General features: G+C 41.4%; 4 protein-coding genes across 7 annotated transcripts; 3 read left to right on the top strand and 1 right to left on the bottom strand.

Moving 5' to 3' along the window:
* Positions 1-30,446: 30,446 nt before the first annotated feature.
* RAB20 (RAB20, member RAS oncogene family) lies at positions 30,447-58,809 on the top strand. Its single transcript, XM_037377322.1, has 2 exons — positions 30,447-30,793; positions 57,716-58,809. Exons 1-2 carry the CDS (start codon positions 30,622-30,624, stop codon positions 58,234-58,236), a joined length of 693 nt encoding a protein of 230 aa, XP_037233219.1. The 5' UTR covers positions 30,447-30,621; the 3' UTR covers positions 58,237-58,809.
* Positions 58,810-64,534: 5,725 nt separating this feature from the next.
* On the bottom strand, positions 64,535-214,093 carry COL4A2 (collagen type IV alpha 2 chain). Of its 3 annotated transcripts, none has more exons than XM_037375714.1 (48): positions 214,023-214,093; positions 213,567-213,670; positions 213,369-213,429; positions 170,768-170,848; positions 117,788-117,922; positions 117,661-117,705; positions 115,443-115,559; positions 114,673-114,744; positions 113,132-113,167; positions 112,975-113,037; positions 110,665-110,700; positions 109,954-109,995; positions 109,359-109,433; positions 108,217-108,261; positions 106,932-106,994; positions 106,167-106,211; positions 103,763-103,816; positions 103,444-103,510; positions 101,947-102,048; positions 101,385-101,540; positions 100,310-100,402; positions 99,830-99,996; positions 96,976-97,048; positions 96,782-96,888; positions 95,379-95,580; positions 94,555-94,614; positions 93,706-93,768; positions 90,048-90,155; positions 87,962-88,183; positions 85,523-85,684; positions 84,768-84,938; positions 83,359-83,502; positions 81,984-82,109; positions 81,465-81,646; positions 80,088-80,151; positions 79,617-79,691; positions 78,898-79,005; positions 77,827-77,934; positions 76,479-76,550; positions 75,964-76,089; positions 74,443-74,559; positions 72,680-72,841; positions 72,446-72,544; positions 71,628-71,774; positions 70,906-71,022; positions 69,896-70,087; positions 69,234-69,520; positions 65,808-66,257 (listed from the first exon to the last, which is right to left on the bottom strand). In XM_037375714.1, exons 2-48 carry the CDS (start codon positions 213,608-213,610, stop codon positions 66,003-66,005), a joined length of 5,148 nt encoding a protein of 1,715 aa, XP_037231611.1. In that variant the 5' UTR covers positions 213,611-213,670; positions 214,023-214,093; the 3' UTR covers positions 65,808-66,002. The 3 variants fall into 3 exon arrangements, with proteins under 3 accessions (XP_037231610.1, XP_037231611.1, XP_037231612.1); XM_037375715.1 differs by lacking the exon at positions 214,023-214,093 and adding an exon at positions 213,822-213,839; XM_037375713.1 differs by lacking the exon at positions 214,023-214,093 and having other exon boundaries at positions 64,535-66,257; positions 213,567-213,807.
* A 96-nt stretch (positions 214,094-214,189) lies between these two features.
* COL4A1 (collagen type IV alpha 1 chain) lies at positions 214,190-339,010 on the top strand. The gene is made up of 52 exons (XM_037375717.1): positions 214,190-214,360; positions 267,510-267,560; positions 285,534-285,623; positions 285,714-285,758; positions 287,332-287,376; positions 287,481-287,543; positions 287,647-287,700; positions 287,846-287,872; positions 289,194-289,277; positions 289,390-289,452; positions 290,491-290,526; positions 291,082-291,123; positions 292,715-292,804; positions 293,410-293,445; positions 293,587-293,646; positions 295,764-295,808; positions 296,031-296,084; positions 296,562-296,603; positions 297,489-297,582; positions 298,238-298,273; positions 299,829-299,993; positions 301,767-301,862; positions 302,832-302,915; positions 303,592-303,662; positions 306,304-306,495; positions 307,304-307,472; positions 307,726-307,818; positions 307,917-308,021; positions 309,527-309,624; positions 309,916-310,066; positions 310,403-310,516; positions 310,919-311,086; positions 311,636-311,725; positions 312,301-312,453; positions 315,332-315,430; positions 315,522-315,611; positions 316,471-316,610; positions 317,504-317,630; positions 317,735-317,815; positions 318,574-318,672; positions 319,187-319,237; positions 321,115-321,300; positions 321,963-322,096; positions 325,108-325,180; positions 325,852-325,923; positions 327,914-328,042; positions 329,458-329,556; positions 329,705-329,917; positions 331,426-331,603; positions 334,408-334,522; positions 335,569-335,741; positions 337,488-339,010. The coding sequence occupies exons 1-52, from the start codon at positions 214,298-214,300 to the stop codon at positions 337,567-337,569; spliced, it is 5,010 nt and encodes a 1,669-aa protein (XP_037231614.1). The 5' UTR covers positions 214,190-214,297; the 3' UTR covers positions 337,570-339,010.
* A 147,754-nt stretch (positions 339,011-486,764) lies between these two features.
* IRS2 (insulin receptor substrate 2) lies at positions 486,765-518,464 on the top strand. 2 transcript variants are annotated; one of them, XM_037377325.1, is made up of 2 exons: positions 486,765-490,644; positions 516,095-518,464. In XM_037377325.1, the coding sequence occupies exons 1-2, from the start codon at positions 487,134-487,136 to the stop codon at positions 516,097-516,099; spliced, it is 3,516 nt and encodes a 1,171-aa protein (XP_037233222.1). In that variant the 5' UTR covers positions 486,765-487,133; the 3' UTR covers positions 516,100-518,464. The 2 variants fall into 2 exon arrangements, with proteins under 2 accessions (XP_037233222.1, XP_037233221.1); XM_037377324.1 differs by lacking the exon at positions 516,095-518,464 and adding an exon at positions 491,997-495,844.
* Positions 518,465-530,062: the final 11,598 nt, after the last annotated feature.

Raw genomic sequence — 530,062 nt, 5'->3', positions numbered from 1 at the left:
GTCTTCTACCAAACCAGAGTCTCATTCACAAATTAAACTCTCAGTGAGTAAAGGGGAGAGGTCTCTGTGTGCCCATGCAGTTCAGGGAAAGTCTTGCTGCCCTGAGGACATCACGCTGGTGCTCCCCTGCTCCAGAACCTTTCCTCTCCGTCCACACATGGCCACTCAGCCCCTTCCCTTGCTGGCCAAGCTGTGGCTCAGCACCCGGTGCTAGCTGGCTCCAGCCTTCCCCTGCCATGCACTGAGGCTGTCCATGGTGGGGTTTGCCCCCTCTCTCCCTGTGCAGGAAGCGGCTCCTGCTGCCGGCAGTAAGGCAGACACAGGCTGCACTCTACCGAAACCCACCCACGCAGGACCCTGATGGAGGAAACAGAAGAGGCGTGTGCAGCAAAACCCAGACACCGTGACAAGTACTAACCACGCCATTCCCTGGTACTGTGGTAGGGGGAAACAGGTGGCAGAGTGATCATGAGCTGGAATGTCTTGAGCTGCTGAGGGCAAACCTCAGCTAGGGATGCAGAGCTCAAGTGAGGGTGCAATACCGTTGCATATCATTAGCTTGCAGTGTTGGCTGATATCCTGTCGTGCTAACCCATCTTTTCAACCCCATGCAGGGAGAGGAGGGCTAAAAATCCTCTTCAGGTACCTCCACCCTGCAAATAAGGACTCCAGGACATTTATCTTCCCCATTCTTTAATTATACATCCCATTCTCTCAGGCTAGCACCCCTAACCTTTGCATCCCTACTCTCCCCTTCTTGTCTCTCGAATACCTTCTTGTCCCACTGCAGAGCACCCTTTGGTCCCTGCTCTGTGTTTTCTTTTGCAAAGAGGGTCCCAGCCCTATGTTGAATGTGAGGGAACACCTTACAGTGGAGCAAGCACTACAGCTGGGTGCCGAGCTTCACACACTTTTACTGGATTGCTGTTATTTCCATGCAATATACTGTATGTGCCACAGGTGAGCAGTTTCTGCAGGTGACAGCAGAGGACCAAAGAAATAGTCTGTAAACTGCCTTCAGCTCAGTTGTCAGCCAGTGAGTTACCTGCTGTAAAAGAGACTTTTCAGGCACTGCCTTCCAAGTGGCTGTGAAGGCTTCCTTCCATTATATGGAAACCAGATTATCGCTGAACTTATTTGATCCACTCCTAGGGAGTAGTAAAATATACATTTTGCTCAGTAAAAACTCCATCTGGTCTCTGAGATATATTGGCATGGCAAGCGTCCACCTTCCATTGCTGTCGCTCGCAATCCCCATCCAACCACTTATCAGCTGATCTGTCACAAGAAGCAGAAAGATTTCCCTTGAATAGACAAAAAGTCACCTCCCTGAGGCCTCTAGTCACTGGTCCTGCCTCTATCCTGGCAACTGAAGCAGCACATTTTAAGGCTGTAACAGCCTAAAAAGTATTTAACAGGCTGTCCCTTCTGCTCAGGCATTCAGAACTGTCTTGGTACAAAGAAACTGTAATGGGGAGGGAAAGCATTGGGAATTAAAAACTAATCACTCTTGGTTTTTTTCTGGAAGAGCTCTTTCACAACGCTTCAGAGCAGAGAGGAGTTTGCTGGTTAGGAAAATCAGCAAACTGAATGCTGTTCTTTTGAGATAGAATGTGATGCCTTTCATTTGCAGCTGTGCACACAGTCTTAGTGCACCCTGTGTTTATCAGGTTCAAAAGCACTTTTATCAAATTCACCGAGGAAAACGAAGTGCCACAGGTTTGGGCTTAGCTATCCTTCTGATACCTGTGGGTGAAAGGCTGAGACGTCAGGTCTTTCCTTTCTCGGAGGGGGGACCTACTTCCGTCCCTCTTAGGCTGAGTTTATTAAAGCTGATAACTAACAACTGAGCTGTGGCAGTTCATCGCGATTACTCAAGTGACTCAGTCACCTTCCAAAAGCATCACATTATTTCAGGACAAAAATGTTACTGAGTAACATCATGGCAGTAAATATGTGATGGAAAAAATACTCTTTATCAGGTTTAACAGATGTTTGAGGTTATTAGCTCTTCTGTCAAGCGTGTTTTTGCATGTGTTTCGTTGAGCCTGTTCAGAGATGCCCTGTCTCTGTGCCCTTCTCCCTCCCTGGTTTTTGTCCTCTTGAGCCAGAATTCACTAGTACAGTCATTTTCTTGAGAGCACAAGGCTTCTCAGTCTTGTTTACCAGCCGTAAGATTAATCTTAGCTACTCTCTCAGTGATTCCAGGATCTCAAAGATGCCAAAGGACACCTATTGATACATTAACCTATGAACATCTCATGTGTGCAGAGTCTGGAGATTTTGCTTTTCCTGGGCTTCTGAAGTCTCATGTCTGTTACAAAAAGGCACTTTAGACTATTTGATGTGAGTAAAAAGACTCAGAATTGGAGGTCAAAGTGACAGAGGACAAAGATGACCTAATTGTGGAGGTGTGTGAGGACTGTTTCAGAGTAGTGGAAAAAACGGAAAAAAAGGAGGTCAAAAAGTTTCAGAAGATGCTTCTGGCTGAGTATTTTTGCCAGGTCATGAGCTGTAACGGGAAATATGGAGTGTAATTCAGCTCCAGATTGTAGACATCTAAATTTAGCTGTTAAATGTAGGTAACTGCCTGTGAGCCACATACCTAAACTTCCATTTCAAGCAATGGAGATCAAGTCCTTAGAGTTATTGGGGCCTGGAGAGCTACTGAGCTCATCCTAAATTAGACACCTACCAGGCCAGTCAGTCAAAGACATGCTCCTGCTGCTGCTAAGGTTCTTAAACTTTGGTCAGTATATCAAGTACATGCTCAGATGCCTAGGGTTCCCCAGAGCCAGAGGAACCACACACATCTTTCTGTTAGCTGTGTTGGTTGGGGGAAACTATGAACCTGTTTGCCCACACAGAAACACACCAGATGGTTGGGACAGCTGAGTGTAATGAATCCTTCCATGCAAGCTTTCTTGGATGTCCCCAAAGCTGTTCATACACTTGCTTGTTTCACATGGTAGACACATAAAGGATGTAAACATGGCATCAGCTGCTCCTGGGAAGCCCAAGAGCTTCATCTGTTCAGAGTCTCTCTGCCAGGCTTGCTAACATGGGCATAGTCTTGACAGTGAGGCTATGGACAGAGCTGTAGGACTCAAGGCTCTTTGATAAAAGTGGCTACATATGTCTGCAGTAAACACTATTAATTGATATGATATGGCAAGACAACCATGGCATTTTATACATATGGGGTATATAGAGAACATACAGGGAAGGCTAAAAACAAATTGTATAGCTCCAGCACTAACATCTATAGCCTACTTGTTGAAAACAGAAAGGGCACTTTCCTCACGTATTTCTCTTTTATCTTACACTCTACTCAACCTAGAAGTTGGTTTTTTTTAAAAAAAAAAGCCCAAATAGACCCACGAAAACATTATCAAAGCTTATTTTTATCTCTTTCTTTGCAGAGTTCACTAACAAGGTTACAAATATTTTTGGTGTATTGTACAAGGATTAAAAGAATTTAACTACTAATGGATTTTCACAGTAGAACATAAGATGAGTACAGAGCATTTCTGGAAAGACAGTATGTTCATACAGTTCAACATAAGATGTGTGAACACACAAATACTGAACAGTGGATATAAAGAACAGATACCATCAGCTAACATAGGAGGATATATGCATAGATAATTAACTTGCACTTCATGAGAAGGTTCTTGGTCTCCTGCTGCTCATTGCACATTCCCTTCACAAGGTATTCCATGGTACATATCTACCTGAAAAGCATCATCAGCTTCGTCTGTGCCACTGTTTCTACACAGTCATGTCCTTTCTTACTGTTGTCAGGCTTCTGTTTGCAACTAAAGGCTGTTACTTCCATCTGCTGTAGGCAAAAATCTGTCTCTGAAAGACTCTTACTGTCCCTTGGCAGTGTGCCACACAAATGTCTCTTCACAAAACCAGTAGCTGTCAGTGCTAGATCTTAGGGACGTGGGATCATCTTCAGTACATAACAGTGCACCTTTACATTAGTTATTATTAGGTCCCTCTAGAAGATGAATTTTCTGGGCCTGGACTTCTAAGCCTCATACATTCCCCAAATGGGCAAAGTGACTGATGTGTAGCCCACTGCTCATGCAAACACAGAGCAGCCTGGCAAGTTGCAGTGCTATGAATCTTGTCCTTCCCTTTCTCAGTTTTAAGGAAGAGAGCCTGAAAGAGAAGTGATTCCTCTCTTGTAACCTATATATATCACTGTGCTCTGCTGTCTACCCAACAAAAGCTTTCCTCTCTCCTTCCTTGCCCTTTGTAATCATTATTGACTGCATGATTCTTCTGATTGTCAATCAGATTTATAACCCAGGCAGCACCTTCAAATTAAAACTTGTCTTTGAGTCCCTTGCATCCAAACTATGCTTAAATCTTGCAAGTGACTTTTGCCTACTGTTCTGAGAAAGCGATCCTTCCTGTCTACTCACGCACCAAAAAGCTCGTCAAGTACAGGTACTGCAATATTGGAAGAAGAGTGAGAACTGCTATTTTGTGTCAGAATCCTTGTCTGTAATTCCTGTCATGCTTAGAAGCACTACTCACTGATCCAGACCCCATTGCACTAGGGATTGTGTAAAGCTTTTGTAAAAATCACAGAGTCCCAGAAAATTTTACAATCCAAGTATATGACACAACATTTGGGTGGATACAAACAAGCAGGAAGGAAAATGGAGAGAATCAAGAGGTCATTATTGATCAGCATGGGGGTGGCAGTACTTCCAGCACACTTGCAGCATAAATTTCAAGGTTTTTGCTGGAAAACTTCAAAAAGCACAATGCATTCACTGCATGAACATTTATGGCATTCTCCTCCCATACGAGAGGGATCACTAAAGGGATGCATTGAGAAATACAACTGATGGCCAGTTGGTGGCTGGAATCAGCATCTTTATAGAGAATGAGGGTAACAAAACAGTGCAAACATGTTATGAAAATTCTTGAAAATGAAGGCAAATATATATTTGGTAAGGGAAAAAAAAAGAGCGGAGAATGTGAACTTCAAAGACAAACTGATGGAGAGGAAATAAAAGAAATGAATGCAGGTCAGAAGCTGTTACCTATGGTGGTAAGAGTGCAACTTTTAGCTCAGCAAGTCCCTAAGCTGCTAACTATGGGAAGAAAGAGAGGAACCCCCTAAATTTCTAGTTTTCTGCCCACGCTCTGAGTATCTGTGGTCCACAGGTGATTTCAAGGAGTGCAAGATAAGGTAAATACAAAGGAGAAGTCTCACAAGTAGGGTTAGGCATTTGCACTGGCAAATGTTTTGGAAACTTTGCACTGAAAAGTAACGGTCTGTACATTATTTCCCCCAAATACACCTGATGACCAAAAGTAAGGTATGAATTCAGATGCCATGTTTTTATTACCAAGACAGATGGAAGAATGAAGGATGTATGTAGGATGTGGGACTCAGCACCAGAAACTTACCTGTATTACAGTTACATATTTCTTAGCTGTATTTAGCTGTCTAGAGAAAAATGATGATATTTGACTAAGATGCTGGTATCCAAATAAATCCAATTGATGTATAGTCCACATTAGATTATTTGCAGGATACTAAAGTGCCTCTTAAATTTATTGAGTTTTCCCACCAACCACTCAGCATGCTTTGTGCTACAACCCATTACCCCTGCAAATCTCTGCCTTCAGAGCCACTCACCTTGTTTCAGCTTTTTTCCCCTTAATATAAAATAAAAGAAGTTCTGAACCAAACATCACTTACAGTGAAATTCTTTTCACCTAACTCTTGTCATTTAAAAGTTAGCCTATTAATCTAAAAGTAAATGTACTGATTGAGTTCTGGATGAATAAATTGAGAGAGTGATTAATTTCATTCCTTAAAAATAAGTATGTACTTATATTTGTAAAGATATTGTAAGTCCTTTAAGGTAGGACTTTGATTTTTCTTGACCTTGATATCAAAACCGTGGTTCAAGTGCACTCAAAGGTAAATCCTGTATTAATAGTCACTTGTTGCACATTGGGAAACCTATTGAAGTATGTCACTGCCCCTTCCTTTCTCATCTATCTAGGTCTTCCTCAGGTGGAGAAGAGCCTCAGAGGAGCACAAAGATCTGGCTTTCCCCTTAGTACACAGTCAGGATGGAGTCAGAATGGATATCTGGGCCCCGATGCTCTTCGACCTATGACGTATTACCAAATAATCTCCCTTTATATTTCTTATGTAAGAGTAGTGTGATTTTTTTTTTTTAGCTGTCAGACATGGTATGCAAATCTGTAACTACTTTACAAAGCAGCTGTACAAAACCCAGGAAGGGAAAGAGGTTAACAGGACCATATTCAAAGACCTTTGGCAGCCACTTCTGCCTCTTTCCTGTATTTTTTATACTAATATCTTGACATTTTATGATGTTTTCTTATACTTTTTCGACATATATATATCCTGAGAATATTATTATGTTATTATTGAGCTGTTTATGTGTCCGTGACTTCTCATGATTCTTCTCATTTTTAAAATGTTCATTAATACTTTTGTTTGAGAAAAAAAGAAGCATGTGCAGTAATTCATAGGCATAGTAAACTTCAGAAAAGCTGCTTAGGTTTCTGAGCTCTCAGTTTTAATTCAGTCTGCCCCTTTAAAGTCAGCTGAACACTTAATACTGATGAGAAGACAGCTGGTTGCTCAGACATGGATGTACAACATCTGCTGGCTGCTGTATAAGCATAAGACTTGGAACAGCTTCCACTCACTGTGCACCTGACTTTTTTGAAAATGGTCCAGTTTTTGTGTTTGTGAACTGATTTGGTGCCTTTATTCATCATAGAGCATCTCTTCATCCCTTCTTTATTCATCCTTGAATGTGTGCCACACCATCTGAAAATAAAAGATTGAATTGGAAGGATAACACTTGGTTTTTAGCTTTTGCACATTTCTTCCAATATTTCCTTTAGTTAAAACAAAACCAAATTATTTTTGGAGTGCCTGTAAGTCCGTGTGACTCTTTGTCTCCCTTGCCACAGGTGGTAGGAGTGAGGAAATGAAACACCCAAATGCTCACAAGCTTGGAGCTATGGGCAAGGGGCTGCTAAAGAATCTGCATAGTGGTGAAGAGTGTCTGGTCCTGCAGCAGCTGAACTGTGAGGTCTCATTTCTTGAGAGAGGAAACAGGTAAACCTTGTGACTAGTAAGTGTGCACAAGAGATTAATTAAAACAGCAGTGCTGGAACCCACTTGCAATAAAGAAATTTAAAGAGCTTCTGGATCCCTGATTGTAGCTGGGTGAGCATCCAGCAAGGACAAAAATTTCTGGGGTTATAGCCCACACTTAAAATGCTTCCCATGCTGCTGGGATCTTTCAGCAGAATGCCACAAGATGGTCTGAAAGTACTGAATATGTACATGGCTTTCTAATTCTGAATACTTTCTTTCCAACACACAACGCATGCATGCCATTCCGTGTCAGTGTGAATGTGCTTGTACAGTTTGCTAAAAACATCCTTTATGTTAAAGTGACAGATGGGGAGATGGGAACTTTATTTACCACCAACACAAAAGTAAGAGGGGATGCATTTCATTGCCTCTTTCCACTTCACCTTAGGTGCTTTCTCAGGGCAGGACACGCAGACATACACACCTGTATAACCTCAAGTGTGCAAACTGATTCCCAGGGTGGAGTGGGAAGGCACTGATGTGCTCAAAGTTAGGCACAGGGCCAAAAACTTGCAGACCCAAAGTTGGGAAACTAAGTTCTCCAGGGGCAGTAGCACGCCTTCTCAGGCAGCTGGATATATATGTCGTCAACAGCATGCCCTCATCCAAAATTCCTGTCACTGTGTTTGCTGGCACATCACTTGAATCTCTTGGTCATGCTTAGTAGCTACAGATGGTGCTTCATGAATGCATCTACACGTGTTCTGTATTGAAGTTAGCTCCCTGGAGTGGGGGTGAGGGGAGCTTACTGGGATAGGTACTAGGTGTTATCAAGTTTCCAGCACAGCCAGGACTTCGGGTCTTGCCCAGAACCTGTAGGCACTGTTGCTATAGAAAGAATACCTTTTGCCTACTTTGTCAAAGTATGAGAGGATTTGCTGCCTTTTTTTTTTTTTAAAAAAAAGGGAATTATTTACAATTTCAAAGATTTCTACAAGGTATATTTTTGCTCCACTTTGTTAGTATTCTGCATTTTTACCCCTTACTGAACCATGCTCACTGGATTGCTTCTTGCTCTCTTTCCAAGCAGAATGTGTGAATTGTGCCAAGAAATATTGCACTTTTTAGGTCCCTGGCTCACCTGTACTGGACCAAATAACTGTGGTGATTTAGTCTTTAAGAATTTCAACAGCTGTCTGCTCCTTCCTTTTGCAAGGGAGAACAGAATTTCTTCTTTTGTCTGGGCTACTGCAGTCCATAGGTCAGGGTAGCAAACTCACTTCATCTGCTTTCTAGCTGCAATAACTTTGAATTTGAACAGTTAAAGTAAACTGGTACTCTTCCGACCAGGTGTGGATGGACTAGAAATGTTTGTGGTGACTATAGTGCCTTTGTCAGGTCCCTTCTACACAGATGCCTTATGAGGAAATATGGATGCACCAATCTCCATTTTTTGTTGTAGACAGAACCAGATTTGAGCTTATGCCACTGGTTGTGACAAGGCTAGAGTGTATTTGCTTGTGTACATGTCCAAAACCTTGGCAGGTGCGTTCCCTATGAAGGTTGAAAGTCAAGGGTAGAACTCATTTACTTTAATTTAGGTGTCTGAAGGTAAAGTATTTAGCCTTAGATTGTCATTGTAGGCTCCTTTTATAACCAATGGCCAGGGAAACATACCATCAAAGTCGATACGTGTCATCCTAAAATGAATGCCTATGAAGAGTCAGGCAAGTAAGAGAGACAATTCCTGTTTCCTTCCATTTTACTGAAAGAGAACATAGGGTACTAGCTCCAGCTGCTGTGAATGATGGTGGAGTGGTGGCAGCGTTTCAGTGTTTACTGAACTTGGACATCTCTTTCCATGGGTAACAAGAGTAAATCACAAATATGAAGGCATAAGAATAAGTGACAGAAGGACTTGAAGTGACAGACATTTACAGTGACCATCAGGACTGGATGGCTCTCCTCCAGAAGTGCTAAAGAGTGGAACAGCTGACTTGTTAATAAATATCTACAAGTGATCATCTCACATTTATTAAGCCACACTGAGATGAAACTCTAATCCTGACTCTTAACTCTAGCCCTAGGAATACCAGTTAAGTTATATTTTATTTTTGCATTATCCTGAGGAACACAAATATTGTTAACACTGAATTCATGCTAAAGAAATTCCAAAGAAATACTGACCAGTCATTGTAGTCTCATTACTAAGAATAGTAATTAGCAGACACATTGAGAATAACATGCAGTTATGCTTGCAGTTTAAGAGAAATTATCAGCTTTCACGAGGATAAATTCTGACTGCTTTTGTGTCTTTTTTTTTGTAGCAAATTAATAAACGAAAGGAGAAAAGAAATCAGGCAAACAATTTACAGGCTGAACTTTCACACAGTAGACTGTAAAAGAAGCTTGAAAACCACAGGGTTGTAGAAGTTGTTCTATCATTAATCAAAATCTGAAAGAGAAAGGAAGCAAAGGATGATAATAATACCAGTCTGAAATGATGTTAAATCTGAATTGTTCAAGTGACCAGTACACGTAAAAGTTTCTTGTGTACTATCATCAGCCAGAGTTAAAAATAGTTAGCTAATTATCATAAAATGTGGGTATAATCAATTAACAAAATGTTACAGATCTGAAAAATTATTTCAAGTGGGGGATTAGCACTTACTTTCCTTAAATTTCATTTCACCCAGCTATGCTGCAAAACCTTCCTACAGTATTATTTTATTCACATGTCTCATAGAGTGAAGAAGGATTCAGTTTCTTCATCCAAATCCCTGGAATACATCCATTTGATAAGTTTCAGCTTCTGCATTTTTTTGGTGTCCATGGAGTAGGATGGGAGTGCAGCTGGTCGCAGTTGCTCATGCTTTATACCTCTTGACATATAAGAGCCTGGAAAAAAGCCGCGAGCGTGCTGTCATGAATATGTTGGCTTGAACATTTGGCCAGTGGCATACAAAATAGAAACCCTAATGCCTGACGCCAGCACGCAAAACAGAGACTCAAAGTATGGCAATACTGCTACAGAGAGAGAAGAAAACAACCGGTAAGGTAACACTGTGTAAGGACATGGTAAAAATCTGACTCCAGTCTTAAAACTTCCTCTGGACTTTTGCATAGGTTTGCCACCAGGTTGTTTTGTAGGGGCTTGTGGCAACAGGAGCTTGGCAGAACTGTGCAGGCGATCTTATTCACTGAACAGTTGTGCTGACCAGGTGGTCCTCTGAGGTTGGCTGGGGACACAGACGCTTCTTTTTACACTTTCTAGGAAGCATCTGTATGCCATTGAGTGAGCCAGGAAAAAAATCTGTTCTTCATTCCTTGGAAAGCTGAGGTAGTACGGAAGAAATGCCTTGAGTTTTCCAGAACACACTCCTAAAATCATTTGGCAAAGAAGCGTGTTTGACCAGAGAAACACAGATGACAAGTATCACATTTTTGGAGGGGTGAGGTGAGGGGGGGAACTCCTGCAGTGTGGAAACAACCCAAGGTTGTTTTTTTGCTGCCTTCTAGACCTTGTAACACCATGGAAGTGTCACACAACAGGAGCCACAGGGTGTGGAAGGATTACCAGAGGCAATTTCATTTACCTGCCCTCTGCCTCCAAACTGCCTACTGGTCCTGAGTGAAGAAGGTCTCGGTGGGGGCAAGCTTGTGGTAGAATTATTTCCTTGCTTACAAGGATGACAGCAATGGGTCTAACTCAGTTTGACACTTTCTTAACCTCATTTGAGTCCTGTTAAAGACAAAGTCTTCACCTGATCTGTTCTTTTTGCACACTCCTCTTCTTCAGCCTTTGGAAACACAGCAGCTTTCTGGACAAGAATTTGTCTCTGTCACTGAGAACAAGGTGGCTAACCAAGTAATCCAATCCAGAACCACCTTCAACATCACTAACACATCCATTAAGGCCTGTGAAGTACATGTAAGTAAAATTTATGGAACATGATTGTCATTTGCCTGTATCCAGTGCCTCTTAGACTGGCAAATAAATTGTTGAAGATTAGGGCTTCGTTATCCTCTTTATTGGAGGCATGAACTGTGGGATGGAATAGTGAAGGAATATGAATAATAACAAAGAGGAAAGTCACTCCTAAGGTTTTGGCCAGGATGGCATATTTTCAACGAGCTAATGAAGACTTTGCAACAACCCTTTTTTTAATGCCTTCAGCTTAAAATGCCAGCTGAAGGAATCAAAATTAGGAGTGTTCAGCAGAGCAAGAAAGACTGCAGAGGACTGCTCCCTTGAAAATTAATAGAGATGTTCTGGAACCCCAGCTCAGATGCATGAACAAGTCTGTAACCTCAACTATCAAAAATTCATTACATGTGTAGCTTTGGGGGATTTAACAAGCTGTTTGAAAGATTGGAGACTACAGGAGAAAGGAAAAACAAATTAAATATGTTTGTTACAGTATCATGACTTCATTTTGCCTTCAGAAACTGGCACATACGATTTGGCTGAACAGACATGGAACAGCTTCTTTTGATCAGCATGAATTACAATGCATTTTGCCCTGCTGCTGCTCTCTGTTACTCCTTCCATGGCTCAGATGGCATGGGGTTTGATTCATGAACATGCTTTACACAGGGTCATTCTTTCTTTTGTAGCCCCACTCATAATTATATAAAAAGAGAGTATCTACCTTGGGTCAGAATTCCCTTGTTAGAGAAAACACACACACATGCACCTTTTTTCCCCCCAAATTTGTTCTCTACAGTTTTAAAGGAAAACAACTCTGAAGCTCATAATTTCTGCTTTTACATAGTTTTCATCTAGTAAGAGAGAAAATCTTGAAATTAATAATTAGCTAGAGTCTCTTACAGAATACAGGCCTGACGGGACGCACTTTAATAGAGTCTCAGCCACTTGGAATTGAATGCACCAACTAACTCATTGGCCCTGCCAAGACCATTTGATGTAGGGATCTAGTTTTAGGTATCCAGGTAAACCCAGTTACTCCTCGTGTTCTATATTTTTGTGATTGGAGTGTGTGCATTTAATTGGTAAACAAAATTTAAACCAATGGAATATTATTGTGTTAATATATATCACCACTGAAAGACTCGGCCTGCTTCTGTGCTGAAAAAAGTTCAATTATGCCTTTTCAATATGGATAAAAGTAGATACTTTTCCTTTACTTTTCAAAAAAAACCCTTGTGCAAAATTTCATTTTGCACAGACTTCAGCACTGCTTTTATGCTCACATAGATGTAACTCTACAGGCTTCAAAATGGCCCATATTTTTTAACTTGCAGAAGACTTGGCTAATAATTTCCATTATTTGAGTTAGTGTGTTGAAACTGTTTGGGTTACACTAACATTTACAATCCTGCAAATGGTGTCAGACGCTGGCTCCTTGAAAGTAAGGCAACTTGCAGCTAGTTGCATTGCCGCTTTATTTCTAATGGCTTACAACACTATACCATGCCTGACTAAGAACCTTCTTTCTCTTTCGTTTTCTGATTTTGGCTGTCATCAGTATTTCAAGGCAGCAGAAGTAAAGGCTGCTCTTTCTTCTTAACTATCCCACCGACATATGGGCATCGCTGATAAACTGAAAACAAGGCAGCTCACCTCTTAGAAAAGTGTTTCTAACTAGCTGCAGGCACCAGGGTAACACTGGCTATGTAAGTGCTGCTCATGTACCCAGGGCTGGCAGAAGCTGCTCCACAGAACTCTGCAAGCAGCCGTGGAGAGCTTTCTACTCACCATGAGCAACCACTGAAATACATTCGAGAATCTATATATTATCATTAAGATTCATTACAAATGAAGGATAAATCCCCAAACCACCTAAAACTCTCAGCACTGCAGTTTGTGTAAAAGGAAATCCTCAGCTTGTTTTTGCCCCCCAGTGGCTCTTTCCTTACCACAACCTTTGCTATGCAAGGCACTTACCCAGATTTGGGTTAAGACGCTACGATATTTAGACCACAGCTAACTCAGAGTTGTTCATTTACTTTCTTACCATACAAATGGCTGTATTTTTTCATGCTATCAGAGTACTTAGTCTATTCAGAAGGTAATTGCTGAGGTGGGTGAGAAAACATAATGTATAGACATTTTGTTGCTAAGATATACTGACATTACATATGAATATAAATCACGATTAGGGAAGCAGGGGACGTAGAGGTGAAAAATGCCGTTTGATGGCTGACAGCATACTTGGAAGCCGACTTGACGACTTTCACTCCCAGCAGCCTAATCTAGTACACCTGCTCATTCCTGCAGGCTGTGCACAGTAAAGAGGGCTGAATTCCTCTTCCCAAAGCTTCAGAAGCACCCTCAGGTAGCTCCCAGAAGGTGAAGGCCCCTGTGATTCCTGTGGTCAAGGTAGTACCCGTCCACCAGGACACAGCTCTGCAGCCTTCAGGACACATGCTTCTCCAGCTGCATTTTCTGTTCTGCACAGCTCAGGCACTAGCAAAAGGGTGCAATGCATCTGGAGGTGGCCAGCAGAGAACTTCCTCCACACAAAGGGGCTTTTCACTGGCATTAGGTGTGCAGAGCAGGCAGAACTGTGCTGTGCACCGGCCGTGCTGCCCTTCTGTGGTTTACTGGTGCCAGGGGAAAAGGACAGACTGGAGAAGGACTGTCAGACGTCCATGTCCATTTTCCAGAGAGCCCCAAGATGGGGGGGCACTGGCAGCCTGCACACAGAGCCCCTGCACTGAGAAAATCACCTGCTGTTGATGAGGAACAGCAGAGTTTTTCATACATCTGTAAGCACAGCAGGAAAAGATATCCTCAGCAGCTGCCCCAGCACAGCTAGGTGGTAACACACAACCTGAAAATTATCCAGCAGGCAACAAGGGGACACCTGACACAGGTTTTGCTCAAAACCAGGCTTCTGCAAGGTGCATGCCTGCACGCGAGGGACCAGAGGGATATGCTGTGCTGCGGGCCTGTGAGATTGGAAGCAAGGAATACAAACTGCACTTTAAAGTTACTTACTTATTTTCATGCCTTTAAGGGATGCTGTCAGTCTGTATGCTTACCAGAAACAAATAGCAAACAAGTTTTTCATGAAAATGAGTGTGATCTTAACAGCATCTGACTGCACATGTGAACATTTTCTGAATACAATGACATTTCTATTGCTTTTTTATATAAAGCATCCTTGGGAAGAGCAATCCATGACAGAGAATTTACTGTAAAAGCAGGACAGAAAAAAGTGACTGAAGAAGGAAAACCTCATTTCAGTACTGTAAACATGGGAGGTGGCTGTTCGCATCCAGCTTGAAACCCAGCGCTTGCACTCAACACTCTTCCTGTGGCATCCATTTCCAAACGGCGTGAAGAGGGGTTCTCACGTTGGTCTGTGAATCCCCAGGCAGCGTTAGCCTCTGGGCTGTTATGACAGTCACAGGACTATGGCCACGGGCTCTGGACGCTCACATACACTGCATGGCTGTTGGGTTTGTGACTAATCCTTCACCATCAGCTGACTGTTGCCCTCTGCCAATGCTTCTTCCAGTTCTGAAATCATGTGAAGTCATTTCCACCAGGCCGTTCATCTGTATTGCTGACTTAACAGTACTTCTCTGACTAATGGTACCAGATTATTCCAGGAAATAATGTATCAGTTGACCATTTTATCAATGGTCTAAAAACCAGTATACACTCTTTTGTCTCCTTCAATTCAGCAGTGACCCCTAAACCATTTCCATTTCGTTCCTAGGTTCACGGTCATTCTTGATTACTGCAGTGGTAGGCTACGGCCTGTGACAGAGAACACAAACAGCAATATCCCAAGCATGTCAGCATCTCAGCGCAGTGTGACTGCAATACAAATGATTTTTGGACTCATGCTGTGACTGTTCAGGGGAAGAGCCTCTCCACCTCCACCACAGTATCTTCACAGCGCTTACGAGTGGAGCTTTTCCAGAGGGTGAACATCCTAGGTAATCTCTGCTGTTTGAATCATTAGTCTTTGCCAAATATTTCTTGCTGCGATAAGCTTTCAGTTTAATTTGTGGACAGGATCATTCGTATTCAAAGTTGCGGTAGCAGAGCTGTATCCAAACTGGATAAATGCTGGTCCTTACTTCCACGGTACTACTGCAGTTTCACGATGCTGCTGTTCCCTGCCTGAATTAGAGGGAGAAGGATTAAGAGTGCCATAGTCCTCTGCTGACACACCGGGGATGTGCTCCAGGAAAACACGCAGCCCCCTGCTTCCCCCGTCTGCATCTCAGCATTGCCGAGACCAGCCCTGAGCTACACCAGGGTGACCCCCAGCCAGGGCTGGGGTGAGACCCGCTGAGCAGCGGGAGCCCCGGGCACAGGCTCCGGGCAGCTCGAGGTCTCCCTCTCCAGGAGCAAGGCTGTTGAAAAGGCAACAGCTGAGGCTGATTGTCAGTTTGCCAGCTTCTTCAGAACGTAAAATTGTTAATCCGGCACTGAAGAAAAGCTTTCTGATTGCAGCCACACGACTGTTAGGCATCTGAGCATTCAGGTTAAGCAGTTAGAGAGCAAAAAGTAGCGAGGAAACACTTAGAGACAGCCGATCTCCCGGGGCTTCAGAGCCAAGGGGCTTCCCCTGACTCTTTGAAGCGAGTGCAGTTGTTAGCTGCTGGGGAGCAGTGGTGACCACGTGACAGTATTTGCCAGAATTTGTCCCCGATACCCTTCCCCACGAGGCGGGGTGGCCCCTCCGCAGCGCTGTGCGGCGGGAGGTGGGCTGAGGGCTCCGCGGGTCCGTCGGTGGGGGGCTGGCGTCCTCCCCGCGGCCACGGCAGCTCTGCCGCAGGGGCTGCTGCCTTTGGCGCTGCCGCAGCCTGCTTACATGGGATGGGGCTGCAACTTACACCGCGAGAAAGAGGTGTGGCGTTAGTTACGATTTCCACGGCTACTTAATTTCCCTGGGAAGTGCACGCTTCGACCCCTGCGCCTATAGCGGTGTCCACCTTTCTCCTTCAGCCCTGGCAGACGTTTCCCTCAGCTGGGTGACTATAGCTCGCGGGCACCCGGCGCGGACCGGGACATTGGCAGCTGGGGTGGTCTGTCCCATTCCTCCTCATCTGCTTTCCTGCTGGTTCGACAGGCCGAGCTGAGGGACGCGCAGGCACAGTGACAAGCCCTACGGCTTTCCAGGGGCTCTTCCAGCGCAGCCAGGGGAACGGGCTCATTGTGGGGGCCCTCCTCAAGGCCACCGGTGTTTGTAGCCCGGATGGCCCGGGGGCCGGGCTATGTCTGGGCACTGGTGTCGCGCTGAAAGACCATTCAGCGAGGAGGGGCACCCGGGGCAGCCCGGCTGGGCCCCCGCCGCCGCGAACTGCTGGGGGTTCGGAGGCGGGAGGGAGCAGAGCCCCCGCACGGCCAGCGGGCCGCCACGGCGAGCCCGGCGGGGGAGGGGGCGACGGGTGTCCACTAACGGCCCCGGCCCCGGCCCCGGCCCCGGCCCCGGCCCCGGCCCCGGCCCCGGCCCCGGCCCCGGCCCCGGCCCCGGCCCCGGCCCCGGCCCCGGCCCCGGCCCCGGCCCCGGCCCCGGCCCCGGCGGCGCGGCTGTGCCCCGTGCTGCCACCTGCCGGCGCCGCTGCCCTGCAAAGCCCCGCAGTGAAACCCCGGCACCCCCAGACCTTCCTCCCCACTCCCCTCCTTTCTGCGCTACGCAAATTACCCCATATGATCCGTTTTCCAAACCCGTCTGGGACCAGGCATATGCCAAGCACTCGCATGACATCCAGCATGTTTCACTCTGCTTTGTAAGGTGAATATTAATAAAGCATGCTGCACGTTTATCAGGGGAGATTTTGGAAAAAAAAAATACGTCCAAGAGAAATGGCAATCATGTTTTTACTTTGCAAGAGCTTGTTTCAGAAGTAATTCCTCCAATTTGTGGCTGTGCCAATACTGTTGGGGCATGTATATTGTATATACGTCTGCAGTCTCAATTCTCCTCCTTGTCCAGATAAAGCCACCTGCCCAAGTTTGCAGCTGTCCAGGACTGCACCTGCTCCCTCCTGCCTGAACATCAAGGGTTTTTTTTTTACATAGGAAAAAAGGACAGTGAACGGACAGGCACGGTGCTTCAAGCATAAAATCAGGACACAAGTTTTTAAGCCTCTAGACTTGGCAACAGAGAGATGCCCTCCCACCCCATAATACCACCATACCCTCAATGTCCTATTGTGTCTGGAGCCATTCGTGTTTCAAGACATGGCAATGCAAATCTGCAAAATCTGCCCCACGTACTGTAGGCCAAGACATATGTTGTAGATTCTTCCAGGATGTCTTCTGAAAAGGTACCTATCTCCCAAAGGATATCTTCTTGGGATGATCACTACAAATCCCATCGAACTGCAGAAACTGGATTTCTTCTGAACTGTTCCATGGTTGGGAGGATGTAACTTCACATCATCATGGAGGAAGTGAGCATCACAATCACCAAACTCCCATGATTTTGGACAAAATCCTGTGAATTGTAACATATCTGTGAGGGATGGCATGTGTGAGCAGAGAGCTCCTGCTTCCACCTTCTGATGAAAAATGTTCTTAGTCAGAGAGGGGAAGTTGATGCAACACATTAAAATCCTCATTTTCTTAGCCAAAATAGAAACGCCTTTATGGGTATTGCCTGCATTGCAGCCAAATTCATGACTACAGCTCCAAGTAGTTCAGACTGCCGTAATTCCCACCCACAGGCTTCTGCTGTGTTAGCAATAGTAAGGGTAAAGATACGTTGACTCAGCTCTCCTCTCTCTGACATAACTTGGGTCAAATGGAAAGGATTTTTTTTCTTCATTTTACTGGAAAAAATGTCAAGGCGATGACCTTGAGCATTCAACCATAAAACTATGGTGTCATGTGCAAATTTGTAATTCATTCCAAATTAATACCTTATTGTGCATTTTAAAACAAAAACCCCCTGGAAGTTACAAAAGGAAACACGGAGTCTCAAAGGAAAAAATGCACAGCAGATACTAACAAAACCCCACCTTTTTTTTGCCAGACTTGGCCCATGACTATTCGGTATTTTTGATAATGTCATGTAGCCAGTTACCTTAAAGTCTTTTGAAAGTCTGCGTAAACCGTGCTAGCCTTTTTTTTTCCCCTGCTTAGGAACACATTGAAAGAACTGTAATCAAAGAGGGAGATTTTCCAAGGTGAGACTGCTTGATTAGGCATCAGACTGTGACAGTCAGCACATTTGTGTGGATCACAAATAATGAGCAGAAAGCGTGCTAGAAGTGAATACTACATTTCTTCATGACAAAAAGCTAATAGAGGGTTGTCTCAAGTTTCTGTATTAGATATGACAAGGTTTGATATATAAAATAAAAGAAAGACAAAAGGCCAGTTAAAGAAGGGAGATGAATGAGGTAACTCTCACAAATTGCACAATCTGTAGGATGCATTTCTCTAACGCCAGCCATCTTACCATGCCTTGTGCAAGCAGGTTGCTTCACCCTACTCTGCTTGTCAGCTGGAGTAAATTGCTATGGTGAGGTTCTCGTTTCTCTTCACTGACCACAAAGAGAACCCAGACATCTACCCTCTCTCCTTGCTCACGTTTTCTTCTGCCAAGTTATCCTTCCTGCTTTAAGTTCTTTTATTTACCATGTCCAGAAAAGACAGAGCAGAAATTCAGAGAACCTTAAATGGATTTAACTGAAGGGCTAACACAATAGTAGGTGAAACTCACAGCTAATAAATGGGAAATAATTCACCCTGGGGAGACCTACATTGGCTGACAGGGTTTCCTTACAGGAGGCCTTCAAAAACACCTCTCTTCATTGACTGTATAGCCTATGCCCAAATCATTCAGTCTGGGAACTATGAGGAAGAAAAGTGGTTCACAGGTTGAAAGAATGCAACAGGCTGCTTTCAGGACAAGGTACACTGTATATCCACAGCTCAGGTCAGCTCATAGAATCATAGAATCATAGAACCATAGAATCATTTAGATGGGAAAAACCTTTAAGATCGTAGAGCCCAACTTGATTGCCAAGTCCATCACTAAACCATGTCCCTAAGCGCCACAGCTACACTCTTTTAAATACCTCCAGAGACAGTGACTCCACCACTTCCCTGGGCAGCCTGTTCCAAAGCCTGGCAACTCTTTTGGAGAAGAGATCTTCCCTAATATCCAATCTAAGCCTCCCCTGGTGCAACTTGAGGCCATTTCCTCTTGTCCTGTCACTAGTTATCTGAAGAGACTGCCCCCCACCTGCCTGCAACCTTCTTTCAGGTAGTTGTAGGGAGCCATAAGGTCTCCCCTGAGCCTCCTTTTCTCCAGGCTAAACCACCCCAGTTCCCTCAGCCGCTCCTCACAGAACTTGTGCCCCAGACCCTTCACCAGCTCCGTTGCCCTTCTCTGGACACGCTCCAGCACCTCAGTGTCCCTCTTGCAGTGAGGGGCCCAAACCTGAACACACGATTCGAGGTGCGGCCTCACCAGTGCTGAGTGCAGGGGGACAATCACTGCCCTGGCCCTGCTGGCCACACTGTTCCTGATACAAGCCAGGATGCTGTTGGCTGCCTTGGCCACCTGGGCACACTGCTGGCTCATGTTCTGATGGCTGTCAACCAGCACCCCCAGGCCCCTTTGATGCAGCCGGAGAGGATGGAGTTGATGAGTTTAAACAGACTGATTCACGAAGCTACTGTCAGGGTACCTACTTTGCACCTATGGTACAGGTGCAAAGGTCCTTTGTGCTGTGGAAACAACAGTTTCCACTCCTACCAGTTTCATGATGAGTTGCTTCTTACAGGATGCTTCCCATTGTGGGCTGAGGTCCTAAGAGCCCACCCATGACCAGTTTTTTTGTTTTCTGAAAAAAAGTGGACTGTAAAGAAGGCTAGAGTACTGTGCTGCTAATTCAGAGAAACAGTGTCAAAACTGGAGTCTGGGCTGTTAACCCCTGAGCACACCCTGGTGAACAGTTACTTTTACTGCTACATTTGTTATCATATTATATTAATGCAATTAATATGCACGTACAGTAGATGCTAATCTACTCCTCTCTTAGAAGAGGCTGATTTTTTTTTGCTGCAATCAGAAACACAGTTTGTCAAGGTCATGAATCATCTCATTCTTTGGAAATAGCTGATCTCAGGATGTGACCAAACCAGCTTCCATTTACTGGTTAATAGTTAACAGTTTATTTCAAGTGCCTGACAAATTCTGGGTCAGATGTCCTGAAAACATTTGAGGGCTCAGAGTTAATGTTTATTTTAGCGGGTGAAAATATGAACCACTTTTTTCTATAGTCTCTTGTGATTCAATTTTATTTCCAGCATGAAACAAATAGGGCAGGAGCAGCCACCTGCCTCATCAGGGAGACCTAATAAGAGAGCTGAACAGCAAAATCTCTCAGAAATAGAAGACCAGAAGGCCAAACATCTACCCTCATCTTTGATCAAGTTATGCATTTTTTGCAAAGGTGTTTCAATTCTATAATCTCTTAACTACTATCTCTACTTTTCTTTGCTTAAATCCAGTAGATTATAGTACTTCCTAAATTCCACACTACTTCTTTTCTTCTTTCCTTTCAACTATCTGGGTCATGTCAACTTAAGTTTTATGATCCATCCAGCTGATAACTGAGAAACAAAAGAGCACCTATGGCTTGTTATTGAAAAACTTGAAAAATAAAACCTTAGACAGTTGTTAGCCTTCATGTGTGTCTAATTTACACTAGAGGATGCATTAGCCCAGAATCTGTGAGACCTTTGCAGCCCCTTTCTACAGTCAGCTCCTACCCTGACCGCACCTCAAAATCTCAGTCTCCCCAGATGAGGAGGACGAATGAGCCGTCATTTTCATCTCCTGAAATGCCACAGCTTTTAGATTAATGCTTTAAGACAAGCTGACCCACATTTCTCTTTATGTTTATATGTAACTGTAGCGGTTCAGGGGCTGCTTCATAAAACCATTCCTTTCACAGAGGTGAAGAGAATTCAAGTGGGAAACAGAGCAAGCGTACAAGAGCTCTGCCCTAGTAAATGCTGCAAGTGCTGGAGAGTTAGCAGCTTTGGGACTTTCTGATTTCCATTAGTCTAACCTTTTTATTTTAACGTTTGGCTTCCACAAGGCAAGGAGTTCTACAATGTAATCATGCACTGAGAAAAAACAATTACTTCCTTTGGTTTAAAACCTTTCACCACAAGATTATAATGGCTGCTCTCACTATTGGTAGCTTCCCTCTAGTTTTTCATCCTTTGTATTGGCAATTTGAGGACAGAGGCAATGAGGTAAGTGTTTTAGCTGGAGAACAAACTCCACTTCCATCCCCTGAATTGCCTAAATTCTTCCATTTTAAACAGGCCTTGAGTTTCAAGTTACCGTTCTTATGCTTTCATACAAAGGTTTGTTACAACTCTTTTCTCTGTCACGATCGCAAGTTGTGCGTATAATGAATATAAGCTCATTGTGAACTTGCACGCCTTACCCTTCAAAACAGAGGCTTCGACCTGAAGCTCACTGAAATTGATGGATTTTTTCTACCTGCTCTGAAGATCACAGCTAACAAGTGTTGCTGTAATTTCTCCATTTGTACTCTATTGGGTTTTATTTCCTCATAACAGAATTTAAATACAAGTCCATCGTTCTTCACTGAAGAATTTTAGCATAGGCTTATTTTAGATATGCTTTTAATGGTTAATAGTACTCTTAAGAGCTAAGAAAATACTTCAGCACTCAGCTGACCAGCAACAGACTATGTGATCAAGTGCTTACTTGAATTTCACTGAGAATGGAAATCTTTGTCTACAGTCACTGATGTCTTCCAACCAGAGTGGATATTCCTATTTATTTTTCTTTTGCCCTCTTGCATTCTCATTTTCCATGTACATATTCTATAATGAAACTTTTGTATTACACTTTATATTCTGTCTCTTCTCTTTTGAACAAGGTCCCTTTTGTTTCACCTTTTAATTTTGATTATTTTTTCCACTTGGTTTCATTTGTCTCTAGTAAACAAATTGTCTCTTTTCTCCTTTTTCTGATTTAAGAATAGTGACCTTGCTATGTTATTTTATAGTAATCTCATCTGAGCTGTAGAGAATTACAAGGTCCTTTATTTGAATTCAATAGAAACAAGCTCACTCCAATAATAATATCTCAAGTTAACATCTCCAGTATGTTCTAAAAGTGCTCTTCATGCTGGTTTTTTCACTCCTTAAACAGAGCAGCTTTGACACAAGCAGGTATTCGAAGTCAATTAGACTATATCTTATTAAATCTGGAATGAGTTTCACCCAACACTTCTGTTTAAGTTAGGGATTTAGATTAAACAGCAACAAGCAACTTTCTGCAACTTCCTCTATCTCACAGGAGCTGTTTTCTCAGTGTATTAAAAGGATGCATATAATTCATAGTCTATGAAAAAAATATCTCATAATGGACAGAAACCTTCTCTTTGACCATTTTCCTTCTTCCGTCCTTTATGGTTCCAAGTTATCTCTCCGATTTACAAGTTTCTTGCCCTGGGTGCGAAGGAGGGTTGGGATACCTTATCCTCAAAGCTGCTGGACCCAATCAGTGATGTTTCAGGCCAAACATGGAACTGATTTTCTCCCATAAGCAATTTAAGCAATGTTTCAGCAAAGCTGGCATAAGTGTAAATCAGCACAGAACAACAGAATGGAGTGTTACATTTCTGCAATGCTCTGATGATGAAAATGTCGTGACAATACTGATTATTACTGGTAACTAAGTAGCCAGAGAAAGGCAATCTGCAATTATGTTTACTTCCCACTTGGCATTTCAAATGGAAAAGAGCAAGCAAGCAAATTTTCAAGTAATATTTTCAGAGCTGAAGCCAGACCGGGAGGTACTAAAGCAATTACTTCAGCAGCTTGCTTTTATAATGGGAGTCACCAGCAACACGTTTCATTTCTAGGTAACTTCCCAGGCTCCCAAGGAACATGACATCTAAAGTCTGGAAAGATGTCAAAACAGTAGCATGCAATTCACAGCAACTCAGAAACAAAGTGCCAAAAATATACTCCTTCAGCAAACATAATTTCTGTCAATTTTTTCCTGAAACAGAACCACATAGAGGATAATTATATTATAGCAGGAGAAAAAAGTTTTGTATTCAGCTGTGAAGAGTAGACACTGTTTGTCAGAGTTGATTTTAAAGTATTTTTGCTCTTGAATTTAGAGCAGGATTGTGTCTATATAATTAGATGGGAGAATATTTTTTCGAGGTGGCTGAAGGTCAAATCCCATCATGCTTATTTATACTTTGGCTATGAATAGTTCCACTGATCTCAATAAGACTTCTGGAGGAGTACCCAAGGTGAGTAATGATGAAAAACTTGGTTATTAAAAAAGAAAGGGCAAAAGCAAACCAGAATGGTTTCATAAGATCAATCAACAGCAAATTTCTAAATAGTGAAATTGAAAATGTGCTGGAAAGAATGACACAGAAAAGAATTCCCAGAAACACTATGATGTGAAGGGATCCACTGGGGAGTGGTGTATTTTATTTTAATAGTAAATATATGGATATATCGTAAATTATGGAAAAATAAGAAATTCTTAAGGCAGCATCTTTATGTAAACTCTCTACAGGATATTACAGTATGGCAATGTTTCAAATATAATGATGTTGCCCTTATGCTGTGTTTGAAATTATTTTAATAAACCTTAGGGTTGTTTTAGTAGGCTTTAGTGCCTGGATATATTGTCTAATACAGTGAAAGTACAACTAACTAGCTATCAACCCAAATCTGAAATACTCTTGTTTTTTATGTCCTTACACAAGTTAGAAAGCAGCTGGAAGTCCTCTTTCATATCCTAGGATGGAAAGATTTTCTGTTACAGAAGTAACTTACTAGCAAAATCATCATAGCATCCTTTTTTCTAGTTCTAAATTAGGACTACAAGAGGGCTTGGAAGTTTATACAGTAAGTTTCTAATTTGAAGACTACAAACTTCAGCAAAATTTTCCAGTATCGCTCTCCAAAAACATGCTGATATCAACTATATTTGCATATTCTAATTTCCACTTTGATCATCCTTTCTTCTCTTAATCTCCAAGTCCCATCTTCACACATGTAAGTAAATCATGACTGTCTTTCTACCCCTAATTACGTTAATATTTCCTTTCTAAATAAGTTCTGTTACCCACCAATAGCTGGTGCATCCCTTGCCCAAGGGCCAGATGTAGGTGGATGAAGCAAACACCCGTGAAGGGGTTCCATGCTTTCAGGAGCAATCACTGTGATAAATTTCATTTCACAGTGATCAGTTTATGATTTGAAGGTCACAACGTTATCTTTCTGTAAGGGGATAAAAAGACAGCTGTCCTTTACTGCCAAATGCAATCAAATTCTTTTGACCTTTAACAAGGGCCCAGAGGAGAAGTCCCACTTCTCTCTGCATACTGGTGGTATGGGTGGGTAAGAGTTCAAAGAGGAAGGAAAAAAAAGGATCACAATGGCTCATCTAGCCAAGAGGTGAATTAAAAGTGTAGTAACATGGCTAGAGGCAGGACAAAATATAACTCCTGACTGGATGTGATTATGCCCTGAGGCAAAGTTGTCTGTGACACTCCTTAATGGCCTTTTCTTCCTGACCAGGAACAAGGCGGACAAGCTTGGTACCACATGAATTTCTTCATAAAGAATAGCTATGGCTCACAGCCTAGAGAAATGACTTTAAATTAGGGTATAAAATGCAGAAGATCCTTGATCTGAATGAATGCCAATAGTAATAAGGTGGGCCTAACTGAAAACACAGGTCTATTTTTCTGTGTATGTGGCTTGTTAAAATTATTCACAGGATGACAGTATTGAACTTGCAAATAAAGTTCCTCAAACTGTCACAAACACTGTAACTTCACACTGAAAGGTCACAAATTGTATTTGTTTTGGCTCCCGTGTCATTATTAGTCACTAGGAATGTGCCATCTGATTCTGCCAAACCTGCACACAGATTTCCATTCATGGGCTGCTGCAGTCCATAGGACTTCTCATAGATACATGGATTTGTTTATCATGAACAAGAATCTTGATGAGGTTTTAAGAACTAAAGCACCTTCTGTCTTACTACCAGGTAATTTCCTCCATCCCTTTCATGATGCTGGAAACAGTGAAAAGCTTTTTATAGTCCATAATTCTCTAACTTCTTGTAGGCATATAGACCTCCGTACACATCCAGAGGGCCCTATTAAACTCCAGGAACAGGATGTAATAGTAGGATAGCCTTGGGTTCTCATGTTTTGATGGACTCTGATTAGACCTTAAAATGCTGCAGACAAAGAAAAGAAACCTCTGCAAAACTTGTATTTTGTGTACTTACTAGAACTTCTGCATTGTGACCACTTTGAATCACAATTGCTTGCTTTCTGATTGAGCCCTCAATCCTATATTTCCATGTGATTTGGTGAGTACATCCAAGCTAAGCCCCCCAGAAATTCAGGACAAATTATTTTTCTTTCACATAGCAGAAAATCTAGAAAGACTAGAACATGGATTCTTTCATACAGTGAAACACACCAATCTATCTAGATAGGTACAAAATGCTGGAGGACCTGGATGATTCTTGGTGAATGGGAAGTGCTAGGGAGGAGAGAATCGAGCAGGCTAGCAGTGTGGACACAGCAGGGCTGCTCCCTCCACACGGTGCTGGCTGCTGGCCGTTCACAAACTCAGATTCCTTGCTGAAGAGAGCTGATTTGAGACCTTGACTCACAGCTAAGCAATGAAGGCTAAGCTAACTTCCCACAGAAGACCTGGCTGGGGACCTCCTCCTGAGCCCCTGTTTTCATCTGCACTTCTAGTATCTGTGCATCAGGGAAGAGCTTACTACAGCTTGGTGGCTGTATCTACAAGTTCAGGTTGCTTCATGGTTTCTATCTAAGACCTTCTTTTCAGCTGCCTGTAACAGACAAATTCTAATCACCCAGGTCAGGCTTTTCCATGATGAGGATGTCTCAGGTTGGTTAATTTACTTGCCTCATTCTCAGTGTGCTGTGATTCGGACACCTACCAGGCAGAAGTATATGTGCTTGTTCAGTCCTGGTGGAAGAGAGAAGTCCTACAGCTGAGGTGCTCCAAGGGCTTCGAGGGGCAGGGCACGGACACCTGCTGAGGGGAAGCAAAGGCCCATGCACCTCACTGGTGCTAGCGTGAGCTGCAGGTTGGGGAAGGGTCAGGCGGAAGCACAAGGAAAGGGGTGGGAAAAGGAGAGGGAGAAAAGGGTGGAACTGCAACCCTAGAGAGAGCAGACTAACTCCTGATTTGCTGTGCAGGGTGATTTCGCTTGACTAGGGCATGTAGGTTGTGGACTAATCCATGGGGTGAAGAGGAAGAGCCCAGTCTCTGCAAGGGTAAATATGCAGACAGAGCAGTGGAAACGTGATGAATAGCTCGCTCAGGCTTTGTAGCCTGAAAGAGAACACCTTGAGACTGAGCTGTAGGTAGGGCTGTCTGGAAGATGATGAGTGCAAATATTTCTGTTTAATGAGCATGCACGCTCATTTGCTCATTTAGAAGAAAGAAGTCATAAAGGAAGGCAATAAGCAGAAACAAAACCAGAAATTGCTGTGCCTCACAAACTGCTACCTGCTTGTAGCTTTTGCAGTGACCTCATGCCTCACAAAGAGGTGCAACAAATAAACCGCTGGAGTGCCAGCACGTTTTGAGGACAAGGAATAAGCCGCCCTTATTGCCCTTCTCTTTTGTTTGTAAGGCCTTGCCTAGGATGCACTAGATAACTGAGGTACATGCCTCTATTTTATGGATTCATCCCTGTTTAAAAAGCAGCAGCGTGTTTCTTTCAGCAGTTTATACCTCCTTTTCACTACCAATAGTCCCACTGACGTCCCCTGTGGTACCTCCAGAAAGCACTCATCTGGTTATGGATGTTCAGCATCCCAGAAGACAGAAACACTGCCAAAGGAGGAAAAGGAGAGGTGGATTGAGGTGCCGAACAGCAAGGCTATAGCAAACCTGTGACACGTTGGGAGCAGCAGTTAGCAGCTGACATGATATACACCTTCAGCCACTTGCTCAATTTGTCTCCAAAAGAAGATCATCTCAGCAAAAATCACCTCTGTTCTGTGACAAACATCTCACCCGATGTGAACTTACAAAATACTCTTAGCCTGGAGACCAAATGGGGCCCATAAGCAGGACAGTGTGTATAAATACCTAGGGAAGGCTGGCAAGGAAGGAAACAACAGGCTCTAATTTTCTCCTGCAAAATTAGGCAGCTTTCATAGTGTGGGAGACTAGAAAGGTCGAGTTGCCCTGACGCCAGTACAGCCATTATTGGCTCAGGTTTTTGGCTAGTGCACAAGGCTGACATTCCCATTCTTGAGGGGTTTTTACTCTAGCACAGAAATCGCTAGGAAACTTTAATGTGTTGTCTGCTTCCATAAGCTAGCCCAAGTGTCTGAGTTCCAGAACATCTGGAGACCAGCCATGGTGACCACATCGCCACGCTGTCAGAAAGGCTAATGAGCAACCTCACTGTAATTAAATGGTGTCCTCAGATGCTCTCCAATGAAAAAAAAATGAAGCCCAGACAGTATGTGCAGCCTGCATTCATGCACTACCCAGACAGTGAAGTATTCCATAGTCCTTCCTATCAAGCAACTTTTGACATTCTTCATGCCCATACTTACTACAGGGGAGACCTCCTGCTACAGGCCACTCAGTGATTTGGGGAAATCCTCTTGCAACAGGCCTACACATCTGAGGGCTCGAGAGCAAATTACAGGCTCTTAATGTTTTCCCAAATATTTTCACATATGCTCTGTTATTATCTATATTGCATTACAGACTATCATGAGCCATTCGACTTTAACAACAGGCGACTTAAATTGTATGCTGTAGATTGGAGTGCATTCAACAGAGAGAGACGTTGGCCGTAATAACCAAATGCACTGTGCCTAGCAAACGTGTCCTCCTGAGGTCAGTGGAAGCTCAGGCTGCTGAGGACTTCACAAACGTGAGTCTTCAAAAGCTTACCTTGGGAGCCCTTCTGCGTACCTTCTACATACCTGTCCACATCACCATTTCCCTGAATTCTCCCAAGGATTTGAAACAACACGTGGTACCCTCCAATACTATTGCGCCTGATTATCAGGGGTAGATTACTATGAAACAGAGATGATCCTTTAAGAGGTGAGTGGGAGGTGCACAGTAGTGGGATAATGCTCATCCCTGGCCCAGTCAGAGTCGTCAGCTGTGGTACCAGGTCCAAATGAGTATTGGGCCGGATGGATTTGTTGTCTCACTTAGCTAGGCTATGATTATACAAAAGTAATGCATTGCCATCAGTGCAAGTTGGCTGGTGGCACTTTCAGGAGAGCCCCTTGTCTGTCAGACTGCTGCTAGCTGGACATACGGATGCTCAGAAATGTGGGGATGTGGGTATCTGTTTCAAGCAACCATGGAAAACATCTGTGAAGGGAGCGGTGTTGTCTCTTTATCGTGTATGTTATTTATTAACAAAACCTAAAATCCCAGTTGCATTTTCAGCCTATTATTGAAACTGGCTTATGTACTAATTTCTCTGTGTCACTGTTAGAAACTATTGATACCTGGTTTGGACACCAGAAAGAGCTACATTTCACTAGTACATGCAAATAACTAAATTACAGCAGAATCTTGGTAAAACACAGGTATAATTGTTTTAAGCGCTTCAACTGATACGATTTGGTAGCAGAAGCACCGCTGTAAATCAATAGTCGTACTTAAGCTTTTAGGTGTTTCTTTATTATGTGGACAGTAAATCAAGGCATAAAGTGAGAGTACCTACACTGAGGATCCCTTTACCCATTCAGATCTTCATGGGCTAAGCTCACTGATAGAAGATCCTTCTTTCCTCTTTCTGAAATGGTGCCTGCCGCTTCAAAAGGGTGTAACATTGCACGTGGGAATTTGCAAATAGCATCCATGCAAAGAGAATGTGTGTTCTTTCTATACTTTCATACCAGGCACCCAGAAGAAACTTGCTAGCTTTGCACACCTTCAGGGAATTGCTTTGATTCAGTGAGCTTCTTTTTCCCAACTCTGGGATTGTGATGGGAATCCAGGCAGGAAACAGGAATCTGAGGCAAAGGCTGCACACACCACAGCAAAATATTGTCATACAGTGATGAAAGTGAAACAACCCCCACCTCACATGGTATTTCACACAGCCCTGAATCACATCCCATATTATTATTTTTGAGTCTCTCGTACAATTTCCCCCACCCCCAAATAATTTAACATCTTTGCTCTTTGGGTACCTCCGGTGCTTTAATATCTGGTGGATACCTGATTCTGAACTGAAATTATTTATCACCAGCTACAGCTGCAAAACCACAAATCTGGGCAGTAAAAGCAGAATAAGCAAAATTAACTGGGCATGGCTTAAAAAAAATACTGCTACGCAGCTATTCCTTTTTAGCAGGTAAGCTAAAATCAAAACACCTAATAAATGCGAAACCCAGACTGGCTAAAAAAATTCTAGCAGTTTCAATGTAAGATATGCAAGAGTGAGGATGCGTGTTCGTTCATTTTGAAAAGTGCTGCTACCTGAACACTTCTGTGTGGGAGGAGGGACAGGAAAGTGATAACGGCTAAGTTATCTTAAAAATGCTGTTTACAGTTGTTTCCCCTCCAGTTGGTTTACACATTATCCCTTTCCTTGCCCAAAACTTGTAACATGTTTACTTCCCATCAAAGTATCTTTCCAGATTTCTTTGGCACGAAGAGAACTGATGCAAAACCGATAAGCTAGGTCTCTGGGTGATGTAAATGATGGCAGTTCTGACACCCGAACTGGAATTAAGCTGAATTACAGCAGCTGGGCAATTGCCTGTGAAGGTGGGTAGACCTGTCACTTGGAAAATAACCCCTAGTTCCCGCAGAACAGCTAGCTCTCACCAAGGCCAACGTGCCTGGCAGCTCTCACAGCCCCGTGGGACATCCCGATTTCGGAGCAACTTTCTGCCTCTGCCTTCGCGCCCTGGGAGGGGAGCGGGGGACGCGGGTTTCCCGCTGGGGCTCGGCGGGCTCCGGGGGTGCTGCGGGGCCGGTTACTTCGTTATCTCCGGCTGGAAGGATTGCGGCAGCCCGGGGCGCGCCAGGATCCCCCGCAGGCTGAGCGTGGCCGGGCTCCGGCCCGACGCCCCCGCAGGATCCGGCCCTGCCGTGGGGGTACCGGGGCGGCCGGGACGAGTCCCGCGGCTCCCCCGGCGCAGGGCTGAGCCGGAGGCCCGGGGGCTGGGGGGTGCGCGGAGCTCTGGCCGCCTCCCCGTCCGCGTCCCCTCCCCCTGGCGCCGGCGGAGGGCGGGGGCAGGAGCGGGGCCGGGCCGGGGGTAGGAGGAGCCGGAGCTGGGGCCGGATCGCGGCGGCTCCGGCGGAGCCCCCGAAGTTTGCGCTGCCGGCGGAGGGCGGCCCGCGGGCCTTGTCCCGCCGCTTCCGGGGCTCCGCCGCGCCGGGCGGAGCGGGCCGGCGGGCGCCCGAGGGAAGCGGGCGGGCAGGCGGGCGGCAGCCGACCGCCGGCAGGACGGACCGGGCCGAGCCGAGCCGAGCCGCGATGAAGAAGCCGGACGGGAAGGTGGTGCTGCTGGGGGACATGAACGTGGGCAAGACCTCCCTGCTGCACCGCTACATGGAGCGGCGCTTCCAGGAGACGGTCAGCACCGTCGGCGGCGCCTTCTACCTCAAGCAGTGGGGGCCGTACAACATCTCCATCTGGGACACAGCAGGTGAGACCCCGCGCGGTGCGGTGCGGTGCGGCCCGGAGGAGCGGAGGGGGGTGTCCCGTGTCCCCGGGGGGTGTTTGCCGGCGGGATGCTCCGCTCCGCTCCTGCGGGACCGGTGAGAGCGGCGCTTGCCTCCCCGCCGCCTCGGGCTGGGGCTGCCCGCCGACGCCGCCCGGGTTTCGGTCACTGTGCCTGTGTTTGTCGTTCCCCTCGTTTTGGTTGGGCCCGAACGTAGGAGCTGTCGGTGCGGGGTAGCTGCGGTCGGGTGGCCTCGCTCGGGACAGCCTCGCCTTTCCGAGACCCGGAGCGCAGGACGGAGGGTGAACCCCGCTGTGCCCCGGCGCGGGGGGCCGGCACCGGGGCGTCCGCCCTGCCTGCCCGGTGCGTTATTTCGGTACTACCGTAAAGCCAAGTCGCCTAAAACGAACAGTTTGGCGGTAGGACAAAGTCTGAAAAGAAACACGTTTTTGACGGGCCAAAAGGGGCCTCACAACTGCTAATCTGTAGTGTCTTTGGACCTGCTTTGCAAAATGTGGGTGTACAGGGGAGGCTGCGGTGCCTGTTTGCTTCCTTCGGCTCGAGCAGACGGCGACTGACTGCACATTCAGGCAGAAGTTGAAGAGGTTACGGCTTCTGTTCATCACTTCTCTTCTCGCTGCGTGCTTTTGAATGCCCAGTTGATACCAGCTGGTGTCAGACTTTCAAATACAGGCAGCTCCCGAACCGTTCAGACGTGGCTTGCTCTTTCCCTGCAGGAATAAGAGCCAGCACATAAAAGATTTAATGTGTGGAGAGCATGGGCTGCAGGCAGTTTCTCCCTGGGATGGCAGTGAGGGGTTGTCTGGCCCACTGTGTGACTGCAGGCAGCATCTCCGGGATGCGGGAGGGAGGGCGAGTTGTGGTTTGAAGCCCCGGGATGGAGGACGTGGGAAGGCATAGGGTGGAGAAGTAGTTTGTGGTCTTGGTCATATGAATATCTTGGTCTTGGTTATTAGGTCAGGAAGCTCTGCTCTGTCATGCTGAGGGCCAGAGTAACCTGAAAAATTGGGTCTATGAGCATTCTTCCCGTTAAATTGCTCACGTGAGAAATATCTTGTTCAATATTTTCCTTGTTTTCACGTTTAGCCGAATTTTGTAAAAATTCGTTATTGGCAACATGGAGAATGCAGGTTATATATTCTTGTGAAACTTGGGGAGCTGCAGCATCTTGCAATATTCCAGTTTCCTCTTGATGACGTTTGGGAGGGAAGTTCATTTGCTGTGTCACTTCATGTCATAATCTAGTCCAAAATGTCTTTTCCTGTGTCAGGAAGGGGGGAATGAAACTGCCGAAGTTATGCTGAAACACTTTTTGGAGGGGGGGGAGGAAATGGTTAAGAGCTTTTGCTTTTTGCATTTCTTAATCTATTACTATGGTGAAAGCCCTCTGCCAGTAGTTCTGTTTTAAATACACTTTCCATGTCCTTTGCAGTATTTTTTAACAAAAAATAAATCTCCTTTAGTTCTAGAATTGACATGTTTTACTGTGGGCAATTGCTGCTTGTTTCTAGTAGGCCAGACCCACGTGGGTGATTAGCAGTGGGCTTTGCTTCAACAGAGGGTTATCTTGGTGAGATTGTTCTTTGAGAATTTCCCTTATGACCTTCTGCTTTTTTTTTATCATATGTGATAAAATGAGCCCCTCCAAAGTTTTGTCTTCTGGTTTTACAGCCCTTTTTTCAGTCGTTTATTCTTATTGCAGTATTTTATTCACTGTTAGTTGAGGATTCGGGTTCCAGCTCTACGTGGGATCTGGAAAGCTCCAGAGCTGGTTCTTTATATGCCAGGTGAATCGCCCAGGCTTGTGTTGTCTCAGGGCAATGCAAGTGGATAGAGCTCCTTGCCTTCCCAGTGGCTGGAGTTCCCTCTGCACCCTGGAGCAGGGCCACTGCCGATGCTGCTGCTGCCTATGTAGCACTGCAGTAGAAGCTCCTGCTGCTTCCCAAGCTCAGCAGGGAAGCCTTGGAATCCTGTAGCAGGATTGCTGAAGCTGTATTTGCAGAGTGCCAGTTGAGAAGTAGTGTTGTTTTGTACTGAGGGTGGCATAACGCATCTTCCTTGCTCTTCTCTGTTGTTGGAGCGAGTACTCAGCCCAGCATCCCCTCTCTTGTGTTTCAGAGGCAGGTATGGACTCTTGCACTGTCTCCCTGTTGACTTGCGTTCCTGCAGAGCAATGGAAGTTGCCAAGACCAGGCTAGACTGCGTTGGGGCCCGTGGGCTCTGGGCTATTAACAGCTCTCATTAATCTTCTAAGAAATAGCAGCTCCCAGAGCACACATATGCTTTCTTGTGTCCTGTGAAGAAGGAAGGGACCTTGTGGGTGTTGCAACTCTGATGTTAACAAGGGGATTCAAAAGCCTGTGGGTTTATTTTTTTATTTTTCTTTTGTGTGGACCTTAAGCTTTTGCTGGCTATGTGTCTGCAGTCCTTGGGCTGTGGCTCTTATCTTTCTGTGGTGTCGCTGTCTTATCTCTACCAGGTGGGTACCAAGTAAGCTTGGAATTTTTGTAGTGAGGAGGAGTTTAAAATTTAGCTCTTTTGTCTGTTTATTAACCTGACATTGCGTACTACTGAATTCTTGTGAAGCAGTTAATGGATCATCAAATACAGATACATTGTTTTCTCTTGTGTGTGAGATATGTAGGGGAATCCAGAAAGAAAAGATCGTCCAGGAGATTAAACATTCTTTAGCACAACAATATGACAAAAGTAGGGTTCAATGTTTGCAGCCATCTTACCTACCTAAATACTGAGTGCTGGCTCCAGATGTCTGTCTTAATACCCCAATAGTACTTTACACCATGTACAATGTAGAAATATGGAAGATTTTGCCTAGAAAATGAGGCGATGTCTGATAGTAACTGCTACACTAGTTCAATACTGTAGTAAAATACACAATTATATAGGATTAACTGGAATGCATGTTCTTTTTTAATTTTCTTAGTTCATGTTATATTTGGTATGTGAATGTATGTTTATTTTTGTTGTTGCTTGCCAGCATTATTTTGGGGATGTTTATCTCCATAGGAGTCCCCTATATTTTACTTTCAGTTCTGTTTGGTTGGCTATTTGTTATTCTGGTATGGGTTAGGCAGTTGGCTGTAACAATGTAAACCTTGATAAACCAAAGCTTTGTTCCTGTAATAGGGAATTTTGTTTTTACAAGATTAGACTTTAATAATTGATGAGGATATCCGCAGTAGTGGTGATCAATCAAAAGTTAAATATGTGTGGATGTTAGTACTACATCAGTTTAATTGCTGATCTTCTGAATTATTTAAAATGTGTCATTTTTACTCATCACACTCTCGATCTTGCATCACTTCTCAGTCTGTTATTCAGAAAAAATTCACATTTTTTCCAGGAAGAATTAAATTTGCTTGCCAAAGTGCTTAAAATGTATGTTTCTTATCATTAACACTCAGTAAATCACAGAAGTGCACACCTGACCTGTTCTACCAAGACAGCCCTGAAGTGCAAATCAGTTAGTTATTCTAGGGAGGGCTCTTTTGGCTGTAGGTTCACACCCCTCCTTATCATGGAAAAATCAGCTGCTTAGTCTAGTCTACATGTTTCATATTCTTACCCGCAAGTCTTGTAAAATGGATGTGCAGAAGTTGTCAGACTTGATTATTTTTTTATGTAAATGCTCTCAGAGCAAATAATTCAACATTTCCAGTTTTCCAATCTGATGATTGTGAGAGAAGTTATTTGGCAATTGCGTTCAACACAAGGAGACAAATAAGCCACAGATGGAAAAATACTTGGCAGAAGTATCATATGCTTGCTATGTTTCTATGCTCTTTTTTTTTCCTAGCCATCTGCTTTTGACTGTTTCTCCATTGTCAGGGTCTTGGATAGATGGTCTTGTGTCTGACCCAGCATGGCTGCTGTTGTATTCTTGGTTTAGAGAATTATTTATTTACTACTTATATTCTGGTGCTGCAAATTGTATTTGCTGTTCTCTATTGGGGTCAGTTAGTGCAAAGGAGTACAAAAAAAAGTGCATAAACTATACAAAAAAGAGAAACTGTAAACTTTTAGGAAGGCTTAGTCTCCGAAGCATTTGAGTGTATCCTTTGAGACCTTCATAGTACTATGGTTGAAATAGTATTTTTCTGAACTAAGGAAGGTAAGCAACAGCATCAGCCAGAAGAACTTTCTCACTTTAAAGGATTGAAGGCTGGAGATTCAGGATGTCAAAGCTATATATATGTATATGTATGTGTATATATATACCTATCTATCTTGTAGGCAGTGCTGACAGCAACTGTGGAGTAAACCAAAACTTCCTGCTGGGTGTTGATGGTACGCAGCTCTGAGCTGGCACATAGCCTTTTTATCTCAGGCAGAGCAAACACATCCTGAAGTTCTGAGGGTCTCTGTCCTGCTCCACCTTTAAACCTGGAATATGAATGTGTTTATTTTTCTTATTAATACTTTAATATTATACAATAACATACAATTATATATTATATAGAAAAATAAAATATTTTTATTAATTATTAATGTTAGCTGCAGCTCACAATGTTGTGGGAGTCTTCTTGGGTGTTCAGGCATGTTTTCTGATGCCTTGATATTTCAAAAGGAAAAAGTTGTTTGTGTGTTAGATTTCAGTCTCTCTAAATTGGCATCTGTTCATCTGACGGATAAGTGGTGCTCCCAGCAGCAAGATTTCTTGATTATTAGTGGTCATGTTCCCTGTGTTGCTGGCATAGTATTAGTGGCCAACTGGTAAGTTAATGACAAGTATTTCATAAAGTTCACTTTCTGATCCTGTAAGTGTATTTTAAGAAAGAGGCTGGGTTTTGTACTTACCAACAGATAGTCATGCAGCGTTATAATGGGGAAACGTGAAGGTTAACTGGGAAAGCAAACTTCCGTTCTTTTCCTTCCTTTTATCTTGAGCTAGCTGTCTGCATGTGAGAACTGATTTGACTGTTTTCTTCTGTGAATTCTCAGCTATCAGTTCATATTTTTACACCCTCCACTCCTCTATTTTGCACCTGCAGATTTTTTTGGTAACTTTTCACTTGTCAAAGCTGGTAGGGAGAAGGGAGATAAACATAGCCTGGAAAAGGCTTTTTGGTGGCTTGGGTCAGCTGCAGTTTATCTGTGTAACAAACGCTTACATCTCTTGTGGCTGGTTTGCTGGTGTCTGATGGATTGTGCTGCTGGGCATGTGTGAACTGCTCGGAGTTTTGGATCTCTGATCACCAGCTGCCTGTGCTGAGCTTTCTGGGGCTAGGTGTGAGTGCTTAGTTGGTAAGAAGCGTTAGGTTCCTCCATCCCTTCATTAGGCTTTGAGTTTCCCCCTCCCCCTGAATTTATTTGTTTCGATGTACGCTTCCTTCTGCACATGTTTTTCTCCTGGAAGGGGGGTGGCCCAGCGAAGTTCTCAGAGGAAACCTGGGATGGGTCCGTGCTTGGAGTATGAACTCAGCTCAGGTGGGCTGGCCTCGGTGCTGCCCCGGAGGCAAACCTTCCTGTGTGGCCACCAGCGTCCACATTGGCTGTAGGGATGGAGGGAGCATGGTCCTCCATCATAGTGAAACAGAACAAAGAAAGAGTTGGATTAAGTGGCATATTTTCCTCACAAGTGAAGACTGATAGTAGCTACTCTGTGATGTTCTGCTGGTTTTGATTTTTGGAAGTAGAGGATTACAACAGCGGAAAAGAAGCTACTCATGAGATAGACGGTTTAGGTAGGTTAGTCCAAGCCAAAGAGGACTCGGAGGCATGTGCCTTTCTGAGCCTGATGGAATGGTGACAGAGAAGCAGTTGGGGTTGGGTGTTGCTGAATGTGTGATGAGGTATCTTTAATCAAGGAGGTGGCTTGTTGGAAGGGTTTAGGGGATATCACCTCAGAAAGTGTCTTGGGCATCAGGGATCATTTAGTGAGGAAGGTGGCTGAGTGTGTATGTGTGCTCAAGAGGAGGCAGCTTAACAAGATATGAGACGGAAATGACAGAGAATAAAATGCCTTAAGTTTGTTGCCAATGAGTCATGGCTCTGGGGCCGGTTGCCACCGAGAGGCTTTGATTTTTTTGCCTGTTGCCTTTGGGAAAATTATCATGCAGAATATGGTGTTGGCCCCTGCGTATTGGTTGTTCTTAATTGTTGCATGTACAACAATGGCAGCTGAGGACCAGCGCCTCATACACAAATAGTGTGGCTTCCCTGGAATTACTGGGTACAGTTATAGTCCCCCACGTCTTTTTCTTTTTCAAGAAATTTTAAGAGCAGAAGTTCAAAGGGGCAGTACGGGTAGCTGCTGAGAAAAATCTCTTGTGCATGCTGGGAAAACCCCTGAAGAGAGTTCACTGTCAGCAAGCTCCATATCTCAAGCTTCTGAAGCAGGTTCAGAGGCAGGGATAATGGTTTAGCTTTAGCCCATCCCTGGAAGCATGGTTTTGTTGTTGGGAAACAATGTACCAGGTTACTTTTTTCTGCAATGTATATTTTCTGAGAAGAGCAGAAAAACTTGGAAAGTGATTAAAAGTATGAAGAAATAATGAATTGTCTGGAGAAACTCCTGTTTTCTGTGTCCCACAACTTAAAAATGCAACGATACATAAGTAAACTCAGAGGCAGCAAACTCGGTGCTGCTGAAAGAGTGCTTTCATATGCAAATGAAGTAAAAATATGGAAATACCTTGACAGAGTGAATTGTGAAAAATACACATCAAAAAGAAACAGGAGACAAAAGTAACACTTTGTTTATTCAGCTATGGCTAACTTGCTTTATTGAATGAGGAATTTTGCTTCTAATGTGTAATTTCAGTACCGACTCTTGGGGAGGCGAGCTAATGGGGAGGGTAAGCCACTTTGTTGTAACAACTAGACACAGACCAAGATAGATGCTGCGTACGAACGTCTGCGGTAACTTCTGTGTTCCAGCCCCCACATTAAATCCCCACTTTGCACGCGGTATTTAATGATAGCTTGCAAAGTGACTGTGCCCTTCTAGCCTGAGTGGGAAACTGCTTGACGGTTCAGTGAGACACTCTCTGAATAGTACCAGTGACCCTGAGGTCTGTGCAGTCAGACCCTGAGGTCCAAAGCAGTCCGGTGGCGTTGCAGCTTGGCAAACATTGGCAGCTTTGGAGTCCTCGGTAGCACCTCAGCTTCTATAATGGAAAAGGTTGTCTTTGCTTTACAATATTAGCCTGGAGTGAGGCTTGAGTTTGAGAGTCATGTTGTAAACGGGGGGGGGGGGGGGGGGGGGAAAGGGGTTAATGTCGACTATTTTTCAATAGCATCTGAGTGGAGGGTGGAAGGGAGAACAAGAATGTGTGTTTGTTTAGTCTCTGGTGCATGTCTGTGTTCTTGTTTTTCTGTGAGAAATGTGCTTCTTGCTTTGGCTGATACAAATGAGTTTGAAGTCCTTGAATTGATTGAATATGTCTATCTTAAATCCATGTTTTAAAGCCCTGGATCCCAAGTTGGAGAGGTACTGAGAATCTTCATAATGAAGAGTTTGTGCCTTTGGAATTGCATCCTTTCTTCCCTGCTTACTGGAGAAAAAGGTGTATTTTCCAGATACCTCTGTCAAAATTGACTTGTTAGCTGAAAGGTTAGTTTAAGTGTTGACTGCTTTGTGACAGTGTTGAAAATGTATGAGGGAGGGAGGCATGGACAAGAGAAGTGGTTGGTCAAATAATGTAAATGCAGTGGCAAGGCCGCTGATGAAAATTGCACACATATGGAAACTCATCATTCTGGTGGATCAGAAGCAGGTGGGAGAAATTGTAGAAAACTTCAAAAGGGTGTCCAAGAACTGGATTGTTCGCTCAGTAAAACTAGTCTGCTAGTAAGGTGTGTGCAGAGGTGCACATAGGTGTTCTGTGCAAGAAAGCAAGTTATTAATACCCAGTTGTACTCTTCAGTTTGACTTCAGTATTTGTGAAATGTATGCCAGAGCTGCCTAAGAAATCACCAGTCTTCCAGCAGTTTGAGTGGGAGGGGATGGGATATTTTTCCGCCCAGTAGTTCTCTCTCTAGCTGAGTAAATAGTGTTGAGCAGAACAGCAAAAAGCTTCGTTAGCTGTAACGTAGAGATGAATGTGCACAAACTCGTGTTGACTCAAGTCTGGTAACTTCTGGGGTCCCAGGCACATTCCGTAATGGAAAACAAACTATTGTATGTTTAGGTGCCTGAACTTAGGCAGTCTGGGCTGTGATGTCTTGTTCTATTGACTATGCAATGAACTTTGACTCTTTCCTTTGGAAGGAAGGTGACGGTAGCTGCTTAAAATACAAGTACAGGACAGGTAAGTAGCAGTTAGCTGTGTGGTTTTACAACTACTTCTTTGAGAGCTCATGTATGGCAAGTACTTTTCTTGTTTCATCTCACACATACATAACACGCTAGGGCACACAAATGTCAAAGCCAGGGAGGCTTGTAGCCAGCTTCACAGTGCCTTGGCTGAGCTGCTCCTGATGCTAAGGCTAGTTTAAGTAGCTTCACGCTGCAATTACGTCTTATGTCATAGATGAGTTGTTTGCTTCACTACAGTTACTATCTTGTGTTGAAGCCACTAGCCATGTGAGCTTCCAAGTGACTTCTCCTGTGGCAGTGTTTCACTGCCTGAACTGAAGGTACAATTAGTAATTCCTCATCTGTGTCACATTATACTATTGCAAAATATCAAAACAAGTAACCTTTTTTTGGGTCTCCATCGAGAAGGACGCCGAGTCGGTCGGTGGTGGACACATCTGAAGCCATTAAAAATCATGCAACAGAAAGAATCATTTTCTTGCCCAAGTCTGAACGATTTGATTTCTTCCAGGTAAACCATCCTGGGATTTGATCAAAAGGCATCAAACCTCTGATAAATTCCTTTTCCTGCGCCTGTCATGTTAACTATTAACTTCATCTGCAATACCTGAAGATATGCCTAGGAAATGAGATCTGAACTTGGTGATTAAACTTAGCTTATGCAAGTGCTACTGCTGAGAGCAGAGGTGGTCGAAGGAAATGAGTTTTTTTTGCTCTTAATTTGAATGAATTCTCCTTCACCACAGAAGATCCAGGATAACATCCTTTAGGACAACCAGCTCAGTAAGCATACAAGATTTCCTAATCCTATTAACCTACCTGAGCGTGGAAAAACACCAAATCTAGCAGAGAACTTCTTAACATTGCTTTTTTACAGGGAGTTAAATAATCAGATGTGTTTGTGACTCTTGTGGTATATCTTTCCATCTCTTAGGAAGCAGACTAGAATTGAAGTTGGCTTTGCTTGGGCCACCAAGGAGCCATTCATGGAAGAACTCTGCTGACAGCATAAAGACTTGTGAGCTTGAATTTATTAGTGTTTTATAGATAAGCAAAACCAGGAAAATGTGTGTTTGAGCTCTTGCCTTTTCACCAATTCTGTTGGAGTGAAAATACATTTCAGTCTAATTTGTAGCATGGTGGACACTTCATGTACAGGACTCCAGGAGGGGAGACATTTAAAACTCTTAGTACTCAAACAGGCTAACATGTTATTATGAGTAAAAGCTTTTGTGCTTTTAGGTTGTTTCTGTTCCACCCTTTCACAAATCCTTTTTTTGTTTTTGCTTTTTTCTGTTGTGAAAATGACTTGTCATACCCTCAGCTACAGAGAATACCTCCTTTTCCCTTTTTTTCTGGTCTTCAGGTTAATGAATTGAAGATTGGAATAATTTTGTTCAATAATGATGAAGCATCTGAGGTAGCTACTTCTCCCTTTCCCTCAGCCTCTCCTGTTGTTTCACTAACATTTTTTCTTTCGTCTGTTCTGTGATTTAATATTCCTAACCACTGTTTTTGTACTTCAGGAAATTCCTGCAAAATACAGAGAAAATATGTTGTCCACCCATCCAACTGCTCTTATGTAATTATTTTAAAAATAATGGTCTTCAGCACAGCTGAAATAGTAGGATAATTTTGTTTTACATTTTGCAACTAATGACTACTTAGGAATTCTTAGTCATGTGTAATATTAAACCCTAGATATTTAAATGCTTGAGGTTTTATTTTTCTCTTAATTATATCATTATCTGTAAAATGAAGGATGGCTTAGTTAGACCTTCAGGGAAATGCTCTTCCTGTAAAAAATACTAGAAACTGAAAAGAAACAATTTGGGAGGCAGCACAAGAGGAAAATATGGAGTACACTTCATGAAGAATGTGAAGCAAAAGGTAGGTCGGTAGAAATAGCCCTTAAAACAAGAGGCTGGGTGATCATTTTTCTGCATGGAGTCAACCAACTTTGATTTCTGCTTTAGCTCGTGCTCCCTGGTTGCAGTGACCTTCAGTTGAGCTCCTATTTCCCTTTCGCCAAGGGGTTTGGGCTGATTGACTTCCCTTTCTGGTTGTGCAGGGTACTTCAGCGATGGGACTGAAGCTTCATGCAGTTTAATGCCTTGTGTTGTGAAAGTGCTCAGAAGTCCGGTTTCTGTTCTTCATAGTGGGCTCTGTGATCTGGATGTGCAAATCTGTTGTTGCTTTCTCAATTGCTGAAGTTAGAAGTAAGGCTCTTGGTTATATTTTAGACATTTTTTTGTTTATTATTTATTTGTTTCCATTCTCCGGCTGTCTTTTGCGCTCAAAAAAAAGCAAAGATTTTGGTTCATTCAGAAAAGGGAGAAATTAGCAGTTTATAGTTAAAAAATGAATAAAAGAAAAAGCCCTATGTAGTTGAGTTGTCATCTTCCAAGTTTTGTAAAAGGGATCATCAAATCTCGTGGGTTACTGCAATTGAGACTTTGGTGTTCTAAGACAAAAAAACCCCAAACAACCCACTGGTATAATGAGTGATTTCCACAAACATTGCCCACCCCCTTCCTTCTGATACAAGTTGTTGCTTATTTAAAAAGTAAATCTCTACTTTTGTGAAGCTGAAAATGGCTCAAACTGCTCAGTTCCTTTGACCCCTGTCGGTATGATTACTTATGAGGAACAACAAATGCTCCTGTAAGACTATCTTTAGGATATGAATTTTCTCTCCCACAGCAGATAGCTATATATATCACATTTGTATTGTTTACCTTATCTCCTTTCCTGTTCTAGCACTGTGTGCCCCTTTCACATTGTCCTGCTCAAGTTTTTTTTACTTCAAGCCTTGGAAGACCAATGGAAGTGGAACAGTTGGCATCTCTCCTCTTTTTGAGTATCAGAGCTCTTTGTGACCTAGGGATGCTACCTCATTGCCTTAATTATGAAAGAAAAGGATGCAGTGCTTGCATATCTGTAGGCAGTTCCTTTCAGTAAGTAGCTTCCCCAAAGGATGCAGTGCTTGCATATCTGTAGGCAGTTCCTTTCAGTAAGTAGCTTCCCCTCATGGCCTGCGGGTTGAACGGGTAGATGCTGGACGATGGTAACATTGCTCTTTGTAGCTTATTCGGAATGGAAGGTCCAGAACAGAGTTGTTCACGTTTTTTAGTGGTACTCCCTTTGTGCCAGTTTGGAGAATGTTATTGAGATGACATCGATTTTTACCGTGCCTGTTATGTGGCTTTCATTTCTTTAATCCTCAGATTGGTGCCTCTAAACAGCAAATACTAAATATGTTCTTAAAAGTGCAGGCAGAGAAGCCAGAAGCAGAACTAAAAGGGAGTAGTAGTGCTGGAAATGTAAAAGTCATGTATTCACCTTAAACAGTGCAAGTTCAGAAAACACAAACCACGCATCCTGTGGTAAAATTATCTGAATGAGGTGAACAAGTTTTAAGTAGCTTCCCATAAACCCCAGGCAGCAGCTGTATATCTGGCACAGTCTCCCACTTTTGATACTGGCCAAAAGCAGCCCACCAGATCACCAGAACTTCCTCCTGCTTTTGACAAATTGCAACTGTGCAGAAGCACCCTGTGAAGAAGACTTCGCTTCCGAATAGAAACCAGTGGTGCTTGGTAAGGAATAGAAGCAGCTGAAGTTTTCTTGAGGATAAATCAATGTGTGTATGAACTGCATGTGTTCTTCATTGAGAACCTGCCTATAAATGGACTGATATAGAAACAAATCATGAAAATATCTATTGAGTGGTCTACATTTATGTCCCATGTTACTAATGTGAGTTTGTCTTCAGAAAATAGAAAAGTAGATTTTTCATTCAGTTTGCAGGATCATGGCCTTCACAGATTTTATCAAGGCTTAAATGTTTTTCAAATTGCTAGCAGAGGTTGGTTTAAAGATAAACTAGCTAGCATATAGTTATCTACTACAGCTGAGTTCCATTTCACCATAAGATAGTTTAACCCTAGATAAGAGGCATTGACCAGGTGTCTGCTGGGGCAGACCGTCTGTGGGTGCCTGCTATTGATCCGGTAACCATAGCTTCTTAAGGCCTTACAGGCAACTCTGTGTTACTCGTTGTGTGTGCAGGAATCATTTCACATGTTTGAAACGTGACACAAGGTCACTTCTGACAAGACAACCTGCCAGTTCTCAAATATGTATTTCTGAATCCTGGTCTCTGTTTTTCAGAATATGAATGCGGGAAACATTGCCACAAAAGATGAGGAAAAGGCTGAGGTACTTAATGCCTTCTTTGCCTCAGTCTTTAAGAGCAAGACCAGTTACCCTCAAGGTACTCAGCCCCCTGAGATGGAAGTCTGGGATTAGGAGCAGAATGAATTCCCTGTGGTCCATGAGGAAACAGTCAGTGAACTGTTGCTTCACTTGGACACATACACAAGTCCGTGGGACTGGATGGAATCCATCTGAGGGTAACTGAGGGAGCTGGTGGAAGTATCTGCCAAGCTACTCTCCATCATTTATCAGCAGCCCTGGCTAACCAGGGAGGTCCCAGAAGACTGCAGGTTAGCCAACGTAATGCCCATCTACAAGAAGGGCCAGAAGGAGGATCTGGAAAACTACAGGCCTGTCTGTCTGACCTTGGTGCTGGGGAAGGTTATGGAGCAGATCATCCTGAGCACCATCACGCAGCACATGCAGAACAAGGGGATCAGGCCCAGCCAGCATGGGTTTATGAAAGGCAGGTCCTGCTTGACCGGCATGGTCTCCTATGACAAGGTGACCCACCTAGTAGATGAGGGAAAGGCTGTGGATGTTGTCTACCTGGACCTTAGTAAAGCCTGGAGTTTAGCCTGGAGAAAAGGAGGCTCAGGGGAGACCTTATGGTTCCCTACAACTACCTGAAAGAAGGTTGTAGGCAGGTGAGGGTCAGTCTCTTCTGTCAGATAACAAGTGACAGGACAAGAGGAGATGGCCTCAGGTTGTGCCAGTGGAGATTTAGATTGAGTATTAGGAAAGATTTCTTGACCGAAAGAGTTGTCAAGTCTTTTTTAATGACTTCTTTTGCCAAGTCATCAAGTTGGACTTGATGATCCTAAGTTTCTTTTCCAACCTAAATGATTCTATGAGTCTATAATGTTGTGACTTGTAGACACCTTCTTTTCCCCAGTGGTGAACAGTGATGACTAGCAGCATTCAGCTGCTGTCTTGCACTAACTTCAGTTTTGTAAAAGCTAGGTTATTTAAAAGTATTTCTAGTAGGAGAAAAGATTTACGGAAATAGCGCTTGAAGTACTGTCTACATATGGGCTTAGTAATTAATTTTATCTCTGTAAGGAATCATGGCCAATATTCTTAGGTCCCTCTCTCCATACTGTAGCGCCCCAGTGCCTGTATAGAACAAAGCTGCTGTGAGAGAAGACGGTCTCTGGCTGTGAGGATTGGTGGGAAGGTGTGTTCCCAGGGATGTGTGACAGGGTTGTTCTCAAAGGCTTCCAGGCTGATGGCTGAAGGCTGTTGCTTCTGGTGACCTGGTGCTGTGGTAAAAGCAGTCTGAAGATCCCTGAAAATGTCTGAAGACTGAGGGTTTTGCAGTGTCTTAAAACACTCTGGCTGGTGTTGTGGGATGGCCCTGAAGTGGGGCAGCGTGTGAGGGGCAGCACTGGCCTCAGTCACCTTCCTGAGTATGGTGGGATGGAGAGAAGTGTCATTGAAGTGGGGGTGATGGAAAATGGGTGCTGCCATAGTTAATGTTCTTGTAAATAAAGCTCTCCTGTGGGTCTGTGAAAGGGAAACGCTGACTTACTGTGTTACCATATGACCCTCCTTGGGTGGGTGTGCACAAAAAAGTTGGTAACTGCACGTTGGTGATTTGATTTCCTGTATTTGGGAAGAAAGGATTTGAGGACTGACAGCCAGGAGGCAGAAATGCATATGACGTGTTTGGGGTTGAAGTGGTAATACGGAAAAAGAATAAGGTTTCTAATAGATTAGACCATTTAATTTTTTTTTATGGCTGGATACAAAACTTAATCCGAAGAGGATATGCAGTCAGTTACAGTGAACTATTTTTCTTCTCTGAAACGTTACTGTTCGTAATTAAGATGTTTAAGTTCATGGTATTTTCTAACTCAGAAAACGGTAGGGTATTTTATTGACTGGCTTGGTACGTATGTAGTTACCCTTCTGCAAACAATCCTAAGGGGAATTTTGATTAAAAAAAAAAAAGCTGAAAAGGCATATCTAAGGCCAAAGCAAAGTATCTAATGAGGAAGTTGAAAAACCTAAGTAAACTTAAAAGAGGAATAAAAATGAAGAAAACCAGGAAGCATTTCTTGTCTGTGAGGGAGTGGGCAGCGGCTGACTTGCGGACCCTTTGCTGAGACCTGGCAGGAATGCCTGACAAGTGGCAGCATTTCGGAGTGTGGGGTGATCTCAGTTAACCTACCCATCCCTGGATTTATTTTATTTTTTAAAAATTACACACCTGTCTCTGTGTTTGCTTGGGTGAACTGGAAGCCAAGTTAACTTGCCAGTTCCTTATTGAGCAATACAAACCATTCAGTATGTGCGGAGTGACCTCCTGCCCCGCACGCCTGTGGAACCACGCTGAAGTATGCCCGGCCGTGTGCTCCTGCCGGGGCTAGGGACCCGCTTCTCCCTTTGAGAAGCAAACTTTGGGAGGGTGTGGGCTGTGAAGGTCTCCTCTCTGAGTGACTCTGAAGAGAAGGGCCTGGTAACAGCCTCCACTTAGCAATTGCTAGAGAAGTGGGCTCATCTGCAGTGCCCATTTCCCTGTGGAAGGGAATTGTGAATTTCAGGAAAAAGCATTAGTTTTCAAGTACTGGAAAGAAAAAACCAGCTGCTTTTAGAACACATCCTGTGGAAAATGAATTGCTTTTCTGTAGGAGGGTCTTTTCTTGGAGGACATGGGTTGGTGGTCCAGTGGGCATTAAAACGGAAAGGTATGTTGCACAACCCAAAGCCAGCATCTCGTGCAGCCCTGTCCTCTAACTGGCCTCTTCGTTACCCACCGCTGCGCTACTGACCGTCAAGCTCTGCTGCTGCGCCGCAGTGTTCAGTGCTGTTGCTTCCTGTAGAACTCTTCCAAAGTAAGTCAGCAGGGTTTTTTCCCCTTCATGGTTTGCTTCCAATCATATGTTTCCTTAAGAAGGTAATTTGCCAAATGGCCACTTCTTTTTAAGTAGCAGTTTAAAATTGTCTTTTAAAAACAAGGCTTCAGAAGAATTCTACATCGACGCTTACATTTTACTTCTATTTAAATTTCTAAATTCGTCCTTGCAGTCCTGCTCTCATTTTAGTAAAGCATACAGGAGCTTCATAAATTTAACTCTCAAGCACCCTGCCACATTTTCTTTGCAGTTGAGATGGTGTCGATGCTGTGTTGCAGCTGGAGTTCTGATGGAGCATTTACTTATAGACATGAGGACAATGTCTCATAAATCTGGCATGCCCTCATTTCTTTTGCCAGACTTCAGTGTTCAGGTAAAACATCTTTCTACAGGACTGTGAAGTTTCAGAGGGAAATAAATACTGGTGGTGTCTTTCTCAGTTTGTGTTGCAGATGCACTCAAGATATGCTTGCTGGTCTGGCAGGGGTAAGGTCAGTTCTGTTCATCTTTTACAAGGTACTACCCTTCCAGACAGCTGAAAACACATGAACTGCTTGAAGCTTCTGGGGTTATTTTCTTCTCTGAAAAATAAACACATTACATCAAGAGAACTAACTGAAATGGGTAGTTTGAAAAAAGTAAGTCTTACCTAGCTAAATGAAGAAGTTACTCGGGATTGTAGAGGCGTTAGTGGGTTCTTTAACTAAAAGTAGGTTTTGCGTTTTTTCTCTTTGCAGGTCTAGCCAAAGTTTTTGTTGGCAAAAACGTGCTAGGTAGTGTGTTTAGCAGGTTTTTTCTATGTAATTCTTTGTGTTACTAGGCATAATATGATTACATTTAAAACTTTGGATAGAAAGCATATTGGTGGAGTAAGATTGGTGTTTCTATGGGAACTTTGATTTTGAAATTAAAATTCTTGTGAATTTAGAAGCTTGGGCTTAATTTCATTATTAGAATGGCAAGTTCTGATTTATTCTAGCGAAGAAGAAAAATAGTTCTTTATTTATGCAACAGAATAGATTCCAGATACTCTTCTGTCTCAGAAGAGCTGAAACTACTTTATGGGCTTAATCTTGTATGTAATAGGGATCTTCTATATAGAGGAGAAGAAATACGGTAAGAGCAGTTTTGCAGCTCCTTTGTGTGGTGAAGGCGTTGCTGGTTATAGATACTATGAGTACGTATTTAGTCCAAAGACACTCAGTTTACAAGTCTCTTTACAGAAGGATGATTGCAGCTAGAAATATGCAGACTAAACAAATGTGTAAGGCTGCAAATGAAGAGAGGTTAATGGTATGGGGAGCTGGTAACAGGTTAAGCTAGATTCATTTGGGCAACAATACGCATTTTGCAAGGTCCATTGAGCTGGTAGTAGATGACAAAGTGAGCCCTGGTGCCTTGTGGTATCCCAGAGCCCATGAACTGTTCTGGAAAGTGTACCAAACGTAGGGAGGGATGAACGTAGTGAGCAATTTAAGTAACCTCATAGCTTCGGTAAGACTCTTTTACAGTCTTGTTTATAGAATAATATGGAAAAATTGGAGAAAAGAGCTGTAGGTATGGTTAATGGTTTAGAGGAATGTGCCAGAGGCAAAGAGCCTGAATATAAAAAAAAGTTGATTTCTCTGGCTTAACAAGAAGGAGGTTAAGTCATATAGGAATACCTTTAGGGAAGAGTGTGGAGTTTTTCTGGATTTTGGGGTATGTAGTGATTTTTAGTTTTGGGTCTGGGTTTTTTAAAAGGATACTTCATGAAGGTGAATGTCTATCAAAATCCAAAGCCTGAAAGCTGAAATACAGCAACCTAATTTGTGGGATATTACCTTATCTTTCTTTTTCTCCTTTATATAGTAAAAATTCCTCCTCAGTCACAAGATGAGGGCTGAGTGAAGTTCTATCATCTTTATTACATAGGAGATCAGACTCAAATGAGGATTACGCTTGATTTCTGGCCTTGCTTTGTGAATATTCCCCTCCCCCCCCGCCTCTTCTGTCCTGTGTTAAATTGATCTTCTCCTTCCTTTGAGTATGTCCAATGGGTCTGTCTCTGGGAACCACTGATGGAAGTCTTCACTGCCAGTCATGGAATGAAAATGAACAAACTACTCTTCAGGGATGGATTAAAAAAAAATTTCTGGGAATATTGAAACTAGTTCATGACCAAATAATACAGGATTTGACAAGATGACTGAGGGATGTTTATTATAGTTGAGGTGTGGGTGAGAAGGCTTCATCTGCCGTAACCAGCTTTTTTGGATACCTCTGTGACTCGGCATGCTCTGCAGGATGTTACAGTGGATTGATGGGCACTGGTGTAAGCTGCTAAGCATCTGCTTTAATTCAACTACCTTTATAAAACGAAGCGTTTACTTAAAAACACATTTCTCCATAACCTATCACACTGTTAACTGTCAAAAAAACACAGCAAATTTTTACCCATGTTTCAGCTGTGGGTTCTTTGAAGGTGTGTTATGAGTTAAGGCTTACATGTCTTTTGAGTCATTTCTTCAGCACATCAGAAAAATATTGTGACTAGACATTTATTTTGGAGCTTCTACCAGCACATGCCTAGAAAGATATCCTTTTTGGAGGATATGAAATAAAACTGACGCTGTAGCAAAAATTCTCATTATTTTCTGGTTTGCCATTTTTATTAAATGGGGTTTTGTGTGTGCCCTTTTGCTGAAGAAAAAGGTACTGCAACAAGCTGTCTTCTTCAGATAAAGCTCAGATGATCCTGTAGATTGTTAACCACATCTTAGGGAGTTTGGCATGTGATGTGCAGCATACCGTGCTGACATTATTCTTGCATAACTTCTCAGTGTGCCATTTGTCCTAACAATAAAAGGCCTATTTAAGTGAACTCCTTTGGAAGAATTGTTTTATGTGAATTGTGCCAAAGTATCATTTCTGGAATGTTAATTGAATGGTGTTTTAATAGTGATTAAAGAGTCGATTGAAACCGCTTGACCTGTTCGTATAGTTCAAGTTTGATGGGGGAAAGCTGTTCTCAGAAAGGATAGGGGTGTGATGGGGGTTGTGCTCCCAGCTGGTCAGGGATGTCTTGAATGGGTTGTGCTATAGTCATTCTGGGTGTATATAGCAATAAAAGAAAAAAAGGAAACAGCCAAAACAGAATTATGAGCACTTTTTACTGATGGAAAAACATAAAAGGAGAAGCAAATTCATAATAGCTGCTGCTATCATCTGTTTTTGCTGGCTGTTAAGATTAGTCTCCTTTTGAAAAGGTTACAAACTTAGAAATAAACTTGAACCTGTAAAGAAATATAGACAACGTTACTATTAGCAGAGTTATTAATCCTTTTAAGGGAAGGCTCACCTCTCAGAAGGTAGGTGAAGTGGCTAGAATTTTAGGGTAAAATCTTCTATGTACTTTGTATTTGTTGCTCCCCATTGAAACATTCCCTGCAAACCTTGTTAATGGCCTATCAGTTATTTTTAGTATATAGTTATTATATTTAAAGGAGATGAGAAAGAAGTAGGCTAAAAGAATGCTGGATACATTTTTTTCACTAAATATATTACTATTCTTTGGTATAGAGTGTACTGAAATTTCCAGTTCCAGTAAGTAAATACCCCCTTTTTCTTTATTTCAGATGCTTTCTAATGATTCTTTTTGTTTGTAAAGATTCTGAATTCATTCCTTTCCCAGCCATGCTGGTGGTGATTACAACTCAAAGCCCCCTGAGTTCATATGCTGCCTTTATATTAGAACTAGCAAGAAGACCAAAACTTCATACCAGATACAGGGTGTGGTGGGTTTTTTTCTCTGTAATTCGTATTTATGCTCTTTAAAAACTTCTTTGTCCTGCTTTATTTTTGTGTTTGTGTGTGTGAAATGTAATAGGGGGTAGAAATACATGATTTGGATTTTTAGTACCCTTAACTAATGCAGGGGAAGTTAGAAAGAGTGAGTTGCTTTCCTTAATGCACGCTGGTAGCTGCTGGTGTGGAGTAGCCTTCCAGGGGGTAGTCCTTTTCTCTTGGCAGAATGTTAACAGCTAATTTAGATGCCTGAAAGGATGTTGGTTTTGTTACATAAGGGAATGGAAATAAAGGAGGAGTTTCATTTTTTCCCTTGTATATTACGTTGGAGACAGAATCCCCAGTAGTAAGCCTTGATGCTTGGTAACGGTAACGGTAATCATCTCATCCAGTTTTTCCTGAACACTATCGCAGTTTCTCCTCTTACATTATGGAGAATATATTAACATCTGTTAAATGTTCCTGTGTGAGCTTTCAAGGGACAAGTGGTTATCCTCCAAAGATAAAAGATAATATTTATGCTTCTTTTAAAATTGTGCTTAAGAATTAGTTGTTTCAAACAGCCCTTTGGTTATTTATTCATTGGTGTGTATTCTTCCTCATTTTTGCTTCCTATCAGAATTTAGGTTCCCTAACAACATAGTTCACATGTATTTTGGAATGTATTTTATCCAGACACTGCTGGATCACTGATAATAGTTTAGTAGATATCTAAAAGAAAAAAAAAAGTCTCTAATAGTTTTATTTACATAGAAGGGTGCAGCTTAATCTCTCAGGATAAAAGCCATACTGTGGTACCATAGCACATAAATCTGGGATTATAGTGCCAAGGCATTTCCTGTTTCACCAAAACCTTTATCTGTGTGCAGCTGGATGACTGGTTGGATTTTTCTCAAGTAACTTATCAGGCTGTTCAGACAAAATCAGATCTATTAAATTGAATATTTTAGTATTTGGTAGAATTCTATTCTATGAGCTGCCAGTAGATTGTATAAGATTGGTGTATGTGGATTCATCAGGGACTAGATTATAGGCACATAATGTAATGCCATTTCCAGGTCAGGAAAATAGTGTTACATTCCTCCTGTGTAACAATGCACTGAACTCTTGAGGTCTGCCTTTTATTCAAATGTCATGGAGTTTATTGTGTTAGAAAGCATCCTCTGGTTCACTGTTTATGGTTCCCAGGACTTTCTCATCTGTGGCAGACAGTTCAAATACATTGTTGGTTCCTTTGAATCTGGGTTTTGCATCCATTTGAATATTGTCACCTTTTTTTATGGGAAGATACTTGTAGTTCTTGAAGCAAATGTCCTGAGTATATTTGCCTTCCTGAATACCAGCCTCTGGCAGAGGAGGAGACTGGCTTATGCAGTATATTTCCTTTATATAAAAGCAGCAGAATAAATACTAAATAATGTCAGACTTGGATCTTAATAACTTTGGACCTAAGCTTGTGAATAACCTGTGATAAGGGGTGTGTGTGTGTTGGTGAGAAGGAGCCATGTGTGTAACATGATGGATACTTTTATATGTTTTTATATTTTAAATTGAAATGAGAAGAAAAATGCTTTACAGACTGCAGTTGTGTTAATTGTTCCTATTTATTGCAAAAGTGTTTTTGAATAAACCTCATTTTCAAAGACCTGAGGGGTTTTAAGTAATTCATAGCTAACGATCATATAGTGGATAAGTTCTAGTCTTTCTAGTCATCAATTTCTGTGTCCAAGGGAAACATTTGTTAGTGTGGGTGTGGTCATTCTAGTCTGATAATTAAAGCTGAGTGAAGGACAGGGTTCATTTCAATTGTGCTTTCTTGTCTTGCCTAAGCGAGAAGTGAACGGCTGCTTCTGTTCATGTGGCTTTCTCGCTCACGCTGAACTGCTCTTTTGCAGAAGGAGCTTTACAAGCCTAAAATGGTTCGTGTTTGTAGAGTAGGGATGTTTGCAAGCTCTTGAGAATGTCAGACTCCCTCAGAACTCAAAGTATTTGTTCATTAAGTTGAAAATACGTAGATTTAAGGGAAGAGATGGTCTCACAGTTTTGAATCTTCTTTTGTTATCAGGTAGTGATACCTGACTTGGTGATTAAGTTGCATTTAGAAGTGGAGTAGGTTTGTCCCAATAGTGTATTACATTGAGCCTGCTTTCTTGACTGACTGTTTTTGATGGTTTTTCTTTGGAAAGCTGTATTGAAGAATTTTCCTTTGTTCATTGCTTACTTAACACATGTGGTTGTTATTTTCTTCTTCTATGTATAGCTCTTTCTACTTTAAAACATGAAAGTGAAACTCTTTGGATATTAAGATCAGTACTTTCCTATGTTTATACTATGTTCTGCTTTGGCCAAGACATCCATAACTAATTTTAATAACTTAAATAGAAGCTTCTGCAATGGGGCAGAGTTCATGCCTTGACTGTTGATTCATATCTAAGTAGTGAGTATAAACAAAATAAATGTAATCTTGATTTTTAGTAGAGCTGGAGATCTGTTGCATTCTGAAACTTCAATATACACAAGTATTTCCTAAAATGTAGCATTGTGAAGGTATAATACTAGGTGAAGGTGGAGTTTAAATTAATTTTGTAGTTGGTCAACTGTAATTGTTTTGGTGGTTGGGTTGGGGTTATTTTGGATTTGTGGTGATTCTTCTGTTTAGTAACCCACCCCACCCCTGAGACTTTATTCTATGGAAAATTTTGTCTTGGAGGAAACCCAAATGTTGGCATTTTTCTAATGGATCAGGAAATAATGTATTCAGACAGCTCCTGGATATGTAAAAATTGAGCTCTCCAGTGCTTTCTGACTCATTTGTTTCCACTAATTCCTACTTATGTCCTCCATGTTAATCCTTTGGGACAGTGAACTTTTATTTTTATCCTCAAGTAGCCACAGGCATATCTCGTTCTTAATAAAGCTCGTGACTTCAAGGAAAATGTGATAAAGCTACCTAGAAAAATAAATACCAATCTTGAACAAGAACCTTGACTTCATCACTGTCAGAACTTGGCAGCCTGGCTCAACATGTGGGCAGGGGAATTTTTCTGAAACCTTTAGGGACCCTTATTGTTTGTCCTTTGACAGTATGTATCTTGGTATACGTGCACAAACAGAAAACTCATTTTCCAGCAAAATTGTTTCCTCTAATGTCTTTTAAAGGGTCACAACTTTACTCCTTTGTCTTCAAACAGATGGAAATCTTGTTCCCTTTTTAAGAGGGAGCTGCTTTGTCTGTTCTTGTGATCACGCAGATGTTCCTGCTGAGGTAACTCAAGAGCATCAGGGTCACCCTTTGAACCTTCATCCGCTGCAGCCAAATGCTCAGCTCTCGTTTCTTTCTAATACTGATTTCTGTGGTGTGTCATGGGTGTCATACTTTCTCTTTTCTTCCCTGTGTTAGCAATCTCCTTAGGGCACAGCTGCCGTGTCTCTTCACGTACACTCAAGTTCAGACTCTTATAAAGGAGAAAGAATTTGAATGGCAAAACCTAGGTGATACCTTGTGTTTGTGTTAATTCCTATCTACTGTTCAGATTACAATTCTGCTGAAATTACAGTGGAAATCCTTGGAAGATACCTGCTTTATGGACTGAGAACTTTCTGGACAGCTGTGTGCTCTCGTTCATTTTTTAATGCAGTGTTAGTATGCTTCTATCACTCACCTTCGTGTACTTTTCCACACTACATGTTTACTTTAGGAGCTCAGGATTTAAGACCCCGCTCAGACTGTGTTATCAGAGTAACAGCAGTACTTTTTGCAAGTACTTTCTGGAAGACCTTTTAGCTCTTTAGTATTTGTGGTGGTTTATTCCCTCATGAGTTAAAATTAACACCCTGTTTTGCGTTCTTGTATGTGCTCAGCGTTGAGAGATTTAAAACTTGTTCTTCCAGTAGAGGGATTTCTTGAAAGAGTGCGTGTGTGGGAAGTTATGCTGCTTAAGAAGCTGTGGTGAAAGCCTTTGAAGAGGTGGTAGGTAAGGAGCATTCAGATCTGGCTGGAGGAAATCTTTTGCTCTCATAAACATTAACAGCAACTTCACAGGCTACTTTGGATACTGCCCTCGGGGACAGTGGGCAGGAGAGCTCCAAGAAGGAGATGGGGGCAGTGGCTGGCACTGCTGCTGTCAGTGAATCCCACAGCTGGGGAGGGCTGGGGATGCTCGGTCAGGCTCTGGTCCCAGCCAAAAAAGGTGTTTGTGTGGGCTGCTGCCTTCCAGCTGGAAGGTGGGAGTGCTGTGGGAGGCTGGCTAGACCAAAGCCTCAGCCTTAAGTCCAAGTCTCATCACTTTAAATCTAACTTTGGTATTTGTCAGGCTGGTGTCTTGCAAGGTCTACTTTTCCCTTCTTTCTCCCTTGGGTTTCTTACAAACTTTACGGTACTGAGGTCCTTTTGGCTTCAGACTTCTTGATTTGTTTATGACAACATCATAGGACTTTGAAAATTCTCAGTGGCTGCACCGCTCCTGAGTGGGTGAAGTCTCCAGCAGGACTTCATATACTTGGTGGAAGAGCCTCTGAAAAGCTAATGGTGCTGCAAGTAGTGTTGTGGCTGTAGGGTTATTGAACTGCTGTAAAAAAGGCAAAATGCAAAGATTAAAAGAAAAATGGAAATTAGTTTTTGGTTGCTTGGCTTTAAGAAATTGCCCTAATGTTGTGCATTTGAGGTTGATTTGGTTCTTCTTGCAGTTCCTTTGATTGCAAATTATTTGATACTTCTGCTGCTCTTCTCCGTTACCTTTATTTTTTGAAAGAGTGAAATTGTTTAATTCTTGGATTCAGGGTTTACCATTTAATTTTGTTAATTGTTTAAAAAGGTATGTGATTGGAGTGGGACCAGATGAGTCCAGAGAATTAATAATTGGCTATAAGAAGGAAGCAGCTGCTTGCATGCATTAAGTTTTTCACACTAATGTCTGATACCATTTTACCTGACACCTTGGAGACAGATAAGATGTTGGTTTAAATACTTTGTGTAGTTTTGGGGGTTTTTTCCCCCACATCTAGGGTTCTTTCAGACCATAAGTGCCTGAAGTGGTCTGTGGAAGGGAACTGTACTGCAAAAAAACATTATGCATTTTTTCCTGCATGGTAGATTTTGCTGTGTGGGTGAGTGAGAGAGACTATCCATAATTCCTCTGACATAATTGATCCCTTATGCAAAGTAAATTCTTCTTACTGTTTCTTTCCCCTTTTCAACAATATATTAGTTGTAGAAGTAGCCAGTTTGTAGTTATAGTGTAAAAGTGTCATGGTTTATATTATGCTGTGCAAGATTAGATTAGCATACAAATTCCGTAAAACAAGTACTAATATTGTTCTAGTATTTGGTTGCTGTAGCAAATGATTCTGGGGGCTGGGTTTTATGGCTTAGGCATCTGAAGTGGGAGAACGAGGGAGGATGTATGTTCCATTGTGGTTTCCAGACCGCAGTATAATCAGGGTTCGGATGAAAACAAAGTAGGTCATGGCACGAACGTCTACTGAAAAATTGGAGACTTCTAAAGACTCGGTTGCAGTGCAACTAAAAGCACAACTTTGAACAGGAGATTGCAGGAAAAAGTGTAAAAGCATTGACCTCTTCACCATATCCTAGTCTCCCTTGCCCTGACCCAACATACCTAAACAAGGGCATATACTCCACACCACCCCCCCGCTTTTTTTTCCTACCTACCAGATCATTAGTTAGAGAATTTCTTTCACTAGGGGAAAACAATTGGAGGCTATACAGAATTGCACAGAAGCAATTCTCAGTAAACTTCACCTAATGCTTTTCTGAACTCTGTTCATTAACTCTTGACTTCTGCAATGTCATATAACACTGCCAATTATCCACTGTGCAGGGAAGTATTTAAACTACATGCATGATTTTTTCAGGTGAAATACTCATTTTCTGTGTTATAAGAAAGAATGAATGCTTGCTTCCTGCATTGCTTTCTCAGTATTAGGCTGGAATTTATAGACATCTGTCTATACCCTTTTTTCAGTCATTCACCAGCCTGAGAGATCCCACAATTTTTCCTCATACAAAAATTTTGCATACTTCTGAGTGCCCTCACTGGCTTCTTTCTATATTTCTTTATTGTGTACTCTTACACTTTTTCAAATCTATTTCTCTGGCAGTTACCAGAATTTCTCAGTGTTAAAGGTGTGGTGAGCTTTGGGTTTTGTGTTCTAGCTTGGTGTTTTTCAGTTTTGCTTTACGGATGACTATGAACACTTTGTCTGTCTTCTGGTCACTGTGGAGTAGAGTCCTGAAGTTTGTCAAAGGACTTACTACAGGGACTCAAAGATCTTCTTTACGTTCTGTTTCCTGACTGGAGATAGGCTGTAAGTTACTTTCACAGTGTGCATGTTCATGTGCAGATGTGCTTTCCCAATATATGCTGAATTTCTTCTGCCTTCCCTATTCCACAGTCATTTACAAGGGTTTCATAATGCTGTAACTCAGGGTGGCCTGTAGCTTTGTGCAGAAAATGAATGTAAACAGATCACTTGCAGATTTTCTGTAAATGGAGGCTCTGTGCAAAGAGACTATGAAAAAAGCTGAAAATTTATGATTCTTAAATGATTCTCAAACGAGCATAGTCGGATAGTTGGCTTTTTTTGTGTTTTAATTTTTTTTTATTCACACTTCTGTAGTGACCTAAGGCTGGCTGACTAGCTGGTTGAAATCTAGTGCGTTACCCTTTTCTCCATCAAGTTTTGGGGAGTCAAGTGAATGTGCTACAGCAAATTCTACTTGTAGCTGGTATTTGGGGAAAGTTGCAGTTCTCTATAGGAATGGACAACACTGTCTGTCTGTCTGCTGCCTCGTTTCCCTTAGTCCCTTTGCAACTAGTGAAGAACATTGTTTGGTCCCCAGAATTTAGAGAGTCAGTTTTGTCTTCCAAGAGATGAATTTGATGGAGACCATCAAGGCTTAGCTGGAGGTGCTAGTAGATATTCACTGAATGATCAAGAGGAAGAAACTTTTTGTTATTAACTGTTGGTTGTTGAGTGATGGTGAGGGCAACATAAGGGATAAATTATTCTTAAAAAGTAGTTAGGGTTCTCCATGTAGTGTGTGTTTAATACCCAAGAAAAAGTGTGAATGTTTGTGGTTGGGTCAGATACATACCATACAGGCTATATATGATAGCATTAAAAACAAGTCGTTTTCCTGTAAAGCCAATGTACCTGAGAACTGTGAGCACGTAGCACAGGACTAAATTGCTTACAACATCCTTCCGAACCTAGGAAGAAGTGGGTTACTGACTTCGATCCAGATTTCTGAACTAGATGCACTTGAAACTGTGTACTGAATTTGTAGGAGTAGTAAGTAGTAGCAGAACTTGAAACAGTAGAACTTAATTTTTGCTTATAAATGGTTAAGTAGGTGGAATGGGCCAGCTGTGGGTGCAAGCAGGGTAGTAGTTAATGTGACATAAATAAACTTTTTTTTTTTTGCGTTCTGCAACTGCGAATGCTGCGTCACACTTGCTCGCTCACTCGTCTATACAGATTCCCTGCTCTGAAATGGAGCCAGTGGTGAGCTGAGCTGTTCTGTAGCACTGTTTGTAGCGCTGTCGTGCTCTTAAGGAAAAGCAGATGGAAAAAACTGAAAATGCTACAAAGAACACATTTTTACCTTCACTGCTCCATCCAGAGCTGTGAAATTGGCTTAAAATTCCTTAAACTCTTTCACTTGGTTAATAACGTATCTTCCAGCACACTAACTTTGTGTTGTGTTTAAACCTTTGCCAGGACGGGAGCAGTTTCATGGCCTCGGGTCCATGTACTGCAGAGGAGCAGCTGCTGTGATCCTCACGTATGATGTGAACAGCCTCCAAAGCCTGACGGAGCTGGAAGAAAGATTCTTGGCACTGACAGACAGTGCGAGTGCTGACTGCATCTTTGCTATTGTTGGAAATAAAGTTGACCTCACCAATGACTGTGCTTTACCACCGGATGAAAATAAACCCGAGAAGTCTGTTGCCAGCTGTGGCTCGAAGGTGCGAAAACAAGTCCATGCAGAGGATGCGATTGCGCTCTATAAAAAAATACTGAAATACAAAATGCTAGATGAGAAGGATGTTCCAGCAGCTGAGAAAATGTGCTTTGAAACCAGCGCGAAAACAGGATACAAGGTGGACTACCTCTTCGAAACTGTGTTTGAGATGGTAGTCCCAATAATTGTACGGCAGAAAGCTGAGGGGCCGCCGCAAACTGTAGACATCACAGACTACAAGCCAGCAAAAAGGACAAAATCTGGTTGTTGTGCCTGATCCATTTAAGTGACGTACGAAAAAGGGAGGGATTGTTTGCTCCAGCAAACTGAGGAGTAACAAGTGCTTGCTGTTCACTGGAAAGGAAAAGTCAAAGAATAACTAGACTGAAATGGTGTATGTGGAAAAAAACCAAAAACAACCAAACCACAAATCTTCTGGCTGTTAAAGGTTTCTGGGAAGCTCTGTGTATGAAAATAGGAATGTGAGCGAAATTACGAAGGAAGACTTGCCAGTTTCCATGGTCTCTGAAGACAAATGGTGTGTTAGTACAGTTGGTAGCGACAGTCATTTGAACAGTTTTGAAGGAGTCTGATTTTTAATGACTCTCCATTTCATGTTGCATGTAAATGATCTGTTTGTGTACTCCTGACAGCTTTCACATGATTATCATATTTCCCCTTGTGATTCTAACTTTGGAAGATTCAACACATGGTACTTTTTTATTCTTAAAAAAAGAAAATCCAAGTATAATTTATATTTGTAGCTAATAATTACAATCTTTTTATGTCAGATACGACTGTAAGATTCATCAGCTGAACTATTAAAATCACTGTGGATACATACTGTTAATTTGCAGACTTTATTAATGTGAATTCTCCTTCCATAGTGGCCTTTCGTGTATTTACAGGCAGCACCACAGCTCTCACTTGCGAGTTGCAGGGGGAAGGTTTTTTTCCTTTCAGTTTTCTCTTATAATTCTTTTTGATGTGGATAGCAAAGTTTTTTTTGGGGGGAAGTGGTGTTCTATTTTTGTCTGCATTTTGTAGAGATGTCTTTGCAGTGCCTATAGGATACCAAGGTGCTGAATACCCCTGTTTTGTCTCCTTTCCAACTCCTCTGTAGTTGTGCCCAGGCAAAGCTGCAGCTCTGAGTTTTAGCAGCTATGCATGGCGTTGCCATCTACCTGGCAGGAGGTGAGGGCTGGCATTTTCTGATGTGAAACTGGCTAATGCAGGAGGAAGGGAGAAAGAGGCTGCCAAAAGTGGGGGTAGAAAGGCGCGTTAAGGAGCATTGATGAGGTACATGGTTTCTCTCCTGACTGCAGTAAAAAGGGGAGGGGGTAATTCTCAATACTGTTCCTAAACTTTCCCAACGCTCTTGGCTACAAAGAATACATGCAGTGATCCAGGAACTCACACTGAGACACCATAACCAGAGTGAAGAACTACTAGTTTAAAAACCAAAAAAACCCACAAAACAACCCCATCCCCAATCCCCTCACCCCCCCACCCCCTACCCCCTGGAAAAAAACAACCAACCAACCAACCCACAAACCAAATCTTCCCAAACCAAAACCAAACAACAACAGAAGGGGAGAACCCCCAGAGATGCAGCTTGCATGTTTCCAGCTCTGCAGGTTGTTGTGTGGGGACTCCATCTTCCCATGTATGCTTCTGGCATAATTTTCTAAAACTAAAGGTGGGTTGTTTTTATGTTTTGTCATTGCCTTTCTCTGTTCCACCTAAATCATGGTTGTTTAGTACATAGGGAGACAATTCCTAAATGAATAATGAATGTATTACTAAGTATATTTAAAACATGTTTTTTTCAAAAGTGCGTCCTCTTGAGCAACTTGCTGCAAAGCAGTACCTTTATTTTCTGCTTTCAAGTTTATGCATGGAGCACGTGTAGTGGGGAAGAACGGCTTGAGAGGAAAAATCTCTGTACACTTAATCATAGAATCATAGCATGGTTTGGGTTGGAAGGGACCTTTAAGGGTCATCTACTGCAACCCCCCTGCAGCGAGCAGGGACATCTTCAAAGAGTTTAGCTTGCTTAGAGCCCTGTCCAACCTGACCTTGAATGTTTCCAGGGATGGGACATCCACCACCTCTCTGGACAACCTGTTCCAGTATTTTCAGCACCCTCATCAGAACTTTCTTCCTTATATCTAGTCTGAATCTACCCCTTTTTTAGTTTAAAAGCATTACCTCTTGTCGTATTGCTACAGCCCCTACTAAGGGTTGTTATGTTTTGGATTTGCTAGGGGTTTGCAGTTTAACACCTGTCAATCTGTTAGAGACTTAACTGCACCTGCTCTGTGGTATTTAAAACTGCATAAAATTAAAAACCTTCTAGCTATTAACAAAATTCTAAGGGCAGTATATAGTCTTCCCTCAGGACTGGAAAGAGACAAACAGGCTACAACCTCAAGTCATCTTCATGACCAAAATGATCTGCCGACACATCTGTGAGAGGTCCACCACTGGCTTTGCTGCATCTGTTGACAACTGAACTGGCAGCACACACTGGTTGCAAGGTCAGGCTTTTGGGAGATGTACACCTAGAAGGTACAGAACAGAAGAAATATTTGTAAATTTAACATCTAACACTTCTTAAGATAAAAATATTTCCGATTCAGTTGTACCAGCGTTGGATTCATGTGAGATCTTAAGGAATTCTTGCAGTCTTTCCAAAAGCTCCGGCTTGTGTGTTTTCACTGAAAAAGATGACGCAGGAACCGGACTAGCTTGCTGTGCTTCAGCCCTTAGGGCTAGATTTGTCTGGCACGATGTTTGTGGCTTTTTAGTGTTGCTGGCTATTTTTCCTTGGGAAATGTCTGGGTTATGATGTGCTATCACTCTGCCAGCCTGTGAGAAATCATGGGGTTGCACAGCAGAACCTGGGAGGATGTGTAATACATGGGAGCTATTGATAACGGGTCAGGAGGAGCTGTGGATTGCTTAATATGCATGCTAGTCCCATTGCTTTACTACCGTCTGAAGTCAGATTGTGCCTTCAAGTAAAACTTTATGGCTTCTGGAGTGTGATGGTGGATTTCTTTTTATTAATTTATTTTATTGGCAATTTAAACTCTGCTGTAGCTGAGCTCCATTTTTACAGCCCAGTGTTGATGCTCGATCTGTTGCAGCAGTGCCTGTGCATGTCTGCAAGCATTATTAGAGAGCACAGGTCAACCCTCAACACTGAAATTGCACAGGTTTTTTTCTTTTTAGTGGTGTTGTGTTGAGGGTTTTTCTGGGGTTTTTTGGTGCCTTTTTTTTCTTTTCTTTTTTTTTAACCAGCATACCAATATGGCTTGCTCTTGTGCTTATTAAGTGGCCTAATGTGAATTCATTAATTTCCCTGTTGCTTCTGCAGATGCATCCTGATATCCCAGCACTTCTAAAGGCCACCCCCATCCCGCTGTCCTACATAATTTTACTGGAATAATTCAGTAAATTCAGTGGCTTATTGACAGGGAGGAGCAGTGAAGCTGCAGGGTAGGGACTGGCGGCCCAGGAACTGCACTGATGCACACTTGTTCTAACTCTTGCCTTAGTAGCCTCACAGCCTAGCAGCTGATGTACTTCTAGCATAGCAGCTGTGGGCTGGGCCACTAGTCAGGCTGGACCAGCGCTAGGACACACACTAAACAGCAGCTGTGCCATGCACCTCTGCGATGCCAGCTCTTCTGCATCCCATCGGCTGCAGCAAACATTTCCCTCCGTTGCAGCGAGGTTGCTTTCCCTATTGATAACCTTGGTGCACAGCCTGGAGCTGGGCTGGTCATGGCTGGAGGCAGGTGGAACCCCTCCCTGCCAGGACTAGCCATGGTGGGTGAAAGTGGGGACCCAGGTGCTCTGCCTGCTTTGCCTGGGAGGGGAACCTCATTTTACAAGTCTCCATTTCCCCCTTCTTTCTCCCCATTAATTTTGTCTGGGTTATGTGAAGTTTGAACAGTGAAATAGAAGAGGTGTTATTTTTGGCCACACTGGGTGAATGTGAGCTGTAGGCTTGCCTGTGCCTGAGGTGATGGCCGTGCCAGGCTGTGACCGAGGTTACCATTGGCCCCCGACAACCCCAACGAGGCTTCAGGTCTTGCAGGGGCCAGGAAGGGAGCCTGAACCGCTGGGGCTGTGCAGTCTCCTCCTCTGGAGACATTCAAAACCCGCCTGGATGTGACTGTGCAGCTTGCTCTGGGTGAACCTGCTGTAGCAGGGGCTTGGATGAGGTGATCTGCAGAGCTGCTTTCCAGCCCCGACCGTTCTGTGATTCTGTGGGTGCCCATGGGGCAGGCAGTGCTGCTGAGCCACCTGCTTTGGCTTAGTTACGCCCTTGCCCATGTCATGGCGTGAAGCACCACTGCCTGTTTTACTTCTCTGCTCATGGGTCAAGGGGTGCAGTGATGTTACTTGTTCCCCTTGTCCCGTATACCTTGGGCTGTGTGTGCCTAGTCCCTGGTGGCTGTGAGGCCAGGTCCCAACTCATGCTCGCTGGGTGCAGGTGGCAGCCCCTGGTGATGTCGCTGGTCCCTGTGCTGTTATAGGGGCTGCTGCTGACTGCCTGGGGTGCCAGCAGCACATCAGCAGTGACCTCCCAGACTCTCTTCTGGCAGCAGCCCAATACCTTCTGTTGTGCGGTCATTTACTGCTTGCCGTTTGCTAATTTTCTTTTTCCAGCAGCCATGGGCAAGCCCAGTCATGTGGGGCGTGAATGAACTCAGCTGATCTGGTCGATACACTCCGAGGAAATAATTGGCATCAACTGTTGCTGCTGTGTTGACTTCAGTATATCTGTGCCGATACACTGATGTACTGCTGCCTGCGGAAGGGGAATAGAATCTCATTTACCTTCTCCAGGCTCAGCAGCATGTTATACTTCAGTGTGTTTTGAAACAGGAAAGTGTAGGAAGCAAACGGCACACTTTGAAGTTTTAAAAGATTTGACTTGGTCAAACCCAGCCAGAACACTTGTGGGTTTTACGTCCCAGGCTGGAGCTCTACAGTTCAGTAAGAAGATTGTTTTGCTCTGCTGTAGCCGTTTTTCCTGTATAAAAACGTTTTAACTTCTTGGAAGTGGGTTCTGGGATCACAGAATTGTGGAATGCTTTTAGTTGGAAGGGATTTTCAAAGATAATCTAGAGCAACCCCCCCTGCCATGGGCAGGGACACCTTCCACTAGACCAGGTTGCCCAAAGCCCCACCCAGCCTGGCCTTGAGCACCGCCAGGGATGGGGCATCCACGGGCAACCTGTGCCAGTGTCTCGCTACCCTCATCTGTAACAAATGCCCTCCTTCTGTCCAGTCTAAATTGGACCCTTCCAGTTTAAAACCACTGCCCTTTGTCACGCCAAACCCTGGTAAGAAGTCTTGCATATAAGCCCCCTTTATAGGCTGATAGGCCACTATAAGGTCTCCCTGGACCCTTCTCTTGTCCAGGCTGAACAGCCCCAACTCTTTCAGCCTTTCCTCATAGGAGAGGAATTAAACTTGCAGCTAAGAGGCAGTTTGAGTAAGTCCCCTTCATGCTGTGCTCTAGGTTGACTCACCAGGTGAAATCCTCTGGCTGCTGCAAGTATTCCGCGTGTTTGTGTGCACAAGCTCCCTCGCCTTCTCAAACAGCAATTACGCAGGCTTTGGAGAAACGCGGCTGTGAGTACACATACCCAAAGCACATGATGTACGCAAAGTACAGAAGTTCAAGTCTGCTTGGCACCTTGGAGGGTTTTGTGGTTGGTTTGTTTTTTTCCTGCACCATGCCTGTGCATTCAACTTGATGCTGTGCCGATGCTGTGCTGAACAGACTTGTAAAGAATAGGTTATGTGAGTCAGAAAATTAAGAGGCAAAACAACTGTTGGAAGAAGACCAATCTGCTAAATTTTTACATGCAAAAAAAATAGAAAAAAACCCACCTGCATAGGAAGATTAGGCAACGTATTAGCCATGACAATCCAAATTGTTTTCTGTTGTTGTTGTTGATATAACCGTTTTTTACAGATTTGTATAATCTCTACTTGAATTCTCTTAAAACACTGAATATGCTGTATTGCCAGAGTTGCGTGCTGTAAAAATCACAAGTGGTAACTGCGTGATCGTCCCATGACCACTGACGTCTATCAGCACCTGGAAGAGGTAAGTTGCTGATTCTTGGATGTTTGTTACAGCCATTTAAAAGAATTGGTGAACATGGAATAGATTTGGCTTGTGTTGACTGCAGTGTTTTCAGTTCTGTTTTATTTAGCTGAAACAAATACTAGTGTGATTAATTTGTTTGAGGGCTGCCTTTCAGAGCTCCAGCATGGCCAGAGAGCTGATTTCAAGCTCATTATGGTTATTTATAGTTCAGCTTAAACAAGCAATTTTAGAAACGGAGCTTCCCTCTTGAATCTTTTTAAGGGCCACGAAATAAACAACTGTATTCCTGGTTGAAGAGTTTGAATTTGAGTGGAAGGAGTTTTCGGGTAGTGCTTTTCTAATTCCTTAGGTGCAGACAAAGTAATTCAACGGAGCAGTCCACATGTACTGTATAGAAAGCCACTGTTTACAAAATGGAAATCATCAGTGAACAAGGTGTAGAAAAAAACAGGTTTTATTTATGATACAGTGAGGATGGAATGTAATTACAGAAGCCAAGAAGCACCTGGAGCGGGAGTGAGGTGAACTGTTGAAAAATCAGCTGTCATTGGTATAAAAGTCTCTTTGATTTCAGTTTTAAGAATTCCAATAAATAATCACACTATGTAAAATTTGGAAATTTGCAGCTGATCCCTCCCTTGCAGTGGTGACTGACAACTTGGGGCTAAATTGCTTCTTTCTACAGAAGGTAAGAGCTAGCCGTTCTGGCCACTTATCAAGCCTGGCATGCAGTAACCTAGTTCCCTTTGGGAAAGATGGTGCCAAATAAATGCCTTGCTTCCTTCCTCTTTGCTTTTGCAAGGATGGCTGTGTACAAGTTGGAATGGTGGTCATCCCATTGCCACGTGTCCCCAGCTGCCAGGACAGCACGCCTTCAGATGGACAACTGGCAGGTCAGGAAGTTCTGCGTTTGCAGGTCATGTATTATCAAACAGTATGTCCTCCTGCAAAACCTAACATGTGCAATAGCTGCTCCAACAAGAAGTGGTTAAAAACTGTTTGTGATGAGTGGCTTGGTATCAGAAGGGAAAAGCTGCAATGCAAAAGCCAATCAGTGCTGCTGCTGTGTGGGTGGTGTGACCCAGCTGAACATCCACAACACAGTGGAGCAAGAGACCTTTGTAGTGATCCTTTGGCCTGGGGTATATCTAGAATAAAATCATCAAGCCTGTAAAATAAAATGCTGATCTTCATCATATAGTCTTTTAATCAAAATAGGAAGAGTTGAATTTTGTGGTCACTATTTTGAGGAGGCCTGTGGGTTTCTCTGCTATTGCCAGTGGTTAAGTGCTAAAGCATGGTGAGGCTTGAAAAAAACGAATACCATAAAAAGATGATTGTTTTAGGTGTGTTTGAAATGCCCAAGCATAAAATACTAAAATCAAAGTTGGGTTTCAATGCTGGACATAAGCACTTCCCAGAGTATATTTTCAGTATTTTGCAAGGGTTTAGCACTTTGATCACCCTGTGTTAATTTACAGAACTGCAGCTGTTAGTGTTTAGTGTTGTGAAAAATACAGTAAATAGAAAAGATACATATATTCTCTTTACGTAAATGTGGTGGGTATCTGATCAAGGTAACCATTCATTACTGCAGTTTTTTGGGTGTTTCAAAACTGCGAGTATTTGTATCATGTGGCAAATGATGTAATGTTAAGACTAGCAAAAATGTGTATATATACTGTATAGTAGGACAACACAGCACTAGATGTGTGTTAGACTTAATTTGTGTTACACTTAATTTGCTTTTACAGACATTGTAAAAAATTAACTTTTCATTCAGCTTTTGAGGTAATAAGTTAAAAAAAGCACCAACATGATTTATTCAAATGTCTAACCATCATAGAAGGTTCCACTGTATAAGAACTACATGATAAGCAGGTTCCTTATACTGTGTAAGACTTCTATAAATTTTTCATACAGACTTGACATCTGCTGATATGGCTTCGGATGAGTCCTGCCTTGAGTGTATCTGCTGAAGGCTTGCTTTGAAAGGGCTGGTCGATTGTAGTGAGCCAGAAGCTGTATTTATTTGCAAAGTAGTGACAGGTTCCGCGTGCGCCGTTGCATTCGATGAAAGGAGTCGCTCTGAAATCTTCCAGGCAGCTTCCAGGAGAAACCAGTGACTGTCCTCCACCTTCATCACCAGCAGCAGTGTGCTAAATGAGACAAGGAGAGGAGCGTTCAGAGTACAACCTCAGGCAATGCTGTCTAAACCTTATATGTGGGAAAGAGGAAAAGCACTAGAATTGCTCCCAATTCTCATCTCCAGAGCAGACAGCCAGTTAATCCTGCGACTCTGTAAGGCTTAGGGGTTGGGCTATGCTTTAGCTATACGAAGGAGCTAGCTCATATGTTGATGCCACTTTAAAATCTTCTGACAAACACCTTTTCTATAGTTAAGATTTTCACTGCTGGAAGTCTTAGAATTGGAGAATCATTTAGGTGGGAAGGGCCCACTGGAGGTTACTTCAGCCAGTTCCATGCTCAAAGCAGGGCTGAATCCTAAGTTGCCCTTGGTTACCCCAAGGCACTCTTGAGTTGTTAGTAACTCAGAGGATGGAGTTTCCACAGCCTCTCTGGGCAACCTGTTCCTCTGATTTCCCTCACTGAGAACTTTCTACCATATACTTAACTTGAATTTCCCTAATTATGAAGTCTATCTTACTCTGCATCGCACGTGAGGAGCAGTGTGGAAACAAAATTAGCTTCTATACAATAACTAGTTCCCTCTATGGCACATTCTTTGATAGCAAATTACACCAAAATCATGCATCTTTACACCACTCAGCTGTTACCTTTGACACATACTGTGGTAATGATCAGAATGTTACTTTTCTTCTGTCAAAAGCATGGCTAACAAAGCAGGCATTACCTCTGTCCCTTTAAGAGCTGTACAGCTGCATTTTTAAGTGAAGCCGTTTAATTTTCTGTTAAAAACGGAAGGAATTTGAAGTATAAAAGAAAGCAGCTGGAAAATAAAGTTGCTAAATAGTTTTGCAAATGTAGGAAGAAGTCTGGGCACACCCAATATGTTTGCCTGCCTATGTTTTAATAAACAACATGCTATAAAAGTGTAAGCTGTAACCGGCTTGGATTATGCTGTGAGAGGCCCATTGTGTTTGTATAAATGAGTAACAGAAGTGTCCACCTTTTAACAGAAGGAGGGACTCTTGATCTCCGGCTGGCGTTACATGTTGCTGAGGTTTAGATAGTTGTTTAAAAAAACCAACCAACAAAATAACAGCTCCCCCCCCCCCCACCTGCAGCCTACCAGCTGTTTTACAAATTTGCAGAATTTGCTAAGGTATGAAGTTCAGGAGCAAACCTGTTCTAGCATCCCTCCACAAGAACAAAGTCAGTAGGAAGCAGCGTAAACTATTACAGCTTTGAGGCCTTTGCAGCTGGAGCTGGAACCGCACTTGCTGTTTGAGCCCGGGCTTGGGAGCAGACCTGCCTGACAGTCTTGGGATGAACACTGGCATTCCTGCGCTCAGTGTACGAGCTCCAACGGTACGCCTATAATGTCTCTTCTTGTATAGGTCAGGCCTTTTTTCCTTCTGCAACACTTGTGCCACTCTATGAGATGCATGTTAGTGGAGTGCCCTTGCTACAGGAACTCTTAGTGACTTCTGCGGCTGTTTGGGCAGGAGGCCATGGTGACTGCCTTCATGATTGTACCTTACTCAGGGGAAGGAGGTGACAAATTTAAGCCAAGGAAGTAAAGCAATGTGTACTCTGAGATAGCCACAAGTGTGCTGCACTTCTTCCACAGTTGCCTAAGAAGCAAAAATGCATACACCAAACACTTAATTTGCTCTAAATGCTAGCTGGGAAAATGTGAACTCTTCTCACTGTGTGTTCCTTAGTGCTGGCAGACTCTGTCCTGGCACAAAGTTCCTGCTGAGGTGACAATTTCGCTCTTAACAATGCTCAGTGTTTACATGGGGCTTTGCAAACATTTAACTAATCCTTGGCATTCTTGTGAAGTAACTATGAGATTGGTATCAGGGCTTTTTATAGAAGCAGAAGAAAGGTCAAACATAGGGCTCGTCAAAAATTCAACCAGCCTTCTCAAAACCTTTTTTTTTCTCTGTAACTAAATGAAAACTATCAGATTTCCCTTTATGTTTTTTTCTGAAAAAATTAAGGTTTTGGCTTTTGACAAACAAATGGTTTGCAGGTAAGATTGATGACTGTTCTTCTATGATGTTTTCTGCCAGAGAAATCCTATTATTTTCCCCAACACCATTTACTTGAGCATTCAGTCCAGTCTTCAGTAAGTTAAAAACATGGGCATACTGTTGCAGGTTTTGACTCTCATGTGCATCAAGCAAGTCAGAAAAAGAAGCATCTGTCAGATCATTCACTGACATTCTATCTGCTCTTTACCATGTTAAGCCCTTCAGCACTGACACGATCCCTCTGTACACTCTTGCAAGAAAAGCAGGTCAGGCCCTTCATTAGGTCTTCCATGGCACACCTAATGCTAAGCTTTTCTGTAACATCCCAGTTCCTAATTTTAAGATCACAAGAGCTAAGAGATCCTATATCCCATGGCTTATACAGCTCAGTTCTTGTTGGCATTTGAGTTACAACAATGAAGTTTAATTTTAAAAACAACAGGAGGCTGTCTCTCTTTCCAGCCTAGGTGAAATACTTTGGCTTCTAAGTCTTCAACCAAACACCAGTGATTTTAAGTTTCCGAAAGAAGGGGAAGTGTTTTGTTGTTTGGTTTTTCTTTTCTCTCCAGATTAGCTTCTTAATAGTGATGTACATAAGTACCTCCCAATCTAGCTGCGAAAATGCTTTGTAGGCTACTGTCGTATCTCAGTGCAATTTTATTTGTTAATCCACAGCTGTCCCTGTGTTCTGCTCACTCTGAGGCACTATTTTGTACATCAAGTAAGGACTCCAGATGCTATTCTGACAAGAGGCAATTTTCTCTGCAATTCACAGAAATTTTGTTTCTCCTCTTCTGCTTATCCTAGAAACTAGTTTTGTAGTTCCCTCGTTCTCTGGAACGATGCATGGTTTTGGTGTTGCTGGCTCTAAAACAGAGCAGCATTCCTAGTATCTAAGGCTCAAACTTAAAACCCAGCGCCACACAAAACGTGACACCGGAGAACAAATACCATAAGGAAGGAATATCCGATCCACAAACTGCGCCAGCCTTCAGGGCAGTGAGGAATAGAAGCTTCTTGGCTATGGACAGCAATTGCCACAGCTGGGGCCTCACAAACGGAGCAGCGGCTGATATATGGCCTAATCTCGTCTTCTGCCACAGGCATCATTGGAAGAGGTGCTGTAGTTGAGAGCCAGTAGGATTTATCATTTCGACTTGCATAATAACAAATATCCCCAGGGTTACAGTAGAGGAATGGCATAGTACTAAAACGAGCCAAACATGAGCCAGCCAGCCCTGTTAAAAGAGAAGAAGAAGAAAAAAAAAAGAAGACATTATGGCAATCATTCTTACAGAAGACAATGCATGCTTTCAGTTTCCTGCTCCTTCCCAAACACGTGTCAGTAAAACCCTGCAGCCCAGAATGTTTTCCTGGCTTTACAGGTCCCCTTGAACAACACTAATGATATGCAGGAGCTCTCTCAGGGGCACTTTATGCAGACATACAGTTTTTATCTTCTCATTTTGGTGTTTCCTAAGCCCATTTACTAAAGTCCCGCCTGACTCTTAAGCTCTGTGTATTTATTTATTTTTGTTGGTTTCATCCAGAGAATTGAGGATGATTTTCATCCAGATGGAATCGAGGCTGCTGCTAGCAACACCTGCACATACCTAGATCCTGGTTGTGTGCTTTCTCTTGTCCTTCGAAGTACAGTAAGCTGTATCCACTCCAGAGTTTGTTCATGCCAACTGGGCACATTGGCTCTTGGTCGGACTGGCTGTGTTTCACCAGCAGGTAGCCCATGCTAATGCTGCGACCCGGCATGCCTGGCAGCCCGGGGCTACCGGGGCGGCCTCGCTGACCTTAGAAAGCCAGGGGAAAAAATAATACAACTTACGTTTGTGCACCCACAAATAGTCTGATGCTACTTGATATTCCAGCTAGGCTGCTGATGAACTAAGCTTAATTGCATGATGCCTCTTCTTATGGTAAGTTATTGTTAAAAGAGCTGTAGTTCTAGGATTACAGCAGTTGCTTTTGAAGTAGATTGGTGCTGGATCAGGCACTATCAGAGCCACAGAAAGGCACATACAAAGTTACGATGAATTTGAACATACTTTGTACAATACAGATGAGCATTTTTCCTTTAAAACGTTTTCTTAGTCTAAGATTAACCAATGGTTTTTTAATAGGTTGCATTTGCTTCATACAGTTAAAACTATGCTCTGCAAATAACCTTTTTCTCTGTGTACTTAGCCAATTAAGATAGTAATCATTCTGCTCTTTGATTGGATAAGTGCACAGCTATTTCTTTTACAAACACATTCCCTTAAACATCATCTATCCAAAGACCACCTACTCAGCCATTCATTTCCGCAAATGTAGCTGTTAGCAAAACACTAGGCTGAAATACTTGAGAGGAAACCAATATACAAATACACTCACATCAAAATAAGCATGCTCAAGAGCAGACTGACATCTACACCTATGGAAACGTATCCCAAAAATAGTGCTTTAAGGTAACTGTTACAAGTTAGTTAGTTGTTCCTTGTGAAAAAGCTGTGAAAACAGAAACTTCCTCTCTCCTCCCCTCCTCCCCATCCAGTGATGTACTAACTACAGAACAATTTATGGAGTGAAGCAGGAAAGAGGGAAGGAAGTGCTGTGTGACATCTCTTACCTTCAAATCCCACTGGACCCTGAAACCCTGTTGCTCCTTGTTCACCTCTGGAGCCAGGGGGAGCTGGAATGCCATCTCTGCCCTGGAGTCCTGGCTCTCCAGGTGAGCCCCTGAAACCTTGCACCAACAATGGTTATAAGCACAGTGATTGCAGAGATATCAATGTGCTACCCCCTTTGTTCACATGTTCCGTATGTTTGGTCCTATCTGCCAGGTTTACCAATTTACACTAAAGGCAAGATGCTGAGGTTCTTGCTCAGGCAAAGAGCACTGGCTTCATTGGAAAAAGTTGCTGGGATCAAGATTACATGACCACACAGCCCTAATCTTTCACTTTTGCTACCACCATGCACCTGTGATGAGGTTTGTAGCAAGAGGTGCGCTGCATGGGGTCCACACATCACTAGTGCTACATTCCCTGGGTTGATAGCATGCCCCCAAGGATGTGCACTTTTCCACCAAAGACATTCAGTCTTGATTTAAGTAAGATCCATATCTGGTGTTGCTTTGGCTATGTGAGTCTTGTCAAAGTATTCTCCTGTTTTGCTTATGTTCTGAATGCTCGGGGGAGGAGGAAAGCCAAGCCCTAGCTCTGAAAGACCAAAATTTGACTTTCCTTTCTGACCTACAGAATTCAAAGTGGAAGAGAGCCAAAGCAGTGCTGTGGCAGCCTCACTCTGCTAAGGGAAACTGAGCTTTCACTCTGACTGTGCAATTCCTACCTGGATCACCTGGTGGACCCTGAGGTCCCATATCTCCTGGGCTTCCTTGAGGTCCTATATTTCCACGGGGTCCTGGTGAACCTTGCTCAGCAACCAGCCTTGGAGGATGAGGGGGCAGCCCAGGAGAGCCTGGAGGACCCTGAAAGCCTGTGATTAGAAGCAAGATGAGATAGTTTGATTAAAAAAAACCAGCAACCCTTTATTTTCCTGAATGTGCTTTCAACTACAGATATGTTGCTGTTACTTGGCTGCTTATGTAAGAGAGGGACTGTGGTCTGCAGCTCATCGCCCTGGGTATAGCAGCTGTATTTATTATACTGGGGGAACATGTGTGAGTATGGTGATTGTCTTCTCTTGGATAGCACACAGATAAGCATGATGCTACTGCTCCTTCATTTATGACACAGGAAGCTGGGAAGTTCCCCCCAAAACAGCCAATGGCTCTCTGAGGTGTGGCAACATCTTTTGGTGGGCTTTGACAGACACAAATACACGATGGCATAGACAGAGTGAAGGATTTTAAAGATATTTTTAAATATCCAGTATGTCTAGTCTGGAGGATTTGTTTAGATCAGGAATTCTTTTTTTTTTTTAAATCCTGAAAACAGCTCTGATTTTGGAGTTGGCACTCCATACAAAATAAATTCATAAAGACAGAAAGTTGACTACCCATGTTAAATACCGCTGGAATTTGCCACGGGTCACAAAGTTACGCAGGTTGGAGAGGACCCCTGCTCAAAGCAGAGCCAGCTAGATCAGCTCTGTGGAGGTGCAAAATGAGTAGTTCAGAAACGAGTCACACATCTGACTGCACTTACCAGTTACTCCTCTATCCCCTTTGGGTCCGATAGGTCCCAAATCACCTGGAAATCCTACTGTGCCCATAAAGCCGATGACACCTTGTTCGCCCTTTTGACCTTTAATGAAAAATGACAGGTGGCATTATTGCATTTCAACACAGATCAAGTGAGTGCAAAAGTCGTGTTACTAAAGCTGCTGTAGTATAGGAGGTTCCCCTGCCTCTGGCCAAGGTCAGTGTCTCCTATCCTTACCTTTAGGTCCAGGGTACCCGGGAATGCCAGGTCTCCCTGCTGATCCAGGATCACCTCTGCTTCCTTTTGGGCCAGTTTGTCCACTCACACCTATTTGTCCACTTTCTCCTTTGCTTCCTGGTGGAGCTGGTGTTCCAGGCTGCCCCTGTAGTCCTGGGTAGCCTGTTTAGAGCACATACAGGTTGCAGTCTGTTTATACTTATGACTTGGGCACAGCGGAAAATAACAGTGCTATTTAATTGTATCGCATCAGGTTTTATTTCCTTAATTTAAGCAGGGAGATAATGCATAATTCCCCAATAGGCTTACTCAGCACTCCTACTCCTGCTTTCAGGCTGGCATACCCTTCTGCTGCGGTGGCAGAGGAATTAGAGCATGAAAGCTCCCACAAAGCACAGTGTCATCTCAAGCAAGATTTCAGAAGTGGGGTGCCTGCTGAGATAGAACCTTCAACGAGCTGTTCCTTCCCCAGCAAATGCTCCACTTCAGTAGCTGCCTCCCTGCTTCATCCTAAATTGTCCAAGTAACTAGAGAGAAATCGGAGAGCAGGGAGTACCTGACTCAGTGCCAGGTGGTAAATAAGCCAAGGACTTACTGTTCTGTGTATCTTAGTGCTTCGGCTGAACATCTGGATACAAATAACTACTTCATGCTGTCTTGGGAATTATGGGAACAGCTTCTTTTTCCAGAATTACATACTGCCTGAAGCTAAACCTGGCAGGTTTCTCTTCAGTTACCTCTTCTGCCTAAGAAGACATTTGGACCTTGTTTCCGAGGAGAGAGTGACTTACTAACAAGGGGTTTGAGTGGGGCATCTCTCATGGTGCCTGTTGAAGCTGGATCACATGTGGATACAAATGCAAGATGCATGTGGTAAAGTAAGAGTAAGCCATGCCTGTCTCACCATTTGTGCTGGGAGGTGGTGTTCCTGTTCTCACTCTCCTGGCTGCTTCTATTTTTATCTTTTAATCCAATGACTGCCTGGGGAGTGGGAATCAGTATGCAGAGTAGGCCAACTAACCTTCTTTTTCCATTTGGAAAGGCAGGTATTTTGTTGGTTTTCAACTGGTTTGCCTGTTGTAAGTTTTTGCCGCATTTACATAAAAATATTTCCATGCACCACATAAAGATGATAGTGGGACACTTGCAACTTCTGCTATAAGCTCTTCACAGTAGCACTACAGTTTGAAATGATTGTGCAGTCCAATGAGCAGCAGGTGTATCAGCCTTTAAATACTGAGACACACAGAGTGGCTGTTTCATATGTTTGAGAAAGGCAGGCTCATAGCATGGACTTTTAGAGAGATGAACTAATACTTTCCACTGTAACTTAGTTTGCATGGTAATTTTACACAGGAAAATTTTGTAAGTGATTAAGAAAATATTCTGTAGACTTGCAAGTCTGCCACAGACCTCTGATTTGGAAGTAGTCGATTAGCATAATGCATCTGAAAGTTGTTAAGAGAATTCTGGTTGATCAAATCTGTTATTTGCATGTAAATCAAACCCTTCCATCAGGACAACCTGGAGGAACTGCCCTTTGCTTTTAAGAGGTCTGTCCCTATTATCTTATGTACCATTAGTTCTGTCCAACAATTATTCATACATTTTAGTGTGGCGTTTAATAGGGATAATTTTACTAAATCAAGACAGAAGTATCAATGCTGCTGCTAACTCAGTACTTACTCTTCTATAGTTGTCTGAGGGCACAATCTTGTACTTAATCTTTTATTGTTGTCTGAGGGGAACAAGCCACGAATTACCTGGCACTCCGTCTAGACCTGGGGAGCCTTTATCACCAGGGTATCCTGATATATTTGAAATCCCAGGAGGCCCTGGAAATCCTTCCTGCCCAGGAATGCCAGAAGGGCCTTGGACTCCTGAAAGGAAGAGAAGAAAGAAGTGCTGCAAGGAAAATACACAACTGCAATCATAAGGACTCACCTTAGACTAAGGAATTGCATTTTCAAAATGGAAAACACCTGCAGTACCCACTGATTTTTGCTTTATTTTTTCAGATGGTGTTGTGGAGGTTTTTCTTAAAAGAACCAAATACTAGTTCTGTGCCAAAGCTCTCTGGATAGCTAATTACATCTCACTGTGTGGAATGCTAATGGTCTTGCGTCTGCCAGGTAAAATATTATTTCAAGATAGGAAGTATTCAAAATATTCTAGGTATATTGAAGCAGACAAGAAAGCAGCTTTGTTCTTCACTGTCCTGCAGACTCAGGGGTCACAAACACTTAGGGTATTTTGGGGGGTCAGTTAAAACCAAAAGTTTCAATCCAAGAAATTCTCTATAGATGAAAATTACTAAATGGCCAAAAATCTGGCCCACCAATGACAGATTATTCTTTTAGGTAGATTCAAGTTGTCAGGAAGCCACAAAAACCCTTTTGTTTATACTTTGAAAAAAATCTGTAATATTTAATTCTGACAAACAAACATGAATAAGTGAAATAGCTGTTTCTTCCAGTGCTTAATTATTGATCTCTGAATGGTGTTTGAGGTGGCACAGCATGTTAGTAACAACAAAGCATAACACAGAAGAACAGGAATGAGCCATTGAACCAAGTAGGCAAAGGCAGTAAGATTTTATATCTATGTTAGTTCTTAATCCTTTCAGAGCCAAATTTTGGCAGACTTTAAAAAAAAACCCCTGAAATTAGTTGATTCATCCATAAGATCAGTCTGGTTGCTCCCTGATGGAAGAATAACCGGTGGTGAGCCATACTGAGATAAGTGTAGCCCACTACAACAAGGTGGGTTTGAGCCAGAAGGCTGTATGCTTACATTACACGAGGGGTGATGGTATGAGTAAAGCAGGGTGCATGGGAATAGAGCCCAGGAGGAATCAGTGGGACAATTACACATTGATGGACAATGAGGCTTTCAGAAGAAAAGTGAACATTGACAGATCTGCAACAAAAAGAAAGAAAGAAAAGCCATAGTTTATGTAACTGGAGCCTCATTAGAAATATTTTGGGAGCTGATGGCTGAGAGTAGTGACTGGCATTTGTAGCTTGCTGAGCAAACCGGGTGGTACAAGATTCTGCTACCATGGGGAAGGACCCAGGCTGTCCTGGAGGGGCTGGCTTGCCCCGCACTGGGCAATACACACCACAGTTTCTGAGCAAGGGCTGGCAGAGCTGCAGCACCAAAGAGTGACCTTCCCCACAGCATGAACTCTCCTACACAACTGTCTACACTATACTGCATTTTGTGACATCTATGACACCCACAGCTGAAACAAATAATAGGTAGATCTTCTCTGGAATACAAACCTGGAACACCTCTGTCTCCCTTCTGACCCGGAGGTCCTTGACTGCCTTCCACTCTGCTTGGCTCTCCTGCTTCCCCTTTGTCACCCACTGCACCTGGGAAACCTGCAGAGCCATAGCCATCTGGACCTGTTGTGGAGTTGTTCAAAATTAAGACAAAAGCTGAAATGTTTCCGTGCATAACAATGTACCAGCATGCTAACATACACGTATAGAGCATGTGTATTTACTTAATACATGAGTCTGTAATGGCTCATTATGGGGAAAAAAGGCCTCGAAGCTTCAATTTTATAAGAGGAAAGACATTACAATTTCAAGTTGTTTCCTAATCCATCTGTGTGGCAGCATATATTGTGTGAAGTTGTTTGCCAGAGCCCATAATAGCAAAGCAAATTCCTCCCATTCCTAATGGGTTTTGGGTGACACAGTTAAAGTCACATTGCAAAGATCTCACTGACCAAACTCGTAGCCAACGCAATGGTGTGCCTGTGAACAGGCAGAATAAGAGACTCACTCACCTGGCGATCCTGGTAAGCCCTTAGTGCCTGGTAAACCATGCAGTCCGCTGATTCCTCTTAAGCCAGGCAAGCCTGTTTTAAAATTGCATTAATTATTATCCTAATAGTTTCTATGAGTCTATATGTATTCCTAGGCAAAAAATTCAAATGCTTGAATAAACACTATTCTGTGTTAAAATATTGTGTATTATATGCAAATGAATTCATAAGTTAATTAATACAATAAGCTTATGAAATACACCACACCATGTTTTTGTGATTGGCAAATTTTTTTATTGTCCAATAAACTCCCTATGAGATTTTTAATAGCTCTGATCAGTCTGGTAGCATGCTGTTAGTTCAGTCTCACTACCACAATTTTTTTAATAACCATTTAGTTTTCCGAAATCTTCAAACCAAGATAATTAAGGCATAATTGCAAGCTCTAAATGTGATTATGACGAAGCTTTCTTCAGAAGAAATTGACTCTGTGTCATTTAAAAAAGCCAACAAAACCCTAACAAAATGTCTAATAGCTGCTGCTGCTGCTACAGGTAAAATTTATGCCACCTATTTGTACCTGTCAAAGTGTTAAGCATAATGTTTAAGCTAGACAGATATCTCCAATCAATGGCCAGAGCTCTGGAGGACAATTCAACCTCACAAAAATAATTGTCTGGCTCTGTCTTTACTGTCTATAAAGGCAGCCTTCATAACTGCATTGGCTTAGATTTGATGGAGATTCAGACAGATGAATCTTACTAAAAGCAGGGCAATTTCTGGCCGTACTGTAGAAAAATTCTGCTTACTTAATATATTAAGGAATTAGGTGGCAACCAATGAGATTCTGTATCCTGTGATACAAACAGCTTCATTTTAAGCTATCACCTGTATTTTGATAGCAGAATTCTCTGAGAGTCATTTATCCTTAAAACCAGAAATTGGACCAGTTCTCAGTTTTTGGTGATGATGTAGGACAAATATATTGTTTGCTATCTAATGCCACATTATAATAGTCTAATACTGTATATCACTACCTTGCTGCATTTTTTTTTTGTTTTTTGTTTTTTCTTCTCAGCTGTCACAAAAAAAGAAAAAAGTTTCCTGAAAACTGTTTTCCTGGTTGAGGGAGGTCATCAGCAGTTAAAGTGAGCTCAGTGGAGATCAGTCCTTCAGAAGCCATAAATCAGAAAGCAACTGATCATAAATCAGTTAACACACCTGGACTTCATGAGGAAGAGGAATAAATATTTACTAGAGGGACCTCTGCCACTCTGAACTGCAAAAAGCCCCCTTTCTTCTTCACCCCAAAAGAACAATAGCAAGTGCTCACGTGGAAGTGACTTAATAGTTGAAGCTGTATGAATACCTGCTTGTCCTGGTAATCCAGGCCAGCCGGGAGTTCCCTTTTCACCTTGAAATCCAGGTGTCCCAGGGCTTCCTTGCTGCCCCGGGGGGCCAACCAGTCCCGGCAAACCTGTGCGACAATGATGAATCATTGCTAATGAGTGTCCTTAAAACCAATAGCCCAAAACACAGACTTGTGCTACCTTCGTTCTCCCAGGTAGCAAAATGAAGGCTTTCCCCTCCTAATGTCATTGTATGACACTGCACTGCTCATCCAAGTGGGAGAAAGTTAAGGAGAACAAAGGCAGGAGAGGCAAAGTGTAACAGAACAATTAATTAAACACCTCAGGTTTCTGACAAGCTCCGAAATACAGTGGGATCCTCCTATTAAAATGATAATTTTACTTCTATTGCCGGTTACAATAAGCAATTTCATTTATGTGTACCTCAGTTTCCTTTTCTGCCACATCTGTTTTTCCTTTCTGACTGGACCGCTGGTCTTACAAAAACTGTTTCCCTGTGAGGTACCTACCAAAACTACTCCAGTCTTGGCTGGAGCTTCTAAGACCTATAATTATGTAAAAAATGTGGAGCAACTGTTCTGAAAGAGCATTTTCATGATCCTCCTGCAATAAGATGTGTTCTTAAGCCCTGGGTTCATGATCCAGCCAGAGTTCAGATCCCTAGTACTCTTGCACAGCTGGCCAACAAGCCTGGCTCAAAGGCTTCATCACTGGGTTCTGGGGGATATTGACTTAATTTATGGCAGAAAAGAGCACTGAAAAGCCCACTTCCATGTAGTATTGAGACAGCATTAGAATACCTGAGTATGTCAGCATTACAACACTTTGACTGGACACATGATCACTATAAAAAGATCACTATAAAACTGGTATGAAGCAGAATTAGGCTTTTGAAATTTCCTCTTAGTAAGTTCTACTCCGAGTTCCACATCCTTTTCACTACTCTTTACCAACTTACAGAATGTTCAACATATATAAAAAACCTAATGACTTTCTTTTGAGGGAGAAGAGATTTTTCTTTCTCTTCTTAAACAGTTTTATTCTTTGAAGCATTAAAAAGAATATTTTACCTTTCTGTCCCACAGAGCCAGGGACACCCTGTGTGCCCTTGAGGCCTTCAATGCCAGGGAAACCAGGATCACCGCCTTCGCCTTTTTGTCCTGTGCTTCCTCTTGTGCCTGGGAAACCACAAAACCAGTATATTCTTTTAATAATCTCTATATGACCCTAAGCTAACAAGCATAACGTGAACTTGGCTACTGAATGGGTCCTGGTCTTGACACATAAAGACATTCTTTTAGTCAAGGTGCTTGCATAATCTGTGAGAATGAAGTTTTCCACAACATGATGGCCAAACCATCATTAAATTTATTTTTAAAAGCACTCCCCAAATTATGTGGAATATGACACTGATGTTCAAGCGTACTGCATGTGCAGGAAATTTTAATACATTACCTAACCAGCCCAATCCAAAATCAACCTGACTCTGCTATCCCATCTTCCATAATCATGGCCCAATACTGGTCCTTTTGACATCAATGGCAAAAATTTACATAGAAATGTTTATCAGAGTTGCATGTGATGTTTGCTGCTGTAACTGTACCTTCAGTTGAAGAGGTAAACACAGCACATACTTATTTCAATAAAGAAAAGATGAACCTCTTCAGGAGCTGTCATGAAAACACAGGCTCAACAGTCATCAAAAGCCCATGGTAGGCTCCCCCTCCTTTCCTCTGTGGACTTTAGTATGTGAAAAGTAATACATGCAGAGCAACTGTGAAATTAATACCTGTTAAGCCTGGCACACCAGTTTCCCCTTTAAGGCCTGGCATTCCTGGTAAGTTTACAGTATCTCCTCGGTCACCTATTTAAAGCAAAAATGAACACATGAGCAATCAAGCTTTACTTTAAACAGTATTTCCTGTCGTTTCAAAGAAATTGCAACTTACGAAACAAAATTCAGCAATTATCATCTTTAAAGAATAAAACAGGAATAAGTTAAAGAAAGGAAAACATAAAAGTCTCCAGAACAACCACCCACCCTGCCATGGCTGGATGTATCCATGGACAGTACACCTTGCATGAAATTAACCTGAAAAGGTACTAACCTTTTCATAGCTTCCCACAACTACAATATCATTCTGTCAGACTGTAAGAAGACTCTTTAAGACTGAAGACCCCTAAGACTCTTCAGAACTTAATGCTGAGCATTTGATGGGTAATGAATACAAAGAGTGCTCAGATAAGAGAAAAAACTCACCTATTTCACCGTGTGAGCCAGGTGTACCAAAATGACCTGAAATTCCTGGAACACCCTTTTCTCCCTGTCATATAATTGAAAACAGGTGTTAGTTAATGAGCAGCACTGTTTCGAAATACTGAAAAAAGGCTATTAAATTTACCATTTTTGAGTTTCCATAGTACTTTATAGAGTCATTTGGCTTAAATGAGTTAAACCAAACCAGTACAAACCAAGGGACAAGTTATGTTTACCAAGACTGAAGTATGAAATTGAGAACATCCTATTACATGCACATATATGGGTACTGAGTCCTTGTGCTGGTTTTGGCTGAGGTAGAGTTAATTTTCTTCATAGTAGTATGGGGCCATGCTCTGGATTTGTGCTGGAAACAGTGTTGATAAAACAGAGATGTTTTTGTTACTGCTGAGCAGTGCTTACACAGTGTCAAGGTGTTTTCTGCTCCTCACTCCACCCCACCCCACCAGTGAGCAGGGCGAAGGTTGCCCGGGGGACCGCTGCTCAGGGGCTGGCTGCGCATCGGTTGGTTGTTGGTGAGCAATTGTTTTCATTTGCATCACTTGTCTTTCTTGGTTTTGTTTCTTGTTATTTTCCTTTTCATTGCATTTATTATTGTTATTTTTTTATTTTATTTCCATTATTAATTCAAATTACCTCAACCCACAAGTTTTCTCACTTTTAACCTTCCAGTTCTCTTCCCCCATCCCACTACAGGGGGAGTGAGCAAGTGGTTGTGCGGTGCTTAGTTGCCAGATGGGGTTAAACCACAACAGTCCTGCAGTCCTTGATTTTGATTAGGAAAAAGTCCTATTAAAATCTAAGGGCAAAGCTACCTGAGAAAGGAGCATAGTTTTTGGCTCTCTTAAATAAATGATGTCTGTTAGTCTACTGTTAGGCCTTTTGTAAGAGTTTATTTCTTCTCGTGTAACTTATTTTGCAGCCAAAGTGAATCATGGTGAATTACCCTCTAAGAACTGAGATTCTTAAACTCTTTTACTGTTAGATGAGGGACAGTGAGTGGTTTTTGGCAGTGGTACCATCAGTTCTGCGAGAAAGGGAAGAGTAAACCCAGTGTTGAGAATAATTTTTATGAACAGCTATGGCAACAAGACCAAGGATCTAGAAGGAACTGTTTGGTCCTCATTGGCGAAAAACGGACACGTGAAATTTGAATGCCTCCCAATAAGAAAAGAAAGCATTCTGCTTAATGAACATCGGAGGATCAAGCAAAAATTTGATTTATTTATTCAATTTTTATTGCATATTAATCTTTGCATTGTAGCTGTTCAGCACAATTTCAAGGGGTAAATGCCACTCCCTAGAGAAGCTGAATGCCAGCACAAGGACACCCTTATTCCCTCATGGGCATGAACTCACCCTGCCTCCCGTGCTGCCAGGGAAGCCTCTGATGCCAGGAGAGCCAGCTGGGCCAGGATATCCTTTCAGACCTGTCACCCCTTTCGCTCCGATGTCCCCTTTCACACCTGCCACATAGCTGGGATGCCCAGGGGACCCTGGAGTTCCGGTCTTTCCAGGAATGCCTGGCATTCCCTTGCTACCTGCAGGCAGGGAAGAAGAAAAATAATGATGATTTAAACTGTTAAACCTGGGAAGGCTGACTTGCAGTTGCCTGTATGTAAGAAATTTTCCTGCTAGCAGCCTTCTTGAAACGTGGCACCATGATGTACAAGTACAAAAGGGCAGAGCACCCACGTGACATAACCCTGCAAAGCTTTTCTTGGGGGTGGCTCTGTGAAGCGCAGCTACGAGAGACTTTGCTGGGGGGCCTGCAGTGTAGTGGTACAATCAGCAGGGAATATTTAATATGGTAACTGAGAAAAGTCACTGATCGATAGTCCTGAATGTGCTTTGCTTTGTTTTGCTGTGACCACTGACCTTTTAAGCCAAAGAATCCCTTTGTGCCCCTTTCTCCAACATCTCCTTTTTCACCTTTAACTTCCATCATCATGCTGGGCTTGAGCTTTGGGGGTTCTCCCGGGGGGCCTTGATCCCCACGGTCACCTACAGGGTAAAATACCCAACCATGTTACAAAAAGCTAGTCAGCGGCGCTGTGTAGGAAGTGAACAGAAGAGTGAATTTAGCAAAAAAGGATTAACAGATAATCTTGCACAAGCTATGGAAAATCCACTTACATAAAAAGTTACCTGTGCCAATACAACATGTCAGCAGAACAGTAAAGCTTAAGATAACGTGAAAACTGAGTTAAACTTTCGTACATACAATCCTGGGGAGCTGGACCCTGATTCCTATGTGATAGCTGATTTACCTCTCAGCAGATTAGTTAGGTATCATGTGTTTATAAAAAACCCAAACACACACTGGAGAAAGCACAGAAAAGTGGGTTAGCTCCAGTGAAAGGGCAACTCTCAGCCAAAGCACGCCTTGGCTGAAAGAAAGTGTTTGGATTTGTTACCAATTATTTTTTCCTGGTCTCAATTTGAAGGTTACTGGTGACATCAGTAAATAATATCCTGAACAAAGGACCCAAACAGACTGTATGACTGTTACTAGTTCTTTATGGGATGTAGAGACAGGCCAGCCATCCAGACTTGTCTCCTATGAACATGCACTTATATTCTTATACTTCTTCACCAAGAAGTGTATTTGCAGTTTTCTTCGCAGTGGGTGATTTCACACATGCCTTTTGCTCAGACCTCCCCTGAATTACTGGGAGCACTGTCTCGCAACCTTTGAATTGCAGACCACTTTTCTTAATTACCTGTCTCAGGGTCCCTAGAAATAACATTTTGGCCTTGTGGTGAATCGTGTATTTAGACATAATGTTATGCAAAGAAAAGAGGACTGAGTTAGCTTTCATTTCACCGGTGATGATATCAACTGATACATTTCTGACTTTTAACTACTTAATTGCTTGGTTTTCTGAATATTTCAGTTTCTTTACAGGGTAACTGAAGCAAAATCTTAATCTTTTCCCCCCAAACACCTTACACTTCCTGGGAAAAGGCTCTGTTAGTTCTGCACAAGCCCAGAGGTGCCACTCTTTGAGCTCAGCTGAATAATGAAATGTCTGTCTCCAACCTTAAATGTGTAAAGATTCACAGAGAAGTAACTTTTCCCTGAGCCTAAAATCCAGGCCTCTTGGCCAGAGGCCCATGTGTGAAATAGGTAGAGGAATGTCTGAGCTAAATTTATCAAGTGAAAAATGTGTCGTCTTTGTCTTTGTGTCCTTGTAAAATAGTTCTCCAAATGTGAAAAGCAAACACAGTGGTATCATCCATAAACAAATACCTTTAAAGCCACGTGCACCCTGTGAGCCTTTATCGCCCCGAGCCCCAAACGGGCCAAATTCTCCTTTGATTCCCTTGATGCCTGGTCTTCCTTTGAGGCCTGTCATGCCTTTGAAACCATCAATGCCAGGTGAACCTCTCAAGCCTTTAAAGAAAGATGGGGAACAGAGTTGTTACTTCACTCAGATTTCTGCGAACTAAGTAAATGTGAACCAGCAACGCGTGACTAGAATGGTACGAAAACTTGTGTAGCGGTACCTATGGCTGGGTGCCTTGATGCCTGGGGCAATCTGCAGCTCTACATCAGGCACCCAAGCTCTCTGACAGGTAAAGAAGAGCCGGGGTTCACTAGACTGCCTCAAATGGCCAAGAGGAGATGTTGTGGAGATGACCAGAACTTTGTGTCTTCTTCTGAAAGATCAGCTGAACCCCTCCCTCTCCTACAGATAAGCTAGAAAAAGGGACCTAGTTCCAAGCAATGTTTTCAGTCTACCCATTCTTCTACATGTGGAGATACAAATCATGGGTCTAAGTCTGGCTGGCTCTCTTTCACCAAAAATTCCTGTACTCCTCTTTTCTGAGCAAGAGGATGCTGTTTTCCATGGGTCATTCCAACAAATAGTTCATCATTCCTCACAAGTGAGACCTGATCAGTACTCCAGAGTTGTCCTAGGAAAAAAGTCCTATCTTTCCAACTGATGAAATTGCAACGTGCACTTTTAGGCACGCACCCCACCTTTGTGTTTAACTTGGCTTCACATGGAGTTCAATCCTGTTGAAACTCCCTGTGTGATGTAGACAGCTTGCATTATACATAATGTTTTTGTGGCTGGCAAGTGAGAATCTCACCTTCTCTATAAGTGAGACTGGTATCCTGGTAAAAGTCAACATCAAGGTCTTGTGTCTGGCATTGCTCACTACACAACTGCTAGCATTAAAAAACTTAATGCAAAGATTTGGGGAAACATCTCTTTTATTTCATTAAAAGCTAGTGTGACTGGGACAAGGGAAAAATTTCTGGAGAGTGAAAAAAGACTGTATTTTTCAAAAGGAGAAATAAGACAGCCATTGCTCTTCTAAATAGGGCTGCATGTCACAGGCCGGCATTTTGACAAGCACAACACAGGCGTAAACAGCCAGTGATTCTGGAATATATTAGGCACATGACCCTAATTCTTCTGTTTTAAACAGATGTAGCCCAGTAGAGAATGTGTCCTGTTCATCTCAGTACAGAACAGCTTTAAGCAACTTTTTTCTGTTTCCTTTATTATCATGAGTTACGAACTTGCCAAGGTGTTCTATGCCTATGGTTTTCCTATGTGACTAGCTTTAAGTAAGGGAGTAAATACTGCAGATCTGTCTACTGGTATGAATAAGCAACTGTTTTCAAAGCAGCCATCCAGAGCTCACCTTTATCTCCTGGAAAGCCATCCATTCCACTTATGCCAGGGGGACCAGTCACACCACGTATACCTTGTAATCCCGGGTAACCTGTTTCACCTTTGTCACCAGACAGACCTTTGAGGCCCACAGGGCCAGGAAAACCTTGCTCACCATCTTCTCCTCTAGCACCAGGTGGACCTGCCATGTAAACAGGGAGATTAAAAAGCGTTTGGACATACATGATGATTCCATACAAGGTAGCTCAAGAGAGAGAAAACTGCTATCCTACCAGCTTCATGTTGAGGGGGGAAAATTAGGATTGTTTTCGGCAAAGAACCACAGAAATGATTATAAAGACAAAACAGCTCATCAAAGCAAACCAGTCTCTCTACCAGCTTGGCTCTGTACCCACTCCCAGGAAGGATCTTCCTCTCCTCTTTAATTTAAGAATTAATCCCCTTTTCCATAAGACTACTCCCATTCGGTAGCTCCCTCCTCCCAGTCTGCCATCAGCAAGTTCTAACCTGGCTTGGTGGGTGGCTATAGAAGGAAAAGCAGCAGCTCTGCCAGTGAGGACCGTCATCACCCTTGCTTCTCACCTGTGATACCAGCACAATTTGCAATCACAGTGTCTGCACCATTGCTGTCATTTCCCTGGCTGGGAATTAAAGTGTGGTATCTGCCACAACCCCAGGCTTAACTTTCTGCTGCAGAAACCATACAGTTGCCCTGCCACAGGGAACCGGCAGGACGAGTGACACAGGACAGCAATCGTTCCTCACCCACAGGTCCTTGAGAGCCAGGCCTGCCATCTGGCCCACGGTTTCCTGGTGGGCCTGGGAATCCATGTGTTCCTGGTGTTCCTGGCAATCCCATCAAACCGGGGAGACCTTGTGGCCCTGGATCTCCTTTGGGTCCTGGCAAACCTGGGTTACCATCTGCTCCTAAAATGCCATAATCATGCATTAGAGAGCATAAATATCTAGAGAGCTTATTATTACACATAACTTCTGCGTATACACTAGTCTTTCACAGGGTATGTATTTCCTTTGAAAATTCAGTGAGAACAGGAAAAGCAAATTAAAAGACTGCTCATTAGTTTTAAAATAATCGACATTACCAGTAATGATCTCAGTATTTGCATTGGAAAGTTTGACTGGCTCTTTCAAATGAATGGAAACAATTTGCACCAGGTGGATATAGACGGAGCAGTTCTCTTCCATTTTTACCCCAGTAATTCTGCAATTCCTGATCTCTCTCTTTATCACATACGTCTTTGTAAGAATCAAATCAGGCAGCTGACTGAACCACTGAAATAATGCTCTGTATCTTTTCTAAAATGTGATAGGCAGGAATACAACCATTTAAGGCAGATGGTGGGTTGTGGTTTTGCATTATGCACGAATTTTCAAGTAAGGTCATCACACGGCATTGTTACAAGATTCATACAAACACCTAAGCAAAAAGGCCCTGATTCTACATGACTTAGTGCACTGGGTGAAAATTTACAGCTCTATGATGTAAAAGCAAAGGAGGTGTCAAGATTTAAAAGGTAATGCCTGCTTTGCATTCAGATTGGAGAAGCGACAGTGTAAGAGACCTCAAAAGTACACGACACTTTAAAATCCATGCCAAGTGGATCTGTTTCTCTTTATTCAGGTTTTACATCAGTGTAGGTGCACTGGCTTGACTGCAGTTAAGGTGCTTTGTAACTGAGGTCACATAAGGTGAATTTTCTCAACAACAGAATACAGGCTTTAGCTCTCTGTTCTGAGGAGACAGTAGTTTAAGTGGCATAGATGATACGAAGGAATCACTAGCCACTTCATATAAAACTAAAAATCAGTATGAATAATTAAATTTTTCATGTGCTTTTTTTGGAGCCATTCTGTCAGAACTGTAAAATAAATCAGGAACAGAGAAACTAGTAATGCTTTTTCTTTTTGCTGCACATATTTTTCGTTCTTACTAAAAAACTTAGTTTTACAGAAATGCTTAGAGAGAAGGTACAAAGTCACACAAATTTTTTTTCCCCTTTTCAATCCATGTTTTACCTTTAATTCTTCCCCTTTTCAGAGGTGTTAGCGATGTTCTGTGCCTTTTCTCAAACTTGTCAAGTGCCACAGAACTGCCTTCATCTCTTTCCTTCACTCTAGGGCTCTACTGAAGGTGAAACCAGCTCTCCTCACTTCAAATAACTCATGTAATATGATGCTGCTCTTTTTTAAATTGTATTGAAAGTAATGAGAAGAGTCTACAAAACAGGTTCCTGTGATATACCTCCTTGCTTTGAGCTAGTCACACAATTACTACTCCTTTCTCACTTCTGCAACAGGGCAAGGGGGTAATCAGCAGTCCTAAATTTAACTCTGTGTCCAAATGCTACTGAAACTCTGTATCAGGGGATGCTTATTTCACATATGCTTTTGAGAGTCCTCCACAGAATTCTGAGTGACAAAGTCAGATTTTGTACATAAACTATGGTTCTCTCTGTTTTCTATAAGGAGTTTAGTGTGGTTTTTTTTTAGCTCTGTGAAATAGTGAAATAAAATGAACACCCTAAAAAGTTATGAATAAGTATATAATGTTATCTTTTTCTTGTTTCTGAGCGCCCAAAGACTGACCAGGTAAAATGGCTTATTAACATTTACTAAACACTATGACCTCTTAGTTAAAATTTACAAATTCTGCATTAGTGCAATGTGCTATCCTGCGAAGTCATGTCTTATCCAAACGTCGCCTGGCATGGGAAACAATCTCCATATTATGCAGTATGTAAGTTAAAAGTCAGGGTAATAACTATATCACCACTCCCCTAACTACAGTGGGGAAAAATTAACAGCACATCTGAACACAACAAAGATGAGCAAAAATCTGGTTCTTTGGTATCCAGTTGTAGCTGATTTGCTGTAATGTAATGTGAAGGAATGCTGGCCTTAAGCAATGGATCTCCAGAAGGTGTTTGGAGGACCCAGGCATACTGGTAACAGCTGAGGTAGATGGGGAAGGGCTGGGAGATCATCAGGCACTGGGACTTGATGCTGGGGTCATCAGTACTTCCAGCGCATGGGAGATCATCAGGCACCAGGACTTAATGCTGTGGTCTTCAGTACTTCCAACGCATCCTAACACTGTCTCTTACTACTCTCACATCTCCAAAATTTGGCTTAATTTATATCACACTCTTACTCAAACATTTCTTTATTTGAAATAGCTGTTACCTCTAGCTCCCGGTACTCCTTGATCTCCCGGCACGCCTTTCAACCCTGGGAAGCCAGGGAGCCCGACATCCCCTCGGGAACCTGCTGCTGCTCCTAAAACGTCACCAGGCAGGCCCTTCAGTCCTGCCGCTCCCGGAGCACCGGATTTTCCCGTAAGGCCTGGGTGTCCCTGCAGTCCAGGTAGACCGTTCGGGCCCCTGTCTCCCCTGGGCCCAGTAAAACCTATAAATAAAACAGGGACTAGGTATTACAGGGTTCACTACAAATATTGGGAGTTCAAATCCTAGATACACCATCATAATGCCTTTTATATTACTGTAATTTTCCTTAGTTCTTAGCGGAAACCTATAGAATTGAACAAAGTGTTACATGCATGTTTTTAAACCATGCAGCATTTATAAGAACATTTGACCAAATGTGGAAATTGGCAGAACTTACAGATGACCCCTCAGGATCCCTAGTCCTGGGTGATAAAAGATCCACAGCTCCAAGCACAGTTACTTCTGTGCACCTATTTTGACATGGCTATCGCAGCATTTTCTAGATGTCATAGTCTGTAAAAAATCAGTTCCTGTACACAAAAACCTGCTTTGATACACAGCAGGGGTAACACATTTCAAGGGGTGAAACTTGAAAAAAAATAGAAATTGCATAACTGGCAAGACCTGGGGGAGTTGCCCAGATGGGTCATTGCTGTTGCTGTTCCCCACACATCTCAAGGGACCAATGCCAATCGCTTCAGACTCTTGATGAAGGAGTGCCACCATCCCTGTCCTCTACCCTGTAGGTGAATGACTGGGAGGGCACAAGCCCCATTACCACAAATGACAGAGGAAAAGCTTCTTGTGGACTGGGAAACTGGACCTGCACTGGAAGTTAAGTCCAAGCACTGGTGAAAGATAGCATGGAAGACTGCAGAAAATTGCTCTGAGTGCCGACCACGCTGTGGCCTGGGAGCCTCAATTTAGCATTTAGAGCACTCTTCAGAGCTTAGCAGGGAAAACAGAGGTTCATGGTCCTGCCCTACGCTGCACAGAGCATGTTTTATGATGCATCCCTTGCCTGTTGAACAGAAGATGCATCAACTCTTCTTTTGCTTTCTCTTTTGCCACTACAGATGCTGTAGATGAGCCTGAAGAATACTTTCAGGTCATGTGCTGCCTTAGGGAAAAGCAGCAACTGGGCACTGGTTTCAGGAAAGTCTGCAGCACTTCTTTGGAATCTGAGGATTTAGGGCTTTGAAAACAGATAGATGGAGAGAATTTCTAGAGAGCTCCTAAATTAAGTTGCATCAATAGCTCCTGAAATGTGCTACAGAAAAACCTGGTGCCCATTTCTCTGACCTGATTAACCTGATCAACCACAGGGAAGTGATAGCTTCTGCAGTAACTCTTGCTGGACTGACTGATGATCCATGAACATACTCACTGGAGCTTACATGAGTATGCAGTGCCATTATTTGAGGCTCATCTGACTTACTATCTATGAACAGATCAACTGTACATGCAATTAATTCATGTGTCTTGGACATCCTGGAACCTCTGGAGAGATACAGAAGCCCTGGGGTTTAATCTGTACCTGTTACAGACTAGCCTAAAATATGACAGGTATTGAACACTTGCAAACACTGTTGCCACCTACAGCCAAGGCGAGTAGCTAGTACTCTGCCTCTGATACATCCAGTATAATTTATGCTAATGCTGGAATGAGTTAAATAGAAATACTAATACTAGTATTTTTTCCTTTCTGCATCATAATTCTAAGTATATTCCATCTGGAATCTGAAATATCTTGTTATTGAATTTCTTTATTTCTATGTGAATGTCATGAATTTTTACTGTCACACAGTTTTGCACTATAAAGAAGATTTTAAAAGGTTGGAGTCTATGTTACTTTTCGTAATTACAGAAGTTGCAGGAAATCCTTTTAATTTGAAAAATAGCGGTTTTGTATAATAACTTAATGTTTGAATGTGGAAGGGAAGATAAGTGAAAAATGTATCTGGAAGCAAGTTTTTCTGTTTCAGTGACTATAGTAAAGAGGCCAAAAGTATATAAAGAATGACTAATTAATTATGTCAATATACCTGGAGGACCTGGGTATCCTTCCCGACCTGGATCACCTCGTGTACCATTTGGCCCTGGGTAGCCCTTTGGACCTGGATCACCTGGGAATCCTCTCACACCTTTTGCACCTAAATTACATAAAAGAAAGTAAATAAGTGTGATCTGAACAAACAAAACAGAAATGTGCATATAATGTAAGAAAAGGTAGTGGTAAATAACATCATGTGTTTTTGGATGCAGAGATGAAAATTTTGTTTAAATTAAACGGGACGACACTGTAGCTCTTTAGCAGTACTCAAGAACAGCATCAAGACATGGACCAAAATCTAGGCTAAGTGCTCTTACAAACACAGATTAATGTGACTTAAAGACTAATGATATGGAGACTACTAGGGTGAAAATAATCTCACAGACTTTTGGAGACTTTATTTTGTAAATTAAGGCTTTTAGCTTAAGGTCAAAAGCCAATGTCAAAGAAGAATGCTCAGCAGAAACAGGCATGAGATGCTGTAGCAAGAGCCAATTTTTCTCTTTCCTGCTCTACTGATCACAGAACAAAAAGAGACTGGTTTAGATAAACATGAAATAGAAATGTAAGGCTAAAGGTTAGATCTAATCATCCTAGAAACTGAATACAAATTAACCAGCCTACTTACTATATTTGTAACAGTACAGGCCTATAGCTTTGGTAGGAAAAGAAGGGCTGTGCCCTGGAAAAGTGTTCCTCTGGCACTGAATTCATGTTCATATCAAGTTATATCCTGACAAGTAAAATAAGACTTCACTTCCTTGTGATTTGACATTTGGGTAAGGGCAAATATTACTGTTTCTTAACATCTCAAAACCTGCAAGCATTTTGTAGGATTCTTTTGTTAAGTTTATGAAATCATATTATTTTTATGTTATATTATTATTTTATATTATTATTTTATGTTTTTTCCATACAATAGTTTTATTACATGAGTCTCCCTAATTCATTATCTTCCAAGATCAAGATATTTTGGTAAAGTTCTTTGAAAATAATTCCTGTGGAATGCTTTGTTTCCCTACCTCTCCCGCTCCTCAAACTCCTTAAGTTTCCAGCTAAGGCCTGAAAGTCAACGACATGCTTTAACATTTTAAATGTTGTTGCTTATCGTCACCATGAACTGCAACTCTTTTATTTATGACACTGAAAGCAATTTTCTCTCTACTTCTAACTATGACAAACCAAGGAAAATACCACTTGAATGTTGAGACTTCCTTATACTTTAGTTTTCTGAATTCCCATTATTTAACCATGATTTTTTGCAGTTTTAGCTGTTGTCTGTGAAGGGGAGAAGGAAACCTTTTAAAAGATCACAAATAAGGTGCATATAAATGGCCAATGCAGTGTGAATAGCATCTTCCCGGTGCCATACAAAACTATTGTTCTCTCCCTTATATGAACAATAACTTATCAGAAAGCAATTAAAAAGAAAAATCCTTTCTTTCAGGTCTCAGTGAAAGATTCTAACGTACCTCTTACCCAAATAGCATCTTGGTTTTCTTTCCCATCTGTAATAACTGACTTTTCATTCATTCTGTTCAGTATTGCACTCATTAAAAAGCCATGTTAGAGAAAGAAGGTGGCAGATAGAGAACGCAACCACTGCTTACCACCATTAGCTCGTGTTAACATGTTGTGCCAAACAGTAGTAAGAAAAAGGTTTTATTTTAGATCAGTGTTTAGTTTGCAATTGCTTTAGCTGTTTTTGAAACAGAAAACAACTTAAACATTTCATTCAACAGTGATCACATAGGTCTTGAGACTACTGAATAACCAGGATGTAACTTAGGGTGGGCTGTGTATGTTGCCAGGAATTTCAAAAGAAGTCAAGGACATAAGGGTGTGAGACTACAAAGATTACTTCTTAGTTGATACACTGGGTGCCATCAGCACCCAGGACACTGAGAGACTTGGTTGTCTATAGCAGAGCTCCATCCTGGCTGAAAAGGAGGAGGGAAATCTTGTGGACAAACCCACATCACTCTAAGCAGACAATGAAAATAGTGTAAAGGAGGTGTTGGTGCTTTTGTGCGAATGTGGAGAATGTGGGTAGGAATGATGCTCCAGAAAGCTAGACTGACACAGCTATAGCAACAAGAACCTGCAAAAAGTTGCAAAATGTGCCCTGTTCCTCCTGGGTTTCCAGCTCCAGAACTGCCTCAGGCTGAAAGTTGGCTATGAACAGAATTCTGCACTGGACTCAGCAAGGGGCCTTTTCCAGTTTTTGGAGGGAAGGGATGCAAAAAAAAAAATAAAATCTTAAATTTACTAAAACATATGAGCTGACAAAGAAAGATTTGTGAAAGAGTTAACCAAGGGCACAAAATACAAAACACACAAAACCAGCATCACTTGTGTTACAGCAGTCTTACAGCTAGGAGTTAAATCTGACTGTATTTGCTGAAAGAAAAACCTTCCAGCTCATGTGAATGAAAGAATAAACAAATTGTCTTACTCAGAAAAAAATTACAAAAATGGCAAAGAAAACAACCTTTCAGAAGCATTCATAACAACAAACTAAGCCATTAGGACTAAGGAAACACAGGTCAGAGATACACATCATCTTTCAACAGAGTGAAAATGTTCCCTTTTAAGATCCATTAGTCTCTGATAAATCAGTCCATCAATCCATGCGTGCCATAATAAACCTTGCGCTGGAAACCCCCCCGCCCAAGCTTGACCTTAAAATTTATAGCCCAGATTTCTGACCTTGGCTAAAGTATGGGGGGCATAGGAATGGGTGCATCAAGAATTTTACATTTCCCCAGAGATTGAAGGACCCAGTCATGGTTTTCATCAGTACTTTTACCAGCTGGTGATGAGAAGAATTTCTGAAAAACAGCTTTATTGCTTAGGCTGGGAGAACACAAACTTATGGGAACTACCAGCGCTGGTCAGAGGATCCCTTTTCAAGGCCAATCATTACGACCACTCAGTACACCTGGTCCACATTTCTCTCAATTCCATCTCACACAGTCCTTCAGACCGTGTCCCCACCTCCTTTTCCTCTTCCTTTTGGAAAGAGGTGGGGAAACTTCAGTGCTGTGAAGGCCCAGGATCACCAGTTGGTCCCTATGGGCTATGGTGGACCAGCTTTGCAAGGAAAAGCATGCGTGGCTACAGACAGCACAACTGCATTGCATCAGACAACCTGGCCCTTTACAGCGAGCTGTCTTAAAAGCCTTTAGGCTTGCATGTACTGAAGGCACTCTGTATATCACATGAGGAGAAACAGTAGGAAGGATCTTCCACAGTCCTCCATTGCAACCTTTTATCACCCTGCTCTCAAGAGGACAGGATTTTTCCTTGTGAAGTGTCCAGTCAGCTCTGAGAGACCTCAGTATACTCTCTAGCAATAAACTCTCTCTGTAACTCTTACTTACCTGCATGTGGAGAATAGCAAATGAGCTGTGCTTTCTGCCTCCTGTTTTATGGCTGACCCTTATTAGCAAAGGCAGAATTAGCTCAGGAACAGCGCAGCCACCTGGGATGCATGCTGCTTAGATCTCTCTGCTGGCTTCAAGCTACCTCTGCCTTCCACTGTAATTTCTAAAACTTGCTGCCTGCTAAGGCTCAACTTTAATAGATCTGGCAAGATCTCCCTCAAAATGTCGTGTGTGTGTGAAACAAAGGTGAAGGCAAAACGTTACCTGTGGCTCCTGGCAGTCCTGGCTTGCCTTGGGATCCCTTTGGTGGCCTCACACAGCCCGCACCTGCAAATGAAGAGGGTTAATAGCACTGTATGTGCTCAAATGCTGCCTCTCATCAGCTCTGCACCTGCAGTTGAGATCACATCATTAAAGTAGGTGAATGAAATTAACAGGCAAAACCTTAATTTAAAAAAGGTTTTATTTTTCACTAGAAAAAAATTATTGGTTGTGGGTAGTAGCATTTTCAGGGGAGCACTCACACTGAGCTGCATCCCAACAGCTGCTCTTCTGCCTGTTTTGCAGAGGCTATGGTGGCTGCTCCAGCTAGACTGGCATAGGAAGGGTAGTCCAACCTCATGGATGAATGTATTTTTCAGAGTGAGAGAGACACTTAGTTTCCCTGTGGGCAATTTATACCCCTGAAGCAATAAAGTAAATTTTTGGTAGAAATGAAAGGGTTTTTTCTTTATGGGTCAAATTGCACTGAAAATCTTCACTCAAAGATTTTCTTTAAAAAAAGTTGCTTACATTTTCTTGGGCACCTAATTTCTGGGACCATCATTAAAATTGCATGGTAATCATTATTTTGTCACAATAAATACTCAGGAGCAATGAAATAAAGACTTTCTGAATTGCAAGAATAAAACTACAATAATTTCAGAATATGTACAATTTGATTAAATTACTTTAGAGCTACATACAGTATACGCATGGTTATTTGTGACCTGAAGTTCAAATAGTTTACAATCAAGAGCATCCAAAGCAGTCATCAGAAAGTAAGCATCAAGCCATAAGAGCAGCATAAGACTAAATATTAAAATATATTCAAGCCATTTGTATGTACAGTACCTGACCATATTGGCTCAGTTGCATCTCCTCTAGAAAAGTCTTCAGTGACCTGCCCACAATCTTATGAGCCAAGAAGGAAAAGATAGTTATTATTTAAAAGAGAGAAATCGTAAAACACTCTCAATTCTAACTAAAATGTCTATTACAACATCCGATAAAGTACTCTCATATGTATTATGCATACATGCAACACAAACTATTTCCTATAACATACTGGAACTCTCTATCCATATATTAATTAGATCCAGGCTTGAAACCTAACCCAGTCAGAATTAGGAGGCTCTGTGTCCCAGGCACTGTGCAGGGTTGGCAGGTGCCTGCTCTGGCTTGAATATTCTGCCAGGCATCCTGAAGTTGTGCAATAGAACTTTGAGCCTGAGCTCTTGTGAATGTAGCTCTGGCATTCTTATGCTGGAAGGGACTTGGAAAGCTGCAGAGACGCTATGAAGAGATCTGAAAGATGGGTACATGATTTTCTCTGGTCATTTAAAAGATTATGTTGGATGGGAAAGACCAGAGAAAACCACCTGTGAGTACTCCAACAGCAGGATGTCGCTCCATTGCTTCTGACTGCTTAAAACCTGAAAGATGTTACTTGCTGGCACTAAGACATTCATTCATGCTATTTCAATACCTGACATCAAACTGCTGGGACCTCGGAAGTATTTCCTTCTTTAAGATTTCTGTACAACTAATATAAGCGATCCCTTTTCACCCCAATAACCTCCCTTTTCAACAGCGTGCTGCACAGATGCTGCACACAATTCAGTAATGATCTCCCATGGCTTTGCTGTAAGACAGAGTGACTGTTAGAAGTGCCTTACCTAGTTGGCCAGGCTCTCCTGGCAGACCGGGCAGACCTGGAGGTCCTGGGTTTCCATCTTGTCCATGGTCACCTGGAGGACCCCGGTACCCTTTTGGGCCAGGAAATCCTTCACCTGGCAGGCCTGCTTCTCCTGGAAAGCCCTTTGGGCCTAATTCACCTGGATAACCAGGATCACCAGGGAAACCTCTGATACTGTCACCCTGTGGGAAGTGAACACAGGTGGTCACTCCTGACTTTGTTGACGAAACAAACATAACTCAAACAGTTGAACTACTCTCATGAATGACACCTTAGAGGCAGTAATTTCTCAGGTGTTGCATCCCAGCTCTTTAAATCAATATTGCAAATAAAATATTTTTTTTGAAATAATCATCTAACATTCATTTAGACCCTATGGAAGAAAAGGCACAAGAGAAGCACTCTTAGAGGGAGCACTCCCCTAAGAATGCGGACCCATGAATGGCACTTGGGCAATATGAATCACTGCTGTAGAGAGGCTTACTGCCCTTTCTGAAAAGCTGCAAGTGCATTTTGGGGAAACCATATGCATCACTAGAAATGTTCTGTGCGTCATTTACTTCTGAGACCTTGAGAAAAGCTAACATAAAATTGTGCCGTGCCCAAGTGGGCAGATTTTTTCTGTGTCTGTTTCTCTAGTGATATTTCCACACTATTGAATCAACATCTTACAAACCTCACTAGAAAATGTTTCCATTGTTTCCAGCCTCAGACGTATCAGAAAGTACCATCTTTACTGGTATGAAAAAGCAGTGTGGTCCAGATTGGGTAATATGGCTCCAGCCCATTTTCAAATATCATGTAAGAGCACCCCAGGGTCCAAAACACCATTTATGATGGGTGAGATGAATTCCTCTTGCAAGGTATTTAATTTTTTCTTTTGCCTACCGAAGGAACTTAGAAAATGAACTGAGACTACATGTCTCACTACTAGATGGCTACAGTTAGTGAGGTGCTATCAAGCATATATATGATGACACAACCTACATTTTGGGGGTGTAAAATTGTGGTAAATTTTGCTTTTCTTTAACTCAGTCATAACAAAGTTGTTGATGTTCTGTCACACAGGATCTCTCTTAGACAATGCTAGAAGGAGTCACTAATAAACCAATAATTATCACAAACTAACCAGTAATACAAGCTGGCCTAAATGGGTTATACACTACTACTCAGTTGTTTAAATAAAATGGAAATAGAAGTGAAAGATGTTATAAAAACCCTGAGAGCAAGCCTGATGTTTAATGCATCAATAACCAGCAAAGCCAGTCTAGTTGTGCATCGTTATCTGTGAGAGAAGGATAGCCTGGTGATCATAACAACTCAGAACTAAATGCATTAGCAATTGAGTGTGGTGGAAACGATCTAACTGCATTTGCTACCTACCGGAAGGCCAGGCTGTCCTGGTAAACCATCTAATCCATCTCTACCTGGGAAACCATCTTCACCTCTGATACCGGGCAGCCCAGGATCTCCTCGGATTCCTTTGGTGCCTAAAGAAGACCCTTCATTGTGAGGCCAATCTCTCATGAAAGGTATAAACAACAGCAAAATACAAGTGATATGAATTTTTACTTTACCTTTTGTAGTTATGTATAAAGAATCTCCCTTTTCTCCTTTTGGTCCAGGAAATCCATGTTGACCCGGAAATCCCTGGTTTTACATACATTGAAAAGAAAAAAAGAAACAGAACCACTTAAAAAATAAGTATCAAGATTGCATTTCCACTGCCCTGCCTAAAAAAATAAGTCTCCTTAAGTTTTACTGCTTCCCCGTTATTTTCTGTGAATGATTTCCTCTTCAGTAATCCTGTTCTTGTGCCTGAATCTTTATTAATATGCTTTAATAGACAAGGTCTATGTTACCAAGGCATGGCAGGGGAGCTTCTGCATGAGGATGGCATTGGGAGAGCTGTGGCTTTCCATGAGCTAGAGTCCTGCAGATGACCGCAGCTGCAGAACTGCATTGGAGAAAACATGGTTAATTACTCAATGTTAGCCACTGAAGAAAATGCTGTAAGCAACTCTTCGGCACCACGGAAACAAAAATCAGTGTTACATTGACCTGCAGCCCCTCCTGCCCAGCACTATGTAAGAGGACAGCCTCATAGCTGGTGGTGGATTGTGGTTCACAACACTGTTGTGAGGCTGAAAAGTAGCACTGTCTTCATTTACCAGAGACAAGAACTTGGGCAGAGTGATTCAGTGACCTACCCCACATCACAGACCTATGGGAAAGGTTTTGGTTAGAAGGGAGAGCTGGAGGTCCTTGGTGCAACCCAGAACTTGGAGCTAGAGCAGGCTGCTCAGGGCCTTGCCCAGGCAAGCTTTGAAAATCTCCAAGGACGGAGATTTCCTCTCTTGCAAAGGCAAATGGTGATGAAGCTAAAGACCAGTCCCTGGCATTCCTGATGCCTTGGCATAATGCAGAATCCTCCTGAACAGCCCACCTGAAAAGTGGTACTGCTGGCTTCTGCCCAAGAGCCTTTCAATCATGGGACCAAACCCATGGTAGGTGCCAAGGCCCAGAGGTTACAGACTCATTTAACGTTGACTGTTTTACACCAGTTAGCTTTAGTTCTGAACTACATTCATGCTCACTAAAATACAAGCCACACGTTAGGTTTTCCCTAGCCTCCTCTTAATGAATTCCAGGGCAGACACTGAATTAAAGGGATGTACCTGATGCATTTATTTTTATTTAAAACACTCCTGTGCCATACAGTATTTAAAAGGCTGTCTTTTGCATCACTGCCTTTTACTGACATTCTCCAAGATTTTCTTGGGTGAAAAAGCACATGTGGAAACTGTATGTCAGCTACAGGTCATCTCTACAATACAGGTTTGCAGTTCTGTAAGTCTACGGTGGGAGATGAGATTTGAGTATAAGGATCCTGCTTTACCCGGGCCATATTTGCAGACTGCTTTTTTATGGTCAGTGAAGCCACATCTATACACCACAGTAAAGATGTTTCTTCTGGACATTGCTTTTTACAGGGCAAAAGAAATGTCAGGAACTTAATATCATGTGTACTATTTCACTGACTATATGACTGCAGGAATCTTCAGCAGTAATACTGCATTAATAATATGATGTTCACATTGCTATTTTTTGCTCTTCGAGGCTTAGATGTTGTGTACAATGAAATTTAGCACACAGGTGTTTTCAAAGTGTTTTCCAGCTGTTTCCAATTTCTTTTTCTCCACAGAAAAAAATACCCTTTGCTTTGGATAAAACGTTATTTTCATTAAATTGGTATAGATCTGATCTAGATTAAGTGTATTTATTGTCCATATGTGTAACTTGTTGAACATGCTCAGAGTTATGGAGTCACTTCTGCCTAAGAAAATGGACCAAGAATATTTAAGTTAAATTATTTTACTCTGAATTTGTTGCAGACCAAAAGCTGAGATAAAGTCAGGGCTTTGCCGCTGAGTAATATTTTGCACTGCTATGCTATGTCTATACTACATCTATACTACTGTCTGTTCTGTAGTAACTTAAATTCTGGGATGAAGATACTGAAATTCTTCATTTCAAAGGCAAAAAGCCTTGCAGAACTCGCAAATTTTTAACCAGTTTCAACACTGAACTTTTTGAAAATATTTCTGTCAAATTTTATGACTTCTGGAAAGTATAAATTCTCATACAAGTATTTTGAATTTTCAGAAAAAAGTACTTTTTCTGCTTTTTTTGACAGCCACAATCAAGTCAAAGTTTATTTTATTTTAACCCTAAAAAATCCCAAACTTAGGCTAGTTGTGAGTGTTTGTATTTTTAATGTTCAGAACGGCCTAAAGCACTAACTGAAACATTATGTTTGCTCTGACATCTTTGCAAAAACAAAATCAGTTTTGGGCAAGCTTTACAAAGATTTTATTCTAAAATCTTGAGAGATGTGAATTCCTGAAGTCAGTTCTGACTGCGAGGAGCCGTGATGCAGCTGGCATACTATATAGCACAGCACCTTTAAAAGTAAATAACAAGCAAGCAATTATAAACACAGCCCTTTTCTGTGGGTTATTGAATGGTGGGTTTTAGGAAGACTTAATGTATTGTAAGCAAGAACCTTACACTGCATCATTTTGACATATTAGCAACAACCTTAAGTTACTACCAGAATTGTTACCCTTCTAGATGGTCAGATCATACTTAGTAGTACAGCTGGATGAAAGGGTTCTGCTGAAACAGCTTTACTTAAATGGAAAGATTGTGGAAATCTTTTGCCTTCCCAAAACATCCTATTTTCACCTCCATACTAGCAATTTTTGGCTTTCTGAATTTTGTAGATAGCAATCTGAAAGCTGTTGAAGTGGCACACAAAAACCTAAATAATAAATTTCACTGTTTTTCCATGGAGCTTTTCCATAGCTTGGATTTTTTTTTTTTCTAGTAGGAATATAAAACTATGCAATAAAGAAACATGTATCTCACTTTTGCTCCAGGGTAGCCAGGAATACCATGTGGTCCTTGATCACCAGGTTCTCCTTTCCTCCCAGGCTGGCCAGGGGTTCCTGGAAAGCCAGGAGGGCCAGGGGGACCAGTAGACCCCCTTCTCATTTCATCACCCACAAGGCATGTACTGCAGTCCCCTTCTTCACCTAAGGAAAGGATTGGCAAGAGAAGAAAGAGTGCTCTGTCACAACAAATAGATGTTCAGCTCTATTAATTTTATATATAGACTTGAGAATACTTGAGTAGTTTCTCAAATACTTGAGAAAAGTACTTCTTTTCTTTTCTTTTTTTTTATTTTTTTTTTTCTTACAAGAAACTAACACAGTGTTTCCGTGTTGTGTTAGCCCCGGATCAAATTCATCAGTCCCCAGGCATGCCATAAACTCAGACTGAATACGACAGGAGCTTTACACAATGCGTAACAGCAGGTCATCTACTGACTTATCTGTTATGACCTACCTTTAGGTCCTTTTTGCCCTCTTGGCCCAGGGAAGCCTTGCATGCCAAATCTACCTGGCTGCCCCTCCTGTCCTTTTAATCCAAAGAGAGAACCTAGAAGTTTAATTGAATAAAAATATACATTAACCTAATGTAGATTTACTCTTTTTCTCTTTCCTCCCTGTTCCTTTGAGCTGCACTGCATCTGCCCTTTTCTGTTTCAGCTAATGTCATTTACTGCCTAACCCAGCCTACTATCTACCCCCAGCTCTCTTCCTCGCTCCCAGCTTCCCACACCTGTTCTCAGTTGCTCCCATCTGCTGTAGCAGATGATCCTTGCCATACTTTGCTCTCTCTCACCCTGAATTCCTTTGCAGTAGCACAGACCGCTTGCTCTGGATCACCTTCTGCACATCCTTCTGTCCACTCCTGCTCTTGCACTGCAGTGTGGCACTTTTCGCAGAGGCACGGCACAATCTCAGTCAGAAGTGGCCTCTGGAGGCCACCTGGTCCAATCCTCTGCTTAAACCAGGGTCAGCCTCAAAGTTACAGCAAGTTGCTCAGGGCCTTGTCCAGCTGAGTATCTCCAAAGATGGAGAGTCTACAACCTTTCTGGGCAAACTGTTCCCCTCACAGTGAAAAAGGTTTTCCTAATATCTAAGCAGAACTTCTCTGTTGCAGCTTGTGATCATTGCTTCTTGCCCTGTTGCTGTGCTCCTCAGCGAGGCATCTGATTCCGTTTTCCCTATAACCTCGCAAGAGGCAGGGAAAGATAGCAGTCAAATTCCCCTTAGCTTTCTCTTCTACAGACTAAGGAAGAAATCCAGCTCTCTCAAGACACTCCTTGACACTCATATCCTCCCGCAGCCTGAAACAGACCTCCTTTGCTTTCAAATGTTGCCAGGAATGTCTAAAAATCATGTAAACCTCTCCTTCATTGACAAATATACAACACTTCTCCCCTGTGTGTCCTCCCCACTACTCATTTAGTTTCATTACCACAATCTACTTTCACACTTTGCCTTGCCAACAGCTATCTTTCAACACAAGCAGAGATGTTCCTGTGAATGCTCATCATCTCTCTTCATGCACTTACCAGGGGATCCAGTAGGACCAGGTGGACCACGGAGTCCTGGTGCACCATGCTTACCCGGAAACCCAGGGGGACCTGCCTGGTAAGCTGGAGATCCTAATTCACCTTTTTCACCCTTTGGTCCCATTTCTCCAGGTAAGCCTGGCTTATCCCCATCCGCTGAAACAGAACCAGGGAAGAAGTTCAGAACAGTTTCTTAACAATGCTGCTCAAAGAGCTGTAAAGTAGCAGAAGGGAAAGGTCATAAAACTGCATCCAGCATGCAAGGAAAAATGGAGATATTTAGCATGGAGCAAAAATGGTAACTGCACTTTTCACTTGAGCAAAATCACTGTCAGTTATGAAGCAAGGCTCTGTCATCATCTCTATTTCTGTTGTTTTGTCAGAGACCCATCGAGGCTGAAGGAAAATGGCCCCCTCAGTTTTTTTGCCCCTGCAGTTAGTTATTTACCACTCTGCATTGTGTATTCCACAGTCTGCACAGGTATTTCCCCCACCCTGACCCTGTTCAGTTAAAACTTGCTATAAAAATAAACTATTGGAACATGTGTTGCTGGCGTGTTACCATCCGAGAATCCAGGAAGACCAGGCAGCCCACGATCTCCCTCCTCTCCTGGGTCTCCCTGTAGTCCAGAAACACCTGGAAAGCCTGGGTCACCTCTTGCTCCTGAAAGACATCCCCAGTTCCACAAAACACATTAGTGTGATGCTGTTTGTGACTCATAAATGCTGACTTGTGATACACTGCAGATTGCTCAGTTCTTAAAAGTAAGAATTAAGAACTTCAAGGGCTTCAGAATATTAGAATATAGAATTATTTCTTAAAGGTAACATTAGAAATGCAAAAACCTGCTACATCATGCTGTGTCAGTCTGAATAAAGAAATACATCTGAGATATTTCTGTAAAGCCCAGATTCCTGGGAGCTGAGCACGACCTGTGACAGGAATGGTGTGAAGCCAGCACGCCCAGGAAAAAGGAGAGCATCTCTCAGCTCTTACCAATACGCTGCTAGAGCTACATTACTCTGGGAAGCACAGAAGACCAGGTGTCTGAGGAGAGCCCCTCTTTTTCCTACAAGAAGTTGCCATTATAACAGATGTATATGTAAGCTTTCCTCGGCTCCCCAGTACCTAAAGCATCTGCCTGTGCCCAGCTATTGCCTGCAGAAAGTATCATCCTCTTATCAAAGGTCAATGATACTTAGAGGATATACAGTGTATCCAGCCTCCTGCCTGCTTTCTCCTGCTCCAAAGAGCCTGTCAGGGTATTTGGTGTGATCTGAACAATATATTGGGCCTCTTGACCCCTTTTTCTGGGAGGAAGGCAACCATTCATTGTTAGACTCTGGCTTTCAATAAGACTAGTAAACTCAGTGGTACGAGGACACGGGCTGGGGCAATGGCATGTGATCACCCTTACTGTTTGCTGGCACCTTCCCTGGAATAGTTTTGGCCTTGATGAACTGATATCACCTTCTACGTGTTTCTAGTCTGGCCAGTCAGAGCCACTACAGCTCAGCAGGACAGCTGACAGTAGGTGCTACAAGTCTAGTGAAAGATCACAAAGGAAATCTGCCAATTTAAAACAGGAAAAAAAAATTCCTCTTCTATTCCTCAAGGCTTTTAAGATGTTGGTTTTGGGGTTTTTTTTGGTTATTTTTTTTTTTTTTTCTAAATACTAGCTTATAAGAATGGTGTCTGCTGTGCTGTCATTGCTGCACTTTATCCAGTCTCTGAAATGATGCAAAAGACAGACTCTCCCATTCTTCCTTTCACTGGACAACAAAGTCACACACCTTTTTGCTTGCTTTTTCTCTATGGACACAGGAATGCATGCATGCCTTTTGTATGGCAATTCAGCTTCAGCAGGAGTGACCAAGAAGCCACTTGTCTGCAAAAATGTGATTAGGGCACTCTCTCAGAAGGCAATTATACCTTCTGGAACAGTTTAGCAAACACAGTGGTTTAGGAAGTTGAATTATCAAGAGTTTCATGCTTTTGATCTATGTAGAAGATAGTAAAACACAGTTCAGATAAGCAATCTAAGCGAAGAAGACATACCTTTCCTTGGGATACGGGAAGGAAAATAGGAAACTGGTCCTGGAGGACCAATCTCCCCTGGCTCCCCCTGTTAACAGAAGTTGGAGTATCACATCTAAGCACATTATTCTAGAGAATTTCTTTTAAAATGGAAAGGTATGCCCATGAAACACAAAGAAATAAACTTTCAAAAGCACTTTAAAAAAATCTCAGAGATTTCAGTTTAACAACCCATGTAACCAGTTCTACAATGACGCCAAACAATTGTTATTACATGACAGGAAAGAAAGCAAAATGACATCTGTTTTATTGCTTCTAGCAAATGAAAGTAAAGCAGTACCTTGCTTCCTCTAGGACCATAACCACCTGGTGGACCATCAAATCCTGGAATACCCTGTAATACACATAAAAATGATTGACTTTTCCTTTATCAGAGAGAGAATAAAATTACTTGGTCTGTAGCAGCTGGCTTCCTCTGATGTTAGTGTGAAAACTATGCAACAGAGCTGAGCAGTTTGTCTACTGGGCGTGTAGTTACTTGGGCAATACCATTCAGTCCCCCTGTGTTTTGATGCTCCATCTCTTGGACCAAGTCTAACTCCTGTCAAAGGCCAGAGGGACCTGCTGCAGCGCAGGCTCTGTTGCCCCTGGCGGTGGCACAGATGGAAGGAGCACCTGCACTTTAAACCATTCTGTGGAGGCTGCAGGATGAGGGAGGAGAAAGGGGATCCCCTCCGTGCTAGTTGGCCCTGAGACACGTGGGCCAGGCAGCCAGAACACACCAAGCTGCTGCAAAAAGACTAAATGAGTCTGAATCACTACAAGTGGACATATTTTCACTGGAATGCAAACAGCGAGCAGCAAAACAGCACTGAAGTGCACAGGTCCTTTTTGCTGTTTTCCAGGTTGCTGGAACATGTTTGGCCAAAGAGAGGTTCCCTGGCTGACCAAGAAAAACTCAGGACCAGCCTTGAAGGTGCCTTCATCCAACTCTCCCACCCTTGGGCACGTTGTATCCCAGAGAAAATCTTCCATCCCTACCTCAGCAAATGTTATAACATTTAAGGCGCTGCCCACTTCATTCTTTTAAAAGGTTTGAAATCCAAAGCATGTGGATTAAAAAATGTGCGGTAAAACATAGTACATCCTATCACATGAAAGCATATTTTAGTTGCTGGGAGTGCACAGAGCAAAGTGCAGATTTCAGTGGTACTGATACAGAAAAGATAATGTCTCCTGTGTGCTTTACTCAGCTCTTTTGACAACTTTAGTCTTCTACAGAAAATGTTCATATGTACTCTGGAAAGAGACCAATGTTAAAAACCTAAGCTTTTAGTAGAAAACAGTGGCTAGATCATCAACTGATATCAACTAACACAGTTTCACTGAAACCAGTAGATCTGTATAATTCATACCAGTTAGATTATTCACCAGCTTTTTTAAAATTCAGCATCTCCCGAGTTTCACAGTGGGTACAACTCCTATACGGAACTTGAATGTGAATAACAAGCTCTGTAAGTCACTTATGCCGTTTTGAAGCACTACAAATACCACAGCTCTCAGCAAGATGCCACAAACTGGACGGCACACTCCAGAGACCTTTCCATAATGGCAACGGTCCACCACTACATCAGAAAAGGAGCCTCTTGAGCATCAGGTGTAAAATCCGTTTACACTAGGTGGAGCTAGTGGTCTAAAAGTGAAGCCAGCAGCCCTCATTGCGACCATCTGTGTGCAAGCAGGACTTAACCATCCTTTCTTTCTTTAGAATCAAATCACTCAAAAATCAACAAAAAGGAGGTCATTGGGAACAGTAGATTGAGTAGGCTGTCCCCTCTTATACATATGTTATACAGTGATACTCCATCCAAACTGATGCACCTTCTGGTAAAATTGTTGCCAAGATTCACCCTCAATAAGGGGAAGATGCTGACCATTTCTGACTGCAGTATGGAGTATGACTCAACCTACGTTAAGGTCAACCAGCGAGCTTCCATGGGTTTTGCATCAGCCTCTCCACATATGTATTACTGATAGCATATTCCCTTCCACACTGCCAGGTTTTGTAATTGGACCAAATAGCTGCGCAAATGTGATTTTTCATATTTTGTGTATTTCGTGTCCCATGTGTTTCATGTTATTATTGTTATGCCTGGTTGCAGGACAAAGCCTTTAAACAACTAAGGATGAAGAAGTACAGAAAAGTCATGCATCCCACAGCTATTTGAATACCTCATGGAAGTGATTTCTAATGCTGACTGAAGAAGCCTTTTTCTGAGAACAAACAAAGTATTTTAAATATTTGGGTGTATTTCCATGGGGACAGAGATCTAACTGGTATATTTATCAGTTTCCTTCTCTTCTTCTTCTTTTGTGATATTCAAGATAACCATACATCTCAATCACATCTGTAGATAGCTATTAAAAAAAAAAAGTTTCTGCATTTTGGAAGAAAATTTCAGAAATCACGATTGCAGTAACGGGAACAATGAAAATGACACCTCCCTGTAGTGCTCTTAAACAATGCTCATGGTTTAAGCAAAACAGAATTTAATTATAGGGCTAATTTTTTCTCACGGATGAGAAAAATAACTGACCCCAAATTACAATGACAGATGAATCCAGATAATATTTGTTAGACTACAGCTGATGTAATTATGGGCAGAATTTGTCCTCTACAGTTTACTTTTCAGACAGATTGTCTACATATGTGTTAGAAGAAACAGTCTTTATGAAATACTCACTCTTTCGCCACTAAGTCCTGGAAAACCATTGATGCCAGGCAATCCCTATGAAGGCAGAATACAATTAGCAAAATAAAGTTACATCCTAACATCCTCATGGTTAAAAACCATTTTCTCTCTCAGATACTCTAATCTGACAGTTCAAAACTCATAACACTAAGAGTCAGAGTTCAGATACTTTTTCAATGAGATTCATGTATGGTGCAAACAGAAGGTCTGAAATCAAATCTGGTATTTGATTTTTGTCTCTTAATCAATACATTGTGAATTGACTATGGAGATTCTAAAGATGGATGAGATTTTTTAAAAATGTATGCTGAATACTGTTCTCACTCTGTTTAAACGCTTTAGAAACACTGCCCCTTCCCCCCCCCCAAAGCATCCATAGATGCTACAAGGTAGCACTATTTAAATTATCTTTTCCTCTGGTGTCACAAGTAACTAGAGCCAAACTCAAGTTTCTTAACCATGGTCTGAAGAGAGCTAAGATGAAAACAGTGAAATATAGTCTGCGCTGAGGACCAGAACAGTAGCTGTGGTTAGTGAGCACAGCTTTAGGTAAGAGATGCACAAGGCTTCCCAATGATGATATAGGCATAATTTTCACTTTCTTGTATCAGGCAGTTCAGAGCTGGCCACAACCTGGTAGGATGAAGAACAATAATTTCTATAGTTTATTAATCTGTGTTTTCTTCCTGAAGGCAAAGTCTCAGCTTGGAATTGCACAATCAGCTGGGTGAAATTTAATTTTAATGAAAGACTCACCCTTTGCCCTGGGAAGCCCATTACCCCTTCTTCACCTTTTTCAGGAGCATAGAGAAGTACACCCTAGGAAACATTTCAAGTCAGTTCAACATATTTCTTCATTATGCGCAAAAAATATTGTAACACTGTTTTATGGAAGCTAAACAGGAAGAAAACATCATTGTAACACATGGCAGATCTAATAATAGCTGCATGTGAAAGAACTGTTGTCCTTAATTTTAAGTGTAACATGCTTGCTTCATTACAATAGCAGAAGCAGGCCATTAGGGAGAGGACAGGGTTTCCCTCCTATCATCTCCTCCTGCTTTATTTCTTCTGTGGCTGCAACTCTGAAGAACAGTCAAAGCAATTGTTCAGCTATACAACCAATTCAGCAACTCAGCTTACACCCAAACCGTAGCTTCAGAGAGCTACTTGGCAAACACAGGCATGCTGCTATCCATCCTACTATCAAAAAAACCCCACAAACAACCCCAAAAAACAACCCGGGAGAAACACATATCCCCTTTTGCTATCTCAGCATAAAATCTCTGGTTTTCCGCATGTAGACAACAAAATTTTACATGTGTAAAATCTGACCAACAGCTGAAGAACTGGTTAGCAACTTCACACAGAGGGTTATTAGGGCTCGCACTGTGACCTTCTCCCATAACCTTGTGGAGAAGCTGACCAGACCATCTGAGAAAATAAAGCTCTGCAAAATGCTCAGTGAGGCATCTCTAATTGGTAAAGACTGTATTTTAAACCACTCTGGGAAGTAAAAAGGAACCACTCAATAGCAAAGCTATTTAGACTAGAGGTTGCCTGCGAGTTAACTAAACTACATTCAGTCAAGCCTGGTTGACAGCTCTAAATGATACAGCAACACATGGGATTACTGTCTACTTACTCAACACATTTAATGACCAATGAGACCAAAGGTCTGTATGTGCTAGACAGTAGACTGAAAAGAATTGAGAAATTTTCCATATATACTTATTCAATGAAATTTAGTGGATTTTTTTAAACATAGATCAGCAGCCCAGCAGCAGTAAAAAGATTTATTAATAGTTAAAGCTAAAATTAAAACATGTGTGAGGGAAAATCTTATTTTGGTAAATCAGTAAGAGAATGATTGATTGCACTGTGGAGTTATTACATGTCATGTTGTTCAGTTTTTCTAAAGCATCAAACTGCTGTCTCTGATTACGTTGCTCCTTATCTATATTGCATCATTTCAATGACGAATGTACCAGTATTAACTCCAGTATTATTATTTGTCTTTGTTCTTCTCCACTTGACTTACTGGAATTCCAGCTTCCCCTTTTTGTCCAGGTTCTCCTCTTTCACCCTATCAATAAAGTATTCAGATATTTTAGGCATACCCATTTACATTTCAATAATTTTTGTACAAAACAAAATAACAAATGTTTATCAAGAGAAAAAACACTACTCTTGTGCTGTTCTTTGTTCATACACTTGTCAAATGAAACACATGTTTTCATAAAAAGGTTTTAAAGGTCCTTTTTTAAAAAATATTTGATATTTTTTTCTGAAAAGGTTTCTAGGAATGTAAACAGTTCAGGTTGTTTCTAGGCTTCTTCATGAGATGTCCGGGTGGTGAGTGTCTGAGTAATGACCACAAACAAATGCGCATTCTCCCCATGTAAGTAGCTCACATGTGGACATCTCTGCTCAGTCACGGAAATCCCAACATGCATGTTACTTAATGCAGACTGCAGACTGTCAAAGGCATTTGTAGATCTTTCAGTATCATACTAATTTACTTATTTTAATGCAGAAATTACATGAGCCACATGAACTTTCTAACTCCAAATGTGTGATGAAAAACTACTGGCTTGGAGGTTGGTGTCTAATACAGAATATACACGTATGGGGTATGAGTACCTCTGCTCCCAGCAAGAAGCAACAGATGAGAATAAACTGCATCTTGCTGTTGAAGATTTCTTCAGTATGTATGAACAAGGCTTAATTGTAAATATACAGATATCTGCACTACATAGATAAGTTATATAAACAAACACAGTAATTCAGATAGCTTCCCTAAAGATATGATTCTTTTACAGGAAGAAAATGTCACTCACTATTATGAAAAATAAGATATTGTACGATTTCTCATCAGGTATTTCTGCTTGTAAAATGAGATGATGTGAGTGATGGCCAGTAGTTGCATACTTAAACAAAAAGAACAAGTCTGCCTAAGGCACCTCGAATCTGTGAGAAGTGCTTTCTGAATGATTTTAGCCATCATATTCTCAGTAAGTACTTCATGATACAAGCTATGGGAAAGCAGCAGATTTCTATTTTGCTATATTAAAGCCTTCTAAGTACTATAGGTAAAAGCACATCACATTTGTACAATATTTTAGTTTTGGTACTGCAGAGCTCTTAGTTCCTTGTGTATTTGGCAAAATACACTGTAGTTACCTTGTGTTTGTCAGAGGGGACACCCATCAGTTCTCTTGTAGGAAGGCCAGGTGGACCTGGAGGACCTGGGGGGCCCTGTAGGAAAAGCATAAGGGTACGTTTACCAACAGTTATAATACTTTGTCAAGCTGTTCATCAGCACAGGGTCTAAGGAACTGCAACAAAAGGAGCAAGGTAGATTTGCCCCTGGTAGGAGTATGGTTCTAAATTTCTGAATAAATTGATGGCAAGATAAATTTATTTTGTGCTGGGGTTAACATATAGCAATACTTCCTCTTGCCCTATGTTTCCAGCATGATGGTAAAGATTATTGCTTTATATAAAGTGATCTGGCTCTACAAGTATCAGAAGTGTTACCTCTGTGTTGGTGTAAATGAGTGCAACAGCTAGACCCAGACATGTACAACTTAGTTCAGCTATGACATTCCTTAGGGAGATTATAATTACTTTCAAAGCTATACTTGTTTGTTTTTCTCTTATAATTACATAATACAATTGCAAATTGAGACAGTGTATAAAACAGGTTCCTTTATAAATAGCAAATAACATCAACCTGTCCTTTAGTAGTGATATTAATTCATTAGTTTTCATTTACCTGTTCGCCTTTTTCTCCAAAGAAACCAAGGCCCCTGTTGCCCTGCAAAAACAGTAGGTCAAGATTTACTAAGTGTATGACTCAGTTCTCTAATTTAAAATTCAAATTTAAACATGCTTAAAGGCCTTTTGAGGCTTACAAGGCTGTAGGACACCACGGAAGGACTGCAATCAAATAGTAGTCTAGGTTTACGTCTAAGTATTTTTATAGATTTAAAAGTACTTTTATAGATCTAAACACTCAGAAAGACAACTTTAACTAAAATCTCATGCTACCAGTGCTTGTTACAACAGACTTTGAGTCATTCACTGAGTAACACTTTAAAAAGATCAAGCATTTCTTTTGCAAGGTTTTTAATAGCACTGGATGTTAAATAAAAATACCTAAGTGGGCTGGAACAATGAACTCATGTACTTTTTCCGCTAGAGACGTAATTGTACCTTGTAAAGACTGCAAGGATTCTCTGTTCATAGGAAACTACTGTGACTACAGTAGCAAATTAAATCTGGTTATAGAACTGGTTTAATCTTTTCAGGATAGGTGATCCCAGTGTAAGATTAACTTCTTGTGGTATGCAGCCAAAAGAGAAGGTCTTGTGCTACACAGCCTTTGGTGCAGCCTGTAGTTCTTTATTTTACTGCCTTCAAGTGGGTCTTGGATAAACCTCAGCGACACAAAATCGACATAAACAACTCTGACACATAGACTTACTTGTGGTCCTAGTGGTCCTGGGGGCCCTGGTGGTCCCTGGGGAAACACAACAGGGGAGAGCAAGTTACTCATTGCTTTCTAATCAATGCATGCAGGAGGTCAGTTACTTTATGTCTGAAATACAAGTAGATATTTAGAAGGTTGTGTATTCCTCAGCATTCGATGTGCTATCCTCACTGTATTAGCCGTGCTTACTGTTTTGAAAAACACCCTCCTCAGTCACACAGTAATCTTTCCTGACAGAATAACAGTCTTCCAGCTTAGACCTAGTGTAATCCTGTTTTTATTTCAAGTAATAAGAACTTGTACTTTTGGATCCTGAGTAACATTTTAAGCTCAAACCTAAAGCTAAGCACATCTCTAAGCTACACGGGACTGGTGTTTCGGTACTGCATCTGTCTGTAAAGGGAGTTGAACTACCACATGCATCTCAGATTACCTGTTTGGTATTGTACAGAACGAGATCAAAGGAAGATGGTGGGAAATGAAACTATAACAAGAAAAAAAGCTACCTGAGTCTTACAAGAATAGCACTAGGAAAGCCATGAACTGTAGAGACAACCTGCCTTGCTTCAGTCAGCTATGGCAGTTAACAGGCCCCAAAGGGCTCTACATTTAAAAACTCTGTCAAATGTGGGAAAGGTGGGGTGAGTAAGAAGCATGAGCTGTTCAGAGAAGAAGATGGTGAACAAGAGGGATAGAAAAGAGAGAGCGTTGCAGATGGAACTGTCCACCTACTGAGCACTGAAGGGGATGTAACTGGGTTATGCAAAAACAAGCCTAACCTGCTAGGAAAAGATAGTAACGTTCTGGTGAGACCTGAAATTGTTAGGCATCTCTGCCTTGCTACGTACCCTTGTGTGCAGGAACAACAGACTTGTTTTGAAAAAATTACTTTTGAATCAGTTTTTGTTAGTCAAGTAGTCTGTGAGCCATTGCCTAATCTACTGGGCAGATGCACTGTGCAGGGCATCCCACTGCCTGGAGGCCCTGCAGGGACTTGGGGGACCTGTGCTTGCCTTCATGCAGTATCTAGAACTTAGAGAAGAGGAATAATGTAAACTCCGACCTGGGAAATGCTCCCTGGTCCCTCTCACAGGTGAGTCACAGCTTTAGAGACAGTAAATATAGTATTTTGTTAAGAGCTGGAGATGGTGGGGATCCATCTACTCTGGAAGACTGTTCAAAAGAGATGTTGCCAAGATGGAAACCAGAGGGATGTAATCGTGGGGTTCAGAAAACGTATGGTTCATAGCACTCCTAATATCCAAGACAGAGTACTGGTAATATAAGTCACTGCAGGCTGGGCTCCTGCGTGAAGCTTATGAACTTTGTGGATTCACTCTAGAGGAACAGTAAGTAAAGGACTTCAGAAGGACCAGAGGCAAAAGATAAGGTGCAGCTTACTCCAGATGATAAAACAGGCCACTACAGAAAACAGACTTTGGAAAATCTGTGGATTTAGTACTAGAAATGCTTTCATTTTTTTTTGGAGGTGGGTGTCCCTCAAAGCAGCTGTGGAGGCTGCATATAAGAAGCCCTGAATTATTTTTTTTTTCCCCTCAAATCAGTGATGCAGAGCAGGTCTGAAGTGAATCTTGACAAAACAAACAAAAAAGCAGATGCTACATATTTGTCTTACAGGCAAATAAAACATGCCTAAAGACAATGAAATATGTTGAATTTGAATATCTGCTTTTTGACCCATAGAACTATAACCATGGTAATAAGAAACTTAGAAAATGGTATCTGGAGAGAACACAATCTTCCCAAAGAACTATTCAGCAAGAGTTGTCAATGTCAATGCTGTAAATGTTGATTTTGGAAAAAAATTACTGAAAAATGGTTTAAAAATAAAGTTGTATTCTAAATACTAATGAAGAATGTTATCTATTCAATCTCCTGTGGGAAGTGCGGAAAGCTAATATACACATCCTTTATAAGCTGAAAAGATAACATAATTAGGTCCTGATATCTTTGATAACTCAGTGTAGGGGGTTGTAGAGTGGATAGCACTGAATAATCTTTACAAACAAGACTCTCTTGAGGAGGTTAATGAAATACATTATAAATCAAAAGCCTCTGGCAACACAGGGTGAAAGAAACTATGGCTCTTTGCAACAGTCATCCCTGTAGAATCGGTGTCTCACAGTGCTTTTTAGAAGGTTTTGCATCCAAGGACACCTACGTGCTATTTCTAACCTGTTTTTTCTATGCATTTGATAGGTTGCAATCCAACATAATGGAACCTGCTAAGATAATTCTTCTGTTAGGTTAATTTTCTACAGAACGTATTTTAAATATACTTACTGGTCTTCCTCGCTCTCCTCTTGGACCAGCAGGACCTTGAATACCCAGCGTACCTGGAGGTCCCTTTAAAAAAAAATAAAAATCCAACCATCAATTAATGTTGTTCTGGTATCAGTTACTATGGATATTTTATCACATTCACTGTAATACTACTTACTGGAAAACCATTGAACCCTCGATCACCAGGTTCCCCCTAAAAACCAAAGAAGTAAAAAATCCAATAAATACTATATACATAACTGAATAAAGTCTTTCTCTCACTATTTTTTTTCTCATTCCAAAAATAAATCATAGCATACAGTGCTACAGAAACCCTTACATACAGATGCATTCAATAGAGGTGTTGAGATAACCAAATGTGGACCACCATGGATTTTGTACTTTCTATGTCTAGCGTAGTTGCATGCAGTACAGTGGGAGGGTACAAAGTTGGCCAGGGAAGTTAGGGAACCAAGTTACAATGGACAACAGACCATGTTTAATTCTTTTTTGAAAACTTGTATCTAACCAGTGGATTAATTAGGGCTATAACCTTAGCTGAAATGTACAAGCTTATTTTTCATGAGTTGCATGGGAATTACCAAATGATTTTGATTCTCTTCTGAGTCACTAAAAGCATTTGGAACATACTGTTTTCAGTGACCACATATTTTAACTGCAGTACATGTTGAAATGTTTTTGGAAATTGGATCCAAAAATGTTCTAGCGCAAAGACCTTCCAATACCCATAAATAATGTGGTACTCAGTCCAGACACCTTCAATCATTTTGAATAGCATCCTATCTATCTAGTTAATTTGCATTTCTTTAACAGAATAATTTGTGGAACCAAGTACTTTCTGAAATGAATAGAGGTGTCAGTATCCATCCTTGGCCACAATATACTTGAGCAATTCTTAATCATTACTTAATCATCCCTAAATTATTCCTAATTACTAACAAGTGCAGATTTAAAGTTTCTGAAAGGAAAAGGCAACTTACAAATATGCCAACAGAAAAACCTATTTTGGTGCTCGTCACTGGCACAAAATATACATAAACAATGTCAGCAGTTCCTTCTGTGCTGAGTACAGCTCAGATGAAGCATTGTAATTTTCTCACAGTTTATACTCCAACAGCATATGTAACCCCTTATCTTCATCTGATACCTTCAAATTATACAAGACTACATATACAAGAAAAAGCTACAAGTAATTACAAAACAAGTTTTAAAGATTACAGTAAAAGCACCCATAGGAATACTTGGCGTTTACTAAATAACTAAACAATATATTGATGCATATTTTATCCAAAGTCAACCAAACTCCTGCATGAGAATTATACATAAAGGATGCTAATAGTAAACAGAATCATTCAATGGACAAAACTATGGCAAAGGAATGATTTTGTTGTGCATGATACAAAGGTAGTCATCGAATAAAAGAGTAATACTTGAACTACAACAGGTCCAGTGCCTCTGCAATCCACCTATAGACTGGAATTCCTTGCAAATAACTGTGTGGAGATTTATTCCCCCCTGGATATCAGATAGTCTTTGCTGTAACCAGAGAAATCAGAAACTGCCTTGCAAAGTCTATAGACAGAATCGAAGTGGGCCTCTTGGAAGGTGCCCATCAAAGTGTAAGAAAAATTAACTCTCCGTCATCTGCTTGTAAAACTGTACTGAGCATGAATAACTCACAGGAGTTAAGAGACGTACCCTGTATCGGCTTATGATGTCCGGTGGCAGTATATAGGGCTCCCCCTTCTGTCCCTTTGGCCCTTGGACTCCCTGGAGGTGACCAAAAAATAGTAAAGTAAGCTTTGATATCATATATGTTAATACATACACGGCTAAGAGTAATGAGAAGTATTGGTTGGGGTTTTCATACTGCTGTTTAGGGGCTGACACTATGCCTAGCTTTGAAAATTAATGGTTTAAAAACAAAGTGTAAACCCTCACAGTACATAGCAGAATGAATTTTGGATTCCGGGGGAAGAACCCCCCATTACATGGGAGCGGTATTACTGGGTAGCACCTCCTAGCCAGAGCTGCAGCTGCAGCTCTCCAGGGCTGACGTGCCGTGGGAAATCATGGAGACCCATTGCTCACCTCAGCATCTTCTTACGTATTGCGCCATGGAAAGCCAATACTTTGGCCATGGGGCAGGGAAGGAGAAGGTTACTTTCATCAGAAATTGTGAGTTTAATATTATTTTATCACTACTGGATAAAACTATACTGGTTTTCCTGAAGTAATCTCTCTGCAAGATCTATGTGGCATGTACAGCTCTGGTCAGAGCTCGCAGCCCCAGCTGCAGTTTAATAAGCAAGCAGAGTGCAGTGCGTCCATGATAAGTCCGCACAGATGCTCTGCTGGGCCAAAAGGGAGCTCCATTAAGAGACGGCCCATTCTCTTCCAACACACATGTGAATGAAACTCAGTTCAGCAATGATCTTAGCTTCAGGTACTTGCTGCCAGCTACTTACAATGGTACCAGGGAAACCAGAGACTCCGGGAATTCCTGGGTCACCAGGATCACCTACTGTCCCATTACAGCCGTCATGACCCGGTTTCCCCCTTGATCCTGGCTGCCCTGGATGACCCTGTTGAAGAAAAAAAAAAAAGTGTTTATCTATCCATCTGTTTCTAGTTTTCCTTTTCCTGTAGTCACACAGTATTTAGACATTCTCACATTAAGCCCAAGGCTTGGATCCATGGGAAACTATGATTTTCAAAGACAGAAACAGACAGTGCCTTTTTTTAATATAGCTGCAGCTTGAACCAGATGCCCCAGACAGCATGAAAAAATGAGTAGTGAAGGACCTTTCAGAAAGGGTAAGAAAGCTATCTTCAATGCAGGCTCTGTTAAGCAGAGAACTAAGCCAGATGATGCTGCTGTGCAGGGAGCCACCAAGAACTGGGATTGTTAAGCATTTCAGTGCTTCACACTGGAAGAGTGGGAATAAAGGTTCCTCACTGGCTTTGAACAGCTTCCAAGCTGGGAAAAAAGTCAGAGATGCTTTAGGAACTAGGTTGAGTGCCGTGATGAGGCTGTAAGTACAGAAGAAAACAGCATGGCTCAAAGCAAGGGAGCCAGGGCACTGCAGAACCTCCAGACAGAGCCTCCCATCTCAAACTGGATTTCCATTGCTGTACCTACATTCACCTTAATTGCTGATGCTTTTGGTTTGCACTGAGGCTGATGAGAAGCAAATCTGCCTTTGAGCAGCTCTTTCTTCCCGGGGACTCAGTCAGAAAAACCAGAAACTAACATAAAACATTTCTCCCTTCTCCTCTGTCTAGAGCAAGAGTTTTCTCTTTGCTTCTGCTCTCTTGCTTAGGAGAAAAAGAAATCTGTTCGGTTCCCTATGTAGCTCCATCAGGTACTAGTATTAGACACCCCAGAAGAGATCCAGGCTTGCCACCATCCTCTCTTGGCTTTCAGCCCACATCCTAGCACTGTGCCATTACAGTCTGCACACGCGCCTATTTACTTGCCTTCCGATGGTCAGCGCTAAGCCGCGGCCTCAGAAAACTGGTTGGAGAATGTAAGCGAGTGGGAAAGGCAAGGGACCTTGAGGACAGGACACAATGAGCATGCAGGTTCAAGTACTGTCTGAAGGTATTTATCCCTCACAGTGCAATGTGACGAGTTTGGGAAGGCAGGGCTAAAAAAGAAAACTTCCTCAGATGAGAGAAGCAGTCCAGCTATAGCAACGCTGAGCTTCACAGGGCAGCGATTTACTCTCCTTCCTCGGATGTTAGAGTCCTCAGAACAAACAGTATGACGTGGTGAGACGAACAAGGTCCTTGGCTTCAGAAGGGTTAATAGGAATGGGAAAGAGGGTCTTTTCCTTTTCCTTTAAGAGTGAGAAAGAGGGAGAGGGGGAAGATTGTTAGAGAGAAAGCCCTGAAACTCGATAGGGAACTCTTCTGGAAACAAAAAAGGGTGAAAGCAGAGTGGATGTGGATGCGTGGGCTGCAGAGTGGGGCCCCGGTGTCAGGGAGCACTACAAAGGAAACCCAAGCCTGGGAACTCTGTCCAGGGATTCCAGTGACTCAGATTTCTTTGTTATTTTATGACACAAGATGTAAAGAAGTGTAAGCTGGGAAAATACTGTGCTGTGAACTTTACCCAGTTTTCCTCTTTGAATGTTTCAGTTTCATGGACCTGGTCACTTTGTTCAAAGTTTGACCCTGTTTAGTGTTCAGTTTTTTAAGACTATCTCAGCATGCCATATGAGCTATAAAGCAAATAACAGTGGTTAGTAGTCTTAAAATTATTGGTCTTTCTACGTGCTTTGCAACTCTGAAATAATTACGGAACGACCCACTGGTATCCTTCATCACAAGCTTAAGAGATGTGAAGGGCTTATCTCACAGCTCTTTCCTACAAAAGAGCATACTTAGCTGGGTAACCTCCAGGGACACAGGAAATTCTGTCCTTTCCTGTCCCCTTTACAAGGGGATTTCTTCACAGGACAAAGCAAATGTACCTTAATTATTTGAAGGAATGAGAGGGAGCACAGTTTCTGCTCTCTTGTGTATCTGCAGTTCCACACACTTCAACAAATGCCCTTAGCTTAAGTGTGTGGCTGGTGCAGAATTTAGCCCAGAGATTTTAATTACAGTACAAAGGCTTTAAACCAGACTGCAATATTTGCAGTTGGTGATTTCTTAAAGATGAGGTAACTGGCTACTTACAGGAATGCCATCTGCCCCGGGGAATCCAGTGACTCCTCTTTGCCCCTAGAATGAAACAGCACAATTAAAACAATGTTCTGCCCAGTATTTTGCTCATTAGCTAAACCATCTGATATTCAAAAGTTACCATTTCTCCTTTGGGTCCACTTATTCCTGGATATCCTCTTTCACCTTTGTGACCTTTGGGACCCTGCACTCCTGGGATCCCCATCAATCCCGGTGGTCCAGTGAACCCCTGTGATCCAAGGAGTCCTGGCTGGCCCTGATAAAAATAATAAAAAAGCATTTATTTAGGAACAGTTGTGATGCACGAAGATGGATTAGTTATCACTGCTGCAATGGAGTCAATCTCTTAAAGAGAAAATAAACACAGAATCTCTTTCCGTTCCAGTAGCCCAGACTCTTTGATGAATGTCATCTGGCAACACCACGCAGGGAAACTCCAGCAACAGTGACCACATTGTGTGTGACAAAATCAATGCATGGAAATTAACACTCAAGTCAACATTCACCACCTGAATATTCATGGCTATTCTATGAAAAAGTGTTCTCTTTGGAATAAGGCTTCTCAAGAGTGATCCTCACTGACCTACAACACAACCGACTACACACCAAGCAAGTAAAATGTGTTTAACTGTGAAATCTGCTTAGTGGCTGTATTACGTACAAATGGAGTCTGATATTTAATGGCAGGAATTTCTGCCTCTTTGAGGTTGATATCTCTATTTAGCAGTGTAGTCTGAAAAATGATTTGGTGTACATGCATCCACACAGGTTGAAGAGTTGAGTGCAGGGCTCGCTTGTCATTCTCCCTTTCAGCACTGGTTTGGCTCTTTCAGGCCACTTCAAACATTGTTAAAAAATTATCCCCTTGTTGACTGCCAACATCACAAGGCTCAACAGGGGAAAAAATGCAATGACACAACGGTGGTTTAAGTAATGGGCTGTGACAGTATGTCTGAGATCTGTGAACCAAAGTATCTGAAAGCCATTCCAGACGTAGTGTCACCAAAGGCACATATGTTTTGCATGCTCTACAGTACTCAGTGCACTAATGACACTAACAGCAAATTGCCACAATCTTTTCTGGAGAAATACCCTTCAGCGGTGCAAAGTACCATTTACCAAGACGTTCTAATTAAGCTGATCCTAATGAAAATATTTTAAAATTGCAATTAAGACTTTTCACAGACCAGTCTGCAACAGCATTGGTTTCTCATGAAATAAGAATTACAGCAAAACATGAGCAAACAGATATTTATACAAATGAGCTGATAAAAAATTAACACCTTGGTTTAGTATAAAATCTTACAGACTCACCTACGCCTGCAAAGAAAGAGCTAGAAGATGAATGCGATCCCTGTCTGAGAAGAAAAATAGTACAACCTCATTTAATGCCATTGAGGTGGGATGAGCAAAGGAGGGCAGCGCAGGGAGCTGAAGAAGTGAACCTGAAGATATCCTAATTTCTTTGTATTCAGGGAGTTGTAGTAAAGATACTGAACAACGCCTTATTGATATTAGGCAAAATTTATTTTATTCTCATATTGAAGGATAGGCCCATTTGTGACACACTTTCAAAACTTCATTGTCAACAATCTATCTATAATTAACATTTATCTATGCTACAGTTGTCTTGACAAACCTGAAAACAAACATCATGACTGAAACACAGCTTACTTCTAGTTCTAAAAAAAAATCAATTTTCCACACTGCTTTTGCGGAAAATGGCTGTCACAGCAGTTGGAGTAGTTTTTATGTTTTAAGTCTTACTGTATTATATCCAGTGAGTCCATACTGAGCAGCTGAAATAGCCAGAGTACAAAACAGTGCAATTTTTTTCTTGGAAGAAGACTAGGAATGGGCCAGTATGACAAATGAATTACAGGTTGTTTCTCAGGACAGGTGACCAGGATGGAACTCTCACAGTATGGATCTCTTTCTATATTGTTATTATTAATTTGACGAAATGTGGTTTAGTAGCGTTGCCAAAGAGCACCATGGATTTAAGTATTTGAGCTGTCAGTGTGAGAAGAGAATCTCTCCTCTGCTTACAACTAAGCCCAACTTTATATAGCATCCCTACTTCTAAACCAAGACTATTCATGTGGATTATTAGGTGCTAGCAGGCCAGGTCTTTTCAAGTTAACAAACTGAGAAGTAACAAAGGTTATATGAATGCACATAAAATATAATTTGTGCTGGCAGGAGGCATACACATCTTAACAAGCAGCTGCTCATTTCCTTATGCCAGCCACAGCTGGCTGTTACAAAGGCATCTTTCTCCACATTCGTAGGTTTCATATTTTGAAAAATCAGTGAATCTCTAAAAGTTATGCTATGAGGTGCAGACCCTCGCCTAAGCAGATTCACAGTAAACATATTTTCTTAGTTACCTGACTCAAAGAGGAAAGGTGCTGATTAGAAGCGCTAGAATAATGACTTAAATCTGAACCAATATTCATCACTGTGAGCTCCAAGATCAGGAAGAAGTCTTTTCTGATGTCACTTTTTCTTGATTTATCTTACCTACTATGCCTCAGAATTTAAGTATAAAGAAATTAAGCGTACAAAGGAACATACACCATGAAACTGCCTTTTAAGGGAAATAATAGATATTTCATTCATTAAAAAAAAATGCAGTTTGTACTCTTTATTGTTTTTTGTAAAGCTGTACCAATTCTTATGAAAATATCGATCTAAAATATTTCCAACTTATAAAGCCTTAAAATTTAATTAAATACTTAAGTTAGTTTGTTCTTCCCCATACACACAAATCTGGAAAGGAACCTTTAAAAAGGATGAAAACATATCTCATACACCTGCAAAGAACACAAATTATGCAAATTCAACTGTAGAGATTTGAGTTGGATCCAGTTTCAATTTAATTTTGAGAAATTCCGAATACAAATGTTTCCGTTACTTCCACAAAGAAAGGCAAACATGGATTCCGTACACTGAAAATGCTGCTTCATTTCTGAAGTACCTGAAAAGCCACAAGAAATCAAATAAATTCCAAAAGCTACTCATCCACCTGAGATATGCAAATCATCTCTTCAGTGCCCATCTATACCCCTCCTGTGGGCAGCAGGCTGCAGGCAAAACACATGTAAAACACTTAATTGTAACTTCTGATAAAATGCTGGTTATGTTCAGAACTGTTAAATCCGTGCCTGGATTTCTGCAGGGGCCACACAGAGCTGTAAGACATCAAAGGTGCCATTACAGGGAACATGGTTACCTCTAGTTCCTACACCAAACTCCACTCTCCCACTTCCAGTCCCATTTTTCTGTCAGGTGTGGAGGAAGAGGTAAACAAGGAATGGAAAATGAGGAAGAGAGCTGGGCAATGCCAGCGCCCCTTCCTCATGCTTTCCTGGTAAATATCTGACCATTTGTTTGCTGAGAAATAGAGGTTATTTAGTATTATTTCCGACAAGGACAACAGAATTGATCCTTCTAGGACCAGTTTAGCATGAAGCTAGAGTCAGAGCTCGGGAAGTACTTCATATCATGACAATGTTTGTGTAATTCTTCAGCCAATTAGTACCTTAGCTTGTTAACTGAATTAACTTTGTTAACCTTTGTTAACTCAGGCTTGTCAGCTTTTACTCTGTTTTCTTTATGTTAGATCTTTTGTTGAAGATGTCCCTTGTTCATTAGCAAATGACCTAAGAATGTTCTCTCTTTTGCAAAGGTCATCGAGGATATTTAAGCAAAGACAATCAGTTTGAAAGGTTTAGTCAAATAAAGCATGACTCAATTAACAGAGTCCTGAATTCCCCTGTGTGAAACATGCCATGCATGGTACTGCTCTGCTTGAGCTCCTGGAGGGTCAGAAAGCGAAAGCCTAGAAAATTCTCTAAAGATGCAAAATGGTGTCCAGAATAAATTGCCAGGTAAAAAAATCCAAACCCAACGACAACAAAAAGGCAAGCCTAGTGAAACATGCTATCCCTATCTGTTGTATTTTAGACAATTCATCAAGTACTTTCTCTGGTGCCCCCTTTTCTTAAATGATAAAGCAATGCAGAAACGTGCTCTGGCCCACAGTGCTCTCAGGCAGAAGGCTTCCCATTTTGCTGGGGTGAACTGGAACTCTTCTGAATCCAGGACATAGCATGATTACTTGGTGTCACCCACCACTGGATTTACAGGCCAGTCCTAAGAGGCTTACCCAAGCGTGCATGGCATGCTACGGCCAGCACCTCCAAGGGAGCACGCAGAAAGAAAAGGAAAAAGTGGGCTGACGGAGTATTTTGGAGACTAACATGAAGTTTTTTCTTTGTTCTTATACAAAACTTCCACAACTGTTCAGATAAATTACAAGGCGTCCAACGGCAGCATACGTCCTAAACAGGCGTTCCCTGCTTTGCTCTTCCTGCGACTTCAGTTGACTGGAAGAGGTCTCACACAATTCATGTGGCTGGCCCAGCCATGTGCAAAAGTTATTTACAGAGAGAAGCAAAGGTCAGAAATTGAGGAAGCCTGGAGAAAATCTTCCCAGAAAATATTTGCGATGTTGTATATACATTGTTGCTTGTCCAGTGACGTGCATGAAAGAAAGTGCCGTCGGGGCTGTGACTGAATTTAATAACTACATTTTGCAATTAAGTCCCAGTGGACTTAAAAATATTCTGAACAGACTTTTAAATCTGTACTGAATGTTCATGTTCTGCAGCTTGAACTTTAATTTTCAGTTCTTTTAGGATCAGTCAAATGAAAGAGATGTCATGTTGCAATACTTTCTTCCTTCTAATTTACTGCTAAATTTACAGTGTGGAAACAAAACTGGTAGAGGAGGGTAACCTAATTCTGAGAGCAACCAATTGTTTGAGATGCTATACAAATATAGTTACAATAAATGACAGTACCTGCTCCAAAGGTTTTAAAATACAAGAACATCATCATGAATTGCTGAGAAGTCCACCTACCAGCACAGAGCTACAAAGAAAGGAGAAAACTGTTGATTCGCAATACAAGGAGACAGAATCAAAACTACTGCAGAGCTTCACCGTCATTGAGCCCATTTCTCCACATTTCATTACAGACTTCCATTTTGCAACTGCTTCTGGTATACGGAATGTGATGATTCAGTATTCCCCACACGAAAACGATCCTTGTAGGTCATCATTTATTTAATAGTGGACAAGACGAAGGGAGGTTAATTCCCTGACATTTAAAAAGGTCACTGGTGAAAGGACAAGTTCACTTCCTATGGGAAGGGTGATCTGACCGTGACAGACAAGTGGGATCTGGGACTTTTTGTAAGAGAGCTCAGCCTGGAACGGTCCCCGGAAGAACAGATGGGGAAAGGATGTGACAGCAAAGACCTTGATGCAGGACCACTACAGGGAGACCAGCAAGTGGAGCAGAGAGCAACATACCAGGGAATAAAATTAGTTATAAGGAAAATGAGCAACTTCTGAGCTGATTAAAAGTGCTAACCCAGGAAAAAGCACCCCTGCAGGCACACAGGAAAGAAACAGAAAAGTTTTAAAATGTAACGCTGGCAAAATATGGAGAATGGGGGGTGTAAATGTAGGGAATTTGTGAATCTCTCAGGCATCTTCTCTGGAGGTAGGTATAGAAAAGCAATTGTTGAGCCCAACTAAAAAAATGTATGACCTTCGTGCTCCCCCACTGTCCAAAAATATAAACTACAAGGAACAACCTCAAGAACTCTGTTGTGGCGCAGAGTGAGACTGGGATGTGCATACCACTTGGCATTTCTCCCGCAGCATAAATCCAGGAGTTTACAGATTGAACATATTAGAGGGGAATATGTGAGGGAAGGGTTTGGAGTTTCAGCTCCATGCAGTGTAGGCTGTGCCAGAAATACTTGAGGTATGGGCTGCACAGCTTTGAGCTGAGAGGCAGAGCATCCTGCTGCCATAGCTCAACAAGTTCATTTCAAGTCAGCGACTGCTTCTGGTGGCCCCAGGCTGCCCAGCATGGACAGATCTCCAGTGAGCTTGTCTCACAACACCCTCTGACTATTTACAAAACCAATTCCAAAACAAGTTTAAGATCCTGTGGGTCTTAACTGATTATTTTTGCATAATCTTTCTATGGCAGGGATACATGCGTAGTCTTCCTTTCCTGCCAGCCCTACTAAGATGGAATTTTTGTTTACCCACACTTCTCACTGGTTACTGGAATAAACCAAGCTTAAAATCCCTCACTTTCAAAGCTTCACTGGGTACATCTTCAGTCACCGATAAGCACATCTACTATGACACAGAAGACACTGGTACATTTCTATACCATACATCATTTTGCTGTACATTGATAATGTAGTTTGAACAGATCCATCTGCCTCAGCAATTCAGGAGGTCTTTTTTTTTAGCAAGTTTTAAACATTTTTGTAATTCTACCTGGGAAAAGCAGGTGAAAACAATCTGTGGAATGGTAGAAAATATAAATATATAGAGCAAAACATAGCTAATGCTAGCCACTGGAAATAAAGATTATCTGGGAGAAAATATCCTGCAGTTTCTGCAGGCTTGGTTGTTAAACGTATTAGCAAGTCACTTTATTTCTGTGTCTTCTGCAAGTTACTTTATTTCTGTGTCTTCAGTACTGTAATAATGACTATTTTCTAAAAAATGATTAATCTCAATTTGCAGTGAGCATTCAGAAGCTCCTCACTAGGTGGCACCAGCCATTGCTGCTGCACACAGATCCCACCACCTCAGGTGCACGTTTCCAGCATATGTCATAACCTTCAGGAAATCTGATAAGGAGATCAGGTAGGGTCAAAACACCTTTGTGCAAGGTCTAAGGCAACAAAAGCAGAAGGCTTCCTGCAAAACGTCTGGCAGTGAGACAACTGGGAAAGTGCAGATGAAATGGAATGAAATTCATCATGCAACTGAGCAGCACGGCTTCCTGCAGTGCCTGTGTTTCATTGTTCACTCTTTAATTCATGTAGTATAGGGACTTGGTCTTCTAAGAGGAACGAGAAAGACTTATTATTTCTCCAGTGGACTGCAAAATTTACGTGTAGTATCACAGGCCTGCACTTTCTCAAATTTATGTTCTGAATCTGTATTTTACTGCAGGGCTGGCATTAGCTTCTGCCACCACATGGTTACCAGTGCTAGGAAAGGATGGACTTCTGTGATCTAAATTGAATATTGATAAGCAAATGATGCAAAACTTTCTCAAGTGCCTTAAGCTATGGTATTCAATTCTTAAACACAGAGTAGCACTGAAAGAGTCATCAGGCTTTTAAAAAAAGTACATAGCTAATGGTTATTTCTATTTTTAATTTATCTTTTGCTACTTCAGAGAAGGCTATTTAGCTGAGTTTCACATTCCAGCTTGTTTTCTCAGAAAAAAAAAAAACCCTTTCCTTCTCATTTGTTAAAAGGCTTTTTTTATTTATATCAAAAAGTAAACAAAAAATTATAGAATTCACTTAAAGTTAAAAATAACTAAAAAAATGAGGCTAGTTCAGCCTAGTGGCACGGTAACAATTTGCTGCTCTTTCAACTACACTGTCTGAACATGCGGCATTTTCTCTCAGGACAGCAGTGACCAAATGACATTAACATTAATTCCAAAGCAGTGATTCAGATTGCACACTTTTATTTTTTTTTAATTAAGGAAGGAATAAACATTAAATCTTCATAAAAAAAGAACTATGAAAGGGTTCTCTTTACCAGAAGCCACAGTCCTTTTCTGTAGTCAGTAAATGAAATAATTTTGTACTGTTTTCTGTTCCCACAGTTTGATCTAATTTGTGATCTTCCAGAAAGTTGCTATGTCACCCAAGAAGATAAAACATGTGTAAAAGAAAATACATGCTGGAATGTAGGTCAAGCACTAAAAAGAACCAGTTAAAAGTATCTTCACAACACAAAATACATAAGAATTTATGTCAGAAAAGCTTTCTGTGCTTTGCAGAGCTGCTGTAGAAAGAACGATACTGGGACCACAGCAACAGTCTTTCAAAGAAAAACATCCAAAACGGCAAGTCTAGACAAAACCTCACAAGGATTTCCATACTAAGTCTTTAAAGGTTATTGCGTAGAGGAAAGGAGATGAGGAAGGAGGAGAAGATGTGGGAAGGAAGTGGTGGGCAGAGGGAAGGGTGGTTTTGTTTGCAGGCTCAGTAAGGGAAGAGCTCTGAAACTTCAAAGCAGCATCTCTGCTGAAGTATGTCTGCACAGACAAATTGGGAAATTTGGGATTAGAGTTAAGACATATATTAGCAACTATATCTATCTAGTAAGCATGCTTTACTGAATTAGGTAGTAGAACTTGTAATGACTTGAAAGGCATGAAATTTATTTTAAGGGTTGTATTTATTGAACAGATGTAGACATTTATCTACATGCCATGTAGTCATGCAAAGCTCCTAAGTGGTGAGAGTGATACCTTATGGCGTGATACATCCTAATGCAGATATTAACAAATCTGCATTAACAAATGAACAGGGTCAAACAAATGAACCCTGAATGTACCCATTTTTCTGCCCATTCCTGCTTACAAAAGGAGTTTAGGTCCCTAGCTCAAATGTTGGAACTCCACATCTCCATTTTCTAAACTGTGCAAGAAGGCAATATCCCAAAAGATCAAGTCTTTGTAGTTAGGATTTAGCAGTTAGGATCAAGATTCCAATAAATGTGAGCATGAGAATTATGCTGCATGAAAAAGGTGCTGGATATAAATGCAATAAATGTACTAAACTTGGCAGTCAGTATATGCCAGCACCATTGCTACTGGTGGTGCAAACCAGTAGGATTTTCTTGGGAGTTAGAAATGTTTCAGTGTAAGAAAATGATCAGATGATAATGTTGTGTGCTCAAAAGCATATCCATTTATTCCAAGTATAACATCTGGCCCCAACCTTGCTTCCATTTTTTGTTACTCAGATACATGTTTCGTTTAGGCTGGTAGGAGCCACATAAATACCAAGACTTCTGTAGAGCTTCAAGACTTCTATATAGCTTCTTGCTCAGTTTCTATCATCTTTATTTAGGGCATAACAAAATCTCTGCTTAGACTGGGCTCTGCTAAAATTCTGGTATGGGGCTCTGGTAGGACGTAAGGGGATCATGGGGAAAGCTTCCTATCTCAGAAACCTGCAGAGCTGGGGCTGGCCTGACGCTGTGCAGCCTCAACAGATGCTTTGGGTTAGTGCGAGAGCGGATGTGCGATTAATGGAGCAACTCACTTTATGTTGGTTAAACCAACCTAAAAGAACTATAAAACCAGAAAAAACCTACTGATATTGACATGTCAATATTGTCTCTCTGACTTGCAACTACGTACTTTCAGAAAGAGTTAACTAAAATAACTTTGAGATGATACCTTGAATCAACTTGAAGTTGAGATCATGAACTAATGATGTTTTATAGACCACTAAAATGACATTGATTTATCCTAGCAAAACTTTAATTGCTATTTAATTAACTGGAGAAGATTAGTTTGATAGCTGACCAAAAATTCAACAGAGAGGAAAATCGTCTTGCCAAATTTGCTCTTACAGCAGACAAATACCAAGATGATGGGTGTGGAGCAGGAGGAAGCAGGGAACTCCCAGTTAGTCAGTGACAGTTGCTGTATCATGCCCAGTGTAAAAGGGCAGACTTTGGTCATGGTACCTAATAAACATCTGACTGAGCATTTCGAGGGACAGTGAATGCCTCGCACGTTTTTAGTGTGTGTGTTTTCAGAACAGAAGAAAATTCTATTCAATCAACATGGGTTTTGACAGGATTAAATAAGCCAGACACTTTCCAGGGCAGCATACAATGCAGTGCAATCATAATCTGCTAGTATCTACACCAAAATGTATTTCTTTTTCATTCTTTCCATTCATTCCATTCATTTTGTTATCATCACGCTATTAAGATCAACTGCTTTTCATGACTTTTTAAAAATCACAGTTCACACAAAATGCTAACAACTTGCATAACAGTGGGTCGGTGGTTGTAAGGTTGCTGCTTGGCTAGCTTTGCTCCTCAAGGCAAGACAACAACCAGCACCTGCTCGTGTTAGAACATTCAGTCATAGACCCGAAAGCCAATCCGTCAGTCCAATTGCTTTCAAATGGCTTCTGGTAGTGTGTGGGAGTGTTCTCAAGATCCTAAAATTCAGGAAGTTCAACACAGATGTTTTCTGTCAGTAGGCGTTGGAAGCACCAATAGTAACATCTGTTCACTTTTCATATTTGTGAGAACATTTTTTTTCTGTCCAAAACCCAGTCACTGTTGAAATTTCCAAATTGTGCAACTGGCCAAAATGTTAAGCTCATTAGGCTCCATGAGTTTAAGAGTATGTGAAAATTAAAACCCCTGCAGGAGTTCAGTCTATCATATGCCAATTTTTCCATTCTGTGCCCCTCTTCTGTTTAAACAAAAGTATAATTATTTTTGTGGTGGGAACAGCTATCAGAACTGACTTGATAATGCAAATCTAAGTTACTACTGGATGTTTAAACTGTAGAAATAATTTAATTCTCTTACAGAGGCTGTGACTTTTTTAGTGAGTTGTATACTGAAATATGCTCTCTAGAGCTCAGCATACACGCTCTAGAAACATGTACAAGGGACTTGGTGCAGACCTTAAAAACCCTCCCAGTCCGGTCATGGGAATTTACAGTTTGGGACGATCTCCGAGTTCCCAGCAAGGCCAGATGATTGGCTCTGAACCGCCAGGAAGGATGGGGGGCTTTAAGGCAGATGTGTGCAGCAATATGAAGAATCATTGTTGATGTGGAATAAGACACATTTTTTTTCTCCTAATGCTTCTGGACAGATGGGTCTCAAGAGCAGCAGGGTGCTGTGAGATCATCTGAATGGAGTTTGCACAGTTGTTTTCTCCACATGACTTGCTAATCTTGCTGTTAGTATCAATGCGGATGCTCTAGACATTTCAGCAGCCAGGACTCTGCTGAAGCCTGCTGTTGAGTCAGCTTATACTGAAGCTGAATGAACTCTTATGCCTTCCAGTGGATGTGGCTTGTTAACATCACAAATACTCTAATGCAATCACTTCGATGGTCTTTAAACTGAGCCTGGCTTCGTGTTGGGTTTGGCTCCAAAAACAACAAATAGTCTAAGTAATCTATGAGAAGCCTTGCCATCTTCAGGTAGTAAATAGAAATACTAAAAGCTGTAAGAAATTGTCTTTTATATAATACAATTAAGTTACCTGTCTATCGTATACACAGATTCACAGAAGATTTTTGTAAGTTGATGGTAGTCGGTGAAGCTGAATGATCTAGGGAATTTCTGTGATCCCACACAAGTTTGGGGTTTTTCCTTGAAATCAGGAAAGAGTAAAAACATTTTCTTTTCAGTCATGAAGGCAATAGTTGTAATCATACACCTGAAAAAATATACTCTCTCTGTTGAATGTAACTTGTGATAACAGTCCTGAAGAGGGTCAAGAGTGGAGTATAAACTTGAACAGGAAGGTATAGCTCTCCAGATCCATTAAGAAAGATCTAGTTTTTCTATTACATTTAGTTTGAGATAGCAATAACGGGGGCCAAGAGTGCCCACACATCTTCTGCAGATTCCAAAATCTCATCACTCATGGGAAAGGATGTTCTGGAGAACATCAGCAGCAGACAGTTCCACAGCTGCTCAAGGAGAATGCCTATTTATCATTTCAAATGTTGATTTCAAAAGCTACTGGTAATTTTTTAACCATTTATTGTAGGCAGTGTGGGCTACGCAGCTGCTTCAGCAAAGGATTGGGATGAAATCAGACAAACCAATCTGTTTGATCCTTTACTCCTTTTCTTTCTGCAGATACTGGGGGAGCAAAGATACTATAAACTGTAATGGCAAGTTGCTTTTACCTGAAAGACATTAGTTTGACAGGCCCTGGAGAAAATTAGTGTTGTTCTCTGCTAGTAAATGCAGGTAATATAAATGAAAAGAGAAGCCTTCCAGACAAGGAGAAACAGCAGAAGCAGCCTTCCTGTTCTATGGGAATACCAGAGAGATTGCTAAAGAATTTGTCATGACTACTTATCCGGGTCCCATCACCAGGAACTGGTTTCAGGCTTCAGCTTGAGGAGAGCACCTTCAGCATTTCAGATTCTGATTGCGGAATGAGTCCAAGCTATGTTAAACTAGTGCCGCCTTGGCTAAAACATGGTCTGCTTGCGGTGTTAGTTGTGTTGAAGAAATCAGTGCTGTGCAGTGATGTGCTGTCTTCATGAACTTATGGCAATCTACTTGCAGGGATGCTTCCCTCAGCCTAATGGGAGAGGCTGCATTTATTGACAAGGAAATTCGAATTCCAATTCTAAAGGTCAGAATGGTGCCGTTCACACGCTAACCGTGACCCCGAATCTCTGCTAGGATGCTTCACCTGCTTTACCTTGTCTGCTACAGGCAAGGATGAAAGGAAGCAGGAGATAAATTTGAAGCTTCCGATTTCCAAAAAACTAACTAATGCTGGAATGTCTGTATCCTAGATTTAGAGGTCCTGGATCCTCCAGGTACCTGAAATGACTTCAACTGCCACAGGGAGCGTCAGCCTTCTGTATTTTTGACAGAGGCAGTAACAAATGTACTCCATGTTCATGTGGCTCCTCTGAGTTTTTGACCTCCCTCTTCCCCTTTTTCCATGAAAAAAAGTTTCAGTTTTAACTTTCTTAACTTCTGCATCTGGGAGGACTTACAGGTTTTACCTAGCTTCTGAAAAGAACCAGTGCTAGCTCTCCTATGTAAGCTAATGCTTATATTTTTTATTGCTTTTTTTGTCAAGAGGCCAAGGACACTTGTTATATGAAAGCAAACAAACTCTGAGCAATACAGTTATTGAGCACTACAGTGCTCAATACAGACTGTGATAATGTGGATGGCAAAATGAGTCACTACAGCCTGGAGATTGGTAACCCCCAAATTACCTGGACAATAACCTGGACTAACCAGCTATTACCTGCTCTATCTAACCCTGCTTGAGAAGTGGGGCTGGGCTAGATGATCTCAAAAGGTCCCTTCCAACCTCAACCATTCTGTGATTCGGTGAAATACAGCAATACACCTGATGTTCAAAATCCTCCTTAAAATCCTGCAGTTTAGCTGTTTGCCAGGTCTATTGCTCAGATCTTCTCTGTGATGTCTGCAGAACTTTTCCCTGTCTGTGTACGTATTTATTCTCCCCTTGGTTTGCCATCTTCAGATCCTTGCGTGTCTAACACAAACCATAGAGCACTGTAGTTTCTTTTAAAGATAAGGGCAGGGAGTCACTGACGTGAGGGGGTATACTTCCTTACTGTTAAAACTGATAATTACTATGAACTATTCAGGCAAAGTTAGCATTATTAACAAAAGCCAAGATGCAAGATAATAGCTATCTGCCTGTGGATACAATAGCTGTGTCCTTGTTGCAGACATATTTGTGTATGTGTGAGGTCTCTTGTATCTCTACAGTTTAGATGGGTGCAGTATTTACAAGAAAAGCTAAGCTTCTGGTTCTGCCACGCTTTGATAACCTCAGCTGAAACCTCGCCAGACCTGCCACTCCACTGACTTACTGCTTTATGCAGACCTTGCAGTTCTGAACTACATTGCAAAAGCTGTTAGTTGTTTTCACAGGAAGACATCAGAGAGCACTTCTGAGAAAAAAATTACCTTTTTCGGAACACAGCCTGATATTTCATGACTTTTTGGCACGAGAAGTAACTGAAAGAGAGTGCATCTAAAAGGAGAGATTTGAAGAGTCAGAGAAAGAAAGATGATGGAGACAATTCAGGTTCCTGTGAATATTTTGGAGTTCGGGCTTACTTCTCTTCCTATCTGCCCTGACACCTCCAAACAAGCAAGAAAGCCACAACAGACTTTGGAACACATATATGAAAAGAAGAATATACATGAATTTGTCCAGTAACAAGCACTGTACTAAGAATCAATGAAAAGTTATTTCTAGTTATGCTGGTTGGTTAATGCAACATTAGTTCCATAAATATTAACCCAACTGCAATGAAGAAACCCAGAGACATGCCTATTTGCACATTCTTTTTGGTTTTGATGATTTTATCTACTTTCTACACATATTAGATACCTTGAGAAGATGGAATTCTAAAAGAATATAATTCAGTAACCCCATGGGAATTATGCAAGTCAAGAAGAATTTTAATGAAGCATCACAGAGAAAGCATTTACATTATTAACTATGATAGACTGTGGACAGAAAAAAAAATCAAAACTATTTCCTTTCAGCATTCAATAAAACTATTTTATTCTGAAGACAAATATGATTTATTACAATTTTCCAATTAATTTTAGTTATTTATAAAGGCCTGTCTAGACACTGAAATACGGATGTCTTAGATTTCAAATTATCACAGACATTCAAATAATTTTTTTTGTTCTATGCAAGGTAGTTATGAGATTTCTGAAGAAGTCCCTCCTAGACTGAACTTTTCTCAACAAATTCAGATCTCAGTATGCAGAAAATTTGGCGGGGGTGGGGCGGGGGAAGTGATATGTATTTTGAAAATACAGGAGAAAAATTAAGGAAAACAGCTGGAAATACATTTTAATATCTAGCAAAATATTAGATTTAGTAGACTGCTTTTCAGCATTTAAAGTAAGTAACTTGCTACTTCATTCAAGTCATAAGAGAACCTCATAACTCAATCGGGTACCTAATCCTTAACAGCTGAAGTCAGTGATGATTTGAGAAAACGGCTAATTGACAACAGGGCACAACATTCTCTATTGCACTGAGAACACTGCTGCCCTAGACTGCTGCTGACACCATCAATAGTAGAAATATATAGTTGAAAGTAAAAAATAAACAGCTGAAAGTAGTTGGATCAAAGGAGAAAACAGCAGGGAAAGCAATAGGAAGGGTGAGGAATGCCCCACCGGCGCAGGGAAGGCAGGGACGCCCACAAGCTAGGATCAGTGACTGCCTCCCTCAAACGCAATTACTGAAAGGCTGTTCAGTTATCTGTTTCTTTCTAGTCTTTTCTGGTCCATGCTGTTTATAGAGCACATGTATTACTTTCCTTCATATATAAGATACAGGCATTAACTGGTATGCTTTTAAGGAATACAGCTTTCAGCTTAGAGAAATGGACACTAAATCTTACCCCGACAGTAAGCAGGCAATAATTTGTTCACTACAGATGAACAGATCAGTAATATTAAGGAGGGACATCAGCATTTCTAAAGCCTTAGCAGCCACGTGTCAGCCATTATCCTATTTAGAGATGTTAGAATGATATGTCTGAGGCAGAGGGCAGCTGGGAAGAGATGTGAAGCTACATGTAAACTCCTGGGAAGAAAACTGATAAGAGACAGACTTGATGCCAGAACACCTCCATCTCCCACAGCGACAATGCTGCCTTTAAGCCATGCTTCAGCTATCAAAAAATACAGACTTCTGGTGGAGCATTCACAGGATAAAATAGGGAAACTCCTGGAAACAAAATTAAGTAAGAATGAAAAAAGCCTTTTTGCTTTGTTGTTTTTTTTTTTTCTGCACTCTCTCTAGACTAGCAGTAGCAAACAGTAGCTAAACTGTAACTATTTTATTAACGAGCAAAGTACTATAAAATTTACTTTTATTTTAATGTTTGCCTGATATTAAAGAGTCACTGCAGGATAAACAGGCAAAACTACAGCCTTCTCATGCCTCAGCGAGTAAGTGCATGGCTTGAGACTGGTCTGCACTGAGGTAACAGCAATATCACTCCTGTTCAGTGAACTGAAGATGGGAGGCACCCGTCGAGAACACTTCTCTCCAGTCGATGCCCGGCACCTCCTCATGCTCACCTCTCTGAAACTCACAGTGAGCCTGTTCCACCCTTTGCAGAAACCTCCCTGGCTATCACAATCCCTATCTCGCCTCAGGAGAACCGCAGGTTTCACACAAGCCCTTCTGAATTGAGGTGTATTTCTCTCAGTTTTATATTTGCTATTTATTCTTATTAGACTGCTTCAGCATCAACAGCAATCCTTCAACACAGAGATAAACAGGACTTCTTTTGTTTATGGACAAAACTAAGAGACGAACATTTCAGAAGACAGTTTTTGCACAGCTGTTAATTCATAGAAGAAATACAAAAGAAATGTGTTGGGATAATAATACACAGTGACAAAAATATAAACAGAAAAAGCCAGGCTGTTCCTCAATTTAAGCCTTGTTCAGTCATGTGCTAGCTAAAGCATGCTTACACCCTCATAATTAAAAAAACATCCAGAAATTTAAAACCACTGAAGCCACACAGCAGTGGTACTTCTCCCACCATCCCAAAGATGTGTAGTAAAAAAAAAGAAGTTAAATCTCTGCAATTAAATAGAAAATATGCAAGTAGCCATTTAATTTTTTTTTTTTTACATTATTAACTTCTTTGCCTAAATCTAATGGAACACGTGTGTGTTCAGTAAAACGCATCCGTATCAGCTCCAGATTAAAAACACCGATGACACAGTTGATCTTTAATTTCTGGAAATTAAAGAAAAACATTATTGAAAATATTAGATTCTAGCTGTAATCAATATGCCTTGTTCCACACCAGGCACATTTAGGTGGTGGGGATTGAAGTACGATGCTCTAGGCAGACACAATTATCAAAAGGGCATCTTGCAGGCCATTTTCAGTGGACAGAAGACAAAGAAATCAGAGGATTACTCCAGCATGTTCTCATAGCAAAGCCAACTACCACCAGCTTACAGTCCATGAGTATACAAGGAGCCAGTGACTGGACTGACTCTTGAAAAATGGGCATTTCATGATCTTCAAGATATGGTCCAAAATATGCCTATCTTTTCAGGTAACTAATACTCTATTAGACTGAATATATGATATGATTATCAAACTTCATTCGAGGTCACCTGTCTGCAGCCACACCTACTTCTTATTTTTTTGCAAGCAATGGTTGAGGGGTGTCAAAAGTGCATGGGAAAGTCTGCGAAGCAATTTAAACTACTTAAAACTTTCTCTTTTTAAATGCTCCTGTATATCCTTCAGGAGACTTAAATGGTACAGCATTGAATAATTACTTGTAATAAAGTTGTGGTATGAACACTTCCAAAAATTGTACTTAATGATTCCTTTATCCAAAGCTTAAATTTTGCCTTGCACCACTCTTGCACCACTGCTACACGAATGAATATCCCTGATGTGCAGTAGCACTTGGAAGAGCCACTAGCTGGCATTTCTGGTGAGGCTGCTGGCCTAGAAGTCACAAAGCCACCGGTTACACCATACTGCCCTGCTACTTCAGCCTAAAAAATGTGAAGTATGAGCTACTTCTGGTTAAATTACGCCCATGCTAATTACTTGGCTGAAGCTCATTCAGCTCCTTTTAAGGAGAGAAGGGTGCTGTGTACAGTGGCTGCTCTGCTTGTTGTCCTTCCTAAGGACCACAGGAACCCAGCAGGATGGTTGAACTCTTAAAAAAGACCAGTGAGCTTTGGTGGTGCCTATTTAATGGGACTGCTCAACTGAAATTGTCCCAAACTGTTAGCTGCTTCTTAGAGCGTCTGCCAGAAAAGTTTCTTCAGCTTTCTTTGGGAGGCAGAAACAAGGCATGCGACACAGCCATCTCCATTTCACCTTCTTCTGAGTGGATTTCCTTTTGGCAGTATGGAGGGAAAGGGTGAACACAGGAGATCTTCCTTCATGGGGGCTGTTGATCTGCCTTTCCTAGTCTTCGCTGCCACTCTACACTATCAGCTCTTCCTTCCGTTGGTCTTCATGTGGACGAGAGGAATGAGGTAGCACCCAATACTTGTACACCTACAGTCCTGGTCAGTGCTGCCCATCTTCCTCGAGTAAAGAAGACTTTCCATATGCTTGCTATTGATCTACAGTAGGCTCTACAAAGATAAAAAACCAACCGGCTTGTGTGCAGTACTCAGTTTTCTTTACAAAATTATGTAAAATTCACAGAACAATTGCAGAGATTCATTTTAATCCCCTGCATGAAGACTACAACACTAAAAATGAGCACAAATGCTATGAAAAATGAATGTTCCAAGGCCATGCTATCACAAGCATGAAATACAGAGCTTCTTGTTTAAATTCTCCCACACCATTCCAGTCTATTCCCTCCTCATTATCTCCACTGAAAGACTATTCATTCATGATAAGTTGGTTTGATTAGTTCAGATAATTTTCCATCTTTGTTCACATGCTCTGTTCTGCCTCCTGCAAAATTGCTTACAAGCTGCAGACACGGCAAAGAGTTTTTGAGTCACCCTCATGAACTTGCTCCAACATTTGTCTGCACTGCCCAGTGCCTGAACCCACCAAAACAGACATCATAATGTTCGTATGTGGTGCTATCAGTTAAACATTGGGAGCTATAGCTGGAGAAATAAGGATTATAATTACTTTTGGTAGTAATTATAATCAGATGCCTGCAACAATCACTGCGGTTTTGCCTGATCATTCAGTTGTTGCTCAGACAGACTATCCACAACATGAGTGGGAAATTCCCATGTGAAAAGATTCTGGAAATGAGGTCCAAATGGTGCACTTGATTGGTTTGAACAGAGAAAATAAGTGGGCTTATTGTCAGTTTATTTTGATTATGGGGTACCCAGAATAAATGGACTATACCCCAATAAATAACATACCTTTTATTATCAAAACATAGTAATTTCATCATTATTATGTATTTTAAACATTTAAGAAGTAGTGGAAAGAAAAAAATTACTGGCAACTGATAAAGACATACTAAATACTTTAATCCACATTTTATTGGTAAACAATTTTCTGACACATTTGTAACTAAATAGACAGTAAAACATATCTCTAGACAAGTATCAATGTAGATGGATAAACAGTCTGAGAGAGGAGGTTTCCAAAAAACCTCAAACAGGAATACAGTGTGCTCTCAGCAGCATTACTTGGAGTGAAATGTTATGCCCATGGATGGTAAAGCAATGAATAAGCTGCAGTCAGTCCTAGTCATGAAGTGCTGTGTTTGAAGGCTGGACACGAATGCCAAAAAGTCTGTACAATTAAGTGCTACCAGTCTGACGGATCCCAAGTAAGCCATGTAAGAGTTTATCACCCTGTGAAAACCCGGTGTAACACAAGCTCAACCACTGCATATTTCCAGCTTTTCTAGATCTGCAGGGCTAAACAAAGCTGGGAACAGAAAGCCACACAAGCCATCCATCTGGATGGCAGTCCAAAGACAGTTCAGCACTTACTTAACCTTAGGACATAATCAGCCTTAAAACCAGAGCTGTTATGACTATTTTGCTGAATGTATTTTTATCAGAAAACACCAATCTGTCAGAAAGGATTATCTGAGTGGATCGGTTTAGCAGACATTGAGCAGGGAGAAATGGGACAGAATTCCCAATTTCAAAATGGGAGTTTTGGTCAAAATGAGAGAAGGTGCCAACTGCTCTGTTAATGAATGGCTACAGCACTCATAGGAGACATGGGAAGCTCAGGTTCAAGCCCAGAGCACAGCTGCATTGCCATGTCAGTATTTCTTTTTCCTAAATGTAGTTTTCCATCTCAGTCCTTTAAAAAAAGATTCTCAGTTTTGCCTTATTTAGGAATAAGATATAGCAAGTCTTGAAAATATTTCAGGTCAGCAAAATCGGCTCTGTTAACATTTGTTCTGCCACACACTGCCCAAGAGCAGTCTCCTCACTTTTGTGCTGGAGGACAGAATGTTTGGATCTTGCTGCCTCCTGCCTTTTACACCTGCTATGCTGTGAATGGAGCCAATGTCACCAGGCTGGCTCTCCTGGCCTTATTCCAGCATAAGATTTCCTCATGCTGGAGGGAACCTCTTCAGCTGCTTTTACCGAGCAGCTTTAATACCCCTTTCCCCTCTGTGGCTTTCCAAATGGCAACTGGACAGAAATTTACTCTTCCTTATTTTTCATCTTCTTCCCAATGGTATAACTTCTGTACTAATATGGCTTTGATAACTAAAGTAATGGAGGTAACAGCTTGTGCACTTAATTAAATGGGCTTTTATTGTCATTTAACTTTTATTTTCCCTAATCTTCATGTGAAGTGACATGCAAGCATACATGCTGCAAATCAGAACTCAAGTTTAGATGTATTTCTTTCTGAAAGAATTAGAAGAATTAGTGAAAAAGGAAAGGGTATTCAAAAGGTAGTACAGACTGAACACAGTGCTGGAATAGGACATTCACTGGCATGCAGCAGTGGATGCAGAAAATGGTTCCCACTGCAAAGAAATATTGATGGTGGAAGTCTGCTAGAATAAAGTTCTCTCTGGGTCAACTTCTGGCCATTTACAGTTTCCTTATGTTAAAATCTATGATTCATAGGTTTTTCTGCCTTTCACTATAAGATTTTCTTAATTTGGAATTATTTTACCGTTCAGTGCACAGCTATCACTGCTATTTAAACAGTAAGTATGTTGCAATAAACTCTATTGCCTTGTCACCTCTGATTAACTCCGCTGAGTTCAATTACACCACTCCGGTACTAGACCAGTGCAGCTGAACTGGGAACAAATTTGGGTCTAACAGATGTGTGATGGGAAAATTTCCAATGTCTCTCCTTTTTTTTCTTAGAAAGCAGTTCAGAGTAAAAGCTGGTTTAACTCTGGTTTCTCATAGCTCAGAATCCCTCAAAATAACAAGCTTTAGGAATAACATGGGAATGAAAGAAACCACACTAATATAACAAGAGGGAATAACAGCTCTGCTTAAAACACAAACTATTTCACATGCTTATTCCTATCTGTATTATATAGAATCCTTTCACAAGCATTCCAAGAATGTGCCATTTACTGTTAAATCAATGAAGTCAAAGAGCATGGGAATGTACTCTGAGATCCCAGAAGAATCCATCCAGATTGTGCTATCAACAACCTGCAATGCAGTGCAAGGTTGAGACCGAGCCTGATAATTTGTCCAAAAGCTGAGTGATCATTTTTTTGAAAGGCTCAAATGTATGCATTTAAAGAGTACCATTTGTGACTTTCTCTCAGGAAAGTTAAGCAAAGTTGGAAAGCCATGCCTTCTTAACGAACATATTTTTTTTTCTCTCAATCTATATGTGAATGTTTATTGAAAACAAATTGTATGTGAGGTATTCTAAAACAATCCCCTGAAAACAAGTAATTGAAGCTTATTCAAATACATGGCAGAAGCAGGAATTTTGCTGAGTTATTACATGCTCAGCTTTTTCATCCCATGCCTTGCCTAATGTTAGGACCCCAGCTTCTGAGATAAATATGATTCTTGTATAAACACATTCTTTCCAACAATATTCATCTGGCTCTTTGTGTCTAAGAGAATATGAAATGTTACAGAGCTCTCAGCACTTCATTCCCTTTCTCATTCAGCAAGCAAAAATAAATCTTTGCTTTTTCTGCTGGTATATAATATGCAGTGCCAGAAGCTGCAAAATCCTTCCCTTTTCTAGTAGTGTCTAGTGCACTCAAGAACTCATTGTTAGCTACAGACGTTAAGAAATGTTAAACAAAGCTGCTACTGCATAATCACCTCCTCTTACATGAGCTCTTGCGATAGGTTTAATATTCAGCTGCACTTGAAGAATATATTTGTTGAGATTAATGTGGCATCACAGCCGGACTGCTTGCGCAGTTTTATTCAGAGTGGCGTCAGCATCCCTGCAGGGCGATCCAGCTAGTCTATTTAAAACACATCTCAACAAGGCAAGAAATCAGATTTTTCACAGTGAATGCTCTGGAAATTTCACAGGGGAGTGGGGAGGTTTCGACTTCTGTTGCTCTTCAAAAGAAGTCCTCATACACACAGGACAGAATTCACCTCTTCCTTTTCAGTCTGGGCTACATTTAAAGAGAAGGACCCAGGACAGCTTCCCAGCTCCTGGATCCATAAGCTTATCCTACCCATTTCCTCGTTGTGTATCAGGATGAGACACAGGTGCTGCTTGCCTCCCTCTTCCCCTTCCTCTACCCTATACTCTACTGGAAGATCACGAAACTCACAAAGACGGAAGAATAGAGCTTGCAGGGGCACCAGCACTTCAAGGCTGGCTGCAAGAGGACCTGCAGCGTACTTCAGTTTAGACACCCCTCTAATGAAACAGCTGGTACCAAACAGTTACACGGGGACAACAAGCAGAAACTAAGAACACGACCATGATCATGGAGCAGATCCTCCTGGAAACTATGATAAAGCACATGGAAAATGTGCTTATTGGCGACAGCCAACATGGCTTCACTAAGTGCAAATTATGCCTGACAAATTTGGTGGCTTCTTATGATGGGGTTACATCATTGACAGATTGAGGGAAGAGCGACTGACGTCATCTACTTGGACCTGTGCAGAGCTTTTGACACTGTCCCACATGACATCCTTGTCTCTAAACTGGAGAGACATGGATTTGACAGGTGGACCACGCTGTGCATAAAGAATTGGCTGGATGGTTGCACTCAAAGTTGTGGTCAACTTGTGCACTCAGAGTTGTGGTCAACAGCTCAATGTCCAAGTAGACAGTGATGAGTGGCATTCCTCAGGGATCCATACTGGGACTGCCACTGTTCAACATTTTTGTTGGCAACACGGATAGTGGGATTGAGTGCACCTTCAGCAAGTTTGCTAATGACACCAAGCTGAGTGGTGTGGTTGACATGCTGGAGGGAAGGGATGCTGTCCTGAGTGACCTTGATAGGCTTAAAAGGTGGACCTGTGTGAACCTCATGCAGTTCAACAAGGTCAAGCGCAAGGTCCTGCACCTGGTTTGGGGCAACATCCAGTATCAGTACAGGCTGGGAGCAGAATGGATTGGAAGCAGCCCTGAGGAGGACAACTTGGGGTGCTGGTGGATGAAAAGCTAAACATGACCCAACAATGTGGGCTTGCAGCCCAGGAAACCAACTGAAACCTGGGTTGCATCAAAAGAAGCATGTCCAGCAGGTCCAAGGAGGTGATTCTCCTCCTCTACTTGGCTCTTGTGAGAACCCACCTCGGGTACTACATTCAGCTCTGCAGCCCCCAACATAAAGAAGGACATGGACCTGTTGGAGTGAGTCCAGAGGAGGGCCATGAAGATGATCAGAGGGCCGGAGCACCTCTCCTATGAAGATAGGCTAAGAGAGTTTGGGTTCTTCAGCCTGGAGAAAAAAAAGGCTACGGGGAGACCTTATAGCAGCCTGCCAGTACCTACAGGGGGCCTATAAGAAAGATGGGGACAGACTTTTTAGCAGGGCCTGTAGCAAGAGGACAAGGGGGAATGGTTTTAAACTAAAAGCTGGTAGTTTTAGGTTAGATATTAGGAAGAAATTCTTCACTGTGAGGGTGGTGACACACTGGCACAGGTTGCCCAGAGCAGCTGCGGATGCCCCATCCCTGGCAGTGTCCAAGGCCAGGCTGGATGGGGCTTTGAGCAGCCTGGTCCAGTGGAAAGTGTCCCTGCCCATGGTGGGGGGGTTGAAGCTAAATAATCTTTAGGGTCCCTTCCAACCCAAACCATTAATGTTTCAATGGTTTTGTGACTTCATAGTTAATATACCACACTAACACTCTGGAGCCCTCAGTGTAAATCTCAGCTCTGCCATGGCTTTCCTTCTTAACACTGGCAAAGCTCTTACAGCTGGATCAATAGATAACACCTCCTTTTCTTCAAGGCTCTGTCTCTTGCTTTGATAGGCAGCATGTTCTGCAGTGGCAAAACTGTATCTTTTTCTTATTATTTGCATCACTTCAGCGCCTAAAGCCCTTTTTTCAGATTAGGACCAAATTTTGGTGTGAATAGTAATGATGGTAGAATAGCTGTAACTCAAATCTGTCATACTAATTTGGAACTGTTCATTAAAGAAGTCCATGTTTGTCTTTTCTTTATATTTCACATTACAAAGAAAACTTCATTCAAATTATCTGCATGAATTTTCTTCACAGTAAACTCATACTAATTGTGAGAGTGATTTGTTCAGTAAAAGCAGGAGTAAGCCATCTTGCACACATACACACAAACAGGCACATGGAAAGTTCCTCATGCCTAGCATGCAGGTGTCCATATTTGTGGAGGAGGGGAACCACAGTTCTTTCACATTTGCTCATCATCCTTACTATGTGCTTGCTGAGCTCCACTTTCTGGAGGTCCACCTCCGGGGAGAGAAATGTGATATGGGCAGCTTTCTATATTTAGATCCGAGAACAACTGAGAAGCCCAATGTCGGCTGCACTGAGCAGCTTTTCCGCCTATTACCATGTCTACAGCAGCCTTGAAAACTCACGCTCTGCATAGCAAAGGGCCATGTTTCTTCATCAACTACGAGTCGGCTTATACTCCATTGGCATTTGTAGAGCACATCAGTAATACCGAGCCAAGATAGTGTATAGATGAAAACCAGAACCTGATCCACCAAAGCATCCTTTTCAGAGTTACATTGGTCCAACTGTAACACAGTGCTTTGCATAAAACCAAGGTTATTTTTTTCTCCCTAGTAAGAATAATGTACTTTTATGGCTGAGTTCTCCATCAGTGTATGCTTCTGACACAGGGAACTAAAAAAAAATATCTTTTCCTGTTTCTTTGTCTGTGTATAACGACATGTGCCAAAAGGAAGTTTGGACATCATTATGCAGCTTACTGAGAAACTATCTAAAACGTGAGGTTTCTTCTTTCCTACTAGCCATTATGATTCCTTATCTCAAGTATTCAAACTATTTGCTAATTAGTCTCTCTTCTGTTGTTTTTTTGTGCTTTTTGTTGCTTGACAAAGTAGTTGCTAGGAAAATAATAGTAACTTGTGGACACGAACATTTCTGTCCATTTTTAAAAATATTGAAAGGCCCTGTTTTTATTGAGTAGGAATGTTAATATATCTCTGGGAATATCCTTGTAGAATAGCAGGTTGAATTTTGTTGTAAGATTGAAAAGCTGGTGAAATAAAGTGACTGAGTCTTTTTGTGACTAATTGCTACCAGGAGTTATTCCTAAAGCCTGATCCATACCATTAAAATGAATAGAAAACCGACCCCCCTGTACTTTACATAAGATGCATTAGGGGTAAAGGCTTCAATTATTTTTCATTGCAAAATCTAGTTTCCATTTATCTGTTATCTTGCTCTAGCCCTAAGGAAAACCAAAACATTTAAATATGCTTCTCCATATATTAACATATTTAGGGTGCTTTTCAGACATATCATGCCCACAAAGTTGCCAAAGTGACTTAAAAGCAGAGGAGAAAAAAAGTGTGACCTGTATATAGGAACAAGAACTTTTGACAAGAGTTGTGCAGCATTTTGCTCTAGCTGGCGCTAGCATTGCTCGGCTAATGCACAGCAGAAATTCACAACTAAAACATGGAGATGGAGTGGTTGTTTCTTTTAAAAAAAGGTAGATTATATCAAAACCAACTTGTAAAATCTTCCAACAGAAACATCTTTCCATCTGCTGCTATAGTTTCTTTATCCTGAAATTGTTCTGTGGAATTTCCTGTTTACTCTCAATCTCCTAATTTATAGATCACGTCCTTCAACACCAATGGAAGAGTTTATGTAATTCCCATTTACTGAATTCCTTCATTATGCTCTTCTAGAACAAACTGGATTATTATCTTAGTGTGTTTAAGTTCAAGAGGTTTAGCATTTCTTTATCATGAATATATCTACAAACGTCAATTTAATTGCAAGTTTGAGCCTCTTACTGACAATTGCCTGATAAAATAAAAAAAAGAAAATGAAATTCAAACTGCTGGAGTAAAATCTACAGTGTATCTTACAGAGTGACACTACCAATAGTTTTGAATTTCCTCACTTTGTTGGTGCTTCCAGTAGATATTAGTTCTATCTCAAACACCAACAAAATATAATGTCTCCTATTCAGTTACCTTCTTAAGAGATCCTTCTCATCACTTTTATGTCTGATCTCTACGTATGGGATCAGCCTGGAGCAGACCCTCCAGTGTGAGAGCTGGGAGAGCTATAGGTGACCAACTCAGATGGTAGAAGTTTGCAAAAGGAATTTCCCTTTCATGGAGTCTGTAGGATAGACAGCCTTTCCATAGGGCAAGCCGTGGGGCTCACCCCTGCCTATACAGATGCCTCTTGAGCTACAGAGACTGGGATTCAGTTCTTCTAACCGCCCCTCCCCCCTTTTTCTTCCACCCACACTTCCTTTACAGAAAATTCTCTGTAGCAAAAGACAGGCACAGAAATCCAGCCTGTGCTGTCCTTCCTAAGCAGTATTTATGGAGGAGGATGGATGAGTCACTTTTTCCATCTCACAGAAGCACACACTTCCACCCTTAGCCCATCCACTGCCGGCAGCCTTCCTGCAGCCTGTAGATATGGAGGAAGAGAGCCCTGCAACCTAGTACACGCCGCCATTCCTCTCTCTGTCACCCAGGTGACAACATCACCTTTGAGAACGGCTTTGGAAAATCGTGATTCAGTTTATTTACTAAAATAAGATTTATAGCACTAAGTCCTCACTGCATTTGATTAAATAACCCTCATGCCCCTTCACCCTGACTCCTCCACCTTCTCCCCTGAAGTCATGTGGCAGGAAAGGCCTCCTCATCCCCTCACCAACACTGCCGAGAGAGGGCTGGGTGCTCAGTGTCCGCAGCAGGAGAGGCTGAGACAGCACTGAGCTGTCTATTTAAACACCATGCTGGCCGCCCACAGTGAGCAAGCTGGGCATTGCTATACCTTGTAGCCTAACCTGGTCCTCAGACAAAAAAAGCATTACACTGGCAATACCCCATTTCCCTCAATTTCCAGCAACTTTATTCAAACAGGGAGAGGAACACAAACATGACAACTCCCCCTCTCCAATAGCTTACCAAGGATCACGTCCACCATGTAAACATTTACATAGAATGGACTTAAGCTATCTTCTTCCCCTTGTGCAGCCCTGAGTCCTGCTGCATTTAGACCACTTTCTTCTACAGCCCAGGTCACTGCTCCTCCTGCTCCCCGGCTGCTCATCTCCCTTTCTGGCCTTAGTCCCAGCCACCTGCTGCCAGTTCCTAGACAAATCACATCCACAACCTTCCTCCTGTCTCCTTCACCATCCACTTCCACACCCTCCCAAAATCCCTGTGCCAAATAGCCACTTGGCAAGAAGAGCATCTTCAGGTTCATCCTTGAGTGCACATTCCTTGAGAGAAAAGCACCAGTTAAAAGAGAAGGGTGAGGTTGGCCTGAGAATAGGCAGGGAGAAAAAGAAAAACAGACAGGCAATGAAAGCAGGGTAGGAAAGTTCTACACAGACTTTGGAGATTCCTTGCCTGGTAACTTAAGGATTTGGTGAACCTTAGAGTGAATAAAACATCCCGCCTCATTTCTACTCTATAAACTGGCCTTAAAAGAGGGGAAGAAAGAAAACAACAAGGAGAAGGTGGCTGGAATACTTTGATTAAATTTTTATGGGGTGTGAGATGGCCTAAAATCTGTCACTGAGAACCAGCCAGAAATACAAAGAGCTAATCTGAGGACTTGCATTTTTTGTTTCAGCAGAAGAAAGTATAAAACAGACAGAAATCAAAACAGAGCTAATTTTCAGGAGACACTGGGTGGTAAGAAGTTGTGTTTTGTAAGAATAAGCCATCAAGAAGAAGAATGCATCCTACTTTGATTTTTTTTTCTAAACATGGATTTGAGGTCGATAACAGTGAATGAGCTCACCTCCCAGTAGAGATAAAATTCCACTCATACAACTGATTAGCTAAAAGACAGTCCTCCTCATACTATAACTATTCCAATCAACTCCCCCCCCCAACTTCCCCACAATCCCCCAACACCACCCATAGTTCTCAGTGCATTGGAAAAGGAGCTGCTGACAAATGGGAGAGCTGTCCATCTACTGAGTTTTCCAAGTGTTACGTTTTGGCTATTTATTGGCATAGTTACATTGCAAATGAACTTCTCAGTGATATATTCCAGCAAAATTTTGACCTAAGCAAAGCATGCCCAGTCATTTTTGCCAATTGACAGGGCTTGATTAAGAACCCTGTTATTTTTACTTTGCTTTGACTGGTGTTGAAAAGGCAGTCCTAAACAGGCTTTTCTCACTTTCTGGAATCTTAAGGAGTCGAGAAGGTATCATACTGCACGGGTAGAAAGCATTGCGGTCCGTGCAGTGCTGTGCACTTACAGGCTGCCACATTAATACCTTCTCATTCTGATTTACTACCCAGCTATGAAAACAAGATGTACTGTTGTGCAAGCATTCCTTCCAAACTGATAAGGGAAATGATATTAAAACCCAAAGGGGTATACACAGATTTCCACAACTCCTGGAGAGTGTCATATTCTTCTCATGCTCCCCGCCTTTTACCAACTAGATACTGCAGTTTCTGCCACTTTTCTAGAAATATTCAGAGCCTCCTGGAGGTTCTGACTGGGGACAGAAGAAACCTTCTAGTGACAGGAGGACTGTCATATTGACTGACAATCCTTACAGTATTTGTTGCAGAGATAGTTGTATAGTCCATGGAATAATTCTTCACCTCCTCAGACTTAAGGTACAGCTCCCACTAAAACAAAGATTGCACTAAATATTGAACTTCAATATTCAGACACATACACATTTGTCCAACACCAGATTCAACTCTGAAGAGATGCCACAACAACATAATCCAAGATGGAAATGACAATTGTCTCATCTAATGACCTTTCTTGCCTCTGAGTTTTTGAACACTGTAGACAGATATATATACCCCATAAGACACAGGAAGTAATCCCTACGCTCCTCTCAGCACTGATAAGGTCTTGGCCTGGTAATCTAAGTTTAGTTCTGGACACTACATTTTAAAAGTCAAGAGGAAAACAATAAAGAATGATCAGTAGTACAAGAAACTTTTTATTATTATTACTAGAAGTAATAAAACGAATGAGTCTGCTCTCCCTAGACTGCAGCAGCAAAGACTAAGTGGGGCACACCAACAGAGATACTAGCACGTGCACTTCAGATATGTTGACAAGCTTGCTGGGTAAGACTCCGGAATCTCCAGAGCTGGAGGTCTTTAGGAGAAAGTTAAAGGTATCTCTGTTGGCAACAGGAGCAGATAGGGCATACCTTACAGTCTACTAGGACATAAACAAGAAAAAAAGCCCTGTCAAATGCAGTAAGTGCTTATTAGTTTTACTATCTGCAGACTCTCAAAGAGATCAAGGCCTCCATGTGAGAGGCACTCTATATGCATACTGAGTAACAGTTTAGAGAGCTTTCACTGTAAATAAACAAAACGATTGAAAGAGGGAATTATTGATATTTTCTTTACTAAGGTTGAGAGCCTCAACCACAGTAGCAGTAACCAAAAGACAAGAACCTAGTTTCTGAAAATGCTCAGTACCAAACCTGGCTCCAATTTTCCTAAGGAGCGCTCAACTCCCTATTAGTTACTTCTTGTTAAATAAGCACGGTGACAAAAAATCAGCGCACAACGGACACAACTCATTGTCAAACACTTTCAAAAATTTGTTTTGCTTTGGTAACTAAAGAGAACTGAGCTACTGAGAGATTCACCTTATATGACTTCCCTTCCAACAGATCAGGAGTCTGTGGGTAAATCAAGAAAGGAAGCAGTGTTTCCTGAGAGCCCAGGGCTACAAACAGGACAGCTCGTCTGAAGGTTGCAGCAACTCCTACACCTCATTTCTGCCCATGCACTGGCTCTGGGCACAACTCAGACACCTACACAGCAACTACTAAACTATCAGAAGTACATACAGATGGGTCAAAATCAGTGCTGATTCACTGCAGTAGGGTGAACTGCAAGCTGTAGGATTAGTTGCTGCTTCATGACCTGGCTGCCAAAACGCCCCAGGAGCAGGGACAACTTTATGTATCAGAGGGAAATACTTTTTGCTTCTGTTTTTTGGTAGTAGCTTCTCACATACTCCCATATTAGCAAAGCTTATACTGAGGCTCCCCACCGACAAGCTTTATAGGTATTGAAGTACCTTGTACCTCAACAAGTCCAGGAGCCCCAGAATGGTAAAAAGTGCATTTCTGGTAATTAAAAGGTAGAAGTTACATGTTTTCTAAAGACAATACAGAAATATAATGTCTTTGGGGAAAACCTCCTATTTTTGAGAACAATATTTCTGATTCGGTTTGTTTGCAGGGCATGGATTACTCTAAAAGGTCAGATGGTACACTGTAGTAATGCCTGATTTCACCATGTGCATTCTTGATTTACACAGTTTATTGAAAAGTTTAAAACAGCTTGATGTTAATAAAATCTGCCTTTTTTGTTCACAATGACAGTTACAATCTGACTGACAAGAATGGAGAATGAGACCTAACATAGACCATGCGTGAGGTGCCCAGCTGATAGGAGACTGAGTAGCTTCATTTTCTTCTTGAAGATGATGCTGATAGAAAAAGCATCTGTCAGAATTTATTACAGGACAGTTAATGACTTATTATCTACTGACATCAGAGAGACTTTAGAAGAAACACGCGTGGGCAAAGGAATAGGAATGGAAGAGAAACTACCTACATGGCATCTGACTACAACTGGTCCAAAAAGAGGAAAATGTGGTGCGCAAGTGGATCAGAAGTATTCTTGTTCCTTCCTCACCATGGGCCTTCACTGGTTTCTCTCCAGACCACACAGAAACTACCAACAGTCAGCTGTACACCTCCCAAGCCTCATTTCAAGATCCCAAGTGGATGTTAGTAGTCCTTGAGTTTTGTGGCTACCTCTCAGTTCACAAATGATTTTAGCAGAGGTGAAGGTGGACTCTTGTCACAGCACTATCAAAATTAGGTGGCTGCAACAAGGCTTTTACCATCACATATGAAGTTAACTTCAATAAGTAGTTCCCACTCCTCACCCTGGCACAGCCACCAATCCCCCATAAGGTTTCAAAAGTTCATCTACTGTCTGTGCTGTTTCTTTAGCCTCCTCAGACCAGTCCTCCCTGCTTCTTGCCTCTGCTGCATCCACAGTCTTCCTTCCCCAGGCTCCTCTTCCAGCCAGCCTCCCCTCATCCAGGCACCCTTCTCCCAAGGCCTCTCCACGTTTCTCTTACATCGAGGGTGCTCTGCCTCTCTCCTCTGCCTCCTCCAGGTCTCTTTCTACCCAGGGATCCCCTTCCATCCCTCTTAGAGCTATTTAACTACTTAGCAGGAACCAGCCACAGCTGCACATTATCCACATCAGCCAACCCACCACCCCTGAAGCAAGCCCACAACTGTATATTATCAATGTTAATTAACCTGCTTTCATTCTCTACAGACGCTATAGCAAAGGTTCCATGCACAAGTTCTACAGAGTTCACCTGAGTTGTGGTGTTATTCACCTAAAAAATCAGAGGTGATGGATTTAGCCTACAAGAGGAGCCTGAGCTCAAGTCCAAAGTAACAGGGAACTTGTTTGTTTTCACTCTTTTTCTCAGTATAACTTCTTGTTCAGCAGCACTACACCGTGCACTGAAAAATCTGGAGAAAATCTGCCCTGCTCTTGACCTGGAGACTATAAATAAATGTGGACAAAAAACACAGACAATAGCAGACGATTGCATATTTTTACATAAAATTATAGCAATATTCTTCTTCACAGACATTATTTGTTCCCTTAAGCTCTTGATAACTTTGTGCTTAGTGAAAATGGTTGTATGTGCGTGTGTGGCACTTTAATGTAATGACACAATCTGTAAGTACAATAGTCTACGTTTTAATAACACTTCCTCACAAAATTTTGAGCACACAACTAAGGAGTTAAGTAGTTTCCATGTTTGTTTTTCCTGGATCCTGTTCTGAGACTATCTTCCATAGCTGGAAAAGGTCAACATCCTACCATTAATACAACATTATTCCCACAAGTTTCTACAACAAAAAAAAGTTTTCATAAACAAAAGGCATTTTTTTAATGTGGTGCATCAAGAGCCATGTTTACTTGTGCTGTTATTTTGCCAGTACCTTATGCTTTAGAAAAGATAAGGCTATTAACAGAATTTTAAATACATATTTTTTGATCTTATTCCACATCGGGATTGAAAGAAAAAGTTACTAAACTGTCCTCCCAACTTCCTCTCTTGAGAGGTCAGACAACTTGGCAATCTACCACCTCTGAAATAAAAGTATACATATGTATATTTGAAGGAGCCACAACATGTAAAAAAAAATCATATACAGTAATTAAAATTTTTTATGAACTTTGCTCTGAAAATAAATAATGCTAACATTAAGAAACCAGTTTGAAGTATTTTATAGTTATTACAGTAAAGCCCTACAAATCTTCTCATAATCAAAATGCTCAGAGGAATTTCTCTACTTTGACTTTTAACTTACTTTGTTCCTATGCACTGCTTGGCAAGAACAGTTCATCTGGGAAATGCACATACATTTACAGCCTTTCCATTTCTCAGCTTTCTGTAATACTTTAAGAGTGTTCACGAAAGCAGTACCAAAGTACTCGCATGACATCTGGCTAAAAATGTAAAAGGACAAAATATTGAAGAGTGAGTTTTTTTCTTTATATATAGTTTTCAACTTCAGCACCTGTTTGGATTGCTCACTTGTTCCCCATGCATATGATTTGCATCCCTTCTCTCCAGAGAAACAAATGCACAAAACTGGTATGTACTATCCAAAACATGGTTCCCACTATTCCTTCCCTTTAATCTTTCAAATCTAATGTGGAAAGAGTGTATTGGAGTAGTGGTATCTGAAAAGGAAGGTGTGGTGAATGAAATTAAATATGTGATGATTTTGAACTCTGAAAACCATAAATTGTTATTATCTGTTAATCTACCTGAACTGTCTGTTCTCTATAGCATGCCTTCCAGAACATAATAAGCGAGCTGGTGCACACTATCAGTTACTAGTTTTAGATGAGAAATGCTCCTGTTAAGTTTTCTAACATGAAGGTAAACACAGAATTCTGAAGAGTTGAGGCCATCTTTAACCCTCCTGCACTGCCCACACTGTCTGTCTGTGCTGGGTCATGGCATAGGTCTGCCCTGGTGTCTGGGCATGTCTCCTTGGGGACCTCTTTCTTTGAAGAACTGTTTTTCCTCCCCATGCTCCATTAAGGAAAAGGATTTTGTGTCAGGGAAGCAACTTTTGACCTTTGTTTGAAACTTGGGCAAGTTATGAACCTTTATAAAGTTGCATACACTCAACTAAGGTTTCTACTTTCAATGGCTGAAACATGGGAAGATTCCATTGCTTCAGAGTGTGCCCAACCCCCCGCAGCTCCTTGGCTGGACCAGGCTGTGCAAAGACGGAGCACCCCATGTGGCTGGATCTGTAGCATATCCTGTGCATCACTTGCATGCAGTGACATCAAGATTCAGGTTAAAGACACGGAGGAGAAAGTGCAAGGGGGTTATCCCTAGGTATCTCATCTAGTTGAGATACATAACACCCCAAACAAAAGGAGAGGTACAGAATACAGAAAACCATCTTGTAACACGGTGATAAAAGTAACAGTGTCCTGAAGTGGTTACGGGATCACACGCAGTAGCACAAGACAGAAAGCAAATGTGCAGTTCATATTACTTGCCCTCCATATCCACCAGCCACAAAGCAGTAAAAATACATATCACACCAAGAGCAACAGAGGATATTACATCATTTCAGGGACACATCTGACTCTGGCTGTAAGAGAATCCGGAGGAGCACAAATGTCAGGCTAAAAGCTGGCAGGAGCCAAGAGAGCTTTACAAGCACCATGGCATTGTACAAAGGCATATGCACTGGCCATAGACTAAACTGGCCTAAGTTTCAAGGTCATAAACAAAGCAGGGGATTGTTTCACAGCCCCCATCAGAATTTATTCTTAGCATATTTATCTGACTGAATATTCAGAAGTCTGATAGGAAGTAAATGAAATTCATCAGTCATCAGCTGGCTCCTGCATCCGAGTGTTTATGGGTTGTGCAACATTTCCTCTCCCAGGGAGAAAAATACTTGTTACAAGACAAAATGTTTTTTTCAATCACTGGTTCTTAATAACAATTCATTGCTGAGGTTTCCTTTTCTTTGGCTCTGCTTATCTCATGACACTTTAGTATCTAAATATTAGTCGCTTGTTTGAAAGACTTGCCTTATATCACTATGTACACTTTTACAATTTTTCTTTCTGACTACCACACTCCCCTCCTCCCAACCTATCCTAACCAACTCAAGGAAACTTCTGCCTGTTCTACGATTACGCCAAAAGCTTTGTGCCGATGGAAGAAGGCACTTCTAAGAAGGAAGTCTTGATGCTATTTTGCTTTAGAGAGTAGTAGATTAATATCTCTGGATGGTTTTATCTCAGTTAACCCCTGTAAGTCAAATTTAAGCACAGACGGCTATTTCCTATTTCCATTACAAGAAACTGAAAAGTTCTCACAGAAGAGTAAACTGGAAGCTTAAGCATCTTGCTCCTGGACCCTCTGGAATGTCTTCATTACTGTTTCAGCTTTGATTTAAAACACCTGGGTCTTCCCCCAGTTAAACACAATAAAATTCGTCTCTGATGTTTCTGCTTTCTTATGAAAAACGCTTTGCGCCTCTCATGAATTCTTAGATGCTTAGTTAGCTCTTAAAAAGCCAAACCTTACTTCTTGCCATATTTCAGTTCTGAAAGCTTATCAGACCAGCAACCATAACAGTGATCAAACCAGAAATGCTCTTCTTGCAGGGCTTCAACCAAGGCTTGTCTGGTAGAAACCGCTGTGATTTACGTGGCGAGCACACAGCTGGGGTGGGATACCTCCCACAACTTTTAATGTGTGCCTGTAGCTGAAGGGATTAATTTGCAACACATGCCCAAAGGGTATCATGTACTCACTTAAAGATGCTGGTTAATTGATAGATGTTACAAGACCCCAGGACTGACTTGCTTTCCTACTGAGTGAATTTTGAGGAAGTTCTTCCTTGAATTAAATGGCTGTTTAGGGGGTAAGCTTAAGTTTGACTTACATTTAAATTCATGGTAAGACTTGGTAAGATTATAATACTTGAGAAAACACAAGCTGACCAATCTTCCGTCTGAAAACTGTTGTAGATGTTTGAATAAACAAACTTCAGGAGTAGATGAACAATTAGAAACTAATACTAGGTATGGGATTTCATTATCGGAATATTTTTAACTGAATTGAAAAAGAAATTGTACTCCACCAGGCATGGAAAACAGCTATGCAGACTCTTATTGCATGAACTTCCTGAGATTTTCAACAGAATTTGGTTTACAGAATTAGTTTACAGTACGAAAAGATCTCTACATCAAAGATCTCCTTTTGAAGAAAGGGATTCACAAGTGCCTACAAGAGTGTTCCAGCAACTGTAAATACACGGCAGAGAAGTATTTTTATCCCACAAAAATGAAAAGGACTCCTGTTGATTTAGTACAGAGAGGCAGGAACATGTTTAGCTTTACAATTACGTCTTATTGCAGGAGGGTTTATTCAGCCAGTTGGTGTTCTGATTTACACCGCGCAAAACATCTTTGAAGTCAGTTAAGTTACACAATGTATATAAATCAGGATAGGTCTCTGCCTGGGACTAAGAATAGATTGAGATATTCTTTACAGGGAAAAGGCAGAACACAGTGTCTACAAGGGGGAGAGTAAACAGCAATCCATACTGCAGCTGTGTAAATGCAGTGAGCCCACAGACTCGGCAGACAATACGATATGTATACTTACACCAGTGTGTTGGGGCTTTTTAAGCAGATAAAAATAATCTTTTTTTTTAAAAAAAGTGTACTTACTGAGGGGTGGTATTTGTCATTTGTTTAGTTTTGGTAAACATGAGGGGACAAGCTGTCAGGCAGGACACTGAAATTATTTAGTCGATTTTTGGTATGTGACTGATACAATTAGCACTGGCTAGCAGAAACTGTTTCTCAATAAAACTGTTACTTGTGACAGCAATGTGTATCTTTGATGGCTATATACATACTTCATACTAGAGAGGAAAGTACTCCGGTGTGTCCCTCCAGTGAGTACTGGACACGCTGGGGAGGGAGATGCAGGGACAGGAGGGACTCCTTCCCCCAAGGGGGAGGACCCCCATTCCTCTGCCTGTTTCTTGCTCTGCACACTGTGTATGACGGTGGGGCACAGGCTTAGTCTCCTGCTGAGTTGTCAGTGTTGGCTCCTTGGGGCAGTGCCAGGGTCACCTTCAGGGGTGATCCAAGGGCACCCTGATCCTTCCCATGGGTGCATCCTGATGAAGGAACCCTGTCTTCCTTGGCCTTGTTAGCAACCATGGATCTGGACTAACCCCAGCAGACCTATTTCTCCACTTCCATGCATCTGGAATAGCTCAGATGGCTTCAGAGGCACAACACAGGAGGTTGCCAGCTCAGGGGGCAGGAGGAGCAAGCCCATTCTCTAGCACACTTGACTGAGGTTACCACTGCAGATCAGGCCCTGGAGGTGCTTGATCTTGTGGAGGTGGCCTGCATCTTTAACAACATCATTCCAACACATACCGTTCCCCTTCTCAAGAGATGCTCGAGCCGTTGTGCCAGATAGAAAATATGCCACTACACACTTGCCAAGCCCCAAGAAAATAGCTCTAAAGGTGTGGAGGTGACCAGCTCCCCGCCAAGATGCTGACCGTGGCAATGCTGAGGCCAGTGGCAGGAGGAGGGCTGTGCCTCCAACAGCCATGGTGTGGCAAGTGTTAGGTCCTGTCCTGGAGAACCACAACTGTGTTTCCTTTTCCCCCTCCCCTTTCTGCCCAGAGAAAATCCTGACACTTCCCACCCTGGATAAGCTGTGCCAGGCAGTATGAGGGGACCAAGGGAAAAAGAGAAGGGGAGGGATACAAGGGCTGCTGCTGCCCCAGCACCCTCGCTACCTGCTCAGGGCGGGAGGAAGCATGGGGGCCTGGTGGCCTCCAGCTCCTCGTTCTGCACAAGGACGCATTCATGATCCTGGGTCTACAGGTCTACGTGGTCTGCTTACCCTTCCTCTGCATTTTTGCCTGCAGGCACAGGAATAGCTCATTTTTTAAGGCCAAAGGTCTGCTGTTAGCAGCAGCTACATTTTATGATGACATTTTTCAGATGGCTTTACAATTCACCAAGTGGTTTTCTTAGACATGCTTCCTCTCCTCAGGCTGCTCTGCTGTTTTCCTGGGGGGCATATTGGTTTGTTCCCATTTCCTTTGATGATAAAACGCCCCTTGTGAAAGCTTTCTGGTCCTTCCCCCCTTCTGTGTTCTGCTGAGCTCTGGATCTCTCCGTTGACTTCTCTAATTTTATTGCTGTTATTTAATTTCATAAACTGCCTTATTCCATTTTACATTTGTATTTCATAGCACATCTGTAGCATTTGAGAGTTCACTGCATGGATGTTTCAAACCACACCATAGGATCTTGGCAGTTACACATGACTTCAGAGATTTTATACACATATATCTGACGTACAGAGGAAGTAATTAAACCATATGGATGTCTCCCATACAGTAGGAAGCACAGCACAAATCTTCTCACTTGATTTATTATAACCTTATGTCATTTAGCAAAACCAACTCTGCAACTGTTTGAAAGAAAGAAGCCAGCTGAGAAGGAGGGAGGGGACCTGCATGGGGAGCTGTGGTTCAGGCAGTTTGGAGCAGCTTTACGTGCCTGCGGCCATACAGTGCAGTCAAGACCTTGCTGGCAGCACCAGGTATGAGCTAGCAGAGTGCAAACTCTGCAGTTTAGTTTGTGAGGCTTCCTAATGAGAAAAACAAATGGATCTGTCCTCAGCCTGCACATTTACCTCTGCCTCTGCTCTGATGGCAGGGGCTAAGGAGGAGGGGCCGCAGGGGACAGCATCAGAAGCTGCCCCTTGCTACACAAGGGGAGCCCACTGCCCCCATTCTGCAGCCTTGCTCTGGGCAGAGCTTGAAGAAGGAAGAGGCTGGACTCATGCAATTTAGCTGTCCTGTCTGCAGGGCATGCTGATGGTAGGGGAATGGCCCCTACAGTCTCTGCCACGGTGCAAAGTCCCTAGCAAATATAAATAAAGTAAAATAAAAGCTGGGGGAAAGGGTGCAAGATGGTGATACACTGCACATCTGTGCCAAGCACATGGAGGACGATGCTCTGTAATGGAGAGTTAGTCTCATGGTGGTAAGTATGACAGTAGCAGTACAGTTATATCTGAAATGAGGAGTTTCCTGTGGAAAGTATATTCTATCCATAAACCCACATGCCAGTGCTTGCCCTCACTAAATACCAGAATTATGAAAATAAAAATAAATAAATAAATAAATAAAAATATATAAGTCTAACATCCATAGCGCAGTGTGGTGTCTTTGGGCTCTTTGCTGCTGGAGTCCCTGCCCACTGGAAAGAAGCTGTCACTGTGCCCTTCTGCATGCTGCTACCTCTGTCACTAGCATGGAAGTGCTAGTAATGCCCTTGGCCCTGTATGAAGAGCCACACGCAAACAGCTCCTGCACCAAGGAGCTTACATCCTAACATAGCCAAGCACAGCCTGCTGTGCAGACCACGACATCCCACGTTGCTGGGGGATGAGTTTGTCTCACAGAATTGGTTTCTCTCATTTCTCTTCCAGGCTACCAAGAAGGGGAGTATCTTACAGGAAGCCCTTAACACAAAAAAGGGTGGTGAAATGGCAAAGGAAGAGATGTTGTGTGCTTGGGAGCAGGTAACAGAAAGGTCATAAAAGAAATAGAGAAGAAGGAGAGGATCTAGAAACTGAGAAAGAGCCAAAAACCAAGAGGTGATTTACGGGGGGGGGAGAAAGAGTATTTGGATCAGAAGAGAATAATGCATACATATCCATGTCCTTATCAGACTGGACAGAAAGACTGTATTGACTGCTGTACCCTGAATGGAGTGAAGCACTAGGCATACTGGGGAGGACACTGAGCACAATAACTTTCTTTTTTGCTCTTACACCAATACTATGCTTTGCCAGAAACCTTGGAGCCAAATGCATCTGCTTTTAAAAAAGTTATAAGGCTTGATAATATCTCTTTAACCAGTAAGGAGAACACAGATATTTCACAGACATTTGCAAAATTAGTTTTGCTAACTAATAAAATAAGCAATTTCATTGAACTACTATGACCCATATTAGAAAAGAAACATAGAAAATCCCAAGGAGCTTTTCTTCACTGGGCATCTGCGATAATACTAGACAGAAAGGAATCTGACAGAATAATATAATCTTTTAATAGAAAAATAATTTTAGCCTGTGGGAGAAAAAACGCTGCACAGATGTTTTGTTTGGGCTTGCAGATTATTCATTGTCTAGAACCATTCGCCATGCGTAAAACACAGACTTCTAACCTTCAAGATCTTTCTGCATGGTCCCAAAGTAAATATCTAATTATAAGATAGTTTAATGCTTGTCATCCTTTTCCAGATCAATGTAATGGAAGCGCTTACATGTACTTCCACAGTCCTGTTCATTACACAAAGACACTGAAAAGTATTTGGAAACGTTATGTACAAACTGAGGTAAAGAAGGAGCATTTATTCTCTTAAGCGTCAATAAGAAAATGCTGACAGTGGGCTTGGTCTGCCTCAGCAGATACTGTTCATGAGGACAGTCTGCCCGTTCCCACATTCCTGGTCTCTCCAGGTCAGACTCAAAGGATTCCACTAATAGTTTGGTACTTACGGAAGCAGACAAAAAGAAAATGGGTCAATGTTACTTGCTCCCATGTGAGAAAAATACAGAAAATAGAAACAAGCACCATTTGAGAAACTTGTCAAGCCTTGGACAAGTCATGAGAAACTTTTACACTCTCTAGAGTGTAATTTAAGTGTTAAAAGATGGCCTGGATTATCCCCCTTGGGCTCCTTGTGCGAGCTACAAAGTTACAAAGCAAGGCCATCATCCACCCACTGCATGTTCTTTAAACTCCTGGTCACAGTAAGCGAAATTGCAAAACTTGGCCAAAAGCAGAAAAATATCTTTGCACAGTAAAGTCTGAAAGTCTAACCAAATGGACAGTATATCTGTCCTAAAACAATCCTGACAGTGCACTTCATTTCGATAATTAAGTGTAATTCATATGTGAAAACCAAATAAAAATATCAATGATACTTGAGAATGTACTGTGCTGTACAGACACTATTGACCGGAATGAGTGGGAAGACTACACATCAGCAGACAGTCATGAAATGGCTTAACTGCAGGTACTTATTTTCTAAATAAGGTAAAATATACTTTCAGTATTTTATAGGAAGACAGGAAGGAAAAAAAAAGTGTTGTTTAATTTTAAGTATTTTAAAATAGTTGTGAATCATATCCAAAGTGTTCACATCCCAGCATCAGCTATTGTGACCAAAGTTAACTTTGCACTACTCATCAACAGGTTTCCTTTCTATTATTTCTTCATTACAGTTAAGATTTTAGTCTTATCTTCTGCAATAAAATGGTTCTTGATTCCTTACTGTGATCTCTCATGCTTTTTTCCTCAATGTCTCATTCCAATTTGTGATACACAGATGGCCAAATACACTCTTAAAAATGCTGCCATCAAAATAAATTCCTCAAGTACCTTCTCAATTTATTAGCAAACTGCCATAATTTTTTTTTATTATTATTTGAGCATAACAAGCCCATAAATCAATGGAATATATAGGTAATGCAAAAGGTATCAGATGGTGTCATTTCAAACACAAGAGCTGAACTTGCATTATGACTAGTTTATCAGGCACATTTACTTCAGTCAATTTTGTTCAAACTACAACCTTGGTATTAGTTTTGATTGACTACACTAATTCTTGAGCTTTTTCCAACACTGTTGAATTGTTATCTTGTCAGTCCAGCTGAAATTGCAAAGGTTTTTGATACAGGCTTGTAGAAGTATCTGCAAAGATCTAACCTAGGTCAACGGGCTTTAGAAAGTATGTGCAATATCTGTATCAATGCTGCATACCTGTACTTATTTTGCTGGAGATAATGTATGTCAATCTAGTTTTAAAAGGTGAAGTTGAAAATGAAAGTAAAAAAGTGGATGTGTCCTTTTGACTATCTTTCAGTCAAGTATCATTCTTTTTGTCCTGTATGGTTGATATGAAAATGTTTTGGAAGAATTTTGCTTTCAGGGCTGGAGCAAAAGACAGAGTCCAATTTGTTAGCTTGGGATGGGCTTAACAATACTGTAGTCCTTTAGATTGCAAATATATACAATTTTTAAAGGTTACCTATGGAATAAAAAAATGTTTCATATGTGGCTGAAGCAGAAATGCTCTGCAAAATAACGAAGCAATAAAAAGGAGGCGGAAAATATTTTTTGGTCAATGTGCATATTTTGTTTGAAAGAAAGACTCGATTTGAGTTTAGTTTAACTTTTAAACATTCTTTACAATATTCTGAATAATTACACATGAAAACGTGATTTTGGCATGAAAATTTAATTGCATTCCTGCATGTATTGAAGCAAAACACCCTGCTTTTTCTTATACATTTTGCATTTTTTATTTGAAACAGATTCTTAGGAAAACCTTTCACTGACTCTTCCCAAATCTCAGATTCTGTGTAGAATGCATATATGGAAAGAAGATTCACTGCTTCTTGGTCATGGGAAAGTTATCTAACCTCCATCCACCAGTTCAAAAAGATCTCTGATGTTGATTAAACATGTATAAACAGAAGTAAAAAAAGGAAACTTGCATATTTCACTCAAAAAATTGTCAGGACAAATGTGCTTAAGAACAGCAATTAGCAACCAACATGAGTATCCCGCTACATAGTTGATTGACAGTCAGTGTAGCCCAGGTTAAGTAATTTTCACTAAATAAAACACTAGGTCATAAACTAGGCATTAAGTTTCAGACTGACTCAAGTTCAAGTTCTATCAAGCAAACCTGTACCCCACCTGCCTTCGGTAGTTAACCCTAAAGATATGGGCCTATTTACTGCTACCAGTTCATGCAATTAAGCCTTAAGCCCAAGATATAGAGCTATGGAACAATATAAAGACTTTAGGGGTTTATGTATGCTGGCAAGACCTTGTACAGCAGTGTTTTGAAAGTATAAACATAAACAACAGGACGCATTTGAAACTGTACCCTCCAATACGTGTGTAAAAGCAAACTGTACTCTTGTATCTGAAAGCAGAATTTAGCTTCACACTATTAAACACTTCTTTATGGTAAAACTCTTCCTGTCTTTTGCCATCACCAGTAAGCTGCTCCCCACTATTACCTTGGCTAGAGAAAAAAAGAAAATTAAATCTCAATGTACCATACCAGACTTGATTACAATATTGAAATAACGGAAGAGTGCCTTTTCCTGTCCATGCATAATGCTTATTAGTACTATAGGTATTTTGCTTTTAAATCTGCCACCATTACAAATACCTCCCCTCTGAGGGCAGCTCCTCTTCCTGGAAGTTTCCAGAAATTTAACCTTGGCCTAGGAAGCAATGTGAAATTTTGAAGCGTCTTTTTTTGGTACTTCATAGCCATTCCAGGGCAGAACTGACAATATTTCAGAAGATACATGATCAAGCTCCCCAAAAGTAGAGAGAAAACAGGACATTTTTCAAACCATTTCTGTCTTGGGAAGGTAAGAACAAAAAGAGAAGGACAAGGAAGGGCAGGCCACCACAAGGCATGTAAGCTTTGTAAATTTTTGCCTTGCGTGAACAGTGGGGTTTCCCCTGGTAGTGGGTTCATGTTTGGGTGTTTGCTGAATGGCTTCCTGGGGATGTCTGATGGCTGTGTGAACTAGCAAGGTGGTTCCTTGACCCTTAAAATGGAAGAGCTTGCATCAGCCTGTACACAGAGGTCAGCTTGCCTTCACCTTTCACCTCACAACTTCTAGATACATTTCAGTGAGGAGAGATCTTCCTTGTTGCTACCTAGCTTAGTGGGTAGAGCAGGGAAAGGGAAAAGTAATCCCCCTCACCTCTCAAAAGAGAAGTTATACTAACACAAACTTTCAAGAGCTAACAAATTGTAAGCTCAGGATGCAGCAGAATCTAAGCAACAGAGCAGAGACCACTCAGTTTGTTGCAAAGAGAGAGTACAAGGTATGTTATTGCTGATCCAAGAGGCAGGTTTTGTATGCGCAGCCCCTGATCCTAGCTGAAGTCCTGGATTTGTTGTCTAGAGGCAAGAGTGTCTGAGCTGGAGAGAAACAGGTCTGCAGGCAAGGCCTGCCAGGGTGTAGTGAAGCAGTCCCATCTCTGCTGTGGCTGCCCTCATATGGCCACCATCAAAAAAACCTCCCGATGTTGATTAAGCTAGTATTTAGAGGATGTCAGTCTGAGGGAAGGTGGATAATCAGCTTGGAATAAGGGATCAAATCTCTGACAAACTCTAGCCTCCAATGTCTGCTTGGTGTGAGGATGTTCCTGGAGCAGAGTGAATCTTCCAGGAGAGGAACCAGGTGATGGCAGTGGGAGGTTTGAGTACTTGACACAGATAGCTGGATTTGAGACAGCTGAGAGGACTGAAAGGCCCACCGAGTACAAAGGTAGCAGAGCCCATGAGATGTCTGGATAGGTATTTAGACTGGTAGAAGGCAGGAACCAGTGGTCACAATCCATGTTATACCACTAATGAGGGAGAGTAGGGATGTTCTACGGTATTAACTCAAGGCTGCTGTGTGGGAGACTAGAAGTCCTTGCAAACTTTTTGCAACAAGAGAAACCTGCCCAGGAGGAATGGGCTGGACTTCAGTCAAAAGGCTGTTATTACTGAAAATTAAAAAGTTCACAGAGAAATAGTTAAACTAGAAACAGGGGCAAGACTGACAACCATGGTGGAGCACCTGGTTCAGACTGAATGAATTTGTGAGGGACACATGGCTAATAATGTTCAAATCATCCCTGAAAAGGCAAGGGAGGAAACAAATGGCATAAATGCAATAAATAGTGAAGGTAAATTTACAGTGCCACTTGTCTGGAACTTGCAACAGAGAATGGGCAAGATTTCTAAGTGCGTCTACACCAATTCTAGAGATCGAAAGAAGAGGATTACAGAATTATACTGCTTGGCAACAAATGACAACTCTGATATAACAGGCATCTCCTGCTGGTGAAAGGAGGATAATCAGCAGCATACAGGGGTGCTAGGCTGTCTACTTTACAGGAGTGACAGAGAATGAGATACAGCCAGGGCAGTGGCACAGCATGTGAAGGCTAAAACAAAGTGTAACAGGAAAAAATACTGAGGGTAGAGGGCAGCATTAGGGAGTCCTTGTGGGTGAAAATAACAGAAAGGTAGGACTTGATTTGTATTTAGGACTCCCCTGTTAAAGACACTGATCATGAAATAGTGAAAAATTAGAGCAGCTGCAAAACTAGGTCATGTAGCAATTTGGGTGATTTCCAACTACCAATGTACTGTCAGGCACATCATTTCATCCAGATGAGATAAGGAGATAAAATTTTTGGACACAACTGACTGCTTCTTAGCACAGTGAGCCCTGGAACCCATAAGAAAGGATGCTGCTCCGGATTAAGTCTCAAGTACTGCACGGGACCTGCTTCAAGAGGCACTAGTGGGAGAACCACTCTGTAAGAGCTTCACAGTGCAACTGAACTTAATGCTGTAGTGGGATGGAGTAAGCCAAACAAATACATCACACAGATACCCAATTTCAAGATGGGGAGATACACAAAAATAGCAGAAGCCTAAAAAAAACAGTCACAAAGGCAAGAAGCCTAATGCAACCTAGAGGCTTTTAAAAAACACTGTATTAAAAGTCCTGGTAAACTGCATCACGTATCAAAAAGAAAGTAAAACAGTTCAATAAAAATTCTGCATAGCTCATAAAAAAAGCAAGGAGGCTATTGTAGGGAAAAAGGTTAGCCTTTAAAAAATTACTGAAATGAACAGGAAAGCCCTAAAAAAACCAGATCAAGAATAAATGGCAACTAGGATGACTCAAAAAGAATGCCAATATTTTGCAGAAGATCATCAAGCCAACAGTAAAAAATATTTTTTAAAAAAAGCAAGAAGCCATCAAGGGAAATAGCAGTACCATATGATGCCAAAGGCTTATAAGAGGCACTGGGGGATGGTAAGGCCATAGCAGAGAAACTTAGTGCATAGGTCTTTACTGCTGAAGGTGTTTGAGAAGGTCCCAAATCCAAGTTATTCTTCGATCCAGATTATGCTCAGGTAAATATAAAAGAAGTAGTAGATAAAACAGGTAAAGCAGGCATTATTAAGTGAACAGGAATGGGTGACATTGACCTGTGACTTCTGAAGGAACTCAAGTGTGAAACCGCAGAGCTGCTGGCCAAGGTGTGCAGCCCGTCATTACAAAGTGCCACTGCACCACCGTACTGGTGCCAAGCAGGCTCCCATGTGGAAAAGAGGCTCCAGAGGAGACCCTGTGAACTGTGGGCCAGTTTATCTGACTTTCCTGCTTGGTCAGGCAGTAGTCTAAAGAATACAATAACTGTGCACAAGGACAAGCATGGTAAAGCAGGCCCCAGTGAACGCAATATATTTGGATTTTCAAAATGTTTTTTACTTAAAACAGGTCAGACGGTGATCTTACATCACTTGAGTAGTGAACTCCTTGATGTCACTGGAGGTTGTGAAGACACACAGTTACAGCAGCTTCAAAAAAGGATTAGACAAATTCAGGGAGAAACCCAGATACTGAAGGAACACATATATAGGGTGAGCTTGGGTACAAGGGAAATGGACTGCAGAAAGTTGTCAAACCTCTGTGCTCCCCATAAATAGCATCTCCTACTGCCACTGTTGGGGACAGAGTAGTGGGCTAGATGAATTAATGAAAAATTAGAATTCTCTAATTTGAGAAGATGCTTCTTATGTTCTTATTTTGCAAAACCAGAGTAAAATATCAGATTTCATCAGATATTTATTTAATGTTGTAAGAACATGCAGGGGCATGACGAAGAAGACTAACGTTCATTTGAAATTAAATCTGCTGAGGGATGTCACTGACAAGAAAGGCTTCTTCAAGTACATCAGTAGGAAAAGGATGACTAGGTAAAATGTGGGCCCACTGCTGAATGAGGTAGGTGTCCTAGGGATGAAGGATACAGAGAAGATGGAGTTACCGAATGCCTTCTTTGCTTCAGTCTTTACTGCTAAGGCCAGCTCTCAGGAATCCCAGACCTAGCTAGAGGCAAGAGAGAAAGTCTGGAGAAAGAAAGGATCCTCCCTTGGTCGAGGAGGATCGGGTTAGAGATCATTTAGGCAAACCTGACACCCACAAATCCATAGGCCCCAATGGGATGCACACTGAGTGCTGAGGGAGCTGACAGATGTTATTATTAACCACTCTCCATCATCTTTGAAAGGTTATGGAGGACAGGAGAGGTGCCTGAGATCTGGAGGATCTTGAAGACTGTGACTCCAGTCTTCAAGAAGGGCAAGAAGGAGGACCCAGGAAACTACAGGCTGGTCAGCCTCACCTCCATCTCTGCAAAGGTGATGGAACAGCTCATCCTGGATAACATCTCTAAGCTTGTGGAGGAAAAGGTTATCAGGAGTAGTCAACATAGATTCACCAAGGGGAAATCATGCCTGACCAACCTGATAGCCTTCTACGATGGAAGACTGGCTGGGTAGATGAGGGGAGAGCAGTGGATATTGTCTGCCTTGACTTCAGCAAGGATTTTGACACTGTCTCCCATAACACCCTCATAGGTAAGCTCAGGAAGTGTGGGTTAGATGGGTGAAGTGGATTGAGAACTGGCTGAATGGCAGAGCTTAGGGGGTTGTGATCAATGTCGCAGAGTCCAGTTGGAGGCCTGTAGCTAGGGGTGTTCCCCAGGGGTCAGCACTGGGTCCAGCCCTGTTGAACTTATTTATCAGTGACCTGGATGAAGGGTGAGAGTGCGCCCTCAGCAAGTTTGCTGACGATACAAAACTGCGAGGAGGGGGTGATGCACCAGCAGGCTGTGCTGCCATTCCGCAAGACCTGGACTGCCTGGAGAGGTGGGAGGACAGGAACCTAATGAGGTTCAACAAAGGTGAGTGTAGGGTCCTGCACCTGGAGAGGAACAACCCCATGCACCAGCACAGGCTAGCAGTTGACCTGCTGGAAGGCAGCTCTGCGGAGAAGGACCTGGGAGTTCTGGTGGGCAGCAAGTTGCCTATGAGCCAGCAGTGTGCCCTGGTGGCCAATAAGGCCAAGGGGATCCTGGGGTGCATTAGGAGAAGCATGGCCAGAAGGTTGAGGGAGGCGATCCTCCCCCTCTATTCTTCCCTGGTGAGGCCACATCTGGAGTGCTGTGTCCAGTTCTGGGCTCCCCAGCTCAAGAGAGACAGGGAACTACTGGAGAGGGTCCAGCACAGGGCTACAGAGATGATGAGGGAACTGGAGCATCTCCCTTATGAGGAAAGGCTGAGGGAGCTGGGCATGTTTAGCCTGGAGAAGAGAAGAACGAGAGGGGATCTTATCAATGCGTACAAGTATCTTAAAAGCACATGTCAAGAGGATAGAGCCAGGCTCTTGTCAGTGGTGCCAATGACAGGACAAGGGGTAATGGGCACAAACTGCAACACAATAAGTTTCATCTGAATATGAGAAAGACCTTCTTTACCTTGAGGGTGACAGAGCCCCGGAACAAGCTGCCCAGAGGGGCTGTGCAGCCTCCTTCTCTGGAGACATTCAAAACCTGCCTGGATGCAACTCTGTGCAGCCTACTCTAGGAGAACCTGCTTTAGCAGGGGCTCGGACGAGATGATCTCCAGAGGTCCCTTCCAACCCCAACCATTCTGTGTTTTTATGATGTATCAACTTACACTAACAAAGAGCTACAAAGGAAGTACTGCCATTACACCAGCTTAGAAGCCAGTTAATTGTGATCTTCAAGAATTGCACTAGTAGCTGATAAAATGATTTTACTGGATTTAAACATTTCCCTAAGATATAAGAATGGAATTGACCTTAGAATATTTAAGTGTTGTATTTAGTTGCGTTTTTTTTAATTACGAAGAAAACATCTTCTAGATCTACCCCATGTATTAAGATATAAGCTTCTATGGAAAATGCTTGTAAGTAAAGATCAGACACTATATTTCACAATTGTACAGCACCCAAAAGCAGATGGAGGCGATTATTTAGTGAACTGGTAATAGCTTACCCTTGGTGACTGCATTATGAAAAGCAATATAACAGATACCTGTAAAAATGTTATAGTGAACCCTCATGTCAGTCTTGGTTAAAAAGGAATGTTTAGGCATTCCCAAAAAGTGGCCTTTATGGGGGGACATGAAGTTGTCTTTTCATTTCAGTTTCCATTATTCCAGCCCCTTGCAAAAACAATAGCTAAATGGCTCGAGCACTGTTAGATGCTTGACTCAGACAGAAAGTACAAAGTGAGATTTCAGTAGAGTGCATTTTCTCACTCTATAGAAAGACCAAAAAGATTTCTGTTCACTTCCACCTTCTACAAAGCCTTCTAGGTTGATTATGAACTTCAATAGGTCAAACAGTTGGCCATTGTACTGAAAGGAGATATTGTTTCCTATATAAATGCATGAACGTTTAACAAATTTTAAAGGTGCATATATTGTACTTTGCACAATATATGGTTTGCAAAGAACTCTCAGTCTCAAAATTTTAGGAGTTGCAGTAAAAAAACTAGAGGAAAAAGAGAGAAACCAAAGGTTTTAATTTGGATTTTTCCTTTAGTCCAGGGTTTCCATTTCACTCAAAACAAAATTTCAATACTGTATCAGTGCCTCCTTTCCCTCTTATCCAGGTAGCTGGGTACTCTTCACAGTATTTTCTCTACATGTAGCTTAGGGAGAGGATAAGTCTGCCGTCTAAGGAGAACAACTTAGGAGAAGTTGTCTTAGAGGAAAATGATAGATCAGTCTGTCTCATCTTAAGGACAACAAGAGTCTGCTGTCTTTCCTCTCTCTTTTCACCCTCCACTGAGGCTTATACTGTGGTTTCTTTTCATGTGGATTTGGACACTCCTGCAGGAGCTTCGATGCTTGCTAGAAGTTGGTTGAGCTTTTTGCCAGCTGTGAGAAGGGGAGATGAGTCTCCAGGCTTGGTTCCTGGAGCCACAGCTCCACTACCTTGCAAGGTACAGTTAGATCAGGGGTTCTCAAACTAGAGGGCTGGATACGCACCACCCCCCCCACCCCCCCCGGGTCCTCAATCCAGCCCCCAGTATTTACAGACACCCCCCCGCCAGGGGTTGGGGGGGGAAACCAAGCAGCCGCAGATGACTGCCTGCCACTTCATCCGCGCGCTGGCCCCCTGGTTAAAAAGTTTGAGGACCCCTGAGTTAGACTGGATATTTGTGTCCAGCTGTTCTGGTTTCAGCTGGGATAGGGTTAATTTTCTTCTTAGTGGCTGGTCCAGTGCTGCTTTGGGATTTGGTGTAAGAACAATGTTGACAGGACACTGATGTTTGTAGTTGCTGGTGGGTAGTGTTTGTACTAAGTCAAGTACTTTTCCATTCCTCAGGCCCTGCTAGCGAGAGGGCTGGAGGGGCACAGGACATTGGGAGGGGACACAGCCAGGACAGCTGCCCAGAGCTAGCCAAAGGGATACTCCATACCATATGGTTTCATGCTGAGTATACAACTTGGGGAAGAAGGAGGAAGGTGGGGACATTCAGCTTTATGGCATTTGTCTTCCCAAGTAGCTGTTACATGTGACAGAGCCCGGCTTTCCTGGGGATGGCTGAACACCTGCCTGCCGGTGGGAAGTGGTGAATGGATTCCTTGTTTTGCTTTGCTTGTGTGCGCAGCTTTTGCTTTACCTATAAAATTGTTCTTATCTCAACCCTTGAGTTTTACATTCCTTTCTGATTCTTCCCTCCATCCCTCTGGGCATTGGGGGATTGAGCAAGCAGCTGTGTGGTGCTTGGTTGCCAGCCGAGGTTAAACCACAACAGTCCAGCTAACAGTAAATACACACCTAGGTTAAAGTAAAATAACTAGGCTGCAGTGAAAAAGAATAAATATTAGAGTGTCATTAGACACTAGAAAAAAACTCAGCTTATGGAAGAAGTTCCCTCTACTCTTTCTCCTCCAAAGGTGTGAACTCAAACGCAAGACAGGAGGTGGGAACTTTAGGGGCATCATGTACGGTCCAAGCAAAACATTCCTTTACAGAAACTTCTCCAAGCCACAGCTAGGCATTTGCTGTGAATTGCAAACATGGCTATCAGCAATGTCCTATGATTCCCTGAACATTTCAATTCAACCTGTTTTCCTCCTGGGAATGAGGCAGAAAGTGCCTTTTGCAGATGTTGCCACAGCTCCAGGAGCAGCTCTGATGACAGGCAGGAGGTTGCAGGTTAGCCACTACCTTTGCTTTGCTGCAGCAGCTCCCTCACCACTACAGCAAGCAGATGAAGCTTCTGCTGTTTCATTTTCCCGCACCCAATGGATTTTGCTGAGTTCTGTCTGAGCCCAAGGAAAGTTGCAGGGCCAAGCCCAGCCAAAAAAGAGTGGAGGAAAAAGTAAAACCACATACCTCTTCCCAGTAGGCCTGCCAGGCACATGCAGTAATTTCTGCTAGGTGGCCTTTTGAACCTAGAAACTGCCCTTACGAAACACAATTCAACTTTCCTGTGCCTTCGTGCCTAACCTTACCAGTCCTGAACCAAAAGCAGTGTATATAGAAGCACAGGGCTTCCAGCTGTCCTGCACCTGGAGACCTGGCACAAATCACCAAAGCCTGGCTGAGTCCTCACACATCGAGCCAGCACCTCTCTGCCTCTAGGACAGAGCCCCCAGAAGATATCAGTGGGTGTATTTGTAAAAAAACCCACACTTACTTAAAAACAAAAACCACTGGATTAAGACAAAAAATAAAGAGAAGCATCTTTATTTAAATGCTGTACCTTAAGACTGTAAGTGAAGCAATGACAGAAAAGGAATAGAAACACATATAAATAAAAAATAGCCATTTCCTCAGACCTTCCCTACTTTCATAGTTTGCAATTGTATTTACTACTCCTATGACTTTACTTCATTCAGCAGCTTCTGATATTCATTCAGTAGCAGCAAACCAAAGCAAGTGGTTTTGTTTGCCTGGTTTGGAGAGACCTGTCATGAACAGAAGGTGAATTTCCAGAGGATGGTGGGGCTAGCAGCTGGCTGCAGACCCTCGCCATGCTGCTCTCACCAGAGTTCCAGATGCCCTCCAAGTGACAGCTCTGTTGCACTCGAGATGGAGAGTCATTGCAGAAGCTGGCTCTGACAGACTGCTTCAGGCACTCTTACAAGTGCAAACACGCAATATGTCTATTGTGCATGTAATGAGTCACCTCGAACAGAAAATGTGTGTCGTGCCAGATTATACAGAGGTTTTGTGAAAATAAATATTCCCATTGAGGATTAGCATGAGACCAGAAGCTATGCCAAATTTGACTAGTCTCTAAACGCCTATCTTGTTCCTTAAACCAGATGTTTAACAGAGATTGTGACATCTGAAGAGACCAACAGACACAAACTAGATGCAGTGTGTGCTGACTCAGAATAAGATGTATCATTTCAGAGAGTTAACGTACAGTTTTTGAAGTGTTATATATGTTTAATATATATTACATTGAACATATATATAAAATATATGTTTAAATCACTTTCCCCAATACTTCTTCACATTGTGCACAATTAGCCACAAGTAGCAAAATATAATTTATGCTTTGTAACATCCTCCTTTTCTCTTTTTTAGTGTCTATTTAAAGGGAGGCTAGTGTGATTAGTTACTGGGGTTGCTTACTTCCCTGAGATAAACGAAAGAGTCAGAGTGGCAAGCAAGTGCATAAAATCTGCCCTTATCTCCTAATCCTACATACTAAGCAACTCACAGGGAATTTCTCATCAGTGGCACCTAACTGGCTCTCTACTCTGGTAATGTAATATTTTCAGCTTTTCTAACCTACGCAGTTACTTTTGTTTAGCTACCTCTTCTGTTTTGCAGCCTTGGCATCTTGAAGTTAAAAGTTATTAATTTAGTAAGGAACATGAAAAATATTTCAGTCACAAAATCTGGTAGTTTTGCAACAGATATTTTCATGAACCCTAGTTGAACAAGTACCTCCATGGTTCATTTTTACAACCAAAAGAAATGACACTGAGAAAAGAAATAGTAATGTCATACTGGAAGCCATTTCATAGAGCATCAGGTTTTGAGTTTGCCCTTGGAGGGAAGTGGCAGGAGGCAGTCACCAAACTTCATGTGCTGGATAATGAGGGTACGGCAGTAACAGCTGGAGGGAGCTCCACCCGAAGCTGTGTCCTAGGGGAGGGCTTGTTCCTCCTCAGCTTCATCAGTTTGCCACTAGGTTATTGTAATGGACAGCAGACTGTGAGCAGATAATGGTCAGGGGATGGGAGTACAACCATTATGGTTCTCATAGCATGGTAACTCCAGGATCATCTGACTTCCATGGAGATGTTGGGACTTCTGCTGTAAACAAGAGTGTTCCTCGCCTCCCACCTACACTGTGGTTTTCCTACCACCTTTTCCTCCACTCAGACATGGAGTCAAGCTTGAGGAATGCAATGGGAATGGGAACTGATGGCCTGCCACATGGAAGGAAGGCAGGCAGAGAATGAAAAAATCTTACAAGGTTTCTGGCAGCAGAACAAGCATATGACCTGCCACCACATCTCTTCCCTGACCTACTCTTAGAGATGGGTGGATGAAAAAAGCTGAGTCATTGTCTCAGCTGCAGAAGACCAAGCTGTACAGAAGGAGCCTGCCAGCCAGGGCTCCAAGTCATATAAGATAGGAATTGCCCTACTTCTCTCAGCATTTTGGCAGCAGGTGGCTAATTCCCTCCACCCTATCTCCCCTCCTCTGCCCTCTGTCCTCACTATTCCCCAAAACAAAGAACAGACTACCAGCAACACCCTAACGTTGGAAGTCCTAAGCAGCTCCCAGCAAGGATTTCAGGTTTTGCAGGCCTGGTTCCCTTTTGCTTTAATAGAAATCACATGTATGGGGTATATTTTCATCAGATACCATTTCATTAGAAAGACTTCAAGAACATTACTGAGTGATTTTGTCCATATTCGTTTAGCACTGTTACACAATCCAATAACACTCTAGCACGTAGCATCCCTAAAATTCTGATCCAATCAGCTCATCCTGGATGTCAGGTCCCTTGGTCCTAAATTTAGAGAGAAGAACCTGCTATATTTCATAACCAAGTATTTCTTCAAATCTACAAGGTCTTGAGAAAGCAAAATGAAATGAGAGTAACTTTTTCCTGAAAAAGAGTAATTGTTTGCATACTCTTAGCAATTTGATGCAAGTCCATCTATAGCAAAGGGTATTGAACTAGTACCATCAAGAACATTTTACAGGAAAAAAATGTTACATACACGGCTTCCTTTTTCAGGGAAACACTGACATCCTCCACTGCAGTCTCTGCCTCCACATGGTCCTGTGTAAGTCTTTCCACCCTGCAAACCAGAACACACATAAAACAAAAGTTAAAACGAATCAGCTACAATACCCGGCACAGCACCATAAGGTTTGATTAGCAGACTCACTGGGAACTTGCCCAAGCAAAGACCAGGATCAGATCTATGACTTCCAGTTAAAACCTCTTCTAATCAGTGCTTAGAAGCAACCATGAGTGGCTTTCCAGTTCTTCGAGATCAGCATCAAGAAATATAATGTTACTCTATTAATTTCCCTCCACATTTTCAAAACATTGCAGCTCCATGCTGAGCAGTATCTCACACATCTTTTTGACACATGCAACAGATATCGTATCACAGAGGCACAGCTGCTTGGATTCTTCAGGGACATGGACTAAGTCCTAGGTCACAATGTACCACATCCTTCTCTGCATGCTCTAAATCGTTGCTATATTTTAAAATATTTATGAGTGGACACAAAGGAAGACATAGGTATCATGTTCAAAATTATAAGCCAGTCTCCTGCCCTCTCCTCTTCAATGGCTGCCTGTTCTGGAGGCAACTAAAACTTGCTAGCGACCAACCGCTGTGACCTAGAAGGCAGACCTAAAGTAGATGGCTGCAGTTACATCTCTCCTGCCTGTCCAGAACCACCTTGGCCCGGGCCACAAACATATGGATCGCAAAATATGCACCACTCCATGCAAATCCATCCTTGGACAGACTTCCAACAGGCAGGCCAGCTCAGATTACACCTAGGATACACTGCCTGCACGAAATGCAGCAGCCACAGTCACTCTTGTTCAGAAACCTGAACAGCAGAGATGTTGTGCATGCAGTGGTATGACTTATAACTGTAACTTAATAATTAGGAATACTGTGAAGACCAGCCTGTGGCCCACCTAAACCCAGAATTTTGAACCCTTGAAAGTGCCCCACCAGCCTAGTAAGTAATCTGGGAAAGGACAAAGGGACCTCTCGCCGCTATTTCTGACTCTGGTTTGCCCCACAGAGGCTATTTAATAGAGCCAGAAGAAAAAGAGAGGACTGAAGTCTAGTGGCTACAGGAAGGACATCTTGGACCCACAGCCGCTCCATTCAGGGCGGCTGCTAATTTTCACATGAACCACTCTTTAGATAAATCCTCAAGGAACCCCAGGTATAGTGTACAGAGTCAGGCTCCATGTCACTTGCTCCCCTCCTGGCTGGAAGAACCCTGCTGCAGCAGGCACAAATGGTCCCTTCACCCTTCCTGCCTCCCTGACAGCTTGAGCACATCATCTCTTGGAAGAGAGGCAACAGGGGTATAAACAAGCCCCCAGAAACAAGATGGGTGCTCTGAGCTGCTATGCTGTTGCTTAAATAGACGGTGATGCTGCTAGCCTTGACTCAAGGAGCTAAAAGACCAAGAGGGACCACCACTGCCATGCTTAGCATTTTTCATGTAACTACAAGCAATCCCCTACTCAGCCCCTGGGGTTGTTGGGTCACATACTTCTGCTGTTACTCTACAGAGAACCTGAAAACACAGTTCTCGGCTTTGGATTCCTCCCCGGGAGCCAGATGAATAAAGTTATGGAGCAGGTACCAGGCATTGCCTAACCCTTCCTTTGGCCGTATTTGTACAAGAGGCTCTCAATCTTATGACAAGCAGTAATAACAATTTCCCAAAATAAGTTCGTACAGTTGTCATGAGCGGGTTTGTGCCTATGTCTTAACTATTTTTATGTATTAAATACTTTTGATTCACCTTTATATTTAATTCTTACATTTAATGAAATAAGTAGGATTTTCATACTGATAAAAGTCCACAGAACTGAAACCATGCCCCAAGCTGTTTAAAGGTTAGGTGCTTGGTTCAAGAAATTATCTTGAAGCATTCTACTTCATGTTATGAACTTTACTTTATGTTTAGGCTATTGTTTAGAGGAAATAATAAGCCAAGACAGTTTTATAAACGCCAGCAGCTTGCTCAGGCTGGTGTATTTTTTTGGTTTAATATTTGGATGGCTACAAATTCACTATCTCCATGGTTTTTTTTTCTTATTAACCTATTTGCAGACAGAACGTGCATCTCTTTCTCAGTATCCTTCATCCTTCATTTCACAGCACTTCCCCCTCAACTCCCTTTCAGAAATTAGGAGACAGTTCTATTTGTTTCTATGGACACCATGCAGATGTACAACCTGTGCGAACATACTCCTCTGCAGGATGCAGTTCTTCATTAAGGAGCAGTGTGCCAAGTAGTGCTGCCATTAATAAGAATCAGTTCTTAACTTTTATTAGAGAGTTGTTTTGGTTGGAGCTGTAAATAACAGTATAGCCCAACCTAACAGTAACAGACTGACTGATACAGTAATTTTATCATGTGAGTTTTCAATTATGCCTACTGAGAAAACAACAAGGAGAACAGTAAGTTTCTTTCTTTCTTAATTAGCAGAGTGACTAAATTTGGTAAACTGTTGCTAAGGAGAAAACAAAGTATGAATCAGACCTATGGCAAGATATTTGTGCACTTGTACAAAAAAAAAAAAAAAAAAAAAAAAAAAAAAAAGGAGGCTGCTAATGCTTATTTCAACTGGAAGAAGTTCAAGGTCTATTGTTTGTGTACTATCCACCATCCAGAATTTTAATTTGCATGCTAAACAATACCAGCAGCTAATGTGGGGACACAATTGTTTTCTTCCACAATTTTAGGAAGCTTTTTTTTTTAAGTTTTCTCATTTTATGTCCTTTTATGCACATAGATTCTTCAGATAATGAAGAGAAAAATCTGGAAGATTCTCCAAAGGTAGGAAACATAATGGGAAAACATTTGAGACCCGCATTAATATATGTCTCCTGTATTATACTTGGGCTCGCCTTACTGCCTAACTTCCAGTTCTTCACTTTTTGACTGCTAGTGGAATGACTCTGGGAGCTTCTAGTCACATGTAGCATTTTCTACTTTATTATCTATGAGTGTTTATAATTTCTTGAAGGCAGATCATTGCACTGTCATTTAATCTGACATTAATGGGAAATTACAGTATAAAACATTATGGTTTAAAAGTCTGTTAATATTAAAAAATAAGTTTGTCAAGAATCTTTGTAAAACTTTGTCAAAAGCATTTATACACATGGACATACAATTGAGATGAAGGGAAATCAAATGGACCTGTATCAGTCAATAATTAGAATGCAAAAAGCCCAGTTCAAAATTTAGTGATGGACAATGTAGTTTTAAAGTACGACCACTATTTATGACCTGAGGAAAACAGGTTTCTGGGAACATAATACCAATGGTGACAACCCAATGTAGTTGTTTTGTTCTGAGACAGATGTCTGGACTTTTTGGTCAGTGGGGAGAACAGTCAGTCCTAGGATACAATTTACCCCATCCTGAGACTGGCATCTAAACTGGCTGACTGCATCTCTCCCAGAAAGCACCTGCTGCTTTCTCTTAACCATAAAGGTGGGTGGAGGTGACTAGCTTACAAGCAGACGTTGGCCCCCCTGTAGGAGCCCAACGACAGGGAGATGAATCTCCTGATTTGCTCAACATGTAGTTAAACGGAGAAAAGCGCATTTGCAGCAGAATGGTATTCTAGGATTTGTACTACCAAGCTGGAGGACTGGCAATAGCCCCCAATTCTGAAGTGGTCTGCTGAGAAAACCTTCAATTTCAGCTCTTGCTCATGTTTTGGATGATTCCAAATTCCACTAATCTCTAAACACTCCAGAGTCCAGGCAGAGTCTAGATGGGGTTTATATAATCTTTCTGCAATATAGGCACAATATTTGGCTGCTGTTGTAGACCCTCCAGAGAATCTCATCAGATCTATTTCAGACATCTGAGTTAAATCTGATCCTAGAAGGGTGAGGGGATTAGAAAGGTAGCCTAGGGTAATCGGTTGAGATGTCCAGCTTCAGGTCCTATGCTAAGTGTCCAAATCTCATCCTCAAAGCTAGCTATGGACTCTGATGGGAACACTGATTGTGACAAAAACTATTTAAGAGCAGACATATGGTGCAAACACAAAACAGGTTATACCACTGCACTGGTATGCAAGCTCTCAGTGCATAAGGTGAGGTGTTGCTTAATTAGTATTCACTTGGGGAGTCAAGACTAAAGTACAATAATTCTCTCCAAAAATACCTAATATAAATGAAATGTAACCAAAGGGTCAGAAGGCAGCTTTTGGAGGCAAGGCTGTCTCATTTAGTCAGCTGTAATGGTAATAGCATATTGAGCCAAAATTGCCTAGGTAATAGTGTCAGAAACACTAACTTTTGATTATAAAAAAATTGGGACTGATGAGGAAAAAGTAACTAGGAGTAGGTTGTTTACTTGGGAGGAGTATAAGCAGAGAAAAGGAGGTGCAAGGGCAGTAAAAGGGTGGAAAAGAGAAAAGGAAAAAAAAGAGGGCATCCAATTAGATGAACAACAAAGATGGTGAGGATATGCTAAGAGCAAGAGCAGAAACACCTGCAAGGCAGTGGTGATACTGACCTATGGGCACAAGCCCACTGGGACCCCCCCTGAGAAAGCCTGCAGGCTTCTCTACCAGGCATGTCCCTGGAAAGACTTGCTGAAGGAGCGTGGAGTAAGAAGGGATAAACTTGTAAGGAAGGTATTCTCCTGAATACCAATCACAGGAACAAAGGCAATAGAATTGCAACTCATAGCCCTTTTGTGCAATTTATAAGATTTCTTTATAGTAATTTTGTATGAATACTACTACTAACAATAAGCAATAGAATTGTTGCAGTGATGTAGTTGTGAATTAATACTACTAAAACCACTGGTGTGCTACTTTGGCAATTAAAGTATTATTGGGTTCTTAGAGGTGTGTTCTTTAACCAGCAAACATCGTATGTCTGATATCTCCAGTCTAGAGGGGGATTTGTGGAGTAAGACCCCTGTACAAAGCTTCCACTGCATCCTGGAGGCACCACAGCATCCTGTCCATCTCCTCCTGTGGGCAGGAGGGCAGTTTTGCTTCTGGTCACACATACAAGTATGTGCCATCCCAGCCATGTGGGTTCCAGCCGACTTGCTCTGGGATCTGAAAACCAGGCAGAAACTACCACACACAAAGGGCTGGAGACAGACCCCCAGCTCTGTGGAAAAGTGGCACAGATCCCCTTAGGTCTGCAGTTTTCAAAGCTAGGCATCTCTAGAGCAGATTTTTTGCAGAGACCAGGACAGAGCAGTCCAGAGCAGATTAATATCTGTCCAGAGCAGATTAACATCTGCACTTTACGCCCTGCCCTCTTTTATTTACCAGCTTAGATAGCTCCACAGGGGCCCATATGGGTATGTCCAGTTCATGGAGCCTGACCTACTGGAAAATGTGGTTACAGCTCCTTTATTTTTAAAATAGTACTGGAGAAGATGGGGTAGAGGAAGACTGGGCAGAACAGCTCTACACTGCCCCATTCATTACACACAATAGCACAGCAGTCAACACAGTCTCTTAGGAAATGGGAGACCTAATTGCACTTCTCTGACAGAGAAAATTAAACATGCATCTGCCCCTGGGAAAGCTTTAACCAGCAGGCTGCGAACGAGGCTGGAATGGATGGAGAAAAAGAATGAGGAAAGCAACAGAAAGGGAGCAAAGGAACTTTTCTTGAATCTCCTTTTAATATTGTTGGGTCACTGTGCTGGAAGGAATATAATAAGATTGATGGTTCAAGGAACATGAACACATGAAAGCGAAAACTTAACTAAGTGTCATCTATGTTTGTAAAGGTTATACATTTGCGTAGTGTAAATATCTTCTCATTTTCATGTATGTGAAATAGCAAGCATAAAATGGGGGTGTCCCAACACAAAATCTTTTTTTGCCCTCTCGCTTCTCGTAATTTTTTTCATCCCCAAACAGTATTGCTTCTGTACTTACACATCTTCAGCCAACAAAAGACAACTTAAATCCAGTTTCCTTCAGCCAAACACTTAAGAAACCCAGAAACATATATGCAATTGTCTTTAAACTTTTCCACACATTAATGATTTATTTATTACTGATCTTGGCCACGTCTGTGTAATCGTTATCTCTGTGTGCTCATTCAAGTACCTTCACTTCAAGGGCTGGTATGCTGACAAAGAACAAAGGCAACCAGAGGACAGACCTCAAAGTACAGTTCTATGAGTGCAGAAAGACCAGGAAATATAAGCCATTTCCTTACATACAGCTCAAAAAAAAATTACGGAAATTATAATGAAAATATTGCAGCCTGGAATCAAAAGACTCTGCACACCGACATCTTCTTTGATAGTTTTATAGGTTGCAGTTGTGCATTAACTTCTGTCCTGGCAAACACCATTCTTTTCTCTCCATCAATTGCAGCAGCTCCTCCAAGACAGTTAAGTTTCACCAAGAGGGGTTTTAGAAGGTTTGGGAGCTTGCTGAAAAGCTGAACTATGACTAGGGGTGCTGACATACCGCATGCCTCTGCAGTATGGCAAAGAGCAGCACATTCTGATGCTTTGTGTGAGACTTCAGCCTCGAAGTCCCAAGGGGATTCCTGGCATGCCTGCAAGGCACCCCTCTGTGTCACTGCCAGGGAGATCAGACCAGCCCACACCTCCAATATGGACCTCTGTTTCCACATTTGACCTTCAGCTGTCGAAACTCACATAAACTTCAAATTTGGTTTATAAGGCCCTGACTTAGAAACATTAATTTTATGTTTCCTTCAAAAGAAAGGAGAAAAAACTAAAGTAGGAGTATGACAGGGTATTCCGGCTGTTGATGAACCAGACAGAGAGGAACTTCATTGGTTTCAAATGGGACTGCACAGTCGTATTTGCTCAAATACAGCATTTTACTCCTTAAACAGTCAAAAACATTTGCTGCCTGGGTGCTAAACTTATTTTTCTAGAAACATGTATAAACAACCATTCAAAAAAAAGTATGGAGAATTGTGTCAGCAGGGGAGTCCTCGATTGCCCAGCACCAGGCTTGGTCTGGAAAATGCTCTGTCCTCAGTTACAATGCCAAAGAAGGAACCAAGCATCTGAAACTGCCTGCTCACAGCCCAGTAGCTACTAGTGCACCGGATAGTAAGACCACTGTGAAGACCTTAATTGGCAAGGGAAAGGCAGAGATAAATTGGCACATTCAGAGAGGAAGGAAAAGATGTGGGTGTGGATCCTCTCTCCAACTGTTCTGAGAATTATGTCGCTAAGAAGTAATTCTTTCTTTCATATTTGAATGGAAGCCAGAACCTTTTCTAGACTGGATACATGCAACTGGAATAATTTAGTGTGTGATCTCAATATCATACGAATGTTTACACTTCCCACCACAAGCAGAGGGAGCCATGTATTTACACATCCTTCAATGAAAAAAAACCTGGAGAAAGCTGGTCCTGGGGGAACACGAAGAGACCTACCACCAGCTATACTAACAAAGCTGTCTCCTAACAACTGCCTAATGCAGTCTTCCCTAATTCAATGAGAACAGCAATGCTTGCAGCAATCAATTATGAATTACCAATTGGTGCAGAGTTTCACATGCCACCTCCCTCTTATGATGGAGTGCACAGAGAAAACTGGGAGGCAGGCTGCTAAGCAAGCAAGCAGCTTGCTTTGGTTCTGAGTCCTGACGGGCTTGGGAACGTCGACAGAAGAGGAATATCCAAAAGCAGCACTGCTCCCAGGGACTGGGATGCCTGTGCTCAATGTTTAGGGTGAGGGAAGAAAGGGCAAGAGAATACAAAGGCTGAGAAGACCCCAACAGATGGAAACTTGTCTTCTCAAGTGTGTCTCGGCAAGTATGTTGAAGCCGGCAATGGGAAACATGAATTCTGTACCTCTCAGAAGTGAAGCTATAGAAGACTTTCTTCTTATGGGCTGGCTTCTGACTTTTGATTATATGAACTTTCTGGCACGTGGCCTTGATTTGAAAGGCTGCATAGTTTCATTTCAAAGTGAAACTTCACAGCTCCACATGTTCATTTTATTTGGGGTACTATTTACCATCGCCTCTTCAAGTTAAAAATTTCTATTGTTGCAGTCTCGAGACACTGCCTTCTAACAACTGCAGAAGCAGACATGATAACAGTATGAACCGACCCGTCACATTTTCATAAAAGCATTTCTAATTTTGTGGCTTCCATCCAAACACATCTTTGCCCAGCAAACCAGATGGAATCCAGAAGGAGCTGCTGTGATATAGTAGGCATTAAAAAAAAGGTGTTTAAGAGGCTCAGTCAGAGAGTAAATCTTAAAAGCTGCCTAAATATACAGTACAGATATTTAAATAACTACCCGGGATCTTGCCCATTTGCCCAATATCAAGTTGCTTGCAAACAGTACATTTCTGAGGAAGCAATGTATGCCGTGGCATAGTTTTCTGTCACAAAGTCAGTGAATGGGGGTCTCATATTTTGCTGCATTTTATCTCTTTTCCCCTCACAGAGATGTTTATGTGTTATCCTAAGACAGGGACTAGAATATAAGATGGGAAAATCGAGTTAAAACATTTTAAAATGTCCAACAAAAAAAAATAAATGTCACCACTATAGACAAATTTATCACTCCTGCTTATTTTTGAAGAATCTTTAATGCCATGGGAAAGGGAATCCTAAAAAGCAAACTTTTGTGAATGAAGCATGAATGTGCTCCAACTCTCAGGAGCTAATGAAGGAGGGTTAAGATGCAGAGGGCTTTTCCTAGAACAAAACCGCATCCAGAAGAGGAAGAACAATGTCCTCTGGCACTTCTCTATTTGAGACAGGTGATTTAGTTGCTTAAATGAATGACAATTTTTGTCTTAATCATCAACTAAGGCTTGAACATGCACTAGGAAGACAGAGGTAAGCTCTTTGAAGAGTGTGCAGCCATTGTTGAAAATACCTCTTACATCTTACAAAAGGGCAAATGTTACGTGGTCATCAACTGACACCTACGGCCCATAGCGATTACAGAAGGACAATCGAAGTGTTGCTCATGAGCACTACATTTTCAGTTTTCCCACCTCAAGAATCGGGTTTGCTTTCAGAAAGAAACCCCACAGATACGAGTCTAGTAAGAATTTGAAGCTGGAAATGTATTAATAGAATTAAACAAAACTACATACATTAATCAATACTATTAGTTAAGGCAAGCCCATTGGTTTCCCTGATTATAATGAGTACTCAGACACTTTGTGAATATGTAGATGCCTGGATTTAGGTGAATTCATATCAACTGACTCTTTGTTCAAATGGGAAATTTTAGCTAAATCTGAGAGAAAGGTAGAAGTAGAAGTAGCTGAAGGAAAATCTGGATTGTGAAGTTAAAATTTGTTTTGGTATCTTGTTAAACTTGACTATCTTTGTAAATGCATGTTTTTAGAGACACACAATATTTTAATCTATTATCTTTTCTTATAAGATAGCAGACTGTCATCTAGCATCCAACATGGCATTTCTCATCCAAAATGACGGTGGTCTTCCCTAGAAATTAAGCATATCTCCACAGAAACTACTTAGATGGTTTTAAAAATTAGTAGAAGTCAGAAGTGTTTTCTATCTATCAGTGACGAAGAAAGCACTCTGACTTGGCAAAGCAGACTTAATCACTTGTTAGGGAGTCTGTGATGACAATCTCCACTGAAAGGCACAGTTTGTTTCTCTTTTAATTTTTATTCTATTATTTTATGCAAACCACTGTGTATTTTGTATTTGATCTGTACAAATGTAAAGGCTTATGCAAGGCATAAGTTAGTGGACAGAGTTATCATCTCATAGGTGCAGTTACACTGCACAGTGGATCAAAAATATTTTCCACAAAGGAATGACGGTAAAGACACTGTCGGCCCTTAAGCTGAATGTGGCTTTTGTCCTATATCTTATATTACTGGAATAAAATCCTCCTTTCCATCCCTAAGAACAGAAAGGCATTTGTTCACATACTAGTAGTATAATAATGAAACACAGCATCCACTCATTAAAGTAGCAATTTCTATATTTAACTACTTTTAGTTTCCGAAGTCTAGTCATTTTCAGTTCTGGAAAGACATCCAAATAATGATATCATTTGCTTCAAACAATAGAAAGTCTGGATACTATTCTATATATGGAGATTCTTTTAGTCTATTTATAAACCACGCCAGTTATTTGACCTGTCTAGTTTACTCACCTACGTAAATTGGCAGACTCAGGAAACTGACTTAAGAACATATTATTCTTAGTGACTGGTAAACCTTAAGTTGCTAAATTATATGTCAGATATGGATCCAGTATTTCTGAAAACTCATCTGCACCTATTACACTAAGAAGCAACCAACTTGCCAATGCAGGGCAGATTTTTGCTTTTGAACCGGCAGCATTAGCTCTGCTTGCGGGGAAGGGATTGACAGAAAGCAGCCGTACAGCTGTTTGCATGGCTGCATCATCTATATTTCTTCAGTGCAGTGCAATGCTACCAGGGTTTCCCGAAATGTAAGCATAACCACTGAGATTTTATTCCAGTTTCATGTTTTCTATAATTACTTAAAAATGCTTGATTGTCTATGAACTGCATTTATAAATTGGATTAGTTTTCCTCTGAAGAACAGCTATTTACAGCCATAACCCACTGACCTGGTTCTTACAAATTCAGAGATCCTGGGAGGGTGGGTTTTTTATCCTTGGGAGGGGTGAGGTTGGTGACAGTTTTTAATGGCCATTTTTAACCCTTTTGTGCCTGAAGAATCAAATACAGCAGAGAAAGAAAGAGAGCTGAGTTTCAGTTCTCCCTGCAGAAATATTTACTGAATTCCAATTATAAAAATATACCAAGAACTAGAAGTATGGAGCTATCACTGAGAGCATGATTTGAAAGGAATGGATTTGCACAGGTTTACCAGTGATGGCACAGATTGACTGACACTACTTTTATCAAACATGCTGATGGGTAAGTCTAGTCCACTATAATGCTCACAGCCCTGGCTCAGTTTTCAGAGTTAGCAGTTAGACAAATGACTGTAGTGAAAATACTAAATGTGGAAATTTGCTATGCAATTTTTCAGAAGTGCTTCTTGGGACTGGACTGGTATTTCCTTAAAAGTAAGAAGAATGGATAAGAGATTTGCAAACTGGAAAAGAACTGCATTTGATGATGGAAGTGTTTACTGCTAACTGCTTGGTCAGATGCAACACCCACCATTTCCTTTCTATTTTCAGTCAAGAAAAATCCCATGAGAACTAGCTTTCTTACTGACCCATTTCACTTTTCACTTTGGATTTCAAAACTTAACCTTCTCCCTCAGCCGCCTTCTCTCTGCTCTGAGTTGATCAGTGTTGCCACTGGTAAAAGCCTTGGGTAAAGCAGACTGTGTAAGGGGTATACCAGATAAAGAAGGAATATTAGAGGATGTGATATATCAAGACCTGCAAAAGCTCCCTTTCTTTTTTATTTATTTTGCAAATAAGTTGTCCCAATGTACATAAGAAGCACCTGAAAAATTCAAACAGGAGAAGCATTATAATTCCTGCTCTTGAAACTTAAGTGATATATTTCAATTCCCACTTCTACCAAAAAGCTGGTTTAGTTACTTGCCTTCTTGGGAGACAAAATCTCTAGCTCAATGTAATGCCTGTTTTGTGTATTTGTATTTGTAGATGTCAAAATCTGAAACCTGGAATGGCCAAATTAAGTTCTCCTGGATACTAAAAAATAAATGACAGCCAGGTTTTTCTTTGGATATTTTTTCATCCTTCATACCTGCTTCTACATAAATTTCATGGGAGGGGTGGGAAGGTTTTTTGGTGGGGTAGGTTCAATTTCCTTCAAAATATCCCACTGACTATACAAGAATATTACCACAGCCACACCATGAAATGCTGCTCAGGAGAAGATAATGTAGAGTTTACTTTTACCCAGAATAAGAAAAACGGCTTATCTTTCCCACATGTACCACTGACTTGTGACTTACAGCCTGCTTCGGTTCAGTTCAACAGCTGGGCTGATTTCTGCAATGTTGCAGAACTGAGTTAAATACACTTTCCCAGAGTCGCACGATGAGTGACTGGTTCAGCTTGGTCTAGGACCCAAGACCTTTCTGCCTTCCAGTCCATTTCCCTAACCAACAGACAAACACTGTCTGCATTGCTGCAATAAGTCTTGTGGCTCAGTCTCTACACCAAAAATGCTCTTATCACAGTACAAACAACTAACATACTGACATTATAAACAACCAAATATCAAGCTTCTTTAAACTGACTTAAGTGATGTCAGTTGGCTTCTCTTTCACATCCTTTTTCATTATATGCTTGTCTTTTTGCAAACAGAACTACAAAAATGTGGAAATGTTCATGCCTTGGCAGTAAGAAGTATAAAATTCATAAGAATAAAGTAAGGAATATACCTATAGTACACTGTATCAGAAATTAGATGGGCTTGAGTCTTAGAAGAGGTAGAACAGACCCCACAGTGCTCATCAAGCTCAAAGGTCTTAGCAACTGGTAACTGATGCTTTATTCAGAACATGTTTCCTGTATAAGCTGTACACCCCACCTAACTCAGGAAGGATGACTCTGAATTAGGAATGTTGCAGAGGCAACCAGCAGACTGGATGTATCTGTTCAGTTTTGCCATAAACACCTTTCTATGAAACTCTGCACAGGTGATGTCAACTCAAAATGTTGATTTTGAGACAGAATGCCCAAAGCCCAAGAATGGATCTTAGAAATAATTTGTCAGCAATGGTGTGGAAATAACCTGGGACTGCAATGTTCATGTGAACAGGTCACAATATTGCTCAGAAAAAAAAAAATCCAAGCTCTATCTCCTTGCTTGCCTCCCTGAAACTTCACAGATTGTATCACATACCTCTGCTTGGAACAGAACTTCAGATTGGAGACCAGTAAGGAGACTGTCAATGTCTTGGACAGGTACCACCTTATCACGGCAGTGGACAGGCCTCCCTAAGCTCCAAAACATAAAACCTCAGTGGCTTTTACCTGATGTAAGATGCAAGCCTGGTAGAAGAAAACAGCCCTCCACATGTAGACTGAGGAATCAGTACCCTAGAGAATCTTTATGTAAGTAAGGTATGGCTCAACCACTGTCAAGACTGTTCTTCAGGGGCCCTTTGGTTTCCAGCACAAAGCCACAGCTTCATTTTTAGGTAACAGAAAAATAAACATTTGTCTTGTCTTTCTTTTCCCTGATCATGGAAAAGTCAGTATCTATGTCATACTTTGTAAGCAGGATAGATCTCAAATGCAGTAAGTTTCTGGAAGAACTCCACTATGTTTCTCCTCCTAGCAGAACCTTCTCTCAGCATTCACTTAGACTCAATGCTTGAACTGCTGAAAGCACCATTAAATTGCTTCATTGCTGCCTCTTCACTAGACCTTCCTTCTGTGTTCTTTTTTTCCAGCCTCTAATAAATTATTCCGGTTGATTTTTGAAAGGCAGGTCTTCTTCATGAAAAGGTAACAGCACTGTCACACACTGGATCAGTAATGCAGTTTTGAGCCCTATCACACTTTCGTCAGCAACACCTGTTGTTCACAGATGCATCTCACTAAGCATGCATTTGAGGGGCTGAGCACTGATCGTTCAGTGCCTGCAAGCTGCATAATTAGAACCTCTTTTCTCCATCTAATGAGATGAGCAACAGTCCCCAGAAAATTCTCTGTTTAGACTGCTTACTTTGTAATCTCTTCCCTTTTGCAACCTGAAAGGTAAGAAGAGGGTTTCCCTAGTCATCAGATCCTGGAACCTCTTTAACTGAATTGGAAAGATGCTAAAAAACGTCTTGGAGGCATTTAGTCCAAACCTCATCCTCCTTATTTCCTTAGTGTGTACTTACACACACACAAGTGTAATTAATTTTCCAGCTGTGAAGTAGAATAGTTTTAATTCTGGCTAGTTTTCCTTTTCTGTTTCTTCTGATGAACTGGCTTCCACTCAGGCAACTGCTGCTCGGTAGCCAGAGACCCCTGATCAGCTGCTACCTTTGTTTCAATTTCAATTTTGCTGCTGAAGTACAATCTTTTAGCACAGTTGGATCATTTCTCTACAGCTCCCAGTTTTCATGGTGCCAACTGTTCACACAGTCCATTCAGAATATTTATTCTGCAGTTCTTATTTCTCATAACCCGAGCATAATATTTCAATTTCCCCCGACTTTTTTGACTGCTGCCCATTACTTTCCTTATGGATACACATGCTCTTTCCTTCTCTCTATACAACACCTGGGTCACCAGATCATTTGGAGAACTCCCTAAAGTAGGTTACAGTCACACTAACATTAACTTGTATTTTGTGGCATTAGGGACTCCCGCTGTCCACTGTTACACAGAACACTGGCTTTAGTAGCTTAGGAGAGTGTTTCTTCCAACTGGTGTTCTGGTGCTTCTTCTATATTATACATGAGCCAGATTTTGGAGTCTAGGTCACCACTGATGCAGACAGGCAAGATACTAATATGGGCATGACAAAAACAATCTTTGAAGACCTTGGTATGGTAATAAAGCCCCCTTATGGACTTCCTTTCTCCTATTTATTGAGAAAGGGTAACTATAATAACAAATTTTCCAGAAATTCTTGTGACTTTCCGATGCCCTGCTTCTTCTTACACATCCCCAAAAACTATCTTCCAGTGCAAATAACCACTAGGTCTGAACTCAGTTGTCCCACTAAACTCAACTGTACCCCTTAATCATGGAAAATGAGCCTCGATGATCAGCAGCATTCATAAAGTGTGATGTTCTTGGCTGTGAATTCCTGCTACTATGTGAGCTAGGATCCCATGGAAAATCACAAGCTTTTTTCTGCTTCTGCTGTTTTTTATTATCTTTAGGTAACTAAGAAAATGTTAGATTTTGTGTTTTCCTCACTAAGCCACAGAAATAATATAAAAATAATGTAAAAAGCTACTCGTAAAATCTCACAATAGCAGAAATCTTCATTCTCCACACAAATTCACTTATTTAATTCCTATAGAGTCAACCCCGGTATGCTAGTCTTTGTAAAAAATTGCAACAAATGTGACTTACCCCACAGTGGTAAGAGTTTAACTCTCTCCTGTCAGCTTTTTCTAGCAACAGGGGACCTTGAAGAAACATGACTTAAATGACTGAAGACAACAGTTTATGCCAGATGTTAAAAGAGCACTAGGATGCGTTAAAACAAATGGTTGGGTCTTGTATTTTGATAAAACATGCAAGTTACTAGCCACCCGTTTCCTACCTTATCTTTTTTTAACAATTCTACGCTTTCCGTGGGAGAGCAGTATAGCACTAACATGCTTTGCTGTGTCTGTTTTGCTAGGAATAGATGGCACAGCTGGCAAAAGGAGGTTAACTTACTTCTCACTTCCCGCCCTGCCCCCACTGTACCCCATCCCAGGAAGGCAGTAGGAAAAAAGGAATTGTTCTTCTCAATTGCACATCCATCCTGTCTCCTCCTGGGAAGACATCTATTCCTTATCTTGTCTGTTTTACATCTCTGAAATACGAAGGGAGAGTTCAAAGGAAGGAAATCAGAGAGAAGACAGAGAGAATTCTATGTTTTAGAGCACTGGAGGGAACTGTTTCTACATACCAGAAGAAGGGTGGGGTGGTTGGTCGTAGTGGGGACAAGAATGCTGTAGGTAATGATTAGCTATAAAATCTTCACTGATAGAAAAATAAAACTTTTTGATGAAAAGGAGATCTTTGATCTGCTATGTGCTCTTTACACTTTTGAAAAAGACATTAAATAAATATCTTTAGATTATTTCAGCCTGCAAAGTTCTTGTCAATACTGACTGACCAGCACGTCGAGGGAGGTAATTCTCCCCCTCTACTCTGCTCTTGTGAGACCCCACCTGGAGCACTGCATTCAGCTCTGGGGCCCCCAAGAGAAGAAGGACATAGGCCTGTTGAAGCGAGTCCAGAGGAGGGCCATGAAGATGCTCAGAGGCCTGGAGCACCTCTCCTGTGAAGACAGGCTGAGAGGGTTGGGGTTCTTCAGCCTGGAGAAGAGAAGGCTCCAGAGAGACCTTACAGCAGCCTGCCAGTACCTACAAGAAAGCTGGAGAGGGACTTTTTACAAAGGCATGTAGTGATAGCACAAGGGGGAATGGCTTTAAGCTGAAAAAGGCTAGATTTAAGTTAGATATTAGAAAGAAATTCTTTATTGTGAGGGTGGCAAGACACTGGAACAGGTTGCCCAGAGAAGCTGTGGATGCCCCATCCCTGGAAATGTTCAAGGCCAGGCTGGATGGGGCTTTGAGCAGCCTGACGTACTAGAAGGCATCCCTGCCCATGGCAGGGGGGTTGGAACTAGATGATCTTTAAGGTTCCTTCCAACCCAAACCATTCTATGATTCTACAGTTGTCCTCTGAGACCCTAGAGAAAAGATGCAGCTGTCTATGTTATTCATGCCACAAAGATAGAAAGGAAAGAAAAACATCCTTTTTGCACTATTCTAGGAGACACAGCCCCTGGAAACAAGGACTTATGGCTAAATCTAGTATAAATAATGTCATTTGGTCATACTTCAACAAAAGACAGCAGGGTTAATTTAGCCTCCCCTCTGGGGATCATAAATGAACACATGGGTTCTCTGAGAAGACACAAAGAAATTTTAATTATATCATTTAGAAGAAGCTCTGTTTAAAGAACATAGACTTGAAATACATGAGGGGCAAACTTCAAAAGATCTGGAGTTACAGATAAGCACCCAAAACAGAGAGTATACTTATCTGAATCTTATCGGGACTATTCAATGCTCTGTGAAATGGTACCAGAAATCCTGTACCAGCAGGCCTTCTGCAGCAATTTCAGAACTTCCTGTCAGGCTAGAAACCTGACCTGTTTGGTGGAAATTCCTCAACCTGGACCTTGCGTAATGCTCAGAACATGGCATGAGAACACTAAACCCAGTAACTTAAGAAACTCCTGTCATGTAAGTGATAACCAGGTATTTCAGAACTCAAAACTCCTCATGCAGCAATCGAAGCTTGGACAAACTCAGCTAGTTTCTCCTGTGACAGCAGATGGTCTGAGGAGCAGCCCTTTCTCAAGAAGTCCCGTGGATGAGTTTTCTCCACAGCCTAGAGAAGGAACATCATCTGTTGGCATCCACTGGTGAAGGAAGAGAACAACTGACCAGGCTTTATCAGGCTTAACCAACATTTATTTTCTAGTATTTTGGGCCCTTGTGTTCAAAACAACTAAGCTAAAAAGTGTAGCAAATGGTTTGCACAAACACATTTGCAAAAACTCGGGTAATTTTTCTGGGCTAAACAGTGGTCCTAATAAACTGTCTGGTCCTGAGAAGTAGAAAAAAATGTCTACGTAGGGAAAAAGATTCCAAGCAGATTATTTCTTCCTTTCTTTTCTTTTCTTCCTTTAGTAAAGAAAGAAGTCTTAATTCTGTACGCCTGTTTTGCATGGCTGGGGCTCTGTATGGATCCCTGCACTTTCTGTAAAGGACCAGAAACACCGCAGGGACGGTGGTTGCGTGGTAGCTGGAGACCAGAGAAGGGAGTAGTCAGGAAGCTGGCTGCCAGCACAGCAGTCGCAGCAGCAGCAGCGACTAATAGCAAAACCAGTAGTAGAGCTCAGTGTAGCAGAACATGTGTGGGGATTAGGGCCAGAGCAAGTTCAGCTGCAGACAGCACCCACCCCCTGCGAGACCCAGGCACCCTGCTCCTGCAGGGCTGGGAGGTGGCGGGGAACAGCAAGCTATCACAGCCACCACCTGCAGCTCCTGCAGGATGGTCTGATGCTGCGAACATATTCCGTAACGGTAGTTTTGCCTCCTGCTGTGGATTACTTAAGGTTTTCCAAAATGACGTATGATTAATTGGGAGGTCGAAAGAACAGGGAAGTGTAAAGATTTATTTATTTAAGTCCTTTTGTTTGATTCATTGTTCCTGTGGAGGGAAGTACTGCTCAATAAGAGAGCGTAATTTAGATTGCCAGATTTCTGGGTGGAGCTCAAACGGGTGCAGTTTGCTTGGCTCTGCAGGTTGTGGGTTGTTGGGGTTTTTTTTGGTAAGGAAAGTCAAAATTGATTATGACCTATATTGCTTCTTGCCAGAGAGGTTTCTCTCATGCTGAATTCCCTGTTGGGTTACACATCGGTCTACCTGAATGATGCGGGCAGATACAGATGTCTAAAGAACCAATGCATACAAGTTGGTATTAAATCTAGAAGCACAGGTCTCCTGTACATAGATAGATGTGATTAAGTGTAATTTATCGGTTGGATAGCTCAGCCAGGAAAGGCTGCTATTGCAATCACATTGTCAAATTACACTGCTGCCAGTGGAGCACCTCTGTGTGAAAGGCTTTGCCTTTCTGGCTTTATCTGTAAGAGAAGCTTTTGTCAGCAAAATGTATAGATGTAATACCTAGATGGCTGGATTGCAGACCTGGCTAAGGATTGCTTAAATAGACCCTTACACTTAACTACACGTCTAAAAGGATGCAACTGAGATGGCATAATGCAACACTGTTCATTACTTCATAATAATAAGCTTACTTGTAAATATTAAATGCCATAATAATATTATTCAAGTACATGCTTAGATATTACATGTTTTTGATCGGGTTTCTGCTTTTGAGAGAAAGCATATAAACTACGATAATTCATTCTCCATATTAATTCAGATATGTTGCTTTTTAAAAAATCATTTCTCTTTTTTTCCTTTTTGGAAAAAACCCCAGTGAAAATTGAAATTTCAGAGGAATTTATTCTTTTTGCAGAGCTAGCTGTGAAAACATGCAGAATTTTCTGCTTTCCCATAATAAAACTTCCTTGGCCTCCACCACCAGAACTATCTGTTTCTCCAAGTGCAGAACACACTAATAAAATATTTATTGTCTATGAAAGACATTGGCAGTGTTTTTCATACCATCTGCATTCTGACTCCAGGACTTCTCAAGAGCTGGGTAAGGGTGCTGTTTGCATGGCTTTCAAAAACTGGGCAAAGAGTGCTCGACATGCCATGCGAGGTGAAGAGTCTGTGCGTCAAACTGTTACTGACCCGCATCACCCCAGTGCACCTCACCCCACATCTGCAGCCTGGACACCACGTTCCAGCTTTGAATAAAAGCATCCTCCTTGCCCATTTCTACAATAGCTCCAAAAGTATTAATTATTTCTAATTTGCAGTGCTGAAACTGTGTTAGTATGTCAGTCACTTTCTTTCATCCTAAAGAAACTCTGTTTCCATAACATAGTACCTGTGGCATATATTTTGTGGCATGGTTCAGTACCAGAGCTCAGGATGTGTACTTTGCATTTGCTTGCTGCAGGGCAGATGTTCATCCTACCTAAGTAACTAGCTGGAAACCGTACCATCTGAGGAACTGATCAAGATCAGTACTACCAAACATTTTCATTATGCTGTTTTTTAGCAGCATAATATGCTTTTCCTAGTAATTCTTAAGCTAGAAGTTCAATATAGTGCCTAAAAATGCATTTATATGCTTTCTGCTACTGTTTTTTTTTTCTAATCCTTGGGCTCAAAAATAGCAAAAATTAGTTGTGTGTAGTAGGAGACAGCAACAATAGTATCAAAACACATAAAAGCCTTTAATCAGCCAAGGGAAAGTCAGGAAAGAATATTTACCTTGGTCTTAATTTTGATTTTTTTTGTATTCAAACTAAAATGTAAATGATTACAAAGAGGGTTTTTCCCAATGTCAACTACATGTTTTAACTCTATACAGTCAGGTCAGAAAAAGTTACACGAATGCAGCATACTCTTTGTAAATATAAAGAATAGAAAACTTCAGTATCAAAATGATAGATCATTTCTTCATTTCTTCTTTTGGAGTAGGAAAAAATGTTTTTCAGATATTTTTCAATGAAATTTATTAAATATGTTTAAAATGTGACTTCTTTTCTTTTAGATTAAAAGTAGCACAGACCTTCAGGAAAACAGTAGTAATAGAAAGGTCAGGCAACTTTCTTTTCCATGCCTCCATGTAGTTCAGGTGCCCCATGCTCTAAGACTCCTCCACCTCAGGGAGGCTCGCCCAGCTCCGCTTTGCTGGGGATATCTGATAAGGCTGCAGGTTGGACTGACAGGACTGCAGGCCACAAAGACCAACATGGCTGTTCCAGCTGTCTCCCACGTACAGCCGGAGCCTGCAGATATTACTGGTGTAGCACAGCCTTTCGCACCATACCGCTAGTCAAAAGCAGAGGAGCATCAACGGAATATGAAAGGCAGTTTTGGTATCACTTTGCTATCTGATCTGGTTGAGGCTATAGCCTTTCCATGGAGGACTCCTGTCTTGTTTCACTAAAATCCTTTCCTGCACTGAAGTTTTCTTCTCCTGACATTCAACTACTCCCTTTCTTTAGGACATGGCAACACCTACCACATCAGGAAAACAGAAGGTACCACAAGCAGCATGTGGAGCAGGTTCCTGGCTAGCAATGCAGAAAACAAGAATGTTCTTCACTTGCATGTTCATTTGCAAGAGCGAATATTGCTGAGAGCTCCCAAGCCTCTGTTATCTCTGTGACCAATCCCTGGTGAACAGCCGGCAGCAAAACGAACTTTCCAGGGTGGCTGAATATCAAATAAATTTGCATTGCCTGGACTACAGAACAGCACTATTACCACTTATCTTGTTATGACAAAGCAAGTTAGCATATTTGTCATTCTTTACTTGATAAATATAAGCAGACACAGGGGTATGTAGGGACATAACATCATTTTTCCTGCATTTCTCAAAAACAGCAAAGCTAAGTGTCTTCTCTGTAAGTGCAGGATATTCTAAAAATAGAAAAACAAAGACTGCAGAAGGGTTTCTGGGACTTAGTTTTCTAATTAAATAATGGGAAGAACAGTTCCCTCCATCATTCCTGTTCTCCTACATGTCTAACTGTCAGCAGGTTGATGGAAAGAGCTGTAGTTAAGAAACAGGGAGTTGAGGTTCATCCAACTCAAAAAAAATGTAAGAGCACTACTGAACTGGAAGAAACTGAACTTCAGTGTTAAAGCAGTATTACATAGGGGGGCACCCAGACTTGCTTGAATGATGGCAACAACTCTTGCTTTCACAAGTGCACACATCTATTCTTTGAATTCACAAATTCAAACCTGTGCAACCACTTCTTTAATCCTCCTGTTATATACACTTGCTCCCATAACACCCTAGCTCTAGCATCCTCAGCTGGAGCTGCAGATACCCTATGGGCTTTGCAGTATGTCCATGCCAGGGGGCAGCGGTAGAAATGGGTACTTCTGATTTTGCCTACACACAGATGGGGACTCAAATGAGCAGAGCTGGAAGCTGCCGTCTCTAGCTGGCACATGTGCACCACTTTCAAACAATGTGCCTATATGGCTTTTCCATCAACAGTCATAAACATTTGGCTCCTTGACGCAGCCTGAGTCATGAAGCAGAGGTCAAAATCAGCCTGTCTCCAGGTTGAACTTGGGTATTAGAGATCTGGCTCCCCTTCACTTATGTGGGCCCATGAAGGGAAAATGTTCATCAGTGCTACTTCTGAGACCAGTGTGTGGGAAGACCACAACAATAAAGCTGGTAATTTAGAATATTCATGCTATATAACCATCATAAAGATGAGGCAGCTGTAACAGCAAGACTGGGTTGGAGAGAAAAACGTGATGACTTGTAGAAAGCAGAATTAGGAAACCTAAAATCTCAGGAAGCACATTAAGAAAAAATAAAATTTCATTTGACTGCTACTTTGATTCTTCTGACTGCACCAAAAAAGTCATATAAACTAACTCCTGTGCTGCTGCTTTTTCTTAAGCAGAGGTATGCAAAGTAGCTTTAAACTTATCTCTTATCTCTATGCTTGCTGTATATGGAATTTTCCACAGGAATTTTTCTAGCAGATGTTTTTAACTAGAGTTAGTTAAAAGCATGATGAAGCCCTAGCAGGGAAAATAAATAACAGTGTTGTGACACTAGGAACCCAGTTGCCATCATCAGTGATGAAGAAAGATAACTGCCTGCCCTGAGCAAGAGTGTTCTGGTGGTCTCAGTAAAATCTAAGATGGAGGAAAACGAGCTGGACCGAGTTCAGGGAAGCATGAGTATTGCCTCATATACCTTCAAATTATAACAAGCCTTGATCAGTTATTCACCAATCTTCAGTATCAGATTTTAGGAGCACTTGCTATGTATCGGGAAAATAAAATGTCTGGGAAAAGAAATTGCCTCTTATTCAACTGGAAACTAAGAATGAAAGGCTGGGGTCCTTGTACCTTTAAGATGGAAAGCATTTATCCTACAGAGGAGTTCTTCTTAATTAAACTACTGAAGGTAGCCACAGGGGACACAGAGGGGCAGGGAGAAAGAATTGGGCTCTCTGCACATTTCATGCTACCAGTGCAGCTTGAGGAAGGAAAATGCCTGGAGGAAGAAATGGGGAGGAAATTCTACAGGGAATTTTGTAAAGATTTCTTTCTCAGTTTTCTCATGGAAGAAGGTGACTTGAACAGTTAAAGATAAAATAAATGCTCCATGAAGCCTCCCATGACTCAAATTCTCATGAAAATGCCTGTTCTTCTACATGCAACACTAAAAAAAGTTCCTATGGAACAATTTAATATAATTAGTTCCATCTAATCAGCACAACTCCACCACTGATGTGCTGCTTTTGCAATACTAGAAGCAAAATTGAGCATGACTGAACTCTTTTCCTGCAAAGTCACATTGCTATACAAATAGTAACTGGCTTCAGGCTACAACATCATGCTGCCCTTTGAATCCAGGTTAGCCTGCGTGGGGTGGTTGCACTTTCAGGCCTCTTTGGAAAGGCAATGAATGGACACTGTGGGTGGTAGGTTCCCACAGTGCTAATGGTCACAGAAAAAAATGAAGCAAGACAGAGGGCAGGGGAGGAGAAAAAAGAAAGTAGAAGCAAGAAGTGGAAATCTATTATATGTCCACAAAGCTCAAAGGGGAAGAATAAACAAAGCACTATTATTCCTTCTGTTGTTGCTTTTTTTTATAATTCATTTTCTGTGTTGGTTTTTTGTTTTTTTTTTTAACTAGATTTCTTTCATGTTCATGTCTCCTGATCTTTAGCAAAAAAATATCATGTTGAGATGCACTCAGGCTTAAAAATGATTAAACGAACCACACTGTATCTATCTGCCCCAGTGGCCCTTTGTGTGGAGGCACTTCCATGCTTCCCTGCTGACCAGGTGGTGAGCCAGGTAGGAAACACGTGGCGTGGCGCACTCCAGCAGGCATGCTCCCTCCACCACTTGACCCCAGATCACTGCAGTGTGAACCAGGGGTGTCACACATCCTTTGGGGAACACCCAGCTCCCTGTCCACTGGCACTGGGTGAGGGCTGAGCCAAAGCTGCCTCAGGAGAGGCTACAGCAGATGCTGATAGCTGCTGGAAGCCAGCAGCAGCTTCCCCCAATGGGCACCTCACCCCAGAGATGCATTTGAGAGGGTGGAAGATGTTTCTCATTACAGGCATGTGATGCAACAAATATAGCTAAGCTGTGCCCTGCAAGTTCATTACAAATGAAAGCCACTCAGCAGTAAATAAAAGTGCCTGAAGACTGAATGTGCTTGGAGCCACAGACCCGAATCCATGTTAAGATGCACAAGCCAGCAGTGTTTTCTAAATGACAACTGGCTATGGATACCTGGAAGATTAGATGTGCTGCTGAGACACTTCAGAAGGGCCTGTTTGACACTCATTGCACCAGGGAAGAGACACAAACATCTCCAGAAGACAACCAGGTCCAGCTGTCATGCCTTTCTAGCAACAGGCTCAGCTGTGCCCAGCAGGTACCTCCACCCTGGCAGTCAGCCTAGACCTACAGTGGAGCCATTCCATGGCTAATGCTGGGTGAGAGAAAGCCAAGTCTTTTAAAAACCTGACTCTTCCAAAGCATGTCACATTAGACATTTACTATTGGCAGCACTTCAACCATTATGAGCAAGAAAACATTGTATGACTAAGTTTATCAGCTTGACAACTTACATCAGCAAGTAGGCAACAAGATTTTCAGATATTAGGAGAAGCATGGCCAGCAGGTTGAGGGAGGTGATCCTGCCCCTCTACTCTTCCCTGGTGACGCCACATCTGGAGTGCTGTGTCCAGTTCTGGGCTCCCCAGCTCAAGAGACAGGGAACTACTGGAGAGGGTCCAGCACAGGGCTACAGAGATGATGAGGGAACTGGAACATCTCCCTTATGAGGAAAGGCTGAGGGAGCTGGGCATGTTTAGCCTGGAGAAGACTGAGAGGGGATCTTACCAATGCATGCAAATATCTTTGGGCCAAGTGTCAAGAGGATGGGCCCAGGCTTTTTTCAGTAGTTCCCAGAGACAGAACAAGGGGCAGTGGGCACACATTGCAGCACAGGGAGTTCCATCTGAATATGAGGAAGACCTTCTTTACCTTGAGGGTGACAGAGCCCTGGGACAAGCTGCCCAGAGGGGCTGTGCAGCCTCCTTCTCTGGAGACATTCAAAACCCACCTGGACGCAACTCTGTGCAACCTGGTGTGGGTGAGTGACCCTGCTTTAGCAGGGGCTTTCAGAGGTCCCTTCCAACTCTGACCATTCTGTGATTCTGTATAAAGTTCGCTTTTTCCTGGCAATGTGGAGAAATTCTTGGATTAGCAGTCAGCAAAAGTAGTGGATGTGTGGCATGCATTCAGAAGTATGAAAAGAAATGCAAGGACTTAGAAATGCATGCCCGCTAATGTCTAAACTTACTTGGGAAGGTACATGTTACTGTCCTAAGTGTGCAATTAATTTCTATAACAGACTTTTCAGGAGATCCTATTATATCACAACCATTGAATTTATAGTACTTGAGGGAAGGCTTCCTCCTGTTTCTTGGGACACCTCCCAGGAGAACCTGGCACTGTAATGCTTGACTCTGTAAATACTTACTTTTGATAGTATAACTTTCTTTCCAGCAAATGCGTGACTTTTGGCTATTTTTGCAAAAGAGATTTGGATTTATCTATCTGCACGTTACCCTTTAATAGGCTGAAAAAAATTACTTTCCCTAAATGTGGACTTTGAAAGATACTAAATTTTGTGAGTTACTAGAGTATAATTAAAGAAATTCACAGAAGGGATTATTTTCCATGTAGGATGAATAACATGTATTATACAAACATGTACAGATAGGGAAAACTTACAGTCTGATTAACCCACAAACTTTGTCCCAGGCCAGACATTTTTTCAGAAAATACCTTCTCTGCACAGAAAATAGGACCTCAGCCAAAAGACAGACTCTTATAGTTTTAAATAGTTTTAAATAGTCAGTTTTAAATAGCCAGAAAAGCAAAAACTCCTTTACTGTGTGCTTCTTCATGAGTCAAACAAAGGTGTGTATGTTCCACTATATGCTAAAATACCCATTTCCAAAGAAGCAAATACTTGGTTGCATGATATTCTTATGCGGCAGAGACCATTGTACAAACTCTTGATTTTGAAAACTGTAAACTCAAAAGAGGAAACAGCCCTCAAGCCAGTTGTATCCAGAGAGATGGACTTTACAACGTATTTGCCAGTGAATGGTAACAGTAATTTCATCCTTTCAGTCCAAGAACAGCTGCACTTTCTAAGTAAACTATGATTGTTTCTTTGCATTATTTTATCACGAACACCCCGGTTAGGTAACACACAATCTCCTCTTCCTATTCCTATTGTCCTCCTTTATAAACTTAATTAAAAGGTCTAACTGCAGAGAATTGTTTGTAAACAACTGTAAACAATTCTCCTCTTCAATGGGATGATCTCTTTTCCTAGATTCTCTCTTCACCCTGTGAAGCCTGTACTAGGAAACAACAAAGTAAACAATAGAAAGAAAGAGAAAAACCCACCAGGCTCTAGATCAGTTTAACTCAAAGAACTTAACTTAATATTAAAGAAGTTAATTGAAATAGTGCGGTAGCTTTTCTGATTAAGAAAATATTGCAGGCTTCAGAGAGTACAATGCACTCTGTCCCAAAAGCACATACTGTTTCAAATGAATCTGCATCCATATAAAGAAAAGATGCTGCATTACAGACCAATCCTTAATTTCTATTAGTAGTTCTTAACAGATCGACATCCAACCTTTTTATAATGTCAAAACTATAAAGAAAATGTAACAAAAATAAAAAGAGATGTCTGCTTCTGTTCCTGTGGTGCTACTGCCTGCCTTTGTGGTGGTACTTCTAGCACTGACCTATGCTGGATGGAAAGATCTGCTGCTACCAGTGTAGAAGGTATGTGTGCAGTATGTATGACCACAAAAGGGGAAAAAACCCTTTTGTTTGTGAATGGGGATTAAATTCATACTTCTGACTACTGCAAATTTGACAATGATCGCCACAGCTAGGTGACCTGGATTTAGATTAAGGATTTAGGATTTTTGCCACTGTGCAGAGTAAAATTGCATTGACTGATGAAATTTTAACCTTACAAATGGCAAGTTATACTGCCCACAGTAACAGCATCTTGGCGCTACTCCGTGTGCCAAATAAGACAATGAAGTTAACAACATCAGGGTAACGTTACATTTGTGGAAATAGGCCAACTGATGAATGATACATATCTGAATTTCCTCATTTCCTTCCACAGAAGAATTTACTATTAAATGTAAAAACACAAGGGACCTAAATGAAAATAAGTAGGATTGCTGGTTAAATAATTTGAAATCACCACAACTATCTTAAGAGAAAGAAAACACAAGAGAATTAACTGGAATTCACTACACTGTAAGGAGTAGGCACACCAATCTCAAGTTACTATTTTCAGCCTAGTACACATAATAGGACAAGAGGGCAAAGGTAGAAATTAAAGAAAAACAAATTCCAGCCGTCAGGAAGCATTTTTCACATGAGAATCATAAATGTTGGAATGCTCTATCAAGTAAGGTTAATGAGGCTAACAGCTAGCAGCCAAGGAACATAAAATTAGATGGCATCATGGGTGTATGACAAAAAAGGAAACAATTTTGTAATTATCCTGAAGGCAAGAATGCTTCTGATGCTTTTTGCATATCAACATACATACAGGGCCACATTTGCCTTTCAGTTACATCTGCAAAATCCAATACCCATCCCTAGGGGAATCACACAGTGTCTGTGACAGGATAACCTGGTCCATGGGTTTTGTGGAAGGTATGTAAGAAATGAGAAAGGAAAGGTTATTTTTCCTTAACTGGCTGTGATTTAAAAACTAGGTTTGTTTTTTCCAGTTTGCTGTAAATTGCAAATTTCGTATATTCACTTACAGTTTTATACGACTAAGTAATACCTAAGAAAAATTTACTCTCAAAACTGTTCTCATGGAGTAACAAAGATAATAACTTCACTGCATCACTCCGACTTGATGCTGTATGACATTCTGATTACGAATCATGTAGGAAATTACCGTCCAACAAAACCAACACAATATATGTTAAATGGGTTCAAAATAGATATTTTGCTAAAGTGTCAAATTAAATTCCAGTTAAAGAGATGTGGGGTTTTTGTGACACCCCATAGTGACTGATTCTTCACCCACAGCTATTTAGCAGCTGTGTAAGTTACATGGAAGAACGTATAACATTTTCACGGACAAAGTTAACTGATGTCATGAAGACGGGGCACGACAAAATGAAGTAGAATCTGAATAAATGCTAAAATGAGGGCAATGAAAATACATTTTAGCACTGCCTGTTGTAACTTCTTACCCATAAACAATCAATCCGGGGGCACACAGAGTAAGAGAGACTCTTTTTGGTGTATCTGTTTCTCTGACAAGAGGCATAAAAGGGTCCTGATAATCCGTCACTTCACATGAAGTCCCAGTGCCACACTACAGTGAAAACAGATAATATATTTGGCCATATAAACTGAGTAGTACTGAATAGAAATAATGAAGTTATGCAACTTTCTTTGTTAAGACTAATGAAATGCTTCGTCCAGTTGTGACTGACAATTTCAAGTACGAATGGAAGAGGACTTGGAGTAAAGCCGTAGGGAATGATCAATGACTTGGAAAAAAAGCTTCTTTAGTGACAAATTGCAGGTGGATAATCTATGTAGCTTTATAAGAAGAAAGTGAGAATAAGGGTTTAAAAAAATTGCTTCCCCAGATAGCACTGTCATCAGCAATGGTGGCAGACATCATGGATATGCCATTCTCCCAGCTCCATGTCTGGCCTTGTAACACTCCAAAATGGGTTAAATTCTACAAACCATATATATATATATATATGTATACAGTATCTACATAACTAGTAATGCTGAGCTCTTTCATCTGCTTTGCAAAGGTAAAACAAAAGCTGAGATAGATTTTAAAGCTAGATCAATGTGGCCAAACATCTGTGTTTATTGTGAGAGTAATCAAGTACTGGAACAACTTAGCAAAGGCTGTTAGACTCTCAGACATCGGAAAAACAAAAAATATAAATGGGATGTTTCCCTAAAACCAACACTGTAATTCAAATGAATTCAATTCAGGAAAATCTCACAGCCTACGTTATAAATATTAGTCTTGTTTTATACTTCCCATATTTTTCTTCACACCAATATGTCACAAGAATCAAGTGTACTCTATCAAACTGAATCCGTACTTTCAACTGACGATAGGCAAGGACTGCAGATGAGAGATAAAAACCTAACAGTTCAGTGCTGTAAGTCTTACATAAGAAAGTGTAATGTATTGGAGTATCATAGGACTGAAATTAATAAAATTCCCAGCTGGCTGCTTGCATGATCATTAAGTCAAATCCCAGACATAACTTCACTGGTTGATAACAAATGTAGGTGACCAGTTTGGGGACATATTCTGACTCACTCATCCAGGACCCTATTCTGAACTTCTGGTTCCTAGAAATTAAAACCCGATCCTGCTTATAATAAAACATTTCTCAGCTCAGACAGAGAGCTACAACATAAACTACAAAACCAGGAAAGCTAAAAGATGTATGTAATGTTAAGTCACTCATTATTACCTGTGGGAGGCTTGGAAAGCAGAACTTCAGTAACGATTAACATGAATACCCACTGTCAGCACACACAGGCAGCATTTCTATTAATTGTTACCCTGAACATTACATTCAGTCAATTCTATTGTGTTCCGTTGCATCTCCCAGCAACCAACAGAAAAGGTTGAATGCTTATGGCCTGATCCAAAGTGTGCTCAAATCCATTGATTTAAAGGTGGTTTCTACAAATATGCTGCAATCTCAGTTTAAAGACTGAAAACATTAGACCATTTGATAGCACCAACTTAAATTAAAATTTTCTGTTGAAGACAACATGCTGTTTTGCTTAAAATCTAGTGGCATGAAATGGCTCTCGTAACACTGTAGTTAATCATTACAAAATAGTTAAGCCAGGAAAGTATTGTGTTCTTCATCCTTAGTTATTTAGAATCAAGGCAACTGGTCACATGTCCTTAATAATCAGACAGAATCCACACAATAATATACCAAGATCTCACACTGCTAAGTGTTTACAAAGCATGCTGAATGTACTCTTTGGAAATGTGACCTTTTGGGGCATGTCTAATGCAGCACATAGCAATACAGCACAGAGATTCAAAAAGCGGGTTTCAAATGACCCGGCCTTGGGTACTGTATCTGGCCTGAATAGGATGGGTTGCTGTGTATTTGTAAAATCTCCTAGAGGAATTCATTAGGAAAGTTCCAGCTGCAGAAACACAGGGCTTACTGAAAATAACTTTTATCTTGGCAAGGTAGCCAGCTCAGTAACCAGTAGTGATGGAAATCAGCAGGCAATAGCATGCTACTCTGAGTGTGGAAGGATACAGTATTTCTTTCCCTGTTATTTTGAAAGTTGAGAGGTGTTAACAGATAATGTAATGCAACTGCAGGATGGATGTGTGTACTGAATGCTAAGGAGGAGAAAATGGTTAACAGCCGTTTATGCACCGTAACAGGTTATACACCAACAGGGAGAATGAATTTCCTCACCCCTATATGCTTGGCCAGGTAATACGCACCTTCTACATCGTGCAGATTGGGGCATGGCTCACCTGCACCATGGCTGCAGGAAGACCAACACCACAGGGATGGACGGGCAGTGAGTCCTGACTTGCTCACACTCCCTAGTTAGTCAATTACAGCTCTCATGTTGAGGTCATGTTTTAAGAGAGTCCATGTGGCTCTGCTGTTGCAGAGGCTGATGGAGTTTGACACTCATGCTTGAAGGAGGAGAGCTGTGTGGGTCTACAGTGGCCAGCATTTCCAGGTCTCCCACAGGCTCAGCTGCAAGCTCTGTCCTGCAGCTGGATCCCTTAGGGAGCTGCTCTCTGCTTCTGCTTGTGAAATGCTGGAGCTTCCCCATTCCTCAGGTCTCCAAGTTTTCTGGTATTTGTCTTGCTGCTTTTGGCCATGCAGAGATTTTGGGAACAGATCATCAGATCAAAAGGTCAGAAGTTTTTCCTGCTTGTGCTCTGGAATACAGTCTTTGTGTACATTGCTCATTTGAAAGGCGCGAGGGACAGCTGATGTTACTAACCAGACTCTGCAAAGGCTAACCAGACTCTCTAAAATTACATTTTGTTCTGAAGTACCAGAAAACAAGGAAATTTCTTCAAGCTATGGCAAAACTGAGTTGGTCTTTCATCCAAACATGAAAGAAAAAACCAAGCAACAACCTTGCACTTTTATTTTAATTCACCACTGTCCCACGTCCTTTTGAAGGAAAACTGTACTCCCTTTTGACAGTAGGCAAACTTGGAAGTAGGAAGATACAGTAAAAATTCTGAGATTGAACAGCAAGATTTCTGCAGCTGAAACAACTTCAGGGCAATCAGACCACAAAAAGACAACAGAATGGTCCCAGGCCTGGCTTCTCAGCTACTGAGAAACAGGACTTTCCTTAAAGAAGAGAGTAAATGTATATTTACAGAAAAGCTGCGAACATGGGGGGATCTTGAGGTGAGAGTTGAATAGTCTTAGGAAGTCCCTGTACTTCTTTAAATAAAGAAACCCTGTTTCTTCTGCATGTACATAGATGGGTTTGTGAGTTGACGTTTCTGCACAGATGAATGGATTACCATGGGGTTGCCCATGACCTGCATGCAGCACTGTAATCTTTCTACAGACTACGTCTGCAGGGTAAGTAGTGAAACTACTTGGATGTGCATTTTTATATCCTTTTATCTCCTGAGAAGGATGAACTTTAATCTCCCAAAATTAATTATGATATTCTATGAAGTTATATGTCCTTGTCTTACTGGAATATTTTTTTTTAAAGCCTAATGAAAGATTGGTAGCCTCAAGGCTAAGAATACATGGCCAGGGCAGATCTCAGTGTACCTCTCTTCCATAACGAATGACGGCTGTACTTGAGTTCCTCTCTCCTTGTTTACAGATGTTACTAGCTTTATGGAAGGCAGCGCATGATACATGGCTAACATGGAAATTGCATTAACTGAAAATTAAATACCTTGAAGAAGTAGTAACATTACATCATCCCTAATTTGAGATGCTTCCAATGAAGCAGCTGAGAAGCCTGGAGTCCACCTCATGGAAACCAGGTTCTATACACAAAGAGCTCACAACATGCCAGCATGATGTTTCTGACTGCCTGTGATTTAGTCATATCAACTGCTGTATGTTTTTCCTTGGGAAAACCACAACAGACCAGTTGGTTCAAAGCATGAAGCCCTGCATACCTGTTAAGCAACCAGCACCACGCAACCATGTTGCTGCAGGGTTCACAGAGATTCCTTACTCAGACAAATTCAAGACTACAGTCCCAGTCTTCAAAGCAATTTATGATCCAGCCTCAAACTACCCTATGTAGTACTGTGTCCCTAAGGCACAATACAACTTCAAGCATGAGATTAGAGCTGTTAAAGCAGAGGTAACGTTTCTTAAAGTTCTCTAACATCTTCGGCTATAGAACATACCTTATCAAGAATGGCCACTCTCTTATCCCCTTGAATGCACAAACAGGATTATTGTGAATGAGTAACAATAAAGAGAGTTTAAAATTTCCTTCTTACACAGAAAAATCATCAGATCAGTATTGGTCAGAGCATGCATTGGACAGATGGTATAAAATGTTTGGATCTCAATTTGATGGCATAAACTCATAAGAGAAAACCAATATTAAAGAGATACAATTTTTTCCAGATTGTTTCCCAGTCAATTGGCCATATAAGTTTATTTAAATAATCATTCCTTGGAAGGGATTCAGGTACAGAGAGTTTGACATGTGGGAACAGCACTATGTTTCACCCTCTTTGAGTTTAATTAAGTCTATTTACTCAGAGAAAAGGAGTACTAATCCCTTTAGCCCCTGGGTCCCTGAAAGGATGGAGTCGCAAGAATTCCTCTCCTTAATTTTGAAGACTGGCACAAAAGCTAAGCAGACTATCTTATAGAAGACTTTTTTGTTTTTTTTTAAAAGCACCAGTGTTAATAGCTTCATAGCTGAGGCAGCAAGGCTGTGATCTGCCAAACAAATCAAAACTTTTTACGCAAGGACTGGAATAGAAAAGTAAGAAAGAATCCATACGGGAAGCTGGCAGTGTGTGACTGACAACTGATAAATCCCAGTTCACATCAAATGAGGACAATTAAATGCCCTGTTTTCTACTACTCACCCATCCTTGACTATATTCTAAAACCAGAAGGGAAAAGAACACATTTTTTGCCACTCCCCTCATCCGACCACTTCATGTAGATGGAAAATCTCTTGGGAGAGGGAGGCAGCTGAAGATGTGCTGCAGCGTTCACAGTCTCCAAGAACAGATCCCAGTGCAGCTGGGGAGTGCAGCATAAGCCACCAGAAGACAAGCATGTAGCCAAGTGCTACATACTCTAGTTGCGGTCCTGTCCTTGGGAAGGACTATTTTTCCTAACACTTAGGCATGACAGAGGATGAGTAAATAGTTTTTTGATGTTCTGCTTTTGCAATTTGGTTTGTGAGCTGTTACCAATTTACATCTATTTACATAGGGTTTTTTTTTGTCCTTTATTTTACTTACATAATGTAGATATCAACAAATAGGCACAATAATGCCATGAAACATCACGTGAAGTTTAAAATGAAACTATTAGGAGGGGTTTTGGTTTTCCTTGGCACAAATTTCCTATTTGAGCGGGTGACATTGCAATACTGTTGCAAAGCATGATGCAAGTATTCAGAATGCTGACTGACATTTTCTGTACCTGACCATAAAATAGTTCAGTTACTCTATTTCATCCCTGTTCAGGTAAAACTACCCAATACACTGATGCATGTGAGAAATGAGTGTGGGCCTTGATCTCCAGCCAGTTAATGTCACAGTCTAAAGCACACATGCTCCATGTCTACATTAATGTATTAAGCAGCCCTGTTCCACACATCTTGACCATCTGTACTGTTTCACTGTCAGAAAGGTCCCGTGCATGCCTGTTGTTTGGTCTAGGAAGCTTTCGCTTGCTGTGCTTCAGCAAATGCATTTTTGGGCATGATGCAGGAGTCAGTGTAACGTAAGGACCACAGGCAGTCTCTAAGGGGCCACCCTGTTTTGGAAACTAAGGAGGCTAATTACTGAGGCTAATCACCAAGGCTAATTACTGTTATGGACATGGACAGACTGTGCCAATTGACCACAAGGGCAGAGAATACACCTGGGACTTTGTGGTTTACTGTAAGGGACACAGCCAGAGAGGAAGCAGCCTGTGAGCTTTAGTGAGTTAAGAGATAACAGATGTGCTAGCTACTTTGTGGGTACGTACAGAGGACGGAAGATTTGGGCAACTTTATACCTATTCCTTTACATACTCTTACCACACACCTGTAAAGCACCTGGGGAGAACTCAGCTTCATCCCCACACTGCAAGGAAAATGCTTCAATTTCCCCCTTCACTTCCTTCTTCCAGTCAATGTCACTTAAGACTTTCCAAGTGTCATGCAGAGACGTTTGGGCCAATTCCAGCAGACTGTTTCTCTGGCTGCTGGCTCGGGGAGATATGCAGGCTTCCCATGCTCCACAGCCCCAGTGGCTATTCCCAGCCCTGTGAGGGAACGGCATTCCTTTCTGCCCACTCCCTTCGCCGCGGCTCAGCCCAGGACACGACGGCAGCCCTGGTGAGCAGCACTGCTGTCCTCCTGGCGTTGCTCCCTGGAGTCTCTGCACATGTGTTTGGGATGCCGTGAGACTCAGACCAGGTGGCTGAACATCAATTAACACGGGGTCAGTGAGGCTGCAGCTCAGATGTAAAAATGCCTTTCCTCATCTGTTTGCAGCATGCCCAGGGACTGCACAGGCAATGCAATCAATGCTGTGCCAAGAGTGAAGCACACATGAGTGCAACGGGGAAAGCCTGCTAAGCTTTCCCAGTTTCCTGGCCCTACCTTGACAAAAGTTTCTGGCCCCCACAGCTGCAAGGCGCAGAAAGCGTGGGCAGGACCTGACAATGGAGACTCCTGTGGTACAGGCAGAGAATCACCAGTTTGCACTGATGCTTTTTTTCCCTTTTCTTTTTCTTTTCTTTTTTTTTTCTTCTTTTTATACAGGATGAAGAGCAGGTTTGTTTCCAAGCCTGTGTTTCCGGAGGCTGGGGCATGCAGCAAGGGGGTCAGGTTCTTGCCAGCCAGGAGCTGCAGCCTCCTGAGGATGGGCAGAAAGGCACTTATGTCGCTCTGCCTGCTGCACCAGGCACTGACAGCTGGTATGCAAGCTCTAGGAGCTACATTGGATGTAAACACTCAACAAGCTCAGAGCTGCTCTTTGCTTTTTAATGAGAGAAACAAAAAGAAGAAAAAAAACCCCACCCCAAACCAAAAAAACCCCAAACATCTGCAGAACAGGACAAATGCAAGGGTTTGTGTTGTATGCACAATATTTCACTTTGTCTGATATCCCTTTTTTGTATACAGCCTGATTATATAGTTGGAAGGTAATTTTGATCAGCAAAGAACCTTTAAGCACCTGGTGAAATATAAAGGAAAAGTACAGTAGGAATAAAGAATTTATTACTTGGCTCCATCAGCCAATAGTGAGAGGAGGTGTGGGCATGATCTGCAGCTAAGACCTGCCAAAAATAAGCCAAGCCCTATTTATCTGAATGATCTTTACTTGCTGACTTCAGAAAGCTACTTCAAAATAAAGGTTGGGATCATTTATGAATAAGTAGGACACCCGAAAGACCCCAGTAAGTGTACATCCTTGGTAACTGATACAATTTAAATGTTCTGATCTCACATGTCTAAAATAAAAACAGAACTCACTGGTAAATTTAATGTTGAAAATCGTGTTTTTTTTCCTGACAAGGCCCTTTTTGAGCAACTCTGTCAGGAGAAGAAAAGCCAGATAATGCCGCTCTTCAATACACATGGAAGGCTCCGGTCAGTTTTGAAACTCTGTCTTGGCCCTCTTAAAACGCGCTAATTTCCCTAAAATTTCCAACGAATTTTCAACCTGCTGGCAGTGGCCCTGGGGGAGCCCCAGGGCCGGGCACGGGGCCCTGGGCCAGCTCCCGCTGCAGCTGTGCAGCCTGGCATGGCAGAGGGGAATGAAGGGAGCTGTGTGGGAAACAGGCCGTGAGAAGCGGGGCTTCCCCTCAGCCTGCCAGCAGATCGTGAGCTCGGGCTGAACGCTGGGCCTGGGTGCCGGCCTGTGCTGTGGTCAGCCATGCCCATCCCCTGCCCTCCCCCTGTGAGCCCATGTCCTGGCCTAGCCTCGGCCTGTCCTTGTCCCCATGGCCTGGCTCTCCAGGGCTGTGTTGGACCCCAGCGACCACCTCTGGACGCGCCGGAGGGTGGGGGCCTTGCCCAGCTTCCCACTCCGGCCTCCATCTCCTGCCCCCCGGCCCCCCTGCCCACACTGGGTGAGAACAGCTGCATCACCCCTCCTTCCCAGGATGTGCAAATGCACAGGCAGAAACTGAAAGATGGCATGGAAAACAGAAGATGCAGCAGCCTGCTCAAACACTGTAGCTGTCAAAGAGGGGAAACTGTGCTGCAAAAGCACAATCCGGCCTGAAGTGTGTACAATCACTCATGCGAATGCAAGTTAGCTCATTAACTTCTCTGTGAGAGCTTTTCCCTTGCTACGCATTGTTTCTAGGGTCTGACAACAAGGAGCTACCCTTGCCAGCGTCGTGATTCACAGCAGCACCTTCAGCTTCCAAATGCACAAAAAAGGGCACGCAAAAATGAACTGAGTCACTCAGAAATGTCTGCATGATAAAAATCACATACATTCACTGTGAGCTGAGTCAACTGCTGCTGTCATTTCTAAAGAAAATAACTGTTGATAAACATCAGGAAATACTGCGAATTTCACTGTGCTTTTTGCTCCACAGGAGCAAACAAGGTACTGTGAATAGCACAAGGCACTGGCTTCCTAAGGGAGAAGGGGTTAGAGAAGATAAGCTGCCTTCTTTGGCAAGCAAAGATATCATAACTAAGCTACTAAATTAATTTTGAACTCTCCCAAGATCTTGGATTGGTATAATAGAATATGAAGAATGTTCCACTCCTTGACCAATTTTTGGCTCAGAAAAACAAAAGCAAAGAACTAATATAGTCTGGTTGCAGACAAGAAATTCATTACTGCAAAAAGAAAAAAAGATCCACTAATCCAAACAGTGTTCTGAACTACTGAATTAAAATATTTGTAAGAAATGTGTTTGCTTATAGTATATATACTGAATAAGCCACAATGCAGCTTTACATTTTGGTAAGGCAAATCTGCTTGGACTTATAAATCATTTTTTTTCACAAAATTTAAAAAATACATGGTAGGTTTAGTACCATAATGCATAAAGACTTCCTGTGGTGCAATTACTACACAATAAAACCCAGATGTGCTGCTTTAAAGGCTCAAGGAAAAGCAATGCTGTAATTTTGAAACTGCTTCAGCTACTTCCAGAGTAAGGTGACAAAAATAACAAGATCATTTTATTACATGATAGTTTACCTTGTCAGGGTTCTTGTCTCTCAGTATCAACATTTCAACCTCTGAGAAATACGGGGAGCTGACAGAACTCTGTTTCTTCTACCAAATGCAGCACAACTGTATGACATGCCACTTAACTCTAAAAAATAGAATTACACTGAATATACTATTTCAGACATTCATTCAGCATGCTTCTGATCTCACAAGAAAAAGTGAATAAAGAATGTATGTGTGGCTTTGCACTGAGAGATTAAAGAACAGGGACGCATGTGAGAATCTCCTTCTCCTTGTCACTAACTCCAGGGAGACAATATATTGCTTTTTAGGTAACGTGTCTTTAGTCCTTGAATGAATAACTTGAATCAGTGTTAGGATATAACTGTATGCAAAGAATACTCTTTCTTATTTAACCTACACAGACATAGCAGAAATGACTCTTAGAGAAATCTTCCTAGGAAGAGTAATTAATTAACAGGAAATTAGGATGGGTATTGGCTTCATAGGCATGGCAGTAAAAAAGAATTTCAAGGAAGAACTTGAGGAATAACAGAATCACAGAATCACAGAATGGTCAGAGTTGGAAGGGACCTCTGAAAGCCCCTGCTAAAGCAGGGTCACTCACCCACACCAGGTTGCACAGAGTTGCGTCCAGGTGGGTTTTGAATGTCTCCAGAGAAGGAGGCTGCACAGCCCCTCTGGGCAGCTTGTCCCAGGGCTCTGTCACCCTCAAGGTAAAGAAGGTCTTCCTCATATTCAGATGGAACTCCCTGTGCTGCAATGTGTGCCCACTGCCCCTTGTTCTGTCTCTGGGAACTACTGAAAAAAGCCTGGGCCCATCCTCTTGACACTTGGCCCAAAGATATTTGCATGCATTGGTAAGATCCCCTCTCAGTCTTCTCCAGGCTAAACATGCCCAGCTCCCTCAGCCTCTCCTCATAAGGGAGATGTTCCAGTTCCCTCATCATCCCTGTAGCCCTGTGCTGGACCCTCTCCAGTAGTTCCCTGTCTCTTGAGCTGGGGAGCCCAGAACTGGACACAGCACTCCAGGTGGGGCCTCACCAGGGCAAAGGAGAGGGGGAGGATCACCTCCCTCAACCTCAGGATCCCCTTGGCCTTCTTGGCCACCAGGGCACACTGCTGGTTCACGGGCAATTTGCTGTCCACCAGAACTCCCAGGTCCTTCTCCGCAGGGCTGCCTTCCAGCAGGTCAACCCCTAGCCTGTATTGGCAAGTGGGGTTGTTCCTCTCCAGGCGCAGGACCTTACAGTTTCTTTTGTTGAACTTCATTAGTTCCTCTCTGCCCAACCCTCTAGCCTGTCCAGGTCTCGCTGAATGGCAGCACAGACTTCTGGTGTATCAAGAGACATTTAAGGAAACTTACTGATGAGTGGAGCAGACAGCATACGGGGAAGAAAGGACCAGAAATAAGGAATTTAAAGCTATGGACCATGACTACGTTTCCTTGTATGCAATACTTGCACCAAATGTGTTAGTCTTTCTGACATCAAATACTGATGGCTGAAATCCTGGCTCTGATAAAAGAAAAATCAAACCCCCAATTTGGGCAGCTGTCCTGCTGCCCATCTACAGCACGATGCACACTGTGACCCTCTCCACGGACACACCACTGCCAGATCAAGGCATGGCTGTTGGTGTCAGTGAAAGTGAGGGGATTTGCCTTATATACCTGCCTGGATGCCACCTCCTTCAGTCAGGACTTTTCACAGTTCTTCAACAGAGTTGCCCCTTCTTCACAGCTCCAGGACTGAACATAGAAAGAGTCCTCTCTGAACTACCCAAAAATTCTTTCAGGGTTCAAAAAAATTTTGAATAGATTGATCAAGTATGCTGGGAGGATCCCCAGAATGCTGGGTTTTTGTAAGGTATCATTATTCTGTCCTCAAAGATGAGCCAAAGTGTACACATTGTTTAAACAGACACAAATAAGACATGTCTGTCAGTGTGGAAATGCTTCAAATTAAGTTGTTCTAAAATAGGATTGCAACATGTCTTTTGGGGGGATCTCCCTGGCAGAGCTATTTCTGAAGCAGCGAACAGGCAGGGAGTCTGGTATTTCCAAAAAAGAAATTGATTGATTCACTTTGCATGCATGAAGTAATGTGGCAGAAGAAATTGATACATCAGATTGACAACTCATTCCTAGATCACCTGGGCAGTACATATGCACTATTACATTTTGCACACTGTGATCCTACTGCATATATTCACGGTGCATGTGCCCAGCAGGATGGGCCAAGTGATTACTCCACCCTGGCTTCTTTCAGCCTGGAAATCCTGGGTTAATGTAGAAAGTCCTCCTGTTGCAGCCAGACAAAAGTTTCCAGATGCAATAAAACAGGACACATCTGGGAAAACCTGGACGTAAGATAGCTACAGAGCATTGACACAGTTTAACTTAAAACAATAACGTAGGCATCCATGTGAGCAACCTAATTTCTCTATGAAGTTAATAGAAAGAAGTATATAGTCCTGTTGGTTTTATCCTCTCTTTTTTTTAAGTATTGTTGCTCTGCCCCATTGGATGCCATTCCCTCTAATACATCCCACTACAATGTCAGAGAAATCATGAGAATTGTATCTCACGCACTACTTTAACTCTGTTTTCTTTCTATATAAATCTCTCTATATATGTTCTCCTTTTCAAATGTCAGTTGTGATCTGTTACATGTAGTTGTTTTTGCAAATGTTACTCTAACTCACTCTCAATTTTCTTTCTTTTATCTGACAGTCATTCCCCTCTTTTCTGGGACTACATTGGTCCCATCAGGATACAGCTTGAGGAAAAAAAAGTAATTTTCATTAGGAGCAGTTTAAAAAAAATATATACCAAAAGGGCACCAATAGAGAAATGTTAAAAACTACTTAGGAAGAAGTTTGCTTTGGGAAATACAAAAGAAAAAATATCAGCATTAGCAGAAGATACATGCTCTCTGAAAAGAAAAAAAAGATAATTCAAGAATTATATTTTGGATGCAATATATTTGCAGAGACAGAAGGAAAAGGAAGAAATCTGCAAACTTGGCTAAACTTCGGGTAGTTAGTATAACTTAATTTTATTTAAGCCACATGAATTCTTAAATCTACAATTTAGAGTAGTTCCAAAGTTATTTGAGGCCTTTAACATCACCAGCCAGTGTATGCCAAAGAGTGCTAAAGATAACTGGGGCCTGATCCACTCTATTTGGCCGTCTCTCCTAGGATTTCCATTCAGGGACTCCTCTTAGTTCTTTTCAAGGCTGCAACCAGCATCCTCTCCTCTTGCCTGAGACGCCGTATCTTCTTCCCCAGTCCTCAGATATCCTAAACATCCTCCTCTTTTTTTCTTCCTCTCCCTTCTTTCTCAGCTGAGAAACATCCAACTCCCTAACAGCTAGCAGCCGCCTGCCAGGCAAGACATCCAGTCAAATGTTTCAAGTTCCACTCTTCCTCTCTCCCTCCTTCCTGGCTTCCTCCTTAATCTCATTCCAGTTTCTTCCTATGTGCAATTTCACTCATTCAATAACACTTATCTCTAGCAGCTGTAACTCATTCACATGTCAAACTCAGCTGCAGCTCTGCTTGTCTCATTACAGGCAGAACCATGACTTCTAAGATCTGGTCTCACAAACTTTAATAATTCATAGCATTTTTTTTTAATCCAAGCTAATAAAACACTTCATAACATTAGCACATTAATTTGTGTAACCAACAGTAGAAGAATCAATGTGACAAACAGGATTACAATATAAAGAACACTACTGCCAGCCACCCACCTGCAATTACTCAGGTGCTGCTGCTTCTTCCCACACATGCCTACTTTGTCACTTTGCAAATCCACTCAACCAGAGCTGTCACCGCAAGGAGCAAGACACCCCCCTCCTTCCACCCCCAGCTGCCTGCTCCCAGTCCTGTGCCAGCCCAAGTTTTTATGAATACAAGTGGTGATATGATCTAGGCTGAAGTTAGCCCTCACCCCTCTTCCCTTTTGGGCTACTGATTAGTTTAAACAAGTAATTTTCCAATTCAGTTCACGACACAACTACAGAAAGTCCTGTGCTGACCAAGGGAAGGGAGTGGCACACGGGTGGAAAATGGGATAGATATTTCGGTGGCAAAGCAGCTCTAGTTTTTGATGGAAACATGACCAAACTTCCTCACTCGCATTCACTGGCATGTTTCATCTCCTGTGTAGCTGCCACCTTAGGAACTTTAAATCAGGGAAGTTAGACCTCCAGGCAGGCCAATTTACTCTTCCAAGATACTCTGGGAAAACGAGCATGTGGAGATTCAAGCAGCTATGACCAGACCGTATCCACTAACTGAGGCAGCTCGAACACCTCTTTGGTAGACCTGTATACTAACATGGCAGCATGCAGTCTACAAGCAAGAACATGAAGGAGAATGAATTATCCCACGGTTTAGCTGAAACTCAGGTATCACGCTACGCATGCTACAGCACAACTTCCTGAAAAGAAGAGTCATACACAAATGCTGCCTTTTTATGTCAACTGATCCCAGTGATTTCATCACTGGGCCTAAAACACTTGCATTATCACCAGCCGGCTCTGGTTTCAATAGCGTGTGGCAATATTATCATCCACTTACTGCTGCCTGGCAGAATAATGTTTCTATGAAGATATGGCAAAGAAAAGTAGCACGTGACAGTCAAGGTCCTCACTCGTGTCCCTTCCCATGGGGCAGTGGGTCTCCAGCCTGCCACCTCTTGCTCAGCCATGATGTGGAGAGACCAGCCAGCCACACAGACTGATAGAAGTTCTACGTGCCAACTGCACTTGAGTGCAGAATTATCACGTGTCACAACACCTGCTGCAAAATCCCTAGTGTTTCCCATTCCTTAACATATTATGTTATCTCACCACAAAACTGTAACCACATCAGGTACCTACAAGGAGGGCAAAGTCATAAAGAAGGGGTGAAAGCTGCAGACAGTAGGATTAAAATGTAAGTTCAACAGCTTTTGAAAAAATGTAATCACTTGAACATGACCGCAGAGTCTTAACCACACTTGGTGGCTGACAAATGCAGCCACAAGCCAAGTCTTAGCAGCCCTTCAGCCTGCTGTATTCAGGCCTGATTCAAAGCCTAGGCACATTAATTACAAGTTTCCCATTAAATTCACCAAACTTCTTAACAGGCAAATGTTGTACTCCTGTATATGTTACTTCTCATCTCTTTCACATCCTTGTGACAATAATCCAAGAGCTTAATAACTGTTTACATCAACACCTCAAGCAGATAGTCCTAACCACCTATGTAGCGCCTAACTGATCTATTGTTGGATTTAACAATGTAATTTAAACAACCATTTATTTATAAACATGCCTCTGATTTGTAAAACTAAGCCATAGCTTCAACTTCTCAGTCCTCAGATGAGGTCTGTACTTTACAGGAGATATTTCATCTGCAGGTTAACTTATCCAAAGTACTCTCTGGTATCTACAGCACTGCATTTTTTGGTGCATTTTTGGGGGGCTTGTGTTGCTATTGCTTTAACAAATTACCCAATCTGAGCAACAGTAACAGTGGAATACTTCAAACAACTTGACAGTGAAGCCTTACACATCTCTGCTAAACATCATTTTGTTGAAAGCAGTAATCTGTAAAGCTTGTAGAGATGATTTGTTGGTTGTTTCTTTTAATGGAATGATAGATAAGCCATCTGGCAAAGGAAAATGCAGTTCCTCACTTTCCGGTACCAAGGAAACTGCTTTTTCCTCCTCTCCCTCCCCAGTAAAAGTCATAAGGCATCGTACTTACAGCATCAACTTTGACGGCCGACAGCACGACTTCCATCAGGATCAGCAGAAGCCCCAGATCCCTGCAGGGGAAGGGGAATAAGCACGACACTGCTTTAAGCTAGGACTAAACAAGCACGTGACAAAACTCTGCAGCTGAAGGTGACAATACGACTTTAAAAAAGTTGTTTCCAAAAGCTTGCCGAGCGGAATTACTTACTGACAAATGAAAATACGTGCACTGGGAAGCTGCGAGATGTCCATGTTCGCTCCTTCCCTGCCCGGGGGTTCGGCTCAGGGCTTCCTCCCGCCGGACGGCCGCGCCTATAAGGCAGAGGAGAGCCCGCATGTAATGCCGGTGCCCCCGGCGGAGGTCTCCGGGCTGGGCGCCCCCGCGCCGCTGCCAGGACAGGGAGCGGCCGGGCCGCTGCCGGAGGAGAGGGGGTTGTCGCGGCGCCCCCCGGCGCTCCGTCACCCGCGGGGGCGCGCACCCCGACGGGCTGGGCAGAGCCAGCGCCCCCGGCCCCCGCCCCGGCCCCTTCCGCCGCCCGGCCCCGCGCCGCTCCGCTGCGCGCCGCGCTGCCGTGCCCTCCCGGGCGGCCGCGGCGGTGTGGGGCGAGGTAAGCGGCGCGCCTCCCCCCTCCGCCCGCCCCCCCGCCGCCGGCCCGCCACCCACCCGCGGCGCGGAGGAGGAGGAGGAACTGCGGCCAGCGGGGAGCGGGAGCGGGCGAAGTTGCGCCCTCCCAGGGTCCCCGCCTGGGGGGAGGAGAGGGGGCTGCCGACGCCCATCGGTTACGGCGCGGCGAGTCCCTCGCCCCCGAGGCATTGCAGGCGCCGCGGCCGCCACGGAGGGGAGAGCCGCGCATGTGGGGCCGGCCCCGCGGAGCCCCACGCTGAGCCGACGGCGCCCCGCCGCCCAGGGACCGACGGCGCTGTGCGGTGCGCGGCAGCATGCGGCTCTGGCTGGGCTTCGGGCTGCTGCTGAGCGCCGAGCTCAGCGCCGTGTCTGCCGCGGTGAGTACGCGGGGGTGACTGCCCCGGGCTGCGGCACCCCTCACGGGGAGGCGCGGGGCCGGGCCGGGCCGCCCGCGTTGGGGGGACGGCGCGGTGAGCCCCCAGCCCTGCCGCCTGCCCCCGCGCGAAGTGCGGGGCGCCCCGCTCTCGGAAGGTGGGGCAGCCAGGTGGGCTCGGCGGGGATGCCCGGTTGCTCGCCGCTGCCGCGGGGCTGCGCCCGCTCGCCGGCCCTCCGCGGGCGCGCAGCGGCCCCGGCCTCCCCGCGGGCTGGCGGCGGGGTCCGGGCGGGGGCGCGGGACGGGTCCGCCGCGCTCTCGCTCGGCCCGGGGCGCCGCGGGCTGGGGAGGGGATATGAAGCGCGCACCCACCGGGACGTAAAAGTAGCCAGCTGTGTTTCCACGGTGAAAAAGAAGAAAAAAAAAAAAAGCTTTTTGTAGAGGGGAAGGGGGGGGAAGAAAAAAAAAAAAGTGGTTGGTTGCTTGCATTCAAAGCGCCGTGCTCGTTGCCTTTGACCCCCGCGATGGGCATTAGGCTGGAGACCAGGAAAGATCCCGATGTTAATGGTTAAAGTTGAGTTTTGGCACCTTTCCCGATGGAGCCAGATTGAGCTACAGACATTTAAAATCGAAAGCATGCAAGTAGTCTGAAAGTTTTGCTAAGGGAGCTAATTTTATCACTGAGATATTAGCTATCCACTGTCCTTAAGTTAAAGGACTCTCTTTCCTGGCACTCCTGAAATATTTGCGCTGTTCCTTCTGTACCTCTAAGTAAAGGGCAGTTGACATAGTAATGTGAAACAGGTCATCTTCTCCTGTCTCCTTGATCTTTTGCATTGGACTAGGTTGATACTGTAGTAGTGAAATTAAGGGATGCAGAAAACTCATGTGTAGGCATGGGCAGATGGGTTTTTGTCATGCTTCCTGTTAGAAATGTAAGATCCTGGGTTAGCATTTTCATCAGTAAAGGAAGTATGGGAAGGGGTTATTTTAAACTTTTTTCCTGTGGTTTCAGATGAAATTAAGTTATATAGTAAATTATGATATCCCTGTGTGACCATGGGGATGGTATGTATGCCTTGAATCAGCTGAAGTAAGAAATGCACTGAATGTCTGATGTCTTATCTGTTGCTCCTAGGCTGATGATATCAGGCTTACTGTGATTGCAGTAAATCACTTGATGGTGCACCTTTTAAGTAATTTGCCCATCACTTGGCATTAAGCTGATTGAACTGTATTCCTTTCAGGATATAATTAATTTTAATTAATTAAAATCTTTTTAAGTGATTCACGTTTGAGTTCTGGATTTGGTATTCCTAGAGACTTAAGTACCTGTCTGGGATACATGTTTCCGTCTTGCACTGTAGAGTGAAGTCATTGGGTAAACCATGACTGTCAATCAAAACCAGAAGACTATGTAGGGAATAAGTGCTCATTAAAAGAAGATACAAACTTTAATATCAGTTGTACAATTTCAGGTCTTCTGTAGCAACTCTGAAGAGGCTTTGTTTTAGAAGTGTTCTGTATATGCTGGATAAATTGTTTTGTTAAAATCAAGATTCCTTAAAATGCAATCTGGAACCGTTAATGGTATTATGAAGTTATCCTCATAATTAGCTGTTCTTTCTATGCTATGCTGTCTGCAGATTTACAGTTCCTCATCAGCATCACCGGGAAACACAAGTAGGCTGTGGAAATTGAGCTGCATTGCAGTTTTGTTGCCTTAGATAAACTTTCAGCCGAACATGGGTGGCCTTTCAATCAGTTAAATTCTGTTGGCATTGCCCCCAGCTCCACACTGTTGCCTGCCACTAGCAACTACCCAAAAGGCAATGGAAACTGCTGTTGACCTGCAGTATACCAGGTGGTCGAGGGGCTTCTGTTTGTAGGTCCCTGAGCTGGGCTGAACCCTCCGAGTGATTGTGGCTGCGTGGTGTGATCCACTGTATACCTGGGGCAGGATCTCTCACTTTTGGAGAGCTGGCAGAGCTGGCCTGGTGCTCACAATGTCCTCAGATGAACGCGTTCCCACTGTTTACATTTAGAGAGTAGTTGTGTTAGCTGAGCACTGCGTGGTAGGCAAGCTTGTGTGCAATGCTGTTTGCAATAGGTTGAATGGAGCAACAACTTTTCTCCTGCAAAAAAATGATGCTGGCTCCTTCCTTCCCCAAAATAGCTGAGATTAGCAAGATATTTTTAAAAAATGTATTTGTGCAGCCACGGTCTTGTGTTCTTAATTGCCCTTTGTCACAGAATCGCTGAGGCTGGAGGGCACCTTGGAGATCATCTAGTCCAACTCCCTGCTCAGACCAGGGCCAGAGCACTGCTCGAGGCTGTGTCCAGCTGGGTTTTTAGTATCTCCAAGGATGGAGACTCCTCAACCCTTCTGGGCAACCTGTGCCAGTGCTCAGTTACCCTCACAGCAAAGAATATTTCTTCGTAAGTGCAGCGTGGATGCGCAGAGGTAACTAATTGAGATGTGAGAGGGTGCCTGGGAATGCAAACATAGCAGAAGCGGCTTGTGCTAGGTTGTTGATGATTCTGCAGTCTAACAGGGCTGGCAGAGTGAAAACTTGTTTTTAACACTGATGTATCCATGATTAAATACATACAAGGAGGTTTGGAAGGACTGCTCTCACAGGGGCATTTGACCTAGCAAAGCCAGCCTTGAGCCAGCTGCTGTCAGGATCACATGCCTCAGTACAGACAAGGGAGCTGCTCCGTTGCAGCTCCCACTACTTGAAATGCGGCACTATAAAATGCATCCAGATGTGGCACTGGAAGCACAGTGTTTTTTACATTGAACAATTATAATTAAAATATTAATTATAGCTGATCCGGGGTTTTGTACTGTTCTGTGTTCTTAGGAGATTCATTTTCAAATTATAAGGAGAGCAGAGTAGAAGACAGGGCAGTAGATTAAGATATTTCCAGGTCAGGCTGAGAGACTGCTCCCATGAGACGGTTACAGGAGAAGCTTGTTTTGATGGATCTCTGCAGGGGATCTCATTTCTGACACTCTTTAGGCTGCCATTTCCTTTGAAGAAAGTCTGTTTCCTAACATTAGTACTGCTTGGTTGAGAGTTGACAATGCCATGGAAATCCCGGTTTCATGTTTTGGTACCTCATCAATGCTACTGCAGTGCTGGTCCCTGCGCTTTCTGTAGCGGAACAAGATCTTCCAGCTGTGCTTGAGTCCTGGGGCAAGTCGCACAAGTGGTCTGCCTGCCATATAACACGGGGGTAATGGAGATGAAGCCCTGTGTGCCACTGCTTGGTGGTGGGCTTAGCCATCTCTCAGAGTTCCCAACCCACCTCCCTTTCCACTCCTAGTGTTGGCGAAATGGGAGCTGGGCCAGAGCTGAGAGCAAGCTCTATCCAGCTACTAGGGGAAGGCAGGCCAAAACAGTGATAAAAGCAGGCATAATTTTTTCCATGAGGGCAATGATGATTCCACCAGTGCTATTTGAGCTGAATGTCTGATGGTAGCTGGGGACGCGCTGGTGGGAGGCTGGGAGGTTCCTGTCCCCGGGTAAGCTCGGTACAGGGAGTGGTGCCTCATCCATGGCCAGGCAGAGGCAGCTCTGCTGTATTGCCCTCACGCCTTCCTCGTGTCACCCTTCCTATTTTTAAATCTTATTTGGGGCTGCAGCCTGACACATGCAATTCTAGGCCAAAAGCAAAAAGAACATATTGCCTCCACCTAATCTGAACAAGTTTTCTGTTTCTTTTTCATTAGAAATGGGGTTTATTGAGGTGAAATGTACAGGATGCATAAACCAAGAGCAGATTAAAAAAACGACTTGGGCTTTTGGCATGTGGCTGAAGAGAAGTCATATGACTGAGCGAATGACTGGCAGCACTTCACTTGGGTGTGCTTTTACTGGTGGAATAAGGCTGGGTTGGGCACCTGCCTTCTACAGCCATTTGCATCTAGGGCTGCCGCTGTCCCTCCGTGCTGAGAGACCTATCCCCTAAGACCATTTGACATCTTTGATCCTGAAATCCTTAATGTCCTCAAGGACTTGTCAATACCAAGAGCACTTCTAACAAACCCTGACAGGTTTTAATTCAGGATGGAGATATGGTCACTTCAGTTCAGAAAATATGGCCAGAAGGAGACCCAAATGACTTCCAGTAAGTTAAGTATTTCTTGGGCTAGAAGGCTTCAGAGGGAAAAGGGAAACGGGTTTGGTTCCTCCTGTCAGGCTATGGTGGGGTGTGGGAGGGTCTGAAGCACAACAGAGAAGTACAGAAGTATAACACTCCCCTTTCCTCCTGTTGGATTGAGGTGGCTTGGCAGGAAGGGGTATGAGACCTGGGGCGGCTGAGGGTGCACCACAGAGGGCCGTGAGAGCTCGGGCAGGCGGGTGGCCTTCAAGCCCATGACAAGGAACGCTTGCTGAACATGCAGCAGTGGGGTGTCGCAGCACTCTCCAGACTATCAAGCTGCAACAAGGTCTTTTACCATTTCATACCAGCACACTCTTCATGCCAGTCTCTCTGCTACCTTCTCCTCACCTCATCCAGGGCCCATTCTCTCTTCTCTTGCTTCTTCCTTGGCTGCTCTCTCTTCATTGGCTCTCAACCCCTTAACAGAACCAGCCACACCTGCACCTTATCTATATTGGCCAACCTGATACCCCTGAAGCCAGCCCAGAGCTGTATATTATCAATGCTAATTAGCCCAGCTTCATTCCTCTACAGTGGGAAGTCGTTTGGCCAAAATATATACAGAGTAAAGTGCATGGGCACTGCTGGGGATGAGGGGGCAGGTCTGGTGACTCCTTGCTCCGTGAGGGAAAGTCTTTGTCTCTGCTGTCTTTCCTGCCTGCTTCCCCTCTCCCTCTGGCCACCTCTTCTACAGCATCATGGCACAGGGCGCCAGAGTCAGGAGAGAGGGGTAAGCTGTTTTGGGAACATGTACCTGTTGGCTGCCAGCTGTGTAGGAGAGTGCAGTCCCTGAGCCTCCCCAAGCAGTCAGTCCTGACTCATCTCTGTGAACCTCATTCCTGGAGCCAGCTGTTGAGTGTCAGCACACACAAGTGCATTCCTGGACCGTCATCCCAAGTAGCATAGTTTTGGCTTCTGAGCGTCTGTGTGTACCAAATGCCTGCAGAACTACTGCAGTGTTTCATCATAACTCGTCTGCTTGGCATATATAGTTCTGGGCTTTAATTAGGTTATATAATGCCTGAGGTTATGCTGGATGTATATACTGTTGGTTGCCTTGATCAAGTAGAGAAATGTGGGATAGCTGCTGCAGGCAGCTAAGACAATAGTTTTGAAAATGTCAGAAACCATCTCTAGGGATAGGCTTATGAATATTGTTCTTTTTATAGAACTAGACTAAACAAAGGAAGATTCAACAACCTCAACATGAGAATAAGTTGATTTACTTCATCAGTGTTTAAAAGATACATAGTACTCCCTTCCCAGAATTTCTGTTGACTTTCCCATCACAAAGGCCCTTAACCCTGCAAAATTTGGTCAAAGGGAACAGTCTGGGCATGGGCTGTGACGCGACTGGAGTAGCAACCTGTGCCTTTAATGAGTAATTGAAGGCGTGAAGTACTGCTGCAATTTAATGATGATCGTGGGAAGATAAAATTTTGACTTCTCTGGGCTGTGACTGGCTGGAATTATTCTTAGCGATCTAATACATCAGAAAAGTATGTGGCATTAGCCCACCAAGAGTCTTTATATAGCAGTATCTTGGACAATGTGGAAGTAAAATACAGAACAAGTTAAAACATTGTCAATATGGCAATTACTGTCATGCTATTCTGATCTGCGTGACTTGCATTAAAGGAAAAAGGCAGATGTATTCTTCACAAAGTGTATGAGTAGATAGTGCAAAAAGCCATTGTCTGTTGTTGCTCACTGGCATGTATAAACAGACAGAGGATGATCAAAGATTTAATCAGAAAAAAATTGTGTCCATTTTGTCTTTTAAGTTTGTATTTAGTATTGAGAAAAATACATGTATGTAAGTAACAGGTTTCAGTAAATGTTTCGAAAAGCAAAAACCGGACTGTTTAATCTTCCTTTATCTCTGACATATTCTCTTACAGAAGGGGGAACTTGGATAAACTTTCTAAAATGAAGAGAAAAAGAAAAAAAAAGCACAGTAGTATATGTTTATAAGCACTTTAGCTTCCAGTCGCTTGTACTTCTGCTATACCCTGTTCAGCTCTGGGTTCACTTACTACCACTTTGATCAATCCAGTATCTCAAATACGTATTTATTTTTTAGGAAACCTCTTACATTGTGCCTGCTTCCATCACATTTCCAATGTGGGCAAAAAGCATAGTATGCTTTAAGGTTGTATTAGCCCTTCTTAGCTTAGGTGGATGTGTGGTTTTGGTAGGAAATACCCCTTCGCACCTCTGATTTGCCAAATCGTCAAGGGTCTGAAAACTTTTACATATGGGTTCCAATGAGAAGTCTAGTCCTGCGTTTATACTAGTGCTGGGGTCTTTCAGTGACATCAGTGCAGTTCTGGTGCAAGGTGCTGTGGCACAGGAGCGAGCAGCAGGTGCTGCAGCCTTGGAACCTGCTTGGGTGGAGATGAGTCAGCGTTGCCTCACAGCCCACAAAATAACCTCTTTTTTTTTTTTTTTTTTTTTTTTTGCCTGCCCTGGACTGCCTTACAGTAACTTAATAAAAAAGACATGGAAGAGTTGAAATGAGGGAAGCCAGAGAAGAGCTGGAAAAAGATGGGGTTCCCCCTCCCCCTTTTCTTTTTTCATGTTACCTTCACGTCAAAAGGATGCTGTCCTCACACATGTTCTGAAATAAATAGCATAAGATTTTCAACGATGTGCCAACTTAATTCACAGAAAGTGTGAATTGTAAGAAAATACAGAGAAAGTAAAAACTGTGTTTTTAGCAAAGTTATTCAGCTGCCTTTATGGAATTTTATGTAGGCTGGAGGGTTTCTTTGGGTGGATCCAAGAGGAGGACTACTGAACATCCTCTGTTCCCCTCCTTTCCTCTGCCTTTTCTCTCTGTGTGTGCTCCTGCTGCCTTCAGCTTTACTGCTGCTGGCAAACAGCCTCTTGCAGGGTCTGAGGGAGGGTGTGCATCTTCAACAGAACAATGTGAAGGCCAAAACACAGAGTGCTGTCAAGTGTGTGGAGTAAACAAATTGCAAAGTAATTAATTTTCTTTCATCTTTTTGTGGTTTTCATCCCCTAGTAGCGGTGACAGAGAGAGCGTTTTGAGATTAAGATTTTCAAGATGTCTGAGAGGGAACTGATGGAAGAAATTATCAAAGTTATGAAATAAATGTAAGAATAACCCTAATAAACAAGAATTACTAGGAAGTACTAGAATATTTTAATTGAAAACCAAATGAGTTAGGTCTTTTGCATTCAGAAGAGATATAGCTTTTTACAGATTAAGCATGGGACATATTATCCATTATCTTGTCTGTCGATAACGATGTATACCTTAAAGAACATTTCAAATGCTGCAACTGGGAAGAAGAAGTATGTTTTTAGGTGAAGTTTGTCCCCCCACTGGAGAACCCTGTCCAGCTATTAAAGTGGGAGCAGAAGAGGTGTGCTGAAGAGCTTGAGTTTGCAGACTCCGTGCTTTGTCTCTGAATTAAGATGAAAGCTGCAAATCATTTATAGATGTTGAACTTTTCTAAAATGTGCCAAAAGGCTTGTGGTGTTGCCTAGCATTTGCTAGGAGAAAATGGCTTGAGGCTACTACATCACATCTCTTCTACCACCTTTAAAATCCAGTGTCCAGCCTTTTCTCTGCCCATGTTTGTATTGGCTTCTGTGGTATTTGTAATGTCTCCAGCTACATGAGAGATCTGTGGTTTCACCAGGGCAGTCAGCCTTCCTACTAGGTGCCCTCTCCTGTGTCTTCTGTATGTGAGGATGCTGTCTTAGCACTTGGGGCAGGATTCTGGTAGAGCATTTCTAAATGGTTTGGTGGATGAAAGTTTATGTAGTTGATGCCATTCTTAGGTAAGGATTGTTTCTACAGATATTCATGTTGGAAATTTGCAGTGAAGTATGTAATCTTTCATGCATATAATTACTAACTTAGGGGGAAATATATTGTTTTATTAGCTGGTACTATTTTAATAGATGATTTGTAGGATCCTTAGTTTAGTATGCAAATACCAGAATGAGAAAGGCTGTATTTTATTTTTTTTTTTGTCATGACAAATGTTCAGTTGTAGCTAAGGGATAAAACAAATTAGCCCATTTTCACTGGATAGCTATGTGCTGACTGGATATTGTAAGTCTTTTCGTTTTATTAGTGCAGTTGTTTGTCTACTGGAAAAAAACTTGTTTTCTAGTCTACTGAAGACTTCTGTTGAAGTATTTGATAATCTAAATGCATCAAAACAAATCCTAAGTTTGTAATGAAACCCAAATAAGGCTGAAAAATTACACTGGTGTGGACTTACAGGGCTGTAAAGAATTAGAACAAAAATTTGAAGAAGAATTAGTACATTAATGGTTTGTATTCATGGTGCACATATTAAGGGAAAAATCAGCTAAGTGAGGGTAGACACAAACATTCCAGGAATTTTCACATTGTGCTTGAAGCTCTGTCCCTTTTATGGCAATGGTAAGTCAGTTATCTGCTAGCAGAATAAAAAAGGATAAATTCTAGCTGCCATAAACCCAAGATGCATGTGCAAACAGTATTCAGGCCCAAAACTCAGAAGGTATTTTAGCTGTAAATACATGTGTGTTTTTAACATTTTGCAAGAACAGGCAAGGAATGCTAAAATGATGTAAATGTTTGTAATATTATGGCTTTGTTTTAGAAAATTGTGAGGTTTTTTTACTGAAACAATGATTATTTTTTTTAGCTGAAGTCTATTGAATGGGGCTGTATCTTTGTTACAAACAGCTGCATTTTTGAAGTCAACATGGAGTATTTTGAGACAGGTAGGGAATAGCAAGAGGTATAAGTGAAAATGAGAAGAAAGTAAAAAGCTGAAAATTATCCTAGGAAGTCTGTGGTGTTTTTTTTTTTTCTTTTTTAAATGGTACAGTGATTCTGAAGAGTCAAGGCTGCATGACTCATCCCAAGGGGCTGGAGTAGAAGCCAGGGCAAGAAGCATCCCGGAAGCCAGGGATTAGAAGAGATTGTAAAAAATTGGTATTACAAAAAGAAAAAAATCAGGAAAGAGTGAAAGGGCTAAGTGCTAGAGCCCTGCAGTTACAGTTTTGCTTAGCTGAAAAACAACTGTGTGAGCTGACTCTGGCTCCTGGCCCCTGCCACCAGTGGCAAGGACCCCCCAGCTGGCAGACCAAGCCTCGAAGATGTTGTTCCTCTGATCCTTACTGGTAAATCCCAGCTGGGGGAAGACTCAGACATGGGTTCTGGTGCTGTTAATTCTTACGCAATGTAATCCTACTGTCTGTGACTTTCTATTACTATTTTAAAACTTACTTCCCATTATGGACCTCAGTGATACAACAAATATTGTACCAATGCTTAAAGCCCTTGGGTTAAATAGTGTCTCAGCTCATGCCCTTGAAAATGCCAAAATAATAGTTCAAATCATGCAGAAAAACAAATGCATCTTGCTAGGGACATGCCTTTGAAAATGTGCTCTGATTCACACTAGTCAGTCAAACTAGATGCTGATTTTTGATGTGTTTTCCAGGAATGGTGTTCTTGGTTGGGTCAGAGTTTGTGATCTTGAGTGGACTGGATGTGTCATGAGCATAGAAAAGCTTTGAATGTTAGCCTCTGAGACGTACAGGCAGGCAACTGCCAACCTCACAGTGATTCTAGCTCAGTGCCCTCTGTCCTGTCAGGTGCAGAGTCATTTCCTCAAAACTGCTGATTATTTCAGCCTCCATTTAACTCATTTTTAGGGTAGCTGAAGATGCTAAGTTTGTGGAAGGAATTTTTCCTAAAGCATCAAGGAAACCAAAGAAGATGATGGTGACAGGGCAAAGCCAGAAAACTTGCATAGGTCAGAAATGAGGACTGTTTTGTAAGGATTCTTCTGTGTGCCGTCATTATAAGAATCATATTTTCTTCTTTATGTCCTCAAATAAAATCCTCAAAGGAGCAAGCCTGGCAAGTGATTGCCTGGTACCCATCTGTGTCACCACAGTCTTTGCAAAGGTAACATACACGCCTACTAAAAGGTGTTTGTTCTAAATACTTTCCTTGCATTCAGAAACACTTTCTTACCGATACCACATGAGCTCCTGGTGCTGGAATGGACTTGGCAATGTGAGAGTGAGAGAAAAGTCTGTGAGGTCCTGTAGATACACTAGTCCTGGATGCTACTAGGCCCTCAAGAAGTACAACTGCACAAAACACGTGTAGGATATTATCAAGACTAACTGAACCTTTGTTAAGGCCTGAAATGGCATCTACAAGGTCCATGTGGGGCTTGAAATGAAAGCCAATGTATTATGATTTTGGTCCACTTTTAATAAAAAGTTTCCTGGTTGTTAAGCTAAAATGATTCTATTTAATTTTATAAAAGAGAACAGCACACAGAACTTAGTGCCAGTGCCAAAACAGACCATGTACTGAGTGTCTGTATTCTGTTGAGCTCAGATTTATTTTAGCTGCGCTGTTATCCTGTACTGTAAGGCTCGTAAGCAATCTTAAATTTTGTAAATCCCCATTCATTGTCATAAAGTCTGAACATATCATGAACAAAACATGAAAAGTTCTACATTTCCCTCTCTGTGCTTGCTCAGATGCATGCCATCATTGGTAATGGGCAATTACACGGGACTGGTTTGCACATGGCACAGTGTGTATCTTTATTTGCCAAGAGAAGTGTACGAAATTGATTGATACGGGGAGGTGCATATGTGATTATGTCATGTCTTGTATTGTTTTTGATAACACCCCTGCGTGTCTGATAAATGTCATTCAGCTGTCGAGAAAATTATTTCATAGTTCTAAAGCCAAAGATATATAAATCATAACAAATCAGTCATGAAGATGGAGAATGAGTTCTCTGTGAACTTGCACATATTACTGGATGTGAAGTGTTGCTGAAAAGAATTGAATGTCGTGGTGTACTTAAAACGTGAGCCTCTTAACATGAATTGTTCTGTACCTGAAGACAACTAATGAATTTCTGGAATGTTAGGTAAAATGGAAAGCTTGGGTACAACATCACTAGTTAAAACTGAATTTATAATATTGCATGTAAAGTGATCTGTTTCTTGTCACTGTTGTTTGCTGTGTTAGAAAGTGTAAAGTACAGAATTCCTGTGCTTAGATTTATAGTATTAGGTGGAAGCTGCCAGGAAAGCATTTTTAAAATCTGAATCACACCATGCTAAAGGCAGAATTGTGATGTACCATCATAACTGACCAATCTCATAGTTGTCACTGGTGGTGGGCAGTGATCTGTGTGTTTCCTTTGGTACCAATTATTAATCTGATAGCCCAGTATCAGGTGGGATAATTCATAGGAATTAGTCATTTGACTGAGTTTTTTGTGCTGATGCTTCAGTATCTGACTGGCTGCAGGAATTATTTAGTGACCCATTAAGTGTATAACTGTGTCTGTCGTGGAGAAGTCTGATCTTACACTTCTTTAGACTGGCTGTTTCCCTGCCTTATTTAGAGGGGTGGAAGAGGGATGGGACTGTAAAAGAGCCAAGGCACTTGGCGTGTTGTAGTGAAATTCTGAGGTATCAGCTGGGCAGAGGAATAATTTCTAAGTATATTGGCTGGGTAAGACCAGTGGCCACAACTTGGTTGCCCTCCCGACATGCCTTCCCATGTGTGCTGTGCTCCCTGTGGGAAAGATGGCATTTCAGCCTCCTCCTTACACCTGCTTTACTGTGGCATATAAAAAAGGCATACCAGCTTTTTCTTCCCTGGCTATTACCTCCTAACATAAAACCTCGCAGGCGAAATCAGCACCGTTTGTCCTTTGCTGGTTGCCAGCAGCTGCATTTGAAGCAGGAGCACGGCTGAGGCTTGGGCTGGCCAGTAGCAGGAATGGGCTCCTGTGGGACAAGCAGCAGCACCTGCTGCCCTTCATCCTACAGGTGAGGCAGAGGAGTGCTGATCAGCTGGCGGGCTGCACATCCCAAGTTGGACCCTTGGCGGTCGCATCTGCTTCCTGTGAGCCCGAGATGACAGGCAGGGATCCTGCATCCTTGGTCTGTTCCCCTGGGACTGGAGAGGTTTGATCTGCAGCCTGAAGTGGTAGTGCTGCTCCGTCCTTGCGTGGAGTCACCTTCACAGCCGAACTCTCCAGCTGACGGTGTAGGGAGCAAGAGCAATGCCTCTTGCATCCCCTTCTCAACCTACAAGCGATAAGAAAGGGGAAGGAGCAAGCTGTAAAAAGGCCAGAAAATGTCAGAAAGATCTATGTGTCTTTTCTTGGTCTTACGGTGTTTCAGTGATTTATGACATGAGAAATTACTTCTGTCACTGAAGAATTATGTGCAGAGAAGTAGGCTAGTGGTCTTGGTCAGCACAGTAAAAATGAGTTTTGTCAGCTTGGTTGCCTGAAGGTTATTTGATATTCACAGATTTACAGAGAGAAAAAGAGAAGCTGGTCAGGTGTCCTGTCCCTGTTTTCCTCCCTTTCAACCAGCGTTACCCTATTCCCTAGACTGAAGTCTGATGTCATGTCTGTAATGACTTTATTTTTTTCCATATATGTTTGTTTCAACGTTGGGACTTAGTGTTGATGGGCCGCTAGCTTCATAAAGGTTCGTCAATTAAAATATAACAGAACATGTGAAAATATTGTGTAGTATCAAGAAGCCACGAAAAGCTTTTGGATGTGTTGACAGGTGAGAAACTACCTGGGTGTAGGGATTAATGTAAATTAATATGGGAAAAATATCTCCTGAGGCTCTAGGCTGAGTCATCAAACAGATTTTTTTTTTTTTTTTTAATAATAAAGACATTAACAAAGAGACATCTTCCAAAATGTTGTCAGTAGAAGACAAGGCAACTTTTTCTATAGAGTTTGGTTTAAGATTTCCCACTGTTAAGTGAACACTTCAAACTATCTTCAAAGCCTCTGGGTGTATTTCTTGGTACCTGCTTTTCTACATGTTGTAACTCTTTTAACAGTGCAAAGGAGATGAACTACTGGGTGGGATCTTCTGGTAGCGTTTTAGTCCAGAGGTGTTTTCAGGGAAGAGGGATAAGATGACTGAAACCCGTAAAGTTTTGTGACTGTGCTCAGCTGGTGTATTGTCTCTTTTTTAAGGACTACTGACAGTTGGTATGGATCACAGCATCTAGAATGCCAGTGAAATTCAGGAACACACGTGTTTTGGGGAAGAAGCAGCAGAAATTGTTTAGGAATAAAAGATTACTTGTTTCTTGGGTTTTTGTTTCTTTTTCCAGGCCTTATCAAGAAATACTGGAAAAGAAAATTTTGCAGAAAAATTCAAAAGAAATGTACATTATGTATTTTTGTCTCAGAATACGCAGAAAAATAATTGCTAGGGTAATGATAAAAATGCTACCACTGTACTTTTATTTATCAGAATTCTTTCTTGAATTATAAATAGCTTGAATAAACAACTTCATTTTGGAACCTGCAGTATCAGCCAAACACAATTCCTGTGCACTGCAGTCTGTACTATTTTCAGACCTGGTCAAAAAACATTTCTATGTCTATACATTAGCATATTATGTTTCGTAACTATGGAATTTTTTTCACCAGAACCATCTCTTTTATTCTTTATTATAAAGTACCTGTGCATGTACTTGTTTCTGAAATCTTCATTTTTCTTTACAAGTTAATGATACTGACACTATATCTCTTTCAACACTTTTTTTTTTTTATTCTAGACATATACCATTAGTGCCTACTCACAGAAGTATCTGTTAATAACACCCCCCAATATTACATGTAATATTCAGAAGTATTTTATAATTCATTTCATGCAAGTATATCTAGCACTGCTTACTCCTTTTAAGACTAAGAGTTGCATTATGCATAATGTAGATAAAACCTCATTTTTTTAAGCAATTATCTGTTGCAGATACATTTTTCCCCCCCTTCCCTCATTCCCTTTTATTTTTGTTCAGGAAAAATGTATGTGTCCCTGACCTCTCTCCCAAAGCCTTTAAAACTCCTCACATCTAAGTCAGGACCATGGATCTAGATGGATAATCAAGGAAGAATAATAGGTTCCAATGAATTTCTTTTCCTCCAATAAAGTTGGCATAGCTGTGTGGTAAAAATAGTGTGGGGGTTTCTTCTCTCTTTTTCAGGTCAAATTATGAATTCTCTCACTGTGTAGTCTAAGTTTTTTTCCAGTTTGGTTTGTTCTGTGGCATGTTCATCAAACCTTTTAGGTGTGAAACAGTAGACATTGCATCCTGTCCGGTGGTAGAGTGTCTGTTTCAGAAATAAATCTCTAATGTTGCCTCTGGTCATACACTGCCATGCCACAAGCCCCTTGAGGGCTGTAATTTTTTGTCAGAAGTATACAATACGATCATTGCATTTCCAGTGGTTGCCCTCCCATTGTGCACCCACATGTTCCCTCAGCTACAAGCAGAATTGCAAACAGGTTCAGGTACTGCAGCCTGAAGTGGTGGATCTGGCATATTTCTAAGGAGCGTGTCCTTGAGTACAAGTAGTGTTCTTGGTACTGTTCCTTCCTTTTCTCTTTTTTCATTTGGTGTTCAAGAAGGAACTCTTCTCCCTGAGCAGCTCCAGCTGGCTGCTTAGATACCCTGTTGGAGCAAATAGCATGGATTTCTAGCTCCATAAAGCTGATCAACCGCTTATCTGCTTCCTGTCCTAGAATAAGTTCAGCTTGTGGCTGATATAGTGGACTTCAGGAGATGTTGCAGGCAGTATCCAGTCCAGCTGCAGGTGAATGTGGCTGTCTGCACACGAGGGAGCAGCCAGTCCCTGTTTTGGCAGCCCTAGGCAGTATTTTTAGCTTCCCTGTGTCTCCCTCTCCCAAAAGTTAAGTAAGGATAACTAAACTTCCTCATCTTCAAAGTAGGATATAAGTCAGTTGTATGATATTCTGTGATAGGGATTATACAAAGCCTGACAGTGTATAATAAAAATGCATTTGATCGATTAATTTCCCAGTATCACCAGCTTCAGGAATAAAAGGAGTGTGCATGTCCCAAAACTTGGCAATGCACTCGCACCCATCACTTAACATGTAACTCTGGGTTGTCTAGCTTTTTCCTGTATTGGCCCTTGCTGTTCTCATTTTTAGGTGTTTCTACAGTAACCACAGAGACAAACATTCGAAGAGGCTAAATATCAGAATGGGAAAAAAGATGGATCATCAAGGGGAATTTTGTCAGAGGGTTCAGGATAGGGCACCAGATTAACTAGGGATTTCCATCTGAAGCTTTTAATTTTGGCTACTTCTTTGTGACACTCTTTGAGAACAAAATTGTTTCTAACTTTAATGATAATATATTTAAAAGCATATATTCGAAATTGTTTCTGCTTAGGACCATAAAACAGAAATATTTCTTTTTTTTTTTTTACAAGAAAAGGCAAGTATTCACAGTATTATTTGGATGAGTAAAGATAATAGATTTGAATTTTGATATCCAGTGTAGAGGAGGAAAATAAAAGTAATTGGACAGAATAGCTTTAAACCCACATATTTTATGATACCTGCCAATTTTTCTGAGGCAAAACCAGCAAAGATGTCCATATTACATTTATTTCAGTTATTTAAAAAAGACTTTTGGAAATGGAAATTTTAACTTTTAAAAATTTTTTCAGTTTCTTTAACGTGAAATTCCTTTCCAATGAAAGAAAGGGAAATGAAGTAAATGAATAAAGGAAAGGCTTGCCAATAAATGATAAGATTTGGATTGTTATAAATAACTATAAAAAGTTCAGTGTAATAGTATGACAGTATGGTACCTGCTTTCCTCTTCCTCCACTGCTAATTGAAAATAGAGGGGGAGTGATTTAATTCTTCATGATTAATTTTACATCTTTGAACAAGATAGGGAGTCCAAGCTGTTCTCAGCTGGATAGCAAACAGTAGAGCTATTCTTTTGGTCCCAAACCCCTGACCTCGTAGGGAAAAGTGATCCAACTGCTTCCAAAATAGGCACATCTGTATACTGTAGTACTTTGTCTCAGGGATACTTGATGTATGCTCCACCAGCTGGAGTATGGGTGAGATAAATGCAGAGTTGCAGAATAAATGGCATGAAACTACACCTCATCCCCCCAAATTTAGGCACCCCTACATGTTTTTTGTTTAGAAAAGCTATGTCAATCTATTTTAGGTAGTACAGCAGACAGCTGCTGTTCTTCATTCTCCTCACTGTTTGTGGTTTTTGGTGGGCACCTAAATACTTTACCTATCTTAAATACACTTACAAAGACTAAATCACTCCACTGCATCATTATTAAAGTAAATTTTTCTGTATTCGGGTGCTGAAACACAGAAATGGAGATGGAAATGCAAAGCAAGCATCCAATCAGTTTGCTTTACTCTCTTTTCCCCTTGAAAGTGCAATGTGTATGACTTTCAGAAGAAACACTGAAATTTACACATGGCTATAAAGTGAGGGGTGGATGTGATTTTACTTTTGTAAGCACTGTGTTTTGCTTGTAGACTATTTTCTTTGTTGAGTTCAGAATAAGAGAGCTCCCAGCTGCTGTCAGCTCCTTGCCCCAGTAATATCAACTAGCAGTGAAGCAGGTATTGAAGAACCCATTGGTGGGGAAATAAATCTGCTGCTTTTCCTAAAAGAGAAGTAAGAAGAGGCAGCCTTCTGAGCAAACCTTCATTCAGCTGTCGTAGTAGGATTAGGAGAATAGGCTAACCCCACTGGCAAGATATTGGGAGTCAAGATACTTGGTCTCCATTGTAAATGCTTTGTGATTAATTTAACAGCGTTGGAGAGGACAGGGAAGCAGGCTGGACTGACTTACTGGCTGATGCTAAAGTGGCTGCATCCCACAGGGCTGCCAAGGGAGACATTTCCACTTATTTTCCTCATGTATGTTAGCATCAGGTTTTGTTTTGCTGTAAGCCAGAGCCCATTTCGGCCCCGCTGGTTCCCAGCATTGGCTGCTGATACAGCTGGCTGCGTGACGGTCCGCGTTAGCACAGGAGAGGGAGCGGGAGCAGGGCCAGACCACAAATGTTAACAGAAGCAGGGATTTTGGGCTGTGCAGCAGATACTGTGTTAACCACAACTTCAAGGTGTGGTTTCACATCAGAGCTGGACTGACCTAGAGGAGGGGTGGAGGATGAGTGGGGCTGACCTTCTGGTTGCAGCTAGCTATTAGCTGGCTTCCCCAGACTGCAGCCTTGGCTCCCTCTCCTCTGTTTGCATTTGGAACAGCGGTGGCCTTTAAATGTGTTTGCATGATGTATAGCCAAATGCACTTCCCTCTTGCTGCTGGCCATATGCTGACATAATACTAACATATCTTTGCACAGAGAAAAGGCTTAAAGAATATTCTGTTTTCATAGTCAAGCTCTGTGCAACCTAAATATGGCCCCCTTTTGCATTATACTAACCTTTAATTGCTTAATGGATTTCACAGGATACTATCCCATTCAATACGCAGAACAGACTGTGCTCACTGAGTGAGGGAGGTTGCAGGGTTTTTTTGCCTTACTCTTCACTTCTTGGACTTGCTTCTGATTTAGTATCTAATAATCAAGTCATGCTTTGAAGGCAGAATTGCCTTTGGCTTCTTATAAGCTTCCTGTGGCTTTTATCACAAGAATACCTGAATGCTTCAAAAAACTACGCACTGATTTTCAGGCGCATACCCGCCAGATGGAAGGAGGCAGTGTATTGATACACTCGGCTATTTCACCCCATTCTGTCTGCATGAGCCTGGATGGTGCTTGAACCTTTCCTAAAGTTTTCATAGCTATTTGCTGACTTCCTGGGAGAGGAAGCATAGAGAAGGTGATGTCAAATGTACCTCCTAATTAACATTCAGTAGCATTTCATGGTTTACTTTTAACACAGTAACTTCAGCTGAAGCCAAGTCCTTGAGATCTTTGGTCTGAGAAAGGATCTAACACCAAAGACATGGAAAATGGGGAGCATGCAATTAGTGCCTACCAGTGAAAAGTATTTGTGCAGCATCTTCAAGGGATTTCATGGTAGAGGCAGGGACTGGATCCCTTTCCCCAGGGCACTGCTCAATCGCCTTAACCAGGAAATGTCTTTGCAATTATCTGTCTCGGCTCTCCATGCATCTTGCAGTAACTGCAGCAACAAAACAGCGATTATGCAGGCAGCCTGACTTATGATAGCAAACCCTAATGCTGAGATTTCATATTCTCTTTGAATGGACCTGCGTGGTCTGGCACTGGCTGGGGATGGCTATGCTTTCTAATGGCTCATGCCTGTTTTCAGAAAGGGAAAGCATTTTCCACTAAACAGTTCCTTGCTGTGGCTTGCTAGGCAGCAAAAGTGCAAGGCAGTTAGAGTGGTACGAGCTTGGCCAGACCGGGCTGGTGTGGAGGACTTCGTTGCCTCAGAGCAATAGTAAGTCGGTGTGTTCAACCTATGCAAGGAAAGCAAGAGAGTTGCTTGTGAAGAAGGGACCCTTCTGCTCAGGGGAGGGCTTGTACGGAGCTCCCAGAGTGCCTTTAGTTTGCATTTCCTAACTTGCCTTAGCATGGAAGGAGAAGGTTGTAAATCAAACCCCCTCAAAAATAATTGAAACAACAAAGTGAATTGAACAAAAAAAGATAAATGCAATCATTTTTCGATTTGACACTTTCAAGAAAGGAAGGTTGTGATAGCTCTACCACAGAGATTGTGATGAGAGGTACCAGTTCCCTGCTGCTTTCAGTTATCCCATCAACTTGCTCAGGGCATGAGGAAGGTGTGGTATTTAAAATCCTTTCTCAAAAACAGTGGTGAAATGGAAGTTAATTTTTCACGTCTCATCCAGACTATTGTCTGGATTATTGTAATAATACAGTAGCCACTGTTAGAAAACCACAACAGCTACTATTAATGTGCTGCAGTAAACGAGACTGCACTCTTTGCTTTTTTCTTCTCATTTTCACAGCCCTGACTGTATCAGTTATTTTCCTTTTACGTTATCTATTCATCTGATCTGTTATCCTTTTTCTCCTCACTCCTTTGCCCTGATAGTCCAGTCCCAGTGTGTTTGGCTATCATTTTAGTCTTACCCTTCCCTCTTCACAGGAAGCCTTACATATGTTGACAGGGCTATGACTTTTCCTGTAGTAAGGAAGAAAAGTGTATGTGGCAAACCACAGGTTTTGGTGTTAGCATTGTATGTACCTGAATATTTTGCCTTTTAACTGCTGATGAGCAGGCAGTTCCCCGTTTACAAGCTGCTTAATCTGGTTGATTACAACATCTATGTTTAGTCTGTGCTCCTCTTTTGGTTTTCCTTTTCTTCTGGAGAGCCATTGCCAGATATAACTTGCGTGTCTGAAAACATGGAATAGTTGATTGAACAATTGCCTTTCTTTTTCCCTGGAAATTGGTCAGTGGGTTTTTGCTTTTGTGAGTTTCCATGTTGCATTTATTGCTGTCCACTCCACTATTGCTGTGAGAAAATAAAAAGGTCAGATGCTGCAGGACTTCCTTGCAAACCTGCTTTTCATCTCACAGATATGAAGTTTTTAAAACTAGCTAAAAGCTTTGTTGAAACAACTGGAGAATGATAAAATCTATGAATTCAGCTGAAGCAATGGTAAAACTACAACGCAGTTATTTTGGGCTTTATGTAGAGTAGACAGATGCAGGGTTTTGCAACCTGTTTTGAATTATCTGTGGTAGTAGAAAATCATATTTTACTGTTAAATGTGTAAAACTTGAAGTACTCCTAAGCATGTTTCTCCTTAGAGAGTAACTTTCTGAAGATCAGCATTAGCTCTGTGACATGGCATGTCCTTCTCTACATGCAGTGCCTTCTACATGCTGTTGGTAGCAGGTAGTCCCAGCTGTTTACTGATGGCAGTGAGCACCTCAAAACTAATTATAAAGCTGGCGTGCATTATAGATGTATTAAACACAGAGTATATTGTGAGATGTTTCTAATTATCTGTTTAAAGTAGTGATTAAAAAAAAAAAGCCTTAGTTGTCCCAAAAGATCATTAAATGCCTTTCCTGAATCAAGTAATTTGACACTGTGAAGCTGAATAAGCAGTGTGATGTAATTTTATATAGCCCTTCGGACAAAAAGAAATATGTAGTTTTCAGTCTAGTAATAGGCTGAGCGGAAATACAGTAGAAGGGGAAAATTAGGAGGGTTGAGTGTGATATTATAGCAGGTGTTTTATAGCTTGTACATGCAATAATTTCAAAGCTTATAAGGACTAGAAAGCTCCCCGTGGTTTCAGTGTGCTTTAGTTTAGATCTTGAACATTGGACTTAGGGCTCTGCTAAGACTAAGAAATGAAGAAGGAAACCAGAAGAAACCTTATAGTCAAAAGTTTATGCTCCATTGGAATTATGTGTTCTGATTTTGCTAAATGGGATCAGTAAATATTGATGAATAATTGCAGGTAGGTATGATGACATAAACATGCAGTTTAGTAAGAATTCCTGAAAAGTTTGGGGAATGATGGGGGTGGCTGCTTTGGCTACTGCTGGTGTTTGAATAAGAACCATTTTCTTTTAATTCAAAGTGAGCAAATATTAGAACTACATCACGTCTTTTAAATGTTTATGGGTGTCATGACTTTCATAATGCATAAAACTACAAGGAAAAAAGTTGTTCTTTTTGAACAGCAGGGTTTTAAATTCTCACTGTTGGTATTTCATTGGTTTTTACGACCTTCTCTTTTAAAGAGTTTTGCTTTTAATATAAGTGAGTAATTGTTTTACATTTTCAAAGGAATAATAATGACATTGTGTTGCATTCTAGATAGTTCGGAGTTTAGGAATGTGACTTTTATTTTAAGGTTGCATGGGATCTCCCAAAGGCATTTCACTTTTGACCTTTAGATGAAATAAATGGATGTTCGTTTTTTTGTAGAATGGACAGAGCCTGCTGGTGGAGTGTAAAGGCATTTCTTATTTAGCACAAAGTCAAGCTTTATGTGGAGAATTAGATATACAGATTAAGTAACAGTACTAAAATGAAGTAATGCCAATATAATGCCAATCTGGTTCCCTCCCTAAAAAAGTTTACATTCTTAGACTCCAACTGCTAATGTACATCTTTGTTACTAGCCCTGCCTTTAGCTCCTTTGCTTCCAGTTTTCCATTCATAAATTCATAGCAATAGAGATAGATGCCTGTCCATGTACGTGTGTGCTGAGGACCATCCTTTATTTCTTCCAAAGTTATGGGTGCCTGCCATGTGAGTCAGTACATGTCTTTGTTAGCAGATATGTTTAGTTTTCACAGTAGAACAGTTTTGATTGTAGCAAATAGGAAATAGATGCCTAGATTATGACTTCTTCAGTACATATACCTTAAACTACGTCTTCCTATTATGTTGTTTGCAACATGTTAGTTGTTTGACCTGTTCCTCAAGGGACTGTATGTGCATGGCTTTAGTCTTTTAAATAAAGTACATATGATGTAGATGGATCTTATATGTTAGAGAAGGCAAAAAAAAAAAAAAAAAAAAAGCAGAAGATGGAGAGATTTATTTTGATGCTCTGTAATCTGTAGAAATTGTTTCCTGGCTGTGAACTAACTTTTCTGAAGTTCAGAACTGATCAGATGGAGCAGACTGTGGACTCTGCCAGCTGGTTTGTCCGGCTTTCCAGCAATGGTGTATGCCACTGTGGGGTGACCAAGGTTTGACTGTGCAGCTATGAGCACTGCCCTGTGCAGTCCTGTCTGCCCTGGGAGGGCTGGACGCAGATGAGCAGTACTGGAGGTCCCCTATCCTGGTGGGGGCTGCGGCCAGGCCTGAATAGCTTGACTTGAACAATGGGTGCCACAAAGAGGAAATGCAAATGTTGTTTCCCAGTTATTTACTGTACATAAAAGTAGGTCAAAGTAGCGTTGAAACACCAGCTTCCATTTTCAGGCACTTGGTTTAGAGGTACCAACAAGGACGACAAAACTTGCCAAACTCCTTCTCCTCTATCAGCTCCCCTCTGCTGAGCCCACATAGTTTGCAGGAAACGTCAAGAAAAAATGTTATACAGAGAAAGTATTAATCACTTTCCCATAAACTTTACCTTGAATCCCAAGTGGTATAGCATGAGGTAGAGTATATCCCAAGGGCAGAGTATGGCACCTTGGTACTAAACTGTCATGCATTTGCTTTTTCAGGAAAGTTATAAATGAGTTTCAGTATATCAGTATTCAGTATTTCATATATTCATATATTTCAGTATATATATAAATGGATCAATGCTCAGTTAAATTTTTTTACAGACTTGGTCAAAATCTGAATCTTGTACAAGCCTAATTTGGCTTTGGGCTTGAAAGGGATTTCACAGAAGTAAGGTCCTTTGAAGAGCAGCTGCTGCTAAAACTGTTTGAGAGGCCTGAGCTCTGAATGGTGTGCATTAAGTGCAAATGATTTCTTTGTTTCACTGGGCCTCCTCACCTCTGTAGCTTTAGCTCCTCTTAGTATTTAGATGAAAGAATTGCAGAGAAAGTTAAAACTTACAGGCCCCAACAGTGCCTGCAGAGTTGCTTTTGTAGGCGAGAGATGGCTCCAGCAGATGAAGGGAGGAAAGAAGATGCCTTTGTGTAGGCTCCGGGCTTTGCCGCTTTCCTCTGAGTATTTGTTTTGTAGGTACACTCCGGATCTTTAATGAGCTTTCTATACCACTTGCTCCCAGTGCTGAGCTCTGGTTTTGTGAAGAGAATGGATTCTCAGCTCTCTCCTTGCCTTTGATTTTATCAAAGGTAGAAACAAGGGGGGAAGAGGCATTTCCTTTCCCAGTATCCTTCTCAGCAGTGAAAGTGATAGATGGAGGGAGCATCCCGTGTGCCTACTGTTTATGCTAAGCAAATTGGACCAGGCACTGGTTCCACTCTTTGCTGGCAAGGATACAGAAAGAGGTGTTTGTCCTGTGGGCTTGAACAAACCCATTTTCGTCTGATGGTCAGTGATACTTTGATTTTGAAAAGCTGTGGAAATACTTTGCGCAGATTTTCAGTCTGGTTTTGCTTATGGAAAAATAGACAGGGGAGTATATCTGTAAAATAAAATTCTCATCAACCTGTTTTGAACTATAGGCATATGAATTCGGGGAAGGTTCTTTAATTTTATCAAAGTATACCTGTGTTAGAATAATCAGGTAGAAAAATGGAAGCAAAAACATCGGCAGAGCTTCCTGTTCCTTCCATGGTGGGGGGACAGGGGGACCAAACTATGGCTGTATACGGGTGATGGTGGGAAACAGCATGATTCAGATGCACCCAAAATACAGTTTCCTGTTTTATAGAAGCAATGAGTTCAGCAATTTCCCTCTCTGTTGGCTGCAGAAAAAAATACATTCTTGTGCTCTTCCGAGTATTTAACCCGTCATCCAGTTACAGTTGTGAAAAATACAAAAAGCTTGGAGTCCATAAAAGGAGATCATTTGAAGTTAATAGAGGGGTGGCTCTGTCTTGCACAGAAATCAAATGCAAGCCATTGTGCATTTCATGCGTGTTCTGCTCTATTAAATTAATCTGCCAATTTAATTCATGTCTGTACTGAACAAAACTTCACATGACATAACAGAAATGAGCTTGCATTTCTGCCTTGTTGCCTTAGCTCTTTTATTGTACTGTAACTTTCTGCCAGCTTGAGGACAGCAGGATGAGCCTCAGTGTGCATTGAAAGGCAGGAGATTGAATAGCTGAAGCTCAGGAGCTGATTACAAAGTTGGCCAAAATGCTCACCCCCTGCCTCTGCTGTGCTCTCTGATACATATTAACCTACACTGGTTAAATATACAACTTGATTTATGAAGCAAAAAATTGCTTCAGCAAATGAAAGCTTACCTAAGCCTGTAGATGCAGGATACTTCATTGCCCTGATTTTTATTTCTTCAGTTAATAAGGTAGTATATTAGTTACTGAACTTAATGTAGGGTCCAATATATGAAGTTCTGTGCGTCTGAGTATATTCAATGAGGCAGAAGCATCAAAATCAAGAGGTCCATGATTGTCCCTGAAGTTTAAGGCTAATGGATTTGACAGCAGAGAGCTTCACATGTGAAAAGTTTTGTCCTAAAACACTTGAAACGGAGATTAAAGAGGAAACAGGCCTGCCTAGGTGGCTGACAGCCATCATGATGGAGCTCACTTGGGATGCCCTTGCTGCTGAGTGCTGTGCTCTCCCTCCCCTGTACTGCTTTAGCTTTAAGCAAGTGGGAGGCATGGGGCCCCTGTCTTCCCAGAGTAAACCTGATCCTCTTCAGAGGAGCTGCCATATTTCTGACATCAAACAAGCGTGGTAGGGGATAGAAGTAAGCCTCTGTTGTGTCCCCTTGTCCTCTGAGAGAAGACCCTGTCGCTGCAGTGGAGAGGAAGGTGACAGCTGGGACATGGAGGAGGGAGGAAAAGGTGATTCTCGTGGCGGTGGTCCCATAACCCTGCTTTTAGCCCTTCTGCTCCAAGTTCCATGATCTTTCCTGCCTTTGTGCACCCAGAAACACACTTTCTACACATCTCTGCAACACAGAGTTGTCCCTCAAACCTTCCTGCCCCCAAACCCTCCCACTCGAGAGCTAACCCTCCTCCTCCTCCTCACCAGCTCCCCTGTCCTCCATCAGTTGCTTTGCTGGCCAAGCCTCACACCCCCTCCTCTCCTCCCCAAGAACCACTTCTTATTTCTAGAGGCTTTTAAAATATAGTAGTCTGTGATTGTTGGAGATCTACCTGTACAGGAGCATGAGGGAAAAGTGAAGATGTAACAGATGGGAGCCCTAATGTATGCAACCTTGTTATGCTGTCACCAAACGTGACTAATACTTGGAAGACTAATGGTCAGATGCCATCACTGATGTGTTAACTGAAGACGGCTTTTGTCTTAATCTCCTATATTGCAACATGTTGGAGATGTGCGTCACTAGATGTTCACTGTTGAAGAGTACTGATGTTCTTCCAGACTCTGTATGCTCAGTTTTGAAGACTTTGGCACAATTGTTCCACTGTGAATTTTAGAAACATATGTTCAGGAATATATATCTTTCATATCCCATTTGTGCAGCTGCAAACAAAAAACTTGGTACTATCTCTTACTTCAGGGGAAAAATTGAAGAACGTGCTGTACCCATGTATGAGTCATGGTTCATTTATTTTCTATGAGAAAATTTAAATGCATGACCTTTGTCATCTTTGTGTACAGTGGAAAAAATATACCAAGCCAGGAATATCAATGGAAGTCTTCTCAATAACCAAAAACAGGCAAGTAAGTTCCCATTGGGTCCTTTTTTTTCTTCACTAAATGAGTCTTTACTGTGGAACAAATGATGATGACTGCCTGAGAATTTACAAGCTAAATAATCTTCGAGATCATACAGCCTCCTTGACTAACCAGCATTCTCTGATCTTACATCAAAGGAATGGGGCTTTTTTTGGTTGGCAAACTGAGGCTCGAGCAAACGTGGCTGCTTCTATGTTTTGAATTGAAAGAATTTATATTATTAATTACTGGTTAATATGGATAATGCATTTATTGCAAATGGTGCCTGTAGATATGCTCTGTTCATTTGGTGCTGTACTGAAATGGATGAAAGATGGTAAGGGAAAAATCAAAACAACTCCACACCTAGACCTGAAGGAGAGCTAGAACATCTAGGAAAAGGTGTATCTCCCAGGTTCTTTGCTTCGTGTGCTTCAAGTAGTGTTACTACCCAGTGCACTGTGTAATGCAGCAAGCATTTCTCATCCACCCCCTTTCCCCCCAGCTTCTCAGATTCTTTTTCATGGAAAGTTAATGTTTGGCTTGGTGCTAACCTAACAGCTTACTACAGCTTGTGCTGTGGAACCAAGTGTGCCTTGTAATGGATTAGATACACGTCCTTCGAATAAGAGGATTAGTATGTCTGCTGTCCAGGGATATTTGTGGAGGCGGCAGAGAAATCAGAATGGACAGACAATGAAATGCTCTTTCATTCATGCCACAATTTTTGTGAAGTTTCATAATGCTGGGTTGTTGTTTTTTTTTGTGAGTGCATATTTTCCTAGTCTATGTTCTTGTTTTACAGTTTTTATTACTTAATATCCTGTTTATTAACATACATCCTACAAAAATGAGCCCTAACATAAAGGTACAGCAGTTGCCTGGTGTTAACATTTATTGCAGGAAAATGGGAAATTTAGAGTAATTTTTTAATCTGAAAAGGGAATAAACATCCGGGAAGTATTTTAGGGGTTGTGGTTTTTTAGATCTGATTTTCACCTGTTGTGAGGTGAAATTTTAGAATTATGGAAATGGTGAGAAGTTGTGAATTATGGTTGTTGATGACTGGGAATTACAGTTTTCGTAATTTCTGAAAGGAAAAGAAGTAGAAATTAGTTGAAAGAATAAAGTTAAAGTAGATTCTCTTCAATAGACTCCAGGATGCTTTGGTAGGATCTTGTTGGAAGCAAGCCTAAACATTTAGTTTTGTACCTTTAAGCAGTATAAATGATACAACCACAATGGGAAAACCAGAAAGCGTAATAGGAAACTAACTGAGCGCTTCACTGAAGAGATTGAGTGACATGTAGCACATTATACAGAAAATGGCAGTGAGGCCAAATTACTAGGAACTGTTATAAGTAAGTATCATGGGCATGTAAGGACATGGAAAGGGCAGAATGAGGTAAAATGAACTGGGGGCATAATAAAGAGAGAATACTCCTTGTGCTTGCGGATGGTAAGAGAAAACATAAGGCAAAAATTTGCACCTTAGTAATTGGAGATGAAAACCCCATGATGAGTGAGGCTTATATGTTCAGGTGGTTAATGCATGCATCATCAGGAATCTGAGCTATCTTGGGGAAGGAGCAGGCTAGAACCTACTTAATTTAGATGGATATTTTAAAAACATTTGACCCTCATGACTCGGAGTCATGGCAGCACTCACAGCCTAGTTTTTTTTAAGCTGCAAAGCCATCAGATGAAGCAGTCTCTCTCCTGCCCCTGCCCACTCCCAGGAGCTTACTCCCACTCCTGAACTCTGCCCCTTCTTGTGCTGCCACAGGAATTCATCCAGTTACATGGTAAAGCAGGGCAGGGAATTGATGTGGCTCAAAAAATTTTACGTTTTAAAAATCCTTTGCTGTATCAAGTTTTTGGAAAATGGCTTTCACCAACCCAGTCTACTGCATGCTTGAGCTGCTGGTAGGAGAGGAACAGCGAGAGGTCTGCTTTCAGCGGCTGTGCTGACCTCAAGTGTTGGTGGACCTACAGCATTGCCCCATGGACTTAGGGCTGCACTTCCATCCTGTAAGAACTAGAGGTGTAGCTGTGTGTTACACCTGACCCAGGCAGCTCTATCTTCTTACTCCTAGCACTGTACGCTCATTACTTCTCTTGTTGCTGTAATTGTTTGTCCTGCTCTGAGCCAGTTCAGCTCACTAGCCTGTGAAGAATTACTCTTTTTAAAATAGTCTTTTTTGTGTGTGTGTGAGAGAACAAGATGATTCCTTGTGGTGGCAGTGACTGACTGAAATATACTCGGTTATTAGCAGTTATCTTTGAGAAACGATGTGAGGTAGGAGTCTGGACAGAGCATTTACCTGCTTCGGTTTGCTTTTCTTTAAAAGGTGGGAAAGGAGTATCCATTGAACTAATACAGACTAATCAGTTTATCTCCAGTTCCCCAAAGATTTCCCTGGCCAGCTAAACGCAGTGGAAGCACCCGTGTAAACAAACACCCACGCAGCTCACGCTGGCACCAGCTGTATTAAATCAGTTCAGTGGCTCTGTAACACAGTGACAAGTGGTGAGTGGCAAAGCAGCAGATAACAGGGAACTCGGTAACAATTTTAACATGGCTCATCTAATTCATGGTGCAAATGTCTGGTCAAATGGTGGAAGGAGACTAGCATACCGTCCTCTGTGGGAGGCTTGCATATCCTGTCTGGAGAAAAGGGTGGACATTGCTCCTCTGAAATGAGAGGAAAGAGAAAAAGCTCAAATCTTGAGCTATATAAAAAGTTGTTGAGAAGTGCTTAAGAATAAATTCACTTTGTTCCGCAGGTGAGAAAAAAATCATTACATTGCTAGGAGAAGGATTCAGATTAGTCATTACATTGGTAAATTTTAAGAATGACCAGACAAGCACTATGAAGACCAGGTGTAGTTGGTGCTTCCTCAAGGCAGCAGGCTTAGTAGCTTCTAGGGTTCACTTTTCAGGTATCTTTTTGTTTTTTTCAACTTAAAGAGGAAACACGGCACTTAACTACTCATATACACCTGCAGAAATTCAGCATGTAGACACTGAGCTACAAGGTAACCTCAGAGAAATTGGTTTTGCTTCAGAGGGGCTGAGAGACTGCTAGGCAATATATGATGTTGTCCTATAGTTGTCTCAAACATTGGCAATTAAACTCAGTTTCAGTGTGCATCAGGGAATGCTTGAAAACTAATGAAACCTGTTATATTCATATGTTTCTTTATTCCCCCTTGTAGGATGCAAGAGGGAAGTCCTTTTCAAAAATCACTTTTTGTTTAAAGAATGAGGCTATTGGAGATTGTTATAAGTAAAATGGCTTTCTTCTAGTGTACCTCAAACTGAGTAAAAAATAAATATACAAAAGGTTTAGAGGATCTTTAGCTCTTCTTTTAGGGTTGTGCACTGATGGAGATCCTCCTAACTGCCTGTTCCTGACCCTTGGTTTACATTTTTTTCAGATCTCAGCAAAGAAAAGTGGGGAGAAAAAAAAAAAAAAAAAAAGGATTTTTAATTTAGGAAGAAACACTAGTGAAGATTTTCTTTCATAAGAGAAACAATAGTTTTGAAAAAGTGCTTCACAGAAAGGCCATACCTCCATCCAGTGCTGCTTGTTTGTAGCTAAATTTACCATTCTCCCAGATTCTCCATATTGCCCATAATAGTGAATTTTTAATCATCTTTGAGAGTGAATGTCTGGGAGAGTTATGAGGCAGTTCTGAAAAAGTTCAGTGAATGTGGCTGAACTGAGTGAGAACCTGTATAGGAGCAGAGAGGAGTTTTAAATGTTTCTCAGGGCAAGGGATGCATGTTGCCAACACGCCAGTCAGTGTCGAAGAAAACTCCAGGGTCTTGTGAAAGGCTCTTTCCTCACCCCTCTTGCTTGCCCTCCCACGTAGCACAGCTCAGCACTGCTGGCATTGTACACAAAACATATGTATTGGTGCGGTTAGGCAAGAAGACAGAGCCATTATATTGTTCTCTTAATGCACTTAGCATATGACCTTGCATGTATCTGCGGCTTACATTAAATTGCATGAGCCATGGATTTAGTATTTTGCAGCAGTTTTTGAAGCAATGTATTTGTTATAAAGATAATGCTTCCCCTAGTGGGTAAAGGAAGACTGTATTGCTACAGTGACATGTCTTTGTAACTTGAGATGGCATTTCTTTTCAGAGCTTAGACTTTATGTGTATAATTATAATAGTTAAAAGTCCAGATCCTCGGTATACTAAATTGCAGGCAAACACAGTTCAGTAGAGGGTTGAAAACCATTATTTATTTTTTAGTGATTTTATTCATCACTTAGAAGCCAAAAAGAAAAAAAAAAAAAGAAAATTTAGCCTATATTCCCTCTGTACTTAGATTTACAGAAATTTGAAATGTGAATTAATGAAAGTAAGCCAAACTGAGAAGGATTTTGGATAGCAAAAAAAATTAATGGAGGGCTGGGGTTGGGTGGCAGCACCCAGACTAGAAGGGCCAGAGAGGGAGAGGGAGGCTTCCCTATGGTATCCTTTTTCCTTGTAGTCCACAGTCTTGACCCAGTCTCACTTTTCTGCTCATCTCTGGCACATCTGGGGGACTCCTCTTTTTTTCCCAGCTCTTCTTTCTTCCTGACATCTCCTGCTCACCACTCTTGCCCTATGAATTGAACTTCTTCATATATGCCAAATTGCTATATCTGGTCCCAGACCTCTGCTGCCTCAGCAACAGAAGACTCTCCCAGTTCCCTTGCTGAGGCTAGCCTTGCTCTGTCTGCCGCAGGTTACAGCTAATGACAACACCCTCACCTTTCCCCAGGTACCCTGGGCTAATGTCCTGGCAGTCTCTGCAGTCCATACTCTTAGCTGGCTTTCCCCTCCCCCCCCCCCCCCCTCACAGAACCAAAACTCTTTCCCTCTGACTTTGGGCAATTTCTGTCCTCCCAGTTTCCCAGTATGGAGACCAGCCCCAGGGTTTGGTTGTTGCTTCTCTTTTCTGTCAGTCCTGCCCAGTTCTGAAGCTGCCTGCAAGTACCTCCCCATTCTGCTCATCCCAAGGCTCCTTTGCCGTGCTGCCCCTGGGAGGCTGCTTCATTTAATCTGCCTGGCCAGTTGATCATGATAAAAGGGCTGTCTTTTTTCTCCTCCCCCCCCTGCTGATTTGCATGTCATTGAATTATGTTGGTACTTGCAGTTTATGTGTACTTAAAATAAATTTAGTATTTTATTTTTTAAAAATTGTCTGGTTAAAGCATGAATGCATGATGCTAGGCTGAGAGCAAAGCTCACCTCAGTTGAAGTAGCTCATCCCTAATCTGTTGCTGAAGCTGCTATTCTAAAGAATGCTGTTTTTTTCTTAGAAACATTTTCTCTCTTCTCTTACTAAATGGTGTAAAGGCAGCTTTATGGAGAGTGGTGTGCTCTGAATACCATGTCAGTAAATTGGTGAAAATACAGACTGATTGTCTAATGAATAATCTAGTGAATGCTGGTAGTGGGAGCTTATCTGATTTGTGTCTTTGGGGGAATTCATTGAAATGAAGTGTATGTATTATGAAGATTGTACGCAACAAGTACAAATTTTTGCCTCCATTGGCATGAATATCCAGCTGCCCAACTGAATTTCCAGCATTGAAAACCAAGAGTATAGTGAAGAATTATTTTTCTGTTTTTAGTTTTGTTACTGTAATTCCTTCAGTAATGAAATACAAGTGTGCCATGGTGTGCAAGTATCCTAAATATCCCTACTTGATCCACATGGGCTGGTGATGACTTTACTGTTAAAAGAAGCTGTTTCTCATGCAACTCTCCTAGAAGTCAAGGGTCAAAAAGCTGTGTAGATAAGTGGTCACTGACTATGTTTAAGAAAATTTCACAGTGCCATTTGGACCAGCGTAGTTAATACTGTGTCAGAGTTTACAACATTTCCTGTTTTCAGTGTTTTGTAATTGTAATCTAATCTCTTTTGGTTTGGAGGTGAGATTAAATAATTGCCAGGGACTAATTTTCGAAAACTGAAAGTGCATGAAAAGTCAGCTGGTTTTGCTTGAAAGTGAAAATATGAAGTGCAGTAGGCTTCTGTTTTGAAGTGAAAATAGGATGACTAATATTACAGTATTCAGTGTAGTCACTGAAAAACAGCTGTTCAACACGCACCTCTCAAATGTTATTTTTTCTAGGTAAATGCAAAGACTTTGTAGAAAACCATTTCTGTAATAATCCATTTCTATAATCCACTTCTCTAATACAGTAAGTATCACTTTTCTGTATCCTGAAAGTACCTTTCAAGAATTCTTAAGCTAGTGCCTGTAAATTGAATTTATTTTTATAGCCATTTTATTATGGGATATGCTCTTCTAGGATTTATAAATGAAATAGGATATATGATGTCCAAATGGCTAACATACTGCCACCATTCATCTAGAATAAACAGATAACATTCAAAATTGAATCTGATAATCCTTCATTAGACCTACATATGACTTCCTTTAAGTATGTGTGAAGCTGTTATTCTAACTTATTCTTACTCTGCTTTTTATACATCATCATATTTCTGTCAAAGGGTACCTTTGTTCTGCTTGATAGGCATTTGAAATTAATTTACTACATCTTGTATTTTAAAGACGGCTAATTGTGAAGACCACAATATTTTTTGCCTGAGAAGGTGCTGTGGGTTAAACAGTTGCTCCTGCAAAAGCCTGCCTGGGGAAGGAACTGCTGGAGCAGTCTCAGTGACTCCTTCTGCTCTTCCTTCCCTCTTAGGGTGAATCTCAAACCATTCAGGAGTTTGTTGAAAACAGGACATGCAATCAGGGAGGGGTGAAATGGAGCATATGTGCAGTGCACAGAATGGGCAGACACCAGACCAAATTGTTAATTTCTCCCTGTTTACCCATGAAACCTGTTTCCCTATTCTTAAAACTTCATATGTTCATTGCTATGAACCTAAGCTGATGGAAGGGTAGAGGTCTTGAGCCATTTTTGTGTTGTGAAAACGAGCAAGATCCTACTAATAACTGAGGAAAAAGTGATTGAGGTTATTCCCCACTTAGATATGAGAAAGTTTATAAATGCTCTAAATGCAGGAAAAGCTTCAGTGAGAGTTGGAGCAGTGCTGAGACAACTGAAAATGGATTTTTTTTTGTCCTTTTTTTGTTGTTGTCTTTAAACCACGGGAATCCTTTAGTGCCTGGAAATGTTAGTCTCCAGAAAACTGGTGTAGTCTGTAAAGGACACAGTTTCCCACTCTTTCACTCTAGTTTTCATACACTAAGGGGTTAAGAGATGATACTACTTGTGCAGTCTCTTCCAGCTAACTTCCCTGCCTCTCAAGCATCATTTATTTTCAGAATTAAGCATCCTCAGGCTGGATCTAATCCATGCCCTAATCTCAGCAAGACCCTGCCCCTGCATAGCATTGCTCTGCATCACCCAATGCAGATATGATTGTGGCTTCCATTTGAATGTCACCCACATAGGAAGAAGTTAGAATTTTCATACCTGGTCACTAATGCACTTGGTGTTATAGTCGGGGACAAAGCGTAGTTGTTAGTAACTCAGTATGGACCATGTTAGAGAGAAGATGAACTCTTGTTGATGAGAGGAAACAATTGCATCTAGTATGTGTTGCAGATATTTAGGAGTGAGGTCCCATGGTCACAGTTTGTCCTTCCAGATGGGTTTGCGCAGCAAAAGATGACATTGTCTGTTTCAGAGCTGGATTTAAAGAAGTCACTGTTACTGGGAGGAGGAACGGTAACTGGCTGTTTGCAGTTGCAGAACCAAACAATCCGTTAAATGAAAGCAAGGGCCTCTCCTAGAGCTGCTTCTGCTGTAGGAGATAGGGATTCCCTTTCTGGAAGCGTGCTGCTTACATCTTGTGTATTTCTGTTGTACATGATTGCAAGTGACTGTCACTTCTGGCACTCGTCTCAGAAATTTCTAGTCATTTTTATGAAAGATATGGGTGAAACTTTTTTTTCTCTTCAGGAACGGTTTCCACACAAGGGTTTTCCTCCACTTCTTTTTTTTTTTGAAAGGCAGTTTTTGAAGCTGGGTTTTATGGTATGGCAACTCTGCTGGCTGAAATCTTATGATTGGGCAACTATTCCACTGATTTACAAATTACATCCATGAGATGCATTCATACACTGTAGTTCATACTGCAATTTAGTTTGCTTTAAGAATGGTCATGCAGACTAAGTAGTAGGCTCATGAATTCGCCATACATTATCCAGGTTACTGGCCTTGCATTTGCATTGCTAGACCAGCTCTTGCGACTTCACCATCATCCAAGTCCACGTCTTGTCGTGGCACACAGTTAAAGCATGTGAATTGGCAGGGTAGATCAACAACCAAATATTAATGATGCTGCATGCCTTTATGAGGTATAACAAATCTGTTGTATTACCGTACAAGTAAGCTCTAAAATAAAATTAAGCCTTCTGGGACTTATCTGTGGTGTGAAAGGCCCCATACAGGACATGCTTAGTGAGGGCACACCACAGATTGCCAAGAGCAGGATAGCCATTGGCCCGGCTGTGTGCTTGTCCAGCACTGTGTACCTGTAAAAAGCCAACCTAAGGATTCTTCAGAAAAGAACAACTTGAGCATTTGGAGAGCGGTTTGGTTTTGTCCTTGAGCTTTTCACTGCCAACAGTACCTTAAGGTCACCTTACTGCCAGCAGTGTCTCCTGGTCAGGAATAATCAAAAACTTTCTGTACCTTTACACTTGTTTGTTAGAGCCTATTTGAAGTTTGCTTGTGATTCAAGTATTTAAGATGTTTTAGGGCAGCTTGCACATTTATTTGAAGTAGCACTCAAAACGGAAGAGACCAGAAGAGTGTATGAGGAGGGGAAAAAAAGTATGTAAATTAAGGCTCCTTCTGACTTGTGTTTCAGAATGAATGCTTTCATGCAGTATTTGAAATTAGTCACTATTGTCAAGAGAAAACAACACATTTTTAATTGAAGTGGTTTGTTTGTGGTTGGTTTTTGTTTTTTCTAATATGTTAAAGGAATACACGTTTTTCTGGATAAGAATGAAGTATTACAATACCTACAATTTTTTATGTTCCATTACTCTTCCACAATGATTTAAAATGTCTGGAAATAATACATTTGAGGTTTTGCAAAGATAAAGTTCAGATGCTTTCTTCTTTACAAAATGGTGACACACAGCCATCTAAAAGGAAGGAAGGATGTGAAAAATAAGACCAAAGGAAGAAGGCTGCTCTCCTAATGAGTATAGCAGAATCTTCTGTGGTACTAATTGCCTAATGTTTCCATCTTCCCACAGATGCTATTTTTGTATAGAGTTTTTCCAAGGGATGAAATAGTGATTCCGTGATCTAAAAAGTGATCTGAGTTACTGTAACATCAGGCCTTGATTGGGGTGGTGTAAAAGCATTCGTATTTTTGATATGCGAACATTTCAAGAAGACTGTTTCAGTACATTGTATGATGACCTGCTTCTGAGCTAAAAACAGTGGGTTTTTTCAGTTAAAATAATTGTCTTTACCCAACCAACTCTTAACTTTGGTTGTGATATTTTTTGGATCTTTTCAGAAAGTCTGCCAAGTGTGGAGACATGAGATGACTTCGTAATGTGCTGGTTTTAAGACAGAATGAAGGTTTTAGCACATGTGAGAAATAAAACTGCTGTGTTGAATGCATATACATTATTATTATTAGGAATTAAATTCCTAATTATTAAAATTAGGAATAAATACTGATAAAAACAAGATCCTGCAGTGGAGGTTAGAGAATTCATGATGGTCTTGCTTTGAATTTGGCCAGTTGGAAGGTCTCTGCAATTCATAAGGCTTTATAACTTGGAAAATTAGACAAAATCTAATCATATTCACTAAATGAATGGGTGCCCAAAGTTATGCTGCTGTAGCCATATCTAAATGAGTAACAAGATTTTTCAGAATCGTTGGGTACTCGTGGAGTTTCTGATCACATTCTTAGGTGATGTGATGGGTGCAACACTCTATTGAAAGGCTTTGCTGCAATGGTTTGGATCTGCTTTGTGCTCTGCAAGTTTGAAAGTTATGAAGCATGTTTTGATTTGTACAGAGGAAATACTAATACCAATGTTAATGCTGTTGCTAAACTAAGCTTTGCAGGTGTTTTTCTCTTTTCCAGTAGTGTTTCTGATGACTTTTATTTTTTAAACTTGGATGGTCTAAGTATTGCCCCTCTCAGCAATATTATCATTTAGTTGCTCAAAACCTCTTGGATGTTCAGAACCCCTTGAAGGCCTTTTGACTCACATGGCCTATTTGGCATCACTTTTGTCTCTTTCTAGAAGGAATTGTGAGAAGGTGACAGATACTGTGGGTGTGCATCAAGGAAAAAAAACTAGCCATCTCTTCTTTCAGTCTGGGTGCATTTTCTGTTCCATCCTTGTAGCTATTCTGCTGCTGTGTACACTTTGTAAATTGCTGTGGGATACGTTCCTTCTGGGAGATGCTGTGGCACGAGCATGTTTGTGACTACAGATGCTTGGATTCTGAATTCTGTTGAAGTCCATTGATGAGAAATTAGTTCAGATTTTTTGGGGTTTGGTTTTGTTGGGTTTTTTGGTAGTTGGAGTTCAAAGGAGTGCCAGATAGATCAAAATTGCAATGTATAACCTTAACTGTGCTTCTGTGGAGGTGTATGCAGGTTCTGGAATCAGAATGACCTTCTCCTCCTGCCCCTCCCCCTTGGGATAACCTGCTGCTGTTCTTCCTGCTGTGGTATTTGCCAACCAGAACTCCTAATCCCACACATCAGTGCTTTTTCCTGCTTTCCTTTCTCCGCCCTGAGTGCTCTGAGTAGTGCCAGCCTAAGGTGTTGCTCATAGAGGTCATGCTTCATGAAGAAATGACAGAAGGGTTAAATAAAAGAGTCTGTCTGAGGTGGTGTTGGAATGTGGACTGCTGGGGAAATGGGCTGAGCTTACCTGGCTGGTTTTTGTAGGTGAGAGCACTTTTGCTCCACATGTTTCCTAGGCTTCCAGTTTTGATCGTGTGTGATGATAGGGTTATAAACTGTTCCATCTCTGATGACTCTGAGGACTACTGAAAGTTGCACAGTTTAATCATAAAAAGAAACTTCTGTTTCTTTCTAGCACTCTATATGACTTTGATTAAAAGTTTCATCTTTATCTTAATAGGCTACTTTTCAAACCCAAATTAATTTTAATTGAAGATCAAATGAACTGTTAGAGACGGGGAACAATAAATATTGTAAAAACTCAATCTAAATAAATACCTCCTTTGAAGCAAGCACTAGTGAAATTAAGGGACTAATTCCCTTGTAAGACTTTTGCTTACATTAAGTCTGGTTAAAATATGATAATGGTAACTTTATCAAACAGACTGAATGTGACCTAAAAGCTTAAATTATTTAATATTTGACTTTTTTTTCTGTTTCAATTTATGAATTACATCAGCCAGAAATATGACCTATGAGAAATCCAAATGGAGTTACCATTATCCCTGTGCAAGAAATGTGAGCAAGTGTGATTTTGGCTTTACAAGAATGCTTTTTCATAATCACCCTTTGGTTTCTTTGAAATATATGTACTGTTTTTGATCTTTAGCGTGCAGATTTCTGATCTGTGAGACAGTCAAGAGGATGACACATTTAAATAAATTTTAAAAAAATCCTGGAAGATAACCATAGACTCACATAACTCCAGTCTAAAGAACAGTGCCAAAACCGAAGGGACCCCGGGTAGTGATGAATACTTGCAACACAGCTGTAAGGCAGTACTCACAAGTTTAAGGTTATGTATAGGCAGCATCGATGCCCTTTTGGTTAACGAGCCACTTTTATTAAGTAGATGTGGTAATTTTAATGACTTGAGGGTTTTTTTTAAGTTTTCACACAGTGTAAATATGAGATTTCAAAAAAGTGTTATTTAGATGTGTGGTTAAAAGTGTGGTCTGTTCTAGGGAGTGATTTGGGAATACATCTGGAGCATTAAGGATGTTGCTATGAGAATGACATGTTCTGAACTTTGAGTTTGAATATGACTTTTGCAGATGTGCTGGCATTGAAAGGTGGTCTCGTGATGTGACTTTGGGTGGTTTTGCTTACATTTATCACTTCTATTCCTATTTTTTGGGGGGCACTTGTTACTTAAAAATATCAATATTTGCATTTCTTGTAGTGAAATTGTTAAGCTGGACATTTTTTCATCCATGAATCTACTCAGAATATTCTGAAACAGCTAGACTAATTTATAGTTTGCAAACAGCTTTAATTCTAGCAAAATGCTTTTCAGTTAGAACTGTGTATGAGTCTTCCCATTTCTTTTGTACATGACTTGAGGCAATTTTTAATTACCTGAGGATAATTTTCTTGGATTTATGCTTGTATGTTAGTGTTGGGAACATATTGCAGATCACAAGGATGCATACTTATGGATGCAGGCTAATTATAAATTTTAGATTTCTTTAGCAAAGTTACAAACTGTGTGTGCTGTTAGATGTACTCTGGATTACATGTTTTCCAGAGGTGTTCATAGGCTGGGAAGGCTCTAGGAAAGATCATTGGGAAGCTCCTTTTCAACATCTGACTGAGTTCCCCAAAATTTGCAAATTACGGCGTGAAGGCGTGTTGCTAGTGCCACAATGTATGATCATTTTTGACAAATATGAAACCTGGCTAAGCTTGCAATCACATTACAATTAACTGCTATTGTGAATTCAGCTAATATTCATAATGATCTGAAGTTGATCAAACTATTTTGAAAATGAGGACACTATCTTACAAACCAATAGGAATGAGGTTATTAAACAGAAGTCATACAGGTATAGAAAATGGAAAGTAACTATCGAATTCATTCAAGAATTTAGACCAGCGTAACTTTAGACATACTTTGAACCTCCTTCCACTAATATCAATAGAAATGGAAGTGTCTTTGTTAGTAAGTGAAAGTTATACTGTTGGAGAAGGGAATACAATAAATAATATTTCATTTTAATTGTAAACTCTGTGGATCTCCTTTTTTTTTGTCACAATAGCATGCAGTAACTCATAAATATATCCCAATAAAATGATAAATGCTTTTGATAATTAAAGTACTTGTGAAGCCTACGTCAATCTTACACCCCCCACACGTCAGGCTGTTCCTAGACAGTTCAACCTGTGGTCCTGCTTGCATTGTCTTGCCCCTCCACTGTGGCAGCATTTTTTTGATTGACCCCACCCAGCATGAAGGTGGTTCAATAAGCTAAAATGGGCTGTTAAAAAAACCGTGGGGAAAAAAGTCACTGTATTTAGTCCTCATATATTTTAATGCCAGGATGGTTTTGGTGTGTGCTAGTGGCAACACAGGAGTAGGACTTGAGCTGCGGAAGGGAGAGGACAAACCTGTGGCAGGTCCCACCAAGACTGAGCTCCATGGCTTTACCTGTTGTGTGAACCAGCCTTTCAGTGAGTTGCAGGAGGCGTGGCCTTCGTTGTGTCCTTCGTCTTGCCATTTGGGTGCCTTGAGCCTATTAATGGCAGGATATTTTTTGGAAAAACTCTAAAATTGTTACTCAGCCCTCGTATATAATAACCCATGTTCAGTGATTATGTTCAGTGATTTCAGAAATTTTTGATTGATTTTTTTGACAAAGAATGAGGTCTTTAGTATTGAGCTTTTACGGGATGGATGAGCTTGGTTTTTTAATTCTAGATAGCAAGCAAGGATGTTGAAGCCTTTTTGTGTCTGCTTGCTTCTTGTTAATATGTGGAAGAAATCTTGTAGCTGAATATTAACTGGCTGCTTCTCACTGTTTTTAAATAAACTGTTCACAAAATATTTACAGCTATATCTCAATGTTCATCAATGTTTGCACTTCTGCTGACCTCTACATGTGGAATGCAGGTTCAACAAATGTTTAATTTTACTCAGCTATAGCTTTTCCATCACTCAGGAAGTGGCCATAGAAAGGAATGGATTTTCAGCTTCTCTTCTAAATTGCGTTATTTCCGTTTCTGCAATGAAAGCTATTTACTTTTCTTTTTGTACTTAATTAGTACGGCATTTTTGTAAACTGTCAGATATTAAACACTTCCCTGGATGCTCATGAAGTATGTTTTTATTTATGAAATGCAGTCAGCAACTGAAGTGGTACAATAAAAATTACGCCATATGCTTTACAAGAGGAAGAAAATCAATTTTTGTCAGCTTCCTGTCTAGTCAACAAATAAACATAAAAGAAAGAGAGGACTAGCAAGTTTGTTTCCTTTTGCGTCTGGCAAATGTTGCGCACTAAAATAATATTTCCTGTCGCTATTTTGCTCTAGTGTTCCAACACTTAAATTTTTACTAAAACTGGATTTTCAAATGTCAGTTTTTAAAAATATGGGTTTGAGAAAATTGTGTCTGTTTTTCATTTGGGCCAGACGAGTAAATTAGGGTACATGTGATTAATACTGATTTTATCTTGTGACTAAGTTTTAAAAACGCCAAAAGAATCCAATTGACCAGCCACATTGCTGTGAGCGTGTTCCACAGCTGAAAATGAAAAAAAATGAGCTGTTTGAAAATCAGTCTAGTTTAGTCCTTAGTTACTGATTTTGAGACAAATGGCCTTTTAATAGATAAGTTTCTTTGCAGTACAATGTGAATCTAGAATGTCACAATCCAGATTCCAAGTGAAAATGTTTTCTGGACTAAAGAGCTGATTTGTATAGGAAGACCTGACAGGATAGTTCCTGCCAGTGTGAATATTCTGATGTGTTTATATAAGGAATGAATTCAGAGCAAGTTAGAGGATTTGGGCTTCCGGACTTCAGCCACACGAATGATTTGCATTGACTTGCTCTGAACATATTTATGCCGTAGGACTCAACTAAGAAGTGGATCCAACAGGAGGTGTAACCACCTCAGGCATGGATTTAATGGGACAGAGTGTGAGATGTAGATCATCTAATCTGCGCCTAAGGCCCTTTTCCTTCCCATGTGAGATTGATGTTTGTTGGATGAATGAGGAAGACAACAACATCCTGAAAGGGATCCAGTTCAGCCACTCCCTAAAAGACTAATATACACAAGTGCCCAGAGTTCTTGCAAGTCATACAAGTCATTGTTAGCTTTTACATCCCTGTGTGGTGATAATGCTGCTCATCAGGTAGCAGATGTGAACTCTTCTTCGTAGCTCCTAATTCTGAGAGGAATGTCGCAATCCATAAATTAGACTGTAGTAAAGCTCATCTTCATTCTTTTTGTGGAAGTCAGGTGTGTGAGTGTGTTTGTGAAAGAGAGAGGTTGTTGCTCACTGAGAGAGATATTTCCCTGCTTCTGGCTTTGCCTGTGCAGGATCTAGAGCCACCACCTTGCTCCAGATGTGAGTTGCTGCCTCAGCCATGGGATGTTGTAAAGAACTTGCAAAGTGGACTCGTGAACTGAAACAGTGATTTGGGACTTGCTTCTCAATGATCTGTTGGGTTGCTGAAATTTACAGGTGGTTTGAGGGTTAGGGTTTGGTTTGTTGGGTTTTTTTTTTCCCCCATCTGATTTTTTCCTTATCTCTAGACCCTTTCTTAAAGAACACCACCATTTGGACACGCCCATGAGTATTACTACTTAGCTGGTGCTTCTCAGAGAGGAGTGAAGAGGCCTTTGGGACCATTTGCTTGCAGCAGCAATGAAAGAAAAAGCACACTTTTGCCCTTTGGTTAGTTGTCTGTACTTCTGAGCAGTAGTTTGTCTGTACTTCTGAGCAGTAGTTGAGTCCATTTCTTTACTGAGAAGGGGCTTTTGTAAAACCTTGAGCTTTGCATTCTCCTGTGAAGACAGGCTGAGAGAGTTGGGGTTGTTCAGCCTGGAGAAGAGAAGGCTCCAGAGAGACCTTACAGCAGCCTTCCAGTACCTACAGCGGGCCTACAAGAAAGCTGGAGAGAGACCTTTTACAGGGGCACGTAGTGATAGGACAAGGGGGGATGGCTTTAAGATGAAAAAGGGTAGATTTAGATTAGATATTGGAAAGAAATTCTTTACTGTGAAGGTGGCAAGACACTGGAACAGGTTGCCCAGAGAAGCTGTGGATGCCCCATCCCTGGAAGTGTTCAAGGCCAGGCTGGATGGGGCTTTGAGCAACCTGGTCTAGTGGAAGGTGTCCCTGCCCATGGCAGGGGGGTTGGAACTAGATGATCTTTAAGGTCGCTTCCAACCCAAACCATTCTATGATTCTATGAAGATAAATTTCTCTTGCAAGTTGGGGTTCTTCAACAGCCATGGCCATATCCATCTGGGGTCTTTAAATATGGAGTATTTTGAAATGTAGTTTTGAAATGTAGCCAGAACTGAGTGAAGCGTTTCTGGAGTGTGCAGTCTTTAGGAGAAAAGGCCTGGATGTGTCCTGAAGAGAAGGCAGCTCATAGTCAATGGCATCCTTGACAGAAGCAAAAGACAGAATTGAGTGGCCTGTGAAGGAGCAGAGAAAGCAATGCTTCCCTGTACAGCCTTTTTAGGAACCCAAACAGATAAATGACTAAGAACTTGTTGCAAAACCCATTAGTTTAACTGAACCAAAGTTGTAACTTGGAGCTTAAGAGAAGATGCCTATGTAGATTGTTGACTGTCAATTTGTTAAAATACTTGAGAAAAATGCATAGGGTAAACTTCTGGTACTGCTTCCAGTCCAAAATTGTGATAGGTTTATAATGCAAATACTCCTAAAACAGATTTCACTTTAGGAAATGCTCTTCCAATTTTAGGCCTGCCCTGTGATGCTGCAGTTTTTAGAACTGGCTGGCTGCAACAACTGGCTGAATGAAATATTTCACTAGAGCAATTAAATGCAGATTTTTTACTGTAGCAGTGCTATTACCATAGGATGAACCTGTTTGGAAGATCTTTGAGATCTGTGGGGAAGAAGAGCAGGTTTATAAAATGAATTTTTGTGTGTGTTTTGGCTGGCTGCTAAGTAGACTAAACATGATATACGCTTTTTAAATCCTGTGTTTGACAAGGATGTTGGACTGCTGTGGTTACTACTGCTGTTTCCAGAATACTGTAATAAGGTTCTTAAAATGTACCAATTAATTGCTCGTTAACAATCCTGTGACTCTTTGTTGAGCCTGTTGGCCAGAGTGAGGCTACCACTACCTTACCTTTCTCCTCTTCCTGGTGTTATTAGGAGAGGAGTCAGCTAACCTCCTATCTAGTGCTGTGAAGTGCAAACGGTGTACTTAAAATTGTTTATGTTAAGCATCTTTAATTTCTTATTTCATTGTCACAATTTTTGAAAAGTTTAAGGTTTCTTTTAGAAGAAAAGACAACTTCACATGAAATGAGTGTTATTTTAATCAAGAAATCATTTAGACAGTTCTGGTAAGTTTATGCCATAAAACCCGCATACAGACTAGTAAAATTTGATAGTGTTTAAATACTCCATCTGACAGTCCTCCTGGAAGGATTTTAATGACAAGTCATATATACCTGCAATATGCCATGGAGGCCAGCGGGGACTTCCCTTAATGTTTTCCTTGCAGAAGCTGCAGCATTTGACATGTAGGGGTAAATCTTCTTGGTAACAGGATGCTGCACCTGTCAGATGGGGCCGTGTGTTGGGGATGCTCACACCGTGCAGGTACAGCCACAGCTTCAAGGAGTGGCTCTGCAGTGGCAGTCTGTCTGTGCTGAAGGAATGCTGCCAGCACGCCTGCAGAACCCTTGCTGCAGGCACTGCGTACCCACATAAAGCTGCATCACTTCCTAAGTCATGCCAAATCAGGCTCGGGGAGAGCTGATGGATAAGGAACTGGTGATGGGGAGCAGAGGACTAAGAAGGAGCAAGCGGACACCGTTCATGCAGTGTCTGTGACATGGAGGCAGGAGGCCTCCTGGGCAAGGTCCGGCCCAGGGTGATGGTGTTGCCTGCACATGTGCACACAACCTCCTCCGCTGGTGATCAGTCACAATGTGGGAGGGGGTTAATGGGACATTAGGAGTTACATGAGCAAAATTGCAGTGCTCAGAGCCCACCCAGAGGAAAGCCCTGCTCAGGCAGTATGAGTTCAAAACACCGCAGTCTGTATCTGTGCTGGATTGTACGCTGCCTGGGTTTCCTCTCTGGGCCCAGATCTAGAAGTCCAGTTTATCTTCTTCTGCTTTTCTCACATTCTTTGGTGTGCATCCCAACCAAGAGGATTTCACCTCTCTGTTTATTTAGTCTGCGCAAGGACGGCCAAGAAAGAAGCCCTCCACTTCCCCCCAGCACTGTCTTGTTTTAAAGCTATTACTTTTAAATGTGTTTATGTTGATGTTTATCAGCTAAGGAGGGGAAAGCACCACTCATGGACTTGCAGTAAACGCTTGCAAAATGGCTTCACTGGCTTCCTGTGTATCCCTTCTGAGGCATCTCCTGTGCCTTCAGGTTTACAAAAGTGCCTTGAAGAGGGCTGGGGCACTGGAGCGCTGCAGGCTCGCCCTTGCATTGCACTCCGTGGTGTGACAGGGCTTGCAGCAGCCACGTGAGTACTGGTTATTAAAGGGGAGACTTAGCGATGGCTGTGGACAGCGTGGCAGAGAGATGGCGTCTCCATCAGGGTAACCGCCCCGCAGCTGTGGGGGTGGTACTGTGCCCTTTGCGGCCCATGGTGGTATGTGCAGGCTGTCCCTGCCGGGCTGGCGGCCACCACCGCCTCGCCCTCAGCATCTGCCTAGTTCTGGTGGTGCTGCGTTTTGCCTGCCTGCTGGAGCTGCTTTCAACTGGGCTTTCAACCACGCCAGCACCCATGCCCGAACTTATTATTGGTGCTGTTGTGCTTGTGAAAATGGGGATGCGTGCTGAACAGCAAAGGCACAGATGCTGGAGAAGCTCCGAGACATTTCTAGAAAGCAGTTAAGCCCTGTGGGGGTGGGTTTACTGGGAGGATGGCAAGGAGACTGATGCTTGTCCCCTGACATCGCCGGCCACTTCTGGTAGAGGCAGAAGTTATGGGACACAATTGTAATGACGCTGTTTCCATCTTGCCATGTTATGGCTGCATCCAGCCTTGTACTGCTAGCTGGTGCTGGAAGCGGCTGTGCTGATCCATCCCAGAAGGCAGCAAGAAAAACAAACTCCTGTGATTTGTTTCAGAGGCTGCAACCTGTCCGTCTCATGAACGAGAATGAAGATTTCCCTTCAGCTTGTGTGCCTTGCGGCTGCTAACGCTAGTTACACTAAAAAGGCGAGTTAGAAGGCAGGGCATTTGGATCTGCATCGGGCAGGGCAAGGAACAGTTTGCTTTGTACGCTCCCGAGTAGTTGCATATGAGGCGGGTGGTAAGCTCTGCGAGAGCCATGGTGGTTCTGCAATAGGTTCTCCTGTCCTTCCCTCATATTTTTTTAAGTTAGCAAGAGGAGGAACGGGAGTTTCTCAGCTGTATTGCCTGGATCCAGTTTGCCCATTCACAAAGTAGAAGCATAAGGTAGGGATTATTGGCAACGGTTACCATAGTTGAATTTAGGAAGGGTTGTGCCCTTTGAAATGTATTCTTGAAAGCGCTTGTCACTGGTTGTCAGAGAGGCCTGGAGTATGCTCTAATCCTCAGCTGTTGGTGAAGTAACACCAGTGACTCTAATACCAGAGGATCTTACTGGCACCTGGAACCTTTTTCACTTCTTTGAAAACATAACCGAAAGCGGAGTTCTTAAATAGAAAAAGGGTACAAAACCTACTGGACTGATACTCACTTGGTGAATACAGTATTCTCTGCTTGCTGGAGGCTAAGCAGGATCTGTCAGTCTGTGGAAACAGACCTGCTAGTAGATAATGCTGATGAGAAACTTTATAATGATCACACCATTAGTTAATATTCACAAACCAGTTTTCTGCTTTGAACTGTGCAGAACTGAGTGTTATAATGCACTGTTCTGAAGATTTCGCTAAGTAAGCAAATACCTTGACTGTTGCCAGAACTTCCTGTAAAAGAATGTACTTAAAGGAAACAGTTGCTTTAAATGCCATTTTTGTCCAAATGTGGAATGACAGGAATAACTTTATATTTCCTGTAAGCTAACTGGAAGCTCCCTGGATTTGCATTGCTTTGTGAAAATGATGTTCACATCACCAACAGGAAAGTCATGTTCGCAAAGCAGCTTTCAGGGGACTCCCATGACCCTACCTCCAGGACAGACCTCTAGGGAATTTAGAAAAGAATGTTCAAAAATGAGGTCCCAGCAACAAAATATTTCAGCTCCAGCAATCTGGTATTCTTTTGACTAAGAAGATGTGCTCTTTTGTAAAACATCTTTTTAGACCAGTGCTAATTTACAAAATAAGTATTTTCTGAAATAATTAATAGTAAGCATTTAAAAATTTACTAATATTGCACTGAATGGCTAAAATACGCTGGAGAGCTCCGATAAGAATCTGTGGTCTGTCTGCAATTTTTGTATGAACATCCTGTATGATTCTGGTAATGCTAAAACAAAAACAACAAAACAACCCTCCTCCTCAGCCAAACAGAAAAAAACCCTGCCAAAAACGACAAACAGCCCCCCCCATGTCCCAAGAGCCATAATGAATTTTTTCCCAATTGCCCTCGATAGAGCTTTTCTTATAATCAGTTGATTTTCTGAAAATTGTACAAGGCTTTTAAATAAAACCAGAGCTGAATTGTTGTAAATTAGTTCAAATTTCATAGCTCACAGTGATATTTGAGACAGTTAACTTGACATTCCTTTCAGATATTATCTATGTGTTAATTTGGGACTCGCTTAAATTTTCCCTTAGACTAACAGGGATACTGAATTGACACACTGATGCACTAGTAACCGTGATGTACCGTGGTTTTCCACTGTGTAGGTTTGTTCCAGGAGATTTTTCATCTGGTCTAAAGCAGCCTCTAGAAGATTTATTAGAACACCTTTGCATTGATAGAGAAATGAGTGGGGACCACTTGTGCTTTCTTCTGTCCTACTTATGTACATCAAGCTACAGCCAAAGGAGGTCTACAGGGGAATGAGTATATTAATTCTTATCCATGCAAGGTTTAATAAACCTTTGGAGATTATTGGGTTGCACTTACTTCCATTGCTTAAATGTAGGCATCTGGTGCCATATGAGATATTTACATAGGCCTAGCAGATATGACCTGAGACCTAGGGGAGAGCTGTTGCCACCTGGCCTAGCAGCTTGAAGCAGGTGGTATCCCACAGGACATCTTGAATGGCACTGTTCTTCTGTGCTCTGTAAATACTGGATCTGTGGACATTTGAAATGACATGACCAAGGACTTCAAATAACTACTACATGACAGAAACTTCCAGTGTTTGCTGACTAGAGCTGAACTTAATTTGGTGACCTAGAAGGTGAAAGCTGTAAAACCAATAAGCCTTCCTTTGGTTCAGGGAATTCCCTGAACAGTCATAATTGAAGTCTACCCATGATTTGCTGGGGAAAAAAAGGGGAAAAAAAGGACACAAAGATAAGCTGCCAGCTGTGGTGTTTCTTTTTCTTAATGGTGGAGAAAAAGAAATTGGGAGAGGAGGAAAGACTGGAGCTTGCTAACCTTATAAAATCATGAAGTGGTGCCTTTTGTCCATTATTTATCTGTCCATAGACATCCAAAATTGATGCGTTTACAAATGAAATGAGAACTGTGCTCAATTTCTGCTCTTGCTTTAAGTCCTGAAAATGAAGGTCTGGCAGATGCTTTTTTCCTGAACCATTTTGAGAGTTGAGGTTCCAATCATCAGTCTGGCACAACTGGCTTTGTATCAACTCCTGTAAGGGAGTATTACTAAATTTTGCTAACTTGATAAGACAGTCTGGATTTTTTTATTATCCTCTTCATTCTAGCTAAGTGTAAATCAGAAGTTTTAGCAACATGATTTTTTTTAAAAGTTGTTAATGGACTGCAAAATCAGTTAAGAAAAATATCAAGGTTAACTGGATTATCACAGTGGTTTTCTCTAATGGTACTTTGCACACAAAAGAGCAGTTTGCCTAATTCAGTACGGTTGTATCTAAAGGGTAAAGACAAGAATAGTAATACAGCCAGGGAGCTATTTTGACATTCTGAAGAGAGAAGAAAATAATGAGAGGAATGCAAGATAAGTGTCGCAGTTGGCATCACCTCCCTATTTCTGTATTTGGTGGGATGTGAGACTTGAAGATGTTACTGATCAAGCTCTCATGTCAGTGACATGAGTTGTACATATGTGTGCTTAGGAAGAGGTGAAGTGTCTGCTACATAAGGATAAATCTGTCGGGTTAGCACAGGGGTGGAAGGGGGTGGGTTTTGTGGAGGAAGGCGATTCAGACTTAAAGCTGTCACTGTCAAACAGGCATCTCGTTGGCATAGCCATTCTTGGAGTTTCAACTTGCAACTGGTGTTGAAATTCAGCTCACAGTGGAGTTCGAACTAAAGCGAAGTAGAGTGAGAAATTACACCGTTTCATCTGAAAACTTCATCAGTTTAAGTGTCATGTCTAAACAGAATATGTCATTTTGTAACGAATGAATCATGAGATTAAATAATCGTGATGATTTTTACTCTCTGAAGCATTTCAGCTATGAATTAGAAACACTGTGAACAGTCAGAGAATTTTGGTATCTCTTGTTAAGTCTCACCATTTATCTGTTCAGAGCATTTTCAGTCATTTGAAAGACATTGTATTTTGGGCAGAAGTGACTACATTCCCTGGAATGAGATTTTAAACATCAACAGACTTCAGTAAACAGCAAGAATTTAATTAAATCTCTACCTTACACATGTGCTTTACAAGATAATATTTGAACTCAGTTGATACCTGTGCAGTTAGTCTAAGCTGGTAGCCAGCTCAACAACTGAAACTCAGCAAGCAGAGTCTGAACAGATGTTGTGGGAAAGAACATTTGTCTTGAAAAAAAACACTTCTGTATGAGAGTGGAGCGTCCAAGAACTGACTCGGCCTTTGTATTTTTTTGGAGATCTCTGTAGCCTCCAGAAATGGTGCATTTCCAAATACGGCAGTTGTCTCCCTCCTAGGCTGCTCATCTGGCTGTTTGCATCGTTCCTGTGCAAGTTCCAAGCCGTAGTCCTCAAATGCCAGGAAAGTAGCTGGATGTGGAAAAACAGGGCAAAATGCAACAAAAGTCTGTAGCTACAATCTGACAGATGTCTTGCAGGCTGCAATGCAGAACAGAGTTTCTTCTGTGTGCTGCAGGAACTTTAGCAGCCTTCTCAGCTCTGTCACTGACAGGACAGTGGCTGAGAGTGTGCCTAGAGTGCGTAGAGTCCTAAGGCTCAGTGCGTGTGTCACGGAACTTACAGGTCTGGGTTGGGGTGTCCACTCATTAGCAGCACTTTTTTTGAACTATCGCTGTCCTTTAGGCAGTCTGCATGTAGCGTGTTTGTATGTGAGATGTTGAAGAGATATAATTTTTTTATAGTTTAATACTGATTTGCTAGTGTGATTCACTAAGCTTATCAGTTGCAGACAGTCTGGGAGAATGAAATGGAACGGAAATGCTTGTTAAAAAATGAAGCGATTTATATCGCTAAAATGAGCTTCTGCTTCTGGGCTGACTGATATTTTGTGGGAGGAGTAAGATTAAATGAGTCTTCAAATATTATGTGAGAGGCTGGCCTGTGTTGCAAGGAAGCTATGGCTATTTGAAAACTGCTAGCCTACCATGCAAAGTAGGTGAGGTATCACGGTGCACCTGGCCAAAATCTTTGGATTAGTCAGTAACTGGCTTCTAGACAAGGGATAAAAACCCTGCCTTTTCATTCATCTCCCTGCCCCCACCTTGATTATGCTTCCTGCCCAGCACCATTACTTCTCTGTCTGGACACTTGGAGGAGAACAGTGATTGCTCCAAGCTCCATGCATTAAAGAGGATGTCTGGGAGATAGGACAAAACTATTTCTCTCAATTTGTCTCATCTCTAGTCATGTGTGACAGGAAATCATGAACTGGATTCTTCATATCATGAGACTGATTTAAGATCATAGAAGTTTAGAAATAACTAATAATTTGCACAGTTTCAGCTTTCTTACCTTGTGATTATTCCTTCAGGGTGAAGTTTCCCACTTATGAATTGTGTAAAGGCCTTAAGTCATTCCTAGATAAGTACCAGAAATACGTATCTCCGTATCTACAGTTTGAAAGATACTCAACTGAATTTCTAATGATTTCTGAGGAATGGAGAGCTATTGTTAATATCTATCTCATTCTGTCTGTAACCTCTAGCCCTCTGATCCTCCACATCCAATTTTCTCTCCATTTCCCCCATGGTTCTCATACAGAGCCCATACTCCTTTCTGCCCGGTCTCTACTGCTTAATCCTCCAAGGTGTGCTTCATCTCCATTAAAGGCAAAGAACAAAAATAGGTAGGATGGATCCCAGCACAAAGTGCCTGTTTCTTGCCATTGAGTAAAGGGCAACTGCAGTGACTAGTAGAAGTGTTTGTGCCTACACTGGGTTAGGTGAACCCAGACCCTGATTTCTGTGCCTGCTGTACCCATCTGTAACCACCTTCCTCTCTCCCAGTATCTCATTACTTAAATGCCCCTTTGACCTCCTTAAATTGATGTTTGATTAAAAACCTTGTTCCAGTCTGGCCCTCCCATCTTCCCAGAGGACCAGGAGGAAAAAGCTCATACTTCCTTCTAGCATATGCAGAATGTTACCACATCCCTTAGATTCAAAAATACATTTTAGTAGCTGAGGATAAATAACTCTATCCAGTAGTGGCTGTCATTATTGGCCAGCCTTCCATCCACCTGCAGAAGTTACAGTCAGTGATGGCAGGAGATGATGCTACTGTAAAATAAAGGCAGAGTTTTGTAGGGCAGGTGGCCCATTCTGACTTAACAGGATACAGCACTTGCTTGCAAATAGGATCTTATGCAGCTGTGCTCCCTGACGCTCAGTACCTTCTTCCCTTTCTCACCTTTGGTTATTGTAATTCAAGGCTTAAGAAACAGGAAAGAATGAATATAGTGGCGTCATTTTGGGGAGCACAAAAAGAGACCTAAAAGCACAGGTCCATTCTTCTGGCCATGCTAAATTTAAGAACAAAACCCGCATTAAAAATAAATAACAACATACTTTTTTTTTTCTAAAATGGTGCAGGTTAAATAACAGGCTGAAGGAAATATGCGGGGATTGACATATGTTTATAGTAATTCAGTGATGTATTTTAATTACATTCCCAAATGCAATTAAAACAGACCGCTTCTGAATTTAAGGGGTGTGTTGATAAAACTGATAACATTCTACATGATGCTGGAGGAGGAAGTATGAGCTGCAAGCATGCGTCTTCCAGCTGTGAACTCATCAGGTCTGAAAAGCTAAGGGAGGTCACAATGGGTCACTTCTTGAAATGGGAGGCCCAATGTTTTTCCAGGCGTAACCATGTACCATAAGCAGTAAAGCCAATTATTCAGTGGGTGGCACTTTTCCCTCCTGGTCAGTACTGTGTTGGCATTGCAGCATATGTTGGTATAATTTTCCAATCTAATTCTCTTTCTGCAGTATATGGTAAATGCTTGTTCTAATCAGTGTTAATTTTCGTCTTTCTGTGCATTTATGATATGGCATGGTAAAATGCTGTAATAACGTATGAGAAAAAAATCTGATTATTTTCGCTTTATGTGAATATGGAGAAAGTTTGACTTCAAACAACAAATTCAATGGATCTACATATAAACAAAGGGATCTCAACAAAAGTAACAAATTTTTCAGGAGCCGGTACTTTAGATTTATCGGACAGCCTTTAATCATTTTATTTTCAGTACTAAACCCCCATTTTTCTTTCATGCTTTACTTTAAAAACATATTTACCAAGTGAAAATGTTACTGTGTTATCTTTCTGGAGTTATGATGTCTATTGGTCTCATTGGCAGTTTTCCAAATTTAAAATGGATTAGGTACTTTTGCTTTTAATTTCCCAGAACTACCAAGGTTCCAGTCAACTGTGAAGCTCGCAGGTGTGGAGGGACAGGTGCCCAGCATGTGCGCTGAGAGCTGTCTCTGGAGAGCTGCTGTCTCTGACTGCTTCTGGATAATGGCTTAAGGGACTGCTGAAGGGTCTCACCTGCATTGGTGGAATATCCAGTGATACAAATGTTTTGCTTGTTTTCCTCCTAGTTTGTTTCTGAGGGTCATGACAACAGCAAAAGCAGTAGACTGTGAAGTTACTCACTGGTTGCTTCGTGACTATGAGGAACGGTGGGGAGTCACCCAGATGTACTGAAGTGCACACAAGTACTTCAGTAATGCAAAGTGACTGTAAGCTTTTACCTGTGCATTAATTAAGCTGGCTTCTTCCATATTTTATCACCTTTCATGTTTCATCAAAAAAAAAAAAAAGTGGCTTTTTATGATGATGTCATAAAAATCCCAGTCTTTTGATTGCTGTTGACTTGATCTAAATAAATCAACCCCCAGATCTCTCAAGTCTTCGTCTTAAGGTTTATGTGAACAAACGCGTAAAAGCTTTTAGTAGCATTTCTTAATATTAAGCTTCTTTCTCAAACACCTACTTTGAGATCTTCTCTCCCTTGCTTCTGAGGGAAGTGGCACTTAGGAGTATTTCACGTGGTGAGACCAGTTGATGGGACTAGTGAGGCCAGCTGCACAGTCCACCTTCCTTCCCTCCTGAGATGAAAATGCCCTGCTCAAATCCTCCCATCCACTTGCCCTCCAGAATTTCCCTTTACAGACTCCAGATAGACTTGGGAGTCTGTCAACATCTATGCTGAAGTGCCGTTGTCTTCTGCAGGTACAAGTTGGCTGTATTTTTACTTCAGTTTATCTAGTGTAGAAACCCTATAAGGTGATGCTCTCCTAAGGAAAGCCTTTCAGAAAACAAAAATCTCTGTAGTATCTACTGAAGAATAATTCAGACTGGTTGTGCTTTTGTTCATGTTTTCTCTGCGTTCTCCTGCTGCAATGAATGTGCTTTTGCTGAGTGGAAGGTTTCTCATCATAATGACAATTACAGTTAGTCATAGAGGGCAAGAAAGAAATATCACTTGAAATTGTGGTAGGTGTAAGAAACAGGATCAGAACCCTGGAACTAGACATTGCCTGGCCAGTAAACATCAACAATTGCCTCCATATCTAATATTTGACATTAGGAGCAGCTCCCTGGCTGTGGTTTGACTTGATTTCATAAAGTATGTCCAGGCATACTTCTTGGCATAGTTTCCTGTGGTAATTATACCAATATTTAACTTCCTTTAAAAACTATTCTCTTCCTGTCAGAATATTGCCAATTATTGATAAAAACATCTAGTAAATCAATAGCAAGAGATCTCATGGTAAACACCCAAAGGTATAGACAACATTTTTGTATTCAGAAAAGAAACAAACTCCATATTCCTCACGTCTGATGTTTTTTCTCCTTAAGCATAGAAGATAAATCATGCACTGCAGTTTCACCACCTCTTGCTTCTCAAAGCAATGGCAATTATTTATAGAGGTTAAGTATTTATGCATAATGCAAGCCATTTATTAACAAACTAATATTAAAGAGGTGCTTCTATGACTAGATTGATTTTGTTTTAAATATTCTGCTGGGCTTTGAATGTGTGACTATAGAATCCTTGAAGGGGAATCCACTTGTTTTAAAGTGAGATGTTCCTATTGCTACAGCAGAGTATGTGTATATTCTGTAAGAATGAGTTATTTTTTAAATGATGGCCCAAAATACAATGATTTAGAAGGACTATAACAGTTTTCAGTGGTTAAAAGCAATAGCAGTTTCTTTTCTTCTTTTAGAAAGACATCTTTTATTGGACTGTGACTAAGACCAGAAGTGTGCATCTATATAAAGATAACAAAGTATTGCATTGTGCTTAAGCAAACATTCCCCAGGCTGACCAGCCTTGCAGTCAGGATGGTATTGCTGTCATCTCTGTGTCGTTGCAGTATGTTCTGCCTGTCATCTGGTTCAGACAATTAATTCTCAATTTCTCTTTTATTTTCAGGGTTGTTCCGGTTGTGGAAAATGTGACTGCAGTGGAGTAAAAGGGCAAAAGGTGAGTAAGTCAGCTCTCTGCTTCATTATCTCGTTTATTTAAACCACACAGTGTATTATCTAGTGGAAGGCAGGTGAGCCATGGGTTTCAGTGAACACTTGCACCACCACAGAGCATTGCCAAGGCCAGGCCATGTGCCCTTCGGAAGGGTGTCCGAAAAGCAGCCAGCTCAGTGGCTGCAGCAGCTGAGGGCAGGAGGGCCAGGGGTGGGAAACAGCTGAATGCCCTCACTGCAGGGTGAAGCCCCTAGCTCCGTGCTTGGCTGTGCACTTCGTCCTTCCCCATCGAGCGGGATGCTAACCTGGCATTCTTACCTTTCCTACTCCTCACATCCAGTCTTTTCAGTGAGTAGCAGGCTTGACATCCTGACCACCTCTGGAAATGATGTGAGCAGTTCAGCTCAGAGATGCTGCCTTCAGCATGCTGTGCAGATTATTCTCCAGGAGGGCTGGGATGCATCATAAGCAACATAGCCTGACCAGGGCTGGCCCTGAGATGCAGTGACCTGTAATAGGAAGAAGGAGGTTAATAATCAATTTAAGTACAGAAAAGTGTTGCAGGTCAAGAAAAACAAATAATATTTAAAACTTTTTGACAGAACCTTGCAAATGGGTTGTACTTGTTCAGCTATCCAAACTTCCTGTGTATGAAACAGAAAAGGCCCTTCAAATGCTTCTTTTAAAGCAGTAACAGAGAAGAAAAAATACAGTGTACTTAAGCATTCCATGAATTCCCCCGGTGAATTACTTGCTTTTGTAAATATTTCAGACATTCAGTCACTCTCCTTATCTCTTCCAATTTTCTGTAGAGATTTTAATCTATAGTGTGTTCTGTTGTGCATGCACGTGTACTGTACATCTACCATTATAAATGAGTGCAAACCAAAGGTTTTACCATCCTATGATTGCAATGGGAACATTTTTCAAGGTAAGTTGTTTAGGTCACCCAAAGGAGTGCTTAGAAGAAGTGGGGGTTTTGTTTGTTTTTTGTTTGGGGGGATTGTTTTGGGTTTTTTTGAATAAATATAGAACTGTTGTTCTACATTGTCTCACATGTGATAACTACATAGTTAGGAATGAGGGTTTTAAGAGTATTTTTTGGTGGCTTTTCTTTGGTGTTTTTTGGAACAAGGAATGTTAATTATTTAATTGGAGACCCAAGCAAAGACAATTTTCTTTGTAACAGAACATAGATTAATTTGTGAGACAGATGAACAGTGTTGAGGTTCAAAATATCTTTTAGATGGAGTCTTCTTTTCTTAATGACCCATTAATATCTGTTTAATAAAAGTCAGCTATATATTAAAAACAAATAAAACAAAGGTTTGGGAAAGGTTGGGAACTCTGATTTTATTCCTTGATACCTGATCTTATTTTTCAGTAACAAGAATGAGAGAGATAATACATTGTAACTCTCTTGCTGAAAGCCATTAGTTTTCAGTTCACAGGGTATGCCAGCATCTTGTAACTAGAACACTTTAAAAAATGATAGGTTGGGGAAATAAATTGTATTAAACCTTAGCACTTCATATATTTCTGTCTGCAGTTCTGACTCTTTGCTAAAGCCTTGCTGGCAGTTTTCGTTTGCATAGTCCAGAGTCTCAAAAAGTTCTTTTTGAAAGACATAGATGCTTGTCTGATATGATAGAAGCCAAAACTATCTCAAATGAACATAGGTTATTTAAAAACATGGAAGAGAGAAAAATATCAGTCCATAGCAACAGAAGTCATAGTAAATTCCATATCTTGTGCAGGCTTGTCCAGCATCAGTGTACTCTGTGCTCTTCCTAATAGGTTCCATCACAAACTTCTCTGACTTTAAACATGTGTGCAGTAAAATAATTACATACTTTCAGACTGTGTAGTAAATTTAATTATTGATATTAGAGACATCTAGACAGGTGAATGAATAGTTATACCTAAGAAACAATATTCAAGAAAGGCATTTGAAGGTATTTTGGAATGCATGAAGAGGTAACTTGATTCAGATCAATATATATCAATGCTTGCTGATCATGTACCACTATGAGGCTTTCAAATGTGTATTTAGCATGTTGAACACAAAACTGAGTTTTATTTTAAAACATCTGTCCCCCACCTTTGTTTCGGCCTAGTGCAGCTTTTCGTTCCGATTCTTCACATTTAATGCCTGTCTAGAATAAAGACAGCCTGCTACCCAGTTCCAGGTGTGAAGGCAGAAGTTGGTGAGGGGAAGCAAGGGAAGTGTCCTTTGAGCTTGCCTCTGAGATATTTCTTTCCAGGCAGTGCCTTTGGATTTGAAACATGTCTCTGCTAGACATGGTTCCCATTAATGCACACATCAGTAGTGGTACCTGTTATCTCAAAGACCTACATGAATGCTGCTTATCAGAGAAAGGACCGATTAGAAACATTGATCCTAGCCAAGATCCAGGCCCGAAGAGGGCAGCCATGTCCAGCTCCTGTGGTACCTCAGGAGACCACGTTAGAGAACATCTGCCTCCACTTCTCACATAGCCACTTGCATGGGAAGCACGTATCCATTCTGTCCCGCCCCATCCACAGTCAACATGTGGCCTACACTGGAAACCCTTTTGATCTGGCTTCCGTGTTGTGCAGAAGTGCACAAATTCTGAAGGGCCTTTTCCAATCCACCCACACTCTTCAGCGATGTAACCACACCAGTTTACTGCCGTGGGAGCTTGGGGAGCTGCGGAAGTGGGTGCTGGGTTTACCCTTTAATGCCTTAATTATTAACATCTGGAGGTATATTTCCTACCATAGTGTGGGAAGAAGTTCCAGACTCTACAATTTCGGGGTGGGGTTTAATTAAAATACATTTGGCCAAATAATTATATTAATGATCTCACCAGTAAAAGTGCTGAAAATAGTATTTGACTAAAAAGCTGTGAAATGCCCAAGCAATATTACCCGGCAGCATTTCAAACATGGAATAGTGAATTATACTGCCATATTTTTCTCTCTCATTTGAGAATCTTTTCATCAATATGACCATTTGGATGGCCATATTTAGAATACATTCAATATGTTCACTCATTAGACTGTTTCCATGAAAATTTCATGTCTATGCCAAACTCCTTTAAGATGACTCATACTATATCAAGGGCATATAATTGACAAAGTCTAAGGGTTTTCAACCGTTTCAGAAAATCACGGAATGTGAGTGTAATTGCAACAGATGGCTCTTATCCTAGAAAGCCTTTATTATTACACTGAACATCACGCTGTTATTTTAAGCTATATAATGTCAAGTATCATGTATGTGCTGAACAAAAGGTGCAGCTATTTTAGAAAAGCATAATATTGCTAAAATAATAAATAATACCTTACTGTTTTCTGTCAGATTAGCCTAAAACATCTTCATTTATTTCCTCTAACACTTTTTATTTGGTTTTCTGCATAATAACTTGACTGTTCTTTCTAACCACTAAAGTGTGAGATCTGTTTAAACCGATTAGAGTTTTGAATGATTGCAAACATTTTGTTGGGTTACTCAGAAGTACACAAAAGCTATGTTTTCTCTTTTATGCCCACCTAGATTCTGAGAACAATTTCAAGCAGCTGTGGAGATAAGAAGTGCTAGCCATTAATGTGTGTAGAAAAAGCATGTTAAGCATTTAATTACCATTTAGAACAAAGGCTGTATAGAGCTGAGTAAAATTCTCCATGCACTGACTTTTTCCAGGAATCTTCATTCTCTCATTCGTGACCATTTGCACTCATTTTACTCCATAGCAGAAACATGTATAAATGGAGGCAACACTGGAACTTTGCTGTAACTAATATAGAATGATCAGTCTTCTAGCGTTTATTAGTTAGAATGCATTGAAGTATAAACCCTCATTCTTTAGTATAAGTCTCTTAGGATGATTTCCCTGTCTCATTATTACCCATGGAAAGTTGAATTCACTAGCAACATCAAATGTGATTTTGTCGTTGCACATTAGGTATTGCACTTTACAAAAAAAATCTGCTAAGATATTCTGAAAGAAAATAGAAAATGAGAATAGAATTAACTCTTACGTAATTGCTAGTTTTAACCTTTTAATGGTTTGAGATGCAAGAAAACTTGAGCAAATCATTTTATATTGGTGTATTTTGGTTTGCCTAATTCTGAGACTGTATCCGTGTTATTATACCTACATAAAATTCACTTCTGCATTTCCCTTGATGGGTGCATCATTCCTGTGTGGATTGACTGTGCTGCGAAAGTACACAAACTGGCTTTGCTTGTCAGGAAGCCAGGTAGCTCTGTTACTGGCTTAGGCTGAGAGTTACTGGGACATCTCTGTGGTCCCCTGTCAACATGAACCAGAACCTGCACGCTCCTACACACTGAAAAGTCACACATGGTTTGGTTGTCTGCAGGTGCTTGTGCTTCTCCATTTTCTCTGTGTAATGAAGAGTTGACTGTTCCAGTGGGCTGTGTCCCTGTATGGTTGTGTTGGGTTGGGTTTTTTAAGGTTTACCAGATTGGGAGGGCCTTCAAGGCTTTTCCTGTCATTTTAGGTATCAAAAGGTAGAGCAAAAATATTTGTGATATTGATGAGTTAAAACAATGTAAACCCCCTTGTTGGAGGGAAGCTCTGGCAGTCAGTGGGAAGATCACTATTAAGTACTTCTGAGTTTCTTTACAATATAGCAGAGGGCAACAAAACAGTTCCTTTAGTGGAGCAAATCAGTAATCACTAGATCTGTGCTTTTCATATTCAACCTGTATTAGCAGCATCAAGACATGTTCATATTTTACACTTTTCATGGGCGCTATTTGGCTTTTATAAGTTCTTCGGTATTTTTGCTTAGTGTTTCTATTTAAGTGGCTGCTGTAGGAACTTACCTTGTGTAAGCACCTGTTCATGCCTGAGCTGGAAAGGGTATGAACTGAGGACACTAAGGAAACCACAGGGAAATAATATACCCCAGAGAGAGCCATGACGTTGAAAAGAGGGGTGACAGGCAATATGGAAGGAAAGATTGTGTTTGCAGTCTGGAAAAGGCTAATAGATAACATGAAATCATCTAATCATTCCTGAAAGGGAGAAATCAGAAAACCATAATAAAGTAAGTGAAGATATTGTTCGGCTGCAGATCTGATATTCTACAAGGAGACTTGTGGTTCTTAAGTATTTTTTTAAATCAGGCCATTGTCACAATGTTTGTGTCAATTCTGCAGTGGCAGTCAAAGAAAAAATAATCCTTTTAATTCAGATCAGGAAAAAGGAACATCTGTTTCATAAAGACAGCACACAAACAAAGCTGCTATGCTGGAAAAGAATGAGATGTCAAAAGACTTTGAATAATATTGATGGAGATATGCTAAGTATTGAAAGTTTTCTACAGTTTCCTAACTGTCAGACCAAACTGCTAAGTGGTATCTGGAGCCATCAGATTTTCTTAGTTCAAAATAGTCATTGGAACCATTTGGCCCATTTGTCCAAATGGGACTGGATGTCTCTGGCATAATTTTCTGTATTAAGATGTATTTTTGCAGTCGGTGTGGTACGGATTACGAATCACACAATGGATTACACTGATGAATTTACCTCTGTGGAAAGAGTGCTATAAAAGCAGATATCCCAGTGATACTATGTGGTGGGGTATGCTCATATTTAGTTTTCAGGGCTGACTTCTGAAGGTTTTCACAAAGTACTATTTCAGTTGGCATATTATGACCTTTTAAGCAGCCGTTGCCAGATGCCTATCTTTGCTTGTAAGGGTGTTGGTATAGGCTCAGGCATTTCTTCATGGAGCAGAACATGCTCTCTAGCTTCCCAGAGTTTGACTTTACATTTGTACAACTGCTGTTAGTGTATGTCTTCACTATGGTTTCTTGAAGGACTGCAGGGCCTTATTTTGATCTGAAGTATGTGAGCCTCCAGTGAAGTCAGTAAAGTTTCCCGAATGTGAGATCAAAGTAAGATGAGAAAAGACCTGTAAGATTTCCGCTTCTCTGAAATCTGCGATCTGCTTGCTTGGGAAGTGGAGCCGCCCAGTGCCTGTGCAATACCCATGCATAGTTTGGAATCTCCCCAAATGTGACATTTTGTCCCTGCAAACAAAGTCATGCTTCCAGTATCTACTGACTACGCAGTGGTTATAAAATTGATATCCCAGTGTGCAGTTTTTTTATTATCCGGTCATATGCATGACAGCACCTGCAGTCTGCTTCTGCTTGCTGTATGTTCATCTTACTGCCCACTAATACTCTGTGATGCTGACAGGATTTTGTGGGTATGGACTACAGGTCTGGGACAGCAAATGTCCGGAGTACAGCAGGAATACGTTTTGTAGTTGACCCCTCAGGCTTCTTTAAATCATTCTGCCATTCAATTTATATTGTGTTTACAGGGGATCTCAAACTAAGACAGCCATTATAATTGACAGTTCTGTGGTATGTCAGTTCCCACACAAGCATTTAATACTTGATGCAGTTAAGTAATGAGTCTCTGCCTACATTTTCTCTGTAGCAGTATTCACAAGAAGCAACCTGGGCCCAAATAATTATTACTAGGAAACCACAGTAGTATGTAACCTCCTTAAATCACTTTCTGGCCTTTCTAGCCAAGAACAAAAAGCAGTTTGGGGGGTTGTTTTTGGTTTGTTTGTTTGTTTGTTTTGTATCTCATACTAGTAGTTGCTTCTCTTTGCTCAGCTACCTCCTATTTCAGATTCTAGACCTATGTTTTCAGTGAGAGGTGATAACTTCTATTAGCCAGTGAAAACATCAAGCCCTATGATGTTAGTTTTCACAAATGCAGATCTGAATTCTCTTAGAGTTTCATTAAGAAAGAGTAAAAAACCAAATTTCATACAAAATTCTCAAAATCACTTCCAGCAGAAGGAATAGCAAAACTTGTAGCCATATATGCCTGGAAGGAGACAGAAAAGTAAGAAGCAGCATGGAAGTGGGATTTTCAAAGAGGAAGCCTGAAGTAGCTGCTAAAAAAGTGATAGTGGAGTACTTTGTCACACAAGCAATTCCTCACCAGCTGGAGAGCCTCAAAGAAGCTTAATATCACAGGAGCAAGAAGGGTTGAGGAAGAATTTTTAAGAGATGTTAAAAAATATTTCCCTTTCAGGTAAGTATAACACCTGAGAAAGTGTTACAGGGCAGTAAGTAAATTGAATTACAGACAACGTAGCATAGGAAGTTAACCTAAATGATGAAAATAATTAGTAGGTTTCATTAACAGGTAGAATGTTCTCCTATGTCATCTTTAACAACAGAAGAAAAGCAAAATTAAGTTAAAGCAAGGGGAAAAACAACTTAGGCTCCCATCCCGAAAATTATGTTTCTATCTGTTAGAATATTTCAAAGTAACTAGCATAGCAAAACCTACCCATAAATTTTGTAGCTCTTAAAGAAAGCATGTGACAGCTTCCACTGAAGTTCAGCTGGAATATTTTTAAGTGTTTTGATATGCCAACAAAAATAATTCTCACCAAGGCTTGTGTCAAAGATCAGTGTGCACAGTTAAAGTAAATACTGAGTTGAGTGAGTGAACACTGGCATCACATTGGATGTCCTCTTAACTCTTCTCTCATTCAACACTGTTACTGACTGTAAACGGACGCAAGAAAAGTATTTCATGGCTAGTTAGCAGAATACTAAAAGCCTGGAGGGGATTTGGTAACCCTCCGTTTTGTTAGCACAGTTTGCTCGACTGCCAAGCAAAGACTGAAAGATGCTGCAGAACTGCAAACCAAATGGGTTTAAGCAGTAGTAGGGGAGGGGGTGGGGGGGGACTCTAGTACAGAGGGGCAGCCTGAAGTGCCCTCTGACTCCAGCGGGAAGAATACCAGAGGCTGGTACAGTGGAGCAGTGAACAGAGAAGCCAGTGCTGCTGCCAGCTGCATGCGGCACCTTTGACAAGATTTGCAACGTAAGGATGTGATTGTAAGTCTTTGGCTCAAACTTCATCTCTGTCCGAAAGCGTGGAGATGGAAGCTGGAAATCCAGCAAGGACACATGCAGCCTTGTGACAGTCATCCAAAGGGGTCTCTTTAGGAAGTTCTAGGTATTAAATGCAAATAATTTTATATTGATTGAAGGCGTGGCAACCGCGGGATGCCGTTTACCTCAGGAAAAAAGGAAAAAGTTAATGCTGGTAGAAGTGAAGCTCCGCGGTTGCAGGCCAAGTACGAGCTTTGGACCACAAAACTGCCTGCGCACCCCGCCCCTCGCTGCGCGCCGGGGGGGGCCCTCCCGGGCCCTGTCACTTCCCCGCCAGCTCCTCTGGGTGGCACCCGTGCGTCGCCGCGCTCCTTTGGTCTGACAGGCCCCGCACGCACCCTTGCCTGTCCGCGTCCGACACCCCCCCCCATTTTTTTTTCCTTTTTTCCCCCATTTCCTTTTTTCCTTTCCCCCTCATTTCCTTCTTTTTCCTTTTTTCCCCATTTCCTTTTTTCCTTTTTTTATTTCCTTTTTTCCTTTTTTGCTTTTTTGCTTTTTTGCTTTTTTGCTTTTTTGCTTTTTTGCTTTTTTCCTTTTTTCCTTTTTTCCTTTTTTCCTTTTTTCCATTTCCTTTTTTTCTTTTCCTTTTTTCTTCTTTTTTCCTTTTTTATTTTCCTTTTTTCTTCTTTTTTTTTTGTTTTTGTTTTGGTTTTTCATTTTTTTCTTTCTTTCTTTTTTTTTATAACATACCGCTCCCCCGAAAGAAAACCTTAGAGCCACCTACAAAGCAGCAGACCAGCTTTTGGGTGGCATTCACTGATGACGATGCTAGTATCCTCCACAATGCCAAAATAATAATTATTAATCATCATTGTATCTTTGTTAGCTTAATTCATTCAGGTTAAACAACCTTGGAGGTACTACAAAGAAACTACATTGTAGTGTCTGTTCTCTAGTGGATCTGGTTGAGTGGAGACTCTAGGGATTAAACTAAAGAAACACGGATTTACATTTTTGAGGTATAATGTTATCTGCTTTGTGGTGCTTTCATGATAAAGAGTCAGAAGCCAGAATATTTCCTCTAGTTTTTATAGAAAGACACTCTCCTCCTATACAACTTTCAAAGTGTTTAAAACTGTAGAAATGCTGTTTCCAGCCCAACCCAAAAAAAGCAGCTAGACTAGCACTGTCTCCAATATTACTGCCTGTCATGTACTCTCTAAGATATGAACTACTTCATTATGAGAACTTTATTGCAGTCTGTACTGTCTAGGACCAGCTGCCCATGTTTTTACTATTTATGGAAGAGATTATTTTCTGTAAATATGTCCATGACAAACCTTTGGCAAGAGAATAAAACTTGCATGTAACGTCACATTTCATTCCAGGTCTAGGATCTGAACAAAAATAAATTAAAAAAATCTGAAAAGTTCAAGACCTTTTTTTTTCTGCTGTTTCATCTTTAAATGTGAGCCTTTAAACAATGCCAAATGCAAACAAATGCTAAATAATTTTCACTAATGAAGAAGGAAGGGTGTGGAGCATTTTTACCCCTTATATTCTTGGACCTTCAGCACTGGAAGTGATTTAACACAATGTGCAATAAAACAAAGGAAGAGTTACTCAGACCTAATGAGTTCAACAGATGATTGGAAGGGGTGGGAAATACAGCACTCTTTTGATTCAACCTGTCTCCAGGTGATAGAATTTCCTTTTTTTTACAGTGCAAACGCATTTGTCCTTCAAATGTCCTCTTCCCTTGTGGCTCTTTGAGGTTCTTCTGTTCCCCAGGGTGACTCTAACTGATGGGAAGAGGCTCCTTAACCCTCGTCTGATTTAAAAAACTAAAATGCTTGGAAAAACCTATGTGTACCTTTGGTAGAAGGTTTGTGTGAATTTCTCCTGAAACATCATGAGCTCTTTGGTTGTGGGGTTTGGTTTTTTGTTAGTTTTTTTGGGTTTGTTTTTGGGTTTTTTTGTTGTTTTTTTTTTAAATCGAGAGAAGTTTAAACATAAAGGTAATGAACCACATACCTTGGTACCTTGGTGTTAAACTGCCAGGCTTTGTGCAGGCAGACTTACACAACTGAAAATAAAGTTCACTTGCAGTCTATTGACTTCAGCTGTCTGTTAGTCTTGCTTTCATATTCCTGTCTTTCATATTCCTATCTTTCATATTCCATGCCCTCAGTCGTGCTTTGAGATAGACTACTGGCTTATAAAATGTTCAAGTTAGGGGTCATGCATGCCATCTTTTGTGAATGAATGAAAGGTGCGTGTACTTCACTAAACATCAGTGAGTTTTTCTTTTTTCTTTTTCTTTATTTTTTAATGCAGGGAAAAGAAGCAAAATAATATTTTGCTGTAAGCACAAATATGTTCCTTCTGAGCATCCTAGCTACTTCTGGGTCTGTAATATTTATCTACACTGGATTCAAATACCACACAAAAAGTACATCAGCCAAAGGCACACAAATGTAAGGAAACATTGAGAGCTTAAGTACATGCATCAGGAAGTCCTAAAAAGTGAAATTTGGGCACCTCCACTGGAAAAACTGAATACTGCAGTTGGAAAATGAGGAATAACTATGGGTGGGCAAGAAAAGGAATTACATGAAGAAGGCTTGTTAAATCATGTGGGGAGGGGCCTTTAGTTATAGCTAGTTTAATTGAAATTGTATGATGCTGATAGCCAATCGGTTGCTTGACACTAATTAAATGGAAGCTGAATCTGTAGCCATGACTGACTTTTGAATGTTAATTTTACTTCACTGAGCTTCTTATTTTACTTCTTATTCAGCTTGTAAATCAAGTTCAGACACACTGTATATCCACCCACTTACTTGCACACCAACTAAGCACATACACACTGATACGTAGAGAAAAGGATAATCTAAGATCGTCATTTCTATTTTAATACTCCTGGGAAGCACTTAGCGGCTTCCTGAGGAATGCTCTGCACAGCCATGAGGTGACACTGAAATATGCTTTCAGTCTAAGCATTCTTTCGTATTTAGGAGGCAGAGTCCCAGGCTGAGTCCCTGAGCAGTAGACTTGAGCAGCTCTTTAATTAAATGTTTATACTGATAGATTCACTGTCAGCGGTTTGGGTTCATTTTGTATCAAGCTGCACAGGTTCCTTGGTGTTGTAAATTCATGAGTCTTGGAAACGGATACTTTCCTAGTAGGAAGGGTAATCCTTTCAGGGAGTGAAAAACCAGAGCCAAGTGAGGTGCCATCATTTGGTGATCAGAGTGGAGGTTCTGCCCCTATGCATGTGAACCTGTATGGCACTGGCTTTTGCGCTGTAAGTGGGCATTTCTCAGTGTTCCCCCCTCGGAGTGCAGCCTGAGAACGGGCTTAATGGCAGGGCTGAAGGAGTCTCACAGGTGCAAGTCAGCAAAGGGAGAAGGAGATGGCAGAACCATGGCAGAGGGCGTGACCAGAGTGCGCTATTCTCCAGCCGCTGTTGGGGTAGCTCTTTGTCGACATACATGTCTGCATATGATGTAGAACAGCCCTGGTAATGCTGGAAGTTGTGCAGAGGACTCATCCAGCCCACAGCCAGCCTCACTGTGGAGCTGTGTAGGTGATGTAAAACTGTCATGGCTGTTCCTTCTGCTAGTCATGCCAAAAATGCTGAACTCATGTTTCCATGTGAGTGAGCTTTCTCAGATGCTTCCTGGCAGTGCAAGAATCCAGATTTTGCTGACTCTCCCTGCTCTGTCCTCCCTGACCTGCTCTTCCATTCTGCATGCTGTCAGGAACTCAGCCTCAAAACTTCTGGTGAGCCAAAGTCTTTGCAGAGCTCCTACACAGATTCTTTGCATGTCTTCACAGTTATGTTTGTGTAATTAATTACTGATTACTCATGTGACTCCAGAATTGTATAGCTATAGCACAGATTCTAGTGCTGAAGGATGTGCAGTGGGAATTCTGTAATGTTAAGCATTCTTAGAGCATTTGAGGACGCTTGCCCTGTGAGCATATAGCAATAATTCTGTTTGACGGATATGTACTTCACACTTTCAATAAAATACTGAAAATGGTAAGTGCAGCTGAGGACAAACAGATGATATTTATTGTAAATTTATTTTTAATCCTGAAAGATATTCGGGGCTGGTGCTCCCTCTGGTGGTTAAAAATACTCCTTCAGTAAAGAATTGGATTTTCCCCTCTGTCTTCACGAATGTAACACTGATCCAATTACAATTCTGTAACTTGTTCAGAAGAGTGTGGAGGGAAACATAGTGACTTGAGAGTGCTACTCAGGTCGCACAATGGTGTTCCCCCCTTAATTACTGGTCTAACACCTTGAAGTCAATTCGCTTGAGCACTCGCAGCTGTATCAGCTGAAGGAACAAATACAGAGCCTGCATTCACCTCTCATGTGGCTTGGGCTAGGTCACGCTGGAGCATCAATGTGTGAGGAATGTTTTGGATGGTGGGTTTTGTTAACAATTGTACCTAGGTCTCAAGCTAATTTCTTTCAAAAGTAATGTTTCAGACTTTCTAAAATCAGTCTGAGGATAAGAGAAAAACAGAAAAGAGTGCTGAATTGTCAGGCCCTATTTCTGTCTTTTTGGAAACTGCATCCTCAGTTTGCATCTTGAAGCTTTGCCACATGTGCCCTTGGTGGTGTTTTGGTTCAATGAACGTTAAATTTTGGGAAGAGGAAAGCATGAGTGAGAAGGTCTGAACTTACAACAATGTTGGAGTCAGCAGCAACACCATTCTGAAGATGGCTCTCTGGCAAGGTCAAGCATTTGTTGGCTCCCAGCTCAGTCCCTCTTGCAGCAAAGGCACAGCTGAGAAGCTCTGGTGGATGAACTCCAGCAACCCCCATTGTGCTGGTGTGAGAAGCTGCTCTTGCTGCTGTTCCACCCAGTGTCCTGTGCTGCTATGTCCCCCTCACATCAGTTTTTGCAGCTGTCTGGCCACCTGATGAGCTCCTCAGCTCACTGAGGCCAGAGCAAGCACACTCCCTAAAGAAAAGTGAGCAAATTTAGTGAGCTGAACTCGTGTGGTGAAGGCTGAGGGAATCGTACCAGCTGGCATAGAGAAGTAGGCACCATCCCTTTAAAAAGCATAGGATGAGGAGAAGGGCCCCCTTTGCTGGGTAGATCAGCTCAACTGCCCTTTGACATCTCTTCCTAAGACTGGTTTTTATGCCTTTTCAGCTGAAGGGCAGGCATGTATCTGTCCTGCCGTCTCAGCTGCAGAGCGATTGCTGGTAGAGGCAAATGAAGTGTCTTTCAAACGGCTTTGAGAAGTTCTGCACATTTTTATTCACCACGTGCCTGAGTCTCTGGAGAGCCTGAGAACATTATATTAGTACAGGCCCAGACACCCTGTGAGCCCACACTTCTGGAAACAGTTGATTTATATCCATGTTACCAGTCTCTTAAGTCTAAAATCTCCCAGTCCAGCAGTCCCTAGGCAAAATAACAGGGGAAATAATTTATAATGGGGTGGTGTTTATTTCCTCCCCCTTAGCACTTAATTTATTACAGCTGAATCTTCTGAAACTACTTACTTCATGTGACTTTCTTGCTTAGCAATCTGCACTTGTTCCATATGTCAAACAGCATTGCACAGCTAATTTGGATGGGTATGTGCCAGAAAAAATACCAGCCTATGCAGTTACACTCTTAACAGGTTTGCCTCTGTTTAGAAGTCCATTCAAATGCTTTTAACTTGAACTATCTAATGCAAAGGCATTTGGATGCATTTCGCAAAAGCTGGCCTAACACAGGCATCTTGGTCATTAAATGAGTGCAGCAACAACTGAGCACTTGCTGTCTTTTTATATAACACCTCTGCATTTTCAGCAGGTGAATCACAGAATATTCATTTTTGTGAACTGAGAAATGAATTCTCCTTTGTGCTCTCTGTCAGTTTGCATTGAATCAGCAGAGGTACATAGGACTTGGTTACATCTGTTTTAATTTTTGAGTCTCATGAATTGATTTGTAAGAAGCAGAAGCTCTTTCAATATTGCTTGCCAAGATTTTGCAGCTGTGAATATTGGAACTTGAATAATACATATTCCTTGCGGTCAGAGTCTAAAGCTCTTCACGCATCACAGCTAGAAATGTCAGTGCTGAGCGAAAAGTAAGTGGGGTAGCAGTGGTGATCTGGTGCTTGCCAATTTATGTAGTGTGGATGCTTAATGAGTTGCAGCATAAATGCAGTGCAAACACTAGCTGTTGGGTTGGAACACTGAGTGAAGAAAGGAACTGAGCAGGCAAGCAGGGAAAGGATGCTGCTCAAGTATTTCCTGCAATGCAAGGCATCTTCAGGACATTCTTATATTTGTACTGCACAGCATAATAATTGATAGCTTCATCTAAGCTTAAAGTTCCAAATAAGCCACTTTGTATAGGGAAGCGGCAGTACAAATGTTGCTACCTGGGTGACCTCTGTGGGCTAATCTATGCAGTGACATTAGGACACATGGAGCTCTGTATTCACATGACTTTATAGCTTCTAGATGGTAGGGTTTCTGTACTCTCTTGTTCAGTTGTAGACACTTTGAGACTGATAGAATTTTGCTGTAATATAGCGTAGTTTCACTCGTGCCAAAAAGATGTCTCTTGGTGGAAGCTGGCACTAAGTGGAGCAGGAATATTGAATTAAAACCTCGGTTCATTAGCACTGCTTCTTTCCTTACACTTTTTGTCACACACATTTTCTAAGACTGTTACACAAAAAGGCAGTGTGATACCTGGACTAAAGAAAGGGGCTGGAACTCAGGAGACACCCCTAAGGTCTGTTACTGGGTCTTGGTGGAATAGGTTGTTCTAACTTCTCTGAGTTTTTGTGGATGGCGTGGAGGAGGAAGGTCCTATTAACGGTGTAGCCTGAGACTGCGCAAGTTCGGGCTACATACCCAATACTTACTTTGGACTACGTACTCCCAACTTGCTTTGCAGTGAAATGAAATGAGAAGGCAGACTAGAGGGAGAAGTGTAAACAGTGTCCATGCTCCCCTGTTAGAACAAGTGGCCAAGGTGGCAGGTTGCATGCAGAGAGGGATCTGGCAGCTCTCATACGTGCAGTCACCTTCATGTTTCGTTACTTCCCTCTGGCAAATCACAGGCAAAAACATGAGCTGAGTTCCAGTATGAGAAACCATGAGTCTGCAGTATTTGGGACGGTACAAGCCCCCACATACTCAGGAGTTATGTTCTCCAGGCCTTTGAATATCCAGTAGCTTGACTAGATGTCCAGAAGTCCTGGAAAAATTGCCAGTTAGTTTGCTCATTGGCTTAACAGTTCAAGTCAGTAAAATAAAATGTTTCTAGGGAAACCTGGATGTATCTTAGCTTGAAGTGACTCGATATGGTCTCAGCTCTGCTCCTGCAGCTAGGTTTTGCCCCTTGGACAGGGCAGCCTGGGAGGTTGAAGACAGCCTTGAGAGAGTTTACTGAAGTTGCCTTGGAAGCCCAAGTTTTTATTTATTTCAAACCTTGAGTTAACCTCCTTGGCAAGCTGGAGTGGTCATTACCTTAGTGAGCGATTTACAGGCACGTTAAGGCTCTTTTACAGTGCCAGAACAGTCTTAAGGGAGCCTTAGACTAAGCGAAAATCTGATCTGTAAACTTCAGTTTTATCTTCCCTTAAGAGCGGAGGAAAGACTATTTCTCTGTGTTGCAGGGTGCAGTGGTTCAGTGTGTTGAAATCCTCAGATGGACAGAACTCCTGAGTGCAGAAAGCATTAGTCATGTTACACATGACTCATTTCTCAGTGGGTGTCAAAGTAATTTTCTTCTCATTTGGACATGTTGTGCTTTCTTTCAGCAATGGAAAACCCTGTTCTATGTACTTGAGTGTCTTCTCCCTCCTTAGTCCAACTCCCAGCAGGTCATGAGAGAAAGTGCCCAGGGTTTGGTGTGAAATCCTGCTCTGAAGTGACACAACATCTGATTTTGTAGAAATACACTTGTTCCTGCAGTGCTAATTAGCCATCTGAAGTACGGGTTTAAGAACCTCAGTAATGTATTTAACATTTCAGATAGCCTTCAGGTTTTTAATTACTTTAACACTTATTCAGAGGCCTGGATCCTGATACATTCTTCCTTAAAATATTCTTCAAAACAGTTTTAGTTATTTTAGAACTTGGACATTTTACCTCACAGCTGACCTAGAAATATATTTCTTCAGCTGTTCTGCTGCTTACTTGGTTTTGCTGTGTTTTGTGGTCTAACACACTAACTCAGATTTGGGTTACTAGCAAACTTTATTCTCAAACCATGACAAAGAATACTGGGGAGTAAATAGAGGAGATCATGCCGTTTCAGCACTTCAAGGAAAAACTGATTGTTTGCCTCAGAAAGTACCTTTTTGTTGAAAAAAATATTTTTGTGGGAGGAAGGAGAGGAGAAACAGCAGGAGAATTTATCCTGGTAGGGAATTTTAATAAATAAAAGTTATTTTGGTTTCAGTTTCTCATGCTCTTATCATCTTAGTTATAGTTTTCTCCCCTCCTTCCTCCTTGGCCCTGCTCTTCTTACCCATCAACCACTTCTCCTGTCCCTTGTCTCTTCATCTTCTTAACAAAATCCCAGCCAAGGAGCTAAAAACCAACATCACCCCAGTAACAAATCTTCCAGTTCCTCTCGTCTTCCAAGACTGTAACTAGCACCACGTCCGTGATTCATAAGTTTCCTCTGCCTGCATATCATAACCTTTTCTTTGCAAGGTGCCTGTTGTACCTACCTCAGGAGCACGCTTTCCAAAACTGATGTTCTTCTTTTGTGTGCTCAGTCCTCAGCTGACTGCTGCAAGTTACCAGCGTATTGCTGGGAATCTTTGTCCTGAGCAAACAGAAGAGTTTTTTGCTATTCACCATCCTAAAATCCAATTACTAAATTGCTTGTTAGTTACAAATAGCAATCCTACCTCTCACGGTTTTGGTGAAAATACTTAAATCTTTGCATAGCTTCATTTTGTGTGTTTTGAATCTTGTTGGTTTTATTTTCTTATTGGTATCCTTTAAAAATTGGTCTGTGTTTTGAGCTTCTAAAAGAGGTGCCATGTTTTTTAGCTGCTGTCCAAACTTGCATACCTTTTCCTTTTTGCAGCTGTTCACTAATGTTTTATTCATTCAATATTCTCACATTTTTGGACAATATTAAATGTTTCTCCCCATTTTGTACCACACCTTGAAAGGACAATTTCCTACATGGAAGTTTTGGGGTTTGCTTGATTTGCTTGATTTGCTATTTTCTGGCTTTGACATGCATAATTCTTTTTCCCTCTCCCCTATGTGTAGATTTTGCAGCCTTTATGAAGTGTTCATCTTGGTTTCACTGGGAGTCCAAGTATAGTGAATGTATGATAACTGCAATATTGATCTAGAGTGTGGATGGATTTTCTGCCTCTAGATTTCTTTGATTTAAATACATTTGGGGTTGTAGGGAGAGGGACAGCACAGAAAACAGATGTCCCATACATTAAAGAAGAGCCTAAAGGATGACACATACAATCTCTGTGTTCAGCTTCTTGGGAAGATCCTGTATCTTCAAGCACTCTGTCTCTGAACCACCCTGAAATTCCAAGTCCAAGTGACAAGCCTGGTCTCCAAAATCTGCTGTTGTGAATGATATATAAGAAGAGGAATGGTATTAGCCATTCATACAGTAGTGACTGAATAGTGATATTTGTGGGTTTCAGGCATTTAATTGCTGATATGGGGTGTTAGGTTTTCTAGGATTTAGTGTTATCTCTGAAGGAATGCAGATAGGTCTTACTAGAGGGAAAATGGCCTTCCTGATCCCACGGGTATAAACATGCCGTGAAGAGTGCTGTCCAGGGAGACAGAAAAAAGGTTTTACTGCCATTCAAAGAGTGCTTTTCTGTTATGCCACACTCATCTTCTGCCAATCTATTATTGAACCAGAAATATTTCTTTGTTTATAATAATCCTTTCTTCAAATACTAATGTAAAATGTTTGCTGTCATGTGTAGTTTCTTACCACCTAACAGGTTTCTTGAGCAGAGAAACAGGGGATATGTGGGTTGCTTGAAGAAGCAGCTTCAGTTATTTAATTGCTAATGAGTTTTCTTCTTCCACAGGGAGAAAGAGGCTTGCCAGGACTACAGGGTGTGATTGGGTTTCCTGGAATGCAAGGACCTGAAGGTCCCCCTGGGCCACCAGGGCTTAAGGTAAGAACTTAAGCTTTAGTATTTAAAACACTCAGATTTCCCTAAATTGTCGTCCCTGGGAAAGACAAAGCTATCTCTTTTCCTTTGCAGGGTGATACTGGAGAACCAGGACTACCAGGAACAAAGGGAACAAGAGTGAGTTCTAACTTACTTTTTTTTTGCAATTCTGATGTCTATGGGTTTATATGTCTTTAACTCTCCTTGGCTGCCTTCAAGTGCAAGATGGGGTTAGTCTCTTTGAGTTAAATCAATGACATCCCCTTGTGCTGCACAATGATTTCAAAAGTCTTGCTTTTGCCTTTGAAGTTCTTTCTGCATTGGGCAGTCAGTGCCTTTGTCCATTTGCATTTTCACCTGGTACTTACCACTGCATCAACAGCACTGGTTTTAATATGCCTTTGATATTTTTCTGACATACCAAGAAGCTTTTTCCAGCTTGAATATGAACCAACCTTATTACTTCATGCAAAATTCTCCTTTATGTTTGCCATCTAACCTCCCTGAAGCGCTCTAGCAGAGACGCTGACACACCCATGAGCATATACATGTTAAAAATGTGCATAAGGTGCAGAGCTGAATTAAAGCCAGGGACAAAGATCTCTTGACTTTGATAGAAGAGGCTCTGAATATGTCTGTAACCTTCCTGTTGTCATTTCTCTTTAATGTGGCACCTATGTAACACTTATTTTAGCACATTATATTATCCAGGGCCATGTCTTTTCAGGTTTTGTGAGGTGCCAAGCCCATTCTAAGCATTTTCACATTTCGTAATATAATGATGAAAGAGGATTCAAATGACTTGACCAGTAATGATGCATACATTTTCAGCTATACTCTTCTGTCCACAGATTTTCAAAATACTGTCTCAGTATTGTTTGCCATTTGCCTACAGTTGGTGCAGCGCATAACTGCAGTTGTTGAGCTATTACAGAGAGGGTATTCTGCTGGATCAAGAGATCCTTATTTCAGTCCATGGTGTTCATGATACCCTGGGGTATCCAAAGTGTTAATGTGAATTCTCAGCTCCTGGCAAATGTGTTTTTGTGCTACAGTGCAAGTAGACTCTTCTAGCAATTATAAAGTTTTGGAAGATGCAAATATGCTATCTGAGCACAGGATTCCCATACATCTTTTCTGCTTCATAATACATGTATTAGGAAATACTGCATGAATATATAAGCTGGTAGAATGAAAATGATGCGCCAAGTCAAACTCCTGATTCATTATACTGAAATACTGTTCAAGGAGAAAGGGTTATCTCAACCCCATAGTTTTTTTGATGATGAGGATGTATTGATACACTGATCTGGAGTATGAAACAGAGAAGCATCTTTACAGTGCATTAACATCCTCGTCTGCTATGAAGAGGTGCCTGCAGTAAATTTCATTTTGGGAGTGATGGGTGTGAGAAGACAGAACCTCTGCATTCTTTTTTACCTGTACGTAAGGCTGTGGTCCAGTTCCTGTTGAAGGAAATCCATATTGCTGCTTAAAAAGATAAAGAAATATAGAAAGTTGCTTTCAGTTATTGATTACTAAGGTGCCATGTTTGAGAGGTTTTGAAGACTAGAGCTATTTTGTCAAGGAACTTTAAAATAAACTGTTACTTGGTTTTTGACTGTCACTGCTGGAGATGTGACTTGGACTACAGCTTGTCCTTGCTGTTTTGTGAGTTTGTCATTTCAGTTTATGTTTTTGTCAATTGCAGGGCCCCCCAGGAGCATCAGGCTTTCCAGGAAACCCAGGCCTTCCTGTATGTATGAAGTTTATGTATTTTTACAAAGTACATCAAAGTTTTAAGTGTGACATCTGACCTGGACTATTGCTAATACTGCTATTTTCTTTCTTTTCATGTAGGGCATTCCTGGACAAGATGGCCCTCCTGGTCCACCTGGCATTCCAGGGTGTAATGGCACAAAGGTGACATTTACATATATTTATAACAGCATCTCTTGTGTTGAAATAAAAACATCCCTCAAGCATATGTTCCCTAAATAAAACCAATTTCTCTCTTTCTCCTTAGGGTGAAAGAGGTCCAGTAGGTCCCCCAGGTTTACCAGGACTGACTGGGAGCATAGTAAGTAGATTCTTGCATGCTTGATCCACTTATTTCAACCCTGATTCTTGAAATGCAAATATAACTATATGAAATGATACAGAGTATAAGATGTAAAATATCAAACACTGAGGACCAATTACATCAAATATGTCTTTTTTCACAGGGACCCCCAGGACCTCCAGGAATGAAGGTACATTTTGCTCTAAGTATGTTCTAACAGTAAGAATTAGGGTGAACTCTACACCCTCTAAGACTAGCAGTTCTTACTTAAGGACTGAAAAAATGTACCACCATGTTTCACTTTGTACTCTGTTCTGCAGTCCCACTAAATAAAGACAGTGGGGCGACCTCCAATTAATAACGATTGAACACATGAGTTGTTCCATGCAGGCCTTGAAAGTGTAAGTATTACAGAGATTACAACAGAAATAAGTAGTACATATCATTAATTATGTATAAACAGTGTGGTGCCCACCTAATTGTGTATAAAGTTTTATACAGATTTTGTGATTCAAACATTTGTTTTGATATTGACATTTCATTTATCTAAATAGTTTCACACAGATAATGTTTGTGGAAGAAGGTCATATAGCCTAAAGTATGAGAACCATCCAACACATACTAAACAGTTTTTATAAAGAAAAAATTAAACTACATAGGTATCTGAGTGTGTTTTGTGAGCTGGAGAATGAAATATTGAATGTTAACGGAAAGCTTTTGCTTTTTAAAATGAACAGATATAATTTGGAATTGTAAGCTGAACATAAGTCCCAATGTAATCTCAGATTTGTAATGACCTGACTACCTGAAGCTGTAAAATTCCCTTTTCTCTTTCTCTCACATGGGAAGAACTGACTTAGTCTATTCACTGACGTGCTCAAATATTTGTCCCCTAGGCATGTATGCATGGGTACACAACTCCTGAAATAAAATTACTTACTATATTGCAATTTTGTACAAAAATGCAGGGAAAATGGGATCTTTTGCTATCAAAAAAGAGAAACATAAAGAAGTGGATAATGATCAGAACAGTTTTCTGAAGCAAGACAAAATGGATTCCTGTTTTGAAGAAAAAGGATGCCATAAATGGCTTTTATGTCAAAATTAGGTATAAGACTGAATATCTTAGCCTGGAAAAGAGACTGTTACACTTCTCTCAGCAGCCAGGTCAGATTCTCCAGTTATGTGGTGACCCTGTCTGAAGTAGTGATAGATTTGGTGGGAAAAATCTTTCTGATTACCCATTAAAGTATAGGAAATCAGGATATGAAAGAAGATTTCCTACTGGAATCTCTTCAGGTGACTTTAAAGGTTTGACAATTAGGGTCCTCACTTTTAATATCTCTTGCTATGTTTCAACTGAATTAAAAGAAGTAAGATGACTTTTTTTTAAGTCAGCTTTCCAAATGATTCTTTGCATAGCTCCAACTTCCCTCTCATTGCAATATTAGTGGTTTTGAATGTATTTGAATGGATGTTCAAGTATTATTCATTTTCTTTTCTTGTTATAGGGAGATCCAGGTGAAGTGATTGGTCTTTTACCTCCTAGTGTGCTAAAAGGTGATAAAGGCTTTCCTGGCCAACCTGGACTACCTGTAAGTCCAAATGATGTTTGAATAGCAGTGAGCTTCAATTAAAATTATATCAGTATCATGAAATTACCAAGCAAGAATCGCTTTTTAATTATGCCATTTTAATTTTTCATAGGGTCCACCTGGAACTCCAGGGTTTCAGGGACCAATGGGGCCACAGGGGCCTCCAGGAGAACCAGTAAGTTTCCTCTCATGCCGATCTGCACTTTACTTATAGAGCTTTATTATAGGAAAGTTCTACAAGGTGTGTATAGCCAGTGCTTGTTGGGGTTTGGGAAAGACAACCTGTGGTTCCAGGCTTCATGTTTAGACTCCTGGACTCTACCGTGGCAGGAATGACTGCGTAACGTAGGTTTTCAATACCAGCTGCTCCTACAGTCATCTACACTTGCAGGCTTGGAGGACATTTTTGTGTGGGAGGAGCTGTAATATTTATTCCTCCTTTCCCCTCTTCTCCCACTGATTTTATAGAAAATAAACTACAAACCTAGCAGCCAGATCTAAATCAAGATGTTTGCTGAGGTTGTTCCTATGGGCAGCCACAGTAAGCAGTACGGTGGAAAACAGGATATGAACTGTCTGTTATTATAGGAATTTATTTTGTCAATTATAGTAATTGACAAATGCTGAAGGCATTTCAGCTATTTGGCATTTTGAGAGGTCTAACAGATACCTAGTATCTTCTCTTCCTGCACTGGATGCAGGTAACACTAGCAGCAATCAGTTATTGCCATCTGGTCTACCCCATGATTCTGGCCATGAAAGTGAGCTGTGTGAGATCTCTTATCCTTCTCAGGAAAACTGACAGTGATGTAAAGGAAAGCAATTGTACAGTTTAGTCAGTATTTGCACTTGCTGATGTGAAAAAGAACAATTTTAATGAAAGAAAGGTGAGGACTAATATTTAGCATGCAAGACTGGGAAAAAAAAAAGTCATCAATAAAGTAATTTTACAGCGCAGACGTTTTTGATTGTCTCTTGTCTAGATGCTGATTAGGTCCAACACTTAACTGCAAAACAAGGTCTGATGAGATATCTTAGAGACAGATTCTGTTTGTTTATATTATTTGTTCTAAGTTGTGAGTACTGCACAGTAGCAGACTTTACATCTTGGTTTAATGGGAAAAATTGCATTTTTTACTATCTTTATAGAATAACACATTATTCTACCTAGTGTAATATATACATATATATGCAAAAATGTATTGTTTTGTAGGGTCCCCCTGGGCCACCAGGACTCCCAGGCGAAAAGGTAAGGCTCTGTTTATTATAAAGATGAAGTCTATTTGTTTATTTATTTGGCACACCAGATCCCAAAAAATCAGGAAACTTATAGTTCTAAAGGAGTGGGGGTTTTACACTCTGGGATCTATTTTTATGTCTTAATGGGCATCATAAAGAGATTTTTAACACGTTTTTAATGTTTTTTTCAATTTTGTTTAGATCTGTTATCTCACTTGATCAAATCAGTAGTAATTACAGCATTCTATGGTTATTTGAACTTATCTTAAAATGTTAAATATGTCACAAAAATGTTGAAAAAAGGAGAACACTGACAATAAAATTATCTGATAAATTTAATTCTTTTTTTTCAAGAACTGGTGTGACACAGGACTTAAAAAAAGCAGCAGGGGATTAGGACATAATATGTATTTGTTTCACACATGCATTTAAAAGACACATTCTGTCTTTTTTTGCCTCTCTTAACTTCTCCCGTGTACAAAATACCTTCATATGAATGTATAGTTGTATGCATGCATGCACTGCTGAGAAAAATTGACTAAGTACGTGTGCTTTGTATTTTCAGGGCTACATGGGCTTGGGCTTTCAGGGTCCCAAAGGTGAAAAGGTAGGTCTCTGAAAAACTTCTAGAGGACAACTGTCAGAAATATTTTTGATATTTTGTTTTAAATAAATGAACTGTTGGAATCAATCAGTGGAGAAAAGCAGCACTGTAATTTTTGGAAGACTTGAGTAAAGCTGTAATTTACACCTAAATGAACAAAGTTCACGAACGGTTACAGAGTTTGCTCATGATGGTGCTATATCTGACATTAATTTAGGTTGTTACCTGGTTTTCCAGCTGTGACCAGTACTGACTACTTTAGTTTGCAGTAGGCAGGTCTGGAAGTATTTACTCTGTATATTGGAACTCATTGTGTTATCTATTTGAAATTGATTTAGTTCTGAGGGATGAGATTTAATGTGTTGTCCAGAATTATCAGAATTAGTTGTGGTAGGACCCTTGAGGGCCTGTTTTGGTAGTGTATACTTTTAAAGCATATCTTTCAGTTGTCACCTTTTACTGTGTTTTGACTCAACCAGGAGCAGCTTTCAGAGCACGCAGACTGGTTTACTTTTGAATGACAGTGAGCCAAAAGATGTGCTCCAGGATCCCATTTATTCTCTTAACCAACATCAAATGGGTAGTAAAACATGTTAAGTTTAATCTGTTACCGCTCCCACTGAGAGGTCTAGGCTAAAGCGCTTTATGTTGTGTTTTCAGGAGCCAATAAATGCATGCAGTCATGGGTTATTCGGTAAATTGATAGTGCGTCTTAGGCCTTCCCCAGAAGCTTCCCATGAGTGTCATTGACAGAGGCCTTTTGGAGTATAAGTGTTACTTAGGTGGGTTTATTTAATCCACCGCCTTATTTATGTATTTTGAGCCACACTGTTCCTGATGGATAGAATCTTTTGTGGCATGACACGCTGTTGCAATTAACTTGTTATCATAAAATTGCTTGAAAAATGTTGGTCATAGAAGCATATGGAGATTTCCTGGCCTCCTCAGATTTGTCTTTAGCAAAAAATTAATGGTATTGCTATGCATTATGGCCTGATAGAAATGTATCAAGCTTTTTTGGAGCTGTTTTACTTTAAAAGATTTTGCATTATATGAGGAGATGAGGTTCTGACCTGGCCATGGACACATACATACTAAAAAAGTATGATCCACAGTTATCATCTGGGAAGTTGGCCTTTGCATAATGTTGTAAAGCTAATGGAACACTATAAGCTTGGACTGACATTTTCCTTTAGGCATCAGCTTTCTGCAGCTGAACTCTTTCCCCCTAATCTGCGTCCTCCTTAAAGGAGGCGCTAAAAAACTTCTGTGCTATTACAATACTGATATTCAGCATTAATCAATCTTCACCCTAACAGGAAATGCAGAGATCTTTCTTCAGGGCAGTCTCTATCTGTCACCGATTATACAGTTGTGTTCCCTATCTGTGTGTAACCTATGTGGTTACATACAGTTGTGTATGTAACCCTTTCTCTGACTGATTTTGCCAAAATAAGAATTTTAAAAGAAACATTCATTTAGCTATATTTTTAAAAATGAGTTGTGGTTCTCTTTAATGTTATTGGTCTTAGTAATGTTTGTTCTCAGTGTCGGTACCATTTTCAATGGACTATCCTGGATTTGGTGTTGACAGGGAGAACAAGGAGTAAGGGGCCCCCCAGGACCCCCAGGACCAGCACCACATATGAAAGAAAAAGGGACTGAAGTCATAAAGGGAGAAAAGGTGAGACCTTAAATAATTAATCTTGTTGTAGTCTTCATTAAAATATGATCAATAGGAATTAACAAACAAAAGTAAAACAGAAAGAAAAAAGTCACGTACAGCCAAATTTTTAAAAATTTCTCCCTGTTTTACTTCATAAATGAATTTTGATTGTCTTTCTAGAAGTTCTCTGAAAAATATATGGTAAAGGTTAAATGCATAAATAATGTGATAAGTAACACAGACAGCAGAGGACTTTCCTGAGGAAGGAGGACTGATAAGCATAGTTCTGTAAACAACAAATATTCTAAAAATTTGAATTAAGTAGCTTATACTGGATTATCATATACAGAATCACATTCATGGAATCTGAGTGCTAATGAATTTTTCTATTACTGAATTAAGCAATCTAAGCAATATATACTAGTATAATAAACTAGCTCAATGGATTCACATTTTGTGTTTGTCTAACTTCTTGCATATCATACTATTAGGCATAGTTCTTGAAGCAGAGAACAGGGTTAAATGTGCTTCTGCTAACATGAAAAATTAAATTATTTGCAACATAAGTGAATAATGGTTAAGGTTTTGTCTACTAATCTACATTTTCTTAATGATTTCATTAGGGTGATCCAGGTGAAAAGGGTGAACAGGGAGCCCCAGTGAGTATTGTGTAGATTTTTTTTTATTACTATAAAAATTGTAAAGAATCTGATAATGTCCCTAAGTATAGCTGTTTGACAAGAGCAAATTTCCTTTAGAATTTGGCAGTATTTTTGATCTGGTGTGTATTTATTTTCCAGGGATTGCCAGGTTCAGGTTTCAGAGGAGAAAAGGGTGAACCTGGGAAGCCTGGTCCACGTGTAAGTATGCTCAATTTTATCAGTATCATAATTACAGTCATTGTATTGTTTCCGTAAGATAATTAAACTTAGTAACAATTAGTGAAACAGCAAATTTGGTATATTTCAAGCAAACAGGTTTTGCTGTTGGACAGGTGTACAAGTCAAAGTAGTAATAACATACAGTAATGACATGCTTTCAGATAAAGACACCTAACAGTAGCTTGCAGTGCTGAAGGCAAAGGCAAGACTCACTTTGATCCCAACTGAAGCAACATTAAGTCATTCCAGAACAGAAGAAAAAGCAAAGAAAAACAAGTCGCTCTGTAGGAGTGACTTTAGCTACATGGAATGTATTGAATGTATTTCATATACTCTTGTGTGCAATCTACAAAATAAGCTTGCTTAGCCTAAAGGTACTGTTTCTTACAAAGGGAGCAAAAAATATAGATGACTGAGATAAGTTCACTTGCTACTTTCTAGCCTGACTGTAGAAGCTTGAGGACATAAGGTCTGCTATATTTGCCTAGTCTGACCGATACCATAGTCTCATAACTTTCATAGCTGAGCTGGTAGCAAAAATACACATTTTCTACATGCAAACGTATCTAAAGTATTGTTTCTTAAATTGTGGGTCTTCATAAACTTAGAAAAAGTACCAGCACATCTGTAGGCATTGAATTGTACTTCAGTCTGAAAAAGAGATAATCTCCCTCTCTACTGTACTACAAGGTCAAATGTTCTGTTATCTTTTCAGTAAAGAAACATGATAGGATTATCTTTGCTATCATGTATGTATTTTTACTCTTACAGTAAATGAGGGCTTGAAAACTGGAAGAATGGAGAAATGTTGGCCTAGAGCTTGTTGAGGAAACCAGAGCATTTTGAATTGTTCAAAAATACAGCTTTCAGCTTCTAAAGACTTCCCTGAATACCTTTTTTAAGATATTTTATATATAATTGTTGCTGTTCAAGGGAATCATAGCTACTTCTGAAATTAAGATAAGGCTTGGAAGGTGAACAGATGTTAAGATCTGATATTCTAGTTTCATGGAATGAAACCGTATGATTAATTCCAATCACAGGGTACATTTGAAGACTCTCCTGACTTTACAGATCATAATTTTAATTGATCATTAAAAATTACTTTGTAACCCTTTTTTATAAAATACCATAGCTGCACACTTTGGTGCCTGTTCATGTTTGTTGTATCATTTTTATCCTTCAGTTACATTGTTTTAGACAGATTTTTTTGACCTAAACTGATAGATTAATTTTTTAGACTGAATTGCATACACTGTTACTTTGCGTATTAAGTGTATACGTTTTCTTGGGTTTATGGGAAATATTCGTATTACTTATGATACGCATACAATCTAAGCACTGTGACACCAACTAAAAGCCAGTTTCCAGTGGATTAGGCTACAAGCCTAGGTGCCAGTCCCTTCATGGTCCATAAGAAGAGGAAGGGAATGCTGAAAAGTAGCTTAATCCATCTAGATAATTTATCATCTGCCTGTTAATTATCTCAAGGAAATCTAATCCCCTCTTAAGATAACACAGTGGTCTAATAGTGAATCATTTTGTTCTGGAGAAGGGAGTCTTGGATTCTAGGTTATCATCTGCCTTGTGATTTGAAATTGTAACTCTCACTTTAGAGGAAGTGGTTTTTCCCACTAGATTACCATGCGATCTGATATGGGACCACTCTCCAAGCCCTCTGCTGAAACTGAGCCATTGAATGCCTAGAATAAGTGTTTTGTGAGGCAGGAGACTATATATGTAGGAATGGATTGCTATGAAGGGAAAAGTTTCTGGGTCTGGTTCCAGTTTCCTGTGCTGTTGATATATTTGTCTTGAAGCCTCCTTGACTGGGAAATCTGTATGTTATTCCTGGATCTGGGAACAAATTTGCAGAATTTTATTTAATTTTGCAGCTTGCAGGATGTTAAGTAATATAAGTACTAGGCAGTCACTATTTGCCTACTTTATACCCTGTGCACTGTTAGCTGCGTTAGCATGCTTCAATTAATGCATTATAATAGTGATTGTTTTGTTCTAGTGTTTCACCCACTGTGTTTAGACATTGCATGTATGTGGCCATCTATTTAAGCAAAGTGGATCTTGGTGTTTTACAGGGAAAGCCTGGAAAAGATGGTGAACCAGGACCAAAAGGAGAACCTGTATGTATTTTACTGAATTTCCAGTGCTGTTTCTTACATTCAAAGCAAAGAACTGTCTGTGTATTACAAAATGGTTGAAATTTTCTAGCCATCTGAATTGTTTGCTTGAAGTTGTTGCTTTCTGTGAATTAGTGACTATTTGAAAATTTAAAACTTAGATGCTGCCAGGGCTAAGATGTAACTACATTTGTCTTTGCTGGTTTTTCTGTCTTCTACACACAGGGTTTGCCCGGTGGGTATGGGGTTCCAGGACGACCCGGGGAGCCTGGTGCAAAGGTGCGTAGTACCGGCCTTTGAATCCCATCACACAGAATGTGGAGTTAAGAGCTTGTATGGCATGTTCATAGATGTGCAGTAAAGCAACAAATGGACATAAAGCCATATTAAATGAATGTTACTAAGTTGTGAAGTCATCACTCATTGACTGGGAAAAGTCAAAATTAAGGTAGCATAGGTATCCTTGGTTTACATATCTTACATGAATTGGTTAATGCAAGCTTTATTTTCACAAGCTTTTTGCCCAGCCAGTATATGTACAAGTGTACTTTACGAAAAATTCCAGTTTCTCTTTATGTAGTGTAAGGCAGTACAGGCATGCAACCTAACTACTTGCTGCTTATTGTAATGGCCTGGGTACTTATCATTTGGAATTTGTATGAATCTGCATCAAGGTGTTAATTTGCTAAGGAAATCCTACTTTGTGGAGAAGAAAATCTGATTTGGATTTAAAATGTAAATTGTATTTTGATTTAGGGTGACAAAGGTGATCGAGGTTTTCCAGGACCTCCAGGAAGAGTAAGTAAAATAAATTCTTGTTTTGTTTTAAACTTCAGTGAAAATATAAATTTTGTGAAATTCAAAGTGCTCAAACAGTGAGGAAAAAAAGAAAACCTATGCATGTTCTGACCTTATTATAATCAGTCATATCCTCAGTTTTTCTTAATGGAAACAGAATTTAGATACAGGTCTTTAAGTATATTTGAAATTTGGGAAAGGAGCTCTCAAGGGAAATGATTTTCAAATATTTTCAACTATGCAAATGATAGGTATTGTTAATCATACAAAATATCCAGAAGAAAGTTTGAAAGAGTAAGTCTGTCAGCTTTACAGTCTGTAAGTTTTTGAACACTTCAAATAAAAAATAGCATTAGTCAGCAACAGTTAGATCATTGATGGTCCTGCTTCCCCAACATGGAGGAAAATTCCCAGCATCTGCTGATTTGATTTGAAAAATTGTGCATACTTCCTGAATATTTTATTGTAAATGTTAGTATCCTATATGTCAAGCTTGTATCAATGTTGGCAGAAATTGCGAGAACAGAATATTTTAGTATTTATGTTAAATAGAAACCTAATGGGTCAGCGCTTAGACCACGCTGAGGTTTCTTGGCATCTTTCTTGTTCAGAAAGGTGCTATAAAGCTCTCCATTTAATGCTACTACTGATTTGAAGGAATTTTGTCAGAATAAGAAATACTTTTTTCTCTGGTAGCTCCTCAACAGCTATAACCCTCCCACGGCAGTTGTTATGTATCAGTGAAATTGCAATTATAACCAAAACTGCTCAAAATTGTTATTACAAAACAAAATGGCCTCTGTACCATCAGGTCAACACAAGGGAGATACAAATGAAGGCACAGGTGTATGTTTCTAGTGTCCTAGTCTTTGTCCTGTGATTCAGGTTATAGATCCTGGACCAATAGATACCTTTGGTGAAAAAGGAGAGCCTGGAGTTTCAGGTTTGCCTGGACTGAAAGGCCAAAAAGGTGAAAAAGGTATGTATTTTTTCTTGTCTTTTTGACTGAGTTATGCTTTTCGTTTTCTTATTAAAGTAAGTTCAGGTTATACTATCTGTGAGCTCAGGAGCTCTATATGACAGTGAAATGTTTCAGTTATTAATTGCTTTCAGGTTATTACTATTTGTGGCAGTTTGTAGGATGCCTCTGCTCATCATAAATAACACTGGCTTTCATTTATAGATTGGAGAAAGATAAATTGGGATCTGTTTTTATGGCAGTTAAATAATCCAGTGAGATTATTTAAGAAAGATGGAAACCAACACAAGCATAAAGAGAGTAACAATGCAGAGTCTTGAGACTACTGTTAAAAAGTCAGTAGCTAAATTTTAGTCTTATAATTGGCTTGCATAATTTACAAAATTCTTCAGTAAACAGAGTAAATCGAGCAGTCCCTTTCCCAGTTTCACCATTACAGACTTTACCCTATTGAAGAAATATCAGTGGAGAGTATGGCACACAGCAGAGCCTTTTCCCTAAATGTATTGTTTGCAGGTATCTATAGATTATTTAACTTAACCTTTGCTTCAGGGCATACTAGCTTGTAATGTGTACTTAAATAACATATGCTAAAACTTCACTGATGTTGGCATTGCTGACTTAATCACCTAAATGAAAACTTCTCTTTCTAAAGGTTTCCCTGGTATACAAGGAATTCCAGGACCTCCAGGTATGAATTCATGGCCACTGATGTTCACTTTTTTCCTGTGTTGTTCTTGGGTGAAGAGTACTGAGAGGTGTTCTCCTTAGCTGCTGCCAGTTACTGCCTTGACTTACAGAACACCCAGGCAGTGGTCTCTGCAGGGGTCCAATCACACCTGCAGATGACTTTTCTCATCTTTTTGATGTGATCTGGCCTTGCTCTTTGTGTACAGTCCTGATAACTTCCTGCTTAAATGAAGAAGTAGTGTGCACAGGTCATCAGTGAGAGCGCAGAGAGCATGGCTCCATCGGGCAAGAAGAGCTGTAAAATGTGAATATGTGCATATGTACCTATGTATGTATACTTATATGTAAATAGTTTGTTTTTCTCTCACTTCAGCTCTGTATGGGTTTTCATAATTTTAATAAAACTAGGTTTGCAGGGAGAAATAATATTTATTAGATCAAAGTAATTCCTGAAGGGTTTCTGCTTTTTTTTGACTATGTCATTTGATCTAATAGAAGTTATTTCTTTTGCCTGCAAATGTTGCCTTTTTCATAGTCTTAGCATCTTCACATCTGTGACAACACTACTATTCTGTGTATATGTACATGTGTTTGAACTAAACTATGATATTTGCTTTTTAAAAATCAAGCAAATCATCTGTGGAAACCTGACTTTGGCACATGATGATACTATTATTACCTCCTTTGCTCACATTTTCTATCTTGACAGTGAGCTAAGTAAGGAATTAATGAGAGCCAGGGTCAGATAGTTTCTAGGAAATTTTTCACAGTTTAGGGAGGAGATACTATATACTGCAGGCTATAATAGTCTCTAAAGAATTCTGTGTGACAAGACAAGAAGAATGGTAGCTCTTAGTCTGTCATTACCCTACAGAAATTGAGATTTGTGTGACTTCAGTATCTTCCTGCAATGTTGCAGAAGACTCAAAATGGTTTAGCGATCAAGTCTTATGGTTAGTTGTGAACTGAAATAGCTCATTAAAGTATGAAGACGTGTGTGCGACTGTACCAATAGCTAAAAGCAGATCTTAAGTGTTTTTTTTTCTAGGTGTTTAACTGCTTCTCTTTATTAGCTGTTTGCTTATTAATCTTACCACCAGTTTTGGTTTTAGCATTCCTGAAATCTGCTAGCATCTGCTAGTATTGAATACTTATTTACTGAAGTTCTTAGGTACACTGTCTCTTTCTAAGTGTGTTAAAGGTTTGGTTTATTACAAGATAAGGAAGTATGTAATAGTTTCTAAGTGTAATATATAAATTCTTGTGTCACCACTCTTGACTACCCAACAAAAGTTGATTCAACTAAATCTCAAAAAGGCACTTAGTACAGACTGTATGTATTTGTGTAGGGACCTAACCAAAGTGAGTTACTTTGAGCTGTAGTGAGTATATAATCTCAATTTTACACAAATCACCAACAGTGAAAAAACAGTCCTTTTTTATTTTGCACTAACATTTCTTCAATTCTCTCTGAAACGTAATGGAAGCTAACATGTTGATAATGTTACTGTCTTTTCACTTGTCACTTTTTCATGTATGTTTTACTCTGTCCAAAGGTCGACCACTTCCAGACAGGATAGGATCTCCAGGTGTCCCTGGAGAGAGAGGTGAAAAAGGTGAAAAGGGTTCTCCAGGGTTTGCTTTACCTGGACCCCCTGGAAGAGATGGTTTCCCAGGTCCCCCGGGGTTGCCTGGCCCACCAGGTCCTCCAGGCAAAACAGGTAGGTAAAGCACTCGGTTGCTTTCGCAATGGAGACTCCATAATGCACATTGAATGCAATAAAAAAGAAAAAAAGAGACTAGATTATAAAAGCTATAATCAGAATCCATATGCATTGTGGAAGAAACATATCTGAGTTGTTAATGGACCGAGTAAACACTTTTCTGCAATGCAACAAGCTGTTGTTTCCTTACTCGGACAAGGATTCTTTGCTAAATAAATGTTTTTAAAATTTCTTCAAAAGTTTGTTAAAATAATTGACGTTAATACACACTGGTTTCCCCTGTGTCCTAATGTTCCAACCTAGATATATTTGTAGATCTTCAATTAAAAAAATAACAGATATTTATATTGTTCTTGGCATAAAAGATGGCTGTTCACTGTCACAATTTACAAGTCAGCAGTACTAATCTATGTAACAGTTTGAATGGGTGTAAGAACTGCAGACTGAAATACTAGTCTGCCAAAAGTTTTTATTGTAAAATGAAATTATCTTACAGGAGAATGTGGTCAACGTATGCTTTATGGAGGTAAATGAAAAACTAGTAATGATGTGACAAATGCATATTAGTGGTAATGAGAACAGCATTATACAGCTGTGTATAATTAGTTTCTGATAAAGCATTTTTAAAGAGAAAAATGTTTTGGTTTTACTCTGCAATGAAGAAATGAAAAAAGTACGTATGAAAGTGGTCCAAGCTTGATAGCTCTTTCCAGCTGATGTTTCAACTCTTTCGTTGAAAGAAAACTTTTGCTGTTGTTGATACTGATACAGTGAGTTAAAGTGTCATTTCAACATGAAGAATGATTTCCCTTTTACAGTAGTTTAGGTAGGCTAAAACTATTGAAAGGGACATTATTCTCTATGGAATTCCTAAACCAAAATACTTTGTTCAAAAACGATTGATGTTACCTAGTTGTTGCTTTGTTTGCCAATGAAGCAATACAAAATCCAGCACCTAGAATACAGAATTAAATAGCTAAAACTTACCTTGCCCTACAAGTAAGAGCAATTCCTGTTTTTCATACATGTTTCTGTCACTGCTTAATTCCGCTCCTTCCCCAGACACTTCTTTAGCTTTCTTCAAATGCATAATGGGAAACAATTTGTTTTCATTTAACTGTTGTTTGCCAAACATTTTGACTACTGGCTTTGTCCAAACTGATGTCATACTGTATTGGGTCAGAACCTGTGTCATCAAACAGAACAAGCATAATTTGTATTCTCATATTAAGCCTGCTAAATAAATGTTGTTTATTATCTATTTCAGTTCCCAACATACGAAGTTTTTTGTTTTCAGAAAGCTTGATCAGTGTGATGAGGTTAAATAGATGTTAACAAGATGTTTGCGACCTAGAAATTTTCCTAAAACATTGAAAAGAAAAGACAGGGTACAAAAATCTCTACTTAATTTATTCAGAACGTCAATATTTTCTATTCTCTTCAGGGCCAAACCAGCCATTTTTCACCAACAGCACTTTTCTTAGCCAAAACTTAACGTAAAAGTAGATTTTATGTGAAAGTTGTTAGCAACCTTACTATGGCAGAGCCTGTCTTTTTCTGTGTAATTCTTGGGGTTTCTTAAGCATTATGTATGAAATCAGAATACAGAATCCCAGTTGAATTTTTCAAAGTGAATCAAATAGAAAAGTTAAATGCTATCCTGACATATTAGTCTTCATAGATACATTCAGCTGGGACATTCATAAATGTAGCCCTATAGTGGAAACTTGTGTTTGTCAAACAATATTCTTTATTGCATTTCCATTACAGATGGAATTGATCAATGCCAGCAGGGAGAACCTGGTGCACCAGGTAGTCCTGGACTTCCAGGAAGAGATGGATTTCCAGGAGAGATGGGGGAGAAAGGTAACACTATTCTAAAGTGATTGCTTTCTAATGCTTGTACACTGGAGCTTGGGTATGTAAAGAGGCCGAGCAAGTTAGGCTGGGTCTGGTGAAAGTGTTCTTAAAGTTAGTTAAACAAATAGTTCATGGAAATGGAAGATGTTTCTTGAGTCTTGGTGAGTAAAAGAGGGATACTGTGTATTGAGTTGTGCAACACAGACTTCACTTACATTTCATTCAGCCTACACATTGGTGGAAAGTGATAAAGGATCACACAGGGCTCGCAGGGTTGAAAGAGGAGCTGGGAAGAAAGAAAGAGTTGAATATAGCCCCACTAAGTGTAAATTGAACTGTTTATGGGAGTTTAAGATGTGAATTCTGAGATTAAGAATTAGGGAGAGGCAGATGAGTTAGGAATGGAAATGGTTTATGAATCATTGCCATGGGTATGATTGAAGCTAAAATTGTAACACCTATAAATAGGACTGTCGACCATGTGTTTTTGCAGCATTGACTAAATGGACATATAAAAAAATAAGCTGCACTCGTTTACACAGTGGTTGATCCTTCCTCATCTCATTTGGCTCACTGCTTTGCTAAAACTACAAAACTGCAGTGACTATGGAGGTTCTCCTTTTTTTGCTTTAATCTTTTTGTTTCTTCTATACCCAGTGTATATTTCTTTTCATCTTTTTGATCCTCTTCAGCCTGGTCCCTTTTAAATGTTCTGTTACATATTATCCCTAGGATAAGACTTAAGTTGATTTTCATGCCATTCCTTTAAAAATTTTAAAGAATTTTGAATATCAGTTTGCTGATAAATTTTCTTTGAAGCACGTAATTAGAAGTAGCACACTTGTTGTTTTTTTTCTTTCAGCATGTAGTGTATTAAATTGACATTTTCCCCTGAATTCACCTGCTTGCAGTTGTCTAAAATCTTTTCATTGTTATTAATTAGTTTTGTTGTTGTTTTGTTGTTCTCTTCTTCAGGTGACAAAGGTGAATCCTGTGCCTTATGTGATAAAGTAGGACCACCTGGACTTCCAGGGCCACAAGGGCCACCAGGTCCAGCAGGTAAAAACTCATTAACTACGTAGGCTAAAATCTAAAGATGCAACATATATGATAAAATTAATTACTTTTTGTCCCACTAATGAAATTATTTGTGAAACTACTGAAAGGAGGATGGAATATTCCTATTTTTGGCCTGATTCCAAATATGCCACAATGGAGGCTCTTTGCAGACTGTGGCCTAAATATTTTCACAGAAGACTGGGAAAGTGAAAAATAATGTGGGAAGCATTTGCCCTATGTGCCCAGGCTTGGCAGCAGCCCATACATACATTCCCAATCCTAGCCAAAAAAAGAAAAAAGCTATTTTTCTGCTGCCATATGAGAGAAGTGCCACATGCAAACAGTGATATTGTACATAATGTTTGTTCTAGTGGCTGTTAAGAAAAATGAATAAAGTTTAGGTAGTTTCAAGACTGCAATGGTTACATGATAGGTCTGAACAGTAAGGTTAATTCATTCCTAAGTCAAACGAATCAACTTCTGAGTTTATGAATGCAGACACATATAGCACATAAGCACATGAATCCAGACAATTTCACTGACTTTAGCAGCATTATGTTGATGTGACTGGGGATGAAATGAGACACTTTGAGAAGGGTCACAAAGAATTCAGATGAAATGAGCTATTTGTAAAAGCATGTAATAAACAGAATTGTGTTTTTGTCTCTCTGATAAGGTTTTCCAGGACAATCGGGTTTCAAGGGTGACAGAGGCTTACCTGGACTTGATGGCCTTCCAGGGGTACCTGTAAGTAATGCCTTGCCAAATGCTATGTGTCCTATGAGATGTGATCAAAAAACATGTTATTGTCAATGTGGTTGTATAATAGTTCTGTTTAAAAAGAGACCAGCACAGTGATATGATAAAATTAAGGAACAATGCCTAGCAAAATAAAGTAGGAAGCAGCATGGCTGAGCTATGAGAGTTAAAAAAAGCTGTCAGAAATGGGTTATATTTCTGTGTGTGCCCATCATATGGAGTCAGCAGGACACGTGACCTTCTGGCTGAGCAAGCTAAGCGGTGGAGTTGGGTAAAAAGTAGGATTTCACAGCAAATAGATGCAGGTCTGCCCTGACCTTCTCACAAGTCTTTCCAATAACTCTTTGCTGCTGCGTACATATATACTGAGAGAGAGGCAGTGCCATCTAGTGTAGCGTAAGCAGTCTAATATTAGCATGCAGTATACTTTGGCAGTTTGTCTGAGTTTTGAGATGTGTGCAGTATGTTCCATAAAACATAATTAGTTATCAGGAAAGCTAAGTACTTTTGAAGAAATAAAGGAAATCTGTGAAAGTGGATAGTACACTGATAATATGATCACTTGAAATTTTGCTGACACAGCGCAACATAGCTTTCAGTGAGTAAGGCTGGCTATCAGAAGCAGAACAGTCATAAGCATATCACTTGTCTAAAATGTAACACAAATTACTCCTAGATGAGCACTGTACTAGCACAACTACATTTGATCTTGTCAGAGTTCACTTGAGTGTCCCTACGTACACTGTGGTATGCTGTCAAGGCCTACCTTAGCATACATGTTCCTGTAGTATAACGTGGATTTTGACACCATTTCTAATGTAAGTAGACTGAGTTTGTCGGAGTCTTCCCAGACTTTTTTCCCCAAAGCTGTTTTCTCCTTCCAGCTGATCACTTTTGGCAACATAACTTCCCAGTGACATTCATGTGCACTGCCTTTAACACACCAGTTACTCAAGCTCCCTCTATCACCAGTGGTGTGAGAGAGGCACCTTCAGAAGTTAAACCAACCACCTGTATGAATTCCTTAATCAAGGAATCTATTTCTTTCCCTTGAGTATAATAAAGCCTAGATGCCTGAATTCAGCCAATGAGTTAGCTGAAATGGAATCCATTCTCTATTTCCAGTACGATAACCAAGATTGTATCACTCAGTGACTGAATTTACTATAATGCCAATGGGATCTGTGAAAGAAACAGTGGAGAAAAATAAAAGATATCCTAATGTATTTAAACTTTTTTCGTGTCTGCATTTTGTTCTCACCACATGTTTTGCCACACCTTTATATTTTCCTTTTATTGCCTCTTAAGTTCTGTTCATGTCTTTCATCAGACAAGGACTGGCTGCTGTTCTGATTGCTTTTAAACTTGTTTTGCTCCACAAAGTTCAGCCAGGTGGTGATCCAGCATATAGTTTAGCTTGGAAAAACTACATAGAAGCCAGCCTTGTGAGCTCACATTGTTTAGAGCCGTGCCAGAGCATCAGAGTCTGATCCAGGACCCATGAAAGCTAATGGAAGGATAGCCTTTGGCCGTATTCTGGTTGAGGTTTAAGTGGAGGGCACACATCAGCCATAAGCAGTGGACATTGCCCATGAAGTTTGTGCTTTACTACCCTAGTGGGTAGCTTTGATTCACATTGTTCCTGTGAGAAAATTTCATCTAGGTCCTAGAAATTATGTAGGGAAAAATTGGCATTCTGGAAATCCTATAGTGTATTATTAGGTAGATAATTTCTTCACAGGAGACCTTACAAAACTCTTTTCTGAGCATGTGGATAGTATTCTGATAGTGCCAAATGGCTGTGATTTTTAATTGTACAAAATCAATGAGCATTAGTAATGAAGGGGAATGTGTATTTGCATCAGCTAAATGTCATAAATAAATTACCCAGGGAGAAGCTTTCAGCCTTCAGCTTTAGCTCTTGTGCAAATAATATTTGAGTTTTGTTTAAGACAACTAATTTAATTTCATGGACAAGCTATGTATTTTATGAATATTAGTTGATTTAAAAGCTTTTGAAAGAAGGAAAATCATGGGTGGGGCTTGTATAAGCAGTTCAAACCTATAAGTTTGACTGAGTTTGTCTTTGCATAATGGAATTGTGTCATTTTCCTGTATTGGTACTACTGCTGGTATTGTGAATTATTATGGAATGTAGAGATATTTTTGTTGCATTTCTGTTAGGGAAATAGGTTCCACAGTTACAGAATTCAGTATTTAAAGTTTGGAGCAGACACTTTAACTCTGAAATACCTCTTTAAAAAGCCTCATTTACTGTGATGCTGATATTGTATAAATGCGCATAACTGAAAGCCAGTGGATAGTCCGTTGAAAATTCAGGGTAGTTTTTTGGTGTCATGGCCTTTAGTTCTTGTGTAAGTTTATGTGCACCATCTAAAATAATACACCTGTGATATGATAAATGACAAAATGGTCAAGACAATGTGCATTAATTCCTTAGTCACACTGCTGTGTCCTGGAAAATATTCTCATTTGACCTCCTTAGTTGAAAACTTAATGGTTTACTTGGTTTCGGTGTAGTCTTTAATTTCTGAATATTTTTTTTTCTGTTGTATCAGTTGAAGTGTTGGTAGGGCAACTGACGACATTTGAATTTATAAAATTTCAGGGCCCCCCCGGCACTCCAGGACTTATGGGCAGTCCTGGGGCAAAAGGAGAACCAGGAGATTTTACTTATGATTCTATCCTGAAAGGTGAAAAGGGAGATCCTGGTTTCCCAGGACAACCAGGTACTCCTGGAAGAGAAGGAAGACCAGGAAAAGATGGATTGCCAGGTCTCCAGGGTCCAAAAGGAGCATCGGTATGTGTGTTTCTTTATGTTTACATATTGTCCTGCTGTATGTTTATTATGTTTACATACTATCCTATACCTTCCATCTTTCAGGCCAGAATTCATCTGCTTTTATGCCCTAGACATGCTTTTGTTCATTGGTCATTTGTTGGTCCACATCTTGTCCTTACCTTGAGTAGTTCATTCTTGCTCAGGGGAAGACTCCATTTTCCCTGGAACCAGTGAGGAAGACAGTCCTTCAGCAACAGACTATTTCAGAGTTAGATTTTAGCCCTTTCCTTTTACTTGTCGAGCAAGATTACTTCCCCCACAAAGCTGTGGGCATGGACAATGCTTTTTTTCCTTTTTCACTTTCTTACAGCTTGATAGTGAGAACTAGTGTGGATGATTTAGCTGGTATCTGGAGATGATTGAAGGAATGCAATTATCCAAGTAGAGATTGTTAAGACAAGGTTCAACTCTGTTCTAGCATACTTTTCTTGTGAAAACAAATGCTTCAAAGTCTTGCTCTAATAGAGAGTTCAGTGTGGTATGGATGTGGAGCTGAATGCGGAGCTCACATGTCCTCCCAGATCCACCACTGGGAACACAGCCTACATGTCCAGTTAGCTGCACTGAATACTAGGTATGATTTCCATGTGCTATTCCATATGGACCCCGGTTCTGTTTCCATTGAACTCAGTGATAAAAAATCCACTTTCTTCAGCATTACAGATACCTGTGCTAAATCCAAGTTAGAAAATATTCAAAGAAAGAGAATGACATGTTCTGTCTTGCCAATCAGGCAAGAATTACATTTATACTTTCCAAAAATTAGGGTACAGCTGGCTTGAAAGGAGAACGTGGTCCCCCTGGCCAACCTGGATTCCCTGGAGTACGTGGTGAAAGAGGTTTTCCTGGCCCTCCTGGGATAGGCGCTGCAGGATTACCTGGTGACAAAGGAGATAGAGGCTTTGCTGGAACCCCAGGTTTACCAGGCCTTCCAGGTATTGCTATTGTATGCTTAAAAAAATTGAAAATAAACGTACCGCTTAAGTGTTACAACTTAGAGGATCACTGGATCTTAAGATGGAAATAAAGACTTTCTAATTTAAATCTGTGTTTGCTTTCAGCAGTATAATAGCAGCTTTTTGAGGGAAATTTTCTTGAAGAATTTCTTATGCCAAATGGGATGGTTTAATTAAATTCCCTTGTTTAATTTCATCACTTCCTGTACTTAATACATTTTTACATTCACAGGAGCAAAGGGTGAAGCAGGACGAACTGTACCACTCCCTGGACCTCCTGGGGCGGATGGCCTCCCTGGGCCACCTGGTTTCCCTGGACCCCAAGGTACAGTAGCCTGTTAATCTTTGTCTGATGATCATAATGGTTCTGTTCCCCAGAAGCTAGACTTTGTATTAACATTTGTCTTGTTTTGACTTGCAAAGGTGACAAAGGGAATCCTGGGCTTCCAGGTAGACCCGGTCTGCCAGGAGAAAAAGGTGCTGTTGGACTGCCAGGTGTAGGGTTCCCTGGACCTCCAGGACCCAAAGGTAAGATAAATTTAGCCATCTAACAAAGCTGATGTAACTGAGTGTGGATGGAGGCCTGTAATATCATCCAGACATGCCTGCATGAGATATGGGAGGTGCAGCTGAAGAACCTCCCTTCCAAAATTCCACAAGCACCACAATAAGCATACTTTCAACACACACTTGCTGTGTGCAGTGATGCGGTGCAGATACAGACAGTATCAAAGCTACTGCCAGAATGGAAAAGTGATTTAGTACAACATATTACACTGCAGTAACTGAGGTTGCTGAGAGATGAGATGACCTTTCTGAGAGATGAAGCACTGTGTGTAGTTGGTCCAAAAAACGTGCTGATGTAACTATAACATTCTTTGGCCGGAGCTTCACAGCTCTGCTGTGTCCCAGGTGGCTGAGAGTGGTTTAGTTAGAATACCAGCTCGTTCAGCATAAGTTTAGTCTTCACTGCATGGCCATTGTCAGAGTATGCACGTAACTTAGAGGGAGTCTAGGTGTTCGTACTCTATTTACAGATTTTGGGGAGATGTATTTCATAGTGCTGCTACTCATTTAGAACTATATGATGGAGCTTTCAGCAGCCACCTCAATACCCAAAATTCTTGTGTATCTTATTATTTAATTTAGTATTATTCCACAGATCAGTGAACTGAGAGGGTCAGAAATAATAATGAGAAAGGGCAAATCTTTACCTGTGACCACCTCTAGTTCCTCCAAGGCTCGTGTGGGACGAACCCGAACGGAGGAGGTTGGTTGTATCTGGAAAAGGGTTTCTGTATGCTCTTTGATGCCAGTAAGAAAGGGATGGCCTATCAAATACATTTCTTTCAGGGACTCTTCCTTGAATTCAGCTCTGCCCAGTGCCTTTCCTGGGGCTTAGCCTAAAAGCTGGATTTCCCACTCCATGAGACCTTTGCCTGGGAGAGGAGCTTCATCTCAATTTGTTCAGTGTGTGCTTGTGTTGAGTGAGTGCTGTCTTCCAAGTGATTTGCAGAATGTTGTGTGTATTCTTTCTGCATTCCCAAGGTGCAGTGCATGGGCCAGTTGTGGCATAGAAACCTTCTGTGTGCAGCCCACAGTGGCGTGTGTAAGAATGTTACGCAGCGCATACTGAACTAAAGGTGTTGATTCACAGATGGATTTTGTTGTGCATCCCTCAGTCTGGTGCCCCACACGTTAAGTTGCCTTTTTTAGAGAAGACTTTGGGAACCCAGTTTTGCAGACAGGATGTTTCTCAATGACATGAACCCACAAAGCTGTTCATTTAAGAGGAGACATTTATTTCTTCTGGGTGGCTGTTCCTCATCAGAAGCCAAATGCTGCACGAAGCTCAGCATTTGAATCTCTATTGAGACATTTGGGTGCTGGCATCCCTAGAAGTTTGACATAAAGACTACACAGACCTTTTTAAACTTATCCCTGTGAGGTAGTTCAGTTGGAGGCTTGAAGAAACAGCGGAGGACACTTACAGGCAGAGTCAGTAATTATGTGAGTTTTGATTTCTTTTATAGGTTTCCAAGGTCAGCCTGGTTCGCCTGGTCTGCCGGGGACTCCGGGAACCCCTGGACTGGATGGTTTGCCAGGTGTACCAGGTTTACAAGGTCAAAAAGTACGTGTCAGCTGCTGGTACTGTTACTTGTGACTGCCCATGTTAACAGGAATGTGTGCAAAGATCCTGCTCTTTAAAAAAATAATAATAATGTTGGCCAAACTGCCCTTCATCTTATGTTTTCCACTGTGCACACAGAGGAACAGAGCAGATGGATGAATGCTTGACATTAAAGCTAAAGGGCTTACGGCTCCCCCTTGAAGTCATATATAGCTCTCTGCATCGGAGTGATTTAAATACACTCAGTGAATGAATTCTTGGTTTTGATGTCTATTGTGCTTCTTTGGCTAGGGTGAACCTGGTGTAGGTCTACCTGGCCCTAAGGGGTTGCCAGGCCCTCCAGGCCCTGCTGGCATCCCTGGAGAAAAGGGAAATCCAGGACTGCCTGGCTTACGTGGTGAGCAAGGCTTTCCGGGCATACCTGGACAGCAAGGATTCAGAGGTAATGTCGCTGGAAAAATGCAGATCTCTATTTCTATATCTTTTTAAAGGCACTCCCCTACAGATGTAGCAAGAAGTCTATTCACCACTGAAATATCCTACTGATATCTCAGGGAATCACCCTTTTTCCTTCTCCTCGTTTTCTCCTACCAACCACTGGTAATGAATGCTAGCTGCAAAGAGCAGCCCTTCCTCCAAGCCTGGGTGGGAGGTATTAGAGACTGAAATGAGGTCTTCTTGGGCTGGTGCTTCCAAATTGCCTTGTCTAGCATCTTCAGCAAGAAAGATTTCCAACAACATTGGAGGACACTCAGCCTGTGTGTCTGTCTCCCCACAGGAGACCCTGGCCTCCCAGGACTGCAAGGCTTGCCAGGCTCTCCAGGTGCACCGGGGGTGGGCCCGCAGGGATCACCAGGACCTGCTGGGCAGCCAGGACCCCAAGGACCACCAGGTGAGGGAAAAATACTCCCATGATGGTGCTTAGGAGAGGACTTTCAGCATAAATGGATATTGGCATTGGTGAAAGTGTTGCTCGTGAACTGTTGTGCAGTGTGAGGTCGGTGGGGGTGCACGGCGGGGGCATGTCAGCGGTCCTCCTCTGTTTGGTCCAAAATACAGGGCTAGGCCTCCTGAGAAGCTTTTTGTTCAGTCCCCTTGGGTCATCGATGGATAATATATACAGGATCAAAAGTCTCACTCAGAAAATTAGGACTATTTCTGCTGTCTGGCTTTGAGTCTTCATTCTTCATGCCATATAGTTTCTGAACCGCAGGTGGACGTTATCAGATATTCTTGTTAATAATGTTGTCTCTGCTCTGTTTAGGACTAATCCTGTATCTTCTGTTTTTCCCAGGATTTCCTGGAATAAAAGGAGAAAGGGGCTTCCCTGGTGTCCCAGGCCTAGATATGCCAGGACCAAAAGGGGATAAAGGTAGCCAGGGCCAGCCCGGAGTGCCAGGGTCTGTGGGGCTACCCGGCCTGCCAGGTCCGCAGGGGGCTGTTGGGCTGAAAGGATCAGCAGGTAAATGTCTTTCCTTCGGAAACCAGCATCTTTGACAACTGTTTTATTAAGTTGTGGTCATAAGCCCTTGTACTCTGTTAGAAAGTGATCCATCAAACAGCCCAAGCTTGAGAAAACACATGAGCTGACGTCAGTAAGGCAGCTCTGGGCACGTGTAGCTGAACTGCTAAAGTCCTTTGGTGGATCAAGTCCAGCAACTTGCAGGAACTAGCCTTTAGCCTGTAATAATAAAAGGGGATTATTCTGCATGGTTTCAGTGACACAATGTGGTTTTAATAATGCCTTTGTTAGTGACAGTATTGTTTACTGTAATAGGAAGTTTTAAGAATTTGTCAAAAACCCATTACAAACTGTTTCATCCTGGTTTTCGTAACACTATTTTTACTGTTGTTTTCTCTATCAGGCTGTTTAGGTTAATAATTTTCTATGTCCCATTTTTCTTTAATTAGGGCAATTCCTAATATGATAGATAGTAAATAACTCTGTTTCTTGTACTTCTTTACACTGCTTGTTTTATTTCTGTTATTCACTGTTTCACTTTGGTTTCAGGAGCCAAAGGAGAAATGGGAGTTATGGGAACTCCTGGATTGCCAGGAACTCCTGGACCAGTTGGAGATCCGGGGTTGCCTGGTGAAAAAGGTGAGAGAGAGATTTTTCACAATCAAAATTGTAAAATCCACCTTTTTCCTGGCAGAAGTCAAGTCTGTAAATAACCAAATGTAAGGAGTATGCTTGGCCTAAAGAATGCTTTATGTCAAGTAACTTCTGTGTAAGTTAAAATAGTGTAATTTAGAAAGCCATATCTTAGAAGCAGTCATGTATTTGGGCACCAAGCAAGATTTTTGATCCACTCTCCAACATTGTAGGTGCGAGGATGCTATAGATACTGCTCCAAGAAAAATACTGTGTTTGAAATTATAAAAAGCCACCAGGAAGGTCTTCATTAAATCCTGTATTACTGCCAAACTCCTGTCTCTGTTGTTTTGAGACTCTAAAATTAATGGCTGTGAAGTGGGAAAAATATGCCAACTTTTTTGACAGAGCTGTTGTGAAGTCTTGATATAGAATAACTTGGTACAAGATGAATGAGATGTTCTAGAGCATTGTATTCAGTGCTCAAAATTTGAATAAATAGCTGATTTCACTTGTTGCCTACTAAATATTTTTGTGAAGCTTTATATGCCACTATAATATTCTGTGCTATCCCTTTATAGGTAGCCAAGGTTTCAAAGGTGTAGTTGGACCACAGGGTGATCCTGGTGTCAAAGGAGATAAAGGTGAAGCTGGTCTCCCAGGAAAACCTGGAACGATGGACACCATGGACATGGTTAGTCTCAAAGGCCAAAAGGGAGATCAAGGAGAAAAAGGTAACTTCAGTCTCGAACTGTGGATAAGCGTAATTAACACTCATACACTCTTAAAAAGCAATGCTTTGAGTTCAGTTGTATATGTTTTATACAACATTTTAAAAAAAAAGATTAAAGAATTTCACGCAGCAAAAGCAAATATTTTTCCAGTATCGTTCAACTCCATAGAAACAAAGATTAATCACAGACAGAAGAGGCTTTGGTTGTATGGAAGAGGTTCAATTTGCTCTTACAAAATCCATTTTACTTATTTTATCAGAAAACTCTTTCAAAAGAAAAGAAAAGAAATTTTAATAGTAGAAACCAGAGCTTGCCAGAAGAGAAAAGCTGTCTTTCATGTAAAACATACAGTGGAAACACTGTTGTGGCCATGAAGGCCAACTGATACTGCAGGAAAAAGTGGGCAGCCTTTTTTGGCACGCATGTTTCTCTGTGACCTGAAGAAATTTCAGGAAAGATGCACTTGTATGCCACTGGTACCAAAAGATCAACTTATGTCAGTTTAGAAACATCTGGAAATATGCAGGAGAAAGGCAATCAGCTTTCTGTTTAGATACTTAATAGTGGTAGAGATACTAGGTTTTTTTAGACAGTGCATTCTTTTTGGATTTTTAGTTTTACTACTACATGGAAATTTAGTTGTTTAAGATCATTCTGCCTCCTCGGTGGGTTTTTTCAAAGAAAAAATAATGTGTATTTTTATATATGTATTTGTCCTTTTTTAATTATGATTTACTTTTTATTACTAAATTCCATAAAAATTTGTAAATAAACGATAACTGTTTTAGTTAAAATAGAAGTGTAGGGCTTAGAAGGGAGCTACCGAGATCAGGTAGCCTTCTATTTCCCTCAGCCAAATCCTTCCGCCTTTCATTGTGTATCATGTTTTCTGAAATAATTATCATTCTTGTTATTCTTTCTGACTTCTCCCCAGTTTGGCTGCATCCTTGTTAGAGTGCACTTTGCTGAAACAAGTGAAGTACTTCAACTCAGGGCCTGCTAGAAAGAAATTTCCCTTTCTTGAAACAACAGCCAACTTAATTTGTGGTCAGCTGTAATCCTTAGTCCTTTACTTCTGAACTGCTGCCTATGCAATCATTTTTCATTTTGTATGCATGCTTTTGACTTACCACCACCACATATGTGGTGTATTGTGCTTTTTCAATTTTATGATATTGATTTTCAACCTTTATTCCAACTCTTCAAAATCCTTCTGCAGTCTAATCCTGTCCTCTTTTCAAAGCCTTTCCAATTTAGTGTCATCTGTACATTTCATCAATATATTCTCTCTCGGGCCCAGAACAGAGCACTTGAGACTCCTTTCCAGTTTGCAGTGAGTCACCAATAACTATACTATATTTGGACTGTGGGAACAGGAGAGTTTTCCTCTGGGTATCTCATATCTCCATGTCCTGACTACTTGTCAGAAGACCTGGGCTCATCTGTCCCAGCTGAGTCTCAGAGAAACCTAGGCATGTGAATAGGCAGAGCCTCCCAGCTTGGACAGCCAGGGACTGCAGGGGAGGGCAGGAGCAAGTGTGGAGTGGATCTGCCTCTAAGCTGAGATGCAGTGTCTGAGAGCACTTGTGTATTTGATGAGGTTCCCAGCCTATAAAGATTTCATCTAGATTAATTTTTCCTCATTTGTTTCTGATCTTGATATATATGGTGGTATGAAAAGCTTTAAAACAAATCCACATAGGCTGGTTTCCATTACTTTCTTATCTGCTGTTGACCTGTAGGTTGACTGATTGCTAAATAGTTGTATTTCCTTTCCAGAAATACAAATTAGGCACATTGGATACATGCATATAAAGAAGCCTTTGCTGAGAAATTCAGAAATTCAAATGGTTCATTTCTTTTAGTTTCTAACTTAATCTCTCCAGTACTAATAACGCATGCTTGCAAACTTGTATGCTCTACCTTTTCCTGACCACACAGTCTACAGATTGGCCTGGCTCACACAGCCTGGAAGAGTAGGTTCCAGACAGACCGCAGCCTGAAAATTTGTGCTGCTTTTCTGCCCATCTCATCCTTTTCAACCCAAAGATACTTAGTACCAGCAGAGAAAAATAACCTAGTTATACTCCATAACTTTGCTGATCTGTTAGCTGCCTTTATCTCTCTAGGCATGAATATCACAGTAATGTTTTGTAAAGCTTCTAAAATACAAACCGTGCAGAAAACGTACAGTATTTTTACAGAAGATTGTCATTGACGTTTAATGAAAAAAAATGGTTTTGAAATCTTGGGATGTTTTTAATAAATTCCACTTAAAAACATTCAGTGAGCTATCGTCAGTAACCTATAGTCCTGTACTATATATGCAACACTAACAGAAAGGGTTGTGACCAAAAAGCTTGGATTGTAAAGCTGGAGAGAGGCACAACACAGGATAAGAGGTGGAGCCTTGTGGAATGGTGAAGATGCTTTAACATTAGATAGGACTGAGGAAACACAAAATTCTGGCTGTGAACTGGTTCTTCCCACGTACCGTTTTAGACAGCAGAACAGTCAAATCAATCATTTCTGTTAAAACCTGACACTGTCTGGCACTTCTGAAGTAACTCATTAATCTAACTCAAACACATGTTTGTTCGCAATTTCTTTTAAAGATGTAACCTGACTAGTAATTTGCACAGACACCTGTAAAACTGTAATAATTTGCAGCCTTTTCTCAGCACTGGTTTAGTGACTGGACAGTTGTGTTTTACTGAAGTGTGACTCTACTATACAATCTATGAAGCTTGCATTCAGCTATTTCCTTGTTCAGCAGAGAAAGCAACAGTGATCAAAAATTAGCTAGAAGGATTATTACATGACATTACAGTGAATTTTGATAAAACTGATCTCACTCTGTGTGTTTGCTGGTGTCTAGGGGACCATGGAGCAACAGGAGAAAAAGGGTTACGCGGGGAGTATGGAGAACCAGGAATTCCAGGAAAGGATGGTGAACCTGGTACTCCAGGACAGCCAGGTATGTCTGAAGCTAGCAACAGAGAGACTGTTCATCAGGTATTTAAAACCTCTTTAACTAATGGGACTCTTAATTTCTCCACTGTCCTTAGGACCAAAAGGTGATCCAGGCCCCCCAGGGTACCCAGGAGATCCAGGAATTCCAGGACAAAAGGGATCAGTTGGTGAAATGGGTTTGCCAGGTACTGATGGCTGGGAATTCCTTACTATTGTTTCCCTCAAGTGAATATAGAACAGAGACCTGTATGGAATATTTATTGGTTGGATCTACTAAACAGTTGCACTGTTTGCAGTGTGTGAACTTTAGGCTTTTGGGACATTTCTTTCTCAAGCCTATTGTGATATACAATAGGATGGTTTCCCAAGTTTTTACATACACAGGCTTTAGCTGGATATGTAGGATTTGTGTATTTGTCACAGGCAGCGGTTTTTCAAATGATACCTGTTTGTCTGTCTCTGCTAGCGTGTGAGCTTAAGAAGCATTAAACTTCTTGTGTATTTTCCCCCTTCTAAAAAGATTGGTAAGTTGCTGCGTGCTGCATGTTAATCACAGACTGTAGTGGTCCGAGCAGAGTGATGGTGTGGAGGGGATTGGTAAAGAATAGAATGGAGAAGAACCTATATCTTCACACGGAAGCTTTGTCTGGAGTCAGATGGCCTTGTGCCTAGCATGTTTAGGAAATCAAAGGTGAAAACTGAAATGGTAAAGAGGAACAGAATAATTTGCTACAGCAGAGTCCCTTTGTCACTGCGTTCCTGTTAGAAACTATTCAAATCAATGTAAACTTCTGTTCAAATCATATTTTTAGCAAGAGCTCTGTTTACTCTGAATCCAGGATTACAACCTTTCCTTATGAGGAGAGCTTTTCTATAAAAAGTCCCATTTAGACGGTGAATTTCAAAAGTTAATTTACTAGCTGTTTTAGTGAATTACATTGTTTTCGTAGCTCTGAATAGCTGAGACAACACTGAGAAATGACTATCAACACTGCTAGGGTACCGCTAGTTCTGATAAACCCATTTTTCCTTTTCTCTTGCTAGGAACACCCGGAGAAAAGGGTCTGCCAGGAGTACCAGGTTCACCAGGCACACCAGGGTTCCCTGGCCAAAAAGGTGAAAAAGGAGACAAAGGAGCACCAGGTTTTCCTGGAATTGGCTTTCCAGGGTCTCCTGGTGAGAAGGTATTTATACCCCTAAGGATTTAATTGTTTGTCTCTTCCAAGTACTTAATTTGAAAAGATGCTGTTGGCCTTTAAGCTATTTTATTATATTTTCTATTATGTTCACTTAAATACCTGATGAGAAATTTGAAAGCTGTGCATATGCATGGGTTTAAATGCATTCTGTTTGATGTGACCATTATCTCCAGGGTTCGTTCTTACTCTGTCTCTTCAGAATAGGCTAATTTACAGTGCTAGAAATGTCAGAGGGGAAGAACTTTTAAAATACTAAGTAAGTGCGTGCAAAGGGCTTCTTACAGAGTGAATAATAACACCGAAATAGTGTTTCTGTACTTTCACAGAGTTGCTGGAAAGCTGAAACAAACCATTAAATGCTCAGATACTACTGAAAAGAGAACTGTATTGATACTGTCTGTAAAGTTAATTGAATCTCTGATAGTATTCTAATGGATTCTCATTTGTTTCACATTCATTTTCCTAGCTATACAATGGCAATAATCACGAATTTATAAGTAAAATTTGTAAAAATAAAACTTACTAATCTGGTTGTTATCAAACTTGCTGAAGACTTAAAAAAATATTTTTTGAAGATGGTTAAGCGTAATAAGTAAGTTAAGAGGCTAATTTGGAAATGACTTTGTAAAAACTGTCATAAAATGCATAGAAAACTACTCATTTTTGTATGTAGGTATTAAGCAATTGCTAGAAAAGTCAGTAATTCTGATAGTGGAATTTAATGCAAAATTTAATCCTAAATTACTTTGTTTCTAAATGGAAAAAGAATGAAATTCTTTGTAAGTCTGATGGATGAGGGGTGACATCTACCATTGCAAACAGAAAAAGCTGTTTCAGAATTAATGTGTGGATTTTATAATGTGTGCTGCTTCTTCTAGGGAGAACCAGGAAGAACGGGTAGTCCAGGTTTATCTGGAGATAAGGGTGAAAAGGGTAGTGCAGGAATTCCTGGAATGCCCGGTGCCCCAGGTCCCAAAGGATCCCCTGGCATGGCAGGATTTCCAGGCAAGTGTTTATGCTTTAATTAAACAGAAATGGCAGAGGAAAAGTAATGTGAAACTTAAACTAAATATCCCGCATATAAACTCACATCTTCTTGCTTTCTTTAGGGAGCCCTGGCCGCCACGGAGAAAAGGGTGAAAAAGGACTTCCTGGCTTAAGTGGCATTCCAGGTTTAAAAGGAGAACCAGGTAGATAAGAGATATAAAACGCCAAATGCTACTTGAAGTATTTATTGATCACGTCCAGGCACTAGCTAAAACAAATACTGTGGCATTCTACATTCATATTGGCTCATCTATTTCCTGGTACATTTGTTCATTTCATAAGCAAAAATAGACAGTGCTGTTTCCCAGGTAAATCTAAGTCAGTGTAGTGTGGGGCTAAATACCTATTTTGCACTGTTTGTGGAAAAGATTTTAGCACCTTCCACAAGACTGGTGCTATAGCCATTAGTTCGGTTGTTTCTGAGTTCCTTTAAAAAGAATAAAGTTGATCCATGGGCCCAGACCTGAATCACCACATTAGCATTATTACACAGATGTTAAAGAGGAAATAGAGTAAGGAGGGGAGTGAGTCCATTGCTGCTATGAGTGTAGCATTTTTGAACTTGGAGCCTTGTGTTCTTAGTTTACTGGCTGCAGGACACATCAACTCATTGGACAATGGGCTGTGCTATTTACAAGTCTTTGTTGGAGTTCCTGCACTGTACACTCACTGAGATTCATGATAATTAGCTATATTAAAATCTGTAACACTTGAGCCATGTCTCACGCTGATTTAATTCAGAAGTAACCTCAGAGAAAAGTCACACTGAAGTCATTGTGCAGTATCTACTTCGTCTCTGTGGAAGCAAAAGAGTGAGTCAAGCTTTTCTTTAGAGGAAGAAAATGTGTAAACAAAAGTCTGACGATTCTTGGGTGAAATGACAATGGCAATGATTTTTCAGGTGAACCTGGTGTTCCGGGTCCTGCTGGTTCCATTGGACAGAAAGGTGAACCAGGTTATGATGGGATTCCAGGTGCAGCTGGTGCCAAGGGTGAACAAGGTACTGTGACTGTCATGTTAATTTTATGGGGTACAAAAATGCAGAGAGGCAGGCTACACAAGAGTAGCTGGTAGAGGGGTGTGCTGGGTTTGGTGTACTTTGGATGGAACCTTAGAAAATAAAGTTAGTGTAGTGTCTTGCAAACTACTGACTATCATCCATCACTGTAAAGCTGATCATTTAGATGAACAACTGTGTTTAATCAGTCTTGAAAGAATTTCTTCCACAAAAGCTGGCAGTACTTTAAAGAGGTGGTGAATTTTGGAATTAAATTCAGTCTGTAGCTTAGCTGTGAAATAATGGAGCAAGCTTTCTTAGGGTATAATTTTCAGTCATACAGGATGCATTGTGCTACATACAATACCAATACACAACAAAGACAGTCTCTGCCCTGTAGAGCTTTTGCATAAAAAAATTATTTAGATTTTATATTTGCTTAATAGAGTTTTGTTCTTTACAGACTAAACTTAAGTACTGTCCCATCTTCTAATTTTTTGCTGCCTCTATATTACAGGTATTCCAGGTAGAGGAATTCCAGGATTTCCCGGTGCAAAGGGAGATAAAGGTAAAACACCTCTTTAAACAAGCAGCGAACGTCCCTCCCAACAGATTATAACCGTAATTCTGTAAATCAGAAATACTTTATACTTCAATCTTTTACATGCTATACCTTTTCAGAGTAGGCAGAAACTCTGAGAGGCTCAAATACTAATTTCTGTTACAGTGGCAGCATCTTGGACATGAGTTAGATATGCCCTAAAATAGGTAATTATTCATAGTGTGGAATTTATTGCAAGCTGTGCTGTGATGAGGTAATATAAATAACTCCTGTATTTGTGTGCTGTGCTTTTGACTCCAATTATTTTTGTTTTCCTACTAATTCTGCAAGAATCAAAATCTAGTGAGGCTCTGTTCACCAAACAGCTAAGCATAATAGTTTCATGGCCAGGATACTGCAGTGATTTTTTTACCCAAGTCTGTTGTGCAGCCCAGATGTAATTTTATTCATTGCTAAAATAGTTACTCTGTATAGCTCAGCAGAGCATGTCTAAGCTATGCACAGGAGCGTGGTGCAGAGGTGCAAAAGACAGCAGAGACCTGATGAGATCTTACTGAAAATTGTTATTGCCTGGACTCAGGACTTACTAGCTCGGGTACAGGCACATAGCTATCACAATTTCAAGACCACTTGTGGTCTTGGCTAAAGTGCATCACTACACTGTGCTGTGAGAATGGCTTGATTGGCTTGAGTCAGTGCTTGTTTAAAGTGTTTGTAATGCACCATGCTCCATTTTATGAAATAAGTATGTCCTAGACAATAGATTGCAATAGATACAGTAGTGAAGAAATATCAAAGTGCTGCTGATAAACAAAAGTGGATGCAGTTAAAGGCTTTTCAATTTTAAACTTTCAGAAAACAGAAAAGATTCAAGTAGTTCGTGTATGAAATTAACATGACATGATAGATTTTGAAAAACTTACATAGCTTAAAATGCCTGACCTCACTCATTCATTCTATAAATACAGGAAATTTGTGTGGACAATCAAAAATGAGAAACCAGGCTTTTAGAATATGTTTTATTTACCATCTTAGAGTAATTAACGGTCATTAATTGCTGCGAAAGCCCTAACGTTAGAGAACTTATTCCAATAAGCAAATTTTCCAATCATAGCTTAGTAAGGTATGTAGAATGCTAGATTATGAGAGCATTTTTCTCACCTCACCCATCTCTCTCATTTTATCAGCACAGCTCATTTAAAAATATCTGATTTTAGAGTAAATAGATATCCAACTGACATAGTTTGTGTTCCAAATATTTTGTAGTTCCAAAAAGTCTAGGATTTAAAGACCCTCTTCTGCTTAGGCAAAGAGCCAAGGATAGTGTTCTTTACACATTTTCTCTTTATTATTGTACTTACACCAGCTAATCTATATACTTTTTTGCTCAATCATGATCTAAAATTTGACCGATATTTGTGCAAGCCTGAAGGTAAGTACTAAGTGTCTAAATCTAGATCTTAATAAAAAATGTATTCCATTTTTCTCCAGGAGCAAGTCCTTTTATGCTTAGTCAAGCAAAACATCCATTACTCAGCTGTGACAATAATAATTGTAATGGAGTAAGGCTTTAGGGGGTTTATATTCTTTCTGTAAAGACTCATACAGAGATGCTGAATGTTCATCTGTTTCTAGAGTGATTTAAAATAGTCCAGTGATCAGTTTAGCTAAGAAAAGATATGTCAGTTTAACTACTCTTTTCCTCATACTTTATGTCATGTGGAGAATAATACAGTTTTCCTAAAGTTTTGCACTTTTATACAAAGGTATAAAGGCAAGGTTCTTAAGGAATAAAGCTTACTGTGAGTAGATAATAAGGCAGAAGGTTTCAGTGATTGTGATTCTTTCTCTAATCGTGTTTTGGGGGTTGTTTCAAATCTTAGGTGCGAAAGGTGATGTGGGTTTTCCAGGATCCCCAGGAAGTCCGGGGATCCCAGGCCTGAAAGGAGAACCAGGATATGCTGGTCCACCAGGTCCTAAGGGAAGCCAAGGTCTTCCTGGGCTACCAGGAAGTGCAATTGAGGGCCCTAAAGGAGACAGAGGACCCCAAGGCCAACCTGGTCTTCCAGGTAATTCTTTATCTTTAGTATTAATGTACTGCTGTTAAGCAAAGCTCACCTAATTAATTAATGATTAATCAGTATTGCATATTCTTGTTTATCCTCTTCTCACAGGTCATAGCTTCCCTTCATAGGCAGTTTGGTGTTATGTCCTAGGAGAGGCTGATTTTATGTCCTCAGGCAGTTGGTTTTGTCCAGGAATCTTTCTGATGTTGAGAAGTTTGCCTCCCATTTCCATCTTTCCCTCTGGACTTTATTTACTGTTGTGAGGCAGCCATGGCTGTATGTTCTTATGTCCTGGAGTGTTAGTGTGTTTAAAAATGGCCCAGTGTGGCCGTACCTTGGCAGTGGCCCTGTGCTAGAGGTTAAGGAGGGGAGCAGAGCAGAGCTGCAATATGTCTTTAGTATGTTTATACCTGAGAACATACCATCTGTTTGTTCTGCACATAAAGAGAACTCTCCGCTATTTTCCATCAGTCACAGGCTGATAAATGTTAGGATGGGGAGTCATATGGACCTCCCTGCAACAGATTCCTCTGCTTATTTTCTTGAAATGTTGTTACAATAATTACTTTGGTTCTGCCTACCTGTAGATTGAGCCAGCTTGTTCTCCATCAGGTACTGCTCTGAACAAATTTTGCCACTAAATAATGTCTTCTTCTGGCTTGCAGGTTTACCAGGTCCAACAGGGCCACCAGGACCCCCAGGACTGAAAGGGGCCAAAGGAGAGCAGGGGAGCAATGGTTGGCCTGGGACTCCTGGCAGTCCAGGAGTCAAAGGTGATCCAGGTTTCCAGGGACTGCCAGTAAGTTACTTTTAGTACCCTCCAGATATGCTGAAAGTTGGTTCTTGTAATTAATGGATGTATTAATCATAGATATTTCTTGTTCAAAATAATGATACTTTATGCTCAAAGTGCCTTTGGACTCACTGCTGACGATGTCAAGTCAGTCTGAAAACATTTAAGTTCTCTCCTTCTAAAGGCTTCCCGGTAAGCTAATGAACTTATTAGAAATTTATAGATAGTGAGTGGTAGCATACAACACCCAGAATATAATAATTTAGAGTGTATTAACAGTACAAGATGGCTGCAGCACATCCATAAATCCTACAAATGCATTAGTAGTTAATTTTAAAGGTTGCGTATTTCATGATAAATTGCCTTTTGAAAATATCTGAATTGTTTGGTTTTGTTATGAAAACTTCCAAATAAAGTGCACTTTCAGTACTGTAAGTGATGAAATATAGCTGCTGATTTAGAAATACAAACAGGCAATGATATTAGTACTTTGTGGTCATATATTATTCATTTTCCCTGGTCTAAACCAGTCCCTTTTCTGTGTATTAGGGAGAATGAAGCAGAATAAGACAGTCACCCAGAATAGTTGGTCTTCTATACTCTTCCTCTTGGAGTGTCCGCTGCCTTCTTCCACACTGAAAAATACAGTCTATATTTTAACTATTCCTCTTTCCTACTAAGAAAATAATAAAAATAAAGAATTATTAATAATAATTGTGATTATGATGATGATAATTTTGGAAGAAGGAATAGGAAAGTAGGTGGATATGACTCAACAATTCCTAGTGTACAAAAGGAAGACTCGGGAATAGGGTCCTGATGTGAAAAAGCAGGATACTGATAGTGGACGTAAAAGGTCCACATTATTCTCGATAATGCAAAGATCCACTGTATCCTTTTGTGCATCCAGGATTCACTTCACAGAGACATTCAGGATTTGCTTCACTGTTCTGACACCAAATCTTGGCTATGCCTTTTTATCTTTGAGATCACACCATACCAGCTTGAAGGAAGTGAATTTCAAAATAATATTCTTATTTTAAGAATTTGCAGTACTTCTGCATAGTGCTAAATTTCTATATCCCAGGAAATTCTAAAGCTCTTTACAGGCTGATATTCCAGTCCAAGACTGTTTGTTTATCAAGAATGGGAGATGCCAAAGGATTTTGATTCTGTGCCTTAAGCCACAATACATGGTATTGGGTTGTTAACTCAGTGTGAAATGCTCCAGTGAGAGTTATTTCAATAGATTTCTGGTGGCACATACTAAGATGGGTTTCTAATGTCTTTATCCTCCCCATTGTGACAGGCTCCTGCCCTGATTACGGCTCAATTGCTCATAGAGGTTGCCAGGTATATGGTAACCTATATCAGAAAGAAGATTTTGTTACAAGATGGGTGACACAGCCTGTCCAAAAATCATATCCAAAAGAAGTGAATGAGGAGATTAGACTGTGAAACACAAATGGGTTTTTCTGTGCATTTTAACATTGAAATGAGAAAAGAACCATTTTCATTTTCACAAACCGAAATAGTTTTGTTTTGTTTGGAAAAGAACCAAAGCAAAACATTGTTTGCCAAGCTATATCTGATGAGGAAGAAAAAAAAAAAAGTTTAAGAAACTGCATACTGTTGTGGAAAAAGTATTTTGATGGAAAGCTTCCATGAAACTCTTCTTATGAATACTTCTGTTTTATAATTATAACCTAAAAATATTTTAAAAAGCCTCTTTTAAAGAGGTCATCTGACATGTGACTGTCTTCTGAATGAATGTTAACCCTCCTGTTATGTGTTACAGGAGTTCACATCATGATACAAAAAGATGGCCGTTTCTTTAAACAGTTCTGCATACTGTGACTATATGACTGAAGGAAACCAGGGAACCTTACTTCATTAATGCCTCCCTTACCACTCCGAGGGCAGCGCTTCTTTTGTTTAACTTTGGAAGCCTCACTGCTGACATCCATTTTTGAACTAGTCATCTCTTCTCCCTTTATAGTCAGTGGAAAGAATCAGACGTTTGTAGGGAGCCATTCTTCTCACCTTCATATAAACATCTAACTTATGTCAAATGAAAAATCAGTTCTGTGTGTATCTATTCTGTTGCTCTGCAAATATGATAAGATTAATCCTACCACTAGTATTATTTTGCATTGAGTACTGGATTCACATCTCCCGCCTCTGCTCAACACGTTAATTAGCAAAGGGGTTTTGTTTCTTTCCTCCACCTGTGTTCCACATTTTATTATACTGGGGACTATCACTGCCATATTCCTTAAGCCAGGGCAAATCTCTAAACTATACTTAACAAGCTTTTTGCAGATGATCTGCAACAGACAAAAGAACAGAAAATTGGCAGTCCTTTGAATGACTATTCACAGCGTCTTTTGAAAAGTGGGCTTGTTTTTCCTTGAAGTGAGGCTACAATGAACTTGTGACCATTAATTTCAGGGGAGCAGTTTATAATAGTGAAGGCAGAAGGAGGAGTTCATGTTGTGTTTGAAGCGTTTAAATCCTTGAGTATTTTAGCCCTGTTGAAAAGTAAAAATCTTCAGAAAATTATAAATTGTTGAGCACATTTGATTTCATTCCATATGCGAATGTAGAAGTTTTCAAGTCTACTGTGGTCTAGAGTTACCCCATTTGATTATCTAAGTAGCCACCGTCTGCTGGGTCTGCACTGAAATTATTATTTGCTTAGATTTCTGCTTAGTGATGGTTTTCATAACAGCGTGGTCTATGGCTATACTTTTAATTAGCTATACTGTTAGTGAGACCTTATTCTATTATAGTATCTTTGTAAAGCAATAAATAGTTGAGTAAGAATAAGGTGTTATGCTTGTTCTTGTAAGAGAAGTTTCTTATCTAATCATGGTAGAGAGTAACCATTCCTTAAACTTTATGGCTTTTCTCTCATTTTAATTTTTTTTCATAGGTTTTTAAGAAATACACAGCCTATTTGTGAGTTGTATCATAATAGTGTAAGATAACTATACTTCACATTTTCTTTTATACAGGGTAGTCCTGGTTCACCAGGAGATACTGGTCCTAAGGGTGATCTGGGACCTCCAGGAGTTCCAGGTATTCCAGGTGAGAAGAAAATTTACCATATTCCTAAGAAGTATGCAAAGATGTCTCTTTCATATCCTTCCTCTCTCAAAGAAGATGCTTAAAGAATGTTGACTCTATGTTACAAATTATTGAAACAGGACACTGAAAGCTGCATCAAAAAGCACACAAAAGCATTGAGATTTTTCTCGAGGTTTTTTGCCTTTTGCCTGTTGTCTTGCTTTGCTACTTTCAAGTGTGCACTTGCTTTAAAAGGTGGATGTAAAATCAATGGTTTAGACATTACCAGTTAAGAATCTTCAAGATTTTCTTGAGAATTGGAGAGGCAAATGTTACAGCTGTATTTGGGAAAATCCAGTCTTAGTATGTCTCCATTGCTGACCATATTGCTGCTACTGTCACCATCACATACATGAAAACACCACCTGTATAAAAAATGTTTATTAATAAAAAAACTAATTCTTGTAATTTCGAGAAATATATTATTAACTAAAGTAAGATAAGTCTGTTTCCAGTCTTCATTTCTTTGGTGGCTTAGTGCTGTTGTTTTTATCTTGTTCTGGCAAACAGGTAAAAAGTACTTGTGTGAATAAAGTCATGGCCCTTACCTGATCATGGGGTCATACATGATTATTCTGCACATATCCTTCCAAATCAATTAATTTTTATGTAAATATTTCCTTTGACTCCAGGTCCAAAAGGATCTCCTGGCTTCCCAGGCCTTAAGGGTGAGCGAGGTGACCAAGGTCTTCCTGGATCTAAAGGTACAATATAAAGCCTTGCTTTTTTTCCCAGATGTTGTTGTTAAAATGGTCATTTGTAACTAATTAATGGGTATCTCCCTCCCCCTTTTATTCAACGCAAACAGGTAGAATATGAAACCAGATATCATGATATCAGCATCTGAATGGTCAGATTAGATTGAAGTATTGCATAGAAAGTGAATGTATTTATCGCCTGCTCTGAAAAATCAATACTGAGGTTTTGTTATTATTAGAATCTTTAATTGGTGTCCTAGAACCATAGAATCATAGAATGGTTTGGGCTGGAAGAGACCTTTAGAGATCATCTAGTCCAATCCCCCTGCCATGGGCAGGGATATCTTTCACTACATCAGGTTGCTCAAAACCCCATCCAACCTAACCTTGAAGATTTCAAGTGATGGGGCATCCACAAATTCTCTGTCCCAGTGTCTCACCACCCTCACTGTAAAAAAAAAACACATTATTCCTTAAGTCCAAGCTAATTCTACCCTTTTTATGTTTAAAATCATTGCCCTTTGCCCTGTCACTCCAAACCCTGGTAAGAAGTCTCTCTCTATCTTGCTTATAAGCCCCCTTTATGTATTGAAAGGCCGCAATAAAGTCTCCCCAGAGCATTCTCTTCTCCAGGCTGAGCAAGTCCAACTCTCTCAGCCTTTCTTTACAGGAGAGGTGTTCAGGCCTCTGACCATTTTCCATTTTCATGGCTCTCCTCTGGACCTCCTCCATCAGGTCTTTGTCTTTCTTGTACTGAGGACCCCAGAGCTGCATACAGTACTCCAGGTGGGGTCTCATGAGAGCAGACTAGAGGGGGAGAATCACCTCCCTCCACTTGCTGGCCGTGCTTATTTTCATGTAGCCTAGAATACAGTCGTCTTTCTGGCCTGAGAGCACACATTGATGGCTGATACCCAATTTTTTGTCTACCTGTATCCCCAAATCCTTCTCAGGGCTGCTTTCAATCCATTCATCCCCCAGTCTGTACTGATATTGGGGATTCCCCCAACACAGGTGCAGGACCTCGCACTTGGTGTTGTGGAACTTCGTAAGGTTCACATTAGCCCACTTCTCAAGCATGTCAAGGTCCCTCTGGATGGCATCCCTTCCCTCTAGCGTATTAACTACACCATGCAACTGGGGTCACCCGCAACCTTGCTGAGGGAACCCCATGCAGCCTAAGGTCTGGACAGCTATTTCAGTCCTTGGGAGGTCTGTTTGGGTGGAGATATCAGCGTAGATAGTCTGTAGTGCTTCTGTTTGGGTTTTGGCCATAGCCTTGTAGTTGCAGTGTTGGACACCATTTTCTTTCAGCCGGTCACAATCTCCTTACAGTTCTTAGAAAAAGAGTCCACTTTAAGAATGGTAATTCTTTTGAAAGATGTCATCCTTCTAATAATAATTCCATGGAGACCTCTGGGTTGGCTTGCAGAGCCATCAGTTGGTTGGTGTGACTGTCGGGGCTGCAGCCTCAGCCTGCCGGCGAGCAAAGCAGGCAGCCGCCCAGTGACGGGCAGTGTGCAGCTCTTCTGAGCAAACCGCTGCGCAAACTGCCAATGCCACCCCCAAGAGATGGCACTCCCTGTTTGCCCGCGCTGGTTGCATTGCTTCTGGTCAGAGCTACATCTGTGGGGCTGCTCTGTTCTGTCTGGGGAGAGATGAGAATGTGGGAGGTAGCAATATGGTTTTCAGCAGCAGCCTGTGCAGCTACTTAGGTGTTACCTAAAGTTTCTAAGTGGCAGAGGCCCAGCTCAGGCTGTTTCCCCCATTGTCCCTTGAACCCCATTGTCTTCTACCCTCAGACAACTTCAGGTTTGGCTTCTTAACAGGTATGGCTCTACTCAGTGCACATGAGAAGTCCTGGACACATTGATGACTTGTAGGTATAGGCTCTGTTCTCCAACTACATAAATGGCAATACAAAGTAACACTGTTTTCTCGCTTCCTTATTGTGCAATACTACATACATGCTGACTTCCTCTGTTAACATTGGCAGGTTTACAAGGCCCACCAGGCCCACCAGGTGCTTTTCAGCTTGTTAAAGGGGATCCTGGCTTACCTGGCCCTGTAGGACCAGTTGGTCTCAAAGGTTTCCCAGGACTTCCAGGTCCCAAAGGACAGCAAGGTGAGACTTTCTAACTTACCAGTACAAATCCATTTTAAGTAATGTAAAAAGAGGCCAATGGTAGGCTAGACATTGGAAGATTTTTTGTATAATATTATCCAGCTTTTAATAGCCACTTAAATTGTGATGAGGAAGAGAGTCCTTTTTGAAGCTCATCCAGAGGAGTCCCAGAAATAGATGCCTTCCTAGTACTTTTTTTATATGCTCTCACTCTGCAGTCATCAGTATCTGAGATTAACTTTAAGCAGAATGACTGCAACACAGTGCTCATCCTTTCCCCAGAATGTATTTGTTGAGGTACCTTCTTTTTTCAGTGTTGAATCCAAACTTAATTACTGTGTGTGTCTGGGAGAAGACAAGCATGAGGAAAAACACCTTAACCTTGGAGTGGAAAGTGCTTCCTCGGGAAGCTTGTTCCACAGTCCTAGATTTCATCTCTTAGTCCAGATATTGCAATTTTTAGAAAGAAAATGTGAACTAAAAAAAATTAACACATTAGGGAATAAGGGAATGGAGCAAAAAGTAAGACAAATAGAATGCTGGCACAAGGACACATGTCCTTCACAATGACAGCACATGGAGAGTGGGAGCTCAGAGGTATTCTTAAGCTATTAATATTCTAAGGGAAAGCTTTGTTCCTGATTGTTTTATGAGAAGATGATGGGGTATTATGGTGGAATATAATTGAAGTAATTGATACGGAAGTTTGCTTTTGAAGGTGGGGTTGCAATTCTGCAGCTGCTAACCATTAGCATATAGCTGTGAAATAATCTCAGCAACTGAACACAGCATTGGTTTGCTTGTATGGGATATGTTGCTGTTTTCTAGCAGTCAGTTCAATACATGAACACAGTATTGCTTTCTGAGAGATCAGGAAAAGGACAGCTGTGACAATCTGAAGCTTCGGATATGCCACAGGATATGATATGGTGTTAACTTCTTTTTCCCAAAGTCAGAGTTGCTGAGTTTATGTACTCAGTATAAATACAATCAGACTCAAAGCATCCCTAGAAATTGATAAAAGGAAGACATAGCATATGTCTGAAAACCTGTTTGGGAAGCAGCTAGGAGAATGCTGATTTTCCCACTGTTCATGACCTTACTTTTTGTGGTCTGTTTTTGATTGAGTCATATGATAAGCAGAGAGGGAGGAGATTGCTGCCTTTCCTTTTCATAGTCCAGACAAATACTAGTTATTTTAGAAGTACGCCTTCTGCTTACTTCTTTGTTCTCTACTATAATCACTTGACTTGCAGTAACCCATGTATGTGCTTTAGATATTGAAATATACACACTGAATCTGCATGAATTTAGCTTATGCTGAGGTGTGCCTGTGCTGTACTGTATTAAAAGCCAGTAAGTCAGAGCTAACATGAGGTATTATCCGGTAATAACTAGTCCTTGCTTTTCAACAGGGGTGACAGGACCTTCAGGTGTACCTGGACCACCTGGTAGTCCAGGGTTTGATGGTAAACCTGGGCAAAAAGGAGAAGCTGGTCCTTATGGTCCCCCAGGTAAGCCCATGAGTTCTTCAAAGACCTGGTTCTTTCATAGAAAATTAACATAGGAGATCAGGTGTCAATATATCTATTTTCACTTCTTTAGTTATGTAGGCAGAGTACTGCTGTTTGTAGAGATGAAAAAAACCTCTCTGTATTGTAGGGCCCAGAGGATTCCCTGGTCCACCTGGCCCTGAAGGTTTGCCTGGGGCTATGGGCCCACCAGGTGCACCATCTGTTGCTCATGGCTTCCTTGTTACTAGACACAGTCAAACCACCGAAGAACCATCGTGTCCATTTGGAACAAGGCTGATTTACCATGGCTACTCCTTACTTTATGTACAAGGGAATGAAAGAGCACATGGCCAAGATCTGGGTAAGCAGAGACCAAATTAGAATTCAAATAGAACTCATTACAAACCAAATGTTTCTTTCATTTGTAGAACTGTATTGAACAAACCTGTGTAATTATTCTTGGCTAGCTGGTTGGTACAAATACAACCTTTTAGGCTGGTACAAATAATGGTTTGGTGTATAGTGGAAACTGTGTCCGTTTAGTTTTTATTTAAGAAAGTTTTTATCAAAGCCTTTGACATGGTCCATCCATAGTACCTTTGTAGTCATAGTAGCAAGTTATGGACTGCCTAAGTAGATGATAAGGTGAGTGGGAAATTGGTGCGTCCATCAAGCTCAGAGAGATGTGATCAGATGTACAAAGTCTGAGTGGTGGTTGTTGATTAGTGATGTCACTCAGGAATTAGTACTGGGTCAATACTATTTAATGAATTTATTTATGACTTGGATGATGGGATAGAGTGCACTCTCAGCAAGGCTGTGGGTAATGCCAAACTGGAAGGGATGGTTGATTCACTAGTGAACGCAGCTGCCATTCAGAGGGACTTGGCCAAGCTGGAGAAAAGGACTGAGAAGAACCTGAAGTTCAGTGAAGGCAAATGCAGAGGAGTACACCTAGAATGAAATAAAGTCATGCAACAGAACAGACTAAGGGTGGAGCGCTATTTCCAGTAGCAGCAGTAAAGACTGCTAGAAAGCTGCTTTGCAGAAAAGGATCTGGGAGCCCTGGTGCACAACACTGAACATGAATTAGCAGTGTGCCCTTGAAACAGCTACCCCATTCCCCACTGCCCAGCCTACTGGCCTCTGTTGGCAAATGTGCAAACAGCAGATGGAAGTGATTCTTCCCCGCTGTTTGGCCACTGTGAAGTCACATCTGGTAAATTGTGCCCAGGCTTGGGCCTCCCAGAGAAAGGGAAACTGTGATGTACCACAGTGAATACAACAGCTATCTACTAAGATGGCTCGTGAGGTCTGGATAACCTGATGGAGCTGCGTTTGCTCAGCCTCAACAGAAATTTAGGGAGAAGCCTTTGTTGCTGTCTGCACATAGGATAGAGAAGATGGAGCCAAACCCTTCTCAGAGGGGCTCAGTGACAGAAGAAGAAATGAACACAAAGTATGAGATCTATTCCAATGAAACAAAAAGAAAAGCTTTTTTAACCATGCTAATGCTCAAACACTGGAGTGGGACCCCAGAGAGGTTGTTGAATCTGTCTTTGGAGATACTCAAAACTCAACTGGCTATGGACCCAAGCAAGCTGATCTAACTGGCAAGGGGTTAGGACAGATGACCTCTAGAGGTCTATTCCAGTCTAAATTATTCCATAATTCTATGGGCAAGATGGGGCTACCCCTTGCCTTGCCCTGTTCCTTCCTTACGGAGCTAAGAGAAGTCACTTTGGGAGAGCTGGGCCTTCCAGAGTGAGTGTCATCTGCTTTTTAGCAGCTCCTGGAAATATTTGTTTGGAGGTTGGCAATGGTTTAATAAAAATGGGTTAACAAATAACCTTTCACTTAACATTTCAGGCACAGCAGGAAGCTGTCTTCGTAAATTTAGTACCATGCCTTTCTTATTCTGCAATATCAACAACGTATGTAACTTTGCATCGAGGAATGACTATTCCTACTGGCTGTCCACTCCTGAACCCATGCCGATGAGTATGGCTCCGATCACTGGTGATAATATTAGACCATTCATCAGCAGGTACGGTTTCAATTTTGCTGTGTTTGTAAAATGAAGAAGCCTGTGAAAAGTGCATATGGTGCTTTTTTCTTTTTTTTTTTTTTTAAGAAGGCTTTTAATCTGTATATTTTTATTTCCTGCCTTTAAATTTAAAAATTTAAAGTTTGAGATCCTTTGATGAAATGGTTCAGTTTAGACTTTGATAAAAAATAAATCCATCTGGGGGAAACCCAAACAAATGAGTAGTCTATTTTGAGTCTAATTGAAATGAAAAGAGCTACTTTGAAATTATGTTTTGCAAAAGCTATAATGTACTTTGAAGGAGAAAAAGTTTTGAATTTATTCACAATTCTTATCTAAAACACTTCCGTTTTTGACTAGCCATAGCTAGGAGCTCTTTAGGGCTTGGTTTCTTTGTGCTTGAAAATGGTTGCATTATCATACAGTAGATTGCTAGGTTTCTTCCATTGTTTTGGTCATACTACTTGAATACAGCCATTATTGTCTGAATTAAAGGAAATGGTTGCAAAATCAGTCATCTATTTTTTAATAATTCTAGATTCTCAGCTAGCATAAAGTGTGGCACTTGTGTCAAACATGACTGTTCTGCCATCAATTCAACATATTGAACTTTTGGTCCATTTTAGATTTTAAGGCCATTAACAAAAACTAACCTGTCATAATACGCCCAGTGCTGAAGGCAGAGGTATGAACAAGAGTGTGGTGAACAGCATCACTGGTGAGGGAATCTTAAACTTATAATTTAGATGATAATGATTAGATATAGGCATTACTATGATTCCTATCACTGCTTCTGATCAGTATCGGCTCTTGCTGATCACCCTTCCTGCCATGTAAAGTAAATAGGAGTGAAGATTGCTGTTATTATTTTCTCAGGTTTGTATATACCCTCTGAGAGAAAGGACAATTCAAATCATCAGTGGGTTGTAGTCTTGACATCTTGGTATGTTCAAAAAGCTATTTGGCATTGCTGCAAAACGTTCAGTATTTATTCCGCATAACAGAATCCATCTTGTGTCTGCAGTTGTACTCTCTGCTGTATTTTTTGTTTAGTGCCATAGAAATTTATATGCCTTGAAAATGAGTGGGCAGATTGAGGGCAAGATTCTCAAGAGAGGCTATAGTTTTTATGTGACGTTTTTGATTGTTCATTAGATGTGAGTGGAAGGGGCTTGACTTTCAGAAAAATTCAAATGACCAACCTCTGAAATTCATATTCCTCTTATGCCATAGCTGATCAAGCACCCAAAATAACCTTTAACAAGCACTTTTGAAACTCTTGCTCAGGGAGGTACCCACCAACATTTTGCTTTATCTTATGCATATAGATGAGCTTTTGCACCATAAAAATGTATATGGGTGTATATATATATATGTATATACACACACATATATGTGTGTATGTGTGCATGGGTTTTTCTCCTTTTAGCCGTAGAAGAGAGTGAGATAATTGTAATACACATTTTTTAAACCAGCAAAGGATCCGAGAAGACTATTCTTTCAATTTATTTTATCAGTCAAGGCTTTTAAACCAAGTGTTTTCCCTGTCCAAAAGTTGAAAAGGTGTAGAAGTGTCACTTGCTGCCTTGGGTCATGGGATTTCTTTTCATGTAAGGCCTTCCACTGAAATACCAGAAATCTCTTGAAGCAAAGCAGAGCTCCAAGAATAGAGACAGCTTTACATTCTTCTTTTAACTTACTCTTTCATTGATGTGTTTCTTAAAATAACTGTCTTGCTTCTGCACTAAAGATGAAGGCAGTAGGTATGACAGCAGTCCTCACAAGTCAGAAATAGAAGGCTTTCATTCTGAACTCCTTTGCTTCTGTGCATTTTCCAGAATCCACCTTAATCCATTTTGCACTTGATTCTTTTCACCGCTCTGATAACAAGAATCAGACTGTTTAGTTCTAAGTATCTGTTTCGAGTCTTTTTCATCATTGCTAACTGCAGTAGCCAATTTAGGAGTTTTACAAGGAAAAATGGATTATATCTATCAAATTCCTTATTACCAGCTCCCGTATTAAAATTTCCAGCCCAACTTAACATTTTTTTATGATTCTCCTGTGAAGGCACGATAGGTCATTGGATTATTCGGTAACCTAGCAGTTCTGAGACACAATGGATTTATCTAAAGTAAAAGAACTGGTGCTGCATAGCTTTCTGAAGAGTAGCTTTCAAGTCCATTGTTGAAGTTATTTCGCGAGAAATCTCTTACTGGAGATGAAGACCACAAATGTAAATAAAAGCCACTTTTAAGGAAAATGCATGAGGCAGAGTCTGCATTAGATTAGATTAGCAGTGATTACCTTTGTAAGACATTTTCCAGAGAGATGGCTTTCTCTCTGGAAGTCACTCAGGGCTATGTTTAGGATGATGAATTGCTGTTACTTGTCTCTCGTCACAGCAGACCACTTTTAAGTGATACTTGCTGAGTTACAATGTTTGGCTATTTGCCTTTCATGTTCATGACATTGAGCACTTTTAGAAACTACAGTACAAATGGGACTAGGAAAAGACAAATATATTTGAATTCAAATAAGATATCTCTTGTTCTTTGCTCATAGAAAAGCTAATAGGAATAAGACTTAATAGTCAAGCTGTCCCTAAGCAAATGAGAAGGAAAAAAAAAAAAAAAAAGAAAAAAGAAAAGAACCAGTTGTTTGTTTTTCTAAATGAAATGTTTTGATTTCCCTTTGGTTTTGAAAGTGACATTTTCTGATTCAAGATTCCTTAAAATAACTTCTGAAAAAGGAAATACTAATCCTCAAGTGTGTGTAGCTCATTTGTGTCTTGGTATTTCTAGATGCTCTGTGTGTGAAGCTCCTGCTATGGTAATAGCTGTTCACAGTCAAACAATTCAAATACCACCGTGTCCTGAAGGCTGGAGTTCACTTTGGATTGGTTACTCCTTTGTCATGGTAAGTGTACTGGGGCATATTCTGAGCTGACAAAACCACTTCTTTCGAGTGTCTGATCTGCACTCCTGCTCTGGGAAAGTTAATATCTGACTAGGTCGCTTCAGGTCTTAGAAGGGCATTAGACCTCTACCCTTTCTGGTGACTTAAGATTCTGGCTAATTGCTAAATGAGAATAATGCAATATAGCAATTAGGTGTTCACTTTTGGGGAAATGCACACAGCTTGCTTTCTTGTTTGCAGCTCCAGCACAGGATCCGAGGGCTGAATAAATGAGGAAGCAAGCATAATTTTCCATTGTCTTTGTACATCTATGTTGCAGCCTTGCAGTAGCTTCTTAGAGTTGTAGCATATCAGTGCCTATCCACTTCCCATTTTTTGATGAATAAGCCTTCAGTTTTCAAATGGCATTTTTGTCCTTTTATCCAGTTTTTTCAGCTGTATCTATACTAGCAAAGCAAATAGGGCCAAGGAGTGGCTTGGAAGAGCCACTCTGTAGTCTTCCATATTGTTCAGTTGTTAGCATGCTTCTTGTCATGCTCACCACCTATATCAACAGACACTCTCCCAGGCAAGGTCTGGACATGATCTGAGAAACAGCATGGATCCAAAGCTGTTAGCACTCCGCAGTGGGAGAGAGGCCACTGTGATGTGGGGCAGGAACTGTGTTAAGCTATTCAGTATAAACCCTACCCGTCTGTATGTCTTCTGGGTTGGAGAGCTGGCCCTGGTCTGTTGCTAGCATAGAGTGCTATATGGAGTTCTTGGGTTCTACTGTCAGTCCTGAAGGATTTCTGTACATAAAGCTGCCTCTGAAGTTGATGTTGCTGGTGAATTGTGCTGCAGTTAAGCAAGAGAACCCAGTGCCACCTCAAGCCCTTCAGCTCTACCTTCTTGCTCTTCCTTGAGCTGAGGGACAAAACAGCAGACAGACGCAACAGAGAACAAGGAGAGGCATGTGAAGAAATACCTGTGCAAGAGAGTTAATAGGTGTTGTAGCAGAAGAGGTAAAGAATCCCTCTCTGACTGATACTTTTGCATTTTTCTAGCACACCAGTGCTGGTGCGGAGGGCTCTGGCCAAGCCCTGGCGTCTCCTGGTTCCTGCCTAGAGGAGTTTCGAAGCGCTCCCTTCATTGAATGCCATGGCCGGGGCACCTGCAATTATTATGCAAATGCTTACAGCTTCTGGCTTGCCACTATAGAGAGGAACGAGATGTTCAAGTAAGTCCTTGATTTATTTATCGGTATTTGAGACTTAGTCAAGGGTTGTCACTGAATAAGAGAAGTATTGTTTGAAGGTAATACATGGTTCAAGTATTGGCTGTGCCCCAGCCTGGTTAGTATACGCAGGTAATGATTTTTGTAACAAAAAGAAAAAAATCATAATAGCTTTTGGGGGAATTAATGAATGTATCTTCCATTAGTGTTTACAATGTGTCATTTGTACCTAGCATTTTGCTTTTCAGAATAATCTAACGGTGTTTGCATTTCCATTATGTTTGTATTCACCGAGTGGTAACTGGGATAGGCTGACATACTGGCTGAAATTAAGTTAGAATATTACATTCCCCTCTAGTGGGTGTTAACACATAATAGAACCACTGGAAATTAGTGCAGGTGTTGAACTAAGTGAGCTGAACAATTATTTACCTTTTCCTAATGTAAGAGGAAGTAATGTCGGAATAAAATGCAGTTGAAGGCAGAGGCCTTAGACATTTCTTCAGTCCTGCCGATGTTCTAATTTGAGGAATTAAGTGGTAGTAGGCTTTTTTCTGGTCTCCTGCACATAAGTATTTTTCAACACAGTCTAATCTGCTCCATACAAATTTTATTGATCTGTTAGCATATAGACCAGTTCCCAGGTCTGCATAGCTTGCCTGATTAGCAGACATTCCTCTAGAGTGCAGGCAAACATCTTCTTCACTACAGTCCATGCTGCTGCTTCTGGTACCCTTCATCTGATACCCTTCATCTCTTCATGTCTTCTACATCTGTGAATGCTCCTTAGCCTGTCTCAGTCAGATTGTTTAACCACTTTGGACTGTTTGTCTATGAGAGAATTGTCAACTGAGTAGGTAGAAAAATTGAGCACCAGCACTGATTATCAGTGGAGTTGTGATAATCTCATCAACCAGAAAAGCTACTGCTTAAAGAGCCCATTTGTCAGTGCTGGGGTTAAGCATTGGCTCCCTAGGAAAGAGGAAAGCTGGTCAGAGGAAAATTTAGAGGAGTCACCACTACAGTTGTTTTTATTCATTGAGTCCTACCCAGAAATCTGTGAGCTTCATATCCTTTTCTGGCTACAGACTGTATCTCAAAATAATAAAATAATCCCATATCAAGGGACCTGTCCTACTATCACAATTGACAAATACTCTTCAGTTTCCTCTAAACTCATAATCCTTTTTAAAGAAAAGTGCTAAATGTAAGCGCACTGTTTTCTGAAAATGCTTTATTGCCAGTTGCTAGGAGTAACTGCTTATGATAGGTTAGAGATTAAAGATTTTGGTTTGTCTTTCTGTATGACATCATGTAATTTCCTTTGCTAGCTTTCCATTTTTTCTGTAAAGTCACAAGAGTTAGCAGAAACCCATGAACAGTGAAATGTCTTCAGTTTCTTAATATTTTTGTTACTGCCCAAATTCCAGCATGTTTTCAAACTGCTGATTAAACAGGTAGCATCTTCCAGTTAGGAAAATGTTCGGCCTTGTGACAGAACTAAATTCTGAAGTAACTGGAAGTGGACAGTGTTTAAAACTAACTGGTTTTGTGATTGTGATAGCTTGTGACCAAACTTGAAAGTGACTATACATTGGAGAACTTAAGAGACACCTTCTTGATTCAGCACAGCTTGAAGAGGCACTTGGCTGCATGCAAAGTTTGCGTTGTCAATTATAAACCTGAAAACGGACTGACTGTATCAACAGTTGTTCATGGGTCTTTTCATTTATTTTTTTTTTTTAATAGGAAACCGACTCCCTCAACTTTGAAAGCAGGGGATCTGCGCTCCAATGTTAGCCGTTGTCAAGTCTGTATGAGAAAAACATAATGACTTTTGAATTTCAACTAATTTCACACAATATGGTGCTATTCGTTTAACAGCAATGAAGCCTAGACATATATCATATGTACCTCATTGTTGTCCAATATGAAAACAGTAAAGTGCCTTTTAGGAACTTGCATAACTAACACACACTGCTTTACTGGCCCTGTCCTTGCTGAAGAAGAAAAGAGACAACAAAGATAAGCTTCAAATGTTGACATGCCAAATGGCACTTTTGATCAAAATATATGTATTTTTTATATAAATGCAATGCACTGATAGAATAAAAAGTCAGCATTTATCCAGAAAAAATGCAAAGGTGCTAGGAGGTATGCAGTTCTGCCTTATACTGTTTGACCCCCCTTTCTCATTCTTGTATTATATATTTTGATTCATTTTTCTTCCCCAGATAAGTTTGTTGTTACCGTTATCTAGGTGTCTCGAAATCCCAGACTCTTGGGTATGTACTTATTGTTCCTGTACAAAGCAATACTAATGTAAAAAAGAGTTTTGGGATTACAGACTGTGGTTAAGCAACACGTAACCATCTTTTCACAACATAGAGTGCCATTCTGCAAACCTTTGCTTCTGTTTGTAGTCTTCAGCGTTACTGGTTTTAATGGGTCTACATCTGGAAGAGATTGCCAAACTGGTTTCCCAAATAGGCAAGTAAGTGTTTCTGCTATGTTGGTACTATGCAGCTTCTTTATGCAGTAGGACAAACTTTCCTGTGGAATAAAGAATGATCCAGCGATGGTCAAGGAAAAATTATATATAAATATTTTAGTAATTTATATAGGTATCAACCATTAGGCAAATCAAGCTCTGAGTTTATAATTTCAAAAAGAAGCTTACAAAAGTTTTCTTCTTTTCAGTGTCATGAATTAGATGTTAAATGCCAAAAGATGATGTGAAATGTTCATTTTACATAGGCCATTTCAATACTGAAGTTGCAGAGACTGAACCCGGGTTAATAGCTATTTGTGTTTATTATAGTAAATCCCGCTTTGAGCTTGTAGTCTTTATTCTGTATTTAATATTTTTCAGGGTTTTAAATGCTACTCACACACTGAATGACTTGATTTTGAAAAGTATAAAGCCTTAATTTTGTTAATATTGTGCCAAAAAGATTCTTCAAAGTGGCCTCAGAAATATTTCTAAAGAATTTCTGTGCAATAATACCATTGTTTGAGCACATCTGTGTCCAAAAGTGTTTTATAGACTATTACCATGGAAATACCAAAAGATTTTTACAAATGCCAAGGCCTTTGTGTAATTTCTTACATGTGTATTTCTTAAGAATTCAAGTTTGTAATAAAACTATTTGTGTAAAAAAAAAACAGAAGAAAAGAAGAAGTTTTTACTAATTTGTTATTAGCATTCCTTTACAGCAATGAATTAATTTTTAATGAGCTACCAATAAATGCACAAGCTTGATGCAATCCTAGATTATTTTTGTTTTGCACATCTTTCAGATGTACAAAGCATCTTCAGAAGGGGAAAACAGGACACCCGATTTACACCTCTATCGTTATTTTGTAAGAACTGTTACTGATAGAAAAAACACATGGATTATGTGCCCATTCCTGAAGTATGTTTGATTTGAACATGTTACAAAAGTCTGCTAACTTCATCTTAGCTCATGGGAAGCGATCAAGTTATATGTATTTTTCACTCTTCCCTTGAATTTTTCATGCACAAATCAGAACTGAATTACACAGGATAAAAAATAAAATATGTCTTGTAAATTTGCTTGTAAATGGGCAAGGTGCATCTTGGCTCTGGTTGTCTGAAGAAGAAATGGGCTGTGATATCTTTTTCCTTAGGAAAAGCACGTAATTTGTTGATGTTGCATGTGGTTTTCCAAAATTTGTAAAGAAGTGGCTGCTGTCGCTGCTGACTTTCACTTAAAACCATTGAGGACATTGGCTGGCCAGATGGCTGAGGGCCCCTGTACAGAAATTGGCCATTTCCTTTGGCGCCAATTCTGTCTGATGGAAGTTTTTACAGATGATAATTTTATTTATAAATGACCAGTCCTTAGAGAAGACGCTTACCAGCCTATAAAATACAAGAGTCTGGTTATGTCTAATCAGCCTGATGCAGGGTTTTCCGAAGTGCTGCTTGTTATTCAGAAGAGGAGGAGGAGACTATAGGGTGATTCCTTGTCGCATCTATGAAGAACTAAGCAGATTTAATTCAGCCTTCTCTAACTCAGAGGATCCAAGCTGCTGCTCAGACTTTTTAGTTGCACTCTACAGCTTATTTCCTGGTCAGCTAGGGATTTAATTTGCTTGGTTCGAGCCTGTCAGAAGTGCCAGACAGTTGAATTTGTAAAGTCCTTCATATATGTTCAAATCAAATCTGTATGTAAGAATACAATTCCTTTTGGCAGTGAAGGGACGGCTCACTGCAGCTGGGTGTGTACTAACCTGTGTTTTCTCAACTAGGAGCATTTTGGAAACAAGGTCCTTTGAAAATTTTCAACAACTGTTTGAAATATATATTGATGTCTTACATATCTAGTAGTAATTATTTATTCCGTAACCTCCAGCTCAGAAAATGACTGAAACCATTGTCATGCTAGCGATGCTGTTTCTACTTAAGCCAGTGAGTAAACTTTTTGGAGGTTATCAAATACCAATCAGATCTACTGAAAACGTTGTGAACGCCAGATTTTGATGCCCTGAGCGAGGAAGAGCCCATGTACTAAAGCAGAAAAGCAGTGTGAAACACTATCTGGCTTTCAAAAATCTCCAAGTGCCCTGTGTTCAGCCATTTACAGCCAGCGTAGTGGCTGCAGTACAGTTCATTGTGTGAACAGCCGACCGCAACCGCATCGTTTGTTAACACTGCCTTGCGTAAGGTTAAATCTGGGAGGAAGCTTTCCCGAAGAGGTGCAGCTTTAGTTGGCCCGGCCGCGGCTGGGCGCCGCGCTTGCAGCGGGAGCCGTGACCCGCAGGGACACGCCTGGGACAGCAGGTGGCGCCCTTGCTCGCCTGACGGTCAGCCCGGGCCGGGCGGCGCGGCCGCCGAACGTCTCGCTCTCTAACCCGCTAAAATGCAAAGCAGCCCGACAGTTCCCTCTTTTCCCAGGTTTCTGTCTCTATTCCGACGTGTTCTAGTCACCAGCAGTTTTCCTTCTGAAATAGGAACGCAGCAATCTTCAGTTAAAAATAAAATAAAATAAAATTCTATACCTAGATAAAAATAGACTGTAATGAAATAATCCAGTCTGTATCTCGAAACGAGTGATCTCTTAGCCTGCGCGTCTTTTCTGATAGATGGACGTGGAGTTTGTAATTCTATCTTTTACCCTTTTCACAGTGGTAAATTCCTTGATGAAATACACTTTTTTTTTCTATGAAACAGGACTCCTGAGAACAATATCCCCATACTAGACTCCCAGAAAAGTGATTGTATTAAAACCATACCTTTTTATAATTGAAATCATAATGCTGCGTGACTTTTTGAGAATTCCTTTCCTAACTTTCCTGTTTTACAAATCTTTAGTAATCTGCACTAACTACAGAAGGCGGAACATAAACATGTAAAACACAGGGTCAGGCACATGGGCCCCGGAGCACCCACTAAACCCAAGCCAGAAAATATGACGCAAAGAAAAACTGCTGACAATTTGAAATCACAAGTGTCTTGGTATTTCCATCCCCTGCTGTAGCAGCAGTGTTGGCCACACCTGCTCGCGGACCTTCGGAAGGAGCCCAGCAGCATTCTTCCTGCGGCTGCAGTGGAGCTTCCTCACTCTCTGCCACTGACGTAGCGGCCGTGATGTGTTGTCCATCGCATTTCTACCTCTTCATGCAGAAATAATCTTTCTTACAAACTTCACGTCCTGAATTAGATAACACAGCGAGAACATGAAGCACCAATGTGGATCCTTGAATGTATACATCAGGGTCAGGCTAATGCTGAGACCAGTGATGGTCTGGATATTAATTAATTGTTGTAAAGGAAAGACATATCCGGTGGCCACATGGAAGCATTCAGCCTCTATTTTCAGTTTTACATCAGTCTGAAAACAGGGAGGCTGAATGCTTCCATGTGGCCTCTGAAAGGAAATCATTCCACCCATTCACTTAGTTACAGTACAGTTTATTTAATATGAACTTGGTATTGAGGGGTCCGTACAGCATAATTAGAAATAAAAAATAATACGCAAACTAACTTACAGCACTAACAGCTGAGCAAAAAGCTCCGCATGTTCTTTATGGAAGACGCACTAACAATCAGAACAACTTCAAAAAATAACTTCCTGAAAGTAAAATTTTTTAAACCATTCTGTTCCTTCAGTGTCGGAAGAAAGTCCTTCCAAAAAGTGCAAGGAGGGAGGTGTGTAGTTTTTGGTTATATCTCACCAGTAAACAATATGCTGCTTGTGTTGCTTGAGGTGTTAATACCTGTGGGAGGATAAACCACTACTGCTTCTCATGAGCTCAGAAATGCTTCCTATGGCAAAGGGAGTTCACCCAGCCAGGCTTACTGACACAAACGTCTGTCTCCAGCTCCCACTGGAAGAGGACGTTACTCTGAGCTGAATATTCTTACTTACATTTCGATGCTGATTTGTAAAGATATATTCCTTTCCAGCTTCTTATTTTCTTTAAACCAAAGAGAATAGAGCGTTGCTTTTATGTAAACAATCAAAAGATTTACAAATGTCTGAATCTTACATATGTTAGAGAGCTGCCTTCATTTTCCTCTGGCTATATGCAGTCAGCTATATTTATTATAATTGGCATGCAGAGGACAGAAGATTTGACAGAGTGAAAGTTATAGATGGAACATGATCATTTGATGCTCTGTCAACTCCTGTCTTGCCTGAGAAAACATGTTACATTTCATGCGGAATTGTGGCAGGCTTCATTTGTCATCTCAGCTCCATGAAGTATGATGTACACTGTAGTAAATAAGCATGTAAAATGACCTGGCTAGGGAAGAAAGTCCTTGTAAAACAGTTTAAAGAGCATTGATCAAACCTTTTTATTATTCTCAGTGCACAGCTTTTAGACTGGTGTAACTCACCGTATGCTTTCTCTGGAATGTACCTGTCAGGCTTGCACCAAAGTGGTTATTTTTCACCATCGGTTGCTGGAAGAGGTTCAAAGTGGAGAGTGCTAGCACATGCCCAGTGCTATCTTCTGCCAAAGCTTTTGTTATCTTTGTGGACATAATAGCTGGCAGTAGTAGATGTTCCCCTCTTCCTATTTCCTCTAAATAATTACAGCGGCATTTTTTCCAGCCTAATTTTGGACATGAACCTGTTTATGAGATGTGATCAAAGTGGCAACAAAATCACAGGGACTTGAATGCAATCACATGAATGCCGTGTCAAGGATTGTTTCTGTGTGCCACTTTCAAAAATGTATCTGGGAATCCCCACACTAGCTGTGATGCTCAGACGCTGGCTCCCAGGGGAGATTCAGTAAGTATCATTTTACAGTTATATTGAGATCTACCTCCTACTGTCCTGGCATGGATGTGTTGCAGCATCTGCGGGAACTCTGACAGGTAAGAAGGTGAGTACCAGACAGAACTGAACGAAGACTCTTGGCAGCTCAACAGGCATATCTACAAACAAAATGACTGCTCTCATCTCCATGTAGACTGACTGCAGCTTTTTCACAGATTTTTTGACCACCCTTGATCAGCAATTGGGAACTGCCAAGCACCTCTGTTCGGAGCCAATGCCATCCAGGCCTTTTAGCATTGTCCCCGAACTAAGGAAAGGACCTAGCCCAGGGCAGCAAAAGATACACACTGCCTTATTCTCTGCCCTCCCTTTCCCAATAAAAAACACATAGAAAAGAAAAGAAGTGCTGGTGTTCCAACAAGAATACACTGCAGCTCTCCTCTTCCTCTGTTCAATGGCAAATCGTACTTCAGGGAAAGATGGTGACCTCTTTAAAATGGGAAGGAAAAATCTGAAATGGAAACTTGAGAACATTCTCTAGATTATGTATTAACATTGTAACGACAGTTACTCAGAGTAAGAAAGTCAGTATCTGAAATGCTATAATCGTCTACAGTCATGAGGGAATTTGAGGGATTCCCTATAAAGATGGGGGTTTCTTAACTGGAAAGCTAAAAGAGCTATGAAGGGCAAATTAAACTAGCTGAATAGACTGTCCTGAACACAACCTTATACATTTGAAATACAAATCATATCCAGATTCTGGAGATTACTGCAACTGCTAGTGGTGCAACAGCTTTTCTAACAGAAGGCGCTGTGACCTGGGGATCACAGGTATGAGTAACTGCGGGGAGAATAATTGGGATTCTGCTCAGATTAGGTGCTTTGGAGCCCCTGCAAGGTTTCACTTAGACCTGCTTGATTTTTCAGAGATCTGATCTAAAAAAAAATGAGTAGGTACTACTGGTCAAAGCCTGAGATTGTCTGAGAAGGCATTTGTGAACAGGATCTGGAAGCGCTTGGTTCACCACTATCAAAAATATGAGCTCTTCTTTGTAGCTTTAGCAGCAACACATGCTTTTGGTATGTTTTGTCCTGACCTATTGTAGTCAGAGAAATCTAGCCAACACATGTATATTAATAACTAATAACAAGAAGTAGATTTCTTTCCAGAAACACGCTGTGCAGTGGAAATTTTTAAACCTTTTATCTTCTTTTTCAGGCAAATTGCAGAGAAGCACAGAGAGAAAGAAAAAAAAAAAAAAAACCAACAACCCTTAGTTGTTTGTTTGCTCTTGCAAGGCACTGAACATGACCCCTCAGGAATGTGTAGGAGAGGAAATGAAAAGCAGACGTGGGAAGCTGAAAAGACAGCACTTCTCCTCTATCATTAAGTATATAATAAGGTAGATTACATCAGTTGTTGGCCTAGTCTCCCTGGTGAACAGGTGTCATAGATACAGCACTGTCTAATCAAATATTAACTCATCATGTGGCAGCAAGTACTAGGAGAGGGGACATGTAAGATCATCTACCTCCTTTCACATGCAGCCAGCTCTTCCGTGAGGCACTAAGGTTCAGCAAAGGACATTCTTGTCATTCTTATGGAGTGAATCTAATTTTATATAGTTGCATAGACTTGTGACAGCCAAATTTTTTCTGCTTCCTATAACAAAAGTACATTGAATGCTAACATCTGAACAGCCACAAATTCAAAAGAAGGGTTATGTTTATGTATGCAGTTATAAATTAAACCCCGAAGAATATAGGATTAACTGTCTTCAACCATTACTTGCAGTAAAGTGATGTACAAGATTTTTGATTCATATATTTCTACGTTTTTTAACATTGCAGATAAATGCCATGGCTCCCATTTTACAAGCAGAAAAAGTGGAAACGTAATTACATGTAATTAGTGAGAAAATAAGTTACTCCTTAACTCCTGGACCAGGCCTGTCCTTGCTGGATCATGGTCTGCCCCAAAGTGTCAGACACTCCTGAACAGTGATGAAAAGAAGAAACACTTGTTTAGGGTTTGAATATTCCATTGCATTTGTTAGACTTTTTACTTTATACAATCTTATATAGAAAGCAAACAGTTGCAGTAGTTTTCAGGTGGCAGCTGCATCAGATACGTGGGTATTGTACATGAGATGTCAAATAACATGAGAGGAGGCAACTGACAGTTGCCTTGTGACTTCTCAGTCGCTTTCCTGAAGAAGATCACTAATGTATGGTATTCAAAGTAGAGCCTCCAAAGCCAACTAATGATAGATGAAAAAAGGCAAGACATTTTTTTCAGGAAAGGCAGCATATCACTTAATTGTTTTTTTTTTTCTTTAGGCTCCAGGAAGAGTCAGTATAGAAGGAGAAATAATGGCTAGGAGAGGGTGTTCTGGATGACCAGATATCCTGACGTACAAACTCTTAAAAGTGTTGTCCTTGATCCATCCTAGCTGTACTTTTTCTGAGATCAGAAGCCTAAATTTCCTTCACATGGTTTCAATGAGGGGGCTAAACGCTCTTCCTGTCTGATAGAGCAAGGACTTGGCAAACTGGGTGCAAATTGACCATAAAAAAACCCTCAGCCTGTTGAGTCCTTTATAAACGTCAAAGAGAGATTTGGAGCTGTTTTTTCCAATAAAAATGTTGGGGCAAAAAAATGTTAAGGCCTAAAAAAATTGCATAGTTATTTGATGGGATTGCCTGGGCTGGCAGGACTGAAGAACTTGGATGCTTTCCATCCCAAACTGTGTTAGCACTTACTGGACAGAAATGCACAGCTGTGGGCCATATCTGCAGTTTCCTGTTATCAGTTATTACCCTTCAATTTTCTGGTGGGATTATTATTTTTATTTTTATTTATTTATTTATTTATTTATTTATACACATACACACACATACATATATAAAATAAATATAAGATACATATGTATATCAAATCAAGTTACACGTATTGTACATCTAAGAACTATTATCTCATCATCTGTACTACTCGTATAAAATGTTATTAAAAATCAGCTGACAGAAGGGTCAACCTGATGTATAAGAGCTAAGAAGTCCTCCTCTGTAGTTTTTAATTACTCGGTGAAGACAGGAGGTGTGCCAAGAGCTGGAGAGATCTAGGTGCAAATTGTAGCTCTGCCTCAGCTCCACCTTGAAGGGAGATACAGGTGCAGAGTAGTCCTTCTCCACCACGCTTGCTCTTGGGAAGAAGCCCAGAGGCACAGGAAAGGATGGACAAGCTGGCGGTGAGTTCCAGCAGGTTCACGATGTGGGCAGTCAGTGAGTTAGGACTGGCGGGTACGTTGTGGGGTAAATCTGCTCTGGGGCTGGTGCATGGCCTACAAGCACACCACCTGCCCCACCATGCAAACACAGCTGGTGTCATCCCGCTCTGCTTCTGCTCAAGTCAAAGTTAGTCCATGGGAGCAGAGCTGCTGGTGAGGCTTGAGCATCCTGAAAAATCCCTTGTGATTTATTTAAAAAGAATGGTCCAAAACGTACCTGTTGATGACAAAATGACATCAATTTATCTGAGATTAATTGAGGATGTCTCTGGGGGTTCTGTATTGTATCACCTTCAACATCTTTTGGATACCTTAATGTGACAGAGCCAGTGAAAGAAGGCAATCTTGTTGAACTCTTGCTTCTGGAAAAGAGACCAGTAAGAAAGAGCTTGTCATCAGTTTTTATTAACACTAAATATTTTAGCAAGCTCTTGCCATTTTAAGTATTGTGGGGAAAACAAAGCAGTCATCTGCCTCCTCTAGCAATTTTCATAGCTCACGAGACTAATCATTCCTGTCAGGTAGCTGGATAGCTTTTTCATGCTTTATAGCTGACAGCATTTTTGCATTTGGTATTGAAAGCACAGGCTTCAGCCTTATGCTGCAAAGAATATCCTGCATATTTTAATCACTTCCCAGAATCATTCACTTTTTGAAAGAGGCACAGCACTGCGCTGCAAAGCACAGAAAGGACAGTGTTGAGTCTACAGGATTCTTACTCTCCAGAGGATTTGTTGGCAGAGGTGTAATGCTCTGAGTGAAAGGCACCGAGAGCAGGCTCCCGTGTGATCTTGGTGAACTTCTGATCCTTACTTTTACTTCATCCTCAGCGTGTGCTGTGAGTTGAACTAGATTTTAATTTTTTAAAATAGCCATATTATTGGTGGGTCCTGGAGGGCTTTTTACAGAAAAAAGAGACACAGAATAGGAATATTCTCTGGGTTTTGTAAGGAGAAGTGGAGACTCATTAGCAACAGAGAGATTCTGCTGCAGTAAACTTGTACTGGTGGGACAGGTTTAAGCGCTTAATCCTTTTGCTGCTCCTGCTATAACAATTCCTAGAATATGGCAACACTAACAGGATGTTTTTCATAGAGATTAAAAAGGATTATTCATTTTAGTGACTCATCTCCAGCCAGTCCATTGTTGAAAGTTGTGGCTGTTGTACAGTGTGTTTTCCTGATGAAAGCAAATCAAACTGAAGAGACCTGTTCCTTTACAGCCACCATCTATTCTAACCTTTGCTCTCTGTTATCAATGTAACGGTTAAAAATCCCAACAAAGTCTAGTTCTTTTCAGCATGTCCTATGGCTAGCCCAAGCATCTGTCTCTCCCTGTCCTTTACCCCTACAGAATATTCAGAGACAAGCACCACACCACCACGTCGTATCTACCCCTCTGTTTTGTTTCAGAGTGGTGTATCACCTGAGTGTCAGTATTAGGGGGCACATCCTCATCTAGCCCTGCTTAGAATTTAATTCTGGGAACAATAGGACCATGAATATTTTCTGCAACAAAATAAATCCTCTTTTGACAAGGTAACAAGAGCAGCTGGGTGGAAGCACAAGAGCAAGTAAAATGCTCCACAAAAAGATGCCAACATACCTTGCTTTATTACAAAGAGGCAGGAATTGTGGTGCTGAGTAAGGCTTTCTATTCTCATGTTCCTCTACTATATACACACAAAGTCTGCCCCTTTTCTAAGGGCAAACTATAAACTTCTGATTGGATTAATTTTCTGTCCTCTTAGTCTGCTTGGAAAAGGTTTAAATAGTGAGAACAAATAACAAAAGCCTTTACTTTAAAAAAATATAGCCTAGCTTGGAGTGTCTCTTTTAATATTCACTTCCCTGGCACAATTAAGGAGCTTCTTACCTTTTGCTTATCATCAAGGGTTTCTCTGCGAAAAATTTGCCATTTTTTTCATGCATGGGAACATGGATTTGCTTTCTAAGAGCTACTTCTAATCTTTCAGTTTTATAGATCTTCTTCTGGCTTGCTACCTACTACTTTGTGGACATGAATTGCCAGAAGTCTTTTGAAGTATAAGAAATGTAGGAAATGTGAGAGAACTTTCTGGGATATGTTCTCTGAATAACTAATTGTAATAACCAGTAACAAAAGCAGTTTTCTTACATTGTACAGAAAATGGACTTCTGTTAAACACCACGGAGCAAAAACTGCTTGGATGAATGATTTTCCTGTGAAGCAGGAAATATATGTTCTCTTGCCATCATTGACACGGTACATACTGCCATCTGGGTGTCCTGAGAAAGCACCTGGCTTGCCTCCTTACCTGCTGCTTTCTCCGTGGCCACATCAAAGTGCACTATAAACACAAAAGTGTCATCAATGCCAAGCTTTCAACCTTACATAATGCCATTTGCTCCTGGCCTTTGCAATGTGATTGATCATCCCCGTTTCCCAGGTGGAAGAGCTGAGGCAAAGATGCCCATGAGCCATGGGCTGGGAGTAGAGCTAGAGCCGGACTTCTTCACACACTCAGTGCCTGCTCTGAGGCCATGTCCACACGCCCTGCTGTCATTGCGTCCACAGCTACTACCAATCACTGCCAGCACTTTACAGCTGTATAAAAATATTCCTTCTGAAATGCTGAAGCACGTTAAGAGACCATACGATAGTCCTACCTTTGTGTAACCATTCATGCCGCAGTACTAATCCAAAATCATAGCTGACTTTAAAGGCACTTTTTCTGCTCCACTTTCTTCTTCTGTGCCTAGGTAGCTGAATGCTGGTGAAGTGCCTAATTTTACACGTTATTTGATATGTGTCTGTGTGGGGGTCACTAAGAGTACATTAGGAACGCAGTGACATTTGTCATTCAAACTATCACATCGACCAAGCCACTGCGAGCATTAATTATTTCACAAGTGACTGCACTCAGTTATGTGTCTCAGGCTGGCATATTGCCAAAGAAGGGCGCTTTTAAAAAAAAAACAAACAAACAAACTTTTTTTTTTAATGAGTCAAAATTTTCTTTCCACACTAGTACCCTGTTAGATGGGATCGTAGTCCTTAGAATCTTTCGGAGGAATGTGAAGACACTTTGGGTAACAAGCTAAAAGAGGTTAGAATTGCAAACTGCTAGCTGTCCTATGTTTTCTTTCTTTATGGCGGATTGCTGAGGTTCCTGCTACACCGCTCAGTCTTTCAGGAACTGGAAGGCAAGAAGCTATTTCACTGCCCACAGGAACTCGGCGGGGGCAGCGGGGGGGGTTGTATTATAGTCAAGTAGCAAGAAACCGTTAGGATTGGTGCCGTTGCCAGGACATTCACACTGTAGTTTAAGTCTTTGTCATGCATCCATGAGGTTTTTTCTTACCATAGGCTGAACCGAGAACCGTAAACTGTACTGAAAATCAATATAATTTAATAATGTATTATAGAGAGGACAAACAGGATTTTTCTAGAATTTAGGAACAAATTGTCTGTAGATTACCGCTGATGACTTAATCTCCATTTCATTCTGTGAACAATAGGACATATGGCCAGCTGGGGTTTACTAGACACTTCCAAAGCATCGTTATTTCCAGTTAGAAATGCTATCCACTGTGAAGTCAAATCCCCACAGTGGAGGCTGCTGAGCCTTTGCACTCTGCCAGAGTACAGGCGCTACCCTGATCGTATGTAGCCCAACTGGAGCCATGGCTGTGACAGGAAACTGAGCAGAGATGGGGCAGCTTGGAAACTCTGTCCCTGGTCATTATGTTCATTGCTGCTATAAAAAGACTTCAGTCAATTATGAATTTTGTCAGAACATTCTAATACAGATGGAAGGAGAAGGTCACTTTGAAAATAGCTCATATTTATTTGTCTGTCAATGCTCACAAGAAATTACACACATACACCAGATGCTAGACTGGCTGTGCCCTTTGTTCATAACACAGGCAATTAAAACAAAAAGAAGAATGTCCAAGTGGTATAGTTTTAATAATCCCAAAGATTAGCAACTAATCCTAAACCATAATGAATTTTCCATCAGCATGACTTGTAGGACACTGTCACTATAAATCTAGTCCAATGAAGTCCATTACCCAAAGGAATGCAGAAAAACAGAACAGAAGCCAGGGTCAGCGATGGAAAAAATAAAAATAACAAAACATTGCCAGGAAGGTGCTGTATTGACAGCCTGTAGATGGCAGTGCACTCAGCTCAACTCCTACTCGCATACTCTGCAAGTACCTTTGAGGTAAACATCCATCATCTTTTTTATTTATATTTACCAAGCCTTTTTACCAATTATTTATAATTACCAAGTCTTAGTGCCACACGGCTACCAGAGTCCTTGTCTTTAATCGCTTGTGTCCTTTGAATGGCTGTTAGGCATATTGGGTGAAAAGACTTGCACTTCTGCTCAAGTATCTGAATTCTGGACAAAATAGTTCCACAGTTGTGACCCTATGGAGAAATAGGTGTGTGAGGGGAGACATGTCCTTGAGAAAATGAGAAAAAAATCCTGTGGTCAGAGCATGCCTTTGCTGATTACGTTGTATAAGCACTACCATTGCAGCATGAAGTACCTAAAAGTCAGTCCCTAATTGCTCTTAGTGACCCACAGGTAGTTGAGGCCACAGCCCAAGGAAGTCTGAGGTTCTGGTGCAGATGAAGTATCTTAGACCCAAACTGTGAACCAGAAGCCTTCTGTTCAGAAGCCAACTTGTCTAGGAGGGGAGTATGACCTGAGAGAATGTCTGAAACGATATCAAAAACATATCCATGTGGGCAAATGCACATTTGACACTGTCTCCCACAATGCTAGAGCCTGGATGGGTGGACAACTAGACTGGTTAAGAAAACAGATAGTCAAGCTCAGAGGGTCATGGTCAGAGGATCATTTTCTGCCTGGAGCATGCCACAGGGTAGGTACCACAGGGTCTGTCTTGGGACTTGTGCTGCTCAATGTTGTTTTATCAGTGACCTAGAGGAGGTCATGGAGCACACTCTCATCAGATTTGCAGATAATCCAAACTGGGAGTGGCCGGCAAATACTCTCCGTGGAAGGGCTGTCATTCAGAGGATCCTAGGCAGGCTGGAGCAGTGGGCCAACAGGAACCTCTAGAAATTCAGGAAAACAAATGCAAAGTGCTGCACCTAGATAGGAAGAGTGTCTTGCAGTGACACAGGCTGGGAACAGACTCCCTGCGAAGCAGCTCTGGGGAAGGGGCTCTGGGGCAGCCAGCTGGGCAGGAGCCAGCAGCGAGCCCTGGCAGCAGAGATGGCCAGCAGCATCTGGGGCTGCATCAGCAGAAGCCCAGTGAGGAGGTTGAGGCAGGGGTTGTCCCTTCTGCCCAGCCATTCATTGTTAGGCCACATCTGGGTACTGTGGCCAGTTTGCTGCTTCTCAGCGCAGAAAGATGCTGACGACCTGGGGTGAGTTCACCCCCATGATGCTCAGGGCTGGAGGGTGTCCCTGTGAGCAGCGGCTGGGGCAGTGGGGCTTGTCCAGCCTGGGGCAGAGACGGCTTCAGGGGCACCTCACAGCCACCCCAGTGCCTACGGGGAGGGGATGGGGAGGGGGCAGCAGGGCAACAAGGTACAGCAGGCGTGAACTGAAACGAGAGGGGTTCAGGCTGGGTGCGAAACCTCTCCCCCGTGAGGGCAGGCAGGCCGGGGGGTGGGCAGAGGGACCGGCTGCCCGGGGGGGTGGGCAGGCTCCATCCTTGGGGGGTTTCAAGACCCACCTGGGCAAAGCCCTGAGCAACCTGGTCTGATCCCACAGCTGGCCCCGCTTGGAGCAGGGGTGCATGAGGGACCTCCTGAGGTGTCTTCCAACTCAAATTATTTTATGATTCCATTATTCTAACCAATAATATTAGATGTAAGAATGTGAAGATCTCTCACATTGTGGTGGCTATTCCCATCCAGCTATGCACTGGTGATAAATCCTGGCTGGGGACAGTAACCCAGACCCATGCATAATCTTGACTGGCATAAATCAGTGTACACTTTATTGACTTAAAGTGTTTAAATATAGCAGATGTTGTTGCTCATTTTTTCCTGTGAATGGCAAATTTGTCAACATAATATTTCAATGTTTCTTCTCAAATATGGAACAAAGAATCCAATTAAGAGTTCTGGTTTTTTTCCATCACTATTTACAGTTCACCGCCAGTGTCCTGTAATGGACCTGAGTGTGACTTAAAGAGTACATTTTGTTTCTAATTTGTTCTCTTTTGAAAGCTCTGTTATCATTTTAAATTTTATTGGTCATTCACTGTGACTGGTGACATTTCACTGATTCCGTCAGCTTCCACTATCTCCTTCCTTTTTAAAGTTAAAACCTATCGTCACTGACATTTTTCTTTCCTTCCCAGATTCTAAGCATTTATTTTGAGGATTTCTTTATCCCTCTGCATCTTTTTACTTTTAATCTATTGCATTTTTCACAGCTGCTCAATCACAGTTTTTAATTTAGAATCCAAGAACTAATTCTTAAATGTTTCTTCGTGTGCTTTTTTTAAAGCATCTCTCACTCTACATGTACATTCTACTCGATAATGTTGCCAATTAGTTTAAACATTTTAAAATGACTATTTAAGGCCTGATAAAATATAATGCTGATTAATAGCTGTACTGTGGTCAAATAATTTTAACCCAGTCATGATCATTAATACACAGGCAAGCATAAATATTCTAAATTGTCAGTGAATATTTGCCACAATGAGCTCTAACATGGTAATTCTCTTATCAGCACCTGCTGTGGAAATTTTAAAGTCTCTGTAGTTACCTTACCTAACTCTTCACCCAGACATAGCTACTCACCCTTTTTCAAACTTCCATGAAAAATGTCCAATGTCACTCATTTGTTGCCACCACCTAAAAAAATGTGGCCCTTTTTCCAAGTGTTCCTAAGGTAGGTCCTACAATATAGCTAACACATGGACAAGGTGACCTCCAGAGGTCTTTTCCAACCTCAACATAGTAACTGTACCCATGATTTCTCCTGCAGTACCTTCAATATCTACTTCCATATTATCTGTGCTCACTGCTTCCAATTTTATGCAGCATCTACCCTATCATTCTTTAACTGCATCTCACTGAGTATGTTATAAAGGCTGGGCGCTTCAAAGACCCTTGAACCTGGACAGCATCATGGTTCATAGCAATGTGTTTTTCAGACTGAGAAGCAATATCTGATGTCTTAGTCAGTGGGATCCCATAGACTCATTGCTTTAGACCATGGTGTTGGTGCCACAGCCTTCCTGACCCCCTAATTACCAAGGTAGTTTTTCTTAGCTAGTGAAGCTCTGGTTTCTAGTTAGATGCAGAACATGCATCATGGCAAAAGAGTAAATCAAACAGACCCAGGAATGGAGAATACAGCAGTCTGAAAAATAAAAATATCCTGTGAAGACCCTCCAACTTTGATCTCACCTTTCTATCATATCCTTGGTTTGATTAGTGGTATTGCACAATATTGTCATTCCTTCCTCAGACTGATTTTCTTTTTCTTACAGAACTGGGGTCCCAGGGCTCCTTTCCTTGTCTGCTTTCTAGGAAAATACATTGATGGACAATAACTGTTGTTCTGTTCCTGTATGCAGATGTTCCATGCTTTGATAGCCCATGATGTTTCTGCCACCTGGGCTGTACCTTTCCCACCAGGGCATGATGCCTTCCATGCTTGCTCTGCTGCTTCTCTGACCCCTCCCCATTAACTACTTCAACCTACAGGTTGAGAAATTGCACTCTCAGAATTTTTAAATGCTCCAGTAAGTAAAACCTAGAACATTTTTATTTTTCTTAACTTAATGCTAGAGGTTCAGAGTAAGAGACTCTTGAGTCTTCTGAGAAATAAAAAAGCAGGGGAGGCAGGGAAAGGTGTGCTCACTCCATTACTGACCACGTTCCAGCAACTGACACATCGCTGGGTGTAACCCACAGCAGCTATAGGAACTGCTGTAATTTAAGGCAGGGATTTTCCACTGGCTTCAGATCCTCCAGACTTATGAGCTCTACAGTTGTTCCCCACTCTACCTTGGAAACTTCTGTACCAGGCCTGTGAAAACAGCCACCTATTTTGGCCCCGACCTACATTTCTTGGGTAGAACCAGACCTCTGAAGCTCATGCAAATTCCCTAAATGCTGTTTGATTATCTGGGGCTATATGGGACGGATGCTGAATTGGTACCTTCTGGTTTCTTACTTGTATGTACACGTGAAGTACCTGGGTGTGCACGAATATGTGTATGTAGCTTCAGCTACATGAGGATGCATCTGCACCTCAGTGAGATAAGGCAGCTCCACTTTATGAAGCTGAGCTCTACCCTGTTGAGGGATAAAAAACAGTGGACTGGGCTCAACAGAAAATGAGCTCTCCACCTGTGAACCATCCAAATATGTGCATCAGAGACTTCAAATTTTGCTGCACTTGTAATCAAGGTTGTGCAGATGCCTATGATTTTGAGGAACTGGATCAAGTGTAGTGAGCAAGGATATTGCAGTTGAGGAAAAGATGAAGAGGTAAAAAAAAAAAATCCGATCTCAGTGATAATTATTGTGTTGTTATTTGTGGTGAAATATATGGGGTAAGCCCATACTTTTGGGAGAATCACTGAGAAGCAATTAATATCCAACCACACAGGGTCATGCTTTGAATCAGATTTTGAAGTCAAATCTTGTGGGAAGGAGAAGGATACTGTTTTAATGCAAAGATGCATAAAAGAGAGCAGCCTGTGCATGAATGCAATATCCAATGCACAGGGAACACACAAACTGAAAATGAAAAAGCCATCAAGCAAAATACATAAAATGAAAACGCACATACTTCCTGCTTCATTTCACTAAGTAGCGTAGGCTGAATCTTACCTGAAGGATGGATGTGTAATGAGTGGATGCATTTTTAATGCATTTGTTCCTCCTTTAATTTAGAAAGTACTCCTGTTTTCTCCAGCCTCTGAGAGGAGGTAATTCCCCGTTCAGGCTCTCACTCCAAGCTGAGCCCTCTATCCTGTTGTTGCCCAGTCCTGTACACTTGTACTGCATCTCGTTGTCATTAAAAAGAGATGAAACAGAAGCACAGAGGAGATGCCTGGCAGCAGCATTTTACTATGTGTCAGCACTGTAAATTGCAGCAGAGCTAAGGAGTGGTTCTAACCCCTGAATCCAGCTAGCTGCCATAAAACAAAGCACTTTTTTGTCATTTAAATGCAGCACCTCTACGTTCACAAGCTTTCCTGAAGACTTTCCCAGTACTGATGTGATCTGACGGGAAGCTCCTACCACTGCTTTGGGCCTATTTGCTTTCATATCCTAAATGTGTGAGTTTCTTAGAAAAAGGAATGTTGGCAAAGTTTTAAATTACTTACAGCAGGTAATTCAAAAAGAGGCAGAGTAAATGAGCCAAAATCTGCTCATTAAGCCCCTGCTAGTGTCCATCTTCACCCTGACAAAGAGATAACTTGCAAAGCTGAGCCACCTGACTTCAATTAATTTGGACACTTGGGGCAGTCCAGGAATGCACTAAAGACAGACATTTCTCCAAGAGACACATTTACACTGATACGTAAAATATGAAGCTATGCCTACACATTCCCAAGAATTTCTTGCTAACTCAAAAGCTACAACATAAAGTTACCTTTTTATTAGCTCTGGAAATCTAATTTCTATTAAATGCAGTAACGCAGCGACTTCTAAAATTGCAAGGTCCATATTGTTTGGGCCAGTCCTATTCAATTGCAGGTCTTATCAAATTAATTTAGCTATACCTTTAAGAATCCTTAGCATATACCACTGAAACTAGTTGTCCACCATTATCCAGAAGCTAACAGTGCTGATCATTAGCTATATACTAGACAAAGCAGACCTCTGTCAGAGCCCTTGGCTCTGAGTAATTCCTGAAAAAATACAGATATTATCTGGGAACAAATGTTACCTGCATGAAATACTCTGAATGGCAGAATAAAGTAGCTAAAACCAAAAGAGCTGAAATTTTCTGGAAATCTGGAAGGCAAATGGCTTGAACAGTGCTTTATTCAGTATCTGTGTTTTGCACTGACAAATCTGTTAAGTTTTGTCATATATGCCAAAAAGAAAAGCCAAGTAAAGTAAAGGAGCCCATGCTGATGTCACAGAAAAAGTCTGCATCCTGTAGCAAAGGAGACAGATTTGTTTGTTAAGGAGCATAGAACCAGAAAAGATCTCTGGATCTTCAGTATGGTGGATGGAAAAAAACCTGTGTCCTTGTAAAATCTTACTCTCAGTGCAACGATATCATCTTATTAAAAGACACTGCAGCTAAACCAGGTGATTGTACAAATGAAATGTGGTTTTGCTTGACATGTTATTTGACTAAGTTCTAAGTGCAACTTTGTCCTGGATCTTGAATCCTTTTTCTAGTACTGAAGAGGTAGCGGGGCTATGCAGCTGGGCAGCAGGGCACGGTCTAGTGGACATGAACTCAGGCAGATAGAAAGGATCATGCATTTAAACAAATAAATCCACCTTGGTAGAAAATGGTCCTGAGTAATAAAATAGTGATTAGAGAAAGCAGGATGGTCAGGCTCCATACAAAACCACTCTAAAATTATACTGGTGAAGACTGGACTGTTCCCCCCCCACCCCCCACCCCCCCCACCCCCCCCACCCCCCCCCCCACCCCCCCACCCCCCCCCCCCGATACTTTAACAGACAAAGGAATAGTTGCAGCATGACACAGATCTCCAGGTCACAGTGAACCTGGAGCTACATGAATAAAGAGCTGATTTAAGACCAAAGATTAGTAGATACTCCCACACTGCTGTTTGAGTATGGCTCTAAACATGCAGTGAGCCCAAACTTGCTTCACATCCACACTGTGGGTTGCAGACAAGCTGGGGTGTGTGTGTGTGGGGGTGCTTGGGCTTGGATCAGCTGTGAGTTTAGGCATGAATTTACTCTTTACAGTAAACCCATCCTACCTAAATCAGGCTTTTTAGCCTGGGAAACGGGCTGGAAGTGTGCAAGAGACACAGGCATGAGGCTGCTATTTAGATTAGTTAATAGGCTGGTTATAAATATCACATTAACATCATGTAATCATTCTCACTTCTGTTATCCTTAGCTGGGAAAAAAGTATTGGGAATGATATTTTCAAGGGAATTTTCCGCAAGCCAGCTGAAACCAGTTATGTTACATGCAGGCGCGTGTAATGGGCTGCTGTCGGCTGGAGCCCAGACGCACAGTCAAAAAGACTTTGTCAAGCCTTTGGCTCTGATGGGCGAGTGAGGAGCAAGCAGGTTATTTCTAAATTTTAGCAGCTAGTCTGTGTTAGTTAGCTCACTTCTACGTGCAGTCTGGACACTCCCGAAATGTCTGTCACAGGACATAAACATTTATGATTTCTTTAATGCCAAATCCTTGGGCTCAGAACCAGTTAAGGTTAAATGAATACCTGCTATTATTCTTTGCTATTTCAGCTTAAAGTAAACTCTGTATGCTTAGTTATTTAGCAATCAGTTACTTCATGGTTTTAGTGAGTGTGAAGACAATCATGCCTGTCTTGCTGGTTCACAACACCCTGCAGATACAGTCTCAGTTTCTCAGTGTGAAGGAGTCCACAGGGCCACCAACACTGGCAGATGTGCTGATGCTGTGTGACTTCTGCTGAAGTGGACTGAAAAACCCCTTCACAAAGCAAAACAAATCCATTGAAATAAGGGAGACCTGGAGGAGACTCTCACCCAGCATATTCTCTGGCGTTAGGATCTGATTCTTAAGCTTTGGGTGTAGCTGCCTGCTCCACAGCCATGTCTTTCTCACTCGCTCATTTGTTCTGGCTTCATGCCTGTGTTTCGCTTCTTGCTTCTATAACGTACAGTCACATGGCATACAGACCCAACACCACGCAAGTTAGTTTTATGTATTTTTATGACTGATGAAATCACTAAGCAGCAGCCTCTTTTTTGAATAAAGATTATAAGCTTTATTCTCACAGGGCTTGAGGCTTTGTTAAGAAAGTAGCTTTGCTTAGCAGGAGAGGTTTTGCAGCCAGTTTCAAATCGCAGAAAAACTCTCAATATATTTGTAACATCTTCACAGGTCCTCTTTGCCTTTCGTTTGCATCGGTATGTTCACATAGATGGAATTATCAGCGAGAGGTGTTGTTTGCTTGGGTTTTTTTTCCTTTTGTGAGGAGTCTTTTCTTCATGACTTGTTTGGTACTGAGCCAAACGTCAGTGGTATAAACATAAGTGATTTTACCCAGGGTAAATACCATCTATTTTTCTTTGCTGAGACTTTAGAGTGTAACCCCACCCTTCAGGGCTGAGTTACGATCATACCACTCTTTCAAAGAGGAAAGTCAGGTTACAGTGCTTACTAGATTAACCAAACATGAGACATGAATGCAACAGTTCACAATCACAATGAGTAAATGCCCTTCAGAAACAAGCGTTCCAGTTTAGCAGAACAACAAATTAGCTTGATATGAATAACATTTACAATAACTTCACAAGTAAAGCTGCCATTTGGTTCTGTTAACCGTGTAAGACACAAAGTCACAAGGTGAAACTGCCAGCTGCTAGGAAAGAGAATAAAATTCACTCCTTCTTATCAGGGCTGATTAGAAATAACAATTATTGCACCTCAGTTTGTGTTCTTTTTAACCTGCTATTGCTCAGCTAAAGGTCCTCCTTTCCACCAATGACAGTTTTGTTAGACAAATCTTGCAGGTGGTGAACTGCATTCAGAAGGCACATAGCACTCTGCAGACTAGTAAGAAGGTGAACCTACTAAAGGATGATCTTATGCGTCTTTTCCAACCTAAATGATTCTATGATTCTATAAGAAGTTGAAATACCTAATTCTGCAAACACAGGTACATGATCTCTTTGATTTCAAATAAGAACTGTGATGTATTTTTCTCATATGTGTCTATGTTTGCTAGATTAGGCCTGAAGCATGTACCTTAATGCATGATTTAAAAAAGAAAAAAGGAAGGAACTTTTTTGGTGAAAGAACAGAGGAAATAATGCCTTCTTAGGCTTTACTGAGTTTACGTATCTTTCAACTTAAACTATGTATACGGGTTAGTGGGTTTTAATTTATGTGTATGGTGGAATGGAGGTCAGAGTTGCAAAACCAAGTAATGAATAAAAATAAGAAAGAATGGTTTTTACCAGGTGAGAAAGCATAGTAATAGTGGTGCAGAGTCTGATGTTAAGAAACAGCCAGAAGGCAAGGCAGCAGCAAAACTCTCTCTCTGCTGATTTTAAGGTTGGAAGGTGAAGGAACAGGTTTTGAAAGCAAGATGGGTAACAGTTGTTACATGAAAAATCCTAAGCAAAGACATGCAAAGCAATGGTCAGCAAAATATTCCCTGCTCCCATCCCTCACATTGTGATTTACTTCAGACAGCTTAGCACAGAAGAGTTTAATGCTTACTGTGCTTTTGGATGGCGTGATTTTGTCATGAAAGCCACACATTTATATCAACAGTAGAATGTCTGTCTGGAGGCCAGACTTCACCACACTTTCTGCATCTGTGGGCGTTGACCCCAGTCTAGTTAAAGAGGCCGAGATCATGCCCTGATGACATTTCACACATAGGCAGATCCTGGTTTATTCTTGAAGGACCTAATTTGAGCTGGAATTTGAACAAAGCACAAAACAGAAAGTGGGAAGACAAAGGTTTTCTGAGATATAACTAAAGGGAAGGAAGGATGAGGCAAAAGCATTTAAGTGATAGGTGAGATTCAATTTGAATCTGAGATGCCTAAATTGTGGTTATGGTACATAGGTGTCACATATGGTCCACTGGTCTAAGCTCCCACTACTGTCAACAGAGGTTTAGTCGATGGGAGCCAGAGAGAAATTCAGCAGACAAGTTGCTTGGGGCATGATTCAGCTGTCTAAACATAGACATCTAATGCCAGTAGAGATGTCCTAAGCTGTGCCATCTGGCCTACAGCTGCCTCTCTTGAAACAAGTAGGACAAAGAGGTCTGTATTATGTTTGCCAGTCCACACAGATGTCTCAGATACCTGCATGCATCTGAAATGGACGCTGGACACTTATGTCTGGGGTACATTTGAACCAGCTGAATCAAGTCCTAGATGCTTGTTTTAGAACGAACGTCTAGAATGCTCTCCAAGCTCTCCTAAATTTAGGTGTTTAAAACTTGGTATGATTCCCATACATATGTCAGTTCCAACTTAGTCGTTATTGCTGCCCTCACAGGTGTACAAGCTCCTACTGAAGGTGAGCCATGTAATCTGAAAAAGGTACTCAAATGATACTGGGGGATACCTACTGGTACTCTCTGACATACTTTTTTTTTTTTTTTTAATTTAACTATGATGGGAGATAAAACTGAGTTACTTGCACTTTAATATCTGATTTCTAAACACCTAAAACGAGGTGAAGTGAAACCCTGTCTAGGGAACTAGTTTCAGAAGAAGAATTGACAAGATTCAGGTCTGGTCTACATAAAAAAAACCTTTTTTCCACGTAATTATTGTTACAACTTTATCTGTACGATTGCATACTGATATGAGCACTTTTATTCTGGAACCATTTTCTAATTTTACTTACATTGTTTGTGAGGAGGCTGTTGCAAACCAGTTCCAGGATAAGTGTGCCTGTGTGGTATAACTCATACATTTCACTCCAGGGACAAAGGGTTGGGGATAGAAGAAGGGAAAGGAGAGAAGGGCTGGTAAAACCGATGTCACAGGGGATGTGAGTCAAACTATGGACAATGGTAGTAGAAGGAAGCACTTGTTTAAGTTTCTTCTGATTGTCTAATAGTGGTGATAAAATGTTGGCTTCATTTTAGACTTAGTGGCTGCTCCTTTCATTGTGCGCCTTTTGTTCGATACAAATTGTTTCAATATGTCTTTGAACTGCTTGTTTGAACACACAGCTTAATTCACTTCCATTTTCAAGAACAAAGTATCTCAAGCACACAAAAATGTTTAGAAATAACTCCACACTCATAAAACATTAAAATCTTTGCAAGTGCCTGGAGTAGGAAATGCTGATGGTTTGTAAGATGTGCAGTCTGTTTGAAAACAAATTGTATATTTCATTTAAAATGAAAGTATGTAAAAATAATTTGTTGGTTTAAAGCAATTTTAATTTAAGCTGTCCCTTAAAATTACTTCCATTCTGAAAGCTTCTCATTTTTGCTGCCATTATCAGCAGTCTCCAATCCTGCAAACACTTATGCACGACAGGACAATTGCCATAATCTAATTGACTTCAGTGGGACAACACCTGAGAATAATGCTACACCTGACAGTTTTTGCAGAAACGGTGTCACTAAGCAGTATCCCTGCTTCCCAGCTGAGAAACCTAACTTCAGCTGCTTGTATGGCATGTGCAGGAACCATATCAGAAGGTTTCTTACATACAAAACCAGGTAAATCAATCTTAGCAACAGTTCTTACTGTAAATGTTCCAACCAGACTTTTAATCTTTCATCCTATTAACTTAGTAGCCAGTTACTGCTCACAGTGATCCAACCTTTCTTCTGAAGACAGCATGGATTGTGGTCGGCTGAGGACTAATCATCCTAGGGTTACAAATATGCTTCAAGATGTGTATCTGTAATGATTCTCAAAACAAGGAATAGTTTGTGTTATCAAGAACCTATGGCACAGCTATATAAAAGGCTTTTGTAAAAGGTATTATAAAGGAAGCAGAGAAGACATTATTTCAATATCTAGTTTTCTGTGCCATGTTTCATGAGCCTTCAGCTTTGCAACTCTAAATTAAAGTTGTCTTTGTATAGGTTTTTTTGTTGTTGTTGGTTTTGGGTTTGGTTTTTTTTTAAAAAAAGAAAAAAACACCCACCTTTCATTTTGTTGATGCAAAGCCAATCCAATTATTCCCTCTTAGGAAATGTCTGAATCACAGTCTTCAATGTGGAAACACGGGAAGCCTAAGTCACCTTTACCAAGGAATCCCTTCGGTGGAAAGTCTGGAAACTTTACAGTGTTATTTGGTATACTGGCTGAGGTATTTTTGTTCCATTAAAAACAGATGCTATTCCTTAGTATTAAGACAGATTAATTTCACAGATACAATGGGATCCTATTATAGCAATCTGGTTTTGTTTTTAAACAGAACAATTTCATCGTATGCATGATGCCTGGCTATAATATAACTGTTTTGATGTGCAAATGGAAATCTGGGAATCTGACTTTCTTACAGTATATGTAAAAGGTCGCTATATTTGTAGACTCTAAAAGTAGATTCAACTGTACAAGTGTTTGAATACATACCATCTGCGTTCAACATATGTTCCTTTTAGGCCTAAATTTGCCACTGCCATTATTTCTTTGAAATAACTACAATGCACTTCAAACTGACTGGGCATCTCAGAATTCAAGATTAATTGACAGCCATCTTACAAACACTTGACACATGTTAATAGTAACTTGCTCTGTAATTAACAATGAAAAAAAGAATTGAATTAGTTGTGAGATGAGGCAGTTCCCAGCACTGTGAGGAGAACTTAGTGTGGCCTGTGGTAGAGCCAGCCATGTACAGATTTGAGCTTCAAAAGTGGTAAGAGAGGACCTTGGGAGCACGAGCACAAAAGGCGAGCAGCCTACTGTATTGTTGTCACATCTGGTCCTGGAGACGGGAGTGAATGGGGCGCTGCTTATAAACAGCTGAGCTGTGGCACAGCTCTCCTGCAGCCTTTCCAAGCAAAGTATGTTTTCAGTGGGTAGAGCCTTAGTTATGGAATTTAGCTCTTTTTCGAGAACATCTGTGGCTTACTTTCATAATTAGAAGGGCAGTCCACAAACAAACAACTTTTTACACTGGGAGGAGAAACGACATCTCAGAAAGAAGCTCAGGGCTTCAGAAAGATGCAACAACTCACAAGGGGGAAAAATAAGCAAGTAGCCATGCTTTTCAGAACAGCATTTATGATACTTTTTGGTAGTATCATGTCACTGAACCCTGACAATTACATGTGTGATATAAAATGAAATGTCACTGGGTCTTCCATTTATTATACTCCATCATAATTGATAGCCTGAGTCTTTCCAGCACTGGCTTTGATCCTGTTGTTTGATTTATGTGAGCTGACTCCAGTGCCTTAGAAAACCTCAGCTGAAATCAATGGGGTTGTGGAAGGGTGTGGATTTTTGCCCTGCAGCTCAGGTTGCAAGATATAAAAATAATTTTATAAGATTGAAAATTACTTTTTGGATTTGCTACTATGAAATGCCAGACTAACGTACTCAAAATTTTTCATTTTCATAAATGCACCTGGTGGTACATGACTGGAGAATGTGAATTTCTGGAACGCTGGGTTGAATCATTGTGCACTTCCCAGACAAGCACTCCCCTGACTCACAGGGCATTGAGACTAATCGATGGATAAAGAGATTCGAACCCAGCTCATGAAAATAAATGAAGGAGAGGAAAGCTGACTGTAACAACAGCAACAGCAAAAAAAAATATCTTTTTATCTTTCATATCAAATGGTTGAAAAAGTTGTCACTATTTTCCCAGTGCGAGGAAACTCAGGTCTTACCTCTCACAGCTTACTCATCTTCTCAGACTTGTTCCCTGATGCTTCTTTAAGGTTTGTGGCAGCCCTTCTCTTGGTGACTCCTTACTGAACAGAAGAGCAAAGTACCAATTTATAGACAAAGAGGCTGCTTGCAAGCCCTCCCTGAGCTATTCTAATATTATTTATTGTTCTATATATATTGGCTAAAGTAGATTATTTTAGTAGAAAATAAACACCTATGTAGCTATGAGGATCTAACCAATACTTATTATAAATAAATGTCACATATTTGTGTATTTGTTTGCACATAAAATAGTATATAATATCATAATATCTAGTCTCCTAAGACCAGTGGGGAAGTCTGGAACATGGAAGACTTACCCTTGATGAAGGAGAACCACGTTAGAAAGCACTTAAACAAACCAGACATACTGAAGTCCATGGAGCCTGACGGGTTGCATCCACAAGGGCTGAGGGAGCTGGTTGGTGTCACTGTAAGGCCACTCTTGATTATCTTTGTAGGGTCATGGTGCCTGAGGGATGTGTCTGAGGACTGGAAGAAAGCAAATGTCACTCCTATGTTCAAGAAGGGCAAGAAGGAACATCTATAGGTCTGTCAGCCTCACCTGTTAACCATTTCCAGACATGTGAAGGACAAAATAGATGATCAAGATTGGTCAGGAAGGTTTTAAAAATGGGGAATCATGTTTAACCAACCTGATAGTCTTCTCCCATGAGGGGACTGTCTTGGTGGATGAGGGAAGACTGGTCAATATTGTTTAACTTGGCTTTAGTAAGGCTTTTGACACTGTGTCCTACAACATCCTCACAGACAAGCTGACAAGGTACAGATTAGGTAAATACACAGTGAGATGGATTGAAAACTGGCTGAATGATTAGATCCAGAGGACTGCAATCAGTGGCACAAAGCACAGTTTTAGGCAAATCACTTGGAGTGTACTCCAGGGGTCAATACTGAGACAATAATGTTCAGCAACTTCATTAATGACCTGAACAGTGGGACAGCATGCGCCTACAGTGAGTTAGCAAGCAACAGAAAACTGGGAAGAGTGGTGGATACACCAGATGATGTGCTGCCATTCAGAGGGGGCTGGATAGGCTTCAGAACTGGGCAAAGAGGAACCTCATGAAGTTCAGGAAAAGAAATGCCAAGTCCTGCATCTTGCAAAGGAATAACCCCATGCACCAGTATATGCTAGGGGCCACTCAGTTGGAAAGCAGCTTTGCAGAAAAGTATGTGAGGGTCAACAAGCTGAGCATGTGCCAGAAACGTGTCCTGTGGCGAAGGCCACAGGACAGCATTGCCAGCAGGTTGATGAAAAGCATTGCCAGCAGGTCAACGGAAATGATCCTTCCTCTCAGCACTGGTGAGGCCACATCTAAAGTGCTGGGTGCAGTTCTAGGCCCCCCAATACATGGACTTACTGGAAAGCATCCAGCAAACAACCAGAAAGATGATGAAGAGACTGGAGCACCTCTCCTATGAGGAAACACTGAGAGACTGGGACTGTTCAGCCTGGAGAAGAGAAAGCTGAGGGGGATTTTATCCATGTATATAAATACCCATAGCTGGGACCAAGGATCTTTTCAGTAGTGCTTAGTGACAGGACAAGAGGGAACGAACACAAATTAAAAAAAAAAAAACCAAAACAAAACAAACAGTCTGAACATACATACAAAAATGTTTTACTGTCAGAGCGGTCAAACACAGGAATGGGTTGCCCCGAGAGGTTGTGGAGTCTCCATCCCTGGAAACACTTAAAATCTTACTGGACAGAATCCTGGACAACCAGCTCCATATGACCCTGCTTGAGAAGTGGGGCTGGACTAGATGATCTCAAGAGGTCCCTTCCAACCTCAACCATTCTATTATTCTGTGATATTCCATAGTACAGTTTTTTCTGTGTTCAATTGCATTTGCTCATCAGATATAAAAATGTCTGTCATTAATATTGTACTAAGTACCACTGCCTTTAAACCATAGTTTTTAAAATGCAGCTATTTGTGGTAGAAGTAGGGTTTCACACGCCAGATAAATAAGTGAAGTACTGGAATGAGGCTTTCTTAATGCTATATTCTATGTTGTTTAGTGGCACAAATGTAATTTATTAAGGTAAGAAAATTAGTCTTCAACAGCAAAAATCATTTGAGTATATTAGACACTTCATGTGAAGACAATTGTTGTTGCTACATAAACTCTTTCCTCTCAATAATGCTGAAGTAGACAGTTTGTCCTTTGTTCTTTCTTAATGCACATTTGTCTGTTATTTCATAGTCGCTGCACAGAAACAGCAACCACTGACATATAAATGAAAAACCTGAAGATGTGCATATTTCTGGAAAGAATCAGATTTCTATGCAAGTTCTGTCCAGTTGGTCACTTCCCAAGAATACTGGACTGTGACATATGCACACACTTTTGTGTTTGGGAAATCCCAGAAAGGAATGCAACACACTGTATATGCCCTCTGAGTGCCCAAACTGGACCTCCCTACCCCTGTTTCAAGCCCGTCTCACCTTCTGTGCTCTCACACTCTACCTTTCTCCCCAGAACAATCCTCTCCTCTCATGCTTCTGTCCTCTGGGCACGCTTCTCAGGCACGGCCCAATATATGGACACTATTCCCTGCCACAGAGTCCCAGCCCTCCCTCTCTCTTCAAATGACCGGCTAATTCCCATACTCATCTCACACACTCCCCGATCTGTGACACAGACCTGAAGTGCAGGTCCCAGGTGCTGCACCCAGAAACAGCAGCTGCTGCTTTGGACACTCACTGCCAAGTGTCCAGGTTGAGCAGTACAGAACAAATGACATATGCTGCTGTGAGTCCAGCAGTAACAGTTCCAATTCTACCTTCTCAGCCCCAAGACCTGTATAACACATTTAATGGCTTCTTGGTTGCCTGGATGGCTGCAAGGTTCTCTTATAACTGGATCTGCTCCTTATTTAATACAATATAAGTGGGAGTCTATTAAGAAGGGTAATATACAGAGTGCTTAAGGCTGAATTAGCCATGAGATGTGTGGGCACATGCACTCGCACTGCTCCCCTCTGCTATCTTTCTAATGCTAACAAAACCAGTTCTAGATAAGGGTAAGAGGGAAAGAACCTCAGGGCTACTAGATTTGGAGATCTGCAGGAAACACAAGTGATGGGAGAAAAATCTTTGAGGCAAGGTGAAGAGAAAGATAAGACCTGAAGCTTGCATACAGTTAGAATCATGGTTTTGAATGCCGTACTGGGGAGTGGTTTTCTATCCTACTGCTACAGGAGCGTTCCTCTTAAATTTAGTGATGTCAGTAGGTACTTGTAACGTTTGAACGGCCAAATGTAGTAATTCAGTTGCTGCTTTGTTACTTGCTAGATTAAACACTGATAGTCTGATAGTAAAGGATAGCCCACAGCCTTTTCTTCTGGCCATTATTAGCCTCCAGGCTGCCAAACTTTTATTTGTTTTGCTAACCATTCTTGTTTCCTGCTCCTTCCTAGAAATCACACTCCAAACTGCCCATTTTCACCTTTCCACCTCCTTTCCCCTTGCTCCAGTCTTTGGCCAGGTCCAAATCTCTCTTCTCAGGCTTGTTCTTCCAGTGCTGCCTGCCGAGGTCCTTCCTTCTGTGGGCTCTTCCCCCTGCCCGCAGCCCCGGCCACCCTCACCCTGCAGTCCTTTCCCTGACCTGGCCTCTCCAGCTCCAGCTCGTTTCCTGCTTTGCCCAGGTAAAACTGAAGTCTTGCTCTGCCCTCTGCAGCTTCCACCTGGAACATGTGCAGGAGAGATGCAATTTCTAGACAATTAGCTAAATATCTAAACAGGTGGAATCACAGTTTTTCAAAGGCTTATAACTGGACCATATTGGATGGGAAAAAGCAGGAGTTTTTTTACATGTAAGCCACTCATGCCCCCTTGGATTTCAAGTGCCTTCTGTGAACCTCTAAATTTAAGAACAGCTTTTAAAAGTTTTAAAAAATGTACAAAACGCTATCCTTTGCCCATACCCACTGGTGGCTGGACCTTGCTGTGTCAAATTTTCCACAAAAATTCAGCATCCAGTGTCCTCCTCAATTGGAAGTCTTTCATACGTGTAGTTAGAGGTTGACAAATCCTGTGCTGGGATGTCTTGTTAAGAGCATTATCACGAAAAGTGCCAGGGTAGCTTCCTAGCAGGAGTTGCTACCAATCCCACCCAGTACAGACATGGGAAAAAAAAATAAGATTTAAACCATGAGCTACTGAACATTCTAGTAAAATGTTACACTGATGCTGTGTTTTGGTGTCACCTCACCCAAGACTTAATTAAGACAGATTGAAAAGCACACTGACTTCAATTAGCTTTATATCAAGTTCTGACTGAACAAACAACCATCCATAAGAGGTAAGAGAGATGATAAACATGGGCAGCTTTTTTTTTCTTTTAACATGAATTTGGAGGAGGGAGAGGATAATGGGCTGATAAATGTTTCATTTCTTCTTGTCAGGGTGGAAGAAAGGAAAAATACACCCAAGATGTCTCTTTAAAAGATCCATTCAAATGGGCCACTGTCGAAGGAGGTAATTATTTTTTTACCATAAAAGCTTGACAGGTTCCTTTTAGGGCTGAAATGCAGAAACAAAATGAAATCTTTTGTATGATGGATTGAGTTAATGCACGGCAGCTTTCTGAGTGGGAAAACCAGAGAAGTGATTAAGTTATTTTTATTACTTTAGCTAGAGAGACGGGATACTGCTGCTACAACTAGTCACTGGGGTATAATTAATAGACCATTTGCTAATAGAATATAGAGCTTTAAAGGCAGATGTCATTTGGGTTTTCATCTACCTTGCTGTGTCCCAGAGGGCTGTAAAGGGCACGGCACTGTATGGCACAGTCTGAGATGTTCTCCTGGACCCTGCACAGTTAATCTGGGTTGCTCGGAGAGCCCTTTGCTGTGCAGAGGTCTAGACAGCCTGCGGGGCCTGCCTGGCTGCTGCGGCTGGGCTGCGAGCCGTCTGGCAGCCCGCACGTCAGGGCGTGTGCGCTCGGCCGCCAGCTCTGCCAGGTGCCAAAAAAAGTCCCAAACTCAGCTCGGCAGCAGGGAGAGGTGGGGCTGTTTTGCAAGAGGAAACAAGGAACCATTTTTTACCATCCCAGGTCAGATAGTGAGGGTTGGCTGGAGAAGCGAAGAGCTACCCACAGCCTTCGTGTGAGCTCTGACCTGCTGGTATATGGTGAAATCCCAAGAGTGGCACAGACAGAGTTTCTGTTTGTGTCACCCCATCAGAGGTCCCCTTCTTCCTTGTCCACTTGCAGCCATGAAGGTGTTGCCTGTTAAGGCTAACCTGAGGTTAGCTGACAGAAGTGTAACTTTCCAGCATCTCTGGGTGTTGCGGGTCTTTACAAGGGGAGAGGGAGGAACCTGGTCTTACTCCAGTTGCTTTTCATGTGTGTGCTGGTCCGAGGCAAAAAAGAAGCAAAGTCAACCAGGAACTTGAAAATAGGTGTGTAAGGGACTCCCTGACACAAGCAGAGACCTAGTCCAGTGTGCTCTAACACATTATCCTGGTTTTAAGATACATCTCTGTCCTGGAGAGCCAGATTCAGATTACTGTGAACTTCAAGCTGTCCCATTTTGGGCCAGAGATGGGGTCAGCCTCCAAGTAGGATCAGTACAGAGCTCAGAACCATGTCTTACTGGTACTGCTGCCTCTATTTCTTACTTTGCTTCTAGATAGGAATATGGACCTAAGTGTTTATTTACACGTTACTGATTAAATTGTTATTTACCACTGGGGGAAAGAGCATTTAAGATAACGTGTGTGGGAGATATTAAGAAAATAAATGTAATGAAAGCTCAGAAGGCTTGTGTTTCCCAGAAAGGTTGCTAAGAGGGAGAAGAAGTAATTTGTTGTGGATGCTGTGTAATCTTTGAAGCCTCCCAGTCTATTTCTCTGCCTCTGACACATTCTGCAGGATCTCAGAAATCTGAGATTCTGTAGGGTCCAGACCTTTTTTCCATTTTATTCTGAATTCTTTTCAGTACTCTAGGTGTTCCTATACTGCTTGTATACCTGTTAAAAACTTTTCTCCCTGAATCCCTCAGCCTGCAGTCAGCCAGGGAAAGGACATATGCGTGCCTGCCTTCTCCTCCCCTGCTCCTCTGCTGTCCACGTGGGTTTGGTTTCACAGCTTACATTTATTTCTCAATCCTCATGGACGGAGTACATTGAGGAGCTGCTACTTTTCCAAGCATGGCTATTTTAGCGATCGTGTGTGAAGCAATTTAGGGCCCGTTAGCCGTGAGAGGGCTTCGAGGAGCCTCCTTGGGGGCCTCCCCTGCTTTGGGCTCCAGGTCTCTGCGCAGGCCCTGGCCAGCAGTGCCTGCCTGAGCGCTGTGGCCGGTCTTGCTGACCCAGCCCCGTCTGCCTGGCTGGACATCCCAGGTTCCACCCCAGGGCCCTGCCCAGCGCTGGTGACCGTCCTGGGGCCACTGAGGACTGTGGGTCTGTGCCAGGGGGGTAAGGGCCGGCCCACCCTGCCACTGCCTCCAGCTCTGGCTCCCCTGCCTGTGCAGGGCAGTGCGGTGGTGTAGCCGGTCTCATCCTCAGACCTGCATCAGGGTTGTTTTTTTAATCTTTTTTTTAATTATTATTATCTATTTTCTTGTTTTTCTATTGGTATAGCTAGTACCACAGCAGGTAGTTCTATCTGTGGGTTTTGAAAGCTACCACAGCAGGCTCAGACACACAACAAAGTTAGTTTCTGGAGCTTAACAAGCTACCGCACATCAGCTGCCGAGGTAGCTCCCTTTGTATGTTCTTAGTCTGCAACAAATGCAAGATAATTCAGCTTATCTTAACTCTTTATTACTGCAGGCTCAATTAAATCCAATTACCTCACATTTGCAAGATTACACGTGCAAGATTACACTCACACAAGATTACTGCTGGTCGGCTGATGGTGGAGGATCTGATGATGGCTGAACCCAGCCTAAATATTTCTTACTACTCTTAAGAATAATTTCTACCACTGTCTGCATCTCTTTTGAGTTTGCTCCCACAAAGCTTTATCTCCAAGAGAGGGTGGTGTGCTTCTAAGTGCCAATGCCTGTTAGTAAAGGAATTTACATCAGGCTAAACTGGTGACAGTGGAGAGAAAGGACCAGGCTCCGCAACAAATGGAAAGTCTTAGCCACAGGCTTACATGATACTCCAAGAATTGAAAGGTTAAGAAATTCCCTTACAGCAACCCCAGGCCCTGCACAGTTAGCCAGAATTTATCAGAGACGTTTCTAAGGATGAAGTCATGCAATATTTTTCTGTTACTATTTGGTGTGCTTCAACAGGAGAGAAATAAAAGCTCAGATCTCCCCAGTACATTTACAGTTAAATTTTGGAGAAGTGTACTGCTAAGCAGGTACACAGGATGAAAAACTTAACCAGAAGAGATGGAAGAATTCAAGGTATACATGAAAAAGGATCAGTCCAGCAGGAAGTGTTGGTGGGGGAAGAATGGGAATACAGGCAACATCTGAGGAGACAAGGAACTTTCTATGAAAATTGGGCCATAAATAGAAGGACCATTTTAATATGGCATATATTCCAAGGCCCTGATGAGTAAGATATTTATAGAAAAAAATGGCACACATGCTCTGCCATCTGAGGCTTAGTGACTTCCAGAAATCTGCTACTTAGGCAATCCATTAATCCCACGATAAAAGCATGTGAAAACGGTTACAAAAAAAGGTGCATACTTTTTTTCATAAAACACGGCAGCATGTGCAGTCTGGAGGGCAAGGTGAGCACAGATTACCTTTGCACATTAATATTAGTAGCTGGCTTTTCAGATAAGGTAGTAATGGTTTGTAACAGTGTACCTAAAAAAAAAAAAAAAAAAAAAAAAAAAAAAGAAAAAAAGAGATCTTCATTTATTTCCCTCAGGCAGATTTTATGGGTTTTGAAGAGCTAGTTTTGTACCAGAATGATCCTGAATGCCATACTGCTAGCACTCCAGAAAAGTATTCCAGCACCTGCTCTCACACAAAATTAGCTAAACTTATATTCCTAAAAAGAAGAGCAAATGAATTATACTATCTGCTATTAATAATTTTACATGTATCTCCCAAGAGCCATGATACTGTAAATATTCAGCAGTTTCTATTCATACAGTAATAGGAAGAGGTAATACACTATATTAGGGATAACTTCAATTTCAAAATAAGTGGAGGGCCAAATGTTTGATCTATATATAACACAAAATGCTTTTAAAATGTACGCTCCTACAGTTTTGGTTATTGTTCAATGATAAAAACTAAAACCCAGACAGGAACGAACTATGTCCATGTCAATTTGTTTGTACAGCACCCTTTTTGAACACTGTGATAGATTGTGAGTCAAGTGGCTTGCTCTTTATGTTCAGTGCATACAACAGGGATTTCAATAAGGTCAAAACTAGTAAGGTAAACCTTGAAAGCATTTGCTATTTATAAATCACTGAACTTCGAACAAGTACACATCATACACTGGAATCTGACCTTAGCAGAAATAAAATCTAAAGGGAATTGAAACTCGCACAGTCGCTACACCACTTCTCACACAATATCATATTTAAAGCACATTCTCCTAGAAGCTTCTCCAGTGAATATGGTTCATAGGTTAAAACGTTCAGCTTCATTTATCATAGCCTTAAATATACAACTTCTCTAAATGTGAGTGGCTTTAAAGAAAAACAAATAATGAAGAAAGAAATTGGGACATCACATTTATGTATTTTTCAAGGTAAGCTTAAAGCCAGCCCAAGAGGTATAACTCTGGGGTCTAGTTCAGTCTGGTTCCCTCCTGCCAACTGGCAACACTGGGACAGACACTCCAGATGATTTTACAGTTTAAATTCAATTCTATCAAGACAGAAATAAACACAGTAGTGATTTTTACTGTTCATCTTTACTTGTAAAGATGCTTTAATACAGAATTTTCCAGCTGAACTCTGGGAAGTGGCAGATCTTCTGTACCTGCTTTCTGTGGTTCTACATCAGATATGTACTGAATCTGATCAGCCTCATTAACTGCAGATACGATAAAGAGTCACAAAGTGCACAGGTGATTTTGCTACATAGAACTGTAGAAGTCAGGGCAAAGGCATTCAAAAGCCTGTTCTATATACAAATCTTCCAATTCCTAAGGCAGCCTATGATGGGGAGGTATGAGAAGACACCCCTAATGCTGGCTGTGCTGTGTAACAAAACAGCTGGGAGAGAAGGGGAGCTGATATTATCTTCAGCTGACCTAGATGGATTTGGAAGAGGATATATGTCTACAGCTTCAGCCAGGGGTTATAAATATGGGATTAAGTTCCCATTCCTCTATGCTACACTTCCATCTAGGAAAGCTGAGTTACCTCAGTGTTTCCACAGTTGTGAACTACTGATCTTTGCCATAATGGCTAAATAGCCACAGTTTTGTTCCAGAGCTGTCTGTCACCCATTAAAATGACCCCTTTGGTGAGTTTTCCATATAGCAATTATATTTGGGGATCAAATCTTTTTGGTGGCAAACTATCATTCCTGTAACTGGCACTCAGTAAACGAAAGATATGTTTCAGATTTTGGAGACAGAGAGAGATGAAAGACTCTATGATCCTTTTAACAATCTATCAAAAATCTGGATAATATATTTAGATAAAGAATCATACAATCATAGAATTATTTATATTGGAAAAGACCTGTAAGATCACCAAGTCCAACTGTTAACCTAGCGCTGCCAAGTCCACCACTAAACCATATCGCCATGCACTACATTTACACATCTTTTACATACCTCCAGGGATGGTGACTCAATCACCTCCCTGGGCAGCCTGTTCCAGTGCTTGACAACCCTTTTGGTGAAGAATTTTTTCCTATTATCCAGTCTATACCTGGGCCCAGTACTAAGCCCTGGGGAAAGCCATTTGTGACAGGCCACCAACTAGATGTTCCTCTGTTACCACAACTCTTTGGGCTCATCCAGCCAGTCAGTTTTTTTACCCAGCAAACAGACACCTATCCAAGCCATGAGCAGCCAATTTCTCCAGGATAATGCTGTGGGAAATAGTGTCAAAGGCTTTACTAAAGTCTAGGTAGAATGTCTAGGTATAAAACATCTAAGAGAAATTTTACAGCCATGAGAAAGGTCTATTAAGCTGTCTGAGAGGAGAAGAAATTATGGAAATGAAAGAAAATGCACAGAAAATTATATTCTTCATGGGACTGTCTTCAATCTATTTGCAATGTCCTCAGCTCTTTTCCTGCACAGTATGAAGCCCAGCTGTTGATCAGCCACACAAACAGTGTGGATGTGACTTACATCATATTTTAACCATGCCAAAGTGACTTTCAGTGGGCATGCTCCATATGTACTGCTATAAAAAGGAAAGAAGGAAAAAATAAAAATAACCAACTCATTTAAGGTCTATGAAGTTACATTACCTGGTATAAATAAATCCAAAATTACAAAGTTGACAAGAGTCTGCAAATGCCCAAATGGGGGCATATCTTGGAATAAGCAGTTCCTATGATCAAACCAGACCTGGCTACAGTGACCCAGGATAGATAAATTCAAGTTATCCAGCACCAGGGTCTGAAACAAGCCAGAGTTCTGAACAAGTTCAGAGCTGAATCAAACTGCATTACACTAGACCCTGTGTTGGGATGGAGCTGAATGGAGAATCCATTCAACTGTCATTCTGATACGACTGGTACTGTCTCATGCTAGTATTACCCATGGCTTTTTGTTCATTTTTAGAATCTGTAGATGTAAGTGCCTTGGTTCTGATGCATGCACTTCTAATTAAAGGAAATTTGTTCTTTCCACTCATGCGAGGCTCATGATGAGAACGGACTTGTTCCTACCCATTCTATGGCATGAAGTGGGCACAAGTTTTCTCAGTGGTCTGTCTTTCAGAGCTCTGGCTTCAAGGAAAAAAATCTGATCTGACATTTATAGTAGCGACTTTCAGCCCAGCAGTGACCACTAAACAGGTCTGGCTGAGTCTCTGCTGCAGAAGAAAAGAGGTTCAGTAACCAACCCTCAGCCCAAGGCTAAGTGTCACAGACTGCATTATGTCCAGGGTTAGCACCGCTAGATGTTATTTGCCCTAGTAAGGGCAAATGGGAATAGTTTGAAACAACACCCAAACAGTAGGAATGATCAGGTCTCCAGGAGATGAACTCATTTGCTTGTCCTTTTGCTGAGCAGCAGGGACTGTGCTTGTGGCTTCCGAGAGATGTCTTGCCTTAGAAGGGGTGAGAGGAAGAATGGGTCTGTCCTGGCCTTCTGCAAACCAACCTTCAGAAAAGAGTACAAAAAACTAAAGTGTTGCTTTTAGAGATGCCAGACTAGTGTTTCTTTACACTGCTCTTTTCCAGGGAAGTCTTCATCCCACATGATCCACCCAAAGGGAAATAAATAGGAATCTACTTACTTGCTTTATCACATCAGGGGCTCAGAAGCACTTCTGGTACTTGTGTATGCCTCTCACCTCTCCCCATGCAGCTCTAGAGCCTTACCTTCAAATTGAAAATGCCTGTGTTGGGATACTGAGCAACCATCTTTGGCCCCTTCCTTGGGATACCCCAGTTTGGAATTGTGCTCTGTGCTGCAGAGAAGACCAATTTGCTAGCACTCTTAGGTGTTTTTCTCTTTTTGGACTGCAACAGAAAGTACTTTGTTTGGGATTTGTTTCCTTTTACCACCACAGAACTGTTCTTTTGTTGTTGATCTTCTAGATCAGTTGAAGGAATTAAGCAAACACACTGTTTGTCAATCTGACAAATGGAAAGAAAGAGAAAAGAACAAATTCAACATCACAGGATGCTAAGAAAATTACTTCTATTTTTAGCCTGGTACATTTTCAGACATGTAAACACCTCTGTTAATTGCAGACCCCGCGGCAGTGCTCTAGGGATTATTGAATTGCTTGGAAAGCTGGCAGCCCTATATGGCATACCAGTGAAGGACTTGACAAGACTAATTGTGTTCCAAGTTGTTTTCAGCACCAGTGGGAAATGAGGTCTGTGTCCTGGATGTACTGTACAAACTACGTAGTAATGACGGAGGAAAGGGAGGTGGGAAGAGTGAGGTGCTGAATAAATGTAACAGGATCTATAAACATATGACATTTCACTAATATATTTGGCTTCTGGAATTTGAAAAGCAATTGCACGCTTAAAGGGAGTGAGATGTACTATCAAGAGTGCCTGTGTTTCCCACGGAAATTTTAAATGGCTGTTAGATCTTGAGTATATCTTTCTACTGCTCTTCCCAGTAACAGTAAGAATACAAAATTCATTATTAATGAAGTTTCCCTTTAGACATAGGATTTTTTAAGTCCATATAAGTTATATTTTTCCCTCCGCACACTTATGAGGCCTAAAATTTATGTCCACAAAGTTTCAAGCTCTATTAATAACATTTCAGGATTGTCCTCCCTTGGAAATTCCCAGTAGTAGCAAATGATTTGCAAATACCTTTTTACTTGTCTTCCTGTCTTCAAACATGGGTTTCCAGCTAATCTATTGCTTGAGTGACTTATCTGCTGTGCTTAAGTGTTCCTTAAAGAGCACTTAATTCAAAACCTGTGTGAGCAGGTGAAACTTCTGTGGTATTTGCACCTGTTTATCTCACATTTAAAATTGGCTTTGTTCATCAAATTCTATATATCTAACCAAGCTACTTCCACAGCATTTGGAATGCATTCATCAACCTTTATGTGACTCTTTTGGTTCTGGTGGGAGGAGGCAGGTAACCTTTTATGGCTTAGAGCTCCAGGAAAACTAGCTTGCTTTCTGCGCTGCAGGAAGAAACATGCCATAAAAACACCTCATTGAAACAGATTTAACAACATTTCCCCTTTTTATGAGCACAGCAGCAGATTTGTGCTAGGTCTGGCTTTGGTGCCTTCTTGCTTTTCTCTGGCATATGCTGTTAAGTATACAATCTACACAAAGCGAGCTGTTTCTTCTTTCCTAGGGTATATCTTCCAGTCTTAGTGGCAATGCAATCTAAGATTGTGATCATACTCAAGTGTGCTAGCTCTTAAGAGCTGGTGTTATGAGCCCTTTGACTGAAGGTTTAATAACAGGAAATTTTGGGGAAAGCAATCTCAAAGGTAAAATGATGGCATCATGGGGCTCGGAATAATCTGTCTGCCAGAATAGCAAAAGGGAAGCTAGATAAAAGGATGAAAGGATCTGAGAGGAAGTATGGAGAAATGGAGGCTTGGGGAAAATAGCCAGGAAATCAGAGAATGCCTGGAAGAATATCAGGGGTGTGATGGAAAGAGATTGTGAGAAGAAGCATTTCCAGAAGGGAGAAGCCTGGCAGAGAAATATATTAAAGTGATGCATGCTCTGGCTTGGGGGCCGGAGCAGACTGAGGCATGCAATGTGATCACCCTCCTTCTAGGGCTCTGGGCCAGAAAGCAAAATATTTTTTATGTTTGGGAGCAGATTAACAGGCAAACTATAAGCCCATCTTCCTAAAGGTATTATGCAGCCTTTTGTTGGTACACTTAGAACAAACTGGTGAAGATGTTACTTTCCATCAAATTTGTTCAGTTAGATCTGGAGTGGGCAGGTCCTGAAGGATGCATGTATCCCACTAAAAAAAAAAGTGTGTTCTCTGGCCCACCAAGCAAGTGGCAGTGAAATGATAGGGCTAAAATATTTCTTCTTTCAACCAAATAAGCTGTTCTTATCCATTGTCTCTACTGGAAGCAGACCTTTGTCTATGTTATGCCTGAATCATGCTTGAATATTGGCCAGGAAGAGTTGAACTATATGAGGGGGCCTACCAACAGTGTGGCTGGTCCATGGCCTTGTTTAGTTTCCCAGCAAAGTCATAACCCATTAAAATACACTGGGATTCAGAAACAAATGGGAGAATGATGTCTTGCTGCAGAGAAATTCTGAGTCATTCTTTAGCTCTGAAAATGAATGTGAAGTCTTAAAGGGATGTTTCCAGTAAATGTAGGTTTTCCTGCTTTCCACCATGTCTGTCATGAATGAGATTAGCATCTAAAACCTGCATGAGGATGAGCATAGAGCTGATCTCTCCCAGTCTCCCTTATCAGAGTGATGATGACAAATTGATGGGGGTGCCAAGCTACCAACAGAGCCTCGGGATGGTGCCAGCACTGCGATGTTTTTTAAAATAAGTTTGAAATACATCAAAAAAGGTTGATATAGGGATGACAGGTTCAGTATAGGGATAGTCCCCTTCTGTGGGCATCCTGAATATTTAGTGATGAGGTAAATGATGATGGAGAGAGATTAGAGAGATCAGTTCCAAAACGCTAAGGTAAGCATTCATGATTATTTTGCTGTACTATCAAGAAAGTAATAGGTAACACCTGCATTGCCGTGTGTCATGATGTAACCTGCAGCATGGTTTCCTGATGATCTAATCTGGTGTCATATTTGGAAAATGTATCTATCCCACATGCCCTGTCCTTTACACAGTCTTGAGATAACAGGACAAGGGAAGTAAAATTGTGCATCTCTTTGCAAAATAGAGCTAGGATGTAGCCAAAATACCTGTGCAGATCCATAAACTGAAGAGCGCTCAAAGCTTCCCATCACATCCTGTGCAGTTGCAGTGTATTTAATTTTTGTTATCATGAAACATAACTTTTTAAGAAGCAATAATAAATCAGTTCATAAGAATCTATTCTGAGAGAAGCTGTAACCATCAAGACTAAGAGCTGCTATGATTACTCCACAGACATCAGCACAAAAATGGCAATATATTCTGCCAACAAATAATGTGCTGTTCCATTGCTGTAGGACTATCAGCCCCAAATTGCCATCTGTGTCTCCTGCAGTGTTCAGTGTCCCATGTGGCTAATTAGCTGGCATATGCCATCATGTGAAAGAAGGAATTGTTCTGCCTTGTTGGAGGTTTTTTTTGTTCAGAATTTTAGATATCTACTAGTCCATCTAAAAGGCAAAGTGTTTATTATGAGGAACCATAAATGTTCTGAGCACTACACAGAACAAATAGGATCTTGACTGTAAAGAATTTATCTAATATAGATGAAAATCTTAGAGGGGCATGGAGATGACTAGTCACACATTTTCAAAATTGCTTCAGATGGAAAACCGAGTTTTCAAGAAGAAAAATTCACAAGAAATTCATACTTTGAACTGACTTGTTTTTAGGTAGGAGCTGACCACAAGTTTCAGTTCAGATATTCTGCTGCAGTCTTGCAAAAGTTACGGTTAGACTGTTCGGGGTTTTCTTTCTTCTTTGTATGTAATTCCCCTTCATGAACTGAACTGCAGTCCCACAGATGCAATTTCATCTCTTGCTAATAGGAGACCATGTGGTGTCTCATGGAAGGTGTAGGCCAAACAGTAAACCTTATTTACAGAGAAGGACATACAGCAAATAGTCTGTAAGTCCCAGTGGAATAGAAATATTTCACTAAAAAGAGATTCATAACAAATTTTCACAAGGCAATTTAATTTCATTGGTTTTGTCTGTCTTTCCCTTGTGGAAAGGCACTGTCTCCATGCCAAACAGACATCAAGGAGCCAGAAGGGTGGGGGATTTGTAGTTGAAAAGAGAAGAGAGGAGACTGGTTTCTGAAATACTTGGAGCTGACAATACTGCTAATAATCTGTGGCTGTTTTTTAAAGAATTATAACCTGGCAGAATTGTTCAACTTCTGACTCTAAAAGGTTACTGAGATAAATATATGGTTGCTTACTTTAGCAGTATAAGTTTGCCTAAATAATTTTTCAAACCTTAGAGAAAGAGAAATTTGGCCTGTGATAGCTATTCTGAAGCAATGAAATATTGTCTAGATATATTATCCAATATTATTATTCATAATTAATAGGTATTCAAGATTATTATGACTAAACTCTTTATCAAGGTATGGCTAAAATGCTTCTGCTGTGAGTACTCTGGGATATAAACCACCTTTTTCTATCCAGAATCTAAGGCCAGTACTGAGTGATTCCTGTTTCATGCACAGAGGCTCTGTTGAAAATAGATTTCCAAATAAAGCCCTAAAGGCAGCAGGGAAGGTGGGATGCAGCAGCAGGACTCCTTCTTCAGCAGGAATTTTCTTGTTACTTCGTGGAGCTAAGAAGTCAGTCTGTCAGGGTTTTGTATCTTTCCAGCTGAATCCCATACATGAAATAATTTCCTATTGCTTGTGGTTTAGAAAGTAATTATCAGGCCATGCCCAGAGAAAATTCAGGGTCGATCTGAAAACTTCAACAATTTAGCTGTGATCGGAGCAAGCTAGATTTCTGTGGAGACCCCCTTAGATAAGTCCCACTGATGTTCTAGTGGGCTTTCAAACGCTGTTTGCAACTTCAGAACTACTATAAATCTGTAATAAATCACTTCAGCAACCTCCCTGAGGGGCTTCTATCCCAAGTAATTTGCCAGTGTTCTTAAACATGCTTTACTGTATATTGACACTTTGGCTTTTTGGTTATTTCTGTTTCTTGCCTGTATGAACCACTCCTTAAAATGGCCTGTTTCCCTGGCACCAGGAATGAAACTGGAACAGCTTGTCCTGGCAACTGTTGCTAGTCTACGGTAATTGGATGTATTAAAAATAAAAACAACAACAAAACAATTGTTTTTCCTCATTCCTTCCCAGTAGAAATCAATTAGTCACAGCCTTTATTTAGCACATGTGACATTTACCTAAGCAAAGGCAACTGGTGAGCCGGTTATGTGTAACCGTCCTGGGGAGCACAGATCTTACTCATGCTCCAGGCTTCATTCTGTTGTCCTGCTCGTCACCAAGGGTTAGTCATTATTCAGGGTAGTGCAGGATGTTTCTGGTAATAGCACAAGCTGCTATGAGATCCTTTTTGCCATGAGTTTGAAAGGAATTGAACGGGGGAACTACTTTCTTTGCTTGCTGTTGAGAGTACTCTCCAGCAGCATGCCATGCAAAGAGCTTCTCCTGCTGGGCTTCATGCCAGGGCCACATCCTCAGCATAAGCTGTCACCTTCGGTGCTTGCTGGCTGCTGTACATGAGATCTCCATGTGCTCCTGCTCATGTGAGGGCTTGTGCAATAAATCACAGACTCATTCCTCCATCAGACAGTACCTGCCCCGCTCTCCCCTCATCTCCATCCTAGCAGTGCTTATCGCCAGGCTCCAGGGAGGAGTGCGGAATCATTTTATTTTCTTGACAGGTGCCTGATACATAACATGTGGGTGCATGTTGTCTTGGGAATGCTGGTCAAGTCAGGTCAAAATCCAGTGGGGGAAAAAAAAGGATAGGAAAATCAGGAAAGTCTTGGTTTAGTTTGTGTGGCTTCATTTTGGTTGAGGCAAATCTTGTGGGACTGGACTCCCTAGGGGACTTGCTGCAGATTTGGATTAATTTCCCTTCTTGGACTGAGGTCATCTGGAGCTACAACACCCGTGTGTGACAGAAACACCTTAGCCACCTGGTACAAGGCAGATGATGTCTTGATATAATCTCTGAAAAAAAACTTGTTGGTTTGACTGTCTATCTTGCCTGTATTGGTATGCAGCTGGGCAGCAGTATAGCTGGAACTCTAGGAACCTGTCCTGCCACATGGTAGGTGCCCTAATAACTTGATTTTCCTTTCTTGCATCCTCCTGCCAGAGTGACTCCAACTCATCATTTCCTTTGCATTTATTACCAGCATCTAAGAAGGAATTGAGTCAAATTAAATGTTTAATGCAACATGGGAAGAATTTTCTCATTGCTTCAACAAGAAATATCAAGAATAATTCTTGTTTTGTGCCAAACTGAATTGTTCTTTTGATTTTACCCCCATTGACATCACATCAACCATTATCACTGTCTCAGTTCTGACCAGCTTTGTGTGTTGCCTGTGTTTTGTGTGTTGCCTGTGTTTTGAGAGGTGGTTTCTGTCTGTCAACTGTCTCGCTCAGAAAAAAAGGCTTTTTCTTTTCTCTGACAGTATCTTGAAAGAAAAATAATGCTCTTACCTCTCAGTTTCATCTAGGCATCACCCTGCTTCTGCAAAGCAAGCTATTTTGGTGCATACATTCACATGAGGACTTTCTTTAACTCTATCAGCTGGTGATTAATAATTACTTAGATTCAGAAAATATAAAAATTTTATTTTTGAAAGATACAGCGCTTTACATAAAAGCCTCCAAGGGTGACTTTGAAGTTTAGAGATAATTATTTGGCAAGCAATGTGGGGTCTGCTGACATGGTTGGTTAAAGAACATATTGTGCTAATTTGCAGTTATACTAACAGAGATAAGAAGCCTGAACTACAGAACTGAGTACAATCAGGGGCATGTAAATGGGACCTATGTTATGTCTGCTGGATCTCCTGAGGTTCTGGCTCTAGTTTAGAGCATTTCTTTATTTAAAACCCCACTGTCAGAAAGAGAGATTTGTTGGATGTTCCAGAGGAATGTGAAAGCTGGAAGATTCTCTAGAAAATTAGATTTACCTTTAATGCTTGATTCATCTATTGTTACCTGCTTTTCCTCTCCTGGCCAATTATAGAAAGTATGAATTGTATTCCCATTTTAATACATCTATCAGTGTTAAAGACTTTATTGGATGAATTGATAGGTTCTGAACTTTGCAAAGACTCCACAGGTGAGGGTGTAGGGCATCAAATAACTGTAAGGACATTGGTCTTCTAGTTTCACCTTAATGAGAGTACCTCAAGATGAACTTTGGTTATTTGTGTAGGAGTGATTTAAAATACCTGCTCCATTTTTCTGCCAGACATTGTGACCCCAGCAGCAGAGACAGCAGAAAGGGTGATATACCCTTCTCTGAGCTACAGAGGTCATAGCCTGGTGTATTTACTGAAACTGCAATAAGTCTTAGCTTTTGGGTAGTAACTCCTGGCTGCGTGGGCAGGCAGCTGAGAGTAATAACCTCTTAAATTATTCCAGGGTACAGTACAAGAACTCATTTAGAGGTACTCTGCGTAATCTTGGGCCTATATTTTCTAAGGTGTATCTCCTTTCATGAAGCTTTTTTGTACAGGTTGTATGTTTGCATCTTTGTACATGTTGTCTAATATTAGGCTTCTCATCTGTGCATGAAACTGTCAAGATGCATACATGAAATTGTTTTGTGTGCAGCATGGGTGGATATCCATAGTGCTACTGATCACTGTAATGTCCTGGTGCCTTTAGAAATCCTGTTTGTCTGCCTTTGTAAAGTGGTTGATAACAGCACCATGCTGCAGCACCTGGTTGGGAACCAGGAGATGGCAAGTCAAAAGTCTGACATTTCTCCTTCATTCCAGAGGTCCACAACATGTCAGGCTTTGGACTTATGTAAATCCCATGTGATTTCCCTGGGGTTCTCACAGAAAGCAAGATGCTTCTTTTTCTCTCCCAGGAGCTTGGAGCTGCTGCCTCTTATTGATGCTCATCAGGAGGCCATGCCCACAAACCCCCCGCCGTGCCCTGCTGCATGAACTCAGAAACTTACCTGTATGCCAAGTTTGGCGTGTGCGCTGCTAACTCCTGCTCGCAGGTGGAGCTGTACTGTTCGGTTCTGAGTATCTTCAGAAAAATCTTATGGCATAGAAAGCTTTGTGGATTAGGAGGCAAAAAAAAAAAAAAAAAAAAAAAAAAAAAGGCTATACAACCGTGATGTTATGGGTTTGGTGTGGGGTTTTTTGTTAGAGGGTTAATGATGTGCTGTAATTCCACATAATTATTTTATTCCTAATGGACCCCAATAAAAAGATTAATAAAGATATTATGGAATAATTACTTTGGTGCTCTTTACATAGACAATGCAACAGCAATGAGTAGTCTAAGATGGGGCAAGCAAGAGCTATGACAATCCATGTCCCTCCTCACCAGCACCTCTTCTGCTGGTCTAGTCCTTCATCAAAAGCTTTTAAATAGGCTTTTGAAGTCACATTGACCTCAGTTGGCTTTGGGATCTCAGAATTCTCTAAATGGACACTACTTGCACCCTTAATTCTTGGGATTTCCTTAGGAACTTCTGATTTGATTTAGGCCTACATCTTTTTCAAGTTGAAGTCAAAATATTATTTCCCTAGCCTTCATATGTTTTTGAAAAATATTGATTTATAAACAGCTGTACTTGACATTTCATTTGGGATGGAAGGGAAGCTGGTTAGTTGTGGTCCATGGTAGATATATCTCTTCAGGAAATGCTTGCTAGAAGCAGGACTTTAAGGTTTATCTTGGCATATCCAAAATGGATATGGAAAAAATAACTTAAATCATGGTTCCAGTTTTTGTTGTTTCTGAGAGTTTGGTGCTTACTAAAGTGTAGTATGCATGTATGTATGTATGCCAGGACAAAGATACAGTATCAATGAAGTTGTGTATGAGGTTTTGCAAATAGTTATCAGGCATGTCAATTGTGACACATGTGAGCCTCCATTCATGTTCCTGTGGCTTGCAGCTGAAGTCATGTAGGAACTATGGTTAATATGAGCTGATATCAGTTAAACATTAGTGGTCATACATGTTATCAAATCAATAAAAGTGCTGACCTGCTTTACCTACCCCAGCTTGAGCACCGTTATCCTCAGGCTGGCACTTGGAACTGGAGCCCACTTACAACATCTGACAACTGCAAGGCCAGTAATGCCAGGAGGTTACTTTAACCCATAAATGATACCTCCTTTTTCTTCTGGGAGGGTCGTTTTTATCAAGTCTGTTTTCTGTTTTTTATTCTTTTCCTCAGAAAATGAAGACTGTTAACACAGTCCAAGTACATATTACATTTTGAAAGGGTTGATGTTTCCTTTTTTCCATATAATCTTTGGCTGCCTCTACCTTGAAATGTTTCTGTTCCCCTCCCTCTGGCCTAAAAAATTCTGATAATGGGTTTGGGTGAAGTCATGAAAAATAAAAGTAGTGAAATGCATAAAAAAATCAGAAGGGTGTCTACTTTTCCTTGGATTGCTTCCTTTGAATAAGGTCTGAAGCAGTTTAAGCAAAACATGATCTTTTCCTCTTCCATTAGTTGAAGGTCAGTCATCAGTGGGTTATACATGTGTAGAGAAGTTACCTTACCATACATAAATTTTCCACTCTTATTCCTTAATTCTACCTTGTTGATAGCCATGCTACATTGTATAATCTCTGTAATCATAACAAAATTTTGGAATTATCTGTAAGCACAAGCTGCAGTTCTGATTAGATACCTTTATTACTTAAGTTTTCAGCCAAGCTTAGATTTGTTTCCCTTCTCCTTCCTCACCACCAGATTGTAAATATTCCAGTAAAAGAAGACTCAAGATCTGCATTTAAGAATGATGATCTTATGAATGTTGTTGACTTTCTTTGAAGAAGAAGAATCCATAGTAAGAGGTCTGGTACTGAAGGTTCTTCCCTTATACCCCTTCCCCCAAACCTAATCCATCTGGGTTCTACTCTGAACCTGTTTGTAGCAACTTTTATACTATAGTTTCAGGTTAGGATGTATGTGGATTTTCAGTGCAACTGTGGATGCAGCGGTAGGTGCCTGGCACCTGAGAGTATTTCAGATGTATGGTCTCAAGGATTGCTGTAGACCACCTGCGCCGATTTTCAGGGTAGATGTGTGAGAGAATGCCTATGATGCACAGTGGTCTGGTGTTCAGAAAGCAAACTTGCTATCTAATTTACTAGCTTGCTAGCTCGCTAGCAAACTAGCTCCTGAGAATCAGTTAATGGTAGATCGTATATCTGAAGTCAGCACTGCATTGTTGAGTGCAGCCGTAGCCTTAAGAGCCTTTAAAGGATGAGTGGCTATTACTGATCCATAAAACATTATTGTGTAGCAATTTATTCCACAAAACCAAAATGATATAAGGAGAAATTGTATTCATTACATAAACAGCACACTTCGACAAACAAGATTGGCATTCTATAAGCACACATGTAAGAATGAGAGCTTCATAAAACAAATAATGAAAGGAACAAACTGTTACAGTCTGATTAATTTCAGTAATTTTGTAATTGAAAATTTCCACCCACTACGCATGAGAGGAAAAGTACACATAGTCCTGCACAGCCATTATGTATCTACTTCTTAGACAGTGGCAACCATGTTAGCTGTCGAAATGACGGCTTTGGGTCCTCTCCATTATTTCTTGACCATTCACAGAGATATCATTGCTTCCTAAAGTTAGAAAGGGAAAAAATTGTATTTTGATAATGAATGTCATTCCTAATTGGAAGAAACAAAAATTTTAACCAAAACAAAACTAGCTATTTAATTGAGTTTTTTTTCTCCAGCAAGAAAAAATAAGCTTATTAGGAGGAAAACTGTGTGATAGCTTACAGTTAACTTCTTTCAGACAGCAGTAATGGAAACTGTCCTTTTGAATATAATTGCATATGTGAACAATCAGTGAGATCTGCCAAAGTTTTCATTGCTGTGAAGTTAATCTTTCATCTTTTCAAACATTTATTTATAGATCCAGATCAGTTACAGGAACAGCAACAGCAGCTATGCCCTCAATTATAAACGTTTGTTCTAATTCCTAGAAAAGTGTACATGTATATACACACAAACACACATACCAGTATTCCAGACACACACCAGAAACTTTACTGCTAAAAGTAAAATTGAACTCATATTTTCCATTTCCATTTTTTAACCTACTTTTGTGTTGCGCTGCAAATTTTACTGACTTATTAGGTTCAGACATTGCTTATCATTCAAACTTAGGTTATTCATACAAACCGAGCCTGAACATCAGATATTGGAAGGTCAGTTTTTGGCACTGCACTTCTGGAAAGATGTGAACCACTTGGAAAGGATCTGAAGAAAAGCAACAGGAACGAGTAGAGGTCTAGAAAACATAACCCATGAGAAAAGATTGAAGGTACCACAGTTGTTTAGTCTAGAGAAGAACAGACGGAGGGAAAAATTTTTTATAGTTTTCAAATATCTAAAAAGCAGCTACAATTATCTATTTTCCAAGCTGATGGCTGATGCAGCAAGAAGGAATGATCTTAAGCTGTGGTAAGGGAGAGGACAGAGGAGACGCTAGGAAATACACTGTAATGGTATGGCCAGAGAAGCACTGGAAGGGTGCTGGAATCTTGATCATCTGGAGATTTTAAAGAGCAGATTAGAAAAACATCAGCCAAGAGTAGACTTTGGAAGTGGGGCAGGGAAAGGAATGAAGGGACTGAACTAGGAATTTTTTTTTAAGATCTTTTGAAAACTGCTTGTTTCTGGATTACATGATTTTACATTCTGGGGCTGTTATTGTAGGTTGTTACCATATTCCCTTCAGTACCCTTTCAGGCATTCATGATAGCCTGAGGACAGATCTCATTTTCCAGACTAGGATGCACCAGTGGAAAATGTTACCAACCCATGTCATTCATGCAGCAGGAGCATATAATTTTTTTGTTCTGTCCTTCCTGTCAGCTACCAGGGTGGCTTATGTGGATGCTCCAAAACCATTTCAGTCAAAATAACTAAATTAGTAGAGATCTATTTTTTAAGTGTGCACGCTAATCTGATTATCTCTTTTGACTAAGCAGCTTCTGCCAGTAGGTCTCCAGGAATCAATTGATAAGGAAGAGGTGAGGCTGGGCTATTTGGTTGAGTATGCTTTCTTCTCCCCTTTTAGGACTTGCAGACAATCATAATTGTCCCTGTTAATCTTGCTGCTTTCCTACTGGCCATCCTTTCTTCAAGGAACAAATCTATTTATCATTTCCTCACATCCAATTAATTTTTAGATAGTTTTTGCTCTGTTGGACAAAACTCATTGCCAACCTGACACACTCTCTAGAGAGGTGTGCTGCTTACTGGGGACTCTTATCAGAGATGTCACATGCAGATTACCAGGACTTGTACAGTCCACTAACTATTATCCACTTCTGTTGCTTCACATGGGCACCAGCGATGTAGCCAGTAGCAGTCTGAGGAGTATCAAGAAGGAGTACAGGTCCCTGGGAGCAGCGGTAGAGCACTCTCCAGTGCAGGTAGTTTTTTCATCAATCCTCAAGGGAAGAGGTGTGAAACACCCAGTCAAATCTGGTAAATCAACAAGGGGTTACAGGACTGGTGCCACAGCCAGGGGTTTGGCTACTTAGACCATGGGACTCACTTTGAGAAACCTGGTCTACTGGGGGTTGGCGGGGTCCATCTGTCAGAGAAGGGAAAGAGCATCTTTGGTCATAGGCTTGCCAAGCTGGTGAAGAGGGCTTTAAACTAAAGTTGCTGGGGGAGGAAACTGGGAGGAAACTCCTACCAGTTTGATGCCAGTGCCAGCAAGAGATACCCAGAGCCTTCAGAAGGATCACAGGTCACCAGGAGAGCACCTGAAGAGCAGCACAAAGGAATTCCAGCCACTCCAGCCAGTACATCAGTTTCATCAGGGACCCAATTTAAATGCCTCTATGCTAATGCACGTAGCATGAGTAATAAACCAAAAGAGTTAAAGATGTGTGCACACCTGCAGGGCTATGATCTTATTGGCATAACAGAGATGTGTTGGGATGGCTCCTATGACTGGAGTGTTGTGATAGAAGCATACAGGCTCTTTAGGAAGGACAGGGAAGATGAGGAGGGGGTGTCACCCTCTGTATTAACGACCAGCTGGAGCGCATGGAGCTCTGTCTGGGGATGGATGAGAAGCCAACAGAGAGCTTACGGGTCAGGATTAAAGAAAGAGCAGGGACAGGTGACATTATAGTGAGGGTCTGCTACAGGCCACCCTACCAGAAAGACTGAACAGATGAGGCCTTCTGTAGACAGATTGGAGCAACCCCATGTTCACAAGACCTGGTCCTCATGGGGGACTTCAACTACCCCAACAACTGTTGGAGGGACCACGCAGCAGTAAATAAGCAATCTAGGAGTTTCCTGGAGTGTGTTGATGATAACTCTCTTGTTCAAGTGATAGACGAGCCAACAAGGAGAGATGCTATGCTGGACCTTGTTCTTACCAGCAAGGAGGGGCTGGTGAGGAATGTGAAGCTCAAGGGCATCCTTGGTGCAGTGACCATGAAATGGTGGAGTTCAAGATCCTTAGGGCAGTGAGGAGGGTGCACAGTAAGCTCACTACCCTGGACTTCAGGAGAGCAGGCTTTGGCCTCTTCAGGGATCTGTTTGGGATAGCATGTACCATGGGATAAAGACCTGGAGTGAAGAGGAGCCCAAGAAAGCTGCTTAATATTCAAGGATCACCACCTCCAAGCTCAGGAGCAATGCATCCCTACAAAGAGGAAGCTGGGCAAAAACACTGGGAGGCCTGCATGGGTAAACAGTTTGCTCTTGGACAAACTTAAAAAGGAAGCCTACAAAGGGTGGAAGCAAGGACAAGTAGCCTTGGAGGAATACAGCAAAATTGTGCAAGCAGGAAGCAATCAGGTTAGGAAAGCCTGATAGAATTAAATCTGGCCACAGACATCAAGGGCAACAAAAAAGCTTCTATAGGTATGTCAGTGATAAAAGGAAGACTAGGGAAAGTGTGAGTCCTCTCTGGAAGGAAATGGGAGGCCTGGTTACTCGGGACATGCAGAAGGCTGAGGTACTCAAATGATTTTTTTGCTTCATTCTTCACTGGCAAGTGCTCCAGCCACACCAGCCAAGTTGCAGAAGGCAAAGGCAGGGACTGGGAGAATGAAGAACTGCCTGCTGTAAGAGAAGATCAGGTCTGAGACCATCTAAGGAACTTGAAGGTGCTCAAGGCCATGGGACCTGATGAGATGTGTCTGCAGGTCCCGAGGGACTGACTGATGAAACGGTTAAGTCACTACCTATCATATCTGAGAAGTCGTGGCAGTCCAGCGAGGTTCCCACAAACTGGAAAAGGGGAAACATAACCCCCATTTTTAAAAAGGGAAAAAAGGTAGACCTGGGGAGCTATGGGCCAGTCAGTCTTGCCTCTGGGCTGTGCAAGATTGTAGAGCAGATCCTCCTGGAAACTACGTTAAGGCACATGGAATATAAAGAGGTGACCGGTGACAGCCAAAATTGCTTCACTAAAGGCAAATCATGCCGGACAAATTTAGTGGCCTTCTACAATGGGGTTACAGCATTGGTGGATAAGGGAAGACCAGCTGATGTCATCTACTTGGACTTGGGCAAAGCATTTGACAGTGTCCCACTCAACATCCTTGTCTCTAAATTGGAGAGTGGATCACACAGTGGATAAGGAATTGTCTGAATGGTCGTACTCAAAGAATTGTGGTCAATGGCTTGATGTCCCAGTGGAGACCAGTGATGAGTGGCATTCCTCAGTGGTCTGTACTGGGACCAGCATTGTTCAACATCCTTGTCGGTGACATGGCTAGTGGGATTGAGTGCATCCTTGGCAAGTTTGCTAACCACACCAAGCTGTGTGGTACAGTCAACATGTTGGAGGGAAGGGATGCCATCCAAAAGGACATTGTCAGGTTTGAGAGGTGGGCCCATGTGAACCTCATGAAGTCCAACAAGGCCAAGTGGAAGGTCCTGCATTTGCATCAGGTCAGTCCCAAGCACAAATACAGGCTGGGCTGAGAATGGATTGAGAGCAGCCCTGAGGAGAAAGATTTGGGGGTGCTGGTGGACAAGAAGTGCAACATGACCTGGCAATGTGCCCTTGCAGCCCAGAAAGCTGAGCAAATTCTGGCCTGTGCCAAAAGAAGCGTGGCCAGCAGGTCAAAGGAGGTGATTCTTTCCCTCTGCTCCACTCTCATGAGATCCTACCTGAAGCATTGCGTTCAGCTCTGGGGCTCCTGCTATAAGGACATGGACCTTTTAGATCAAATCCAGAGGAGAGCTGCAAAGATGGTCAGAGGGCTGGAGCACCTCTCGTGTGAAGACAGGCTGAGAGAGTTAAGGTTGTTCAGCCTGGAGAAGAGAAGGCTCTGGGGACACCTTACAGCAGCCTTCCAGTACCCACAGGGGGCCTACAAGAAAGCTGGGGAGGGACTTTTGACAAGGGCACATATCGATAGGACAAAGGGGAATGGTTTTAAACTGAAAGGGGGTAGATTTACATTAGAGAGAAGGAAGAAATTCTTCAGTATGAGCATGGTGAGGCATTGGAACAGGTTGCCCAGGGAAGCTGTGGATGCCCCATCCCTGGCAGTGCTGAAGGCCAGGCTGGGTGGGCCTTTGAGCACCCTGGTCTAGTGGAAAGTGTCCCTGCCCATGGCAGAGGGGCTGGAGCTAGATGATCTTTAGGGTCCCTTCCAACCCAAACCGTTCTGTGATTCTATGCTTTGTGCATCATGGGTTGTACCTCTGACATTTTTTACTGGACATAGTTAATATATGTTAGGATAACTTACAGCCAGTGCAAGACAGACTGGGGTTGGAGGCTGTCATTATCCTCAGAAAGGAATGGGCAAGGTAGATAATGCCTTACTGTTGTTTTAAATATCAAACTCTTTCTTGTATATTGCTTTTCTGGCAAACTGAGTCCATTCTTCAGGAACTGCCAGCATCAAGCTGATAATGCATTACACACTGCAAAATCAGTCCAAGAAGTTATAGTGGTAACTGGCAAGGCCTCCTTTTCTCAACAGCCTGCTAATATTTAGAGGGTAACTTGGACATTTCAGTTCTTTGCTAGATGAAGCTCAGGATATAACTTTAGATTCTGAGTAAGAAAACAGAAACTATTCAGACTGATCAACTGGTACTTCTCAGACTCTTATGCTGAGACCCCAAAATGGCTCAGGGGTTGTGCACTTCACTTCTTGATGCCTGGATTCAAGGCGGACCAGCAGAGCCAGATGTCTCTCCCCTCTCTTCACTCCACGGGGAGGGGAAAGCATCTCAGAGCAGAGGGGGCTGAAGACACCTGTGAGCTGGGCAGAAAGCTACCCCAGCTGCCCACTGAAAAACATAATGGGTAGATATGCCCTGAAGACCCTGTTTTCTCCTGGGGCCTGTCCTAGCCACTGAGTTATATCTGGAATGCTGTGAGATTCATGCGGGTCTTCCTCTTCTTGAAAAGGGGTCTGTGAGTGACATGCCAGAGAAAGGAGATATAAGTGAGAAGGCAGATTGGGGAGAGATGCTCATCCTCAGCCTGTGAGGCCACCTGGGATCTAGTCTGAGCCTTATAGCTGTGGTATGCATCAGCAGGCAGCTGAATGCTGCTATTACAAGTGAAAATGTGAGTTATTCTCCTTCTGACCCAATGTCTCTGAGTGAATCTGTAGATACCATACCCTTACAGAATGATTTTGGTCAGAGCTGGAGAATGCCTTCAGCTTTATGTCTCTCACACCTCAGAGCTATGCCCTACCTGTGGAGTCTCTGGACATATCCATCACCTTCTCTTCCTCTAGCTACTTGTGACAAGGGAAGTCCTTACCTGCTCTAGTTTTGAAACAAAGGTAAGGAAAATGTTCAGGACTGTGAATCTTGAGGGAAAGGACTGAACAAGGTGCATGCATCCCAAAATATAAAACAAAAACCTTCCCTAAATAACCCTTGGTTGTCTTAGCTGTGCCCATACTCCGTATGCTAGCTGTCGTAGGCTATTGTGATCTGCTCATTTGCCGCATCTCCTGTGCTGGCCTCTTTGGAGGAGGCAGTATTTTGCAGGACTGGAGGGAAAATACTGATAGACTTTGAAGACATTGTATCTTAGTTAACTGATGTGTCTGTTTAGAGATAATGTAAAAGACGGGGGTGGGGGGAGCTGTCTTCTTGACAGGGAGAATCTTTGTATTACACAGATATTTTTTTAGGTACCTCACAAAAGCAGGCGTGTTTAGCCATACACTGCAGACTGATAAGCCTGAGCCCATAACTGCTAAAAGGCTAAAATAACCCCCAAAACTTCCTCCAGATTTTTGAAACCTTGCATCCATCTGCCACATCTCTTGTCATACCTTGCATTTCTGGATGTTCTAAAAATCCCAGGTGTGTATATGCATGACTCACACAACCTCCATCTGCTCTGTAATCCATGTCAGGCATAAGAACCTTACATCACTGCCATGAAGCCAAAGGTCTCCCTTCAAACTAAGCACACTTTTTGGGTGGTTATAATGCTGTCTTAAAGGGATACTCCCATCTGAAGATTTTGATCGTGCAGAGGGCTATAAAGGTTTGTATTCTTATAAAAATATCGGTAACACAATGGATTCCAAGAAGCCCATCTTTTTACAAGAGTTCTTCAAGATTTAGAATTGTCATAGAATTTAGCATGACCCTGATCATCCTTGAATTAAATATTTAACGTTGTTTTTGTTCTTCCTGATATTTGCAATCACTCATTTTATAAAGACAGTGCTAATTTTACAAGAGACACTGCATCTATGGTCTATCATTCTGTGCTGGATATCTGCTTTCAAAGGCAAATACAATCAAAGGTGCATTTCATTCAGACTAGATGTTGAAATCCCTACAGATAGAGCATAACACTAATTAAGATCAATACAATTTGTTCAGAGTGTTAAAAATAGCTATGAAAATGGAAGCTAGTTCCATTTTGTAAGTCCTCAGCTTACAGGTTTTCTTACAGTTTACAGATTTACTCACATTAATCTAATGAAATTTAACAAGATACTTAAAAGTATGTCCACGGTTTCTTTTAAATAGTTCCTTCTATCTATAAAGCAGTTCTGGAAACAATGCATGACAAGACAGAACTTAGAAATCAATGGCAAAAGGTGTGTGGCAGGAGAAATTAGTAATACTGTTATTAAGGTGAACATTATTTTGCATGTATACTGGTCAGAGTAGAAGGACATTTACCAGAGCAAACCCTGCTATCTAGAAATACAACATTGCCTAAAACATTTCAGTGACACAGCCAAGGAGTAAGTGACTTCAGGAAATCAGAAAGAACCCTGGTTTAGCTCAGGAAAGCCAGCTCCTTTTCTTGAAAAAAATTCATAATCGTTTACTTGCATATAAATTGTAAGTAGCAGGACACTTGAGAGAGTTGTACAGGCATGCTTTGTACGATGAGCAGCCTCCTCCCATCTGTAGTTTTCGGGGACAGGGAGCAGGGAGAAGTAGCAGCATTCTTCTTAGGGTCACCATTCACTCTTCAAACAGGACATATATGGGAACTAGAATAACACTGGTGGTGTTCTTAATGTATATTAGAAAGCACCAAAGTGGATATAATTTATCCCCACTGCTATCCCAGATGCCATGGAAACCCACCTCATATAAGCCAGGACGTGTAATACTCTTACTGAGGACCAGCTGAAGACCTGATCAGCTTTCTTGTATTTTTTCAGAAGTGAATAGGCAAGGTGACTAGAACTGCCTGAATCCTCCCATAAAGTTTCTGTGGCTGGCTTCTGTAGGTTTGCTTTGTGTCACAGAAGACAGATGTTACCTCCATCACTCACCATCTTCCAGCTGCATCCTTCAGCTCCTTCACAAATCTGAAATGAATCTTACAGTGTTGAGGCTTAGAAAACTCTTTTCTCTAAAAGCATTTCTTGTTAGCAGATGACTAATCCTTGCCGTCTCTGCCTTCTTGTGCTGTTAGGAACTTCCCCTTGTACTGCTTGTGTTTTCCTATGTCTCAGTGCTGCAACACTTGCATTCATAGGTATTCTGTTTTTTCACTATCTGCAACAGCTGCATTGGTGACAGCAATTTGTGTGTGTATAAGTACCTGGGGAAAAAAAGTGAGTACCGTGCTTAATGCTTTGGAACACTTTGATAATGACGACTGCATATTTGTTTTCTTTAAGGTTGGTCAGTAACTATTGGCAAGGTGCAGGGATGGACTGCTTCTGTCAGCCCAATTGGAGCGACATTTTTCATTAATAAACTCAGATTTCATTCATTTTTATTGTTAAAATATTTACACAAATATTGGTTTACGAGTTCTGAGACCAACACTGTGTTGCCTACCATATATGCTTTGCCTCCAAAGGCTGTTTTGGTAAAAACCACTCCTTTGCTGCTTCCTTCCCCTGTTATTGAAGGTAACTCCTGGCAGAGGAGCACAGGAGTATACTACTGAATTAGCTTTGGATGCCATCACCACCTGCGTGAAGTCACTGTCCTGAAGAGAGCGAGCAGAGCAGAAAATGTGCCCTCACCTTGGTTGTTCCAGTTCACACTTAAGCTGCTGATGACAGTGGATTCATGTTAAGATGCCAAAGTGCAAAGTGCATGGCTTTCTGCGAGGTTTCTCCTGTGTCAGTGGTGGTGACCACCAGCAGAAGAAAAAGAAGCTGCACAATACAGAAGGCACGTAACATATTCAGTTGCTCCAGCTGTTGACCAGTGAATGTGATTGTCTGTCAGAGCAACTGCAGTCAGAGATATCGCTGCTAGTTGTACAGGTATATCTGGACATGCTTTGTAGTAGCTACCTTGGACATGGCCTGACAAATAGCTGAGGCAGCAGAGTCCAGTGCAGGCTGTGTTTCCAGCTATTTATTCAGCTTCTCAGGTGGTTTGCATAACCCAAGCTGAGAATTGTGCTGCCATAGCTACAGAGTAACATCACTCCTGCCAGTTTAAAGTTAGACTGGGCTGGTGTGCGTGAGCTCCAGTCACAGCTCCACACAAACAGACCAGCTCCGCCCTGATTTGTTTGTACAATGGGGTTTCAGTTCCCCACTGGGACCCTCAGGCACTCCTGCAATAGAAATAATAATGAATCATTAATAACTTCTGCTGAATCATTTGAAAACTATTCACTGTGCAGTCAATGTTTATTTATTAGTGCAGAATAGGTGATGCAACAAAAGACGGCAAACAAAATGAGCTGTGGACTGTTTTGTTCCCATTCATTGTACATTTTCTTCTGGGGATAATTATGTCTTAAAATGAAAGCAAATTATGTGCATTTGTGGTTGGAAGGATTCCCCTTGCCTCCAAATATCTTCTTAAAATGGCTTTGTTTATTAGTCCTGGTATTGCTCTACTATTAATGCAGTACTGATAAAGTGTCTGGAGAGAAGTGTTATTTTTCCAAAATAGAGTTATGAGATGTCAGAACCGGGTATGTTCTGTCCTTCTGTTAATATTTCTATGTTCTTTTGGCATAAATTCATGCCAGCCTCCACCTTTGGACCCAAAACAGCTAGATGGAGCTCTTTCCTCTCTAATTAACAGGAAACTGTCTTAAAGAACTAATTTAAAATCTTTGGACCAACCCTGCCAATGAAAATATTCTCATATTTTAAATAAGATAGGTCTGAGTAAGAAACATGTAGGAAGGTTTTGCAAGATTAGACCGAAAGGCTTAAACTGGAAAGACATTAGTAACATGCACGTGAAAGAGCTGGTTCTGCAGAGTGCGGACTGTTGACAAAAAAGACAAAATGAGAATGAAGTACAACTTGAAGGTTTCTGTGAAGCAGTATCTCTGTAATTTATATGCACATATATACAGAGGGTTGGATTAGGTGATATAATGGTCTGTCTTTGACTCGATGAATCTAGACAGGTGTCAAGTGCATTCATTAGTGAAGATGTCTAAGATGCTGCTTCTAAGAAGCTGTGTTGAAACAAGCCAGGTAGAGGTCCTATGATCTTAAATAGCATGGCCAAGAGAAGACTACATTGTCTTGCAAATTTGCAAAACAGGGCAGCAGTCTCAGATATTCGTGCTAGTTACTCCTGCTAAATTAGGAAAATCTACCCCAGTATGGATATATTTCCTTCCGTCAGTTCTCAGGAAATTAAGATAAATGAAAATGGAAAACTATTTACCTTTAAAATATGCACAGTAAAGATATGGAACATTTATATACATGTAGTTAGATACTTAGTTTGGAACAGTAAAGGTAACTGTAATAAACAAAGATCTGAAGTTGTTTACTCTTTGTTTTCCTTTGTAATGCATACACTTATGCTGGGATTGCACCAAAATCTCTTGGAATAAATGGAATTTTTTTCCCACTGATTTTGGGGAACTAAAAATAAACTATATCACATAATTTCCTTCACAAACAACTCATCAAAATCCACTCTTGAGACTATGCTTCTGTCAACTGCTGAGAGATTCTGGTTATAGACAGCGACACAACCGAGCCGTCTGCTTCCGCTTTGTTCTCCCCTTCGTAGTCTATCAATACCATATGCTAGCAGAAGAACAGAACTGCAGTGACACTTTGTGGTACCCATGCATCACCTCAACTTCAGAGCACACAAACATTTTCCAGAGGCTACCACAACCTCCTAGTTCTGCTGTCTAAGGACTGGAGCCTGTCTTCCTAGGCAGCTGAAGGGTGGTAGGCATACTTGTTTCCCTTAAGTACCTCCATTGCCATGGCCCAGGATGGAGGACTCCAAAGTAGACCCTGGCATCTTCTCAGCTGTATGTGGCACTGTGGGCTTGAAGGAGTCTATCTGAGCCGCATAGTTCAGTCTCATGCTGTTACAGTCAGACACAACTTCTATCCCTCTTTGCCTGTTTAGCTCCAGTTAACAATAGTTATTGTTTGTTGCCACAGCTCCTACTGGAAAGCTGTTCCAGGACCTCACTGCACTGAAGATTAGAAACCTTCTCATCTCCAGCTATAACTTATTAATAGCCAGTTTATACCTACCTGTTCTTCTACAAGTATATCTGAGAGTTTAAATAGATCTTCTCCCTCCATGGTGCTAATGGAATAGAGTCAAGCTGTGGCTACATTAGCAAATTAATTTCAGTAATAAGACTGGATCGGTAGGCAGAAGCAGTCAGTGTTGAGACTCCTGTGTTACATCCTTTATGGGCATTTTGGAGTTTAATTGGGATATGATTTATTCTGGTTGAATGCTTCTACTGCACATGTGGTTCAAAGCTTTCTAAAGGAAACCTGTGCTTCAGACCTTTTCTTCCTGAATCTAGGGCTCCTCTAGGAAGTGCCACACTGTCCATTTGCCTCATGCAGTTTCACGCCACTGCTCACGGCAGTTTCCTCACTGCTATTATCTGTGTAAGGTCGAGCACTTGGAAGTCTCACTTCTGTTCCAGCTCATGCTGTCTCTGCTTCACACCACCTGCAGCTTCATCCACCTCCCTCCTCATAGCCTGCGTGGTGTCTGCTGCACTGTGCTGCAGGCAAGGAGTGAATCTTGTGGCTTCAGTAGGTAACCCAGCAGGACAGCCAGAGTGAACTGACACCTGGACTCCCATATTTCTGTGTCTGCTCTGACTACTTTGCCCAGACTTGGTCGGTGGTTTAGTTGAGGCTACCGGGACTGCATCACCATAGGCATGACCAGTAGTGGGTATGAAATTTCCCACTGCAGTGGAGCACCACCAAGAATCTCTCTTGTGAGCTGGTGCCAGGACATTGCCATCTTACATGAAATTTTTCAAGCTGGTATCTGTCTTCAGAATAGCAGCTGTAGCCCTACAGAGCCTTACAAACTTCAAAGGCTGGTCTGTGGCTAACCAATGTGGGATGGGCAAGTCCACCACGGGCAGAGTGCAGTGAAGCTCTCCAAGACCATTTGCCACAGCTGCTTCCTACATACAGTGCAAATAAGTGACTCCAGCAAAATCATTGAGACCTTTGCAATCCAGGGGTTGCAGAACTGAACGTATCATGGGGGAGAGGGGCAGGGCCCTTTTTTCTCATCTACTTCCCAGTGCATGGCAGCTACAATCACCTAAACTGCAAGGGCTACACTGCCACTTGTTGTTCAGGCCTAAGGCAGGCCACCATGCCTTGATGGAGTTCGCCGTAAGGACTCAGCATACTCATGTGTCCTGGTTTCAGCTGGGATAGAGTTAATTTTCTTCTTAGTAAGTGGTGCAGTGCTGTGGTTTGGATTTGGTGTGAGAACAATGTTGATATCAATGATGATTTTGGTTGTTGCTGGGTAATGTTTATACTAGGAAGGACTTTTCTTTTCCTCAGGCCCTGCTAGCGAGAGGGCTGGAGGGGCACGGGACATTGGGAGGGGACACAGCCAGGGCAGCTGCCCAGAGCTAGCCAAAGGGATATTCCGTACTATTGAATGTCATGCTCAGTACATAAACTGGGGGAAGAAGAAGGAAAGGGAGGTCGTTTGGCATTATGGTGTTTGTCTTCCCAAGAAACCATTACATGTGATGGACCCCGGCTTTCCTGGAGGTGGCTGAACAGCTGCCTGCTGACGGAAAGCAGTGAATGAATTCCTTGCTTTGCTTTGCTTGTGTGTATGGCTTTTTCTTTACCTATTAAACTGTCTTTATCTTAGCTCATGAGTTTTCTCACTTTTACCCTTCTGATTCTCTGCCCCGTCCCCATGTCTACCCCCTCTCACTGTGGAGGGAGTGAGCGAGCGGCTGCGTGGGGCTTGGCCCCCAGCCAGGGCTAAACCACAACATCATGCCTTCTGCAGTTCTGGTTGTGAAGTCAGTGGGGTGTTAGTACCACATTTTCAAGCTGAACAAGGATCATTCAGGGCACTCAGACCCTGTGGAAAAGCTGCATATCCATACATCACTGGATCATGAGTCTGTACTGAGGACTACACCACCAAGGATGGGAATGCTCCCTTACTGTAGGGAGCTTCTTAACTTATGTGCAAGTCATGTGCATTTGGCCAACGCACTACAAGCTGAGGGGCCACACAGAGCAGCCTTGATGCCAGTGCCATCCAGATTACGGGTGCCTGTTTGTCCTGCAGGGTTGTGGGGGAAAACATTTTAGAGTGAAACTGGGAGGAACAGTTTCTTCAGGAAAACTGTGCACAACCTGTTGCAGTCTGTGCACAAAACACCCAGGATGGCCTGCATGTTTGGGATGCTATCTTTTCCTTCACTAATGGAGAGCATCTGAGATGATGTTTTCATGTCCCCATCTTTTCCAGAAATGGAAGTCCATAATGGAAATAAAAAAGTTTTTTTAAAAAAATATCCCAAAATGTCTTTTAGATTTGTTTAGTCCTTCTTTTCCTCCAGGAGAGGCTATAGGGGATTTCTATAGCCCTAGAGGCGGCTTCAGCTACTCACTGGTAGCACTCAATACACTATCCCTTTTCAGCAAACATGGTTACTCTAGTTAAGTCTTCACCAGCTCTCTCTGCCTCCTGTGACTTTTTCTGCATATCACTATGTGCTTTGGCTCAATAACTCTCAGGATACCACCCCCACCCCCCATTGCGGTGAATCTCCTGCTCTCACAGGTCTTTCCTGGAGTAGCTGTTCTGGGGGATGTAGCAGCCAGAATATACATGCAGCTCAGGTGAAAGGGGCAGTGGGTGGGTGTGTTTTTGTGCTGCTCAGCAAAGATCTGACAGGAGAAGGGGGCCTTGAGGGTGGTTTGCTTGCATGTGGCACTGCAGGGAGCTGGCAGCAGACATAGTGGTGGGAGGGAAGCTTGTTGAAGGCTCTGTTAGTTGAAGCTGCTTGGGGGATGGGAAAACCGGTAAGTGTTGAAATAGTAGAGCTAGATGGCCCTGAACGGTGGGAGGGGACCCCTCAGCAGGAAGATTCTCCCTCTGTGTCAGACAAAACTTTCTCTTACTCCTCCTTCATTCTATTCAAATTTTAGGGAAAAAAAATCTCCCATCTCTTCTGTGCCTATGTTTTTGCCTCAAATGTTTGATTCACAGTGAGACTGAGCCCTTCCAGCCGCACAAGTTGCCCATGTTCCTTACGCCAGAGTGACTTAAAGCTGGAGTCCCAGAAACTGTGCTTGCCCTTTCACACACAAAGCACTTAGGGGCCAAGCTTTCTGCAGTGACACAGCTGTTCAAGGAACCACTGCTACACTTTCCCATGCAATGGTGGGCCGTTAGTACCCACAACCCACACTCCCTTCTCCAGCAGCTTGCTCCATGCAAGAAAAGTACTGCATATGCCAGGATGGCCCACAGGTTTATCAAGCTACAATACCTGTAGCTAAGCAGAAATGGGTTAGCATAGGTGACTTCATCTCCTGAGCTGACAGGCCTCATCGCTGGTAAGGAGATCAACATGGTACAGGGTGGGAAAGCTAACATGGCCAAGAACTGCTGAGGAGCAAGGACAGAGAAAGAGAAATAGGGAAGGGATGCAGGGGGTGGGGAAGAAAACAGTCAGCAGTGCAAACATCCCCCTGGGGAACAGTCCCTGCTGCTGTCAGCGGTGTAACACAACTGAGCGGGCTTAACGTAGGTAAAAACTGGCTAATATGGCTAACAAAAGGGCAACACAATGCCTGTAACTGTGCCTGCTGAAGAGATGAAAGCAGTTGCTGTGCTGTCCAGAGCTTGATCTCTCTCTACCAGGCTGTCTACCTGCCATTGCTGCTGTGGAGATCTCTCTTCAAATCCCTTCCTCCTCCAGCTCCTTCTCTTCCCAGGAAGAGCCGGGCTTGAAGCTCTGAAGAAAGGTGGAGGAGCTGCTGTTGTTGCCACTAGTCTTGCTTCTGAGCTCTTGGCCCTTTTAAGCATCTGGAATAATCCTTGTAACACCAGTTCTGAACTGACTGTCTCTTCCCCTTCCTTGATGCTCCCTTGAGCCCTGCACCATCCTCTGGGGTGGCCTTTTGAGCCTTCTGCTTACAGCAGCATTGGGATGGGTGGGAAAAGGAAGGACAAGGCAACCTCTGTGCCCCATCTTCATGAGAGGGCTCCTGCAGAAGGGAATAGCAAGTTTGACAGTCCCTCTCTGCTTCTGAGGGTGCAGTGCCCTGTTCTGCTGGCTGCAATCATCCTCCCCACCATTCCCAAGCTGACATGGGCACAGCTTTCTGGAGAGCTGGAACTGAACCTTTTCTACCCTGACAGATGACTCTGAGAGGCATGTGAAACCAAGGTCTGAATAGCCTACCAGGTACTGATAAATTACCTCTACACCATGTCCAGCACTTTGACACAGGAAACAAAGTCTCCAGTGGGCAGTTAACCTCTGCAACAGATGAAGGCAGAGCAGCAAGAAACTTCAAGTGTTCAAGTGCTGAGAGGGGCAGAGCAGAGAGCTGCTGTTAGGCAGCGAGAGCAGAAAGCTTCCTCCATGCTCACAATGATCCCTTACTTTGCTTTCACTGGCTGGAATGTGTATGTATTGAGCCAAGACATTCTGGCTCCCCGAGGTAGTAGATGAAATTTTTGATTGCAGTGAAGACATCCCCTCAGGATTTGCCACAAATCTGCTGGATGCCTTGCTACCACCTGTCAGACTGAGGAATGGTCTGGGGCTGTGTGCTATAGGTGTTGTGCAGAACCCTGCTGGGTGCTCCCTCCAGTAACCAAACTCCCAGAACTGCTGCTGATTCCAACACATGTCCATCTTCCCATCTCCCCAGATCATGAGACATCATGCTGTGAACGTCTATTAGAAATTATGGTGTCTGCGAATAGGATGGAGAACCTTTTCAATCTCTCCGCTTTTCTTCCAGGAATATAAAACCCACAGATTTTCCTCTGTTTTCAGGCTGCCTGCTGAAATAGTGAGCAAAACTTCTCTGCCCTAGATGCTGTGTTCCTGGAAGCATATTTTCTCCAAAACTTCATTGACTATTTGGTGCCATAGTGGATCTCTATGAGAGGACAGGCATGACCACAGGAAGTCCTGGAAGGAGGCAGTCATGCACAGGCATGCAGAACCATACAGCTTCTTTTTTGGTGTGAGAAACTGGAAGAAAGACAGAGAGGAGTGGTAGTCAGTTATTAGCAACTTTGTGTTGTAAATACAGGGAAAACTTTTAGCATCTACTTTTCAGTCTCATGACAGGGCAGGAATGGGAGCAATAGTGTTATTGCACATGATGTCATCACTACATCTTCAGATGATAATCCAGTGCATAAAGGAAGGAGGAGGCGCTGTGCAAGAGCGTCAGTCCACAGAAGGCTGAGAGGGATGAATCACCATGGTGTGCTGTGCTGCATTTCCAGCTTTCCTGGATGCCTGGGCTGAACTAGATGTACCTGCTGGGTGGGATTGGATGCATGGTTTGGGATGTAGACAGTTGCTACATGGAAAAATCCTCTGGCAGCTTATAACCCTTGGAGGATAGTTTGCAATAGTGGTCAGACCAACAATATGCTAAACCACAGCTCTAAATATACAGCTGTAATACAGCTGCTAGAGGTTCACTCCTCCTCTTCTTAGCCCAGAGACATGAGTATGAAACTCTACACTTACCCATGCTTGAATTAACCTAGACAAAGGGTGAGTGTTGCAGGTCAGGTCATGGTGGGAGTGGCCAAAGCACGAGCCCCTCAAAATGCCCTCAGATGCCTTCTGCAGGGTTTAGGGAAGCATCTCTGGGTCAGTACTGGCCTGGTGGCACTGTGACCCAGGGCTATGGGGGTTCATATAAGCAGCCAACTTTGTGGTGGATTCCCAACCATAGAACTTTTAAAGGTGTCTGTAATGGGCACAGATCTTCTCATGTCCCCACAGCGTGATTATTTTCTTCAGAAAAACTGCCTTTCTTTTCTTGAATTTCATGCAGCATTGCTAGCAACCTGCTGATACTTCCATTGTGCTATTCAACTGCCCAAGTAGATATCAGCCTGTTCATCTCACAATTTTATGAAAGATGTTATTTCCTCAAGTCTCTGTGAATCTTCTAGGAAAATGGGCAGGTGTCTGATAATTTGGCAGACAAAACAAAGATTGGAAGTTGGAAAAGGAGACAGTGACAAGGTTGGGTTGGTAACCAAAGAGAAGGGTAGCACACCCAGGAACACCTCAGTAGAAGATGAAGGGTGATTTACAAAAACAGCTAAGGCATAGCAGTTGTTGATAAATAGAAAGGCAGAGATGGCACTTGTTCCTTTGCATGGCAAAGTTTATGGTGTTGTGGGATCTGTGAAAGTGTCAAGAGCCTCCTCACAGCACAGATATTTTATGTAACACCTGGTGGCAATGTAGCCCACACCTTGGCTTGAAACCCACCATCTCCCACCGTCTCCATGGAGCATCGGGGCACTTCTGAAGAGCCAATTTCATTTTAGTTCTCTCCAAGGGGAATTTAACGTGCACACCAAAATCATTCTGCTGCCTGAACCAAGGTGCTGAAACAGAGGCAAAGAGGGAACTCTCTTCAAAAATCCACAACTGTTTCAAGCCACAGTGTCCATTTAGACATTACTTCATGTTCCCTTCTCGGCCTTCAGGGAGTAAGGGGAAACAAGCTAAGATTTTCGTATTGGTATCCTGGCCTTGTAGCTGAGATGTGACACTACAGAAATACTTATAGGGTGCAATACTTATAGGATCCCTAGTCTAGTTTCCATGCCCCCTTTCTCTTGAGGAATTTGGGTACAGGGAAGCTTTTTTGCATCTGCCCCACCCTAATGTAAAAGTAGGTATCTGGACCTGAGGACTTGGAAGCATCTATAGGTCAGTAATGTTTACATGACTTGTAGGCTGTCTCCTCTGAACCTACTATGTTGCAGTACAATAGGTACTTCGATTGTATTCAAAATGCCTCCTACTATGTTCAAAAAGGCCAGAGTTGATGGCAAACCTACCTCCTTGGTTATATGTAGAGGGTGGGGTTTTTTCCAGTAGTGAGAAGGTTGAACAGAAGTAATCTAAGTCATTTGATTAATTACAAGTAATTACAATTACCATTGTATCTATGTGCTTTTAAAAATTTCTCTCCTTAAATGATACTTTTGGAACTGAACAAAGCCGGGGGGGGGGGGTGGGGGTGGGAAATGGACTAGATTTTTTTTATTCCACCAAAGTGTAACAAAAGGCTGCGGTTTTAATCAATTCTGTTTCCTCTCTTTAGGAGACAGTGTGCAAAATTTTGCACATAATAACACATATTTTAAAAGCAAATATTTGATGTAGAATTATAATTATTAAAAAATGAAATTAAATCTTTCCAGTTTGGTGTCTGGCATTTCCTCTTCACTACTTTGTATCTTCCAGTTGGATAAGCATCAATGAATCATCATAAGGAGTTTCCCTGAGGTTCAGCTATGTGATCACATCTAACTTTGTTCCTCACAACCTGAGGAATTAGCAGGAGCATAAATTAAGAGTTTTATCTACTTCAACCATTAAGCACAAATATTCAAGTTTCATACATCTTTTTACACTTATTATGTGATGATACTAGATGATCTTTAAGGTCCCTTCCAACCCAAGCTATCCCATGATTCTATGATAATCAATATGAGATTTTTGTTTTCTTTTGTTCTTTTGATGTGTTTCTTTGGAAAAAAGATACTCTGATGTTTCAAGATAAATCATTCTGAGATTTTGCAGACTATCAGACACTAAAAATCTCCTGAAATACCTGATAAAAGATATTTACAATCAGGTCTGTTTAATCCTACATCAATCATCAAATCCCATTTCTATATAGGCTTAGAAGAAACTTTGGGCTAACAAAAGGGTTACAGGAAACCAGATATTTGGATAAAATAAGAGGCATTAACCAGGTCTGAATGGTGTTCTGCAAAACAAGGAAGATTAAATGCCACTTCAGAGTTCAGAAGGGCAGATGAGAATAACACTGCATACTGCCGCCTCTTTGCCCTATTAATAGTAGGACCTGGGGTGAAAAGTCCCTTGATGGCCACGGGCCTTGTGGAAAGCTGCCAGTGGAGCCCAGCCACATGCGCATCGTGGCAAACGAGGTTCAGGGACGCCGCCTGGGACACAAGGAGGTCATTTCTGGCATGCAGGCAGACCTGGTTGATTTGCAGTGCCATAGGAGAGAGAAATCAAAGCAAATCCAATTTTAAGCACCCTGTGTTATCAGTGCCCTGCTATGCTGGTGAGCGTCACCTTTGGTGTCCTTGCTTTCCTTCTCCCATTTTGAACAGCCTAAGGAACACTTCCCCAGTACAGCTCAAGAAGCTGTCTGCTATCTACTTCTCCCTAAGCCCTTTTCTTAGGACATTCTGCTAGAACCCTGGGGGAAGCCACTAGTTTATAATGGCAGTAGGGATACCTGTTATTAACTAGTCATTAAGAAATTAAGTTTTACTTGATTAGGATTCCTATAGTTTATCTACATTGAATCATATGCTTAGAAATATTATGCTTGTTATCCTTCTCTTTCGCCTTTTGTTTATAACACTAATTTGTGTTATTTCCTATGCTAAAATGTAGGATGTTATCAGATGTCTGTGGAATGGAAGTGACCGTGTCTATAAAGGGATATTCTACATAACTAGATGCTTCTCTGAGGTGTGGGAGTATACTGACATAACCATTTGTGCATCTGCGCCTCCTCTGATTCCTTTCAGACCCTTATCATACTCAACATGCTTCAAGTGCGAGAGCATTTTTTAATTTATAGTTGAATATTAACCATTTCCTATTTATCGTCTCAGACAACCCGGTTGGGGATAAGGCGAGGAAAGCAAATGGTGAAAGAAATGGTGAAAATACTGCGCCACAGGGAAATCAGAAAAAAATCAGAAAAAATGTTGTCAGACTAAACAGGATCATTCCTTTCCAGGCAGCAACCAATATCAGATGCTTTAGGAAAAGTCACATCTAATATCCACAGAGTTGGTTTCTGACGCTGTTTATGGCGTTCTTTCCTGATCTGTTAGTGATCTAAAAAATTTCCTGTCCTTGCGTATATCTGAAAAATGAGTCCTAAAATGGATCAGGATGTTTTAAAATAGAAAATCAGGAAGACATAGCTTCAAATGGAAACATTAGGATTAACCTTTGTGATGATGGTGATAAAAAATGATAGCTGTGAAAAGTCATCATCAACCATACCTGTAAATTAACTTCTACACTGTGTTAGGGAAACTATTCCTTCCTTTTCTTTTTATTAGCTTTTTTTCTTCCTTCCTTCTACCCTCTCCACTCCCCTAAACAAGGGTAGAGAGGGAAGGTAGGAAGAGAAAGAGGGAGCAGCTAGTGGAAAGGTATGGTTGGGCAGGCTGGCAGGCAGATTAGCCAGGTGATGGATGATACTCAGGAATGTTTGCACACTGTGCCTCCTTAATTGCTCTCCATGAAGTAGTAAACTAAAGAAGGAAGGGCTGATTTTATTTTAATCTTAATTGCTCACATGACCAAAGTTCCATTTCATCAGACCCTTTTCCTTGTCAGCTTGAGCTCCCTATCGTCCCATCAATGAATGTTCTAATTTTTCTACTTTTTATATGTCTTATATATTTTGCTATTCAACTTCTTGACTAACAATAGCAGTGCAGGCTCATGAATGCAAAAGGGGAGCAAAATGCATGCTTACTGTCCTTGGATTATGTACCACCTGCTAGAGTGCAGTACAAAACACTGTCCATGTTATAAAATCAAAGCATATCAGAGCAAATTGTTAGAGGAGAATTTAGCCCCCCACAACTCCCATACACTCAATTCAAGTCTAAGGGAAGATCCTATATAAACGTTTGATGTACGCATTCTGTCTTTGATACTATTGTATTCCCAATGAAGAACAAAATTGAAAGCTTCAATTAAGCACAAGTACAGTAAGAAACAGGAGGCAGTGATGGGCATAGTCTTTCTTCCAAGGAACAGCTGTGGCAGGCTGTAGGCAAATGTAGGGTTGGTTGCACAGCTACATACATAACCCAGTTTTTCCATGCCAGAACTAGACTTTTTCCAAGAGCCACTAGTGCCTGTGCCCCCCCGAGGGGCTCCCTATCAAAGGGGCTCCCTATAGAGGCTCCCTGCCTCTGCAGTCAAGGCTTTAGGACTAAGCATGGTCAATGGCAGGGAGCTCCCTGCTCGAGGCATCTTTGTTGCTCTTCTTGTGGGCTGGAGGTGAGGATGAGTAAAATATGGTCTCTGAGCATTCTGGCAGAGGTAGCATGCTTCTGCTTTTTCCAGCTGGGGCCTGTATGTTCATTTCCACAAGTGAAGGGGCCTTTTCCAACTTTAGATCACGCAACTTAAAGTGCATATTCAGTAAAACGACTTAGATAGTTGCAGTGCAGTCCCACTTTGCTAATTAAACCAGAGCTGTGTTTAATTCATTTTGACAGCACACTTCTTCCCCCTGTTATATTTGTAACAGCAGGAATCCTACTCACTGGCTAATAGTTCCACAGAAACATGCAATTACAGAAATTGCCTATCAGTCTTTGTGTCTCTTGCTGCAGCCAAGGTAGTGAAAGCACTGAAACTTATCTGACCAGATGTGAACTGGGTGTGTGCCATGAGGCTTTCCTGTCCCTCCAGGCAATCATAGGCAGCACAAATTCCTGTGTCAGGAAGGGGACAGAAGCATAACTACAGATGTTCTTAATGGCTGTCAAATTCCTCAACCCTATTTAGAAATAAGCACTGTTCTGTCTGATCCCTTGAGCTAACACTTGGAGTAGACTTAACTAGTTACCTAACATAAAAAGTGAAAAAGAGAGTAGGTGTATGGTGTGAATCCATGGTGATGCACAGATTGGATGTTAGACAGTAAGAAGAAATTATGTTTCCTTCCATCTATCAGCTAACTGTGAGAATGGCAACCAGAGAAAATACAGCCTGGTAGGAGAAACTGGAATCTACAACAGTGTGTCCATTGCAACGCATTAAAGAAAGACAGAAGTGATAACATCTGGATGCATAAAAGAGAAGAAGAAAAGAAGCATTGCCCTCAGAAGAACAAAAGCTGATGATTTCTTTCCATCCACATCTACACCTTCTGTGTCTGTTCATTCACCAGTGTAGCCCTAGGGTGCTCTTTGAACAATGGTCCGTAAGAACATTCCCAAGTCCAGAAAAATGTTTGAAAGTGCTGTCTTTGTCCATTATACACAGCATCTTAACCTGTAGCTGAAAATACAACACGGGAATTCATCAGATGCCACTACACCTCTGTGAGGCGGGAAAGGGTTGTCTTCTCTATTTTGCAAAGAAACAACAAGCGGCAGCAATTATTAAGGCTCAAGTATAAACCTGCAATGTCAGTGAGAAAGGTTTAAACACAGTGCAGCTTTCCTCTGTGCAACTGTCATTGTCTTCCTTTTAATACATTTACCAGCTCAAAGAAGAATGAGGAATTCAAGCTAATAAAATACAGGGAATTATTCATGTAGGCTAACCACAACCTCGTAGGGCCAGTTTCTCTTGATAATAAACGCAGGCAGTTAGGATGAGCTGCCTGCTAAAGGAGACTCGCTCTGTCTCATTCTGTCTCTCTCAGCTTCTGAACACAGATGACCAACTGCACATGGCTTATAAGCAGCTTGGAGAAGACACCCATGTAAGAGCAATGCTGAATGCTTGAGGTTAGGCAGGAGCTGAGGCCAGAGGGCAATCCAGACCCTGGAGTGGGGAAGAAGCTGCAGACTCCAGCCCTGGCCTTTCATGCCCCTTTCTCAATCCATGGTGAAGAAAGGAGACCCTTGGTCAAAACAGCCACCTTCCTCCTGGGACCAGCCCTCATGTTCCTCCTCTCCTTGGATCTCCTACGTATGTGGTGTGTGCTTTACGACTCTCGATTGTGCAGATATGCTATACGGTTCCTATTGGCAGGAAGACCGATTACCCTGCAGTCATTTAAGAAATTATGCTCAAATTAGCAGGGAGATACCCTTCAGGGTGAGATATGGTGGTTTAAAGTTATTTTTTATTTCAATTGGAAACAATTTTTTAAACTATATGGGTCCCTGACAACATGAGAGTTAAGCACCTAAATACCTTTAAATCTGTTGTTCCTAATCCATGCTGAATATGCATTACCACCTTAGGCAAAACAAGACACTTGAAGGTTTAATGTTTGATCTAAGCCCTCAGCTGACATTTATCAGAACTGGTCAGGTGCCTGTTCATTTATGTTTTTCCAAGAAAACTATTTCCAGATAATTATTCTAATTATTTTCTCTAACAAGGGAGTGGGATTGACAAATATTTCACAACTTATTTCACTTTCTACTCTGACATTCACTTTTTATGTGTGTGTTTGTCTTAGTGAGCAAAGAGAGCTGGGACAACACAGCTGACATAAAAGCGCAACCCTTTGTTTTTTTAGTATAGAATGACTCACTTGGTGACCTGGAAATTTATTTCCATGACAGCCTTCTTGAATGGCATATTTGCCATTTTCAGTTTACTCTGTGTGTGTTTGCGTATGCGTGTGAGCGTGTGTGTGCACTGGCAGGTGGGAACAGTTCCCATTGATGAGAAAGGTGAGGAGGAGGCATTGAGGAGATGTTATGAAAGACTTAGAAGGAAATGGCACGGGTAGTTGCCAGAGTGAATTAATTATTAATGTTTATAGCTTAAAAGTTTTTAGAAGCCCAGCTGTTCAGGGTATGTGTGTGTGTACGTAAGTGTGTGTGTGCCTCTGTGTGTGTGTGTATGTGTGTAAATATAAAGGTTAATGACTCGCGCTGTTCAGTCAATGAATGAGTAAAAGTGCCCAGACTTCAAGCAACAACTAGCAGACACACCTGAGAATATCAACCCTAGTAATCATCATCCAGAACCTGATAAACAGTGAAATTTCACTTGTTTGGGACTTTCTGGCAGCCCTGATAGTATCATTACAGTTTATAGGGTCCTTTATGACGTCACAAAGAGACATATTGCTTTTTTTATTACAAAAGTATTGTACATGTTTACAGGTGAATGATAATACTTGAGATAGCAGGCTTTGTTTTGTGCCAGGAGGAGCCATATAGCTGGTTTGAAATGGTAGGAGCCTGGTGTTCCCAGAAATGACCTGTATTTAAGGAAACATTTGCAGAACTAGCCAACATCCAGCTTGGCATGAGAGCTCATTTTGTCTTCATTTCTGAATAACTTATGGAAAAATTTCATAAGACAAAAACCTCCCTAACCCAAACAAGCAGAGAAAGTTACAAATTAAAAAAAAAAAAAAAAAAAAAAAAAGCACTAGGACACTATAGCTGAGCACAAAAAAAGAGTTCTAATTTTTGTAATGAATCATTTATTTGCAAAAAGGAAAAAGGAATTTCATTTGTTTGACTTTTCACCCCCTTCTTCAGGAGTAAGAGCTTTTGCTAACAGCCTGGAAGGCCTAGGTCTTGCTCTTTTCTCTGCTTAAGTGGATTTGCACCTGGACCTCCAGTCCCCCAAGCACTGTGTCTGAATGCTCTGAAGTAAGTTATATGGTATCAGCCTTTCTGGCCGAAGCTTTCCTATCTGTATGGGATCCTGAAACATGCACTGAGCCTGGTATTTGAAACCATGCATAAACTGCTTCTAAAACACACAGGAATTTATTCTCTCTGCACAAATAAGTATTTAAGCATTTTTTCTCTAGTGAGAGGAAAGGGTTCAAATATTTTCAGATGGAGGAAATTTAACCTCAGATTCCCACAACTTGGATATCTGAAAAAGTAATGATAGATATTTTTTTCCATGCCATTTCTGCAACCAATCCTACATTTATCCTTTCTTTTCCATTACCTCATTGTTGGTTTTAATTAGCTTACTTGGAAATGTAATTTGTTCTAAGGTTTTGGCTTTTATTTTTCTTTCACTTTATCATTTCAACAAGACAAATGGGATGCTTTTATTTGTTCATGTCACAACATTCTCCAGCTTTTGCTCTCAAAAGCTTGATTGCACCTGTTATATTTTTCTTGCTTAAAACCGAAGCAAATCAGTGCTCATTGCTGGCCAGGACACGTAGTTCCTGACTATGCACAGAAAATACCTGAGCAAATAGAGTAATATCACACCTTCAAGAAGTGGCTACAGAGAGTGGACAGAAAGGACTCATCCTCAAAGCTCTGAGGTCCTGACTTAGATAAAAAGCAAAAGCTAGACCAAGACAATTTCAGTAAATCTTTGGTGCTTTATATCAAAAGAAGTTTTAGAATTGTAAGATTTTATATATATATGTGTGTGTGTGTGTGTGTATAAATATATGTGTGTATGTATATATGGGAATTTTTAATAGTCAGCAAATTCCAGTTAAGGTTAGATTTCTTTCTTCTCTGTCACTTTACCAAGTTTAATGAGGGATTAAAGCTGAGACTTGTACACCCCTGGCATGAAAGTTTCATGCATAAGGAATTGGGGCAAGGAGAACTGCAGATTCTGCTCTGGCAAACTCAGCCACATGCACTCCTGACCCTAGAAAACCAAGGAAATCACAGACTGAAGTTCTGCACCTGAAAAGGCCCACTAGCACTGGAGATGTAGAAACTGATTTCATTCAGCTGGTGTAGAAGTGGTTAGCATCCAGAGTTTGAGTCCACTTGCAACATACTGATTACTGTTCACAGGGGGATTAGGCATGGTTGCACCTGAATAGGTTAGAAGTTAGAGGACAGTATGTTCTTATCAAATTACATTACGGATTGCAGCTCCAAAACTTGTCTGTCAGGCTTCTGAAGGCCAGATACCCAAGTTTTGTGCTTATAGATATAATGTACACAACATCCAGAAGCTCATCTTCTACTGTCTTCATTATAGTACTCCCACCCTCAAGGGTAAGGCCAGAAAGCCAAGCATCAGTGAAGATAAAGTCTTCATTAGTTCCCTTCTAGAAAGACAAAAATCAGCTTTAGCTTGTGTGTGTGTGTGTGTGTATGCGTGTGTTTGTAAAGATGAGAGAACAGCCACCACTGCTGTGAAAATAGACACATTTTGCCAAAATCTGGGGTGGTTCAGGGCAGAGGTTTATTGAGAGTTAGAGAATAACGCTGTGGGGCAAAAGCCCAACATGATGTGGAGGGGCCTTAGCATTCCTCACCTAAACAGTTTTCCTCAAAGCCTCTTTCCACACAGAACTGCCCTGACATGTCATAGCTGAACACTAGCAACGTACCAGATATCATCATACAAGTGTTAAAAACCTGAACGATGGCATGCCAGACATGCATCATGTACAGGTGAAACCTGCTGAGCCCACAGCCATGGAGGCCTCACAACAAGTGGCAGTACCCTTGAAAAGGAGGAGCTGCCTTACACCTTGTAGAGTCATAAATACCAGCTTCTGTTCTCATGCTTTGTCAAATAAGACATCAAAAAATGTTGGGGATATTCTTCAATATTCCTATGTGTATAGACTGGGGGTGTGGGGGGCTTTGGGTATCTACCCAGTCCAGACACCAGATGTATTTGTAAACTACTGCCTAGGTATCTGAAAAGGCATGGGGCACTGCAGGTTTTTACAGCAGTGTAACTCCCTCTTCAAGCTGCTTTGTGTTATGATTATGCATACTGTATACATGGCTGTTGGCAAAAGCAAATAAAAGTTATAATAGATCCACCTTCATCAACATCTGACCACCTCCAGACAACTGGTGGTGTGAGCCATACATGCCTGTTGATCTGTAATTCCTTCACTCTCAGCAGCTGCTTGCCCTCCTCCCACCCCTTCCTCTCAGGGCGCTTCCTACTTGAAAAGCATCGCGCATCGGGGGCAGACTTTTGCCATCCCTGCTGCTGAGCCCTTTCTTGGCACCAGTGACTCATTGAATCATGTCAACCCTGCTGCCAGCCATACAGCATTCTGCTTCTCCATGCAGACCCCTCTAAATGTATGGCAAAGAACTCGCATACCTTGCCAGTTTTCCCTTAGTTCTTACCTAGCCAGCCACAAAGCAAAAACAATCGAAAAATAACTTGTCACTTTGGTCCCTGAAGCATGGAAAAATTAATACGTCCATTGAAATGTGTTCCTAATAGAAAAACAGGAAGGTAGCTGGGAGAAGTTTGTTAATTTTTCCAAATAATAGCTAACATTCATCAGTACAGTTTAACACAATTCTGTGAGTAGGTTTGGGGTAGCAGTTCTGAAGTATAAGAGAAAAGAAGGGTAGGAACATGAAGCAATGCACTAAAATGAGTTTCTGTACCAAACAATGTGATGGCAGTAAATGCTGCATCTCTTTCAAAAATATTGTAAGGGATGTTCATGAGATCAAAACCAGAGAACCATTTCTTCAGTAACTAGTAAATTAAGTGGAGCGGTAACCAAAATTAGAATTACAAAATGCTGCAATGAACATAACAGGGGAAAATAAGCACTGCCTTTGCAAAGAAAATGTCTATTTGTGAAAATCTCAGCACAACAGCAGATTCTGAGGGATGGGACTGACAAAACCCAAGAATTGCATTTTGTATGAAAATTTGCGCTTTGAAAAGTTTGGATCTTTCCAACTTTTTGTTGAAATGCCAGGAGCTCCTGGTAGACAGAAAATCCAAGGACACATCAGTGGACTTCAGCACTCAGTGTCTTATACCTCAGCACTCTCCATCCTGGGAAAGAGCCCCGATTCTGCAGCCCTGGCCATCTTCCTCCCTTCCTTCCTCGTTCTCTCTCTCACACATACCACCGCCCCTTTTTGTCATAATTTCATGTGATCTTAACACACATAGAAAGGTTGCCACCGAATGTTTCTTTAGAAAGGCAGAACATTTGAAATAAAAGTTGAATTCCAAAATAAAAATGTTTTATTGAAAAATCCCAAACCATCTTTAATAAAAAAGCACACAGCCTTGAGATCCAAAGTGCTTTTATTAAATCCTGTCAGAAAATTTTTATAATTGTAGGTATGTATGATAAATAATGCTATCTATTTTGAATTAAACAGATTTTCTATGGACTGCTGGAATCAAAAGTGACAGTCAGCACACAGAAAAAAACATTTTTTTCACCATCTGAACTGTAATGAAAATCTCTGTTCATAATGTATCATCAGTAATAAAAATCAAACAATGCTAAGATAGACAAGAAGATGGAGAAGAATATGGTTATGTAAACTGAGAGTATGCCAAATGATGGTAGTCATATCTAAGAACAACAAAGCAAAACAAAATAAAGCCTGAATTGAATTTTCATGGTAATGGGCTAAAATCATGAGGATTATGCAGAAACCTCTGCATCATGAGAGCCTGAGATAGTTCATGCTAGGAAGAAGACAAGTAAGACAGACTAAAAGACAGAGATAAACCATTGGAAATCTAAATAGAGAATGTAGACTGGGAGATTCTTTTTATGGGTCTCATAATATGAGAGAAAGGGGATGGCCTGTGAAATTGGCAAACAACAATTTTAAACATGGTTTAAAGGAAATGCTCTATATGCAATGTGTAATTATTAAGACTGATAGCTAGAAGATATAGGTAAAGGGCTTAGCAGGATTTGAAAATGATTGGACTTTTATACAGGTAATAAGGACATTCATAGTTAATTAGGATAAGAAACTTGCAGGATATACCTTGCATATACGGTGCAGTATGGCACAAGAGAGCCAGTAGAGGTTAGGTAGATATTTCCCCCATGGCTAGATTATTCTGCTCCTCTTCATTCTGTGTTTTCTTTCATCTTTTTCTGAAACATTTGCTGTCACTCAGGGTGACAAATCAGCCTGTGAATCAATGCTGTGTTGTCAAATGGTAATTAGAGTGCCACAAAGACACTAAGGTTAGAGAATTTTGCCTGTTTGATTCTAAGACCTGGATCTGGATCTGGGAGAGATGAAAACCTGTTACAAAACCAGTATTTTGCTCTGCACAGGTACATCTCTTCAGATCATGCACGGAGTTGTTGGGATCCTCATGATCTTGGAAGCTTTGTGCTGCCTACTGACCTTGGGGAAAGCTGGCTGATGCCTTCCCCAAAAAAGTCTGGTAGGATCAGCATGGGCTGCTTTGTCTAAGAAGGGATTTTCACAGACAATGACCACTGAACCAAATGAGCTCTAGGACAGGGCGCAGCCGGGGCTGATGGATGTACTCTCTGGCAGCAGAGGTGACAAGATCTCAGAGGACACCCGCATTTCACCAAGTGTCTCATGGGATTCAGGGTCTTGGTTCACTGGGCTCGCTTCCAGCCCCCAAACCTTGGTGTCTTCTCTGTGATAACAGGGAAGAGGAAAGATCATGTTTTCCTGTACCTCACCTCACAAGAGAGCTGAGGTCTGGCTGTAGCGCTTACCTGGAACCAGAGGTTGGCAAGAAATCACTGATCTGATAACAGACATAGTCTCAGAGATGGGCTGAATCATTTAAAAAGGATGAGAAAGTTACAACTCCGCCTGATCCACAGTGAAATATGAATTTCTCTACTACTGTAACACAAGTTTTTTTCAGCTGCTTAGGGAGACATACCTGTAGCAAGGATTCTCTATTCATTAATCTCAGTTGTACAGCATCTACAGCAATTTTGCCATCCAAAAACTGTTGCTATTATCACAGTATTGACCAACTGATCTATTCTCAATAATGGTGGGATGGTGATCTGTTGAGGGTGACAGAAGAATTTAAGTCTTTTGAAAAAGGCTGAGAAATTTTTTTAGAGAGTGCAAGAAAAAATTTTAAAAAAGGAAGATTTCTATCCTTGCTAAGCCTGTTTACATCCAGCATTGTCAACTGGATTACAATAAATACGTAAGAAGACTGTATGCCTTTTCTAGGTCATTCTATAGGTCTTATTGAAGGATGGGATAAAGTTAGATATGGTTCTTTACTGGCTGTTTTACCAGGAGTCTGGCCTCCCGTTATTTTAGGGTTGTTCTTAGACGATTATATGGGATGTGGAAAATTCAGCCTGGAGTTTCTGAGAAGCTCCGTTTGTTCAATATTTCATATTTCTTCTGTGGTCAGGCCTAGAGGCAGTAACAGAGAGCAATGCCTTCTGCAACTCTCTGAAGAAGAGAATTTCCATTCCAAAGTTCTTTTGTTAACTAAGATTTTTAATAAAATCTTCTCTCTTAATATTTACACTGTAAAATTAATGTTGACAGCATGTGCTTGACTTTAAAATTACTGAAATTCTTACAATAACTTTAAAAAGTGTATTTGCACGGTTTATATGTAATAAATAAACTATGTTGATACCAAATGTCTATGCAATACCATTCTCAGTTGCCATAATATTGGACAAAGCGTTATAAATAACCTACAGCTTAAAATTTGTGGATACACAGACAGGATACGTGTGGTTTAACCAGACTAACATAAAATTATTTCATTAAATTGTTCTTTCATATAGTGGAATCTGACTGATAGCTGCATAGCCTATGAAACCAGTCATACACATAACACAGGTGTTACAATGTAGATTAAGGCTTAAAATCTGCAACAAAAGTATTACACCTTTAAATGATTGAAAAGTAACTGTGACGTTTCTCTGCACATACCCACCATAATATAAAATATTTTAGGAACTCTATTTTTCTTTACTGGGTACATCTAATTAGTGAACTTGTTTTTCTGCTACTTTCTTAAAGAACAATTGAAATTTTGGGACGTGTGTGTGAACACACATGGATATTTTTAGGAATTTGTGCTTTTTCAGCTGAAATCCAATATACCGTAATATTACAAACGTGTCAGAAATTTTTCTTGCTTACATATTTTAAGCAGTTTTCATTACTGTCTGTGCAATTTTTATGTTTCTGGTAAACAGCAACATGTTTTGCAACAGGCAGAGATTTGAATACCAGCACTTTGCAACAGGATACAGAAATATTTTTTATAATTAAATTTCAAATTATGTGGTTGACTAATGTCAGATCCCCTCATTTTTTGTTAGAAGTAACTGAAACAGGGACGAATTTAAAGAGACATCTGTCATCAGAGGGAATGCTTTCTGATAAAACAGCAGCTTAAATACATCTGTATAGGAATGCATTAAAAAAAAATATGTATATATACACACACCAAAACAATACCTTTTCAGAGCAGCTTTTTACACACTGGTATTAAATTAATTCCTATGAGAATAAATATTTTTTTTGTGCTTTTTGAAAAAATGCTAGCAATATTACTGGTCAGTTTTAATACTGGAGAAACCTGTTAATAATCCCAGGTTAGTCCATGATATTGTCAGTGAGAGAAAAGGGGAATATACTCATGTTTGTTGGACAGCCAGTTGAGGTAACATGAAGAAATCTTCTGACCTCGTTCTGATCTCAATTACACTGCATGAAACCACACTAATTCTGGAATTAGTCCTCAAATAATTCAAGGAAGTTCTGAACTGACATTGCAGCCTTTGGAGTAAAAACTGCTCAAGAGTTGCCCTGTCACTCAACAGTAATCTTTCAAGTTGCTCTTCTGAGGTTAAATAAATTCTTTTAAATCTCCCAGAAAATGCTTTTGAAATTAAAGGAATAAAGTTTATATTATCATTACCACTTTTAATAAGACTTAAGGCATTTTTTTGTTCCTATTGCTCAAGTTACAATAAACTTAAAGAAATCTCATAATCTGTGAGGAGTCTGACTGGTCTTACTGAATAAGACACTGCTTACCATCAGGAAGGGAATCAGAGTTTTTATCAAAAGGCTTTGATTATTTGCTGATTTTCTTTTTCTTCTAGCTATTTTAAATGCTATTTTAACCTTTATCTTTAAAACACTTTTTTTCAATTTCTTTTAACATCTCCTTTGTTTATATACTTCACTCTCATGACTACTTTTTTCATGTTCATTACCCAAATGTAGGCTGATGATATTCCACTGAGCCAGGGGAATTTAAAAGGTGAGGAAAAGTTCTGGGAGACAAGGGAGAGGGCAGCAGCAACTCAGCAGAGTGCAGTTACATGTTAACGTTGGACAAATCAGTCCGTGTTTGAACGGTTTCTGAACCAAATATATGGAAACAGAAGATAAATTCCCAAGTTCTTTTCATACCTCTTCATAAGGGTCTGGCCATATCAGTATTAATTATACAAGGCTATATTTTTGTGTATAAGGTTCTCTGCTGTCATAAACATGGTGCTTGAAGCCATCTCTTCACCCTCTCATGGGTTAAAACATGACATGCTTTTCAGAGCTGAGCACCTTTGTCTCCTACAGAAACAAACACGGAGGAGTCTCTCAGTCCCCACAAGTCCACCTGAGTGCCTCTCCTGATGAGAGCTCGGCCTTCTTCAGAAATAAAGGTTAATTGGCTGATCAGGTAAAATACAATTTGCCGCCTTGCTGCAGATTAACACTTAATCACGCCCTTGCGTCGGTGCAGCTGGCCCTAGCCCCACCGTGCAGTGCCAGCTGCGGGGCTCTGCCTTGCCCTCAGGCCCTGCAGCGCTGCAGGCAGCGGGCAGCCGGGCAGCTGCTGTCTTAGAAAGGAAGGAGGCAAAGTTCACGTGGAAACTTTCAAGTTCTTCCTCCAGCAATGCCTGCATTTCCATCCACGTGCATATGTCACATTATTTTTTACTTTGACAGAAAACATGCCTGTTCTTAGGGTGCTATACAGTTTGCAATGCCCGATGTCTTAATTCTTTTTCAACAACATTTTTATGTGGCTCAGCTCTGCTGGTAATTCTGATAAAGATGATGATGATAAGCACGAGGGGGCTCATGAAAGCACAATGAGAGGTAATTCAGGATACACTGTTTCTAGTAGGTTGAAGGAAGGTAGCTCTCTCCTTATATGACTCTTTTTTATTACTGTATTGTGTAAACATAAACTCTTTCATGTCTGGTTACTTTGTTCATCATGTGGCTGTTCATATACTTACATAATTTCTTAATTAAAAATTGCAAAATCTTTACAGTTTCATCTCCCTTGTCCTGTCTCAAAATTAACCTGATGAAAGAAAATGCTACCAGGCCAGCTGTGTGCTGTTCAATGACTTAAATAACTGAGGTGGCTGTGTTGCACACTCCCTGCAAACTCGCTAAAGCAAAACAGGTTGAACAAATGAATCCTCATTTCACTGTGAAATTTTTCCATTTGCCATGGAAACTGTTTTGATTGTTAGTTCAAGCACCCAATGTTGATACTTGGAACTCACAGGACAGTTTTAATCTTAGAAGTAGCTAATTGTGGACCAAGAATTTCTTTGGTACAGTCTTCAAATATTTAACACCAAAAAAAATTTTAAAAAAAATTAAAGTTTTGTTCTCCTCACCATTGTAATACTAAGGAGGAGGCAACTTCCATTTTCAGGAATTCAGACATGCCCTTTTGGTTAGTATTTTCCCCCAAAAAACATTACTTACCCAAAAAAGCACTGCCTGAAGGCAACACACACTACTGGATTTCTCTTTTCCTCCTGGCATTGTACTCAGTTTCTGACTGTCTCTCACCCAGCTGCAAAATAAATCAGTGCTACCAGATCCTGTTTCTGCAAGCAAGCCCCTGGGAAACCTATCAGTTCACATAGCTTTGGTTTTGCTCTTGCTTTGTTGGGCATTATCTTAGTACTACAGCTGCCACTGACCAAAGGAATGTTTAATTGCTGCTTCGGTATACATTGAAGGATGTTTAATGTACACATTACCTTTAAGCACACCTATACATGATAGTAGCTTTTACCGCCTTTCAGCTGGACTTAAGTCTGTTCTGTCCCAGTACACAAGGTGCTGTGCATTAAATCATATGACAGGAGATTCCCTGCACATTGGACCACCATGTCTGGAAGATCCTTCATACGCGTGTGTTGTAAGAAGGGAAAGGCTTTGATGTGAGGTTGTAGCCTGGGAGAACTTGACTGTTTCAGCATATATTTGAGATCCTTTCTGTGTCTAGTACAATCGTCCAGTTGATCATAGAAGAGGCTGACCAATTAATTTGGGTAGAAGATAAACCACACATAAATTCATGAGATAGGGCCTTTGTGGTGGGGAAGGTGGGAATCAAATGCTGGAATCGAATCAGAGCTCGTGAGCTTGTAAAATAGACCCCAGTGTTTCACTTCAGTAAGTGACAAGACATCAAATAAGGTAACGCTTGCTTTACGCCACAGGGTTAGTAATACTTTATTTTTGCTCTGAACCACAAAGAAAAGTCACCCTCAGAGATTCCAGGTATATAATGAAGTTCAAATGCATGTACAAAGGGAACTGCAGTTGTCTACTTGGGAGAAACATTTTCTGGAGAGATGAGGCACACCTCTAGGCACCTCACCTCTCCTTCTGCACTCCTCTGTGGGGATTCTTTCTGTAAACTGATGAGTGGCTGATCAGTCATCTTTCATTCTCACCTATGGCAGGAACCAATTCCCACGCCTATTCAATCCTGATGCAACATTTACTGAAGACAATGAAGAGGTTTGATTTCGGGCCTGAAGGCATGCCTATCCAAAAGGCTGTCTGTTTTTTACAGGCTGGTTTAATAAAAGTTATTACATATTCTTACAAGGTTTGCCTAATGTATCTTTTGACTGTTGCTTCTATAGCAATACAATTAAAGCCGTGCTCAGTTGAGAGACACAGTATTAAAGACCTATGTCCCCTTACAAGTGCTCCTCTTGAACTTGAACATTTGAATGTCCCTAAGCACAGCTAGGCTCGGAATGTGAAATTAAGTGCAAGACAAATGATATGTAAATAAATAAAAAATTCTAGAGAAGCTGTTCAGCTGTTTCAACTGCAAAATGAATTCCTCAAAAGATTATTCTAGGTATCACTTCTTTTAAATACTATGAAATGCAGAATCACATTCTCAAGCATTTATATTTTAGCTAGAGCTCTGTCCCTAGTTTACCGCACTAAAATTAGACTGAGAAGTATCATTTCTGTCTCACCAAGTATTAGCAGTCATATTTTCATGGCTGGGCTTTCCCCAAAAATATACATATATGTTCTGTGCAACTACTCTCTTATGAAGATATCACCAAGAGGAACTAATTGTATGATTCCTCTTTCACACCCCTGGGGTGCCAGCTTGCTAGGTACCACCAGGCTGAGCACAGTGTAGGCTCAGTAACAGAAACCTTCCTTTTAAACACCTTCAGGTCCCCACAGTCTTCATCTCTGAGGGAGTGACCACACATCCTCTGCTGACAGCAGCAATGCCTCAGTGGGAGTGCCTGGCAATCCCCACCGCTGCCCCCTCCACAGGTTCACTTGTGCTAGCACTTTTTACCCTTTTTCAGCTTTAACCTGGCTAATTTTGATGGATGTGGGTCAGGGACTGACTATCCAAGTAGCTCAGCCAGCAGGTCCCTAGGACAGTAATCTCTAGCAGTCTGGCCGTGACAGCCCTTAAAGGCGGGCTCCCCATCTCTTCCCCCTGCAGCTAGCAGAGAGGGAATGGTGAGCTAATCAGTGAAGTTTTTGGTTGTTTTTTCTTTTTTTCTTTTTAATGTTTTTGCTTCTGAATCCTCTTTAGCACCAGAACAACTAGTAGTCTAATGGCAACATGTGCTAGGGAACAGACATATGAATTTGTATAGGAAGGAATATAAAAGGAGGTATTAAATCTTAAGAATATAGAGGTTTTATTTTTCCAGGCATTAGTGAGATTATACAACTACGGAGGAGGACTGTCTTCATGCTTCCCTAAAATTCTTTTCTGTAGCTCATTGAGCTTCTGATTCATTCATTCTGTGCAAAACAGAGCGATTACAGAGTTTAAAAGCCTGTGTCTTTATTACTGTGGGTGTCCTGTTCCTCTTCTTTTTTGTTGCTAAGCCAAATGGGTGAAAAGAATGATTTCTTTAAACTATCTTTTAGTCCAGAGCTCATTATAAAAAAATATTAACCACTACTTCATAACTTTTAACAGATGAAGCTTTATCTTCTGAGGTGTGAAAATGTGTTTCTTAACAAAAATGTCTTTTCTTTTTTTCTGTAGGCGCTGCCACTGACATCCTGCTGCCTGGAGATCAGAGGGACCCGGGTTTCTTCCTGCTTAACTAGTGCAAGGGCAGACCTACATAGAGACTGGCAGATGCTTCCCTGGGAGAAGCTGGCAGCTCAGGCATAGTGGGAAGAGCAAAATGCTTGCTTACCACCTCTGTGCTCCACCAGTAGGGAAGAAAAAAGGGGAAAATAAGTGGTTCCTTAAAGCAGCATTTCCTGGGCCCCGCTACAGGGCAGGTGTGTGGTGGTACCATTGGCCTTCTGTACTGGGAATGGATGGGTAGGTCAGCACAGGATGTCAGGGAAGGCAGCTAACTGGTGGCACTGGTTCAAAGGTACAGAATATTTTCTCCCTTCAGGTTTTCTGCATCTGAACAGAGGTCACAGGCAGGTGAAAGGGACAGGCAGTGCTGACCACTTTGCAGCAATCTAATGGGAGCCACTTAAGCTAGGGCTGTGTTGTCCTGCACTTCAACTTTGGCTTGTACCAGAGGAGAATGCTGCAGAACAAAGCCTCACTTAACCTGTTCTCCTTTCTGCTTCCTTTCGCTGATCATTTCTCCTTTCCTCCTCTGCTCCCCACCTCTCATATCATTCCTGTTTCTCCTTATGCTGCATGACTGTTGAGACATCAACAACAGCCAATCTTGGCAGTGTCTTTGTCTTGGGATTGGTTGGATTGCCTAGGATTCCTTGCCTCAGAACCCCAAAATCTTTTATTATTTTGTGAAAAACTTCAATGTCTCATATAAATTTTGAATTGTGTAATACTACTAAAAACTTCACACTAGCTTAGTTCCTTCATCAGGGGTTCTCAGACCATTTTCAGTGAGGATGGCAGGATTTCTATAATTTCTGCTCTTCCTAATACACACCTGAGTAAACTGAGGCATAAACTTGTAATTTGTCCATTCCATGAAGCAATTTGTTCAAAATTTGTCTGAGATCACACTGGGGTCTGGGACCTCTATCACCTGTCAAATCAAAGCTGCAATATGACAATAGTGCTGCAAAATGGCATTATCATCTCTCTTCATTCAAAACAGTCTAATGAAAAGTATGCAAATGTTTGACTTGTACATCAATTGCATGGTCCTCAGGTAGCCAGGCTAGGAGACAAGTCACCCTTCTGAAGTGGGAAGAGTCTTCCCACACTCATATCCCCCAGCAGAAACTTGTCTTACCTCTTCAATACCATTGAAGCATGATGCCACTGAAGCTTTGTGCCAATAAATATCCCCAGGATAAAGCTGCTTACAAGTCTCTGCCATTCATGAAATTCTCTAAATATTTGCTGTCATGTGCAATATTTCAAAGGCGTAACAGTAAGAAAATGTGCGCTATTTTACAAGGGTGAGCTAAATGAATTTCTTTTGCCCTGTGCTTGAGATGAAAAGAAATCAGGCAATTAAATAAGGAAGTCTGGGGCCCATTTTATGGCATCGTATGTGACCGCAAAAAGGAGAGTGGTAATTGCCATTGGTGTGTGATATCCTTTAGCAACCTGACTCAGAGAATATCTCTGCATCCTAGAATGCCGCTGTTTTACAAAGCCTGCAGGCACATCAGTCTTCAGTAAGAGAGTTCACCCCATTAAAGCATTTAAAATTAATTTTAGTCCAGGGAATTCAACTCCTGTCTTTAAACCTTTGCAAACAATTTTAAAGCTGCCATGTGTCATAAATTCATGGTGGTCTGCAGAGGTTTTCTTATAAGCTGAACAAAGCATAACAATTACATGGGGGATTCAGCAGGGCCAAGTTGAACTGTACAGATAATACACTTAGAGAAGAGTTCTTTCTACCTTTTATAATAGCTACTCTGTGTATAAAGTCTACAGAAAAATGTCACTGTGATAACAGCTATCCCTTAAATCAGGCATGTTATAATGAAAAGACAGTGCCATTCCTTTATCCATATGACAGTAAGAGAGCAAGGTAGGTATCATGTCCCATAGCCAACACGCTGTAATATAGGTGCAGTTTGCCATATACCATGCTGAAATTTGTCCTGTTCTGCTGCAAAATATGGGGAATTCTGCTGCTATTTGACTTCACCTGTTCCTTGTTACTGAAGTATGCAAACGTATATTGCACGTTCATCACTTTGAGGTGAAATAACATGGAATTTCAGCTCTTGCCCATTTAGCTTGACAACCACGAGACATAGTGCTGATAACGGCTAACATGCAGCCAATACCTAACTGCCCAGGCTTCATCTTGTAGGTTGTTCCCATTTTCTTCCTGTTTGGCCTCTGTCTTCTCATGTAGTAAGGCAACGCTGACTCCCACCTCCTCTTTGTCAAAGTTTCTGACCTTCACTACCTGTTATGCTTCAAGCAAGTACTCTGTGCTTTCACTGCTGCTGTTTCACTCTGTAAACACACCATTATTGGTGCTAACTCTTCCTTGGAGCCAGCGCATGACACTGATGCTTATTGAGCTGATCCCTGTGACCCTAATGTGTTGCTGTGCTCTTTGGCAGCAGTGACCCATTGCAGTCCCAAAGGCAGCGATTCCATTGCACTGGCAGGTCTCAGGCTGAAGCATCAACTGCTCATAGGATGCTGTTTGCCCTCCCATTGGGTTTGCTGATCCAGCTCCCCTCAAGGTTACGCTCCAGCCTCAAAAAGTGAAATAATCCAAGTTAAATGCCCTACCCCACCTTGCACTAAAAATAGTGGTGGTGTTTTTTAAATGGGATCACTTCTTCGATGGTAGAAAGAAACAGCTGAGATGAAAGAAGATGGACATCTCTTAAAACTGTTTCCCTGGAGAAATCTTAAGTAAACCCTTATGCTCATTTATTTTCTGTTGGTATTTACATGCTGACTCCAGTCATAATTAAACTGCAAGCTCCTTAGGGCAGACACTAGCCTTTTGTTCTGTGTTAATTAGCAGTTTATGCAACAAGGCCTCTGTGACTCGACTTCTGAGTGATACAAAAATCGATGTGTTATATTTTTCAGGTTTGAGGGAGGTTTTCATGGTCTTCACACAGAGAAGACTGACAGCTGGTTTAGAATCATAATGCAAGCACATTAGTTGAATGCTGCTGCTAAAATGAGAAACATAATTCAGTTGAAGCTTAGCCCTGAATGATCACATTAAGGATTTTGAGTTAGTAGTCTACTGTAGTCTAGTCACTCCCATCTCTCCAGGCTTTATTCAGGCTGTCTGCACCGTCAGTAAAGGAACAATGCATTGATTTACTCCCAGTTTGTATTTTCAGTGTTTTCTGGAGTGGTTAGGGTTGGAAACGTATTTGTTTTCCTAAGTTAAACCTTGGATTCCTGGGGGATTCCAATGGGCTGCTAAATTTGTAATGGCTGCCAGGAGCAGCTACTGACCAAGTGTCTTTGCTTTACTGGCTCAAGTCTCCAGGTCAGTTAGAAAACAGTACATATTTTCCACAGAATTTTACAAAAGAGCTAGAAACACTTCCCTAAGGAGAAAAAAAATCAGGTATATTTCAAATTTTCTGTGCAATACTAAAATTGATTCTGAACACTGGAGATGTTTCAGTTGCTTAACTGTTCGGTAAGAAAAAGTGAAAGAAGGAAATATGCTATGTGAAAATTTCCTTTTCAAAGTAATTTCTTCATTACAACTTTTAAATCATCTGTATTTGTGACAAATAGAAACCACATGGGGATTTAAGTTATTGTTTGTATAATGTGTCAGAGAAAGAAATTTAGAGCTTTTTCCAAGCATCAGAGAAACATTAGGAGTTCAAAAACTGTCACCAGTCTCATTAATCACCCTGGATTTTTAAGTATGTAATTCTAACCATGCTAAACAATTAAATCAAAGTTAAAGCCAAAGTTTTCCTTTGAATATGCATACGCAGTATCCATTTAAGTCAATGTGAGGACAAAATTTAGCTCTTAAGCTTTTTAACTGATAAAGTCCTAAAATAGCTTTACAGGCAAGAATTTCCTGGCAAGACTAGAGTTTTGTAAATCTAAAAGCATGCAATCATATTTCAATGTAAAATAGCATATAAATATGAAGCTACATCTTGAATTGTAGCCAAATGCAACACTATATCAAGCATGGCTCAGAAGTGCTATATAAAAAATTAATGCTTTGTCAAGTTTCTGTATAGGTATATAACAAATAGAAATTTGCACATACATATATATCCTTGTACAGAATTGGAAGCTGCCATTGTCCATTTTGCCTCAGTTATAAGCTGTTTTGTTAAAAGGAATATAAAATTTAGCTTTTAAAGTCAGAGCAGGATGTAAGTGGAGAGTATTTCAAGGGGAGTTTAAATCTAAGGCCAGGTTCTGATAAACTACTGCTACTGCGCAGTGCCATACCCCTCCATCAGCCACACGCAGCTCAGGCAGTGGCTTCCTCCAAGAGTCAAGTAAAGTACTTCTGAGTTTAAATATCACGAAAGTTTTGATAAAAGCCTTTTAAACCACCCACTCATTTGGGTAAATCTCAAAAGCCAGTGAGAAATTTTAACATGTCAGAAAGTAATAACACAATTAATCTTTTTCAGAACATTTTCAGTTCCTATTTGACTATTATACTCAGCCTATATAGAACCACCCTTATTTAACATTGTATAGACTACAACTTTTTATTTCCTTTCCTAAACCTGATGTTTAGTGTTGTGCATTGCTGGAGCTCCATCCCAGAGGAAACTGCAGTTCAGCAGTGGAGCAAGTGATTTCTCTGTAGATGGTATTTGAAGTCAAGTGTTTAGTGACTGAAGCAATGGGGAAAGCAGAAGCCATGTTGGGATGCAGCACTGAGGATTGATGTTGTCATAGTGATAAATCAAAGCCATCTCTGCAGCAACATTATGAACAAATGTTAGTGGCTCTTGTCAAGGCCAGAGAAGAGGACTTTGAGGCAGTTGGTAATAAGAGCCCAGACTACTGCTTTAGTTGTATGAATGGAAAACAACAGGAGGCACAAGACCAAATAGGAAAAAGCTCTGAGGCTAAAGAGAGTGATGATGGTAGAGTACCTAGGGACAAGTAAGCTTTCTTTCCTTGACACAGGTTATCTGGGTATATGTTCACATTGTAGGTCTGTATGTAAGGACACTGAAAATAAATTTTTCTCTCTATGTCAGTAATACCTATAATGTCCACAGTTCAGCAGTGAAGAGTCCTGGAGTGAGAAGGAGACAAAGACAAGAGACATCAGTGGGACCTTTCTGAGATGTAACCAACTAGGAAAGGGAAGCTGTGGAGACCTAAAGTGGTTACTTCAACTCTGATGCCCAGCCGGTTCCTTCAGCCTGAGCCCATCCATCAGCCAGGTGCTGAACTGCCTCAGTTACCTGTCTAGACATCTCAAGTAAATCATATCTAGTGACAGCTACCTAGCACCACCAGTAGTACTTCCAGGGTGGTTGCACAAATGGATCTGCTGTCTGAACAGAATCAGAGCATAGAGAATGGGGCAGACCGCTGGAGGCAGTCTCCCAACTCACCTGCTCAAAGCAAGATCAGGGCTTTTCTTAGTCAAGCTTTGCCTATCTCCACATATGGATTGTCCACAGCTTCCCTGGGCTCCTGTTCCAGTGTCTGACCACCCTCATGGTGAAAATATTTTTCTTGTATGAAGTTGGTAATTGCCAGTGTTACAGCTTGTGCTCATCGCCTCTCCTTCTTTCTACTATGCCTCCCTGAGAAGAGGCTGGCTCCGTCTTCTTTATACCCTTCCGTGAAGCAGCTGCAGACAGCACTAAGGTACCCCCTTGGCCTTCTCATATGAATGAGCAAACTCAGTTCTTGGAAGAGGCAGGACAGAAGACTGAGTCTGATCATTTGAGCCACCCTCAGCTGTGCCGTCCCCACTACTAAATCGGAGCCCATAATGCTGTCAGTGTGGAAGTAGCATCTTGTTGCCTCCACTCTGTTCACTGAAACAGGACTTCTTCTGAGCCCTCTTTGTAAACTAACAGTTTCTTATGTTAAAGAAAGGCCGTTGTATCTATGATCAAGTTCTTATTTTACAGACAACAGTTCTCAAGACACGTGTTACAGGAAAACTGCTAGCCTTTCCATCAAATGGTAGAAAAAGAAAATATCGATTCTCATAATTCCTGCTGTTTGATTTCTAAAAGCAGCAGAATGAAAAAAAATAATGTTTTTCAGGGAAAAGTAAGTTAAAGCAGGATTTAATTTGTGAATGTCTTAGCTTTTTCTCTGGTACCGTTGAAGTTTTCAGAGGAGAGGGGTTTTTGCATTCCTGCTTTCATAAAATATGCAGCAACACACCAAGAGCCCTAAACCACATAAAACCGTAGTGGATTTTCCCCCTGTTTTTCTCCCAGATAAATTAACTCATCTTGAAGAAGCAATATCTTCTTGAAAAAACTTCTATCAAAACACTGGTCATGGTTGCCTTCCATCTTCCCCACACATGCATCTATTCTAGCATTCAGTATTCGGAACACCATAAATTTCTTAAGCTAATTGAATTAATTTTATGGAACAAATGAGAGTACTTCTGTATTGATTAGTAAGTCGGTTACATTGGAAATTTGTCTGCCAACTGACCTTATTTTAAATATCAACGCAAGGAGGCTTTGCTTCATCTTTCACCAGTGCTTATTTAAGAATGGCTTAATTCTGTCAGTTCCACTGAGGCTTTCTTCTTATTCCAGTGAAGGTGAGAAAGAACCCCCACAGGTTTATTGAGTCTGAATGCTTGTATGAACAATGCAAACATAGATGAGGATTCATACCATTTATTAGTGTGTGTGTATCTACATATATATACACACACAGAATATACACAGAGAGCGTTTAAAAAGGGCTAGCATAAAATTACATTTCAGTAGAGTCCAGGTTAAAAAACATCTTAACTTAATGTGTTTTGATAACATTCAGTTTTACTATTTTTATTATTATACATCTTTTAAAGAGACTTTTTAGAAGGTCTAATAATTAAAGAACCTATAGAGTCCCTGCATGCTGGTCTCAGCTCAGCTCATACATCTCTGCCACTTATTGGCTTGGGACATTCATAGGTTTGTCAATTTTATGCAGACATGTTATCGTATAGCTACTGTTTTTCTTTACTGTTTAAAAACCATGGAAATGTTTCTGAGAGGGACACTTTCTGGTTACATGCTCCATTACATCCCTGTTCATGCTGTTCTTTCAGAATCCAGCTTGATCAATCTGCTGTCTCTGATTGCAAAGGTGGTTTAAGAGCTCTTACCCTCCCCACCTTCGTCTGCTCATTCCTACGACTGAGCAGGAGGTCATTGCCTCCTCAGCAGTGCTGGAGCGAGTTACATCACTGAAATAACCCAAGGTTTTTCTTCAAGCAACTTTCAAGAAGTATTGGTGGGGTTTTGTTTGTTGTTTTGGGTTTTTTTAAACCCAGTATGGTGGCTGGCACAGCTCCATAGAATTAAACTAGCACAACCGAGGAAGTGATCAATTATAGCTACGGGGCAGGAATAAGCAGCAAATGGAGGAACCTCTTAAATCAGCTGCCACCTGAAAAAAAGTTCCTGTAACTACATCATTATGTGATGTGCTGGGGGAGTAGAAGAGTATTTTTATGAATATAACTGCAGTGATTCATGTGTTTAGTGTTCTGGAATGTGTTGAGCATATGGTATTGCAGGCTTTATGTAAGTGACCTTGCAAGTTTGTATTTTTAAATCTATTATGGAACAACTAATGAATAGGTTCTGATTTCTCCTTCCTAGTAGTGTAAATCTTGAGGTTTTGTTAAGTACACTGCTTGGGGCAGACCCCGCAACCATTCCTGTAGGACAAGCATTTCTTTCATCCCAGTGGAATGAGGAGTCCTCCACAACAAGATCTCTCGGGAGATTTTTGCTCCTTGAATACGCTACCTTGGGTTTTTTCCATGGGAAAAATTATGTGAGCCATGAAAGCAATTCAGAGATATACTGTAGGCAAAGCCTTATTCTCCAGGAGCACAAATAAGCTAGGAATCATCCTACTGTTCTTATTACTTGACAGAGATATAAAGATGTGACCATACTAGTGAGTGACAAAGGAGCATTGCTGGGCCCAGAAAGCCCCTCACCCTTGGTGCTGTGCTGGTGGACATTTCCCCCGTGGGCTTTTGGCCTGGCATCCTGTGGGTGCTGTACTGAAGAAAAGAACTTGGTCTGGACTTCTTAGTTAGCTCGTTGACCACCTCAATGAAAACCTGGCACCTACACATCAGGGCCAGCTGAATCTTTCTTCCAGTTTTTATAGTTTATGAGTGAATACCCAGTGCGTCATAGCACAAAGCATTTTCCATGGGGACATCAAGGCCCTAACGGCATATTGTAGGCAAATACATTTCCTTTGTGTTGCGCTTGAGTTCCCACACTAGGCATTTAATGATTGCATACTGTGTTTTGCTGGCTTATGAATAGTGCCCGAAAGCCGTGATAACTGTATTTTTTTACTATAAATAGTTAATTCTGAATATTAGATCAAATAGTGTCGAAGCCTTTTAAGTCAAAGGCCTCAATTAGTACTTTGTGGAGTTCTGGACTGCCTTTGGTAACACATATGGTCTGCAGGGCCTCAGATGCCGAAATCGATCAGAATAGCTCTTCCAAAATAATTACTCCTCTGAGCCATTCTGCAGGCACTAATCCAAAATGTAAATGAGCACGTTCCAGAATAATTACTCTACTTACAAAGCAGCGTAAATATCCTAAAATGTAATAATTTATATTCCAAATTAGATGCTTTTTATAGAGGAGCCATTCTAGAATATAGGAATAGCAAGAAAATACGTAGACTGTGTTAGGATTTTGATTACTCATATAATCCCGGTATCAGTAATTTTACCAAGAATTCTTATATTTCAGCATTCCTAAAGCCATTTAGAGTGTGCACGGTTGTTTCAAGCACATCTACAAAGCTAGATGATTATGTCAGATGTATTTGTACCAAGCAAAAAATAAATTGAATTTGAGTTCCCAGGTTTGCATATTTACTATGGAGATAAGGATTTTTTTATAGTTTGAGTACAGCACATCCAATGTAATGAACTAGTTTACTTGCTTGAATGATAAATCGACTGAGGCCCCATTTAGATGAACATTTATTTTTGTGGCAGAGCGAGTTCACATGTCATATCTCCCCATCCGTATGCTCTCCCATTGCACAGCTGCACGGTGAACCAGGCTGAGAAACTGATAACCCAGAAAAACACCCAGAAAAAGTATATCTTTTGGTCTGTCTTAATTCCTTACTCCACTTTGGGGTCCTTATTTGGCACCACACACAGTTGTACTGCACATAATGTACATGAACAGGGAAATGAATGGTAGGCTGGCAACAACAATCTACTTTCCTTTTATTTCCTTGTAACCTTCCATTGCTTTATCTAAATGTAGAGAACTTTCTGCTATTAAAAGTGACAATGAATAATTTCCAAAGCAAAAATGAGTGTGTGTGTGTGTATCCAGTTGCTGTCAATCAGTCCAGAGGCACAGAGTTGTGAAAGAGGATCATATTCCTTCATCATCTTTCAGTAACTATATTAATTAATGTTGTGTTTAAAACTACGTTAACTTTTATCTTTTCTTATAAGACGCTGTACTGCTTTGTCAGTGTTTTAGCTTCTTTTCTTTTCCCAGTGGCCTGTAAGAGTTTGGTTCAGGTCTCTACAAGTAGCATGACCTGCCTGAAATTGTAACACCCCAGTTCTAATTATTTGCATGCAAAATTAAAATGCAAGAGAGTAATTATGCCAAAAATGTTGTCTTGTCTAGACAAAGCCTTTTACGGTTTTGGGGATGGCAGAAGGCTTCTGTACTTGTGTCTAAGAAATTCTGCATGCCTACTGTGCAGAACAAGCACCCTGAGGACAACACCTCTGGGACATGTCAGACCTGATGATTATCCATACATATGCACCAAGACTATTAGTTTTTGATAGTGTCAGACTCACTACTCACAGGCTACTCACTGCATACTACATGGATTAAGGCCAACATGTTCTGGCTGTGTTGGCTTTACTTCATACCTGACTTCTGCATCAAAAATGACCATTGGTTAATAGGGTCTTCTTCAACCTAGACAAAAATTCTGAGTGGTAAAAGGCAACTAGTCTAGAAATTCATGGATATATCAGGTCACGTTCCACAGGAAATCTAATCTTAGGAGAAGCCTTTCAGATAGAAGAGTCAACTGTGAAAAGAACCCTGAAAATGTCTTCTGGAAGGCGTCCTGATAATTAAGGAGCTGAAATTCAAGCAACTACAACCTTAGGAAATGTTCTGTGAATGTCAGTGCACATCTTTGTGCATGTGCCAGATTTTTGAATGTATAGCTTTTCCATTGCCAGGGCTACAAACGTGAAAATGTCTAATAAGTAAGCCTTGAGCCAAGCAGAAATGAGACAGCCAGAAAAATCTGGCTAACCCAAGCCACTTTTTGATATTTCTCTCCAGAAGACAACTATAAAGCACTAAATTTTAGGACCAAGGCTTTTTACTGTTCCTAAAGTGTTAGCAGGAAGAGCACAGTAAAAAGCCGGGGCCAATAAATTGTTATGAAAAATCATTACTGAGCAGACACAGAAGCCAAATTAAAAATAGGACTATCATCACTTTATTAAGAATCATATTTTTTAAAATGCCTTCAGGGTAGTGCTTCTCTTACTTTTGCCCTAAGACCAAATCCTGGTTCTGCATGCAGTTATCCCCAGACAAGCACACACAAACACTTATAGACAGCTTTATTTTAATATATACATATACCCTAAACAGGAGAAATTATACATGCCATATCTTGTGAAATGCATTCTGTCCACAAGCTTAAGCAGTCTTCACAAGAATGTGAGTACAAGCTGTGCAGTTACTTCCATGACTGTGTATGAGATAGCATGAACTGGGTCAAGTGATGGGTGGCAGCAGTCCAGGGTGCGGGAGTCATGCGTCTGATGTGCGTGCATGTGGCTGTGTGATGGGGGCATCTCAGGGCGCTGCACATCACATGCTGGGAGGGTGGGAGAGAAGGGAAGGCTGTACTGCTGGTCTGTGAGATCCCCTGTGGAGACACGCTGATAACTGGGTAACTAAATAACTGGCTCCTTTCCAGCTGACAAATGCCAAACACCAGCTGTAGCCTGAAGTGGGAGAGTAATCATGGCACTGCTCTCTATGTGCATCATGTTGGCTTGTCCAGGCAAGAAAGCATCCATGTACAAACACAGGGCTGATAGTTTCTGACCTTTAAATCGTACCAGAAAACTCTGTTCCTGCTCTGTCCTTATGTGGGGAGTTTTTGAAGAGAAAAGACAACCTTCTGGCCGCGTGGCACTTGGAGAGCATGGGCTTTGTAACAGCTGCCTGAACATGACCCAAAGTGAGAAGGGCATTGATCTATCTAACAGAAAGGACTCGGTCCTGGAGGGATTAAGAGGTAGAATTTCAAGTTGCCTTCCTCCTATGAGGATGAGATGTCAGTAAGTGACAGTAGAGAAAAAGGCTGAGATTGTATATGGCAACCAAGGACTTCCTGGACAGATGCTAGGGCTGGATGACAGGGGTTTTATCGGTCTTGTTTATTTGATGGCCATCTGACCTGTTTCTTAGAGTGAGAAGTGGGTCTTACGACTGTTTCATATTTGCTCTGTCATTCATTATCACACTTTCACAAAACTGATCAGCAGTAAACATGATAGAACCTTTCTGTTCTTATGATAGGAGTCATAAGAAGGCATTATTACAAGTTGGGCTAGGATGTAAGACAGGACTTAAGGATCAGAACCCATAAAAAGTCAAATGCATATGACCAAACCTGCAATTTAAGATTCCCATTTAGGTACTGCCTTGACTTGCAAGCTCCTTGATGGGAACTGTGTGCATTTCCCACTCACCCTTTGTGAAGACTTCAGTTCTCACAAGTCTGATTGGAATCTAGCTGCTCAGCTTCACTGTGCATAATTGCCGAGGGGATCCTAAGCTATTAAACATTATCAGAGCACACTGACAACATACCCACAGGACTGGGCTCTTCAAGCAGTGTTATTGTTTCCACTTCTTAAAAAACTGGATAAAGCAGTGTTCTTCTTTCACAATTTCGTGGTCAGAGTGTCTACTCCAGAAATGGAAAACCCAATTCAGTGCCCTCAGATCAACACCTCCTGTCTGACCGTGGCATTGTCTACCATGTTTTCCTCTCCACTAGTTAAAATTAAAAGTTACTGTACAGAAGAGATTCCAGCCTTACTGGAAAATGAGATGGAGAGAGATATAATACTGCATCTCAATGGGCATAGCACAGAGCTGAGAGCACGGAGTCCATTGCTCCTCTTTCCGAGACAATTTCTGTGTATCACCCAATGGCTATTTTACTTAAAACACAAAACAAAGATGAGAGAAGGGACTGGAATTCAGATAGGCTCTGTTGTGCCTTCAACAATAAGCCAAGGAGTAATTTTTTTGTCAGTATCACATGCTTGGTCTCTAGCCCTGACAGTTATGTGATAGCCCCCCTTCTCTGTTCACTGCAAGGTGAAGGAAAGGTAGATGATGGCTTTCATGGAAACCAATAGCAACAAACTCTGAAAAAAACCTGAATTAATCTGATAGCTTCACCACTTGGCCTAGTGGAAGGGGTTTTTTCTTGGCTTTTTTTCTCAGAGGGAGCTGAGAAAGGGTAGGGCATGTTCTTCCACCCAATGCTCACACACATTTGGTAGGGCAAAAGTCTTCTAGCCTGAACCACAAGCAACTAGTGGAAAAAGCTAGGGAAGGAGTTGGGCTGAGAAAATGCTTGCAGTTGCCCACACAGAAAAATGAAATGGGAGAGACAGCCTGTGCTGATGGAGAGGCTGTAGAGAAATCCAGAAATACCAGTATGATAGCAGTTTTTTCCCAGAGTTAGCTGTCCCCAAGCAGGTTTGCCAGAAGAGAAATAAGGTGAAAGTTACACTCCATCAAAAGCTGAAGAAAGGGAAAAGTCCCGTGATGCAGTCATCTCAGAAGAAATTCTCCCTACCGATGGTTTGACTGAAAAAACTAAAGGACAGAAATGAGCTTAACATGCTGTGACCCAAAGAGACGCCATCATTTGACTCACTTTCAGTTTGCTTTATGCTTTCACTGCTATCCTGCTGGAGAAGGTGAGGCAAACCCTTCCTTGAGAAAAGAGGATATCAGAAGTGTTTGCACTGCTTGCATGGGGGAACATATGGCGAGGTGGAAAGATGGAGCACAGCCAGCTGGGGAGTACATTTCCGGGGGCTGTACAAGCAGTATCACATCACTGCCAGAGTGGCACATGGCTCAGGGCAGTCGAGTTCAGGCCCTTTGCCCACATTGCCTGCCACCAACTTTCTTCCCTTTTGAAATCATGGGCAATGAAGAGCCCCGGGTCTGCAGAGGTGACTTGAAGGGGCAGCCTGGAGAAGATATCAAATTGTGTTGCTTCTGCTTTCTCTCACAGCTGTCGTGGCTTGTTCCTCTGTTTGCTTCCAAGCCAACAGCAGCCTCACCTGTTGTCAGTATTCAGGCTCTCAAGCTCTTTAAGCCCTTTGCTGAAAGATGCTCCCCAAGTGTCAGCTCCAATCATGCCTAAGCCACACCAGTGAAGATGCAACCCCTATAATAGTATGCAGAAATTATACTGAAGTGATAAATACTTGAATGATTAATCATTAGTCATATGATTTGCTCTGATAAGCTAAGCTAGAACAGCACTGCTGTCTTGATTCAGGCTCTGAAAGGAAGTTGGTTGCTGCAGCACCTAAAGGCAAGCAGCTGCTCCATGGCCAGCCCCTCTTTGGATTCCAGGAGACTCTGTCAGTTTGGTCTGCTTTCTGACTATGTTGGTGACACCTAGGCACAACCATTACTTGGGCTATCCTGGAGGTAGATCCTAGGGTCTGTCTTTTCTAGATTGCAAGGTAACCTGTTGCCCAATGAAACCTGGAGCCCATCTTACTCTCAGTAGTAATGTAATAGTTTTGTTCGCTGACAGTCTTCCAAACAACATTACTGAAAGTATTTTTTCTGTATACTGTGCTGTTAGCAGGTACCTCCTACAAAGCCAACAGAGACCTGGTAAATACAGTGACTGTGTTAATGACTGATTAACGAAAGTGAAAGCCAAGTTATAATGTCATCAGCTTTGAGAAAATAGCAGAGGCAAACCCAACTATTGCTTTCTTACACTTTAGTGCGTAAGTCCTGCTGACTTCTGAGATCGGTAGAGAACCGAATCTCATGGTCAGCTGGACTACATGGTCACCTCTCCTCACTAGCTGCAGCAACCCCAAGTTTCAAACTTCTGTAAAAACAAGGGAGGGTCCTTGAAGGCCAAATAGTGAGTGCTTCCTTAAAGCAGTTAAAATGCTGCAGAGTATGTGTGCATTTAAATGTACGTGTGTGTGTGTATATGTGACTGTAATAGAGACAATTGTGTCAGCACTGTAACAGGAAGGTAGATGGCCTTTCTTGTTTTGAGTACAAGTAGTCCTTTAAGTAATATCACGGTTGCGTAACAGCATGGAAATTTAAAGCTGATCTCTGTTTGCTCTAACAAATGTAAGGCTGGCACCCTGTCAGTTATGACTCAAGTAACACATTGTAACACTTCAACCATATTGAACTGTGTCACTAGAAGAGTTATTTCGTACTCTTATTTTCTTACTTATGGAGGAAGAGAAAGTAGCAGAATGGATATTATTTTTTCTGGTGAGCTGTGGGTTCCCATTCCTTTTGAACGGGATGCATTCTAATGTGATATGACTGCAAGACTGGCTTTATTACAAAAACGCCTTACCCGAGTTAACAGTGCTGCTTCTAGAGAGCAACTATGTTTTACACAGTACTCTTTAGTGTAAGGTGAGGTAACAAGGTCATAAAAATCAGAAAAAAGAAAAAGATTTAAGGGTTTTAACTTCACTGCTGACCAATGTGAGGAAAATAATTCCCTCTGTTTCGTCCCCTGCTTTTCTGCAGAGAGGTCTGCAGTCGCTGTTACTGAAGACCACTGACCAAGCGATGGAACTGGAACAGCTGTGATTTCATCCTCACTTTACCTCTGTGCATTAATGTTGCCCCATCCTTCATAACGTTTTGTGGAAGTCCAAAACATCTAACACTTGCAGTTTTCTTTACTGTGTTGTCGTGGCAGTTTTTTATCAGACTCTATTTTAATCTTTATTTTCAGAATTAGGCAGCTTCTCTTGGTAGTCATTTTATATTTTGTTCTGAGTAGCAAATCTTTTTCATTCATTCCCCTATTGCCACCATTTTAAAGTCACTTTTCCTCTTTTATGTTGCAGGATACAATACTCGTGTGTCATAACTTAATCTGGTGTTCAGTTCAATACACAGTTAACTCTTTTTTTCCAAGAGTAGCTGAGTACATACCCTCCTTTCTTCCTTTGTTCTGACAAAAGCTGCTTCTCTGTCTCCTTCTCTATATATTTGCTATAACGTAGCTCCCTGATCTGCTGCAAAAAGATGAGAATGAAAGAAAAACTTTGTGATTTCTCCTTCACTTAAGTACTTCAAGCAGCATTCTGTCAGCAGTGATTTTCTCTGTCATCCTGTATAGTCAGGTTCCTCTTTACCTATGGAAATCTTACAAGCAGCAACAGAAGTTGATAAAACTACAGAGCTTGTCATGGGTATTAAGAAACAAGTAGCCTTACCCAAAAGTGTTTTTAACTAAATTGTTGTCTCCTTTTGTTTTTAAACTCATTAGGCATAATTGCCTACATTCATACACAAATCTCATTCTCTGAAGTGTCTTGAAGGCTTGGAATCTTAAACCTCATTAAATTAGACCTAGACACAAAAGGGGCAGGTGTTACCTTTGACAGTGGAATTTCTGGATCATTTAGGTACTTTGGATATTTTTCTGTAACCTTAAGCGATAAAGGAGGCTACACTCTATTTCATGTTGTCAACAATACAGAACAAACACAGGTCTAAGATAACAAGCTTAGTTTTCACTACTTTGGAAACCAGTGAAAGAATTGGATGGTTGCAGTACACCACACTGTTTTCAAATACTTTTCTGATGCACTCCTTTACGGTCCCAGGTAAATGATGCTACTGTAGGTACATGATGCTAGAAATAAAAGTCAGGTTCCACACGGGAATGTTTGATGCAGAATAAGCATGGATTCTTCACACTACCAGTCCCAAGGAGTTGTGTTTCAGATGATGTTTTAAAAACTGACTTCAATTCATTTGTAAGTCGTTGTTGCCATTGCTGGTAATATGCAACAGAGTCTCCTAGCCACAAAACAGCCTGCCTGAAACTTATTAAGATCTCAGTATTATTGACTTCAGCTGAAGACTGTTTAAAGCTGGGTTTTGACTCATGTTTAGAAAAAGATTTAGCTGGGAAGTGGCCATTGTCCCAGCTGCCCACCCTGCTCAAAGTTTCAACCACAATAAAAAAGAAGCTTAAATAGGATTGACATCCAATCCTTCATTGCTGTAATTTCCAGCATGACATATTAATGTATGATCAGCATTAACATAAAACCACTACCAGTTTCTGTTTATGACTACAGGACAAACTGTAAACAGAGGTAATTAAGATATCTGTCCTGCTCAGCCACTGCTGGGGGAGGCAGAGAATAGTTGTGGGTGCAAGCTGCCTCAGCTATCCCAGCTGAATTGGCCAGTGAATACAAGCCTGAATCTCTTTAGGAATTGTAAGTTTATTCTACCAGAGCTGGAGGTGTTCATGTGTCTACCTAGAAGATCCATTCAAAGAGATCATGAGTTCCCAGACAAGCAAGTAAATAAGTCCTAATTAGACTAGAATTAAGGCTGACAGTATGTTTCTGAGGCTTAATTGTTACAATCCTTTCATAAAAGATGCAGATGTTAAAAACCAAAAACCAGAGAGAACGAAAAAAAGCAGTGACAGTTTTGACAACAACTGATCTTGCAGGTGACTCAGGTGTTTCTCCTGCTTCTTTTTATCTTTTCCTGGGGAGTCTTGTTAAGGTTATAAGACAGCAACTCTGGGCTATGCCCTTTCAAATCACACCTACCACTCATTCTTTCCTTACATATTCATTGTCCCATCACTCATCTGCTTCCATCTGTCCATTCGCTAAGCTCATTCACTACCTACTTCAAAATTATCTCCCCATCCACTGAATGAGGGATTTACATAGCTCAAGGAGTTTATTTTCTGTTTCAAACTTCTTTTTCCTGCACTCCAGAGAGTTTCCTCTCAGAGATGGAGCTGCAGAAACCCCTGAAACTTGAGAGACGCTTGCTCCTGGCACAGTCCTGACTCCCCAGAAAGCCCTCAGGAGAGCTTTTGACCCTCTCCATTTCCCTTCCTGTTCCCATTGAACATCAGAAACTCCATAGGAGCAGGGTGAACTTCTCTGCTCCCATGAAATTTTTCAGTCACTGCACTTATAAAGCTAGTGCTGGGCTCTGAAATGCTCCAGACTAAATTACTGACTAAGGTTAGTTATAAAGATAAATCACAATGCTTTTTATTAATCATAATGTTTGAACTTGAACATTTTCTGCAATGTACCCCCCTCAAAATGATTTTGTAGACAAAACCCAAAAACCTTGAAAATTAAGCTTTTTTTTTTACTTTAAAACCCAACATCACCATTTTTGGTGATGAAAGGTTGAAAGTATCTCTTATCCCAGCATTTTGTAGTCCTGAACTTACTCCACAATTCCAAAATTTTAGATAATACTTCAGTTTACAGAGCTTTGTAAGATTATGCTTTTCTTTAACACCATTTCCCTGAGCTATAGACCTTTCTTTATTTTTTAATAGAAGTTTTCTAGACATCATTGTTATAAAGAATGCCCAAGTCTTAAAACCAGACATAAATACAAAGAACTCCAAATCTATCACATGTAAAATTTGATGTTTAAGCCAATTTCTTTGATTTTTCCTTGACTCATGGTTCTTGACTGCTGTGATTGGCAACATTCAATAAAAACTCATTAAAACTTTGCATTTTTCTTCTAACGGCCTTGAAATCTAACTTTATATTCTTTTCTTCATTTCCAAACACAAAAATCCTTTCAGGGTTGTGAAAATCTGAGCTGTAGCCCACCCCTTGCCACCTCATTTCCTAGCTAGACCCAAAATGATTTTTTATATCCCACTTCCAAAGGACTTACCTGTATAAAATGAACACGACAGTAAAAATATCATCTGGCAGCATATACGCACTTGAGAAAAATTTTTCTGGAGACTGAAGAAAATAAGAGCAAAAATCAAATTTAGAAGAAACAAAAGAGGAGTGCTAATTATGGACTTGCTGCCACCATTTCATCTTCCACTTGCAAAATGCAAATATAATCCTACTGAGTTGTTTAAAGATCACACGTCTGAATTACAAAACGGCATGTGCCATAGCCTTCTGAATAATCATGTTTGCTTAGGATCAATGTATTGAGTGACTGAAGGAGATATGTCCGTCACTGTGAATGTCATGACACACTGTACATCTGCTGATAAAGCACATGTTTACAGAACTGGACCTTGGGTGCTTTATAATTCTAGGTATAACGTATATCTGTGTTTACAATTGCTTCAGTTCGTAAATATGCTAGTGAATCACATTATGTGACTGTGGGTAACATCTAAACATGACTTACATGTAGATAAAAGCAAGTTTTTTCTAAAATGCCATGGGAAAGGAAGAGGTAGATTCATTTGCACCTTTCCGTTAGTGCAGCGGCTAGGCTGTTGCTGGAATTGGGCTCTGGTCAACAGGCTTTTGCTTGCTGTGGAAGTTTCCTCACTGGTACTACACATCACATAGCTGCCTTGGGTGGCCTAAGGGCAGAGAAAAAGCTTGTCTTTTCCAGCTTCATTCCCCACGCTCAATGGAAGGCCTCTTCTACATCTATTTTCCCTTATCCCCTGCTGACCCTGTGGCAATTGTGGGACCACACTATGTGCTCCCCTCCACAACCCACATGTGGGTGAGTACAGCAAAGCTTGCATCCAGCAACTCCCTCTCCCTCACTGGAAGGAAATAAATAAAAGCAAACTGCCCTGTGGAGTCACTGCACCAGGTGGACTGAGATGAGCATCTTTTCCTTCAGGTACCACCACCTCTCTGCTTCTGCTACAGCTTTGCAAGAAAGGGTTTTTGACTTTGCCCTAGGTCAAAGGCTCCACCAGATTTTCAGATTTGTGGTTGGAGGCTGTTTTTTCTTCTGGATAAACAGCAGGAGGAGACAAGGAGACACTCTTTCAATATCTTTATTTTGCTTTACATATCAGGACTGCAGTAATACACCAAAAGCTTGTAAATCATAGGCTGAAACTTTGAGGCAGTGAGAAGTTTCACGTGAAATCTATTAGATTTTGTCAAAGAGCCGCTAGCAGACCGTATGCTGGCAGTTACAGGAGCCACATGGTGGGCTGTGCAGGAGTGGTGTCCATCTGAGCAGACCCAAGATCAGCACCTTTCTGGGCTCGGCCAGCAGGTAGGGAGGTCATTTTTAGCTTGCGAAGGGGAGCTACTGCTTCTGGCTGCTGGGGAGAGCCCGAGAGGGAGTCTTGGCTCTGCTCCCTGGCCGGACTCGCACACAATGAGCCCATAAGGGCTCTGCCAAGTCCCTGCTGGTGTCTGGCTGCTGGCTGGCAGATGTAAATGGCTCCTTAGCTGGAGGGTGACCATGGTATTCAAAGCCAACACACATACACATACAATGAATATTTTTATTCCCTCATATAAATTGTTAGACATTTGCTGCCAATTATTTGCTAGAAGTTAAGGCTTAAAAGCCTTCTGCACTTCTTTTCTAGCTCTTTCCCCTCTCCCCCCCCCAAAAAAAAAAAATAAAATACAGCATTAATCTTGTTTTGGCTCTGAGCATTTCACATTTTATTGTTTTGATTTAAGGTGATATCTGGCCACTAGTACTTCGTCTATATGATAGAAAGAAAATTTTTGTTTTCCCCAGAAAATTTCTTACCTCTCATACAATATAATGACCTGTTAGCAAAGAGGGCCTGGTCCCCCAAAGAGCAGAGGAGCTCAGACCCAGCTTTGCCTGGGCTCAGAGTGAGTGTGGTTGTCATTTTGGCACTACCAGAAGTCTTGCCAGAGTCAAAGACTGCAGGAATAGGCCAACGTTTGTCCAAAAAGTGCAGAGAGCAATACTGTCCTTCTTAGGCATCTCTTTTGAGGCCTAAGGGCATTAAGCATTACATAAAAGCTAAAGTTCTGGTTAATATTTTTCTGCATACAAAATCAGACATTCATCTCCCTCTTTCCGCTTTCTACAGAAAATGAGGAAGAAACCTTTAATTTAATAAGGCATTTCTCATTGCAGGCAACATGACTGCTGTGTTGTTTCTCTGGTTAGAAGACTCTCTTACACTTTGTATTCAAAGTACCTTTCTCTCTAAAATCTAAGTTATGATATTTTGACAGAGCTTCTACATATTTCAGAAATTCATTGACTTCAAATTGTTCTTGTTCTTCTTGGCATCCTTATACCATTACAATTACAGACACCTTTTAAATTTTGTTTTCTTCCCTAGTTTTCCTGTCAACACATCAGAATGAGGATGGCAGCTTCAGAAAGTATGCTCACTTAGTATTTTGACATATTAAAGATACTCACTCTTTGAAGTTAAGGGGAATGGGTTGTTGAATCCCCAGGTAACTTTTAATTTCATACAAATGGTACCTTCATGGTCTGCAGAATTTATTTCAGCTCATATTCAGCTTGATTTTTAGCTGGTTTTTTTTTTTTGCTGAGATAGAAGGTGGCCTTCTCAATTTGTTTCTAATGCTCCTACCACTGTGAACTTACTACCAGCCAAGTACTTAAAATTAAAACAATACACAAAACGTACAAAAAACTCATTGCAAGTATTTGATTCCAAGTCTGCACAGATGTGGAGAGGAAAAGGAACTAAAAATTGCCAAGTAACTTAGTGTTGTGGAATAAAGCTGTACAGGTGTGTTCCCTAAATGCAGCCTCCTTGAAGATATGTTCTGTTGTCAGTAGTCCAAGTGCATATTTTCTACAAGCAATACACTATTTGGCTTGCATCTATGGCTTTTGACAAATGTATTTAATATTTATCACCTTGTGGTTGGGTTATAGATAAAACTTATTGCCAAAACGGTCTTCCTACTGCTCCAGCATAAATCCATACATGTACCTCGTGACTATTCCTGATTTTTATGCTATGATGCCACTCATTTTAAACCTGCAGATGCAAACAGTACAGAAACTTAGTGTCTGCTCAGTTTTTCTGCTGAAGAAACAAGGAGCCCCATGAATTCACTTTGAAAAGAGGGGCTTAATTCAATGGAATGATTTATTAATTTGAGCTCCTATGTCTGTGTTCTGTGCCTTTTATACTGCTTTGGCTTTTGCTGCCCACCAACTGTATCTCAATTTGAGGCTTTGAAACATCAGAAGGGATGTCCGTAACCTCAGCAGCATTACTCTCTGCTGGTATGAGTGGAATGTTGGCCTTGCACAGGGAAACCACATCTTTCCTTGTTGACTCCTACTGATAAAGCAGTGCATGAAAGCCATGGATACATCTCATACGTAAATGCATTTGGTTTGTTTGAACTGGAAACTACCACAGCTCATTGACCTTTTATTAGTTTACCAACAAAAATGTAAATGGTGGAATTTGTGAGCCAATGCACAGCAGAGGTGGTACACCCTGGTAAAAAATGTGTTGTAGAAACTTTTATTTGCATTCTCTTGTGTTGTCTAATGGAAATTAATAAATAAAATAAACTTTTGTTTTGTTTTTTTCACCAGCTGGCTTTCAAAGCACCTCCATATTTAAATGTGAACTGCAGATCTTTAAGTAAAATATAAAATTCTAAGCTACAATAGCAAGAAATTTAAGAAAATATATTCCGGATTGGTGATAAACTCTGTGTAAACTCATTTACATTCTACATATACTGGGTCATATTTTGACTTCAATGCAAGATCATTCCATCATGTCCAGTGGGTCTGGGTGCTTCTAGGTGGTAAGTACCATTGAAAAATAGTCCACTGACCTCTTTCCATTCATAACATGAAAATACAACAGGGTTTTTTTGCAAAATGTGGGATTTATTGCACTTCAGAGATTGTCCCAAAATCATGTAGATTATATTATAACTAAGTAGTGGAAAGATCTTTGAGTTCAAAAGATAAATAGACTTGTTGGAGCTGAAGAAACAAACTGTATGATCTGACTGGCAATACTCAATAATTTATTACTTTATATGGTGATTTTGTTTCAGATTTCAAACTCTTTTTTGTATGCCAAAAGTCTTTCAAGATCATTATGTGTCCAGAAGTCTCTTAAATATCTGGATATTTCCAGGGGGAGGGGAGTGTCAATTTACAGAAAAGATAAATATATTTTTTATTATTATTAAGCCACAGTTCGGTACAAAATATATAAGGCAAGTAAGACAACATATCTACAGGGTTTAAGTTTAATAAAAGTAGTATACAAAAAGATTTAGCTATTCTAACATGGGTAGAAAGAAATCTATAGGCAAGGGACAACCTGTAACGGAATAAGTAATTGACTTACTATGGAATAATTCAGGTCTCAACTGTATGTGAAGTACAGATAGTAGATATTTCAAAGCACAGCACACATGCACTGTACCCTGGACTGTAAAATAGCAAAAGTCCTTAGGTGAGAAAGAGGTTATGAGATAGGCACAAATGCTTTAAACAGCGTTACAAATGTGGAGAACAACCATTCTGGATTTCAGCTTGCTGTAATAGTACCCCCCTTGCTCAATGGAAGCTGATGCCTCTCATGAGATGAGAGGTAACCTTGAAGTTGCTGACACATGCCAGGTGACTAGATGCAGAATGTAACACGTCCCCTACCAGCTCCTCTGCATGGCCTGATGTTGGTACCCTTCAGCTGAATTTCAGTGATACATTTTGTTTTGCCATTTCTCAAATCCGTGCATTTTTCCCTTCTAAAATCTACTTCAGAATGATTAAATTAAGGATATAGAATTAGTTTTTCTACCAAATGTGAAGTGAAATATTGATATCACAAAATAGAAATGCTCATCAGAATTCAATTTACCTCTTAATAATTTTTGTCAGTTTTTAGCAAAGAAGCAAGAGAGATAAAGCGTTCTTTGATGGACTCATCTGGTGGGTAGCTAAGGCACTTTTTAAAGAATAATTGAGTAAACTGCTATTTAAAATTATTAAGAATATAAGCAATAGTATTAAAATAGCTGCTCAGCTCCAAAGACAGCAAATAAAATTCTCAGCTACAAATTTGGTGGTGATCAGGAGGAGGGGGGTTACAAAGACATCTCTAGGCTTCCTTGTAGAGATAGTCCTTATCATGTAAACCATTATTTGTGACTTTGACCCTGAGCCATCAATTTTATTTCAGGACAATTCAAAGTAGTCCAGTAAGGTCTTTGCAAAATAAAACATTTTTACTATGGTAATCAGCAGTAGATGAAAATTATGCCATTCCCAGACTATTTAATGAAAGACTGTGGGAAGTTGCCCCCATCTGGTCCTCAAACCATTGAAACTGCTTGCCATGAACCTTCATAAGCAAAAGGCCATGAGGCAGTCTGCAAATAAAATCAAGGGAGTAAGAATACAACAGACATATCTGATCATAAAAGTTTGGGACCACTGTTGTCAGACTCTTCTTGCTATTTTTTTCTGTTTCCAGAGATGATAGTTTGAGAGCACAAAATGTAAGCACTCTCATGTTTCAGATCAATTTAGCTTTCTCTCTCCTCCACCGCTGAAGCTGCCAGCTCCTGAGGCCCTCCTGAAGTGACCTCATGTATGAAACGTACTTTGAAATATATTAATTTCTTAACAGTTCAGCCTATCCTTCTCATTATTCTGTGTCACAAGCTATTTCAGACATGAAGCTAGTCTTGCTTCTACCAGCTGCCATACAGGATTTACTGGTGAGGAATTAGTCTTTGGCGAAATACATGAGCACTATCTCCTTTCAGATATATTTGTAAAAACCGTAAAAAACTACTTGCTTTTCTATAAGCTCACTGTTTATCTGGACTTACAGTTTGTTGGTCTGGCACCTTTCAGAAGAGAATTCATTGTCCATGGACAAGTGAGCATGGTGGTTTGCTTTCTGAGGGTTACTATGTACACAGTAGTAGTGATGTCACTGCTGTCAGGGGACTCTAGCCAAAGTACTGCTTTTCAGAAAGAAACCTTCAAGCTCCTACTTGAAGACTAGAAGTCCTCAAGTGCCACAAAACAACAAATCAAAACAACAAAACAAAAAATTCCTTTTCCAAAGTTCCAGGTCTCTGATTCTGGTTAATATACGACTTTGTTTTCCCCGCTCTTGATCACATTGGGTAGGTTCTGAATGTGCAGGTAGTTGTGAGTGAGAACGGCTGGGATGAGCAGGAATCTGGATGAGCAGGAATCTGTATGTAGACCCTCAGGGGAAAAATCAATTCACTAAAGTGTTGTCTGCATCTGTGTACTTACAGAATGAAGTCTTTAGCAGATACAGATTAATATACGTTCTTTGAAATCTAGGAACTATTCTAATTTGCACTAGCCAGGAATCTTGTTCTTGAGCATCTTGTTTTCTTTGTTCTCCTGGACGCTTATTAGTTTTTAGCAATTTACTTCTAATAAATTTTAATAATATGCACCAATCTACCTATAAAATTTATCAGCATAACTTCTAGCAAAACAAGCCCTAATTTTGAGATACAGACAACCCTTAATACCTACTGAAGCTGTTGGGAGCAAACAACATAGCACTTCATAAAATGGTCCTAAGTTTTTATAACTAAAATGACCCATTTTATGTCATTCCATACTTACCAAAAGCTGACTGACATTAACTGCCTACTCAGCTTCATGATTCATGCTGGGGAAACTCAAATCACTGTTCTTAAGCATTAATAAACTGTGTTAAAATTTTCACTGATACCTGAACAGGGGTTATGGTGGTCCCCATTCAGTATGCTGAAGTTTTTAAATGTAGCTTTTAATCTGAATCTAAGGAAGTTGTATTACTTTGCGGCTAAGTTTTGAAGCAAAACGTATGTATTTGGACAGTCTTGCTGATTTTTTTCTAGTTAGAAACAAATATTATTAGTTATGAAGTTGCTGGAAAACTGGCTTAAATCCACAGCTTCTAGGTATTTTAGAAATAGTTCTCACTCTGGTTTTGCATGTATAAGGGAATATATTTCTGCAAGTGTTCTTCACAAAACACTTTATTTCATAGTAACTTCAGCCTGCTGTCTGCAGTGACTTTAGCTATAACTTTAAAAACTACCTGGTCAGGTTTGCCAATAATGTTTTGCAGATTTTAATTCCTTTGTTTTATTTATGGAACCCACCACTTTCCTACAGAGTTTTTCAATGCCTACAAGAAGAAATTGATATCTGTACATCAGAAGAGTTAATTAAAACAAAATTTCTTGCCTGAGACAAACTAAAATCCATAAAGAATAATCTTTGTACTCCTTACTCCTTTGGCATACCTTACCTTTGAGAATTAGATATATAACTCCTAGAGCTAAATATGATTTTTTTTTAATTTTTTTTTTTGAGTGACTGATAAATTTCCACAGGCCAATCTTTGGCAGCTTAGTGTGAACTGTTATTAAAAGGTCCTAATTTTCTAGAAGAGCTTGAGTTTTCTAGTCTTTTGATTTGCCTAATGTGAGCATCTGAAAATTAATACATTCAAGATGTGGTTAATGGCATAAAATGCTCAGTGAGAACACTGGCTTTAGATACTCTTTTCCCTTTTTCCTCCTGCCACCCTGTACTGTGGCACGTGGCTGAAAGCAGACCCTCAACTCTGCTGAAAAATTGTTTGTGGCACCGTGCAGTGAGGTTGAACATAGAGCTGAAAATCTTGCAGATAAACTCTTTGTAATGTGAAACCATGGCCCAGAAATCAGTTGTGACACTAGACACTGCAAACTCTTTGTAATGTGAAACCATGGCCCAGAAATCAGTTGTGACACTAGACACTGCGGGTCTTCCTGTTCCAGAATTTGGAAAATCATCTTGCTCTGTTTCTTCCATTTCTAAGAGTCAGTTAAATCATAGACTTTGAACTCTGTGTCTCCTCATACGCACACTTACAGAGATATTGTTCACAGGGTCTTCTTTTCTATTATGACCACATTGTTTAGATGTTATAAAAAAGCAGAGGCATTTGCAGGTAGGCAAAGACTATCATTCCCTTCGCAACTCTTCTTTGAGGCAAAGAGTGTAGATTCATTCCTCCAAAATGATACAGGTTGCATCCAATTAGAATCTGGCAATCACTTTTGTGAAAAAAAAAAAAAAAAAAAAAAAAAAAAACAAGAAAATTTGCAGTGTGAGTTTTGTATTGTGAATTCTGTTGTTTTTATTTACCTGTCTCATGCTTGTGGGTGAAATTGGAATAATATGAGAAAAGTGATTATTTTTCTTGACAGGATAAAGACATTCATGATCAGAAGGAGGAGCTGCACAGTCACTTTGCACACTCCTCTGATATAGGAGGCAAAAGCTTACACATCATGGTGTCCTGTGCTAGAAGGAAACTGGTAAATTCAGGCCTGATTAAATATTTCTGGACGGTCATTCACTGTCAAATGTTCCCTATGGGAGCCACAGTACATGAAGAATTACATAGTATTTTTGGCAAAAGATAACACACAGGGCACCAATTGGTCTACAACAGTGATAATCATAACCTTGTTGAAAAATAACCTTTGCTTAAGCAGAATTAAGTAAGAGCATTTGAATGTCTCTCCTCACAAACATTACCCACTACTCTATCAATAGCGTTCACAGGCATTACATTCAGAGAAATCATAAATTTTGACTTCTTTTCCTCCCTCAAACATTACTTTGATATGTTAACTTAGATACTGTACTTAGTTGTATCCTAGTACAGAACAGGCTAGATTGCAAATCGCAACTACTTATGGGTCTACGGCTACTAAAAGAATAATTAATAGAAAATTAGGAAATGCTAATATGTCTGTGCTGATTTTCTTAACAAGAGGACATAAGGTCATATCTTTTTCTGTTAGAGTCACTTTGCTTCTAGCCATAATCCCAAGGGTGTTTTGATAACAAAAACTTAACTGTATCCCCACTGTTACAAGTTAGCATATTGCTTAAGCTTTTTATTTATGTGGATTGATAGGGCATCCGGGAAATGATTGTTTATTAGGAGAAAGCTGACATAAATACATGAAATAATATTTTAAGATATGACAAAAGCATTATACAAGCTGATGACATATTAGCAATTATTTTAGCAGCCATTTGATTAACCTATGGCAAATAAGCTAGTATATTTAATTACTATTTTATGTAGTGTTGATACTTGTGCTATAAATAACGGAATTACATATGGGTCACTCCAGTGTTTCATTGTGGAATTGTTTACTTGACATACTGATGTCATTAAATTATTATTTCAGATCACTGGGTAATCACAGTGACTTTTTACAAGAAGGAATCATCTTTTCATTGAGTCAGTTTCTAATTCAGTCCCTGAATTCCTTTAGTCCCAGATCTATTTTAAGCAAAATATACAGAGGGGCTACAAGTGTATTTGTATTGCTTACGTCTCTTTGTGTGAAATTCAAGTCTGAATAACTTGTTTGGGCTTTCCAGTTTCTGGGTGCTGACCTAAAGCCTGCTGAAAGCAAAGGAAGGGCTGTCAGATCTCTCAGTATTGCATGACAGAAGTGGGATAGAAATGAGTAACTGGCTTGAAGTCCACATGTTTGTGCTGACCTGTACCCACACTGCTTCAGGTCAGTCCTTATATAAGAATTGCCCTGAATGAGCAAGATGTGACAGGCCAGTGCTGAGCTGGGCAGTGAGTTAACAAACTATCTGTGGTGATGATTAAGACCAGGGCCAGAGTTCATTCCCTGTCTCTTGCTTATTTAGCAAGATATACCTTCACTGACCTCCCTGAAGTCTGAGTTAGACATTGGCAGTAGCGTTGTTTGCTACTTACTCATTTGGTATAGTAGGAACAATACGTAGAATGGATCTAGTCTTGACTAAATTCATAAGCTCTTCATGGAATTTATCCCCTTGTTTGCACTAAATACAATGGGAATGAGAGTTCAGTGTGTCTAATTTGACTAATACTAGGTGAAAAGCATGGCTGTGCTAGCTAAAAGGTGAGTATGAATTCACAGTTTCATAATAGCTCAACTTCAGTGGTAATACTAGCTTAATGAGTGCCCATCCTTTCTCCTCTCCCTATCTCATTCAGCCCTTTTCTGCCCCCAGTTGCTCATTCCCACACCCTGTCCCCTCCAAAGCAAATGTTATTTTAATCCAAATCAGTTCAGTGATCCAGTTTAGATTGCAGTTCCACAAACAGTCGTGTTGACACAACTGTGGAGGTGGTACAATATGGGGAGGCAGGAATGAGTGGTTAGGGAGAGCACATTGTGAAATGGCAGCTTGAAAGTGATACCTGGAAATGAAAGACTTTTTACATTATGCCTATGGAACCACTATCATAATTATACATCAGCAAATCAGAACATAAAGCTCAGTAAAGAAAGCCAACAAAATAAATCACCTTGTCTTCATATAAACCCTAAAGCTGGGGAGTTCTCGTAATCTGCCTTTTTCTGGCTTCAGTTCTGCCAAGCTGAAGCAATAGCTGAAGTGTTCGAGACTGTCCTGAATTATAAAATGGGTTGCATATGTTATTGTTTTCCTCCCCTCCACTCCTGGCTGAGTTTATTTTTCATTTTGAATGTCTATGTCAAACTCTCTGTCGTTCTACTGCCCATCTAATTCCTCATTCAGTTTTATAGTTAAGCAGTAATTAGAACTATTGCTGGGGAAAAAGCACGTTTTAGTTATTTGATCCAGCTTCATATAAAATATAAATTCTCCAAAAGTAACAGTAATAGAATTGCAGAGGACCCATTCTGACCTCAAATTCAAAATAAAAAGGTCAAATCCTGTAGCTTAGAACATGTGTATCTTCTCATAACCATCTCCAAACAAAGGACAGTGCGGTTTATAATGGAGAAAAGCAAGACTGTTTTCTTTTATTAAAGAATTTGAATGAAGAGAACTCAGAAGAAAGCACAGTAACAGGTACAACAGATCCCTCCCACATCTCCATGCTTCTGTGGACCATGTCCTCCCATTTAGAGGTTTGTAGATGGACAGATTTGTTAGGGACAAGCTGATGTAACAGTGTGAGTAAGTGTCTCTACTTCCTCTATCTCCTTTACCACAGGGACTGAGGTGTGGTGGGACAAGAGGGGAGCAGGCAGTGGGGGGAGAAGGGCAGGCACGCCTGCCTGAACACCCAGGCGCTGCCCCTGTGAAACCCACTGCCCATCCCTCTGCTGTGAAAGGTGTAGAGAGCTTTTAAGTCCTTCAGAAAATCTTCTAGTAAAAATGAGGAATTATTTTTTCAAGGCATGAAAAAAACCCCAAACAAACCCTGATAGACTCTTTATTTGCCTTTAAAAATAAAACCCAAAACCCCTCAAACAAACAACAAAAAACAACCAGCTTTACATATTCATAAAATAAGGCAGAAAGGGGCAAAATATTTATCTTCCCCTTGGGTGCTAATAGCCCACAGGGACCCATGAGATAAGAGGAAAAGTCAAGCAATGAGAGAGCGACATAGCAAACCCTGCATTTTTTAATCAGGAATGTAGCGTGAGCAGGAAGGAGGCAGGATCAGGCAGGCTTGAATGAAAACATATTTGCCAGAAATTTTGTCTCTAAAATCTTTTCTGTGACATTTTTTAACAATAGAGCAGATTCCCCTTCTCTCACATACAGGGCAAGACGAGGCCTTAAAAAATTACTTCACATTTCTGTTTCCATTGTGGTGTGTTTACTGGTTGCAGTAATTTTATGATTGCTTTTCAGTGGCTTAGAGGCATAGACTATGTTTTATTTCTATATCAATATCAATACCATAACAAATTGCGTTCAGCAAACTGCTAAATCTGCTTGGGTTTTTTCATTGTCATTTCTCACCTAACCCATGGCAAATGAGTTCTGGCAGATTTATCGTGTGACATTATCCTCCCCCACCCCATCACTCCTTGACCTGACTCTTGGCCTGTCATGACCTGAAGGGCATGGAGGACCTTCCTACCCGGCCCACCCCTGTGGCTCCCCCCACCCTGTCCACCACCCCGGACGCCGGGCCAGCCCCCGGGGCCGTCAGCCCCCCTAGCGACATGGCAGCAGGGCCAGTTTCCAGCTCCCCACAGCCCCACCTGCCCGGCCGTGGGCCCCACCACACTGGGCCAGCCCCTGGGCCCATGGCCTGGCCTGGGCCTGTCCCCATCCCCACAGTGTGCCTGGTCATCCCAGGAGTGTCTGACCCTGGTCCCCTGACTGGGGCTGGTCCTGACCCCACCTGCGGGCTGACATCCCAGCTTGTCACCTCCTTGGCCTCGCCTTCCTCTTTGTTTCTACTCGTGTGATGCATGGGCTAAAATAGTGCCTATTTTTCACCATTTCCTTCAACAATTTTGCCAGACTTCTACCCTTCCTCAGAGACTGTGAGCCTGTAGTGCACTGGTTTATCTTGAGCTACCCAGATACTTCTTTGCAAAGTAACCACTACCAAAGCTATCCGTACTTCAATGTGAGCCTAAAAATATCACCGCCCCAACTGGGTAGGTATGCCCTGCATGCCTATTGCCTGTGCCTAAAAGGCGAGGTGTCTCCAGGATTTTCACTGCTTCTTGGGAAATCAGCCATGGACTGAACAACTTCTTTTTGGCTATTCCTATGAACAGTGTGCAGAAATACTGTGTGTTTGACAATGTCACTGGTTATGTATTCAAGCTTCTGTCTGTTCTGTGTCAGTTATCTCACACTCTTAGGCTAAAAAGGAGCCAGGCCAACAAAAGTTGTGTGTGATGGTGGAACAAAACCCTCTTCTGAATCAGAAAAATAGTTTCTCAAATGGAAAGTGCAAAGTCAGCTCTTACAGAGCTGCAAATTCAGGAGCTAGTCAGAAAGCTGAGTACACAATAGAATTAGGAACCAAATAACAATTTTCCCTTCTGAATAAGATTTCCAAAATATCCTGTGGATTTTTAGAGCTCTGTGATATTACTAAATTTGTTTTCAAGATTTCTTTGTACTGCAGGGTTTCTGTATCACAGAAAACAGAAATTCTGGTCCTCCAGAGGATAAACCAAAACTTACAGCATCTATGGATGGAGGTCCATGAACAGTTTTCCTTCTGATAATGTTTTCTTCTCGAGCGGCTTGCTTCCATTCCCTTACTGATATTTATCTCCTCAGTTCTGCCAGTGGAGTCACTGATAAGATTTTACTCAATAGAATCATCAAAATGTTCTACTATAAGAAAAATCCTCTAGAAAAAAAAAAAAGTCTTTTCAACCCAGATTATTTCATTAGTCTATTTTAGACCATGGCACTGAACACACATTGTCCTGCAACACAGACATGGTTAAGGAGGTGATAAATTGTGGTACAAGGGGGAGAATGAGTAACTGCGGTGAGAAAGGATGGAAATACATTGAATTGGTTTTGCCACCAGAGAAAATGAAGTCTGGAACTACACTACAGCCCTTGCCTGAGTAGGACTGGACAATACAAAGATTAAAAAGCATCGATAGCTGCCAGGAGCTTGTCTACTTGAGCATCCCACAGGATATGCTGCAGATGCTGTACAATAGTAGGGAATTTAAATAAACAAAAAAGTGCTGCTAAAACAAGGCTTCTAGGATTAAGCACAGTTTGGTTACAAAATTAAAATAAGTCTATCCTTCAATAGTAAATCAGCCTTTTATTTTTCTAGAGGGAAACTGGAACAAATATTTTTAAAGAGGTGCATATTTGCACATCTAGGCTGGTTTTACCAGAAACCTGTGAGAAAATCACAAAGGAATAAGAATTAAGACCAGTTGTGAGATTTTGAAGCTTTACAGGGAAAGTATTACCTGGGCTTGGTGAAGAAAAGTTTTGTTTTATATGTGTAAGCATATGCTCTTCATGTATTAGCTGACTACTCTAAGTCTATGGTGTTTTCAGCGTAGGTGCTGATTAAGAGCTTACACATGATTACTTGATAAACAGTCATGGCAGTTTAAGATGTTTACACCTGACATGTGGTTTGATGGTGGAACCATCCTCCAGCACAGGTGTTGTAAGGGATCTTGAGAGGGTTTCCTAGTGACAGGTCTGGTTGGGTTAGTGTCCGTGTGGGTGCCTGTGGCAAAGCAGGGGGAAACACACTCCTGGGTTATCCCAGATGTTAGCTGAGCTCTGGGAGCAAAGACCTTTTGCTGAGAATTAGTAACAAAGCTCAGAGTCACTAACTGTAAGCCCCAGTTAGATCCAGAAATTATCACCTCTAGCACCTTTAGTTAATAGAGCCTTTGTGTTTCCCCCCATTCTGCTCCTCCCTGGATTACACCGAAGTGAAATGTGATGGGGTCTGGCTCTCATCAGAGTTTAGGAAATTAGCCTACTGAATGCTAGGCTTGAACTCAAAAACTTCCAGATGTATCTGCGATGACTATACATAAACCAGAAAGAAATTCTGTGAAATAGTAATATTATTATTAGCTTTGCCATGGGTAAAGTGCATTCATTTCTCAACACTTACACTGAGCAACCACAGCCTCTAATAGACCATAAAATTGTTGACTGCTAGCTGAAAAGGAGCTTAAAATGCATACTGATTTGCAGTAATTTATTATTGGTCATTCTAGGAAAAAGCATGGAATTAGCTGAATACTTCTGTTGCTAATAAAGTTATACCAAAATGGGATTCCATGGGATTCTGCTATCATTCAAATATTATTAAACATGCTCTTAATAACCTTGCACTGTTTAATAACCTTCTACTGTTAATCTCTGTATAATGTGAAACTACGAATTAAGAAGTCTTTTCATGTACATGGGCAGAACTTAATTTAAAGACCTTGATGGTGCAATAAGCAGACTGAAATAAATTCATATTGCAAACAGTCAGCTAATGAATGCGAAGATAAAGAAGGACTTGTGAAGACAGAAGCAGTACAATGTCAAATCTATTTTTTGCACGATTTCCTACAGAAAATATTCCCATTAAACACAGGAATGTAGCAATACATGAGTGGTTTGTGCAAACTAAAAAATGTAAATGGTAAAAATGATCAATGAGGCTGATAAAATAAAATTTCTTTATATATATTCAGATGGAAAATGAAGATTAATGGACTCTAATTAATCCCATATTTAACTTTAGAAATCTACTAGCTTGGCAATACTGAATATCCTATTCATTTTTATTTTTGTATCAATTTACAAGCCAAGACTTACGCTCATTTTATAAACACTGTTTGTTCTTATCTTAATTTACCATTTGTGCTTATTTTGATTTAACTTTGATTAAATTAAAATCAGACCATGGCACTGATGTCTTTTGTTCTAAATTTTTCCTATAAGTTTTTTTCTTCCATTCTTAAGTGAACAGTCTGCTTTATTTTAATAGAGTAATTGAAATTCACTGAAATAATAAAGCTTACTCAGCTAGCATATCCAGTTGGTGTACCCCTGCCACACAGCCTGGACAGATCGCAGCATTAGCAAAAACATTTTTCTGGCAGTGATCCTTTCAGAAAAAAAAAGGCTTTCTTTTGTTATTTTTTAGAGGTTGGGGCTGTTTAACACAGAAAAAAGGCCTGGTTTTGAAATACAAGCATGATTTACAGAGTGAGGTGATTTTAAAAATATTTGTAATTATTTCCTAATTAATAGAAGATAGAATTGCTTCCTGAAAACCCTGCTGCTCTTGTGCCTTGAGCCCATCCCAGCTATAACGCTACCACCAGTGTTTTCATAACAAAGTAGTAGAAGAGCATGTACTGTTCAATGCATTTATTTCAAGCCTGACACTATGCAAGCAGAGCTGCGGAAAGAGGAGAGTCACACCCTTCAGCCAAACGCTGGCAGGTCATTCTGTCTTACAGCACCGCCTGCTCTCACTGCACAGCCCTGGAGGAGTATCTCTGCTAAACATGAGGATCAAGGACCATCTCCTGCTGCTGAAACCAAGTGGCGCTGACAGGTTTATGCCTGCACTGCTTAGGCACAGCTCCTCAAGCAGGATGGGTGTCCATGCTGTGAAGTACATTGTCCTGTGATCTCTGTGACGCCCCAGAGATCCAGGATGTAATTACTCCTGTTCATGTGGGAATATCTTTTAGGAAAAGAAGAGCCAGCAATGTTTGTTGCCTTTTCGTTGCTAAAATGGAGCTGTGAGAGCTTACCTCTGTATTATGAGGACCAGTCCCTTATGGCTTCTGAGGTCTGGGCTTCTGGTTTTGAAATTACAAGTAACTAGCCTGGATTGAAATATTTTTTTTTGGTTTTCATGAAAACATTTCTGAGCTCAAATCCAGTTGTATTATACTTGCTATTTGTTCTTTCATTTTTCCAGCACTGCTATTATAAGGCATCTTTTGTGAATGAAGATCATGTCCATATTTTTTGAAGGTTAAATTTGAAAACTTACTTTGAAGGGACATTTCAGATTCCGTAGGAAAATACAGAATAAAGAGGTTAATTAACAGAATGCTCAACAATCAATCATCTTCAATTAAAATTTGGCTATGGTTAATGCAGTCACAAGTCTGTGTCAGTCTCTGTGCTCCAGGGACAAGTCAAATACATAATGCAAATCCACCCTACTTCTCTTCATAACATTAATATTCATTCTATAAAATTTTCATGGTAGGTGAAGTTCTGCATTTTATTTTCTAACAGCAACTCAAGATAGCAGTTTTATGCTGGTCTTTTCATTGGTTTTCTTCATTCACTAAACAGTTTTCTTGTAGTCCTGATCAGGCAAATACTTTACCACCTGCTTACAGGTCTACTGCATCTACTGCATCCTATCTAATCAGTGCTGAAAACAAATCCATAAATAAAAGAGCTGACCAAAGAGGACACTATCAAAGTTAACTCCTTGGTGCTCCACATTCAACATGGCTTTAGAAGCCACCTCAATATAAGGCTGTCACCTCTGGTATCTGTAAAAGTAGAGGTGGAACTGCCAAAGATGTTCATTCCCTACTTTTAGCTATTGCTAAGACATTGCTGGTTTTTACACTTCTGCAGCGACCTGCAGGAAGTGATTGTTTGTAAACTGGATAACCAGTACTGAATTTCAGGGGACAGAAGTTGCCACTTTCGGTTGTCAAAAAGCTTTACTGGAGATTGTGTTCAGTGATGTTAGAACTGACTACACAAATATGCCTCATTTGCTTCAGTGAAAAACTATCTTCAATCAGTTTATCTGGCTTTGCACTGCAGTGGATGAAGCATATTCACACAGTTTGTTCTGCCATGAAAGTGATATCCCACAGAGAGGTGATGCTAAGCAGCTAGAAAGTGAAAAAGTCCATGTGTTCTGCAGTGAACACCTCTCCATGTCCCACTGGGCCCAACCACATCAGACAGTCTGCTGAAGAAACACTTTCTAAATGCTGGAATTTGTTTTATACCTTTCTGAAGGTCTGTGAGGTAAGTTCTAGCTGTTCAATGTCCAAAACCTGTAATGGCACTCTCTGCATTCTCATCTATTCACAGGTTTCAAATACAAAGACAACAGCTTCCGCACAATCCTTCCCTCAGCCATTATCTACCTGTATTTACATTACTTTGCCAATTTATTAATATATTAATTTGATCCCAAATGCACAACACCATCTTCAGCCTATAAACAGACAGCTCCTGGGTTTCACCGTGACAGAGTTGGCAGGGCCCTGACTTACCACCATTGTAACAATGTCTGCAGAAGGACTTGTGTGAGCGCTTTTTGATTTCTGTCCAAGTCAGTCTGGATACTGCAAACCCCCCGAGCTACTTCTGTGGGTAAAATATTTCTGTGGGTAGAAGGCAGAATAATGAGCTGAGGAAGGACCATGCCTGGCCAGAACAGCTGCTTGAACAACTATCTGTGGGTGCAGAGCAGTTTAACATGGAATGGTCGCAAGAAACTAAAGAGCTCTCAGATGCTGGTACCTGATGATACTAGTTAGGATTCAACATGTTTTCCATGTCTGATAGCATCCAGGAAAGTTAATGGTCAGTCACCTCACTTGCCATCAATAAGCAAGTAATTTGATTGTGACTTACGAACATGAGACAAAGCCTGGAGCTATATAATGTTTTGGGTTTTTTAAACTTTGCTTTCTTAAATGTGTTTTTAGTCAGTTCATTTTTTATTTCTGCTTTTGAGAGTGTTAACAATGAACTAAATGACTATTAGACTTAGGGAGTACATTAGACTGCTTTTAATAACAATATAGTTACTCATCAGTCTTATGTTACCTAATACTCTCTTTCTGAAAGGCTTTTGAAAATCAGATACTTTCATTTACTGGCAAGGTCTGGATTGAAGAGGAATGTTGTCTTATGCAGCTAACTGTAACGGAAATTAATGATGCAGCAGCCATAATTCAAAACCAAGTAAACAATTTTGTTTAGTGCATAGACATTTTTCTCCATGCTTCAGGGCCTTAATACTGATTTCTTTTATACTGACCTTTGCTTTTGTCAATTGACTCTTCTGTCACTATCTGCCAGTTTTCTGTAAATGTTCATGCCACATATACTATCCTTTCTGCTATATTTTCCAGTTATTCCACAGTATGTTTCTCCTACTCAGCTCTCCTTCTCTGAAAACCTTGAGGAAACACGTGAATAAAACTCCAAGCTACGAATAAGTTAACTGCACCTTTTTTTGTGTGTTTTCTGAAAAGATTTAGAATTTAACTTGCTTCCTTTGTTTTGTTCCTCCCCCTCCCCCCACTTCTTGTTTTCCTCTTTCAAACTAGTCCATGCTAAGCTGCATTACTTTTTGCTTAAGGAGCTAAAATGTTGGGGCAGATATTTTGAGGACTTTAATAACTTTGTACTGAATTTTATGCATAGGTTAATTATGCTTTTTGAGTGAAAACCAGGTGAAAGACAGCAGCCTGATTTAATTTGATAGGCATCTCTCCTGAAACAGTCAGAAAATGTTGCAGTTTTCACCATGCTCCCTAACAGAACTAAGTGAAGTACCTTTTATTTTCCTGTTTTGAGCCAAAGTATGTTCTGAGTTGCCAAACAGGAGAATCAGCGTACAACTAATATTATTCCAAAGTAGATTGCTGAATGACATTTTGAATTATGTATTCCCACTATTGTGCCTAACCTCCTTGCAGTCTCTAATTGTGGGTCCTTTTTTGTGCATGTTAAGTAGTTTTTCATCTTGACTGAATTCTAATTTTATCTGAACCTTTGCTAGTATGCATGCAAATTATATAAAAAATCATTTTGCATTCATTTTGAAACTAGAACATGTTTTCAACAAAATGTTTCCATTTATAAATGTGAAATTGCAACTACTCCTAGCTTTGTCACTCAAAAAGATTTTTTTTCCGTGTTATATTTTTGAATGTATTTTTGAATATATTTATGAGATACACCTTAAATTCTGTAGTTTACAGTAGCATTCTTGTTAATAAGACAAAAATAACCTAAGAAATAGAGGTATATATTTACAACACAAGCTATATTAACACTATTAAACACAAGAATAAAATACTAGACAAAATGAATATAAGTTTTTTATTCTAGAGTAATGTTAAGGTATCTTTTTGCAAAAAAAGTCATAGTGTTCCTTATATTAATTTATGTGAGCTAAAAGATGTAATTCCATTTTGATTTTCTATATTTAAATTGATCCCACTCCACTTCTGATTACACACGTAATAATAGCTATTATTTTAAAATGAAAGGAACTGCAAAGATGATAGCTTTCTAATTATTTCTTACCTAGTACTGAAAAGGAAGGACAATGAAATACAAATGATCACTTGAAAATCTAAGTGCTTAGTTATTAAATGATTGAAAGTGTAAAGGAAATAACTAATTTTAAAGTCAATTTGAAATGTAATTCCCCATTATGCCATCAGTGATCCAGGCATACTATGATTTACCAATGCAAAATTCAGCCTCGTACTAAGAAAGGGAACTATGTCATTAGTTGATACACCTCATTTGCATTGGTTTTCAATAGAGATAAATTGATGCAAGCTCGATGGAGTGCACTGTTTTGAACAATTCACGAGTTGTTTAACTTTATTACAGAGGTGTAACAGTAAAAAAAAAGCTGTTGATGAATACATTACCTTTCAACCCTAAGAAATCTTGCTGTTGCCACAGTTCTTTTGTAACTAAACTTCACCTAAAATTCTCTTGTAACTAGAATTCACTGTGTTCATCACAGAAAACATAGATACTGCAATGTCTTCCCAGTGAAATGGGACAATGTGCTGCAACTGGCCATGAAAATCAAACAATTACCAGGACTATTGAAAAAATAAGGCTCTGGAACAATAATCTAGTAAGGATAAGTTGGACTAATAACTTAAACTGTTTTGAAGAAGAACACTGATGTAAAATGGGTGACACTGTTTTCTGAGAATTGTGATGAGGGTTTTGTGATGGCAGAGGATCCTGACAAGAAGACACAAGCAGGTTCTTCACTCCCACGACTATACTGCCAGCTTTTACAGCAAGAGAAATTAACTCAAACACATGTACTCAAGTAGACTGTATGTTATAGAAGTTTCCAAGACACAGAACAAACAGTATAAAGTGCAACAATGACTAATAGATGAGAATCTGAACAGTGTTCAGACAGTAAAACAGTAATTAAAACCTATTTAAACATTTTCCTTGTGAAGTAATGGTACCTTTGAGCTATATATTATTGATTTAATATATTTTTGCCAGCCTTATTCAGGGTCAAAAGGTCAAGCCTAGCTCCTAACTTGGCTACTCCTGTCCTGAAGTTCTGATCTATCAGTGCTAAAGAAATACTGTCCTGGCACCAGATATGCTAGACAGAAGAAGTACCAATGTAATTCGGAACTCAATATTGATCTAAGAGTAGTTCAACAATTGGCAATTGTGTAAGCTAATTGCCAACAATTAGCATAAAGCCAGCACACATGCATAAAAATCAGTCAGAATCCATTTTTTTTTTGTTTTTGTTGTCGGTTTTTTTTTCCTGAGTGGTTCAACAGTTATGATCATGAGTCCAAAACTGATTTAAATCACATCTCCTTCACTGAGTGATATAATAAAGAGAAGGTATAGTATTTATTGTTGTAGAACAATGTCATAAATATTCCAAGACCTAGAATATTTAGAATTCTAGTAATTTTTGGAAAATCTTACAAGTTCTCTAATTGTTATATTAGAAATATATCTATCTAATTTTTATATTATAAAACGTAACTTGAATACACAGAACTTTTTTTCAAAAAAGTGTTCCAAAGAATTTTTAGCCACAGACAGACCAGATTGCTTTGAATACAAAGTCACTAATCAGTCATTTTGTTGGGGCAGTGATCTAAGACTGCACTATTCACCAAAGAGGTGATTTTTATCCTGACAATGCATTCCCATCTCCTCCTCTGATCCAGCTAAAGCACAACCTTTTAGTTTTGGTAAGATCAGTACTTAGTGAGATCAGCAAACTGACCCATGTCACCTTGTGTGCCAGCATGGCAGGGGCAACAGGCACGTGTGGCTGAGGGTGAGAGGGAAGAACTTGCTCCTTTAGTGGCCCTGACTTTTCAAACTGGCTTAAACTGGCTATGACATCATGCCTTTGATGTGGTAAGGGCGACTTTCTCTAACTGTGTGAGGAGCTTCAAACCTGAGTTTTGGTTCCTCAGTGAGCCCTTCTCCTGAAGGCAATAAATAGGACCTCTGCCAGAAGAGTCTTTTATTCATCTTCACAGACTGGCAATCCATTGGACTGAATTGAATTAATTAATTGATTGATTACCTGATAGTTTTAAGAAAGTTTGAGGAGTTCTTTTTTTTGTCTGCTTGTGTTTTAAGGAATGCCGCCACTGATTTCTCTGAAGCAGTACCTGGTAAGGAGCCCCAGATAAAAATTTCCCCTCTCCTAAATGTGAAGAGAAGAAATATGTGATGCTCCTATGCAGGGAACTGGGGGTGGGGATGGCGTGAGGGGTGGGGTGTGGGGAGCACTCAGTCTTCATAATGAAGAAAGAAGAAACCACCTGAAACATGTTAAATAAGTCAGCTCAGAGGTGGCCACTATGTAGCCATCAGAGTAACCATGGATGGTCTACAGAAACATTTTTTTTCATAGCAGTGGTCATTTCCCTAGTGTTTCCCACTGAAAACATGCTGTGTAATGGACACAAAGCTTGTTGTACTTCACCTTGTATCAACTGACTCCTTGGGAAGATACTAACATATGTTCTGCTAAGTCTCGGATGCACAGCTTCACACTGCTATGGTTACACTGAGAGCGGAGCATCAGACAGTTCTGGCTTGGATATGGACACACCAACTGCAATAGCAGTAGCCGTGCTTACAGGGTATCACTTGGAAAAAGTATGTGATACCAGCTGAAAATGCAAAATAGCTGCCTATAAAAGAAAACTTTAAAAAGAGCATGGTTGGGGCAACTTAGAATAGTATGTTGCTCCTGCTGGCTGGAGCTCTGCTCTTGTGGAAGAAATTGTTGCCCCTTTGTAAACCTGAGCTCTCTAGCTGCCACAGCCTCAAGCTTGGCATCTTTAAAGGGCCATCAGTCCCAGTTAAACCTAATGTGTTGGACTGTGCTGGTGTGGTTGGGAAGCAAGCACACTGGTTTTGCTGTAGGGGTGGTAACCTCCAGAGAGGTGCAGCAGATGGCTAGGGGCACTACCTGCTTAAATTGTTCCAGCATGAATCACCACAGGTTTCCTGGTGGCACCCTACCTTACAGCAGCACCTTTATGCAGTTCATTTGCTGTAGTTCATGAGGAAAACAGCCTTTTGCTTAACTCTCTTCTGAGGATTAAGTTAACATTAAAGAGCCTGAGACTTGGTCTCCAACATCTCATGTGGCAAGCAAACGGTATGTGTGATGACCTGGACAATCAGATCGCTTTCACACAGTGATCACATGTATTTTCTTACCTCTGTCTTTCTCTTTCAGGGCCTTAATAGCACAATAGCTCTAATGAATTCTAGAATCCTATAATTAAATCATAGAATCACTTAGGTTGGAAAGGACCTTTAAGATCATTAGGTCCAACCAGTAACCCAACACTGACAAATCCACCACTTAAACCATGTCCCTAAGCACCACATCTACATGTCTTTTGAATACCTCCAGGGATGGTGACTCAACCATTTCCCTGGGCATCCTGTCCCAATGCTTGACAACCCTTTCAGTGAAGAAATTTTCCCTGATATCCAATCTAAACCTCCCCTGGCACAACTTAAGGCCATTTCCTCTTGTCCCATTGCTTGTTACTTTGGGGAAGAGACTGACACCCATCTCGCTACAACCTCCTTCCAACCTTCTTGATAAAGTTGTTATGTTCCCATAAGAAGACCAGTAGTGTAAAAGGTGTATTTCTTAGTAAATTGTTGGAAAACAAAGCACAGAACAAAATTAATATTGACATTTTCTAGAGGTTCCTATCTAGTTCACCTTCCTTGGCAATTTAATACGTCCTGTTCATATATTGCCTTTCCCAGTAAGAAGTGTCACCTGAGTTGCCAATTTACTCTTAACTCTAGACTGTACAAATCCATTCTGACTTGTCTAAGGTTACACTTAGAGCCAAAACGTATACCTAATAAATGTGGCCAAAAGATCTCTCATTGTTTCAGTGGGTGTCAGCCCTTAAGACAAGTTAATTCAAACTGATTTATCTGCACCAGTATAAGTGTGTCCTACATACAAGCTCCACTCTCTAGCAAAAGCAGAGGTTTGAGCTTGCACACTAACTGTGAAATGTGATTTGGGACCTCTACACAGTCACGTGATGTCCATTTGATCCTGTTCTTGCCATTGAAAATGTAGGGGGATGACAAGTGAACTGTAGCGTTTAAAGAGATTGTCTCCTGTTTAGTCCTCCATCCCTCCTTTTTTTCCCTGACCAAGGTTACAAACACCTCATGAAAATGTCAGTACAGAACATGTGAATGATCGTTAACCAGTTTACAGCAGCCAGCGAGCTCAGCATAAATTTTTGATATAGGTGAACTGAAACTGTCAGGTTTTGGACTGACATGGTAACATGTGGGCTTGCATTTGATCCACCTAACTTCTGGCTGGGAACTGGTTCTCTGGCTAAGCAGTTGTTGCACAGGTGACAACACTGCTTATAATGGACTTTGTTTTGCGAACAGCAGCACACTCTGATAATGTTTTAATCTACTAGATCCTCAGTGTTCTCTCAGGAGAGGCACCCCTCTGTTTTCTCCCATTACCTCCTTTAATCTTTCTTAGGTAAAGCTAACTTGGTTAACACAACCTGCCAATACATGGCTATGGGTGATAGTAATTTCAGGTGCCACAGACAGACCTTGAAGACGATGCATGTCCACAAGGTAAGGTCTTAAACTGGAGAGCAAGGGTGACCAATACTGGGCAAGACAGCATTTCCCAGATGCAGTTCTCTGTTCCCACCTTTACTGTGGGGTGACTAAGTTATGAAAGAAGTTGTTAATGGCCATGAATTAAAGAACTGCATATCAATGCTGGCTTTATTTTGACAAGCCTGAAAACTTCGGGGTTATGGCTACTAGCCCATCTTGCAGTGGAGTAAGTGAACTCAAAAGAGGGGAGAAAGCTAGACCAAAATACATGACTGTGAACAGGAAACATCACAACCATGCCAGCATAAGCCATTCTTGCTCCTGAGTCAGTCCTGTGTGAGCATGAGTCAAATCCCTTAATTGTGGCAGCACAACCATAGAAGATTTCTAGCTATAGCACCTTATTGGGGCTCCTAAGCAAAGCCTAAAGTATGGAAAAAAACCCTTGTATTTAAACATTAAACAGCTGAAAGAACTGAACCTTTTCAAACAGGAGTAAAACCAGGTTAACATCTAGAAAATCTGTTGTCTTACAGGTATACTTTAGGAGGAAAACTATCTGGACATTTGTTTAAAAACAGTCACCTTTCTGTATGTACCATTTTTTACTTTCCCATACTCAGTGCTGCTGGAAAATTCCTGAAGTTCTTTCTTTAAAAAAAAAAAATATCAAAATGTGCCTGGATGAGTTTGTCACTCAATGATAGTAGTCATTTCAGACATACGCACACACAGAGAATTGCATATGCAAAATCTACTCAAGCTAGTATGACGAGCAGGAAACCAAAAAGAACTGGTGTGAAAAAAAAAGGGAAGGAAGAAATGTAGTGATTTAGTAGTCATGCACTGACTGTGTAGTTTCTGTAAAATATTAGGGGATAACCAGCCAATTAGTTTTGGTGACTGTGGGTCACCTAAACTTGAATGAGTTTTTCAGATTCTTGTGATTCTGTTTTCCACATGCAAAACTGACTGTTCTTAAAATATATGTAAATAAGTGTTATACACAAAGACAGTCCAGTCATAGATGTAATGAATCCAAATAGATTTAGCCTTAGCTCAGTTCAGTGTTATTTTCCAAACTCCTCTCTTCACATGCAACAGTCTTGCATTTAGAACAGGCTGCCTGAGGTCATAGACAGGATTTAACGAGTGCAAGCCTGCTTAAGGAGGCTGATTTGAACTGAGTGGATACAGAGCCTTATTTATGACACAAACATAATCTGAATGAAATTGGTTTATGTCTTGTTCGTGTTTAAGAGTACTGTGCTACCCTTATGCAATATTTGCATTGGAAAATAAGAGATTTGCAGGGGAGTGAATTGCTAAAATTATTCATGAGGCATTACAGGATTTTACAGCAGATCTTTCATAAAGGAATCAGGAGGGATACTGTGGCATTGCCTTAAAAATAAAATTTGGATGCTATGTGTGAAACTTTGTTAATTTATTTTATCAAAAAGACTGTCTCAACATCATTTTGGGTTCAAAATACAAAATCTCATACCTTCTAAATAATGCCTTTTGCTCCAGAACACTTGCAGCCTATCTATCTATGGTGTTAGTGCAGGCATTGAACATGGAGAAACGATTTAGGCAGAATGAGAAAGCAGCGTTTGGAGCACATAAGGTCATCTCTTGAATAGGAGGATTTTCTGCTAGCAGCTGCCACTGCTGAATCTGACCAGTGACTGGAAGGCATCATGCCAGAAGCTAGGACATAAAAAGATCTTCAGGCTGGGGAGCATAAAATTGAAACGGAGAGGAGCTGATCAGCTTTTTTTCTAGTTTTAAAGATAGGTCAGGGAGGTGGGTGAGGCAATGATTGATGGGGTTGGCACTTCTGGGTTTGTCTACGGGGGAAAACTGCACTGAGGTAAATTTAATTAGCTTTGAAGCCAGTATAGTTACTGTAGTGCCTGTCCATATTATGTACCTTCTTGGTATGGGAGGTAATTTTTCATTTTCAACCTGTCAGTAATATATTCAAGATAAATAGGAAAAATCTTTCTTACTCTGTCATAGAAGTGTACACATGAAAGTTTGCTCTGGTACAAAGTTAGGGCCAAATCCATGCCACAAAAGATTTGTCAGAACAGCCTTCTCAGCAAGTCCTCTTAAGACAGGGAGAACCTGTATGAGCAAGAAAAGCGCTTTACCTATGTAACATACAACAGTACAAAAGTGAAAAATAACCTGTACCACCTTTGTGCCACAGTAAGTGGGTTTCCCCTTGGGCTTTTACCAGTATGAAAAGGATGCAAGACAAAGCACATCAGCAGCCATTTGTACAGCTGCCAAGGGTACTTGTTACACCAAACTCTATATCTACTTAAATTCATATCTACCTTATTTTATACTATGCCATTCTCAAGACTAGTCCTGCATAAAGCCACCACCAGCCACACTAATGCAATATTGTGTCTGTGCCATGGTTACTAAGCATGTTTTATGCAATAGTGAACACACAGAAAAACATAGGTAACACATGGTTTTGCAGAGATACTATAATGGAGATGACTATTGATTTGGACTTGACTGCTAAAAAGATGAACTAATTTACTTTTTTTTTTAACCTCAGAAAAACCAACATGTGAGCCCTCCTGTGCTAAAAACATAGTCAAGATAAGGTGCTTTAATTTTGTATTGAGGTGAATTTTCCAAGGTCAGTCCTAGCAAGAGGATAGGGCTGACCCTGCTGAACTAACCTTGTGGTAAAATTAAAGTATCCAGTGCTTGGCTGTGCTTTCAGTTTGGCATATCTGATGTATATTAGTGATTTCTATGCAAAAATAGTGTATTTTTTTTTTAGCAGCAAAGACTAATAATCATTATAATCCGCTTTTGTGTTACCTCAGAAGCAGTTCTGTAGTCTACCCTCCACACACGACAAAGCTTCTCAAAGAAGAGACCTACATTCTACATATGACTGAAATTTGCTGTGGACATCTGTATCTACGACAAGTTCTCTGAAACAGGAAGCCATATGTCCAAAGTGTTTCATTATCCTTGGTGATGCAATTTGTGTTTGGAATAATCATGTCTACATAGTGCTCTGGAATTGCTGTGTCTACACAGCTGTTACAACACTGCTGCTTTGCATTCTTGGAAGATTCCACAGTTTATTGCTTTGCCCCTCTGGTTTTTTCCATGCTGCTTATTGTGAAAGATCCCTCCAGAAGGTAGTGGATTATTTCCCACGATTTCTTTAATTTCATCGCAACATTCGAAGTGAGCTCCATTTTCAAAGGACTGTTGGGCATCCGGCAAGAAGCACTGAAGACCACTGGGAGATTCCTGGTGCTATTTGTATCTTTTTAGGGACAGGAACAATGTGTACAGATGAAACTGAGCACAGACAACTAACTAAACTAATGCATGAAATGGTCAGGCTTATTATTGATACAGAACAGAGACAGCCAGCAATTTCAGCAGGGTTTGGGAATATTAACTTTCAAGAGCCTTAAATAGAGAAATTGCCCCACAGCTGTAAGAATGGAACATGTCATAAGAATTTCTCTTGGCACAGTGAAATATATTCATCCATTTTCATCTGAAGGCTTGCCATTCTCGTTTGGTGACCATTTCTGCAGACAGAAATCCACAGGAAAAATGGTCAAGATTATTGTGAAGGAGGTATGTGCAACAACCAAAAAACTGTCTGCCTTATATGAACAGGTGATGCACAGGCATTTATTGATGAGCTTAAGTATTTCAAGGTAGCCAGTTGTGTTTAGGCCATTAATGTAACCGATAAGGCTATTCTCACTTCAGATCACACCTAACAAGGCAGCATTTTTCTGTGATGTAGCAAAGACAGAATGATCACCATGGTAGATTTACTAATATTAGAATGATGTGATGGGTAGGTCCAAGAAACCTACATTTTTAGAAATGCTGGTGTATTTAATGTGCTTTTTTTTTTTTTTGTTAAAGGGCAAATATAGAAAGCAATAGTGCTCTGATTATTCTTGCCTGCCTGAAAGACTTAGCATACCCAAACACTCATGTTTCCCCGATTTATGAAGCCTTCCTCTGGATGCTTAACTAAAGAAAGGCTCATTTACACCCAAGTGGAATGATTTTAGGTTGTGCATTAAAAATACTCAAAAACTTGATGCTTGATTGGCAATATCTGCCTCATGTGAGAATTATTTCCTCTGTGTTTAAGATTCTTTCACAGCAAAGTGAACAGAGAAACACTGAGATGTTTAGAGTAGTAAAAAAACGTAGTGATGGTGTACACCTCCCTCTGATCAGGAAGACAACAGTCAGGGATGCCCTACAATAAAAATGTGAAACGAGGGCTGATTTGTGAACAAAATGGATAGTCTCTTAGGGCAGGAGTAGGGAAATTTGTATACATGGAGGGTTTAGATATACACAGGATTATTATTGATTTCTGAAAAGCTTTTTATATAATCAAGCAATGCTATGAAAATAATTTTGAAAGATATATGTTAGTTAAGGCAAGAAAGCAGAGGAAAATAGTCTGTGGAACTGTAGAAATGCGCTATCCCTTGGGAAGATGAATGAGTTTACAGGGTTTCATGCTATGCACACTTGTTGATCTGCAAGGTGGAATGTTGAAGGACAAACCTGTACCTGCAAACTGCTGTTAAAAGGTGCTGCCTCAGTAGGTGCATTGTTAAGGAAAGGCTGACAGACAAAGAAAGTGGGGTTTTTGTCTTTGAAGAAAGCATATTTAGAATTACCTTCTATTTCCTGCAAAGTCTGTTTCTGAAGGGTCATGACCATTTTCCTCTACTCTCTCTCCTCTTAATCATGCTGAATTTAAACTTATTTCCATTTCTCCATCTTTTTACCACTCTGTTGTGTTGTGTACACAAAACTGGTAAACATGGATCCCTTGACTTCCTTTCCTTCTTGTCTATATTGGACAGGTGTTCATCCAGTGTAGGCACCTGAGGCCGTGGTTGCTGCAATGTGGCAGTGGTGGGAAAGATTAAAAAGAACAGGTAGTCATTGCCCAAGAAATAGCCTCTGTGCCAAGAATAATAAAATACTGTATTTTCCTTAATTGCACAATATCCATTCTAAAGTAGAGTACTATCTTTGCATTAGACTTCTTTTCTAATACCTGTATTCTAATACCTGTACATCAGTATAATCCGTTAAATAAACAAGATTCTGCAGTCATCAAAAATGAAAAATGCTGAGAGTCTCTGTAGTTATTAAAATATTTGTTTTGTCAGAATTGGGTGATTTATTTTTTAACAACTCACTCCAAAGCTGATGGCATAATGAAAATAAGCCAGAAAATGTATTCTACCATTTTTTTCTATCCTGTACCTGTTGTTACAATAAACTTGCCTTCTACTCATTAAGCCACACAGGGCTTCCCCACTGGATATGTATCACTGCAGTACATGGTAGAATGGGAAAGGTAACCGTGATGAAGGGCTGTTCAGCAGACTTCATCTGAGAGTTGTTTTACATTCACAAGAAGTGGGACTGAAGATCTTGTACATTGAGACACGTAAGTGTTCAACTCCAAAGTGAAGTGTTTTGCTTCTACTGTGGGTACTTCAGAAAAGAAAATTCAGCATCAACTTTCATTAACCAGTGGTGAAGTTAAACACTAGCTATTCAAGGAAGATTACATTAGCATTAGTATGGAGGCCATATGTGCTACAGAGTCAGAGACAGGTGGGCACCTTGCCATCCATTAGAAGACATAAATTCAAGAACTGTTGTGAACTTGTGGTGAAGTCTACCCACAGTCAACTCAGTTAGGAATATGTCATTTGGGTCAAGGAACCAAAGGTGATCAGATACCATGATGTGCATAATATCCCTTGAATGCTCCTAACTATGAAAGGTAGGAGAACTCCAGCTAATTCTGGAGGCCATGTAGATGTGCAAAGGTCTTCTCGAAGACTGTGTGTATGATGGCGATGCATATGTATTTTGTAACCTTTGACAAAGTGTCTATTATGGTATATTAGACTGTATTAGCTGTATATTAGATATAAAGAAATGTGTCTTTATAAGACATGCCCATAAGTTAATTCTTAAATGTATTAGTTTTTACCATACTCACTGCAAGAAGCAGTATGATCACAACCAGATTAGCACATGAAGGTGCCAGTGTAAGTATAGCTAATACCAGGAGACTCAGTAGTCAGTAGCTAGCTGTATGAACAAAAGAATTCTGTACTTTCTAAGTGCATCAACAAATTTAATTACTTTTGAGATCTACATCACTCAGATAGGTGGGTAGTCCTTGGCATAATGCTTTATGCTTCAAAAGATATCAGAGGTATTCAAGCATTTGCATAGCTGCATATTTTGTAATATGTCTTAAGACTTGTTGCTTGCTTCAAGTCCTTGGTTGTTACAGATACATGCACAACAAGAACCTCTGATGCTGTGCATGGTTAAGCCTTTGGAGCATTCACTTAAAGACCTGCATGCTGTGATTTCCTCTCTAGGGTGATAGGTAGTAAGAAAGTTCTGGCTTGTCCGCAGGTTTTTTTGTCATAGCCTGTATAAAAAGAGGGAAACTGGTCAATATTGCAAATGCCTTAAATAATTTTATCTGAAGTGGTTTTCAGTCCCTAGAGAAGACAAGCGAATATCAATCTGACATCGGAACTTCACTGAAACATTGTTTGTAAATGTATAGTCATTTCTAGAGGTCTCCTGCTTGATGATCCGGGAAGAGTATTTGTTAAAATTACAGGTTTACTACCTGCACTGATGATTATCCAAAGTATTTCAGTGAGTCCAAGAGTGAACTTAAAAACCTGTGTTGCAAAAACCAGTTTATTTTGAGGATTTCCTGTCTCTTCATCTCTAGAGCAGAATTCTCAAATGCAAAAGAAATTCTTCACCCAGTAGCCAAAGTCTTCTTGAAGCAATATGTGTACCCAGCTAGCTATTTGCACCAAGTCAGCATGTTGAAATTTTTTGCCAAATTGATTGGCAGGTTAAGATGAGTTACTTGAAAACAGCTTCATCATAGTCCTTCAGATAACTCACTTATGGATCATTCATGCCACTATGGTTTTATTGTAGAAGGAAACACATTAATTTTAAACTTTAAGCTTTGAACACATTTTAAATCCTTAAAAACTTAAAGATCAACATTTTCAAGTGTAGCAAAAATAAAAAATAATATTTAGGTAAAGCAAATTAAAAAAGATTAATTTAATTAACAGTTACCTGAATTAGAGAATGCTGTCTTGGTATATTCAGTCTGATTTGACACAACTTAAATATCTACTTATAATCTTTATTTCCAATGTAAAGCTGTTTGGTTAAGAACCTTAAGTTTTTCATCAAATTTAGCTAAAAATTTTAAACCCCTCATAGAATCATAGTCTAGCTTGCAATTTTGGTAAAAAAAGAAGAATGGCTTTAAATAATTTTTGTGTCTTCAAGATTTAGAGGCTCAGCTGCCTCTTTTCCTCATGATTATATAACCAACCCTTTTTTGGTTTCGTTTTTTTTTTCCCCCCTCAGATAGGAAAGAAAAATGCAGTATGGATAGCCAGATGTAGAAGTCTGCAGTGCAAAGAACTGGATCAGGACTAATCACCCCGGGCTCCTTTTATTGTTGGGGGGTGGGGAGGTTGGGGGGCGAGGAGAAAAAAAGAGAGAAAAAGCACTTTAAGGCATGATTCATACCATCCTAATGTAGGCATCTAAAATAGGTCAGATTCATTGAGCTCTAAAATGTCTGGTTTTCTCTATAGACAGAGACATGGTCACGCTAGGGAATCACTAGCTTAGATGTGGATATCTATGTTATCAAGGAAGGTGAGATGATTTCCACCCCATGTAACTTTTGTGACCAAGAACAAATAGCTATGAAGAAAGAAACATTGCCTCTATAAAAAGGCTTCTAATAAAGTGATATGTGCTCAAGCTCTTGTCCCATGTTCCCTACAATGCCTTAGATCCTCTAAAACTTAAAAGATTGACATTTCTATCACAAAGGGAAACGTTCTTATACTGCATTATCCTTCATTCTGAGTCGTGAAAGTGATTGCTCACTAAACTTAAAACTAACACATGCCAAGTAGTACATAGCAGTGATCTAATTAAAGAAATGCACGCAGAATTTAGTGTTGATTAGTATATGTATTATAATTAGCGCATACAGCAGTACTTCAGAGTATTAGTGTATATATACATATATGTGTATAGACACATATTAATAGAATGCTTAAAAGACAATTACAGATAATAAATACGGTTAAGAAAAAATGAAAGCCCACAGAATCATATAAATAATAAAGTTCACACAATAATAAATGCAGTATATTGCCTGCAAATGAAATGTATCTACGAAAATGTAGTGATAGACAAGAATACGTCTTTGTTTTATTCTGAATTTCTGTAGGACTATGCAGGAAAATAGAAATCCTACTGATGACATAGTTCCATTGCTAGCTGTGGAAAACAAAAAGCATTCTGGATTTCTGTTTTGCATTTAGAAAGGAAAATAGAGTCTGCATTGCCAAAGTATCATCTATTCTGACATCCTCCTAAGTGGATAGTAAAGAGGATCTATTAATTTTTTTTAATTGACAGGACCAGATAACTTGATTTAAAGCCTGTAAAAGGAATCTTGCACTGCTGCTCATTGGCAAAATCTCTGGCATACTGGAGAAGTCCAAGAGGCCTGGAAAAATCTAATGCCATGTTGATATTTCAACAGCGTAAACAGGATGGCCAGGGTAACTGTAGATGAGTTAGCTTGACCTTGGTTCTGTGTGAAAGAATGGAACAGCTGATATGGGACCCTGTCCATAAGGAAATAAAAAATGGTAACATAATTACTGCCAGTCAACGTGACTTTATAAAAAAGAGGTTAAGTAAAACAAACTGCATAATGATTTTATGAGATAAGAATTTTGATTATTTGATTTGTTTAATAAAGGTAACTATGTTGAAAAAACAATGTCTTTCAGACTTCTTTTAAGCATTGACACCACATGACACCCTGAATAAAATATTAGCACCACAACAAAAACAAGAAAACATATATTAAATGAGACTAAATGTATAACCCAGGAATCCAACATGTAACTGTTAACTAAAACTTGCCATATATTGCCAGCGTGGCATTACAGAGGTCCTTTCATGTCTGAGACACCATTATTCAATGGTTTTACCTATAGCATGAGAAAAAGAACATAAACTAAGTTCTAGTAATACCTCTAAGTTATGCAAGTGACATAGAAGGAGAGAAATTTTGAGGACAGATTACAAGCAGGAAGTGATTTAAACTTTCTCAGCAGAAACAATATGGGTATTAACACTGCAAATTAAAGGCTATCTATTTTGGGAGGAGGACATATAGATTACACTTGCAGGACTGAGGAGTGTAATGACTGAAAAAATGGGAAGGCAATAGTTGATGGTTGATTTTTTAGGGTAAAATAGGCTAAAGTTGGCTAATGTGATTCACAGTTTTACACTGGAAGGTGTCAGAGATGGTCTTCTAATGGGTATGGTGGTAGGATCATGTTAAACTTTCCACAGAGAAAGGCAGAAACAATGAAAGCTACCACCCTACAAACACACATTACTCTGTTTTGGGCTATATGAACAGAGCAATTTCTCTGGGATATATTGCAAATGCAGTGGATGGAGAAATGGTTAGCAGGGGTTATGTACATCTGCGTAAGTAAGGCACAGAAGAACAACAGGGAGTTTTTCCTTGCTGTGTGTGGGGAAACAAGACTTTGGCTGTGTTATTTGTAAATAACATTGCACAACTTTGCTAGTCTTTGTGGTATTTTTGGTTTTGGTTTGGGTTTTTCGATTTTAGGAAGCACAAAGCAAGTCTCAGAGTGAATCAAGAAGCTTGAGACTGCTGAAACTTTTGAGATGTTTAATGGGAGACCCATCCTGACAGTGTTCTGCTTATTTTCCTGTCTCCTGGTCCCCAGGGGTTTGCTGTGTAAGAGGTGGAATGCTCCCTGGTCCCCTCCAGGGCAGTCATCATTGGCATGGGAGGGCAGAACCACCTGTCCACCCCACACCCAATCTCCCCCTCTCCTTCTGGTCTCCCTTCCGCAGAGCATCAGAGAAAGACACTAGCTTTCCACATCCCTTCCTGGAATGCTTTAAAATGGAAAGGTGATAAAGAATCTCTGTAGGTCTCACCCTACTCTTTTAGTCTGGAAAGGAAAAAGCATATACAAAAGCAGTTTGATGCTGACTTGAGAAGCTGTACCAGATTGCACGCAGCCAGTCCTGGGACTCTGGTCTCTTAGCCTTCTCCAGTCTCCAGGGCTTGGGTTTCAGATGGAAACCAGGAGCAAGAAAAGGGGTCACTCAATGTTTAAGTTTCATTTCTGTGTGGAGTCAAACCTGAAGTTTGAAGAAACTGCTTGGGGTTTGCTAACCTGGTAGGACTAGGTAAGCTGTTGCAGGGAAGCAGAGATTAAGCTGAAGAGAAATAAGCAGGGAGATGCGTATCTCTTGGTATTACTTGGTGCCTATGGATGAAAGAGTAGTAACGGCTGATAATGTGATGAGGAATCAAGGTCACGTTGTGAAGCAGCAGCCCTCCTGCTGCTCTGCAACACAGGCATATACTCCACACTCTAAGAGTGCAAAGTACCTTTGGTGATTCACTACTTTGCAGCCCTGCAGCTTTTCCTGCACCTAATCTCACCCATGATCCTATATCTGATTAGTAAAACCAGGGAGGTGTCAATCAGCTGCATCTAGTACATCAGTTCATGAAGCAGGAAAGCCTGCAGCAAAAATGGGTGAGATGTGGGCCAAAGGGAGAGCAAGTGTACAAATTTCATGCTTAAGGGATGAGATTCAGCAGACTGGGAACTGAGAGGCAAATGTGGGGCAGGACTGATATTGGGGCTGGGAGACTGCAGGAGTCAAAAAAATCACCTAATCTAATAATCACTGACATTTGTATGGAATGTGCATATCAATATTGATGAAAAGGGATAAAACAGATGGATAGGTTACAATTAAAGCAACTGATGAATAACATACCTGCCCCTCAGCATCTTCACCACCACATGAAGGATATTGTGGGCTTCTGTTTTTAATCTCTCTTCTAAATAGCCTATAATTCTGCCCTTTCTAAAACAATGACCCAACAGCTGGTGTCTTTCTTTTTTCTTTACCATCACCAACAGACTGTCTGTGAGGAAGGAGAAGGAAAATATGAAATGTCTCCATTTTGCTCCCACCCTGGCTTCCCTAGCTGGCTAAGTGGCTGTCACCCAGGTGCCACACAGCACTTGGAGAGCAATGAGCAACTTTAAACTACAAATGTCTTCCAGTTTTCTGATTTTCAGCAAAACCATCAAGGTTTTGCCCCATAATGCCCAAAATGTTTCCTGAAGTTTCCCAATACATTCCAAAGGTCACATCGTATCCAGAGAGGCAAGCAACCAAATGCATATACCCATCCTGGCCATCTAAAGGGGAGGGTGCAAGAGTAAGCTAGTGCTCTAGAGTCCCTTGACAGCAAATGGAGAGGGACAGTGATTTTCTAATGGAAAAATGTCATAGCTTTTTTAGGCCACTGTTTTGTGATCATTAATACCTGAGCCGAACACAAATGAACATAAGACATACTGAACATACCTTGAACACTTTTTTTAGAGTAAGTTGAATGTTCTTGTTAAACGAGCAGAGCACACAATATTGAGCCCATTCTGGCACTGGGGTTTTATGCTGCCTACATAAGCTCTAAAGATGCCCTACTTGGCGCGAAGGTGAGTGATGAGAGTGGATGGTATCTGACGAGGCATAAACTTCCTGGTACAAAGTTAATGTCTTAAGTCTTTGTAAAAAAATTGAATTAGTTTTGTTGCAATCACATGAATCAACACCTACGTCACATGGCTATGTATTATCTCCTCCACTATTAAGAGGAACATAAACCCAGATTCACTATATTGTGAATATATTCACGTTAGACTTCAGATCTACCTGAAGAAAGAATGAATAACTCCCTTCATCTCTGTGGAGGAACTCTGGAGGCTAAAATGCATTAGTCATCCAACTTTTAGATAGCTGTGGTTCACTGAGACGAACACCACCTCACCAAATATACAGGGAGAGTCAATCCAGCTGAGTTTACAGCATCTCTTCACTTATCCCATGACTTACGGATATAACTTGAGGCCTGCATAGGAAGACTTAAATATTATAATCTAGTTCAATCACAAGTTGTTTGTGCTGCAGAGGACATCAGATCACTGAACTCTCTACGGTTTGCTTTAAAGTCCATGCTGCTATAACAATTACAATTTGAATTGTGAATATCTATTCTTAAGTGACTCATTAAGCCTGAGAAATAGTATAAAATTTATCCAAGAAAACCAATAAAATAGATGTGCTTGTTGAGAGAAAATAGATCTTGGGGATTGTGATGGTTTTCTGCAGATATAACATCACTTCTGGAACTGCAGAGTACAGTTGCTGGATTTATGTAAAATAACCCTGATCTATACAGCACTAAAAAATGTGTAATGAGGGACAGACATTAATTTACTGAAACTAATGAACTTGAGACAAAACATTCTCAGTTCTGTGGGGTTGGTTTCAAAAGGAAGGGAGCCTCCTCAATTGTGTGTTCCCGAGTCTTGCTGAAACAATTCAGAGGCAATAGTTTGTAAGATTTTAAGATACTTTAAATTATTGAAATTCAACTGGAGGCAAGATATCTGTTTAAAGCAATACGTTAATTTGATGTGTGTGTGCAGCGTGGATACAAAGTTGAACCTGCAGATGGAAAAAGCAAATCAAAATTAATTATACCCAGCCTTTGAAAGTGAGAAACTGAACAACCTACTTTCTCTTCCCCAACTGAAAGTAAAAAAACAACTAAAATCAACAAGTCATTAAATTGGGTTGTAAAATCGTTTCAATATTACCAGGCTAAAGGACTGGTAATGTAAGGATGTTTGGGTGTGAGTGTTTTGGGGGGTGTGATTTTTAACTTGTTGGTATTTCTTTAAATATAGTCAACACGGGAGGGTGGCAGACAACTGTTGTTTTTAAACTTGATTATCCTGTAAGAACATCTAGATCACTTACCCATAGGCATTTTTCACCAAATGTTCAATTAACAACTTGATAGCCAACCATTGACTATAAAACTATATGATCTTTCCACAATCCATAAATCTCATCTGCATCATTTATACCGCTGCGATAGTGATGTGTTTAGCACATTTGTGGTGCTTATGCATTTCTAAACAAAGCAAAGAAGGTAATTTTGTCACAAAGAGGGACACCTCAGGAAATCGTTGCAGAGGAACCTGTTGGGTTGATACATCAGCTGGGAAAGGTAAACCGAAGGCCAAACTACGGTGCAGCCCAGTGATCTCTCACCAGGTCCAAGTTACTTAGGACAGAAGTTTCTGCTATCAAACAAACTTAGAATGCTTTGTACCAGAAATGAAAGGCTCTTCCAGCTCACTGGAGGGCGTAAGAAAAAGATACTCCTAGGAGGCTTAATTCCTGAGGCTTCCTCCTTACACAACTCCAGCTGAAGAAATGGTTTGCTTTGGTTTGGTCACCACAAGGCAGTGGACTGAATCTTAGCTCATTGATCCACTTCCATGACAGCTGCTTTCAAGAGATGACAGCAGCTCTTAGTTCACCTTTAAAAAAATCTACTTCCATAGCCTCAAAAGATTTTACAAGTCAGCAAAAGGTCTCTTAAAAGACAAGCGTGTTAGGAATGAAGTGATGGGCCCAGAAACATTCCCTTATTGTATGATTAAATGCAACAGATGAAATTAAAAACATGTTCACGTGCCATGATTACCTCATTCTCCTCTGTTACATATGCTGTTCCTTTGCTTAATCAGCAGTTTAACTGAAAGCACACTCTTCACTTGTATTTGATTTTGTGGTCTCCTGGTTCAGGAATGAAAATGCAATGTTCACATGAATATTTTACTAACATTAAGTGACCATTTTGTTTTGTGTCCATGAGCACTCATCAGAACATGCATGATTATTTTTTTTTTTGTGGAAATTACTTGACAGTTTTTTAGCAAGTTATTATTATTTACACATATAAATTGCTTCCAACCACAGTAGTGCTTGCTGCAAGAAGGATCTTGGAGATAGCCACTCCTTCTTCTGCCCCACAATCCAGCCATCCGTGACAGAATCTGTACCAGTGTGTGCGGTGTTTGACCCATGATGCTCATCAGCTGAGAGGTTTTATTCAACCTGTTTTGTAGGCACATGGATCTGCAGAAATTTCTAGTGCCAACAGTTTTGCACTCATCTTGTTGTGATGCCTAATCTTCCTGAAATGAATAATTTCACCTAAGCTGTACATCTGAAAAATACACTTCCAAAAATATATTGAAAAAGATACTCCACCTTTTCCATCAGCACACTTGTTGCCTTTTATGCTTTCACCACCCGTGCATATGAGCCCACCAAAATATGGAATGTTGACACTTTTCAGTTCTTCTTTAAATGCTGAGCATGCCTGCAGTGTCCATCAGTTAGACAACTGGCAAGCTGAAGCCGCTGCTTGTCAGCCACACTGTTCACAGGACTGCAGAATCGCCTTTCTCCCATTTGACTCCCTACATCAGCAATCTTCCTCAATTCATTGTATATGTACAATATATACATTACACAAAACAGAAGGAGGCCCACCATTAATTACTCCTCTACACAATGTCTAGCACAATGGGAGCCTGAGGCTCCAGTGAGTTTCCCAGACGCCGTCTAAATAATGCAGATAGATGATAATTCTCCTTGAAAGCAGTCAGACCATTCCGAGGGCAAGCCTTCCTCATTTTATTCACATAAAACTTCCACTGAAGAGGTACATTGAAAAAAGTAGGCAAGATTCCCCTCTGTAGTGACTATATTTCCCCAAATGTCTCTTTATCTCCCTGGTGGTCTTGTGTGCACACAAATTAGACCAGCAAATGTTTTGCATGAGTAAGAATTGCACCAACAGCTTATCCTGAACAGTAAGAGTAAGCAATGGCTCATAATCATAGTTTTAAACTCTTTATTTTGTATAATTAAATAAGTAGACGGGGGAGGGGGGGGGAGAAGACTGGTTTTTCCCTTTCAGCAGTAATGGTTCTGGGGCTATTTATAAGGTATATATATCACAGAAATCTAGTAAAACAGGACTGGAAGTAAACATGAGATCATCTAGACTATCACACTGCCCTGAGTCAGGACAACTGTACTTGTGTCATTCCCGATAAATATTTGTGCAGCTTAAAATGCTCCAGTGATGGGGACTCTATAAAAATCTCTTGACGATCTACTCCAGGACTGCATTACCCCTGCTGTTAGGAAAATTATCCTGATGTCAAGATAAATGACAGAGGAAGTTTGGCTCCCTTCTGAAGTTTTAAAAAAAAAGAGGTTTAGAGGAAAAAGAGTTACTACCTAAAGCAGATGCAAAGGCCATCTGAAACAAAGACAAATAGCCACATGAATTGTAGGGCAGAGGGGAATGAATGCCTGGGATTGTTTTGCTGGGGAACAGCCTCCAAGAGCAGTAAGAAACAAACAGAGAGAGGATGGAGTAACCTGCCTAGGGAAAAAAAAGAAAAAAGAAACTAATAGATTTTCAAACAGAATGCTATCTGGAAAGAAACACAGTTGGGAAAAGCAGACCACAAAAAGACCTTCCTCTGTGTAGAGTCCTATTGCGTTTGGGCTAATAGGCCAGTGTAAATTTTCTGTAAATATTGCATCAAAGAAATATTGAATTCTATCATCAGTCTCTTCTTGAACAGAAATGCCCCGAAGGACCCTAGATCTTGGCTATCCATGCAGGTCAGAAAGATACATTAAAAAAAAAAAAAAAAAAAAAAAAAAGAAAGAAAGAAAGAAAACCAGGGCATTGTTTTCAATGGTTCTTAGGTATTTACATTTTCTCCTAGAAGAGAGATCTATACCAAGAGAGGTATAGATTTCAGCTATTGCTTGAAACTATTTGGCTTTATTGCTACATGAACATCTTTTTTCTTTAAGGAGATCAGTTATTCTATCAGGCTTTTTTCTTTAAATAAACAACAATAATTTTTAGATCCATGGTCACTCCAGAAGGAATGAAAGATAGCATTCCCCCCCCACACACACACAAACAAACAAAAAGAAATATTAAAACCGATGTGTTGGTCCCTGCGCCTCAGGGGAGCGCCTAAGGGACGGCGGGAACTGTGGCCGGCCCCGCTCCCAGCCTCAGTCCCGCTTTCCCGCCGGAGCTCCGGGGCCGCGGGGCGGGGCGGGGCGGGGCGGGGCGGGGCGGGGCGGGGCGGGGCGGGGCGGGGCCGGGCCGGCGGCGCTGCCGGCGGGGGGCAGCAGGCACCAGCCCCAGCGCCGCGACCGGGCTCCCTGCGCCGCCGCCGCCTTTCGGAATGGGGGGGAGGGGGGGGCGCAAACAAAACACGCCCCCCACCCCCCATTGTAAACCCCGCAATCAACAAAAGCAGAGCTGTTCCGGGAAGACAGTCCCGGTGACGCACCTCAGCCCTCAGTGCGTAATTTTCGCACCGTCAGCGGAGGGGGGGGCGCGGGGCAGGAGCTGGTGCCCCGCCGGCCCCGCCCGGGGTCGCCCTCAGAGGTTCGGCACCGGCAGCGATTCCCACGGGAGACGGCCAACGCGCGGGGCCCAGCGGGCGGTGCTATCGGCGAGTCCCCCCTCCTCCGCCCTGCCGGGGGAAGGTGGGGGGGTGCTGGCCCGAGGACCCCCCCGCCTGGCCCGAGCCAGCACCCCGGAGCACCGGCCCGCCTTGGGATACGCTGCCGAATCGAGGCGCTTTCCCCAAACCGGCCCGTTTTGGGGACACCTGTCACATGAAGAAGACTGTCCCCCTGTTTAGGCCACAGGAACTTTGCTCAGTGTCAGCTCCGAAATACCCCCAACGCATCGGGCTGCGCACGGACTGACTGCGAGGCCCTGAACTTGCCACTTGAAATACAAACTTTGAGGCAGAAATGATCTGAACTCAGAAAAAGATCCAAGTCTTTGTCAAAAAATAGTAATGCACTGGAAATCAGGCATGCTCCAGAATTTCCTCAGCTTTATTCCCCTCCCATATAAGAATGTACAGGCTAATAACATCGTTTTGGCATATATTTAAAACAATACATGTATTACTAGCTTCAAGAATTAATGAATATGCACAAAGTTGCATAACCATAACCCCTATTTATTTAAGCTGGAATCCTCTGGAAATCTGTGGGTGCAATATTCAGGCAAGTAATCTTTACTTAAGAAAGAAGTATTTTCAGAGTCTATGAGTTCTGAGTATCTTTCCCCCATGTACAAAGCCACCCATAATGGTTTTCACAGGACAGGGGGGCAAGGGGAATGGCATAGGATTGGCAGCCCCAGTTCAAGGGGGCAGGGCAACTGCATCCCTTAGCGTTATTCTGGCTGTGGAGGGATAAAGCATGCTGTTTGGAGTCACTAAATGAGTGGTTTCAAAAAAATCTCTATAAAACTATCTGGAAAGATGGCCTGTCATCCCTTCCAAATAACACAAAATTCACAACTAAGTAGCAGCACAGTCACGGTACATTAGCACTCAAAGGAGCTGAGAAAGGTTAGAGAGAAAGTAGCTGATGGGAGTTCATGTCCTCTTACAGTAAGGTTATGAAATGACACTGTATCAGAAGTATGCAAATAAATGTACAAGGGAATAAACCGACTTCACCTGTTTATGTAGAGGTTCAAGGACATCAAAATATAAATCACTCTATTTTGTTGGAACAGATAACTGTACTCTTGATAGTATAAGAAGGTGTTGCTGACGCACATAATCTTTCTCTACACATTTTTCCCATGGCTCCGCTACCATCAGCTCTGTGATCCTGGCAACAGGTAGAAGGCAACAGCCAAGTCAAACATCAAGCACATCCCTTTCAACTGTTACTCCTTATCCCGAAATTGAAAGATATTTCAAAATGAGATTTAGACTAAGAACAAACAAAAAGGTATTTTTAAAGGATGTGACAAATTTTGAAATTAAACCTGCTTGTGCATGCAGTCTCTCAGAAAGTCTTTTGTGAGTAGCCTGGCTGTGACTTTGGGCAGTCATTTAAATACAGCTACATAGTCACAGGGCCTGGTGCTCCAATTCCCTTAACGGGGGGGTGGGCGGGAGGTGAGGAACAAACAAAATATAACTGGATCCTTTTGTGTGTTGGGCTCGTAGCACTAAGCTTCCACATGTAACTAAAACCAGCTGCATGCCCCTAGAGGTAATACTTTTATCTGACCATTAAGCTACTATTCAGGCAAACAGTCTTCCTAGCTAAAATTCACTGATGGCTTGAGAAGTTCGTAACCTGCAGAACAGTGTTGCTGTGCACTGTAGATCATCCATCCATACAGCTCAATAACCAAAACATGGAGCTTAAATACATTTATACATAAACAAAATAATCACACTTTCCCCACCTCTTTTTTAACATATAGCTAAGGAACCCCAAGTATTTGAAGCACGGAAACATGAAATCAGTAAGGCTCTGTGCCGGCAAAACTGTATCCAGACTAAATTTCATCATTTTCATAAGCAAGGTCTATAATTTTCTAGGCATGTCTCTGCCAGTTTAGGGTGGATAGAGGTAACTTTTTATGACTGCCATCACTGGCATCAAAGCAAATGCCCCTCACATAGGTAGTATATTTTGATAAATCTGACCATTACCTGGCATGGCTTATTATTCTTGGAGGAAAAAGGAGATGGCTGAAGCAAGCAAGGTATGCTGGCAAAATCATAGTTTAGCAGGCAGGAAAGATGCTAATATTAGCACTATTTTGTTGGTCTGCTTTGTACATTAGCAAAGCATTTCCAGCAGAGAGCTCAAACTAGAAGATAAATGTGGGAAATAGGGATGGGGCAGGGTGATATGACATAAGAAAAGGAACAGGAGAGGTAAAGCGAGTTCATTTTTTCTTTCATCATGATGGAATTATTCTACAGTGATGATTTAAACAAATATCCTCTGGCAAATCTATCACAGTTACTGAAGATGCTGCTGCCCCTATTTGTCCACCCCTACATTCTGCCTGAAATTACTTGGTGGAACAAGAGAGCATGTGCTATGCTTCAACCGTCCAAATTCACAACCTGTTGTATCACTGAAAACCCACTTATTTCAGAAATTAAAGCTACTGTGCAACATGACACACAGGAACAGCTGAAGTGTAAGACATGCCAGCCTGCAGAAACAGAGACCTGTAGCTGAGAGGTGGGATGGACGAGTGGTGGTACTGCATTTATTTTATTAAATGCCTCTGTAATAACATTGAAATGACTGGGAAGTTTTTCCAGAAGGGATATAGTTTTGAAAAGCAATTCAGAGTGGTTCAGAGGAACCTCTGAATAAGACAGATCACTTGTGTAAGCTGTGGTCATTCATTCTAGTGTCGGTCATGAAACAATAGTACTTTTTAACCTGAATTTCACGCACACCTGAGTCCCACTTGTGTTCTGTACTCCAGTTACGCATTAAAAAGCAAAATCCAGCCATAATTATGGAAAAAATAATACTTGTTATGAATCGTCCACTGCTAAAAATGAACTGAAAAAAAGATGTTCCTTATATCAATGCCAATATAGAAATGAAAAGTATAAATTCAACCTTGAATTCTAGTCTATCCTACTGCCTTTGTCACAGAAATTGTTCGCAAAACTTAGTTCTGATGCTATAACCAGTACATCAAATGTGTATTGCCCACACAGTCAAGAATAACATATATGGAAATACGAAATAGATGAATTAATATTAATCTTTTTTACATGTCAAACCTATGAATGCTTGGTCAAGGTCACCAAACATATTTCACAAAGGTCTGGAAAAATCTTTTGAAATTTCCAAGAGGTTTCTAGACAAAAGGCTCCTCTCGGTGTTTATGGGCCCAGATTGCTCACAGCGGCAAGAAATTGTTCAGATAACAAAATCCCCTTAGGTCTTCGGTAGTGTGAGTACAGCAGATAGTCTGGCCCATCACAGTCATAGGCAGAAAATCAACTATTCCTGAGTTTTCCTATGAAACTTCCCTCACTGAGATCAGTTATGCAATCATTACATATAATCTAAATTTACAATTACCAGATCTATGCATTTTTCCAGATACAGAAATCAAGGAATGTTACCAGGAGAGTAAGGACTGTAAGCATCGTTTTCTGTGGGGAGCCGCACAGGTACAGAAAGGTCACCGGTACCTTGCCCAAGGTTACGAACTGAAGCAGTCGCATGTCGCGGGAGCGCATTTCTTGCTTCTTCGGAGAGGTCGGTGCCTCAGATCTCCAATTACTTCTCTCTCTCTGCCCCCCCTTAACAAAAAAACACAATGAACAAACCCAGGTAACCAGTACTACTTTGTATGTAAACGTTCATATTTCCCTACAAGAGGAAGGGAGAGGTCTTTCTTCAAAAGCTGCGTTATTGCAGCGTACCGGTATTTACAGTGAAGTGGTCTTTTCCAATCACACACACACACCGGGTTACAGCTGTTGATTTCTAAATGGGTTATTATGACCCAAACCGCGGAGAATTCCTGGCAGGAGGGCGCGGAGCAGGGCCGTGCGGCGGCAGCGGTACGTGCGGGCTGCGGGCTCCCGCCGCCTCCGCCGGCAACGTGGGGAGCGCCCGCCCCCGCCCCCGGCCCCGCACGGCGGCAGCTTGGAGGCACCGCATCACTTTCGTCTTTTTTTCCCTTTTTTTTTTTTTTTTTTTTTGGGGGGGGGGGTGGGTGGGCGTGGGTAGGTGGTGGTGGTAGGTGGGGTTTTTTTCTCGGTTTTACGCGCAAACCCGCTGCTTCAGCTTCATCGCAAGCGCACAAACGAAAGCGCGTCCCGACGGCGTTCGGGAGAGAGACTGGGAAGCAGGGATGGATGTCAGTGTGACCCCAGCCTCACTTTAACTCCCGGGCATGTGCAAAAGCAGGCTTCACCCGCCGCTCGGGGCCGCGACGAGGAGCAAGCTGGGCCATGCGCTCCCGGCACAGCCTTTTCTCTTCATCCCCCGACTTTTGTTATCACCGCCCGCCCCGCCGCGGGCTGCGCGCTGCCTGAGGAGCTGCGGCTGCCCTCCCCGGCAGGCGGTAGCCGGGCATCCCCTGCCGGGCCCCCTGCGCCCCCCCTTCCTTCCCCCGCTCCCGCCTCACACAGGCAAATGGGGACTGTCGGCTCCGCCGCCCACCCCGGCCGGGGCCCCTTCCCCGCCGTCCCCCCGCCCGGCCCGGAGTCGCGCCCCCTCCCCGCCGCCATTCACCTCCCTCCGGCGGCAGGGGGAGGCGGGCGGGCGCCTATCCATCCCCGGGCGCGGCGGCCACGCTCACTAACGTGCGGGTCCCCGGTAAACAAGCGAGGGAGGGCCCCGCGGGGCCCCGCACGCCCCATACAGGAGCGCGGGTGGCGGCGGGGGCAGCAGGCAGCCTTGCTGGGGGGGGGCTCACCGCGGCCACGCTCCTCTCCCCGCCGCTCGCTCGTTCCTTTATTGCCGCGTGGCGAGCGAGCCCCGCCGGGGCCGGCTTCGCCCGGGGGGGCGCGGGCGCTGCCCCTACTCGCCGCTAACGCCAAACGCCCGGATCAATTAATTTATTTAACTAAAACCGGGTAACAGTGCGCCTCTCCGCCCGCCCTGGGTGGCATTTCCTCGCCGCACGCGAATAGCCGCTGCGGGGGCCGGGAGCAGCCGGGCACGGGGGAGCGGCGGCTCCCGCGTGTTTCGGGGCTGGGGGGGCGCGATGGGGGCGCGTGAGGCGGGGGGAGCGTGGGGGCGGCCGTGCGCGTGGGCGCGGGCTGACACACCAGGTGGAGGAGTGCGCGTGCGGCGCGAGGCGGGGGGAGTCGCCGTGCGTGCGTGTGCGAGAAGGGCTGACGCACACACGCGTGTGTGTGGGTGTGCGGGGGGGAGCCTGGCGCACACGCACGCCCGGAAGCTCCGCTCCGGGGGCGGAGGGCCCCACGCCAGGCGGGTCGGCAGCACCTGATGGCCGCGGCCAGCGACGCCGATGTCCACCCGTGTCCCGCCCGCCGGGCTGCCATGGACGGCGGGGGGCGGCACAGGGGCTCAAGCCGGGTGCACCGGCTCGCCCCGCCGTTCCCGCGGCCCGGCGCGCTCCGGGCTGTATGCGCGGAAGGCGGGGAGGGGGGGGCGGGTCCCGCTGTGCCTGAGGGGGGCCGGAGGCTGTGGGCGGGAACACGCCCGCCGCGGAGGGGACGGAAAGGGGTGGGGGACGAGGCTCCCGCCACCCAATGGCGTGACGCTGCCTCGCGTTCGAGGGCCTGCCCCACCGTTCCATTGGCGGTCGGTGCCGTCTTTCGCGCGGCGCGGCGGCCAATGCGGGGCGGTGCCGGCGGCGGCCGAGCCCCGCCCTGTCTCGGTGTGTGAGCGTCTCGGTAAGGCGGCGGTCACGTGTTGTTTTGCTCTTTAGTTGGGGCACTCGGTGCGCGATGTGTTACTTACGGCGAAACTCCCGCCGGCGCCGGCAGCAGCAGCGGCAGCAGCAGCGGCCGGAGAGCGGCAGCGGCGCCGCCGGTAGCCGAGCCGGGGAGGACGCCGGGCGGCCGCCGGCAGCACCCGCTGCCTAGAGGCGACGGCGGAGGACCCCGCCGCGGCTTCGGGCTGCCGCGCTCTTCCCGCGGAGGAATAACTTTATTTTACTCGCTTCACTCCCCGCCCCCCGTTCCCGTTTTCCCGCGGCGCTCGGCCCCCCGGGTCCCGCTCGGCAGCGGCAGCAGCGAGAGGAGCGGGGCGGCTCTCCTGCCGCGGGGTCGGGGATGGCGAGCCCCGCCGTGCTGGGGCTGCTGCCCCCCCTGAGCTCCCCGCCCGGCCCCAACCTGAACAACAACAACAACAACAACCAGGGCGTGAGGAAGTGCGGGTACCTGCGCAAGCAGAAGCACGGCCACAAGCGCTTCTTCGTGCTGCGTGGCCCGAGCGGCGGGGAGGAGGCGGGGGGCGCCCGGCTGGAGTACTACGAGAGCGAGAAGAAATGGAGGAACAAGTCCGGGGCGCCCAAGCGGGTGATCGCCCTGGACTCCTGCCTCAACATCAACAAGCGGGCGGACGCCAAGCACAAGTACCTCATCGCCCTCTACACCAAGGACGAGTACTTCGCCGTGGCGGCCGAGAACGAGCAGGAGCAGGAGGGCTGGTACCGGGCGCTCACCGACCTGCTCAACGAGGGCAAGGCTGCCTGCCAGGGGTCCCCCCACCGCCACCTCGCCTCCCCCTTCTCCGCCTCCTGCGGCGCGGCCGCCGCCTCCCTGGCCGCCGCCGGCGAGGACCTCAACTACGGGCTGATCACCCCGGCCGCCGCTGCCTACCGGGAGGTCTGGCAGGTGACGCTGAAGCCCAAGGGCTTGGGGCAGAGCAAAAACCTCACCGGCGTCCACCGGCTGTGCCTCTCGGCCCGCACCATCGGGTTCGTGCGCCTCAACTGCGAGCTGCCCACGGTCACGCTGCAGCTGATGAACATCCGCCGCTGCGGCCACTCCGACAGCTTCTTCTTCATCGAGGTGGGGCGCTCGGCGGCCACCGGCCCCGGCGAGCTCTGGATGCAGGCGGACGACTCGGTGGTGGCCCAGAACATCCACGAGACCATCCTGGAGGCCATGAAGGCGCTGAAGGAGCTGTCCGAGTTCCGGCCCCGCAGCAAGAGCCAGTCCTCCTCCTCCTCCTCCTCCGGAGGGGCCGCCGGGCCCGGCGGCAGCGGCGCCTCTGCCACCCACCCCATCACTGTGCCCGGTCGCCGGCACCACCATCTGGTCAACCTGCCTCCCAGCCAGACCGGTCTCCTCCGCCGCTCCCGCACCGACAGCCTCGCCGCCGGCACCGGCACCAAGTGCACGCCGTGCCGGGTGCGGACGGCCAGCGAGGGCGACGGCTGCCGGGTGGGCTCGGTGGCCGGCAGCCCCATGAGCCCGGGCCCCGTGCGGACCCCCCTCAGCCGCTCGCACACGCTTAGCAGCGGCGGCGGCGGGGGCCGGCAGGCGGGGAAGCTGCTGCCGGTGCTGGCCGGCGGCGGCCTGCAGAGCAGCCGCTCCATGTCCATGCCCGCCTCCCACTCGCCCCCCTCCGCCACCAGCCCCATTAGCCTCTCGTCCAGCAGCGGCCTCGGCTCCGAGCCTGCCCACCCGCATCACCCGCAGCGCCCGTCTAGCGGCAGCGCCTCCGTCTCCGGCTCCCCCAGCGACGCCGGCTTCATGTCCTTCGACGAGTACGGCTCCAGCCCGGGCGGCGACCTGCGGCCCTTCTCTTCCTCCTCCACTGCCAGCAACCGCAGCAACACCCCCGAGTCGGTGGCCGAGACCCCCCCGGTGCGGGACCCCGGGGGCGGCACCGACCTTTACGGCTATATGGCGATGGAGCGGCCCCCGAGCGGCCGCCTCTGCTACCGGCCGTGCCCCGACGCCGCGGCCGAGCGGGGCCATCGGAAGCGGACCTACTCGCTGACCACCCCGTGCCGGCAGAGGCCCGCCCCGCCGCAGGTCTCCTCCGCCTCCCTCGACGAGTACACGCTGATGCGCGCCACCTTCGCCGGCAGCGCCGGCCGCCTCTTCCCCTCCTGCCAGGCCGGGGCTTCCCCCAAAGTCACCTACACCCCCTACCCCGAGGACTACGGGGACATCGAGATCGGCTCCCACCGTAGCTCCGGCAGCAGCAGCACCAACCTGGGGCCGCCGGCAGGGGGGGGAGGCGGAGGAGGAGGGGGAGATGACGGCTACATGCCCATGACCCCTGGCGTGGCCGCAGCCTTAGGGCAGGGAAGCCGGGGGAGCGACGACTATATGCCCATGAGCCCCACCAGCGTATCGGCCCCCAAGCAGATCCTGCAGCCCCGGGCGGGGGTGGGTGGCGGGTCCCCCGGGAACGGGAGCAGCTACAAGAACAGCTCGCCCGGGGAGAGCTCCCCTGACGACAGCGGGTACATGCGGATGTGGTGTGGCTCCAAGCTGTCCGTGGAGAGCTCGGACGGGAGGCTGAGTAATGGCGACTATATCAATATGTCCCCTCGGGACCCCCAGCACGGGCCCCAGGCTCCCTCCCTCACCCCCCCGGACTTCTTTTTTGCTCCTTCAGGGCACGGTTCCAGCGAGCCCCCCAAGCCTGGCTGCTACTCGTACAGCTCCTTGCCCCGTTCCTACAAGAGCCAGGGCCTGGCAAAGGACAGCGACCAGTACGTCTTCATGAACTCCCCGGGGAGGACGATCCCAGAGGAGGTGGCGTGTGGAGCGGGCCAGTCGCCTGCGGGCTCCTTTGCCCCCTCCAGCCACACGGTGCCTTCTCCCCTGCGGCACAGCCGGACCGAGAGCTTCCTGAGCCAGCGGTGCCAGCGGGTGGCCCGGCCCAGCCGCCTCTCTTTGGAGACCTTGCGGACGATGCTACCCTGCATGAACGAGCACCCTCTGCCGCCCGAGCCCAAGAGCCCCGGTGAATACATCAACATTGACTTTGGGGATGCTGCTGTCTATTCTCCCCCCTCACTGCCCGCTGACAGCCCAGCCTCCTCCCTGGGCTCGGGCACTGGGCAGAGGCGCTCCCCTCTCTCTGACTACATGAACATTGACTTTGGGTCACAGTCGCCCTCCCAGTCGGGCACGGTCTCGGTGGGCTCCCTGGAAGCGCTTTCTCCAGGCTCTTCCTCCAGCACCAGCCAGCCCGATGGGCGCTACCTGAAGGCAGCTGTGGGGGTGGCTTGTTCGTCCAGCCCATCCGACGGTGGGGATTACACAGAGATGACCTTTGGCATGGCCACTACCCCACCGCAACCCATCGTTCAGAAGTCAGAAAGTGCCCGGGTCACCAGCCCCACGGCTGGGGTGAAGAGGCTCACCCTCTCTGGGGTTGAGGCTTTCATTCTCTCCAGCCCTCCCCCAGACCCCAACCGGGGGGCCAAGGTCATCCGGGCAGATCCCCAGGGGCGCAGGAGGCACAGCTCGGAAACTTTCTCCTCCACCACCACTGTGACCCCCGTGTCCCCCTCCTTCGCACACAACCCCAAACGGCACAACTCGGCCTCAGTGGAGAACGTGTCCCTCAGGAAAAACGAAGGCCTGGAGGAGGAGCAGGGTAGCAGCCCCATGTGCCGGGAGACCTCGGCCGGCTTCCAGAACGGCCTCAACTACATCGCCATTGACGTCGTGGACGGGACCCTGGCAAGCTGTGACAAAGCCAGGTCGAAAGCCAGGCATGTCCTGAACGGGGGAATCAACAGATTGGAGATGAGCGCCTATGCCAGCATAGACTTTCTGTCTCACAACCTGAAAGAAGCGAGTGCTGTGAAAGGTGAGTAGCTACGTCTGACAGTGCCTGCCATGCGTGTTTGTGCTTGGTGTTTGTTGCTCACCGCGGGGTTGTGTTTTGTCAGGTAGAGCACTATCCCTCCTTGCTTTCTTAAAAATCTCTTTTACCCCCAATGTGTCCTGTAATAAACAGTCCTGGAGGAACTCGCTGGCTCTTTGTATAAGAAAAAGTTTAATTTTGGGGTATTTCTTCATATTTTAATTCAACTGTGCTATTATTATGAGCGTGTACTTTCGGGTCGTGTCTCCCCACCCCCACCCCCCCCAGAAGCTAATGTTTACACGGTTACTATGTTTGGGCTGTACTTCAGAGTTTTCTGATGTAAGATTTTGGAAAATGTGACCAGAATAGTTTGTGTTAATGCGGCTTCTAAATACTATTTAAAAATGTAAAATGACTGAGTTAAAAAACTCAGGATTGTTAGACTGGGGACATCAGGTTACAAAAAAATTCTTGGCTCTCTAGCTGGGAAGGTCAATCATATCAAAATGAGAAAGATAAATTTAATATCTTGGTTTTGAAATATCTTCTCTCTTGCAAAAGTTTAACAGTAAATCGCGCTGAGCATGGAATGTGAATTTAAAAAGAAAATAATAATTCTTTCCAGAAGTCACTGTATGCACGCGCTATTGCATGTTGTATCGCACATTTCACTTAAAGGCCCACCCTATGGTGGCGTGTAACTATGTCCCAGCTGGCGGCTCAGTCCCAGCATGAATGACCAGTTGGTTGGCTTGCTTTTACACGGATTGCAAACGCTGGGTGTTCAAAGGCAAAAGCAAACTGAAGAAATCTGAAACTTGGGGTGAGAGAGAATTCAGGTTTCAATTATGTAGCTGTTCCTTTCTTGAGGTGCTAGTTATGCTGTTTGAAAGAAGAAAAAAAAGAAACAAAGAAATACACACACATTTACACAACATCCCAAAATAGCAACCCGCCTCCTCGTAGGGAGTGAGAATTTTTACACAACTGGGGGCTGGTTGGGGAGCACACAGAACAGCCGGTCTGTCAGGGATTAAAAGTCAATGATGAGACACTGTAGGGATTTTCTTTGCTCTTGAATATATGCAAGATGTGGTACTTTAAACCCGTATGCATATATGGCTGTGCTATCTACGTTTATGGGTGTAGCTAGGTGAAACAACATACCACCTAATAGTAGTTGCTTGGAGGGGAGTAGGTACTGCTCCTGTATTCACAGTGCTGATAGAGGTCACCAATAATAGGCAAACAGCGACAGTTTGCAAGAGCCACTTGCAGGGTTGGTTTTTTTTTTTTCTGTTTTCTTAGTAGTTAGTGGATTTTGAAGAAGAAAATATTTTCTCTTTTGATAGGAAGTACAGGAAGATGGAAAAGATGAGAGATCCACCGTTTGCAGAGCAAGCTTTGAACCTAATTAAGACGAGAGGATTGTTGAATGAAATGTCAGAGTTTGAAAGCATGAACTCTTATTCTAAGCGACTGGAAGGGTTGAGGGCAGAGTGTTACTTGTTTGTTGCTTCTAGTTTTACTGGGGTCGTTTTCAGGATCCCTGTGGCTTGACTTAGAGCGGTGGGGATGCTGCAGCTCCCCCTGTCCTTGTCCACCCTTGGGATTGTTTTCCCGGCCACCAAAAAATCGTCACGCCCTTTGCTTTGCAATCTGATTTTTCACAGAAACGAGTTTTTCTTGAGCCACCTACAGCCCCAACCGCAAAGCAAGCCCCATGTTGGGAAAGAGCTATTTCCACAACGTTCCCCAAACTGCTGACCCTAAAGCAGGGTGGGGGTGGAGGTGGCGGGAAGCGGGCACCAGTTACCGGGAAAACCTGGAGTGGATGGCAGCCTGGTCACCATCCAGGCGAAAAGCAGGATAAATGGGGAACCCGCTGTTGCCCTTCCCATCCAGTAAACAAAAGGCTAATGCAATAAACATAACCCTGTTAATTTGGTACACAGTGTACAGAGGAGGGGGGGGGTGTTGGTTCTGCCATATATTTGTCAAAAGGGTGGTTATAGGCTTGGCTTATTTTAATATTTAATCTGCATGCGTGTTTATTTTTCCTCTTTTCCGTAAGCTTGTAAATGCAGACCGCAGCGAGAAGTGGTGCGGGGAAGCCAGTTGAGGTTTACTCTCTCTGTAGGAGGCAAGGCTGTCTTCACCACCCTGCTTCCCTGAGAAGCGTGCACGCCTGCTGGGCTCAGGGATTAATGTAGCCAGTATCAGCAGGCCAAGGCGGTAAGGAAAAACCTTACACAAGCATCAGCAGGCAGCAGCACGCAGGGTTAGGTACCAAAAAACAGGGCTTCGGGTTAATTGCAGGCAAGCTGGGGAAGTCATAGCACAAAGAAGGAGAAATCTTATCACAAAGGACTTCATCAGCGTAAGTTGAATCAAGTCATTAGCTTTTGCAAATTTCCTAGTTTTCCTTCTGGTTTTCGTTGGGATTTTACACTGAAGTTTGTTTAAAAAAGATCACCAAGTATTGTGCCAGTGTATGTGAATTTCAAACACTGTAATTTGGGAGACTACTAAGAATTTAGTGTTTTCCAGAGAAATACATGCAATTTAAGGAAACTGTATTTTGAGCATAGGCAAGATTATTTTAACACAGTAATTCAGGTAGAGTTGAGAGAATCTAATTTTCTAAAAATTAATGGTTTGCACAAAAGATAGCTTATATATAATCAGCATTGTTTACTTAGTAGTTTGCACTTTTTTCAAATTTTGTTTTTAACTATATTAGCAAAGTTAAGAAGCTGTACTTCTTCAAAAACCAAGAGAGGTTTCTAACAATTTTAAAACAGTGGATAATCCACATATATTTAGTGTTTAGAACAGGAGAATCTCAAGAGATACAGGGTATACAAAGAAGCTCCTTGTAATTACCTTCCCAGTAAATTAATAATTTGGTTTGTGTAAAATACATGTTAAAAACCAGTTTGAATTCTCCCTGAATGTCTGTAGCAGTAGATGTGTTTTCTTGTGGATAAGTGTTTTAAGGGAAATTATTTGTATATTTTAAAGGTGGCTGGTTTTCACATGTAGCTTGTCTCTCTGCTATCAGTAACTTGCCTCTGCTGTAGGGAGTGCTGTGCTTTTGGAAATCTCTGTTCATGTTATCCTGTTGTGGCAAGAGAAGTCAGTGCATCCACAGCTGCTGTCAAAACAGAAAAATTAAAAAGGTTGCTTGAAATTATTGGCTCATTTAGTTTTACTGTGTTCTGAAAGTGTGCAAATATTTAAGAATTGGAGAAACACTTGCCTTCATCTGATGTGTAAATAAAATACTGTTGCTGGTTGGTTGAAACTTGTTACTTGCTGACAATTAGCCTTTGTTCTTAAATTATGACCTTTTTTTTTTGGCTTAAAAACATATGAACTGTGTATGGTTTTCATTATTTATAGAGACATTTACATTCATTTTTCTCATATAGTGTAATTTATTTATTCCAGTATATTTATGACAGTTTACATCCAATAATGATGTGACTTTTTATGGTGGATCTTAGCTCCATTGAAATCAAATGGGAGTTTTGTTTCTATTTTGGTGGGGTTAATATGTGTAATCGTGAAAATCTTAAGTAAAATTCCTGTTAAATTTAGTGGGTGTATAACAGGGAATTTTGCTTAATTGAAAACACCGAGCTTTGGTGGCTTATCTTTTAATTTGTTTTCTTTTCCGTTAACAAAATGCTTTGTAACTTGTACATGTTTCTAGTAGTTGGTCTAGTTTTCTGAAACTGAACAAATACTGTGTGTAATAGTGCAAAAAAACCCTGAGGGTTGTTCTCCTCCTATGTTAGTTTCCTTTGTCTTGATTTATTTAAAGAAGTAATCATCTGTAATGCATCAACTTAAGATCATAACAAGGTGATTTTTGATAATAATGACCCCCCTGCCTTGTCAATTAGCTCTTACTTTTGTGAGGGTTTTATGATTGCACCTAAACAATAAAAAGCCTATCTTGAGAAATCTCTTCCTGTGTCTTTCTAATGGCATTTGAGATTATTGAAGACATAACCCTTGCTTCCTTTTTCCTTGGGATTGCTTTGCACAGTGAATTATATTACTAATTTTTTTCTCCTCTGATATGCTAACTGCCATTAAGTTTTGGTTCTTAGAGCAGCATGAGAACGTTTGTCTCTAACAAAACTTGTATTCATTTTAAAATGACTTGTTAAAAGTATTAAAAGAACTATATGCTGTGTTAGAAATCTATACATCTTTTTAAATTTTTTTTTAATAAATCAGTTGTAGTAGTTTTTTATTGCAAGTTCTGCGGGAACATCAAAATTAACAGCAGAAATAACTACATTTAATACCTTACGTAGTTTTATTTTTTAAATCTCTTATGATTAGAATTAAAAATCTGAGGTTTTATTTTAAAACCTCTAGAAATTCATTTCTTGTCTTCCAGACTGCATTTTACAGCCGGCCAAACCAAAATGGTTAGGTCTGAACCCAGCAGTGCCACTTGTGAAACACAAAATGTAAACTGAAGTTATCTGAGATTAAATGAAGCCTTTGATATTTTAAATCATGTTTATTATACGGATGTCAGCTTTTTACAAGCAGATAGAATATTAAAATGCGTAACATCTATTAGACTTTTATTTTGCTTTTTATACTTTATGTTTAGCTATACTGCTCTTAGAAAGAATGTCATGGTTACTTTGAGTCATTTAAGATAAATTGTTATAGACCAAGTTGAATGGTGGATTTGTTCTAAAATGAACCAGTACAGTCATTGCTCAAGGCAGAGGAAATGCTTAGGTTGATGATTGCTTCTGATTACATGATTTCTTTCAAGATAGCTACAGAGACTAACATTTGCTTCTAAGTAAAATGGATAAAGGAATGTGTGAACAGAAAGAGTATTAGGACATGTTTTATACGGTGGTTTGTTTGTTTTTAATAAGGAGAAAGTAACATAGGTTTCTTTACGGTTGATTTACTATTATTTTAAATAGCGTTAATTACACTGGAATGTTGAAGTGGTTTAAAGGTTGAAACGCAGCAAGCATCCAAGGAAAAATTAAGCTAGAGTTCGTGTGTGTAATCTAACTTTCCTTCCTATTAGGCAGTTAAATGACAACATAGGTACATCCAGGTGTTTTTTGTTTATATCAGATTTTCTCTAAAGCACTATTTATGTTAATATGTTTCTTTCTAAAGTAATAAACACATAAAGAAATGCCTATATCTGGGGTCTTTTCTTTTTCCCAATTTGTTGAGGTATAGTATGCTTTTATACTGGTTGTCTGTATGTTTTCTCTTTGTGCCTAGGTGTGTTGTGTATTAGTTATGATACACTTCAGCAGAGTTTGTGGAAGTTTTAATGTTATGTCGGTGCAGTGTGTGTAATGGCAATTTGAAGTGAGTATATTGACTGATGTGATAAATTGGGGTGTGTAGTTATGAGGGTTTCACAACACTGTTTTTTGTTGTAGTTTCTTACAGTGTTTACTTAGAAGTGGTCTGTGTATACACAGAGATCAGGAGCACCCGTTGAGTTTTTAGAAGATGGTATGGTGACCCCAAAGTTCATACACGATTTGTTTGTGTGTCTGTTGTCTGGCATGTGGTTGTTTTTAAAGTTTTTGTGCGTATGTATGCAGAATGTCAAGAGTGACAGCCTTGAAAAGCCAAGTTCTGCTCAGGGGTCCCCTTGCTGCTGGTTGTTGAAAAGGCTGGTTTTCCTCCTTCAGCCTTTCCAAAGGCTTTCTTGTTTTGTTTTTTACACTTGTGTTTGTCTGAACTGCCTTTAGCTGTCCAGCATGTGGGCATCTTGGGTTAGTCAGATTGCCAGGCGCTCACAAGAAGCAGCCGCAGTAAACAGAGCCAGCAAGGGTGACTGCTCCCATGTCTTTTAAATGCAAGTTACAAAGTAGCCCAACTTCTCCCCTGCACCTCTGTCAGCTGTAGAAGAAACCAGGAATACTGGTTTACATTGTATTTGCAGTTTCCACACTTATATAGGTAGGACGAATCCCTTTGTTGCAGGGTTGTAGGTGTTTATATTTAAAGCAAGCTTTTAAGGTTTACGTATTATAAGCCTGATCCAAACCACAGAAAAATCACTGTAAAGATTACATCTTTACAGAACCTCACCTAAAAAATACACTTAATGGAGCGTTAAAGCGTTAGCATTTGAGGCGCACCTAAAGACAGCAGTAGTGTGTAAACTCCTGTGTGTTGCCAGTTAGACAGTAATGAGTAACTTTCCTGAACAAGTATGATTGCAGCGACTAGTCTGGTAAGTGTGTGCACATTTGCATGGAGTTGTGCTATTGCTTGGTAGCTGAGGTGAAAAATGGGCCACTAAACTAGCACTGTTGAGAAATCCCTTTGGAAATGGATTTAAAAGACCAAAGACTATACTCAGAGTTCTGTTACTATCCAGGGATTTTTTACTCTCAATTTTTAATTTTTTTTTTCAAAACAGATGTTCTGAAATTTTTAATGAATTGATGGTGGCCCAAAATTGTGTATAGATGTATCAAAAATAGTGATTGAAAAAATCTAGTTCCTGCGCACAGTGAAGGGCAATATGCTCTGGAAAGACGTATGTTACAAGTTAACAGCAGGGAAATACTTTCCAAAATAAACATCTTTGATACTAGGGTATTTGTTTGTTTGTTTTCAAATCAAGGCTTGCCTGTCCAGTTAAATAAAAGTTATTTTAGAGGTTGTTTTTTATCTCAGTAAATCAACCACAGAAATAGTTAAGTGGGGGGAAAAAAAACAACCCAAGACCCAAACCTAAGCCCCCACCTCTGTTGGTAACATCTACATTGCAGAAGAGTAATGCAATAGCTTGATTCCATAGATTAGGAATGATTCAGTGTTTTGTTTACATGATTTGTCAATCCCTTCAGCATCCTAGAGGAGAACACTTCCTTCCTGGCAGATGGCAGCCCCAGGGCCATGCACCTGCCATTACAAGCAGTACGCACTAGTAATCTACCCCAGCATCGCTGTTGACAAGAGGCTAATGATTGGAGAGTGTCTGCCTGACAGCCTAAACAAAATAGGAACATATTTGTCCTTCAGCGAGGGTCTGAGGGATCTTAGGAAGGACAGTCAGGACGGTATACTGAAGAATTACAATGGAATTTAATTTAGACCTCTTTGGTAGTATCTGCAGTGTGAGCCACTTTTGGGATAGTGATGCTGCAGGAAGCAGACGATGTCTGAAAGAAGGGATTTTCTGTTTCTCTGGCGGAGCGGTAGCTGACTTTGTATTAATTGCTCTGTGTGGATGGGAGGAAGGCTTGCATGATTTAGCTGGCCATGCCACAGTCCTCTGCAGCAGAGTCTGCCCTCGCTGGAAGCAGGGGGAGAGGTGTGCCTGCACAGGGTTCTGTCTTGTACTGGTAAATGTGGCCAAAGCAGCGTCGAGAGTCGGAATGTCTCTTTAGTTGTTTGAGTGGTGTGTTTGGTGCTCACATCATCTTCATGTTTCCATTTCAATAGTTTGATTTGTAATAGCGTATGTTTTTATTATGTTATTAGACCAGGATCTCTTATTTCATCTTTTGTTCATTTCTCTTATGCATTTATGTGTGTTTGCTTTTCTTCTTTGAAATGAGTGTGGGTGACGTTTCTAAGGGACGCTACCCAAGGCGAGGGTATCTTTGAAGTAGGCCAGGATGTTCTTTGCTAAATTTAAAAACTACCCAAATATTACCCAGAGTTTGTAGAGTATTAAGCAGGATTACATGACGCACGGATTAGACATTGTTGAGCAGCTTGTTTTTGTTTGAAGGGGTCAGAAATGGAGGCACCAGGGCTTTAGTGTGATGCCAAAATAGCAAACTTGCTGATACCAGTAACAGCAGAAGTTTCTTAGAAACCGTAAGGCATGGTGGAGAATTTTCCAAGCTTTTCCAAGTGATGCTTTAGTAAAATCTGTTCGATACATGCCATGATGATGAGTGTACGGTATGAAACTCATTGTTCCATTGGGTCTCAATTTCCATATCTGTTTCACAGATACTTTAAAGCAGACTAAGAACAAGTGCTGTAAGTGCAGCTTGAGGGAGAGGATTTTGCTTCTCTTCAGTCAAAGACAAATCAATAAATCATTCCAGTAACGGTGGGAAAATCATGTCAATGAAATAAGATCTAAGCAGTTTTAGGTTTGCCTCATGTTGTGTCCTAGGCAGTATATTATTTAAAAACAGTATTTAAGACAGTCCTAATGTCCAGTTTAACCCCTTATTAAATTGGATAGCATTGTCAAAGTAATGTATGGAATGAGAATTTGGAAGATTTTGTTTTTTCTTTGGATCTAGGCTTTTGCTCACCAGAAGTCACAAGATGATTGAACAAGACATCTGACAGCCTTTTTGGGGGAGAGTTAGGTTTAACTCTTATGTAGGAGACAGTAATGTTTAACAGTTGCTCAAGACAAGAAAACAAGAATGATGCTGGCTTAGTCTGCCTTCACTGATGGAGATAATTCAGGCTATAGAAAGTTATTTGCAATAACTGGTAATGTTGTATTTTAGCATTATTTAAAAGAGATAAGACTAGGATTGACAAATGGATGCAAACCTCATCAGTTTTGTAGTTAATGCAGAACCCTTCTACATCACCAAGTTGACTGCTTCAACTACAGTGGTCTCTCCAGTGCTTGAATTATTGAGAAGTCATGGTATGAATTTCCTCTGTAGTCTTTTTACCATGTTCTCTGATACTGATTTTTTTTTTTTTTTTTTTTTTTTTTCAAAAACTCAGTGAGTGTTTTTAGTTTACTTTAAAAGGCAGACGAATGTCAGGTGATGTATCTAACCAAAATTTTCACCGATTCCCACACAAGAAGTCTTTTTTTGTGTAAATGAGATTTGGATCAGGAAGGTGGAGGTAAAATTTTTCTGTAAGGCAGTTGCACTCTTTTGTGTTGTAACATCATTTGATTTTGTGATGTAAACATTTGGTAAAGTTTATAGGAGGGTGGACTTCCACCTTTTACAGGATAGGAGGGTAGACTTCCACCTTTTACAGGTTTCAGTCCTGAGTAATTATTTCTGCCAAAAGTAATGAAATATAACTATAATATTGACTCTTTAACACAACAAAAAGTTATGCTTTTGTTGTAACAATCTTGTACAGAAACTCTTGATAAAGATTTGTGATGTTGATTAAAGTTGTTTGTGAACTACAAAAATTCACTTCATAGTGAAATTATTTACAACTGATTACTTGTGGTCTAGTATAAAACTTTGATTATATATCTTTGGATTTGGAATCGAACTTGTATAACGTAATGCAAGGGTACATAATCCCCTCGGTGGTGAAGTTACAGAATTAGTGCTCATGGCTTTAACAGTAGTTAGAGAAGTGGTTATGTGGAGGAGAATTGGAAATAAACACACACACACACACATGATCCTGAGGCACAGAATAGTTGAGAGAATTGGTCATAAACTTAAAATGGTTAGTACTTACAATGTTATAATCCCAATAGTTTAGCAGTTACTCTCACAAATACCAGCAAGAGTTTCTAATGTGCACCAAGGAGTGCTAGGATAATATAGCTTTCTCTTGGACGTCTATGGAAAGGTAACTTATTACACTGTTCTGTTTTAATCTTTAAATGTCAAATAGAAATCTTGTCAAGATAACCTTTTTAACTTTAACCATAGCTGGTGTATTTTAAAATAAATAGCAGATTGTGTGGTTCTAAATAAATAAATGGGTAGTACTGAGTTTTTGAATGTTAGCCAATAGGATGATTTCCAGATACAAATGCACCAGTGTAATTTCAGCACTGTAAGTTTAGATTTCTAGTCCAGGCCCTCTCTTAATTTTTTTTTTTTTTTCCTGTTAGTATGAATGTTCAAGTGACAGTAATCTAAAAGCTTTGTAAGATACGGTAACATGAGATTTCATCCATTTGTTTTTTTAAAAAAAAAAGTCTGAACTTCATAGTAGTGAAATAGGTGGACATTTTTATTATTGATTTTAAGTAGAACTATAATTCAGCCCTCAGGAAATAAATTGATGGACTTTCATTTTAATAAAAGTACACTTGACTGTGCTAGGAAGTTGAAACAATAGACTTGGATCTTGCAGCTTGAGTGAGCACAGTCAAGCTGGTGTGCCTGAACACGGAGGGAGCTGGTCTGTGCTGGGAATGAGCTGTGTAGGATGTTTGGATACCATGCTGCTGTTTGACAGAGTCGTTGCAAGAGGTCATTTGTAGTGTTCTGCCAGTCTGAAATTATTCCCTCAGTCCTGAGTCTGCCTCATAGGTCACAAACATGGCAAGCTTTAACTTGCCATACTGGCCATGTGGATGCTGTGTTGTCAATATATTAAGAGAAAATACTGTGGCATTTTGTATTCTTCTCACTCCTCAGTAGATCTTTTCCATTTTCTTTGTATTCATAGATTGGCTGTTGTCACTTCTACAGTGTGATAACATTTCAACCATACTATTTTAAAAACCATATTGAGAGTTATTTTTGGTCGTGTAGACTCAGGCTTGTATTCTCCTTATTTTTACTTTGCCAAAGAGTATAATTGTATTGATTTTTACTAGTGATTTCCATGTCGTTATAGTTCAGCTTGCTCTGTTTCCTTAATTAAGCATAGAAGAAGAAGAACGCTGAAGTTTTAAACAAACTAACAAAAAAAAGAGGTGCTGGTACTTGAGAGCATGTACCTGAGGAATAGCGAGCTCTTTTGAGAACTGATGCGTAGGAGTTAACTTTAGACTCTCCACCGCAAGCGGATTGAAGCATATACATCTTGTCCTTAGTCAGGTATCTGAACTCTGAAGGTATTCTTAGCATTTCCTATTAGTTTGCTTTAGATCCCAGCCCCTTTATCTGATTTTCCACTTGTCGTCTTGAGGCTTTTTCCCATATATTTTGTAAAGGGCCACCTGAACAGCCAACTCTTCTTCTTTCCACTATGGCGGCAAAATTCTGTTAAGTTCTGCTGAAGATGGCAAAACAGTAGACAAATAAGTCTTTTACTTGAACTGTATGTTAAACTTCTCTGCAATCTTTTTTATCATGTAAACCCATTTTTTATTGGGCTGTGAAGTGTCTCTATGTTACTCATTAGTTGGGCTGTGTTTTTGTGTGTGTGTACCTGCAAATGATCTTCATTTTGCTTCTGTAGTTAAAGAAATGTTTCACATTTTGGTATGTCTGAGAATGCCGTAACTCATTATTTGCATCAGATACAAACAAAGCAAATTTTTATCTGGAAGAAGGGAATAAAGTGTATTTGATACATAAAAGCCTGTGGTCTCATTGGTTAAAAAGAGCACCATGCTAAAAATAATTATATTGGGTAATTGTCATTTAATCTGGGAGCAGGAAACACTCATCCAAATTCTGTGATTTACTTTTGGAAAACCACTGGAAATAAGTGGTACCCATATTGGTACAGGATATAGCATAGTGAGGCTATGGCTCTAACTGTTGGAATGAAGAGCATTGCCATCTGTGTCTCCAGTCTGAAATTCTGTTTCTTCATTGGATCAGATGCTACTGCAGGGTTGTTTTTTTTTTTTCTTAGTATGTGTCTTTGTGTACATGGTGGCACCTTTCTTAAAATTCTCTGCTGCTGCTGTAGTAACTTTTAATTTGACAGAGGTTTTCAAGATTTTTCATAGCAGTGATGAGAGATTAATAGGGAGGCTTGGAACCATTTCTCTTCTTTCTCATGGATTGTCTGAAGTCCCTTTTTGGGCCATTGGTGACCACAGAATATCTTTCTGGAACAGTAATAATTAATTACTTCAATTAATTTTTTCAATGTACTTTAAAAATAGCTACTGGAAATAAGGACCTCTGATACAGTATAAAGTAGTCCATGGACTACAATTTGGAAAGCTGTGATGTGGAGGAACCAGTCATTTACAGCCTGTTCAGAGTTTTTACATGTGTTTGATGGAAATGGTGAAGTGATTTTGCTCAAGTGTTATTCCTGCTGTATAGGAAAGTGTATCTGTGGTCTCTTGTCTCAAACAGAAATTGAATCTGGTTGTTGTCTTTTTTTTTTAACTTAAGAGATTTTTTTTAACAACAATTGGAGATGCTGAGGCATCAAAGTGGAAGGTGCTCAAAATTGTTGTGCCCTTTGTTAGGCCCCCAGCTTGGTTGGTTGGCTTTTCCTCCTTGTAAACAGGCGTCTTATAATTGCTGCAGAAAAGTTTCAGTAGGATTGTTTAGCAGACAGGATGGGATTATTTGCAAGCTGAGGAAGGATATTCCAGAGAAGGCCACTTATCCATGTTTTTCCTAACAGGTTTTTTGGAATTTGCCTGTGCTGGGCTCCTGTTTTAGTCTGATGACAAAAGCATAATTAAAAGGCAGAAATATTTTCATTTAAACCACGGGATGACCACAGGACTTTAGAATCATAGGGAACTTAATGCAGGTGTTCTGAGTTCCGCTTAATGCCTTCTGTGTTGCAGAGTCCAGCTCAAGTGTTCCCAGTATGTCCCAAGGGTCCATATTCCTGTTTTAGATTTCCACATATATGGTGGGTTTTTTCATCTAGTCAGTGTTCATGCACTTTACATAGAAGTGAGAGGTTTGGCGCAGTCTGTAGACACCTCATTCGCACCTGAGTAGGAGCCTACCAAAACAGTCCTTGTAAAATAAGGTTCTGGCTTCCTTAAGTAGTCACTGGAAGGTTACAGGTACCTTGTAAGTATTGAAGAGGCTGATCAAGGCCAGACTTAGGAGATCAGCACAAACCTGTCTTCCCTGACTATAGAAGGAGCCTATATGCTTGGTGTAAATGGAACATCTACCTTCCAGAGGTCTGAGGCTTGTGAGATCAAAATTGCTGTGTGGTGTCTATTTTAAGCAGAAGGACTTGAAATGAGGCTGATATTTGTATGTGGATCAGCTGGCGTAGCTAAGTATTCCTGCCTGACCTGGGCTGTGCTCTAGTTAGTTGATGATGTATTGTACTTGTTCGGTAAATGTGAAATTAAAAGGGATTTGTGTTTTCTTTAGCTATGCAGCTGCTGCACTGTTGGCTGAACACTTTTCAATGTATTTCCTGGTCAATCACAGTATGTGAAATATGCAGTGGTATCAGGGCCTTAGCATCTGGAAGCAAACTTGGGCTCTAAAGGCACAGACATCTTGGGGGAAATACTTTTGCAAAGTATTTCTTCATGTGCGTTGTCTGTGATCTTTCCTTTTCTTCACAGAGCATCCTTCTAGAACAGCTTTTTAGCTTTACAAAGTCTCACTCACTGCGTGGTATCCTGCAGGAAACTATAGTTCCTTAATATGATGTCCCGAAGTGTTCATCACACCTATTTGACATGTCCTAAGCAGCTTTAAAGAGCTGGGATGCTGGCAGTAGGAGAAGATACATGCAGGTCTTTATGTACTGGAAAGCCTCCCTGAAGTCTAGGGGAATTCTTTGCTAAACATTGTGGGACTAGAGCCAAACTCTTAAGTATCCCATCTTAAGTGACAAAGATGGGGTTTAATCTGTTTTATAGAAACAGTCCCAGCAATATAATACAATTTCAAAACTATGACAGTGTCATTTATATAGTCGTGTGGTCAGATATATTGCTATAAGTAAAAAGTATTTTTCAAAAATGTTATGAGGTACCAGTGAGCCTCTTCAAGAAAATTAAGTGTCTTTGGTTGCTTATAAAAATGTTTACTGGCCAAAAAAACAGGGGAGCCATAAAACAAAAAAAAGACACCTGTGTGAAAGCACTTGGGAGGAGATAAAAATGGAACTGGTGAAACAGTAGAGTACAGCTCTGTTTGTGTAAATATTTACTGAGAGCCCTTGTAATTTCAGGAAAAAAGTGCATCTTGCTCTGGAGTTAGCAATAGTGTATTTAAATGATACTAATTTTTTTGTATTTTTTTTAAACTGAAGTTTTGAGAAAGTGAAAAAATGAGCACATTGAAAAAGTTCTGTGAAAACACACTGTGGTCTGACAGCGTAGTATTTCTCATGTTTTAACAAAGACTTTGGGGGGTAACATTTTGTACTGTAGGTCTTGGCTGAAAAACAGTGAAATAAGCGCTGTTTTCTGAGATGAGATTTACTGCATGTCTCAGGTACTCTTGTTCCTTAGGGTAGGTAAAATTTGGCATTTTGCATTCACCTTCTTTAGCTGCCTTTTTAAAAAGTGGAGCTTTAGCATCTGTTTGGTCTTGCAGAGCTATTGAAGGTGGACTTCACTTTATTTCTGCAGTAAGCTATTAGATGTGGAGGATTCAAGACACATCCAGTGGAGTTGGGAACGATCTCATTCATTCAGTACAATCTGTGTTTCTTGCTTGAGAAAGAAAGTAAAATATGAATAAAACAGAGACGGTAATTACTGTATATGCTTTCTGCTATCACAAGTTATTTTATGATCAGCTTTGAGTTTTGAAACTGGTGTCTCGGAAGATAAATTTTAACCACCAAAATTACTTTTCTAAACAGTCTACTAAGCCTTTTGCCTCTGCTTCCCAACAGAGCACTAGTTAGCCTCCAGGAGTGATATGCAGATGCTATTTATGATGCCCATGTGACAAAAACACATCCTCTCCTTTCATGTCCTAACAGAATACTAGCTTCTGTATGCAATACAGTCCACATCAGCTTCAGAAAGAAAAGCTAATTCATCTCAAGATGAAATTCAGAGAAGGAAATTACAGGTGCCTCTGTTGGTTTTAAAAATGCAACATTAAAATGGTTTTTATTTTGTTTTTCTAGCACTTCTCAGAAATGCATTTGATGCAAGGGAGAATACGATCCCATCTGTAAATAAGAAATATACAAATTTTTTGAGACTTAGTTTTGCTTTGATTACTAGGGTGGGTGTTGGTTTGTTTATTGAAGGAATAATAGGAACTGTCTGCTGGGGGATTGTGTTAGAGGAAGAGTGGCTGTTTTCAAGGGGACTTACTGGATTGCTGCGGACTGGTAATTACTAAGGCTCAAGCAGACGAAGGTGTTGAAATCAACAGGGACAGGGCACCTTGCTAGATTTGTGAATCTGGCATTCAGACAGCATCCAATGTGCCTAGCTTAGCTGTGGGTTGCAAGCCTACAGTCCCAAGGAAGTTGATGAGGGTTCAGCTCGTGGTCGTTAACAAGCTGCCTAGGAGTACTTTCATAAACATTATCTGGAGAGATTATCATAGCCCCATTGTGCACCTGAGAAAAGGGTAAGACGTTTTGATCATTCTCTGTGGAGGTACTGTAAAGCATTTGCTTAAACTCAACTCTTTCGGTTCTGGGCAGGATCTGTCTCCCAAATCCCATGTCTGAATTGTGGGACCAGGACATTTTCCAGGCCCTGGGTTCACGGCATGGACTCCTCAGTCAACTTCTGACTGCATGGGAAGTGACAGAAAAAGGTTTAGATTTGCATCATCTTCCAACCCCCATCCTGTCCCCTGATACTCATCTAGGGGGGAAACCCAGCCTCAGGCAGGGAGGGAGCCCCTGAGCCCTGCAGTGGGTTCCCTGGTGGCTTCCCATAATAATCTTGCTTACAGCTCAGGACTTCAGGGCTGTTGGTCTAGCCTACTTGCCTCGTTTCAGGTGTAGCCATCATCACTTCTGGTTATCTTAAATTGTGACTGTCTCCTCTCTTCCTAAATCTATTTCTAAGACTGAATTAATGTATTTTCATTTTGTGTTACATAAATTACATTTAACAGATGCCCCAGGGGTAAGGAGTATAGCTGAATACAGCAAGACGCACAGATGATTATGAAATACCAGCTGTAATACTGTAATGAGCAGAAATAAATCTGTAAATGTTTTTGACCAGCGATAAGCTAAACTTGTAATTCAGAGTCAAGTCAGAAATAATGTTCCTGCGGAAATATTTTTTTTTAAGGCTTAAAAAAGTAAGTTACTCACAAAGAATAGGTAGTTTCTCATCTTTGTGTAGTATGTCTGGGACAGCATACTGAACCTGGGACTGCTGGTGGCTGGGTATCCCAAGCAGAGTCAGTACCAAGGTGTGTCACAAATGAAGCGAAGGAAGGTGCTCAGCGGTGATGCAATGAGGAACAGCTTGCTCTGCTTGGAGGAAAACATGCTGGTTAGAGCTTGAGCAGCAGCTGGGAGCTGTGTCCCTAACATGTGATGAATTAGTAAGGCTGTGCTTTGGTGCCGGCTCCCACTCACCATGAAAGTTTTGTCAGTGGTCTGGTAGTATGAGGAAATTTGCTTTCTCACAAGGTGGTGGTGTAATGGCTTTGTCTCATAAATTCAGTCTTCCAAATTCTTTTTGCAAGCTTGTTTCCAAGCACTTTTCTGGAGTGCTTGGGTTTTTTTAGTTCTTTTATGTGTTGCTAACAGGAACAATACATTTGATAAGTCATAATCACAATTCTATTCAGTTAATTTTCTGTGGTTAGTAGAAAAGTATATTGTGCCTATATGCATGTGCAGTGCCTGGAACTATAGACTCCATTAACAGAGGTTTCTAACAACAGCAATATAACCCCCCAAAAGTTTACAGAACAAAAAGCAGCCTTTAAAATAAGGAGACTCTGGCTTTATTCACATAATTTTTTTTTTTCTCCATACATTTGTATATAGAAGCTTGAATTCCTGTTTAAATAGAATGAATAAAGCAAAAATGTTGAGGGCTTAACCTGTTTTGTGGTGCTGTAGTAACAACTCCGAACTCGAAGACATAATTTTAAAAGATCAGGGGTAATAATATATGCAACAGTAGCTGAAGTGAAATATGTAGTTGTTTAATGACTCAGTAATGACACTTCAAAAGATACAAAATTGAGAAAGTAAACTTGTTACATTTTCTAAGCAATATTGCCTAAAATACATCAGGTCATTCTTCTTTCAATGTAAGAAAGGGGTCCAGACCTGGTCTCATGAAAAAATACTCTTTAAATCTGGATGAAGCAAACCTAAAAACCAAAAAATGGGTGGGTGGGTGGGGTGGAAATCTTTGTGTAAACCTACTGAGAAAGGTTTGGTTAAAATGAAAATCAATTGTAGGAGCTATCTTTGTCAAATATTGGGACCTATTAGGAAATTATGTAAAAAGAATAATGTCTTGTCCTAAAGAGCAGACATTAAGTAAATGGCCAAAATAAAGTAGTTACCTATGTTGAGAAACACTGTACATCTGTGAATACTTTTCTCTTTTCTCACACAGAATTTGTTTTCCTTCCCTCTACCATAGTCCACATACACGGTGCAGCTGATTTCCCATCAAAGTGTTAGAACACTTTGCAGGTTAACGTATAGCATAGTCTTTCTTCTCCCAGGAATTCTGCAGAAAACGTTGGCCAGCTGTATGGGGCTTTTCTTCTCAGTTTTGCAGGGTTGTATAGAAATGCTTGGGCACCGTTTTTTTGAGCCTTTCCATTGTGCTCTCAGGTTGTAGATGGGAAACATCCGTATGGGGGAACTGCAGTTCCTGTTGCTGCCTGTCTCGATGTATAAAGGAAGGACAACTTGTGATGATATATGGACTCATGGGAAGTAAGACTTCAGCTTTAATGGAGGCATGAAACTAACCTGTGGCAAGTTCAGAACAAGCAGAAGGAAATCATCTTCTTGCAGTTCAGGTGTAAACTGCAGGCTATAGGGTACTAAAGGTTTCCATGAAGGAAAGTGAAATGCAGGAGGTCCTTGATAGGTAAATCATTAGAAGCTAGATGAGAATTTGGGACAGTATTTCCACATGCTTGTCTTGGTTTTTATAGTCTTGCTTAAGCAGCTGCTTTTGGCCCAGTGTCAGAGAAAGAGGATCAGAGGATTCTTCAGCCTGCTTCAGTGCTGCTGTTCTGTGCTGTTTTTCTCATTTCACTGAATGATTTTGTGGAGGTTAGGGGGTGGTGATGTCTTTTCATCATGGAACGTGAAGTCTGCAACCTCTTGCCTAGCTTCGTCTTTCCCTCACTCCTCCTGCTGACTGATTCACACTGATAACACTGAGAACACAAAAGGTTTCTAGAAAGGCATCGATAGAGATTGAAAAGCATCCTTTAAAATCTTTGTCTATCCTACTACAAGATGCTCAGAGTTTTAAGTGAGGGTGTGACAAGAGAAAGCAGTAGTGACAAGATTGTTCCTCTTAGCTCTTCCCTGCTTTCTTCTCTGCCCTCACTCCCCATGGATTTCTTCTGTGAGAAGAAACATCTCTGTGGACATACCTCCTAACTTGAAAGTCCAAAAGCTGCAGCAGCCAGCCTAATGAGCATGTTGCCATTCAGTGCATTTAGATGTCAGGTTAGATGCATTAATTAATGTATGTAATGCCAGGGGTGTGTCAGTCTCCTTGGTAAGCAGTCTGAAAGTCAGTTTACAAAACCTGTGAAAGTTGAGGAAGGCCTTGTGTTTTCAAACATGCTGCGCTCTGGAAGATTAATGTATCCCTGTAGGATGGAGGAATGCTCCAGTCTCCATGAAGGCTTTGTAAATATGAAACTTCTTTTGATATTAGCTGCCTAAACTATCCAGCGATGAAGGCAGGGATCAGTCTTTCAAAGAGTGCCTGGATGAAGTGTTTCTGTTCCCCTGCCACAATATTTATGTGGCTAGAGCACTCGCCCAGGACTGACCAGTGTCCGGTACCTTTCTGACTGAAGAAAAAAAATCTCAGTCCTGCCTCCACCTTCCCATCCCGAGCACATCTCAGCCACATATTCTTTGGCAGAGGGCTCTTTAATTTCTTTACTGAAGCTTTTTTCATGGAATAATTAGATATTCACTGTAATGGAAAGGGAGAGTGAACATGACTTCCACAACTTACATGAGCCCTTATCCCTGTTCCCATGAATATTTAAACTTTTAATATGAATAATTCTTCAGTTTAATCACTGGAAAAGATTGCTTTTTCTCCCAAGTGAGAGAGAGAAAAAGTGTGCTTTTAAGCTTTTTGAAAGCACTCTTAACACTGTGTGTTCAGGCATGTGGATGGAGGCAAGTAGTGGCTGAGAATAAGCTGTTGGACTTTGGTATTGGCCATTGATATGTAGAAGGGCAGTCAGGTTCTTGCTTGTGGATCTAACCAGAAGTCTAATTATATTTTAGATCCCCCCTACCCCTGCTGCCATTCCCTGCCTGAAATGGGTCCACTCAGCTTGAGAATATCAAGCTCTACTTAAAAGAGCTCTTCTTGTCAGACCTTGTTGCCCTCGTTAATGACTACTGATACATGTTAGAAGAGGAACAGGCCTTTGACATTCCAGCTGAGCAAACTTCCCAGCAATTGTAAAGGTGTGTAAAAGGATATGGTCTCTGCTCCTAAAATGAATACCAAGTCATATACCTCACAGACCTGGAGATCTTTCATAACTCTTATTCATCTGATCCTAATATGAAATAGGGGAGGAGAATTGTTGCTTCAAAGTGCCAGTTTCTTCTCCTTGACTATAAGGAGCTAGAATGACTAGCACCTTCTAGGCTGAATAGGTTAGAGATGTGGAGGTATACATTGGGAATGGCAGAGGCTGGCTGAGTATTGCCTGGTGTATGCTGTCAGGGCAGACGTGCTAATTCAGTTGTTTTTGTTGTGTCTCCAAAGATGGGGTTGGTAGGTAGTTTGGTGTATTAGTCACTAATTCCTTCCTCCCTCGCTCTTCAGCACTTGTAAGGTGAGCATGTTGTTTTGCAAAAATTCTCTCTCTTAAGAAACTTCCAGCCTCGTTTTGTATGCAAAGTGGTGTCGCTGGACTTTGTGCATTGCTGTCTGGGTCTGTACCTGGGAAGAGCTGTGTGCTCTTGTTGGTGTGGTGGAAGGAGCTGTGAAAATCAAGCCAACCACCTGAGACCATGTTTGCAGTGTTGGGTTTTGAATCTGCACTGATAAAGGAATGGCGTGATGGTTGTAAGGTGGGGGGCAATTCCAGTTGCATGCAAATGGTCATCAGCTGAGAGCATGACTTCTTGTTCCGTGATGGTTAAATCCTGTGCATGTGAACTGTTGAGTGGCTCTTTGGATGGCTGCCATGGACTAATCTTTTCAGTGGCAAATTTTCTATAGTTTCCACATCTGCTTCTGTATGTGTGTTTCTGTCCCTCTTACAAATTCCCAGTGGAAGGCCAAAAGGACTAAACATTTTTTTCCTAGCTTTTTTTTTTTTTTTTGCTTGGAGAAAGCAGCTTGATTTTGTTTAATTTCATGTAATATTTTTAAATGATTTTATACGCAAACTGGAAGGGAGAGGATAATTGAACACATTTCAGATAGTACTATGCTGAGATTTTTTTACTGATCTTATTTTATCCCCAATCATGGGATTAAATCACATCTATACAAACTTGTTTAATAGTACACAGTGGCTGTAGCTCTGAAATTAAGAGATACAATAGCAACTATATTAAATTAATCCTGGAAAAATGAGCATGTCTAGTTTCTTAATTTTAAATTTGAAGTGCTTATTTTTACTATAATTGATATGGCAAATGTATTGCTGGACCAGCGCTTCAGCTATAAATTCATTATAATGACATTCGTAAGTTTAATCCTTTATTTTCCACATGATTATGTTTTAAATTTAGTTATTCATACTACAAAAAGTATAAGAACCTTAACAAAATGATACGAAACACAAATTATATCAAATTCTGAAACCACCTAAGCATAACCCTCATCATCATCTGTACTTCTACTGTAGACTCATGTGCTCTAAACTCTAGTGTAAGATTGCAGGTAAAATAAGTGTTAGTCATGTAAATATATGGTGTCAAATACAGATTACTTTGATTTTTAGTACATTTGGATAAAAGTTGACACTCATAAGTTGTGGGGCCATGCCAGCAGATGAACATTTTAGCCTTTTGTGCATATGCCAGGCGAAAAAAATAAGAAGTACTTGCAGGTGCTGACATGCATCATCTTTTTCCAGATAATCTAGTGCTGTGTTTCCCACTTTAGAAGATAGTATCTTTCCCCATGATTATCTTAACACAATTCAAGATGTTATGATTTTTAACTATTTGACACAAGAGTTAAAAGTACTATAAAGCTCCTTGTAATACAAATAACTGGCTGCAAAATCCCTACTTTAAAGAAATTCAGTGATTTTTATATTATTTTTTTTTGTAATTACCGGTCATGAAGAATTTATGTTGACCCAATGCTTGCTTTTCTAAATTCATACAACAACAGAGACATATCTAAATAACATCATGTACTGTTTCTTAGTGGAATAACATACCAAAAGAGCGTAGTTACTTGGGGCAGCATGTCTCCAATTATGATCAACCATGGTTTGTTTAAAAAAAAAATAACAACGTGTTTTTTTCATTTCATGGTTTGACTTGTTTTTCCTCTGAAATGTGGAAACATTTTACTTTGGATGGATATTATTCATGAGCTTTGTAAACTGCTAGATCACACTATGTTTTCCTGCGAAGTGCTTGTGAGGCAAATGTTTAAGCTCTGATTGAAACCTTTTCCTATGACGATGGCCAAACTTGCCTTTATTTGGTATGAACAGTCCCACTGAGTGGAGCTCAGATTCCCTGGAATTACTTGTGAAGAGCCATAGCTCCGCACATGAGTTATTCTGTTATCTTTAGCAGGTTTACCTATGTACTTAATATTAAGTATAGTGTTCATTAAATTACTTAATGAGAGTCAGAGCCAGGTCAGGATTTGGCTCCTAATGTGCACCTCTCTGGTAGCATCCCAGGGAGCAGGCAGGCTGCATTCTCATTGGGGTGCTTGACCAAATTTGTGACCTTACAATGTGTGTGCATGCATCATACAACTCCTCCCATAAGGAAGCCCTCAGGGACTGTGGTTCAGACCGTCTGCCCTCGCCATCGGTGCCAGGCCAGCACGGCTTCATCTCCATCGGGATCCAGGCTGTCCATCCCCACCCTCAGCCTCTGCAGCTCACCTCCCTGCTGTGCTCGCTGGCTGATGCTGACAGGTCTGGGTGCAGGGAAGGTGGTGCGGAGGTGCAAGGCTACAAGCCGTGCTGGTGCCCGTGAGCCCACCTCCTGCGGGGCACCCGGCTGGGTACAGTGCAAGGTGCTGGAGGGTAGGGAGGGCACTGCAGCTTGCTGGGGGGACACACACCAGCCTTTTCTGACCAGCCAGCTGCCTCACCCAGGGCCATGCACCGCTTCCTCAGTGTCAGGGGGGCTGAAGACATCTCCCTGTGGGTGGGATTCAGTTCCTTGGGCTGTGCTGTCTAATGGCCTGGCCCGATGCCCACAGACGTATGTGGTGTTAACCTCTAGATTCAGTTGTATCAATAGGATTGCTCTTCCAGGAAAAGTTAGTTAGTGGGATCAGAGCCTGAATCGATTTGGCAGGCAGCATGGGGAGGGGAAACAAAGGGACAAAGCCACCAAGCGATTTGCCTGCAGTCAGGGCAGAAGCCCGTGGCGGAGCTGGGCTTCTGTGCCTGATGCCTGATCTGCTCTGGCAGTCGTGCTGCCAGTGGAATAAATTTACTGGTTATGAAAAACCAGCAACGTGTTTTGCCATGAGCCACATGAATAGCTGTTTGCGTGCTTGTTAGTAGATGAGAATTATTTTTAGGAATTAAGAAAATTTTTATTCATTGCTTACTGACTTTGAAAATTAATAAGCAGAGTAGATCATCTTTAATTGACTAACCATTGTATTCTCTTCACAGTGTATTTAACAAGTCTTTGAGTATTTGGTAGTCTCCTAGCAATTTGTGTGTGTGTTTATTATCTGATTTATTCCCCAAGAAGCACTGGTGGAATCAAATGACTTTTAAGTAGTTTTGGAAACTCAACAGTGATCATGAATACTTTCCTTAATAAAGCCCAAACCCAAGAGGAAACTTCAGCATTGACATAGTGCTGGACTTTGAATTTGGATTTGTGTACGTCCATGGGGAATGAAGTTACCGAAGAATAAATTCATGCCCTGTAGGAATTTTGTTTAGTTCCTGGGTAAAGACAATGTATGCTGATGTGACTTGCTGTGTAAGTGGAATATTGACCTGAGGCTAAGTAAAAGATACTAATCACTCAAGTAAAAATCAACACTGATACTGATGTAATTTATTTTTTTTCACTTCAGCATGCAACTTGCAACTTCTTGCAAGTAAGCTTCCTCTGAAGCTGACATTGCTGTTGTGTGGATCAAGTGGTAACATTGTTAGTTTTTCTTTCTTGATTCAAAGCTTCTTCTGAAGTCAGAGGAAGTTGTTTCATGATTGAAGACTCTGTTTGGGTTAGTTTTTTGTTATAGGTCAGCATTATAGACTCATTGGATGACATGGTTATTGCATCATAGGCTCTTAGGCTTGTGCTCACAGTCCCGTTGTCCACCTACAAAACCCTATGAACCAAGTCTGGAAGTGCTTTGAAGCATCAGCCACTTCGCCTGCTCCAGTTTAATTCTGGCTGGAAAGTACCTGTTGTGCCGTAAGAACAACGGCAGGTTTACTCAATTGCTAATAATCCTCCCTGATGACCGCCCTAGGCTGACATACTTCTGGAAGCACACTTTTTTGTGTTTTTGCATGTACAAAAATATCTTCCTCTGATTTACCTATTGGAACGAATGTTTTTTGTTTGGCTTTGTAACTTTTATTTGGCTTTCACTATCATAGCCACTTTTGGGAACCTAAACTTAGTTGTCAGGTTGGTTTCTGTTAGGAGGAGGAAGGCAATAAAACAGAGTTGGCATGTATCGTTAAACACTCACTTGTTTGCCTGCGTGATGCATTTGTCCTGCTTTCCTGAATGAAAGTCGGAACAAAGTGGTTTGTTAGGCGGCTCTTCCTCCAGTGAGGGATCTCTATACCCTTCTGAGAGCCATCCATCCTGCTACAAAAGCTCTAGTTTTGAAGGTTGAATTGGTTGATTTGGCTTTAGTTTCCGATCAAAAAAGTGGCAACAAATAAATGGCAATGGGTGGGGGCAATGAGTTGCTCTCCTTTTGGTCTTGGCAAGCTATTAATTAATCTCAAGCTGTGTCATGAAATAAAATCCAAAGTAATATCCTAAGTAGCTGATCATATAGTGGCTCCGATTGACTCCAGCAGGACTAATCCTTAAGTAAACCTTAGCTCTGAGAGATTCAATAGCAATTTAGCAATTCTCACATATATGCCAAGATATGTCAACCTTTGTTTTTGTGTAGACTTGAAGGAAAAGCCTTTGTACTGGTTTATCAGAGGCTTGTATGGATTGAAACTTGCACAGACATCCACTATGTATACTTTGACATCCAGGTTTCATATACAATTTATTTTGGCTTTTTAGTCCCAAAGGAATTAAAAATGTACAGAAATACTGACTTGTATCAATACAGGCAAAATTAATGAGTTATGTCCTTTATTGACTTTTCTACGTATCAACATTAGTTCCCAAAGTGTTCCAAAATAACTTCATTTTTCAGGAAAACTTGTGTAATACATATTCAAACTAAATTTTTCATCTAGCTTGTAAACTTGGAGACAACAACATAGAACAAAAAAATCACTGTAAACTATTGAATGAATTAGGCTATTAATAGCACTCATGGATGTAATGTTGCAGCCTGACGTATTAAGATTTACCACTTAGACGGCACCTTTTGAAATGGGGTGTTAATGTTCTGTCATGTAAAGTGTACAGTCTTGGTGTTTTACTCACTACTGTTTGTGCATTGCTGCTTTCCAAATATTGCATAGATTTTTCCTGTTTGTGATAATAAGCAACATACTAAGGAAATTTTGATATTTTTTTTTAATGACCATGTGAACAAATCATCTTAATGTTGTAAGTTAATCAATATAATGATGTCCCTTTATGATTGTGGCACCTACTATCCATTAATTCTTTGCAGTGAAAAAAACCACAAAAGGAGTCAGCTGCATTCTTTAAAATAGGATGGGTTACTTTGTCGTCAGTTTCTGGTTTACTGCATAATTCACCTTGAGTGTGTAAAGCAGCTTTGTAAATCAAATAACTCAATTCGAACATGGTTCTTTCTATACTTTGCTTACGGTTTTGGAAGACTCTTTCCCTAAAGACAACGTAGACTCAAGAAACTTGTTTTTAATGTCTGGAAATGCACAGCTTTTGATAACACCCAGCTGACTGGAGAAAAAAAAAAAAAAAAACCACAACCAAAAAAACAGTTGAGTTCGTATCTACTTTCTGCCACCCTTTTCCCTTTCCACTGATGCAAACAGTGATGGTTACAACTTGAACTGGGGGGAATTTTGTGTCAGGTTTTCTAACTGGTTCTGTCTCCCATGGTTTGCTGGTCTGAAGAGCCACAGATGAAAAGTTCTAAATAAAGGAGGGGGTATTGGGTTGGGGAGTACTCCCTTTATTGCCTCTGCAGTACCTTATGATGTATACAAATATAAAAGCAGTTATTGCATAGCTTTGTTGTGGGTTGTGGGGTTTTTTTTTTCCATGAAAACCCATTCTGAAAAATCTCCCTATGGTATTTTTGTGTTGTTTAAAGTCATAGATACGATTTTTTTTCACAGATTTTATTGACTTTCTTTCATTTGTTTCTTTTCAGAGTGAAGGAGTTAGTTTTCTCACCATGACCTCAAACAACAGCGTACAACATTCAAAGAAGCTGCTCGGCATATACCTTTTTGTTTGTTTGGTTTAGGTTTTTTGTTGGGGTTTTTTTTTGTTTGTTTTTGTAACTGAAGCTGCTTAAGGTTTACTTTTTGTTGTTGTTGATATTATTTGTCCTGACAGTTACTTAACTGTTGTGGACTAAACCATGCAACAAACCTGGGAGGAAGGGAAAGCAACCTGCCTAACTCATTACCTATTCATGGCATCTACGGTATCATTTTGCTGCTGTTTCAACAGAAGTTGGAGATGCTCTTTAGATCGTAGGAACTTTTCTGCCGGCCTCTTTAACTAACGGCCAATGCCTTCATTCCCTTTTTCTTCAGTGACAAACTGTATTTATTCTTTGGCATATTAGGGGATTCTGTAACACCTGCTGAAGCAGTAAGATCTGGTATTTACTGGCATAAGTTCAAGCCTACCACAGTACTACCTCAGTTCAAAGTAAAGCCAGATTTGTGGTGTTGGTGTACAACAGGACCTCCTTTTTCTCTATGCTGAGTCTCTCAAGAACGGTCCTCAGCCTTACTGAACTTGCAACGCGTACAGCTGCTGCTGCTGGGTTGTGAATCACTAGCCGCAGGGTTTACTTCTCAGACAAAGCCTAACCAGGGCACTGAAAAGTCTAAAATGAGATGAAACTCTGTGAATCGGACTTGGACAAAGGATTCAGAGTATTTAAAAAATATAAAATGTGTAACTGAAGCAACGTAAGTTAAAAACATCAAACTATATTGGGGGTATCTCTCTGTACCTTTGACACACTTGTTTAATCCTCTCTATGTAGGTGTTTATATAGGTACTTCAGATTGCAAAAGCCTTTTCTCCTATTTACAAGCTCACTTTTGTCAGCTAACCCTGTTCTTAGCTGCGTTTCTTGTAACCAAAAATCCACGTAGGCATGCTAGGAATGCAGGGATGATAATGGGTATCGGGCAGATTCAAGCGCTAATATTAACACAGTATTATCTTGCCATCTAGAAAGTCCTGATATTTGCCTTTTACCCAGAAAGCACCATTGTAGCTGCAGGCATTATTACAGGGAAGAAGAACCATTGCAGTCATTTATCCTGAGTTCTTTTCAAGGCTACCTGTGCATCACATTTCCAGTAGCCTGAAAATCTGAGTGATGTGGTGGCTACCGTCACAAACATCACATACAACTGTTTCACCAGACTAGCAGAATGTCATGCCACCTTGTTTCTCCTTTGGTAAATTTGTTGAAGAGTTCGTATACATTGTAAGGGTACCTCCCCAGTGCCTGCTCTGATAGACATGTACGTATTAGTAAGTTATGAATTACATGAGGCGTTTTTTCCTTTTTTTTTTTTTTTTTAAATCATTGTGCTAGGTGGAACCTGTACTTCACTGTTAACAATGCATTATCTTTTGGGATTTTTTTTTTTCTGAGGAAGACGAAAGTCAATGTCTTACAAATGTAGTGAATGGCAATGCAGTCTTCCTGCTTACATGCTGAATTTTTAGAACTGAGGATTGTATTACAAGACAAAGATGAATGTAAACTAATTCCTTCCCTACCCCATGACACACTTTATTTTTCAGTGTAACTTTTGGGGTCTTAAATCACAGCAATGCATAGGTTGATACAATATTAGATCTAAAATTAGTTTAAATATCTGATCTATCTGAGGGGTTTTTTTTAGATAATAATGCTATAAACGGTTCTAAGACATTCTAAAATGCTGCTTGTTCAAGTCTGGAACTAAAAAAACAAATACTTTTGATATTTTCTGTCTGAACTTCCCCCCCCCCCCCCCCCCCCCCCAGCACTGAGTGTGGTACCTGCTGAATTCGATGCTTTGAACTTCTATTTTGAAGTAGCCTTCTACCAATTAAGAAATCACGCCACTAAAACAAATGGTTAAAATGCATACATCAACTTCAAAACAAAAACTTGACAATATAGTAAATTCTTCTCTATCCTGTATATTTCACAAAGGCATATGCAATACTTACATTCTTAATTTAGTTTACAGAATGGAACCAAAATGTATAAATGTTATGTTTGCTAAAACTTCACAATGTATATTGGGTCTTTGTACATTTTGCCTGACTTACCTTAAATTTAAAATATTTTTTGCTATATAACCTTAACAGTTATTAAGCAGTGTTTTCTTTTTGGGTACGTATTGTTTCTGGATATCAAGATGTTAAATATATTTCTTGCTATTGTGATATGACAAGAGACTTAACTTATCTTGCTGTGTCTTCCAATGTACACGCTGTATATAAGGATAAATGTGATGCTGCTGGAGACCAGAATAAATGGAACTAGAGTAGTGTATTGTATTTAGTCTGTATTGATCATGGATGCTCTCCTTAATAGCCATATGCAATAAAATACATTATTTATGAAAGGAGTAAAGTATTTGTGTGCCTTTTTTCTCTGGGGGTGGGGTGGTTTTTCTGGTTGTTTAAATAAAATCAGTTTATTCTCTCTTTTAAATGGAAACACACTTGCTCTGAATAAATCTTACTGTTGTGCACATACTTACCTGCTTTTACTGAGCATATAACGCTTCTGAAAAACTATGAAATAATTTTAATTTTGTTTAAGAGTAAAATGATCAGTATTGGGAAGGTGAAGCTTGTACACTTGAGGAAATAACTAGGAACAGAATTTGGTCTTAATTTTTAATTCCAGTTCTAAAAGTGAGTGGAAGACTGGCAGTCCTTCTGGTAGTCTGTTTAGTGGGAATGGATTTGACCTATACATGCTGTATAGTCACACTGTTACAAAGTGAACAGGAACATAATGCTCTGCGTAGGTGTCTTCATCTGCTGGCAGGAGCTCCGGGGGGCAGCCATAGACAGCATGGTCTGCTCCTGGGCAGTAGGAATGTCCTTTACACCTGTGCAAATGACCCTTTTTCAGTGTTCCTTGTGCCCAAGTAAATGATGTGCGTGAGGGTCACTGACTCATGATGGGGATTGTAGTGATGCGGGGCAGGGGATGACAACAGCAGGTTCATAAGAAGCTTGACGTCCATTTCACAGCAGGGTCTTGCTGAGATCTCTTTTGCATAAGCTGAGGAGTGTCGAAGTGACATGTCTTTGTTGCTCACATGCAAGGCCTGCTGGTGCAGGAAGGGACGTGATCTCTATACATACCACATTTGAAGTAATTTGGAGTGAAATCCTGTCTTGGGACACATATGTTACATTTTCCTGGCCATGTCTACCACTGAGTGGGGTGCTGCTTTCATGATTACATTATGTTTTGGAGACGGTTGAAGGACCATACTCATACAGCTTTGTCTTAAAAGGACAAAACCTCGCTCATTGTGGCAAGCTCAAGTTCTTTCTCTGAAAGTGGCTTGAATGGAAAAGAGCAGTTCTGTCTGTTGCTGGAGTAGGATCATCCTGTGGCTGTTGGAGTGTCCACATAAGCCACAGAATGTGGACGTAAATCACAGACAATTTATGTACTGCCCAAGACAGAACATCCCGTTCCTTCTCTCATCTGTCTTGACCATCTTAGCTGCAGGTTTTGCTAGGGGAAACAAAATGGAACATTGTGGATATTATGGTGCCTACATCCTTGAAGAGAAAGAGCAATTGCTTTAGTCTTTGAAATTGCTTTGGGGAAATACAGCTCTCCAAAAGTATCTTCTTTTCTGCTTTCAACAGGATATGTGAGTGGTACCTTACAATCCCGCAGAAGAAGAATGTGTTTGATAAGACCTCTGGAAATCCAGTGTCAAATGATTCTCTGATGGGTTCAATTTCTGGTAATCAGAGCTTTAGGAAAGCTTTGGATACCCAGCCCACCCACAGCACAGTTTGGTTTGACGTAGGCTGCTTCCAGAGCAACATTTGCACTGACCTGAGTGGTGCTCTGAAGTCCTTGTCCAGTGGCTACTTCTTAAGGACCTCAACTGCCTTCCAGCCTCCTTGGGAACCTTTGTTTACTTTTTGTGGTACAGAGGTCAGGGAAGGGGTGATACATATCTAGGTGTCACCCCAGCATGGAATGAGTTTACTGTGAGCACTTACCTGTGCCCTGGAGCATCGAAGCATTCCCAAATTCTCTAGTTTGGAGTGGCCCCGGAGACCACAATAAAAGCATCTTTCAGTAGCCTTTAAATAATAAACAAGGGACAAGCAAGTTGCTTCCTTCAACACCTATTCCTACCATTCAACCTGCTTTCTGTTCTCAAAGAAGATGGGAAGAAGAAAGTCTTCAGGTCTTTGCTATGCTAATTCTGAACCCATCTGTGAGTATTCTGAGTGTGGAAATGCAGCTTGGAGTCTGCTCTTGGGAGAGCCGTTGCTGAAGAGTGCAAAGGAACAGACTGGGCCGGAGGTGTAAGCCTTCATGCTCTGTGGGAGGCAAACCACCTACCAAATCTTTCAGTACATTACTGCTGCTTCAGTTGTTCCCACATGGCTTTTCCACCTTGAGGAACTTCAGCCAGCTCTTGCAGAGACATCGAGATGCACTGCAAGACTCACCTGACTTGCACCTGGCTTTTCCAGAGTCTCTGATAGGATCTGCAAGGAGAGATTATATTTAATGAATGGAGGTTTTGCTTTTTAGGAGCCCCAAATATTTAACTTACAACTTATGGTAGATAATCCTTATTTAAGGGTACAATTTGTGCCATTTAGTGGGAGTGACTTCTTAAAAAAGGACTTCTTTGAAGTATTTCGGTGGCCTACCAAAGTAATAGGGACAGAAAATGTCACCAACATGTCACCAGATCCCCAGGTTGGGTTTTTTTGTTTATTTGTTTATTATTGTGGTGTGTCCAATCTATATATCAGACTAAATATATGTTTTTCAATGTTCAAACTAGGAATGGGGAAACTGGCCTGTAGGATAGATTCGACACATAACATTGCTTTGTATGAGCCATGGCATCGCAATTTTTTTCATATTGTTAAGCAAAGTTGTGTCATGTGTTGAATGTGTGGCTGCCAAAAGTTTTTGAAAAGTCTGCTTGATCCTCAGTATTTCTTTACAGGGCCTCTTTACATCTTCTCTTTTCCCCTCTGCTTAAAGTGAGCATATAATATTCATATATATATATACACACATATACATATAATATACATATACACATAATGAAAATAATCATAAAAATGCATCAGTAAGTGCTAAACTGAATGTAGAAGGTATGTCTAGAAGGTGAGGAACACTAGTGCCAAAATACTTGCTCTTACAGAAGGAACAGGATATAAACATCAGGCTTTGTTTAAATATTGTAAAGGGAGGAAGCAGAAGGTGGAATTAGACACACCTTGAAACATCCATTAATAACGAATGCAAGGAAGGTCTAAATAAAGGAACAGGACTCTCTGACTTGGAAGCATGCGTGTTGCAGATGGACCAGTTGAACTGAACTCCCACATTTGACAGGAATTAAACATTAATGTATTATTCTGTCTGAACCTTTGAAATTTCTGTTGCTGCTCCTAAAAATAGTTTCCTTTCTCATTAAGAATCCTGTCTGAAAATGTGGGTGTACCCAGCAATGCAGTTATTACTTCCCTGTTCATTCATTAGTGTAAGCAAGCTGTACTGCAGAGGTGAACATCCAGGCCTACCATTCTACCTCAGACAAACTCCAATGTGGAATTTTTGCCCAAGCAAAAGGTTCCAAGCTTAGATCTTGTGATATGACTTAGATTTTCCCAAAAAAAGGGAACTGAAGTGTACCCTTAAGTCAAAATTTTGGTTACAATGATGAAACCTGTCTATGAAGGGATGAATTTGCTACATCTCCACTAGAATATTTTTGTGTGAGAAGTCTGACCTTAAAACAGTAGAGTTAATATATGCTCCTAATTCCTTTAAAAAGTTTTCTTTCACCCAGGCATAATGGCTTTTTGGACAAATTTATACACTGAATGACTGTGGAGAGGTCTCCCAGGTACCCCCTATGAAGTCTCCAAGGAAAGCATAGTCTAAATTTATGGTGCTATGGTACATTACGACCCTATTTGACAGGACAGTTACTCTTGGAAAAAAATAATGATAATTTCTGTAACGTCGTCCCTTTACTGGCAATTGACCTGATTTAGATGCAGATGCTGAAGAGAAAAGAACTGGTGAGACTAGTTACTGTCAGTTAAAACTCAGTTCATTTGCTTGAGTGCTCTTATCTGACCGCAGATGAAACTGCTTCAACATGATGAATCCAAAAAACCAAAGCAACACGGTGATCAACTTCTCTGACACTTGTGGGCAGTATAATTTCGTACCAGGAGACACCAATGCTTTCCTCGTATCAGGAGAGGAACTGTCCCGCTGAAGGCAGAGCGGTGTGTTATGGTGTACTATGCCATTACTACAGCTGTGTGATAAACCTAGGTGAAGCTGTCATGGTTCATGTAAATGTGTGTATGCTTAAACAAGCTATGGAGATAAGGGAGGAATAAGTGATACAGCAGCTACATCACTATTATCTATCATTTTACTTAATCTGACCCAGAGGTAATGGTGAGGTGGTTACCTCTTCCCTATGGAGCAGTGATTACTCCAGATTATCTCGCACTTGCCATGGGATCAGGGTATAAACACAGAGACTGGGGAGTCAGTTCACACCGAACTCACCCTTAGTAGGGTCACCCAGGTCACCTACAACATACCCACCAATCGCCCTTTCACTGCTGCCAATTTGCAGTCTAAATATCACAAGCTGTTGCACACAGATAAACCCTGGGGCCCTGGTCTCGGTGGCCACAGATTAGGAACATGTCACTGTTGCATTCATGGTGATTTACTGGAATGGAAGCTCTGACTCAGAGTCGTTTGAGAGGTTGTTTATACATTTTTGATATTTTGGTTTTTTAAACCTTATGTCCTTGGAAGGCTTTTCCGTGTTGGGATATAAGATTGCCTTTAAGCGGTCCCTCAAAAAAATGTAATTATAGCCAGTTACTTATCATGTCTTATCAAGCTGTTCCATAGAAATACCTTGATTCTTAAGTGGGGTACAGGAAGAATGTGGGTTTTTTTTAGAATGCCAAACCTCACAATGACTGCCCATTTTCTCAAGGCTAAACTGCTTTTAAATGCCTTTTTTTTTGTTCCTGTTCAATGTGTCAATACAAGCAGAAAGGAATTTTCATGGCTAGTCTGTGCCTTTGGCCAATGGATCAATAAAGCAATCCAATATTAATTTCAGCTGAAGATAAGCGAATGTTTCTCTAAGGGTTTCAGAAGAGTAAAGGTTAAAATTTAATCTTATTTATCTAAAGAACAAATATTGAAGTGTTTCACTTTGAGTAGAATCTTTTCTTAGTAACAGACAACAAAAGAGGAATAATATTTTCCTTCTCTGCCTTTGGTACAGCGTGATTAATATCCCAGTGCTGGATTCTATATTATTTTAATCAAATAATGATTTTACTATTTCACAGGAAATACTTGGACAATATAAACATTTCATTACTTTGTTGAATTTGTCTGCATTTCTCAGAAGGTAACGTACCCTGGGATTTTTCTGTTCTAAAGGAATAAAGAAAATCAGACTTCTAATTGAGCAGCTGTAGTCCAATGCCTTCAAAACCAGAAAAGTGGTACTGCAAAGAAATTCAAGCCAGCATAATTTTCATATCGGAAACCTGATCTTTTGTTTGTACAAGTGTTTGTTTACAAGCACACTTGTTATGTGATGCACCTGGAGAACTGCATTGCTGGGTTGTATCTGTGATCTTTGCTCTTTGTTTACAGACATGCAGATTATGAGAAAGCATCCGGGGGTCATGGTCAGGGGAACCTCATTTATGTTTGGACTTGTCTGTACACTCTTCAGCCATTGAACTGCCTGTCCCATGACAAATTATAAGCTCCAATAGTTCTGTTATTTTACGCTGTGATCATCCTCAACTTGATGTGTAAGGCAGCGATACACCTTCTTGGTGTGTCAGGTGCATCATTGCTCTGTGGGTGAAGTTCTCCCATGCTATTCAGCAAAATGCTCTGGTTCTCCTCTTCTGCAGAAGCAGCACTGTTTTTATCAGTGGATACCGTGATAAAGGCCTAGTCATGCTTGTTACTACACAAGAAATTTCACGTTTTGTGTACATTCAAATATAGCTTGACAGATGTCAGTGTATCGATTGACATGTATTTGGGGGATGTTTGTCTGTTTGCTTTGTTTTGCTAATGAGCAGGTGACTATTTTATTCTTCCTCTAGGACAGAAGATCCACAAGGCAAAAATCAATTGTCCCCTGATTGAAAACAGAAATTTCAAATGGGCCTCCAACTTTCATCAGCCACGACTTCACCTTCCTGCCTCAGTGCCTGAACCGCTGGCTGTGCACCTCTCTCGGTGCATCCATTTCAGTGGTCACATTAACCCGTGTGACTGAGGCGCGGTGAGGGTGAGGGCTCTGCAAAGCTCTTTCTGAACCCCTGTCTCACTGCATTAATCAGCAAGGTAGCTCTGGAAGATGACTGGCTGGAGGAAAAGTGAAACTTTTCATATTTCCTTTTGTATTTCAAGGTTTTTCAGGAGCCTTTCAAGGGAAGAAATAAAAACTTCCAGCTAAGCACGGAGCAGCGTGCATCACTGTACAGGAAACACCATAGCCTGTATGGTGGTGGGCACAGAGGCAGTGTAGACGTGGATGCTGACCTTTCTGGCCACTGGGACGGGGAGAGCTAATGGGATGGACACATCATCTGCCGGGCTCTGCCCAAACTGCTCCCACTCAGTCAGACCAGTGGGGAACGTCACAAAACTCGGCTGATTCTTTTGCCATTGCATTCTCCTCACCGAGAAGGCAAGAGCGGGACCCTTGAGGTATTTTAGTGCCTTCCTCAAAGGCAGCTGCTGGAAGGAAAGCAGCCCCCGAGAGCCCCCCGGCCGGGCTGCACACACAGCTTCCCTGCAGCGTGGCAGACCTCTCGCCCCTCCGCTCTGTGTGCCTGTGTGCGTGGGGCAGCCATCTCTCAGATTGTGCCTGCCTCGTTTACAGCACTAAAGAGGCTTTATCCGCTGCTTTGCTGTGCTTTCTGGGATCCCCTGCTTGATTTCGATGCATGCCTCCTTGGCAAGAAGCCAGCATTTTGTTTACCTCTTAAAAGAAGATTCATTAATATGTTTTTCCTATTCTAGCTTATTTGTGTGTCATTTACCCTGCGCAGGCAATTTTGCTTTCCTAGTCCTTTTTATTTTTTTGTTGGCTGGGGAATGGGGGAGGTTTGTTTTTATCATCGATATACTGGTGAGTTAAGTAATTGTTTGCAAAATGAGCCACATATTGTTTGTGGTTAAAGAATTTCTTTTCTTCTTTCTTTTCTTTTTTTTTTTTTTTTTAAAGTTCCTGAGCCAAGTTTTACTAGCAGTTATTTTTATGCAGCCCCACTGAAGTCAATAGAATTGCTTAGTTATGACTGAGCATCATACTAAGCCCACTGTAATGTTTTCTCAAGCCTTGTTTAGAAGAGTGTTTTTATGTGATATATCCACCACTGCTAGCACCAATGGCCTCACAAAAGGACTAGAAGCAGTGTGAACGTTAGCAAATGAAGCCCTGTATTTCTAAACTGCCAGCATAAGATAACCTGAGAAATGTAAAAGAAACAATGCTGAAGATCTCAGTGTGTGTTAATATTACACTGCTGCCAAAAGCGGTGGTGCTATTTTAGCAGAGCAATCAAATTCAGGTTTTTGACGCTGTAGACAGGCTGATAAAACAAAGTGGTGAGAAAGTAATAATTTCACAACTTTCACTGCACTATCCTGCAGAAGGTGTAACTTTTTTCTGTATTTTAAAATGATGAGATGACAACGAAATTAGTAGAATTCCTTTCCTTTTTGTTACATGCACCAAATGATTTTTCAAGCTCTGCATGGCCAGTTTGCATATTTGGGGGGGGGGCAGCAGGGGTGGGGAGCTGTGGAATGAGGAGATGCTAACAAGTGACCCTGCTCACAGTGCAGGCAGGGGGAAGGGAAGGGACCGGTGGCTGGGGCAGTGCAGCAGTAACCTGTCACTGCCTGGGCATCAGGTGCAGAGAATTCAGGGAGGCCAGATGCCCGACATATTGCAGGGGCTTACAATGGCCCTCATGTGGTTATTTAAGTATAGGAGCTCATACAAAGCAAGAAGCGTAGGACACGATTTTCCATTCCTCAATCCCAGAGCTTAATTAAGTTTGTCCTACAAACTGTCATTTTGGGATGGAATTATTTTAATCATTTAATCAAATGTGTTCAAGGACAAGTTGAAAAAAGGAACTAATGAATATATTCTGGAAGAAAGACACTTTATGTTCAGTACAACTCTGTTGGGGAACGGCTGAGATCAATTTCCTCTTCCTATAAAGCCATAGCACCGAGGCTTAAAAGATTTATGTTAAAAAAAAAAAAAAATAATCCTCATTTCAGGACAGAAAAACTGTGATTGATTGGCTCCTTCAAAGAAAGGAAGTCATTGTCTAATTAAAACCCCCATTTGCTTTCTGTAAGGTAAAGCATTAGGCGATGCAGTGTAATGATCTTTTGTTACATATTCTGTTGCCTCTTCTGCCAGACCAACAAGTCAGGGTCAACAATGCGACAGCATTTTCCAGCAGCCCCGTGACCACAGGGAGGAGGATTTTGAAATCCAGCTTCCACATTCTCTCCTCAGAAGAGAGAAACGTTCCAAAAAAGTGTAAGATCTCTTTGTCAACCTGACTACCTATGTTTCAAGTTTAAAACCTGTTTCCTTGGTAACTAGGCTCACTAGGCTAGTCTGCTCACACCACGCATGCAGAGGCCACCACATACCGTACAAATCAGCCATTTAGCAAAAACATTTAATGCATTAGATTTTTTGTGCTAGTTTGAAAGGGCTTCTGAGAGACAAAGATAAACTTTCTCTGCTGCTTGCCTTGCTCTGTATAAAATCTCCTGTGATGCCAGAAGGTATCGTGACGGGGGATGGTGACAGTCCCTTCATCAGAGGAAAGCTGTTCTTCCATTGGACTCGTCTCTCCATCACAATCTCTTCCTGGATTCCTCCCAAGTATGGTCAGCTGCAACGCCACTTTACTGTACTTTTTCTGTCCGTGATTGCTGCTGTTACGGAAGATGTTCAAACTTGGCTGTTCACGGCATATCTCTGCGCTGTCGTCACATAGCTGTGTGACGGGCAGCTACTTGGATATTCCTGACTGGCAGTTTGACTCTCCACACCCAGACAATGCACATTCATAGCATCTTGGTTTCCTGCCACCCAGCCCATCTGTTGGATTGACTCTTTGCCCATTTAAAAGTCAGTCAGACAGGGGTGTAGGTGCCAAGAAAATGTGAATTGAGGAGGGGAGTCTGCATAACGCTGCTGGCAGAGCATCTTCAGCAAGAGCCTCCTCCTTTGTGGCAGCCATCACTGCCAGATGCCTCCCTGCAGTGGGTTACAACTGCTGACATTTGTGTACCAAGAAAAGGATACACGAAGCAGAGAAACGGAGGGAAGAGGTTTTGGGGTAGCCTTGGCAACTTGTAAGGCAAGCTGTGCTGCTGCAGGTACTCAGCTCACAGCACAACTGAGAGACACATGGAGCTTGCAATATATTAAAGATTTACTCAGTAGGAAGGAGAAGACATCGTCAGTGTACTAGGGTGAACCTGAGGGAACCCATTACACTTGAGAAGAGAGCCATTGACCCAACTGAGATAGCTGCAAGAGGCCAGTAAAGTTATTCTCCTCCCTTTCTGTGTAGATCTATACAAGATTGTTAGCCCTGCCTGTGGAGCTCCTGAGTGCAGAGTAGACATTCAAAGATAAGATCCCTTAAGACAGATCATCTTTCTCTTGGCCACAGCCGGGCTCTGCAGCAAAGCGGGTTAACTCATCTGTGTATAACCTTTATAATCCAAATCTGGAGAGTGTCAGGCACAGGCATGCTTGCAATACCATCCATAAACGTGTGTTTCACTTCCAAGTCTGGCTGACCAGGATTACTTTATCTGCGATGCCAACTTGTGTATCTGTCTTTGCCTGGATAGCCCTTCATTTCTTCTGAATAGGCATTACTGCTGCTGCCCTTTACACCAGAGGAATAGGTAGCCTCTTCCCATCACCAGTGCTATACTTGAATACAGGAGAGGAATACCTTCACAGCTGGTAGTGGATTTGCCGTATCAGTGACTATAGATCAGCAATAGACTACAACCTAACTAGTATTTCATGGATGATTTTATTTTCTGCTCAAACTTAAAACATAAATAGATATGTGTGGCCAGTTTGAACTCCAGAATGTGTTAAATCATTCTTTATAAACTAAAGAAAGCAACTATCTCAATCTGGGTGAATAGTTCTCTGTGATCTGAATTACTTTCTCATGTTTCCAGACTATTTTTGCTTGTTTGTTTTGGTGTTGGTTGTTGTTTTTTTTTTTCTGTTATAACGAAGATGTGGCTTTCCTAGCTACCTCATGAAATGTAGCATGGCACCAGGAGCCCTTAACTAGTGCAGAGATGATAGCTCTCTTCTCGTGAACCTAAGAAAGGAGTTTGTGGAAGGCACCGAAAGCACAGAATTGCCCAGTCTTTTTGAGGACTTGCTGCAGTGACAAGATGAGCTTTCAGGTACTGGGCAAGACTGTTTTTGTGATCAACCAACTCCTCTTCCATCTTCTGTTATTTTGTCTTCTGTCTTTTGGCCAATGTCTAATCCCAAGCAGAGAACCCCAACTTCCAGCAGCCTGGGATAGTGTACTGAAGAAGTAACACACAGCAAGTGATGTCTGGTGCTATACTCGGCTTTCCCAGATAGCTGCAACTAACGCTGAGGAATCTGGTGCTCAGCATGTTGTCCCTGAGCCAAGAGTTAGGGACCACTGCCTGAGGGGACAAGAAGCAGATTCAGTGTGCTTACTTGTCAGTTAATAGTCAGCCTTATGTTGTACAGTAACCACCCTACTTGCTCACTACAAGGGAAAATAAAAAACAGAAGACAGTAAAAATCCCAAACAATAGCAACAGTTCTCTCCCACTGCCCTATTTCCAGAAGTGTTAGGAAGTATGCTGCAGCTCTAAACACACATGGTATCAAGTAGTACCAAAATTATTAGGTGCTGATTCTTGCCTAGCCTTTGCAACGCCGGTCTGCTGCTCTGTAATGTGCTAGCCACACGGCCCACCTTCGGTGCCCCTCTCCCCACCCTTATCCCCTTCGGTCTCACACCTCTCAGCCTGTAAGATGTATCCTGCACAGTCCTCTACCTTGTCAGCACGATGGAGACTGACTGGAAGAGGGTGCCTTTGCTTGTCCCCCAACCGTGCCACTGATCCACTCTCCAGGAGGGTGTTGTGGGGGCTAGGATGAGTCTTGATGGGGACTAGGGCTGTAGGGACAGAGGGACTGGTGGGGGTAAGGTGGGCCTTGTTTCCAGAAGAAGGAGAAAAGCAGAAAGCCAAGTTGGAAGAGGGGAGTTCAGTAAGCCATGGGCTGTGAAAGTGAAAGAAAGAGGTGTGGGGAGAGAAGAGGAGGAGACAGAAAGAAGAGAAAGCACTGAAGTTGCAGGTCATCTGGTACTGCTTTCCTGTCCTGAAGTCTCTTCTCCAGACTGAAGTCTGCCAGGGAAGTCCCATATTCTGGAAAACAGAGGTGTTAATGAGGAGCAACCATACCCTTGTTCTCACCTGGAGCCACCTGCAACATGGCATTTGGTAGTATCTGTATCATGTAAGATTCAAACGGTAATGTGTAAACCCAAGCATATGCCCAGGTAGTGGGTTGTCAACAGATCAGTTTGTCCTGGACAGAGGAAGAAGCACAGAAGAACAATCACCATTCCGGAGGAAATACTTAATATTTAGTCTGACCGGTACTAGGAAATACGAAAGTTCTAACAACTGCAAAGAAAGTCAAATACTCTCCTGGTGTTAATGTGCTGCACTCCAGTGAATAGAGTTCCAGTCAATGAAAGCAGC

Source organism: Falco rusticolus, chromosome 2 (assembly GCF_015220075.1).
Source record: "Falco rusticolus isolate bFalRus1 chromosome 2, bFalRus1.pri, whole genome shotgun sequence".
Classification (NCBI taxonomy): domain Eukaryota; kingdom Metazoa; phylum Chordata; class Aves; order Falconiformes; family Falconidae; genus Falco; species Falco rusticolus.
This window is presented reverse-complemented; position numbering and strand designations above follow the sequence as displayed.

Bases quoted from the DNA above. Each gene is read 5' to 3' on its own strand.
- RAB20 (XM_037377322.1), top strand. From the start codon at position 30,622: ATGAAGAAGCCGGACGGGAAGGTGGTGCTGCTGGGGGACATGAACGTG. The intron at 30,794-57,715 runs GTGAGACCCCGC...AACCTTTGCCAG, and splicing joins CTCCATCTGGGACACAGCAG to GACGGGAGCAGTTTCATGGC.
- COL4A2 (XM_037375714.1), bottom strand. From the start codon at position 213,610: ATGGACATCTCGCAGCTTCCCAGTGCACGTATTTTCATTTGTCA. The intron at 79,006-79,616 runs GTATTAATTTCA...GTGGTTTCCCAG, and splicing joins TGGTGTGCCAGGCTTAACAG to GCACAAGAGGAAGCACAGGA. The intron at 77,935-78,897 runs GTAAAATATTCT...ATTGTCGCACAG, and splicing joins TGGCTCTGTGGGACAGAAAG to GTTTGCCGGGACTGGTTGGC.
- COL4A1 (XM_037375717.1), top strand. From the start codon at position 214,298: ATGCGGCTCTGGCTGGGCTTCGGGCTGCTGCTGAGCGCCGAGCTCAGC. The intron at 285,759-287,331 runs GTGAGTTCTAAC...TGTCAATTGCAG, and splicing joins CAGGAACAAAGGGAACAAGA to GGCCCCCCAGGAGCATCAGG. The intron at 317,631-317,734 runs GCAAGTGTTTAT...TGCTTTCTTTAG, and splicing joins TGGCATGGCAGGATTTCCAG to GGAGCCCTGGCCGCCACGGA.
- IRS2 (XM_037377324.1), top strand. From the start codon at position 487,134: ATGGCGAGCCCCGCCGTGCTGGGGCTGCTGCCCCCCCTGAGCTCCCCG. The intron at 490,645-491,996 runs GTGAGTAGCTAC...CTCTTTTGATAG, and splicing joins AGAAGCGAGTGCTGTGAAAG to GAAGTACAGGAAGATGGAAA.